General features: G+C 40.2%; 4 protein-coding genes and 1 pseudogene across 5 annotated transcripts; 3 read left to right on the forward strand and 2 right to left on the reverse strand.

Moving 5' to 3' along the window:
- The first annotated feature begins 11,468 nt into the window (after window positions 1–11,468).
- il1rapl2 (interleukin 1 receptor accessory protein-like 2) lies at window positions 11,469–455,357 on the forward strand. 2 transcript variants are annotated; one of them, XM_085361114.1, is made up of 18 exons: window positions 11,469–11,553; window positions 237,142–237,311; window positions 238,496–238,599; window positions 289,159–289,345; window positions 289,428–289,581; window positions 353,476–353,550; window positions 406,448–406,580; window positions 415,858–416,003; window positions 436,713–436,853; window positions 437,632–437,692; window positions 443,674–443,786; window positions 451,344–451,489; window positions 452,100–452,177; window positions 452,293–452,409; window positions 453,218–453,340; window positions 454,614–454,844; window positions 455,007–455,037; window positions 455,259–455,347. In XM_085361114.1, the coding sequence occupies exons 1-18, from the start codon at window positions 11,469–11,471 to the stop codon at window positions 455,345–455,347; spliced, it is 2,184 nt and encodes a 727-aa protein (XP_085217240.1). The 2 variants fall into 2 exon arrangements, with proteins under 2 accessions (XP_085217240.1, XP_085217249.1); XM_085361123.1 differs by lacking the exon at window positions 455,007–455,037 and having other exon boundaries at window positions 443,677–443,786; window positions 455,259–455,357.
- LOC146638390 (uncharacterized) lies at window positions 109,161–109,962 on the reverse strand. Its single transcript, XM_085368166.1, has one exon. It carries the CDS (start codon window positions 109,957–109,959, stop codon window positions 109,327–109,329), a length of 633 nt encoding a protein of 210 aa, XP_085224292.1. The 5' UTR covers window positions 109,960–109,962; the 3' UTR covers window positions 109,161–109,326.
- Window positions 370,321–379,768, reverse strand: LOC146638391 (uncharacterized; annotated as a pseudogene).
- Window positions 455,358–465,274: 9,917 nt separating the features above from the next.
- Window positions 465,275–475,483, forward strand: LOC146638392 (beta-1,3-galactosyltransferase 1-like). The gene is made up of 4 exons (XM_085368178.1): window positions 465,275–465,381; window positions 473,148–473,325; window positions 474,301–474,537; window positions 474,887–475,483. Exons 1-4 carry the CDS (start codon window positions 465,275–465,277, stop codon window positions 475,481–475,483), a joined length of 1,119 nt encoding a protein of 372 aa, XP_085224304.1.
- Window positions 475,484–492,830: 17,347 nt separating this feature from the next.
- LOC146638393 (mitogen-activated protein kinase kinase kinase kinase 4) lies at window positions 492,831–547,450 on the forward strand. The gene is made up of 33 exons (XM_085361133.1): window positions 492,831–493,000; window positions 494,009–494,074; window positions 505,949–506,005; window positions 508,478–508,603; window positions 508,738–508,848; window positions 509,933–510,023; window positions 510,216–510,346; window positions 512,109–512,163; window positions 512,325–512,403; window positions 513,598–513,770; window positions 516,743–516,815; window positions 517,226–517,352; window positions 517,599–517,715; window positions 517,981–518,112; window positions 521,919–521,984; window positions 526,382–526,696; window positions 528,086–528,220; window positions 530,279–530,416; window positions 531,875–531,945; window positions 533,279–533,358; window positions 535,354–535,433; window positions 535,642–535,736; window positions 536,332–536,416; window positions 536,566–536,733; window positions 537,618–537,723; window positions 537,821–537,976; window positions 538,087–538,230; window positions 538,524–538,658; window positions 538,826–538,926; window positions 539,618–539,767; window positions 544,642–544,801; window positions 545,187–545,326; window positions 545,420–547,450. Exons 1-33 carry the CDS (start codon window positions 492,944–492,946, stop codon window positions 545,501–545,503), a joined length of 3,804 nt encoding a protein of 1,267 aa, XP_085217259.1. The 5' UTR covers window positions 492,831–492,943; the 3' UTR covers window positions 545,504–547,450.
- The last annotated feature ends 3,096 nt before the right edge of the window (window positions 547,451–550,546 follow it).

Genomic DNA, 550,546 nt, shown 5'->3' on the forward strand with positions numbered 1-550,546 from the left:
TGCAAATGGGCTCTCAAAGGATGTTTACTGCGGCTTTTATTTAACAGACCAATAAAAACCTGACATTTTGAAAGCATTTTCATTTTATGTTTATGTCAGGTGAATCAGAGAAAAAACACCCCCCAAAAATAAGCTGAGTAACAGTTTACTGTCATATTTTACAGCAAGACAGTGTCCTCGCAGATTACAGCAGGTGCGCCGTAAAAGAACGGCATCATCCTGGCAAATCTAATCTGCCAAAAACTGGCAGATTTTTGGCAGATAGCAGGTGCGACAGAAATCACAGACAGGTAGGGTGTGCTGCAAGGTTCTTCATAGATCTACCAATGCATTCACCCAGCAGCCTCACCCTTATCTACATAATTCCCCGTGTGATAAAATCAACCACACTTAAACCAGGTTTTTTCTCCTATAAACCATCGATGGCAGGTTACGTCCTCTGCCCCTCCATCAGAGGGAGAAGTTTAATTTACTAAGGAATCTGACTTCCCTGATTCTGAAGGCCATTTCTGGTGTCAGACACGCCAGTGTGAGGATATCAGAAATAGCTGCCGTTCTTGCTCTGTAATGTTTGGAATTTCCAGGGACTGGCGTGATAAGCATTTGCAGGCTTGAGGGCACAACTTGCTATGCTGATAAAGTAGAGAGAGTGACAAGAGTGAGAGAGTACAAATAAAACAACCCAACAGTGATGAGCAAAAACCACAGCTGTCGGACCTCGAAGCGAACAGGTTCCAGCAGTAAAACATGATGCCGGCCTCTGGTCCTGTTAGTTTGATACAGACGACTACATGATCCTCATCCATTGAGAACAGACTGGAATGGGCTGCCTGGTCTTCCTGTAGCTACAGCTGAGGATGGGGTTAGAAACTGGCATAAACTGCATACATGATTCCAACCTTCCTGCTGTCAAACGCACAGGTTAATATTGTGGATCTATTTTTTAGGTAGTTCATTACATCACTAACATTGGATATGTACTGCATTTAGTTCAAGACAATGGTATATATTATCGTAGTTTTTGGTATTGATGACCATAGATGACAAAATGCCATCTATGGTCTGTCTACAGAGGCTGGTAAGGAGGAAGCTGATGTAGAGTTTACATTTTTAAAGGCAGCCTGCAGAGTTTGTGACCACTGGTGGTGCTGTAGAGTAATGAGTGGATTTTCGTTTGTATTACACACAATTACTGATAGATATTTGTCCAACATAACATCATTGTTGTGATTCACTTGATGGCAGTAATACACCGGAAGCTACAGGCTTCAAGAAAGAATTTATAAAATGTATTTAATTTTTAAAAATGGTTTAATTTGAAAGAAAAGTCCATCATCCATCCGTTCATCTTCTTCTGGTTTATCCGGGGCTGGGTCACGGGGGCAGCAGCCTAAGCAGACTCGGCTTCCTCCTCGGAAGATGTGTCAGTGGGATTAAGGAGGTCCTCAAGTATTCCTTCCTTCCAGACCCTCGCCCTCGAGCACCCTCCCCGGGCCTGGTTCCAGGGCGGGGAGGGTGGCAGGGTAAACTGGCAGGGTAAACTTTTCCCTTGATGTTTTCCTCATAAGGGTCTTCTGAATCGCTCTTTGTCTGGTCCCTCACCCAGGACCAATTTGCCATGGGAGACCCTACCAGAGGGCAAAAGCCCCCGGACAACATAGCCCCTGGGATCCCTGGGACACACAAACCCCTCCACCACAATAAGGTAGTGATTCATGTAGTCATTCAGCGTAATTATTAAACCTCAAGTCATGTTCTCTTTGATTTAAAAGAATATCACCAGATTGCTGTAGTGTGATTATACACTTAAAGCTGGTCCACATATTCTGAACTACTATGTAAATACATAAGTCGGATTAGTCTTTAAAACTAGCTGGTCAAAAGCGTACTGAAGTACTGATGTCATACCAGCATGGTGAGTTATGTGCGTAAAATCTTTAGTGTCCATCTGTTAATTTTATCCTGTTCTAAGTTTAGAAAAAGCTTGCCGAGTTATAAACAACCAGCTTGCAGCACACACAAGCCACAGATGTTCCTGTGCTTTTTGTGTGTCAGAGCCTAGTGCTGCTTGTGCAAGATTTAATCAAGGTACTCACATTAGAAGAGGCGTGCATAATTGCACGGGGCTTGATGACTGTGCACCACATCTCTCAAATTAGGGACTGCAGATGGAACGGTCATACCTTTCACGCCTCATCCCGCTGCAGTTGAATGGATGTAGAGAGTTTGTCGACTAGAATGTATCCTAAAAGCATTTGTGAGTGGCAGATGGTGGTCAGAAGCAGTACCTGAGCTTGTTCTGTGGAGACTGTGGTTCATTTCTAGCTCCATGTAGCGTTCGAAAATGAATGCAGTCTGTGAGTGTATGTATATAGAGAAGCGTAGTGAATGTAAAAACTTGTGTGAAGTATATGTTTATAATTATGATACGCAGCAGTTGTAATATAATTAAACTTTTCATCACATTAACATAATGACAGCATCGTGTTTTCATGGGCCCTGCTCTAATCACAGTTTTAATTATAATCAAATAGTTTTTTACATGCATTTAAATTTGCACCATCTAAGCACGCGTCATCATGAAAAGCTAATGTTTATCATTTTAGATCTATTCTGCTCAGCTCTTTTCCTCAGACCGCTCAGAGTTTCTGTTCTGTTAGGAAATCGATTTATCTTTGGTATTTCAAATGTTACATTGTTGATAAGAAATGGCGATAGCAATTAAAAGGAAACAAATTTGTATTCATTTGCCTTCCATGACAGCATGTAGTGACAGACAGTGACAAGACAATTTGCTCCAGTGGATGAGAGTGGCACTTAGGCTGCAGTGGTTATCACTGTGGCCTCACCTGGCTGGCTGAGACCTTTCGATCTCCAGTTTGTGTTCTCTCGGAGAATATAAAAAACATCAGAGTCCATCAATCCAAATACAGGCTTGTTAGGTTAGCTGTTAACCCTAACTTGGCTGTAGGCAGGAATTCGGCCATAAATGTAACCATGAATGATTGTCTGTCTCCATGTGTTGGTTCTATGACGGATCCACCTCTCAACAAATGACAGCTGGGATTGGCTACAGGCCTAGTGCCAGTTCTGAATGGGTGCTAGATAGCCTCCCAGTTTTTAACATCTGGAGTTGTTGGAATGAATTGGCGCACATTCCACATATTGACCAAAATGCTTCCTGCTCCTGACCTTAAATGACTTCTTCCTCCTTGGAAGTTGCAAACTCTTCCACTGCAGTTAGTTTTTTTTTCTCAGGGCTATAGTTAGTCATCAGTCCAACTCCAGTAACCAGTGATGGTTCTTAGCATGAAGGTTAGGTCATCCTGGTCTCATACACCAAGATTCTACCTTCATGACACAAATTAGGTGGACCTGAAAGTCGTTCCAAAGCTGTACATTTCATGGGAATCCTGACTAAAAAAGATACCAACACCTGATGTGCTCAAAAAATGCAACTTTCAGCTATACAAAATAAATATAAAAGTTTATTCTGCATTCAAACACAGGTTTTAAATACGCTGCAGTGAAATTTCAAATGAAAAGCAAAACCTGTGCTGGCACTCTCAATGTTCCTGCTGCAATAATGTGTACTGATTGTGGACATACGTTTTAAATGGTTTACTGCACATATCCAGTATTTTATGGGTTTGTCACCAAAAAAAAAGGCATTATTCATTATTACTCTTAGCTTTTATGGGGCTCTCACTAGACTTAAAAAAAGCTCTATTAAATGGAGGAACTAAAACTCCAGGCAGAGTGGCTGCAGTTGTTATTAAATGGGAAATGGCTTTAAAAGTCAGTGCAAATCTGGTTTAGTGTGCACGGTTTCAAACAAAACAACAACATCAGTTGCTTTAAAAGAACCAGATCTGATCTGCAGACATATACTAACATTCATCGCTGGAATGCAATAACAGTGGTGAGTCATTGGCTTGTTCTGTCTTCACATTTATTCACATTCCTTTTGTTTCTTTGTGCCATTCCTGTTTTCAGTGATTTCAGGACTGCCACAAAATTTGAGTTGAGGTCACACTCAACAGCTGAAACGCTTTTGTGTCACAGAATAAACCGCTTTGCTCAAGAATACTTTGGTGAAATGGGTACTTGACACAAAGACAAAGAACATGTAAAAAAAAATAAAATTATATATATATATATATATAAAAAAAAAACACCCAGCACGCCCCTGCGGGCGGTTTATCCTTCAAGCTCGGGTCCTCTACCAGAGGCCTGGGAGCTTGAGGGTCCTGCGCAGTATCTTAGCTGTTCCCAGGACTGCGCTCTTCTGGACAGAGATCTCCGATGTTATTCCCGGGATCTGCTGGAGCCACTCGCCTAGCTTGGGAGTCACCGCACCTAGTGCTCCGATTACCACGGGGACCACCGTTACCTTTACCCTCCACATCCTCTCGAGCTCTTCTCTGAGCCCTTGGTATTTCTCCAGCTTCTCGTGTTCCTTCTTCCTGATATTGCTGTCATTCGGAACCGCTACATCGATCACTACGGCTGTCTTCTTCTGTTTGTCTACCACCACTATGTCCGGTTGGTTAGCCACCACCATTTTGTCCGTCTGTATCTGGAAGTCCCACAGGATCTTAGCTCGGTCATTCTCCACCACCCTTGGGGGCATCTCCCATTTTGACCTCGGGACTTCCAGGTTATACTCGGCACAGATGTTCCTGTACACTATGCCGGCCACTTGGTTATGGCGTTCCATGTATGCCTTGCCTGCTAGCATCTTGCACCCTGCTGTTATGTGCTGGATTGTCTCTGGGGCATCTTTACACAGCCTGCACCCTCTCCATATATATATATATATATATATATATATATATATTATGTTCTAGTGTGTTTTGTGTGATTGCTGTAGAATGTTTTCTTTCACACATGCAATTATTTTCTCGTATTATAAGAATTTTTTGGAAGCTGTATGAAAGAAAAACCCTGAAAAAAAGTGTAACAGACTCCAATAAGAGTGCACGACACCAGACTGAAACCAATTACACCTCCTCTAGCAGAGATTAAAAGGACGGATATCAAATCTTTCATAATGATGACGAGGCGGCTTACGTTTCCATGTAAAACACAGACTGCCTCTGTAACCAAACAGCATGACTCATGCACTTTGGGAGAGAGTGATAGTGTGACAGAATAGAGCTGCAGGCTGTCTTTAATATTGGATGTGTGGCTGAAGCGGCCTAATGGCTTAACACTAGCCTGTTTGGGACAAGAATAACCTCTTATCTGTGTGTGTGTGTGTGTGTATGTGGGCTGGGCTTAGCGGTGGTGGTCTGCAGTGTGTTTGTGTGTATTTTCATGCCTGTCCATCTAGTACTTTTAAGTTAATTAGGATTTGCATGTTGTTTACAATTAGACAAACACACAAAAAATGGACAAAATCTTGTCCGGATGAGATTATTATAATGACACCCCTCTTGGTTTTGCAGGCATCAAAACCAAGAGGGTTTGATGCCTATTGCATATTCTGTTTAAGCAAACAGAATATGGGCTCTACATTAAGAGCAGTATGTTTTTGGGACCTCTGGGTTGAAAGTTAAACACTTCTATCGCACACGTTTTATCCCCACAAAAGCACTTTAATATGCAACCTGCCTGAGTGCCGTGCAATGTGTGCCTCTGCATTATACACACACACTGACCCTGCTGAGAGCTCCCCGGGCTCCCGTGTTCGGATATCATTATCAAAGACAGACAGACAGAAAAGCAAAGCGACAGAGAGGATGAAAGATACGAGTAATGCTTTAATAGTGTTTGTTCTGCGCTGCACCCTCTCCTCTCTGTTTGTGCATTGATAGAGCTCACATTCACTTAACCCATCGCTGATGACAACTTTTTTTTTAAACAATTTCTTTTTTTCTCTCCCTCTCTGTCTTTTCATTTGCTTATTTATGGTCTAATTGTTTTCTTGATCATTGGGGCTTTGTTTAAATATCCTTACCTTCTTATCCTTGCTACCGTGCACACATGCATGGCATCAGCTTCCAGTGATGTGCTTGCATTCACCTTCCTGCATTCACGATGGATCAGACCTGAAAACGAGCTGCTGCCGTTCCTGCCTGAACAAATGTGTCAGGGTTCATGTGTGAAAGAGCAGAGAGACAGAAATTGACCTTGGTGAGGCAGTGTGTGTGTGTGTGTGTGTGTGTGTGTGTGTGTGTGTGTGTGTGTGTGAGATGGAGAGAGTGTTTGGTGATTGGGGGTGGGGCGTTGGGTATGTGAGAAAAGGGGTGTTAGGAGAAGACTTTACCCTCTATGAGTCAAAGAAGGTTAGCTTAACGCATAAGGGAAAACAAGAAAAATGACGCGCTACCTTCTGGGGTAAGCAAGGCATCAAGTTATGAAATTATGCATGATAAGATTAAAACAGTTGTTTCTAAATTTTGAACTTCTTGATCAAAGCCTGATGGACTACAAACTGGAAATCAATCAATAAATAAATTGGATAATATTTGTTGTTTGTAATTCTTTATAAATACAGTGGTACCTCGTAGATACAATGGTGTGAAAACATTTTGCCCCCTGCGTGATTTCCTAATGAGGTCCCAGGACTCAATGGTAATTCAACAATTGGGTTTTATTGACCCAAAAATATGAAAGATAATTAACAAATCCAAAATACTTAAACAGGCAGACCAACAAAAGAGGTCAGCTCAATAAACTAAATTCAAAATAACAACTAAAAAAACCTCAGACAAACAGACCCCCTGAAATGACACATGAGGAACTGGTTTAGCCAAACCAAATGACACACAAGGGGGACAATTAAACAAACTTCAACCACCCCCCAGCTAATCAAGCATGTGGTTTAGTCCAATGAGGTTGTCAGTAGTAGTCAGCAGTATTTCAGATCCCCCAGCCCTTTGTCACACCTTTTGCCAACCAGGAAGGAGAAGCCAACCCCCAGGTAACTCAAACAAAGAAAGATGTATTCATATAACATAAAACAGAACTTTGACCTTGCAGTGTTATTATGTGTGCGCGCCAACACTGGAAGGTGTGATGGAAAAAAGAATGAAAGTAGTGACTGCAAAGTAAAGTGAAGCAACTAGTGGTGAGGTGTGGAGCTTGCAAGCAGAGTATGCAAAATAAAAAATAAATGACTACACAAACAAAAAGTTTTCATCTAATTGCACAAATCTATTTTCCAGTATTTACTTATTTATCAGTATAGACGGTGTTATTGATATTAGCTTCCCTACTCTGAAGTTTAATGTGGCATTAACACAAAATATAATAGGAATTGCCCAGATATTTTGAAAATTTAAGACTAGCATCATGAATAAAGTATTCTGATTCTGATTCTGATTTTTAAGCAACATTCATCATTATTCCAATACTCCTCTAGGACTCAGTGCTAGATTTCTTAGGTTTTTTAAGTCACGAGCGTTACACCCAGCACTCACAGGACTTATCTAAGTTTGTGTGGATTTTGATGTAGGTTTATAATCTAGATAACACCGTAGAAAATAATGCCTAATCAATTTGTCAGAATGTTGCCTTTTAGGTTTAAACTTGTCAAAGACTAAAAACACACAAAATCCAAAGTGTGGGTTTAACACTGGGACTATTTTGCATTCCTAAACTATGAGTAATTAATTAATTAATTTGTTTCATATTAAAAGTAGGTGTTCCAACATCTGAGGAAACGCAGCACGCTTCTGTTTTTCAAAGTAAAAAAGCTGTCACAGTTTACTCTTCCATATTGTTAATGCTACGATGTCGGCGTGTTGGTGATGTAAAAGTCTTCAACATCTTTTATATCCATATCTTGTTGCAATAACATAAATTGTGAACAATAATAATGTAATGCCTAAATGTAAAATGAGTGCTATTGGTCATGAATTTCAGAATATATTTTATGGTTTGTCATCTTTAAATATTATAACAAACTCTTGAAATGTTGTCTTAAACTCTCAGTTAGGCTTTGGCAACAGTTTTGTCTGCTGAATTGTCCTGTAGCAGGACTGAGTAGCTTCAGGTTTTTTGCGTAGCTGATTCTCTAATCTTCCTCCTCTGGAAGGCAAAGGTAAAAGCTATCCTACAACTATTTGTTGAAGTTTATGTCTCAACAGTGTAATGCCTTGATGCCAGGCTCTATTGGGATTCCTCGTCTCTTTCTTTTTATGTTTTTTCTTTATCAGATAAAACTCACAAATACGTCTCACTTGTCAGTGCATGCCTTCTTTTCTCTGTCTTTACCTGAAGACAACAGCTCAATTTAGCTTCTCTGTTATAATAGAACATAATCTTCCAAACTATCTTCTTCAGGCTATGTTGCCTCTTCTTCACTCTAACAGGGTCAGGAAGAGACAGATTTATTCCATAAATCCTGCTTGGTCTGTTCCTCACGTGTGCATGTAAATTTTAACGTTATGAGTTGAATGCTCTCCCCGTGTTTGCGTGGGTTCCCTCCGGGTACTCCGGCTTCCTCCCACCGTCCAAAGACATGCAACTTGTGGGGATAGGTTAATTGGAAAATCCAAATTGCCATTAGGTGTGAATGTGCGAGTGAATGTGAGCACGAATGGTTGTCTGTCCCTGTGTGTTGGCCCTGCGACAGACTGGCGACCTGTCCAGGTTGTACCCCGCCTCTCGCCCTATGACAGCTGGGATAGGCTCCAGCGCCCCCCGCGACCCTGAAAAGGATAAGCGGAAGCGAATGGATGGATGGATGGAGTTGAATGCTTTTGATTAAAAAAAAAAACACAAATAAGGATTCAACTTTATTGTCATTACACATGTATAAATATGGGTAATGAAATACAGATTGCATCTCATCAGAAGTGCAAGAGCAGTAAGTGCAGTAGGAGCAGATAAGGAACAGATAAGGGTAGGATAAAAGGTGAGAATAGTTATGAACAGATTATATACAAGTAAGTTGAGTATACAGATGTTTATATTGGTATACAGACAGCAAATATACAGATGTGCTGCACATATACAGATGTATCGACGTGTGGTAAACAGATCTACAGAGTGCTATAAATATATCTACAGTAGTGGAGGCGTAGCGCTTTGAACAGACTATAATAGTGAACAGTGTACGTTGTATTACAGAGACTATGCTATGTCAGTGTCCTTTACTATAGCAGTAACAAGTATCAATCACTTTAAAATGTCACCATGAACTTGAGAAGTTCTCTGTGCAAGGTCACCGTAGTTTTGGTTGTGCTGTGGACCTCTAGCATGACCAAAGCATAATAGAACATATATCACGTAGTGGAAAAAATTAAAGAATTTAAAACATGCAGTGTAATTGGACACTAAAGTTTTAGCTGAGAAAAAAATAAAATGTTAAAATAAAGAAAAAGTTTGCATTCGTACAGAGTGAGGAGAATTGGTGCTTTCATTATTTATTAGCACCACACTTTATATTTGCATAAATTGAAAATGTTCATTAAGTTTATTTTGGGCTTTTAAATAAATAACTGAATTAATTTGTTCCCCCAAGCAGTACAGCGTTGGACTAGAAGTCAGACAACATGGTTACAGAAGCAGCCACTCTGACTTGTTCAGCACAGGTGCACCCAGTGTTCATAATAATGGTACCACTCCAATTAGCTGTTTCAGTAGCTTGCCCTGGTACTGTTTGTGCTGGCTTATTGGAACACTCCATATAACGTAGCCATCATTAGCATTATTAGATGCACCTGTGCTCTTCTTGGTGTGACAAATGTGTCAAAATGTTTGCTGTGAGAAACAATTATTGTATGTTGTTGTGTCATTTTTAGACCTTCTTCTTTTCTAAAGTCAAAAAACAAAATTATGCTAGAGAGACTTTGTAATATCATAATAACTCCTTGAAATAAAGTAGAGCTGAGGAATTTCTAATTTACACACACACACACACACACACACACACACACACACACACACACACACACACACACACACACACACAGACACACTCTTCATCTTATATGTGTTCACTTGGATTTGTTCCCATGGTTTTAGAGCTCATATGATATGACACACACATATCAGCAATATTCACGTGTCTCCTCAGCAGCTGCTTCATTGTTCAGGTGATTTCAAACTACAGTCATGATTCAGTTAATTCCAGCATCAAATGGATGAAAAGCACAACAGAATGAGTGCTGGTTTAGCTAATCTTCTATTTCAGTCTTACCCTCATTTACTCTGTATGTGGTAGGCACTGCAGTTTATGGGGGGGAAAAGAAATAAAAAAATGTAAGAATTAAATATTGAAGTGATCCAGCTCACAGTCACAACAATTTGACTCTTTATATTGTAATGTAAAGACCTTACAATAATACAGAGAAAACTCCAACAACCAGACGAGCCCCTTTGAGCATGCACTTGGGGACAATGAAGGAAAAACTTTTAAGAAACCTCTGGCAGAACCGGGGCAGCCATCTGTTGATTGGTCCACACACGTCGTTTTCGTTGTTACTTTAACCCTAAATATACCGAATTTCCCAGAGGAACCCACCCGAGGGATTAATAAAGTTCTATCTTATCTTATCTTAAATACATTCAAAATGTTGTCATGTAGCCTATAGAAGAAAGAGTAGACTAGAAACAGCATTTCTTTTCACTGTTGCTCTCTATAGATGAGGCAGATAAATCTAAAAAGACTATTTGACTATTTACCGTTGTTTGAATCGACCTGTGACCAACATGCTTTTGATGATGATGGAATGGGAAACATTTTGAAAATCTGGAAATGTTTGTATTTTTGTAAATGGCCTTGCTGATTTCAATTCATTGTTGCGTGTGATTTTGATCAAAACACCAGTATTATTGATGAGAAACATGCTGGCCTGCAGGTTACTAACCAGTAACCCAAACCTCAGCACGGTGCTCACTCCCGCACAAAGTATGAACTTGTTCTGACGGCCTCTCTTTCTCACATTCCAAACAAATTAACACTCCTAGTGTCAAGTGTCGTACAGCACACCAGGAGCAACATTTTTGCATAATTTGGTGTAAATTACTGTAAATTAGTATGATGCATTTAATTACTCTCCTCTCAAAATGTTGCACTTTGAAAATGCCCACCAATACATGTCTCGAGGGCAGCTGCAGAAATACCTGCGTGCACGCTTTTAGACACTGCAACGCTTTGATGAATCCCAGCAGTCTATTTCTAACCTCAAATTAGGATTTTGCACTTGTGCAGGCTGTTTGTAAAAACTACAGGCGTTTCTTATTTCCATACTCCATACTGTTTCCCACCTTGTCTTTCTCCATACTCCTGGTTGTGAACCAGAAATCAGTTTCAGTATGTCTGCTGTCCTCCACATGCATTTCAGGAACTGAGACGTCCTACATTGTGGCAGAGCACAGGACACAACACGTGACTTTGCAATTACACTGGGTGCTTGTTAGTGCCGGGTTTTAATGACAATGTTGCCTCCTGCGCTGTCTCTTACTCTTTCTCTCTGTCCTGTTTCCCAAAGGTGCCAGTGGAGAACAGAGAGATGAAGACTTTATCTCTCCTCTTCCTCCTCCTCCTCGCCTCGGGAGCCTGTGACGACGTCAAGTACATCTCCAAGAGGAACTCAGGTAGGATGAAGAGCCTCGGTGTTTGTTGTCATGTGGCGTACTCTGCTTTGTTGAAAACGAGCCTTTCTCTCTTGAACATTCTCAGGCTTTTTATTTTTGGAGCTTATTGTTGCTTTGTTTTTCTTGCTTTGTTTCACTGCCAGCACTCTACAGTCTTCTCGCGATAATGCTAACTCTTGTCTTTTGTCATTATACTCCACCTCACTCTTATTCTCCTTTTGCTGTCAAATATAGGGTGTCTCTCAATGTTCCCCTGCAATCTGCTCTGCTCTCATCCTTCATGATGTATTGACATCTCTTAAGTTGATGCAACGGACACTCGCTCCCACAGCTTTTCCCCCTCATCCACAATCACCACCTCTGCCTTTCTTAGATAACACTCCTCTCCAAACTCTATCTCAAAGCTCAGAATGGCTGTCTCTCCATTTCTATCCCTCTCCTTTTTCTGCTGAGGGGGTGTAATGATCAGCCCGTCTGACTGCTGCTGTCATTGTTGCTGCTGCTGTGCTCATTTGTGTATCGGCAGGCCCGGTGATGACAGATCTGCTGATAGTCTTTTATTCATAATCGATTTGTTGTGTCACGCTAATCGTCTTGACAGAAGGAGCTTGATTGGGATATTGATGTATGGCATCAATAGTTTTGTGTGATACTATTCGGTGATCTTGGTACAGTGCTTTGCAGAAGCCTTGAGTAATGCCACATTTCTTTATATTTTGCTCCCAAGGAGCCAGACTCTCTTATCATTTTTAAAATGGAGCAAAAGTTCTCCAGGTTTTCTCAAAGTTTTTCTTAGACAGCATTTGTTACCATTTTTTGAGCTGAATATAAAAGAAAAATGCCTAAAACTTGGCATATCTCACTTTCCAGTGTGTTCCTAAAAACAATTTCAGGAAACTGGACACGTTGAGGACAAACAAGTGGCAGGTCTTAAAACTATCTAAAGCAAATGAACAGTATCTGAAAGTAAAGAAAAAAAAATCCAGCAAATACCTGACCCCGATCCTGAAAGACATGCATCTGATCCTTCAACCGATCCATCTACTGTACACTAAAGCTTCATCAGACATGGCCTCAGTGGAAGAGTGGCTGCCAAATGCCATTTTTAAGGAAGGAAAACTGGGAGAAAACGCTGAGGCATGTCCCATTACACAGGAACTGGACTGAAAATCAGTCCTAACAAGTTTGAACATTTTGGTTCAAATGATCATCAATATTTACAGATGAGCTCAGGAGACAGTCAAAACAGCGAGTGTCTGCAGGCATCTGTAAAATCATATCAGCTGGTGGTGTTTGAGATTTTGTCATAACTGAATGCAAAAAAGTAAGGTCAGATTTTGCATCCATAACATCTGGAAAGCATCAATGATCCCAAAGTAAAATCACACCTGGACTGAAAAACACACAGTTGAACACTATCAGTCATGGATTGGCCTCCCCAGAGTCGGACCTCAAATGTATTGATACTGTGTGGGATCATCTTGAACAGAACAACAACAGCCAAAGAAGAGCTTTGAACGTCTGGAGAAATAATCCTGAAGCAGCCTGAGAGAGAAGAAAGCGGCCTGAGAGAGTTCAGACTGTGCTGAAGAATAAAAGACTAACTGTACAAACTCTGTTTTTGCCTTCCATACTATGTTTCTATTTATGTTTCCAAGTTTCCTAGTAACATATAAAGAAATGAGGAGTAACTCAAGACTTTTGCAGTATTGTATGTGTGACGTAGAGGTGAGCTGTTTAGCATTTTGATTCATTTTCATGTTGCCTTCATACTTGAATGGAGCATTTCACCTGCGGTGTTACACTCAGGGAATCTTTCATTATAAATATTACCTACAGCATCTGTAATTTTATTCTCACACGCTCCTGCCAGATCCTGAAAGTGATAAAAACACAGAAAATTACCCAGCGATTTTTAGCAAGCTCAGGTCATCTAATTATAACAATCCAGTTAGAATTGATTCCCCTTTAATATAATCCTGTCTCACTGTTTTGCTTGCTTATAAGTGAGCGTGTTGGTCCTGGTGCTTTAATCGAGGGGATACGAGGGCAAGCATAACAATACTTCAGAGATTCTTTGTAATTACACACACTCAGCATCTGAGAATTGCATTACAGCACTTCACCCAACCACTGTAAGAAAAACACAATTGTGGTTTGTGTCTGCTTGCTATACTTGATTTTCCTGGGAGACTTCATACCTGGTGGAGGACAGAACTGCATGGTGAAAGCATATGGTTTATGAGGTGCTGTTACACTACTATTATTACACACTGTGCATGCAACATTTACTTATATAAACAAAAAAAATCATATGACTATCAAATAGCTATTTTTGCCTTGGTTGCATAGTTTAACATAATTAAGCTGAAATGAAATCATGGGTAGAAAAATGCAGGACATGACAAAACTTGCAGGGAAACCCCAACCCCACCCTTACCCACTTTCTTCATCTGAAGTTGACTTTCTCTAAAAGGAGCTCAAAGGTCGAGGTCACCCACAGAACAGACCCTGCAGCTGGCAGCCAGTCACTGAGAGTTAACCTGAAAAGATGCTTGCCAAAATGCTTTCCGGCCCACCCTGAGATCCGCATAAAGTGCTTCTTCCTGGATACAATTTTATGGAATAAAAAAATAATCAAAAACTTTTTGACAACAGCAACAAAAGAAATATCACAGTTTCTCAACGTTTGCTTCTTCGTGAGAATCAAACTTGGTGAAGATGTTTTTAAGACTAGTTAAATTGTTTTCTCTCCACGTCTGTCTTTGGCACGCTCGCCCCTCAGCCTGCTGACTGTGTGTGGGTAGGTGAGTTGGTGGGAGTCTTTGTTTGGTGTTTGCCATGTATGTGAGCGTGTGCGGGTGAATAGACCACTTCTTGACATACCAAACTGTGACTGTGTGTGTGCTGTATATATCCAGGTTCTAAGTGTATGTGTGTACAAACTCCCCGAGTGTGCTTCAGTGTATCCTCTCTGTATGTGTGCTCTACTTCTGTGCATGTGTGTGAGTGGGAGAGGTGTGCACAGAGCAATTATGTGATCAGAGCAGAGCCAAGCGGACATTTATGTGGGCGAGCGCTACAGTTGGCCAAAGATAGTCTGTTAGATTTTGTTTCTCTTTTGTTGTGTGTGTGTGTGTGTGTGTGTGTAACTGGACACCATATGGATGGGAACTACCGTTTCCTTGTATCAGTCTCTGCATTGCTCTGATGCAGCACCTGCTGCAGTTAGAAGAGACACAATGTGATTGGAGAAAGCTCTACATCAAGGTTGTTTTTATACAAATCAACACATTCATGTAAAAATGGCAGTGTGAGACTTTATGATCCTTACACAGAAATCCTTGCCTAATTGTGCATAATGACAGGACATTAAATCATCCTCATTATTCCCATGAATCAGCTGATGGTGCCGCTGATTCATCTCTACTCACTGACTTGGTAAATCTCACACAGGGTGCACATTTAAACTGCTTTAGCCTGCACGAAGTTCTTGCAATTCTGCAAGCCACTCTGCAGCCCAGTCCACTGCAGTTCCTCTTTCATCGTGTAAATAAGTTAACCAGTGTCATGCATGTTGTTACTGCCTGCTCTGTTCTGATGGCTCATAAAAGCCAAATATAAATCACTACAGCTGGAAATAACAATCATCGTTTGATTATATTGGTCCTGACTGAACTGCAGTTCAATCCTCATGTACAGAAGCTGACACCTGACTGCCACTCAGAGGTCAGGTGTCAGCTAGTATATGCATCATCAGCGCTCAAGGTGCTCAGGTTCGGTCCTTGGCTGAGAACGCTTCAGCGGGTCTGATATTTGCTGACAAGAAGATTTTTCACTCCAATATTATATAAATAGAAAAGTACAGGAGAGACTGATGGGCATCTTTCTGCCCGCCGAGAGAGCTCAAACACGTTGGCAACCATCCATATGGGCAACTCTTTGAATGGAAGCTGCATTTTAAAGAATGATCATTACAATTTGGAGTAAATAAGCTGAAATACAATATGAGGAAAATGAGACTGAAATACAGAGAAGCTAAACAAGGAATCCTCATGTGAAGGGACAAACCTGACATACTTTGGCTCTACCAAGATTTAAAATGTCCTTTGTAACCTGTTACAGAGCCTGTTTAGAAATAACACAAATTTAGAATTCATATATTTTTTTTCTCAGTCTAGACTTGTTTTCACTGAGTCAGAACAGCAATTTCTAATTACAGCCACTTCTTTGGGTTATTGCACAGCTGAATGACAACGTTCGCCATGAAGGAGGTTGATTTGAAGTTTTTGGTAATAAGAAACTAAACCATTTGGGCACTTTTTGGAGCTGAGTCAATGCAGGCTAGGGAATGTGAATCCCTTACTAGCGGTAACTTCTATGGCTGTCAGCTGAGTGTATTTGACCTCTGTGCTTTTAAATGACCCGATTCATGAATATCGATGAGAACTACTCATCAAAGAAGATGCTGATCTGAATGAAAACTACTATAACTAACAGCTAAACAGAAAAACTGTCTGATTTTAGACAGACACTGAGACAACACTGCCACGATGCGGTCAAATAAAAATGACAACATTGCCGTCTGCAACATTGTTACAAGTATCTAATCATAAAATCACCAAAAAACAGTAATAATTTCGCACCACGAGACTGTTTACAAAACAGTTTAAGGAAGCTAAGTGAATATTTGAGGCAAAAAGGTAATTGTAGGGCTGCTCTTCACTTACTAACAGCTTGAGGTGTGCATGCAGATTCAAATCTTCCCTCGTAAGCTTTTCTGTAATCTTGTTTATTGTGCTGTACAGACTGTATGCACGTTGTGAAGCGGTGTACATTTAATATATCATTGGATGAAATATTTCAGCACTTTGCTCTGGCTCCTCAGTCATTTCAGTATTTGATCTTACAATTCAATCATTCCTTATTTATCTGAAAGGCTATGCTATGAAAATCTATAAATCTGATAAAAGTTCTGTCTACAGCTCTGTTCACTTTGAAAAGTTTGAATTAGCTGCACATCTTCAAAGCTCTGTATGACTGAATCTGGGGGATAAATGCACTCGCAAAGTTACCTAAAAAGATCTTACATAATTTCATATGTTAGAGTTAGACCCAAAAAATATTTTATGTATAAATTAAACTTTATAATTTATATATTTTTTAATTATAATGTCAAATCTAGTTTATATTAATTGGTGAGTCAGTCGTTTCAAGCTTTAATTATGTTACATGCGCAGTTATTACTTTTCAGAGGTTTAATGTTTTGTTAATTCGATTTTTTTCTAGATTTCATCTGAGCACCTGAAATTAAAATTAAACTGAGAGGTTCCAAACTAAATTTGCCTGTGATGTCACGTTCTATTAATAAGATAAGCACCTCGTGACTCAGAGATGGTTGGATCAAAACCTGAATATCTAAACAAGCTAACTACATACAGTATGTCATGCTATGTAGTTACTTATCAAAACCTGAATATCTAAACAAGCTAACTACATACAGTATGTGATGCTATGTAGTTACTTATATAGCACCTTTCATAGAGTCACAGCCAGTTTATCGTATACATCAGTGGAAATTAAACAATACAAAACCCTAAAAAGTAATGAGAACAAAAAGATTTGTATAAATACTGTTTATAATTTGTAAGAATGAAAATAACAAAACAGAACAACAATGAACCAAATGCAAATGTAAGGATTTTATGATTTAATGCTCTAAGCACAGATGCATAGATGGATGGGTTTATGCATCCATGGATACATTAAATATTAGGAGTGTGTATAAAAATGTGGATAATCTCAGAATGAAAACCTGTGAAGTAAAGTTGAAAGCAAAGTTCAAAATCAATCAAATATTGATTGTGGTGGTGAAATGAAGGAACTTTACAAAAAAATGTGTCATCATCCAAAATCTTTAAAAACGGTATGCTTTACATTTTTTACCAGCTCACCTAAGAGCTACGCTACCAGTGTTTTTGCATTTTAATACCTTCATTAGTAACACTTTAAAAATATATATATTTAAGTCTACCTTTCTAAATGATCTGTTCCTTACTTTTACTCCTAAGCTCTTTCTCTGCTGGGCTCATTCTGGCAGAGCCTCAGGAGTACCGCATGCATGTATGATTCATTTTCATATTCAACTTTTCAGTGACCTTGCTTTTTCATCTATCTGCACTTTTATTTCTAAAAATACATATTCAGGTACAGGACAGCTTTCCTTTACACAGCAGACATGCTGAATTGTTAAGGGAAATATCAGAGTGCAGCTAATGATGTTGAAGTAACTGCATTTATACACAGGCAGAAGTGCTTCTTAGATTAGCCCATTTTGCTGAAAGTGCTAATGAGCTCGACAGTTGCTGCACAGGCATGACAATGCTGGAAACAATGCCTGGAAGTCATGAAGGCAGCTGCATAAACACACACGCAGTCACATGCACTGTTTTCATTCAAGCAGAATTTTGCACATAGCACGAGCCAAAACCACAGAACACACACACACAGCAGGAATGTCTACACAATAACACACTCACACAATAACACACATTATGTGCTTTAATGTGTTAAGTTGAACGCTGATCATTAACATCTTCATCATCCACATGTTATTTTAGGAAAACCCCACCAAACCAAGGGTAAACTATTAACCCAGATGGCGAACAGAAATACGATTACAACTCTGTACATATTTTTATCCTACCTTTCTTATTTTGGAATTAGATGGAATGTATATGTCAAATTCAGGAAAGAAAGAAAAACCTTGCTTATACTGTTTATGCCTTACACTCTATATTCTACATCCATTCTCATTTACATGATACTCTTTAAAGACTCTTCATGGCTGGCCCCTTTATGAAGTGCAGATACAGATGTTTTGCAGTGTTGCAGTGAGTGAATGTTTGTTTGTGTGTGTAGAGGTGACTGAATGCCCTTGTGTGCTTGCATGTGTGTGTGTGTGTGTGTGCGCCTGACGCAGCTAAAAGCTGAGATCAAAGAGCGATTAGATCTCAGAATGGTCTAATCTCAAATCATCTCCCATGCATGCAAAGCAGAGCAAAGACATTTTAGATGTGTGCTGGTGTGTGACACAGACGGTGCTTACTTCACTTTGGTGTGTAACATATCTGCATTGTACAGATTCAAAACACATGCTGCCCTTTGCTCTGACAGCGCACTGCAGCTGATTTTGCACTGGAAGCATCTGAAGTTGAGCAGAGTTTTAACTTCTGCTGCAGACAATTTTTCCACAGTGAAATGTTGACGCACGTGGTTTTCACACTTGGCTGTGATCGACTTTGCTGCACAATGAAGATGAATGTCAAACTCTGTAAAACAGCAACTTCTATGAAAAGAGACGTTGCCAGAAAAACAAAACGATACCACACTGTAAAACCTAATAAGTTCACAGAACTCAAAAATTGTTGTGTAACAGATTACACAACAATTTTCTAGTGATGTTTTTAAAAGTTTTAAGTTTAACTAAAATAAAAATTGTAGTTGCAGTTGCCTTAAATTACCTCAATGTTAACTCATAAATGTTGATATTCCTCAACTTATAATTAGGGAGTAATAAACTCAAAATGTTCAATATGTTTCAACTTAATTAAGGTGGGAAATACACTCAAAATATTTTACATATTGCAACTCATATGATGTGGGAAATGAACTCAAACTTTTTCATATTTTCTAACTTATAATATGGGAAATAACACTTAATCTTCAAGATTTTTAAAATACTGTGGGAAATACACTTACAAATAATTCTGAACTATTTGCCCAGTAAATTATAATCAGCTAAAAGTGTTAGAAAACATGAAAGTAACAACACTAACAATTTAACAACTTTTTATTAAACACAATGTGCTTTTAAAAAGGCACAAACAACAGAGCTCACTCATAAAAAAGTGCTTCATAAATAAAACAAGAGAAAAAGACTCCAAGGGTCACAACCTTCTGGATACATGTGAATAAAAGCTCGAGAGTCTGCGTATTGTAGGTCTAGTGCACAGAACTACCCAAAAAGCAGGAGAAATGAGGCATCCATGTACTGGTTTACACAACTGTACATAACTGGGAACAAACATCAGGTAGTGCATTGAGGTATTAGGCAACACAACGTTAAACATGAATAGTCCACAAAATGAGCAGTCATTCACTTTAAATTAGAAGTAGAAAAGCCCAATGATTAGGAAAAAAACCAAACAAAAAAAAGCTTCCTCAATACTCAGCTCAACAAGTAGTCCATTCTGAGTGATTCACTCATTGAACAAATCATTCTTCAGCGTCAGTAGACGCCCTTTCAGTGGTTTGTTGTCCTCAAGGCACATCACAACCTTCTGGATAAATGTGAATGTAAGCTCAAGTTTCTTTGGGTATTGTAGGTCTAGTGCATAGATGTACCCAAAGAGCAGGAGAAATGACTCAGCCAGATTTGTGGGACCATTCACAAGTATTTCATCCTCAATGACAATGCAGATGCTTTCGGGACTGAAGAGGGCCGAATCAGTAGTGTCATCCGTGACAACTGTCAGCAGAGCCACAGGAGTGTCAGTGAGGTCTGGACCATCTGCTGACTGCAAAACAAAAATAATACAAGAATGAGTTCAGCCCCACAAGGACACAAATCATGCTATTGATTAGAGGTGTGAATCTTCATAAGTCACACGTTTCTTTTAGGATTATAATGTCAACGATTTAATTTGATATGGCGATACATCATGATGCATTACAATAATCTTAATTTCGGTTTGACTTCAAAACATATGTTTAAATAAATGTTTTCAATAATAAATATATGCCAAGATTTTTGTTTTTGTTATTTACCAAACATTTCTCTGACCACAACATGGCACCTCCAAAAAAATAGAACACTTGAATTTTAAAAGGGAGATAGTTTTTATCTGCAGATTTTTTTTGTATAATAATCTTTCAACTATTTTCATGTTTTCTGGTTTATGCGTAACAATCTTCTTGCAATCTTATTCAACAATAGTTGATATATGGGAGAAAACAAGTCAGATGAGGACTGTGTTGAACCTCCTTCCTGATATACACCCTGGTTCTCCTTGAGTTCTGAGCGATGTCATATGTTTGACTGAACAGCTAGGCAAAGGGGTTGATGCTGAGGCCAGTACACTTACATCACAAGTCCTGAATAACATGGAGGCATCTTCACGCAGGTACACAGGAAGTGCACGAAGGACGAGGGCCCGTCTTGTATTTACATCATGCTGTTCCTAGATGAACATACAATATCTATTAGAATAGTATTTACACAAATGCAGAGTAAAAACAAAGTGTTGGATAGCCATGTTCTGATTGTCATTGTTATAGATCAGGGGTGTCCAAACTTTTTGTGTAACGGGCTAAATTTGTCAATCTAGAAGGGTAACCCTACCCTACCCTACCCTAGCCATAGATGGTAAATTCTGTATTTTGGATTTTTTTGGATATTTTGATAGGATAGATTTTGTCAAGATGTCCTTCTCCTAAAATGACAACCTTGTATCCATGGCATAATCACTTAATCTCGGAGCACAGTTGAAGCAATTGACACTATGGCTTCTTACAGCTGTGTACAAACCATCGGTTAATGTAATCCTGAATCATGTGAAATGAAAAATTTACCCGAATGTCATAAATTCTCATGAGCTTTGCTAGCTCCTCTGCAATCTTGCCAGTCTTGATGGCCTTGTCTCGGAACAAAGTGATGAGTCTAGGGGTGTGTCTGTCCAGCTCCTTGTAGAATTGAGTGCGCAGGTTAACATTGTTGATTCGGTGGAACTCTGCCACCACCTGTACATGAACAGAAATACACAGAAATGAACAAAGATGAATTAGGAACAGAATTGTGAATGTATTTTAAAAAGTTCTCAGGTTAGCAAAACCAGAGAAATTCTAATCAGAACCAAGGCCAAAATAGAAAGTTATTCGTCATTCTTTGTAATGTTATCTAAAGGAAATTTAAATAAATAAACTTCTAGAGACTTTGTTTACTATGAATGGGGAAAAAAAAGAAAAAAAAACATCACAGTGATGTGTTGTCATTTTACATCTGCCATTTGCTTTTTGGTAAATTGTTTGAAAATCTAGACTTTTAAAAACTGGGAGAACAGTAAAGAGACAGACAGACATATACACACACACACACACACACACACTTTTAATTTTATTTTATTTTTACCTGTGACTCTATAAGTAGGGCTGGCCCTCTGTCCACGACGTCTCTCACTCGTGGAGCTACAACAGCTCCAACAATTTCTTGGCGACGTAGGGCATAGGTTGTGTCCATGAGCTTGCCTATGACCAAGTAGTTTCTCTCAGTCTTTTCGACTTCATGCATGATCTGTTCTCTCATTTTTTCCAGAGAGGCTGGGGTTTGATCCTTCGGTAGGTTAGTGATGTAGTTGACCTCAGCTTTTCGAGCTTTCTTTATGTTTTGATGGGGGTGATCATTGTTGGGGTTGTTTCGGCTCCGCCTCCCTGTGTTGATGGCTACTTCTGCAACCCCAGCTTTGGCCAGATTGTTACGGTAAGATGCAAGCTTGTACCCCATGTGGCGTTTCCATCCCAACGCCCCGTCTTCACCAGCTGTCATTCTGAGACATGGATGAGCTCTAATCAAAGCTTGAGCAGCCATTGCCAATTCCTTGTCATGTGCGTATGCTTTAAAACTGTAGATTGTTTCTGCCATTTTTCTAAGGATTTCACTCTTCTGTGATCTCTTTAACTTCAGCAATTTTCCTGATTCTTCATAAACTCGATTTCCTTCTTCTAGTATATGATCCATTTCATAACCAAAACTAGGAACAACAAATTCATCAGGCCAACTCTTCTGGCGCTGTATCGCAGGTACATGTGGGAGTATGTCTGTGTCAGAAGATGCAGTAGAGAAGGTGTCGCTTTCAGGTCTGACAACTCTTAATGTGCCCTTCTCTGGTAACTCCTGGATGTCCACAAGGAGACAAAGATCACCATCAAAGTCCGGATCCTCATAGTGAAGGCTAAAGTCCCCATCCAGTCTTGGCTTGAACCTCTCTTGAATTATTTCTTTCAGCTCCTCCACTGACTTTGGTCGCTCAAGTAGAGTAAGTTTCAGGGCGGTGTCTCGTTCAACATACACACGCAGCACATGCTTCTGGGCAGCAGCCATCTTTTGGTTCCTAGGGGAAGAAAAAAAAAGAAAAAGGGAAAAAAAAGAACAAACATTAATTTTTATGGAGAGTAAACGTGATACAAACAATGTACACAAGTCCATAGCCTCACTTGAACGATGGGAAGTATGGAAGGACACCTGCTGGAGTGAGGCAGTTTATTCATGGACCCACTGCCCAGCACAGCTCCAAGAGAATGTTGAAGTCAGCTGTTAACCTGCTTCAATAAATCTTCAATGTAATAATATGAAACGTTTTGGTGTCAAGAGCAATCTTCCATCTACGTTGTAAGCACAGAGAGGTGTTTTGTCATTTAGCTCTGATGGGGTGTGAACAGCCAGATTATTTGGGAAAAGTTCGTAAGATCTCAGGTGTTCAATGTAGTGCGATATGTGCCTTTGGCAAAGAAAGACAACACTACTATTAACCAGGAGAACCTGTTCAATTCTACAGAACTTAGGCAGTCCTCCCTCTTGTCCAACAGACAAAAACATTCCTACATTATAATCAGTTCCATCAATGCAGATCTTTGATGTGCTGTAAATAACATTGCTTGCTGTTATTTGTTTAACATATGTCTTTGCAACATCTGGAAGCATTGATACCAGTACAGAGGAGACATTTGATGCTTGCTGGTGAGGTCTGAAGAATCCTGAGGCACTGAGATGAAATGCTACCATGTACTGATGCCTGTCGGCGAGTGTTTTTAACACATTTTTAAAGTTTTGTGTATCGTGTACAACTCTCTTGAAAAAAACTGTGTTTTCCCTCAAACCTCATTGTCCACAAGTGTACAAGGGGCCCAAAAAGACGTATAAGGTCAGGATAGTGTTCAATGTAGTGATGCTTAGGACGGAGTTTGAAATCTGGAAAGGCTTCTTTCAGCATCTGTCTATGATCTTGGATCTTCGACTGTAAATACTGGATGGACTCCTCTGTGAATTCTGAAGACAGTGATAACTCTACTACCTCTTTTAAGTCCATTAGCACAGTCCATATCCCATCCTCTTCAGGAACAGCATTTCCAATAATCAAAGGGAGCAGTCTAAGCAATGTGGCATTTTCATGGCCATTACCACCAATGCTTTTCTTTAAAGCAAAGCTCTGTGGTATTTTATGAGGTTTCTCAAGCTTGTCTGTTCCTTGGTAGGGAAATGACAGAATTCTGTCATTCAAACATTCAAGGGTGAAGTATTTGCGACGGATCATCTCTCCAATACACAGGGCGAGCTCTGTAGGCACAATGCCCTCCAAAAGATCATGGAGGGCATCAGGTGGAAAGCCAGTGACAGTATGAAAATGCTCTAGTTGCTGTCTCAGGACACAATCTGCCTGAACACCATTTTGACTCCGACTGACCCCATGCATTACGGCATGCACATCACTATTATGGCTGTCTTTTGTCCTAAGACTGAACTCGCCGCTTGCAACTTCATGAGTCTGAAGTTTAACTTGTGTTGCTGTGCAGAACCTGCAAAAGTGTTCTGCTCTAAAAGACTTTGAAAAGCCTGCCAACTCATGGGCTGCAAGATTGTCACACACCACACACATGACTGTTCCTTGGACTACCTTACCAATAGACTCAATAAATATCCCATCTTGTTCAAGGGTACGGAGGTCTCTCAACAAAGGACCAAGTGCTTTTTCATACCCAAATGTCTGGATGTCAGCCACTTTACATAAAGCAGCAAGCTGAATCACATGCAAGGCTGACCGGTATTTACTGGGAAGATCAGCAAGCATCCAGTATACTGAACAGATTTTGTGTATTTTGCGCGATGTGCCAAGTGGATTGGCTATCTCCAAATCATCAATGTACAAAATTAGTGTTATTTTGAACTCATCTGAAGACAAGAATGTGTTCTCTTTGAAGTACAAACCATCTTGGTGGCTTACATAGACACCGTTTTGTGCCACCTTTGTTTCTTTAATTTTATCAAGAATATCTGTATGACTGAAGATATTTTGTATCATTTTGAGAATGGGAACATGTACTGCTGTGTGTCCTGGCTGTAGCAGATACTGTACAGGCTTTACCACAGGGTAATTATTTTCGATGAAGGTTTTCCTTCTCTTGGTTGAGGATAACGGCTTCCCCTTAGCTGTGGCACTGACAATAACATTGCAGTCCATAACAGTACTGACAACCTCATTTAGAATTGCTTCACTGACAGTGATATCATGACTCTCTAAGACCTCTCTGATGTCATGTTTGAGTATCGGTTGGGACAAGAAAAATATCTGAGTCAAATGTTCCACTATTTCCTGAGATGCCATTTCTGACACATGAAGAATAGATTGCATCTTTAGAAATAACGATGCCAAGTTATGGTTCAGCTGGGCCTTTAACATGTCTGGGTCACACTGACTGTTTATCTCATCGAGATCAAATGTGTCTGCAGACCCTGGACTGTGAGTTTCAGCAGGTTCCCGAAGACTTTCTGCTGCAACTAGCTCTGGGGCGCTATCGTTGTATGCCAATACAACACATTCACCAAAGCCTGAATCACCACTATGCTTTCTACTTTTGTGTGCATTAAATGCTGAGTAACTATTTGTTCTGTAATTACAGTTTTTGAATGGGCATGGTACCATCTCATGACTTCATAAATGATTTCTCAAGTGACCAAACAGAATTCCCTCAGAAAAGGGCTGTGTGAAGTTACACAAAGGACATATAAAACAACCACGTGCTCCTTCAGTTGCATCAACTCTATGTGAATCATTATGTGATCTTGACAGATGAGCTTTCATTGCCTCGAATGATGGAAAAGTACAAATGCAACTGTCATAGAGACATGGCAGGGGGGACACTCGTGAATATTGGGTATGCAATACAGTGTAGTGCCAAAATAATTGTCCCCGAGTATTTGAAGTTGCAGAACACAACTTGCATTTCCACTCCATTGGGCCAACTTCACCCCTGCAATTAAAACATTTGCAGTCAAAACCATTTCAGCCCTGTTTGCACTTTTGGCTTTTCAAAATGCACTGTTTACACGCATTGTACTTAAAATGCATGTCAATTTTTAAATTAGGTGGAACATAATTATGCCAACAAGTTCACACAGTAATTTAATTTTGTCTGTTCTGTTGCAAAAAAAAAATCTAAAAATTTTGAATAATTCAGGGCAAAATTCTCTAGTTTCTTTGTATTTATTTTTTATTTAAATTAGGACAAATTATAAAACTCACCCACTGACAACTGGTGAAATGCTGACTCTCTGTAGCGCTCTTTGCAGTCTGATATCTGTAAACAATATGTGCACAAAGACGACTTGTTAATGTTCAAAAACATTTTTTGCACAGCACACACACACACACGTAGTCAGCTGATCTCATCTGATGCAGATCTGCTCCTTGATCAAGTGACATTTGTCCGGATTTTTGGCACGAGTGACGTCGAATCAGCACCGCAGCTGGATGGCCCGATTTACATACCCAGCGCAGCTGATACTCACCACAATAATTTACTAAGATTATATGCACTCCTGTTATTAAGTCCAGTTCAGTCTGTTAATGTTAACCGTTTCAAACTAATGTTAATAGGTGTGTTGCTAAGCTTAATAACTTAAATAACAAACTTGAAATTTACCCGTCCTATTTTCCCCTTTATTGTTTTTTCTCTGTGCTGTAAATCTTCTGTCTAAGAAGAAATCTGAAGCTGCTGTTCTGAAAATGAGCTACCAAAACTTTTTCTGAATGAATCAATAAAGATCAATTTATGGAAAGCTGTGATGAAGGCGGTTTTGTCTTTAATTATATTCAACAATATAACATATTCGACCACTTTTAAGTGATTTTGTGATCTTTAATACACTTTAATACACTAAAGTTAAGGTTTTTTACCTAATTTCTAGTAAGTGGCCCAGCCCCTCCTATATTTTTATGTATGTGGCCCTCAGTGAAAAAAGTTTGGACACCCCTGCCTTACAGGTTAGGGAGTATTTGTGATCCGCACAGTCTGCATCAATGATTCTTTCTTAGCCTGGGAGCAGAACGCGGCTCTTTATTTTCATTTCATTTCAATTTATCTAGCAAAGATCGATAGGGTCTGGCTTAAAGGTGTCAAGGAGGCGCCTCAGTCTGGCTGGTTGAGCCTTGTCGAATTAGCGCGAACAATTTAGGTGAACTTCGTTCGTAGCACCGAGTTTGACCAGTGTGTAATGTTAGGCTGAATCAGGCGATGCATTTTTCCGCAAGGCTTGACTTGTAGAGCTCGCTTAGTGGAATACCCCTCTAAACTGTTAAAAGAACTTCGAGATTATCTCACAACCACACATTTGAGACTACGAAAAAATACAAACATGTGTCTAATTACCATCATGATAACACACTCATGTTGTTTATTATTGTTCGCTTCATGCTAGCACACACACATAGCTCAACAGCGTAAACTACTGACTGTGTAACACGGACACTTATTGAAATAAGTATACTCACAATACGCACGTGCATTACCGGCGAATACGACAACCGGTAGAAACGGACAGTAGAAAATTTTAGTAGAAAGTTCAAAGGCATGGAGCTAGAACTGCCACCGTCAACTTCCCGGGCAAGAATACAATGCATTATGGGAAATGTTGTCCCCCACGGAAAACCGCCAAAACGTTACACCGTTCTAATTTGAAATAACATTACGTATTTGTCACATTCGAAAACTTCTAAAATTACAATTACTTGGATTCGAATTCATTTATAACAAACATTCACTGTGCGCAAAGTACGAATGTATTTCCAGTAAAAAAATAAAAAAGAATGTTTATCGAAATTAAATTTAAACAAAACAAAAACACGTTAGACTTACCAAATTTAGGGCAGTTGATGAAAAAAAATAAGGTGGTGGTCGTGGTAGGTTGAAGTTGGGGACTCTTAATCCACAAGGGCTGGCCAAATCTTCCCTGCATCAAGGTAAATTCAAGATGGCTGACTCAGCTTTCCTGAGGGAGCGACAAGACTCCACCTACCAGAACGTCACTAATATAGGCTTCTTAAACTTTTTGAGCGTTCCGAACAAATTAGCTAAAAAATATTGAGCCCTATTCAATTAAAGTTGCATAAAAGCCAACAGAGCTCAATACTTTATAGTTTGCTCAACTACAAAACGACATTTGAGTGTTATGAGCTTATTAGTTATGAGCTAGAACAACTGTTAGGGATTACAGTGCACTTACTGATATTGTCCCATTTGCTTTATTAGCTCAAATGAATGGGTTTGTTTGTGGCAAATAAATCATTTATGGATGCTTTAAACATCTGCTGTGCAGTATTAAGAACTCGCTTTGGCTCATCAGAAAAGTCCTCCTCTAGTGCACCTACATTTAATAAAATAAAAAAGTTCAGTGAGCTGTTGATGTGATTGTTGTTGTTTCAGTTCCAGCCAGTCACACAAATCCGTTGGGCTTGTTTCAGGAATGGCACAAACCATTGGATGACATGAATGGCATCTAATAGCTTTCTTTGTTGTGAAGAGGCAGGCCACTATTATACAGCAGCTACTGTATGTGTAGCTCAGGAGTATGTGTGAGCTGGGGAAATGCTGCAGGGCCCACGAGGCACAGTAGGAGGTGTCCAGCTCACGTGACATCATACCAGAGGTGTCAAACATAAGGCCTGGTGGCCAGAAAAAACCACCAAAGACTCCAATTTGGCCCACTGGACAGCTTCTGAAAGTGTCCAGTGTTGGTGAAGGAAGGAAGGCATCAATTTTGGACTTTTAACTGTTTGTCTCAGAAACAAAAGTTAGGTAAAAAAAAAAAAAAAAAAAATCTGGTAATTCTTTGTTTTTACATTCCTCAGGTCCCAATCAACCCAAATAGCAAAGAAAATTTTAAAATGCATGACATGAAAGAGTTTGAATCTTAGGAGGTTAAGGCTAACTGGGAGTCAATGCAAAGGAACCAGTGAAATGCGGTCTTGTGTGTGTGCCAGTTACAATGTGGAATAGAGATCATCAATGGACTGTTCTGGGAAAGAGCTGTGAAGACATGCATAAACAATTTAGAAAATTTAGAAAGAACTCAGAAAGTTGTGGAAAGTGTAACATCCACATCACAGTGCCTGGTAGAAGCCTAATCTTCTCCTGTGTGGTTGTTTAAGAAGCACTGTGAATGTCATTGCCACTTGTGTAGGCAGAAAAAATTCAAATGACTTCTTCACCACTCTGGAGAGTGCAGACAGACAAAGAGAACAGGAGACGGAGCAATATTCAACATTTATTGCATATTCTACTATAAGAGCTGAAGAGAGCCAAAAACAATGCTGTTAGCTCGAGACGCAAATATGAGACGAGTAACAAAGTATTGTGATATCATTGCTGTTTTAGCTTCATCTCAGTTAGCAGACAAATGAATGCGTTTCACTAATCATCTGAAGTATTGACAGTGTGGACAACAGCAGGATAAAGGTTTAAAAGGCTGCATTTCAATGTTCAGACTTTCTCAGCTTCACATATTTTGGAATGATTAAATGAAAAGAAATGACATAACAGCTCGCTGCAAACATCTAATGAGGAGAAAAATGAACAGTAGCGGCTCATTTTCCACTGTGATCTGTCAGTGAAGGCCAGGTATTATAATATAGCAGAATATGTAGAAATTGTCTGTTTTTATAGAACGCTGCAACATCAGTTACCGTGTGCAGCCATGGCAAGCTGCAGCACAAAAGACACAGGTAATTACTGGTTGGCCAGTTTCCTTCCCTGACTTAAATGCCACATGCTCAGTTTATAAACTGTACATCTTGGGCGTTCAAGAAGCACCAGAAAGGGACTGAAATTCTATTGGTCAAACACCTTTGGGAGATGGATCCTGATGCTTTCTTGCCAAATGTAACAAAAAAAAAAAGTAATATGAAAATGAGTTCTCCAAAGTGTAACTAAGTCAGTCAGCATCCTGTAAAAGCTAAAGAATTTGAAGATGCAAACTTTAACGGAGACGAGGAAGATGGACTAAGCTACATATACAGTGGGGCAAAAAAGTATTTAGTCAGCCACCGATTGTGCAAGTTCCCCCACCTAAAATGATGACAGAGGTCAGTAATTTGCACCAGAGGTACACTTCAACTGTGAGAGACAGAATGTGAAAAAAAAAATCCATGAATCCACATGGTAGGATTTGTAAAGAATTTATTCGTAAATCAGGGTGGAAAATAAGTATTTGGTCAATAACAAAAATACAACTCAATACTTTGTAACATAACCTTTGTTGGCAATAACAGAGGTCAAACGCTTACTATAGGTCTTTACCAGGTTTGCACACACAGTAGCTGGTATTTTGGCCCATTCCTCCATGCAGATCTTCTCGAGAGCAGTGATGTTTTGGGGCTGTCGCCGAGCAACACGGACTTTCAACTCCCGCCACAGATTTTCTATGGGGTTGAGGTCTGGAGACTGGCTAGGCCACTCCAGGACTTTCAAATGCTTCTTACGGAGCCACTCCTTTGTTGCCCGGGCGGTGTGTTTTGGATCATTGTCATGTTGGAAGACCCAGCCTCGTTTCATCTTCAAAGTTCTCACTGATGGAAGGAGGTTTTGGCTCAAAATCTCACGATACATGGCCCCATTCATTCTGTCCTTAACACGGATCAGTCGTCCTGTCCCCTTGGCAGAAAAACAGCCCCATAGCATGATGTTTCCACCCCCATGCTTCACAGTAGGTATGGTGTTCTTGGGATGCAACTCAGTATTCTTCTTCCTCCAAACATGACGAGTTGAGTTTATACCAAAAAGTTCTACTTTGGTTTCATCTGACCACATGACATTCTCCCAATCCTCTGCTGTATCATCCATGTGCTCTCTGGCAAACTTCAGATGGGCCTGGACATGCACTGGCTTCAGCAGCGGAACACGTCTGGCACTGCGGGATTTGATTCCCTGCCGTTGTAGTGTGTTACTGATGGTGACCTTTGTTACTTTGGTCCCAGCTCTCTGCAGGTCATTCACCAGGTCCCCCCGTGTGGTTCTGGGATCTTTGCTCACCGTTCTCATGATCATTTTGACCCCACGGGATGAGATCTTGCGTGGAGCCCCAGATCGAGGGAGATTATCAGTGGTCTTGTATGTCTTCCATTTTCTGATGATTGCTCCCACAGTTGATTTTTTCACACCAAGCTGCTTGCCTATTGTAGATTCACTCTTCCCAGTCTGGTGCAGGTCTACAATACTTTTCCTGGTGTCCTTCCAAAGCTCTTTGGTCTTGGCCATGGCGGAGTTTGGAGTCTGACTGTTTGAGGCTGTGGACAGGTGTCTTTTATACAGATGATGCGTTCAAACAGGTGCCATTCATACAGGTAACGAGTGGGGGACAGAAAAGCTTCTTACAGAAGACGTTACAGGTCTGTGAGAGCCAGAGATTTTCCTTGTTTGAGGTGACCAAATACTTATTTTCCACCCTGATTTACGAATAAATTCTTTACAAATCCTACCATGTGGATTCATGGATTTTTTTTTCACATTCTGTCTCTCACAGTTGAAGTGTACCTCTGGTGCAAATTACTGACCTCTGTCATCATTTTAAGTGGGGGAACTTGCACAATCGGTGGCTGACTAAATACTTTTTTGCCCCACTGTAAAGCGACTTGAAGTGCAAATCAAGTATTCTGAAGAGTCTGCAGGTTCTCATCTGGATATGAAACACTTTAAACAGTGACTGTGTAAGATTTTAGTGATATTTAAACTTGTAAGATCGGCTCTTACAATGTGCTGATTGGGCATGCAGTACTTTTTAATAATCACAGAGATTGGGATCTTTTTTTTAAATGTCAAATAACTCTTCAACCTAAATAAACATAAAGTGAAAAATATAAAATGTAAGGTTTATGTATTGAATTAATGAATAACTAAGGAAGTGTTTCCAAGTAAATTTCACTTGACCAGATTCCATCAAAAGTAACATTTTACATTATACTTACTGTATGTAACAAAATTATATGAAAAATTTACATGTAAATAAATTCGTTAAAGTTAACATTGGGCAGATTTTTATTTTCTTTTATTTTTGTTGGAAGAATGCAGAACTGGCAACAAACACAAAGAAAAGAAAAAAAAATACAAGTAACAGTTTTTCAATCATCATTCTTAATATGAAGTATAAATCATGGATGAAGTTCTATGCCCTCATAAATATGAAGCAATATTTTTTAGTAAAATGCTACTGAAAAACTGAATGTATAGCAATCATCATTAAATTGTATATTTTATATTATACTCATGTAGCAAATTACATGGAATATGCACATGTAATCATATGATTTAAAATCAGTATTTTGGGTATAAATATTTTGTAAGTGTAAATCTGTTTGGTTAAATCAGTGGTTCCTAAACTTTTTTTGCTGCCCCCCCACCCCCCCCCCCCACCCCCCCCCCCACTCCCCGCGCAAACGCACGCACACACACAAACACATCCTCCAACCACACACACCCATATTTTGCTCCATTTATTTCACACCTCAAACATTTAGTAAACAATTAGGCAAATACAAGTAATCTGCAATAAATTTCAGGTAGTAAGAAAATAAACTACTAACTTTTTTATGCTACGTCCACACCTACACGGGTATTTTTGAAAACACAGCTGTTTCTATGTGTTTGGGCCTTTTATCCACACGTAAACGGCGTTTCGAATCACCGAAAATGGAGATTTTTTAAAACTCCTTTTTTGCGTTTATGTGTGGACGAGGAATACAGAGTTCGTCACGCAATGTCAAAGGTATGTGCCTTTTATCACGTTACGCTGTGCGCCACGTTATTGTTTACATGAGATGAATAGCAGAATGGCAGATAGAGACAAAATACTGTTAATCTGACTATGTGCAGTATTTACAGGCTTACACACACACGCAGTTACTGTCCCTCCATTTACAAAGGCAGAGGCATCACGGTGTAATTATTTTACATGTAGTTGTTTTTTTTACTGTGTAATAATATTCAACATTGCTGTCAATACATTTTTCAAAAAATGTCTCTCTGTGCAAAGTGGGTTTAAAAACAAACAGCTGTGGGATCCTGTTTGTCCGTGATTTGAACCGGGGGAACAAATCGTGGCAGGATCAGCCTGATGTTATTTGTATCCCGCTGTAACTTTGCTGTATAAAGAGCTAATATCTCCAAAATGTCAGGAGTAGTTAGTCATTACAACAAGTGTTTGTGAACTAAAAATCAAGAATGTGGGATGCTGTTTGTCCGTGATTTGAAGAGTCCAGCGCATGCTCCCGACGAAGGGAAAACCAATTCTGCAGGGAGACCTACCTCGGCACTTGTGCAGGTGAAACCAAAGGGCAGATATGCTTCACAATATTTTCTAGTCTTTGGCTTAGAACGAAGTTGGTTTGGAAACATATTCAGCGATGCTTCATCTCCTGCTTTGCGTTTGTGTGGGAGCCCTGTGCTAGCAGTGTCCAAGTGTTGTTTTGTTTTTTCCCTTTTCATACCGCGCCGCCCCTAGTGGGCGGGCCCCACACTTTGGGAAGGTCTGGGTTAAATGGGTAGAAGAGGTCCTGCGACAGTCTGCCTTCAGTTTTCACATTGCTCCCTTAGCTTTGGTTCATGTGAAGTAAAAGGCTCAAGTATTAACGCATTAGTTAATAAACAAAAATCTCAACTTTTACATATAGAAATGCAACAGGACATTTTGGGAACACAGCCCAAAAAGTATTAGTAACTACTTTGGCCTTTACTCTTGTTACTGTGGAATTACTGAAGTGTGCAGTGTTAAATAAGTGCAGTGTGTATGTAAATATGTGTAGTTACCACTGGTTAAGTATAGATATGAAACAGAACATACTTTTCTTGTATGTGATTAAAAACACGATATTTAGTATAAAATGTTTTTACCTCAACACTGCTACCTAACATCTCTCCACAGCATGACTAATTAAGACGAGTGGCTTTGTCAGAGAAACACGTCCACTTGACTTTTCTCCACTTTGCTTTCAGCTCTGCCTGTGTGTGTGTTTCTGCTCACACAATAACCACAGTACTCTCTTCATGTGCTCTCACTACTTTCTCTCCCTCAGTTTCAGACGCACACAGACACACACTCACACAAATTTGCCTCATAGTTGCCCTTCTTAAATTAAAGATATCACACTCTTTGTGTGGCTTTTGTGTCATCGTGTGTGTCGTAGTGTCTCTGTCTACAGTCTACATTCATTTTAACTCAAATATATAACAATTAAGAACTGTACTTAACATCTGTCTCTGTTTCTAACATCGGTTTTGTTTCTCTGCCGTACTTGAATTCTAACTGCATCATATGTGTTTGACAACAGGTCTTCTTAGACCGGAGCAATATGATAACCAAATGTGTTCTGTCTTCCCACAATGGAGCTGGTGCTGTTTTCACACTGTTCCTGAACAAGGGCATGGGTTTTCTCTCAGGAGAAGCTTTTATTGCAAAGCCTGTCTGCCTGTGTGCTCTGGAGCACAGGAGAGGGAAAAAAGCTGCTTTGATTGGTGACTGACTCTAACCCCCTCCACATCCACACATAATGTGTTTCCAAACTTTTTTCTATTTGTACCAGAGGTATAAAAAGCCCAAAATATAACCAAAAGCCATCCCCACAGCCTGCCGTAACACTTCGTACCACTAAACTAGATGTCAAAACTTCTCTGGATATAACAGTAGTGGTTATATATACATAGCTAATTTAAGAAAAAATTAACATCTTGATACTGGTGAAAAAAAATGAAAATATTAAGACTCGTGGAAAGTACATTGACTAAGTGTTGGTACAATACTAAATACAATTCAATTAACTTTTATTTATACAGCGCCAAATCACAATAACAGTCGCCTCAAGGTGCTTTATGGTAGACCCTACAAAAATACATACAGAGAAAAACCCAACAATCATATGACCCCCTATGAACAAGTACATTGACGACAGTGAGAAGGAAAAACTCCCTTTTAACAGGAAGAAACCTCCAACAGAACCAGGCTCATGGAGGGGCGGGGCCATCTGCTGCGACTGGTAAATTATACTGTGCAGTCAATTATCAATCATAACATCCTAATCCAGAGATTCAGAAACTTTACATTTTTTCCAGTCTTCCCAATTATACCTTAAGGATTTCTGTCATCTTTGTCTCTCTCTGTTTATTATATTTTATTCCAGCATAGTTGGTGTGGAGCACCCACAATTTTGTTGTACATGTACAATGTCAACATAGAGCTATTTGATTCTATTCGATTCTATTCTTTCTTTGTCATTGTGTCACTGTCACAGTGAGAAACATGAGGTCCTCCTCATTGGTACAAAACCAGCACTATCCAAAATTGAAAGTTTTTCCTTAGTCATTGACAGTTCCTCTGTCAGCTCCTGCTCACAGGTTAAGATTCTGGGTATCATCCTCGGTAGTACTCTATCCTTCCATTCCCAATTTAATAATATTTCCAGGTCAGCATATTTCTGTTTCTATCTCTATCTTCTATTTCCATCTACATAACATCAACCACCTTCCCCCTCACTCCCCATGCCACTGCTATCCTTGTTCATAGCCTTGTTACTTCTCAATGGATTATTGTAACTGCCTCCTCTTTGGTCTTCTTCACAAATCCCTTCTTCCCTTCTCAAGCTTCAGCTGGTCCAGGATTCAGCTGCCCCTATTATACTTTCTACAGGCCACATCACTCCTGTTCTGCAACAGCTTCACTGACTCCCAGTTAAATTCCGAATTAACTTCAACACCATCTATGACCTCGTCCCCCCACACCATCTATGACCTGTCTGATATCAGAAATACTGATTCACTGTCACTTTTCAAATCTAAGCTCATGATCACATTTGCACTAATTACAACTTTTTTGTTCTCTTTTACTTGTTTTTTGTTCATTTATTATACAAATATTATCATTATTGTCTGATTGGCTTCTTTAGGTCATTTAGTAACTGATAAGTAAAATTGTGAGAATAAAGTTCAGTTAGAATGATGAGAGCCTTTGTGGCTTTTCTCCCCACCCGACCCCACTGCATCCTCCGTATCTTCACCATGTCTTTGTTGTGCTCCAAGGTCATATTAAAGATTCATCCATTCGCTGGATCCACAGTCAAATATTGATACATATTCAATTGCACATATTCAACTCTGTATATTTTATATATTTTATTATTATTATTATTATTATTATTTTATTTTATTTTTTTACTATTTAATTTGTAAAAATGTGTATACACACACACACACACACACACACACACACACACACACACACACACACGTAGGAAAATATTTAGTATACACATCCAGAAATGCATACACTATTATATATTGTACATATATTTATTAGTTTCAGGTTGGCCATTCTTGTATTTTGCTCGTTTGTGTTGTTGTGTTTGCACATCTCTGTTGCTTGTGGGGCTCGCACACAAGAATTTCACTCGCATGTGCTGTGCCAGTGTGCCTGCACATGTGATGTGACAATAAAAAGTGATTTGATTTGATTTGATTTGATTTGATAAAGGCTGACACCACTTTGACTCTGTACACCTAACGGTTCCCATTCTGCATGCACACCTATATTTGTATGCACATACAGACACACACAGCCTTGAATGTACTTATAGGGCACACAAATAGCAAAATGACTGCTACTGAAACAGGAGAGGCTAGTGTGATACCCCAACCTTTGCTGAATATGTCATACATTAACACCCATTTTGCCCATTTCCTGCATCATAAAATGCTTTCATTTAGACCTTATCCACATTGGCTAAACACTTGAGGATAATGTCACATTATAATGTAGGCAGAAATACAAACAAACAGTCAGACAATAGGACGAACGTGAGCAATGGCTCAACACATTATCGAACAACTTGATAACACTGACCTGACACAAGTTTAAAGGCTGTTCTTAGAATCATTTTCAAGCAAAAAGCATAATCCTTGCAAATCAACAAAATCCTCAAATTGAAGGCACCAGAAATGAAGTGCAATGATGCTACAATAATTTTAGCAATAGTGCATATTGCAAAAACTCTATATTGTATTTGTATTGTGGTGTTCTGCTACCACATCTGCAGTTGAATTCAGCATATTTTCATTCTACAAGTCTTTCTTAAGAGTGAAGTGCCCAGTCCAGGTCAGGGACCAGATCCTGCCCCAAGTGCAGGAGTTTAAGTATCTCGTGGTCATGAGTGATGGGAGAAGGGAGATCGATAGACGGATTGGTACTGCTGCTGCAGTGAAACCAGCGCTGTACTGGTCCATTGTGGTCAAGAGAGAGCTGAGTGTAAAAGCGAAGCTCTCAATTTCCCGGTTGAGCAATGTTCACCTATGGTCACAAGGTTTGGGTAGTGACCGAAAGAACAAGATCACGGATACAAGCAGCAGAAATGAGCTTCCTCCGCAGGGTGGCTGGCCTCTCCCTTAGAGACAGGGTGAGAAGTTTGGCCATTCGGGAGGGGCTCAGAGTAGAACTGCTGCTCCTCCACATCGAAAGGAGCCAGTTGAGGTGGTTCGGGCATCTGACAAGGATGGAATAACACCTGGGTGAGGTGTTCCTGGCATGTCCCACAGGGTGGAGGTCCCAGGCCAGACCGAGGACACTCTGGAGAGATTATGTCTCTCGGCTGGCCTGGGAACACCTTGGTAGCTGGGGAAAGGGAGGTCTAAGGGCTTAGGCTCCTGCCCCCACGACCCAGCCCTGGATAACTGGAAGATGGAAGTCTTTATGTGTCTGGTCTACAAAGTCTTCAGACCCATGTTCCACACTCACAAAACTTTTGATCTTGTTCCAGTATTTCTAAATAAGATATGAGGTTCGTATGGAAGCTTTTAAAGGATAAACAAGTGTGACATCACAAGTATGGGAATTCAGTCAGTGAATGGAGACTTGGGGCAGGTAGAATATGTGCTGTATAGGTTATTTGGATCAGTAGTTTACTGAACTCTTTAGTTGGGAAACAATGGTTTTACAGCTTTCAGCTGTCCATGTTGTCCTTTTCTGGGACAAGAATACTAAACTTTGAATGACGTTATGATAATTTTCCTTTTTCATTTTGTGGGTCAGTTAAATAAAGCTACTACAATTCATGACAGATTTATTAGACGACCGCTTTATGTAAGGTTTATATCAAACCTGAAGCCCCCACACAGTCTGACCTGGCAACACTGTAAATGTTAAAGGAATGTTAACAGCCAGCTGACAGTTTGGCCATACTTGCATCATCACGCAAGCCAGATGGAAAATCTAGTTTTCTATTCAGCTTATCTGCCTCTTCTGTACTCTTCGCCCCTCTCGTCTCCTCCATACTTTTCCTTCTCCTCTCTCCCTTCTGTTTCTGTCACCTCTGCTCACATTTTAGTGTTTTTCTGTTTCTACTCCCCCTCCTCACCCATTCCTTCACCTTTTTCTTGCTAATTTCTCTTGAGTCATCTCCCCCGATAAAACTTCTAGCCCATCTCCTCTTCTTCCACCCTCACCGCTTTTCCATCACTCTCTCCCTCCCCTCTTCTGTCCTGCTGTCCCTGCTCTCCCCTCCTCTGATCTGCTCTCCTGGCTCAGGCCCAGCTAAATTACCAGTTCTACAGAGCGATGGTGACAGAGTGCAGAACTTAATTACACACTGGCTGACAGCAAGGACTACGTGTTAGATTTTCTCTGTCTCCTTCTTCTCTCCTTTGTGCTCTTCCCCACCCCCACTGCCTCATCTCTTCCTTTCTCTTTGTGTCTTGTGTTTCCTTTTTATTTCCATACTTGTTTTTTTTCTTTGCTTGACTCTTTTTTGTCTCTTCCGCTTATTAATTGCTGGTTAAGGCACTGTGCTCCATGTTGTCTCAGTGTGCTTATTATTGTGTGAGAGCCTTTGGGGGGAAACCAGCTAGCAGCATCTAGAATATGTGAGTAATAGTGTAATATGTGGTAATAGTCTAAGTTTCTACCTAAGATTTTAATGCTGAAACACAAAAGTTGCTTTATTTGAGTTTTTTTACTCTTTAAAATTTGACACCAATTTTTTTTAATATGAAACACACATATTTTTTTCAGAATTAAAGAAAGAAGCAATCACTTTCACTTGGTGGAAGAATTTGCAGATGCTCTTAAGCAGACCTTCCTCCTGGGCGTGGAGTTAACATCACCCAGATCATGAGGCCTAATTTCAGCTGCAGCTTCACGCTCAACCAGCACCAGCTGAAGCTCTTCATGCCTGTAGAGAAGTGCCAATCAGCAAAACAGTAATTTCTGTGTTTCCAAAATTGGAAGCATCTGACCTTTCATGGTTAACCACCACTGTTTTTGGTTCATCAGCAAGACAGCGGTAAATAAACCAACATCTTTACAAGAATATGTGACAATCCTGAATACAAATCCAAGGGAGAATTGCGTGATAACAGAGATGGCAGATGTCACCCCCACGCCTGCCTCCATAAAGCCAACCACGAAACATATGAGCAAATCCCAGAAAGTTGATTCTGTTCATCTGGATGTAGCGTTGTCACTCATCCAAGTGACTTCTTCAGTCTCAGCTGACTAAAGGCTTCCCCAGCCTTATAAACTGTTCATTTGCATAACAACTGAAACTACCACCATTGACTAACAATGAGCCATGGGCTCCATTTCATGATTGTTAATATGCAAATTGTCACAACCATGAGCAAATCACGTTGTTGCATTACTTTGTGCACAGCAGATGTTCACCACAGTTTCAACTGTGTGGTTGCAGCCACAGCAACTCATTGTTGTAGTACAGATGTAGATGAGTGTATCTATGAAATCAGTTTTCCTCAATGCAAACGCAAAAGAAAGGCCTGAAGCCTCTAACTTCCCCCCAATGCATCCGTGTGTGTGTCTGTGTGAATGTTAGACACAAGTGTTTAGGTATAGATAAAAGCTCTGTGTGTGTGTGTGTGTGTGTGTGTGTGTGTGTGTGTGTGTGTGTGTGTGTGTGTGTGTGTGTGTGTGTTGTTGGGGGAATGAAATGTGTGGTAGAAAAAACACTTTGAGTGTTCAAATTAGAGGTGAAAGGTGCTATAAGTACCAATCTATTCACCAAATAGAACTATTATTATATTAAAGAACATTTTTTAAGTCATCCAACATAAACTTAAAGGTGATTGCGTACATGTACTTTTATGACCTGAATTAACATCTCTTACATATTCAGTCACACTAAGGAAAACTGCATTTGGAGACCTCAGAATAACCAAACTGTGCACAATGGATTTAGGAACTTGTTGCCTTTGAAATGGTTGCTTCACAGGCTGCGACCATATGCAACCATATATGGCTGCATTGTCATAAAACAGTAATAAGAGGAAGTCAGTCTGCTATCAATCGCCATAAAATGTGGTCAAGCTGGCAATTACATATAATCTATTTGGGAGAATAAAGCTATAAACTAGAAAAATTGGAAAAATTCACAACTCTGTAGTTTATTGCAAATATGTTTCTATTTACATGCACAGAGATTCATATTAAAAAGAAATTAACATTTACATTCAGAGTCCAGTCAGGTCACTAATTATAAACAAAAATTTAGAAATTCTTCCACAATAGTGACGTAGTCGCTGCAGGACTGCGTCATGTCTTTTGGAGACATAGGCACTTTGTTTTATATAGGCATACAGCCACAATAAAACTAACAGAGTGGAGTTCCCTATTGCAAAGAGCTCTGCTGCAGTTGTGTTGTGCTCACTGACAGAGCAACTCAGATTGGTTGTAGTAATCATTGCAATAATTTGCAACTGGTCACCACATGGGAAAAAAATTCAGTCACTGGACATTAACCAGTTTATATCAGTGAAAAGGGTATTCTCATCCTATTTTTACTGTAGTGTAATGGAGAAATTAAATAAAGCCTTCATGGTAACTTCCCAAACAACTGCCCAAAGATACCAAGATGACTGCCAAGTGGCAAGATTTGCTTATATGTAGACTTTAATGCAAATATTACAGTGTGCAATGAGCACGATCAGAATTCAAGAATAGAATCGTTAGCAGCCTGATTTAAAGCAAAACAGAAGAAACCAAAGACATCAGCAATCAGAAAAGCTGAAGGATAGGAGAGCGATGTTTTAACTTTAGAAAACATAGAGAGAGAGAAATTAATAATCTTTCTCTCTCTCTCTGTGTATTTGTACTGGTATCTGTGGGTGTGACATTGTGAGAGTCTTTTTGGACATACTTGCATCTTTCTGCACATCTTAGCTGCTTGTGCGAGTTATGCTGGTAATTAATGGGGGCTGCGTATAGTCTGTTTCCCTTGGGCATCCTGTCAAAATTAATCATTGTCAAACACACACACACACACACACACACACACACACATACATTCCAAGTGTTTCCTAAAATAGTCTTTATCCTGATTTTATGTGTGTTCTGCACATAAATACACAAAGATTCCCGTGTACGTTATATCATGATGTCAGCCTATAATCAGCCTGTGAGAAAGAATTACACACAGTGTTCACATAGTGCACACACACACACACACGCACATGCACACACGCGTTTTCATATCTTAGTGAGGACATCTCATTGACATAATGCCTTCCCTAGCTGCTAACCCTAACCCTCAGCCTAAACCTAACCAAAACCTAATTGTAACCCTGACACCAAAACTCGTGGGGACGGGCATTTTGTCCACATAGGTGACTGCTGTTCCCCACAGGAATAGTAGCCTGCCAATTTTCTGTCCTCACAAAGATGTCTAATGTATATGTGAATGCAGAGATCTTCCAGCTACAAGTTGGGATAGAATCAAATGTTTTTCCATACATTGAAAGTTAAATTAAAAACAAGTTTAAAAACAGTTCTGTGTTCTCTTGCATTTAAAATTCTGAATTGTCTTGAATGTGCTCATACATATTGTAGTTTTACACTTCAATTGTAAGGCTTTAATCATCTTTAGTTTAAGATATGGATGATTTATGACTTCAGAATGTGTGAGCCCTGGTACACCCTGCCTTTCGCCTTATGGCATCTGGGATAGACTCCAGGTTTAGATAAATATCATGATTTGAGTTATAATACGTTTTTAGTTTGCCATGTTGATACGTCCCCACTGGACAAAGTACTGGCTGTGCATGTGACATATACTTCGATTAGGCATCACATACTGACCACTGACAGGTGAAGTGAGTAGCACTGATTATGTCCTCATCGTGGTACCTGTTTAGTACCATGGCACCCTGCCCACTGGCAAAAGTGTGGACCATGAAGCACGGGATAAAGGTGGCCCAGATTGTCTGCGTTTCTTACGTGGGAGCACCTGGCACTACAATGCACTATGGGAAGAAGGCACGCTGGCACAAGCAGTGTGATGCTTTGGGCAATATTATTCTGGGAGAACATTGCAGACAACATATACCCTTTTAATGGAAACAGTTTTCACTGATCGCTGTGGCCTCTTTCAGCAAAATAATGTGATATTCCACAAAGTGGAATGGTTTGAGGAGCACAACAACAAGTTTGAGGTGTTGACTTCTTCAAATTCTCCAGATCTCAATCCAATCGAGTATCCTATGGGATGTGCTGAACAAACAGGTCCGATTCATGGAGGCCGCACCTCGCAGCTTGCAGAACTTAAAGGGTCTGTTGCTTACATCTTGGTGCCAGATACCACAGCACTAGTGATGTGCGGATCAATCCTGAAATATCGATTCCTCCAATACCAGTTATTTATGTTCTAGAATCGATTCTCACATTAAAATATCAATATTTTTAGTAATTTAGGGTTAATTTGTAGTTTATCATTAACAGCAACACAGTGGAAAGAAACTATAACATTCGGATTGTCTACATTCAAAGGAACTACTTCCTCTTCCGCCTTTCATAGTCATGTGCGAAATACGGCTGTATAAATGTCTCGAAGCCCCTTGGCGCGCGCACTCACAACAATGGCTGAGCGTAATTGTGCGGACGTATTTTACCTCCAAACAGCTGAGACATGGTTTGCGATACATGTGGCAAAAAAGTGCTCCAAGAGTGAGGTGTTGTGGCCATACTTTCCCAACCTTGAGACCTCAGAATTAGGGAGACATTCAAAAGGGCTGTTGGGGGGTGATAAATACATTTTACAGTGTTTATTTATCGGATAAAATACGTTAAATGTCACCGTTATTATTAGCCGGTCCGGAAACAGCGGGGGTGTCCAAATTCAGAGGCTGCTTCCACCTGAGGACCCGCCCTTCACGGTCTAAAGAAAGCCGGGTAGTACGGCACGAGCTCCCTCGGTGGAGTGAAACTCAGCCGTCTGCTTCTTGCTATCTAAAATATAACCGGGCGCTGGCGTAAACTCTCGACCGTCTCACACTTTCTTTAATTAGTTTTTTGCTTGATGTTTATTCAGCTGTGTGAAAACCCCGGAGGAACCCACCCGAGGGATTAATAAAGTTAAATTTAATTTAATCTAATCTAATAACTTTAATCTCAGCCAAACCGATTTACTCACGAACAAATAAAACACTAAAAAAGCCAAACAATAACATTTTTAAGTTATCAAAGTGACTTATATATTATGTTTAACCCGAATAGCGAAAGGCCGCCGGGGTTTGAAAACAATGTGTCAATCGGCTCAGATATTTGAAGTTTACACAGCTACATTCTCACCTGAAAACATGTTAAAAGTTTTTTGTTTTTTTTTTGCGACCCAGAAAGAGAAATAAGAGTAATATTAAAAATAAGTAGCTGCCTCCATTGTTGGAAACTGGAATTGGCTCGGCCGCGCTATGAATTCTGCAATATGGTTTTTCAATTTTGTTGTCCAGGTGGAAATTCGGGAGAATGGTGGCTCCGGGATTCTCCCGGAAAAATCGGGAGGGTTGGCATGTTTGGTTGTGGCAACATCACTAACCTTGTCAAACACCTCAGAGTAAATCATATCACAGAATATGAGGCGCGTATGTTGAGACGAACTGAAGAGGAGGAGAGAGACAGGTGCTGCTAGGGCGAGACAGACGTCTCTCACAGAGTCCTTTAGTGCTGCAGGCAGGCAAGGTGTTCAAATAGCGCACAACTTCAGTTTTTTTTATCTCTAATCTGATGTCCTGTAATCATTATGACGCTATAATTTGAGATACCATAAATAAAATACGTTTTTGTTTAAAGTATTGGTATCGGATCAGTATCGTCGATACCACCCTGAATATTACTTGGTATTGGATCGGAAAGGAAATCAGTGGTATCGCACATCACTACACAGCACACCTTAAGGGGTCTAGTGAAGTTCTTGCCTCGATGAGTCAGGCCTGTTTTGGCCGCAAAAGGGAAACAACACAATATTAAGCACTGTCATCATTTTTTTGTGCCACTTATTCAAACTCTTTCTTTTCTTTTCTTCTGGTCTGCTTTCACTGCTCTGAGATCAGTTACAATCTATATGGAAAGGTGTTTTTATATTTTTTTTATTCTTTCTTTTCCTAAAGGAATGATTTGATAAATTAATCTACCAATTCTCATTTTCATCTAATAATAACAAGTTTTTTGTAATGTAGTAAATGTTTATTTAACTATAGTAGTATAAATGTTTTACAGTGTGCAGAAAGGTGAAGATGTTCGTGTAGAGTAAAGGCAAGCAGCACAAATGGTATGTTTTAAAATGCAACTTGTTGAACTGGTGGAGGAAGATGTTTTTGTTTGTGTGGCATCGTCTCTGCTTGCCTTTCTGTAAAAGTCACTGCATTAGATGCATGAACAACATAATTGGTCATGCATCAGTAACAGAATACATTTACAGTTACAGAACAACAGAACATAAAATGCGACATTGTGCAGAACAACTATCCGTTCCCCTGACACCACAATAAGTACAGCGAGAGATTTCCTTTGCCCAGTGTGCAGCCTATCTCAGTTTAAATTAGACAGAATGAAGAACAAATAGCACATAATAGCCTGTATATTCACGCCTCTATGTTTTAGTCCAATTTGTCTCAATTCCATTGCTAATTTCATTGTCCTCGTGTTTCTTTAATGGGTTAAATCGCAGAGAAGTGATTACTGTAATAGACTGTCCAGAGAGTGAAGTCAGATGGCACATTAGAGCCAGCATGGTAAATGCCATCAAAAAGCAAAGGATAAGGAAAAATGAAGATGATAAACAGAAGGCAGGGAGAGAGCAGCAACCAGCAAGAAAGCGTGAATAAAGATCAGAGTAAGAGCTGTAGTTAAACGGTCGAGTAAATGACTTTTCAATGTGAGAGTCTCCAAGGACGAGACAGAGAACGATGTGAGGTAATAATGAACTCTCAACAAAGCCTGTGACCTTGCGTGCAAGCCTATATGTACATGTGTGTGTGCTGGTGTGTTTCAAAAACACAGTACGAGGGTGGCAAGAGTATGGCAGATTGACTCCATAGGGAGTCTGAATGGACGAATGCACAAGTGGGACTGTGTGTGTGAAAGTAAGTGCTAAAGCATTTGAATGAAGGGCAATTAAAGGATAGCGTAAAAGTCCCTGTTTAAATGATGGCTGTAGTGTGAGGCCACACTGCTGTGTAGCTCTGTATTGACATTGTAATTACCAGTGAATAATGTGGGTCTTATGTGTGCATTAATGCATGTGTGTGTTAGCATGTGTATCAAGTATATTCACTTGGAGAAGCCTGCTATTGGCATTCTAATTAGACTGAATGATATACTCTCCCTCTTAACACCAAAGCAGAGCTGTAGATAGTGCTGGTTAGGCTGTATTGCAGAGCCATTTGGTTCCAATGCAATGCCTATGGCTGTTACTGGATTATTATATAAAAGAGTAAACTACTCTTATACCTTTACAAATTCTTTTTCGCAGTGAACTGTAAAAAAGGGAAACGTTCTCACTCTAAGTTATCACTTTACTTTATTATTGCACTTTATCATGAATGCACTTGATACCCATTATGTACAATTTTTAAATGTTTCAGGTAGTCAGATATGTCATTTGTTGTGTCAGTATCTTAAATGCAACATCAATTAAAAACATGGGACACTTAGCAAATATGTTTAAATATAACCACCGGCATGGTGGTTAGCACTGTCTGGTTAGCACTGCAGTTGCCGCAATTGCACCATCAGGCCGAGGTATTTCTGTGTGGAGTTTGCACGTTCTCCCGCTTTGCGTGGGTTCTCTCCGGGTACTTCAGCTTCCTCCCAGCGTCCAAACACATGCAGTTTGTTGGGTTAGGTTAATTGATTCATCTAAATTGTCCATAGGTGTGAATGTGAGCGCAAATGGTTGTCTGTCTCTGTGTGTTAGCCCTGCGACAGACTGGCGGCCTGTCCAGGGTGTACCCTGCCTCTCGCCCTATGCCAGCTGGGATAGGCTCCAGCAACCTCCGCGACCCTGAAAAGGATAAGTGGAAGCAAATGAATGGATGGGTATAAACATATTTCTGTTTAAATATAAACAGAAAGCAAAAATTTGCCAATTAAAAAAATCCATATTTTATTCACAGTGGAAAATAGAAAACATATCAAATGTTTAAACTGTGAAAATGCAGCTTTTTAAGAAAAAGAAAGGTAATTTTGAATTTGATGGCAGCAACTTGTCTCAGAGAAGTTGGGATAGACCCATGTTTACCGTCTTCTTTTCACTACCGTCCATAAAAGGCAGGCCAGTTAAGCACCCGGACTCAACCGTTTTAATACATGCAGTATGAGGTTTAGCCTCATCTTTCTGAAATATGCAAAGCCTTCCCTGAAAAAGGCATGGGAGGACAGAAAAATATGTCGCTCTAAAAGCGACACATATCTTTCAGCATTCAGTGCTTTTCCAGATGTGCAAACTGCCAGTTCTGTAGGCACTAATCAGCCCCCGTACCGTCAGAGGTGGAGGTTTTTGAACTGAGCGCTGATATCAAGCTGGATCTTCCCTTAAGTTTGGGGGATGTGGTGTCCATGTTTTCCAAAAAAGAATGTCAAATTTTGATTCATCTGACCATAGAACAGTTTTCCTTTGGCCCAGAGAAGACAGAAATGTTTTTGGATCATGCTCATGGCTTCTTCTTCATGCATTTGTGGAGGTTACAGTGAATTGTGTTCACACCAAATTATTTTGTGTGGGTTTATGAAATTTGCAAATCATTCCATTTTGTTTTTATTTGCATTTTATACAGGATCCCAGCTTTTTGAGAACTTGGGTTGTAGTTGCCACAGGACTGCATGCAAATTTTCTGTGCTCGTTATGCCACTGTCATGGGAGTGAAGTTTCTTGCACACAGCCAAAATAATGTGTAAAATGCTTATGCCTTCTTCGACAGAAATCTGGATATGAACTCCCAGGTTATGTTCCAAACGGAAGAAAATGCAATGCAAAAACCAAATCCAAATTACTAATGCAGGTTACCAGAGACCCTGAGAGACTTTAGTGTTGGTTATAGATGCCTAGAAATGTGAAATAAGGATTTTGTTGAGCTTGTGCAGCTTTTGACTGAAACTCATCGGCAACAAAATGAAACATTCTGTTTGAAATTCAAATTCAAATTTGGAAAAGAAAATGCTGTTCTTTTGGGTTCTTTAATTCAGAAAAGTTGTATGGATTAACCAGGACACAGTTACACCTTCATCTCGGAAGTGAGCCTGTATCCTTTTATTTGCTCTTTCCACTATTTGAACCTTTCTTCTTAATCTTGGTTCAGAGTTGGCTTTGATCCCATGGACTTTAACCTTGTTGATAAGGTTAACAACTATGGTGAAAGGAGCATCAGGCTGTTTGTGGGTCGTCCTCTAGCATTTATGTTGATAACGCTTTGCAATAGTTTTTCTTTTTTGCTGCGCACATTGATACCTAATGGCACTTATCTCTGTTTATAAAAGCTGAATGACATTTTTGAAACATCACCACTTCTCTAATTTTGTCCAGGAAAGATGAAAAGAATCCAACTCGACTCAAAGCATCTTTGCTTCATGTTTTGGCAAACAACCAAGCATGCAGGTACAACTGACAATATTGCTTTTAATTTCAACATTTTTCCAAATAGATGTGAGTCTTGGATTGTAAGGGCGCTGAATACTTTTGCTCATGTTTTTGATGTTATCTTCTTCTCGCACCCTCTTTCTCTGTCTCTCCTTTGTGTCTTCCCGTCTCTGCCCTCCCACTCTCTTTCTTTGCCCCTCGTTCATTTTCAATAGAACTTGACAGGGAATCATTAGCTGCATAATGAAAAGCAGCAGACCAGTAATATATACCGTCACTGTCTATTACAGCCTCCTTAGCCTAAAGACCCTGACTGTTAATGAGGCTATATTATGGTCTTTTAAAGTCAGAGTGGAAGGTATAAGTATCTCAGAAATGCTTTTAGATTGGAACACAGACAGTAATTGTTGTTGCCTAGAAAGTGATGAAAAAGCTGTGTGATATATGCAGCAATGTGCTGGCTCCTGAAAATGGTTTAATAATTATTGTCCCCTTTGTAGACTAATGAATGGATTGGTAATGCAGGTTTGGGTGAGTCAAGGAAAAAGTTCTATTAAGGTAAAAGCACTTCATTTAATCACAAATTCAATCAAATAGATCTGTGTACTTTATTTCAACCCAGCTTTTAAATATCTAAGTAATTTAAGTACAAATCTCTTAAGTTTGTCCCTTTTCAAAGCTCACATAAATGAAATACTCTCAACCTGTTTAGCTAAAGCTCAAAATGTGAATTTTTTTTTTAACCTGTGCTGTTTTATAGTTTTCCAAAAACTTCCCAAACAAGTCCCCAGTGTTTGCTTGATAATGTTGGGAGGTTCTGTTAGCACATGCATCCATATGGGTGCAATGCATAGAAATAAATACCTGCTAATGAATACCAAAAGGACCAACACCACAAACACTGGTCAGTAAAAGTGTCCTAAAACGTTTAAGCTTAAAAACATTCCCAAAAGTATTCACATAATCCAAATCAGCTTTAATGCCTAATTTTTGTACTTAGCTGGAAACATGCTCATTTATTTGCTAAAGCTGGTCATTTTAACTTAACAGTCTGGGAGTCTGCATTGTTAAACACAAGAAAACAAGCTTATTTTTCTTTGTCACTAAGATGCAATAACATGTGACATTTTATACCATAATGTGTAAAAATGAACGATAACAGCGCTGTATCTTGAAAGCATGCTTTGCCTGGCAAGCAGGGTGTTTTCATTTGCATAGTACACTGTTTTCATCCTACCAGAAAAAAAGCGAACCACACATGCACCATAAATCCACTGACAGTTACACAAAATCTCCAAGAAGCCTCAAATCTTAGCTTTAAGTCCTCGATCAAAATACAAGTCACATAACAAGCCACAGGTTAAGTCGAATGTCTGTTTGTGCAAAATGTTCCTCTCCAAACAATTTCACAATCTCTAGCATAATATTAGTGTGCATGGGTCCAGTTGCGTTAAAAAAAATTAAACTGTTTCCCTTTCTGTGTCCATTTGGATTTATTCTTCAGTAATTCACCAAAATTGAAACATAACCAAAATTCAAAGACCCGAGTACAATCTGTACTTTTCCTTGGCTGAGTGAATGGTAAGCTCCAAGTAAAGTCACAAGCTGCTGGTACTGAATTTAGGGTCCAGTTTTCGAAAGTCACCACATTCATGGCTCAAGTCTAGGTCATGTGATTACTGGTAGGAATTCTGCAAAAACAAGGGTAGAAGTTATTAAAAGGAAGTCAGATTTTCTACTTATAGAACAATGTTTGCCTGTTAGCCAAGTTAGAACCACCAGCTTTTACCACCCACGGTATTTCCAGTTCCACCTGCTGAGTCTATATCTTCTTGCCAATTCTGCTTGGAACAAAACTTTAAGGCAAAGTTCAGATTAACTTAAAAAGCAATTGTTTAAACACCACCAACTGTTCTTTCAAGATTTAGACTGTGTACATTTACAGCATCTTTGAATTATGTAAAGGATCATGTTGTTACATGTAGCCAAATGTGTGCCTGATTAGCTCCAGAAAGAACTAAAAATGTCCTTACATGCAAACCGTAGTCAAGATCTTGGTGTATATAGTCTTATTTGTACAAATGCCTATGTGTGTGAAGAAGATACACACTGGACCCAGAAAAGTGGGGACGGAGGAACAGATAACTTTTCACAGCTGACAACAGTTGGAGATTGGAAACGTAATAGAGATATCAGCAAAAGCTATCATGTTCACTGTAGTGGAATACACATTCACATAGATGCATGGACTGCTATATTGCATGTGTGTGTGCAGATACACATTGAGTGGACTGAACTGGTGCCGGAGAAAGAAAGATTGGAAAACTATTAGCTGAAATGTGATTTTAGTGTCTCCAAACACATTGCAATCTTTTTCTCTGTGGTTCTGCACTCCCTCTTGCAATCTTTCTGCATGCACACATATGTTCACATTGACATACACACTCACACGTGTGCACAAACAAATTCTTTTTTCTTCCTCTGAACATCCCCGTATTATAGGGCTGCTATTGAGATGCCAATGGCCTTGGGGAAAGTGAGACTGGAGAGGTTGGTGGGTTGAGAGAGGTGGCGATCATATTTAACAGAGAGCAGAGTGTGACAGGTTTTTGATTTGGGACTTTCATACAGATGTAACATTACATCTAGGGCCTGGGAACAGAAAACAGCAGCCAACATGTACCCATCTGTTTGCTGAGGACTCAGGTCAATAGACGATAACTTCTCAGGAATCACAGTTGCTCCAGAAACAGCCACTGAAAAATCATTTTGCATGGGGAAAAAAATCCTAAGAGGCATCAGTAGAGTGTTTGGTATTCACTTTAGAGAGTGTTTATGGCTTATAAGTAGGGAACTATTCTTGGGGTAGGTATAAGAGTCAAGTTTAAGAGCTAAATTCAGCTTGAGCAACTGGAAGTGAGACTCTTCACTCCTCCATACTTGGTTGTTATGAAATCTCATCATTGTGTAATAGACTAAAAATAGTTTTGTATAAAACTCTGTCTGCATATGGCAGCTTTGAAATATCTAAACAAAAAATGTATCTGAAAAGTTTAGCTTGTAGAGCTGGAGCGCTGATTATTTCTGAGAAACCCAAGCTAAGCACATTCACCACTGGGTCCAGACTGAGGGTTAAAAAACATTTTAAGACACACATTCCCAGATATACAGTTAAAGGAGACCATTATCAGATATTGCCTAGAACCCAGGTGCCACAGGGTTTTAAACATTTTACGGTGACACATTTTAATACCCAAGTAACAGGATGTCTCTGTTTAGTTTTTGTCATACTATAACAGAACAGCTGTACTCCTGCCTTTGCTACTGAAAAGCCATTATTATTATTGGCATTGCTGTAAATCACATTTCTTTGGACTTTGGATTGAGCTGTGTCACGTTCAGTTTCACTGATGACCACACTGGGAAAAGAGAGTCACATGAAGGATCAGAACCTATACTATGTAGTGGCATGGCAATGCAAAATAAATGCCTCTCAGAGCTTTGTCAAGTATAATTGGGCCTACAATACAGCCAGCTCAAAACATCGTAGGCCACATATTCAAACAGCTGACAGCTAAAGGTAGTGAGGAGCAGTGTTGGGACTAACGCGTTATTAAGTAACGCGTTACAGTAACTACATTATTATTGTGGTAACGAGCACGGTAACTAGTTATTATGCCAAAACCGGGAACGCGTTACTCGTTACTGGGATTTAGATAGGCTCGTTATTCGTTGCTTCGTGTGGTGGCTATCGCGGAGCTTCCACAGATTCAATAACATTAGCAAGTGGTGGAAGCCAGCAGGTGGATGAAGGAAAAGGGAGGCAGGAGGAGAGACCCGAAGCGGCCGCTGGTCCGAGAGTGTCAGGTGAACTGAACTTCAGGTAAGAAGTTATAACCTGCAGTCCATCTGGGTCAGATATGAACCAAGTTTAGTTGGAGTTTATTTTCGTTGTGCTGACATTTTCGTACTGCATGCTAGCTAGCATGAAGGAGTTTCTATACAACTGGGTGGTGCTATGTTACTGATATTGAACTTTATTTTGTTCATAAGGTTAATTATTAGAGTTGCCAACCGTCCCATAAAAAACGGAATCGTCTCATATTCAGAGAAAATATTACGGGTTTCGTTTTGAGGTGAAAAGAAACACAGTTTGTCCCGGACTTCAGCTACAATGAAAAAGACACAAAGCTGGAGTTTTTCTGCGTCTTTACGCTGTCAGCTGCCTCTTCTCCTCTCATCCTCTCCTCCCTCTCCTGTTTCTACTTCAATCATGAAACTGATCAATGATCAGCTGATTGGCTTTTCTCTCTTGTTTATTTATCGCCAACTTTGCGCCAGAAATAGGAAACCAGCGGATGTCGCCCTAAACAACAGCAGCACTTTTAAGCTTGATCAGCTGTTGTTAGAATTTATTTAATATTAATTTCTAGTATCAGCTGATGTTTGCTGGAGCCACAGCTGTAAAGCTGCTGGTCATGATGTCAGTTTGGTTATGTGGTGAGATGGAAGCATGAAGATGAAACCAGGAGATGTCCTTACTGAATCATCAGAGCTGTGATGGAGAAACAGGTTTACCTTTTAGGTGACATGAATGAGTTGAAGGGAAGTTATGAACTGTTTCTGAGAGATAAATAACACCAGGATCCTTTTCTAAGTAGCTGACAGCTGGTAACTGTGCAGGGGCGGGTCTAGCAAAGTGTTGCCAGGGGTCCATGTAGGGCATTAAAAGGGAGAGGGGGGCACAAGGAAATACTTTGTTATTCTCATTTAAAATGTCTCACTTTTAAAAAAATAATTATCTGAGTCTTACAACAAACAATTGATAGATTGATACATATATACCATCAGAACAGTGTACATCACTGTCACAACAGCGTTTATTTTCATTCAAAGGCTTTATGATTTTTCCTATAATGGTGGGCCGGTCTCCAGTCAAAATGCCCGGGACGAGTTTTTTTGTCCCAGTCCAGCCCTGTAAGCAGCTCATCTGCAGTCTGGTGTTACCTACATCTTCCTATTCAGAAGGCAGAATTTCCGAGTTCTGAGTACAATCGAAAGCACCACGACTGCAGTTTTTGTGTTGGATGTAAAAAGCAGGCTAGGATAGAATCAGGCGTGGGATTTCTCTCGTGGAAATGTGCACATTATTTTTTCCTTTCTATAGGTGGCACAGTGCACTTGTGGCAAGTAAGCAAGTTAGAAGACTGGCACTCTTGCTGGATATCCAGTTACGGAAGCAACACATTAACAAGAGAATTCTGAGTAAAACCAAAGTTACTTTCCCTCGTAACTAGTTACTCTGAAAGTAATGAGTAACTTGAAGTAACTGAGTTACTTTTGATAGAAGTAACTAGTAATGTAACTCACCCCAACCGGTCGCAGCAGATGGCCGCCCCTCCCTGAGCCTGGTTCTGCCGGAGGTTTCTTCCTGTTAAAAGGGAGTTTTTCCTTCCCACTGTTGCCAAAGTGCTTGCTCATAAGGGGTCATATGATTGTTGGGTTTTTTTCTCTGTATCTATGAAGCGCCTTGAGGCGACTTATGTTGTGATTTGGCGCTATATAAATAAAATTGAATTGAATTGAATTGAATTAACTAAGTTACTAATTTAAAGTAACTTACCCAACACTGGTGAGGAGCAAAATAAATCCTCATGTTTGTTCTTCTCACGTGAGTCTCAAATAACCAGTGTTACACCCTCAACATCACAACACAGTGGCATGAATGACAGTGTAAAGTTGATCACATGAAACAAAAAAAGAAACAAATATTTCTGTCTCTGTTTCCTGTCACTGTCGTTTTAGAGTTTTGATGGTTTTGTGGATTCAAAATTATGATGCGAATTATTACTTCTTTACGACAATTACCATCTCATGTGCAAATGGATACACAGGCCTGTCTTTATGATCCATAAAGGCATCATCATCATTGTTAGGTTGCTTTCTAGCTTGCATGTACAATGAAGGTTGGAATTTTGAATTTAGCACATGCACTGGGCAAACCTTGATGCACTTGGCTAGCTAAACTAAACTAGGTGGATCAAACTTCATGAAAACCTACAATAACAGGGATAAGGGTGTGGTAATAATATTTGCACAACATTCAAAGCTAACAGGACACTGTCAAAGTTCAAGATTTCATTAACATCAGCATCTCTTTGAACCCGTCAAACAAGTCGGATAAATGACAAACAAACAAAAAGTTTCTATGCAGTTTAGACGTTTACTGATCAGTTTTAAATATTAGCAGGACACTATTTTTCTCTGCCTTTCAAAATTGTTATTTTGGCAACAAAAATGACGAAATTAGAGATATCCCCTTGAAGTGGTGATGTTTGAAATGGTTAAGTTTTGTTGTTACATTTACATTTTTGTTGTTTACACACTCCTCACATTTACAAGAAAATAATGAATTGTGCTCTAATTTTAGGTAAGCACTGAGTGAAAGTTGTATCAAAAGGATAATGCTAACATTATTTTGGTTGTAATGAGCACTGGGGCATTTTTTTTAATTTTCAACCTCTTCAGCTCAAAAAAATGTCAACATTCACGTTACACTGGGCCCTGTTTCAGGAAGCCGGTTTAGTGGAAAAACTGAGTAAGTATACCCTGAGTTAACGAAAACTCTGGGTTTTCGGTTTCAGAAAGCGAGTTCAGATGAAGCCTCAGTGAGTCACTATGACGACACACTCCGTGAAGCTAACCTGCCCCCTAGCAGGTTTACTACAACTAACCCTGACTGTCTCCGCCCCTTTGTCGGAAACCTGACAGTAGGAAGTGTCGGACATGGCGTGCCCCTTCCTTGAAGAGCCAGTAGATCGTGAAGCCCAAATTCTCCGCAGGGCTCTCCGCCGGGAGAGAGTGATCAGAGCGCGTTTGGACATTTTATCATTTCCTGATGATTTTCTGTGTGAACGTCACCGTTTCTCAGCACAATCTATAATTTATTTGGATAACATCCTCAGGCCATATATTACGCATGTGACACATCGCGGACATGCTCTCAGTTCATTACATATTATTTGTATTGCACTTCGGTTTTTTGCAAACGGGAGCTTTCTGTATAATATTGGTGACGCTGAGCACGTTTCCAAGGCTACCGTCTGTCGGGCAGTCAGGAATGTTACAGTTGCACTGAAACGTCTCCTGTACACGTTTGTGGTGTTCCCCGGTCATAGACCCACAAGATTTATCAAAGAGGGATTCCACAAAATTGCAGGTAGCAGGATGACCAAAACTTAATTTATGATGTGGTGATACTTGAACTACTACTTAAATTTTACATTTATTTTCACGGTTCCCAGGCGTGATTGGCTGTACAGATGGCACTCACATTCCAATCATTGCTCCTTCAGTAAATGAAGGAGACTATGTGAACAGGAAGTCTTTCCACAGCATTAATGTACAGGTACATAGCTCCCTGTAGCATTTCAAACTAACAAATTATTTCATCATAGTAATGGATGCTAATTTGTGTTCTCTGCACTGTGAAGATCATATATGATGCTGCCAACATTATCACAAATGTGGAAGCCAAGTGGCCAGGCTCTGTCCATGACTCACAAATATTCCGTGAATGTACACTGAGCACAAAATTTGGACATGGTGAGTTGAGAATACTGTAAAATATATAAAGACCAATTGCTTCAGGGACATTTGAACTGAAGTGTATCCTTCTGTCTTAGGAGAGTTCACTGGCTACTTGCTTGGTGATAGGGGGTATCCATGTTTACCCTATTTGCTTACCCCTTACCCTGACCCTGAACCGGGCCCACAGCAGCGATATAATCTGGCTAATTGCAGGGCAAGAGCCAGAATTGAAATGACTATCGGAATGCTTAAGGCCCGGTTCCAGTGCCTGCAAAGACTCAGGGTCACCCCAGAAAGGGCATGTGACATTATTGTGGCATGTGTGATTCTTCACAACATTGCCACAATTAGAGGAGAACACTGTCCTTCTGAACCAAACATCAGCAGTGATCCAAACCATGAACATCCTGACCCTCCCACGGACATACAAGATGGAAGAGCAGTCAGAGACACCATATGTCACAATCATTTCTTTTGACCCATCACCTCAACATGTTGAAAGAAGAATAAACAGATTTTTTGTTCAACTGGCTTTATTGGTCGCCTGTATTTCCTGTACACAAAGTATTAAAAGATGTAAACCTCATAAAGTGTCTCTGTTGCTTCCTCCTCTGTAACAGCTGTCAATGTTTCTTCATTATTTTCCTGTAGTAAAGAAATAAACAACATTGCTGTTCTACTGTAAACTCATATAATCTGTGGAGTATTACTCACAACTGCATGTTGGTCTGGCTCAACAGGAGGCTGCACCAGATGCAGTACACCACCACCATCAACTGATAGAATATGAGGTTTATACAGGTCACTTATAACTTACAAGGGACCAAATGGCAATTAACAAACATACCAATCACCTTACACTTCATTGTCATTATGCTCTCAAAGACAACCAAGACTGAGGGAAGGCAAAATCAGTAGGAAAATAACTTCACTACAAAATAATCCATTATGGTAAAGAGTTTATCAAATGAATGAGTAGCACTGCAAAGGTGACTGTGAAGAAAGGATGTATGCACATCATGTATTATTTTGGATTTACCCCCTATGTAGGCACTTGTGTCTTGCGGGGTTATTGACTCAGAGGATGTCCCCACAGAGATGCCTTCGGCCACAGGGCGCCCACTGTTTTGGCTGAGGGCCAACTGCTCAGCCTCTGTGAGTGGTGGTGGTGGAGGACCCCCACCTGTTTTTCGGGCCTCCGCTTTTTTTCTGTTGGCTATAACGGGTCACATTTGAGCATACAGAGTAAGCAAATATGTACTTGTAATGTGCTCAGATAATTTCAATAAGTGCTTACAGAAAGAAAATTAATGTAGCCTCTAACTGCAATTGATTTACATCGGACAAACAGACCAAGCACTATGGCTCATAATACAATTACACCTTACCTGTTTGGACTATATTTTTATATTTCATTTTTACTTGCTGCCAGGAACGTTTGGGGCCTGTTGGGTTGCACCTGCGCTCACATCACGTCACAAAATAAAATGTATAAAATAACAAATAAAATAACATATGATAAAATAACGTGTTAAATGGGTGGAAATCCCTAGATCAATGTTTATATTAACACTCAGGCATTGACTCTGTCGGCTATGTTTTGCCATGCATGCTCCCTTTCTTTTGCAGCTGTGGCTGTGTTACTTTTTTCCGCGGAATTTGCATGTTATCGGCATATGCTGCCATCAGAATTTCGGCCTCAAGCGCTGTGAAATACATTGACCGCGCCCTCTTTCCCTCCGTCTCCATGGTGACTCGCTTAATCTGTGCTCCGCTTATCAGGGCTTTATGTATCCTCGTCCGCGCGCTTAACTTGGGGTTGACGCAACTCCGCGTTGATTGAACTAATTGTTATCAGCCTTTCTGAAACCGAATATTCCGAGTTGGACAGTTCGGGGTTACTCAACCCTGCGTATCGTTTTTCACTCTGAGTTTTCTAAACCGGCTTCCTGAAACAGGGCCCTGGTCCCTCAGTTCAAGCTCAGCTTCGTCCAGTGGCCATGCTCATTTCCAGCTCGTCAGCTTCTGAAAACTGTCCTTCTACGGATGTAACGGTGTTCCAGAGCAAGCATGTGTTGAGAAGGACTGGATATCTAACTTAAAAATTTCTCAGGCTTACCTGAATAAAAGTTGCCCATCTGGCATATGAGCGCCAAAACAGTTTTCTAGCCCCAGGTTTTCTTCCATGTTGCACAAGCGAATGCACTGTGAAGGATCTTTTTGTAAGATGGAATCTAAAGGGGTCTGTGCTATGGTCCCACAGAGGCCACTTGCTAGTGTGACTCACCAGTGTTCCTTACCTTTAGAGTGTATGCAAGGATGACTCAGCATCAGTCTGTGTACGTGGCACCGAACAGAAACTATTTTAAGCTATCTAAGCATTGTTGTACGTGCTGTGTTTAAACCTTATGGCTACACGAGTACAGATTGAGAATGAACACACTTTGCTAGAATGGGAGAGGGGTTTATGTCAGCTCGTATTGCTGTTTTGTATCCCTCTTGGGTGAGCTTATTTTGCACATGCTGACTCGGTCACACTGAAATGGCATCATATTTTAGAAGCACTGGAGAAATTTTTTAAACATAAAACCTTCCTTGTTTTTAGTTGGGGTCATCTTGTCTCATTTGATAATCGTATTACAAGATAAAAAAAAAATTACTTTGGAGTAAAAATGATAATTCCTCTGCCATTCATTCATCTGGGCTTCAACAGCTTGAAAGCTAACAAAATAGTTGCTACCTCACCGTTGCCTCTTGGAAATCAACATTTAATCAAAATATCGACTTTGCGATAAATTTACATGTTTATGTTCAGTGTTGGGAAGGTTACTTTTAAAATGTATTCCATTACAGAATACAGAATACATGCCCCAAAATGTATTCTGTAACGTATTCCGTTACGTTACTCAATGACAGTAACGTATTCTGAATACTTTGGATTACTTAATATTATCATGCTTTTTACAACAACGTGAATGTACTGTTGCTGTGTGATTTATTACTATTACTGAAGGTCCGCGACTCCGAACTGTAGTAAAGGGACCTCTGACTAATACGGCGGGGTCCCTGTCGGCTTGTAGCCAAAAAATAGCTTTACTTTGTTGTGTGGGTCAACTTTTCTTGCGAGAGACAGAGAGAGGCGTTGAAAGGCTGCTCCAACGGAACTTATTGTTTTCGGAGGAAAACACGAACACGGTGTACAGTCGAGTCTTAATAGCTTACTTACAACTGGGCTCGTCAGGCACTCTTCTTGGCTGCAGTGGTTATTATTATATTTACATGCTTCCAGCTGCCGTTTTTCCTCGATGACAACCCGTACCTTTCCACTCCCCTTTTTCTCCCTCCTCGCGCTCACAGACACATAACGTGTATGGCAGTCCATTCTCCCTGCAGCACGGACTACACTGCCCATGATGCTACATTCTTTAGAGCTATGCTTGTAGCATTCTGCCTGTTAGCTTAGCACAACAACAACAACAACAACGAAAAGGCGCTCTCTCACCCAGGAAACACACAGAGAGAGAGAGAGAGAGAGCGTCGCCCTGTAACCATGGCAACCGTAACGCTGCCGCCTGGAACAACAGAACGTAGCTGTCAAACAAAACCCAAACAGTCCTGACCCGCGACAAAATGAAACAGGAAAGTACCGCAGTGTAATCCATTTATTTCAACAAAGTAACTGTATTCTGAATACCACCTTTTTAAACGGTAACTGTAACGGAATACAGTTACTCATATTTTGTATTTTAAATACGTAACGGCGGTACATGTATTCCGTTACTCCCCAACACTGTTTATGTTGAAAAGCTTCCTTAACAATCTTGGGAGAAATGCTAGCAACAACGGCTAAAAGGGAACTTTAGCTAACACTTAAACTGTGACTGTAAAATCAGGCTGGAAGGTTTGAACTTGCAAACAGAATTTTTACTTTGTGTGTGGGTGTGTGCAAATGCTCTGTCTTGCTTTTCCCTTCTGACCATTTTTCAATTAAAAAACACTAATATCCCCAAGACTGCTCTGCCCTAGTTATTAGACAGATGCGCGCGCACACACACACACACACACACACACACACACACACACACACACACACACACACACACACACACACACACTTTCCAGTTTTTCTGAGTCCTGCCTACAGCATCATCCCCCACTCATCTTGATTGTATAAGAGCACTAAGTCTGTGTTTGTATGTCCCTGTCTGTGTGTGTGTTTTCATTTTTTGTTTGATATATTTCCACCTGTGTGCATTTGCTACATAGTAACTTGACGATTTTGAACTCCTGAACCCTGCAGTCAGGATCTAGTAGCTCTTGTATCATGTGTGGAGGGTTTTGCTTGCATGGTTTTTATCCACTTGTTACCTTAGACATAAGGGTCACTGCAAATCCAAATAAAATTGTTACGATGAGCTTTATCCTATGATGAAACGTTTTTATCCTGATAAAATGGTCTATTCCATCCATGAGGGATGGTGTACTGAGAATTTTCTGGTTGTATTTGATAGCCCATTACCCGTCAAGAGAAAGCTAGAGACAGAGCGATGTCTGTATGTTGCCTGAATATGTTTCATTGCAGGTTCCTTGCATTTACTGGGACACGAATCTCAAAATGTCCCTGAAGTCAGACTTGTTCTTAAATTGTAGCTCTCTAAATGAGAAAGGCCCTATGAAAGATCTTAACTATATACTGAACCTCAGCATTTTTTCACTGATATGCAGATGACACCCAGCTCTATCTGTCCATGAAGCCAGATAACACACACCAATTAGTTAAACTGCAGGAATGTCTTAAAGACATAAAGACCTGGATGGCCGCTAACTTTCTGCTTCTAAATTCAGATCAAACTGAGGTTATTGTACTCAGTGCTACAAATCTTAGAAATATGGTATCTAACCAGATTCTCACTCTGGATGGCATTGCCTTGGCCTCCAGTAACACTGTGAGGAACCTTGGAGTCATTTTTGACCAGGACATGTCCTTCAATGCACATATTATTGTCCTTCAATATTTAAATTCAGGTAATATTTTAAATAGTAGAATTGTTTAGTTATAACATCTGATATGTTTACTATGTTCTATGGAAAAATGGATTATGAGATTTCCAAATCACTGCTTTATAGTTTGATTTAAGTTCTACACTATAACCTAGATACCAAGAAAATAGTGTTTGAACACTTAGTGAAACAATTAGAGATGGACCGATCCGATATTACGTATCGGTATCGGTCCGATACTGACCTAAATTACTGGATCGGATATCGGAGAAAAATAAAAAATGTAATCCGATCCATTAAATATCACGAAAGCACCTCACAAAACTTGCAACACGCCGTAACTCACCTCAGAACGTTAGCACGTCGGAGCAGTATGCATCACGTGATAGAGCGGCTGTGGCATGCGGGACCTGTCGGTGGTCTGGATAGCATGTGGAACTTCGCTAGCAACCCGGCATTTCATCTCCGACAAAGTTATCCCGAGAGAAGTAAAGCAAGTGTGTAAGTCCATCTCTGAATGTTTGTAAAGCATTCCTGCGTTAAGCTTAACAAGCGACTGCCTCTCCTGCTGCTACTTCAATCATGAAACTGCTTAACGATCAGCTGATCGGCTTTTCTGTCGCGAGTCCGTGTCTCTAGTTTGCTTTTGGCCCACTTTGCACCAGAAAGAGGAAACCAGCGGCTGAACAACAGCAGCACGTTTAAGCTTGATCAACTGTTGTTAGAATGTATTTAATATTACTTTCTACTCGAGGATCTTTTTCTACGTAGCTGACGCTGGTAACTGTGCAGGGGCGGATCTAGCAAAGTTTAGCCAGGGGGGCCGATAGGGCATTAACAGGGAAAAGGGGGCACAAAGACATACTTTTCTTTCTTATTCTCATTTAAAATGTCTAGCTTTTAATAAATAATTATCTGACACCCAAAGTTTTAATTTGATGCAAAATGAATAGAAGTCCATTACTGTATATAGTAACTATTAAGTCTAATATATATACCCTAGTAAGTTATAGTACTTTTTCCTTTGGGAAGGTACCATCTGTGCAGTCTGCAATTTTGTTGAAGAAAGATGTTGAATCTATTTAATATTTCTTGAAAAATAATTGATTTCTGTGCATTTTTTTTCACACTGCATCAAATTAAGGTTGATTACGTCGAGTAAGCATCATGAGGTGGAGCGTGAGGGGTGGTTCCCTATTTTTTATTTATTTATTTTTGTTGTTGCTGGGAGTTGGAACCCTATTAGTTAGGTTGCTTAATATTTATGCTAAGTACTCTTTAAAATACCAGAATAGGGAGGATGGTGTAGGTTTAAGTTTATTAGATTGATCAGTATTGCTGAACTATGAAATATTTTTTTTTGCATACAGGTATAACAGAATAGCTTTAGTGTAGTTGTTGTTTTAAACTTGAGTATGAACTTATACAAAATGCAGCAAGATATTTAAAAAAACAGTTTTGTTGATTAAAAAACACTATATCGGATTCATATCGGTATCGGCAGATATCCAAATTTATGATATCGGTATCGGTATCGGACATAAAAAAGTGGTATCGTGCCATCTCTAGAAACAATTGCTCAATTGTAGGTAGTACTTGATAATGAGAAGAATAAAGATGGATGCATAGAATCGGTGGTAGGAGCATCCTTTTTCTAAAGATGTTAGAGTTTCATAAAGTGCCTCCTACTTCTACTCTGCAATATTACAAAGCATTTACGGTGTCCTTAAAAACACCAAGTTCCATTGGCTTGAACCCTTTTTGTTTGTTTTCAAAGGAAATTTAACAAAAACTGAAACCCCACAGTTAGAACAAGTTACAAATAGTAAAACAAAATAACTTTATCAAGTATAAAGAATATTCATGCAATGAAAAGCAAATAAGTTCTTGTCACCTTTTCGCTCCCAGTACTGCTGCCTGGTCAGGTATCAGAAAAAAATAAGATAAGAGCAAAATATAAATGGTTAATGCAAAGCTTATACGAGGACACTTACAAACACCAACCCAGTCCCATTCACTATCAGTCAACAGTCATCTACATATGAGTCACAACCTCTTTTATTGAGTAAAGTGACAAATTCCGATTGAGTGAAACTAACTAACTCCAAGTCTGCCCCTGCTGTTTTCATGTCTGAGCGGGTGCTGTTTGGCAGATGAAAAGGAAAACAAAATCCCACACTTTTGAAAAAGACTGATTGACTGGGAAGGAGGATTATTAATCTTTTCAAGTGCCAAACTGGATTCAGAACATTATGTCTTTTCTGCCAAACGATCTGCTCAAATCTAATTAGCATCACAGAACCAGACAGCACTTGGGATTTCTTTTTTTCCCCTGCCTTTCAAAGTGTTTATGAGAAATAAACTGATGGTTTTCTGTCCAGATGAGTGATAAAGTAGACAGCAGAAAACAGTTTATTTCTCGATCTCCCCATCGCTCTCTCTGTCTTTCTCAGTAATGAGGTTCTCCTTAATTACATTTTAATGGGCTGGAAACAGCTGCTGCTGGTTTATATCTCCACTCACTCCTCGCTCCTCCTTCATCTCTCGCTCTTCTTCATCCCTTTGCTCAGTCATCTCCACCTTCTGTCAGCTTCCTTGCTGACCTCTGCCTTTGCTCGATGTCACTTTGTGTTTGTACACTCAGATCCAGACAGATTAAAAGTCTAAGTGTTTGGAAACACTCTTTAACTTTTATATTATCTACAAACACTACATTAGAATAAACAAAAAGATATTAGGTTTTAGCAGCATTGGGTCTCAAATACTGAATGAGTAAATCCTCTAAGCTAATTTGATTGGGAGGGAAAAAAACAACAATCAAAGGTAAAATTGGATCAAATGAGTGACTCATAAGCTAAGCACGGTGAGTGAAAAAGAGACTAATTATTTTAAAGGTCTTTAAAAAAAGCTCTTTGGAAACTATTTAATTATTTTTCCAATACAATTTAGTGGAGTTAAAAAATGAAAGGCCTAAACACTCCACTGCTGACAGACACACACAAACTCTGTGTTCGATGAATGTAAGAAGTGAGGGAATATTCAGAAACTGTGGGCATCAGCTACAGTTTGGATTCCTGATACACGAGCATTAGTAAGTGTTTCCTCGGGCTACTGGTGAATAATTGGACATTTAGGCTGTACTGACACCACTAATAATACTGCTCCTTATGAAATGTGTCAAAAGCTTTGATGGTTTTAACAGATGACATCCTAGCAGTGACTTGAGCTCTTGACATGGATGACTTGTTAATGTTCCAGTCGGTTATCTCTTAGTTTTCTACCTGAACAGAGTGGAGGATTGGGGAGAACAACAAGAGGTCGCAGATTGTGACTGAAGGTTATGTTTGGATCCTTGAAAGAAAGACTTTTGTCTTGTTCATACTAGAGATGGACCGATCCGATATTACGTATCGGTATCGGTCCGATACTGACCTAAATTACTGGATCGGATATCGGAGAAAAATAAAAAATGTAATCCGATCCATTAAATATCACGAAAGCACCTCACAAAACTTGCAACACACCGTAACTCACCTCAGAACGTTAGCACGTCGGAGCAGTATGCATCACGTGATAGAGCGGCTGTGGCATGCGGGACCTGTCAGTGGTCTGGATAGCATGTGGAGCTTCGCTAGCAACCCGGCATTTCATCTCCGACAAAGTTATCCCGAGAGAAGTAAAGCAAGTGTGTAAGTCCATCTCTGAATGTTTGTAAAGCATTCCTGCGTTAAGCTTAACAAGCGATATATGGAGCGACTGCCTCTTCTTGGTGCTACTTCAATCATGAAACTGCTTAACGATCAGCTGATCGGCTTTTCTGTCGCAAGTCCGTGTCTCTAGTTTGCTTTTGGCCCACGTTGCACCAGAAAGAGGAAACCAGCGGCTGAACAACAGCAGCATGTTTAAGCTTGATCAGCTGTTGTTAGAATGTATTTAATATTACTTTCTACTCCAGGATCGTTTTCTACGTAGCTGACGCTGGTAACTGTGCAGGGGCGGATCTAGCAAAGTTTAGCCAGGGGGGCCGATAGGGCATTAACAGGGAAAAGGGGGCACAAAGACATACTTTTCTTTCTTATTCTCATTTAAAATGTCTAGCTTTTAATAAATAATTATCTGACAGCCAAAGTTTTAATTTGATGCAAAATGAATAGAAGTCCATTACTGTATATAGTAACTATTAAGTCTAATATATATACCCTAGTAAGCTATAGTACTTTTTCCTTTGGGAAGGTACCATCTGTGCAGTCTGCAATTTTGTTGAAGAAAGATGTTGAATCTATTTAATATTTCTTGAAAAATAATTGATTTCTGTGCATTTTTTTTTCACACTGCATCAAATTAAGGTTGATTACGTCGATTAAGCATCATGAGGTGGAGCGTGAGATGTGGTTCCCTATTATTTATTTATTTATTTTTGTTGTTGCTGGGAGTTGGAACCCTATTAGTTAGGTTGCTTAATATTTACGCTAAGTACTCTTTAAAATACCAGAATAGGGAGGATGGTGTAGGTTTAAGTTTATTAGATTGATCAGTATTGCTGAACTATGAAATATTTTTTTTTTGCATACAGGTATAACAGAATAGCTTTAGTGTAGTTGTTTTAAACTTGAGTATGAACTTATACAAAATGCAGCAAGATATTTAAAAAAACAGTTTTGTTGATTAAAAAACACTATATCGGATTCATATCGGTATCGGCAGATATCCAAATTTATGATATCGGTATCGGACATAAAAAAAGTGGTATCGTGCCATCTCTAGTTCATACCATGATTCAGTAGCTTGTGGAACCGCCTTTAGCAGCAAGAGCTTGAATTAATTGCTTTCTGTATGGTTTTATCAGTCACATCGTTGTAAAGGGTTAGAGTTATAATCATTTTCCTGTTGTATGACCCAATTTACCATTGGCTGTCAGAAAGATGGCCTTATATTTGTCTCTAGAATACCATCATCGCCCTTCACGACCCACTCCACTCGTGCCCACCCACCTCACCAATTTGAGCCAGCATGTGAGTACCTTCATCAGTCAGGCCACACACATACAGGCTTTATATTGAGACCAAGTCCTTTTGCACTGCTTCCAAGCACTTTGCTCACCAGTGTGTTCTGTTGTTTTGAATATATTCCACTAGTATGTATATATTTCTTTTGCTTGCTATTTATTGCTGATGTATTTGCTATTTATATTTTTTTTACTCGTGCACAGCTGGTGTGCAGGACCCATAATTTCATTATACATGTACAATAACAATAAAGAGCTTTTCCATTCCAGTTAAGATTGTGAGTCACGTGGACATGATTACATCACAACATGTATCAGCTATGCTTTCACCCTTCCACATCCCAGTGGCCTTCCTTTGGCTGAACTGCACAGCAAATCCAGCATGTCCAAATTAACACTGTCAGATTTGATTTCAACACTATTAAAGTATTAGAGTGTTAATTTAACTCTTTTTGGAGAGTTGGTACGTTAACTCTGATTTAGTGTTAAACACCAAATCTGTCTGGAGTTGATAATTTAACACTTACTAATGCTAACTTGGTGTTAAGAGTTTATATATTAACTCTCAAAGAGTATTTTAGTTTAACTACGTAAGAGTTATCTTCTAATTAATTCTAAAAAGTTGGAATTTTCCTGTTCTGAACTTCTAGAAATTTCTTTTGGAAATAAACATTTACTAAAAAGACGCAATGGTTTTTGAAAAACATTTATTCTGAACTGTGCACCACAATTTCAAAACATTTTCTGAAAGATGTAACAGTGTACATGTTCTCACTTTCATTAGAATTTTGTTTATCAAAAGGTCTGACATAGGTGAGCTGGTAAATGCAAATAACAGCATTCTCATCACTTATTTCTTCAATACAATATGCATGTCCTTCATTCATCACTTTGTGGAACTTCAACGCACTTCTGCTCTACCCCATATTCCATCTTCATATTCACAGCATATTCTGTGTGGAGATTGATTAAAAATTAGTTGACACTAATTAATTGCACAAATAATCTGGTAATCAATTGCAGCACAGTAAAAAAAAAGGAAACATTTTTGAGCCATTACTTGTGTAAAGTATTTTCCCAAAAGACAAGGACACAGACAACAGGTAATACTGAACGTAAAACCTCAACCTTTTTCATTTTTACTTAAACCATGTGCACAAAACTCTGGAGGGATCTAAATGCTAACGTAGAACCCAGTCAGGACATCTGCTACTGCTGTTTGCTCGTTTGTTTTTTAATGGGAGATCATTTTCAGGCTTCAAGTAGCACCATTATACCAACATTTCACATTCTAGACATTGTTTTAGGTGTATTTGACCAAAAATTTGACTGAAAATTCACATGCAAGCTTTTTTTCAAGGCTGTGGTATTTGCCCACAAACAATACCTTTCAGCTAGCTAAAACAGAATATTATGCTATCACCGAGCAACATGGCTAATGCCTTTCACACAGCTTTGTCTCAACTCCAAAGAGCCACAGAAGTAAAAGCTCATAATAATAATTGAAACAATCTTTGAAAAAATGACTTACCAAGCATGGCAAACAACTCAAATATGTAGAGCAAAATGTTCTGAAACGGCTTCACTTCAGCTTCGATTGGAGCCTATGGTGCTGGGGGCGGAGTCTGTGAATTTACTCTATTGGTGTCATAGCCCCTCTAGGAGTACAGAGTTGAGAGGTCAAGAGTTAATGTTTCCATTGTAACACCTCCAGATTTGACATTTTTAACACTCGGTTTTAACTACTATCATTTTACACCTCAGAGTTACATTAAAAGAATGTGACTCTACTTAGAGTAAAATTAACTCTACTTTTGCAAGAAGACTACTAACACCAAAACATTTAACACTTTTGAATTTGCTGTGTGGATATGGTCTTTTGCTGTAGCAACAAATCCATCCCTATGTTCAACAAGTGCTCACCACAGTTGCAAAAAATGATTATGTGTGTAACTGTAACACTGTAACCTTTAATGTCAGCTCCTACTAGTCTGACCTTTCTCATCTGACTTCTTGAGTTTGTTCTTATTGAACACAGACAGTGAAAAATACCAAGGAATACAGCGGCAAGTTGAAGAAAGGACCAGAGTGTCTCCCCAACAAAAACTGCATATAGTCTAATCACTCAAATCCTTTTCAGTAACTGAAACCAATTTGACTCCCATGAAAGTTTTTATTTTATCCTACTTATTTACTTATATTGATTTACAACTTCTGTACATTCATTAATAGTGACTTTCTGGCTTGTCTCTCTAATTATCTGGTGAGAAAATTAGAAGACTTATGTACCGTATATAAACCATATATATAATTTTGAAAGGGTTGTGATGTCTCAAAACAAACACAGCAAACTGTGCAGTTATCAGAAGTGGTGATTTCAGGATTTGACTGTGATTATCACACTTGATCCATTGTTTTGTGAAAATTTTTAACTTGTACAGAAATACTTTCTTCCACAGTTGCCTGGCAATTCAACACACATGTCAACCAGCCAACATTTAATCCAGAGCCTAAAAATAACCTTCAGCTGGTTGCTAGCTATAATTCACATTACTCTTGGTGATGGTGATGTTTTTTTTAACCTATCCGAGATGCTGTCCAGCAGGTGTGAGAGCTTTCATAAAATCATTGACTGTTGTGGATACTCCATCATTGTAGAGCTCTTTATGTCAGTGTGAATGAACTTTTAATTCAAAATACCAAATGTGGTATGGAGTTAGTCTCTACATAATTTATTTAGAGACTAACTCCATACATAAGTAAAAAAATAGCAGTAATAGGGGATGACCCATTTTCCCGGACACATAGTAAAATATAAAATAAACAAGACTTCACCCAGTCGATGATTTTGCTATTCATTTATAACTGGGACATTTTTTGGCAATAAAATGCTAAATGGGTGTACTTAGGAGGTACAGTAAGTACTAAAATTCTGCATCTTCTGACTCTCCCTTTGTCCCAACACACACACACTGGAGCAGTTTTTCTAACTTATTCTTAAACTTTTTTTTTTTAGTTGCATGTTTATGGGTGATGGTCAGGCAAAAGAAGACCAATAGTAGGAACAGGGGGAAACTGTGGTGCGATACATACAAGATTATGAGCAAAAGCTAAATAAGAAAAGACACTGAACATGTTTATCCTTTAAGAAGAGAAAACTTCAGCCTGTTGTGATTAAATGGATGCATTTCTGGTCCAAAAAAACCCCTAAAAAACCCACAACAAAAAAAACAACAAAGGGTGTATACATACACATGCGCGCGCGCGCACACACACAAAGTAGGAGGAGCAAGTTTGATGGTCTTAATTAGGGACTCCAGGGAAAAGAAGACAGAAATCTCCGATGCTCCGTAGCAATTAGCCTGTATCGATCTGCCAAAGGAGAGAGAAAGGGTTGGAAAAGTGACAAATCAGGAAGAAGACTACATAAATGCTCATTTGAGATAAATGACAAACAACTAAAGAGAAAGGAAAGGGGATAATAGGTGGTACAGAATAAATGAAAAGGAGGGAAAAGGGAAAAAATGCCACATAAAGACACTCAGTAGTCCATAGACATTAACATCGTCAGGCTCTTACTGTCTCTTTCAGCAGATTAGCTGATTAGCTTCATGATAACAACTATGAACTGCATCAAATCGTCTCATATCCACACACACAAACAAATCAATTGAAAATCCCTTTTTCTTTTTAATTGTCCAACTCTACAAACTTTTCTCCAGCTCATATCTCATAAAGTGACTCTCCACTTTAGAAACTCTTCACTTTTATCTTGTCGTTCTTCAAGTATTAAGAGACGATTTTGCCCAATTAGATTTAATTATGCTCTTAATCCATCCCCACTATGTGCGTGTCTTCCCTGTTCCTTTGAAATGGACCGTACAGAAACATCACAGACAGAATAATTTTCCCTCGGCAATGATGTGATAACCTTTAAGTGTCACTTTAAATGGACTAATCTGAACTAAGATGCTAATCTTAAAATGAGGGGATAATCTCTGACTGTCTGATAATCCAATATTAGGATTAGCACTTCGTGCCAATTCAAGTGGAGGCCTGGGTCACAGTGGACTGATAAATATGGTGTGTGTGTGTCTGAGAGCGTTTGTAGAGGAGGTGAGCGTGTGCGCACGCATACGAATGGGTCACTTCTTTTTCCGTGTGTGTGGGTGTGCCAGTGTTTCTTTGTCTGCGAGAGGGAGTGAGTCAAGGTGACTGTCTGGGGGTTAATAACTACTGACCCATAGATGGGACCAGAATGAGGGGCTTAAAATACACACGCTCAGAAAGTCTTGCTTAATTCCTGTATTTTGTGTTTCTCCTCAGTCGGATCGTCATGGCCTGTCCAAATTGACTTGACAATATTCTCACCAGGAATTAACACAGATGTGTGTGATTTAAGGGGCATCAACACAGAAAGTGGTGTGGTGGCCAGAGATGATAGAAAGGCAGTGGCAATCAGCAACTACAACTGGTGATGGGGGAAATAACCACAAGGAATATAATGTGGGCGGGCAACCTGTCAAACTTTTCTCAACCTTGTCCTGAGTGATTAAAGTGAAAGACAACAGTGAAAGATATTGCTGATTGACATATGAGAAGAGACCAAACGGAGGCCACTCGCCCATCGGTCACCAACAGGTGTTTAGGCCTGCACGCATCAGGCTTTAGGAGGTGATTTCACAGCTACTCTCAGCAGCCTCTAACAACCATTCGCAACCAGTTTGGGAATACATTTTTGCTTTGAGACCAGTTGTTGCCAGTAGGACCTTATTACCTTTCACAATGAAAGCAAATAAGTTTTGTGGATTTGTTAAATGGGGTCCACAGGGTGGGACCAGAAGGAAATCTGGGTTGTGGGTCTTTGTTTCAAGCTCACCGTTGCAAAATACAGGAGCGAGGGAATGTGAGCAGTCAAATCAAGCGACTGTGAGCCGCACGAACTCCTTGACCCATTAATTAGGAAAAGAGCTTTCAATGGATTTAGTTGAATTTACATTGAGATGCACTGAGCAGGATAACCAGAAGGAAAATTTGCAGTTGCAGTACGGCATTAAGATAGTAATGTCCTCAACAACTCAAAGTTGAGAAATAGTTTTCTATACGAGATCACTGCCAAAAGTGCAGCCTTACCTAATGTCCACCCCACTGTTACTCATTTATATTAAGATTTAAAAATCTAGTTGGTATTGCTTTCAGAGCTGCACATGGTTATTTGCAGCTAGCGAGTTGTTAATGCTAGCCATCAAGTCTAACAGTCTGCAGTCTATGAACCTCAGCTAATGTCGGCTAATGTTAGTGTGGTGGTGAGTAGCCTTCAGTAATAGTAATAAATCACACTGCAATAGTACATTCATGTAGTTGTAAATAGCATGAAAATATATCAAGTAATCCAAAGTATTCGGAATATGTTACTCATTGAGTAATGTAACAGAATAAGTTAAAAAATACATTTTGGGGCATGTAATCTGTAATCTGTAGTGGAATACATTTTAAAAGTAACCTTCCCAACACTGTCTGTATCACTAAATCAATACAACTAGCAAGTTTTCTGGTTGGAAGAGTGCCCCAAATCAGTGGCCCAAGTATTCCTTCTATTTAGCTGCGTTATCATGAAGTTATCATGAAGCTGGTTTAGATTTTTTTATTTTTTATTTTTTTTTAAACCAAGAGTGTTTTAGGAGATTTTTTCCATCCATCCATCTTCTTCCTCTTATCCGGGGCCGGGTCGCGGGGGCAGCAGCCTAAGCAGAGAAGCCCAGACCTCCCTCTCCCCAGCCACCTCCTCCAGCTTATCCGGGGGAACACCAAGGCATTCCCAGGCCAGCCGAGAGATATAATCTCTCCAGCGTGTCCTGGGTCTGCCCCGGGGCCTCCTCCCGGTGGGACATGCCCAGAACACCTCACCCAGGAGGCATCCATGTCAGATGCCCGAACCACCTCAACTGGCTCCTTTCGATGTGGAGGAGCAGCGGCTCTACTCTGAGCCCCTCCCGGATGGCTGAACTTCTCACCCTATCTCTAAGGGAGGAAGCTCATTTCTGTCGCTTGTATTCGTGATCTCGTTCTTTCGGTCACTACCCACAGCTTGTGGCCATAGGTGAGGGTAGGGATGTAGATCAAGGTTCAAGGTTCTTTATTTGTCACATGCATAGTTATACAAGTATAACACACAGTGAAATGTAGCTCCTCGCTCATGTGCAAAAATGGGGGAGGCGGGGGGGTAGAGGAAGAAATACACACACACACACACACACACACACACACACACACACACACACACACACACACACACACAATGGGTGAATGTGCAGTAGTAGCAGCAAGCAGGTGAATTCTGTACATTAATATGAATATACATCTGACTATTTTACAGAATGGACGATATAAACATATTTAAAATTAAAGGAATTTGGAATGTACATTGTGCCTTGGTTTAGAGTGTCTGGAAGAGAGTCCTGTCTCAGTCAATTATAGATGATGTGAGCGGGCGGGTGTGTGTGTTTAGGGCATGGATGGCTTGGGGATAGAAGCTCCTCTTGAGTCTCTCTGTCCTTGCCCGGATGATGCGGAACCTTCTACCAGATTGCAGAAGTTGGAACAGTTTGTTGCCAGGATGGGACGGGTCCTTCAGTATCTGCGCTGCTCTAGTCCGGCATCTCCTGGTGTAGGTGAAGCGGGGGGAGAGCAATCCTGCAGCAGCGTTCTGCTGTACGGATCACTCTCTGGAGAGCTTTTTGGTCCTTCACACAGCTGTTCCCAAACCACGATGTCATGTTCTGTGTGAGGATGCTCTCCACAGCGCCTGTATAGAAAATCCTGAGGATCTTTGGAGAGACCCTGAACTTCCTCAGTTGTCGTAGGTGATACAGGCGCTGCATAGCTTTTTTGGTCTGGACATGAATGTGGGCAGCCCATGTCAGGTCTGAGGAGATGTGGACACCAAGATACTTGAAGCACTGCACCCTCTCCACTGGAGCTCCATTGATGATAATGGGCTTGTAGTCTCTGTGCTGACTCCTTCTGAAGTCCACCACCAGCTCCTTGGTCTTGCCGATATTCAGCTGGAGGTGGTCGACCGGTAAATTGAGAGCTTCGCTTTTGCACTCAGCGTCTGCATCACTGCGGCCGCTGCACCAATCCGTCTGTCGATCTCCAGTCCCAGGAGATTTTTTTTTCCCCACTTTTTTTAAACATGGGAATTCAGTATTGTATGTTATCGTGGACCTTGATGTGTGTGTGTGTTTGTGTATATTGAGAGGGGGTTTGCACCATGAAAAGCATACACACATGCGCACAGAAGCAGTGCAATTAGGTACATGCCAAAGTACAAGCTTTTTCGTCAGAAACCCCAGAGTCCATTTAACACTGGAAAACGCTGCAGGTTACAGAGCTAAAACACGAGCTTAGATGTGTGTGTTTGTGTATATTTGTGTGCTTTTGTGAGTGTGTGTTGGTAGGTTCTGCCCCCCAGTCTAATTGAGTTTTCAAGGAGCTCTTATCCTTTAAAAGAATAGTGGTGTGTGCTTGTTTGTGTGAGTGGGGGATGGTTGGAGGTTATCATTTTCATGGTGTATGTGTTTGTGTGTCTGTCTTTCCATACAAATATACCATTGTGTGTATTTGTACCCTATATAATTTTGTACCCATAGCTCATAATCTTAATGACTTACATAGTTACTTTAAATCAAATTGTCACGCGTTACCATTTTGCTTTTTCTCTCTTCATATCTCTGCAGTGTCTTTTACTCAAAATGGTTCAAATGCCTCATTGCAAACCTGTATGTTTATAAAAACGCACAATTCAAATCTTAATTATGATCACAATCTTACAATCCTGGGGTGTTTTGGTGTAGCTATCCTAAAGAGTCATATGTTTAGTGTTTGAGGAGAATGTGCGATTTTTGTAGCACCGTGGTTTGAATGTCATTCTTGCTATGACTTGGCCACGGGCACCTGCTAAACTGAGTGTCCTGTGTGGATAACTGTAGCAGACCCGCACGCACGCACGAACTCTTAGACACTCAAAGGTCATTGTCTACCCCCAATTGTTCTACTGGCAAACACTCCTCCCACTGTTTTCTAGTATCATCTTGTGGCCCCTCTGAATAGTAACTGACACTAAAGCAGACTCCATTTGCTCGTCACCGTCCTCGGCTACCAAATAAGCACATCAAATTTCAAGAAAAACTCTGGAAGCCATACTACATTTGGTCTAGATTTCATTTTGTAAGGTTATACAAACAAAAGTTTTGTGAGACTAAACACTGACACAGCGAAAAAAGCTATAAAACTATGAATAAAATTGTAGAAATAATTTCATGAAAATGATGATGATGATGATCATCATCATCATCATCATCATCATCATCATCTCTTAAAATATTTTCTCTTCAACAGCCATATATATTATGACCAGTGAGTGCAACATGGTATATTCTAATCTTTGCCTAAATAAAATCCATCCATCCATCTTCTTCATCTTATTAGGGGCCGGGTCGTAGGGGCAGCAGCCTAAGCAGAGAAGCCCAGACCTTGCCCTCTTCAGAGCCACCTCCTCTAGCTTGATTAGGGTGAATGCCAAGGCGTTCCCAGGCCAACCGAGAGATATAATCTTTCCACCGTGTCCTGGGTCTGCCCTGGGGCCTGCTACCGGTAAGATATGCCCAGAACACCTCACCCAGGAGGCATCCTTATCAGATGCCCGAACCACCTTAAGTGGTTCTTTTCATTGTGAAGGAGCAGCGGCTCTACTCTGAGCCCCTCCCGGATGGCTGAATTCTTCACCCTATCCTATCTCTAAGGGAGAGGCCTCTTTCTTTCGGTCACTACCCACAGCTCGTGACCGTAGGCGAGGATGGGGACATAGATCGAATTGACACCACGACGGAGCAGTACAGTCCGTCTCTCAATCTCCTGCTTCCTTCTCCAATCACTCGTGAATAGGGATGGGTATTGATAAGATTTTCACGATTCCGATTCCATTTTTGATTCTGTTTAACGATTCGATTCTTTATCGACTCTCTTATCGATTTTTTAAAAAAAAGGAGAACACTAAGTTCAATTAGCTTAGAACTTTGTTTTATATCTTCTCTTTGAACAAGGTAGAAAATTAGGAGTAACATGGCCTTACAAACCCAACAGTGAGATCTTAAGAGATCCAGCCTATGGCTCTTCAATGGGGTGTCACAGGGTCCCCGGGGTAAAAAAAAATTGTAAATGTAAAATAATAAAATAAATATTCTTCTGTTGCAATAACAAAGTATAACATAAATTATTCTGTAGCAATTACACAAGAATATCCAGTAATGTCCCTGCCTACAATTAAACACATTCACTTACCGAAAATCGGGACATCTGCTGTGGCAAATGGGTGCAAGCCTTTGACCACAAACTTAGTCACTGCTCGGTGATATTCGTCTATCCTGGCCTGAAAGGAGACGCTACCGGTAGACTGCAGCGAGAACTGCCAGCATCTGAGCCAGACTCTGTCTGTGTCTCTCATCGTGGTCACCTAAATGCACAGTAATGGCAGGTTTTGTAATAAGGCAGATCGCGCTAACATAATATGCACTGTTAGTTGATTATTTACCTGCCGCATTAACGGGAGAGGACGTGCAAACGTTACCGCTGCTGCTGGGTTGAGATTCATGAGTCCGGAGCGGAATTAAAAACACGACATTCATTTAAGGTTATCGTGTGTTTTGTGAGCAAATGCTTTTGCATATTCGTAGCGTTTCCTCCCTTAAATGAAATATCTACTTTGCAAGTATTGCAAGTTGCCCTGTTGTCATCCGTTCTCGTAAAGTATAACCAAACTTTTGAGCGTTTGAGCCGCCATGTTTCCTGCCAGGTATCGTTTGCAAACAATTCCAAGCAATTGAAACAGTGGGAACCGATTCTCAACAAGAACCGGTTTTCGATACCCATCCCTACTCGTGAACAAGTAAAATTCATTTTTAAAATTATATTTTCTATAAGGAACACTTTTGTTTAAAAAATATAGCTGCTGTGTTATTTTAAAAATGAAATATAATCAGAAGGTACCAAGAAATGCCCTTGATTAACTGATCACCAGTAAGTGTGAGCACCTCTGTAACAACAGGGATGTTGGCAGTTTGCTGGGTTGGAGCATCCTGGTGTGTGTTAACACAATGCCACCATCTACCCAGTAGTTGATGTTAAGTCTAATTGTTGAATGTTGCCATTGTGTTTCTTAAATTTGTACAGTCTTAGTTCAAGCAGTAGGGTCAAAGCCATTCCTTTGATCCTGACCACCTCTCCAACCACTCTGTGCTGGGGGAGGTTTTATTGTAGATACATCCTATCTGAAAGATCTGTTTCTTTTGACGTAAGCTTCCTGGGTTTACGACCCTTTAGTCAGCAGGAGATCTGACACACACGCACACACACACACACACACACGTTCACACATATACATATACATCAAATGCTTTGTCTTAGAACCAAGGGGACGTGGCTTTGTTCTGACGTGTTTTGTGTGAACTGTCTCTCAATAAAAGGTAGCAAGAGGAGGTCAGATCTGGGGGTCATTTTCGTGGTGGACACAGACGAGGCCTCCCTTGCGCAAATAATTGATCAATCGACTGTCTTGTTTTCTTCATGATGAATAAGTCTCTAGAATTAGCGGGGCTTTTGGAAACACAGACCCAACAGTTGATGTCTCAGAAAATTCACACCAACCATCAGACCGTGCAAAAACAAAACAAAAACAGAAGCTAGAGTTAGCCATCTAAACGAGCACAACACTGAACAAACGTGTCTTGTTTGAAATGTCCCGTCTCTTCCCTCTAAGAAGAACATTGTGGAGCAACTTAGGTTCATACAGTTGAATCTGAACACACCACACAATTTCCTTTGGACATACAAGACCAAAGTGGAGAAGCATGACCGTAATGCAGAGAACCATGGCACCAGGACAAACACTGCACATTAAATTTCAAGCACGGTGGGGGAAGGCTAATGATTTGAGCTTTTTTTGCAGCCACAGGACCTGGATACCAAGTCAAATATGAGGCCATCTGTCATCCAAAATGATCCAAATTGATCAGAAAATTTATGGAAGAATCACAGCGCTGCAACAACCCAGTCAAAGTCCAGACCTCAGCCAAGTCCAGGCTTTAAAAGAGCTCTACATAAAAAAATGTTCAGCGCTTCTCCACACCAACGTGAGAAACTGATAAAGTCATACAGAAAATCTTTATGCCAAGTTATTGCTGCTTAAAGGTGTTCTACAAGGTACTGAATCGTGGGGTTTAATTAGTTGTTCACATGGCTGCATACAGTCTTGTATAAAGTTTCATTTTCATAGGGCTGTATTTTGTCCTCCTGGATGTCGCTTTGGGTGTGTCGGGGGAGGAGAAGAAAGGAGAGCAGGCATTTTCTGGGATGATTCATTACCATGCTGGATTACTGTTTTATCAAATCAAAGTCCTTTCTAAGCCCCTTTTATTCACCCATTATTTAGCTCACATTAAATCACCCCTGCTGTAAGTCCGGTTGATGGGAAACATATTAACTTACTAGCTTCTACACCCCTGTTGGCTATTGATCAACAGCATTCAATTAATCTGATTAATTAGACCGCCGTGGCAACACAGAAGAACAGTCAGCAAGTCTTTATGTCTGCTCAGAGGGTCGTTAAGATACACACCTGTGCACATAATTGGAGCTGGTTTAGATTTTGCTCAGCATGCAAATATCCAACACAAAAGCACAGTCCACATAAAAACAGAGCACATACACACACACAAAGAGAACCAATCACACATAGCAAGAGAAAACATATTTAGAAGTTAAATAATGACTGGAAACTACTTTGATTCAGAATTTGAGAAGAAAAAAGCGAGCTCTCAGTGCAGCCGTTTGTTTTATGGCTTTGACACTAATAATAAACTGACACCATTAACAAGATGTGGATGAGCTGCTAAGTGTTTGGGGGAGTGAGGTTAACTGAACTAATAAGTTGAAGTCTTTGATTTTGTAATACTCGTGCTAATGCTATGCCCTCCCCAGCTTTAAGTCGTTGTAGATATGTTCATCAGTAAATTGTGCTAAATAATGAAAGCTTTCCAAAAAGTTTGGATTATTAAAGTAAAATAAATCTTATTTCACTAAAGCAGCTGTCAGATAGTCTGTTAGGTTTTATATTTCATCTGTATGTTCAGTTTTGGGGGATTTGAGCAAATTTCATTGTCATTGTTTTCAAGGAAACTGTGAGAAAACTCTGGAGGGAAGCACAAGTAGAGCATCATTTAAATGAGTTCATCTAATAATACAATCAAAAGGAACAAACAAAGAAAACAAAAATACTTGAAAAAAAAATTATAAATCAGTTGATATTACCACCATAAACTGAAAGTGAAGTAAAATGTGCTTTTAACTGATAGAGCCCAAAGTAAAAGAACAAAAAAATAAACCAAGGCCAAAATCTAATCAGGAGAACTTAAAGGCAAAATGCAAAAACAAAAATTTAAAATACATAACATCAAAAAACAAAACAAAAAAAAAACACAACCCAAAAAGTAATAAAAGAAAGGACTATCAATAAACTGGGAGCTGTTTTATCATCACACTGGGAAATACTGTACATGTTTTAATGAAAGAATACAGAGAAGGATAAATAACTTGGGGTTTAAATTGGTTAGTTTAGTTACATTAAACATGGCATGGAAGTCAAAACTGGAACACTGAACATATCAAGAACGCAAGAACAAAAAGGAAACAAATAAAAAGAAATGACAATTGACTGAAAAGTACAGAAAGAGTTCAGGAACATCAAAGAAAACTGCATGAACAAAGACTCACAATGTAACAAAATAAAGATGTGAGGATTCAGACAAACAAATGGAAGCAACAAAGAAGTAAGAGGAGACTGATTCTCACAGTGGAGTCACAATAATCAGTCTAGGACTACACATTTACTTGGTTTCTCACTGTTTAATGGGCTGTTGTATTTACCAGAAGAGTTACACTGTAACTGCCTTTTTCTTTGTACATATGGAATTAACTGTCACTCCTGTCCACTGAAAACAAGAAGCTGAGGCTCCAGTTTGCATTGGCTCACCAAAAGTAGACAGTAGAAGTTTGGTCACCACTACTCCAAGGTTTTGTAAGGATTTTTGTAAGGATGTAACCTGTCCTTACACACCATGTCACAAAGCTCAAATCATACCGGTTTCTTGAACAAGGCCATGGATTCATTGTGCTCAATAGGTCCCCACAGCCACCAGATCACTTGGATTTGGTGAAAATGGAGATTCTCAACATGGAATCCGGAGTAGCTAAAAGTTATACTGTCAACGCGGACCAAAATATTTGAAGATTGTGTTAAAGATTTAACAAGTTGCTGTGAACAAAGGATTAACATGGTTCTAAAGGCAAAAGGTACTAGAAAAGCTTCCCCGATTAATTTCGGGATTTTGAATCCTCTGAATTATTATTGTTTCAATGAGAAACTGAGTCATCATAGTTCCTCCACACCTCTCACATCTTCAAAACATGGGCTGACTAAACCATATAAACTTTTATCTGGTTGCCATTATTAACACTTGCATGTTTGGGGTTGTTCTGTCGAGTCGGTGCTTTGAGTGACTGATTATTTCATCTCCTGTTTCCTTTCAAGACACTGCCTTGATCATTTTGGCTGCTGTCACTTCTCTTACAGTTTCCTATTTGAATCTCAGTGGCGCTCCACATTAGTGTACCATCACTGTACAGTTTTCTGGGAAAAAGCAACAACCCTGCGCAGGTATAGACCTTAATGGATTTCAAAGGGGTTTTTTTCTTACCTGTATTATTTCATTTTCAAGCTACAGAGGTAACCGAGCGCAGCAGGAATGCTTGTCGCTATAAAATGAAATGTCACACTGTGGCATCAAAAGAGCTTTGGACATAGTGCCATCTACAAAAATCTAAGAAAGATCAGAAGTCTGAAGAACATGCAGTGAGCTGTGTGACACAGTCACCACACAGGTACAAGAAGTCATTAAAAGAGCAATCGTGTTCCGTGTCAGAGGGATGAGTGCACGCACGCACGCACGCACGCACGCACGCACGCACGCACGCACGCACGCACGCACACACACACACACACACACACACACACACACACACAGAGAGAGGAAGTTATAATGAGGGCAGGGGAATGTGTGTGCAGAAAACTCCCACTAACACACATGCTGCAAAGTGGTGCACACATGTAAATGCCTAAAAACTATTTACATTTTGGCTACGCCACATGACCACCACCGTGTCATTCATATGCTTGCACACAGGCACTGATGCATGGCGGGTTTTGAAATGCAGCCTCCAGCTATGAGACGGGAATACGAGTCAGACATCGCTGAAAACTGTGAACAGAGTTTAACCCCCTGCTGTTAATAGAGAGAAAGCCAAAGAAATAGAAACATTGCTCCAAGCTGGGAGAGGTGAGAAAGTGAGACAAGAACTCAAACTCCGGGAAGGGGAAATAAAATGAAGAAAATTAGAAAGAAGGAAAGTTGCAGGCAGTGTCTCACAGGTGTGATGTCATTGATTGAGAGAAATGAATGGAAAAAGAAGAAGAGGCACAGAAAGAGAGAGAGGGCCAAAGAGAGTAGGTGTTCTTTTGGCGGCAAATATTTCTCATGATCACACACACTACACACACATGCACACAAGACCACTTAAAGACACATACAAACCTTGGGTCATTCTGACACCCAGCGAGGTGTTGTTTTGGCATCTAAATCTTGGTCAGAGAAAAGAGATAAAAAGATTAAGGTCACATTTGTGCCTCCCTCAGGTGTTTTAGAGGGAAAAGTTACAGTAAGACCCATTCAGACATGCATTCTATTCTGTTAATCTGAGGAAATCTGAGTGTGTCGCCTTCATGTTTGAATGCACCCTGATCACGCTTCCTCACAAGACAGGTTGGGAGTCTTACTATCTGGGTTAAACCCAGTCACAGGGCAAGAACAGCAGCAAAAAACTGAATATTTGGGGACTCAAACTGGGATTGAAAACTGTTTTCAAAATGTTATATATCACTGATATCATTATTATCATTATTTACACATTATCATCAAATTGTTAAAATCAATGACCAATTAATACAAGCTACTGTGCAAAAGTCTTTATGAAAGTCTTTCAAAGTTTTGCTTTGGACACGGGGTGTCAAGTGTTAGCTGAAAACTTGTCATATCTCATAAATTCTGACCAGGACAGATGGACTACAAAAAAGGGAAGTGTGGCAGGCCTATGAACAGCAGCATTAGTAACAGAAACAGTATTTGAAAGTCATGTCCTTAAGAAATAGAAAAGAAGGACCTCACACAGGGCGTGAGAAATGCATCTCGCCCTTCAGTTGATCCAGCAAATGTTCTCTGTGGCTATCAAGAAGCCATTATTAAGGAAGGGAACCAATAAGAGAGTATGCCAAGTTAAAGACAAACTGAACTGATAACCAGCAGAGACTAGTCTTATGGATCAACAATACAAATGTGATTTTTCTGGCTCGAAAAACACCTGCATTCATATGTACATCAAAACTGATGTACTGTCACAGCGGCCACAGACCGATAACAAAACTGGACTCAAACACACTCAAGACCCACAACAGAGACAGTACGTCCATTTAGCAGTTTACCAATAGCAAGGCGGTGGGTGAAGGACTCTTAGGAAGGGTGAGTATGACTGATATTGTTTACTGGTAGCCAGGATGAGCTTGGCTTTGAAGGAGAGGATCCGGGTGAGTAATGGCAAAGACTGGCTGACCTGAGTTCCAATTGGGGGGGGGGGGGGTGTAGAGGAAGAACATTATATATATATATACATACATATAGTATATACACTGGGTGAATGTGCAGTAGTAGCAGCAAGCAGGTGAATTCTGTACATTAATATGAATAGACATCTGACTATTTTACAGGATAGACAATATAAACATATTTAAAATTAAAGGAATTTGGAATGTACATTGTGCCTTGGTTTAGTGTCTGGAAGAGAGTCCTGTCTCAGTCAATTATAGATGATGTGAGCGGGCGGGTGTGTGTGTTTAGGGCACGGATGGCTTGGGGATAGAAGCTCCTCTTGAGTCTCTCTGTCCTTGCCCGGAAGATGCGGAACCTTCTACCAGATTGCAGAAGTTGGAACAGTTTGTTGCCTGGATGGGACGGGTCCTTCAGTATCTGCGCTGCTCTAGTCCGGCATCTCCTGGTGTAGGTGTCCTGAAGCGGGGGGAGAGCAATCCTGCAGCAGCGTTCTGCTGTACGGATCACTCTCTGGAGAGCTTTTTGGTCCTTCACACAGCTGTTCCCAAACCACGATGTCATGTTCTGTGTGAGGATGCTCTCCACAGCGCCTGTATAGAAAATCCTGAGGATCTTTGGAGAGACCCTGAACTTCCTCAGTTGTCGTAGGTGATACAGGCGCTGCCTAGCCTTTTTGGTCTGGACCTGAATGTGGGCAGCCCATGTCAGGTCTGAGGAGATGTGGACACCAAGATACTTGAAGGACTGCACCCTCTCCACTGGAGCTCCATTGATGATGATGGGCTTGTAGTCTCTGTGCTGACCCCTTCTGAAGTCCACCAACAGCTCCTTGAGAGAGATAGCTGGAGGGCAGGCAGGTGAGTTATTTGTATTTTCCAGAATGTAGCGGTAATCTGAGCTGAGGTTGAAGGTAAGTGGCAAGGAAGGTCCAAGGGAACTGTGGTACAGGAAAGGAGAGTCTGAGTGGAGATTAAATCCTCAACCTGCTTACCCAGGATCAGCTTCAGGTGTGTAGGACTGCAGGATAGATGATGGCTCCGCCCGGGGGTGGAGACCAAGGGAACTCAGGTGCCTGGTGGAATTTTCCAGTCATACCTCCAGATTTATATATGCAGTATCATATATAATCATATTTTGATCCACCATACGATATCATCTGGAAAGCATCTGATTGGCAGCAGCTCCATTTTTTGGGATGAAAATGTTCCCAAACATACTTCCAATGCAGTAAAAGCATACTTGGACAGAAGAGCATGCAGTGGAACACTATAAACGATGGACTGGCCTCCCCAGAGCCCAGGACTTAACATTATTGAAGCTGTGTGGGATCAAGTTGATAGGGAAGAGAGCAAAAGGAGGCAACATCCAAAGAAGAGCTTTGAATGTTCTTCAAGAAGCCGTGAGAGCTATTCCTGAAAACCAGATCTGTAATTAATATAAGATTTTAATAAGATTTTCTCCCCATGATGGAGCAAAACAGTTTGACTTGTTTTAAAACTCAACAATTTTTAGATGCTAAATGTTGTAACTATTGTTTTAGTTTAGTTAACTGCAATCTTAGCTTCTTTTCAACATGCATTAATCAGAGTATTCACTTGGAAAATTCAGTAGTTTTGAGTTTTTAAAGAAAAAGCACCTACGATCAAAGACAGGTTTATGTTAAGGCTCACAATATAACATCCGCCCACTGAATGCAGCTGTGATTTAACAGGTCAAACAAGTTCCTCCAGCTGGAGGAAAATCACCAGTTACCACTAGCTACCAAAGCACTCACATGTATGCTTTTGTTCTTTCGCCAGAATCACTCCCGGGATGTGTAATTTAACAGAAAATTTATTTTGATATGAAATGTCATTACTAAGAGAACCATTTAAACCATTTAAAAGGGCAGCCTCAACACCCACTACATCAGTTTAGCTTCTGTATGCCTGAGGCTAAATGAGATTGTCAAACTGGAGGCAGATTGTGGCCACAAATTGTTGGAGTTAAGAGGCCAGCAGCCACAGATGATATGGGAGGTGGTGCGTGGCAGCAAATGAAAGAGGCAAAATCACAGCCGAAGGGCTGAAAAAGTGACAACACTGTAGCATTTTTACATTTTAAGCAGCTTTCATATATTCACATTGTTTGTTATAACAAGTAAAATTAGCATAAACCATGTTAAAAGGAGGGCTGCTACTACATAAAATCAGGGCTGTAATCACAAATATGCATAATATTGTTTCAGTTTAGAGACATGTGTTTTTCCTTTCTTTCCTTTTTTGCAGATCTTACATGAGCGACACATTTTACATATCATCCAAATCTGCGAAAGATCAGCACAAACTTTTTCTTTTCCTTTATTTTACACTTTGTTTTTTAGTTCCCATCCTTCCACCAGCTCTGCCTCTTTATCTGCTCTAAGCAACTGTTGTCTGACTACTGGAGGTATTGTGTAGCTTGTCATTGAAAACAACAATAAACAGAAGCAATAATGTTGATTATAAGACACATAAAGCACTTTAGTTCAACATATTCTGTGTTGAGAATAAGTACAACGCATATGAATGTTCGCCATTATGTAATAACATGATAAATATACATGTGCTGTTTGGAAAACTGTTGTTATTGTTTTTTGTTTTATGTTTTTACAGCTTTATCGTTTATATCTGCAGATATGGCTTTTAAACATCAAACTGTATAAGATTTCAACTTAAATTTAAGCTGAGGCTAAAAATAACTTTTATCAGAAGAACCCTCTTTGACATGAGCTCGAAGGACTACAGTGTATCTGTCACTGTACGTCTGTGTTTGTTGGTGAAAAAGTTAAGCGTGCATGTTTGAGTGAACAACGTAATCACTAAAAACTGAAGAATGTTAATCTAGATACGAATTCTCGGGCGCGAGGGCTGCATTTGAAGGCACGAGTAGTGCTATGAGTAGTCCTAACAGAGAGTCAGAGACGGAGCAGACTGAGTTAAAAATGGAAGCTGTTCATTCCTGTGAGATCTCATATGCTGTATGTGCGTGTAGTCATCCACGGTATCAGTGTGAAGTACACCTCTACAGATCCATTAGAGAACTGAGGAGTATATTTTCAACCTCTCTTGCATACAGTATATGGTCAGCACTGAGAGTGTATACACATATACATATAGGTTATCAGTGAGTGCGCTGTCTGTCTGCTCATATTTCTCCCACAAAAATGCAAATATGAAACAAACAACAGCATGACAAGAGCAACAAGAGCATCAACAGCCAAGCAAATTTACAAATGTGTGCACTGTAATAATTGTATTGGAAACAGAAGACTCTCTGAATGACAGCTGGTTTGTTCTAAATAAAAGACTAGACTGTATTGATTTCTGAAAAACACTTGATAAAGCATTGAAGTTAGACAAAAGCACAGCCATGGGCTAATGTTGCATGTCTGTGGCATTCAATTATACTACAGCCAGTGGATATTTATTCTGAGCATCTTCCAGAAAAACCTCTAAAAATAACTGATTTATATTGATATTTCTATACGGATACTGAAAGGAAGAAGGCTGATAATTTGTCATTATTATCAAAACTTGTCTGCAAGCCAGAATGTGTTGGCATCCATGCAAAGGTACAATCAGACACTTAATGGACACAGCTAAGAGACGGGAAGATATGCTACACAGCAAATTCAAAAGTGTTAAATTTTTTGGTGTTAATAGTCTCCTTGCAAAAGTAGAGTTAATTTTACTCTAAGTAGAGTCACATTCTTTTAATGTAACTCTGAGGTGTAAAATGATAGTAGTTAAAATCGAGTGTTAAAAATGAGTGTTTCTCTGTCAAATCTGGAGGTGTTACAATGGAAACATTAACTCTTGACCTCTTAACTCTGAACTCCTAGAGGGGCTATGACACCAACAGAGTAAATTCACAGACTCCACCCTCAGCACGGCTCCAATCGAAGCTGAAGTGAAGCCGTTTCAGAACATTTTGCTCTACATATTTGAGTTGTTTGCCATGCTTGGTAAGTCATTCTTTCAAAGATTGTTTCAATTGTTATTATTAGCTTTTACTTCTGTGGCTCTTTGGAGTTGAGACAAAGCTGTGTGAAAGGCATTAGCCATGTTGCTCGCTGATAGCATAATATTCTGTTTTAGCTAGCTGAAAGGTATTGTTTGCGGGCAAATACCACAGCCTTGAAAAAAAGCTTGCATGTGAATTTTCAGTCAAACTTTTGGTCAAATACACCTAAAACAATGTCTAGAATGTGAAATGTTGGTATAATGGTGCTACTTGAAGCCTGAAAACGATCGCCCATAAAAAAAACGAGCAAACAGCAGTAGCTGACGTCCTGACTGGATTCTACGTTAGCATAGATCCCTCCAGAGTTTTGTGCGCACGGTTTAGGTAAAAATGAAAAAGGTTGAGGTTTTACATTTAGTTCAGTATTACCTGTTGCCTGTGTCCTTGTCTTTTGGGAAAATACTTTACACAAGTAATGGCTCAAAGAGGATTCCTTTTTTTTTTTACTGTGCTGCAATTGTTTACTGGATTATTTGTGCCATTAATTAGTGTCAACTAATTTTTATTCAATCTCCACACAGGATATGCTTGTGAAGATGGAATATGAGGGAGAGCAGAAGTGCGTTGAAGTTCCACAAAGGGATGAATGAAGGACATGCATATTGTATTGAAGAAATAAGTGATGAGATGCTGTTATTTGCATTTACCATGTCAGACCTTTTGATAAACAAAATTCTAATGAAAGTGAGAACATGTACACTGTTACATCTTTCAGAAAATGTTTTGAAATTGTGGTGCACAGTTCAGAATAAATGTTTTTCAAAAACCATTGCATCTTTTTAGTAAATGTTTATTTCCAAAAGAAATTTCTAGAAGTTCAGAACAGTAAAATTCCCGCTTTTTAGAATGAATTAGAAGATAACTCTTACGTAGTTAAACTAAAATACTCTTTGAGAGTTAATATATAAACTCTTAACACCAAGTGTTAAATTATCAACTCCAGACAGATTTGGTGTTTAACACTAAATCAGAGTTAACGTACCAACTCTCCAAAAAGAGTTAAATTAACACTCTCTGGTGTGGACCTCTATAGACACTTTAATAGTGTTGAAATCAAATCTGACAGTGTTAATTTGGACATGCTGGATTTGCTGTGTAGGAAGTATTGAACAGTATTTTGATGTCTTTACATATCTTACAACCTCAACTTGGATCACACAGGCAGAGAGTGGAAGGTGGGTGGACAAATTACACTACTCAAGATTCAATGTTGCTACTCAAAGTGTAGCAACACACTAACAAGTGGGTAAAAGAAACTTTGGCTGTTTTTGTGCAAATAATTTAAAAAATCCTGTTCAATTTTACCACAGTACAATGCACTCACCACAGCTAATTTGTATCCCTACTTTATTTCACTTAGGGAAGCAAAGTGCTCTGTGTGGAGGTAACCTAATTCATCTGCAGTTTAACATATGCCAGTAGCTTATCCCTCACACACAGCCACACACACACACACACACACACACACACACACACACACACACACACACACACATACGCACACAGCTCCAGTAAGAGATAAATTGGATGCATATAAATTTATGGGGAAGACAATAAGTCTTTGTTTCACAATATTCTGGCATGGGCTACACATGCACACAAATACCCACAGAGCAGCATTAAAGCCCTGATGCTTACACACACACACACACACACACACACACACACACACACACACACACACACACACACACACTCTCACACACACACACACACACACACACACACATATACATCCGCATGTACGCAGAATGATTTGTCTACTGCCAGATTCTCATTCAAAGTTAATTTGTTACAAGGGAAATCCCGATCCCTAATGCGCGTGTTTGTCTGATTTAAACATTTGATGGATGCGTTTCAAAGCAACCTCTGACCTCAAACTTCCCCACACATGCAATGTGTTTTTCAAAATTAAAACTGCAATTGCATGTGTTTTAACAGTAGTAGTTAAAAGTAGTAGTAATACAACTCTTGTTACTAGCATTTTAAAGTGGGATTTAATTTACTCTTTGCTACCATGGCAATTTCATGGAACTGTGTATGGACAAGCTAGTGGAAAGAAATCAACACGTTCCACAAAACATAATCAGGAATAAGAGGATGTGTAGCTAAAAATGAGAGAGTGGCTCATCTGCCCAACACGTTGTAACAGACGTTTGAGTCACGCACGTTTTTGTGCAAATTTAACTTTCTTTAAATTTTCAGTTGTTGATCAGATGTTTCCATGGTAGTTCCAAGCATTCAAACACTCAAAGCAGATGTTTAAATTGAGGTCATTGGTGAGCTGCTCTACTCATATTTCATAAAGAAGTAATAGCTCCAGAGAGTTCAGGGTGTAAAATTTAAGCAGCTATCTTTAGGGATGGCTTTTCTGCCAATTTGGAGTAGCCTGAGAAATCTCAACATCTCTTGGATGGATTAATATGACGGCCTGTACAGAAATTCATGGTCTCTGGATGATTTATCTTAATGGCTGAAGCCTTTGTCCTTTTGTCCAGCAGGCAATTTAGCAAAAGGAAGACAAATTTAAGTCTAAACATGTAGATAGATTGGAAAAAGATGGCGACTGTCACAGTTATTTATTTCACCTTAGTGATGAATTCTGGTCAGTTTTCTGTCTAGCAGTAGTTACCAGACATTTACCATTTCATCTGTTTATCTGTCCATCCATATTTTCAAATGATCTAATTCAGGGCCACGGGGACGCAGCTGCCATGGGGTGAGAGGCGGGGTAGACCCTAGTCAAGTCTATGAGGCTAAAGGCTAACAAAGTGGGACAGACAACCATTCATATTTATATTTACACCTACATCCAATTTAGAATAAGAAGTTAACCAAACCCTGTGAATGTCTTTAGACTGGAAGTACTCAGAGTAGCCCACACAGATAAGCTCCATACAGAAAGGCCCCAGGCTGGATTCAAACCCTGGGTCTTCTTGCTGTGAGGTGATCATGCTAGTTTTTCTCTTTTGTTCCATTATTCATGAGGCCTTTATAACTCAAACTGAGATTTATATATTTGTAGGACTTTTTTTTTCATTCAGTTATAGCATCACCAGAATCTGTAGGTAAGAATTCTGACCATAATTATTAACCTTACAGTGTAAACTGAACTATCAGCTTGTTAGAACTGTTAATGTGAGCCTGCTAGTACCCAACTCAAAGCACTGCTGTGCAACTTAACAGCAGCACTAGCATGGCTCAAGACTTGAATTTGAATGTTATTTACTTTTTGTCACAAATTAAGAGAAAAACAAGACACAACATGACCGCTGCTTTTCTGAATAAGGCTATCCGTTCATCTCTATCATATGATGTGCATTAATACTGGTATTAAATATGATGTGATATAAAATTGTCACGGCAAAACATCAGTGATATACTGATGCCATGCATTGGGTTAGACAGCCAGCGATAGCCATGTTAGGGAATGATGATCATTTACAGTAGTACAAAGAAAGCTCTGTCATTTACCTACAATGCTTTGTAAAATATAGAAGAAAAAAATATTTTCCTGCTAAAGATGGAAAATACCAACTTGTTTTATAACTTGAGGCACAAGCACACCATCGAGTATAGCCAGGCCATGAAGGCAGTGGAAGGAGGGGACACTAGCAGCTGGTGATGCGGGATGCAGAACTAAACAAATGACTCCACTGAGCATCGCTGGAACACTCGTTAGTTGAACTCCATATGACAGGAAGAGGAAGCGATAAATGAAAATTACTGATGCAGTTACATGGTGGAAAAGCAGGCCTTTAAGCAGCTGGTTAAAAATGCTCAACCCCAGTTACAACATCCCATTTTGAAAATATGTTTCACTTTTACTGTGCAGGCTCCTGGTGAAGTCATTATTGTTGTTAAAGTGTTACGCAGCTATGTTATAGCTTCACTTCAAATTCCTGGGGAAAATACTGCCCAGGTTACTTGTGTGCTGTGACTTGTGCTGTGTCACTGGATACATTGCTGTGTCACTACTATTGCACTGTATTGCCACTTCTGCTGGCCTGGCAGCAGCATTGTGACAACAGAGCCACACTTTGAATTAGGTGATCTGTCATCAGTGACAGTAGCTCATTGGAAAAGAAGGCTGGGAAATGTTCTTGATTTTGTTTGCACTAATAAATGCTGCTGTCTGCACGCTGCAATCACAGATAACATGTTGTTTAGTATTATTTTTTCCTATATTGTCAGAAATGTTATTTTCCAAATTTCCATGAGATATTGTGATACAACGTTAGAGCCCTATCACCCACCTTTTTTCTTCACAGTGGTTTTGTTCTTCTGCCTTAAAATTCCCTTAAATCATAAATAAGGCATAACTGGAATAATATGATTGCATGCACTTTATGTACATCTAGTGGCAGCAAGAGGTGAAGCGTGTGTGTGTGTGCGTGCGTGTGTTCATTGCATCTGAAGTTGTAAACATAAACAGGGAACCTGCCAAAAAAGAACTTCATTACAAAAACAATCTGGGTGGGGAGGTCAAAACATTGCTAATATCTCAAAAAATTGATTTAAAAGTTGCTATTTAGTTTCTGCTTGAAGTCACAGAAGTGAAAAAATGATCCTTTCCAAGTTTTCTTGGAAGTTTTTTTTCTTTTTCACAGAATAAAGAGTGCAGAGTGAGTCGTCGCTGCTAGTGGAAGCCAACTGCTTTGCTAACATTCTATACGTTTTCAGCAGCCAACTTTTCCTGTGAAACCAAACACAAAGATACTTTTGGATCTGTGTGTGTGTGAGTGCATGTTTGTGCGTTCTTTAATACTTTTTCAAAGGCTTCTGTGGCTGCATATTTGAGTGCTGGGTGTGTAGCATATGAGTGTGCGTGCACGCTTGGACGCAGCATGGAAACAATGACGTCAGCTCAATTAGCTGTATCTCTTTCAGCCCTTACACACGTGTGTGTTAAAGCATGGATATGGAGGTAACACACCGTGCAGTGAGAGAATTGCACAGTCAGGCAGGTGTGCGTTCCCTCTCACACTTTCACACACGCACAATGTGCGCTCAGTCACCCTCGGTTACATTTGGTCAGAGCTGAGTACATCTAACAGCCAAATGGAAGATTTTTTGTGAGGTGTGTGTGCATGTGAGTGTGTTTGATTATGTCTGGTGTGAAACACAATGTTTGGCCCACGGCCTGGCAGATTTTAGCGGAAGCCTTGGATCCAGATCACACTCACGCTGGGAGTGAGAACAATTCTATGAGGACACACCCACACAAACACACATAGACTACACACATGCACATGTAACAGTGTGGGAGGAACACTTTTGTCTTTGTCTTACCCTTTCCTACTCATACCGCAAAGCATTGTCCTTTCTTCCTTCCTTCCTACCTTCCTTCCTTCCTTCCTTGTCTCCAATTTAACTCTACTTTTTCATGCACATCTGTAAAACTAAATCCTTTGCCGATCTGAGAATATTAGAAGGAACCTTTGTGTTACAGTGGGGCAAAAAAGTATTTAGTCAGCCACCGATTGTGAAAGTTCCCCCACTTAAAATGATGACAGAGGTCAGTAATTTGCACCAGAGGTACATTTCAACTGTGAGAGACAGAATGTGAAAAAAAAATCCATGAATCCACATGGTAGGATTTGTAAAGAATTTATTCGTAAATTAGGGTGGACAATAAGTATTTGGTCACCTCAAACAAGGAAAATCTCTGGCTCTCACAGACCTGTAACGTCTTCTGTAAGAAGCTTTTCTGTCCCCCACTCGTTACCTGTATGAATGGCACCTGTTTGAACTCATCATCTGTATAAAAGACACCTGTCCACAGCCTCAAACAGTCAGACTCCAAACTCCGCCATGGCCAAGACCAAAGAGCTTTGGAAGGACACCAGGAAAAGTATTGTAGACCTGCACCAGACTGGGAAGAGTGAATCTACAATAGGCAAGCAGCTTGGTGTGAAAAAATCAACTGTGGGAGCAATCATCAGAAAATGGAAGACATACAAGACCACTGATAATCTCCCACGATCTGGGGCTCCACGCAAGATCTCATCCCGTGGGGTCAAAATGATCATGAGAACGGTGAGCAAAGATCCCAGAACCACACGGGGGGACCTGGTGAATGACCTGCAGAGAGCTGGGACCAAAGTAACAAAGGTCACCATCAGTAACACACTACAACGGCAGGGAATCAAATCCCGCAGTGCCAGACGTGTTCTGCTGCTGAAGCCAGTGCATGTCCAGGCCCGTCTGAAGTTTGCCAGAGAGCACATGGATGATACAGCAGAGGATTGGGAGAATGTCATGTGGTCAGATGAAACCAAAGTAGAACTTTTTGGTATAAACTCAACTCGTCGTGTTTGGAGGAAGAAGAATACTGAGTTGCATCCCAAGAACACCATACCTACTGTGAAGCATGGGGGTGGAAACATCATGCTATGGGGCTGTTTTTCTGCCAAGGGGACAGGACGACTGATCCGTGTTAAGGACAGAATGAATGGGGCCATGTATCGTGAGATTTTGAGCCAAAACCTCCTTCCATCAGTGAGAACTTTGAAGATGAAACGAGGCTGGGTCTTCCAACATGACAATGACCCAAAACACACCGCCCGGGCAACAAAGGAGTGGCTCCGTAAGAAGCATTTGAAAGTCCTGGAGTGGCCTAGCCAGTCTCCAGACCTCAACCCCATAGAAAATCTGTGGCGGGAGTTGAAAGTCCGTGTTGCTCGGCGACAGCCACAAAACATCACTGCTCTCGAGAAGATCTGCATGGAGGAATGGGCCAAAATACCAGCTACTGTGTGTGCAAACCTGGTAAAGACCTATAGTAAACGTTTGACCTCTGTTATTGCCAACAAAGCTTATGTTACAAAGTATTGTATTTTTGTTATTGACCAAATACTTATTTTCCACCCTGATTTATGAATAAATTCTTTACAAATCCTACCATGTGGATTCATGGATTTTTTTTTCACATTCTGTCTCTCACAGTTGAAGTGTACCTCTGGTGCAAATTACTGACCTCTGTCATCATTTTAGGTGGGGGAACTTGCACAATCGGTGGCTGACTAAATACTTTTTTGCCCCACTGTAATTAAAATGAGGACTCAGGCTACACAGCAATTTAAAGAACTAACAAACTACCAGTGGTCATTTTTATATCCCAGAGTATGCATCCAATTAAAAAGAACCTCAATATCAATGACAGAAAAATGCATACACACTCATTAGGTGAAAACAAATGTTGTATTTAACCCACACATAAACTGGAAATTCTGCATTCAAACATTGCAGTTAAATGCCTGGAAAGGTCATGACAGAGAGAGGAAAATGGTTTCACATGCCTGTGTCTGTAGGAGGAGGTTATTCAATGACCACATCAACAGATAATTAAGCTCCTTAAGTGTTAGATGCCTTAGTCTTTGAAGACTGACTGTGTGGTTGCCACTTGGATGAAGCTTTGAAACATTAAGAGGGTTTATTTGAAAATACTGGTGCATGTGCATCTTCATGCATACCTTTGATTTCAGTCTCACTGTACTCTAATGACTGGTACACTCCTGCTGCTGTCTTTTAAAACAGTGATTGATGGGAACTTGTGGTTTTTCCCATAGTGGTCCCAACAGTTCACTACAGTGTTTTCTACAAGCTTCAGCATTGCATTAGTATGCACCTCAGTAAAACCCATTAGTACCGAGAAAATTTCCACTGAAAAATTCACAGATTGGTCTCTAACGTCCATCTTTGTGTCAAAGTTTCATGCCAGGAATGTGCCAGGGAATGTCAGCCCATCTATTAGTTTACGTGCAGGTCTTTTTTTACTTCTGTTTTTCTTTAAAACTTCTGTTGTTTTGGGCAACACCTAAAAAAAAATCTTTACCTGATTTAAATTTGGCCAAACTCACATTAATTGTTATGGTCTTGGCAACACTATTGTATCACTATCTAAAAGTTCTGTTGGAACCACGTTCTCATGTTCTCTGCAGTGTCTCAGTTTTTTCAAGCACAAAGTACTTTCCACAGGAAGAATGACTGTCATTGCTGTATTCCTTTCAGTGAGTTGATTTAAGGCATTAACATTTAGATGTGTCTAGGAGAGAACATTCAGAGGAACTGAGTGCCAGTGTACCATCTTTTCAGAGCACAATCACAATGCACGAGTTTTGTGCCACAAAATTTAAAAAGTGTATAGATCTTTTCTCACTATCTGAGCCACTCGCCAGATTTGCCTCATTGCAAGTAGAAGATCACTATTTTGATACACTGCAAAGACACAAGTTCATTGGGACATAACACGACTTCCACTAAGGGATCTACACCAGTCCATGCCTCGACAGGTCAGGGCTGTGGGACCAACACAATATTAGACAGGTTCTCCTGTTATATCTGATCAGTGTGGGTTAGTTTTAGTCCATATGTTTATCCCCAATAAAATGACTGTAATGAGTCTTTAATGCCTTTAATGCCATGACAATGGATTATCGTGGCTTTTTTTTTTTTTGCTCATGTTGGCCACAGGTTCTATCGTAATGATGCTGTCTGAAGAAAAACAGGTCCGTCCACTGACTTTCACAGTGGTTGCCAGGCTCTACACAACCTTTCCTGTCTTCCACACACAACACACTACATCCAGGCAAGCATGTCAGTGTCTTGGTCTACATGTGTCTGTGTGCGTGCAGAATGAGCCGGCGCTGTTAGTAGCAGCCAACTGCTTTGCTAATGTTCTATATGTTTTCTGCAGCCAACTTTTGCTGTGAAACCATACACAAAGACACGTTTGTATATGCGTGTGCGTGTGTGTCTGTGTGTGTGCAGAGCTGTCTTTTCCTTTGCAGACAGGTGCACCAATTATCTCACTATCTTTCTCTTCCTCAGTCTTCCTCTCTCGCTTTCTCCCTCTGCCGCTTCCTGCCCGATACCCTCTATTCACACCTGCTAATTATCCCTGCACAGCTATGGGTATGTGTGCGTTTGCATGTGCACATGCGTGGCATTCTGCCTCCCGCTGAAGCAACCTGTTAGGTCCAGCAGTAACAATATATCCGCTGCCACATCCACACGTGCACGCGTGCATATACCAGATACATTTATTCTTCTGGTGTCACCGCAGGATCGATGCAAGATGTTAATTAGGAAAAGCTGTTTTTACACCACTGGTAGCTCGAAGCTCATACCCTCCTGATTGCAGCGCACAAACATTTACCAGCATATTCATTGCAAATTAAACAAGAGAAAACACTGCAAAGGGTCATGCCGCTCGCCACACAGTGACAAACATCTCTCAGTGAAGAAGTACATCAAAGACAGCCTGTTTGAGTTCTCTAGAAAGGAGCGGCTTGATTCATTCGTTTTTGCAATGGGTTAGTGTTTTCTGTCAGTTGTGGCTGGGGTCAGGTTCACACACTCTATATGTTATTCTTGATGGTGGGGTGTTTTGTGCCGGAGAAACAGAAAAACACCATCTGATGTTGTTCACTTTGTCACGAGCTGAGCAGATGGACAAACAGAACAGTCAACTAGTGTTTTTTCAGACACTTGAAATATCGAGCACACGGACGTGGGTGACAAATTAAATACAAGCGCTGGATAAGTAAGGTAGAGAGGGGCAGAAGAAGCTACTTTCAGCTGCTCCCTTACTCAATGAACGTAATTTAAAGATAACAAAACTGTTATCCTTTTATACAGATAATGGGGAAACAGTTACAAGACCTCAAGCAAAAGAGTTGTGTGCTCAGACTGCGAGCGTGTACAAACTAACCAGCACCACCATTTTTAATGATTAAGTGTTTGCACCGTTGTGTGATGGCTGAAGGCCTTTAGACGTGTTAAATATTGTGTATTATCTGTGCCTACACCTTCACTTTTTTACAACTATAAATAGCCACATATCTAAAGCTGAAGCAAGGCTTTTAATTCATCACCACCTCCGCCTCCCGAAAAATCCTGACAATAGGTTGGAGCTTCTGTACAGGTGTTCACCTTCCCTCAAAAGGTTGTCCTTCCTTTTGGGTGGGAATTCATTTACAGCCCCACCCTCCTCCCATTATCAAGTGCAGTTTCAGCATTATAATTAGAGGGTTTTGAATTAATTTCTGAGCACTGTCGTACAGCAGGTTGCCTGTACTGCAAAATAATGTCCCTGAAAGCATCTCTGTGCAGATACGGCTGCTAACAGGCTGCTTGTGCTCCCATATGGAAAAGATATATATAAATCTTATAAAGTTTTTATCTGTCTTGTATGAAACTTGTATGAAAAGCATATAAGAGTGAAAACACATATAAGATCCCTTGAAAAATTATATGATGAAACTTGCATGTTTTGTATACTTACTAAAAACATATATGATTTACTCATGAAAGTGGCCATTTTCATGAGTAAATCATATATGTTTTTACTATTTCTTTTCCATATGGGCTGCGCCGTTAGTGCCAATAAATAAATCATTCTTTTTTTAAGAGATGTATATTTCATTCAACAAAATAGAGTATTAAAGTTCTTGTATTGTGGGATTAGATTTGACTCATAGGAGAAATAATTGATAAATAAATGTGTCAGCACTGCGACAAACAGGAGACCTGTCCATGCTGTACTCTCTCTTTCCCTAAGACAGCTGGGAATTGAATCTTGGATAAGTGAAAGAGAGTGGATGGATGCATTGTAACTGAAGAACAAATAGTTAATTCCCTAAAATAATTTAAAGAGAAAAACTTCACCAGTCGGGGTGCTACCAGCGATCCTATCTCTGAAGTAGGTAGAGTTAAACCGAATGTGACGGTCAGTTTGGAAGCTAAATGTCAGCGAATGAAAATGTGTTGAATGACATACAAAAACACACACAAGTCATAACATCTCCTCTCGCCCTCTTCATCTTTTCCCTCCATCTCCGAGGTGCCACCTTGTCCTCCTCATTAGATCATCACTGTCTTTTTCTCTCATTAAAGGTCATGGTGAATAAGAGCGGTTGGTAAATAAGTTCAGTCTTTGCTGACTGCGGGCAAATGCTTATAAGTCTGAATGTTTTCTGCAAAAAGAAGAAAGAAGGATTAGAAAAGTGGTGTGTGTGTGTGTGTGTGTGTGTGTGTGTGTGTGTTTGGGGGGGGGGTAATGAAATAAAAAAAAGATTGCCATTTTCATTTTCTTGCAGAGACATAAGGGGGACAGAAAGACGCAATTACAGACAACAACCAGACCGTGTGTGTGTGCACACAGACGCACACACACCCTGAGTCACAGAGAGATATGGCATTTAGCAGCCATTGTCTTTTATAAGCAGAGTAAATCTAATTCATGGACTGGAGTGCGACGCCAAGCAATGTTAGTTTGTCATCCAAATGTCAGCTGTTGGAACGCAGTATGCAAATTCTGAAGATCGGAAGATAGACAGAAAGGCAGAAAGCAGTTTAAGTCTCTTAAGGTCTGTCCCACTCCCAGCTGGGGGTGGGGAAGGGAGGAAAATGAGGGGCTTGGTTACCGCAGTACACCGAGCCTCATGTTTATGTCCAACCCTTCCCAAACCCGGCGTGGAGCAGGAGGGCCAAAGAGCGTCACAAATCAAACCTGTAGCGGCGGCGAGACGGAGCGACAGAGCGGGTCACAAATCAAACGCGCTCTATTGCGGGGACAGAGGGTCAGTGCACGTTACAAATCAAAGCAGCTCCGTCAGTGGGATGGCGGGTGAAACAAATCACGGTGACCCCATCTCGTCTGCCGCTTGTCCAAGTGTGAGAAGGGAAAAAATAAAAAGTTGGGCCGTCGTTGAGCCTGACATTAAAAAGACAGAACGAGAGATCAAATGACAGACAGCGAGAGTCGAGTGTAGCGTGACTGCTGACACTAAGAGAGAGGAAGAGCTCAGAGACACACATGCTTAGTCTTGTTACTGTTATTACAGACATGTTTGTCGTTTTCTGTGTATGGGCTGATGTCGTTGTGTGTACCTCCATGCGTGAGGTTGACTGTAATAGTCTTCCAATTGGGGGGCAGTCATGCAGAGCCGGCACATAACTGTGTGGAGATTCTCAACCCAACGAGCTGTCGATTACCCAAAGAAAGCGTTTGTTGATTTTTATATGCGGACGAAATTCTTCCACCCGCTTCCCTTTCTCGCTCACGCTTCACATTTCCCTCGAGGCTCAGTGTGTGTGTGTGTGTGTGTTTGTTTGAGAGTGTATTCACCTATGAAATACCTTCTATGTACCCACCACCATGCTTGACATGCTGCAGAGATAGCACAGCCCTGCTGACCCCTTCATCCATGCTGGTTTGTGCTTCTCCAGCACACACAGACAAGTTAAATCATCTTTATATGGAGACGGGGATCGTTAACAAGAATAAATCTTTCCTGAAAAGAAAAGATATTAAAAAGGATGATAGAAGGTAGAAATAGCTGTAAAGTTCATGAATTTCAATTTTAGTCGTGGTAAATGTAGGAATCTTTATTGTTGACATAATGGACTGTAATTTTTCACTTTGTCTTCAGCGGGACAAACGCAGGTGAATCAAATTTCAGTTTAACAATGTCCCTATTCCATCACATGTCTCACTGAGCCATAACAGAAAGTGAACATACGCCAGGAACGAGGATTGCTGGCCTTAATGGAATCCATTAGATTTTAGTTCAATCATTTGAAGTGGAAAGGCTCTATCGGACTGAAAGAACAGAGATCTAAAGGGGCCAAAATGGATACACAAATCCTATGACTATAAACCCTTAAGAAAAGAGGGAAGGCAGAGGGAAGGTAGGAGATAAAATGTATATTTGAAAAGCAAAAATCATTATTATTACTTCATTGGGTAACCAAATAATAAGCACACTTGCTGAATAGCTTGGTCTAAGTGCTCTGTTTTTAAAATATCGTATTGTAGAATAATAAGTGCCAAACCTTCAAGTTTGACCAGCAGACTGCTGAAATATGGCAGACAAATGTCAATGTTGGGTTGAAACAATTTTTTTGTTTGTTTTGTTGTTTTTGTGCAGATGTAGCAGGTATTCTCCATGTGTGAGTACCACTAACATGTTTCTGGCCTTGATCCCAAAGCAGAACAAGATAATCCCACATGAAATGAATAAATGAAAGGGTAGGGATAACATGATGAGATTATCAAGCTTACCAGTCTACTCTGAGTGGACCACCAGATGACCATATGTCCAAGAGTGCTGAGGCTTATCAGGTGCCTGTTAAGTCTACGGAAATTGTAACAGTGCAGATTTGATATCTAAGAAGGAATCGCTGAATGGACGTTTTCATTACTCCTATCTATAGAAAAGAAGTGTGTGTGTGTGTGTGTGTCTTTGGTTTGGAGCCATGCCTTAACAAATCCCCCGTCATTACATCCAGTCAATACAGCAGATAATTGGGCCAAATCATATCCATATAAAAGCTTGAATCAGAATTGTTGCATCACTGACACTAACCAGGGTGCTGGACTCTATTTCAAATTCAAATTGCAAATTTTATTTGTCATTTTATTCTTTCTCTATTTATTTTTTATCTGCTTGTGACCCAAAAGAGAATTTTCTCGTCTCCATGGTTGGGCATTTCGATTTCATTCTAATCTACTATATATCTGACTGTGCACTGGACTCACTTATTTACGTGGATCCAAATTAGTTTGAAAGTAGTTCATGCTTTCTTTGAACACATTTTAAACGGTCTTTCAAAGCTAAGCTCATGCTGCTACTCAGATCTCAACCTAATAAGCAGTGACATGAATGTGGTGGGAATTAATTCAGCTTACTCCTCTTTTTAAGAACATTTACTCATCAGTTTTGTTTGAAATGCACCCTATTAGTACAAAGTCATAGTAAACAGAGTAAAACTCGTAGAAATTAAAGGAGTTCGGGCTCTTGATGAGCACCAACTTCTGATTTATTTCCAAGCTGATTTTGCAGCAGAGCTTGATGTTCTCTTCTATTGGAAAGTGCAGTTTAGTCCAAAACAAACAATCAGGGCAGTCAGTTAGTTTTTGAGGTTATTTAATAGAAAAAAAATATTATACTTATAAATATACATATGTTATTATTTAATAGTGTGTTTGATTACATCTTTCAAAAATGTATGCATTCTCATAAATGAATAACAAGTTATTAAAAGAAACATAGGAGCAGGCGTGAGTTTCTGAAAACTGCCATGTTCTCCCACCATGTTTCAATACAATCACTGAGAAGGACGTCTCCCTTCTGACTAATGTAGTTTTATATTACTCACTATGTGCAGCCAGATACGGGCATATATGTAGTACACCAAATGTGGAGGAGAGGTGATTTTGTAGGTGTTTTTGTCCATGGAGGGACATTGAAATTCATGCTTTCACCTTCATAAGCAAGACACAGTATGATGGTTCATACCTATGTTTTATCACCGGAGAAGGAGTGCTAAAAAACAATGCAATGGAAAGGACAGACACAACACGACCGACATCTTAATAAGATGTCATTCTCTTCCTAGAGAACACTTACAGCTGATCAAGTTCAGCTGCTAAAGAATTATGAAACTTTCAGTGTAGGAGCAAATAAAATATCTGCATTATCGCAGATAATTATGCTTAATTTATAATTTATACCTTTAATTTGACATTTTTTATGTATATTTATCTGAAATATATAGATGGCAAAATTTACTACCAGCAACTTTGTGGAAGTGGTTTTGGGCTTTAGGAGCCAATTACTCAACCTTAAAAGAAACTTAGTAATGCTGCTTAGTTCAGCTGGTACTTATCAGCACAGACCTTTAAACTGCAGCAAAATAAGCACAGAGAATAAATGGGCTCACTGTGAGTGGGATAAATGCACTTTAATAGTTGTACCAACAGCAGAGATAGTAATAACTAGAGGATTATTTGCAATTTGTAAATCAGTAAAGCACACGTGAGCCATATTACATAACTCTGATGTAAGCGCCGTGCTTAACTCTCTGAACCTTCTTAAACTGTCTCTCATGGACAGATGGACACAAACGGCACACACCGGCCAACATCAGTCACAGTGAGGTGTACATGTGCACATGGTTAGCTGCCTTGGCTAAACTATTACTGAGTAAAGAGGGCCGCTACGCCTCTTACTCTTCTGGATTACACACCCAGTCCATCACTGAGTGCAATAAATAACATGTTCACCAATTGGGATATTATGCGCCTACTAGGGGTGCAACAATACTCGTATCGATATTGAACCGTTCGATACAGTGCTTTCAGTTCGGTACGCATATGTATCGAACAATACAAAATTTTTAATTTATTTTATCAACTTTCCTTCTGACGATGCTGTCTGTGTTGAGCACTCAGTGGATCTGCGCTCGACAGTGCAGCCTAGGCAGAGTAGTCAAACGCAGATTCACTGACCGCAGGGCAATCTAGCAAGACGGAAGTTAAGCTCTCCTTGCAACATGGCAAATTGAACCTCCCCCACCTTCATTCAGATGTGGCGTTTGGAACTATTTTGGTTTTCATGTGAAGCATGACCCTGAAGGTAAGCGCGTCATGGACAAAAGTAAAACAGTATGTTGGATTTGCCACGCAATGCTCAATTACATTGGTGGGAACTAGTGTGTTAGCGCAGTTTGCTCCTTAACGTGTTGGCCGTCCAGCCCCACGCACGGGGCGATCCACGGTAGCTTGTTAACGGAGATTTGCCGTTTTGTGGCGTTAACGTCATTTCAGATTAACGCTGACAGCACTAGTGGGAACAAAATTAATATGACTGCACATTTACGCCGACATCATCCTAGTGCAAAGACAAGTGGAAGCAGACAAAAACAACAAGCACGCATGCTACAAACTTTACCCAGGTCATTTAGACAGCCGTTAGCACATGATTCTCCTTATGGGGACCTGATATGTTTAATATGCTGCTGAGAATATAGCCCAGAAGAAGCGTATAGTATAGCTTTTATTTTGGAAAGAGCCATTTCTCTGTAATAAACTCTTTTCCAAAGATGAGTGATTCCTCAATCAGATTTGTACCTGCAATATAAAGTTTGGACCATTTAATTGAACTTACCGGGCATAATCTTAATGCCTCTTTCCTCCCATTCAGTCATTCATTCATCCGTCTTCTAGTCACTTATCTTGGCCCGTGTGAAAACAGCAAGCAGAGCATAAAAACTGAGATAGGAGACGCAAGCCCTCCAGCATATCCAGGGTCTGCCCTCAGCCGTTCCTGCCTGTAACACAAAACCACCTATATGATTCCTCTCAACATGATGTAGCTGCGGCTCGATAACTAAGCTTCTCCCAAATTGCTGAGCTATTCAGCCTTTTCCACAGAGCGTGACCAGCTGCCCCATGGAGTATCCTCATCCCTGCTGCTTGTTTCTGCCATCTGATTTGTTTATGATTACTAAAATCCTGTGTTCCACAGAAAAGTGTTGGAGCTACAGATTCTAAATCCTCTCTTACCTTTTGTGTTTTGTGTGCACAAAGACAAAGATGTGTCTGATGCTACAGTAAATATTCCATCCACCCATTTTTTATCACTTATGCTAACCTCACTAATTGCATGTGCTTAAGAGTACCTGGTGAGAACCTGCAAACTACACACAGGAAGGTCCTGGCCAGATTTGAACCTATAGGACCTTGTTGATGTGAAGCAGCAGTGCTAATCACTGCATCACTGTGCATGCTATGCAGCATTTAATACCAATGAAAGAAGAAAAATGCTATACTTGAACCTTTAAGTTTAGCTTTTGTTTCTTAGTCGATCAGCATCACACTTTGCTTAGAAAGTTCAATCTTTAGAAAAGTTCATGATTTATTTTCTGAGGGCTAGGTGAAACTTGACTCTGGAGGTGATCAGAAGGATTAGAGCTCAGAGGGAAAAACTTACTCTATCAAGAAACTACAAACTGTGCCTGCCAGTGCCTTTAGAGCTTACTAAGTAGTTCACTTATTCATTGTTCCTGCAAAGAGCTGCAGGTGCCAGTAACGTCTGTCAGCTTTGATTATACTGTGATATGAATATTGCCCTCCCACTAGTGGACAAAACATACATTTTCTAAAAGGAAATAGATATCGAGACTGCTATCTGCTGACTTGATTGATTCAGATGAAAAGTACATTTCATTTGCTATATGGTGTGTACCATAAAGCTGTATGCAGTATGACAGCTTAACAGTGGCAAATTCATGAAAGTTTAAATGAAGAGGGACTAATCTTTTACTTTTATACCTTTAGGATCAATAATTTGTGGTGACATTGTCATAAGAAATGAAAGAAATATGCGTACCATATTGCATAAAACAAACTATGGGTCAGACATCTGCTTACCTTCAGATTGGACAGGCTGCCTGTGACTTAATAAATGATGAGATATGACAAATAATACATGTACTGTAATTGTTGGCGTGAGATGACTGGCACAATATAAATGTGCTTATTATTCCTCAAGACACAGTTGTGATAGAGTTGAATTAGCATGTGCATCTCACCTCTCCCTGTGTGCTTCATCTTCCTGTTTCCATTCATGTCCGCTTTTGTCTCTCCCTCCCTCCATCCCTTTATTTTACCACCACTCTACCTCACTCCCATCACTTCTTCTCAGCCCCTCTCTCTCATCCCTGCTGTTTGGTAAAGATGACTGAGTGTGAAGATATGATGAAATATTTCCTGTCATCATTATGAATTAGCCTTTGCACAAACCGGCACGCACACACTCCTGCAGATGTGCATACACGCATGTATGCACACACACAGCAAGGCCCATGTATCATATCAAGGTCTCTTGAGACAGTTTAACAGTGATGTCATTGATCTCAGCTGGCTATCATCACAGAACCTGACACATACTGCAACAAAGCACAGCCAGGACACTTTCATGAGGCCATATCTGGGTCTAAGAACATACATTTGAGCTGAAGTGAAGAAACTGATGACTAATGCAAATGGCTTAAACACCTGCTGCATATATATGGTATATGGCTGACATGTAGTACAGAAGATGTATTTTTTTTCTTTTTCTGCAGGTTAGTCTTTTTAAAAAAAGCTATTATACTGTAGTACCTTTGTGCCATAGCTGGAAGAACTAGATAGCCTGTCTCTGTAGGTTTGTGATATTGATGCAAACCTACACAGAGGCTGAGGAGGTGGAGCAGGTCATCTACTGATTGGAAGGTTGGTGGTTTGATCCCTGGCTCCTCCAGTCCGTCTCCAACACGCTCTCATCCCAAAACGTAACATATTACGCTATTTGACAAATCATCGGTATGTTACGCTTTCAGCCACTCCACACATCTCTATGTTATGCATTCGGAAACATGAGAACCTTTTGGACTTAATCTACACATGTACATTTATTTTACTATCATGAATCGCTTTGGAAAACACTAACTAACACGATTAAGTTTGAGGCTGGAATACACGTCTGGAACGTGTGTTACTGCCGAGAGCGTCATTCTATTGGATTCCAACCACAATCCGGCGCATATCATAGGAACGCGGAAGGTTACCTTTCACGTTCTACTTGAATACAAATAATCTGAACATTTAAACCTTGAACCTTTCACTTTGCGTTTGTTCATACTTAAAATTTATATTTTAATCATTGAAGTTAAAAATGGAAAAGAAAATTTGACACATAATCTGCTGCTAGAAAATAAATGCCTTTTAAAATATCAAAATATAATAAAACAGGTTTGATTAAATCTGGGAGTCTGTAATCATTTGCCCCTTAAGTGCAAACAGGCGTGGATGGTTCGGATGGTTCAAAGTAACCTGGACAGCAGTTAGTCTTCACAAGCCAAGGCATGTATCGTGTGTTACATGAAACTGATCTAGGCACTGTTATCTGTACAAGTTTCATGATGCTATTAACCAACAACTGGCAAATGAATAATACCAGATAGCACACAATAACACAATATAACAATAACACAATATTCTTATCTAAAAGCCTTAAACATCTCAGTGCAGAATTTCAATGCGATTCTGGTTCGACGGTCAAGTCAAAGTAAACATAGCTGAGACGTCTCCATAGCTGACACAGGGAAGCGGGCTACTTCAGAACCCTCTGAAAGAGTAATACACTCTGACTTGTACCATCTGCTGCTGTCTACCAGCCCCCCGCCAAAGCTGAGCACACTGCAATGAAGGAAAGTGGAGCAACTCAAGAGAAAAGCAATCGTCATGATCACTGATCACTGGATCACTGACTTCCTGACGGACAGGAAGCAGCACGTGAGGCTGGGAAAGAATGTCTCGGACTCCCGGACCATCAGCACCGGCTCCCCTCAGGGCTGTGTTCTTTCTCCTCTGCTCTTCTCCCTGTACACCAACTGCTGCACCTCCACCCACCAGTCTGTCAAGCTAATCAAGTTCGCAGATGACACCACCGTCATTGGGCTCATCTCGGACGGGGACGAGTCTGCCTACAGGAGGGAGGTTGAACGTCTGGTGTCCTGGTGCAGCCACAACAACCTGGTGCTGAATGCCCAGAAGACAGTGGAGATTATTGTGGACTTCAGGAAGCACACAGCCCCACTCCCCCCCATCATCCTGACTGACACCCCCATCACCTCTGTGGACTCATTCCGCTTCCTGGGTACCACCATCACCCAGGACCTGAAGTGGGAGCCCACCATCACCTCCGTCATCAAGAAAGCCCAGCAGAGGATGTACTTCCTGAGGCAGCTGAAGAAATTCAACCTGCCAACACGGACGAATGCAATTCTACACTGCAATCATCGAGTCCATCCTCACCTCCTCCATCACCGTGTGGTACGCTGGAGCCACTATCAGGGACAAACAGAGACTGCAGCGTGTTGTGCGCTCTGCTGAGAAGGTGATTGGCTGCAGACTCCCATCTCTGCAGGACCTGTACACCTCCAGGACACTGCGGCGTGCAGCCCGGATCTCAGCTGACCCTTCTCACCCTGGACACAGTCTGTTTGACCTGCTCCCCTCAGGCAGGAGGCTCCGGTCCATTCGCACCAGAACCTCTCGCCACAAGAACAGTTTCTTCCCCTCTGCTGTTGGACACATGAACAATAACCACATGTTTGTCCCCGCCACTAACACATGACCCTACGCTGTGTCACTGCATCATTTCATGTTTGGCACTGATCACCACCTGCACTCATGTATATATCTTTCTACGTAGCACTCATAATTCTTATTCTCATGTATATATCTCATGTATATCTCATGCACATATCTTTCTTTCTACATAGCACTTTAATTCTTATTGTCTGCACTGAAGCACCGCAGCAATTTCCTAATGTTGTAAACCTCAACATCTGGCAATAAACCCATTCTGATTCTGATTCTGATTCTGATTCTGATGATGGAGAAAATGTCTTTTTGTTTACTATGCTGTTATTTTACTTCAGTGCTGAGCAATGCTCCTCTCATTTCCAAATGAAGAGGCTGTGTTGTGTTATCCTTAAATATAGATGAGAAAAAAAACTATAATAGCCTCACAAATCAATATTATTTTGTCATTTTGGAGAATAATGGATATATTAATATGGATCCCGAACAGAACTGGACACAAATCCAGCTACAGGCAGAGGCAGATTCTTTATAAACTCCAAAGCAAAAACTCAAATTATTCAGGCCACTCTAGAGGCTGGCTCTAGGAAGGACAATAGCTCATTCACTCATGCATGCTTTGTTAGCCACAACATGCAACGCCTTTGGCATGCAACAACTGCTGCACTGCAATACACACAGTTGTGATTTTGAAGCAGAAGCCTTAGTTTTCGACAAGAAAACAGGATCTTGTCATGCAACGTCTGGGCGTTTGCTCAGGGTCGATTGAGTTTAGACTGGAAATGGAAGTAATAAAAAAATGGGAATAATAAATGCTTTGATTGATTGATTGAATCTTTATTTTGAACATGTTGAAAAAGTATAAAAAAAATAGAATTAAAAGAGACAAATGAACAAAGCAAACAAAAGGAAAACGAGCAACCACAACTCCAAATAACGTCCATGTTCAAAAAGGAGCAGGAAGAAGCATAAGCTTATTTAATCCCACCCCTTTTCCACTATCTAGTATCAATAGACTACAGAAATACCTCCTTGCAATTACATTATATGTTATGTGTAATTTTTTTTTTTTAATATATACACATATATGTTTCTATCTATCCATACATACGTATATACACACATACGCACATATACACATTTTCAATAACCCCATTAACACCTCAAGGATACACAACCTACAATTATATATATATATATATATATATATATATATATATATATACCCATACCAACAAACCCGTGCATGCGCACACACATGAAAATATTAGACAAGAACACCCTATCAAATCTCTACCTTTTCCCTGTACCCTGTAAAAACCATATCCTTAAACCGCTTTTTAAACTGCGCCATGCTTGGACATTGCTTCATATCTTTACTTAGTCTGTTCCACAGCTTCACTCCACACACAGAGATGCAAAAACTTTTTAATGTTGTACGGATACGAGGATGTTTTAAATTTAATTCCCCCCTCAAATTGTATCCCCGTTCCCTTTTAGAAAACATTTTTAGAATATTGTCAGGAAGCAGGTTATTTATTGCTTTATATATAATTTGTGCTGTGAGAAAATGAACCAGATCTGTGAATTTTAGAATTTTTGATTTTAAGAATAGTGGATTTGTATGATCTCTGTAACCAGTTTTATGGATTATCCTTATGGCCCTTTTTTGTAATATAAAGATTGATGATAGCGAACATTTGTAAGTATTGCCCCAAACCTCTGCACAGTAATTCAAATACGGTGCAATCAGGGAACAATAGAGAATGTGGAGTGATTTGTGGTCCAGAATGTGTTTTACTTTACTCAAGATTGAGACACTTCTTGAAATTTTGTTATGTATATGTTTTATATGAGACTTCCAGTTTAATTTATCATCTATAATCACACCAAGAAACTTATGTTCAAGTACTCTTTCAATTTCCACACCATCTACATGAATCTGCACTTGTGCATTTCTAAGGGAATTCCCAAATAAGATAATTTTAGTTTTACTTAGATTTAGCGATAGTTTGTTCCTGTTAAACCATTTTTTAATTTTGCACATTTCTGAAGTAATTGTATCCAGCAGCTCCTTTAGATTCCCCCCAGAACAAAAAATATTTGTGTCATCTGCAAATAATACTAATTTTAATATATCAGATGCCTTACAAATATCATTTATATAAATAATAAATAATTTTGGACCCAGTACAGAGCCTTGTGGAACACCACAAGCAATGTCCAAGCATGATGAGGAATGGACACCCAGCTTCACAAATTGTTTCCGGTCACTTAAATAATTTTTCACCCATTGCAGTACAACCCCCCTAATCCCATACCGTTCCAGTTTATTAATTAATATGTCATGATTGATTGTGTCGAATGCTTTCTTGAGATCCAGAAATACTCCAGCTGCATACTGTTTCTGATCTATAGCATTCGTAATCTCCTCAATTGATTCGATTAATGCCAGAGATGTTGATCTTTTTGATCTGAATCCATATTGACTGTCAGAGAGTAATTTATATTTATCTAAGAATTTGTCTAATCGTTTATTAAACAGGTTTTCTAGGATTTTGGAGAATTGTGGTAGTAAAGAAACAGGCCTGTAATTTGTGAAGTGGCGTCTATCCCCGGTTTTATACGGCGGCACAACTTTAGCTATTTTCATTTTGTTTGGCACTTTTCCCGTCTGAAATGATAAGTTGCAAATATATGTTAGAGGTCCTACAATTCCTTCAATGACCTTCTTGACGATTTTCATGTCAATATCATTACAATCAGTAGATGTTTTATATTTACACATGTGTACAATGTCAATTATTTCTTTTTCCTCCACTGATGTGAGGAACATTGAGTTAGGGTTCCTATCAATCAGGTTTTCACTACATTCTACTGATGGCAGTGACTCAGGAATTTGTTCTGCCAGTTTTGGTCCAATATTTACAAAATAATGATTAAAGCTGTTGACCTTATCAGCAGTGTTTTCCATAATATTGCCATTATCGATAAAGTATTGTGGATAACTTTGTTGTCCAGAATTATTTTTAATGATACCGTTTAAAACATCCCATATTCCTTTCATATTATGTTTATTGTTGTTCAATATTTTACTATAATACTCCTTTCTACATACACGTATAATATTGGTCAACTTATTTTTGTATTTTTTATATTTATTTTCAGCATCTTTTGGTCTTTGTTTTAGGTATTCCCTATAGAGTGTATTTTTCTTTTTACATGCATTTTGTAAACCCTTAGTGAGCCATGGTCTATCTGAATATTTGTGCTTTCTGTTGTATTTTATTGTTGGACAGTTTTTATCGTACAACTCCATGAATATTCTTAAAAATATGCCATATGCAATATCAATATCAGCTTCTTTGTACACATTGTCCCAGTCCTGATTTAATAGATCGTTCTTAAATGCAGTCATAGTTTCTTCTGTCCTTACACGTCTGTATCTCAGTTGTTCTTCATGCTGATTTTTCTTATAATTAGTGTCATAAACTGCAAAAACTGGTAGGTGATCACTGATGTCATTAATTAATATTCCGCTCACAATGTTGTTTTCCATATTGTTAGTGAAAATATTGTCAAGTAAGGTGGCACAATGTGGTGTAATTCTGCTAGGCCTGGTTATTTTAGGATGTAAACTCAAACTGTACATAGTGTTTAGGAATTCGTCGCTCATTTTATGCTTTTTTGGATTCAACAGGTCAATATTAAAATCACCACAGATAAACATAACTTTTTGATTTGTTTTAGAGAATATTTCCTCTATGAAGTCATTAAATACTTGAATACTAGAGCCAGGTGTTCTATATATACAGCTAATTATTACATTTTTTTCTTTTTCCTTATAAATTTCAATTGTTATACATTCTAGTAAATTATCAATTACAGTTGTCATACTTTCTACCACCTTGTAGTTTAGGTTTTTATCCACATACACAGCTACTCCCCCTCCACTCTTGTTCCTTCTATTTACAAAATTCACTTCATATCCCTCCAGTCCAAAGTCCATTCCTTTCTCCGCATTGATCCATGTTTCAGAAATGGCAATAATTCCAAATGGATTTGTCAACTCATTTAGATATTCCTTTATATTGTTGAAGTTGGCATACAGACTTCTGCTATTAAAATGGATTATTGATAATTTATTTTCCGTGTTGATGGTGTGCTTAAACTGTTCATCAGTGAAGTAGCAGCAGTTACAGCTGATGTTGTAGAAGAAATTATTTTCCGGATCTATATCCTTTTCTAAGTCTAGAACATTATGGTCTGTGTATCGAAATGTTCTCAGTTCCAGATTATCATAAAGAGAATTCCAATGAGTTATGTTGATATTGTTGCCGGATGCAGATGAAGTTCTTTTGGACTGTGCCATGTGTTGTGTTGTGTGTCACGTCACATGTGTATTCATACCTCCAGAGTAAGTTGACCTCAGTATTTGTCCAGCTCTTCCATATTTCTGATGACCAACACTTTGGCTTGTTCCGGTGTTCCATTGAGTTTAATGAATACTTTGCAGTTGGTGGTCCATGTATTTTGAATTTTTCCCTGTTTCTTCAAGTAACGTGCTTTCCTGGCAATGTCCGCATTTCTTTTTATCAGATGTTCGTTCATGAAGACATCGGATCCTTTCAGTTTCTTTCCTTGTTTTAACAGTGCTGTTTTCTGTTTTCTGTTTGCAAATCTCACAATGATGGCTGGTTTGTCACTGTCATTTTTTCGGGGTAGAGGGTGGCAAGCCTCAATGTTGTTATAATCCACTTCCACACCTTTGGACCGTAGAAAGGTAACCACTTGATGCTCCGTGGAGTTGACATCTTCCTCTCCTGGCCCTCCTACATTGTCAGTGGCGACCGCACGGGCGTATGACCGGGGTTTGATGCGAAGCCCCGTGATGATAACATCGTTCATCCGGGTGTACTGCTCCAAATCCGCCACTCTGTTCTCCAGGTACGCCAGCCGCCGATCCTTCTCGGCGTTCTGGATGCGGAGAGCCTTAACTTCCTCGACCAGGTCCAGGATGGCTTTCTGCTGCAGTTTGACAGTAGAAATCTCCTCTGTCATAAACTCCAGCGACTTCTTAATATCATCTCCTTCCTCGGCTGACAGAACTTTTTTCGGGCCCATGCTGAGAGACGCTCTTGTAGCTTTGCCGTGACGACCGGCTAGCTAGTTGATGCTAGCGTTCTTCCTCTCACTCCAAATGTCTAGGTTAAATGTCTAAGTTAACATTACGGTCTTATGTTACAATATTTTATGAAGTCACACCATTTACAGTCTTTAACCGAGTGAGTTCACTGACCTATACATGGACTATTAGCATCTACAGAAGAAATGTCAGAATTTCTAACCTTAGGCATACAACAGAGCAACAATTGTCACACAGTTCATTGGATAAACATTGTCCTTTGCATGTATCCATATATTGAACTTTTTTGACGACGTCTTTCTGACTAAATTTCCTTCCTATACTTGTACAGTTTTATGAAAATGGGCATCTTTCAACACATCTTTTCTAAACAGCTGCTCAACACTGGTAGGATCTCATGTGATGTTCAGCATTGTTTTGTGCTGCAAAAAACATCTCATTACTTTCAGAGAGTCGAAAGATGAGTTTAAACTCTGAATCTTAGAACACATGACTGAGCATCACCAGAATCTCTGCACGATCCCGTTTTCCACATCACTTGGTTATAAAACAGAAGTTAAAAATCAGTGCTATCGATGGACAAGGCTCCACAAAACAAGGAAAAGATTTTAAAAAATCCCAACAGATTAGATAATAGAAATGCACGAGAGCTAGAAAGCTCTTAGGGTCAGTGGTTATGTTAATGTCAGCTGTCAGAACCAATCCATATGTCTGTCCGATAAGCAGTGATGTTGATGGAGGATATGCATGTGACATACCCAGATAGCAAAAATTATGACAACGCTTCACTGCCTTATTCCTAGAAACTGAAAGGTTGTATACATATAGTCAATACATGCTGCAGGATAATCTGCAGCATATGCTGTTTTTTAGGCAATGGTAGATTTGCAACAATATTTGGAAGTACACATCCTGGTTCAATATAAAAGCACCAGTTTGAGTTGTGTGGTTTTTTTGTTCTGTTTTTTTTGTTTTGTTATTGGCATTAACAGATCAATTCTAATTTGTCAATGCTTAGAAGCCTAAAAGGCTTTGTTCCAGTAGGGAACTGCAAAACTGTGACTACGTCCAATGAGGTCAATCAGATAATAAGCTGTCTAAGGTGAACTTTCATTTTTAACTCGGTATTTGTTTCAAGATGAGTTGGTTGGATGCTGGGTTAGAGCATGGCTATTCAACTACGAAGTTAGTTGGGCCAGATTTTCAAACCGAGGAATTTATCTGGGCCAGATTTTTTTTTTTAAGCCAGTAAGCAGCAGATCATGATCAATTTCAAACCCACACAACTGTACTGAAAAACAAGTAATTTTTTTATTCATTTTCCCCTGTAAATCTGGTGACCTCTCACAAATGCACACCAAAAGGTCCATTTAAAAAAAGGGAGCTATAACTAAACTATTTTTTGCACATTTGAAATAATAATAATAATAACAAAAAACATTTTGATAATTCCCTTTCAAAACGGCAGTGGAATTTCCTTCAGTGGAATTGTGGCTCAAGGAAAAACAGTGTTGTTATTGTCAATCGTTTGCCATTTGTCACTTCCTGTTTGCCATTTGTTTGGAAGTTGTGTTTTGATCGTGTCCTGTGGATTTTTGAAATTTGGCCATCAATTTCTGGAGCAAAGACTACTCACATTGTTGGAACTTTTGGTACAACCCTGTCTGGATTACGACTTTGATACAGGATATTGGACTGGACTAACGGAGTTAACGAGGTAATTGCAGGCTAGCCAACGCGTTACCAGGCTAACAGCTGACTGAGGAATCAGCTGACTGAACCTGCTACCAGGGTAACCAGATAAAATGGGGCCGAAGAGGACACCGACAGCTGAGGAAGTCGAGGACATTAAAAAGTCCCTTGACTTCATAATGGAGGAAATTTCTACTATCAGGTTGCAGCAGAAAAATATCATTGAAATTGTGGAGGAGGTAAAGCTCCTCCGCATCCAAAATGCCGAAAAAGATAAAAAGATTGCATACCTGGAAAGTAAGGTCGCTGACCTGGAACAATACTCCAGGATAAACGACGTCATCATCACTGGGCTCCATATTAAACCCCGGTCATACGCTCAGGCGGTGACCGCTGACAGCAACGAGGAACCTGGAGAGCTTGACATTAGCTCCACGGAACAACAGGTGGCTGCTTTCCTGCGGTCCAAAGGGATTGCCCTGGACTGTAACTCTGTCGAAGCATGCCACCCTCTTCCCAGGAGGAACGGCAACATACCGGCTATTATATTAAGGTTTGTAAATCGAAAGCACAAGATTACGCTGCTGAAACAAGGAAGAAAATTAAAAGGATCTAATGTCTTTATCAATGAACATCTAACCAAACACAACGCTGAAATAGCCAAAAAAGCGCGACACCTTAAGAAGCTGGGAAAAATCCAAGGCACTTGGACGACGAACTGCAAAATATTCATTAAACTAAACGGATCACCAGAGGAAGCCAAAGTTCTGACCATTAAAAATATGGCGGATCTCGAAAAATATCAGTGAGCAACACGATCTGGACGGCAAACAAGGTAACAGACAACCACACACTCACTTATGACACACACTGGAAGGAAGAACTCAGATACATCTGGAAGAATCAGCTGCATCAGTCAGACAGTTGCAGAATATGATCAATTGGAACTGAAAACATTTAACTATATGGATCACAATACACACGACTTGGAATATGAAATAGATCCAGACAACAACTTTTTCTCATCTAACAATAACAATTGCTGCTACTATACAAATAAAGACTACAATCAGAGGATTAAAACTGAGAATAAATTATCAATTATCCACTTTAACTGTAGAAGTCTCTATGCTAATTTTAGTCATATCAAAGAATATCTTAACCAGTTTTCACATCCATTTAGTGTCATTGCCTTATCAGAAACTTGGATCAATGTGGAAAAAGGAACAGACTTTGAACTGGAGGGTTATGAATTCACATTTATAACTAGGCGAAACAAAGGAGGAGGAGGAGTGGCCTTGTATGTGGACAAATCCTTGAAATTTAATGTGGTGGAAAAGATGACGATGGTGATTGATAATGTACTAGAATGTATTACAGTTGAAATTTGTAAAGAAAAAAGTAAAAATGTAATCATTAGCTGTATATACAGAGCTCCAGGTAGTAGTATTGAGACATTTAAAGACTGGATAGAAGAAACATTTATTGAAATAGCTCGCAAAAAAGTTTTCATTTGTGGAGACTTCAATATTGATTTGCTAAACCCAAATAAACATAAAACCACTGAGGAATTTATAAACACAATGCACTGTATGAATCTATTCCCTAAAATTACTAGACCTACCAGGATTACATCACATTGTGCAACTCTCATAGACAACATTTTTGCAAATGACATTGAAAATAAGACTGTAAGTGGACTCCTGATTAACGACATAAGTGACCATCTTCCAATTTTTACAATCTATGATAGGAATTACAAGATCAATAAAATGGACAGTAAAAAAGAGTACAGACGAGTAAGAACAGAAGAAAGAATGAATGCATTTAAAAAAGATTTATTGAAGGAAAACTGGGGTGAAGTATATCAGGAACAGGACGTTAATAGTGCTTATAATAAATTCCTTAGAATATTTACATTACTGTACAATACCAACTGTCCAATAAAGCAATATAGTAGGAAACAGAAATATATGGACTGTCCATGGATAACAAAAGGTCTGCAAAATGCATGTATAAAGAAAAATGCTCTATACAGAGAGTTCTTAAGAACGAGAACTAAAGATGCTGAAATCAGATACAAAAGATATAAAAATAGGTTAACTAATATACTTAGATTTAGTAAAAAGGAATACTATAAGAAGCAATTAGATATAAATAGAAATAATAATAAAAGATTATGGGAAATCCTGAACAGTGTTATAAAATGTGGGACTGGACAAAAGAACTATCCCAAGTATTTCATTTGTAATGACCATGAAGAATACAATATGGATGTTGTGGCAAATAGTCTCAATGAATTCTTTGTAACTGCTGGACCAAATTTAGCAAGAACAATCACTCATCCTGGGAAAGCACAGGAAAAACCCGATACACTGATTGACAGAAATCCATATTCTATGTTTCTCACAGCCGTTGATGAAAATGAAGTTCTTGAAATTGTCAAAAAATGTAAAAATCACAAATCTTTGGATTGTAATGATATTGATATGATAGTGGTTAAAAGAGTCATTGAGGCTATTATAAAACCATTTACATACATCTGTAATTTATCATTTCAAACTGGTCGATTTCCAGACAGAATGAAAATAGCAAAAGTTATACCTCTATACAAATCTGGAAACAAACACCATTTCACAAACTACAGGCCTGTCTCTTTACTACCTCAATTCTCAAAAGTTCTTGAAAAACTGTTTAAAAACAGACTGGAAAAATTTATAGATAAACATAAACTACTCACTGAGAGTCAGTACGGATTCAGATCAAGCAGATCAACATCATCGGCACTATTAGATTCAATAGAATACATCACAAATTCCATAGACAAAAAGCAATATGTGGCTGGGTTATTCATAGACTTGACAAAGGCATTTGACACTATAGATCATGATATATTAATAAGAAAACTGGAACGTTATGGTGTCAGAGGGGTAGTTTTAGATTGGGTCCGGAGTTATTTAAGTGACAGAAAGCAGTTTGTGAAAATAAATGGTGGTTGCTCCTTATGTATGGACATTGCTTGTGGTGTACCCCAAGGGTCAGTTTTGGGTCCAAAATTCTTCAACTTGTACATTAACGACATCTGTAAAGTGTCCAAAGTATTAAAAATGGTTCTCTTTGCTGACGATACAAACATTTTTTGCTCTGGTGATGATCTGCAGAATTTATTGGAGGATATGACTAATGAAATAAGTAAAGTGAAGTTCTGGCTTGATAAAAACAAATTATCATTAAATTTGAATAAATCTAAACTTATGTTATTTGGAAATAGTAGTTTAAATACAAATGCAAAGATTCAAATAAATGGTGTTGATATTGAAAGAGTCAGTGAAAATAAATTTCTGGGGGTAATAATAGATGAAAAACTTAACTGGAGAGCTCACGTAAGATATATTCATTCCAAAGTATCACGAAGCATTGCAGTACTAAACAAGGCAAAACAGGTATTCGACAGAACATCACTTCATATTCTCTACTGTTCACTGGTTTCACCATACTTAAGCTATTGTGCAGAGGTCTGGGGCAATAACTATAAAACCACATTACATTCACTTTTTACTCTTCAAAAGAAAGCAATTCGAATCATCCACAATGCAGGTTATAGGGAACATACAAACTCACTATTTTTGCAGTCTGAAATATTGAAAATTGACGATATAGTGAAATTCCAAACAGCACAAATTCTATTCAAAGCAAAAAATAAAGAACTGCCAGGTAATATTCAGAGTATGTTTTTTTTTTTGAAAGAAGGAAGTTATAATTTAAGGGGTTTTTGTAACTTCAAAACAATGAAGGTACGTACTACAAGAAAAGGCTTTTGTGTTTCTGTTCAAGGAGTGAAACTATGGAACAAACTGAATATGGAATTAAAGCAATGTCCAAACATAAAACTGTTCAAAAAGAGTTATAAAAATATGATCTTCTCGATCTATAAAGAAAAGGAAAATATTTAAATTAAGTGAATGTCTCTATTTAAAAACAAACAAACAAAAAATTCATGATGTGATATTATAGTATATCAGAAATCTGTTCACTATTTTTATTACAAATTATATCAGTAAGGAAGCTGACTAAATATTCACTGATAATTTATGGGACAGGGGTGGGATTAAATAAGTGTATACTTCTTCCCACTCCCTTTCAACATGTAAATTAATCAGAATGTTTTTTTGTATGTAATTTGTATAGTATATTTTTTTTCTCTCATTTCTTTTCTAAATGTACTTGTATATTGTTCACATGTTGAAATAAATTACCAATCAATCAATCAAAATATTTTGCTGACCACTCACTTTTCCTGCCATGGATGGAGCCCCATCCGTCACAGACACGCTTCATATCCAGACCATTTTCCTCAAAAAGAGCTTAAATCTTCTCAAACATTATTTCGCCAGCTGTGTGTCCCTCTAACGGTAGTAAACCGAACAATTTCCCATCCAAAAAACGGACATATACGCATAACTGTGCATTATCAGTTCTGTCTGTGATCTCCTGCTATAGACATTACATCAGTTTTCTTCAGGTCATCTAACAGCATTTCAAACTCGTCTGACGCCAGAACTTCAACTCTACGAATATTTGAACTGTCCTACAGGGGTACGTTTTTAATAGCAGATGTCACACTTACTTTAATTTTTTCATCACTTTTCACCGCATCCACCACGGCCAGCATGCAGTATTTCATTGTTTCAGAATCTGTGAAAGGCCTTTTCTTCTTCGCCAAGAAGCAAACACGAAGGAAAGATGCTGCAGCTCTCTCTTGGGCTGTACAGGACCCTCACCATGGTAGTACAACTCCGGTTGTAAGATTATTAAACTCGGTAAAATGAATAAGTATTTGTCAGTCCAGGCAGGGTTAAACCGACAGTTTTCATTGTCAATTTTGCGCTTTTAGAGTGAGAAAGACATGCTGTTGTCGCATCATATATTACGATGATTGTTTAATATCTGTACATCACGGTGCATTGTGGGTTAAATATTGCTAGACTACTAGGAGTGTTGCATTCACAGTCTACACTACGCTGTAGGAATTTTTAATTTTTTTAAAATTAATTAATGAATTGATTTTTTGCGTTTTCTCTGTGTTTCTGCCAGGACCACAGGCAGGGCCACTCGCAGGTTGCTTCTGGGCCGCATTTGGCCCGCGGGCCGCCATTTGAATAGGCTTGGGTTAGAGCATAGGTGTCAAACTCTGGCCCGTGGGCCAAATTTGGCCCGCAGCCTAATTACATTTGGCCCGCGAAGCCATACCAAATTACTATTAGCGCTGGCCTACTGGTATTATACAGCTAATATATATATTGTTTAGTATTAAGCTTTGCTTGTTCCATATTCAGTTTTTCAGCAAAACTTGTTTTAGTCCATAAGAAAAGATTCATTCTTATAGCTAGAGGAAGATTTTTTTTTTCAATAAATATTAGCGTTAGCCCGCGACTTTGTTCCAGTTTTGAATTTTGGCCCACTGTGTATTTGAGTTTGACACCCCTGGGTTAGAGTATCTTCTCTCTGATAAAGCGTAGTATAATAACAGCAAACATCCTCACATGAAGGCCTTGCATGAAGACCAAGTAATTTATCTATAAGACACTAAAGTTTAGAACCGCTGACATAGAGCCGCTCACATGAGCAAGTTTGGCTATGTCTCGGTGCTTTCTATTTACCATTCACCGTACAATGAGTGCATCAGGAGCAACTCGAGGGTCAATATCTTACCTACATATACTTGGACTTAGACTCTGGAGGAGCCAGGGATTGAACCTCCAGCCGTCTGATTAGTAGATTCAATTCAATTCAATTTTATTTATATAGTGCCAAATCACAACAAAAGTTGCCTCAAGGTGCTTCATAGGTACAGAGAAAAACCCAACAATCATATGACCCCCTATGAGCAAGCACTTTGGTGACAGTGGGAAGGAAAAACTCCCTTTTAACAGGAAGAAACCTCCAGCAGAACCAGGCTCAGGGAGGGGCGTGGCCATCTGCTGCGACCAGTTGGGGTGAGAGAAGGAAGACAGGATAAAAGACATGCTGTGGAAGAGAGACAGAGGTTAATAACAGATATGATTCAATGCAGAGAGGTCTGTTAACACATAGTGAGTGAGAAAGGTGACTGGAAAGGAAAAACTCAATGCATCATGGGAATCCCCCGGCAGCCTACATCTATTGCAGCATAACTAAGGGAGGATTCAGGGTCACCTGGTCCAGCCCTAACTATGTGCTTTAGCAAAAAGGAAAGTTTGAAGCCTAATCTTGAAAGTAGAGATAGTGTCTGTCTCCTGAGTCCAAACTGGAAGCTGGTTCCACAGAAGAGGGGCCTGAAAACTGAAGGCTCTCCCTCCCATTCTACTTTTAAATACTCTAGGAACAACAAGTAAGCCTGCAGTGTGAGAGCGACCTAGATGACCTGTTTGACCTACTAAGCCCTCTTCACGATACTTGACCTGAAGACAATAGTTTGAGACATGACTGGGGCAGTGTTTTGTTTATTTTTATATTGATGATAAGCTGGCTCTGCTCAGTGGTTAGCACTGTCACTTTACAGTAAGAATGTTATTCAGTCAAACCTTCTGGTTTGTTTGGTCCTTTTTTGGGGGGAGTTTGCATCTTCCCCCATTACCTGCCGTGGTTTCCTCCAGGTTCTCCAGTTCATTCACACAGTCAAAAGGTTTGTTTGAGTGATTTGACTTTAAGTTGGTTATGGACATGAATATGAACATCTAATGTTGTCCGTGTAAACTTTTTGATGAACTGGTGACCTGTCCATGTTTAAGAACAATGCACATTAAGGTTTCTCCCACACGAGCACAGCAGATGTCCCAGATGTTGAAGGAACCCTGCTGAAATGACTAAGGTGCAGTTGCACTAAAATGGTACTAAACACATGATAATGTGAATTTTATCTGACCTGATGTGTCAGTTTGTATGGACTATCAGCGTCCTGAGATTCCCTATAGAAAATCTGTCAAGCTAAGGAGAATTTATTTAAGAAAGACTGGAAGCTCAACGCACTACCAATACAACCCATTTTCAAAAGACTTTTATCCTGGTTTGAGTCTTAATAACACTAAAATGTTTTCTTGATTGCTGTAATATAACAAGTGAAGCATTCTACCAAATTATACTTTGTTTATACAACAGCTGCCAAAATGTGGTTGATTTTTCAAGTTCCAAAAAGATGGAGTACCATATTGTAATGACTAAAGTACCTTGTAATAATAAATCAAGCCTCTGTCTTCTTTCTAGTTCCTATTTTGCTGGATGAAATTGTCAAAACACAGAAGGTTTCTCTGGGAGGAAACTCTAAGCAAAGTGACACAGTATGTTTTGATGTCACTGAGGGTGTGTGACCTAGCCTGACCTGAAGGTATGGGGCTTAAAATTAGAGCAGGAAGCAGATGATCTGTATTTCAGGCTGACCCCGTGAGAGCTACACAATCTGCCACTACAGGAGAGTTTGTCATTTCAGCTATCATTTGTACCTGATTTGGACTTTTGCATGGCATCGTGACTGTTTCTGAATTTAATAACATACTCACAAACAATGTGCAGAAAGTAGTGGGTCACAGCGACATTTTGATTCACCACTAAGAGTAATACTGTAGGTACAGCCGTTTACTACAGTGCCACCCAGAGTTTGTACTGAAAAGCACCAAATGTAGAGCAAGCATCTGAATGTGACTATACCTTGAAAGTGGATATATCAGAGGCTATGCTCTTGGTGCAGCAAAATGTATACATGTTTTTTTCAGTGGTTGATTGTCCATTTTAGTCATATTTTTATTATTTAAAAGAAATATAAAAATATAAAAATCCTTTCCTATGTGCAGCTGAGCTGAATCAGTTGTCTTTGTTGTCCTGCATTTATAAAAAAAAAAACATTACAATATTTTATGTATCAAAATGTCTACACACTCCCAATAGTGACCTGCACTGTAACAGTGAATCACCTTTTAGCCGTTCTTTATTTATGTAGCTTCATAACTCCTCATCATCATCACTGAGGTATTTTCAGAGATAAGGCACCACTGCCAACGTTCCTCTTTCTAATGACTTTGTAGTTGTTGCCGTTTTCCGCAAACTTTGAAAGACTTTGAAAGACCAAACAACACGTACGTCCAAACTTGAATTTAATTAGGGTCACAAACGCTCTATTGAACCATGTAATTTTTCAAGCGTTGTGTGACAGGACCAAAAGACAAACAGAAGTTATTGTGAGGGCAAAGCATCACAGAGATGGCTCTTTTTTCATACAACCCTGACTACTTGTTTTACGAATGTCAAACATGTATTTTTATTCCAACTGTCCACTCATCTGCAGTTGATACAGATGTTGTCTGTATTATTGTAGGGTTTTACAGTGCAGTATAACGACTGTGAGGTGGCTGTTGTTGTAATTTGGCACTATATGAATAAGACTGGATTGAATTATGTGTATATCTTGGGTTTTTTATATTTGCAGAGTGAGTTTTTGCTTTCATCTTCAGTGGTGCTGTTTCTGACAAATGGACACAACAATGGAGCCATTTTGGTCAAGAGTAGCTCCCGTGGCTTGCGTCCCATCTCTTTTAAGCCTCAGGCAGAAATCTAAAAGCTGTTGTACCGTGGTTTGATAACCTACCAGGGAGCAAGTGGGCTGAAGGTGGGTGAGGTAGAAAAAACACTGTCACACTGTCATCAGCAGGCCAGCTTGGCTCTTTTGCAGAAATCTTAATGCTTTCTCATAATACCAGACAACACACCAACACATACAGTGAAAAGTTCCTTAGTGTTGCTGATCATAAGGAGCAGTCACATGCTGCTGTATGATCTGTGATTTATGCTCTCATCTGATTTGCTCCAAGCAGGGTCAGCAGATACAGAATGAAGCACACGTTCAGGTACCACACTTCTTTGATATGACAGCAGAAACAACACGTATGTGACTGGACAACTGGAAATAGATAGGAAAAAGAAAATGTACAATATCATTCAAAGGTTTAAGGAACTTTATAAGTTCATATATTTATTCATCATTGTGTCTTATTGGTTGAAAACCCAACTTTTTCATAACCCTTGGAGACCAAACTAAAAAGAAGGGAAAGTTTCCATAGGTGTGTCCCAGATTGAGTTTTTTTTTTTTTGGATGAGCCCTTCCTACTAATATAAGGACACGGAGGTCACATACAGTTTCTTTGCACTCACACTGTCACAGACCCACACCATGCCATGCCCTTTCAGAGAGATTAATGTTTACCTGCACACATCTAGATCAAGTTTAGACACACGCACACACAACGATCACTAAACACTTACTCTGGTTTTACTTTACCTATTTTTATTGTGTCTCATGTTTATTTTTTCTTTCTTTGTTCTTTTTGAAGAATGCATTGACCTTCCTACCTACCCATCTCCTCCGTCTGACTGAAAGAGATCTTTTTCTTTTTGGCTGTCATCTACGAATAAAGCTCTTAGCTGTATTTCATGATGTGTTTACATGAATATAATAAATTCCCCATTTGACACGTCTTCCCAGATTATCTGTTGTTTGCTAGAGGCTTATCAGAAGTGACACAGGAGGGTTGGTGACTGTGGCAATCAAGCCCAGAACCCTGGCAGCATGAATATCGAGCAGTGTGCTCTGAAATGCACCTCTAAGCGTTACAGTGTGGCTCTCCACTCTTTCACTTCTTTTGTTTTCGCTGTGAACTGATGAGTTGTGTCAAAGTCCAGTTTGTGTTGTTTATTTTGTCATGTGTGACGCTGAGTAGCATTGACTGCTGTCTGTCTGTGGGCGACTCTTGTCCAGACCTCATGACGTCCTCGCTAATGGACCCCTATCAGCTTCGGTCACATCACAGCAGACTGGCTGTGCACTTCAGCATTCAGCTTTTCCTCTCTCTGCTCCTCCAGGGGAGAGTAGGTTTGGATTTAGCACTGGTACGTGGATAAACTCACATGTACAGACGAACCTCGTGACAGAATGCCCAATGACATTATAACCATGCCCCTGTTTTACTCACAGCACTGTAATATATGAACCTACTTGTTGTGTATGTAAAAGAATAGCAGCAGAACCGCTCCCTTTCAAAATCACTAATTGTGTTCACTCTGTTTTTTAACATTCACTGTATAATTGGCACTTAATTAAGAGATTTCTGGCTTTTTGTCATTATTTTGCAACACTGCTATCAGCTGACTCATATTTTTTTTTCTTCATCAGTAATTAGACACCTGGCTTTTGGAGTCTGGTAGCTTGAAAGCAGTGTACTTGCCACGCACACTTTCAGTCACTTTGACTTGCAATTAAAAGCATCGGGTACTCCAGAGTCTGTTTAATCTAATGTGTAGGGGGCTGTATTTAACACAAGTCACAGTCTTCTCCAAAAACCTGAGTGTAAAACTCAAGTTTCCACCAAGCAACATTTGGGGCTAAAAAAATGAAGCCAATGATTGGCCATCAAGTTGATGCCATTAAAGGCAACTCAAGGCAGTCCCCATAGGGTCCAAATGTCCAAACGACTTCAAATAATTAACAGCATGTTTACAGCCTGGTACCAAAAACAAAAAAACAATTGCATGTTTAGATAGTTTTGTCATTCATAACACAACACAACCAAGTCATTACAATTGTAGTTCATTACTCAGAATGAACAAGCAGATATACTGTTTATATGTCTGTGCATTGCACCTGTTCAGCCTTTCAATGCAGCTTGCTAACCAACCTTTGCTTTCTCTATTAACCAAATATAGTAACTTCTGCCACCGAGAAACCAGTGTGGTGGATGGAGTTCAATATGTTAATGTGTAGACTTCAAAATGTAAAATCCAGAAACTAATGGGTGGTGTTTAGACAGGACATGAGTCCATGTTCTGACTTGTCATTTCTGCCTGCTGCTTCTGCCTTCATATGCAGATGCAGATCTTTAAAAAGGGACAGTTAGCAACTACATGCAACTTTTCCACAGAAAGCACACTGTTGTACCAACTCCAAAAAACAACTTCAGATGTTTCTGTGACGCCAGGGACTTTTAGCAAATTGTTAGTTTAAACTTTTGATGCACCTAACATCCACTGTAATGTTTTATTTAATCTAAAGTAAAAGATGGAATGTTTATTTTTGCTGTTAGATTTCTGGTTTCGTGGAAAAGAAAAAAAACCCGGAGATCCACTTACCTGCAGGATAATAGCATGTGTTGAAGTCATTTACAATGAACACCTAGGTGATGGCTTTAAAACCTAATGCTCTCAGTTATACTGTCTTGCTTATATAGCTAGCTGAACCTTTATTGAAGGCCAAAGGAAATGAAAAGTTGAAGGAAGAAATTTAGGTTTGACTTGCTGATGACAGCTTCCATACTGGCATAAGGATGATTTTTTTAATAGACAAACTGTAGGTAGAAGAAAGTAGAGCATATAAAAGTAACAATTTCTCACTTTATTTTCATTGTTCGCTGGGTGTTCGATTGATGATATGTGCTGTGAATATCGTTTAGTCCGTCAGTCTCCTGAAGTGGGTTATTACTTTTTTTTCCTCCAATTGTAAAACACGCACAAAAGGTGTATCAGTCATTTTTGCCACAGTTTGTCATTTTGTCTTTCACGCTCATCAAATGTCTTATGATCTTTAGATGCTTCGAAGTGGAAAAAATGCCGTCCCAGTAATGTTATGCAGCTCTATATGCTTTTCTTCCTGAGAGGCTGTAATAAAGTTTGCAGTCAGGCTGTGAAAACGTCTGACTGAAGTCATTTTCCAAACGCTGGTTCATATTTTTCTTAAGCCTTGTTGTACTGCAAAGTTTTGAGAGAACAGTAAGAAGACGTTGGTGGGGCTGCATTTTGATTCTGATTCAGGAAGTTAATGAATCGGAGCGGATTGATTGGGTGCATGTTAGACGAGAATGGTTTTGACACCAGGGTTTTCAATGGAGGTGATTTGTAAGATGCTACTCTCTTTCCATAACTCTGGCATAACACATAAAATTAAAAAAAAAAAAAAAGCACCAATTAGTACACTTTGTTGAAGCCGGGTGTCTTTTGGTGTCTGTGCCCAGAGGCACTGGAGTACAGTATCAGTGAAATGAATCTATCACTCCTAATGTGTCATTTGTCACTGAGCAGGGTTATCCTTGTGATGTTTGAACCCAAACCACAATCTTTTCCTAAACCCAGCCGAGTATTCTAGTTTTCAGCACCTCAACCTAAAAAGCAGCTGAAGCGAAATTCAAAATTGATTTCACAGCAAAACAAATCAGCAAGTGGGGAAAAAAAGAGACAAACTGTGAAACACAAACGTCCCAACTGCATGCAACCCACCTGCTCCCACCTGAAAAACTGGTAGTTTATGCCTCTGGCACTCCATCCCTACTAATGCAGACTTTGGGGTCTCTAAAAAGAAGCTTTTATCTTGTGGCAGCTGATGTTGCAACTGCTGCAGCCTCAGTGAGATACTGTACTGGACCTATAATGGGGGGATGCAGGGTGAGAATGCTGTGGGATAAACAATGGATGTATCAAAGTACTAGAATGCTATGTGTGGTCAGCACTGCTAACAGTTACTGTATCAAGTAATCAGGCTGAACAAAAATATCTTCTTTGTGTGGATGTAACACCTCTGAATTGAGATTATTTAGCTGGGAAAGTTTCACAAGTGGTGCAGTTATTGTTATCCCTGATTTTTACAATGTGTAATTCTTCATGAGTAATTGATTACATTTTTTATATTACCCTCATCGGTAGCGTTTGCATTTAAAAAGGATCTTTCTACACATTCTACTCTATCCTACATCAGTTTCACAACAAGGACTCAAATCATTTCACATTCGTTTAATGTGCAGTCATTGTAAGGCAGCTCCTCACTCAGATCACAGGCTGGAACCCACTAAGAGGTTACCCTGTGATCTGACATATCGTATACATGTGTGGAGCATATCATCAGGTTATTATGCATATGAATCCGTTTCATACGTGAACCAATTACCCACCAAGCTGTCACTGGGAAAGGAAGAAAAAAGAAGACTGGGGAAGAGAGGAGGAAAAAAGGTAAGATGAAGGAAAGCAGAAAAATGTGCTGTTGGCTAAGCGAGCATATAGAGGAAAAGTGGCAGAAGCGGAAGCAATATATGAGAAAAAGGCAAATAAAAGAGGAGAGAACTATTGTAAATGGGAAGAAAGGTAAAAAGAGTACGGGGATTAAAAGACGGAGATGGAATAGAGGGAACGGGGAATGAAGAAGGGCATGAAGATGGACAGTGAAGGAGAAATGGAAATTGGAGCGTGCACGATTTCTTGTCTGCTCCACATTATTTAAATAACAGCATTGATCTGCTGAGACCACAGCACCCCTATGTTAGCTTCATATGAACACACACACACAAACAGTTACACGGGAGGACAGATGTGATCAGTGGAGTGCACTCGTGGCCGTGTCAAACCAATGAGCACAGCAGTGTATTTGTGTGTTTGTGTGTGACCCCAGAGGAAGAGGGCAGCCTCAGGGCAAACTGATATCCATCTAATGAATGATCAGAATCAGAATCAGAATCAGAATGGGTTTATTGCCAGATGTTGAGGTTTACAACATTAGGAAATTGCTGCAGACCTGTGTCAGCATTTAGACAGGGGCACACAGACACGACAAGCACATGTAGGGCAGCGTTTGTGTTTTGAAGCACATGTGTGATGGAATGAGGAGTGTATTTGTAACTGTGTGTTACTGCTCATTCATCAAGACCTATTAGAAGCACCAGGATGACATGTGCAGACAATCATGGCCCCCAAAATCCTTACAGTGACTTTTAATCCCGCACCATGAGCAGATCAATTGTTTCATTTATTTGGATTTTTTTTTTTATTAAAAAATAAAAATAAAAATAAATACATGTGATAAGTAGTTTGGACTGTACTCTGGATAAATACTGGATGGATTGTCTCAATTTTGACACAGAAATCTTCCTCTTGCTGTGAATGTTGATGACATTAGTACAGATTCTGCCATCATAATGCTGGTTTACGAAAGTAGCTCCAGCAAAGAATTGCACTGCAGTTGCCCCGTCCAAGCCAGGGTAATCCAGCCACTGAGGAGGCAAGGACTAGGATGTGTGTGTGCGAGGCCCCGGGTAGACCCAGGAGATACTAGAAAGATGACATCTTTCGGATGTTAACATCTCGGTGAGCTGGAGGAGATGGCTGCGGGATTGGCTTCGCTGTTTAGGCCACTGAGCCCACATCACAGCCTTGAGTAAGCAGAAGGAAATGCACGGATGGATCCAATCATTCGTTTTTGATGACTGTCTCTTTGTAAGTTCCATTTCAATTTAACTGTGAAAGCAAAAAACACATGTAAAACATTTTTGTTATTCATTGTTTAGGAAGTAATTATTCAGCAGCGTCTATAGGGCCTACATCCTCAGTTATATAAAATTATAACTGGGCAAAAATAACCATTGCAACATTCAGGGTGAACTTCTGTTGAGCAGAGAAGTCATGGGTTCGTAACATGCGTGAAGGCTGATTGGAACATGTTGTACAAGTTGACACACAGTGCAAAAATAATAAAAACAGACAAAAGAGAACCTTGAAAAGACAGCCGCAGGCTGGTAAGCATGGCTTAGATGTGTAATTCAGTCTTTATTACAGTTTAAAGGCGATGCGTGTAACAGAATTCCTTTATAAATGCGTCCCTTTCCTTTTGTTCTTTGTTTGGTTCAATTTCTCCTTAATTGCTTGTTAATGTATAATATATTCTTTATGAATGTAAAAACTTAAAAACAAGCAATCTGGATACAGTAGAGACTTGATCGTTGGTTACTTATTGCGTGAATGTTGTGATTTAGAAATGTCTACTTGTTCCACTCTGTTAAAAAAATAAAGGCAAAAAAACTCAACAACAGTAGAGGTTTCTGGACTGAGCCAATATCTTGCGAGTGTGTGCTTTTGTCACAGAGAGACAGTGTCAATCTTACGGGAAGATAGTGTCTCCCTAAAAGATTGACACAATCTCTTGTCAAAATATATCTGGCTCTCTTCTGTGTCAGTTTTGGTTTATCTCCCCCAAACACAGAGTGTGCTTCTGCACAGAAATGAAGAGCTCCATGTCAGACATCTTTCCACTGTTCATCAGTTTAACCTCCATTACTGTGATATGACCAAGGCATGCAAGATACACACAGACACACACGCATCAATAACCAGAAGGCTACTGAAAGACACATACATCCACTCTGAAACATTATCTTTCTTTTGTTTCTGCTGCACACACACACACACACACACACACACACACACACACACACACACACACACACACACACAGATATGAACCCACTAAGTCTAGTGGGAGGCTGGTTGACTGGTAGAGATTCTGTCAGGGCTGTCTTTACCAATCAGGATCAAACTCCGCCCCCAAACCTCTGACCTCATCATCTTCGCGGGGCTGTCAGACAAGTCTGCTGAGACAGCAACTTTACTGAGGCGTGGACCTTGTGGGTGTGGGTGTTTGCATTTATGCGTATTTGTGTGTGTGAATAAAAGTATGAGTGTGAACCAGGAAAAAAGCTAAATATATGTATTTATCTCAGTATTGTCTCTAAATGGTTTTAAGAACTGCAGTGATGTAATTTGTGATCATGAATCATTCGGACTCAAGTTTTTTTTTTTAGTTTTGTTTAATCAACGTGTCATTTCAGCATTTAACCTGTCTTGATTTGAAGTATGTCGCTCTACAGGAAATTAATCTCACACAGTGTCCATCCAAGTTTTTATTGGCAAGTGTGCTGTTGTAAATTCTTAACAGTCTAACTTGAAAACATTGGCAGAATGCTAGTTTTTTTTTTTTTTTTTAGCAAAACACTATTTCATTACAATTTGAATACATTATTGTATCAACGACAAGACAAAGAGAAAACAATGTGCTGGAATTTTTGGCTATAAGGTAGAAATAATTTCTGTAGAATAAGAATAACATAAAGTAGAATTGCTCTTCTCTTGTTTTCAGGTAGTCAAAGATTATCCCTGAATCAGGAGATACTTATGTTGAAAAGATGAGCATTTTCTTATATAATTAAAAAACCAAGCTGCCTGACACATGTGTGCCGTAGCTGTCCTCAGTTCTGTGACCTACTGTACCTCACTGCAGTATTTCAGTGAGTCTTTAGAACTGTTCCAGTAACATTCAGGTTTTGCAAAAAAAAAAAAATGCAAATAATTTGTCTCGTGTTGTTGTCAAGTTGGTCTCAGGCTCTGAGTGACCTTTGAATTGGCCCCGTGCACCACTGCTATCTCTGTCTTAATATGAAAAACAATAATTAAAGGGGTATTTCTTGTATTTCCTGGGAGCTTTGGCACTACATTACCCAGACATGTCATGTTATGCAATCAGCACTTTTGCAACACCGCGTATTTTGTTCTCTTTGTCTTTGTACATTTCTCCTGTTGTCTTCAAATTCGATTTTCTATCTTCTTCTTTTTGTTGTAAGATGGTATCAAGCATCTGTTGTATTTTGTCTTTTGCCTCCTTTTTTATTATTTCCTACATCGCTCTGAGCTCACCTATTAAAATACATGATGGCACCATTGCAGATCACATTGTCCTCTCACGTGTTTACTCTGAATAACCTTAGGCCAGATAGCTGTGTTTGAACCACCATGTGACCTACAGTATTTTTAGCACTACTAAGTTTTTTACATATGAATAGCTAATGTGATGCTGTTAATCTGTGCTTATGCCTCTTGTTGACTGGTTGTTTCATGTTAACGGGCTAGCATGCTCCCTCTTTATATTTGTGTGGCAGGAAAGCAAGCTGTGTTTTCAATGCTAGCATGAAACAGAAACACAAAACTGGGCCTGGTTTTCTGTTGAGCCCCCTAGGCAAAAACTCTGAGTCAGTGTGAGCCCTTTTTTTTTTCTTCTTCCAAACATCTTTGCATCAAATACCATCATGCTTCTTTTAAATGTTGCGCTTAACGAGCATGCCAAATTCTTATGTACCCTGACGGTGTTAGAACAATTGAAAACAACATGTCATGTGTGGTGATCTTAGCCTTCTTTTGTTCCACTTTGTCTTCAGATAGGTTAAATGAGCTACCCTATTTCATAATTCAGTGCTCCAAAGGCCAAATTATGAGTAACTCCTTCAACCTAGTTTCTAAAAGCATCACAGCCCTAAAGGCCTTGTTACACCGGCAGTTTTATCCTGTTCAATGAAACTGCTCAGTAGCCAACAGCAGAGGAGTGTGACTGTGGAGCTTTGATTAGACAACAGTAAAAGACTAGCTAGCCACTTACTGTCTCCCATGGATGAATTAATGCATATGACTGTGAGGCAGGATGCTGTATTTATCACCTATATGGGGCATTTTCTTGAGCAAGCTGGGTGGAAAATAAAGTTTTGATAGCAATGTGGAAATCCATAGATGTGTGGGTCAATTTTACTTTGATAGGGGTTTTGATGCAGTGAGTATTTGGTATTCCATTTGAATCCATTTCTACTTTGAATGCCAAGAAATCTGATGGGGTTAGTATGAGATCAGCTATGACAAGGGAGATGAGTTCTAGATGCACTTGCTTTATCTCAGCTTAACAAAATGGGCAAGCAACCAGATCTGAGTTAAATCAAATTACCAAGTGACAAAGCTGACCTGTAATACTCCAGCTGCCACGTGGAATCTACTCAGTGTACCGAACGTACTGAGTTTCTTGAAGGTGAAATGGTGCATACAAAAGACTGTGTTCAGTAGGGGCCTGTAGTTCATTTCTGGCTTACCATGCCCTCATGAGTTAATCCTGCCACGTTCACTAGAGAGCGTCTGGCCTGTTAGATACAGTTTGTCTTGGAGCGGAAAGCCACAGGGGACACAGCAGCATCACACCCAGACACTCTTTATATGCTTAACTTAAGATTAATTTAAGAGGTAATCTTATTTTGACGTTAATATAAAAATCTGCACGGCTTAACATTGTACCTCCTATTATTCATCTTAATAGCCACTAGATGTAATTAGTTAATTGATGTGTTTATTTGTGATTGTAATGAAAGTCAAAGACTTTGTGGTAAATCAGTGACCTACACTGTAAAAGGAAGCCTGCTCAGAATACTAACACATAAACACACCACAGTCCAGGCTGTGGGAATGACTGTATGTACTGCACCTGTTTGCCTATCTTGCTCAATTTTACCATTGACCACAAGCGATATGATTGAAGTCTCGGTGCACGCTCAATCATCCAGGTATGTAAATCCCAAAAAGGTTGATTTTGTTCATCTGAACGATTTCAGTGGGAGAAACGTTTCGTCACTCATCCCAGTGACGTCTCAGCTGACTGCAGGTCTTTGATGAGCTTTGATCAGTGGTTGCTGATCAATAGTCATGACAATTTGCATATTAATGATCAAGGAAGTGAGGAAATTGTTCATTCAGTGGGCTGGTTTCAGTTATTGTGCAAATGTACTGTTTATAAGGTTGGAAACCTGCAGTCAGCTGAGACTGAAGACGTCGCTAGGTTTCCTTACATTAGTAATGTCTTAGTAATTTACCTTTTTATAAGATAAGATAAGATAAAACTTTATTAATCCCTCGGGTGGGTTCCTCTGGGAAATTCGGTTTCCAAAAGCACAGCACCGACAGAAGTTATAGTTATTTGTTACACATTGCAAGTATTTACTCAGCTATCTGTTTGTCTAACAAATATTTTTCTGAAATTCGTACATGGTACAGCCGGGTACCAAACGTAGTCGTTTGGCACCGGGCCACATGAGTTGAGGCTCGGGTGTGAAATTTATGGTTTTCAGGGTTTTTATCGTTATTTTTTTAATCGTTTTTATTGTTAACTCGGTTTCCCTGGGTCTTTTCCTGTGTGTTACTAATGAATCTTATATTCTTTGGTACCAGTACTGGTTTTATTTTGTTGTATTTATCCGCGACACCTTAAAGGCTGGTCCGTGAAAATATTGTCGGACATAAACTGGTCTGTGGCGCAAAAAAGGTTGGGGACCGCTGGTCTAGCCCATATAGCTGTCTCACACATTTCCATGTGAACATTACACTCAACATCTTATGACGCAATTTACAACGCTCAGGCCGTAGCTGAACCTCGCAGATGTGGAGGATAATCAATCCTTAAGGAAACAGTGCACTTGAATCTTGTCTACACTTTTGCAAAGATACTCAGATTCAACAGCACTGACTTCATACATTATAGATTAACTATTCTGGTAGTCTTGACACTTGCTTCCTTTCTTTAATGACCTTTCTCGCTGCACAAGGGATTGTACCTAACTTTTTAAAGTTGTGCTATATATATTCTTCACTTCACTTGCTTACACAGTCACGTACACATGCATGTGTATGTGTACGCACACACAAACATAACATACAGTTAGCTCTGTGTCTACCCTCTCATCCTCATGTTTCCCAAAAGGCAGAGTTGAGTAAAACTGAAAAATCCCACAGATGCAGTGTTGTGCCAGGCTGGATGGTAGACACTCCAGGGATATGTACACACACACACACACACACACACACACACACACACACACACACACACACACACACACACATCAACCCGGAGTGCCGAGGTAAGCGGGTGTTTGACAGTAGACCTTCAGGGAGATGGAAGAGCTTTCACTGTCCGGAGGGAGGAAGCGATGGTGAGGGGGAAAGATAAAGATGAAGGAAAGAAAGTGACAGAGAAGCAGGAAGTGAAAGGATGAAAGCTGTACAATTAAGAGGAGAGTTACAGTGACTCAGTGAAACAGTTGCCCTGTTTTACGCAAATTTTCATCATACCCAGAGAGGGGCATTTTTTTTTTTTTTTGATTTTTACCATGTTTCTGTCCCAGTGTAACAGTACTGTTGGTTACATTCTCTTTTTTTTTTTTCTGCCTGTCCCGTTTGGCTCTTTTGCCATCAGAATTATTGTCTAAAGGTGAGGAAAGATGCCCAACGGATTTACTTTACCAAATTGACCATCCCAGCCTTGCCGTAATGGTCTATTTGATTCACCTTTTATTGTTTATTTTTTTATTTTCACTTGCTAGATATACGGGACAGACTTGAATGAGGAAAAGAAAAGGGAGAAAGCAAGAGGGGGAAACAAACAGCGGAGAAGAGGGACGGGGATAAAGGGCAAAAAAACCCAAAAACCAACTAAATAAGCAGATCACCTGTTGAGAAAGAAAAAAGAAAACAAGCACAAGAAAACAAGAGCAATACAATAAACAACATCACGATGATATATGGGAATATAACAGTAAATACTAAATATTAAACATTATTGTGCAGCACGTAAGATCGATGGTTACATTCTCTTGTTTGTCTTCAGAACTACGTCAAGCAAAAGCTCAGGAAATGATTTGATTGACGAGTGTTCTGTGTTGTATTTTTTGTCTGGGACCACGTGTTCAGAAACATACTTAACAAGCTGAACACTTCGAATGTTAAAGAGTCCTTGAGGCAAAGTGTGGAGTAGTTACCAAAATGAATGAAACATATTGGGTATGTTATTTGTTCTCAAGGTTTTACAATCACTACTATTGTACCGTCACTGCCTGAAGTTATGATTATATTTTATTAATGAACCAGTGAAAAATACTTTTCCTGTTAGATTCACATTTTAAAACAGATCAGATTTATTTTTATATTTGAATTTAAAAAAAAAGAACATCATCATCAGTTTAACTTACCACATCCAGACCTGATTGCTGCAGACCTGAAGGACCCAAAAATCCCCTTAATGACAAAGTGAAAAAGGCTAAAAGATCTCAAGGAGAAACACATCATGCCATGATTTAAAGAAACTTAAGAGTAGATGAGAAACACATCTATCAGTCAAAGACGTTCCAGTCTGGAAAGGTTTAAAAAGCCATTTCTAAGGTTTGATCAGTGAACCACAGTAAAAAGCCATTAACCACAAATGGAGAAAACTTGGAAAATGGGGGAAGCTTCCCATGAGTGGGTACTTCAACCAAAACAACTCATCCATGTGGTCACAAAAGAACCCAGAACAACATCTAAAGAACTCACATGACTCAGTTAAGGTCAGAGTTCATAATTCAACAATAAGAAAGATGCCTGGCATGGTGGTGGCAGTGTGCTGGTGCTTCAAGACCTGGGCGGCCTGGCATGAATTTTGAAGTACAATCTCTGGCCGTCATCCGTGTCTTGAAGCTCAAACACATTTGGGTTTTATGCAGCAGAACAATAATTCGAAACACGTCAGCAAATCCACCTCTGAGTGGCTCAAAGAGAGAGAGAGTAGAGTCAGAATACTGTACTGAAAAACCATGAGAGCTGCTACTGTTGTGTTGATGAAAGCAAGACTTAGAAATGCGGTTCAAGGAGGAAGCGAGTCATAGTGTGTGTGTGTCTGTGTGTGTGCGCTTTACACCCCCACAGTGTCAGGCTTCTGTCCTCCACCTGTGTCCTGAATATAAATGAGAAGCTGAGCGCTGACTCTGTCTGGGTTGTTGATTTGGCTCTTTTTTTTAATGATGTTCTTTCTAGTTTTTTTTTGTTTGAGACACTGAATCAGGAGCCAGGTGATGGTTGAAACGTGTCATCAGTAACTAAAACCACACAATCTATTTCATACAAGTGGCAAATTAAATGACTGACAATTTCTTTATTTTCAGGTTTCATTCGTGCAGACATCCACTTTCACTATTTGGAAAGTAATTTGACCAAACATTCATGCTACCATGCTTATGTTTTTTTAATTAGTTACATGTTATTCAAACATGTCTAAAAATTTGTTATTTATTCTCTGGTTTTTGGTTGCTTTCCAAATGTAAATATGCACAAGCAGTCCTTTGATATCTGCGTCTATGCAGTAATGTCCAGCTTAGCATGAAGTCTACATGAGGAGGCTTTTTTTTAATTTACATGAAATGTATTACACAAGTCTGGTCTGCTGTAGCATTTTTTAATGTAGAAAAATGTATACCTGTGGAATGTAGTTTGTTGCAAACATACAAAGAAAAAATTCTCATATGCCAGCACATAAAAAATCATTATCGACATGGTGAATAAGCACAGAAATAAATACATGTTTTTTGATCTGGGCACAGTGGAGTGGTATTCAACACTCATAACAGGAAGGTCCTGGTCCTCTCTTTAATTAGCCCTGTGAGCTTTCCAGGGTCTGCCCCGCCTCTTGCCCCACAGCAGCTGGGATAGGCTCCAGCCCTCTCAAGATAAGTGGAAGACGATGAATGGATTTTATGGTCCCCCCCCCCCCCCCCCCCCCTTAAAACATGATGCTGTACCACCCACAGTGACATTTGTTGTGTAAAAATATATATGCTTGTTGTGACCATTTCAATTTCAGTCCCTTGAATGTTTACTAATCTCAGGCTGTTTAGATGACAACACTGTCCTATTTGAGAATGACGTGAATTTGGATTTCCCTGCATTTAACACAATCTAACAACATGAGGACCCCTAACCTTGACATGACAGGCTTAAGACAAAAAATCTAAGATAGATAGTTGGTTACTGAGTGATGTTAAAGCCTGTAGGGGTAACAAAGAATTTAGAACAGGAGCCTTCAAACCAATTGCCTCTGTTGCCACCATGATCAATCCAAAAGCTGAATGCTTACATTATTATTGTGACTACAGCATATAGTTGGCCTAAACACTGCCTGAACCGAAAAGTAAATCCCTCACAGATAAGCAGGAGTTGTTCATTACATAAGAACATTTAAGAAATAGATGGAGGAACAGGCTTTTAACCAAAGTCGAAACAAAAGCAAAAAAAAAGTATGGAGAGAGAGTGAGAGAGAGAGGGAGAGAGAGAGAGTGAGAGAGAGAGAGGGAGAGAGAGAGTGAGACTCCATCCTGTCTTTATGAACCTCGTAGCTTTTCTCTCCCTCCTTCCTCTCCTTCCGCTCCTTCTTTCCGTTTGCCATTTAACCTCGCAGTATTGTGTGACTTTTATCCCCGAAGACTTTATAGGTTCATAAACTCTGTCCGACCATGTGAAGTGAACACGCACACACCTCACCCCACCAACTGCCAAGTTGAGACGCACACATACACACAAACAAATACACACACATTGGTCTGGGCTGAAAATCTCTGTCTTTATGGAGCTATCTATTGGTCTGTCCAGTGGCAATAAAAGACTCTACATCTCTCATCTCTGTGAGGAATGGATAGGAAGTTAACTTCCAGTGGGTGGAGGTGTTAGAGAGGCCAGTCAGACTGGCATGTTGTTACAATTTACTACTTCATCACGCATTACTCTTGCAAAGTGTGGCCCTGCTACTATTGAGTAGGAGAGCAGCAGAACAGTGAGGACAATCCATTCTGAGATTTTGTCAGAGCAGTTACTGCTAGCGTGTGATACGCTGACTCTCAACGTCACATCTGCCATTTATTTGATTGTAGAATTTACTTGCTTTGCAATTCTCAAAACAGTAGCAAACAGTCATTCGTCAGCATATTATATGTGCACATGTTGTTCTAAATCCATATGCTTCTATAACTTGCACTGGAAGAGTCCAAATTACAAAGTATCATATTTACTCTCCTGTGAGTGGAGAGATGTGCAAATATCCATCTCTCCACTCACAGGATAATGTCAATATTGGGAAACTGTGCAAACACAGAATTATGTTCACCATGCTGAATGAACAAAGAGGTTTTTTTCCCCCTCCAGCACTTACTGCTGTCATAACCATATTATGTAATTATGGCTTTAAATGATGATAGTTGTGGTTGCTCGTGGCAGGGCTCAATATTCCTCTGCTTGGTTCAAATTGACTCTGGATCCAGAGGAAAGTTTGTGACAATAAAATTTTTCATGTGGTCTGTCACTAACTGAATCTCCAAAAGTTGATTCTGTTCATCTGGACGTAACGTTTTCAGTGGGAGAAACATTTCGTCACTCATCCAAGTGACTTCTTCAATCATAAGCAGCAATAGATGTTTGATGCGTCTTCAGCTTCAAATATATTTGTTATGGTTGTAGGACAGACAACAGTAACCACTGTGGCTGCTCAATCCATCACAATAAAATCACAAATTACAATATATGTTCAAATGCATGAATAGTGGTCAAACTGCAATGTATACAGCAGTACAAATGTTGACATAGATGAATAAAGGAAACATTACAGAAATATCACGATTTTTCTGTTTCTAAGCAACATTTCAAATTCAGTATTGTTCTCATTAATAGAATACAAAATCTCTTCCCTGGGCACCAACAAAAACAAACAATCTTGGCACTGAATGAAACTTTTGTTCCCTGGACCAAAGAACATTTTATTTTCTTAATATGAGTTGCTCGCACATTTAACACTATCTGCTGTGGCTTGATGATAAAATCATGCCAGACCACAGAATTGTCTTTTTTTTCTCATGTGCTGTTTGTGTCCAGTTGGTTTGTTAAAGCCTCACAGTGAGTTGTCTGGTCCAAGCAGCCCGTGTGTGTTTGTGTGTGTTTTGGCGGCAGCCATTAGACCACTCTGAAACAAGAACTAGAAGAGGCCAGAGGCTCTCTCACTATCCTTTGTTTCTATCTTTGCTCTCCCCCGTCCCTCTCTTCCATGTTTTATTTATGCTTGCTCTCTCTCCCCCTTTCCCTCTCTTTCTGTATTCCCTCCCACTTCTCATTCACATATCCATCCGCTCCCTACATCAACTCGCTCTTCCCCGCTCCACCCTTCAAGCTATTTCCAGAAGAGTGACACAAGACAAAAGTGCCTCGCTGAGCTCATGTATTTTTAGAGCACGCACACAAGCACGGGTCAATTGTGGTGCCGGAACAGGACTTATGAGAAGCCTTTCACTTAGTTTGACATGATTTCACCTCAAAGCCTCATAAACCTCTCTCTCACACACGTTGCATTCAGGTGCTGCGGGATAGGTGACAATTACATAGGCATTACATGAAACTGAAGAATAATGGGGTGTAATAATTTACAGTGAAACATCCTCTGCATGAATCCTCCATCACAGCATTCCGGAGCATTTGGATTTCCAATGGATAATGGCTTCCTGCACATATGTCCATCACAGGAGGAGAAAATAAATAAATGAATAAATAGAAGCTCTACTGGTGGCCGGGACCTTCAGTTGGGATTATGTTGTGAAGCTTCACAAATGCTGTTTTATTAATTTCAGGTGTTTTTAGCTGTCAGGAGGAAACCACACATGCAAACGTTGCCTTCTTTATTTAAATAACCTGCACACGCTTCAGTCTGCAGTGGTTGACCTCACTGACTGTAGGGCGGCTTCCAAAGTCAAGACAGATTATTTCTACCAAATGCATCTTAGCACACATCCCCCCATCCCGTAACAACCTTCCTAATTCTGATGAACCTGTGAACCTGAACAAGAGAGTGGGAAGAGCTGCTTACGTCTCCTCCCATTTGTTGTTTGTTCTCACCACCGGGTTAAGCCTTGTTAGCATTGTATTGTAGCATAATATTTAGTGTATTTATGCATAACTGGGATATGGAAATTCATATGTAAACAGATTAGCTTGTGCAGGACTCTAGAGGAATATTAGCTTTTATGTGAAAGTGTGTGCTCGCTGAAACTAACTGCATGCTAATGTTTTACAGACGTTTGTTGTTGTGGGAAAAGCCATTTCCTTAGTGACTATAACGAAGTCTGCTGTATATCCTCTGGCCTATCACTATATGTAATCCAACCCCCCCCCCCCCCCCCCCTGCACAAACTGGCCCACAGCCATCCGAAGTTAAAGCCTTACTGGTTGTTGGGGCCGTCAGATAGCATTATGTACTGAGTCTTTTATACCGGATGTTTTATTCACTAAAGGTGTTTTTAGCTGTCAGAGAAAACACGGCAGAGAGAGGAGGTCACACACATCTACGTGCCTACACTTAAAACCACAAAGGTAGACAAGATGTTCTTACCTTTATCAAATTATTAGTACACACACACACACACACACGAGAACAAGCTGCTCGATCACTTTAAAAATAATTTAAAATGCAGGCGACGAGTGGACCCCATTTCAAATGGAGCAAGCTGAAAAGCGGAGGATGCCAAGTTGAAAGAAGCAAACGCACATACGTACACACAAATCATAAAAGCAGCAGCAGCATGAGAACAACTTCACAGTCAAGTGCAGAGCATGATGTTTTTTGGCTGTCAGGGAAATGTGTGATGTAGAAGTAAATATTAGCTGATTTAGGAGAATTCCACTCTGGTTGCAACATATTTAGAATAAATGCCTGTTTTCATATAGGAGTCTGATCTTGTTTGCTTTCAGAAAGCTTTGTAGTTGCAAAGTTGGCAACAAAAATCAGATGGAAATAGTTTGTAACAGTGGTCTAACAGCATTAGGTCTCTGGTTCAGTTCTAATTTGACTGCTCTCTTTGGCCACATTTCCCCTCTGTGTGCATTGCACTGTCTGAATAAGATGCAACATAAATGTCAAAGAATAAACTTCAGTGTTAGAGGATGGATTATTTGGGAAGGCTCACTGACAATAAGCTTAGAATAAGGTGCTGTGGCTTTGTGCCACTGGGGAATGGATCTTTGCAGCTGTGATCATTCTGTCAGAATCAACCATTTCAGCAGCGGCACTGTAAATAAAACCTGCTTTATTGCTTGCTCAGCACTTCCTTTATTGGAACCAAAGCTGACTAGAAGTTTTATTTGAACTTAATCACCCTCCTCCGCCCTTTGGTTGGACGTTGCTTGGTAGGATATCGCAGCTTTATTGTAACTGATGGAATTTAATGAAGGTGCTCTTTTACTGTTTGTTACGTGTTTATTCAATTTAGATGACAGCCTTTGTATAAGATTCAAGAGTGTGCTCCTATTATAGATGAATCCCCATTTCACTCATATCATGGAAATATCACTTATACAGACTTACAGGGGACATACAGTTGTGTAAAAAGCTAACTTTTATTCTGTTAGGTTTAATCAAAAATCTACCTGAGATTAAAAAAAATCAAATATGACACAGAATTTTTTTTTTTCTTCAGTTTAGTCAAAGTGCATACTTTTCCTCTACAGCATTATATTAGGGGATATTCTTCTAGCCTCCCAACATTACCTGAGGCACTAGCTTTTTGTGTTTTCCTTTCAAAATATCACCAGCTTGTTGTCTCACTGGATTTGTGGGGACCTATAGATAAAGGTAAATGACCTTTAGTGTGGCTCTTAGCTGGTAACCAGTTTTTCTGTTCGGGCCAAATGTAAAGAAACATTGCTGCAGTTGCATTAGACAGGACATTTATTTTAAGGATGTTATTGGTGACAAAATCTTGAAAAATTCTAACCCAGTCATTTAAAAATGAAAAGTAACAGTAGAAGTGGTAATATGTTGATCCGCTAGCTGGACATATGGACGCTTTCTCGTTGCAAACATGGGATGGCTGAGTAGTCTGAGGTGCAACATGTTGTATCCACCCCAAACATTTTCTACTGCTTATCTGGGGCCGTGTGGCAGGGGCTGACCCAGACCTCCCACTCTCCAGCTCATCTGGGGAAACACTGTGGCGTTCCCAATCTATCTCTCCATGGTCCTGGTTCTACCCCGGGGCCTCCTCCCTGTAGGACATGCCCGGAGCAAATCACCTAGCAGGCTTCCTTGTCAGATGCCCGAACCACCCTAACTGGCTTCTTTCAATGTAGAGCAGTAGGAGCTCTACTCTGAGCCCCTCTTGAATCACTGATGTCCTCCTCCACCATTTCTCCAAGCAAGATATCAACCACCCTTCTTATTTCCACTGCTTGTATTCATGGCCTCATTCTTTAGCCTTCAGAATAGCTAACAATAATAGGCCTAGCAACAATTTTAGGCCATGATTAACAGAATTGTTGATGTTGGGTTTGTAGCTTCATCTGGTGGCAGATGGCTGTATAACAGCATTGGGCATCAATTAGAAGTCAACAATTAGATTAAGCGACTAATACATCTGGTACCAAGTAGTGAGAATAGCGACAATTAGTTGATCGTTGATCCTTTGTAGAAGTGGTCAGTAACTGCCTCAGTAATAACTGGACTATCCAGACACATTTTCAGCTGCTGTAGTTACTCATGTTGGCATACACTTCCACAGGGCTCAGACGACATGCTGCTACTGTTGCTCTCACTCACACACCAAACAGGGGGCATCCCTCACTTCTACAACAGTGGACCTATGTCTCACACATGTTTTCCATCAGGGTACTTTCACAAAGAAGAAGACTCTGCCCGAAGTAAAAAAGTACTAAACACTGAATATAATTTTTGTTTTAAATGTAACTGAGAATGTGTTTTTCTTTAAGTGTGCGTACTTGAGGAAATAATTGATTTTTTGCCACACGAGGTTTATATGGAGTACCTCTCAGCACTTCTTTCACTGCTTTGAGCAGCACCTGTTAAAACCACCACCTTCCACGTGCACAAACAGGCACCATACACTTTGAATATTTAAGGCTGTCTTTCCCGTCAAAGCCACACTTCATTACTCCTATTCTTTTCCTGAGGCAAACTGACAAGGCATCCCTCTGCTAATGGATTAGGGTTTAGAAAGTATGCGTGCAGGTATTTGCCGAGCAGACGCTTGTGGACATACTGACCAATACAACCTAATGATGTATTCAAATTAGACCTTTGGTCTGTGGGCTTGGTATTGAGTATGTGCAAATTACAGAGGGGATCTGTTGTATATACATGCATTCTGAGCCATGGATATGTCTAAGGAAAGCGGAAAAGGGGTGTACTCTGTCAAAAGGTTGGGGTTTATATGCAGAGCCTGTCAGGATTAAATTTATGGGACTCTGTTCTTTTAATTGATTCATGTTTGCTTTCAGGTGAAGCCCTTACCTCTTGTGTTGTGTTTAAACTTTAGCTTTAGTCTGGACCTTTGCATTGCCCAAAGGCCCATGAACCTATGTAAAATCTGTGTAAAAGCTCTTGCGCGTCTAGGCCGTATTTGTGTTGATGCTTATTTTTGTGCGTCAGAATACTTTAAGTTGATTGTAGTGGCGTGCAGGACCTCTCTCATACTAATTAGCATTGCAAATCTCTGAGCTTGTTTAGGAAAATCAGCTCATTTTGTTGCTTTTAATTTGATGTGTCATGCTCTCTACCCCTTCCTCCCCACCTCATCTTCCTCTTCCTCCTCCTCCATTACCACTTCTGCTTTTGAATTTGCTGGTGTCCAATTCCAAAGGCAGGGTTTGTTTAGCTAATCGGATCATTTAGCTGTTTTAATTTCAAACCTCAAAACGAATTTTCCCACTCCTCTCCATTCCTTTCTTTTATCCGGGGCTGTCTTCTTCCCTCTGGGCATTCAGTTACTCCCTTTCCCCTCACTCTGTGTTTTCCTCTCAAATTTCAAAGCTTATTTATATAATCAGCTCATTTAGCTGGTTTTATTTTAACAGCATTTGGAGACCTTTTTTTCCGCTCTCTATCTGGATGTTTCCTCTGTCTTTTCCTTTCATGAGTCACAATGTAGTAGCCATTTTCTGTTCCTCTATTTCTGTCCTCTCTGCTTTCTTGTTTTCCCTGCTTCTCCTCTCTTTGCATCTGTGGGTCTCTTGTCATATTGAATAATGCACCAAAGGATCCGCATCGTTACGACAGTCTGTTTAGCTTCGATAGGGTCTAATTACGTACATTACATACGTAACACTCATCTCTGATGTCGCTTTTAAGCTGTCAGATGTGTTTCATCTCGGGGCAGTGAGAGATGCTTTTTGTGGTTAGGATTATGTTGTCATCAAGGGAGAGAGACTGCATGGAACAAATCCCAATCATGACAAAGTAATGCTTTTACCCAAGCGAAAGAAGATTAACAGGTATAAAGACGACTTTTAGAATTTCGAACATCGGGATCATTTTACTGATCGTAGAAAGTACTAAACAGGCAACAAAATTAGTTGTGTCATAACTTTTGTTAGCTGTCGAGATTTCCTGAAAAAAGAACTCCAACGATATCACAGAGATGCCATCATGACTCTGGGATTCATTTAGAAAAAAAATCCTGCCTTACAAAAGCAGGGGCATGAAATTTTGAAAAGTTTGGACATTTGGAGGCAGAGATGTTTTAACAAAAGTCCACAGAGTGTATGTAAAAGAGAAATGTATCCCCTGTGACGCCATCAGATTGTTGTCTTCCGTTGTTGAAGCATCGCTTTTGTTGTTCTGACACATTTGTGTCATTCTGGTTCTTGACAACTGGAAAAGACAAAACTAAAGAAGCAAGGACAATGCACAGTCTCAATTACAAAATAACCACGCCCTGAAGGACACATGACTGTGACTGTCTCAACCCAGTCCCCAATGTCTTAAGAGGAAAAGAGCAGCACATGAACCAGCTCTCAGCCAGCGTCAGGTTCTGGTTGGACTCACAGATGAGTCTCATAACACCCGATGAGTTCTGTTCATGTTCGGTTGGTTCTCTATACAGTCTGAGGTCTTTTTGCAATTTGCCCCCTGCTGGCTATTCAAAAGAATACAGCTTTAAGCTACAAGCATCAGCTGGACTTTTCATACCCAGAGGCTACATACATCTTTTATGTACAGCCTGTGGAAAATTCTGAAATATTGAATTGTATCTTGGGAAGTGCAGTATCCAGGCACTTTGGAAGTCATTCTAGATTAGGTTAGGGTAAAAATGCAGATATTCTGGCTTGTGTTATGTTGATATTCTCCATTCTTTTGCTAATCCATGTGGACACTATCACAATCTTAACAGACACATACACAAGCTTTTCAGGAAGTTAATATGAATGTAAATCAAATTCAGTCTTATCATCTAAAGCTGAGGAGATTTGCAGTTTGCATTTCTTAATATACTGAGACTACTGAAAAAATAATTCAAGAACACTTACACGGGCAATTTCAGGAACTATGAACAAGCTCTTATTCAGTTGGAGGGCTTACTGGTCAGTCATCATCAGCTGTATTTTACTGGCAGTTTGAAACATCTGTTTTAGTTACAAAGAATTATTCTAATGAGCTCTGCCTATAAGAGCCTTGAGAAAACTAAGTGCCATGGATAGTTCCCTCTTGTTCAGCACCTTGGACAGCAGCCCTTACACACTTTGTACAGCTGTGCTGCACTTTTTCTACATTCGCTAACAGAGTGTTGTACTTCTTGATCCTTGTGAAGATGAAAAAAACAGAGATGTCCTAATGCCATTATCTGTAATTTAATTTAAAAATATTGGAAGTCATTCACATTAAACTTAATAGTTAAAATCTCTACAGGAATCTCTGATGGAGAGGAGGAGCTGCTCTAGCTCAGCCTAAAAGCTTGCATGATTTCAACAGGCCTTTATATGCATTCACAATTAGTATTTGTTTCTGGTTCACAGAATTTAGCACAACACACACACTCACGCAGCTCTAGATGTTTTGTTGTTACAGAGCCAGAAGTGTATTTTATTCTGTCTGCTGCTTGTAAAAAGCCCAGCTCATCCACAGGGTCGAAACCATCTATGAGGCTATAGAATTTGATCTGACCCACTGCCCGTTCCTCACTTTTATTTTTGTGACATACAAACACGCTTTTGAGGGTCTAAATACTCTTTACCATTAAGAAAACTACATTTTCTTAAGATTCCACATGCAGCTGCTTTACTATGGGCATCTAATAGGAACAAGATGGTACAAAATAATACACTGCCAGCATCCTAATCCCTCCAATCTGTGGATGTAGCCCAGACTGCCAAGTATGACAAATTCTGTCCAAGCTGTGACACAGTATTTAGCTCCCAATGCTGTCCAGTGTAGCTAAGACTGAGAATTCATGCTGGCTTTTCTTCAAGATTTCTATTACATATCTGTTCTCTAAGTCTTAAGCCCTGCTGTATTTCCACACACGCACACGCACACACACGCACACGCACGCACGCACACACACACACACACACACACACACCTTATTGCATCTTAGGTCACAGTAGCTATGCACATGCTGAGGTCATGCAAGTGGCTGAGGTCAGGGTCATACTTGGCCTTAAGCAATTCAAACGCGCACACACTCAGTCTGTCTACATATGGCATACACACAGAAATACACACATTGTCTGTCTCATGCACACACACACACCTATTGTCTGCATCCATTAGCTTTGCTTTGCTGCACTGACCTAGCACAGGCTAGACCTACTTTGTTTTTGTGTGTGTGTGTGTGTGTCTCCTTTGGTCTGCTTCCCAAGTGGAGCATATCTGAAGGTATAAGGCACTGTTACTTCCTGCACATGCACAGACCCACCTCTCCTGGTTAGATAATTGTCTGTTTCGATAAAGAAATGCTGTACCTGAAGGGAAGCATCACTGTGTGTGTGTGTGTGTGTGTGTGTGTGTGTGTGTGTGTGTGTGTGTGTGTGTTGTTGGTGAAGTGGCTTTGAGAGCGGAGAAACTTGCTCTAGTTAAAAGCTTTTCTTAACCTCTTGATTCTGATGCTGTTGTTTAACTGTGGTGAGAACACATGAGCTGATTAAAAGATGTCTGTAAGTCTGATTAGCCGAAGGTGCCAAAGGTGGACAGGTTGTATTTTGCCTCCATGTTCCTCCAGCTCGTGTATGCACGTACTAAATGTAGCTGCAGCTATCAGGAGGCTCTTAACAAGCAGCTATTATTTTTTTATTGCAACAGCTTTGGGAGCTTTTGTGCAGGAAAAGCTGCAAAGAGATCCTCAATAGAATACACTTGTGTCACTTAAGTGTTTGCTGTTTGAAGTTTTAGCATATTGGCAAGCTGTAAATATCTTTAGATTGCATATCTGTGGCATTTTGAATGCCTGTGCTAAGCCGGATTAGATCTTTTGATGCAAATGGTTTTCACATGAACTGCCAGGCATGGGGAAAGTTTTGCTGTTTTGGATGGCGACTAATTCCTGGTTCCAGCCAGCTGCCCGTGGGATTCTAAACCTAATATGTCTACAGAGTTCACTGGATCTTACATGGTAAATAAGCTGCACATTTCATCTTCAATAGTCAATATGTATATCTTCATAATAGATGTTCTATTATTCAATTGTCCTTTTATGTTACCAATATAGATGTGATAAGGACTGTTCTCGCTTACCAATTTACAAGAAGAAGAAACCAAATACCAAATACCTTATAGTGATGGAGCCAAGCCTAAATTGTTGTTTTTTTCTTTTTAAAGTCACTGTTTAAATATAACTTTCAAAATTATTGTACAGGAAAAGAATGTCTGCTTCCTTGTAAAGTGCCTGAAAATTAGGCAAGGTTAATAGACTCCAAAATGTAGCCCACGCCCCAAAAGGTACTTACAGTATAAGATGGGAAAATCTTTGTTTTTCTGTAAAATTACCAAGTAAATAAAATTACTTATAGTATAATTTGTGTTTCCTTTCATCTAAAATATATGAAGTTATCCATTTCTTAAAATTACTCATAAACTACCTAAAATTACTTAGATGCTATTTAACTTTACTGACAGTTTAATTATTACCTCTTGTTATTCTTGTAATTCTAGTGGACCTAAGTATTTGTACATACATTTATCTGCATATATTTACGTTGTACTTCCAAATAAAATATACTGAAATTTCACTCAATTCATTATGCCCTTAGTCGTGTTACCAAAAAGTCATTCCTGTGTCGCTCCTGTCGTGTTGTGCGACAAATTCAATTTACAGATTGGGTTGCCTCCTAACAAACAGTCGGTGTTCCAATGGCTACTTCACCTGTCAAGCATCCCAACGTTTCCGCAGGGGCAAAGCAGAGGAAGCAATCATGAATCATTTTGGTTATTCAAAATCACTTCATTCACTTCTCTTCAAAGATTCATAATTGCTTATTAAGTTGTTCATTCACTTCTTCCCCTGAGCTAAGCCTTTACAGCACTGTTTAAACGCACTTCAGTGAACACATCGGTGCTCACATGGTCCTAACACTGATTCACAATGTCTTCAAATCCTTTGGTGTGGTGCTAGTTGCAGTTATCTTCATTCAAGTACAAAAATCTAGCAGCCAGAGATCCAGTCGTATATGCACTAAACACTGAGCTTCACTGAAAAAGCAGAATGAGATATCGCTATCTGGTATGTTATCATTTTTTTTTGTATTGTGGAAGAAGACAGCTTTGACCGAGCATGAGACCTGTTTGTCCTTCCTTATCAGACACAATGCAATGCACACTGTCACAGCCTCTGATTCAGATCCAACACTTGATCAAAGTTTCCTCTTAGAAGTGATGTTTGGTTCAGGTGTTCAAGACAGGAAACACTCACCAAACTGTTCCTCCCGTGTTCAGGCTGTGGGTCATCATTTCCCCTCACACTGTCTCATAATTCCTTCCATACGGCACTTTATTCTTTCATTTATCGTCCCAGATAAAGAACAGCTACACGATGTCTGCCCCCCCTCCCCCCTCGCGTGGTTAGTGACACGTTAGGGACAAAATGATACACATACCTTCACTTTATTAGTCAATGCTGTGGTTAATGCAACACTGCTCTGAGGTGAGTCTCATCTCCAGAGATCATACACTCGTTGATTGGATTATTAATGGTATAGATTAGTTTATAGCTGTAATCTGAATGCAGGATTGATTCCAAAATAACTTTAATGGGAATAGCATTATTGATTACTTAATAACCCTGACTGTCCCCACGGGAGGAATGCATTGATTGTGCATACATTGGAAGAAGCACTGTGTTCCAGCCACCGGACAGAAGAAGACGAATGTCACCGTTTTGCATGCCTGATCCAGCTGATTTCTGCAGATCGAGTAATGTCTTTAGTGCCACCGATTACGCAGGTTAAAGCTAAAGGAAACACGACACAGGCTGAACGAAGCAGCTCTCACAGGAGCTCGTGGTCTTTCCCCAAATGAGCCACAGTAAGCCAGGGCCTGAGAGTGAGGAATGAAACCTGGGATGTTTTACGGGGTCTAACATTTTAGCGTGAATTAATGTTCGACTTTCACACTAGCGCTGTTTCAGGGCGCCACTGAAATGCGGAGCGGGACTTTGCGAATGCAATTAAAGTCAAGGAAGTTAAGAGCTGTGAACCTCTTCTGCTCCCCTGAGAGAACAAAACAACAATACCCAGTGAGCTAGCAGACAGACAGAAATTTACACACACAGGCTCAACGTGCCATTAAAGTATTATTGTTCTTTGGTTTATTGTTACTTTGACATTTATCTCTTCTCTTTGCTCTCTTAGCTTTTTTTCTGTCCTACCTTACTTATTGTTGGCTTTACTTCTGCATTCCTAGTACTGACATTACACATACCATTACATTTACTTCTGCCGTAGAAAAAAGGCTTCCTTGAATGACACCGAGGTGAAATGAAGGAAGCAAGAAAACTGAGAGAGGAGAAAGGCAAGGCTGAATGAGACATAATAGGAAATAGATGGGGTATGGCAACAGACACAAGGGTAAGGGAAGAAAGCTTAAAGGAGAAAATGGGAAATGAAGTATAAAAGAAGAGAAAAAAGTTTTAATATTGTTGCCTATATCTATCCGGCCCTGGGAGGAGAGGAAGGATCGGCACTTCAGAGAGTTACGGAGGTAAATGAGGAGCTGCTGTCGATACAGTCGATATAGTTAAATCCTTTTAAATAACATACACTGAGTCAAGCCAAGAATTTGGGGAGCATCAAATACTCCTTGCACAGCTAGTTTGTTAGAAATACACTATAAAATTAACACAGCTGGTGTATCTGCGTATGCTAGGCAGTTAAGGTGTTAGAACAAAACAAAAGTCTCCTGATTGTTCCAATAACTATTCTGTTCATTTTATTTTCTGTATCCATAATGTGGATAAACAACAACTGTCCACTTTGCCCTTGATGACAATTGCCAGCTGCAGTGCAAATGCAAAGTCCCAGTTGCATTGTCAGAAAATAGTAAGGGTGATACAAACAATGACACTTGTTTATGTAAAGGTTATCTGCAGCACAGGGTGAGAATAGTATGTTACTATTCGTTAAACAAATCCACAGAACAATAATTGTCCAAACATTTCATGAACATCATGTTTTTACCTTACAGCAAGACTTCTGTTTATATAAGTTGGTGGTCAAGTTTTTCCTTCAGGCGTCTTCAGGATTTCTCTTCATTGCAAACGGTATTGAAAAAAAGATGCAATGCTTGGATCCAGACAGACACACCCTGTGAGCTCGTGCACTTCTGTGGAGACGTAAAAAAAGAGAAATGCACGTATTAAACTGAAATGAGAAGATGCCAACTTTCCTCAGCTTTAACGTTTTCCTTTCACTTAACAGCTTAAATTAATCAGGATGCTTTACACACCTTTTCATGCTGTAGACTTTTTATTATTTTACTACTGAATTGAAATGAATAATGTTACCTTTTCTTTGTGTTTCCTGCAGATATATTCAGCCGGTTTGATTCTTGTCTATAAAATTACACCAACTCCCAAAGACAAAACTAAATAAGAGGAAGAACTGACTAAGTGCTTTAAGCTCTTCTAAAAAACTAATTAGTCGGTCATTCTGAAAAGCTTTTGACATTTAAAATTGAGTTGGATTTGTATTGGTCAGCATCTGCAGTCAAGATGAAATAAATCGTTGGAACTGGTTGAGTAACATGCACGTCCACAGAACTTTAGTCCCTAACTAGTTAAACCAAATGTGGCATAAATAGTGTTTGAGCCAGAGGACCACAGTCACGACCCTCATCTGAGAACACTCCTCTGATCCCTTTCTCTCTAATATCAAACTATTATTTAAAAAAAACTACAAAAACTCACAAACACACTATTCCTAATTAAATTATTTGATTTAATGGAACCAAAAACAATGTAAATGCTTTTAGCAAGACTCCATATGTACTTTTAATCAAGAAAAAAAGTCTAGCAAATTTGAAAACATAGCTGTATGTTATAGTTAAAATGTATTATATAGTATTATAGTATATTTTGTTTATATTATATATAGTTGCAGTATATATTGTAATATATAGTATTATACCAGAAATGCTAGCATGGATAGCCCTTTAGCTGAAGTTAAATAGCAATTAGTGTCTCTTTGTCTTTGCTGGTTTAGCGTTAGCTAACTGCACCTATGTGTGATTAACACCCTTGTTAGTAGGTACATAATTAATTAGTTAGTTTTTTACATTATTTTAATTCTTAACTTGGATTGGTTAAAATCACAGATCACCTTGTAAAGTCCATCTGTGTAACTTCAGCTATCTTCTTCTTTTTTCTTTTTTTTCAAGCTCAGCAGTAAAAAAAAGACCTAGTCCTCCCAGCCACGCCTCCTTAATTAACACTTACTGGTCTGAATGCAGGCTCAGTGAAATTTGTTGTCTTGTAGTTTGTCTTCAAATTTAAAAACATAAAACTGAACAATTCAAATGAGGCAAGTTTAAATAGCATTCACAAAAGCCACAACAACAATAGCAGGAACAATAGTTCTAGCTACTTGTTTCACATCCAGTGAACAAAATGCTTTTCAGCTAAAAGCATGTTGAATGCTATATGCTATACATGAATTACCAAAAGGTAAAGTAACAAGAAAATTGTTCAAGATAAAGTTGTTTACATCCCCCATCAAACTTAGTTTGATATTTATTTACCTTATTTGGTTAAGTAGTTTATAATTTTCTAAAGTGTGTTAGTGCCATCAAACATCAATCTTCCTTCCTTTTACCACTTTTATTGCAGTCAGTGGGCACAGTAGTGACTCTCTGGAAAAGGCCAGCTGGGCTAATTTGACCTTGCTCCTGGCCAGTCCTGGCTCAGAAATTGTCTGTTTCTGATTGCCGATGTTATTTGGAAAATAACAATCTTGATTGGAATTTGAAGTTTGCCTTTATGAATCTAAGAATGCTTTGCTGCATATCCAGACCTCAGGGCTCTGCGGATGCTTAAAAGACAGACTCATAGCTCTGTTTGGAGAAGTGTACGTGACAGTAGCCTTGGAACTTTAGGACTTACATGTTTACTTGGATTGGCTTGTGTTACTGATCTTATATTGCTGCTCTCGCTGTTTTTGTCACTGTGACACACACAAAACGACACAAATAACAGAGGCTGTCTCTTTTTCAACCCCCCTGCTCTCTGGCTTATTATCACTCTCTCTCTCTCTCTGCTTTGCTTTGGATAGAAATCGTTGTGTCTTTCCTGTCAATACGTTGTCTACCCACGCTCACCGCTATATATAGGAGCTGCCATCTTCCCACAGTCCCCACATCCTCTCCTCCTCCACCTCTTCTATTCAGCTTCCCATCAAACACACTCATTTCACTTCAAAACAAACGTGGAGTGATAAGGAAAAATGAAGGGAAAGAGAAAAAGAAGGAAGAAAAGGAGAAGGATTTGAGAAGAGAGATGAAATGGAACAATATGTAATAAAACTGAAGAGACAAGATGAAAATGAGAGCGACTTAATGAGATTTTTATGGAAAGGGTTAAAATAGTGAGTTACCTGGAGTGAACAAAAGCAAACGCTCTGACAGGATCATACCACAGTCACCTCAGGCCTTCCAGCTTTTGACTGCCTGCACTGTTGCTGATCAAGGAGCTAAAACATAGCCGACTCGTATGTGTGTTGTAACTGTATCTGCATGTGCAGCACCATGTGAATGACTTCAGAAGACAACAGAGCAGAGCTGTTAGCTGTTAGATGCTGGGAGATTGCTGAAGCGCAGGAGCGTAGCATGTAATTAAGAACCTCGGTTCAAACGCTGGTGCTGGCAAACATCTGACTTGCTGAAGTGTCCTTGAGCAACAGTCTCTCACCTCTCCAGGGTGCTGTTCTGTAGCTCAGTGGTTCCTAAATGGTGGGCTGTGAAACAAGTCCAGATGTGACATTTTTACATATCATTATGATGTACAACTGCACAAAGAGGTGATTTCAGTCCCTCATTTTCTTCTTGCTAATACAGGATGGTTTGAATTAGAAGAGCTTTACATATGACAGAAGTCCCTGGGAACTTTCTTCAACTACTACCGACACAAAATCTACCCAGATTTTGGGTTTGTGCAGACCTAGTATGTCAGCTGTGCTAAGCAAACGAAACAGGTGCTTGGAAACAGAGCTTCCCTTCTGAGAGACATTTACTTCAGCAGGTTGCATATTTGGAGTAGGCATTGTAATACGGCAGTAGAGTTGCAACATTTTTACATAAACTAATCGCAGGTGCTTCAAATGGAGCATCCAATAAAAAGAAACGCTTTTGATTGCATGAACGAAAGCAGACATGCCTTTTGATTTTAGCCTACCTCTTTTTTTTAATCCACAGTTATAACTGAAGCCAAACTCCTCCTGTGCTTATAATTAGTGAGATCCCTGCAGAAGCTATCATGGATCAGATGTGACTGTGGCTATTTTAGCTTGTGGTGTCTCAAAGGCACCAGGGCTTCAACTTCTGCATTGTACAACAACCTAATTATGAAAGAAAGAAAGAAAATAATTGCATGAACAGGACAGCTTGGTTGTGCATTGGTTAACACTGTTGCCTCACAACAAGAAGGTCCTGGGTTTGAGTCCACTAGCTTGTTGCTTCTGTCCTGCCTGTGCTTTCATGGGTTCTTTCTGAGTACTCCAACTTTCTTCCTTAGTCCAAAGACATGCATGTCTATTAGGGGTGCAACGATACTCTATCGATATTGAACCGTTCGATACAGTGCTTTCGGTTCGGTACGCATATGTATCGAACAATACAACATTTTAAATTTATTTTATCAACTTTCCTTCTGACGATGTTGACTGTGTTGAGAGCTCAGTGGATCTGCGCTCGACAGTGCAGCCTAGGCGGAGTAGTCGAACGCAGATTCACTGACTGCAAGGCAAGCTAGCGAGACAGAAGTTAAGCTCTCCTTGCAACATGGCAAATTGAACCTCCCCCACCCTCATTCAGATGTGGTGTTTGGAACTATTTTGGTTTTCATGTGACGTATGACCCTGAAGGTAAGCGCGTCATGGACTAAAGTAAAACAGTATGTTGGATGTGCCACGCAATGCTCAATTACATTGGTGGGAACTAGTGTGTTAGCGCAGTTAGCTCGTTAACGTGTTGGCCGTCCAACCCCACGCACGGGGCGATCCGCGGTAGCTCGTTAACGGAGATTTGCGTATAGTATAGCTTTTATTTTGGAAAGAGCCATTTCTCTGTAATAAACTCTCTTTTCCAAAGATGAGTGATTTCTCCATCAGATAGATTTATTTTTTTTTATTACTTTATTGTTTCAGCAAGATTAAATTTAAAAACTGTACTTTTGAGTTAAAATAGATATTTATAATTTTAATAAATGAAAAATTAAAAAGGCATGAACATTTTTTTGTATCGGAAAAATATCGAACCGTGACACCAAAGTATCGAACCGAACCGTGAATTTTGTGTATCGTTGCACCCCTAATGTTTATCTCTCTGTGTCAGCTCTATGTGTACCCCGCCTTTCGCCTTACGACAGCAGGGGTAACTTGACAAGCAAATGAAAATAGAATCACAAAATAGAATCACTTTGCAGCTTTCTTTGCAGGAACTCTCTGTTGCTTCGGCACTAACTTTATTTTATATTAGAATCAGGTTGATTGGCCACGAACATGTTTTGCTCCATTCCTTTCAAGTGTTCATATATTATATAAGTATGTGCGTCATCTGAAACATCGGTGGTTGGACGAGGTACCAGAAGGTGCCAAATCTTCATTACGTCAGCCCAGTGCTGGGATCCCTGCAGAAAGACATAAATAAGACAAGGAGGGATTAAGAGACAAGGAGTGGGAAGTGAGGAAAGGAATCAAGGATGTACAAACTAAGATATAAGAAGAAGTAAAATCTGGTGCATAAAATGATATTTGGCCACAGTGTGTCACATTTAGTCTTTTTGGTTAACCAGTCTATTGGAAGAGATTAAAATAAAAAGTCAGTGTATGCGACTGTTTAAATAAACCACTCGTGGATGTGGATCCAGATGTATTTGCATATATAAAACAAATCTACTGAAAAATACAGAAAAAAAAGAATTGTAAATGTGCACCAGAGCTGAAGAAATCCAAATGGACATGTAAATGCATTTCAGGAGAAGAATAAACATAACAATGACAGCCATATGCTCGACTGGATAACAGGAGTTAAATGTCAGGACAGGAAAAAAGATGCTGCACAATGCAAAACTGTTAGAACGCGGCGTGTAGTGGTGGTATAGTTTATGCTTGAGTGAAATATTCAGCGATTTTTTAAATCCTTCTTTTACCGAAGCAGCTGTGTGGGAAGTGTCCCACACAGCACTGGCTCAATGTGGCAGTGCTTTTTATTCCCGGTGATTTTTTCTAGTGTAGAACCAGAGAAAACTTCTAGAGTGTGATTTCTATAATTAACGTGGGAGGTTAGAGTAACCCTGGAAGTACAGTGTGTTAACCTCTCTCAATAATGAACACACCAAGACCGGTGTCTGATGCTGTTTGTGTGTGGAGCCATGTGCAGGCTCGAACACTCTGTGTTCTTATATTTATTCTTAGGTCACAAACGCCACTCTGTTACCGGGGTGTAGCTGCTCGTCCACCACATGTTTCTGTAAATGAGAGGAGCAGGGACGATGTTAGGGCGGAAAACTTGTACACACAGTAACACATGCACCTGCTTTCTGTACTGACATACTGAAACTGCTTCCACTAACTTTGGTATAAAAACAGCTGCTTTTTTGTATCCACTGTATTACATAACTTTAATATTCATAATGTGTCCGGAGCTCTTGGCTTTGTGTTGTGAATCTAAAGCAAGAACATGCTGCTATTTTTAAGCAAGGTCTGGTAATTTAATATAGAGTTGTAACGTCAGTTCACTGACCAAGTGATCACAGAACCTGAAAGGATAAAAAAAGATAAAAAAGATAACGTTTTTCTGATTGCAATGCAAGTTTAAATTAGCAATATTTGAACTTACTGCATTCATTTTTCAAAAAGCGCTACACGTCTTTGTTTGATTACTCTTTAAATTATTTGTATTTTTTGTTGCCACATTCTGTTTCTTCATGTATCACACGCAGCATCTCAGCTTTTCTAGAAACTGGGTTTTACTCTGAGGGGAAAATTGATATTTTCGGTGGGTTTACAGAGACGCCCACAACATTTAATGCACCACACACTTTTATGGCACTTTGAAATGTGTGTATGACACGCCAGTCTCACAAATACAACCACACAAAAGCTTATCTTAACTGAATAGTGACTCAGTAAACCACTTGTCTGAACAGTCTGTGCGTAGCTGAAACGTGCAAGCTATAACCTGTATCATGTTAGCTCTAGCTAACTAGCTGTTTTTTTGTACAATCTGAACCATAAATGTACTCATTGAGTTTTTTTTATGGAGAAATATATTTTTATATTTCGATTTATTTTATTTATTTATTTCTTTTAAATAAGAAAACACCTCCTAAGATTTGTTTTAACTAGTTCTAAAATTGTCCCGTATCATGCTGGACATGGAAACAGGAACAATTTGAGTTGAGATGAATACTGTTTACATATGACCTTAGTTAATATTAAATCTATCAGAACCTATGAAACATGTATGCAGCGTTCACTTTAATAAAACAGAAGAGGGGTCAGTACGGTGCACTTGAATACTCACCTACATACATGTGTGGAAAAGCTGAGAGTGATGCTAAAGTGGTTAAATATTGAGAGGGAAGCCTCTAAGAAACAGCCTTGTTTCTCCACTTGAATCTCAACAAGCAGCGGAGCTCCTTGAAAGGATTTTGCTCTCTGATATTTTCTTTTTACACCACGTAACACTTGAACCAGTCTGAGTGATATACCAGATCCCTATTGATACATCTCTATAATTAGTGGAGCTTAAGCGATTCTAAATGACATAATGATGAACGTTTTCACCTGAATCATGTGATGAACACACTTATGATCAATTCTAGATGTTGAGGGAAACTCAATACAGGATGGCTGAAGTAATTCAGCACGTCAGAATATGTATGACGGACCAAACTGTCATGATGTGTGTGAGACAAGATTTCTGTATAAACCAATCACATCAAGGGCAAAATCTCTTTTGAATGACAATACAGCAGAAAAATAAAGGAACCACAGGAATCCACTCAGGCACAGGTAGACTTAAAGTCAGTTTCAATTAACTGGGAAGGACAATTTCTCAAATAACAGCATATCTTTGATATGGACACTTTGTAAGAACTATTTGAAACAGGGTGATCACAAAAATGACAGAGCTCTGAGCTCAGCTAGAGACTTGCTTTGACTTTTGCTGTTTTCTACCTAAAGAGCTCACTAAAAAACAGAGGGCAAAGTGAATGAAAACCAGCCGTGTACCTCACTGAGCTCTGAGGAGATAGCAGGCCTCACAGGCAAGTGACATTTAAACACAGACTAGACTGTCTGTGTTTTAGTTTAATATTCACGACTGAGATTTGTTTCTTGGACATAACGTTCATGAACTCAACCCTGAGGTGAACGGATGACCCAGAAAACCTGACCAGATGCACGGTCAGCTCTCCACTCAGCCTGAAGATGTGATGTGAGTGATGTACACTCAAAAAGGTAATGCTTCCTAAAAGGTCTCCAGTGGTACTGCATGATATTTAAAGGGCCTGAAACATTTACCAAGTGCTGTACATGACAAACATCTGGGATTTATTCAAGCATGGATCCATATTTAACTATAAGCTCACGTCAAAGCCTCTGGTTATCTTTTCTAATCTGCCTTTTATTTTGATAGTGGGTTATGATTGAAAAGTCTTTACCCTTACAGCTAAAGCTATTTAACTGGGTCACAGAGAAAGACGGCTAAGAAAATGAAGAAAGTAAAAGAAATCCCACTGTATTTCTTCCTTTTTTCCTGGGTGCCAGTTGTTTAGCGTATTTCCTCTTTTTTCTTTAGTGACGTGCAAGTGCACTTTGGGTTGTGGCAGCTGTTGCATCACTGTTGGTTAAAGGGGGGCATCGTTCTGACCATGACAAGCCAACCTGGAGGTGCAACACATTGGAAAGCATTGTCTAAATAGCTAAAGTTGCATTTCTTATCCTTTTTTTTTTGTAGCTTCCAGCTTCAAGTGTGTTTCTCTCAGACAGTATGCTGTACATGTGCAATCTTCTGCTGCTAAATACTTCACTACATTCACTGGTTGTTTGCTAACTTATGGTAGATCAACAGTTAAACAGAACAGAGCTTGTGGAGGAGGCGATAACCTGCACACTGCAGACATTTAGCTGAGGGTTTCAGTGAATATTTACTGGTTACCAATTGGATCCACTGCTAAAGACAGATAAGTTGAGCTATCTATGCTAACATAGTTCTAGACTAGTAGATTCGACACTTAGTTGCATCTGACTCTGCAACCTTAAAGATAACACCACTTGTATTATCTCAGCTTTAGCTATCTTTTTTACTAGGACTGAGTGTATACTAAAATATGTGTTGAAGGACATATATAAAGTCCAAATCTAGGCCATCTATGATATCAGCACAGCTCACCTATTGGTTTGAAGATGCATAGACAGATGGGGATTTTGATTCCCTGGAAGGCATCTACTTAAAGTTATTGAAGAGCAGTCACTGGACTTGCAGTTTGTAGCAGAACACAACCCAGTAAGTGCTTTCCATTTCAAGCTTGACTTTGCTGACATGACACATTGCTAAATTACCCACTAGCTTGTTAGCATGCATAACCCTCCCAGCTAAAAAAATGTTATAGCTTGAATATTATTAGCCACAGAAGCTGGGATGAAATGACCCACAGGAGAATTTTGGTTCTCGTTCGTTTCTTAAGGACTGTGCTCAAAGCAGATGCAATATTAAGAAGCTGAAACATTGTTCGGTTTATTAAAACGTGTCCAGAAAATAATTCTGCAAGTCACAATATGGTATCTCTGCAGATTTAAAATCACTGCAGAGCTGCAGGCTGGCGCAGGGTAGAGTGGAAGTAAATATGACACAAAAATGCTTTTGTGTGTTTTAAAGAGACGATGCTCGAGTCGACACCTTATTACATCATGAAAGTGTGAACTTGTGTATGACGATGTGAAAATGTTCAAATGTTTCCACAGCTTTTTGCCTCGACGGTGGAAACGGGTTCATCCGAGGATTTCATACACAGATTGTTCCAGCGTAGATTTCTGAGTGATCACCAATATGTGTGTGTGTGTGTGTGCGCACCCACACACACACACACACACACACTCACGCTGTGTAAAACAATAGAAAACATAATGCCTCAGTGGAGGGGAGAGTGAAATGAATAGAGAAAATAGATTGGGGTTGAGCAGGGATAACATTTCTGTGTGTGTGTGTGTGTGTGTGTGTGTGTGTGTGTGTGTGTGTGTGTGTGTGCGCAGTCCTGCTGGATGGGCTGATATATTTATTTAAAATAGAGCAGCTAGTTGTTAGATTCCTTTGAAGCTTAATGACATCAAATGAGCAAAACATATTGACCAAGCCTTTCCTCCCTCTCTCCGTTTCTCCATCTGTTAGTTGTTTTTCCTCTCCTTTAATAGTATCTCTCTACAAATCCCTCGCTGCCTCTCTTATTATCTTTTCCCTCCTTGTCTCATGCCCTTTCACTCGAGGTTTCCTCTTCTTGTGTCCCTGCTGCCGTCCAGTGCTGCTTAAAAGAAAGCAGCTTCTTGAAAAGCAGCAACTATTTCTTTTTTGTGTAAATGCTGAACAAATATTGACCTCTTCTGTGATTTTTTTAGTCACCCTTCTTTGAGTATGCACACGTGAGGTAGAGTGAAAGTGTGTTACTCTGCATAAGTGTTAGCTCCCCTGTGTGTGTGTGTCTGTGTATTCTTTCACTTGTTATGTGGGTGTATGCACATCTGAATCTGTGTGCAAATGTGTGTGCCTGCTTCGATTGCTGGGGAGAATCACTCCTTGGAAACAGAGACAGTAATCACTCGCACACACACACACACACACACACACGCACGCACACACAGACAAGCCTATTCTCTCTGTTCACAGTGTAATGAGGCAGAAATCAGAGTCAAGCTGTGAACTTATGAAAAAAGATGTAGATGAATGGAGGCCTTGCCAAGACTAGAAGGCCATCAAGCTGTTCTGTTTATTGCTGTCTCATCCCACTCACATATACACAACTGTATTGTCAGTGAAATGGCTGTTAGTCTTTAAAGGCGCAATCTGGAGAGCCTTTGGATTGAAGTATTTCCCACTTGGATTTCTTCATTTTGGGTTGCACTCAGAAAATGAGCTTTTGGAAACTTTCCTGTCCATTGTGACTGAAACTGTCAGTTTAATCCATACTGCAAGCACAAGGGAACATTTCTCAGCCACAGGATGAGTGAACAGTGAAAATGTCTCGCAGCGTGGATGAATGATGAGCTGTATATGTGGCCATCATCATAACACATCATAAGAAATAGCTAATTGTAGAGCAGTGGTTCTCAAACTGTGGAGTAGGCCCTCTAGTGGGGCGTTGAGTCAATGTGGTTCTTCTGGTATTACAATTTTATTTGAATACCATAGGAAGGATATGGACGGAGCATGGGTGTGTGAAGCAGGAGTTGCTCCACTATCCTCAGGCAAGGAAAAGATGAAGAAGAAAGAGGCACCTCATGAAGCCACAAAGGCTGTGAGGATAAGCATGTTTATGCTCCAACACTGAATGAATCGCACATCGGTGTGACGGAGGACCGTGATGATTCTGAGCTGTGACAATCTGAGCTATCGATAGAGTGTGAAGCTTGAACTTGCAGTCTACCCATCACATGGAGTCCTGTGCTGGATATTAAATGTATTAATGATATAAACTCATCATTATACTAACAAATCTACACGAATAAATTACATTTAAAAAACATCTCCAGTACCAGCACAATGAGGTCCATGTAATTATACTGATAATAATACAACAAGTACAGAAAACAGAAACTTTGTTTTACTGTGAATATTATAGCCTAACTATACTGGTTACACTAAATTTGATTACATTTACATAAACATTACAAACTTAACACAAAAAGGAAGGAAATTTGTGTTTGGTCAATTAATTCTTTTTTGTAACAATGCTTCTTGGCAATAAATCTTATACTGGTGGAAAGCCTGTTTATTGCACCTTAAATGGTGCCACATTTGTAAAGAAAAGACATTTGTGGGTTGAGCAGCAGAGTTGAGTTTGTGGGCTGAACTGCTTGTTCCACTATTGACTCTGACAATCAGGAGCATGATTAGCAGGAAATGGTTGGCGTCTGTTCCAAGCATGCCACATTTGACCGAGCAGGATACGGCAATGCAGCAACTTCAAGCTGATGCTCCACACAACCAAGTTGCAGTGTTATGTGGAGTGAGCCCTTGTACTATCTCCAAATTGAAGGCCAGGTTCCATATAATATATAACAGCAGATGTCAAAGACAGTCTTCTTGTGGTGTCGTCCTCTTGGGAGGCTCATTTTGCAGCCTGTTTTCCTCACCTTCTCAGAACTTAGGAGCTGTATGTAGTCTTCTACAGATTTGCAGGACAATATGGCCGATGGCTTTCCACCTAGACAATCCAGAACAGAGTGCACACACCAATTTCTTGTCTGATAGGGCTGCCAGGAGGCCTGCAAACTTCATGCTTCAATCATCCAATCCAATAAAAAAAACACCCAACAAGAGTCAATAGCATAGTAAGCTGTTTGGCAATGGCAGAACTGATTTGTTTTTTCATGGGTGCAACCACATACTCAACTCTGCTGCTCAACCCACAAATGCATTTTTCTTACAAACGTGGTTCCATTCAAGGGGGAATTACAGGCTTTCCAACAATATAAGATTTACTGTCAAGAAGCATTGCTACATGTAATGGACCAAGAACAAATTTCCTTACTTCATTATGCTAAGTTTATATAAAAGTCCAACCCTATACAATAAAACTACAAGGACAATAGTGTCTTGTGTTTTCTCTTTTTCTTTAAGTTGGAGATTAACACTGCTTTTAACTGTATGAGCAGGTTTTTTTTGTCTGTTTTTGCATAAGGAAAAAGAATGATTCAAAAAGGAAAATCAAGCAAAACGTTTTAGATTATAATACTCTGTAGACTTGCTGTTATTTTGCACGTGGGGCCTAAATGTGTGTTGTTTCAGCCTGCCCATTTTTTCTCTTTATTCCTTTTAGAATTTCTGCAACACGCACACTGTAAATCAAGTAAAGGCTAAATGCCAAGGTAAATAAATAAATAATCAAAAAAACAAGAAAAAGCAAAAAAAAAACAAAACTTTCAGCCAGTCAATTTCAACTACCACTGTGCTATCTGAGTAAAAAAAACAGAAACTGTAAACAGCTAGCCTCTGAGGTATAAACTCTTGAAATTATACACTGCAGACTCATCTCCCCCACTGTTCTCACCATGGCTACTTATGTGAGCAACATGACTAGTGCCTGTCAAAGTGAGTCATAATGATTAGTTCTCTGCTTCCAGCTTCAGTGGTAACAGGAGCTGTTAAAACACAGAGATGATTGAAACATTTCTAAAGAACTATATGAGGCATTTATTTGGTGTTTAGGAGGACAGGAGATCCATATCTAGTTACATTTTTAAGAAGATAATATATAATAAAAAAATGATATGTATAATCCATAATAAGTTTCACAGTTACATGTATCCCATCTTTACAAATATGCACTGTTGTACTCATTTTTTTAAAAAAAACCTCAAATTGGACATTTTTAGGTACCTTACACGAGGTCAATGAATCACTACTTGTTGATGATGCTTAAACTATGTTATTAATATCTAATAACTAATAACTGATAACTTATGTTATTTTAAAATTATGTTAATGTATCTCTTTTGGTGATGTTTTTTCAGTACACAGTATTTAAAATTCCACTGCAGGTTCCTCAGCTAAAGGTCCTCATGTATGGTTGTAGAATCATTTATACAACATATACTAGGCAATAACTAAAAAGGCTTTCCTTCTCTCTACACCTCTGTTTTCCCGTGCCTCCAGAGCAAGTGTTTCATGACCCTCTAGCAGACTGCAAAGCTGGATCAATGCTCACAGTGTGTGTGCGATCAATGGCCAATCTGATTATAATTAATGTGTGACTGAGTGGGGTTCGAGTATACACATATATGTATATATATGCAGGATAGTGTAAAATATGATTTGGTAAGAAAGAAGGAGGGGGTGCAAGCTATGAGCAAATCTATATCTTTCCTTTCATCCCTCTGCTGGTTGTGGGCAGATCTCACACAGTTCTTTATTTTTTAATTTTTTATTTAAGCCACAAATACGTATACAGCACATTTACCCTCCCTACACCTGCCTTGTTCACCAAGCGAGAAATAGGAACTCATCATAATGATGAAACAATTGTGCAATAATTTCCCAAATTGCCCTCGTGAAACTCCACAGTTTTGCTGGACAGCTAACTTGTTCAATATGTATCATCTTTATTTGCAACACTGCAAAGCAAATGACACATTTCACATCGTTCCATAACTAAAAGAAGATTGCAATCTCATGAGTTATATTTATATTCAGGGAGCTCTACGAATGTACACGTGTGCCCATGAAAAGGATAATAGCTTTCCTCTTGAGGTGTGCAGCAGGGAATGATAGCAAAGGGGTGTAAGTGAATAGATCATCCATGACAGCAGATATATTCTTCATGCGTCAACAGGACTGAGGTGAAGGTGGATTGCAAAGCAGCTTGCAGAGGAGGCAGCGAGTGCAGAACAAGCTAAAGCTACTTAAAAGCATGCCCTATATGAAACTGAGATCAGCTGGTCTGCAAAAATAACACCCAGCTGATATAAAGTGGCATTTTCTTATATAAAAAACATAAAAAGAAGTGTTAAATTATGTTCCTGCTCGCAGTTTATAGTAAGCGTAGTAAATTGTCCTTTTTCAAACAATATTACAGTTGCATGACTTACTAAGTTACAGAGTTGAGAGGCCACAGTTACTGCATAGGAAAATGGGAAAGCCTGAATTTAGCTATGGGAGTTGTGATAGTTGAGGGTTCATAACTGGTTTAAATGGTTAATGTGTTTTATAGTTCTGGGAGAAGAGAAAAGGTCACGACTGATTAAAGAATCATAGGACTGATCAATAAAGCATGGAGGGGAGAGAGCGGAAGAATTAAAAAAGGAATGGTGAAGATGAGAAGTAGAGGTCATAATTTAATCCTTAGGGAAGGATGGACTTCTGTTGAACGTTACAGGACATGAGTGTGTGTGTGTGTGTGTGAGAGAGATGGAGGGAGGGAGAGATTTACCAAACATGGGTTAAACATGTGCATCTTTCCTTAATGTTGCAGAATTTCATGATAACACTCACACAAGCGCTTCCACACAGTCAAAGTCAGCAAAGCAGCCCGTGAAACGGTCGCTTTTCTAGTTTTTTTTTTTACTTCCATTTTCTTCCCCCTTGCTTTTAATCCATCTTTTTTCTTTCTTTTTTTTGGTGAGTGTTCATTCTTTCTTATCTTCATTTTTTCTTCTTTTTGTCCCCCAGAGGCTTTTCCCATTTCCTTCTCACCTCTTTTTTTCCCCCCTCAACAGACATAAAGTATTTCTTTTCTCTTGCTTTTCTTGTGCCAGTCTGTCTCATATTGCCAAAGAAAAGTATGTTAGAAAAGAACCGACAGCCTATAAGATATTTTCTGTACTCAGAGCCAAATCCAGCCCATGTCGGTACTTATGTTAACATTTCCTTCAGGTCACAGCTAAGACAGCTGAAGTCTTCTAAGGAAATGTTAATATTATACAGAAGAGAAACAAAGACCTTTCCTTGTTAAATACTAAAGATCAAATAATTACAGATTTCTCAGCTGTTTCTCATATGTCATACATGTTTGCAAATTCTTTCCCACCATCTCTTCTTTGAGGGATAAAGTTTTTATTTGGATGCACAACAATGGAGGACACAAGAAGAACTGGTAAGTCTAAAAACCATCTACAGCAGATGGACATTGTGTGAAAGTTTGTCCTTAAGGAACAGGAAAACACCCAGCAAAGACCAGACAGAGTTTCAGTATCGATATATCAATATAGAAGATGAGCGTATCTTCTGACCACCCATTGGTTTGGGGACTGCCATTCTGAAGGAGTTAAGCATTTTCTATTTCTATCATATGGAAAGTAGCACTATGGCATCACAGATTGGTTTTGAATCTTCACCATTACTATTATACAAAAACATCTGTCACGTGTTAATCGATTTAGGAGTTAATGACCAGATGATTTTCCACTTTTAACAAAACTGACTGACTTTAGGAAGATTACAGTAAAACACATGGATAATGTAGGGTAAGCATTCAGAAACAAAAATGAAATGTGAAGGATTTATTTGATACTTTACACAACATATCCCAAAAGTTGATTCTGTTCATCTGGGCGCTTTCACTGAGAGAAACATGTCGTGACTTCTTCAGTCTCCGCTGACTGCAGGTTTCCCCAACCTCATAAACCGTACATTTGCACAATGTCTGAAACCTGCACCACTGAATGAACAATGGCTGACCATTGGATACCCTGGCTGAGGCTGAAATATTGTTTCATGCATCTTTAAGCTGACATCTTCAAATTGCTGCTCATGTAAGACACGAAGGATCTATGTGATGTCTATGTTTTAATTTCAGCCGTTGGATTGTGTCATGTGGCTGACAAATAACATACATTCAATCAAATCTTATGAAACCTATTTACATTCTCTGAATATTTCTCATAACTCACCATTAACTTAAAATTGGGGCCTATTTTCTTTTTGATTTGTGAGAACAGACCATTTTGACGATGTGATAGTTTCTCTTGTCATCTTTCTCATTACTTTCTTTCTTTTGTCTGTTATGTGCAGCACTTTCTGTCTGAGAACAAACAACCTCCTTCATCACGTTTGCCTCGCAATCTGTCAGCAGGTCATTTATCTAAGTGTGTGTGTGTGTGTGTGTGTGTGTGTGTGTGTGTGTGTGTGTGTGTGTGTGTGTGTGTGTGTGTGTGTGTGTGGTAGTTTTTGTGTCCCAGCATTTGTGTGCCCTTGCTTTGACATTTTTTGGTCCTTACAGTGTCTGGGGATACGATATGTGTTATCACCTATAAAAATGTACAAATGTTTAGTTTGTGTTTGTTATCTCTTAGCATGTTATTGCAGTACGCTCTTGACATACAGTAACTCCAGAAATGCCGCTCGCCCCTCTTTTTCCAGAGCAAGTTTAAAATTAAGCACCATTGGATTCAATTACAAGGCAGATCGCACACAAAGCTTGTGAGAATAAATATGCTAACTTTCACATACTGACACACAGGCACAAAAACCACACACATATGCACTGACATATGCTCTTAACAATAAAGAGCACATCTTTGCAGCTGGGGTAAAAATAAACACACACTGTTTGAGTGTGTGGTGCATATCTTAAAATATATTTTGTGTTCCAAGTGAAAAGCTTCCAAACACCAGTTTCAGCACAACACATATAAACAGCTTCCAAATGCATATGTATGTGTTTGGGTCATACCACTATGTGAATATGTTTACCCCTCCAATCCTTTAAAATCTGCAGAAATCTTTTTCTGTTGCATAATTATTTCTTTATTTTTGGAAGATTTTCTATCAGCACTAAGACTCTAAAATCAATGAGAATGATTTAATTATTGATGTTTATGCAAAATAACTGGTTTGTCCCAGTAGACGAGGTTTCCTCTGAGCAGCGAAACCAACATAACGATAACAACATTTATCTAAATAAACAAGAAATGAAGATAGTGGTGAGACTTCATAAAATATCTGTGCACATGGGGTTAAATGGCTATAAGGTATAAGAAAAAAACTGACTTTTAAATGCTATTAATGGGGATGTTAAATAATAAAATACAACAATCCCGAGTATCTTAAGAGGTTTCCACTCTCAAATGGAAATGATATATTTCCTACCAACAAGCTGGGAGAATTCATCATGGTTTCTTCATAGCTGAATATCAGTCCTGCCAACGGGCATCCTAGTTAGATGTAACTAAACTAATTGGCTGTTCCACTTTAATCTCCTCCCCACTGCTTGAGCTTCTCACCCTGTCCTTGAGGGTAAATGAAGGAAACTCCTTCCTTACACATATATCTTATAATCTTATTTTTTCTGGACTGAACAGCCTGTGCAAACGTGCCCAGGTGTCCTTTAGCATCAGTTTCTGTTACACACCAGCTTATGGCAATAATACAATGACTTTCACTCCCAGTTCATTACATACAGAGCTTTGTCAGGACTACTTTGCTTCATAAGGAGCTGGGAAAGAAAACGATTGGAGATGTTTCATCTCTCATCCAAGAGGTTTCTTCTGTTCAACCTAAAGCTGGAGGAGATTGTCGGGTATTTAAACATAGTAGGATTTGTCCCTTAAGAAGATCATTGACCCACTATTAATCATGTGGCTTGAAACAAAGTGTTTTTTTGTTTTTTTTTAATAGTTAGGGCATGTATCATTACCACCAGAGATTTCATGTGGAGTCACAGAGAGATCTCGTCCCACCCTGTCATGTGACATGTTTCTCTGACAAGTTTCTCCCTTGGTGTCTAACTTTCTCTCCTTTGCATCTTCACTGATCTGATGAAGACCTAGCAAATAGCAACCAGATAATGCTTGTTTTTAGTATCACTTATGTGTTGATAGAAGACCGGTTTATCCCTTGAGTTAGCCTTTTTTATTTAATGCTTTAATGATGATACATAGCTGGAAAAAAACACACATTCCTGTGAAAATGATCTGATTGGTGGACTAAACTTTGGATGAGTGATGAAGCAGAATACCTTCAGAAAGCCTTGATCAAAGACATTGAAGAAGACACCTTAAAATGACAAAGGGCTCCTAGAAGCTTAATTTCTTGTCTTCTAGGAAGCCAAGAAATGAGGAGTGGCTCAAGACTTTAGTTTGGTACTTTATGAAGCCTTTATCCAACCTGTGTCCTAATGTAGAGTTCTCTAAAAATGGATATCTCTTGGCATAAGGCACTGGATGATGTGTCGAGCCACTGACAGTAAAGGACACCTTGTGTGTATCTTTGTGCAGCAGCATCTGAAATTAAGTCTGACATCTAAGTAGGCACGTATCCCCCCAAAAACATATTGCTCCTGGTGTCCTCCTCTATTATAGGACCACTCAGTGCCTCTGCTCCTACACTGGAAGATATTTTTCATGGGAACTAACTTTGAGCTACCTTAGTTTTTTTTTATTCCACTTACATGTCTCTCTGCTGTCTAACATTTTCTTCAGTCTCCTCTGGCCTGCTGTTATTAAATGCCTGTCTGAACTAGACTGTTACATCTTCAACTTAAGACTGAGACCACTCACCGCAGAAGTATAGTCCACCACCTGCATTAGCTGAATTTAAGTAGGTTTCAAATTATGTGTGTCTGCACAGTGACAAAGATTGTGCAAGAACAACTAAAATGAGCGTGAAAGCGTGAAAGTCTGAATAAAGAATAAAAATAAACTTCTCAGAAATCTGCTGTCTTTGTTCATGGTGGACGTTTGGGCTGAAGAGAACTGGAAGCAAAGGTTTTCTTCAGGCCAGTGGTGTTTCTTTTTGTCAGTTACACAAGCAGCAGCTGCCAGATTTAGCACCCAGTTTGTCTGCTGCTCACTTGAGAAGCAGTGTTGTTGTATAACCACAGCTAGGCCTTTTCAACTATTTAAGTGTATTTCTAGTGTACATACACACTCAACTGTACCTCCATAAGGCAACTACCCAAGTCAAGGGCCTTTTTCACCTGCATGGCCACTGTTCTCCCCTCTTCTTCTTCTCACCAACCTACACTTTGTAGCACAAGGGACTATAACAGTCCTTACAGGAAACACAAAAGTCCACACTTTATGTTTAGATGCAGGTTTGTTTTTCTTCTCATTTCTAATTCAAGAGCATTATGATGTACTGTGGTGGATGCACCATGCTAGAACTTTTGTTTGCTGCACTTGGGGTAAGATTCAAAGTAGAACTCCGAAAGGATACCAGATGGCCACAGGGTACAAGTGAGAGGTGTCACTTTATTCAATGGTTTTTATGTCTCAATTTGTGAATATTAAAACTTCAGTAGAATAGAATAATACATTCAACATGATCTTTAGCCATCACAAATGCATAATTCCAGATTTATAACTGAGGAGTTTTGCTATCATGATCCCTCACGAGTGATGTCAGGAAAACAGTGAATGAATCTCAGATAAAAAAAAGAGAATAGGGAAAGAAATGAGAGTCATCCACAGTAATTTTGTCCCCTGAGAGGCCAGCGTCTTCTCGGTGAAAAGATGAGTCAAGGGTTTAAACAGTGGAGGCTGTGAAAAAAGAGCGGTCGGCAAGTGGAGAAAGAAATTTGAGTGGAGCCATAACGTGAGTCAGAGATGGATGATATGTGGGTCATGACTCCATGGTTTTCTGTGAATCTGTCTCTTCCTCTTCATTACTCACATGACCTGATCCGACTGGTTGTTTCAACCAGACTCAGCACTCGCTGACTGGATGGATGGATGGCTAATTGACTGGCTAACTGATGAATGGATGACCGATCCAGTGTCTGAATGAGTTTATTCTGGGTGGATGGATGATGATGATGGATGATAGACTGATGAATAATCAGGGATGCACAGATTAATGGTTAATGAAGAATTTAGCATAAGGTCAACACACATCAATAAATGAATCACCAGATAGTCTCTGCTGATATCCAGCATCATCCAGCATCTAGAGTTGTAATTTGTCTCTTCTTTAGTCAAAGATAAACATTATGTGTTAATTCAATTACAAACTTCTCTCATTAATTTGCTACAGCTTCATCTGTAATACCCTTCACACCAGTGATATTAAGGATGAACAGTAATATTTTCAGGTAACACCTTTTCTTAATAGCACAAAAGTCATTGCCTACACTAATTCGCTCCAGTCACAGTACTCTGATCTAACTGATCTAACTGTCCATGCAGACAGTTTAAATAGTTAAACAGCTAAAGGTCTATACTAATTTTGTTCTGTAGCAGTTTCACTGATGCAATGAACTCTATGAAAAAGATGGAAGTAGTCAGTTTCTTCACTTCATATTGTAAGACCTTAATGTTAGCATTTTGATTTAGTTCATCTTAGCATGTTAGCTAATGTTAATTTTAGCTGCTGCTAGCATGTTGATTAGCAAGCTGCATCCATGAAATAAAATAAGATAGATTTTCACTCACCAAGTCAAGGATTTTAAAATTGTGTTAAATTCAGAAAGTGCGGATCCTGGCAAATTTCCTTTTTCCCTGATTAGATTAAGTGGTAATTTTTTTCAAACAAGTTAAAGCCAAAACACATAACTCCTGAGAGTGCCTTTGGGTCTAACGGAGCAAAATCATTTGTTTATATTATATTTATTTGTTACCTGTAAAGTTGGCATTTTTAATATGGGGGTTGATTAGGATTCACTTGTGGGTCTAGCTTCACCTGGGACTTTGGGGAGCTGCTTTTCATACTTAGCCGTGGCCTCATATTTCAGCATCAGATGTTGCTGCGTTAGAACCCAATCCTCAGACTGAACAATCAAACTGATTAACATGTTGGATAAAGTTCAGTCTCTACATGCTATAACATTCCCATTCCCACCTGAATCCCATTATAATATAATTGTTTCTATAATAATGGTGCATTACTTTTATGGTAAAGTTATTGTTAAAAGATTACTATTATCAGCTGAATCACCTGAGCATCAAAGACAGAAGCCTTTAAAGCCCAGGAGTCTCTCTCTGTGACCAGTTTTTTTATGAAATCTCACGTATATAAAGGGTTCTTATTTTAATACCTAATCTTGTGGCTTCATTTTGGGATTATATGACAAGATATGCATTGTACCTGTGTCGATAGCACATACTGTTAGAAAGGGAAAATATTGTTTGGAATACTGGCTGAATTCTGCATCTTTGTATAAAGTTCCCGTGACATGTGGTTAATGGGTACTTGGCTATAGCAGCCCCCTAATTGTCACCATTAATGCGGCCATAATGGCTAATGACTGAAAAGTATGGTTATGATATAGCTAGGGTATGGGAATTACTGGAGTCGTGGTTAAAAAATTAGACCTCAACCCTCCAGTCTACATAGAGGATTCTCAATGAAAAATCTTCTTATAGTATAGTACTTATAGTACTTGGCAGTAGCTACAAAGTGGAGAATATCACTTCTGTTCAAATAAAAACATGCTGTAGTGCATCAGCTTCATACAGAGGAACAGAGGTAAATGCCAAATTACAAAGTGCTGTGATTTCCCTTTCTATTTGCTGATGTGCTCTCTTTTGCTTGCTTAAGATAAATAATTTCCCTCCAGTCAAGCCTTTCCTGCTACAGGAGTTTACTCAGGTATTGTAATGATTTAATCTGTGCCGTATTTCTCAGCAGTACTACGATACCTCACCGCACAGTCTGTTGGGGCTTCCATCCAAGTGTTAATGTAAATGCCACGAATTGGCAGAATGAAAAACAAATTTCAACTGCAAAACAAAAAACATTTGCTTCAGTTTCAAATGTTTGGTGTTTTTGTTAAATAAAGTCAGAGACATAGGCTACTGTAACACTTGCCCATCATACCTTCCTAAGATGATGGCTGTTCATCTCTACCATTGCTTGTATCGTATTTCTTGTGTGCATTAGACTGTAAGCAGTGTCAGAGTTCACTTCAAGTCTGCCTGGCAGTTGGATGGAAACTTGCTTTGTGCCAGTTTGCTGCAATGGCTAAAGGGAGGGGGATTAGTGGGCTGCTGTCCCTGGCTGTGAGGCCCTGAGACAATTAGAACATTTTTTTAGTTGCTCAAAAATCTACCGAAAGCAGATTTAAGCAGACTCTGTTTTCATTTTCACACATGAGTTACAGCATTAACTTTGGTCACCGACTTTTCTACTCTGCACTTAGTGCAAAAATTGTGGTCCACCCCTGAATTAATTTAGGTTGTGCACTAAACAGAACAAGCAAACATTATGCTGTTAGCTCAATAATGACTAAAAAGGATGCAGTATGTAAAATTCAAAGTCATATCCCTCACTCGTATTCATTGGATCACCTAAACTTTCGGACTGAATCTACCCAACAAGTCTTATTTCTTAAATAATAAAAACAAGAAATTATGTAGCATTAGTTTATCATACTTTTACAGTTGGCATGTATTTTTAAATCTATTCCTTTAACCCTGAGGTTTCTAATGCAATCATTTCAAAACATTTCAAATAAGACTTCCTCCGTCTTCCCCAGTGTATTGTGTATTTCTTCTCCGGTCTCTCCTAGTTTCATCCCATTTTTACCCAAATCCTTTTGTAAAAGGCCCAATGAAGCCGTGTCATCAGCATATTTAAAAAGACTGTACTGAGACTTTTAATCTAGAGTTCATTAAGCTACAGGGGAAATAAAGCTGTAGATAACGGGGATCCCTGCAGAGCTCCTTCTGCTAACGAGGCTTTGTTCAGACATACTGTAGATCCGCTGAAACAGACACTTTGTGCTCAGTTTAACAGAAGATCTGTGATCTACACAATGAAGCATCGGTTAAAGGCCAGGTGTGCAAAATGTCACTGTTTTAATTTAAGAATGAAACTTGTGGGTGTTAACAGGTAAACATTGTCACAGCTGCATAATTTGTAACATGATGAGAAATACTCACATGCCATGGGGAATACTCAAGTATCTGGTTACATTTAGGTTGAAGGTTTTTTTGAGGTTTTTCAGGATAAACCTGATGAACTGAAATGATCAGAGAAAGAGGAAAAAAGGAGAGATTGTTCAGCCTGTCGGACACAGACACTTTTTATCTTTACTTGCAAAAATGAAAACTGTTATCTTGTTTGCTTTTTTTCTTATTATTTAAATCTTGGTTGTTTTACCTCTGCAAAGTCTCCATTACACCATTTCAAATGAATTACTGGAAAAAGAGAGATGGAAATAAATAGATAGTAACGCAAAGGGATATAATAAAGGTAGCAACACAGTCAGAAAAAGGCAGGAAATGAAGGCAATATTTTCCCTTCCTGGATGACATAATGATGTTGTATTAAATCTGAAGGCAGAAGCCAGAAATTTCCAACCTGTTCTTTTTTCCAGAGGAGAAACAGTATTGCACAGTTTACTTGTTTATCACACTGCTTAGAGTTTTTGTTGATTACTAGAGTAATAAAATGACAGCAACAATTAATACTGAAGCATTTTCAAAGCCAAAATAATCAGCGATGTGTTGGGTTTATTTTGGTTTTTATTTTGCAGAGACACAAAATGCCAAACGCAGAGTGCATCATGCACAATGAAGAAGTGTGGGATGTTCATTCACAAGATATAGTGAATGAACATAGCTGGTAAATAGCTGGTATTTTGTTTGAATAATAATAAATCAGCATTTGCACTGAGAACAGATGTCAGAAGCACATTTGTTTCTGTCACAGTGTCGATCTGCTGCCATCTAATAATTTCCTCAACAAACAGAATGCATAAAAGCTCGTACACAGTAATAACAGCAATGCTTAGGGAGATAAATTAATGCTCTCAAATGCACGGCTACAAATTTAAATGATGATCAACTAGTTTTCTTGTGGCCAAAGCAATAACACCAGCAAATCAGTCTCTCAGAGCCGTAAAATCTAATAGGAAAAAACAATTCAGTGAATCTGATTAGAAATCAATACAATATGACATATTTTTAAAGATCACAAACAGTAATTTCTTATACAATTTAGATCTATTAATTGTTATAAGTGATTGGAAAGGCATAGTTTATTCTTCTGGTTTCTTTCTTTGTGAAGTCCTACTTTCAAACTTCACTGTTTTGCAGCTATAGTAATTAACTGTAATATAATTGAAGTTTTTGGTTGTTAAAAATGGCAATAGGTGCAAAACTGTTGCTAATATTACTGCAGCACATTCAAAGCAACAAGTCAGAAATTTAAGCAGCCACAAATTTTACATCTGCACCATTTGTTGTCTTCATCGTCGATAAAACGCACACAGAGGACATCAAGCTGCTACAAACAAGACCAAGCTCATCAAATCTGTGCCACACAGTCTGGTGCAGTTTAAACTCCCATGTATTCTGTATGTTTTGCATGGGGCGACACATATTTCGGATTAAATACCTCTCTTATATAACACTAAAGCTTAAATTCCATTTGTTGAAGCCTAATACTGTAAAATGTTATGTAACATTTAGGCTAGAGATCTTCTCTCACTACATTTGGGTTGATTGGCAATTATGCTGCACATTAGGAAGAAGCTAAAACGAATTGCCATCCAAAAAAAACCCAAAAACGTTTACATTTCTTGCCCTCTCTCCCCCTGTTCCCCCTTTCACACAGAAATAGCTGAAATTTAATTAAAGGTCCAGGTGAACATTTGTGTTTATAATACTGCGTTAGCTTCTGCCTGTCTGGCCCGCCAGTAAAAATTCCATTAATTTGGCGATTTCTTATCCCCAGTTTGCATATTATATGCACGCATACACACACACACATATCCAGTATCACTTCCGAAAGGACAGAAGGTAGGATTATTTTAGGGTAATCATGCACATTAAAGGATTCATGCATGAAAACTGTTTTCACATAAACTAAAAACCGTCATCTTTCATAAACTCTTGTGAGACTTACATGAGTCTGAACTGAAGAGCAGACTTTGAAATATTTGGATACCAGAATGTGACTCAACTCATCAAATAATATAGATATAAGAGTTTACTCTGTGAGACGTTTCTTTTTAATATAGAATCCGGTAATGTAAGCACCCTGCTGCTACAGTGCCTAAAGATAACACATTTAAAAAGATATGAAGTAGCTCGGGGCGATCGTGGCTCAAGAGTTGGGAGTTCGCCTTGTAATTGGAAGGTTGCCGGTTCGAGCCCCGACTTGGACAGTCTCGGTCGTTGTGTCCTTGGGCAAGACACTTCACTCGTTGCCCATTGAAACTGGGCCCACTGTTCCTTGTTTCCAGTACTTGGGGTGGTCACCTGATGTCCCCAACCAATGAATCCTCTCCCCACATCCTTTTTATGTTAGCAGTGCAAAGGTGTAGTTGTGAAGTTTTGAGGACATAAATAAGTGATATCTGCTCATGTATTGAAGAAGCCTGCCATTGTCGGAAGTGAGGGTTATTCACCTGCGTCTGTGTGAGTGTCCTTATGCACTTAAAGAACCACTATGTGGAAAGTAATTACAGACACAGAGAAATAAAAGGTAGGAAGGAGATAAAGAGAGAATAAACGATGTTGTGGCAGAGAAAATTGTCAAGGATGATGCATAAAAGAAAAAAAGCTAAATAAAAGAAACAATTGAAGTAAAGAGCAGGAGATACAAATGAGCTGAATGACACATCACAGAGAGAGAGTGTAGAGTGTGATTCTCTGCCTGCACATTAAACTGTAATGCATGTAAATGATTTTGCAGCATTATGATCAGTAGATTGTGTAGAACCTTTAGCAAGATGTTACATTATCATCTAAAACAGCTTTAAATGATCAAAATCACCTTAATTATAAGCCTTGCAAGTCTTAGCTCATGTTCTTCCTCCTATAACAAAATCATCAGCAAGTGTTTCTGCTGTCTTTGTTCCACTTTCTACGTTTCCTCTCCAAAATCTGAAATATTTATGGATTTTGAATTTCCCGCAAGCTCACAAAGTAGCATTGTCAAAAACCTGTTGTAAACGTTTGAGAAAAAAATATTTAAGCCTGTGTCATAACCAATTTCACCCCTGCCCTCTGAAAGTGAATGATTTCCACATTCAGATATGCTACCTTCATCTGCTGCGAGAGGCGACTGCTGACCGTAATCAACCCGACAATCGCTGCTCTCACCGTCAGTGCAAATGTGTTCTGTTGAACTTTGACACCTGCTGTAATGGCAAAATCAGACAATAAATCAGTCAGTATTACACAGTGACTGTTGTATAAATGGTGCTTTGCTTGTTGACTTTATATCAGTAAAATATAAACACATTCATCATAGATTCATTATAGAGTGGATGGAGTTCTTAAAAAGGCAGAAATAGTCTCACTTTAAGGCTTTAAATGGGATGACTGAGTCTTAAAAATCCCCATTATCCAAGTTATTGTCATAAATTTCCAATTTGGTTTCTTCCTGGTCTACTCTCAGATGAAGACAGAGTTGGTTGCATTACACACCCTGTTTGTGTTGTGGTGCCTCAATTTTGTCCCAGGATTTTGAACTTTGTTAGATGTTGGACGTTTAGTCTGTTAGTGTTTCATAGAGTTTGGTATTTATACTTACCGGGCATTTTATTGGCTACATCTTTCTAAAGGTTGGAGCCCCTTCAGAACCACATTAATTCTTGTGGCTGAAACATGTCTCTGAGATTTTAGTCTGTATTGACATGATAGCATCACACAGCTGTACATTCCAAAAGCTTTACCACATCCCAAAAGTGCCCTGTTGGATTGAAATCTGGTTTCAGTACAATGAACTGTCATGTCCAAGAAACCTGGTAAGCAACAATACTCAAACAGGTTGCTCAGTTGGTACTAAGGGGTCCAAAGTGTGCAAGAAAATGTTCACTTATTATTACCTGAACACCTGCAGCATGAACCAATCACACAAGGCAGGACAGATCCCTGCTTTCATGTTTTCGTTCATAAATCGAGATTTTTCTAGTCTCCACTTTTGGTGATTCTGTGTAAATCTTCTGTTTCCTATTCTAAGCTGACAGGAGTGACACTCACTGGGATCTTCTGCTGCTATAAACCATCCACTTAGAAGGATTATGTGTTGTTCATTGAGAGGCTGCTTATTTTAACTGCTTTTTGAGCTTTTTAGCAGTCATTCATGTCTGCCCTCCGCTCACTGTATATTTTGTCTTTTTTGGACCATTCTCTTGGTCCTACAGATGATTGTGTGGGGAAATCCCAGTAGATCAGCAGTTTCTGAAATACAAGCCTGTCCTCCAAATTCAAATTCACTTTTGGACCATGGCTGCATGACTGCATTGAGTTGCTGCCATGCAATTGATTAGATATTTGCATTAACAGTTGAACAGGTATATCTGATTGTGTGTTGTTTCATATTTCCTTATATACCTATGATATTATTTCATATATGTGTTTCCTTGCTGGTGTAGCCCATGTGTCCCTAATTTTGTGCTTTCTGTATTTTGTTCATTGTGCTTTCCTCAGGAGACAAATATTGGACTTTGTGACAACAACCAGCCGAAAACGCTAAACGGTCGTCAAAAAAGAACCGCACTCCACGCAGCAGATTGTGACACAGTGTGTTTCACTGCAGAAACTTCATTTCCAGAAAAGTTTGTTTCTTTGTGTCTTTTAACACAAATTTAATTAGCTAAGCTCAGAGGGGAAAAAGTGTTTTCTATTTACAAAACGTGTTTTCATATAAAAATGGACTAATTAAAATTTAAGAAATGATTAATGCGATTTATAAAAGTTTTGAAAATGGCATTCTAGCTCAGACTCGGCGTTGGGACGTGAACAAAGTAAAAAAAGAGACGACCTGACTGATCTGCTTTCTTTTGTCTATGTACACCTTAAATATTTCAGCTGGCATGAACTACACATGCTGACAGACCAACAGTCTTCAATTTCTAGTTGAAATTTATACATGATATTGAATTCATTACATCATCAGTCAAGATAACCAGAGATTGATGAAGAAGCGTGTCAAAGCTCAGAGCAAACCCCCTGAGCTCTAATGAGTTTTCCATACCATTGAACCCTGCAGTTGTGAGTTTGCATTGATGTGAGATTAGTGCGTTTAATTTCAGAACCAGCACAGAAGAAAACATGAAGAAATGAGCAATTAATCAAATCTATTATTTTGCCTTTTATTCATCTGCTGATGTGAAATCCATATTTGACTGAAAACAAGCAGCCAGAAAAGACTGACGGCAAAAATACTGATGTGAAAAGTTTGTGCGTATCATTACACAACTTCAGACGTTTCTTATAAGATGGATAATAATCGAGTGTTACGCATGCAGATAGAAGTGCATTATCAGTTTGTGTATCTAAAGGACTGAAGGCACAGTAGATCTGAGTATTTAAACTACATTTTGACAAGTTCGCACTAAATGTCTGAGTCCCCTTCTAAAACATATATTTCATTTCTTTAATATCTGTGTTTAGTGATGCACATTACTAAACATAACTAGCTAATCAAACAGTTATCAGCACATAAACAACACAGGACTTTGGGGACCTTTGTGATAAGCAGTGTTGGTCAAGTTACTTGAAAAAAGTAATCAGTAACTAATTACTGATTACTTCCCCCCAAAAGTAATCCCGTTACTTTACTGATTACTTATTTTCAAAAGTAATTAATTACTTAGTTACTTAGTTACTTTTTAAAAACACAATTTACAACCTGAAGAGGTAATAAAACGATAGATCTTTCAGCCCAGTTCTACTTTTTCTACATAATCCATCATACAAAATGTAATCAAATGGAAAAGTCTCTTTTTAAAACTTGTTTTATTAGTTTTAATCTTTTAACTTTATGCATCAAGCAAAAATTAAATTATATGCAACATTCTCTGACTGGAAGAAATTTGTTTAATATTGAAACCTATTTTCTGCACATTCCAGCACATAAAATAAAATATTTTTTGTGTTTACACTCACTCTTTCAAATAGATGCAAGTAAAACACAGCAGAAAATAAATAAAGTCAAAGACTCAGCGGTCCCTTTGCTCCAATATCACCTGTAAAGCAGGAGTGGGGTAGGTGGAGGTTTACCCTGGTGCAGGTGTGCCGCAGCGGTCAGTGGAAGAATCCGCGAGTTTCTCTGTGAGTTTCCCATTACGTCGTAGCTACTCGGTGCTTGCTCGGAAGTTTAGGGGTTTTTTTCGCTGTAAAAAGAAGTTTTCTTCCCACGCATAACGGACACTAATGTTTTTGTCACTTTTTATGGAATCAAACTCAAAGTAAGGTCAGTACTTCCACGCTTTAAACGCTGCACGCTCATACTCTCTCCCACACTCGATATATGATCCATTGTTGATCTGCACACAGCTGTTGTCACGAACGTCGCACTTGCTTACGTCACTGTCATGAGACATTCTCACAAAACAATCACGGTTTTAGTAACGCAGTAACGCAGCGTTCCTACAGGAAAGTAACGTTTTTGCAATAGTAATCCCTTACTGTACTAGTTACTTGAAAAAAGTAATCAGATTACAGTAACACGTTACGCGTTACTGCCCATCTCTGGTGATAAGGTGGGCTGGCTTGCATTGTGTGGTTCCCTGATTAAGGCCTGAAACAATGAATGTTTTATACTCACAATAAATCAAAACCAAGAGGCTGATGCTTGTTGTGATGAATCTGCAAATAATTATCACCTTAGCATTGTAGCGCTTTCAACATTTAGAGCAAAGGCATGGCCCATAAAACCAGAACGCAAGCTAACTGTTTTCATCAGCACCGTTTCTGCCTGCGTCCTGGAGCTATTTACAGTGAGAACACACTGATGAGCCAACTCTGCACTGCCTCAGCCCCAAATGGGAGAAAGACAAAGTTAGCCTCTAGATGTTAAACGTGTTTCCTTAACTTCTTTCCCCATGAAGACGACATGTGATGACCTCCCCTGTACCCTTAATGATACATTTTGATACCTGAGTGTATATTAAATAAAGATGCAGTGTGACAACCATCACAATCCTTTCCAAAGATCACTGCTTAGGCAGAGACCACCCTCACTAACTTGTGGTGCAAACCGGTCCTTTTCTTCTATAAGCAGGCCTGAAATATGACAGAAATCACTCAGTTCAGAAAAAAAGTTCAAGAGTTGATCCTAGTAGACTGTCAAGCTGTAAAGAGTTAAAGAATAGGTGACAGCTGAAAACAGGGCAACTGCATCGGATCCAAAATCAGATATGTCAGGTTTAAATACTGACGGCTGATGATGACGTCTTTAGTAATGGTGAATTAATTGGTTCTGTAAATCCTTTGAAGTTGTTGACATGGTTACTACATTGCATATGTTTTGCAAACCTCAGAGGTGGGAAGTAACAAAGTACAAATACTTTGTTACTGCGCTTAGTAGAATTTTCACGTAACTGTACTTTACAGTTATTTTTCTGACAAGGTTTTACTTTTTCTCCCTACATTTTTAAACCAATATCAATACTTTCTACTTTTAAATCATATTTGTTACTTTTGGTTTAAGATGTTTTAGGACATTAAGACATTAGCATTCCTAGTCACCACAGGTGGAAAGATTGGTGAAACTATAAGTTATTGCAGCTGCTTAGTCTCTGTGGGCTGAACTATTTTGTTATCATTTTTTTAAGCTAAAGACAGTTGTGCATTCACGTGTCAGGACACCAGCAGTTTTAGGAATACCCAGATAATGCATTAACAAACATGCCACAATCAAAGTCAGTCGAGCTGCACACCTGCATCTGCAGGATTTTATGCATTGGACTGCAGCCGTGTGATTTGCTGATTGGATAATTGCGTGAATAAGAAGGTGTACAGGTGTGCAATCTAAAGTTCTTGGTGATGTTTTTTGCAGTGAAACAATCAATGAGTTCCCAGTGTTAACATTGCAGTGGACGAGCAGTTGTAGCCTTACGGTTGGAGAAAAAAGCGACAGATTTAGACACGATACAGACAGGCAGTCAAAAAGATAGACAGGAAGTTAAAGAGACGAAAAAGCTCACCGCCTCTGAGTGATTTTCACTCTCTCCTCAGCTGTATAATTTAGGCCATCTGCCACAGCCACACAGACACAAACACCTCAAAGACGCCGCGTGCATGCGTGTGTGTGTGTGTGTGTACCTGGATAATGATGGCAACAATGTTTTTTTTTCTTTTGCATCTGTGTCCTACACATACACCTGTGTGACTCAGTATTCTTTGCTAATGATGACTCTGATGTGCTGTGAACACACACACACACACACACACACACACACACACACAGATTTTCGTTGTATTTGTTTGGTGAAGGCATTTTAATTTTACTGTGATTTAATTTCACAAGTGTAGCCAGCTCTAACAAGCAACGGATTATTAACTCAGCTCATCTTATTCCAGGTTTTTTTACAGGTATTTTTGTGATGAACACCTGCCGCCGGATTCTTATTGACACATGAAGCAAAGTGAAAGCCTGTGAACTGTAAATATGTGTCAAAAATACCACAGCAATGCAGCCAAATAAGTTTTATTTGCTCTGGTTTTGAAACACACTCAGTAATGAATGCCTCTGGAGCTCAGCTATTGATTCTAGTGTGAATCTTTTAAGTTGTTATTTACAGGACTCTTTTTTTTCATAGCATAAAATTTGCAGGTTGGACCTGCATACACTTTAAAAGACAACTCTAGCAAAATGCTTCAGACATCACCAGTATCTCACTTTGAGGTTTACTAGCAAACAATTTTAGCTATTTTTCACATTAGGCACCAAAATGAAGAAAATTCTTTAGCACACATCTTCTGTCCAATGCAGCAAAAAATGCTGGAAGTAAGCATCAGGAACTATCAGAGTAAGAGCATGCAGCACATGAATTTCAGGCTGCAAGGATGTGAGTTTTTGTTCCACACATACATTTGCTTATACGTTTGGAATGGCTGTAGCTCAGGAGATAGAGAAGGTCATCTTGGTGCTACAGTTTACATGCCAGAGCAACATAATGAACCCAAAGTTGCTCTCTCGTGTGTTCATCAGAGTCAATGTAGGCAGGAAACACTAGAAAACAGGGCTTGTATGAACTGGTGAATGAGGTGTGTTGTATAAAGTGCTCTGCATGCACAAGTTGGGTTGAAAAGTGCTATGCAAGATCCCGTTCATTACCCATTTAGTGTAGACAATGTCTTAGCTCTTTAACTGTACTATGCTATGTTATACATATTATTTACTATGAAATAGTAGTGTAATTGACAAGGAAGGATCCAGGACTGTGCAAAAAAGTCATTTTGCCAGGAAGGGATGGCTTTTCAAGGAAAATGGGAAACACATGCACTGATTCATTGAATATGTGCAAGCATACATGGAAATACAGCATGTAAGGCATGGTATCTTTACTCTTCAACACAGCATGAACTCTCTTACTCCAAAGTAGTCTTCCGGAGTAGTTCTCCAGGCTTCTTGAACAACATTCAAAGCTTTTCATTGGATGTTGCTGCTTTTTGTTTTGTTCTCTGTCAAGATGATCCCGCACTGCTTCAAGGTTGCGATGAGAGATCCAGGGAGACCGACCTATGGCTAATAGTGTTTTGGCAGTGTGCTTACTGAAACATGAAGCCAATGCAAAACAGATGCTGTTTACATCTGTCTGTTCAAAATTCCACAGTGAACAGATTCATGTCAGTCCACTAAAAATTGTTTTTTGATTTGGACACAGGAAAGCAAGTTAGAGTAGAAAAAGTAAAAGGTAATTTCTGGAGTTTCAACATAAACACATAAAAACATCCATCATGCATTTGCCTAAGTACATTGTGTGTATCATTTTGATCAGCATTTGAAACTATGTTTACATGTCTGTTCATCAGCTTGCTATCTTCTGCCTGTGCAGGAACACTGCAGAGCTTCCTTGTGAGTTCCCACCACCTGCAGATCAATGTAATGAGGTGAAATCATTAGTGTAAAATGGGAGCTCCACATTGTGAATACAGTTGTGATGTGGGGGTCAAGCGGTGACATGTGATGTGAAAACAGTGTCCTGTTTTGCCTTTTTTGTAATGTTTGGTGCAGCCAGATTCACACAGACTGCTGCAATTACTAGCTCTGCCTTATAAGATTTATGAGTTATGGACTCGCTTTAATCTCAGTAACCTCTTTTTTGCTTTGCACGGCTCACAATTACCGAGTGCATCTTGAGAATCATTCAGTTAAATTATGCATCAATAACTACGATGGGAGTAATTACCTTAAGCTAATTCATGCTTTCAGGCTTGAATTTTGCAAATACACGGGTCACTTAACACATCAGCGTTTCTCAAAGAAGAGTTTTTTTTCTCTAATTGGTGTCTGAGGGAAAAAGAAAGAATGAATTACCAAACCTTACTTAGAGCTTAGACATCAGCACCTTATGATTATAATAAAAGTCATTTCAGTGTGCTCACTATGGCCAACTTGATTCACACCTGTCCAAACACACAAAAACATACATGAACACAGCATATCTTTGTCACTCTATGTCATGTCGCACATGCGCGCGCACACACACACACACACACACACACACACACACACACACACACACACACACACACACGTGCATTCAGGCAGTGGTTGTTAAGTAGATAGTGCAGTGTCAGCAGTAGTGACATGTTATTAGCTGGAAGAGGAGTGCCTTTTGACATGTGGCTGTGTGTGTGCTTTTCATTTGTTTGGGTTCCATTGCAAGCAGACTGCTGACACTTCATTAGGTCTCCACTACAGTGTGTGTGTGTGTGTGTGTGTGTGTGTGTGTGTGTGTGTGTGTGTGTGTGTGTGTGTGTGTGTGTGTGTGTGTGTGTGTGTGCGGTTGGCTGTGAGAGAGAGAGAGAGACTGACAACTGCAGGCTCTGTAATCACAATATAATGGCAAAGCTGCACAGAATCAATGATTACACATAATTAAAATGGACAGAAGAAGAGGGCAGGCAGGTATACAAGTAAGAAAGATGGAGAACAAAAGAAGCTTGTGAGGAAGCAGTCACAGCCAGAGAGAGATAGAGAGAGAGAGAAATAATGGATGCTGAGCGATCATTACTGCTTCCATAAATGTAAAGTACTACAGTTAGACTAGTGGGCTATCACCCATACTGATGTAAATTCTAAGTGCTTCAGTCATGCTAATTTGATTGCACTGACAGCCATGACAGAGACGCAGATGCAGAGAACATTATCCATATGATAACCGACTTGGCTGACACCCTGTGGGCTTATTAAAGTGCTCCCCGTACAATTAGCAGCGATAGGCGGCGAATGGCAGGTTGATATTTGCTGCAGAGCCCCAACATGGCTGCCACACGGTTTCATTAAGGTTGTGACAATCAGTGTTATACATGTCGTTTGCATAGACAGCCAGTGTCAGCGATAATGTTACTGTTAAGTGGTGCTGCAACGTGCAGGTTATCAACGCGATGGTCATGTCAGTGGCTGATGCTGAGGCCATTAGGACGGTGCTTTACAGAATTAGAAGATGCAACAGGCTGCTTGTTACGGTGAGCGCAGGCACTTGTAGCAGGTCGAAGAGGAAGAGATGCGAGCTATGGTACTATTCATGTTTAGAGTGAAAAAACTGACACATTGACATCTGAAAAGGTGCAGATAGAGTGGGCGTTTCAAAGCTTTGGCTTATCCAACATGTCAACCCAAAGTCAAAAAAAAAAAAGTAACGGTACATTTCAATTAAATGAGAACAAAACTATGCACTGATTTCACCTTGGTTTGAGTAAGACTGGTGAACCTAAAATATCTAATTATTGATGATCTGATGAACACAGACTTTTCTCCCACCTGCTCCAGGATGGCGAGAGAGGCTTTGGTGTCCTTCCATAATCTGTTCTGTGAAACCAGCTCCCAGTTTGGATTCAGGAAACAGACACTCTTTCTGAGATTATGTCACAGTGGTGGGTCTGCGACCTGGTATTTGTGTTTCAGGGTTTGAATTAATATTCTTTGATTATTGTTATTCATGGTTTTGGCTTTTAAGCTCTCAGTGATCTTAGTTCTCCCTCCTTCAGTGTTAATCTGTGTTTTAGTCTCTGTTCCCATGTCTACTCTGTGCCTTTCCCCCATGTTTCATGTCTCTATGTTCCTGATGTCTCTGCAGTCACTGTGTTAAGCTTGAGTGTCTTGAATCTGGGTTTTGGTCTTTGTGTTTCCTGTTTTATTTTGATAGGGCCTTTTCCTGTGTTCAGTGTATTCAATTTTGCTTCCTCCTGGTCTCGTTATGTCAGATCAGTCCCAGCTGTGTTTTCGTCCTGTTTCCCATTCCCTCGTTACTCCCTTGTGTATTTAAGCCCTGTGTTTTCCTCTGCCCATTGTACCCTCTCAATGCTGTGTGGTTTCCTCTGTGCTCCTGACAAATTCCTAGTTCCCTGATCCTGGTTATTTTTCTAGTTTGAGTACCATGTTTCTAATGGTGTTTTTTTGTATTCAGTGTTAAAGTCTTTCCCAGCATATAAAGCCGTCGCTCTAAGTTTACCTTTCCATCTATGGGTCTTACATTTGGGTCCCTCATCCTGCCTGCCACAGCACAGACCTTGACAGATTAGGCTTAAAACTTTCCTTTTTGCTAAATCTTATAGTTAGGGCTGGATCAGGTGACCCTGCTACCTTAGTTATGTTGCAAAGGGACTAGGCTGCTGGAGAAGTTCCCATGTTTCTTCTTCACTCTGGCTCTCTTCCGCAGTGTGTCTTTTGTCCTGTCTCCCACCCCTCACCCCCAACCAGTCATGCTGGCCCTTCCCTGAGCCTGGATCTACTGGAGGTTTCTTCCTGTTAAAAGGGAGTTTTTCCTTCCCACTGTCACCAAGTGTTTGCTCATAGTGGGTCATGTGATTGTTGGCTTTTTTTTTTTTTTTTAATAGTAGGGCCTAACCTTACAATAATGGAGTGGAGTGAAATGGAGCTCCCACAGTTAACTTGCACTAGAAAGTAAACCCACAAATGTAGCCTATGTGTACTATGAGTGTAGAATTTGTGTTGTTATTTAGTGTTTAGAGCTTTGGAGCTTTCAGGATTTATCGTCTGTTATTGCTACAACAAATACCATACACAGCAGTTTATATAGCAGTCAAGCTGACCGTATTTATTCATTTATTTTTACATTAAATAATTAAATAGGGTGTGCAGCAGAGTGGTGCCGTGGTTAGCACTGTCACCTCACAGAAAGAGGCTCTTTAGCTTGAATTCACAGCTGTATGTTGTGAACATTGTGACGTCCTCCCACTGTCCAAAGACGTGTGCGTTATGGTGATTCTGAAACAGCTGTAGGTGTGAATGGTTATCTGTCTGTGTTAGAGTTACTACAGACTGACGATCTGTCCAGAGTGTACCTGGACTCTTGCTAAACGACAGCTAGGAATTTAATTTTCATTCATTTTAGTTTCATGTGGCTACCAAATAAGGACTTGTAATGCAGAGTTACAGTTGTGTCATTTCAGTCACTGTAACCTGACACTTCAACCACAGCAGAGGTTTTAAGCACATTTGCATTTGCTCACAAGGTGCAAAAGAACAGGGAAAAGCCTGTAAGGCCACAACTAAACCAACATGTGTTTTGTGTTCTTCAAGGTCCAGACAACATTTTAAATGGGTGTAAGTTATATGTGGATGTGTCTTTCATAAAATGTCTTTCAAAATGTGCTTGAGGATTATAAATATCAAAATTATAATTTGCATCCAAATACCATCTCACATTTAACTTCTTACATTGCTTTTACATTTCACATCTGCCTTTCTTTCAAGTTGACCCCAAATTGTGTTAGTTAGTTAGAAATATGCATATATAAGCTTCCATTTGATTGATTTATGGCATGCAGCTTAAAAACTTTTTGTTAGACTAGAAGAAATATTGTTAAAGATTTTACCACCAGTGGATTTTTCTTAAGCTTTTCTCGTGCAGTCTGAGCTGTAAGCTGCCTTGTTAAATCAGACGGGCGTGAAGTTGCTCAGTCTCGTGCCTTTTCATGTGTCGTTGTTGTGTTTTTCTTGTTTGCGAAAGAATGATGCTCCCTTCTTTGAAAGTGCTGCATGAATACAGAACATTTCCAATGAATGTACTTTAATGTTTTGTTGGCGTTAAGAGAGCAGAATGCTGTTTGTAGTTCTCGGGTTTGGTTTGGAAACAAAAACTACAATTTTTGATGCTTGATGCTGATGTGTGTGGTGTGTCAGTGAAATGCAGTCCAGGAAGAGGGAGCAGTCGTCTTCTTCTTTAGTGTCGCCATGAGGGATCATCGGCCTCCATATCAATATATCCCCAGCATCCTACTCCTGTACCAACCTTGTCTTAACCTCTTGAAGTCTTCCACCTCTTCTTGTTATTCCCACAGTCTCCAAATTATCTTGCCTGCACGCTCTTCTTCACGTCTCCCGTGTAGTTTCAGTTTCATTAACCAGGTATTTGAACACATCCACCTTCACTACATCTGCTCCTTGTGGCTTCACTCAGGAACTGGATAGAGTGATGAGATCCCTGAAGGTTAAACCTTGATCCAGCATTTCCTTCCGTTTTTTGCTTTTGTTTTTTTGGGGGGGGGTTTTGGAGTGGTGTATCCCAGAGTCAGCCTGTGACAATTCATAAGCAGCAAACAGGACTTAATCATTAACATGTATTCCAAAAAATCCCAGTTCTTCTTTCACAGAGGATGTGCTTTTATTTTTTATGCTTTTGGATTGGGGTGGCTTCATTAAAAACTCTGTTAAACATGAAAAAAAAGAAATATGCAGTTATATAATGAGCTGAAGTTATTCAGCTTCTCACCTGTTGTCCAGGATCTAGACCTACATCATCTTTACTTGTGAAAAAACAATACTATTCCCTTCAAACTAAATACTGAGCTGCCATGGCGAAGGTTTGCACTCGCAGAGTACTTCTCGTTTCCCACATCACTGTTACAGACATTTTATGTTCCATTGTTAACCAGCAGAAATACATTGGGAACACAGTGTCAGTACAGCAACAGCAACATAGTCATTCAACAGGGCTCTTTTGCCACGACTCAATCTGAACTCCCGTGTGACGTCACATTCAGTTGAAACAAAGAGCCTCCTTCACAAGCTCCTTCAAACAGGTATTTTCCTACAACCATAGACTAGAAATGGCTCGTTCTTTGATGCAAGTGCCATTAAAAAGGAATTGTTGACGCATGGGCTAATGTACCTTTATACAGCCGTTCAGTTTGCAGTGCAGAGATGAGAATTGTACAAAGAAGCAAGTAGACATTATATGACTGTCCCCAAGTATGACCGGGCTGCCTCATTTGTTGCTATGAAAATGCTCAGAGCGTCTAACACGACACGACTTCAAACTGCAGACAGAACAATCGCTCCTCAGTCACAATTCATTATCTTACCATTACTTGAAGCCACTGTCAACACCAGTGGGGTTTACTCTCTTTTGTTTTATTTTTGTTATTGCAGTATGTGAAACCTTGTATCACTGAAAGTAATATCTTAATGGTGCTTTTATGACAGTTTTAGTGTGTACATGATGTTTACTGCTGTACTACTGCAGCAGCCTGAGGCCACAGGGCCATACGCATTAGAATAGAATAGAATAGAATTCAACTTTATTGTCATTGCACATGCACAGGTACAGGGCAACGAAATGCAGTTTGCATCCATCCAGAAGTGCTTTAGTGATATAGATATATTACAATATATATTAGCAATAATATAGATATGTGAGTATATTACAGAAATGGGTCTATTATGGTATGTTATAATGTACACGGTATGAAGTATGTTGTGAATATTCTATAACTATAAGTATGTACAGGCTGTAGTGAGTACAAGCTATGTACAGGATATGAACAGGATATAAATATGAAAAACTATACAGAATATGAAATGAAATAAATAACTTTACAGAATCTGGGATATACAGCTATACAGAAATGGGAACTATGCAAGTTGTAAACAGTTGTAGGATTAAAGATTATCGAATGTACAGAATGATTATTTACACAGAGCTAAACAGTAGTGCAGTTAAGATAAGTGAGGGTGTAGATAGTTTCTACAGAGGCTATATAAAGTGCTAGTGGTTGTGAGTGGTGGTTCAGTCCATGTTATTATTGTGTTTGAGGGTACAGTTGTCCATTGTGGGTGTGTGTATGTTCAGTCCATGAGTTTAACGTGGGTCAGATGTCAGGAGGCAGAGTTCAGGAGTCTGACAGCTGTGGGGAAGAAGCTGTTCCGGTACCTGGTGGTCTTAGTCCGGAGGCTCCTGTGGCGCCTCCCAGAGGGCAGGAGGGTGACTGGGGTCTTTGATGATTTTCCCAGCCCTTTTCAGACACCGCTTCCTGTAGATGTCTTTTATGGCAGGAAGTGGTGCTCCGGCGATGCGCTGGGCAGTTTTCACGACCCTCTGCAACGCCTTCCAGTCTGAGGACAGGTGGTTCTTCCTCAGAGTCCTCAAGAAGAAGAGGCGCTGGTGAGCCTTCTTGACCAGCTTGGAGCAGTTGGTCGTCCAGGTGAGATCCTCGGAGATGTGGACTCCCAGGAACTTGAAGCTGCTCACACGCTCCACAGCCGTCCCCTTAATGTGGATGGGTGGATGTGGGTCAGCATTCCTCCTGTAGTCCACGATGAGCTCCTTGGTCTTCTCGGTGTTAAGCAGCAGGTTGTTTCTGTCGCACCACTCAGCCAGACGATCCACCTCCTCCCTGTAGGCGGCCTCATCGTTGTCACTGATGAGGCCAATCACCGTGGTGTCATCTGCAAACTTAATGATGGTGTTGGAACCATCAGCAGGTCTGCAGTCGTGGGTGAAGAGGGAGTAGAGGAAAGGGCTCATCACACAGCCTTGTGGTACACCGGTGTTCATTGTGATGGTAGATGAGCAGCGGTTATCCAGCCGGACATGTTGGGGGCGGTTGGTCAGGAAGTCCAGTAACCATTTGCAGATGAGAGAGCTGATGCCCAGGTCTGTCAGTTTCCTGATGAGTTGTGAGGGGTGGATTGTATTGAATGCTGAACTGAAGTCTATAAACAGCATTCTGGCGTAGGTGTTGTTGTTGTCCAGGTGTGAGAGGACAGAGTGCATTGCGATGGAGACTGCATCCTCTGTGCTCCTGTTCCGGCGGTATGCGAATTGGTGGGGGTCCAGGGTGGGGGGGAGACAGGATTTGAAGTGTGCTAGGACCAGTCGCTCTAAGCACTTAGTGATGATGGGGGTGAGTGCTACTGGGCGGTAGTCATTGAGGCAAGATGGGTTGGAGTTTTTGGGTATCGGGACGATGGAGGTGGATTTGAAGCAGGCCGGTACCACAGCGTGGGCCAAGGACAGATTGAATATGTCTGTGAGCACTCCTGCAAGCTCCCCAGAACACGCTCTGAGAACACGCCCGGGGATGCCAGCAAACAGGTGTTTAATGGAGTCTGGACAAATACACTAAGACCTCTGCACTCACACGTATCTATCACACATACACCAAGACACACACACTCAGTAAACAGAGGGGAATGAGAAAGAGAGGTCTGCCTGTTACATGTATCAATCATTTCTTACAGATGCGCACACCTCAGCGAGTGACTGCTGAACACACACATGCAGGCCTGCACACAGACTTGCCGGTCAGTGTTTGTGTGTGCATGTCTCACAGAGGGAGGTCCCGTAATGAACAACAATATGTTCCGTCCCAAATTATCTCCCCTGTTCACTCCATTAAAATGTCATAGGTCCAAATGTTAATCTCTTCCCCTTGCGGTTTAGCAGAGTGACATTTCACAACTGTCCCCTAATTTGTTCTTCAAGTGCACACAAATTACCTTCTTTTCTGTTCTAATTCTTTAAAGTCCTCCTATTTAGAAATATCTTTTTTGAAATGTAGCACTTCTTTCAACTTTTTTTCTTTCAAGATTTTTTTTGCATATTCAACTACTAGAAGCCATTAAATCCCATGTGCTGGTCCTTTAGATCTAAGAGATTTCACAGGGAAATCCTTTATTTCCAATGGAATCAAAACAATCACAGGCTTTACCTGGAAGGGGGGACTAAATCACTTTTACTTTGGCTAATTTTGACATATAAATTTTGACAAAGGCTGTCTCCAAGGAAACAGAGTCCATGACAAGGAGCACCGCTCACTGTTTAACCTCCTCAGTTGAATTACTCAAGAGGAAAGGTTGGCATACAAAGGCAAAGATAATGTCGAGTCAGAAGAAGGCCCTCTTTCTTTGATGAAAAAAATATGTGGATCAAACAGGCTTTCTGTGCTTATAGGATATAATCAAGCATGACACATCCTGTGTGACTTTACTTGACAGACTTGGCAATGCAAAATTTGTTTTCAGTACTCTGTCACTAGAGTTTTGCATCATTTCTTTTCCTCCACAGTTTGACATCTCTGAAAGAGTGACACATCTCTTGTATTAAAAACACAACTGCACACAACAGATGAGATTAAAAAGATACATCCATAATGAATTTAGCCTGTGACCATTCGTTATTAGTACCCATTTACTGCCTAAAACGTTTAATTAAAAATGAATGAAGTGAAATTATTACACATCTGCAATGTTCATACAAATCAGCCATCCTCAAGTTGTGTCCTGTGAGTCCTGCATTTGGGTCTTTCATCCTGCGTTTCACCTCAACAGTGAAATATAGAACTGAAGGGTGAACTAAAAGAGGCAGTTTTATTGCACTGTAGCAAAAAAACATACTAGGAACCAAAAACCCAAAAACAGAAAACTAGAAACTAATGACGAGGAACTAGGACACTGGGAAGCGAGACAACTAAACTGGGAACAGAGCTAGAAAAGTACGATGACCACAGAGGGGGGGGGGACACACAGCATGGTGAGAGTACGACAACAACAAGGAAAACACAGGGCTTAAAAACACTGAGGGATAACGAGGGAATGAAACAAGGGAGGAGAACACAGCTGGGAGTAATCAAACATGACGGGACCGAGGGGAAGCAAAACTAAAAACACTGACATGAGACAAGGGAACGTCAAAGTAAAACAGGAAGTGTGACACAGAGACGTGGACTTGACACTGAACAAAGGGAACACGGAGCACAGAGACCGTAGTGACATAAGACACGATTGACTGGGGAACAAAATCATAAACATGAACCTGAACCTAAACACGAGGACAAAGGAACAAAACCTAAGAACAGAATTTAAAGAGCAGAGAAGAACCTGAGCACTATAAACACAAACCAAAACACTAGAAGTCATAAACACGATGAATTCACAGATTAACATCAACAACAACATCAAAACACTGGGTCACCGACCCAGGACCGTGACATTCACAGCCATTGGTATCATACGGATGCCAGTATTTGGTGATTTAAAAGTCTGATGTATCCTCTATTTTTTCCACAAATGAAACATAAACAGAACTTTGGTTATGTGCAATTATTTATGATAACTTATTAAGATAATCTGACAATGCAGCTGTCTCAAAACCTGAGTTGCCAACAAGGAACTCGCAGCATGCCCTGTGGTGGAAAACAAATGCAATATCAACACTACTAAAGGGTGTTTCTTACATTTTAATGTTTTGATTTATCGGCCATTATAAACAGCAATAACAAAATATCTGCAAATAGTGAATATTGGCCAATGTATCGGTCCGGTTTTCGTTGAAATATTTTTCTATCTCTGTTTAGCAGGAGCCACTTATCTGTTATACTGAATGTATTATCGTAGAGATTTTTCCTGTTTACAACCTCACAGCAAGTTGATTTACAATATGAAATTATTTTGTGTATGGATGTATTCGGGATGGATGAGTACATCACCTCTCTAATAATTTCAAAAGTATGAAAATAAGGCTAGAGGTTGCCTAGCAACAACAGGAAAATTATGGAATCATAAGTTGTTATAGTTATTTGTTATTCAATGTGAGATTTTAAAAATATAAATAAATTAAAATATGCTGTCAGGTACACATTCAGCAGCTATTAGTGTTAATTATTTATTGAGAATATTAGTGCATTATGAGACCTCATGGGGGATGTTTTCCTGTTAAGTATACCATAGCTCCTCTTTTAATGAATGTAAAGAGCGTGCTTACCCAAATTGCTGTTAGTTTACTATTAGTACTTAAGTAAAAGTCTTTATCACCAAGCTTCCAGAACTAAATATTTTGCAGTGAAGCCTGGGCAAATGTTGCTGTGCCTCTTACTGGTGTACTGAGGCCTTTTCGGCTGATTTATTTGCTACAGATAAAGTAGCAAAATACCAGCACAGCGTGTGTCGAGGGGTGCAGAAGAAACTCCTTTCATGCCAGCTGTGGTAGCAGCGCTTTCTAAAGACTGACCTAAATATTTTTCAGAGGAGAGATTGTGTTTTTGAAGAACCAATTTGCGTTTCTGAATAAACATGTAGTCGCATAACGAGAGGGTGAGATTATGAGGGGGAAAAAAGAGAGGAATGATAAGTGTGAGGGCTGAGCTTAAGATACTGAGGAGTGTATTTGCACATGCAACATTTTGATACTATGAGAGAAATCATTACAGATTAAGCACCGTGGGATCTTTGATTTTGTAGTGTATGGATTGGAATGGGGATAAAATACAAGGTTTGAAGGAACATTAGCAGAAGCCAAAAACACAATAACATAAAGTGTAATGGAGGAGAAAATGTTCCATCTTTGAGTTCAAAGGAGGAATATGTGAAGTAATAGGCTGGAATCAGGACCTGAAATGAACATTAAGCTGCGACTCTATTGCTGGGTGAAAAGATGGGTTACAAAAGTGCCTTCACACCACCATGCTACAGTTTTGAAGAACATTTATTTCTTACTTCAATTCAAATCAGTGATGATGAATGGCTTATGTATACGAGTAGAGTCAGTGGTTGTTTTTCAGGAGTTGAGTTCCAGTGTCGGGTAAGTTACTTTAAATTAGTAACTTAGTTACATTACTAGTTACTTCCATCAAAAGTAATTCAGTTACTTCAAGTTACTCGTTACTTTCAAAGTAACTAGTACTAGGGAAAGTAACTTTGGTTTTACTCAGACTTCTCTTGTTGCTTCCGTAACTGGACACCCAGCCAGACTGCCAGTCTTCTAGCTTGCTTACTTGCCACAAGTGCACTGTGCCACCTACCAAAGGAAAAAATAATGTGTATATGTCATGGTCCTGGGTCGGTGACCCAGCGCTTTTAGTTCGTTATCATTTTCTTGATGATGATTGTTTAAGTTCTATGTGTTATATTCAGTCTGCCTCTGAGTCCGCGTCTGTATCTGTCTGTCTATGGTGTCACCCCATCTGTTTGTGAATCTGTCTGTTTAGTTCAATGTCTTGTCTGGTTCCATGTGTCTGAGTTTCCTGTTTTATTGTGAAGGTCTGTGTCATATGTGAGTGTGCTCAGTTTACGTTTCCCCTGTCCCGTCAGCTCAGATTCCTCCCAGCTGTGTTGCCCTCCTGTCTCTCATCCCCTGATTACTGGTGTGTGTATTTAAGCCCTGTGTGTTCTCCTGCCTGTTTCGTCTGTGTTCCTCCGTGTCAGTCTGTGTTACTCGGTGTCCTGCTCGTCTCTCTGCCTCTCATCCCCTTTTGTATCATCTCAGGTTTGTCATTTAGCTTTCCCAGTTCAGGTCTTTAGTTTTGTCTTCCCTCTTGCCTGTTTGCCTTCTCACCCCTGTATAAATAAACTCACCGGCATCTTATCCACTGCCTGCATCTTGGGTCCTTCTTCTAACTACACACGGCTCGCCTCGGCAGCCGTGACAGTATATTTCCACGAGAGAAATCCCACGCCTGGACCGTTGTTGACTTCCGCCATGATTCTAGCCTACGTTACAGCATCATGTGCGCTTTTTACATCCAACACAAAAACTGCAGTCGTGGTGCTTTTGATTGTACTCAGAACTCAGAAATTCTGCCTTCCGAATAGGAAGATGTAGGTAACACCAGACTGCAGATGAGCTGATTACAGGACTGGACTGGGACAAAAAATCAGCCCGGGCATTTTGACTAGAGACCGGCCCACCATTGTAGCAAAAATCATAAAGCCTTTGAATGAAAACAAACACTGTTGTGACAGTGATGTACACTGTTCTGATGGTATATATGTATCAATCTATCAATCGTTTGTTGTAAGACTCAGATAATTATTTATTAAAAGCTAGACATTTTAAATGAGAAGAAGAAAGTATTTTTTTGTACCCCCCTTTCCCTGTTAATGCCCTACCTGGCCCCCTGGCAACACTTTGCTAGATCCGCCCCTGCACAGTTACCAGCTCTCAGCTACTTAGAAAAGGATCCTGGTGTTATTTATCTCTCAGAAACAGTTCATAACTTCCCTTCAACTCATTCATGTCACCTTAAAGGTAAACCTGTTTCTCCATCACCTGTTCAGCTCTGATGATTCAGTAAGGACATCTCCTGGTTTCATCTTCATGTTTCCCTCTCACCAGATAACCAAACCGATATCATGACCAGCAGCTTTACAGCTGTGGCTCCAGCAAACATCAGCTGATACTAGAAAGTAATATTAAATAAATTCTAACAACAGCTGATCAAACATGCTGCTTGTTTAACGCGACATCCGGTGGGTTCCTCTTTCTGGCGCAAAGTGGATGATAAATAAACAAGAGAGAAAAGCCGATCAGCTGATCATTGATCAGTTTCATGATTAAAGTAGCAACAGGAGAGGGAGGGAGAGAGAATGAGAGAAGAAGAGGCAGCTGTGCAGCGTAAAGACAGAATAAATCCAGCTTTGTGTCTTTTTCATTGTAGCTGAAGTCCGGGACAAACTGTTCCTTTTCACCTAAATACGAAACGCGTAATAATTTCTCTGAATACGAGACGATTGCGTTTTTTACGGGACGGTTGGCAACTCTAATAATTAACCTTATGAACAAAATAAAGTTCAACATCAGTAACATAGCACCACCCAGCTGTATAGAAACCCCGTCATGCTAGCTAGCACGCAGTACGAAAAAGTCAGCACAACGAAAATAAACTCCAACTAAACTTGGTTCATATCTGACCCAGATGGACTGCAGGTTATAACTTCTTACCTGAAGTTCAGTTCACCGCTTCGGGTCTCTCCTCTTGCCTCCCCTTTCCCTCATCCACCTGCTGGCCTCCACCACTTGCTAATGTTACTGAATCTGTGGAAGCTCCGCGATAGCCACCACACGAAGTAACGAGCCTATCTAAATCCCAGTAACGAGTAACGCGTTCCTGATTTTGACATAATAACTAGTTACCGTGCTCGTTACCACAATAATAAAGTAGTTACTGTAACGCGTTACTTAACAACGCGTTAGTCCCAACACTGTTGAGTTCTGCCTCTTAGTTCCAACTTTGCTTCAGATACAAAGACATTTTGGATAATTTCATGCTCCCAACTTTGTGGGACCATTTTGGGGATGGCCCCTTCCTGTTCTAACATGACTGCACAACAGGGCACAATGCAAGGTCTATTAAGACAAGGATGAGCAGCTTGGTGTGGAAGAACTTGACTGGTCAGGCCTTCTCATTCAACATCAGTGTCTGACCTAAAAAACGCACTTCTAAAAGAACAGTCAAAAATTCCCATAAACAGACTCCTGAACCTTGTTTAGTTGAAGCTGTTATAGCTGCAAATGATGACATCATATTAAATAAACCCTGTAGATTAAGAATGGAAAATCACTCATTGTTATATGTGTGTGAAGGTAGTTACTTGTGGCAATATGCTCTATGACCAGTGTAGGGTTATCGCTATTTTTTCATCATCGTCAATTTAAAAGTGAAATGTAACAGTTACTGGGGTTGTGAAGTCAAAGTTAACTCATTCACTGCCAGCCATTGGCAGTGAATGAGTTAAACCCATTGACTCATTCACTGCCATTGACGGCTATAGACGTCAATGGCAGTGAATGAGTTAAACCCATTGACTCATTCACTGCCATTGACGGCTATAGACGCCAATGGCAGTGAATGAGTTAACTGCATCATTGTCACTTTTATGACATTTTCCCTTCTGCCACTGTTTTACCTCCAGCTCCATAACCTCAATCACAAAAACTCTTTTTAATTTCACTTGATTTGCAATTTCCCCAAAAAACTCAATATAATCAATCGAATTTTTCATGTGTACCTAATGCACTTGTATGTTGGTTTTGAAGTGTTTGCAGGTCCAGTTAAGGAATAGAGACCAATAATGTTCATTATTGATAAACTCCTGGAAATAAAAAGTAAATTTCACAAGATAGAAAATACCTTTCAATTTAAATATTTAACGCTGTTTTTTCTTTGGGGTCAAAAGCTAAAAATATGGGCTTTGTTTCATGAAGCAGTAGCAGTAGAAACGTTAACAGTTACACTCTAAGAGTAACTTAAGTATGAAATACCTGCTCTGACAATTCAAAGATACAGATGAGGACTGATGTTTTATGTTTCCAGTAAAATAGGTGCTGTTTTCATAGTTCCATATATGAACGGAAAACGAATGTTAACACAGTTATTTTAGTTATTTATCAAATAATTAGAAACACAATAATACATTATTATTCTGTATATATTATATTATTATAAAAGGGTTAGATGTCATGATTATGTAAGTAATAATATCAATCAAGGCAGCTGCTCTGAAATCAATAAACGGCTGTCGCAATAAATCAACTAAAATGAAAAGGAAAAAAAAATCATTATATTTGCCCCAGGGTTAGCTTAAGAGATAAACATCACCAGCACATTATAATGTAATTCTCTGGAAATTGTCTTTGTCCATTCTAACAATGACAATGTTAATTAACTAAATGCATTTAGTGAAAGAAATCTTCCACTCCTCTCTGTTTCAGTGTTGCCAACTCCTCAGTAACGAAAATCGCTATTGGCTGTCCTAAAAGTCGCTAGAAGTCGCTAAATGACGTCATCGCCTAATTTGCATAATTGGTCATGCTAAACTAATTGTAACCTATGTTGTTGGAGAGAGAAACAACATCGTGGAAGAGACATAAAGTGAGTAAAAAAATGTCCTAAATGCATTTAGAGTTTATTTAGAACTACAAATTAAATTTCTTTTAGCAATTATTGTTTTTTTTTAATGTCACAATTCCAACCCTGCTCCTTTACCCGGGCTTGGACCGGCAAAAGTGACCCGAAATAGGCACTCTGGTGGAGTTACTTTGTGTGTGTGTGTTTATAAGTAGTTTTAAACCGTGTGAGCCACAAAACAGCATAAGAGTAAAAGAACTGACTGCGTTACAGCACCTGCTGCTTGTTGAGAGTAAAAGCAATACACGCTTTCACGTCTTTTTTTGGCGAATTTTTTTAGAAAAAAAGTCGCTAAGGGGTCTGAAAACTCACTAAATATAGCGACAAAGTCGCTAAGTTGACAACACTGCTCTGTTTGCTTCTCTTTCTCTCTCTACTTTTGATGTGCGTTTAAGAAAGGACTAAACTGACTTTTAACACTTTTAACATAAACTAACTCCTGATCTAGCAAAAAGAAAAAAGTGAAAGAATTTGAAAAAAAAAGACTGTAATATTAAGGTACAGGTACACTCTTAATTTTCAGACAGTTTGAATGGAACACAAATCTTCTCAAACACAGGAGGAACTGGCTTTAAATATTCTGTTAAACATAACATATTACCTTGGAAATAAGTTTCAATACTCTTTTACACAAAACAGGAAATATATATGCTTCTTGACATGGCTTCTTAATGATAAACCAGTGTTTTCTTATGGATTATTAATTCATCTATGAAGCTTTAGTACAGGGGTCTGCAACCTTTAACACCCAAAGAGCCATTTGGACCCGGTTTCCACGCAAAAGAAAACTCTGGGAGCCGCAAATACTTTTTGACATCTAAAAAGAAGATAACACTGTATATATTATTTTTTTCCTTTATGCTTTGTGTGAACAACTAAGGTGTGTTGCTTATGAAATCCATGAAGTGCTACAGAGAAAATTACATTTTTATTTATGTAATAAACACATTTTGAACTCTTAATGAAACATAACAAAAGGAAAGACACCCAGCTGAACTAAAATGATCCAACAAACAAAAACTGTTGTGAGCCACGACCCTTATATTGCCTTTGGGGTTTTGGAGCCTTGACCTGACTTTTAAAAAATAACTGGAAAAAAGCACTATGCTGCTAAAAAATGAAAAACAGATATCTGCAAAATTCTGCCTAAATATGTATTTTACCTGGTTAAGGTGTGTGGCGGGGCGTGGTCTGTAGCGCCACTGCAGGGGAGGCGGGCGCACCTGAGCGGGACCCGCAATCACACCTCGCCACCTTTACGTCTGTGCTATCTATGCTGTTGTGTTGGTCTATGTCGGGCTGTGAGCTGAAAAGCTACAGCCGGCTGTATGCGTACAGCAACCGTGTGTGAAAAGTGGTCAATAAAGAGATGCTGAAAAGCGTTTTCATACAAACATCGTCAGGTCTGCCGTGATATGTTTACAATGGAACTTCTGCTCCTGAACCTCTGCGCACAGCGTCTGCAAATCGGGGCTGTACGAAGTCACTTTCATCTTCACGCAGGACTGTAAGCTGTCGTCTGTGAGGCGTGAGCGGGGTTTGTTTTTAACATAGTTTACGGTGGAGAACAGCTGCTGACATAATGTGGATCCGAAGATCCATAATTGGCATACCTGGGGTTAAAAGTCTCGCACGGCGTTTTGGCGGGTACACCGGCTTCCGCAAGTATAACGCTTATTTTGAGCGATGAAAAAATAATAGAATATAATTTTATTTTTATATTTCAATATCACAATAATCTTCCAACTTAGAACTGCAAGTTAAAAAAAGAACTAACATAAATAAAATACACTTCAACTAAATACTTCTAATTTATTTTCCCAAACCACGCGGAGCCGCACTATAAGGACTAAAGAGCCGCATGCAGTTGCCGACCCCTGCATTAGTAGAAGTCACAAAGTACAGACCTGTTGTAAATGAACACTTCTTGGGTTTTCAAAGTCATACTAACAGCTTTTTATTTTTAGAAATCCATTGGCTCGTGGCTTTATGAAGGATATGAGTATTTGTCAACGTTAATGGAGTTTTCAGTTATATTTCGTTACAACTGCAATGTTTAACGGTTAATGATAGCATGCTAAACCTCTGAGCCACTTACTGAGTACAACAGTTCCCTCATTTGAGGCACCATCTCAAGGTTTGCTTTTTGTTTCATAAGTAAATTGTGACCTTGTTTTGTGCAAAAACCTGTTCTCCTGTTCTCTTTATTTACTGTTGAACAGCAAGAGTTAGCATGCTAGCACACCAAAGGTAGTAACCTCAGCAAACCGTATATCTGCTCAATGTGAAACTGTCACAATGTCACAGTGAATAAATCAGTTACTGTATGCTAAAGGTGCTTATTAATGTTTACAGAATACTGCTACATATTAGTATTTGTTGAGGCAAGTCAACAAACTTTTACAACAAGCTAATAAAGTCACGCAGCGCTTCGTGAAATTGCTTCTTTGTTAGAGTAACGGCTACTTTGGGATCCTCTTCCAAAAGGAATTATGATTCTGTATGTATGCAAAGCCACCGTGGATAATAAAAGGAAGAGAAGTACCATGAAAACTTTTGGTATGATAGATGCTGAGAATATTGCCCATCTGACGAGTCTCAAAGTGCGCCGGTGTGTTGGGACCTAAAAATCCAGTTGATAAATCTCAGCACAATGGAGAAATGTTGACAGGCAAACAGAGGAGCATTCTCTTCCACAGCTGGATGTACTGGAGCTGTTATGGGACTGACAAATCTTGAGTTTCTGCTTTGCGTGTGCGTCAGCTGGGCTTTAGCAGTGTAAGCCAGGTTTTGAGGCTGTCAATGTCTCTATAGCCTCTAATCCATGTGTGGAGTGAAGGGTGACCATCTCTCCTTGCTTTCTCTCTCTCTCACTCAGTCTCTATAGCGCTACCTAAGCCTCTTTTCACCCCAATTTAACACCAATCGTCCTTTGCACAATGCTGCCCATAGCCCTAACATAACCTCTGCATGCATGCACACACACCCACACACATACCGCAGCTTCCCCCCGTCATTCCTTACAATTGTAGAAGCATCATTCTCCTTCCCTGTAATCTCCTTTTCTACCATTTTCTCTAGCTGTTAGTATCTCTCCATCACTAGAAATTTATCTCAGTCTTTCGTTCCGCATCAATCATAGTTGGTCTTTTATTTGTCTTTCTATCAGAGAAATGATGAAGCTATGACTGAAGTAAGAGTTAAGAGGAAAGGTAGGAGATTTAAGGATAGAGCCAATTTAGATGAATTTCAAAGTCTTTGTAGGAATTTAGACTCAGGAGAAATCAGGTACCCAAAGTTAGTTTGATTTTATCTTTAATAAACTTGGCAAACCTCCTGGGCTTATATAGCTCGTATCAGGTTTGACTCCATTAATGAAAAAAAAAAAATGTCTGTTTCCTGCGGTGAATCCAAATGGCAAAAGCAAAGTCTGTGTTTAGCTTGCTGAGATTTCTAGTCACCGGCTACAGACCCAACATTTCTATTTATAGACTGTGACACAACTGTTGAGCATGCTAAAAGATAACAAAGTGTTCTGTACTGAATGCTGGTCTTTATCCATCCCACTATCCTTTGAGATTTCGATCTTGTGGTGGATTTCACCTTGCTCTCTGCAGATGGAGCTCCGTGCTGTGTAGCAAAATGCACGCAACGCTCATTTATAATCGGAAGGAAAGAAGCACGAGAAAGGTGCAGATATAACAGAAGCCCTGCAAAGATTTGCATGGGATTCAATCACAGGCCGATGATGGATGCATAAAGGATTAAGAGCACAGACAACATGTGACATAAATACAATTCACTAGAGATTCACATATAATAACAGAACTGTGCAAAATGGGTTTTGGTTAACACGGCTTGGCAATGCTCAGAGCTCTTCCAAAATATAGAACTTTGAGAGGTGAACAAAGAACTTATTGGAAGTCTGAGTGTCAGAATTTTCTGGATTTGTTGATACAGTAGAGTGTGTGTCCCTGATAAGACATGAAAGCATTTTACAACAGATTTTTGCACAGCGCTGTCTACTGGAAATACAACGAAATGCAAATAAACAGTGAACTTCACATTTACAAACAAGGAAATCAGATTATTATTCAAATGTTCCAGTGTAATAAATCTATACAGTAAGTAAAATTCCACTTTAAAAGACTAATCATAATTCCAAGTATATAGAAAAGCCTGTTTTTAAATGAATTGTACCTAAATTATTCAAAGATCACGTTGAGGTTAATGTAAGAAGGAACCTTTAGCTTGGTGCATGCACAGAGTTTTGAGAAGCTATGAAACACTACAAATGCAGATTATGCAAAGACCACTTTAATGTGTCTCTGTAGAATACTTCACATATTTCACCTCCCAGAATGCCTGAGCAGAGAGAGGTCCCAGGTTCGATGAAAAATGCAGACAGTGTGGACCTTCCTACAGAATGCATGAATTGGAAAAGGAGGAGACGAGGTGAAAAGGGCATGACTGGAGGTTGTGCAGAAATGTTTTCTTCTATTTCAGACCCTCGTCTCTTTCTCCTTCAGGTTGCTGGGAGGAGGTATCTTTGGCGGCTCAGAGAGAGGAGTATTTAAAAAAATAGCGTACTGACGCAAATAAGGGGGGAAAAAGGTGTACAGATTAAGAAAGCGAGACAGCAAGAGGTACCACAGAACAAATATGCAGGATGTAAGGGAAGATGTTTTATATTTCAAAGCTGGCCTCTGTGTGCAGTTAGGAGGAAGAAACTCTGATGCCTCCCACTCAGTTTGGCCTCAAGCCTCAGTATCCATGTGAACATGCCTCTGTTCTAACTCAGTCAGATCTGCCCCGGTGCTGCAAAGGATTGCAGTCTCTGGCTGGAGACGCTGGGTGGGTGAGAACATCTCTCTGTGCTTGAAGTATGTATGAGACACTCCTGTACAGGCTCTCTGGATGGAGCCCAAATGGAACTTTTCACTCAGTTAGTCATACTCTGTTGTGGTATAACATGAATGTGCATGGATACACAGAGGAGATTTAGGGCACTCACGGGGAGATGCTTTTGTGACTACACGCCAGGTATATTAACTTACAAATGTGGCTACAGCTGAATCCATCTTTTTAAAGCAGCAGGGCTCTTGGAATCCAGTTTTCACTTGGTTAGGCAAGATTCCTTCTAGCATACAAAGAAGATACTTGGACACAAAGAATGTGTCGGTCGCATAAAACTAAAAGGTCTTCCCTGGTGCTTCTCAGCTTATTAGAGACATGAGGCGAGTCGTAATTTGGCATGTATGAAGCTCCAGATGTTAGAAGAACTGAAATCATCCATTGATATCAGTTCTTCTGCTGCTCTGGGGGCAAAACATTGTAGCAACAAATGGTTATCAAATATGGGATTAAATGTTACAATTCAAAAGCATGCAAAGGGTTCATCAACAAAGCATTCAGAGGGAGGAACCATGCAACGCTGCTGAGGAGGCATGTGCTTAAAGGAAAACAACTCTTTCAAGGCCACTAGGAGAAAGCAGACCAAGCTACAAACACAGCAATAAAAACTATATAAAATACGCCCTAAAGTTCAACAGTTAAACACTTCGACAGTGTTGTAGAACCTCTGGTTTAACATGATCATGCCATTATAATAAAAACAGGTTCATGGATTTTTTTCTTTCTAGTGGTGGCAGTTGGATGAGGGTACTTCAGTGTGTGGAGGATATTTTGGCACTGAGTGACAAAGGTACTGTACTCTGATTGTTGGGGTTTGCTCTGTATTATTGCAGGGTCGCTGTCTTTCAATATAAAGGCAACATTTCATGCTATATAAATAAGACTGAATAAATTTGGGGTGCAGGGCTAATAAAGATAAGCAGAGGAGAATGGATATATAAATCAAATTGAATTGTACAAAATATTTGACAAACTAAAGTAAATGGCTAAAAGCAAGCATGTATCTTCAGTATTATATGACTCATGCAATTAAAACATACATTACCCTGCATCTTTTTCTACCTCCCAAAAGCTCAGTTTCTCAGTGCAAACCTTCACACGTCTTGGTTTCTGTCACAGTCACAGCTGGTCCGTCCCATTATCGTCTCCCCAAACTCACTTTCATTGTGTTTTGTGAGATTTTGGGGTTTTATTTCTACTTTCATTGTGTTTCATACAGATTTCATTGGATTCTGTGTGCTTCTGCAGAGTTTTTCTACTTGCTGGCGTTTTCTTAAGTAGTCCATTTGACCTGTCAGGGCGACCATAAATTTGACCCCCATGAGACCTTAGATTGATCAGGTCCTATAGGCAGCAGACAGGAAGGAAGGAGCATGAAGACCCCCGGATGGTAATTGGATCCTCACAGTCTGGAAAATCAAGAAACAAAGGGTGCAAGACGGACAAACAGTATAGATTAAAAAAAAAAAGAGGAAATGCCATGAAATAGATTGTTGAATGAAAAATGTTGTTTTGATGGTCACATATTGGCCAGACATTAGTTGCAAAGCCCACTAATAGCGCGTGTGTGTATGTGGCGTGCATTCGTGTGTGGCCTCTAATTGGTGGCTGTAACTGGGTTTCCTGCAGTGACTCAAGCTGACTGTGGGGATAGCGATACACATTTGCGCGTGCACGTGTGCATGCAGAATCACAGACGGGGCTACAATTAATGATGGCAATAATGTCAACACAGAGCTGAGGCCAGTGAGAGAAAATGGGAGGAAAACGAGATGAGATGGGGAAAGAGGAAAACAAAGGCAGAAAGAATCTAATGATTTGCTACTGTATCTTAAAGCATCTCTCCCTCGAACTTTTTATTTGAGCAGACAGAAAAGAACACAGGAAATGGGAGACGAGATCACAAATTAATGCTTTGAAATAACCAGTGACATTTTAAGGGACACTAAAACCTGAGTAAATCCATTAATGATCATTAATTTTGAGAAGTGCCTCTTATAATGTGCTGACACAATCCTTTATCAATAAAACTGAAGTGTCTACTTCACCAATCGACACTGCAATCTATATCCACTGTGGAAACTGCTAGTCCTCATATTTTGCCTAATAATAAGGGCTGCTGTCAGTGAGTGGCTTTACAAAATAAAAGCACACTTTTTTCTTAAAAAGTTAAATAAAAAGTCCAAAAACCTTGGACTTTGGAATCCTTAAGAAACACCAAATCCACTGAAGCGCCAATAAATGTGATTGGTGGATTAATACCATCATACAGTGTGAGCTCTTGTTTTGTGCACTGCATCCCGGAGTTGCTTCCAGCCGACAGCATGGAGATGCTTTCCTCAGCAATAAGGAAATAACATCCCAAAGTCTGTCTTACATCCTAAATGCGTCCCTTTTTTTCCTTCCCTGTAATGCATTCATGGTGCAGGTTTCAAATGTGCATTCGCTGAACTTTAGCATCTTGCTAGCGCCACAGAAGAGGAGTGAGCATAAATGGTGTAATGATTTCTAAATGGCAGGTCATTTCAGATGTAACTTTTCAATCAGCTCAACAAACATCAGCAAAAACAAAGTGTCGCTGTGTCTTCTGGGTAAATATGCAGCTGCTGTACTTCCCAGGCAGAGGAAAATCAACTTTAACACGTTAATATGTGGCACTCAGAGATGGAGAATTATGTAAAGAGAGGACAGACAGATTAGAGATTATTTTTAAAGTTAAGAACAAGTCAGAAGGAAAAGGGAGCTTTCTAAAGTAGAATGCAATAACTTGCAAATCTCACAAACCCAAATTTTATTCACAATTAAACACAGAAACCACGTCAAATGTTTAAGCTGAGACATTTTACTATTTCATGAAAAATATTAGCTCATTTTCAATTTGATGACAGAAACGTTTCCCCAAAAAGTTAGGACAACCCATTTTAAAACATCTGGCACATCATGGTACAAGAACAAGAACACCTGCCTAGAACTGATATTGTCCAGATGTAAAGGTGTCCGATCAGAGTCTATTTTCCTTTTGTAAAGTTCGCTCCAGGTTTTTAAAGTTAACAATTGAGTCCAGTCTTGCCTCATTTATTTAGGCTTTATCATCCACTAGTACTAGGATTTGGATAACATTTGGCTCAGACGTTAATGTTTCCCAGGCATTTCATGTAACAATGTTACCTGTAAAAGTTTATTTGTTTAGCAAATACTAACAAACTGGCACCATCAGAGCTCGGAGAACTGCTGAGTCTCAAAGCTGGCTCCTGACGACTGTCGCTTTTAGCATATGGGGAAAACATTCTTGCTTATTTGCTTTTTTTTTTAAACCACAATGTTCTTGTCACAAAGTCATAAATTCCTGGATACAGCAGCAGTGTCCCTGTAAAGTTGTGTAAGGGGAACCTAGTCGCCACATATAGACTATGTCTGAGCCTACCACTGGCTCTTTCATGCAACACTTTCACTGAAACATTTGTTACCATTTTTAAAATCCAGGAAACGACCACAATGAAACAAAGGGGATTTTGAAAACGGTAACATGTTGCCAATGGCGAAGCTTATACAAGCACATCACATCCAGTGAGTCAGACTAGGTTGGCTGAAGACTTGTGGGCTTTACCCAGTTAAAGTCAACACTATTTCTTCAACTGTTTTACAATGATTCCTCATATAATGATTTTCTGATACAAACTCTAATGTGCTCTGCTCCCCTGTGAGATCAACAGGGCAGAGGAATCAAAACCATGTTCCTTATGGAGGATAAACCTCTGCTGCAGTAACGCAGCATCCTGCGGTATTAGAATTTCCTCGTGTCTGCAATCCTTTACATAACTCATTTTTTGGCCTTACATCCAAACAAAGACACACAAAGTACATGCTCATTCATGAACACAAGCGTCCTCAGCCGACCTGTTTGCCTGATTAAAACAAATCCTGCTGACAAGTGAGGGTTTATAGTGCACCTGAGGATTCAGTGAGTGTGTTGTTGTGGTCAGGGTGAGTGAGCGCTACAGTAACTCAGAGTTCGGGGAACTCTTCCTGTGTATGTATTTGTACATGTGCTGCTCAATAGCTGTACTTACAGATGTAGGTGTGTGTGTGTGTGTGTGTGTGTGTGTGTGTGTGTGTGTGTGTGTGTGTGTGTGTGTGTGTGTGTTGGTACCTGGTATTTAATTCTCTCCCTCAGCAAAGTTACATTTGCTCCCAGGAAACAAGATTTGGTTTTAAGCTGTAGGTCTATGTTCAAACGTGTGTGTGTGTGTGTGTAGTACATGTGGTACCGGTGTAAAGACGTGACTTTTTCGATGTACACTGTTGTCGTCAGTCTTTAGCATTTCATGGGACTGAGGAGATTTTCTGCTCCTCATAAACCAATTAAGAGTGTAAATGGGAAGTCTTCTTCTTCCTCCTGTTCTTCTTCTTCTGCTCTTTTCTTGTCTTCTCTTCTCCTCCCTCTTTCTTGTTTGTTTCACTGTCTTTTTTTTTAATCACCTAGCAGTCTTTATCTTCATTTCTTTTCTGCTTTCCATCTTTCCTCTCCACTTTTGTCCTGCTTCCCTCTGTCCACCTCTCCTTGAATCCCCCTTTATTCTCCCCTCCACTTTATACCCCTCCCCATCCCTCACTTCCTCCCTCTTCTCTCTGTTTTAGATTAATTTGATCTTCTCTGTACTATGTTGTAGCCATAGGGGAGAGTGTGTGCGATAGTAATCTCAGCTGTCCGATTATATCTTGTTGCTCTGGTGCTGAACCATGAGATGGTTTATTGATATTTTGTAAGGGAAGATATTTTCTGAAGATGAGTGTGTCTTGGTTTTTATCCCTGATCTAACTAGGCAACTTGGGGATTAAAAGCTCCTTTCAACTAAAACATGCTTCAGGGCTCTTTGTTCAAAAAAATTCAAACACTTAAACTACAAGTGGGTTTTCATTTTCTGAATTATTTGTGGATCACATACCAAAAGCTCTCAGGATGCATTAACGTTGGAAAGATAAAGATTATAATAGTTTCTAGTGTGATCAAGTTAATCCAAAAGGCAGGCAGGATATAGATGAGTGTATAGTGAATTGCATATTTAAGGATTCACAAGGACCCAGAAAGAGAGGAGTAGCCTTGTAATTAGCACCTTTTATATGTCAGCAACATAAGCTAAGCAGCTGTTGCGTTGCCATTTAGCTCAAAGCTTTACAAAGCACAGCCTGACTCGTTGATGGAGAAGACATGTCTTGTTTAAAGACTTTTACTATAAAGTTATCTCATATTTTCAATGAAAAGTGTCCTTATCTTGCAAAAGACTATCTTGAAAATCGAATGGCACGTGTGTATATTTGCCTCACGCGTTGTCTAAATGGACTTTTACACAGGATATAACATGAGTGGTGTTTCACTGCGCAGCTTCACAGATCTGCCAAGGTCAGAGCAAAAAAAGTGTTTTTCAAAACTAACCCAAGAAAAATGTTTGTTTCTCAAGTAATCAAGAATCTGTAAAAACCTGGAAAAAAAACATTTTTCACTTTTTGTTAACTCTGTGGTGTAAAAATAAAGCCACCTCTGAGAGACGTATAATATTGTGTACTTTGTTTGGGACCAATGGAAAGACAGCTTTGGTGTAAAGAAGTAAAGAAATGAACTGAATGAATAAAAATGTATTAGAAAACTCCACCAAGCTATATCGTCTGCCAACAGCAAGCTTAAAATACAAAGCTGACATTTCAACTTGGATAGAAACTGGTTTTCAAGAAAGGAATAAAAGAACTCACCAGTTCTCAGTACAAATGCAGATGTGTGTGGTATAATTCAGGGATTTTAAATACACAATACTACCGTAGTCTTTGTTTTGTCTTCTGTATTTACTGGATAGCTTTTTTTCTGTTGGCTGAACAGACAGAAAGTGCACAGCAAACTTTAACCAAACAGAACAAGTTTCAGAAATATTGTGCAGCGGTGCCATTATTGTGCCCTCTGTCATGGCCCCTTAAGTTCAATTTCAAAATCTCAGTGTCTCGGAGATTGCAGCTTATTTTTAAGGACTTTTTCACTTTTTATTAACTCTGGGAGGAAAAGTAAACCCACCTCTGACAGAAGTATAATATAGTGTACTTTTGGGGGGACTAATGCAAAACTTTGGCATGAAGAAGTTGGAAATGAGCAGACTGAAAAACTGTAGTAAAACACACTAAAAGTACTATAGCATACCATCTTGAAATAAATGTAAAGTTGTCTCACATTGAGTGTTTTGGCGATCACCATGAGTGATGATGGTGTGAAAGTGTTTGTGTGTCTCTCTGAGATACACTCTCCAGTCTGTGCCACGCCTTTGTAGCAGCTGGGATGGGTTCTCGGATTGGTCCTACATAAGTAGCCTTGATTATACTTTTTACTCAAAGGTACAGTAAGTAGTTTTTTGCTCTTATTCAATAGAAAAAATAATGTTGTATTCGTAAATATACATTGATATACATGACTAATGTTTAATTATGTTTTTCAACAAATTGATTTATTCTCATAAACTTGCTTTCTCTCCTCTTTCATTTTTACCTCATCCTCTTCCTCCTTGTCTTAAGCTTCATCTCCTAAACTGAAGTTAGGACTCTAACACACATTACCATTTGTATTTATTCCAGATATTATCGAAATTACTTAGTGTCCACCAATTAGACATCTGTAAACAGCAGACAAGCCAGCTAAACAATAACAAGCTATAACAAGCAAAAAGCTAACATTACATCAGCTAATACTAGTCTTAAGCATCCTGAAAATCACACTTTCCTTCTGATTCACTTTTTGACGGCCTTCCTGCATCATATAAGAGTCCAACATTGTTAGATCCATTTCAAAGTTTCACAAACGCCAGCTAACATCGGCTAACAGAAGCTAATAGTGGCAAGAACAGCAGCACTTACTGACATAAAGTTCAGAATATCCTCAGCAACTCACCTCAGTAATGCTGTCATCCAACAGAAGTGAGCTTCACTGACTCATTGAGATGTATCGAAAAGTTTTACAGCCATCTCCAAAGATGTGGACACCCTACATATTGACAGTGCAAGATAAAAATCAGCCTGCACTCACTACAGGTGAACAGCAGAAAGACTTGTTTGTCTTACAGCAGCCAATATAGCTAGCATTATGTACTTGAATTATGTACTCCAATATGAAGTTTGAACTTTGTGCACAGTCACCTTTCATGTAATAAATTGGCCAAATGCCTCAGGACAGCACAGGAGCCTAAAATATTGGCCAGTGTATTCTATTCAAATCTTTAATACTAATTTTATTTCTGATTAAATATTCTGATTTCTTGCTTTGTTTTTGATGCCCTTCATGTAACTTCACCTAAATATCTGGGTGACAACCAGGCTGACTGAAAAACTACTGATGTAAAGATGCATTTTTAATACATCTCCTCTTGATTGTGTGTTTCCTATGCACAAAAGCATAAATCTGTGCTCAGGTGCAGAAGTTTCTTGTCTTCTAAAATCTTAAATTCTAATGTGCTGCAAGAAATAATCCCTAAGTTACTTAAGTTGCATTTGATTGTGTGTCCCCCACCCCGCCACCTGGAACCAGTGGGTTTGTTCCCAAATGTCTTTCCATCCACCTGGTGTGCAGCAAGGAGTAAATGAGGCGCTCCCAAAGTGAGGGAGTTTTTTAAAAAAGTTATCATATTTTGACCTCAGAACTCACATCCCCTTAATGCCCAGCTTTCTCTCTGTGGCCTGAGCCCACCGTTTCAGTCTGCTCATTCTTGGTTTCTTTCCTCTCGCTGTCAACACGCACGCAGACATACACGCTGGGGAAGACATGTCAGTCAAGATGGATGTTTAAGTTGGACCAACATCCCATATGGCAGCGTGTCATTTATGTGCGTGCGTGCATGTGTGTGTGGAGAGCTCGTCCCACGGGCTGTGCCATAGAATTTGGCACCGTTCAGCTCTGCTGCATCCAGTCTGCTGTTGAGATGGTTAAAATATTCTCTCTCACACACACAAACACACACACACACTCAGTCAAACATCTCCATCTCGCTGCTCAACAGCTCTGAAACTTTTTCAGACACTGTGCAGGATGTTCATGACTCAGAATTGTGATTGAAGATGTTTACTTGCTGAAACGCTGCCATAACTGTTGAAGAATACTGACTTTAATACCATCATTTGCCTCAATACGATTATTAGAAATACTGAGCAAGACGAGCCCGCCTCTCATAAATGCTGAACAAAGCAGTGCATGCGCTTTTAAGATGTGAGTTCATCACAGCTATGAGAAATAAATGAAGAGTGAGCTTTTTTCACTCGCTTCCACCCATTTCCTGTTCATACCTGAAATAATAATGGCACTTACTTTAACCTGACATCCGACATGGTTGCACTTCGCATCCTATTAGTTCATCCAAGTATGTTTCCCCTGACCTTGACAGCATCTCGGAGTTGAACATGTTCCAGACTCCTGGTTTGTTCTCTAATTTCGCTGCAGAATCCATCATTTTGCAGATCTGATCTTACACATTCATAAATTATTTAAAATATGCTTGCCGTGTGTCAGCACTGATTCGACAGCTTCCATCTTACACACATAGCACACGTGCTAAAGCATCCACATCGGAGCAGAATGACATCCTACACATCCAGAAGTAGGGCCGCCCTGCACAGACTGTACTCGTACACATACTCACACATTTCTTTCCTTGTGAATGCGCGCACACACACACACACACACACACACACACACACACACACATGCATTGAGTCTAAACCTTGATGACTGGGTCTTTTCCTATCTGATTGGAAGTGCAGTGTCTGCAACTCTTCCTCTGTCCTTCACAAGCAGAGAAAAAGAATCACTCCTGCTCCTTTCCTTCCTTTTCTCTCTCTCGATATATTTTCTTCAGCTCTTTTACGCCTCGTATTTCCACTGCATTTTCCTCCACCAACAGTGACTTTTCCCCATATTTAGACCTGAGCCAGGCAAAGGAAAAGTAGCAGAGTTCTACTTGAAATGTCATGCTGTCTCTTTAATATAGAAGTTGGTAGCTTGTGAGGAACTCTGTCATCTGAAAGCGTTTTTTCCCTGATGCATCATACTGGCACCTAATGATGTGTGCAAAAACACATCATTACTAAAGTGAACTACTGTGAATTTGGTAGAAGAAGGCAATTTTTAGGTGACAATGAACAAGTGAGGTTAAAGGTCGAAGTCTTAACGAGAGGAGGGATGCCCTACTGTGCAAAAGTTTTGAGCTACCCCTCTTTTCTTTATATATTCCTTCGGAGAAGCCAGACTTGAAATATTTCAGAGGTCTTGAGAAACAGGGTTTTTGAAGGTCTTTCAGGGTTTTTCTTTGGATTAAATGCTTTTCACTCATTTTTAGTTAAGCTGCTGTACCTCATGTAATAACACCTTACTTGTTACTTTTTTTAGAAGGAATGTATTACGTTACTTTATTATTCACTGGAGAAAGGAATTTGTTACACTAATTACGTTACTTTTGCGTTACTCTGTGAAATGATCTGAAACGCATGTGTAAATAGCAGTAAACAATATGAACCTCAGACTACAGTTTAAGACACCAACACAAATCTTCATCCTAATGAAAACACACAAATTTCTAGTTTTTAATTAGAAAAATTGACAAAATAACACTACACTGAACATTGACGCAATATTCAAAAATGGTCCAAAGAGACAGTAATGCTATTGCACAAACATGCACAGGCAGAAATGAAGGCCACACATTATCTCTTTTCCCACTTCGTCGAACAAAAATGACAACAAGTTGAGAGGCAACAATGAGCTATTGACCTACAACTTGGTATATTTCAACAAAGTGTACAGTATGTATCTAAAAACTTGAGGAAACTAGACAAGAAGCTGGATATTATCTCAAAGTCTGTACTTAAGAAGGAATTAAGAAGAAAACAAAATCCAGCTAAGATCTGACACAGCACCTAAGAGGCACCTCTAGTCCTTCAATTGATTCATCAGATGTTTGCAGAAGACTGAAGCCTCATCACGAATGATCCTACTGGAAGGTGGGGGTCAAGGCGGTGGATACTGGGAAATAGCAAAATATAAAAAAATAAGGGGAAACTCTCTTTCTTTGCATAGTTCTGTACATTCACAGAACACGGTGGAACCACTAAAGAGCAAGAAACGTCCACTAGGTTGAAGAGGGAAAAACTAAGAGTAAAAGTTGTTGGCTCAGAGTTGTACAACCAACAAAGTTCAAAGTAGCAGTTTGCAAGTCTTCCATGCAAACTAACCCAGAAACCTGCTAGGTTGGCAGCACTACTGTATGTACCTCTATACTGTAGCAGCAACCTCCAGCAGCCACACTCCAACTGGTTGCAGAATAAACACCATTTGCTAGTGACTGGGGTTACTGGGAGTCACTGGCTAATCTCTAGGCCTGTGTGACTGGGTGTGAGTGCTTACTGCCAGTCACTGTGAAATTAACTGCTAAAATCCCAATCATGAAAATCACATTTTTCCATCCTTACATCTGCACTTTACATCCAGCAGAGGGACTTCAAATTACTGATAATGTTACTGCATAACTGTTTGATGTGTGTAAATGGGGAACAGCTATTAGTTACCTAAAAGCAGTAACAGATATTAATAGCTTAATTCGCTCTTCTTTTAATGTGTTTTTTACTACTATATCACTATTAAATCACAGCTCTGTGCTCGCAAAGGTATTATCTTGATTTTTACATAAGGATATAATAATGTGATCTATGTCATCTCACACATGATGGTTAAATTTAATGTGCCTAAATTATATGACATTACCACAAAACAGGCATTCATTCCTGAGACCGCTTGACATTTGTGTCCTGAATCACTTTTTTTTTTGTCGTGTCGCTCAGAGCTGAGATCCTCAAATATAACTATCGGCCCTCGACAACTTGGCAAAATAACATGTTTTCAGCAAACAATCTGCACCAAAAAACTCTGATTGCACCTTATACCATGTCACATGGAGAAAAACACAATTTTAATGTAGGGGAAAGTGCTTTTTCAGTGTCTCGCTAAGACTGCTGGTGTCTAAAAGCACCGTGGCTGTCTAAAAAAGAAAAGGACGATGTGTTTTCCCCTGACAGGCATCATTTCAGGAGCAATCTGAGCATCATTTCTGTGGTTAAAATTTTACCAAAATGCAAAGGTAATGCTTTGTTGTTCATCACTTTCACTTTATCTGCAAGTTAAATTCTGAAAGAATGATAGAAAGCGCTTTTGTTGAATCACAGCTAATAAATACAAGTACAAATAAAATGAGTGCTAATTACAGACTTGATGAAGACGATTTCAATTTTTTAACAGCCTCTGTGAACCTTTTTGTGCTCTGGAGTATAAATGTCCTTGGACAACTTGCTACTTTTCACAGCTCACCGTTAAGACAAGCTGTCGCTCCCTCTCTGTCTTGCTTCTTTCTCACTCCTCTTCCTCCTGCCACTCTTCTCTATCTTCTCATCTGTCTTTCTACCAAGCGCCCCTGTCTGTCATCTCCCATTTCCTCTCCTCACTCCCCACCCTCCTCTTTGCTGAGAAGTCATACATCTCTCAACCTCTATTTAGCCCCCTCCATTTTCATTGCTTTCTGTCTCTTTTTCTTTGCTTACTGTGCGGGACACTTTGTCTGTCTCTGACACATGCTGTCTGTTAATCAGCAGCGTATTGGACACCCATTCACTTGGCCATTATAAAAGCCTATTTCTGACCAGCGTGACACACAATATTATAAACTCTCTCAGCTGTCTGGCTAGTTCCGCCTCCCTCTTTGCATTATTAAGATTGACACACACACAGTGACAGCCATTTACAGCTGTGGAGCCAGATTCGAGGCTGAAGGTGCCAAAAATTGCTGAAAAATACTGAACACTTCTCGGATGAGAGGTGAAATGTCTTCTAGCAACTTAAAGAAGTCCAGACGCCTTTCTTTGCAAGCTCCTTTGACTACGATGACCTGGATGACTGAAAACCTTCACAGACACTGAACACTTCTGCTCAAACCTCAAAGTAATTGTGGGTTTTAAATGCTTTTTGGACCTCAGCCTGATTAGCATAATTATGATATTTCATTACATGCCTTTTCACAGCTTCCCACAAATCATCTGTCAATCAAACAGTGTGTGCACCACAGAGACACTTTCCCTTGGACAGCTCAGTATGGCATGCATTTCTGGCACTCTTTTCTGTATTTGATGATTTGTTCAGCCTTGAGGTCCATCACTGACCATGTTTACAAAGCTTTATTCGTTTATTGGTCAGGACGAAGCCTCTTGGTGTTCATCAGCTCCTGAAAGGTCTGTGATGGGTCCGACCTGTAGTACAAACAGGGGCTAGATGACGCAGTAAGATGTGTCCATTTACTGCTGCTAATGCATTTCCCTGAACACCTAAAAAGTACCAGTGCTGCTTTTCCAAGGAAATAATTCTGCCTGCAACCAGAAACACAAACACATCACCTTGTAAGTGCCAGAACACAGAATGTGCTCAAAATTTGCTCTGCTCTTTTTCCCTTTTTGCTGTTTTCTATGTAAAGGCTGGAGGAATGCTAAAACAGAGCATTAAACTACTTGGGACATTTTTTCCAGATGAAACTATAGGATCTCTCTATAATCTCACCCACTTTTTATTGATGTGTTGAAGCTTTTTACCCCCATTGTTTATTTTAACTGCACATTTTGATTTAGTTTTAGTCACAGTCACCGATTGAAACATCATTTAGTTTTACTTATAATTTAGTCATCTTAAGTGTTTTAGTTTCAGTCAACTTAATATAAGATTATCATAGAATAAATCTAAAATCGATTCAGTTCAATTCAGTTTTATTTATACAGCGCCAAATCACAGCAAAGTCAACAATAATAAATACAGAGAAAAAACAACAATCATATGACCCCCTATGACCAAGCACTTTGGCCACAGTGGGAAGGAAAAACTCCCTTTTAACAGGAAGAAACTTTGACTAAACTTTGACATTGTGACAACAATACTTTCAGAGGAAAACACACTGAGATGGAAAATACAAAATAATATATATAAAATAAAATCCCCACTTGCCCTGTAGGTGGTTTTTATCCTTCAAGATCAGGTCCTCTACCAGAGGCCTGGGAGCTTGAGGCTCCTGGTCAGTATCTTAGCTGTTCCTAGGACTGCGCTCTTCTGGACAGAGATCTCGAGTGTTATTCCTGGGATCTGCTAGAGCCACTCGTCCAGCTTGGGGTCACTGCACTATGTGCTCCGATTACCACTGGGATATCTGTTACCTTCATCCTTCACAACTTCTTTTTGCTCTTCTGGCAGGAACTTCCATTTGATACTGAGCAGCTGATTGCATGGGACTAGTCCCTGCTGTGGATCTTTGGGGGGTCAGGACTGTCCGGCCTTCAGCTAGCCATTCTGGGTGTATCTCATCTAATAGTAGTAATAGTAATAGTAGTAATTTGCACTGCCAGACGCTCAACTTCTTCAGCCAGTATGCGTGAAACATGTCCGGGCATGGTGCTGTCCATCTCTTTATACTGCAGACCTGTTCTTGGATGTCTGCCACTGTGATGGTTACTGAATCCTGTTCAGGGAGGTTGCTGTGGTCTGCTCTTAGATCCAGTAACTACTGAGAATTGGTGTTATGGGTTGCATCCTCCTTCCAGATGCTCTTCCAGTATTGCCCCATTTCCAGTCTTAGTGGGGCAGTCCTCATATTGCCCCCTGCCACTGAGAGTGCACCTTGGGTGGTTAAGAGAATTACAGCTGTTTTGCTCTCCTGCCTTCTGTCTCTCTCGTGTACCTCTTCAATCGACTGGCCAGGCTATGAATCTGTGCTTGGTTTTCTAAGTTTATAAGGCCTCAGGTATGGAAAGCTTGGTGTAGTTCTTAGGCACCCTATTCTTCATCGCACCTTTCAGTCTCGGGCAACTGCTCTGTCTACCAGCTCTGATAGTGCAGAGGGAAGTTGGCCAGCTGATCTTGGCCTCTAGGCCCGTTTTCCATGGAGGGTACTGCTCCTTGTGGCTGTTCAGCTTGTAGTCAAGCATTACAGCAATTGTGGTTCAGATCAGCTCATTTGTTTTGGTGATAGTCGCAGTAGGGATTGTCTGTAATGCTGCATTCAAATCTTCTAGTAGACCTTCAGAGAGTACTTCAAGTAATCTTGGTAATCAGCCACGGAGGGACCAGGTTTCCAGCTTCACCATGATCCTTTGTCTTAGGTCAGCAGAAACCCAAGAAAGAAGAGGAAGGACATTGAAGGACTGGCCCCTGCATGCATGTATGTACCACCGGTAGATGTAGAGGAAGTGGCTGACATCCAGAAATCATACTAGTAGCTGGACAAAGCTGGACAGAATGACAGCACAGAGGAACTAATCATGGCAACACAGGAACAAGCTCTGAGTACAATATCTATAGCAGCGGCGACCAGGCAAGACCCCAGGTACAGGCTGTGTAAAGAGAATCAAGCATGTAACAGCAGGCAGGGCATACATGGAACACCATTTCCAAGTAACTGGCATAGTATATATGGAAAAATCTGGGCCGAGTATGGCCTGGAAGTAGGAAGAAGGAACGTGAGAAGCTGGAGAAGTACCAAGGACTCCAAGAAGACCTCAAGAAGATGTGGAAGGTGAAGGTAACAGTGGTCCCGGTGGTAATCAGCGCACTCGGTGCAATGACCCCCAAACTAGGCGAGTGGCTCCAGCAGATCCCAGGAACGACATCAGGGATGTCTGTCCAGAAGAGTGCAGTCCTAGGAACGGCTAAGATACTGCACAGGGCCCTCAAGCTGCCAGGCCGCTGGTAGAGGACCTGATCTTTAAGGAAACTTCTAAATAAATATTTTTTTGTTAGACGGTGTTTTCAGGGGACATGATACAAGTTAATAACCTGTCCTGAAAGTGTTCCCTTAAAAATAATTTGAAACGGTCCTAAGCAAAATTAGCTGTACTCTCACATGCTAGTCGATATGTCTCCTAAGAGTTTGAAATCATAGAAGATTATTAACTTTGACAAGAAGTGTTAAGTTTTGATTTAAAGAGATAGGGATGAGACCAGAAAGCCAAGGCCAGTAAATTAATCAGACTGACTGCAATTATGTCTAACACTTTATTTATTTATTGGCAAGCTCCTCAAATCCTGGTTCTTTTATCATAGAAATTCAAGGTAGTTTCATTGAGATATCCTTAAGACATTATCGAACTCATGGCTCCTGCTGTATCACACATCCCTCACCCAGCCCCTTTAAATGGTAAATGGTCTGTATTTGTATAGTGCTTTTACTTAGTCGCTAAGGACCCCTAAGCGCTTTACACATCCAGTCATCCACCCATTCACACACACACCTTTAATTACATCACTTGTCATAGTAATTATATCAAAAACACATGCAGACAAACAAACACAGTCTATAATGAGCACATGAGTTATTAAATATTTGCACTTTTAATTACATGCACCTCATTAACTAACAATGATAATTTGTGCAACAATTCACTGAACAAAACGCTTGTGACAGCAACTCTGCTATTTATGGAACAGTTTGATGATTTTATCTAAATGTGGGATAAATTGTCAGTGCTGAATGCAGAGTGATTTTCCCATTTGATGGCATGACAGTGAGCAGTGGTAGAAAGTAATTACAGATCGTTTCCATAATTAGGCTAAAAATGCATTTATATGAACTCCATTATAACACAAAAGACCTGCAAACAAAATACTGCATATTTCAAAGTACTTTGAAGAAATGGGGGCTTTCGAGCTACCCCTCCTGTTTTTATATTTTGCTGGAAAAATGGGAAATAGGCGCCGCGATTTATTGAAGCATCTGCAAACATAAATGGAAATACAGTATATTAGGTGAAAATTGAGTACTATCACCTTTATTCTTCAAAACAGCCTGACCACACTTGGCCACACTTCTTCAATAATTCAATTATATTTGATTTGAAAAGCCAGATTTAAAAGTTGTGTTTTAGGAGTTTTTTTTTAAATTGCCTGTAGTTTGCTTCCCTAATATCTTCAGTCTGGTTTTTGGTAATTTGTTGTTCATCCGCGTATTTTTCCTCTTCCTGAGGATGGCCTTCAGTAACCCTTCCACTGAGACCCTGTCTTATGAAGCTCTGACCAACAGCACACGGCCCAACTGAAAATCCAGATGTATCTTGCAGGCCCCCTGCCAGGTCTTTGCAAGATTTTTATTTCACTAATTAAAGGAAAGACTTCAAAATACTGTCCATCTGTTGCTGATAGCTTTTCGGTCTGCAACCTCTTCTTTTGTCTCCAGTTGTCCATTTTCCTCATGGGACAGAGTATAAAGAGATATGCCATGTTTTCTTTCAGCTAATAGCTCTTCTTAAATCACCTTGTTGGTGCAAATACTATTTTATGTCTGTCAAACTGTATTATCCTTTCTCCCATTTCCTTAGTTGAATCTACAAAAAAGCCCAAATGCATTATTCACATACTGCTAGTAACAAAGGGCCCAAATGTCTGTGAAGGTTCTCAGTCATCCAGGTCATCGTAGTCTAAGGAGCTTGGAACGACCCTCTTTGATTGTGACCTACAACCGTTTTCACACCTTGGTTCATGTGATTAGGGAGAGGATCATCAGTGGGTCCTTTGTCCCTCTTAAGGGGGATACTCCCACAGGGCTTAAATCTGGGACTCTCCACCAGTTGACCCTTAGAACTGAAGAAGCTTCTCGGGTGAGAGGTGAAACATCTTCAAGCAACTTAATTCCAGTCCAGACTGGACTTAAGTTGCTTGAAGATGTCCAGACGCTTTTCTTTCCAAGCTCCTTAGACAAAGGCCCAAATATTACATTTAAAATTGGTTCTTTGCTAAGTTTCCTGTTATGCATAGACAGTGTTGCGGAGTAATGGAATACATGTACCGCCGTTACGTATTTAAAATACAAAATATGAGTAACTGTATTCCGTTACAGTTACCGTTTAAAATGGTGGTATTTAGAATACAGTTACTTTGTTGAAATAAATGGATTACACGGCAGTACTTTCCTGTTTCATATTGTGGCGGGTCAGGACTGTTTGGGTTTTGTTTGACAGCTACGTTCTGTTGTTCCAGGCGGCAGCGTTACGGTTGCCATGGTTACAGGGTGACGCTCTCTCTCTGCGTGTTTCCTGGGTGAGAGAGCGCCTTTTTGTTGTTGTTGTTGTTATGCTAAGCTAATAGGCAGAATGCTCTAAAAAATGTAGCATCATAGGCAGTGTAGGCAGTGTAGTCCGTGCTGCAGGGAGAATGGACTGTCATACCCGTTATGTGTCTGTGAGTGAGGGAAGGAGAAAAAGGAAAAGTATGAGCTGTCATCGAGCAAAAACGGGAGCTGGAAGCATGTAAATATAATAATAACCACTGCAACCAAGAAGAGTGCCTGACGAGCCCAGCTGTAAGTAAGCTATTAAGACTCGACTGTACGCTGTGTTTGTGTTTTCCTCCGAAACAATAAGTTCCGTTGGAGCAGCCTTTCAATGCCTCTCTCTGTCTCTTGCAAGCAAAGTTGACCCAGACAACAAAGTAAAGCTATTTTTCGGCTACGAGCCCGACACGTATTAGCCAGAGGTCCCTTTACTACGGTTCGGTAACAGTAATAAATCACAGCAATAGTACATCCACGTAGTTGTAAACAGCATGATAATATATTAAGTAATCCAAAGTATTCAGAATACGTTACTCTCATCGAGTAACGTAACGGAATACGTTACAGAATACATTTTGGGGCATGTATTCTGTAATCTGTAATGGAATACATTTTAAAAGTAACCTTCCCAACACTGTGCATAGACACAATACAACAATTCTTGAATCATACATAGGTCAGTATTGTGGTTTAAAAAAACAACAAAAAATAAAAACCCTCTAAAAGTGATCAGGTGGAACTGGACTGAGAATTGGTGAAAAACTGTTCAAAGAAAAACTTTGAAAGACCTTCAGAGAGAAAAAAAAAAGTTTGGCTCCTTGGAAGCAAAACATAAAGAAAAGAGCAGTGCAAGATTTTTGCACAGTACTCAATGCTTTTAAAGTCAAATGTTACCCAAAGTAACCAGTAATAACAGCTGTTGTACAATAATGTGAACCTTATTTGAGTACATATTTCATTTTTTTTACACCGATGTCGTCTATCTGTCAGTGTGCGTGTGTGTGTGTGTGTGTTGGGGGTGGGGCGTGGGTTCTTAGTACAAGGGGTGACTGTTGGGGTAGCAGCAGGTAAGCAAGGTGACCCTGGACAAGGGTTAGGGTGCCAGGTTTGGTGACAGTATCCCACTCCTGTACATTCTCTTCAGAAGGACTGGCATAAACATACTTGCACAGGAATCCCACAGTCAGCTGATGCTGCCAAATTTGTCTTTAGAGTAAGTTTTCTGCACTCATGTTTTTTTCTCTGCTGTTTTCAAATAGCTTGTTCAAATGAGTATTTTTAAATTCACTGACAGAATTTGTTTTGCAGAATTTCAGTACCTTGCAAAGACACTCGGTTAGAAGCACACACACCGAAGTCACCGCAGTCGTTTCCAACTTCACAAAAAGACCTTGATGTGTTTTAGGTCCTGCTCAACTAACCTCTGTTCCTCTTTCTCTTTCTCACAATATTTCCATCCAATATCTCTTTCCTACACTCTTCACCTCTTTCTGTCCAGGAAAATAAACCCTGTGGCCTTTACAGACACAACACACCATCCCTGCGGTTATTCCACAGTTTTCAGAGTTTTGTCTCTTCAACCTTAAATTTGATCTCACACTTTCAAGAACAATTTGCCTCCTTCGACTCCGATTTTGTTTAGATGTTTATTTAAAGGTGCTGACAGCTGATATGTGCTGTACTGTTGCATCAGATTAAGATATGCACTGAACCTGTTTCTGCTGCTGTTCAGCAGTTTCACCATCAAACTGCGCAGCTCCGCCGTGCTTCATTTAAAATATTCAGCACAGTTGCTGGGTGACACACAGAGAGATGGGAATACAAAGTGATTTTGGAGAATGAGAGATAGGTGGGTAAAGTAGGTGGAGTGCGGGGAAGATACAGTGAACAGATTTGGAAACTGAAAGAAGAACAGAAAGGTAGAGGGAGGTGGGAAGTGCCAGAAAAGAGATTTTTTTATTTGATGTTGTTTTTTTACTGTACTGGTTTTCATGAAGTGTCATTTTCTCCACATGGCCCACTGCCCACTTGTTGTGCCGTCATGCGTGTGTTAGTGAGTCTTTTTTCTCTCTTTGGCTAAAGGTTGCTAATTCCTCCTTTCAGCCATAACCTCTGTCCGCTCCTAAGACATCATTTATGACTGCAATGCAAACAGTCTTGCAGACACAGTGTAGAAGCTTCATATGAGACTCATATTAAAGATCAGAATGGGGAAAATGTTGCCTTGGGCTGATTTTGGATCTCACATGATTGTTGGTTTCATGCAGAGTGCTTTTAATATTTGTAACTGCTCATTTGTGTCTGACTTGTATCCACAAAGCTGGAGCTTTGTTTGTTTTGTTTTTAGTGCACATTGGGGGAAATGTGATAGTGATTTTCAGCTTTTTTTAAGTTTACAATGCACTGACGTAGCTTTTCATAATTACATATGTTATACTAGTCCTTGGTCCACCCCTTCAGTTCCCCTGTAGGTCAGCTGATTGGTTTCCCCTTTAGAAGCAAAGGGTGTTCAAACATCTGGTGGGTGGGGCTACTGTACTCAGTCAGACCTGTATGGCTGACATGATTGTATATCTGCAGGCAAGCACTGAGAACAGAGCATAGAAGAAAACTGCCTAAGCCAAGCTTTGAAGCCCAAAACTGACTTTAGACTGGTCTAACAGTTTGACACTTGGCAATATTTAACATGAAAATCCACCACTGAGTACACGCATGACAGAAAATAGTAATAATTTCAAAACTGAATTTAAATCAATCAGTGGTCCCAGTGCCAGAACATATCTGAGTATAGTTGATTTGCATCTCTTTATGACCACAGTTCACCAGCATCACCATGATAACGTAGAATACCACAAAGCTAAATTATCATGAACACACTGAGATCAGACTCTGAAAGAACACAGTTAGAATACTGTAAAAATAAAAAGAGTTTAGGTTCCACTGCTATAGTGAGCGCCGTGGTGCAACTGTTGTTGTGATTTGGCCCTATATAAATAAAATAAAATTGAATAGTGGCATGCAATGATCTGTGGAGAACAGTATTTATTATATCTACTACACAGCTGTGCTTTTTGCTCTCTTTTAGTCTCCACTACCTCCACAGTGAAATATCCTCTTCTTTAGCCTCTACGATCACCAACAACAGCTGCTAATTTGTCTACTGGGCTGCTGCTGGGAAGATAGCAGTATCGTATCGTACTGTATAGCTTACGCTGAGGTCACCCTTTAAACTAGTGTATTATGACCTGGCTCAAAAGTCACAACCTAAAGAGCGGAATGATGTGGGAGCACAATGAGGTCTGGCAAAAAAGGCATTTTCCCCATGCTGACCGCAGGTGTGCCTTTTTCCACACCTCATTAGATGTAGATAATCCACAATCAAGCCCAAGCAACACCCCGAGACTCTTACAATGTCAATGTAAAGAGGGGGTAGGGGTTATAAGGGGCATAACAGAGGGGCTTGGGCAAGATGTGGACCTGGGTCCTTTCATGAGCTATCAAATATCAAGAACATACCTGCTTACAATGACTTTTCACATTTTCTATTATTGTTTGAATATGAAAGGTCAGCCAAAGGGGGGACAAAATCTTGCATAATTAATGCACAAATAGCTCTTAAACCCATATTCCATTTCCCTAGTAACTGCATTCCTTGGTTGCATTTGGACTAAAAGAGTATTTACTTTTTTTTTTTTAATGGACACGCTAGTTGTTTTCAGAATCAAGGATTACCAGTGAAAATGAAGAGGTACAGAGCACATTTCATTTGTGAAACTGCAGGACTAAGTGCAGCTCGTATGAGAGGCAAAACCAAGGGAAAAGGTCTAAAGGTCATCTTTCCAAGCACACAGTGAGAGCTCTACTCAACTCAGAAATACTAGAAAAATAATCAAAAAATGTTAATAATATGTATGAATTCTTCCCACTGGTGTGAAATCTCCAATAAAACATAGAATAAAGTGGTTGAAGACAGATGGTTTCATTGTGAGAGAAAATGCATGTGCAGTGAACGTGGAGCCCAAGTAATAATGTCTGAAACTGATGGAGTCGGAGCCAGCAAGTTCAAGACTAATGCAGAGCTGTGCATCATTGAGAAAGACAGAGTCGGGGAAAAATTTTCAAAGCAAAGCTAGGTCTGACTTTGGAAGCCAGGGCTAAAGACAAGCATGCAGCGCCTGAGCTGTGGTCAAGCAGTGAACTATTGAATGTGCGATGGATTCATTGTTTTAATAAGTGCTTTTAAACAAAGAAAAGAAGAGGTCTGAAACTCACTGAAACCGACCCTCCTTTCCCTTTTTTAAAATCCTTGTCACACTTTAGCCCATCTCCCCCTCTGTCACTCTGTGGGGTGCTGTCAGTGAACAGGTGTGCAGCTACTTCTTTTTATTAATGACGGGCAGGAGGAGAGCAAAGGGGACCCTGTGTGTGTGGAGGTGTGTGTTAACACACAAGAGAGCTGACAAATACGGGAGTGAGTGTGCTGCATGCTCCATCGACACAGTGATAAATTGGGCGGGCTGCAGACGTGTATATATAAATTCACACAACAACACAAAGAAGCAATTTGATGGAGGACAGTGCTTTTAGAGCTTCTTGTCGTTTGGTTCACACACTTCACAAAAATTCACCGAAAGCTTAATTTTCCAGTGTCTTTGTTAACCTGGCAAGTAATGCTGGAAAGTTCCTTAAAGAAACGTTGCTTTTTAAATCCTCATTTTTTAAACAGAACCCTCACATAGGATGTGCCTAAAACACTACAGCCTCCCCCACCAACAGGCTGGGGAGGGTAATCAGAAACAAAGGAATGTCTTTGAGCATGCTGCTTGAACTAAGACCTACAAATTTAAGTAACACAATGACAACATTTAACAATTTTACTCCAACACCGTCAGTCTTACTGTCTATAAACATAAGTGCTTCTTGTTGTTTGAAAATGTTACATTTTTATTAGTTTCCATCTTTTTAATTATTAATATTGTATCGAGGGTATATGTCTGAGGCAAGACTTCAAGAAATCAGTAAATCAGGTATTACAACGATAGAATCACAGAAGGTTTTGAAAGTAGTTGACTCACAGTCTTGTTGGCATCCAGTCTCAATAAAAACGTCAATCAATGCCTCATCAGGCAAGCTGCAATCAAATTTTTATCAAACTAAAAAATACAAAAACTAAATGTTTTACACATCTAGTTTTAGTTAACTATAACAACATTAGTCTGTGGCTTTAAGTCACAGAGCAGCCTGCAGTTTCTGTGCATCACAATTGTATCCAAGCACATATTGTAATTACCACACCTTCCTTTCTGTAATGCAGAGTAACCAATGGTTCTCAAACCTGTAGAAATGAAGGCAGATCTGCCTCTTAAGGCACTATATTGGTAGAAAGAGATATCTGCATGTATATATGCTAAATCCCAAAGCAGGGTGAGATTTTTGATATCCAGAAGATTTCTGGTTTCTGTTTGTAGTCTGCTTTAGTCTGAATCTTACTGAAGGGTTACTTTGGAGGTTTTGGTTGCATTAAGCTAAAGAGTGCATGTAGAGATTAAAAGAGGGAGCGCACTGCCCAAGCATGTTGTGTGACTGACACTGATATCCACTGGCTATACTAGGAATCACACATTATTATCTAGTCACCAGAGGCTAAGTTGTTGGCAGTGAGTGGGTTGCCAGATTGAGGAAAAAGAGATCCCTATATAATGAATGAAAGCATTAGATGATTAACAGAGTATGCATCAGTTTAAGTGTGGGTGGTTTTACTAAAAGGTAGTCAGAGCAAAGGTCACGTTGACCTGTATCTTTTAGGAATAGATTGTATGGCTGAATTTAAAAGCTTGATTCCAGAATGCACATTAAGGGGATAAGTGTAAAAAGTAAAAATAAGACTCTGCACAAGCACACAGATCACCTCCTTCATCCCGCTGCTTTAAAAAGATAATAATCCCGATAAAGACACTGGGGACTTTTCATTAACCCTGAGATTCACCAGTGAGATCAAAAAGTAATAAAAGCAATCATTTTCTGAATAAACATGAAATATATCACTGTTTTAGGCTCACGAGCCTGCACAGCCAGGCGAGATTAGATTTTAATGATCAACAAGGGGAAAGTGGGCTGTTGTGGAACCAAATAATGAAATGATACAGCAAACAGAAATGTGATGCAAGCAACACTGTGGTAAACACAGAGAGATGCATAAAGTGGAAGCAGATAAAATCTGAACATTGTAACTTGGATGCAGGTAGCTGATGGCTTCCAACATGCTGCTTTTATTTTCATTGCCCCCTTTTTTCTCTTCTTACATCACCTCCCGCTTTTTCATCCCCACTTTGCCTTTTTTCATCTTGCACAAAAAAGTCTTTTGTATCATTTTCTATTGATCTGATCTCCAAGGTGTCGTCCAGTTGGTTGGGTCTGTTTACATTTCTGTTTTTCTAGTTTTTGCGTTCTGTCTCTGTTCTCCGTCTAATCCTTTGAAGGACTTTTTTCAATTACCCAACATGTTCCCCACCCCAAAAAAGATTTCCTGTCATTTTCACCATTAATGATTTGGGAATCTAATTTCCACTCCACTAAGCATGAGATCGAACACTGAGTCCGGAATTCCTACTATGGCATCCTGGCACGTTCCTTTCTTCAGATTTTCCATTTTATAAGGGTAGATTTCTACACACACCAACAAGAGGGTAATGATTTTCCTGGGTAATAGCCTCCATGCATAGCAGATGGAGTGGCTGACTGTAGGATATCAAGAGTGAGTGGCTGTTTGGTTGAGTGGGAAATATGGTCTTAGTATTCAGCAAACACTAACATTAGCTCTAGTGTGAGATATGTCATCAATCATCCCAACCCTGATCACATTTATTGGTGTAATTATACCAGGCTACCACGTGTAATTTGGCATTGATTTATCTATGTTGCAGATGCTACAAACTATCTTCTGTTTCTCATCTTCCTCTTTTTTTACCTTTTGTTTCTGCTGTCATTACTCATTGAGGAGTAGCCTGATAGGGAAACATTATCTACCTTCTTATTATCTTTCCTGATAAGATCCTTTATCTGTCATCCACAGGTGCTTCCTTTGTGTCTCCTCTCCATCTTCCCTCTATGTTTCCACCTCTCCTTTCCTTCATCTATCCATATATACCTCTTTGAGAGTCATTATAGTTAATAGGAAGGCCAATGTGTTGTACTTCCCAGGGAAATGGGACTCATTGTTTCTCATTAAGTACTTCCTATCAAAACTACTCCTTCATCCTCAATCTTTCCCTCTGCCGCCCATCCTTTTTTTTTGTTTTCTTTTCAGCATTTTCTCAAATTATTTGGGCCTACTTCTCTTTCTGGTTCATGACCTGATTTGCAAAACTCAAGTCAACATTTTGAAGATATTTCAGACTGCGCTATGCTTTATTTCCAAGAATCAGTTGCACATAGCACAAGCAGTGGCTGAGTCAACAAGCCCGTGGCAGAACTGTAACTCAGCTGGAAATGTTAAAGAGTCTTGCCTCCAGCCTGACCAATCAAATCACATTTTCCCTCCTCTTCAAGATAGCGCAATCTGTTACAGGGCACTCTGACCATTTGGTGATCGGAAAGTCCAAAGCAGTTCAAAAGCAAAAGCTCCTTCTGGGAGAAAACAGATGTTGTCAGTTTACTAATGGAAGGCTCGTTTTCACTGAGATGGGAAAGTCGTTTCTGTTTAATAAACCAGTCAGTTTATAATTGTAGTAGAAGTGTACAGCACTGTATTTTGTTAGTACCTATAAACCTTGTACTGTCCTATGAAGGCTTTCATCCAGGAAAAAAAAAGCAAAGTGGGGCACAGTGTGTGTCCGTGTGTGTGTGTGTGTGTGTAGAGAACTAAACACACTTTCAAGTGGTTTGACCTGTTTCTGGTTAACCAAATTACCAAACTGGAAAAGGAAGGAAGGAAGACGTCCACAGCAATTCAGGGCGATCTAACACTTGGATCAGTACCTTCAGTAAATATGTTACCTGGATGATATGGGTCTTTGCATTCACATTGGTAGAAAAATAACATGTGACAACAATGTGATCCCCTGGACAGGTCGCCAGTCTGTCGCAGGGCTAACACATAGACACAGACAACTGTTCGCACCTACGGGCAATTAAAAGTTTTCCAATTAACCTATCCCCACTAACTGCATGTCTTTGGACTGTGAGAGGAAGCCGGAGTACCTGGGGAGAACCCACGCAAACACAGGGAGAACATGCAAACTCCACACAGAAATTGAATGGAATTGAACTCAGGACCTTCTTGCTATGAGGCAATAGTGCTAACCATGCTGCCTGATCTGATCTCAATATGTAAGATCTACCACATTGCACAGAAACTTGAGGCAACGTGGGAAATTCAGTCTGGACATGTCCAATGCTGCCTTTTCGCACAAAAATACACAAGTGAGTTTTTTCCTGTTAGACATTGGTTGGACACATGCATTTCTCTCATTCAGAAAAAAAGTTATCTGGATACAGATCATGAAGGTTTAAATAGTGTCATTTTTTATCTTCATTCAGCCTGATTTCAGCAGAGGCGATAGCGCCTTCTCAGTGGTGCCTCAGCTAATCTTTGGAACAACTTACCTTTTCACATAAGAGCTGCCCAGTCTCTCGATCATCCCCAATCAACATTTTTAAAATCCTATTTGTCCCAGTAGAGTACCCTGGCTTCTAATATGCAAACACAGTCATGTTCGCTTGTTCTATTTGATTGTTGGTGTGTACTTCTCGTTGGTTTAGTCAGTGTTATGCATATTTCATGTAACTTCTACAACACCTTTGCCAGCTGTTTAAAATGTACCATAGAAATAAACTTTGACTAGACGTGGGTTCACCAAGCAGTCACAGAAATCTGGCTTTACTTTGAAATAAGATCAGACTAAGAGGCACATCAAATATAATCATCCTCCAATCATCACCCACCCAGCCATTTAGGGTAAATTTAGGTGTCAGCTAGGGCTGGGCCATATTATACCGTTCACGGTAATACCGGTATAATGTTAGGCAACGATAGGAAAATGAAATATCGCGATAGAATGGGAGTAAAACGCGCATGCGCAGTGCCTTTGTTTTCATACGCACATGGCCGATTGTTGAGTGAAACAGATGAACCAGAATTGGTTTGTAAAAATGGTGCAACTTCAGTGATGTGGAACTGGTTTGGTGTTTGTTCGTCAGATACACAACAAAGCACATTTTTTTGCAGAACATGCAAGCGGCCGTTGTTATTGTCATATTTGTCGGACTAAGATGCTCTTAAATCTGGGAGTAATCTGGGTCCTAAACTCCGTATGCTTCAGGTCAAACAACACTGCAGCATCACTTAGAGTTAAAAACTGTCTAAATTCTTTCATCTTTAATAAAACGATCAGCATTGCTGCTTTACCAGGTGTAACTATAAAGTTTAACTTCCAGGCATCCATGAAAACAAAAGTTATTACATTTAACGGAGTTAGAAGTTAGCAGGAAGCTAGCGGAAGTTAGCTCGCTAGTTTCGCTAGTTACCTAAGCATGATATAGCATGTTCTGACTGAGAGATTTCTGAAAAAATTCAAACGTACAGCTCTGCTATCACTTCCAACATAAATGAAGACAGGAAACTAAACAGCAGTGACGTTTGTAGGGTTACTGAAGTTGGGCTAGCTGGTATATAATGATGTGCTACGTGATCGCTAGCGACACAGCTATGTTAGCATAACATAAACAGTGAAGCTGGAGGACGAACACTAACACTTTTCCACTTATAAAAGTTAACGTGAAGGTTCCAGATGGTTAGAGACAAATGCAATCGCATGGCAGGATGCTGTAAACGGACCAAACTTCAGTCAGGAGAACAACTGAGATAATCCATCCACAATACGAGGTTAGTCATTAATATACTGCAACAACATGGGAATAGAGCAGCTGCCAGAGAATTCAACATTAATGAATCAATGGTACAGAAGTGGAGGAAGCAAGAAGAATGAGTTTAATAAAGTTTGATTTATCTGACTGCTTTGTTTCGCTTAATGTGCCTTATAATCCCGTGCACCTTATGGTCCGAAAAATACGTACTGCACACTGCAGTTTAATGTTGCAAAGCACCTCTTTTTAACTTCAGTGGTTATTATATATGGTTATGCTCAGGATATGTCAGCCCATTTCTACTGGAAATGCCTTTTGGTTAAACTTTCAGCAAGGAATTTGCATTTGCACTGTTACATTTTTATAAAGCTTTAATGTACATAAAAACCAGCTTCTTGTTTAAGTGAAAATAAATGGAAGGTTGTCTTTTTGCGCTAGTAATGTTGTGGAGTTGTATTTTGTCTCGCATCAATTATATCGTCGGTTATATCGTTATCGCAAATTTTCAAATATATATCGTGATAAATATTTTTGGCCATATCACCCTGCTCTAGTGTCAGCCATACTTTGTATCCAAGGTGGACAAATTTGTGCAGTCATAATAGATCTCTGACTACATTATCTCTGAATGCACTCCATACCCCGCATTTCTGATCCACGTTTAACCTGAAAACCAATTTTAACAAAATATGCAGTTTCTATTCTTATCTCTTTTTCTCGTGCACTTTCATCACAGGCTAGTCTTTGAACAATAAGACTAGCCTAAACACAGGAGTATTCTTATAGAATTTTATTTTCATTGAAATTCACAGCTTATAATGGCTTTATTGATTAACAGTGACATTAATGATGACGGTGCTCTACTACAGTCTGTTTTAGGTCAAATAACACTAAATGCAGACTTTTGTGTGTGATTTGTTTACATCTTCTTCAAGTAATATAGAAATAAATGTGTCAGTGTGCAGACGTACTGCTCCAAGTATTAATTGTTCTGTTAGTGCCAGAATAACTAATCCACTTTCTAGGCGAATGTAGACGAGCTTAAACAGATTTATAAAGACAATTTAAGAGGTTTTTTACCTACAAGCTAAATAAGCCAGCTAGATCTTAGAAATATAATATTTATTTGTATTTTATGACACTGTTATTCTGCCAGTCACATCAGGGTTTCTTATTATCTTTATTAATGATAGTTCAACTCAGTCCACTCAAACATGCACTCTCATTCATCAGTAGAATCCACAGGTTAACTCAGATGATGCTTTCAGTTTTCACAGCTGCAGTTTTCTTATCAGTACATGTCACTTTTTTCCCTTTGCTTTTTGTGGGCATGTGCATCTCTGTGTGTGCTTTCTCCTGTGAGAGTGAATAAATTTCAGTCTGTTTGGTAGCATTAGACAGAGGGCAGATTGTGGTCAACTCCATTTATTCAGCCCAATGCATGTGCGTGAAAATGTGTGTGTCTGTTAATATGAGGTTGAGTGTTTTACTGTGTGCCTTGGTTGTAATATGTGTGTGTACGTGTATGTGCGTGTGTGTGTGCTGTAGCACTACAAGCCTCGTATGCTGATAGATGCTGTTGTAACTCCGTTGCAATGAATGAAGGCCATAACCCAGACATGTATTACCATATTCATATGGCTCACAAAATAGATTGCTTTGGTTTGTGTGTGTATGGATGTGCGTGTGGGTTGTTGCCCAGCTAACACTGTGAGAATCAGTTTGAGTCTTAGTCCACTGGAGTGGGAACGATTTTGAGGATACCTTTAAAGGGTTAAAATTTGAATTGGGTTTAAGTTACAGCTCGGGTGAGGGCTGTTGTTAGGCCCTTAGTTTTGATGGCTGAGTTGAAGGTAAGTGGCTAGGAATGGATTATGTATGTGAATGCCCTCACAGTTACACCCATACATAAATCTATGTGAGTGTGTGTGTGTGTGTGGCATAGATTCACAATTTGAGCCGGAGTGCAACTTATTCTGAGAGTCATTTTGAAAATGGCAAACACGCACAATGTCACGCTTCTCCTCGCTCTGCGGTGCCCGCACACAAATGCAGCATGTCCTCGAGGCGTACACATAAAGCTCTATCTAGGCTAAAGCCTATTCTCATAAAATGTGTTCAGAGAAAATAAGTAACCATCAAGCTGGCCGTGCGCTGAAATTGAACATCAGCACAAACCACTGGGCCAAATGGCAGGTACACTCTGTCTCTCTCCCCCTCGCTCTTTCGCCTTCTAATCTTGCTCTCTCTCTCTCTCTCTCTCTCTGTCTCTCTCTCCTTTCTTTTCTCTTTTTTCTTTCTGTCTTTTCTCACCCATGGTGTAAATTGCCCTCCAGTGGTGATAGACTGTTGTGTGTGTGTGTGTGTGTGTGTGTGTGTGTGTGTGTGTGCGCACTCATGTGTGTACTTGTCTTGTCTTTCCAGTGTGTACATGTACGTGTGTGTGTGTGTGTGTGTGTGTGTGTGTGTGTGTGTGTGTGTGTGTGTGTGTGTGTGTGTGTGTGTGTGTGTGACTTCATACTGCTTTTTTGTGTGTGTGTTTGTCCCTGTTTGTGAATATGGGGATCATTACCTGTGTGTGCGTGCGTGCGTGTGTGTGGGTGGGTCAGGTCAAGCTATTATTATGGCAGCAGCTGTAGTGGTATTGCAGGGGATTGTGGGAGGCGTGCAGACAGGCTGGAGGCTCTGAGGGGCTTTACGTTTGAGTGACAGGCCTGGACTGAATATTCGGCTCCCAGCACAAACTACATAACTCGCATAGCTCTTAAATTAAATAAAGCATACATGCCCAGTATTGTCAGTGTTATTGTTAAACTATATTCATGTTGTCTAATGTGTGCTCTCTAAGGAAGACTGAAACTTATGGAGTAAATTTAAAGTTTAAACTTGCGGGCAGCTTATTGAAGCACTTTTATAGTCTTCTCTGGTGTCTAGTAGAAACAACCCATCAGGATCACCAGTATAAGATGACTACTGCAGGTATAGCTCAAAACCGCCAGAGTGAAAGGTACCTCCATGCACACATTTATATGGGCTGTGATAGTGTAGCTGGTATTGTGTTCGTGTTGTGTGTGTGTGTTATGGTGAAAAAAATCTGGCAGGTGTTTCAATATTTCGCCATCTGTCTGTAGACAGATATTGTCAAAACTCAAGATCTCATAGGCATGCAAAACACCATCATTAATCTTTGCAGTACACGGTGGTCTCTAATGGCCTCAAAACAAAAACAAGACGAAAGGATCTTTTAAAGATTTATCCAGGAAGCGTGCCTCACCAAACTATGTACTCATGGCACATCAGCAAAGAGTCGTTAGCTCAAAGAGATAATAATAATGGAATGGATTTATATAGTGCTTTTCAAGGCACCCAAAATGCTTTACAGTACCACTATTCATTCACTCACTGGTGGAGGCAGCTACAGTTGTAGCCACAGCTGCCCTGGGGCAGACTGACAGAGGCGAAGCTGCCAGGACAGAGAGCCCGGGGATCGAACCGGTGACCTTCCGGTTACAGATGCGCTTCCCAACCCCATGAGCCTCGGTCGCCCCCAAGCTATAGAGATGAAGCAGAAGATCTTTGGTATGGCCATGTCAAAAAAATACTACAGCCTTCCACCTGTAATGCAAACAATAGTCACAAAATAGAAAACACAAACACAAAATAACCACCTATAGTCCTGTCTAAACTATAGAATTTAGCACCGTGGATAGCAATTCCCACTTGTGGAAGTCGACAAGACGACAGTCACACATCTTCCAATCCGGTATCTATGGGCAACCTCTGATCTCCAGGGAAATACATGTGACTGGTTGACGAATGGTTACTGGATGTTGCCTGCTGTTGCTGGCTGAAATATGTTACAAAAATACTACCACTCATTAGCGCCACCCTCAGCCTCCTAGCAGAAGCACCTATGGTATAAATTTAAACATCCCTTGTGAATGTGTGTGTGTGTGTAATTTGCAAGCAATCAAAGCAATCACAATGAGGTTCTTTCTCCAGAATTTCATACCTAATTGCGACCAATTTGACCTAGCTACAGCAAACAACCTCCCAAAATTAATGACCAACAGGCCGACCAGTACAGGTTTTTTCCTAATAGCAACTAGTAATCATGCAGTCCAGCTGATATCTATGCAAGATTCTTTGCCTCCTCCTTTACAGCTATTTTTGTCAAACAATGATGACAAAGGTTTTGACAGTAATACTGATAACAACCGTCCATCTAATCATACATCCATCAGTTTTTCACCAACAGCATTTCTTTTTGACAAACCATAATTGGATTTCGGATCTATAAAAGCTCATTTCTGTGGATTATATCTGCAGTTTTAGGTCAGTAGCCAGAGCTTGTGGTCACAGGTGGAGGTGGAGACACTGATCGACTAGCTTTGCCTTCACACTCAGCTCTCTGTTCACCACATCAGACTGTTACAGGGTTTGCTTCGGTGCCTTTGCAGTTTAAATCAGTGAGTGCAAAATACTGCAAGTGCAAGTTTAAGATCACTATTAGTATAGACTGCAGTCTTGCACTCTCCAGTGCTGCTACACATCTTTGGCTAATAACAGAACACTTATAATAATCAAATAAGTCTGCAGCTTTCCTGCTTGGAACTCATTTTTACGATGCTTAAATGTCAAGTTTATTTTATTTCCCAGTATCCTATCAAACTGTTCAAATCTTACAGGATAAGATCAAATCTGGCAGAATAAGACTAAATAAAGCTAAAGCAATTTTGAAGCATCAGAAGAACTAAATGTGTTATTTATGGTAAATTACCCTGTTGCAGTTTAGTTCAGTGGGAAATACATTTGATGTTTTGTAATTTTTGTTGTTGAACATGATTGTTTCTGCCAAAGGGAAAAAAGTGCAGCCTGTATATAGGTTTGTGTCACAGTTCTGGGTCGGTTCAATCCAGTATTTTGAGTTCTGATGTTTGGTTATTTTTGAATGATTGTTGTGTTTTTCAGATGCTATTATTATTATTATTATTAGAGTTCCATGTTTCTGTTTATTCGTGTTTCAGGATTTGTGTCTCATATTTAGTATTGCGTTCCGTGTGTTATATTCTGTCTGTCTCTCAGTGTCGGGTCTGCGTCCTTGTGTAGTGAGCTCTTGTTTCCTGTTTTATTGTGAAGGTCTGCGTCTCATGTGAGTGTATTCAGTTTTACCTCCCTTGTCTCTTCTCGTTAATTACTCCCACCTGTGTGTAATCTCCCTGTGTTTCTCTGAGTGTATTTAAGTCGTGTCGTCTGTTGTTGTAGTCGCTGGTCTGTCTGTGTATCCATCGTATTTCATCCGTGTGTTCTTCCTGCTGTCTGTCATCACTTACCTCCGCCCATCCTTCTTCATGTTCATGTTCTGGTTCGTGTTTTGTAGTTTAGTTGTTCCCAGTTCAGATAGTCTGCAGTCCAGTTTACCGTTTTTCTATTTTGTACTTTACTTTCAATAAACCACCTTCACACCTTTACAAGTGCCTGCGTTTGGATCCTACTTCATTATCTCCACACGGCTCACTTCACTCGCCGTGACAGTTTGGGACTCTGTCCATGCGTGTGTGTGTGTGTGCGCGCGTGTCTATGTGAGTATATTTGCCCAAAACTCTCTCCACTTTTCCAGACTCTGAAACTTTGCCATTTATTCAGGGTTATTTTCATTCTGCCATTTGGGAGCATCCGTATGCAGATACAACTGACGGGAATGATATATCTGCCCATGCTAACACCTCGCCCACACATTTAATATGTCTACAGACACACACAGCTGCACTCCCCCATACACACACACACACACACACTCTCTCTTCTGGCTTATATATATATATATATATATATATATATATATATATATATATATATATACGTGTATATATATATATATACGTATATATACGTATATATACGTATACGTATATATATATACGTATATATATATATATATATATACGTATATATATATATATATATATACGTATATATATATATATATATATATATACGTATATATATATACGTATATATATATATATATATATATATATATATATATATATATATATATATACGTATATATATATATATATATATATATATATATATATATATATATATATACATATATATATATACGTATATATATATATATATATATATATATATATATATATATATATACACGTATATATATATAAATATATTTATACACACAAACACATATGCATAAGCACATGTACACGCTAAGATAAATGGATTATTGGAATTTTTCTTTGGTTATGACCTGAAACACAGGTCTCACCTTTCTCGTGTGTGTGTGTGTGTGTGTGTGTGTGTGTGTATGGGGGAGTGCAGTTGTGTGTGTGTGTCTGACCTGTGTTAAACATTGTCTCAAACAAATCACATTAGTCCAGCCGACCAAACTAATGTGATTTTTCTATTAATGTGATGCCCTGGGTGCATCCTGTGTGTGTGTTAGGTGTTGAGTGGACTACACTAACATCTTCAGTTCGTGTCAGCTCATTAATTTACAACCACCAAGTCTGACTGGCCAATTCATTACTTAATTCTTTTACACACACATTTGCGCAGACACATACACACACTCGCACAGAATTTCAGGCTTTTTTACCTTTCTCATGAAAAAAATGTTGTTTTAGTCTGTGAAACTGTGTGTTTCATGACAGATCGGCACAGTTTTTATGACTATCTGTCAAGCTTGTCACTGATTAAATGACTGCTGTTGGTGCATGTGTAGTGGGAGATGAGGACGAGCACTAATTTGAGAAGGTGAATGAGTGATCGTGTGTGTAATAAATCTGCCGTGTGTCTGTACATGAGTGTGTGTGCAGTGATGCTGAATCTCTCCTGCCACAGTATGACTTAATGCATATTGCTAAATCTATAAATGTACCAGTTAAGTATGTGGCTGTAATTTTAAACCGCAAACTGGTGCAAATAAAGTCGTTAAATCTTTGGTAGTGACTTAACTCAACACAAATTACACCTGACACATCATACAGAGTGCTAAAACATGTTTACATTGACTTATAGAGCTAGCCAATGTAACGATCCACAACCTGTATCCTGTGTCCAAAAAGCACAGACCCAGCAAATTTTGCCAACAATGGCCCAATGCCAGTGAATATGCTACTGAGCCATGATTATATATATTCCTGTTATGACAAGCTGCTGGGACAGACATGTGTTTGTATTTGATTCAGTTGTATTTTTGACGTGGGATACTTTGTATCACAAGTAATTTGGAGTTAGACCAGACCAGTGGTTCCCAAACTTTTTTTGCTAGGCTTACCTTTGTTTTACAAGAAAATCTTCGCAGGTGAAGCCAAAGGCAAGATATCAAAGCTTCTAGTCTTTGGCTTGGAAGGAAGTTGGTTTGGAAGCATATTTGACTATGCTTTTGTGTGGGAGGTGGGAGCCCCATCAAAAACCTGTCCATTATGCTAGCAGTGTTAGCTAAGCTAAAGCCAAACCTTAAACCCAGATGTGCATATTAAAATATACCCACATAATAAAATTGGTAAGACTCGGATCAGGCCCACTCAATGTGCTTACACATGGCCCACATACCGCAAAGAATGATGACCCTTTGGTGGCCCAGATTTGGTTTGCCAGAGGTGGCCCACACATGGGCCAGCACAAGGCAAGTTGCAGACACACTGGTGGTCCTGTCCTGGCCCATGTGTGGATTACCTCTGGCAAACCTGATCTGGGCCACCAAAGGGCCGTCATTCTTTGCAGTATGTGGGCCATGTGTAAGTTGTGTGCAGCCACGGGCCAGTTGTAGACACACTGCTGGCCCTGTGCTGGCCCAGAACAGTTTCAGCTCTGGCCCCAGATGTCAGCCTAATGTGTACCTTAATCAAGCCATGTAATAACAACATAATAGTGCAAAAGTAACATGACGAAACTCTGTTCAGACAGTGAATGGACTGACTCTTATACAGCGCTTTTCTACTCGCCCAGATTACTTAAAGTGCTATACACAACACATTCACAATATCTCACACTTTCTCTAAACTGAGTGCTTCCTAGCTACATTCATACACATTGACACTCTTGACATGCAGACTGGAAGAGCCAGGGATCGAACTACTAACCTTGCGATCAGTAGGTGACTTGCTCCAACTCCTGAGCTACAGCCACCCACTGGCAACGATGAGTAAACCGTCACTAGGCTTTGGATAAAGTGTACACTCACAAACCTGCATTTGAAACATTGGCTACCATAGCAGTATAGTATTCCAACATGGCATTTGGGTCTTCTAGCTAAAATAGGAAAACAGGAACATAAATAGTGCTTCATTGCCAGACCTGATCCACATCTGGTTGACATACACCCTGCCATGACACCAGTCAGTCAGAAGCACCAGCCGGATCCAGGGAAGACCTGTTTTCTATGGGCCTGGGCTGCATAAATCAAACCACAATCGAGCCAGATATGGCATGGCATGCCATAAAAAGTGACGTCATTGCCAGACCTGGTACACATATGGTTGACATACACCCTGCCATGACACCAGTCAGTCAGAAGTGCCAGCTTGATGCCAGATCCGGGCCAGACCTGTTTTCTGTGAGCCTGGGCCCATGAAGCAAACCACAATCGAGCCAGATATGGCATGCCATCACATAAACGGTGCCATCTATGCCAGGCCTGGCCCATATCTGGATGGCATACGTCTTATCATGCCAGAAGTCAGCAGTGCCAGCTTGATACTAGATCCGGGCCAGACCTCCTTGGTATGTGGGTAGAGGACATGTTCATCTGAACAACTTTCCTCCAGATTCCATTTTCCTTACTTAAGTCATGCTGTGATATTGTGGTCAACGGTATCGTTCCACTGCTGGGGGGAAAAAAGATGATATCACAGCCAAATTTTAGATGCCATTCAGAGCTTATGGTCTGTTCTAATCCAACTAGCATACATACGCTATTTATGACAACACTAATAAACAAGAGGGGGAGAGTACAGATGAGAGACAGAAGAGGTATTTTGAAGTGGATGACAGAACCAGAGGCTTTATTGCTACAGGCTGTAATTCAGAGGGAAGGCCTTGTGGCAAGTGCCTGAGGGTGACAGTTAAAACAGAGCACAGCTATCTGAGGCTCAGACCACAAGGAAAACTAAAAGAAGTGAGAGGAATGAGGGACAGAGAGGAAAGGAAAAAAACAGAAGGGCAAGCTCTTTGTCTTTTTTTTCGACCTCTAACATCTCGCCATCTCAAACTTGTCTCACATCTACAAGTTGTTTTCTGTTCGTTCTTGTTGACCTGGACTCACCCCAACACTGCCGCAGCACACTTCCTCTTTCATCTGTTCCTTTGGTCATGACCTCTCCCTCCATGTTTCATATTCTGAATTTCTGTCTTTTTATCTCGCACACATTTTCTCCAATTACTAAAGCAATACTTAGTAAGCAGTCCTTACTTTTTTTTTCATACTTGGTGTATGAAAAAAAAACTCTATACAAATAACAGTGAAGAGAAACATTTGGTCGTAGGGATGAAATCAAAAGAAAATAGAATGAACTTTGTTCGTCTGTTCTCACAAGAAGTTTATTTCTGACACCCTCCTGTGTTTGTACCTTCAACATTTAAGAAAAAAATGCTACACTTTTTTTTGTAACTCGTTTAATCTTCCACTATGTTGCCCCCCCTCCCTCCCCTGAAACAAAAGAACAGACTAACTGTTAAAAAATTTACATTCAATGTTCTATTGCTTTGAAGGTAAAGAATAATATTACCAAAGAAATGAGATAAAACAATATCCCTGTCACTCACACTCTCTGGCTCTCTCACATCCTCGTTTCTTTCTCCTGTCAAGCATTTTTCTTTATGTTTTTACTTATACATATCTTATATAAACCCTTGGCTGAGTGAGGATTTTTGTTTTTGCTGTTTATGTTCGTGTTTCGCTTCCTGTGTTGTTTGAGTTTTAATCAGTGTTTCTCTCTCCTGCAGTATTTGGTGTATAATGGTGTATGTCCTCAATATTTCTCTTCTCTGTGTTCCCCCTCGCAGTGGATGGATGCATTGACTGGTCTGTGGATCTGAAGGAGTACCACGTATTGGCTGGTGAGCCTGTTCGAGTTAAATGTGCCTTGTTCTACAGCTACATCCGAACCAACTACACCATGGCCACAAACGCCAAGCTGCGCCTCATCTGGTACAAGAACAAAGGCGATGCAGAGGTGAGCGTCACTGGTCTGAACTACAACTGATGTGGAAGGAAAGATGAGGCAGGGAAGAAGAGTCATGAATTTCAAGGAAGACACCATGAAATGGAAATTTAAAAAGTTAATTACCAAAAAGCATTAATTTAACCTAACCATAACCTGAGCAGCCCTGAGACTGCTTAGAACACGGATGTGACCTCTGCGCCGTTGGCTTTTGGAGTCTGCAATTTTGAAGCCTCGGTATTAGCGATTTTTTGTTTTTTTAACACCACGTGCCATGGGTTATCAAATAATGCCACTCGGTTAGCGTGCTGTTGCCATAAACCTTATTGGTGCAGCTCACACAAATATCTGCTCATTAGTGCTACATACAAGAATTTTACACTTCAAACCTTCATGTTTGGTCTGTACCACGCAGCAACAGATTTTCAGTCAGCACCTGAATTTGCAAAGTTAACAAACCAAGACCATGATTTTTTTTTTATTACACCAACTGGAATAAATAAAAAGATAAGTTTTCCCCCCAAAAAAGCTGGATTAACCATCTGGTTGAGTGGAAACGCTCCACAAATTGGAGTGTAGTTTTTCATGTTTAAATTTCTTTCCAAAAAGGTAACAGAGGTCCTTCAAGCTGTAAAAAACTCAAAAACATTCAAGCATTTTTTTTAAATAATAATTTGCTTTCTCTAATTATTATAATAACTGTAATTATTATATAAGTATAGGTATATGTAAGCATAAATTTGAAAGTACAAACCTCCTGGAGAAACAGGTTCAGGGAGGGGCGGCCAATCTGCTGCGACGAGTTGGGAGTGAGGGAAGGAGACAGGACAAAGATTAATAACAACTAATGATTAAATGCAGAGTTGTGTATAAACATGTAGTGAGGGACAAATGTGAGTGAAGAAGAAATCAAAGAAGTGCACTCATTTGTGTTTATCACTAACTTCCATAAGCCTGTGTATATTAAAATGTCTCAAATTATGAACAGCATATCTGAGTAGCAAGGTAATACTTGGTATATTATTAAAATGTATAACATTTTTTCATAGCAACCACATTACCGTTGTCAATTCTTGGTCAAGAGGAAGTCGTTACAGATTATAGATACATGCTCTGTATCGTTGATTCCATTAATACATATTATAAGAGTCCTGTTATATTAGATTGGATAATCTTCTACTTATTGTATCTTTTAGGAGCCCATCATCTTCTCGGGTCACAGGCTGAGTAAAGAAGATGACTCCATCTGGTTCAGATCTGCTGAATTGGAAGACAGTGGATTCTACACATGCGTTTTAAGGTAATGTGGATGCATGTCAGTGCACAGGCCTGTCTGACTCCATTCTGACCAGTATCCTGGCACTGTAATGCATCAACCCTGAAGTAAAATAACTACAACCTAGTTTCTCTTACAAAGTAGGATTCAGAATTATTTCTGGTTCAGATGGGTGCATTGTTTGTGAGAATCACATAAACACAGCTCTTCTCCCCAGACGGGAGCTGGGTCAACGTGAACACACTCAACAAAACACAGGCTTTATTTTGAAGTTTCACTTGCAGCCCCAGCACATTTACTTCATAAGACTAAATAAACAGAGTAAGGATTTCAGCAGCATGCAAACAAAATATCGTTGGCCCGACTCTGACCTGCAGCAGGGTTCACGAGGTTGCTGCTGCATTGTGGATTTCATGGGAACAAACTGAGAATAAATTTCTGACTGACTCTCTCTACACATGTGGTCCATTTGCATAGCAAGGGCAAGAAGCAGCACTGTTTCCTGTCTGAATGAAAAAAAATAAACACTATTTTATTTTATGATTAAAAGCCCCCTGTTCTTACTAATCAATCAATCAATATTCAAAACACAGATGACCGATGGATTACAAAACGTTTCATCATATCTTAAGCTGCTATTTTATTATTTGACAATTAGTCAATTAGTAGGAAATTAGCATTTTTTGAGGTGTGTTTGCAATATCAGAACATTGGTTTTATGCCTTGCAGGTGAGTGTGTGCACCTGTGTGGACATTTGGTGTGAGATGGTGCACCTGTGCTTGCCAGTTGAGTGGCATCCTGCCAGTTTATTCAATTGAAAATGTACAATATGACAGTTGGCACTACATCAGAAACTGAGCCCTGTAAGGCCCTCTAGAAATATGTGTTTATGTGTAAATTTGTAATGACAGCATAGTGTGGTGGAGCGGGAGGAAACAAACAGAAACAAATCTGCACAACTGCTTCAGTTATTGTAGTATAAATTCAAATTCAAATTTTTATTTGTCACACACACACAACCATACACAGTATGACATGGGGGTGAAATGCTTGTAGCTGTGCAATGCCCAACCATTAAATGACAGTGGTTTTGCAGTATTTACAATTTACAGGTTACTACAAAAGTTTACAAATTAACTTAGAAATTTACAGTAAAAAAAAATGTGCAAATAGTAGAAAGAGATTATAAAGATTTTAAATTATAGGAAGTGTGCATAAAGAAAAACCAGCGTGCGTGTGGTGATGTGATGTGTGTGTGAGAGTCCAGTCTTATAGTGACGTGTGTGGGAGAGTCCAGTCCTACACCTTGTTCAGGGCCCGAATAGCCTGGGGGAAGAAGCTCCTCCTCATCCTCTCTGTTTTGGCCTTAAGGGAGCAGAAGCGCTTCCCAGACCTCAACAGTGAGAAGAGTCCATTGTTGGGATGTGAGAGGTCCATCATAATCTTCCTAGCTTTGGACTTGCACCGCTTGGTGTAGATGGACAGCAGGTCAGGGAGCTCTGATTGAATGATGCGTTCGGCCGAGCGCACCACTCTTTGCAGATCTCGTCTGTCGTGCTTGGTGCTGTTCCCAAACCAGGTACAGATGTTTGCCGTCAGGACGCTCTCGATGGTGCAGGAGTAAAAGTTCTTGAGCACCTTCATTGGCAGATGGAAGTCTCTAAGTCTTCTGAGGAAGAAAAGACGCTGACGGGCTTTCTTAACCAGGGTGTTGATGTGACAGGACCATGACAGGTCCTGAGTGATGTGGACACCCAGGTATCGGATATATATATATATGTAAATAACCCTGAATGCCTTTCTTTGCACCTTATTTTGGCACTCATTCCTGTTTTCTACTACCAACTTCCTGTCCGTGTGTAGAAGCTTTTATTTTGATGGGACGATTTCCTGTAAAACAGTTTTTGGCGCAGTTTTCAGCAGCAGTCGCGGGAGTTTAGAAAAGTGATGGCTTAACGGAGCCTATGGTGATTTCTTTTGTCATTAGCAGCCCCCTTGATAGAGGCACAAGGTATGGTTATGATGTAAATAAGGAGACGTTTAGATGTTTTTGTGACAGTCGCTACATTTGTTAAATGTTACGTTGAAACGAACTTCATGTTATAAGGTTTACGATTGTAAGAGTGTGGATTATTTTGCTTACACGCTGTTTCTGTGTATACATCCCCAGCTCTTACGGTGAGATTGATGGTTTACTGCCATTAAACCTTCAAAACGTCATCAGTAAAGTGTCATCCTTCATTCGGGGGGGGTTCGCTACAGTAAGAGCTTACCTCCGAGAGCAGCGAGAGAGCTTACCTCCGGGAGCAGCGAGAGAGAGAGAGAGCTTCCTGCGATCGGAACGGCACGGCACGGAGCAGCAAGCTACAGCAGCGGTCCGGTAACAAGCAATTGCTCTCAAAATGGAAAATATAGAAGGAGGTCAGTTAAACGAAAAGGAACAACGAAAGGAATTGACATGCGAAGCTGATGAAACAGCTAATGAAACGTTCCCAAGGCGATCAGAACGGCCCAGTGTGCCCACGGAGAAAATGCTCTTATATCAAAGAGATGAACAGAATAAAAGAGAGAAGAAACTGCTAACCATTTATGAACATTGGAAAGGCCAGGTCAGAGTATACAGAGAAGACCTGAAAAGTGATTTATCAGATTCACGGTTAGCAGAAATGGCTGATGATATTGAAAGGACAGTAAATGATATGACAAAAGCATACAGTGAATATAGAGAGCGTAATGAACCATCCCATGTCATAAGGCGCAAAATGGACTCTTGTGAATCAGTGACAAAGGACATTATGAAAATCATATCTGAGCGTTTAGCAGCTATAGATGAGTATGATGCAGATAGAGAAAGGCAGCGCCTCCATCAGCTTAAGAGCTTATGAACATGCTAAGTCCATATTTGGTACTGCATCACAGTCAAGTTACCAATCTGAAGCAAGCATTGCAGCCAAAAGAATCGATGCTGTTGCAGAATTAGCTGCAAAAGAAGCTCAGTATAAAATCACACAAGAGGAAATAAAACAAAAACAAAAAATAAGAGAAATGGAAGAGAAACACAGGAGGGAATTGGATGCACAAAGGTCTGAACTAGAACGTTTACAAGCAGAAAAGGAAAGGCAAGCAGCACGTGCAAAATTAGAGATTTATGACAAGGAGTTAAAAGTTGATATGGACAGTCAGCTAATGTTACAGAGCAATGGGATGTCTGTTATCAACCAGAGCTTTGCACAACCAGCCTCAGAGCTCTCTACAGGTTCATATCACCCACATGTGGAACAATATGCATCCATCCCTGTCAATAATCCTCTACAACAACTGCACTCACAAATTGTCACTCCATCGCCTCCCACAGACGTATTGCAGCTGGCTAAAGCTATTCAAGACAGCATAGCAGTAAGCAGAATTCCAGTGCCTGTGCCCATTGTGTTCAGCGGAGATCCCATCACCTACATCGAATGGAAGGCTTCCTTCATCTCACTGGTGGGCCACAAAGGTATATCTCCAGCTGAAAAACTGCATTTGTTAAAAAGGTATATCACTGGTCCTGCTCTTAAGTGTCTTGAGGGCACGTTCTACCGCAGTGATGAAGAGGCATACAAAGATGCATGGAAAAGACTTGACCAACGCTATGGTCAGCCATTTGTTGTTCAAAAGGCATTCAGAGACAAACTGTCAAAGTGGCCTAAAATCCACTCAAAAGATGCAGAAGGTCTACGGGCCTTTTCTGATTTTCTCACAACTTGTCTGCAAGCAACACCACATGTAAAGGGCTTAGAGATACTAAGTGACTGTGAGGAAAACCAAAAGTTATTGCAAAAGATTCCAGAATGGCTTGCAACACGTTGGAACCGTCAAGTCACAGTTGCTCTCATGAAAGGCAAAGAATTTCCCTCTTTCAAGGATTTTGCAGAGTTTGTAGCACTCGAGGCAGAAATTGCATGTAATCCTGTGACTTCTTCATATGCACTCTACTCAAGCAGCTCATCCTTGGAGAAAAGATACGTAAGGGAGACCAAACCAAACAGATCTGTGACTCAAGTCTTCACTACACAAGCCACAGTACAAGGAGAAAAAACTAAGTCAAATGACACAAGGTTAAAGGTGGCCTGCATGTTCTGCAAAGATGAAAGTCATCAGTTGTCAAAGTGCCCAAGCTTCTCAGAGAAGTCACTAGACCACAAACGGACATTTGTGAAGGAAAATAAACTGTGCTACGGGTGCTTAAAGGTGGGCCACAATGCCAGAGACTGTCGTCATCGCCACAAATGTGACACTTGCAAAGGACGACACCCCACCTGTTTGCACAATGAGAGTCACATGGCAAATGAAAGGCCTCAGAGCTCTACAAACGTCGCTTCAACCACAGAAAATGACACCATGGCAGCCACAGCTCTGAATGTTACTAAGGTGGGTCAATCAGGTAGTACCTCCATGATTGTTCCTGTGTGGGTTTCCACTACTCAGAGTCCATCTAAAGAGCAGCTTGTGTACGCTTTATTAGACACACAAAGTGACAACACATTTGTCAGTGAGGAGGTAACTAACCAGTTACAAGCAGCATCCCATCCAGTTAAGCTAAAACTAACCACAATGCTGGGAGTTCACATGACAGTCAAAAGCCAGAGAGTAGCAGGGTTACGTGTGAGAGGTTATAATTCAGATGTTCACATCGACCTTCCACCCTCCTACACAAAGGACTACATCCCATTTAACTATGACAACATACCCACAAATGAAACTGCAAGGCAATGGCCCCATCTGTCAGAGATCGCTGATCAGATACCCCCTCTCCTGAGTTGTGATGTTGGACTACTCATTGGATTTAACTGTCCCAGAACTCTAGCTCCAAAACAGGTTCTACTCGGAAAAGACAATGAGCCATTTGCCATACAGACAGACCTAGGGTGGAGCATTGTTGGTGGCTCATCAGAGTCAAATGAAACTGAAACAAGTCTGTGCCATAGGGTCATGGTAAAGGAAATGCCTGCTGTAACACCAATGGACATGATCAATGTTCTTGAATCAGATTTCAAGGACACAAAGGCATGTGACAAAACGGTCTCACAAGAGGATGTTGTTTTTCTGGAAAAACTTAAGGAAGGGATAAAGAAAAATGAACAAGGATACTGTGAGATGCCTCTTCCATTCAAGCAAAGGCCAAACTTACCAGACAACAGAAGGCTTGCAGAGATCAGACTGGAACACTTAAGGAGAAGGTTGAACAAGAATGAGAACTACAAAAATGAACTGCCCACAGCACAACCTGTCGAGCTGGGAGGAGATCCAGAAGTCAGAAAAGTACAGACAATGTTAACTAAAGTCACAGACACTGTAAGTCTTGCTGAATGTCTAAGTAAGTTCTCCTCCTGGTCCAAAGCAATTAAGGCTGTAGCACGTCTCATAAGAAGGGCTAGACACATCAAGTCAAATGCATCAGCTACAGTGAGTGAGCAGAAAAATGCTGAACTTGTGATCATTCGACATGTACAAAGTCAAGCGTATGAACAGGAAATAAAACAGCTGAAGAAAGGAGAACAGCTCCCACATCATAACAAACTGTTTAAACTGGACATTTTCATGGATACAGATGGTCTCCTCAAGGTGGGAGGGAGACTCCAGCATGCAACGAGTGACACCTTCAAACACCCGATCGTGATCCCAAAAGAACATTGTACAGCCAAACTCATAATATCTCACTGTCATGACAAAGTAAAACACCAAGGAAAGGGATTCACCATAAATGAAATCAGATCCAGTGGCTACTGGATTCCTGGAATGAGTAAAACAGTTGCCTCGTTCATCCGACAATGTGTGATCTGCCGCAGACTCCGCAAAGCTCCAGAGGGTCAGAGGATGAGTGACCTACCTCCACATCGCTTAGAGCCCTCTCCTCCCTTCACACACTGCGGCATGGACTGTTTTGGTCCATTTGTGACAACAGAGGGAAGAAAACAACACAAACGGTATGGACTCTTATTTACTTGCTTTTGTTCTCGTGCCATTCACATCGAGTTCTTAGAGGACTTGTCTACTGATGCATTTATTAATGCATTAAGATGTTTCATTTCAATCAGAGGTGCAGTTCGACACATCCAATGTGACCAGGGAACGAACTTTGTTGGTGCTCAGAATGAGTTTAAAGCAGCTTTAAATGAGCTAGACACTCAGAGACTAACTACATACTTGACTGAAAAACAATGTGACTTTGTGATGAACGCACCCCATGCTAGTCATGCAGGGGGAGTGTGGGAACGTCAGATAAAGACTGTCAGAAGTGTGCTGAATACCACTCTGTCACTGGCTCACGACAGACTCAATGATGCTTCATTACGGACGTTATTCTATGAAGCCATGGCTATAGTCAATAGCAGACCTCTGACTATAGATAACTTGAACAGCCCCAACAGCCTAGAACCGCTCACGCCCAATCATCTGCTGCACATGAAATCCAATGCACCGTTGCCCCCACCTGGTGCCTTTTCAAATGAGGACCTGTACAGCAAGAAGAGGTGGCGCCGCGTGCAGTTCCTTGCAGAGCAGTTCTGGAGCCGCTGGAGACGAGAATACATTCACAACATCATTTCAAGGCAAAAGTGGCACTCACCAAAGAGGAATCTAAAAGTAGGTGATGTTGTGTTGGAAATGGATGAACTGGCACCCAGAGGGGAATGGAGACTTGCAAGAGTTGTAGAGACTGTCAGTGGAAAAGATGGACTTGTGCGAAGGGTAAAGATCTCACTTGGAGAAAAGAGACTCAATAATAAAGGTCAACGCTCTACTAAACTATCAGTTGTTGAGCGTCCAGTACAAAAACTTGTATTGTTGTTAGAAAGTTCCTAAGGTAACTCCTACATGGGTTATTTTGTTTGGGAAAATTATTCATTTTGGTTCTTATGTAAACCAATTATTCGTAATTTTGGTGGGAGTGTAAATAACCCTGAATGCCTTTCTTTGCACCTTATTTTGGCACTCATTCCTGTTTTCTACTACCAACTTCCTGTCCGTGTGTAGAAGCTTTTATTTTGATGGGACGATTTCCTGTAAAACAGTTTTTGGCGCAGTTTTCAGCAGCAGTCGCGGGAGTTTAGAAAAGTGATGGCTTAACGGAGCCTATGGTGATTTCTTTTGTCATTAGCAGCCCCCTTGATAGAGGCACAAGGTATGGTTATGATGTAAATAAGGAGACGTTTAGATGTTTTTGTGACAGTCGCTACATTTGTTAAATGTTACGTTGAAACGAACTTCATGTTATAAGGTTTACGATTGTAAGAGTGTGGATTATTTTGCTTACACGCTGTTTCTGTGTATACATCCCCAGCTCTTACGGTGAGATTGATGGTTTACTGCCATTAAACCTTCAAAACGTCATCAGTAAAGTGTCATCCTTCATTCGGGGGGGTTCGCTACAATATATATACATATATATATATATATATATATATTACACTTATAAGCTGTAAAATGTATTTATAAAGATGTCTTGTGGAAAAAGTTAATTATATTACACTAATATCTATTTTTCCTACAATATTTTTCCCAAGGTGGTGCAAAGATAGCTCGACACCGCAGATAACCAAAATAAACACACTTATGAACACAGAATGACACCTAAAGATTACAAAAGATTTTTCTTCCTTGATGTCATTTATTAGACCAAACTTGGAGCACGCTGGAATTCTTATGGAAGTAGCTCACAATGAGAGGAAGTGACACGCAGCATTGTTTAAGTAAAGACGGATCAACTGGAATGGCATCACAGTATTTGTTGAAATTAGTGAGGAAAAAAACAAAACAGTAAAAAGGTTAATGGGAGTCAGGCTTCCATCAGTGAACACAGAACTTCAATATCAGAATGTCATGCAGAGTTAAATGTTGGAAGTAGCCTCAGAAGAAGGTTCTTCAGCGAGAATGTCCTGGAGGCCTTAAAGTGGCACAATCACAGGGTAGCTCTTAAAGCTTTTGTAGAGAACCAACAAGATGGTCTGACGTCAGAGCTGCAGATATAGGGACTTTGACAGCGTGGAAAAGTGGAAGCGACAGAGAAAAACAGAAGTGGAAGAAAATCATGACTTCAACCATATCTGGCAGAAGATGAGAGCAACCACAGATTCTAAAGCTTTGAAACACATATCGTATATAATGACAGCTGAACTTAATCTGCCGATGTGGACCATGAGATGTAGTCGTATTTATTTTTTTATCTTTTCCCACAAAGAAGAATTAACTGGATTGATTACATAAACATGCATTCAGATGTTTGGGGTTTTCTGTAACAGCTTTTTATTACTTCCATATTTTTTAACACAACAATGTTGCAAACGAAGGGTGACAAGGTGAGAAAGTGAAGCAGGCAGACAACATGAAAGAAACTCTACATTTCTAAGTGGAAATTGAGGTAAACAGTAACATATTGACCAACTGTCATTGCCATTTCAGATTTAACGTTACCATACGGTGGTTAGTTAAATGCTGTCACGTTTGGTTTAACCTCCAAAAGCTACACTGTGATGGATTTTTTTTACCACCCTTTGAAAAATCTGACTTGCCACGTGCTTGTATCCCAGTTAGCCACAATTAGCCAGTGTTTCATTTGGAAAAAAGGAAGCTTTGGTTGCACCAGCAGCACTGCTCTCCTCTTGTTTTATTCCATAAATCACTCGACCTGCTTTGTGCTTGATCCTGTTTGTCTTCCTTCTCTGCATCTGATACCTTCTCTACCTCAGCTTTCTCCTTTCTGTTTCCATCTTTTCCCCTTCCTCTTCCTAGCTGTTTTTATTCCCTCCTACACCTCCTCTTCCCTTCATCCTGCCAGCAGCTTCTGTCCTCTACACCTGAACCACCTGTTTCTCTTTCCTCACTCCTACATACCATGTTCCATTGTTTCCCATTCCCACTCCTTTTCTTTCCCCACATCAGCGTCCGATTCCTTCTACCCCTTCATTGCCCTCATCCTCCCCCTTATTTGCTCTCCTCCCACCTCTTTTTTTCTGCCAGAACTTGACACCTATCCTCCTTAATAAGCTCTCTCTCCCCCCCTCTCTCTCTCTCTTCCTGTCTTTCCCTTGCTCTCTCAGCATGACAACCTAATTAGGGCTTGGTGTCTGTCATTGTCTCAGGGTTTCTTATTAGCAAGCACACATATACACGCACACATTCACACACATAGACACATACACACAAAGAGGCACAGTCCCCCCTATCCTAATGGTGAGCCACCAACTGGATCCTATTATACTGCTGAAGGTTGTATCTAGAATTTGTAACCATGTACAGAAACTGCAACACAGGAGCAAGACAAATTCTACTTTCAAATGTGCTTATTGCCCTCGTACACATGTTTTTGTTGCTATAATAAAGAACAGGCGACATGTGGCCTGTTGCATACAGTCAAAAAAACCATTTTCATGATTAATTTAAATTTTACTCTTGGAATTCAATCCTGGCATTAAGTGCAGTTCAGTTTACAAAAGTGAAATTAAATTTGATTTGACATTTGATTATTTTCAGCTGGATTGACATAAAAAACCAATAAAACTGTGTAATAGCTGATCTATCTTCGTACGATAACATGAATCCTCTTTGCAGTATATCAGCATTTCAGGATACTGGAATATCTTTTGCAGATGGTTGCACATTGTTTGCCATGGTAACATGAATTTATTTATTTATTTTGAACAAATATGGATAAGTATATGAACATATAACAGTTTTCAGTGTAGTTTTCATGTAGTGTGTTCCTGTAATGTGTGCCCATTTAAAATAATCTTTGCAGAATATTTAATGTGTTAAAGAAATCTTAGTGTTAGCACAAAATACTGTTAGCTGTTAACTAATGCTAAGAGCTAAAGGTTAAGCTGTTAATTATCCAGTAAGAGCATGGACTGTTTGTAAAAGGAGTATATGCAGCGGTGCCTCATTTATCGCGGGAGTTATGTTCTAAAAATAATCCGTGATAGGTTTATTTTTTACAATTTTCATAGATGTTTTAAGGCTGTAACACCCCTCACTACACGCTTTGAACACTTCTCAGACAGGCATGAACATTTTCACACTTCTTTCATTTAAACACTCTCAAACCTTCATAGAAAAATAAGTCCATGTAGAATGAAACCAAAGATCAAATCCTGTTTTCAGGTCCACAACATGGGAATAGAGCAACTGCCAGAGAATTCAACATTAGTGAATCAATGGTACGGAAGTAGAGGAAGCAAGAAGAATGAGCTGAGGAATGTTTGACTTATCTGAATGTTTTGTTTCACTTAATGCGCCTTTTAATCCGAAAAATACAGTCACTTCTATGTTCCTTTAGCATGTCCAGAATTCCAACATTTTGTGCGATGGTTAGCATCTTCCTCTGCCTTCTGGGAGCTACCACAGGTGTCTTTGATGGTGCAAAACGTTTCGTCGACATTGTTGTGTTTGTTGGGGAGAAAACTTACAAACAAACAGTACAGCACTTCAGAGTCACTCTGCTAGCGATCGAAGATTTATGTAAATTTGAAAAGCTGGACGCTTTCTGTACTGTACAGGAGACACGGAGGAGATTAATTGACAATGGTCTACAGCCAAACAGGACGCAGAAGATAATGCGCTGTTAAAAAAAAAGTGAAAGGTGAACTGGGTTAACTGGGACGCCTCCTGGATGCCTGCTACGTGAGTCATTTAAGCATGTCAAAGGTCAAATGTGTAAAGATTTAAAATGTTCCAGTGTTTGTGCAGGTCTAATATTTAGAGGCAGACTAATCCAGAGTCTGGAACCTGCAACAGACAAGGCCACCGTGAGATTTAAGCTTAGACCTTGGAACGGATATGAATCATTTTGAACCAGACTTCATGTTTTTTTTCTGGAGAATGAAGAGATAAGAGCTCAGATGGGTAGGAAGGGGCTCCACCGTTTAATGATTTAAAATCAAAAAGTAACATTTTAAATTGGATCCTGTAAGTAACATGAAGTCGGTGTGAAGGATTTCCATGTGATTAAATTGTTTTACTTTAGCATTATGCAAGTTTTTTATTCCAACTTAATTTAATTGAGTTGATCTATGATTACATAGTCCAGCTACTTAATGCTAACAGAAAGTAATTTATTAATATGGAAATCTGTTCCATGATTATTTTAACTTCATTTAAAGAGTTGTTGGAGTGTTCAACAACGTCTAGAGTCGGGTTAACATAAAACTTGAATGGATATTTAACAACTTTCACACAGCTGTCACTCCATCCATCCTCTTTCGCTTATACTCATTAGGGTTGTGGGGGGACTGGAGCCTGTCCCAATTATTATCATTGTTTCAAGTACATCCATGATATTTCTTAAAACAGGCCCATATTTCACAGATCAGATGAGCTGCTAATGCTGGATTGTAGTGGTGTTCCTTCAGGAGAGCAATGGTTGTTGGTCAGCATCCTCTTGGCAAATTTCTGAACACAAACATCGGCAGATGTATGTGGCCTCTCACAATATTACATGCTTTACTCTTGGAGTGATCTTTGTTGGTCGACCTCCTCTGTGAAGGGTGATGAATTTCTTTCACGATATGTCTGACTGACTGATGAAGTCAACACCCTTTAGAAATGGTTCTCTAACCTTTGCCAGCCTGGACAAGTCTTTTTTGTGAAGCTCTCAGAAATGTTGTCATCACATACGTCCAGCTGTTCTATCATTCAATTATCCAATTCTAGGTTGTGGGAAGCTGGAGCCCCAGTTGTCATATATAGGGCAAGAAGTGGCATCTGGTCAGAATGCCCAAGTAACACACACAGGCATGCAATCATCCACGCTCACATTTACAACTACACGTTCCGTCCCGCTGATAGAAATTCTGAGTAATTTCACCCCTGAATTAACTGCTATTATTGGTCACATTTATACAGAAATTTAGAAAACCTCAAAGGGTTTACACACTTTTAAAGGTTTAGTAAAGTCCCTTGTGTATGTTGTAGTGGGTGGGTTTGCGAGAGGGGTGCAGCCTAAAGACACTGTTAAAAAAAGTCTAGGTGAACAAAAGTAGAGTGACATTCCTTCTCAGGAGACCGTAACTGGAAAATAACATTGTCCAAGTGAAGCAGAGAAACAGAGATGTGCACAGGGAGGGAGCAGAAGAAATGGAGGCAGGTGGGCGGGAAGGAGAGGGAGAGAGAGAGAGAGAGAAGAAGGTAAAAAAAAAAAGAGTCAAGGAGAAAGTAGTTAAATTGGAGGGGTGGGGAGAGAGGGCAAATACACGGAGAGAAAAACACAGGACAGTTGATAGAGAGAAGATGGAATTATACAGAGAGATGAAGGAGAGAGTTGGAAGAGATGGAGAAATGAGTAGAGGAGAAAAGAAAAGCAAAAATCCATTTTCTCTGCAGGTATAAGGACCTCAGTAGGGAGAGAGAGCATGCGGCGACTGCCCAAGACCCTCCATACGCACACTATGATTAGGACTATGGCACACACACACACATATACACACAGACATCATGTAGAAAGAAATTGATACACCCAGCAAGAGGTCTCACTTTACTTTTGAGGCTGTAGCACTGCAGGAAAGACATTGCACCCAACCTCTATCCTGCAACACTCGGTTTTCTCTCAGACTGAAGCAGAAAAGGAATCAAAAAGTAGATGGAGACACACACACTCACACACGCAGATGAAGGTGAAGAATGAGAATGGCGGAGGACAAAATGATGGAGAGGACGACTCCAAATGAACAAAATAAGTGTTAGATAGTGAACGAGGTAGCATGAGATGAAAGATTTCATGCCTCTGGCTTTTCCCATTCTTCACTTCAACACGGCACATTAGATGGAAATGCAACGTGTTCTCTGGGAAAATGAGTAACTAGACTGGTTGAAATGCTGGCTGGCTGCTCTCTAAGGTTAAAAAAGAGAATTGTGGTTGGCTAGCTGAGCAGTTAGGCGGATGAAAGGTTGTTTCAATTGGTGACATCTTGGCAGGACAGGCCATTTGGCTAGGTAGGGTCATTGGTGGGTCAGTCGGGTGGCACAGTGACAGGCTGATCGGCTAGCTGGTGTTTTAGCCGACTGACTGAGAACTCTTTCCGGTGCTCTGAGTTTCTGATTGCGTGGTTGAATGCTGGATTGGCTGTAGGGACACTTGATTTGATGGCCAACATGCTGGCTGTCTTTGGCTGTTAACTGTCTGTCTGTCTGCTGATCAGGCATTGTTCTTGGTGTCCAGAAGTCCATTCTGTAGAACTTCCTGATGACTCAAAAACTAGCACGATTGCAATGTTGTAGATCGATAATTGATCAAACACAGAACTCGAGGTTACTGGAGCCCACGTACCACCACACAAAAAGCCAACAGTGGTTCCCCTTTAGAGTGAAGAGTGGGTATTTTTTGCTAAGACTGACTACAGATAGTGAAATCGCTGTGTGGATAGAAATTTATATTCAAATCAGTTCAGTTTTATTTATACTGTATAGTGCCAAATCACAACAGTTGCCTCAAGGTGCTTTATATTGTAAGGTCCTAGAATAATACAGAGTAACCTCTCTGGTAGGACCAGACTCAGGGAGGTGCAGCCACAAGAGGGGGAACAGACACAGGTTACATGCAAATGTATGTGCAAGTTCCCAGGACCGTAGTTTCTGGGTTAGTTTTTACCAATACTGCCATCCATCAAATCAAGAGTTGCAGTGTGGCTGACATCTATCACAGCTGCCATCGGAATGATTGCACCAAATAATGCTGTTAATGAAATCCCACTTTCATTGCCACGGGTGATTAGATATACATCGCAACAGTGAATATTTTTGGACAGCCGTTGAAATGTGAAACATAACACTGACATTTCAAGTTGTCAGCGAATATTTTGCTCAAATCATATGAGCATAATCTGAAGAAGGCAGGGTTGAACTATCGAGACAAAAAGGGCCCACGTTGACATTTCTCCTGACAGATGACTTTTTGTGGTCTGCAAACCAAAAAACCAAAAAACAACAACCCAACAACCCCAAAACCCTTAGAGAGGAGTTCAGGGCGAGTAACTGGGCATGCAATCTGTTTGATTTTAACAATGCAGCCCTCAGCCTGAAACCCATCTGTGACCAAACGAATGTGTACGTTTTTCTTAACCATGGCAACTTTCTTTAACTCTTTAACAAACTTTAATACAGGTGGCAGATCAATAAACACTTAGGCTTGTAATTTTGGAAGGCAGTAAGTAATTCTGTGTATCTTTTTTTACATATTTTTTCTGATGCCATAGTTAATGGCTGCACAAAATAAATTGCTGTTTTTCTGCTGAAATTTCACCGCCATTACCCTACCTCACATCCCATCAAGCGCTTTCACCTATCTGCGGTTGCTGGTGAAGTCAAATAAAAGACCAGATTCTCATTTGCAATTTCATTTTTAAATTTCTGTCTTTATGCGCACCTCTCCCTGCCACACTTTCTCTCTCAGCTATTCCCCTGTGGTAAGGCACACACACAAGAAATACACACAACATTGTCACAAGGGTGTTTTCTAATGCCAGCCAAATGTTTAACCTTTCTCTTCATCAGATTACCAGACTCCAAGCAGGAGATAAAGACAGTGAGTGGAAGAGGAAGAAACAAAGAGATGGAGAGAGACGAGAGGGAGGTAAAACAACGATGGCAGTAACAAAGTAAAACAGAGAGGAGTGGGGAGTGAAATAGGTGCAGAGAAGGAGAGAACGGTCATTTGAAGTTTCTTTGGCAGTCCTCAGTGACTTGGCAGCCACTGAGTCGGCACCAGTCATTTGCCAATATGGGCTAACGTGTGCCAGTGCATGCCACGTTGAGCCAATGCCTGCTGCCCTGGCCAGTTTTTTGGGGAAAAAAAAGAAGAAAAAAACGAAGTAAAGCCTTGGTTTTGACACTTTGATGTTCAAGGGGTTTTAAGGATGCTCTGAAATATGATGTGACTCAGTAGATTTAGAGAGGAAGGGGCTAAAGCAGGGTGAAAGGAAGGGCAGAGGAGAAATTGTGAAAACCAAGCCACCGCTCCAATGTTAGCAACACAACTCTGTAAAGTCTGATCCTCACAGCTTCTACAACTCTTGCTTGAGTGTCCTTCAAGTACACTTAGACTGTGATCTGCAAAGTCACTCGTTTAAGCCTTATTGAAATGATTTCAGGTCGTGGAAGTGGAAGTTTTCCTAAGATGGTACATCTGAATTATCCATTGTGCTGTGTGAGTTTAAATTTAACATGCAAAGTAAAAAGGAAGCACAATCAGGACCTCGCCTTATACATGTGATCACACAGAACTACCTCGCACAAACTGCACATGAAGTGCACGTGTGTAAACTACCCTTTTATTCCATCTATTATGTATTTTTATGTTCCTATTTAGTTATATAATAATAATAATAATAATAATGAATTGCATTTATATAGCGCTTTTCAAGGCCCTCAAAGCACTTTACAATTCCACTATTCATTCACTCTCACATTCACACACTGGTGGAGGCAGCTACAGTTGTAGCCACAGCTGCCCTGGGGCAGACTGACAGAAGCGAGGCTGCCATATCGCACCATCGGCCTCTCTGGCCATCACCAGTAGGCGGTAGGTGAAGTGTCTTGCCCAAGGACACAACGACCGAGACTGTCCGAGCCAATTACAAGACGAACACCCAACTCTTGAGCCACGATCACCCATATATATATATATATATATATATATATATATATATATATATATACATATGATTTACCTCCAGACCTCTGGAGCTCAGCCCAGTTAAGGACAGTTTCATGCATAAGTCACTTCAAATCAGCACTGGACACAAATTTAATGGTACTTTAGCTAGTTTTGAGACCGTACAGAACACCAAAGTCCGTATGGTATGGCACAATTTAATTACTGTCAACATGAAGTGCACCAGTGTACAGTATTAAAAGCAAAAATTCCCTAAAATATTTGCCCAAAGCCCTGCAGTCTCTTTGATCAGCAGGTGTTTTGTACAAATGGGAACAATAAGTACTCCAAGAGTCCAAACCTCCTCCGGGTAATTAATTTGGAAGGAATCGTTTTTTATTTACATATATTCAGTTTTGTTCTTTTAAGTGTGCTTTAAGTTTGTAGTGCAGTAAAAATAAGAGAAGAGTAGTGTGAAAGACGCTTACTGTGATTATACCAACATGTAGGAGTAGGTCATGGATAACAGGCACTGATGTGTAAACAACAGACATGAATAACTTGAGCTTATTACATAATATTATACTACAGTATATTTCTAACTAACCAAGCAGCTCATTCTCTTAACAATGTAAAAGTAAAAAGTGTAAAAGTGAGGTCAGAGGTCAACTGTGACATAATATTTGGATCCAAACTATAATGTGATATTTAGAATTCCCTATATGCTTACATGTTATTACAAGCAATGGCAGTTAAATAGCTCTATATAGCATTACTCTATTGACCTTGAAGGAGAGGTCAGAGGTCAAATGTGAGGTCAGAAGTTAAATGTGACATATTTACTTTCTATATGTTCACAGACTGCACTTGTAAGTTTTAAAACTTTTAGCCCATTTTTAACCAATAAATCACTGAGTTGACCTTGAACGCCTGAGTGGATGTAAGCCAGATTTGAATGGATCATTAACATGAGGCCACTCTGCACCCCTACAAAGCTGAACGACAATTCATTTAAAACTTTTCAAGCTATCGTGTCTACAGACAGAACGTCATGCAAACGCTACCAGAAACACAACCTCCTTGACGGACCCACCTGACATTTAACTGGGTGAGAAGATGAAGAAAAAATATTTTCTTAGCTCATGGCAAAAAAAAAATAGTGTGGTTGAATATTTGAGTCATTGTTTCCATTTAAATCCCACAAAAGACCAACATATGCTGCCCTGAGATGTCCAACAACCAACAGCTTGCTGATTTATTGGGAATCTAAAAAGTCTTTACCCATCATGAGCGTTAACCCGGCCTAAATTAACACTATATTTCATTGGCTGACATTGCTGCAAGTAAAGCCTCACAGTAAAGTTTGGTTCAGCAAGAGTGACTGTGTATATCATGAAGAATGCATTACTGCCACCTGTTGATCACTGAAAACAAAGTAAAATTAAAGCTGCAAGCAGCGTTATGAGGGCCCTCGCACCCCCGGCGCGTCGAGCCACGCCCAACACCTAAAACCAGCACGTCCGATGTGATGTCACATTGATGGAATTCATGCATTTAACCACCAGCTAACATTTCATCTCATTGAACCATGATTATAGTCGTCCCACTAGGTGGCGCTCTAATTATTACCGACAAATGGCATACCAAACATTTCCGAGCTCCAGTCTCATCACACCTGAGACGTTTGGGAGAGATTGGACATTGTGTTTTTGAGTGACAGCAGATTACTGCTTTTTGGAGAGTGATTCAAACTCTAAGTGCCGCCATAACCACCCCGTTTCGCTGAACGTAAAAAGCTTCGCAATTTAACATCACAAAGGTCTTTAGATTCCACACACTGGAGATTGGTTCAATATGATGAAATCCCTTGGAGGAGTTCGTCAAAGAACGGTGCCTGGAAAGAGGGGAAAATGTTGCCAAAATTACACATTAATTTTAAAATGGCTGACTTCCTGTTGGATTTGGGATATTGCACCAAGAGACTTTTTTGTACATCTTGATATCTCCTATAAGCTTACCAGGTTTCAGAATCATACATAGAACACAGAGCAGGGGCTGTGGTTTTGAAATTTTGTAGGGGGCGCTGTGGAGCAATTTCGCGCTATTCAATGAAAATGATCACATGCCAACAAAGCCTTCATCCATTTGGAGGTGTGTGCCAAATTTCAAGCCTCTATAAACTTGCCAAGACCCTCAAAAGCCACTTCATCTTTCATGTTGAACAGCGTTGCCACCAGGGTGCGCCGTTCAGTTTAAACTCACAATTTTTGCACTGAAGCATCACGAGGGACTGATGGTGATATTCACCGCTTTTGAGGTGGCCAAGATGAACCTGTGAAAATCAGTACAACAAAATTAAAGCCATGACATTTCCTGTTGCCACTAGGTGGCGCTGTCCGTATTTCCGACAATGGGCACATCAATCTGTTCAGGGCGGGTCTGACATCATGCCTGTAAAGTCTGGTACTGATCAGACTGGATTTCATTGAGTTATACTAATTTGTTTCTTCATGGCGTGACATCAAAGTTCGCCACGCCGCTGGGGTCACACCCTTTTGCGAAAAGTCACAGTTTTCACTGTACCCCAAGACCAACTCCTTAAGGCTTTCCTGGAGAAATTTGAGGCTGCAGATGTCACCCATCACTATACTGTACCCCAAAGTGTAAAACATGACATTTCCTGTTCCCACTAGGTGGCGCTGTCCTTGATGTCAAATATGGCAGTTGAAATATGTTCAGGGGTGGAGCCTTATCATATGTGTGCTCTTTGGTCCAGATCGGAACATGTATGACAGAATGAGAGGCAATAAGATTTTCATGGCGAGTCATCAAAATTCGCCATGGCGCCACGGCCTCATACTATTGTGAAAACTCAAAAGCTCCGCAATTTAACATGGCACAAGGGTGTAGTTGGCACTGACCAAATATGAAGGTTATGAAATCAAACCCCAAGGAGGAGTTCGTTAAAGTTCGAGGCATGGAAATGGTAAAATCAGAGCCAAAATGTCACCTTCAATCCAAAATGGCGGACTTCCTGTTGGGTTTAGGACATTGCCATAATAGACTTTTTTGTTCGACTCTGAACGTTATATAGGTGTACCGACTTTCAAACATGTAGGTCATACCCATACCGGGGGCTCGCGTTTTTCATTTTTCTAGGTGGCGCTACTGAGCTAATTTTCCCTGGCCATGTCTGAGAACATTAAAATACGTAAATTTTCACCAGACCTGACGCGTGTGCAAAATTTCATGAGTTTTCGAGCATGTTTAGGCCCTCAAACGGCCAATTCATTTGCCGGAATAATAATAATAATAATAATTAAAGCTGCAAGCAGCGTTATGAGGGCCCTCGCACCCCCGGCACGTCGAGCCACGCCCAACACCTAAAACCAGCACCTCCGATCTGATGTCACATTGATGGAATTCATGCATTTAACCACCAGCTAACATTTCAACTCATTCATTCATGATTAGTTAGTCGTTCCACTAGGTGGCGCTCTAACCATTATGTACAAATGGCATAACAAATATTTCCGAGCTGGAGTCTCATCACGCCTGCGACCTTTGGGAGAGATTGAATATTTTGATTTTGAGTGACAGCAGATTACTGCTTTTTGGCCAGTGATTGAAACTCCACGTGCCGCCATGACCACCCCATTTCCCTGAATGTAAAAAGCTTCGCAATTTAACATCACAAAGGTCTTAAGATTCCACACACAGGAGATCGCATCAATCTGATGAAATCCCTTGGAGGAGTACGTCAAAGCACGGTGCCTGAAAAGAGGGGAAAATGTTGCCAAAATTGCACATTAATTTTAAAATGGCTGACTTCCTGTTGGATTTGGGATATTGCTCCAAGAGACTTTTTTGTACATCTTGATATCTCCTACAAGCCTACCAGGTTTCAGACTCATACATAAAACACAGAGCTGGGGCTGTGGTTTTGAAATTTTGTAGGGGGCGCTGTGGAGCCATTTTGGGATATTCAATGAAAATGATCACATGACAACAAAGCCTTCGTCACATTGGAGGTGTGTGCCAATTTTCAAGCCTCTATAAACTTGCCAAGACCCTCAAAAACCACTTCATTTTTCATGGTGAACAGCGTTGCCACCAGGGTGTGCCGTTCAGTATAAAGTCACAATATTCGCACTGCAGCATCATGAAGGACTGACGGTGATATTCACCACTTTTGAGGTGTCCACAATGAACCTGTGAAAATCAGTACAACAAAGTGTAAGACATGACATTTCCTGTTCCCACTAGGTGGCGCTCTTCATATTCCTGACAATGGGCACATCAATCTGTTCAGGGTGGGTCTGACATCATGCCTGTAAAGTCTGGTACTGATCAGACTGGATTTCATTGAGTTATACTAATTTGTTTCTTCATGGCGTGACATCAAAGTTCGCCATGCTGCTGGGGTCACACCCTTTCACGAAAAGTCACAGTTTTCACTGTAACCCAAGACCAACTCCTTAAGGCTTTCCTGGAGAAATTTGAGGCTGCAGATGTCACCCATCACTATACTGTACCCCAAAGTGTAAAACATGACATTTCCTGTTCCCACTAGGTGGCGCTGTCCTTGATGTCAAATATGGCAGTTGAAATATGTTCAGGGGTGGAGCCTTATCATATGTGTGCTCTTTGGTCCAGATCGGAACATGTATGACAGAATGAGAGGCAATAAGATTTTCATGGCGAGTCATCGAAATTCGCCATGGCGCCACGGCCTCATAGTATTGTGAAAACTCAAAAGCTCCGCAATTTAACATGGCACAAGGGTGTAGTTGACACTGTCCAAATTTGAAGTTTATAGGACCAAATCCCAAGGAGGAGTTCGTTAAAGTACAAGGCATGGAAACGGTAAAATCAGACCCAAAATGTCACCTTCAATCCAAAATGGCGGACTTCCTGTTGGGTTTAGGACATTGCCATAATAGACTTTTTTGTTCGACTCTGAACGTTATATAGGTGTACCGACTTTCAAACGTGTAGGTCATACCCATACCGGGGGCTCGCGTTTTTCATTTTTCTAGGTGGCGCTACTGAGCTAATTTTCCCTGGCCATGTCTGGGAACATTAAAATACGTAAATTTTCACCAGACCTGACGCGTGTGCAAAATTTCATGAGTTTTCGAGCATGTTTAGGCCCTCAAACGGCCAATTCATTTGCCGGAATAATAATAATAATAATAATAATAAACAGAGCAATTACAATAGGGCCTTCGCACTGTCAGTGCTCGGGCCCTAATAATAATTAAAGCTGCAAGCAGCGTTATGAGGGCCCTCGCACCCCATCGCATCGAGCCACGCCCAACACCTACAACCAGCACCTCCGATCTGATGTCACATTGATGGAATTCATGCATTTAACCACCAGCTAACATTTCATCTCATTCAGTCATCATTATAGTCGTCCCACTAGGTGGCGCTCTAACCATTACTGACAAATGGCATAACAAACATTTCCAAGCTCGAGTCTCATCACGCCTGCGACCTTTGGGAGAATTTGAACATTTAGATTTTGAGTGACAGCAGATTACTGCTTTTTGGCGAGTGATTGAAACTCCACGTGCCGCCATGACAACCCCGTTTCCCTGAACGTAAAAAGCTTCGCAATTTAACATCACAAAGGTCTTTAGATTCCACACACTGGAGATTGGTTCAATATGATGAAATCCCTTGGAGGAGTACGTCAAAGAACGGTGCCTGGAAAGAGGGGAAAATGTTGCCAAAATTACACATTAATTTTAAAATGGCTGACTTCCTGTTGGATTTGGGATATTGCTCCAAGAGACTTTTTTGTACATCTTGATATCTCCTATAAGCTTACCAGGTTTAAGACTCATACATAAAACACAGAGCTGGGGCTGATGTTTTGAAATTTCGTAGGGGGCGCTGTGGAGCCATTTTGCGCTATTCAATAAAAATGATCACATAACAACAAAGCCTTATGCACATTGGAGGTGTGCGCCAAATTTCAAGACTTTTTAAACTTTCCAAGCCCCTCAAAAGCCACTTCATCTTTCATGGTGAACAGCGTTGCCACCAGGGTGCGCCGTTCAGTATAAAGTCACAATATTCGCACTGCAGCATCATGAAGGACTGACGGTGATATTCACCGCTTTTGAGGTGTCCACAATGAACCTGTGAAAATCAGTACAACAAAGTGTAAGACATGACATTTCCTGTTGCCACTAGGTGGCGCTGTCCGTATTTCCGACAATGGGCACATCAATCTGTTCAGGGCGGGTCTGACATCATGCCTGTAAAGTCTGGTACTGATCAGACTGGATTTCATTGAGTTATACTAATTTGTTTCTTCATGGCGTGACATCAAAGTTCGCCATGCTGCTGGGGTCACACCCTTTCGCGAAAACTCACAGTTTTCACTGTAACCCAAGACCAACTCCTTAAGGCTTTCCTGGAGAAATTTGAGGCTGCAGATGTCACCCATCACTATACTGTACCCCAAAGTGTAAAACATGACATTTCCTGTTCCCACTAGGTGGCGCTGTCCTTGATGTCAAATATGGCAGTTGAAATATGTTCAGGGGTGGAGCCTTATCATATGTGTGCTCTTTGGTCCAGATCGGAACATGTATGACAGAATGAGAGGCAATAAGATTTTCATGGCGAGTCATCGAAATTCGCCATGGCGCCACGGCCTCATAGTATTGTGAAAACTCAAAAGCTCCGCAATTTAACATGGCACAAGGGTGTAGTTGACACTGTCCAAATTTGAAGCTTATACGACCAAATCCCAAGGAGGAGTTCGAAAAAGTTCGAGGCATGGAAATGGCAAAATTAGAGCCAAAATGTCACCTTCTCTTCCAAATGGCGGACTTCCTGTTAGGTTTGCGTCAATGGGCCCACAGACTTTTTTGTTCGTCTTGGCATGATACACATGTGTGCCAAATTTCATACATGTAGCTCAAACGATGTGGTCGTAGGGCTGCATTTAACAAGGCATAGGTGGCGCTCTAGAGCCATTTCCCAGGGCTCATATGTAAAACCATTAAAATACGTAAATTTTCACCAGACCTGATGCGTGCGCAAAATTTCAAGAGTTTTCGAGCATGTTTAGGCCCTCAAAAGGCCGATTCATTTGCCGGAATAATAATAATAATAATAATTAAAGCTGCAAGCAGCGTTATGAGGGCCCTCGCACCCCGGCGTGTCGAGCCACGCCCAACACCTAAAACCAGCACGTCCGATCTGATGTCACATTGATGGAATTCATGCATTTAACCACCAGCTAACATTTCATCTCATTGAACCATGATTATAGTCGTCCCACTAGGTGGCGCTCTAATTATTACCGACAAATGGCATAACAAACATTTCCGAGCTCCAGTCTCATCACACCTGAGACGTTTGGGAGAGATTGGACATTGTGTTTTTGAGTGACAGCAGATTACTGCTTTGTGGCGAGTTATTCAAACTCTAAGTGCCGCCATAACCACCCCGTTTCGCTGAACGTAAAAAGCTTCGCAATTTAACATCACAAAGGTCTTTAGATTCCACAAGCTGCAGATCGGTCCAATCTGATGAAATCCCTTGGAGGAGTTCGTCAAAGTACGGTGCCTGAAAAGATGGGAAAATGTTGCCAAAATTGCACATTAATTTTAAAATGGCTGACTTCCTGTTGGATTTGGGATATTGCTCCAAGAGACTTTTTTGTACATCTTCATATCTCCTATAAGCTTACCAGGTTTCAGACTCATAGATAAAACACAGAGCTGGGGCTGTGGTTTTGAAATTTTGTAGGGGGCGCTGTAGAGCCATTTCGCGCTATTCAATGAAAATTATCACATGACAACAAAGCCTTGATCCATTTGGAGGAGTGTGCTAAATTTAAAGCCTCTATAAACTTTCCAAACCCCTCAAAAGCCACTTCATCTTTCATGGTGGACCGCGTTGCCACCAGGGTGCGCTGCTAAGTTTAAACTCATAATTTTTGCACTGAAGCATCACGAGGGACTGATGGTGATATTCACCGCTTTTGAGGTGGCCACGATGAACCTGTGAAAATCAGTACAACAAAGTGTAAGACATGACATTTCCTATTGCCACTAGGTGGCGCTCTTCATATTCCTGACAATGGGCACATCAATCTGTTCAGGGCGGGTCTGACATCACGCCTGTAAAGTCTGGTACTGATCAGACTGGATTTCATTGAGTTATACTAATTTGTTTCTTCATGGCGTGACATCAAAGTTCGCCATGCTGCTGGGGTCACACCCTTTCGCGAAAAGTCACAGTTTTCACTGTAACCCAAGACCAACTCCTTAAGGCTTTCCTGGAGAAATTTGAGGCTGCAGATGTCACCCATCACAATACTGTACCCCAAAGTGTAAAACATGACATTTCCTGTTCCCACTAGGTGGCGCTGTCCTTGATGTCAAATATGGCAGTTGAAATATGTTCAGGGGTGGAGCCTTATCATATGTGTTCACTTTGGTCAAGGTCAGAAAATGTATGACAAAATGAGAGGCAATAAGATTTTCATGGCGAGTCATCGAAATTCGCCATGGCGCCACGGCCTCATAGTATTGTGAAAACTCAAAAGCTCCGCAATTTAACATGGCACAAGGGTGTAGTTGACACTGACCAAATATGAAGGTTATGAAATGAAACCCCAAGGAGGAGTTCGCAAAAGTTCGAGGCATGGAAATGGCAAAATTAGAGCCAAAATGTCACCTTCTCTTCCAAATGGCGGACTTCCTGTTGGGTTTGCGTCAATGGGCCCACAGACTTTTTTGTTCGTCTTGGCATGATACACATGTGTGCCAAATTTCATACATGTAGCTCAAACCATGTGGTCGTAGGGCTGCATTTAACAAGGCATAGGTGGCGCTCTAGAGCCATTTCCTAGTGATCATATGTAAAACCATTAAAATACAAAATTTTTCACCAGACCTGGCATGTGTGCAAAATTTCATGAGTTTTTGAGCATGTTTAGGCCCTCAAAAAGGCCCTTGTTTGGGGTGAATAATAATAATAATAATAATTAAAGCTGCAAGCAGCGTTATGAGGGCCCTCGCACCCTGGCGTGTCGAGCCACGCCCAACACCTAAAACCAGCACGTCCAATGTGATGTCACATTGATGGAATTCATGCATTTAACCACCAGCTAACATTTCATCTCATTGAACCATGATTATAGTCGTCCCACTAGGTGGCGCTCTAACTATTACTGACAAATGGCATAACAAACATTTCCGAGCTCGAGTCTCATCACACCTGCGACGTTTGGGAGAGATTGGATATTGTGTTTTTGAGTGACAGCAGATTACTGCTTTTTGGCGAGTGATTGAAACTCTAAGTGCCGCCATGACCACCCCGTTTCCCTGAACGTAAAAAGCTTCGCAATTTAACATCACAAAGGTCTTTAGATTCCACAAACTTCAGATCGGTCCAATCTGATGAAATCCCTTGGAGGAGTTCGTCAAAGTATGAAGCCTGAAAAGAGGGGAAAATGTCGCCAAAATTACACATTAATTTTAAAATGGCTGACTTTCTGTTGGATTTGGGATATTGCTCCAAGAGACTTTTTTGTACATCTTAATATCTTCCATGAGCTTACCAAGTTTCAGACTCATAGATAAAACACAGAGCAGGGGCTGATATTTTGAATCTTTGTAGGGGGCGCTGTGGAGCAATTTCGCGCTATTCAATGAAAATGATCACATGACAACAAAGCCTTCATACATTTGGGGGTGTGTGCCAAATTTAAAGCCTCTATAAACTTTCCAAGCCCCTCAAAAGCCACTTCATCTTTCATGTTGAACCGCGTTGCCACCAGGGTGCGCCGTTCAGTGTAAAGTCACAATTTTTGCACTGAAGCATCACGAGGGACTGATGGTGATATTCACCGCTTTTGAGGTGGCCACGATGAACCTGTGAAAATCAGTACAACAAAATTAAAGCCATGACATTTCCTGTGGCCACTAGGTGGCGCTGTCCGTATTTCCGACAATGGGCACGTCAATCTGTTCAGGGCGGGTCTGACATCATGCCTGTAAAGTCTGGTACTGATCAGACTGGATTTCATTGAGTTATACTAATTTGTTTCTTCATGGCGTGACATCAAAGTTCGCCATGCTGCTGGGGTCACACCCTTTTGCGAAAAGTCACAGTTTTCACGGTAACCCAAGACCAACTCCTTAAGGCTTTCCTGGAGAAATTTGAGGCTGCAGGTGTCACCCATCACTATACTGTACCCCAAAGTGTAAAACATGACATTTCCTGTTCCCACTAGGTGGCGCTGTCCCTGGTGTCAAATATGGCAGTTGAAATATGTTCAGGGGTGGAGCCTTATCATATGTGTTCACTTTGGTCAAGGTCAGAAAATGTATGACAAAATGAGAGGCAATAAGATTTTCATGGCGAGTCATCGAAATTCGCCATGGCGCCACGGCCTCATAGTATTGTGAAAACTCAAAAGCTCCGCAATTTAACATGGCACAAGGGTGTAGTTGACACTGTCCAAATTTGAAGGTTATGAAATGAAACCCCAAGGAGGAGTTCGCAAAAGTTCGAGGCATGGAAATGGCAAAATTAGAGCCAAAATGTCACCTTCTCTTCCAAATGGCGGACTTCCTGTTGGGTTTGCGTCAATGGGCCCACAGACTTTTTTGTTCGTCTTGGCATGATACACATGTGTGCCAAATTTCATACATGTAGCTCAAACGATGTGGTCGTAGGGCTGCATTTAACAAGGCATAGGTGGCGCTCTAGAGCCATTTCCCAGTGCTCATATGTAACACCATTAAAATACAAAATTTTTCACCAGACCTGGCATGTGTGCAAAATTTCATGAGTTTTTGAGCATGTTTAGGCCCTCAAAAAGGCCCTTGTTTCGCCTGAATAATAATAATAATAATAATAATAATAATAAGAAACGGAGCAGATACAATAGGGCCTTCGCACTCTCAGTGCTCGGGCCCTAATAATAATAAGAAACGGAGCAGATACAATAGGGCCTTCGCACTCTCGGTGCTCGGGCCCTAATAAACAGAGCAATTACAATAGGGCCTTCGCACTGTCAGTGCTCGGGCCCTAATAATAATAATTAAAGCTGCAAGCAGCGTTATGAGGGCCCTCGCACCCCGGCGTGTCGAGCCACACCCAACACCTAAAACCAGCACGTCCGATGTGATGTCACATTGATGGAATTCATGCATTTAACCACCAGCTAACATTTCATCTCATTGAACCATGATTATAGTCGTCCCAATAGGTGGCGCTCTAACTATTACCGACAAATGGCATACCAAACATTTCCGAGCTCCAGTCTCATCACACCTGAGACGTTTGGGAGAGATTGGACATTGTGTTTTTGAGTGACAGCAGATTACTGCTTTGTGGCGAGTTATTCAAACTCTAAGTGCCGCCATAACCACCCCGTTTCGCTGAACGTAAAAAGCTTCGCAATTTAACATCACAAAGGTCTTTAGATTCCACAAGCTGCAGATCGGTCCAATCTGATGAAATCCCTTGGAGGAGTTCGTCAAAGTACGGTGCCTGAAAAGATGGGAAAATGTTGCCAAAATTACACATTAATTTTAAAATGGCTGACTTCCTGTTGGATTTGGGATATTGCTCCAAGAGACTTTTTTGTACATCTTGATATCTCCTATAAGCTTACCAGGTTTCAGACTCATACATAAAACACAGAGAAGGGGCTGTGGTTTTGAATGTTTGTAGGGGGCGCTGTGGAGCCATTTTGGGATATTCAATGAAAATGATCACATAACAACAAAGCCTTCGTCACATTGGAGGTGTGTGCCAAATTTCAAGCCTCTATAAACTTGCCAAGACCCTCAAAAGCCACTTCATCTTTCATCGTGAACAGCGTTGCCACCAGGGTGCGCCGTTCAGTTTAAAGTCACAATTTTTGCACTGAAGCATCACGAGGGACTGATGGTGATATTCACCGCTTTTGAGGTGGCCAAGATGAACCTGTGAAAATCAGTACAACAAAATTAAAGCCATGACATTTCCTGTTGCCACTAGGTGGCGCTGTCCGTATTTCCGACAATGGGCACATCAATCTGTTCAGGGCGGGTCTGACATCATGCCTGTAAAGTCTGGTACTGATCAGACTGGATTTCATTGAGTTATACTAATTTGTTTCTTCATGGCGTGACATCAAAGTTCGCCACGCCGCTGGGGTCACACCCTTTTGCGAAAAGTCACAGTTTTCACTGTAACCCAAGACCAACTCCTTAAGGCTTTCCTGGAGAAATTTGAGGCTGCAGATGTCACCCATCACTATACTGTACCCCAAAGTGTAAAACATGACATTTCCTGTTCCCACTAGGTGGCGCTGTCCTTGATGTCAAATATGGCAGTTGAAATATGTTCAGGGGTGGAGCCTTATCATATGTGTGCTCTTTGGTCCAGATCGGAACATGTATGACAGAATGAGAGGCAATAAGATTTTCATGGCGAGTCATCAAAATTCGCCATGGCGCCACGGCCTCATACTATTGTGAAAACTCAAAAGCTCCGCAATTTAACATGGCACAAGGGTGTAGTTGACACTGTCCAAATTTGAAGTTTATAGGACCAAATCCCAAGGAGGAGTTCGTTAAAGTACAAGGCATGGAAACGGTAAAATCAGACCCAAAATGTCACCTTCAATCCAAAATGGCGGACTTCCTGTTGGGTTTAGGACATTGCCATAATAGACTTTTTTGTTCGACTCTGAACGTTATATAGGTGTACCAACTTTCAAACATGTAGGTCATACCCATACCGGGGGCTCGCGTTTTTCATTTTTCTAGGTGGCGCTACTGAGCTAATTTTCCCTGGCCATGTCTGAGAACATTAAAATACGTAAATTTTCACCAGACCTGACGCGTGTGCGAAATTTCATGAGTTTTCGAGCATGTTTAGGTCCTCAAAAGGCCGATTCATTTGCCGAAATAATAATAATAATAATAATTAAAGCTGCAAGCAGCGTTATGAGGGCCCTCGCACCCCGGCGTGTCGAGCCACGCCCATCACCTAAAACCAGCACGTCCGATCTGATGTCACATTGATGGAATTCATGCATTTAACCACCAGCTAACATTTCAACTCATTCATTCATGATTAGTTAGTCGTTCCACTAGGTGGCGCTCTAACCATTATGTACAAATGGCATAACAATCACTTCCGAGCTCGAGTCTCATCACACCTGAGACGTTTGGGAGAGATTGGACATTGTGTTTTTGAGTGACAGCAGATTACTGCTTTTTGGCGAGTGATTCAAACTCTAAGTGCCGCCATAACCACCCCGTTTCACTGAAAGTAAAAAGCTTCGCAATTTAACATCACAAAGGTCTTTAGATTCCACACACTGGAGATTGGTTCAATATGATGAAATCCCTTGGAGGAGTTCGTCAAAGAACGGTGCCTGGAAAGAGGGGAAAATGTTGCCAAAATTACACATTAATTTTAAAATGGCTGACTTCCTGTTGGATTTGGGATATTGCACCAAGAGACTTTTTTGTACATCTTGATATCTCCTATAAGCTTACCAGGTTTCAGAATCATACATAGAACACAGAGCAGGGGCTGTGGTTTTGAAATTTTGTAGGGGGCGCTGTGGAGCCACTTCGCGCTATTCAATGAAAATGATCACATGCCAACAAAGCGTTCATCCATTTGGAGGTGTGTGCCAAATTTCAAGCCTCTATAAACTTGCCAAGACCCTCAAAAGCCACTTCATCTTTCATGTTGAACAGCGTTGCCACCAGGGTGCGCCGTTCAGTTTAAACTCACAATTTTTGCACTGAAGCATCACGAGGGACTGATGGTGATATTCACCGCTTTTGAGGTGGCCAAGATGAACCTGTGAAAATCAATACAACAAAATTAAAGCCATGACATTTCCTGTTGCCACTAGGTGGCGCTGTCCGTATTTCCGACAATGGGCACATCAATCTGTTCAGGGCGGGTCTGACATCATGCCTGTAAAGTCTGGTACTGATCAGACTGGATTTCATTGAGTTATACTAATTTCTTTCTTCATGGCGTGACATCAAAGTTCGCCATGCTGCTGGGGTCACACCCTTTTGCGAAAAGTCACAGTTTTCACTGTAACCCAAGACCAACTCCTTAAGGCTTTCCTGGAGAAATTTGAGGCTGCAGATGTCACCCATCACTATACTGTACCCCAAAGTGTAAAACATGACATTTCCTGTTCCCACTAGGTGGCGCTGTCCTTGATGTCAAATATGGCAGTTGAAATATGTTCAGGGGTGGAGCCTTATCATATGTGTTCACTTTGGTCCAGATCGGAACATGTATGACAGAATGAGAGCCAATAAGATTTTCATGGCGAGTCATCGAAATTCGCCATGGCGCCACGGCCTCATAGTATTGTGAAAACTCAAAAGCTCCGCAATTTAACATGGCACAAGGGTGTAGTTGACACTGTCCAAATTTGAAGTTTATAGGACCAAATCCCAAGGAGGAGTTCGTTAAAGTACAAGGCATGGAAACGGTAAAATCAGAGCCAAAATGTCACCTTCAATCCAAAATGGCGGACTTCCTGTTGGGTTTAGGACATTGCCATAATAGACTTTTTTGTTCGACTCTGAACGTTATATAGGTGTACCGACTTTCAAACGTGTAGGTCATACCCATACCAGGGGCTCGCGTTTTTCATTTTTCTAGGTGGCGCTACTGAGCTAATTTTCCCTGGCCATGTCTGAGAACATTAAAATACGTAAATTTTCACCAGACCTGACGCGTGTGCAAAATTTCATGAGTTTTCGAGCATGTTTAGGCCCTCAAACGGCCAATTCATTTGCCGGAATAATAATAATAATAATAATAATAATAATAATAATAATAATAATAATAATAATAATAATAATAAACAGAGCAATTACAATAGGGCCTTCGCACTATCAGTGCTCGGGCCCTAATTAAAGCTGCAAGCAGCGTTATGAGGGCCCTCGCACCCCCGGCGTGTCGAGCCATGCCCAACACCTAAAACCAGCACGTCCGATCTGATGTCACATTGATGGAATTCATGCATTTAACCACCAGTTAACATTTCATTTGTTTCAACCATGAGTATAGTCGTCCCACTAGGTGGCGCTCTAACCATTATAGACAAAGGGCATAACAAACATTTCCAAGCTCGAGTCTCATCACGCCTGCGACCTTTGGGAGAGATTGGACATTGTGTTTTTGAGTGACAGCAGATTACTGCTTTTTGGCCAGTGATTCAAACTCTAAGTGCCGCCATAACCACCCCGTTTCCCTGGACGTAAAAAGCTTCGCAATTTAACATCACAAAGGTCTTTAGATTCCACAAACTGCAGATCGGTCCAATCTGATGAAATCCCTTGGAGGAGTTCGTCAAAGTACGGTGCCTGAAAAGATGGGAAAATGTCGCCAAAATTAAACATTAACTTTAAAATGGCTGGCTTCCTGTTGGATTTGGGATATTGCTCCAAGAGACTTTTTTGTACATCTTAAGATCTTCCATAAGCTTACCAAGTTTCAGACTCATAGATAAAACACAGAGCAGGGGCTGATATTTTGGAGTTTTGTAGGGGGCGCTGTGGAGCCATTTTCCACTATTCAAGGAAAATGGTTACATAACAACAAAGCCTTCATCACATTGGAGGTGTGTGCCAAATTTCAAGCCTCTATAAACTTTCCAAGCCCCTCAAAAGCCACTTCATCTTTCATGTTGAACAGCGTTGCCACCAGGGTGCGCCATTCAGTTTAAAGTCACAATTTTTGCACTAAACCATCATGAAGGACTGATGGTGATATTCACCGCTTTTGAGGTGGCCACGATGAACCTGTGAAAATCAGTACAACAAAATTAAAGCCATGACATTTCCTGTTGCCACTAGGTGGCGCTGTACGTATTGCTGACAATGGGCACATCAATCTGGTCAGGGCGGGTCTGACATCATGCCTGTAAAGTCTGGTACTAATCAGACTGGATTTCATGGAGTTATACTAATTTGTTTCTTCATGGCGAGATATCAAAGTTCGCCATGCTGCTGAGGTCACACCCTTTCATGAAAAGTCACAGTTTTCACTGTAACCCAAGACCAACTCCTTAAGGCTTTCCTGGAGAAATTTGAGGCTGCAGATGTCACCCATCACAATACTGTACCCCAAAGTGTAAAACATGACATTTCCTGTTCCCACTAGGTGGCGCTGTCCTTGATGTCAAATATGGCAGTTGAAATATGTTCAGGGGTGGAGCCTTATCATATGTGTTCACTTTGGTCAAGGTCAGAAAATGTATGACAAAATGAGAGGCAATAAGATTTTCATGGCGAGTCATCGAAATTCGCCATGGCGCCACGGCCTCATAGTATTGTGAAAACTCAAAAGCTCCGCAATTTAACATGGCACAAGGGTGTAGTTGACACTGTCCAAATTTGACGCTTATAGGACCAAATGCCAAGGAGGAGTTCGTTAAAGTTCGAAGCATCGAAACGGTAAAATCAGAGCCAAAATGTCACATTCAATCCAAAATGGCGGACTTCCTGTTGGGTTTGCGTCAATGGGCCCACAGACTTTTTTGTTCGTCTTGGAATGATACACATGTGTGCCAAATTTCATACATGTAGCTCAAACGATGTGGTCGTAGGGCTGCATTTAACAAGGCATAGGTGGCGCTGTAGAGCCATTTCCCAGTGCTCATATGTAAAACCATTAAAATACAAAATTTTTCACCAGACCTGGCATGTGTGCAAAATTTCATGAGTTTTTGAGCATGTTTAGGCCCTCAAAAAGGCCCTTGTTTGGGGTGAATAATAATAATAATAATAATAATAATAATTAAAGCTGCAAGCAGCGTTATGAGGGCCCTCGCACCCCGTCACGTCGAGCCATGCCCAACACCTGAAACCAGCACGTCCGATCTGATGTCACATTGATGGAATTCATGCATTTGACCACCAGCTAACATTTCAACTCATTCATTCATGGTTAGTTAGTCGTTCCACTAGGTGGTGCTCTAACCATTATGTACAAATGGCATAACAAACATTTCCGAGCTCGAGTCTCATCACACCTTAGACGTTTGGGAGAGATTGGATATTGTGTTTTTGAGTGACAGCAGATTACTGCTTTTTGGCGAGTGATTCAAACTCTAAGTGCCGCCATAACCACCCCGTTTCCCTGGACGTAAAAAGCTTCGCAATTTAACATCACAAAGGTCTTTAGATTCCACACACTGGAGATTGGTTCAATATGATGAAATCCCTTGGAGGAGTTCGTCAAAGTATGAAGCCTGAAAAGAGGGGAAAATGTCGCCAAAATTGCACATTAATTTTAAAATGGCTGACTTCCTGTTGGATTTGGGATATTGCTCCAAGAGACTTTTTTGTACATCTTGATATCTCCTATAAGCCTACCAGGTTTCAGATTCATACATAAACCACAGAGCAGGGGCTGATATTTTGAAATATTGTAGGGGGCGCTGTGGAGCCATTTTGCGCTATTCAATGAAAGTGATGACATGACAACAAAGTCTTCATCACATTGGAGGTGTGTGCCAAATTTCAAGCCTCTATAAACTTTCCAAGCCCCTCAAAAGCCACTTCATCTTTCATGGTGGACCGCGTTGCCACCAGGGTGCGCCGTTCAGTTTAAAGTCACAATTTCTGCACTGAAGCATCATGAGGGACTGATGGTGATATTCACCGCTTTTGAGGTGGCCACGATGAACCTGTGAAAATCAGTACAACAAAATTAAAGCCATGACATTTCCTGTTGCCACTAGGTGGCGCTGTCCGTATTTCCGACAATGGGCACATCAATCTGTTCAGGGCGGGTCTGACATCATGCCTGTAAAGTCTGGTACTGATCAGACTGGATTTCATTGAGTTATACTAATTTGTTTCTTCATGGCGTGACATCAAAGTTCGCCATGCTGCTGGGGTCACACCCTTTGGCGAAAAGTCACAGTTTTCACTGTAACCCAAGACCAACTCCTTAAGGCTTTCCTGGAGAAATTTGAGGCTGCAGATGTCACCCTTCACTATACTGTACCCCAAAGTGTAAAACATGACATTTCCTGTTCCCACTAGGTGGCGCTGTCCTTGATGTCAAATATGGCAGTTGAAATATGTTCAGGGGTGGAGCCTTATCATATGTGTGCTCTTTGGTCCAGATCGGAACATGTATGACAGAATGAGAGGCAATAAGATTTTCATGGCGAGTCATCGAAATTCGCCATGGCGCCACGGCCTCATAGTATTGTGAAAACTCAAAAGCTCCGCAATTTAACATGGCACAAGGGTGTAGTTGACACTGTCCAAATTTGAAGGTTATGAAATGAAACCCCAAGGAGGAGTTCGCAAAAGTTCGAGGCATGGAAATGGCAAAATTAGAGCCAAAATGTCACCTTCTCTTCCAAATGGCGGACTTCCTGTTGGGTTTGCGTCAATGGGCCCACAGACTTTTTTGTTCGTCTTGGCATGATACACATGTGTGCCAAATTTCATACATGTAGCTCAAACGATGTGGTCGTAGGGCTGCATTTAACAAGGCATAGGTGGCGCTGTAGAGCCATTTCCCAGTGCTCATATGTAAAACCATTAAAATACAAAATTTTTCACGAGACCTGGCATGTGTGCAAAATTTCATGAGTTTTTGAGCATGTTTAGGCCCTCAAAAAGGCCCTTGTTTCGCCTGAATAATAATAATAATAATAATAATAATTAAAGCTGCAAGCAGCGTTATGAGGGCCCTCGCACCCCCGGCGCGTCGAGCCACGCCCAACACCTAAAACCAGCACGTCCGATCTGATGTCACATTGATGGAATTCATGCATTTAACCACCAGCTAACATTTCAACTCATTCATTCATGATTAGTTAGTCGTTCCACTAGGTGGGGCTCTAACCATTATGTACAAATGGCATAACAAACATTTCCGAGCTCGAGTCTCATCCCGCCTATGAGCTTTGGGAGAGATTGGACATTGTGTTTTTGAGTGACAGCAGATTACTGCTTTTTGGCGAGTGATTGAAACTCTACGTGCCGCCATGACCACCCCGTTTCCCTGAATGTAAAAAGCTTCGCAATTTAACATCACAAAGGTCTTTAGATTCCACACACTGGAGAATGGTTCAATATGATGAAATCCCTTGGAGGAGTTCGTCAAAGTATGAAGCCTGAAAAGAAGGGAAAATGTCGCCAAAATTACACATTAATTTTAAAATGGCTGACTTCCTGTTGGATTTGGGATATTGCTCCAAGAGACTTTTTTGTACATCTTGATATTTTCCATAAGCTTACCAGGTTTCAGACTCATAGATGAAACACAGAGCAGGGGCTGTTGTTTTGAAATATTGTAGGGGGCGCTGTGGAGCAATTTCGCGCTATTCAATGAAAATGATCACATGACAACAAAGCCTACATCCATTTGGAGGTGTGTGCCGAATTTCAAGCCTCTATAAACTTTCCAAGCCCCTCAAAAGCCACTTCATCTTTCATGGTGAACCGCGTTACCACCAGGGTGCGCCGTTCAGTTTAAAGTCACAATTTTTGCACTGAAGCATCACGAGGGACTGATGGTGATATTCACCGCTTTTGAGGTGGCCACGATGAACCTGTGAAAATCAGTACAACAAAATTAAAGCCATGACATTTCCTGTTGCCACTAGGTGGCGCTGTCCGTATTTCCAACAATGGGCACATCAATCTGTTCAGGGCGGGTCTGACATCATGCCTGTAAAGTCTGGTACTGATCAGACTGGATTTCATTGAGTTATACTAATTTGTTTCTTCATGGCGTGACATCAAAGTTCGCCACGCCGCTGGGGTCACACCCTTTTGCGAAAAGTCACAGTTTTCACTGTAACCCAAGACCAACTCCTTAAGGCTTTCCTGGAGAAATTTGAGGCTGCAGATGTCACCCATCACTATACTGTACCCCAAAGTGTAAAACATGACATTTCCTGTTCCCACTAGGTGGCGCTGTCCTTGATGTCAAATATGGCAGTTGAAATATGTTCAGGGGTGGAGCCTTATCATATGTGTGCTGTTTGGTCCATATCGGAACATGTATGACAGAATGAGAGGCAATAAGATTTTCATGGCGAGTCATCGAAATTCGCCATGGCGCCACGGCCTCATAGTATTGTGAAAACTCAAAAGCTCCGCAATTTAACATGGCACAAGGGTGTAGTTGACACTGTCCAAATTTGAAGTTTATAGGACCAAATCCCAAGGAGGAGTTCGTTAAAGTACAAGGCATGGAAACGGTAAAATCAGAGCCAAAATGTCACATTCAATCCAAAATGGCGGACTTCCTGTTGGGTTTGCGTCAATGGGCCCCCAGACTTTTTTGTTCGTCTTGGCATGATACATATGTGTGCCAAATTTCATACATGTAGCTCAAACGATGTGGTCGTAGGGCTGCATTTAACAAGGCATAGGTGGCGCTCTAGAGCCATTTCCCAGTGCTCATATGTAAAACCATTAAAATACAAAATTTTTCACCAGACCTGGCATGTGTGCAAAATTTCATGAGTTTTTGAGCATGTTTAGGCCCTCAAAAAGGCCCTTGTTTTGCCTGAATAATAATAATAATAATAAGAAACAGAGCAGATACAATAGGGCCTTCGCACAGTCAGTGCTCGGGCCCTAATAATAATAAGAAACGGAGCAGATACAATAGGGCCTTCGCACTCTCGGTGCTCGGGCCCTAATAATAAACAGAGCAATTACAATAGGGCCTTCGCACTGTCAGTGCTCGGGCCCTAATAATAATAATAATAATAATAATAATAATAAACAGAGCAATTACAATAGGGCCTTCGCACTGTCAGTGCTCGGGCCCTAAAAACGTGTTAATAACGTCTTTTTAAAGATGCATACAAACTACACGTACATAAGAATCGAGTGCAGTATTCTGTAAATGACAGGGGAAGCGTATACACATCCAGATACTGTGTATTTACATCATGTTCACATAAACATGAACATGAACCTGAATGTGACCAGGATCAGTACATCACATGAATAATTAGAACATCATGCTTGCATAACAAACTCATTTCACAAACATGCCGAGGGATAAAAGGACTTAGTTCTGCACACAAATAATGTACATAAGCACACACACACACAGAGACACACACACACACACACACACTCAGTGGAGTCACCTTGCCTAGGAGACTGCAGACACTGTTCAAACACACATCGGCTCTCATGCTGGGTCTGTAACACAAGCTAATCCCCACACTACAGTAATAGTAGTTGTACTTTTTACTTCCTCACTTATTTAATAACATGAAAGAACTGCAACATTTGGAACATTCAGGGGAAAAAAGGGAGACAATTGTTTTTAGGCACACAAAATTTCCTCCCTTTCTGTTTGTAAGTGAACACGTTGCACATGTGAACCTATAATCCAACGTTGTTGTTAAAGCTTTATTGGTATTTCAGCGCACAGTGGACTTGTGTTTATGATGAATTTGGCAAAATAAATCTGTAATAAAAAAAAATTGCAACATTACAGAACACAAAAATCGAAAGATGTTTTTCATGGGTTAGTGCAAGTGTAAAAATCCACTGGGGAAAAAACCCAAAACAATGAAACATTACAATTATGTACCTTGTTTATTATGTGTTTTTTTTTTTATCTAGATTGGAAAACAGTGCAGTGATGATTTCAATCAGTATTTTTTCCTCTCATATACATTGTGCGAACAAAGGCAAGATTGTTGCTTATCAGCAGTGACAGGTATTGATCTGTGCTTCACAAGTTGGGGTTGCTGACCTTTCATATCAAAGAATATTAGCGCTCCAGTGAAACACACAGATGCGCACATGCTAACACAAAAATGATGGAGAGCGTGAAAAAGGTGCAGCTTTACTTTACTTTACAAATCACACAGCAGCCGACACGGGTACACACAAAGCCAGCATGGAGCAAACACTGTACCTCAAACAATTTCTGTGTGTCAGCGAGCCGACAGAGGCTGCTGCGCATCTCTCTGACAGCGTGTTTGTGTCTTCTGTTTAGCAAGTGCTATCAGAGTGAAATGAGTTTTTAATGAGGTTCCAGTTTGTTTTGATGCATTGCAGATTTTTTTTAAATCATAAAATGTCCTAAAAGTCAAGTCAAGTCAAGTCAAGTCAACTTTATTTGTCAATTCTGCCACATGTACAGGACATACACAGAATAGAAATTGCGTTACTCTCAAACCCTAGTGATTAGAAAAATGCAATAAAATAATTAAAAAGTAAAAATTTAAATAAATACAATACAATTTTACGTATAACAAAAAAAAAGCTATGCAATATACAATATACAATATTCAAGTAAGAAGGCATAGTGGTGCAAAATAGACAAATAGTGCAAATGGGGATTTAGTAGTGTACGGTAAGAGATAGTGTAACAACAAAGTCTTATGAGGTCCAATGCTTAAGCAGTCCAATGCTCCACAAAGTGACTGGAGCAGGCCAGTGAGTGCGTCAGAGAGTGAGTGTGTGTGTGTGTGTGACAGAGTTCAGTGAGACCGTGGTGGAGAAGAGGGGAGAGGGGGGCAGAATCGGGAGGGAGTTTAGCTTCCTGACAGCCTGATGGATGAAGCTGTCCTTCAGTCTGCTGGTCCTGGCCTGGAGACTCCGCAGTCTCCTCCCTGACGGCAGCAGCTTGAAGAAGCTTTGCATTGGGTGCGTGGGATCAGCCGCTATGCAAAGGGCTTTTTTAGTGAGACGGGTGCTGTAAATGTCCTGGAGGGAGGGGAGAGAGACACCAATGATCCTCTCTGCAGCTCTCACTATGCGTTGGAGGGTTCTATGGCAGGACGCATTGCAGGCTCCAAACCATACAGTGCTGCAGGTCTTAAGAACATGTAATGGTTAAAAATGACTCAAATTTGCATCTATTCTTATTAATGAAAAGCTGTGGCTTAAAAAATTATAATTTTCTTACAGTGTCATTAAAAAAATCTGCGTTAAACACTTTCTACACACAGTATTTAAGACCTCATTAAAATATAGCTTGTTGTGGCGTATGGATCCATATATAACCATATGAGATGCACAGAAATGTGTCGGCCATGCGTGTGTATGTGTGACTGTCTCAGCGTGCAGCAGTGTCCACGCTTCCTCTCTCTCGGCCTGTTCGTTAGATTGATAGTCAAATTAATCTGCAGCTCCGTGCAGGTATAAACACGCTGCCTGCTGGCCAGGATACATCCCCCTCTATTAGCTCCATAATTCAAAGCACCCTCCAGCAGCCTGCCCTGATCATAGGAGGGTAATTGCAGGAAGGGTGCGCCTGATTTATTGACGAGTTGGATATGGTGGATTACAATTTGATTTGGAGATTCATTAACGGCTCATTTAGCATTTTGTGGAACTGGAATTTGTGTCTTTTTTGGGGGGTTTCGAGACTGCTCCACAACAAGAACAAAACACAAATTCTGCACAAATATGAAATATTAGCGGTCAGCCAAAGTGCAGTATGCCTGCAATTGTTGTAGAAGTGATGCTGCCTTGCTTGAGGACACTTTAGAAGTGATTATGTAGCCTCTGACAGACGTACAGCAGTCGCATCAAATTAAGATCAGTGTGACAATTAAGAAAAAAAGAAAAATCATTGTAGCCTAAGAACGTGCTGTCTCTTTGCCAGTATCATAGCCTCAAACCAGCATGGACATTAAGTCTTACTGTAACTGTGACTCTACTACTTGGTAGTGTGTTGTAAAATAAAGGAAAAAACAAGCAGTATAGATTTCAGTGCATAATTTTGATTTTGAACGATCATTTTTCAAGCAGTCTGAAGTGCTTTTATTTGCAGCTGATTTGTCAGCTGTGTTTCAAGTTGAAAGAGGTTTTCGGCTCACACCTGGTATCTGTTTCATCATGACAGCACATTCCTCATTTGCTTTAATAAATGCACATAGGCAGTCATAAAACCACACATCCCCACATGTGTAAAAGTGAAATCCTATGCTTTATTCATACACTTTCCTTTGCCATGTGACAAAATAACAAGCCGCACTCAGCAGACGGTGAACACGTACACATACACACACATGCAGGCACATATGCAGATGCTGTGTGTTACGTGAGCTTAATGCAAAAAATTGCTGATAACCAAAGTGTTATGAATGTCGGCTAATCACATTAGATGCAAAATGGCAGCCACAAATCTTTCCTTTCACCTTTGAAATCTCTTTTTTCACCTCATTCACTGCCAGTAAGACAAGAGGCAGCTTTGCTGGACAGATTTTGCTGGCATTAAATTGTCGGGTCGAGCCTAATTTATTTGTAAGCCATGTTTGCTGCGAAAAGGCCTACACAGAGCAGCAAAGGACACACTTGATGAAACTGTAGTTAAAGGGACCTATTATGTGTTTCCTTATTATCTGTCATATGCATGCTGTATAGTGGCTGCATAGTGTAGTGGTTTGCACATCCACCTAGCATGTAAAATACTCCACAGTGCACTCCAGAGACTCGGATCACTTGGGCGGTGTGTCAGGAATCCAGTGTAAAAGTTCAGGAGCGAATGTTTTAAATAATGAGATCCGTGAATATAGGTGGGTTTTTTGTTGGTTGGAATAACAAAGAGAGTGGGTACCCCCTAATATGGCCATCACAGCCACACACAACTATGGCTGTAACACATCCTTCTATATACAAATTGTGTTTGGCTTTAAGAGGGAAAGAGGGGGTGTTTTACGGACAAATGATGAACTTCAGTGCTCCTGGGTTCCTGTAAGATAGATAATAAGGATTTTGAACTGTTAATCCAAGATTAAAATGTATGGCATTGGAAAAGAGCAGAACAGGTCACCTTTCATTTCACGGTTTAAAGCATGTATGTCATAAAGTCACCCAGAGATATATTCTATAAAAAGATAATGAGATGATGTGTTTCCTGCCCTCCTGATGTATATTTCCAACAGGACCAAACTTGTGGTTAAAAATATTTAACTTTTATTTTAAAAATTGAATAGACTTAACTGCCATCTTACTGAGAATGACATGGGAAGGTGCTACATGCTGAATGTTAAGCTTATCAGCTATGGTTTGAACTTTTGGTCCATATCCACATATAAAAGTGCCTCTGAGTATAAACTCTGATCCAGCCAAGCAGGACTATTTATGACAGCTCTGGAAATACAAGTGTGTAAATATGGAAATAACGACGCTAAAATTATAAAGCTGTTTGTTGATTAATGCAGAAAAATGTTTTGCGAAAGCAGACCATTCACCTTAGTGTTAAGCCTGGAAATGGTGGAAAAACAGCACCTTCATGAAAAAATAAGTATTCCAAGATATCAGAGACATTGTCAGACAGTTTGTTTAATTACACTTCATCCTGATTACAGTACAATGCAAACTGTACTAAAAACACATCAAATTATTGAGCGATTTTTGTTTTGCTGACTCTTTAATGTCTCCTATTCTTACAGGCTAAGAAGTAATGTCTTTATTTGTTTAGATAAAATAAACCTGTCAGTATAGCCAAATTGCACACTGAGACTAGCACGTACAGCACAGGTATGGTTAATACGTCAAAAACAAATTGGGCTGCCAACATCGTGATCACTCCTCCCGAAAATGGTCCCAATAAACACTAGTGGTCTTATTGCTGCTTTGTCGGCCTGGAGCATGTGCACATCTCATAAAAATGAAATGGCCTAAGGCTATGAAATGCAAACATATCTCTAATAAGATCTAGATGAACCTTAAATACCATCTCTGGAATCTAATCTGTAGCACTCTATTGCCTCTGTTACTCAGTGTTTCAAATTCTTTTCTCATTTCTGTGTCTGAAAGCAATTTTCTTGTCTCCTTAATAAAGTCAGAAATGTTCTTAACTCTTGACACATACTCACATTAGCAGCTATCTATAGGGCTGAGATGTGCCATTAACATCAATTATTTAGTAATATTTAGTGTGTGTAATGGGTAGAAAGAAGCTTTCTACACAATGGTAAAGAGCTTTAGTGTACACTAGGAAATATATTTTATTATAATGTGTTTGCATTTATTTGGATATTTTCTGTCCCACTATGGCAAGGTCTGCTATGGAGGAAATGCTAGATAGAAAAGAAAGAGAGATCTATCTATCTATCAACTACTGGTCATGTGATAAAAAATTGTAAATACATTAAAAAATGTATTTCTGGCCAGTGGTGAAAGCCTGCTTGTGACTGATTTGGTTAGTTGTTTGCCAGGAACACACTGACTGTTCTGCAAACACTTGCCAGCTATTCTCTTAACTGTAATAAACTAAAACAGTGAAACACAAACTGGAAATGGAGAGTGGTAATTATGGTAATTATGTTGTTCTTGTCCTCCTTGACCTAACAGCTGCTTTTGTAGACCATAACATTTTACTGTCTCGCTTGCACCATCTTGCAGGCATTCGTGGTACTGCTTTGAAATGGTTTAGAGCTTATGTTTCTGACAGAACTTTTAGTGTTAACTTTTTAGGGTATGAGTCCTCCTCTGCCGCTTTTCAGTTTGGGGTCCTGCAGGGCTCAATTTTAGGGCCTCTGCTCTTTTTCATTATATCTACAGCCCCTGGGAACCATCCTCAGAAAGCATAGAATATCCTTCCACTGCTATGCTGACGAATGTCAGATTTATCTGCCTCTGAAGCAGAAAGATGCCTTCTCTATTAAACCACTTCTAACATAAATTGCTTGCTTGCTTGAGTGTCATCTGTCAAACAACAGGGGTGGCTGTATCTCAGGTGGAGCACGTCACCTACTAACCGGAAGGTTGTTGGTTCAATCCTAGTCTGTTCCAGTCTGCATGCCAAATATCCTTTGGCAAGATACTAACCCCAAGGTTGCTCTCCGATGCATCCATCAGAGTGTGAATGTGTGTATGAATGTTAGATAACAATAAAAACTTAGAAAAATAGCTTGTGTGATTGGGTGAATGAATGAGTTGTGTAAAGCACTTTGAGTGCTCAGAGTAGAAAAGCGCTATATAAGAACGAGTCCATTTACCATTCAAGCAGAAGAACTTTCACCTTACAGCAAGATGATTTGGGTTTGGACCTCCTGGTCAGTCTTCCTTATTCCTGTGTGACCACACGTTGGATAACCAGTTAAGAAAATGGATGAAGTTCTGATATGTTCACACACAGGTAGCATGACATTTGCTGGAAATTCTTAATAAAGAAATTTGTTTTAGTAATTTTAGGTGATTTGCTTTGTTTGCCACTGATCTGTGATGTGCAAACCTTTGCAAAGTTTATGTCAATGTTCAAACAGAATGCAGGCATATGTGTGGCTTCTTCGATCTGGGTAATTTGGAGCTGCCTTTGAACAGTTTGTCCTAGACTGGATATTTTGGCAATAACACTATTTTACCATTACCTGAAATAACGGATCATTCCTGGGAAGCTAGTGATGTAGTCTTTTCTTTGTAAAAGTATCATTACTGAGAATTTAATCAGATGAAACCGGAAAATCAAATAGCAGATGCTGATAATATCCCTTATGTTCTGTATGTATATTTAGGAAGAAAAAGTATTAAATTGATCTGAAGGATGTTTGATTTCCAGGTTCTTGGAATTCTTTTTGAAAGAATACAATTAATTGACACAAGAAATGACTATACCTGTTCACGAATATACGCTATTATTTTATCTTTTTTTGGTTCATCTCTCTATTTTTTTCTGCTTCATCTCCTTCTGCTTTAATTTGTAATTTCCTAGACATCTTGTAATTTCTTGAACAAAGGCCATGGACACATTTTAATTAGATGTGGATTATAATGAGGTTTTCCTGAACGTGTTGGATATTCATTTCATATAGTAGAGCATGTTCGTTCTCCTCTAATAATCCCAAATACAGTATATTCACGGTTGGTTATTACTTATTTGCCCTGCAGGTAAATGGCAATGGAAAAAAAAAACCTACCCCCTGAATATCTAATTATGATAACTTCATAATTCCAGCTGCAGTGACTTTTTTTTTCGTTGGTACAGCAAACCAAAAATGTGTACGACTCTAACTTGTATCACATTAAATAGACAAATGTCTTTAACTTCAGGGGCATTTTTACTAACAAAGCAATTTAAATGTATTCACATAGCGCCAGATATGAACACACACCCACACACGTACCAACAATTTGCATTTATAAGAGGCGCACAGCATGTGCTAAATGCTTCTGACACAGCGTTTGCATTGCGGTCTAATTGAATCATCATGTTTACAGTGCGATATGCATAATACATTCTTCTTTACATAGTTGTTGTTTTCACAGTTTAGTGCCAGGCTTCCAGTGTTCAGGTTGAAAGGGGAATGGGGGAGAGCTTTTGACAAAGCCCGATAGAAAAACAAAAAACAGGGAAATGTGGAAAGACAGCAAAGAGAGAGAGAGGACAGTTCTGCTTCAGTTCATCTCAATCCAATATGCATTACTGGCATGAATGTATAGAACCAAATCATCAAAGCTACAAGGTTAAAGCATGTTTTTAACATAAAATCAATTTGTGGGAAGTGTTTATAAAAGTATATATGTGAGGAAGAGCGTGTGTGTGTGTGTGTGTGTATATATATATATATATATATATATATATATATTAGGGGTGCAACGATATTCGTATCGATATTGAACCGTTCGATACAGTGCTTTCGGTTCGGTATGCATATGTATCGAACAATACAACATTTGTAATTTATTTTATCAATTTTCCTTCTGACGATGCTGTCTGTGTTGAGCGCTCAGTGAATCTGTGTTCGACTACTCCGCGTGTGTTAGCGCAGTTAGTGCAGTTAGCTCGTTAACGTGTTGGCCGTCTAGCCCCATGCACGGAGTGATCGGCGGTAGCTCGTTAACGGAGATTTGCCGTGTTGTGGCGTTAAGGTAATTTCAACGAGATTAACCTGAAAGCACTAGCGGGAACACAACGAATATGACTGCACATTTACACCGACATCATCGTAGTGCAAAGACAAGTGGAAGCAGACAAAAAAAAGCAAGCATGCTACTAACTTTAGCCGAGTCATTTAGACAGCTGTTAGCACATGATTCTCCTTATGCTGCTGAGAATATAGCCCAGAAGAAGCGGATAGTATAGCTTTTATTTTGGAAAGAGACATTTCTCTGTAATAAACTCTCTTTTCCAAAGATGAGTGATTCCTCAATCAGATACAGGGCTTGCAATATCGCTAGCCCGACGTCCCGGAGCTAGCGATTTTTTCAGTCGGGCTACCAAAATCTATCTCTTCCCTGCCCGTCGGGCTATTGTAGGAAAAATATATGTCAATGCTTTTGCATTCTTTCGGAAATGTAGCTGGGTAATTATGTCATTGGCATCGGTGAGCCACTGTCAATATGTGACATATTGAAGTCGCGTTTGAATTTGCGCTTGTTTTTTTGCTTTCACTTTGCAATCGTGCGAACTGTGTATAGAGAGCGACAGCACTGATCTGTGAGTGATGATAATTTGTGCACCAATTCCTCTGACATCGTCTTATTAATCGTTAGCTTACTATGCAAACATGACAAGTGAAATCTCCCGCAGCAAGCTTAAACATGTGAGAGGTTGATCGTGCAGAGAATTGCTGAGCTTATGTGAGTGAGCGTGTAAAAGCATTTCAGTTCTGCTGAGCCAAATAAGACAGGTCAGGGTGAAGAAGTGACAGCCAAAGAAAAGCTTACCACAAAACGGAGAAGTTATGACAAATCAGACTATGAGGCAAAAAGAAAGTGCAGCTTTATGGTTTCATGGACAAAAGAATTTCTGTGGCTGCGATATGACGAGCTAAATAACCAGGGCTGCACATAAGTGGTCCGCAGGTGCGCATTCGCTGTCAAAATAAAAAACACGCACAAGGGTTAGGGTTAAATTTAAAAACTGTACTTTTGAGTTAAAATATATATTTATAATTTTAATAAATGACAAATTAAAAATGCATGAACATTTTTTTGTATTGAAAAAATATCGAACCGTGACACCAAAGTATCGAACCGAACCGAACCGTGAATTTTGTGTATCGTTGCACCCCTAATATATATATACATATAGATATTTAATTCAAGTATTTTGCCACACATTGATATTGCCCGTGGTAATAATGGATTGCATTTATATAGCGCTTTTCTAGGCACCCAAAGCGCTTTACAATTCCACTATTCATTCACACACTGGTGCAGACAAACCGCAGTTGTAGCCACAGCTGCCCTGGGGAAGACTGACAGAAGCGAGGCTGCCATCGGCCCCTCTGGCCAACACCAGTAGGCGGTAGGGTAAAGTGTCTTGCCCAAGGACACAACGACCAGGACAGAGATAGCTTGGGAATCAAACCGGCAACCTTCCGGTTACAGATGAGCTTCCCAACCCCCTGAACCACGGTCGCCCTGGTAGTGCACATGAGCTGCAATCCTCGTTTGTTGTGCAATTATGTAAAATAAATGAGGATTGCGGCTTGTGCGCACTACCACAAGCTGGGACATAGCGACAGAGAGTTATCGATGATGCAAGAAGGCAGCAAACAGTGCCGTTTTGCTAGCAGCAGCTGGCAACACAGGTGTTTTTTGATGTCAGTGCTGTGACATTCCAGCTCCATATTCGCCCCGCTTTTCGGGATCTCTATGACATCATATTTAAATGTACTGAGTAACATTATGCATCGTGACTGAGAGTCATCAACATCAACGTTTGTGTTGATGACTCTAAGCCACAATGCACGGGGGTATTTTAAAGGGAACCTGTTATGCTCATTTCCAGCTCGGTATTTTGCTTCTTTGACTCTTGGCAGATTATCCTCTGTCGGAAGTTTTAACCCCACATCTCTAAAACTGTAATTTCTTCATTTTGGTTAGACCTTGCCTTTTTTCTGCAAAATACCTGGTACACAATGAACTCACTGACAGTAGCTTTACCTACTTACTGTAAACATTTAGGCTAAATGTATTTAAAAAGCTGATGTAGCCTCTTTAGTCAACCTGCTTTGATACCACTTTAAACATAATAACAGCTAACGAGGGTTAATGTAATTATAAAGAATAGCTTAGCTACATTGTACAGTAAAAAAGCCCATTGCCTTTACTAAAAATGTCGTATTGATTAGGATGGAATAAGCACATTCTTGTTATTGGTCTAAAAAAAGACGTCTTACCTGTTGCAACTGTTGTCCTTTCTTCTTTAGGAAAAACAAACTAATTTAACTTAAATTAAAGAAGATTTTTTGGTGTACTTTAACCCTCTAATATCAGGAGATCATTAAATTATGAATGGCAGATAGAAAGTGCTTACATAGAAAAAGGGATTAGGTGAAAGAGGCAAGTTGTCTCAAGGCCATCTGACAGAACACTTTAATCAGTTCAGCTGTCTAAACAGTTGGTCAACAGCTCACATTTTTCTCAAGCTGTACTCCTGTAAAGACAGTCTGAAACATGTGTTTACACTTCAAGTCTATTTCTGTCATTTATGGGCTCAAATACAGGTGACCTGGAGCTTGCCTTGCCGGAAACGCATTCGTTTTTAGGGACATATGGAGCTCTGGGATTACTGCTGCTCTCCTACTGACGTGCTCCTGTCTTGCACCTGTTGACACAGTGCTGGTGTGGAAATCATTTGGGCTGATACGGTCCATATCTTTCTTTCTATTTAGCTATTTGGTCTTTTTTTATTTATACATAAAGGGTGATTAAGTAGCTAATATGAACGTGAAAACAAATCCCAAAAAATAAGAAGGGTTAGTAAAAGACTGAATTATATCTGATTGAGAGAAAAAGACAGAGAGGGACAGAAAAGTCAGAGAAGCGTATAGGATAAGGTAACCGAATCACTGGAGGAGAAAACAAGATGCTGTTGTAGGCTGGAGATAGATTGATGAGGAGTAGAAAAAACTGGGGGATGGATGGATAAAAAGCTTTCCAGGCCTCTAGTTCAATGCTCAGTGGTCTTGGTAAGGTCAATGACAAAAATCCAGGGTCCCCTGTAAGACAGACAGACACACACACACACACACACACCCATTGTCCCTTAACCTCTCATCTAAGTGGATCTAAACCACTTATCCCATCAATGCTCTGTGTGTGTGTGTGTGTGTGTGTGTGTGTGTGTGTGTGTGTTGGGCAGGGTATGTGCATGAGGGAGTAAGACTAAGAGATCAATGCGCTGTTTTGTGTTTGGAGGTGAACTTGGGAGAGCACACATAGCAAAGTCTGCCCACACACAACCACAAAACCACACACACACACCAACAATTACAATCACCTTGAGCAGATATTAAGACTTCAAATCGAAAACGATGTTGAAAGCGTGTTGCATCACGCACATGAAAGAAAACTTCAAAGTTCGCTTGTTTTGTTTCATTAGAAAAATTTGGCTCAAGGACACGCTGTCACACATGGCGTTATGACGGCAGCATGTAACTGTGAGCTGTAACCTCCGATGTCTCGCTAGCACAAATAACAACACACATTTTATCAACACAGTCCACAGAGCCTACCTGTCTTCGAGGTAATTGCTTCGGCTCTGTTTTTGCACATCTGCTGCGACAGGGAGCTGCATGCTAATTGCAGCAGGTGCAAAAAGGCAGGGCAGGGGTAAACCTTATTTAGTGGACGGGCTTCTGGACTGAGCTGAGAAACATTTTATGTGTCTAGAAACTACTGTACGAAGTGGGCTGAGGTTTATCCCTTTGGGGCAGCGCAGCAAGCTTTTGCAGTCCCTCTGGCTTCTATTACTTTTCACTTGTTTCTAATGTTATTCTCTTCTTCCCTTCCTCTTACTTTTGTGTCCCCCTGTATCTTACATCCTAGTCTAACGCTGGTCTTTATCTCTTTGTCTAACCTACTTCTATTTTGGTTAATTCCTGTTTTACTCTGACAGTTAGTTTTCTCATATCTTCTTTTTGTTTTAGTTCCCTTCCCTCCTTGTTATTGTTTGCTGTCCTTATTAGCTTCATCTGTGTTTGACTGCTTTCACCTCCACCCAACCAGGCCCCTGTGTAGTCTTGCGTTTCCCTTTGTCCTTGGCAGATTGTATATTTTCCTCCCACGTGCTTCAGTGTTTCTCATCTTAATCTTCAGTAATGTGGACCATCTAGATTTTAGTTTATCAGCTTTTTAATAAAGCTTGCACTATCTATGTCCACAAAGCCTGCTTCTAAAACTCCTTTACAGTTACTTTAGGCACTAGTAGACTGTCAATTTTAGTTGTACCGGCACAAGTTCTACTTTGAAGGTGAACGGAGATTACATCGAAGGCATTAACTTGCAAACTGTGGCAATCTGGTGACAACCAAAGCAACTGCAAGGAGGTTATTAGTGTAGTACTGTATAACTGTCTGTGACTATTCTTACACTGTTAACCTTTTGGAACGTCACAGAGTGCACACTCTTCTCTAGCAACCGGTGTTTATCAGGCTGACACAATTCACTCTCTAGATCAACATTAAAGGGCTTTAGTAGTTGATTTCACAGTAACTACTAGCTTCTAGCAACCTCCAGCGACTAATCACATCATACTTATAAAAATGACCAGTGCCAAATTGTCAGCAACTCGTCTCTGTGCCTGTGTCAGTATGACCTCACTTGTCCTTTAGGTGTTTTGTATTGAAACAAGTAACATGCTGCTTTTGGAAATGAAGGCATTCGAGGTTTTAAAACCCCAAACGAGTATCAGCAATGCTAAATGCTAATAGCTATTCTCTGTGCTCGCTTTATAAACAACATCTTTTGCGTGCTAACCAAAATGTTGCTTCTAGAGAGGCTGCTCCCTGATATTGTTGCCATAAAGATAAAAGTTAATATGTGCAGGAGTGCTCTGGATCCGATTAATATCTTTGTACAAACACCCCAAACAGTCAGTTTTGATTCAGTTTCCTAAATACACGCAGTGGTACATTTTTACATATTCATTGCCAGTTTTGTCCACTGTGCAGTGGTATTATGGGCTATTTGTTAATAATAATTTTTTAAAAAAGGATTTATGTAATTCAAACTCATTAGTCATGTAAAATGCCACGTCAGGAGAAGGAAATTCAACATAATCATCATATATCACAGGCTCTGGTCACTTATCGTACCTTATTGAAATATTAATGTGGAGAACAGCTACAGGTGTGAATATCGTGCTGCTTCAGGCCTCTGAACAATAATCCACTTGTGGGCTCTAAATGCAGCTCTGTCTCTGCGCTACTCATCAGTTGTTGTGTGAAGTGACTGACGTGACAGTTTTCTTTAAAAGCAAAGCTGTTGCAGTTCGCTTGTTTTGCTCCTTGGTTGACAGTAGAATGCCAGTAACCACAAAGACTGATACTTTGTTTCTTAGTGACTCTATTTGTCATTCAGCACTAAACATTACCATTTACCCTTTGTTGTCAAGGATGGATCCTAACAGTTTAATCTCATAATTGGTGTATATAATTATGTCAAATTTTTCTAATTTCTTTCCTTTAAAATGTTTGATTTCAATCAAAGTGTATTTTATTTTTAGAGCACCAGTTCTCAAGTACAGTTATCTTTGCTCACTGCGATCTGCAAGAATGAAGCCAATGTATAGCAAGGCTTTTTATGAAATCTTTTGTTTATGATGGCGTTTGTAAAACCTCTTATTTATTGCCAGTTCCTTGAATGGTGTCAGTGAAAAGCTGGGATGTCAATGGGCCTATAATTTCACCAGAAATAACCAGAACAGAGCCAAAGGGTCCACCCTGCATTTTCACCAGAAAATAGCTCTGTTTGACACAGATTATAAGACTTTGACAGTTTGAGTCTCGGTGTTGAACAAATGGTTGAATAACTCATGTCACTGTTGTAGCTAACTTTTGAATGGATAAACAAACCAGCTAAAAACAAACCCACTCAGATTGATTTCAGGGTGCTTGAATTGGCTTAGAAACAACTGCATAGATGGGTTATATTTGTGATGTCAAGTGGTTTCTTTTCTCAACAACTCCGAGAAAGATGTCAACATGCAGTGATACAGAATACTTTTTTATGTATATTTTTAATCTGTTTAGGAACTCCACATACTGCATGAAAGTGTCCATGTCGATGACCGTGGAAGAGAGCGACGAGGGAAAATGCTTCAGTAGCAAAATCCGCCATCTGGAGAAAGCTGAGATAACCCACAGCAAAATGATCCACTGTCCTGATATAGAAGACTATTTGGCTCCATATAAACAACCGCAGATGACCTGGTACAAGGTATGGCATGAACACAGAAAAGTTTTTATGAGTCTTCTGTTTAAGGTTGCGACTGATCTATTCTGCCTATGTCTCCTGTTAGGAGTGTGAGCTGGTTGAATGGAGAAGCTCCATCATTGTTAATACCACACATATTTGGATACCTGAGATAGAGGAGGGAGACGGGGGAAATTACACCTGTGAATTGCAGTATGGATCCAGATTGGTGCGAAGGACAACGCAACTCAAAGTCACAGGTAGGACATAATGAATGGATGGAGATGGGATACAGTCCAATACAGGCCACCCCCCAAACCAGACTGGCCACCCCAGGTGCCACCCCAAAGGCAAAACAATAAAATTCAATCAAATATCAAATGTCCGATTATGTTTTCACGGTGACGCTCAGATATCCGAGTGTAAGTGAATGCAGCATCGCTTCTGCGCTATGCGCATCACGTTAGCAAAGGTAGGAGAGCCAAGCGCGAAAGACGTCACTGCAGGAAACAATTTTTCGGTGAAAGAAAATGAGGACAGAATAAATGTCCCGGTAAGTAATATCAAGTTTGTTGAGTTTAGTAAACTTCGGTGAAATTAGAATACCAAGGAAAAAAATAACACTTAAAGAATTATTGCAGCCGTGGAATATTTCAGACAGTATGCTACTGAGGGCAGCTAACATAAGAGTTATGAGTTATAAGATATAATCTAAGTCGTAACATTGCTGTATGGAGCTGCAAATTTGGTTGCAGGTTAACATAGCTGGACTGGCCATCGGGCATATCCCCAGTGACTTATTTTTTATTTTTTTTGTAATGGCATGAACAATGAGAGGTGGTGGATTGGCCAGATGCAGGTCGATGTGTAGAAATAACTCCGTTGTTTGGTGGTGGCTATGACGGGGCTTCCACAGAGGCAACAGGTGGATGAGGGAAGGGGAGGCAGGAGGAGAGACCCGAAGCAGCCGCCAGTCCGAGTGTCAGGTGAACTGAACTTCAGGTAAGAAGTTATGACCTGCAGTCTATCTGGGTCAGATATAAACCAAGTTTAGGTGGAGTTTATTTTCATGTTGCTGACTTTTTACTGTCAGTTGCAATAACTCATACTGCGTTCTAGCCAGTTTGACGGAGTTTTTATACAGCTGGGTGGGTGCTATGATGTTACTGATAGTGAACTTTATTTTATTCATAAGGTTAGTAGAGTTGCCAACGGCTCCTTAAAAAAATGGAATGGTCCCTCATTCAGAGAAAATATTACGCGTTTCGTATTGAGCTGAGAAGAGACGCAGTTTGTCCCGGACTTTAGCTAGAATGGAAAAAAGACACAAAGCTGGATTTATTCTGTCTTTACGCTGCACAGCTGCCTCTTCTCTCATTCTCTCCCCCTCCCTCTCCTGTTGCTACTTCAATCATGAAACTGATCAATGATCAGCTGATCGGCTTTTCTCTCTTGTTTGTTTATCGCCCACTTTGCGCCAGAAAGAGGAAACCAGCAGATATTGCGCTAAACAACAGCAGCACGTTTAAGCTTGACCAGCTGTTGTTAGAATGTATTTAATATTAATTTCTAGTATCAGCTGATGTTTGCTGGTGCCACAGCTGTAAAGCTGCTGGTCATGATGTCTGTTTAGATATGTGGTGAGAGGGAAACATGAAGATGAAACCAGGAGATGTCCTTACTGAATCATCAGAGCTGAACAGGTGATGGAGAAACAGGTTTACCTTTTAGGTGACATGAATGAGTTGAAGTTATCAACTGTTTCTGAGAGATAAATAACACCAGGATCCTTTTTTATGTAGCTGACAGCTGGTAACTGTGCAGGGGCGGGTCTAGCAAAGTTTTGCCAGGGGGCCAGGTAGGGCATTAACAGGGAAAGGGGGGCACAAAGAAATACTTTTCTTTCTTATTCTCATTTAAAATACCTAGTTTTTATTAAATAATTATCTAAATCTTACAACCAAAGTTTTTATCTGACGTAAAATGTATAGAAATCATACATATACCAACAAGACTGTACATCACTGTCACAACAGCATTTGTTTTCATTCAAAGTCTTTATGGCTTTACTACCTGGTGGGTCGGTCTGTAGTAAAAATGCCCAATTTTTTTTGTCCCAGTCCAGTCCTGCAGGTTAATACTGGCAGTGTCACCATGCCAGCTGACTGTATTTTATCATCAGCCAGTGTTGTTCTTTATCAATATTACCAAAGTTTACCATAAGGCAGCATAGAAAGTATTTACTTGCTTTCAGGTTTTATTCAAATGTTAGTCTTTTCAGTTGTTTCTCCACTTTTTTCCTGTTTCAAAATCAAACACCAGTTTGTGAGAAGATTATCTTCTTTTTTTAACAGGCAGATAAAGTTTTACATTGGAACTGGCTAATTTGTCAATTGTTTGTTACAAATGTTCGTATTTTAATTTTCAAAAATGTTTTTGCCCAAAACATATGTGCACTATATGTCAGTAAAAATACTATGCAAATATTGCTGTCCTTGAATGCTGAGTAAACACTGACAAAGCACTGATTGTATCTCTTGTACTTTATCAACGCAGTATCTAAAAACTTTGCACCGTAGTGGTTAAAATCTCATTCTAATAAGAGTTAAAAGTGCATTTGGTTATTAGGTTTATAGGATTATTGAATTATGGTTAAGGGTTGGTAGAATTTTTTTTTTAAACATTATCTGCCAATTAAATCTGCCACCCTTCTCCAAATCTGTGCCCCTACCTGGCCCCCCCAACAAAAATTTTCTAGACACGCCACTGTCCCCATTTCAGGTTTGCACTGCTCTTTTCATAGTTTCACTACAACTAGGGGCAATGGCAGCCATGGACCCCCAGAAAGTACTTGTCAATGGGTCAGGAAATAAACTGATTTGTAATTACAAGAGAGTCACTGACTGACCTCAGGTGTACTTGGCTAGGGCTTTAGCAACTGAGACACTGCCAACAACCTCCAGCATCCACTCACAACATTCACTCATTTTTCCCTTGTGACCAGTGGCTGTCTGGCAATCACCAGTTAGCCTCTAGGCTTTAGGGTTAGGCCTCTAGATCTAAAGGCCTGGGCATATAGAGTTAAGAATATGCATCAAATTCTGTCAAGAAGACTTCTGCCTGGAAGGACTGCAATGAGAGAATGGACAAGAGCCAAGAATGCAGCTACTGGGTATCACAATCATTTTCCAACCTCTAACAAGTATACAGCCGATTTGTTAAGTGTATCGTCCTGAATATGACTGAATTTGGTCCGTTTACAGCATCCTGCCATTGATTGCATTTGTCCCTAACCATCAGGAACCCTCACGTTGACTTTTATCGAGTAAAAAGATGAGGGTTCATCCTCCAGCTTCAATGTGTTTATGTAGTGCTGACATAGCTGTGTCGCTAGTGATCACGTAGCACATCATTATATACCAGCTAGCCCAACTTCAGTAACCCTACAAATGTTGGAAGTGATAGCAGAGCTGTACGTTTGAATTCCATTCAGAAATCTCTCAGTCAGAACATGCTATATCATGTTTAGGTGGAAACTAGCGAGCTAACTTCCTGCTAACGTCTAACTCCGTTAAATTTAATAAATTCTGTTTTCATGGATGCCTGGATGTTAAACTTAATTGTTACTAGAACTGAGCGTGATAGAGCATCACACATTAAATGAGCAACAGTGGTGAGAAATAATCAAAAGCAATATGGACTATTGAATTTGGTTGTAGAGAATATAACGGATGGGACGGGCAGGGATTTATATCACTAAAGCTTTGCCAGCTACTGCTTTGCAGTGCCAGCATGTGACTGGAAAGGCACCGTGTGCCCGTTGGGTCAGGAATACATAGTATTTGGTATTCTACTGGACATATTTTCTATTGCATTTTTTTTTAAGAATTGTAGAATTGATGAATTACCGTTCCATGGATTAGAGGTCAGCTGACTACCATCAGAGAAAGCAAGTGGACTTAAAATATGGTCAGAATATGTACTCTGCTTCCTTTTAATATACAATGGATCCCTCAGTGACTCCAGAGCATCCATTACTTTGACAGATCCCTCGACTCAGCAATACATCATTCATCATTACTACAGCACTTTTAAAGTTTCTTTGAATGCACATTTCAGATCTACGCTAAAACAACGGGGTACATTCCTGGTATCATTTTGTATATTTGTATTAAACTTTGAATATTTAAAGCTTCAGTGGCTTTTGACTTAACTTTCACTCAGCAGAAACATCTGCTCTGTGCTGTTATGTCTTTAAGCTTACTTCCATCTGCGCTTTTGTTGTGTGTGTGTGTGTGTGTGTGTGTGTGTGTGTGTGTGTGCGTGTGCGTGTGTGTGTGTGTGTGAGCGAGTGTTTTGGGAGGAGGGTTGCAGTCCTGCTTGTGTTTTGCTGTTGTATCATGTACCATGTGCAGTCGGTCTTTATGAGCGACACACTGTGCTACTTTTGTCCTAGCACACATTCTTAAACGTGCGCCTTGATTTGCTTCGTACATTGTGATATTATTTGCATTCTGACACTCGTATGCACACGAAGGAAACAGTCTAGAACACTTACTGCTCCATTTTACTCATATTTTGAATCCCAGAACCAAATTCAGTGTCCTTCTCAACTCGCACTTCTTGCTATAGTTCAGATCCACAGCTTCCTCTTGCAGTGTAGGGCTGAACAGGCAGTACTACATTTCTTGTGTTTGGTGTTGTTGAATGGGTTAGTTTCTATTGCACCCCCTTGTTGAATTGTCACATTGGACCATATCTTAGGTTGTGACAAACAGAGTTTAAAGGTGAAATCAGATACGAGCCTTTTACTCCAGCTTGAAGAAAAAGAGTCATATCTGTGTTGCAAGACCTCAACATATGTTAAACAAAGGAAGTTAAAAATTCATATTTTTGATGTGTTGTCTGAAACCCAAATAAAACATACAAGAAGAAGGATGTTAAAAATGATGCTAGTGAGTATTTTATCACTGTATTAAACTTACAGAGCCATGGCTAAAGATTTCTTTCAAAACTATCTATACTTTCCCAAAACATTATGATGCTTTTTTTTAATTAGCTCACAGTAAATGAAGTTTGGTGCACATTGGTAAGATATTTCGCGTTCCCCGATACACATTAGAGTAGTCATCAAAGGAATCTGACTTTCTTTGTATACTGGCTGTTTTCACTGTCATTTTCAGTCCAGTTCCTGCACTTGATATTTGTTTGCTAAGCCTTTTAACACTATCCTATGAATAATTCAAGCATAAAAAGGTAACTTAAGGGATGAACCAATGTTTTGTCTACACATAACATACAACCAATCACTCTGTCAGAGAACCAATTTTAGGTTGTACATTTAGATAATTTGTTATTAGCATCCTGTTAGAAAAATAATTCTTCAGTTGAAACTTTGAAAATTTCCAAAGATAACACAGTCTGACATAAAATATTATGTTTTGGATCAACAAGATGATTACCAAAGAGCTATTAGCTAGAAACATGTCTTTATGATGTGCAGTGTGTAATTACAAAATTAATGAAACTGGACAAAAGAGAAACTGTCTACAGTTCACGAACAACATCTGATGGTCATGTCCTTCAGAAATAAGAATGAATCCAGCAAAGACCCAACACAGGACCTGAGAGATGCATCTGGCACTTCAGTTGATCCATCTAATGTTCACAAAATTGGTCATAACTTAAAATATTGATAAAACTGAAAAACTCTTGTTGGCTTATATAATGTATTTAACTATATTTTTACATGTTTCAGTAAATCTCTGCATCTATTTGCAAATTTTTCTAGCAAAGCATAAAAATAAATGAGGGTTGGCCAAAGGCGTTCTCGTATATCCTGGTTACACAGTGTAGACAGAAAGGTAAAACAGCTTTGATTATTTCCCCCAGATTCTGATCGAGCAGACGTGAGACAGCCTCGTGTGAGAGTGGTCTGACTGTGGCCATAATCAGGGATGGCCTGTATAAGATATACTACTATATTGTTGTGGTAAAAGCAGGCTCACTCATGCAGAAAGGGCATTCAGGAGACATCTTGCGTAGAAGCATTTATTGCAGCATGCTCAGCCGAGGAGAACAGAATGCAGTATTATGGGTTGATGTAAAGGACCTGTCCACTGTGGGAGCTATCCTGATAAAAGCGCGCATGTACTTTCATTTTTATTTATTCACTTCTTGACACAGACAGTGCCCACTGATAAACTGAAAAAAATCACATATAATAAAAATGAGTTAGTAGTCCTATAACCTCGACTTCATTGTCCCTGGCCAGTTCTTCAAACTGCAACCTGAAATTGGAATAAATTTGGGTGCATTGCTCATTCCTCTCTGCCTTTGTCACTCTCACAGAAGCAGCTATGTGGCAGAGAAGACATGCTAACGCCAGGTTTTTTTTCCTAATAGGCTCTTTGGTGTCTCCAGACAGATGCTGAGTCATTACACCGTTCCTCTATAACCCTGCCTGAGAGATCATTTCTCCACATATACCATAAGACAGCTCAGGTTTTCTCTATGGATGAAAGTAAATACAAAGCTTACTGTGAAGTTTTCAAATATTTCAAGGAAACGTAAAGTAAGTTCTGAAAAAGAAACCTATTGCTAACACAACACAGTTTATGAAGAATATCAGAGAATTCCAGCTTGACTGAAGTTAGAATGAACGACGTGTAAAGGAAAATTGAGACCTACCACTGTTGCAAGGGATTTTTTTTTAAATATAAATGGTGAGATTTAGTTAATTAGCTAATATATAAACAATCAAATAACAGTGAGTCCACAGGAGCAAAACAAAAAAAATTACCAGAACGTTTGCTGTAAGTAACATCATGTAGTTTCACTGCTCTGGGACAATAAAGGTCAAAATGGGCTTTATGTGGCCCACGATGTAAAAAGAGTTGGACATTCCTGGTTTACACATTTATACAACAGACTTTGTTTTCTCCTCTGCAACAGGCTCGGTTTCCTCACTTTAAATATGTTGTTTTGTGTCACTAATTTAACACAGTTTCCTAAAAGAGGATGAGGCTACAGCTCGTGTAAAAATATGCAAAACATGTCATTTCATTATTCTGAAAGCACATAGTGAGGTACATTATTATTATTTAATAACTGTGACATTTCTCATAAGAGATATGACCGGTCCTGCTGGAAGAATTGTTCATAAAGAATTTTTCTTTATTACGTTTCATGCCAGCTAAGGCTGCATGCTGTTTAGATTTTACCAGCTGTTTGGTTTTATTTTTGCCTGCATCAGATAAGTTACCTAAATGAGCAGGGAGGCAGACTAACGTATGGGGATAGACAAACTCAGTGATGCAATGTGAGCATGAAGCTTTGTGGGTTTATATATGTGTCAGCTGCATGCTGCACATGCCAACTGCTATCAGGCCAATTTATCTTGCCCCATTTAGGAGGTTAGAGTAATTCTTTGACACTTATTTCATTTTATTCATCTGCTTATATCTATGACTATTTCTCACTGCCTCCAGGGCTTAGGGACACATTTCTGGCCTTTCCAAGCCGATGCCCATGACCTACTGCAAGTTTGTGCACTTAAATTCATACTGTATCTTGTATTATGTAATGGAAAATTCAACATTTGAGAAGGATGCTTCAAAAACACTGTAATGATCTGGTTTTCGAGGATTCTTGGAAATCAGCATCTGCAGTGGACACTTACATTAATGTTCAGACGTGTGCTGATGTGTGCCCGGGCCTCATCTAAACGTCTCTGTCCTTGATCCTGTAGGTGGGTCTGTGTCTCTTGGCAACAGGCTTTCTCATCATCCTTTTCACATGAAATTGAGATTAAAGTAAAGAGTCGGGCAGAGCCGGCAGATCGACTTTTCCCTTCGATGTTGAATCCAGGTATTGGAAAAAAATGCAATAAGAAGAAACATTTTAAATGTCACACTCTCAACAACTCGTTTAAAGCGCCTTTCTGTTACAGCTCTCGTTTAAATATTTAAATAGTGTGATTAATTGCTGTCTCTAAGAAAAGTGTACACTTTATAAAGGAAGAGAATGCCTTGTGTTAAAGACGCAATTCTCTTATTGGAAACTGGAATATTTTTCCAGACTGTAACATTTGGGATTACTTTGCATTATAGCCGTTACCAACTACTTGCTTGTCAATCCAGTTTCCTAGAAATGACGTTTGTAAACATTCATATTGTTTTCCCAGTTTATCTACCCCAACTCATCGCCCCCAACCAGTCACAGCCGATGGTGGCCCCTCCCCTAAACCTGGTTCGGTCAGAGGTTTCTTCCCGTTAAAAATTAGTGTTTTGTTCCCACTGTTTCCAAGTGCTTGCTCAAAGTTGTTGGGTTTTACTCTGTCTGTATTATTGTAGGGTCGACCTTGCAATATACAGATTATAAATAAAACTGAAATGAATTGAATTAAATTGAAATAACAGGGGACAGTGTTATTGCTGGATGGAAGATCTTCGAAATAATGCTTTTTGCATGGAGATGTTTAGAAGAGTAGGTCGGTTTTCTTCAAATCAACTCAACTAATGTTTATATTTCAGTTTATTATACAAGTGCATATTTGGATGTTAAGAAGTGAATGGAAAATTGTGGGTGAGGAGGCAGAAAGAAACTGTCCATGAACAGAAAGTGCAGCATGGTGTACAGACATAAAGCCCTTTGAGGAACTCTAGGTTTTGTGACAGTGGGCTATATAAATAAGACTTTTCTTACATAAGCAGGGCCCAATTATGAAGAAATACTGTCTGTGAGCATGAGAAATATATCAGAATATACTGCTGCTCTGACATGAGCGGCGCCTGCAGTTGAGGAGAAAAAAAATCCAAATGCAAACATTGCCTCTCTGTGCCTGTGACACCCTTTCAGAGGGAGATTCTTCATCTTAAGAGTTTCACTTCTTCTTTAAGTGCAGGATAATAATCATAATTGTTGGAAGAAGAACAGGTATGCTATAGCAGAGCATATTTTGTGTACAACTAAATGTGACAAAAAGCTGTTAATATGGTCTATCCAAGCAGCTGAACGGCAAAGTTTGCACAGTTGGTGTAAATACATTACTTAATATGCATTTTCTGCAGATGTATTGTGGCTTATACAAAGCATATTCTTACCCTGCCTAAATACAACAGGCATCACAGGCAGTTAGCTGAATAGCATTACTAATGATGGCATGCATGTGCTATCTGCTGCACATACTGAAGCTGTGTGCTGTATGTCAGTAGCCTCTGGTTACACTTTGGGGCTGAGGATGAAGGTTTGTTTTTAGTTCCTTTAGTTCTGTGTTCCTAAAGTATTGTGCATGTGTGTGTATGTGTGTGTCTGTCTACATATCACAGAGTCCAGAGTCATATAGCATTACAATTGTTGTCTAAGGACCCTGCATACACACAAATGCTTAAGGAAATATGTACCCACAGAGAAACAGATGAAGCAAATCCACGGTCCGCTGGGTAGAACAAATCTGACCTGGTCACATCAGAGATAATTCAGGGTCAATGGAGCATTCAGAGAGAGGAGAGATAAATAACAAGGAGAAAGTGAATTACAAGAAGAGGGAAAGAGCAACAAAAAATAATAACAGTAATGACCTGTCTGATCAATGCAGTCATTGCAGCAAATTGTAACAAGAAAATAGACTCAATCGCTTGAAATTAGCATCTTTGATGTAAAACCACAGGATAAATGTGTAATAGAGCACACTGTGATGTCTAAAATAAAAACATTTATTAATAAAGATGTAAAATGCAGCCAAAACTATACTTTCGTTATAAAGACATGATGGATTTAAATAAGTAGAGTGACAGCTTGGCCATGCTGTGCCCTCTGTTCTGTTGGGATTTTTTTCGTTATTTCGAGCATTTAAGTATTCTGATGTTGGCGTTTAGTTCAAAGCACAACTACGCACAATCTAGAGCACCATCTGACATAAAGCTGTTTACAACTCAATCGCTCTACATGATCATCCAAAGGATTTTTTGTTAGTTGCTGAAATGACAAAGTGAGTGATTCTTGGAGGCAATCTGCTAGCTAGCACAGCATAGCTCTGTGTGTGTGTGCGTGCGTGCGTGCGTGCGTGCGTGCGTGCGTGCGTGCGTGCGTGCGTGCGTGTGTGCGTGCGCGTGTGTGTGCGCGTGTGTGTGTTCTGGCCTGTGAGTAAGCACAAACAAAGAAAAGTAGTATATCTGATGCAGCCTGTGCTCTATTTTCATGTGTGTGATACGGAGAGAAAATCAATAAATGTGGACACCTGCTCTGAAATTGGCAATAAAAGCAAATCAAGGGAAACATTATCAGATATGTGACAGATCACAACTATTTCCCATCACAAAATTACCAGCGCTGTGTTTCTTTAATGTTTACACATTGCTGATTTGAAATGAACACTGCCATTACAGAGATTATAGGATTTTGCTGACAGCTCCACAATCACATTAGTATTACATGATGTCAAAATAAAGAAAGAAGTGAAGACATATTAATATTGCTGTGGTGTACAGTGTAAGGTCAAAAACCAAACAAAAACAAAAATCACCATCTATCTATTTTTTTACCTCTTATGTGGGGTCGGGTAACTTTGGCAGCTGCCCACGCAGAGATAAGAAACCAGCCTGCCCACTGTGTCTCACCGAGGGTGTCTCCTTTTTGGAACAGAGTCCAGAAAATGAAACTAAGAAAGTCTTCCAAAGAAATGACTCTCGTCGTTCCAGAGCTCACTGAGGCAAGCCCGACTATATCTAGTTGGTATCTCTACACCTCACAAATCAACACCCCCTGCAGGTGGTGATCCCACAGGAGTGAGGGCCTATGACTCCTCTTTGGTCTGTGCCCAGCTGGGCCCAACGGGCTAAGGCCCAGGCACCAGGCCTCCCATGAGCGCCCTCCTCAGGGCCCTGATAACCCTTTTCTGGACAGGGAAAACTGGCCTGTTGATCTTTCCTCGTTCATTGGCGTCATAAAAGAAAACCTCAGACTCTAATATTTTGTTTGAGTTTAGTGTTGATGACGTAGCATCGCTTTATGTCACAACACTTACTTTGATCCCGTGTTGTCGGGCTGGTTCCTATCCCAGCTGCCACAGGACGAGAGGTGGGGTACACTGTGGTCAGCCTATCACAGTGTTTCTTATTATTTGATTGTGCTGGCCGTAGCATTTCTGTAACCCATCTTTTCTTTTTGTTTCATGCTCTGAGCTAATCTGTTAACATTTGCTCAAATAAACAACTTCTACATTTTTAAGCCGCCCTCTCACTGTTTTCGGCTTTTCCTCACGCTCTTCCCATGCATAGCCATTTTTCAAGAAAAAAACTCATCCATATTTCAGAGGCAAAGTAAAATGTGTGTTAGCAAAGTACACAGCATTCAGGCTAAATTTAACTGCAGAGGATTTCTCCATTGAGGTGTGTGTGTGAGAGCAGGATAGAAGCAGCGAGAGAAACAAAGAGTCAGAGACAGAGAGGTAATTTATTGTGGCGCAAAAATATTTGGAACCTCACTGGAATAATGTCAAGACTAACGCAAAATTATTTCCCCTGCATCCCAGTTTTTCTCTTCCACACACACTCACAGAGACAGAGATGCTTTTAAAAGTTTCTCTTCTGTTAAACCCACTCTGTGCACATCTATTACTCTTACACATATAACACACATGTACTGTGTGAACGTTTTGTTCATGCATGCACGTCTGTTTTCCTCTGTGTGGCGAACAGGCTCGTGACCTATTTAGATACTCACCTTCTAATTCATTGTGAAATTGACTGTGTTCTCCAAAGACAGAAGGCGAAATTGAAGTAGAGACAGGCTGCAATAGATACAAGGAAAAGGCATAAGAACACGTTATTCCACTGTTCTTTTGGGCTGATTTTGAGGGGGAATTCATTATTTAAAAGTTAGAGCTCACGGCTTGTTTGCTGTAATGTTAAAAAAGATAGATGAAGCCAATTTGAGCCTCCATCTTCTGTTCACTGTAACCAGTTCACAGTATTTAGGCTCAGGGCACAGTTGTATTTGTCAAAATGTTGTTACATCAAGGTGCCTTTGGCTTTCCTCTCCAGCCAGTGATGTGGATGACTGAGCCTTGCTTACTGTAAATGAAACTACTCTCCACAATAAAAAAATGACTCTGTGGAATTTGAGAGATCATTTTATAAAAACAATTTATTTAACATACCTTTGATTTAATTCCAAGTCTTGTTTTAGAAACATATCATGATGAGCGGTAATTTCAGCAGTTGCACAGCTTGAGGAAATCAGAACACTAATATCTAACTAGGAGATATCAGACATGTGGATACTAGAAAAACTATTTGTTTTAGTGTAATTAACAAGTTGAAAACAGAGCTATTGAATGTTTTCCACAGGAAACGTCATCGTGATTATTGGAAAATGGTAATAGGGCTGTGTGAAAATTCACACTGAAGGTGCGAAGGCGGTTAAAGTTGAGTTTTAGAGAAAACAAATTCTGAAATGCTGTACACTGTAATGAAGTTTGATGGGTACAGACGAGTAATTTTTAAAAATCAAACATGTGGAATGAGTCAGCTACAAAACGTAACCACTGCCTCTTAATGAAGGGTTCAGTTTTTAATGAAGTGGTCTTTGCATCCAGCAAATAATTGAAGGTCGCTCAGCAAAAATACGCACATATAACACTTCTGGTTTTTGTGATGTGTGTGCTGACTGGAAACGCTGTATGTTGGTACGTAATTGTCCTTTTCTGTGTTTAATTGTTGTTCAACCATCTAAACTGCACAGTGGTGGGAAGGTTTCGTCTGTGGTGACAATTAGAGAGTGTTGGACTAAAGATGATGGTGCATGCATCAGACCAAGTTAGTTCATAAGAACAGAGCTCCTGCACACCATCTCACTTTAATATCTGGAACATGCAGCTACAGCCTGCTCCCTATTGACTTGTGTGTCTGTCCCTCTGTGCCTTCTGCTTTACTGGGATAAATGACTTCTGTCCAAATATTGGCCATTTTAAGGCATGTGCTAGACTGAATTATTTTTCTTTGGAAGACTTTCTTAGTTTGAAAAAAGTAAACAAGATTTTTGCCCTGTGTTACATCAAATTCATGTTTTTATAAAAAGCAGAGCGGTGGTTATGCTTGAATGTATCTGTTTTTCTTCACAGTAGGTTTATATTACCTAGACAATTGCTTTATTATAAAACATAATCATTCAGTTGTGGGTTTTGCATCTGCTGCCAGGGTTACAGCCCACATCTTCAGTACATGCAGAGCAGCTGTGGGTTTTTTACACAAACTGCATAAAATATGATTTACTCTCGTTCACTCTTTAAAAATATTATTATAACTGAAAAATCCTTGTTGAAAAGACACACACATAGTGTCATATTTGTGTAGTAATTAATGTCAATGTGTTTAAAAACTGTCTTCAAACTACCTACAATATTAATTCCATAATGATGCTAATTTATGCTAGCAATACCAAAATCACAGAGTGCTTTTATTACATAAAAACAGCTTAATGATAAAATTGTAAACAAAATTCCAGCAGGCTTCAACAAACTTGTTTTTTCAGTACTGTTTTTCAAGACCGTATTAAAAATATTTTTATGTCTATTTTCTTTTAAAAAATAAAACCATGTAGATAATTATTTACATCTCAGGCTCCAGTGGTGTGGCGACTGACGCATGTGCTTGGTAAGTTAAAAGACACAAATCCCAAACAAACATCGGTGGACTACCTGCTGTAGTGCCCCCTTGTGCCAAGGAAGCAGCCAAAAGTAAAACCAACTGATATTTGGTTGGGGTTTTTTTTGTTACTTTTATGGTCTTTTTTAGGTTAGTCTTTTGAGGTTGGTGTTACCCTATTAACTATCAAAATACCAACTGTCATAGTTGATGTTTACTTTATGTTGAATAATAGTTTTTCACATCAAATGGTATCACTTTAATCATTAAGATCTGTTAGCTTAGCTACACAGATGGGGTTTTATGACAGAACAGTTTTCATGCAACAACATAAACGTAGTGTTTAGAGAAGAAAAGCCAGAGGATTCCTTCAGTCAGTAGAATTAATTAAAGAGGAATAACAGATTGTCAGTTTCCTCCAAATCCATCTGAAAGATGTTGACTGATGACTGAAATACTGCACCATAAGCTAGCCAGCTAACCTGCTTATTTGTAGCTGGAACTTTCCTGTGATAGGTGCATACTGCTAACATCCCAAAGAGACAAGTGAGTAGGTGTGTCTGTATACTCTTGATCTATTTTTTGATCACGTTTCAGTTTATATCACTAGGTATAATATTTCTCTTGCACTCTCCTTGCCCTGCTAACAGTAAGAAGTCAACCTGATAATGTTGTTTAGTTAGTTATTAGTTTATTAGTTAATTTCAGCCGAAAAAACTTACTTTGACTTGTGATTTCTATTTTTGTAGTGATTTAATTCAGATGTTAGACTTAAATGTATCTTTTGGAGACATTTTTTTATACCCTGCTTTTGGTGTGTACATAATAATGCATGTGTGTGCATTTGGCTCTAGTGATTTAATATCCTTTGTTTTTTTCCACTTGAAACAAGATTCAACATGATTCAACCACTGGGCTGGAAAATAAGGGAGTGAGGAGCTCTATCATGTATACACATATAGTTGCACGTACAAGATTAATTTGTCCACTGTTGCTGAAGGAAGGCAAAAACACATATTCTTTACCTACACACACAGTTCCTTGGAAAAAGGACACAAAACACCGTGGATGTTAACTTTGTCTCCGAGTACTGCTTTTCCCTCTCTCACAAACACACATAAGAAAACCCAGTGGTCAAGTTAATTGCATTAGACCACCTTAAGATGCAGACCCTTCTGTGTCTCACACATCGATACCTCTGACAGAGGAAAACAACAAAACAACAAAAAGGACAAAACAGGGAAAAAAGCACATGAAAAATGCAAAAAAAAGAAGATAAAAAAAAACCTATTTGAAGAGGGAACAAGTGAAACAATTATGCTAATTGGTTTACACCAGGTTACCCACTCCAGGACATCTGTAGCAAACTTTGTTTGGCCTCCGTTGGTTTGACAAATATTATCCGTTGCATTATTATCTGTGAGCTTTGGAAAACGGCATCTCATCTGTTTCCTCTCTCAGAAAAGCAATCTGCGCTAAAATAAAATCTGTGATTATTAACATTTGTTTACCAAGCAGAGAGCTCTCTGAAACTACTTTTAAAAACAAGTCTTATATCAAGTAGGCTCAACGTATTACAACTGAGGTAGATCCTGTTCTGTGAGATTTTGCTCTGTGATTCTGCGATGAACATGTCTGCGTAAACATGTTTTGTTTTCTGTATAGCATTAGCATAAGAGTGCAAATGAAATATTTTAAGACTCACTTCAGTTTTATTTATACAGAATCATAAATCACAACAACAGTCGCGTCAAGGCGCTTTATATTGTAAGGCAGACCCTACAATAAGACAAAAACCCAACAGCCATATGACCCTCTATGAGCAAGCACTTTGGCGAGTCAAGTCGGTGCTCCTGTTAATTTTGCTGACCAATAAACTTCATCATAGTTTTCATCAGTGACCAGGACAAAGTTATGAGCCAAGATTAGCTAACTTTGTTAGCAAGATTCAGCCATAAAGGAGGTGAAGTTCAACAAAGTGGTAACCTCCAGGACTGCTAAAAACACAGCTTGCAGCAAGTGTGTGATCTGCTATATGGGATAAAATTATAGACTTTTATGAGTTTGTCACTTAGCAATAATGAGCTTAACTAAGCTAGCTAGCAGTAGCTGACAACTTAGCTTATCTTCCATCCACATGTCGATACTACTTTCAAAAAAACAAACTTAGTAGCTAAACGTTAATGATTTGAATCTGGCGTCTGAATCCAGGTTAACACATGGTGGCCAGCTTTTACACTGAAGAGGGTCTAACTATTTATATGAGCTAACCATAAACTTAAATAAATAAATGAGCACATTTCCTTGAATTTTATGTTAATAAATATGTTAATATGTTAATATTTAAATATTAACATATTGAAAGATCGCCCTGTAAATGCATGAGCACACAGTACATCAGAGAAAAGTGAACACAGTGAAAAGTGGAGAGGACATTTAGGAATATGTCTTCAAAGTGAGTTGGTCAAAAAATGATGTCCGAAACTGTCTGCTGACTTTACAGTACCGCTCCTCTGTGATAGCAGCCGGTGTACACTGACCTCAGATAGGAGGAAGAAATGAGGAGCATATGGGCCTTCTATGCTGCACATCTTTGACACACATACCAGAAAAAAGGACAGGTCTAATGGAGAGCATTTATTATTTGCAGTCCATTCGTTTAGATGCTCCAGGTCACTTACTTCTCTGCTTTATTTAAAACAGAGATAATGTTAATGAAATTATATCAGTTTGTGTGTGTGTGTGTGTGTGTGTGTGTGTGTGTGTGTGTGTGTGTGTTTGTTTCTTGCAAAAAATAGTAGGAAACATTATTTTTATAATAAGTCATTTCCTATCACATCTCTGGCCTTGTTTGAGCAGAAGAGTGATGCTACTGTCTCCATATACAGTAACAGTATCACATAACATATTTTCATTACTAAGTGATGGTTTGTAGTACTTTTTAAGAGCCCACCAGTGGGTTATAGTCACAGCATAAGCGCACAAGCCAGTCACCCACCTTCACACCATAGTTCTTACCAAGGTTATTATAGTTAACGAAAACTAACGAAATAACGAAAACTAGAAGTGAAAAAACATTTCGTTAACGTAAATAAAAATCAAAACAGAAAAAGGAAAACTAACTAAAACTGTAATGAGTGTTCACAAAACTAACTAAAATTAACTGAATTTATAACAAAAATGTGTTTAGTTTTCGTAGATGTGTGCGTGTCATACAATAGTCAAGGGTGAAAATGAAGTTTAGTTTCCAGATTATTTTCTTGCTGTGTCTCATTATGCCAGCAGGTGGCAGTATGTTAGTCGAGTCGTCTGTGTTGCTGCTCCGTCCACGAGCAGAATCATGTCAGGAAAAGTCAGGAGAAAGCGCCAGAGTCCAGTTTGGGATTACTTTGAATATGACTGTGTTTTGGATAAAGCAAGTGTCTTGTAGTGGAAAGAGACAAATTATGAGGGACATTTCTAAAGGGAAAAAAATCCCACAAACCTTAAAGTGCACTTGAAAAGCTCATACAAGAAGGCTAACCTAGCTTACCTTGAGAAGGGAGCACACTCAACCCTCATCCCCAGAAAACAGAAGCTAACCCCAGGCAAGGCAGCGTGATGCATCCCGAGACAACAGGACTGGAATATCTACATAACTGTGTGAGTCAATTGCCTTCAAAAAGTTTATCAATTCACTTGAACCAAAATTACGAACACCCAGTGCTGCAAGAGTTAATAGTCTCATTGGGGCCAAGATATACGTTTTATCGTTGCCTGGTATCAATGGTTGTTCATCTGCCTTTATTTATTTATTTATTTATTTAAAGAACCCATAGGTGGGAATGTGAGTTGTCTGTCTCTGCGTGTTAGCCCTGCGACAGACAGGCGACCTGTGCAGGGTATGGTAGCTGGAATAGCAACATACCCAAGGATAAGCAGAAGAGCATAACTGATATGATGAAACTGGGATTTTGTTACACTTAATTATTGCAAACACAACTAAAACTATAACTGAAACTAATCAAAACTAAACTGAAACTAAGGATTTTCAAAAAAATAAAAACTAAACTAGCAAACAATTGGTAAAAACTAATTAAAACTGATATAAAATTGAAAATCTGAAGTCAAAACTAAATTAAAATAAAAACTAATGAAAATTGCAAAACTATTAAAACCCTGTTTCTTACTAAGAATGTAGTGACTATTGTCAGAATCATTAAGTGCATTCATAAACTAAATAGCCTAATATTAAATCCATAAAGTCTTCCAAAACATTCATTCCATGTTTTCTCTTTAAATTCATTACCCAAAACCCAGAAACAATTATTGATAAAAAGTGGAAATGCAGGGAGACTGAAGTGCTTCTTTTCAGAGCTTCTAACTCACAGCAGTTTATTGTTTCTCTTTTTATCCGACATTCACATCGTTTTATTTAATCAGTTAGTTGTCCTTTTTTTGTTCTTTCAGTTCCTTCCCATCTTTTTTCTGCACGTTGAAACATTTCCCCTGCTTTTCCAACCTCATGGCAAAAATTAATCTCTTAGTTCTCTCTCCTGTGGCTCATTTTGTGGCCTGTTTCTTTACTATCGTACTACTTACTTATGGCTTCTTCTGTATCTTCATCACTGCTTCTATTCTCTTTCCACCAGCTCTTTCCTGTCCTTCATTTCTTTTTACTCTTACATTCAATGCATTCAGAAACAGGGATAGTATTTAATAAGGCTTAACACTAGGGATGCACCGATACCGATACTGGTATCGGGTATCAGGGCCGATACTGTAAAATGTGTGTGTACTCATACTCGTAAAAGTTAATCGATACCATGAACCGATACTAACTTATTTCATTAATCAGAGGGTGGCTTGTCATTTCTGTTGTAGTTTTTTAGATTGGCCACTAGGGGGACATCCCGCGCTAAACAGGCACAGGGTTAGGCGAGTGAGACTGGCGGCTCCAGATAAAAAAGAGAAACTGGAGGCTGCTGTAGCTAGGCTAAACAAAATGTCAGCAGTGTGGACCGGAGCAGCCAACTTTAACTCGGGTTTTGGAAAAGCGATGAAAAATGTCAAGAGAAAATCCACGGGCAGTTAAAATAACAGAGACTCTGATTCATTTTATCGCTCTGGATGACCAGCCAATGCCGGTCGTGGAAAACAGAGGATTGCACCATTATCACAATTGCGATAATGGTGCCAAAACTTTCTGAAGAGGTAAAGACAAGCAGTGTGTGCGCGATGTCAGTCCTTGGTTTAACGGCACAGTGGACTGATGATCCACGTGCAGATGGGGAGTTTGTTCGTCAATGCCAAATACTTTCGTTATTTTGTTTGTTTGTTTACAATATGGACACATAAAGTTTATTTTATTTTCAAACCTAATTTGTATTTATTTTATTCCAGACAGAAGTGTTTATTTATTATTCTGAAAGCTCGAGTTAGTGCCAATAGTTCAGAGATATTTTGTTAAATTACAATGTGGAGACTCTGTAATAATTTAACAGAAGTGCTTATTTTTCACTTGAAATTTTTTTGTGGTCATTTTTAATAAGATTTTATTTTTTATCAGCAGAGAATAAAATAAAACCTGTCTTCCAATTCATTGCATTTGTGTGTGTGTGTGTGTGTGTGGTAGGGCTGCCACAAACGATTATTTTGATAGTCGACTAGTCACCGATTATTTTTGCGATTAGTCGACTAATCAGATCATCATCCATTGGACGTACAGCGTACAACTTATTGCACCAGCAGCATCTGGTCTTATATAACTATCATTAGCTTACAGCTTGAAGTGTTTGTGCTAACTAAAAATAAAGACAAGATGGTAGTTTATTAATTTTTAATGAAATTTGCAGATTGTTTCGGTGAAGTTTAATAAACTCCTTGCTTTCTAAAATATAACAGGACACCGGAGTATATTCTCCAGCGTCTCACACTTCTGATAATCAGCTGTCTGCTTGACAGTTTTAGCTGTGCAAAAACTATAACTTTAATCTCAGCCAAACCGATTTACTCAGGAACAAATAAAATACTAAAGAAAGCCAAACAATAACATTTTTAAGTTATCTAAGTGACTTATATATATGTTTAACCTGACTAGCGAAAGACGGCGGTGGGTTTGAAAACGATTTGCCGGGAGTCCGGTGTTCTCACGGCTCTAATTAGCCTTGCCCCCGCCTAGCTAACGAGCTAGTGGGTAACAGACGTCTCCGAAAACGTCGGAGCGCTTTTGAAAATATGTGGTGTCCTGATAAACTGAGCAGATATTTGAGGTTTACACAGCTACATTCTCGCCTGAAAATATGTTAAACATTTATTTTGTGACCCAGAAAGAATAATAAGAGTAAAGTTAAAACTAACTAGCTGCCGCCATTGTTGACAACTGCGCTGGGCTGCGCTATGAATTCTGGGACACAGCTTCTTCTTCTTCGGGGTTTAACGGCAGCTGGCATCCTTGTACATGCAGTGCTGCCATCTTCTGTTTCAGTCCGTTATTACACTCTTAAATCCTACTACTCATTCCTGCGTCCTTTGTGATCTTACAAAGCTTCAAACGATGCGTCGACTATTAAATTAGTCGTCGACGATTTTAATAGTCGACATAATCGTGACTAGTCGACTAATCGTGGCAGCCCTAGTGTGTGGTAGAAGTAACGGTTTTTGTACTCTGTATCAGCAAGTACTCAGATCCAAGTATCGGTATCGTATCAGTTTGAAAAAATTGGTATCGTTGCATCCCTACTTAACACTATGCCTTGCTTTGTTTTAGTAGTGCCATTTTGTACACACTGCACATCTGATGACCATAATAATAATGAGAAGAAGACAAAAAAGAGTTCTCATAAATGATGTCATAAAAAGAGAGAAAGATGCATAAAGGTTGGAAAAGGACGAGGTAATGGCAAGAAAAGTGGAACTAAATTTATTATAAAGCATGTCAGCGTAACCTTTTAGTGACCTGAATTTCCTTTGTGCTGTATGTAATCTGACTCAGAGTAATTTGTATCTTTGTAACAAGGGAAACAGGACAGGAGAATCTCTCTGAGAAGGTTATTTCCACCTCAGACAGACAAATTCATCATGTGTGCTCTGGCTCTGTGTATGTGGGTTGCCTTTTTGGAGATATGCACACATAGCGCGCACTCACCTCTGTGTGTTTCCTGTCGTTGTTGTATGATTGTGAGCATCAGATCTGATTTGGCCAGACAGTCTGACCTCCGGTGACTTCTCTTTCTGTGAATATTAATGTAGTCCTTTGGCTACAAATCCTTCTGCATCACCCTCATTGTGTGATTCACTAAAATTGCTTTATTTACTAATGTACTTCCAAATGTTTCAGGTGGAATAATTTTACATGTCTTTATAGGAGTTTCAATTAAAAGTTTATCTGAAGATTACAGTTTGCATTTTGGTTGCAACTTATTATCTTTACTATTTCAAACACATGATTCTTGCTAATATTGTGTTGGTTCCTCTTTTGCTGACAAAACAGCCGTGACCAGTCGAGGCTTGGACTTCACAGCTGAAGGTGCTCTCTGGTATTTGGCACCATGTTGATGTTAACAGCAGATCCTTTAAGTCCTGCAAACTGCGAGGTGGGGCTCCATGGATCCGACTTGTTTGTCCAGTACATCCCACAGATGCTCGCCTGGATTGAGATCTGGGGAATTTGGAGGTCAAGTCTACACTTCAAATTCGTTGATGCGATCCTCAAACCATTCCTAAACCATTCCAGCTTTGTGGGAGGATCATTTACCCTCTTGGAAGAGGCTACAGCTATCATGGAATACCGTTTCTATGAAAGCGCCCACATGATTTGCAGCTTACATCCACACAGACCCTTGTCCAAAACATCACACTGCCTCTACTGGCTTGTTCTCATAGTGCATCCTGGTGCCAGGTGTTCACCGGCTAAGCAACACACACGCATCGAGCCATGCGTGCCACGTGTGGTAAAGGAAAACATGATTCATTTGACCAGGCCACCTCCTCCTGATGCTCACGTCCCCTTTATTGACTCTTTCTGTTATTTAGAGGGGCCAGCATGGGCACCCCGACTGGTCTGAGTCTATGCAGCCCGATACACAACAACATGTCAGGCACTGTGTGTTCTTACACGTTTCTCTTTTCAGCAGTTTGAGTTAAAGTAGCTCATCTGTTGGATCAGAGCACATGGGCCAACCTTCATGCCCCACCGCCGTTCCTTCCTTGGACCACTTTTGATAGATACTGACTTCTGCACACTGAGAAAAGTCCACAAGAGCTGCAGTTTTGGAGATGCTCTGATACAGTCGTCTAGCCATCGCAATATGGACCTTGTCAAAGTAGCTCAAATCCCACTTTTCCTACTTCCAGCATCTTTGAGGACAAAATGTTCGCTTATTCCCTAATATATCCCATGCACTAACATGTCCCATGATGAACAGATAATGGTTCATCAATACTGTCCAACAGTGCATGCCTGCATCTTAGATATATTCAACTGCCGTGTCTTGCTGTCATTTTGTATGATGCAGGAGAAAATGATTAGCAACAGATAGATAATAGCATAGATATAAAGTTCTGAACAAATTCTGATGAGGGCCGTGTTGTCTTCACCAGAGAATTGGTTTAGAGATGTCCAAAAGGCAGGAGATGTTCCTGATCAGCAGTGTTGAGGACCAGTGGTGCGAGCAGGGGCAAACAACAAACTGGCAACAAGGTGTTAAGGGATGTGCTGGGAGAACATCCCTCTAGCCTCGCAGGTATCCTGTAGCACCTACGCATCGTTGAATTGGAGCTTTTTTGGTGACCGACATCATATTAGGCAGGTGGTTATAATGTTTTGACTCATCAGTGTATAATCAGCTCTGGAGAGCTGATGAGATGTTTTTGATGTCTTCTGTTTCCACAGTTTGAAAGCAGAAGTAGTCCACTGACATCATGTAAACATATCTTCACAAAAAAAGCATTTTTACACAAAAAGGCTGTAATATTTTAAGACGGTATATTGTCTTTTCCACGACAGTTTCCTCAGAGGGAGAACTGCACCAAATGTAATTTCAGTGTAATTTTCCTTTACGTACTGTGTGCTAAGTGGAAGGAAGGACAGAGAAAGAGAGCCAAGAGACACAGAGAGAGAGCGAGGATGAGATGAAATGTGACACAGGTCATTACACTGGACTTAATGAACCCTGTTTGCCTTGATAACCACCCTTTTCATTAACTGCTGCTACACAACACCCTGTTTGCTCGTGACATACACCCTCCACTCACTGCCTGCCCATTGTCTGGGACCACAGAGTGAGACATTGGGTTAGATGAGAATGTGATTAATGAGACATAAATTAATTAGAGACAATTACAAGTAGCTCTCACTCCCTTTGCCTCGTCTTTCTCTTTTGAGCCTCAGGTTGCTTTTATTTATGTTCAACAAAGCTACGTGACCTTAACAAACCAACATTATTCCAGATATTCTGGTCTCATAGAAAAATACTCAGCGTACTGACTCTTGTAGCATTTATTCCACTGACAATAAAAGATGTGCTTGAGGAGGTGCAGCTGAAGGATATCGTCATGTGTGTCTTTTCCATTACTTACTGACCACACGTACGTGCTTGATTTCCTTCACATACTGTATAAATTACAGACAAAAGGCCGCTGATCAAACTCAATGAAGGGAAATATTATCTTTTTATTTGCTCGTGTGATTTTTGTGTCCCCGGGCAGGATCTGGAATGAAGCAGACATACTGTAAATTTATTGGACAAGGTCGCTAATTATTATGACTATTTACAGTCAGCACTCTCAGACTGTGAAATACTTTTAATACTTGCTTTGATTTTGTATAACAACGCTGTTTGTACTTCTGTTGTGATTTGACTTGCCAGTGCGTGACTCAGGCCCTGTTATTTCAATAGGGTACTCGTTTTCATCATGGCCATCTCTCTCCTTCTCTCTTTCTATTATTTTTCAATCTACCTTTCCACCCTCCCCAGTGCTTGTTATTTAACAGGCTGTTGCATGACTCAGAGCACACTGTTACAACAAGGCTGGTGCTATTTTTTACTAGGATGAGGTTCCTCACCGCATAAATCATTCAACCAAGAGACACAGACACAGTGTCTACCTCTTGTCTTTCTTCTCCTTTTCTTGCTGCTCACTGCTTCACTACATTCATGTTTTCTTTTTCTTTCCTTCCATCCCTCTCTCCTCTCCAGCCTAATCAGAGGCAGGGGTAAATGAAGAGTAGATGAGCAGAATGGGATATTGGGAAGTTGCAATTAAGGGTGTCTCCAGCAACAGAACATCATCAGAAAATCAAAAGACCTGATTGGATCCTTCAAACTGCTTTAACTGAACTGAAGAAGTTTGATGCTGTATTCAGTGCATACTTTCTTAGGAGGAAAAGTCACGGTTAATTTATCAGGGAGTCATGTTGATTTACACAATTGATGAAACTGATGTAAATGAAGCTTGCCTGGTAATGTCTTCATTTAACAGCAGTACTGCTGAAGACTCACTGATGCACGTGGACAGCGAATGTTGGCCAATTTGGTTCAGTCCAACAGATGAGTTGCTGCAGCGTAAACTGCTGAAAAAGTTTCTGAGAGAAAGGTGTCAGAATACACAGTGCATCACAGTTTGCTTTGTGTGGGACTGTGTCGCCTATACTGACCCCTCTGTACTGCCAACAAAGGGCACTTGAGCATCAGAACTGGACCATGGAGCAATGGAAAAAGATTACCTGGTCTGATGAATCACCTTTTCTTTTAGATCACGTGGGTGACCAGATGCATATGGTTTGGTTACCTGGGGAACACTTGGTACTATGAGAAGAAGGCAAATCAGTAGAAGCAGTCTGTTTTGTGCAGTGTTCTGCTTAGAAACCTTGGGTCCTGCCATTGCTGCAGATCATGTGCACCCTTTCATAGAAACAGTATTCCCTGATGCCTGTAGCCTATTCCAGAAGGATAAAGCGCCCTGCCACAAAGCAGAAATGGTTCAGGAATGCTTTGAGGAGCACAACAAGTTTGATGTGTAGACTTGGCCTTCAAGTCCCCCAAATCTAAATCCAGTTGAGCATCTGTGGGATGTACTGGACAAACAAGTCCGATCCATGGAGGCCCCACCTTGTAACTTACCAGTCAGTTGTTAACATCTTGGTGCTAAATACCAGAGCACACCTTCAGAGGTGTGCTCTGGTTACATAAAAGGTAACATTTTGTTACATAAAAGGTAACAATGTAACATGTCTGCGGAGAAACACCTGCAGCTTAACAGCTGGCAGCAGCCCACAGTACAACTTTCTTGCATCCCGGCATTTTTAAAAGGATTTTAGTGGTCACATCTGCTGCTGCTCTGTAAACTATTTATAGGATAATATTTATTATTTTAGTTATTTTACTGTGACTCCCACCACTGATGTATACAACTTAAACGTTTTATGTGGGCGTGTGTGTCTTATCAGTGTTTCTTATTTCTCTTTGTCACTTCTCAGCATGTATTGATCCGTGCTGCTCAGATTCAAGAGAGAAAGAATAATAAGAGTGGAAGAAAACAAGAGGCCCACACTGAAAAACAGACTGAAAGAGAGCGAGTCCACGTGTGTGTCTGTGGACGGTCTTTTCACCTGCACTCATCCACGTGTTGTTTCCCATCATTATCCCAGACACAGCCAGCGAGAAATTCTGACATCTATTCAATAAACTGTCAGCACAATCAGCATCGATATGTTAGAAGTTTTAGAAGCAGATGTTAGAAGCAGAGACAGAGGCAGCTGTTTATCTGACACAACCCCTGAAATATTCCACTACAGTGTACAGAGCGCTGAACTGGCTGCAGCTTTCCCTGCAGACAGTTTCATTTCTCCAAGGTTTCTTTTTTCTCCTCTTCTTATTCTCTTTTTTTAATCAATCATATCATCTGATACTGAACCAAACTTTACTCTGTTTTATTCTAGTAATTTAACATTAAGGAAAAAGATTAGTTAGGAGTCTCAGTGCTCTTTTTCTTTGTCAGATACAATTAATCTGTACATTTTCTACTTACCCAGCATGCTTTTTTTGGTCAGAGGATAAACGTTAAAGCTTAGATTGAGCAGTCACAAGGTGTATTCAAAGTAACTGCTATGAGCTACGTAATTGAGTGTAATTGGTCCCATGCTCTTGCAGCATAAACCCAAACATGACTTTATCAGTCTTATAAATAACTAAATTCGAGTTGACAGCATCTATAAAAACTAGAGAACAGAGGAGAAAGGAAACCAAATTAAATCTACACTAATGTGGGACTAAATCCATCCTCCCTGTGTTATCATTTCAGCTGTGGTGAAAATGTTAAGGGTCCACATTTAGAAATTTGGCATATTTGTTCATGTCTCCAGAATGTCTTATGCTCAGTAGTGCCAGGCTTTCTAAATCAAGTTGCATCTTTAGTAAATAAGGTATTTATTTGTTTTTAAACAGTAAAGGAAAAAGTTTAACAATGCAAGGATACAAAATACACAAAACAAGCGGGAGAGGAATAAAACACATAATAATAAGAATAAAACAATCAAATTAAAAATGCACAAGTCAAAGGTAAATAAATTATAAATAAACCTTATCAGTAAAGTTAAAGATGAATAAATTTCAATTAATGCATTGTGACAGGAAACAAGAAACCAAGTTATAACTAACAGACAAGAGATGGTGAAACTGAGACTAAAGGAAAAAAATATGAATATGAATAAAAGAAACTGAGTGGAATATGAAATAAAAAAAAAAAATCATGAGCTGAGGAAAAAACATGAGGAAAACATCAAAAATACAAAAACAGTGAACTTGACAAAAACAGTGAGGCAGTAGCTTTGCATACTGTTGTTTCTCTTCTGCCATCAGCGTCAGAGCTGGATCATTTTCACTGCAATCACCAGGCCTGGACAATGGCTAATACCTGGGTGTCTCAGGGTTTTTTTCTACATCACGGATTGCTGTAACACATCCTCAGGGCTCATGTGTAATGATCTTTTCACTTACTCTCAGGTGAAATGTAAAAAGAAAATGTGGAAGAGCGAGTAAAGTTTTAACAGACTTTGCCATTAGTGCTCAGTCTTCTGTCTGTGGTTGCTGTGGCCACCCCTGGCCAGCTCTTGGCTCTGCCCCTGCATATGAACATCTTCTAAACGTGAATAAGTTTCACATCTAGTTTTCACTGAGTGCAGCTGCACCTCAGCCTCCTTCACAGATTCTCTCGTAAAAAATATTTTTTTCATCTTTATTCCAATCCTGTGTCTGTAACTGTGGTTTGATGAATTGTGGATGACCAGAAGTGTTTTACCACATTTATTCTATCTTTCTTCCATCTGGAAGTCAGGAAGAATAAAGTACAAACCTGCTGTGTGAAGTGAGGATCCAATGGTCTGTGACTGATCCAAAGCTTACATTTCACTTCAAACAATAAAAAGAAAACGAACGAAAAGCTGAAACTGAGATCTTATTTGTCTTGTGCTTCTCTGCATCTAGACATAGGTGATAGATAGGTGTTTCATGATTTGGTTCAGTGGATGAGCTACCACTAAGTATTTCCCAGTATATTAGCCTGAAATGTACAAGTGAAGATAAAGGCAGATGGGACAGGACTTGCTCTCCACCAGACTTATAGTCATGTGAAAAAGAAAGTTTGTTTCAAAGGAAAATGTGCAGTCTTGTGTTTTGGCAGTTTCCTGGTCTGGAGTGTTCAGGTGTGTGTACACACAATGCCACAATCTTCCCAGGTGTGGAAATCCTTGCACAGCCACATATTGTTGTTTGAGCAGTAATAGGCACTGTGTAGTAGCGGTATGATTCAGCTATCTCTCACTCATGTTAAGAAGCATGGGTAGGATTTGTTCATTTAATATATGTCAGGGACTTAATGAGTGGCTACACAGAAGGTCCGGGCTTTTAAATAACAGCTGGTAACACAAATAATTAAGAAAATATGGCAATTTATTGGTTAATTATATAAATCTATCCCACACACAAAATAAGCTCGTGGCCAGTGTTGGTCAAGTAACTAATTACTGATTACTTCCCCCAAAAAGTAATCCTGTTACTTTACTGATTACTTATTTTCAAAAGTAATCAATTACTTAGTTACTTAATTACTTTTTAAAAACACGATTTACAACATGAATAGGTGATAAAGCAATAGATCTTTCAGCCCAATTCTACTTTTTCTGCATAATCCATCATACAAAATGTAATCAAATGGAAAAGTCCCTTTTTAAAACTTGTTTTATCAGTTTTAATCTTTTAACTTTATGCATCAAGCAAAAATGTAATTATATGCACCATTCTCTGACTGGAAGAAATTTGTTTAATATTTAAACCTATTTTCTGCACATTCCAGCACATAAAATATATATATTTTTTGTGTGTGTTTACACTCAGTCTTTCAAATAGATGCAAGTAAAACAGAGCAGAAAATAAATAAAGTCAAAGACTAACTTAAAGTAAGGTCAGTACTTCCACGCTTTAAACGCTGCACGCTCATACTCTCTCCCGCACTCAATATATGATCCATTGTTAATCTGCACACAGCTGTTGTCACGAACGTCGCACTCGCTTACGTCACTGTCATGAGACATTCTCGCAAAAAATCACGGTTTTAGTAACGCAGTAACGCAGCGTTCCTACGGGAAAGTAACGGTGATCTAATTACCGTTTTCGCAATAGTAATCCCTTACTTTACTCGTTACTTGAAAAAAGTAATCGGATTACAGTAACGCTCGTGACATATTGAGTAAGTGATGAGAGAAAATAGTGTCACATTACAGATATACACACACTAATGCAAACAAAAAGTCACACAAGCTTGTGACATTTCAGAGACTGGCCTTTCTGACCGTGTGTGATATACAAAGTGTCATGAGTGTTTAAGAGTGTGCTAAATCCAGGGTAGCATATTGCATTAATAAGTGTCAGCATAAAGAGCTAGTCGGGCCTCTGGCTTGGTTTTACTATTCGTTCTGAAAGAGAAAACAGTCTTCAAAGGTTACACTCAGACAGCTGAACTCGTATGAGCATTATTACAGCATTTTCAGCTGTATTTGTGAGGATTTCTATGAATGTGGGTGGGCAGCACAGAACTTTCTCATGTTTTTATTTGAGGAAAGGTGCATGAATGCTTCAACACATACAGAAACTTATTTACACAACCACTTTAACTGCTTATATTAATCATGGATCAAAGAATATCCATACTGCTTGGCACTGACAGAAGGCAATAACTCGAATAACCACTTGTTGTAACTAAGATGAGCAGGTGAGCCTCTGTGAATCCAAAACATCCTGCAGATGGGCTACAGCAGCAGAAGAGCACACCTAGTGCTGATCCTGTCAGATAAGAAAGGAAACAGAGGCTAAAGTTCACACAGACTCACCAACATCGGGCAATGGAAGATTAAGAAAAAGTTGCCTGAACTGATGAATCTTGATTTATGCTGTGACGTCATATTCATAGGGTCAGATTGATGCAGAAGACCACTTTTTTAATCTTATGTTTGTCTCTTTTAATCAGTCACAGCCACAGAACTTATGGACAAAACTTCTATGTGTAGCCAAGTGGCAGAAGCCTTTCACTTGGGTGGTCTCAGAATCTCATCTCTGCTTTTCACGGATGATGTGGTTCTGTTGGCTTCATTGGGTGATGGCCTCCAGTTTACACTGGAACAGTTCACAGCGGAGTGTGAAGCAGTGGGAATGAGAATCAGCACTGTCCCCACTCTAGGTCATGGACGAGTTCCTGCCTCAAGTGGAGGAGTTTAAGTATCTCGGGGTCTTGAGCAGGAGATCGACAGACAGATTGGTGCTGCAGCCACAGCGATGCAGACGCTGTACCGGTCTGTTGTGGTGAAGAGAGAGCTGAGTGTAAAAGTAAAGCTCTCAATTTACTGGTTGATCTACGTCCCTACCCTCACCTATGGTCACGAGCTGTGGGTATTGACCAAAAGAATGAAACTGCGGAAACAAGCAGCGGAAATGAGCTTCCTCCAAAGGGTGGCTGGCCTCTCCCTTAGAGATAGGGTGAGAAATTCAGCCATCCAGGAGGGGCTCAGAGTAGAGCCGCTGCTCCTCCACATCAAATGGAGCCAGTTGAGGTGGTTTGGGCATCTGATAGGGATGCTCCCTGGGCGCCTCCTGGGTGAGGTGTTCCAGGCATGTCCCCCCGGGAGGAGGCCCCGGGGCAGACCCAGGACACGCTGGAGAGATTATATCTCTCGATTGGCCTGGGAACGCATTGGTTCCCCCAGACAAGCTGGAGGAGGTGGCTGGGGAAAGGGAGGTCTGGGCTTCTCTGCTTGGGCTGCTGCCCCCGCGACCCGGCCCCGGACACAAGAAAGAAAATGGACGGATAGATTTGTCTCTTTTAATTGTCAGTTTCAGCTGACAACGTCTGGACTTTGGGTTGTATGTGTTAGCTTTATTCCTTTCACATGGCTACTCTTCTCTCATCCTGTCCTAGAAGCCAGAGGGAAAGATGTTAATTCATTCATATAGCATAATTGGAAGATCTGAGCAATCACATGCTTGTGTTCATGTTTAAGGAATGTGTGTATGAACTCACAAAGAAGTTCACTAACAGCCAAGATTTTCCCGAAGCATTCGATTTTAAAGACCATAAGCAAACAAGCCTTCCCACAGACTGCTTAACATCCCCACAAGCAGATTATTAATTCATCACGTTAATGTCATAATATTCACTTCTTTTTCCAACCTTGGCACTAGCGCAGCGGCCTTCATGTTTTGAGGCAGTTTACCAACAATCCTACAATCCTTCTGTCCAAACGAGCTGTGCGAAGTGTCACAGATGATTGACTGTTTTCACTGAGCCTTTCTATAAAGACCAGACCTGAAAGAAATAACTTTATAACATCCTCCCTTAATCCTTCAAGGTGAAGTTACTGTAAAATCTACTGCAAATAATGAGACAAATCAGAGGAAAACTAAGAAAAAAAACTCTTTTGTTAAAAAATGGAGTAAACCTCTCGGAAAATGTAGGAATCCAGGAATTCAAATAAAAAATAAAAAGCTTGTTTCCAAACTAGCAGAGCAAGAAATTCATTATTTGAGGGAGAAATTGGCTCCAAGAGTACAGCCAGTTTTATAGTTTCTTAACCAAATCTCACAATAGTCTCAATTTCTTTCATTTTTATGCCTTTTTTTCCCCTGTTTCCCATCTTACGTCCTGAACTTTTACTTCCTTCTTTTTCTCTCTTATCATTCTTTTTATTCTTTTTTCCTATCATCCACCCTTCTCTCTCTTCTTCCATCATTTCCTTCACCCTTTCTCCTCACCCGCATCCTTTGTGTATTTTCCTCCATCCTCATTTTCTCTCATTCTGCCTCATCTTCCTCTTCCTCTCTCCCCTCCTCCTCCATCTCATCTGTCTCTTGCTGAGAGTCTGCGTCAGGGCAGATAAATGTTGGACAGATGTTATGTAGAAGTCTCGCCCTAGGTGGCTTTACTAAATAAGAGTGTGTGTGTGTGTGTGTGTGTGTGTGTGTGTGTGTGTGTGTGTGTGTCGCCTTGGTTGTCCTCAGCCAAATAAGAGGAGAAAAAAAATGCCTCAAGTTGTTTCCAGTACATGCCCCATGCCGGCCTCAGCGCTGTGTGTCTGTGACACTTAGAGGCTGTTTTCTAGTCTTTAGCGGTGTGATGCTCAGATTTAAAAAAAGCATTACCTTCAGAGTGCACAACAGATTTCCTGATGCTCTTCTGACATTGCATACATTTGGGAACAGGAACATTTGGGGTTTGTTTTGTTTTTTCTTTCTTTGATTGCTTCACTTGATTTCTTTTTACTTTTTATGTTTCTTCCCCCGTGGACAGCAGGACAGAAAAAAAGAGAAAAACAATGAATGAAGAGGAAGATGGGTTTTCCTTCCTGCTCCAGCTCTGCTGGTGGTCAACTTTTCGCGCTCTCTTTTTATCTGTTAGAGCAACATTTAGCACTTTGGTATGATTAGCATTGCTAAGGACAAACATCCGTGTAGAGTAATGGAAATGGATTTGGTAAGTGGACTGGCTGATTGAATGGCTCAGTCAGTGACTGACAAGCTGAGAAAATGAGAGACTGACTAATTGAGTAAATTGCTAAATGACTGAGTCACTGACCAGCTGTTTGTTTACTTACTGACTTAGAGGCTGAGTAACCGATAGACTGACTAAGCTTCCATCCAACACTGCCTGCTGAAGAAGCGTGGGAAGATTTCAGTGTCTGGGATTGACACACGCTTATTGACAGTAGAGTAAATCGTTATTCACAAGCACCTTTCTAACCTTACTGAGCACTTCAATCAATTTTACACTGCAGTTGTCATTCAGCCTTTTGCTCTATTTTCTGAAAAAGCTAATAGTTAATTACATATGAAGTTCTGCACACACACACACACACACACACACACACACACACACACACACACACACTATTCATATAGAATTTTATTTCGAACATGCAAATATAATTTAAATAACAAGAGAAAAAAACAAAACTTAAAAATCATCAAGTTTTCATGTATATATCTATGTCAACAGCATGTGTGTGCTCGAAAGGATGAAGTTTACATTTTTCCTGTTCCTACCACCTTATTTCAAATTTCATTGCTTACAAATCCATATCCAGAATTTAACATTATTTGCTTCATATATGTTTAACTATGTGCAGGTTTAACACACTGAACATACACAAAGAAAACTAATAAATAACATTTTCAGCACGTAAACCAAAACAACAACAAACTACATTTTTACATAAACTAATCACCCTGTGTTTAACACCCGTTTAATCTCTGAGCTTATTTAATATCTATGTGACAAACACCTTAATGAACACTTAAGCTTGGGTTACACTGGCCTTGATATTATTGTGGGGACATCTCAGCGACATAATGCTTTCCCTAGCCGCTTACCCTAATCAAAAACGAACGCCTAACCTAAACCTAACCATAACCATAACTAAAACCACATTTTGAGTCTCAGAAATGCCTTCAAACTTCTGGGGAACAGGATTTTGGTCCCCATAAGGGCTGTTGGTCCCCGCAAGGATAGTAAACCACTACAGCAGTCCCCAACCTTTTTTGCGCCATGGACCAGTTTATGGCCGATGATATTTTCACAGGCTGGCTTTTAAGGTGTCGTAGATAAATAAAACAAATCAAAACCAGTACTGGTCCCCCCAAAAAAGAAGATGTATTCATAGCGCACGGGAAAAGACCCAGGGAAACAGAGTTAACGATAAAAAACGATTTTAAAAAAACGATAAAAACCGACAAACCAACCGCTGAACTACTATACAAAAATATTAATACATGTACACACAACACACCAAATCCATATCACTCTAAAACTAAAAAAAATTTAAATTACCAGTTACCTTGAACCTCGATGAAGTCGACCCACCTTCTAATTAGTTGATGAAGCCTCTGTGTTTGCTATTCAGAGAGACAGTCTTGCTTTATGTTGATTGATTGTATTTAATGAATAAGTGAGCTGTTATTTTGTATTATTTATGAACTGAAGCAAATGATTGGCTGATAGAAGAACTGGAAAGTGTAAGGATGTTATTTTGATGCGTACCACCTACCTAAGCATTTTTTGCAGACCATGTACACCTTTTCTTGGAAACAGTATTCCCTGATAGCTGTGCTCGCTTTCAGGAATGCTTTGAAGAGCGTAACAATAAATTTGAGGTGCAGACTTGGCCTCTGAATTCCCCAAATCTCAATCTAATGGAGCATCTGTCAAATGTGATGGATAAACAAGTCCAATCCATGGAGGCCCCACCTCTGAACTTACAGGACTGTCGCTAACATCTCAGTGGCAGATACCACAGCACACCTGCAGGGGTCTAGTGGAGTCCAAGCCTCGATGGGTCAGGGGGGACTAACACCATATTAGACTGGTGGTCTTATTCATGCACCCACTTTTGGCCTGTTTTATCATTTCCTTCACATCGTATCTTTTCTTGAATACATTTCACATCAGTCTGCATTAACCCCTGGGTGAAAACAGTCCCCGGAAAATGCACAGTTGTTCCCTGTTTAATTGTTTACTCATGGTTCTCAGCTGTTTAAGCACATCCCCCCAATAAATCGGGACAACACTTGGAGAAGAACAAGCATGTTGTTGGGATTTTCATGGGATTTACCCACACTGACAGAGGCTTCTGAGTTCTGCAGGTGTTTTTGATCACCATGTTAAATTACTGGGTGTTACTGCACAGAATTGCAAGATGCATATGACTCACTGCATGACTACATGAAGGAGTAAGAAGCTGAACATGTCTACTTCTTATTAGGTTTAGTTTTCACATCTTCATGAAGCAGATGATGATGATTTTATGGCTAGATTTGACAGTACTGAAATTATAAACATCTCTTTTCCTCCGCCTGTTTCCTGATAATAAAATGTGATTGTGTTAAAGAAAATTGGAGATAGAACGACTTTAAATTTGCTCTCTCTAGTGATTTTCTAGTAGCTCCTCTTTAGAAGTAAAGTCTGGTAGAGGCCTATTTTCTTGCAAAAATATGCACCGCAATATCAATACCTTTTTGAAATTCATTCCAGCACTATCTTTATATGGCCTTCACACAGCCTTGAGTTTCTGCCGGTAATGCAAAACGCCGCTGTTTGATTGATGAACTCTGGACAGTGTGTAAGCCTGCCTCTTTTTCCTGTCTCCATGTCTGCCATCACTGCAGTGCACAGAAAAATAAGCTGTTGTGTTTGGGAAAAGTGAGTGACAGCAGGCAGCAAACAGCCAGACACCAGCTGAGATCTGATTCACTGAGATCAACAAACTCTGCCTCTGCTGCTGTAATGTGCTCTGTTTCACACTGTCAGAGAGTGACAGCTTTACTGACTGACTGGCTGACAGATTGGCTGAGTGACCGTTTAACTTTCTTTTCTTTACTTTGCTCTCTTTTTCTTTCTTTGAGCAACATTTAGCCTTACTGGCCTGCATAAACACAACCAGGCTGTCTATACTCAAACAGCGTTAAGTAATAGTAGAAAAAGGCCTTTAGGGCTATCACACGTAATATTGTAACACTAATTTCCCCAAACACCCCGACTTAAAAAAAAAGGTAATTCATTTGCCCACAAACACACATACAGAGAGAACTCGCAGAGGAAGACCCGCCCCCACAAACATAACAGTGTATGAACAGAGAATAAACGCTTCTATACATACACATAGACACAGCAATATGAGCATGGAAACACACATATGCAATAAGGGCTATTATGAGTTAATTACTTTCCTTAACCTAAATCAATCACTCCTAAAGAAGTAGTGCGTGTGCTTGTGTGTGCCTGCAAGCTATTAGAGCCAAGACACGAAAATCTGAGCATCTATGTGTGCACCTTCCCTGTGGCACAGCAGCATTGACCCCTATTAAAGTGTATTAATAGACAAGCTAACTGTTCAGCATTAGAATCTAAGAACTTATAGCCAAGATAATATTGTATTAAGACTGCATGTTTGTGTATATGTACACATTTGCACAGGCAAGGTTATCTGAGCTAGCTTCAGGCTGAAATGGAGATTTCCTTGTCAAGAATTCGTGATTCATTTTCTTTCTCATTACCCTGCACTGTAACGCTGTTATGCAGATGGAGTTACCTTCTGGGTCCAACATTTGAAAGTTTTTACTTTAAGTTTCCTGTATATTATAAAGCATCACACAAATTTGCTCGTGTTTTACATCACCAGCTTTTACTGATACACAGCTAACCCATGGAAGAGGGTCTGCTATTTTACCTCTATTTGAAAAAAGGCAAAAACACTGAGCCTGTACCTGAAGCTAGTAGACATGTCATTTTACAAAACACCCAACACCTCTGCAGGTTGGACAGGTTCATTATGTCAGTGGAAACTTATTACAAAGCTGTCAAAGATCGGAACAAGAACAAAAAGTACCCTTTAGTGTATATATATATATATATATCTATATATCTATATATATATATCTATATATATCTATATATCTATATATATATATATATATATATATCTATATATATATATATATATATATATATATATATATATATATATATATATATATATATATACTGACATACTTACATTATTATATAATGTCAGTATGGACCATGAATAATTGAGGGGCAGTTCTAAAGGCAAAAGAATCAACCCAGCACTGGCCACGTGTACCTAATTATGTGGCGGGTGCGAATGCTAAAGTAGGTTAAGATAGTGAACATACAAAATACGACACCTGCAGATTCAACAAACACACATTTATATCCAAACCAGAACTGGGGCATAGAATAGGTCATTGATCACAGACTATGAGACTTCAGCATTACATACTGTGTTTATTGCACCACAGCGTTTAATAGTCTGATGAAGAGCAGGTGTTCTCGAAGCATACTTTGAGCAGTGCAGTAGATGAGCAGCATGCAGCCGCAGGGTTTGGGATTTTTTTGCATAACATTTTTATTGCAAACCAGGTAAAAATATAAATCCTTTAAATTGAATCTTTTTCACATTTTGTAGGAAAACAAAGAGAAACTACAGTTTATCATAGAGACAAAATTACAGCTACAGCCATTAAATATACTTAATGGGGACTCACTTTACTGACTAGGCAATACATTTTATATATATAACAGTAGTAATAAATGCCTATTATTTATTTTGTTGCATACATTTGTCACCCTTCCAGTTTTACAGGGTGAAAATATGCCTGCAATCTGGGAAAATCCATCTCGCTTTTAAAGTAATGCAATTATTAGGTTTCTCCTAATTCAAAAAATTGAGGTTGTTCTTAGATTACCAGAAACCCAACAAATTGTGCAGTATTTGTGTCGTGTACATGTAATAATTTACCAGCATGTTTTCATTGTTTGCCAGCGTGCTGAAACAGTGTTTCACTCTCCAGGTCAAAGTGACACAAAAAACATGAAAAATAGACAATATATAGTGTGTTGGCACGGTAACATTTTTACCTAGGTATTTATTTATTATTAGCTACAATGGCACCTACTCAGATTATTAATATAATTAATGTTTGAATATCAACTTTTATATTGTCTGTCAATAAGTCACATTTCATTCAGTGTCACAAACTTTGAATCTGCATATTGAAATGTTAAGTTTGAATTGCACAATATTCTATTTATTTTATTATGTTTCTTGCTTCTGGCGTGGACTAAGCATGGCCTGAATTGCCGTTGCCCCAAGTAATATATTAGGAATGTAGATAAGTGATTAATCTTTAATCATAAATCACAATATCAGTTTTTAATTATCAAAATTGAGAATAAAATCTTTATATGATCTTTATATTTTACTGATACTGCTGAAGTTCTTTTCTGTTCTGCCATTTTTTCATTTATCATATTACCTTAAATATTTCCACTAAATTTATGATCAATAGTCATTATAATAGTGAAAGGAATCTCAGGCGTGTTATTACTTAGACCAAAAACACTGGAAGCTAAATTACACATCCACAAGAATCAACATGTAAACACAACGTATCTGAAATAATGAGCACAACAACGCTGAATGAGGAATTTGAAGGTGAACAGCGAGACTCAGATGCTTGCTCTGTCAAACTCTGAGCTACGAGTTAGTCTTTTACTTTTTCTTTCTTTTCTTGTGAGCTGAACGCCTTTGTTATCCGTCCCCCAGTGGCGATGGAGGCACATTGTTGCCAAATGATCGCTTAGGCCCCCTCCACCTCCCTAATCTGCAATATGTTCAGTTTGGCATGTCTGCTAATATTTGATACCTCTGGGGCACCTCAAAGACACACACACGTACACACAGATCTGCAATATGCTCCATTTGGCAGATTGCCTCATAATTGGTACCTTTTGCACTTGTCGCTCGTACGCACAAACAAATGCAGACACACAGGTGTATGAGGAACGCTGTGAATTTCATTCATAAAAAAGAAGTAGCATGTAAGGATCGTTATATTGGTGGAAAACAAAACTCCGTTTCTGAGCTTTGATGAGAATTTGCTTCATTCAAATTTGATCTTGGGAACAGAGGCGATCCCTCACAATCGACACAAACACCCCGGCTTTCTGCTTGGCAGAGCGAGACACAGGCAGGCGGGCAGGCGGGCGGGCAGGTGTAATGTGCCATATGTTGACTTGGTTAAAAGTGCAGCCCTCTTGTGGTCTCATTATAGTATCCAGGTAGATTTTTCTTAGAGTCTTGCTGTTTCTCACACACATTAATACACACATTATTTGTATCAACACAATGTGTGTCAGGAGGCGTTTAGCTGCATATCACCACTGAAAGACTGACTGGAAACAGAGCGTGCAAGCAACATCGGGGATGCAGTCTGAGTTGTATTTCTCATTGACAGGATCTGTAAAGTGCAACTTTGCTGCTGAGTCAGCACACACACACACACACACACACATAAGTACACACTGCATCTTTTGGGTGAGTAGACAAGTATGCACACAAGCGCATACACATTAAAACAGTGTAACTCGGGTTTTCTTTTTGATTATCTTTAAATGAATTCAACAAGCATCCACAGCTACACGATATCCTTTGTCAAAGTAACTTTCATATTTTTGAGAAGGCAATAAAACAGGCAGGACATGTTTGGCTCCCATTAGGTGAGTTCACTCTAGCAGGTTAGCTGTTTGATGGTCAGGTTTGGTTTGGATACCCATCGATCCAAACCAGCCAGCAGCAGGATCTGAAAATAATGAGCCCATATTGTGCAAAAGCAGAAGATGTCAACCAGACCACTAACGCTGTGACATTATTTTTCCAGTATTTAGTTTCTCACAGCACTAGTTTTAATATACTAGACGGCACAGAATATATAGAACGTGAAAGCCACACTGTCAGCGCTTAGTTGATAAGGATGAAAATATGAATTCAGACATGGCATGAATGGGGCCCTGCATAATTGTTAAAGAGAGAAATGGTCCCCTCATTATCTGATGAGGCTGTGGTTAGCTTTGACCAGACTGTGCATGACTTTGGCTCTGTTACACTCAGCCAGGTTTGGCCTCTGTGTAAAGACAATACAAACACTGGTGGGAAGCCAGCAGCTCAAAAGACTGTGTCTCAGTGCCACTTGTATATTAGGCCATGGCAAAGTTTTACCTGTTTTCCAGCCAGTAAAGTCAACTCAAACTTTGTGTGGCACAATTACAAGTCAACATTGTAAAAGGCAGATAAGCGAGACACAATGTGACGCCTGAAACCAACAACACACAAACTTTTGGAAACTGGCAAACCTCAGTATGAGGATGTAGACACGCTCTCTGTGGTGGAATAAGGCAAAAGTATTTTGCACTGTAGCTGTAAATGTCACTTCCTCTGCTTTTGTTAACCAAAACAAAACGAGGTCAACAAGAACAGACAAGCAGAAAGAAACCCTGTAACGCTGATTTGACTTTTCAGTCGTGCTGAGATAAGCAAAGGTGTTTCAAATTCAAATCACTGTAATTTGGATTAGTCTCGCAATACATCATCATTCAAACTATATGATATCTGACATGTTGCACAATGTTTTATTTAAATGAATTAATTCATTTAAAGTTAAACAACAAAGAGAAACTGCCTCCCATTGTCATGCTTCTGAGTCTTTGACCCAGTGTTTTGTGTTTATTGGTTAATTTATATTCTCAGCAAAAAAAAAATTCTGTCACAACTTCACCTGCTTCCAAGGTGCACGAAGGGGATGAAGGAATTCACAAAGCAGGAACTCCAGCAACACTTGAGGGAAGATGAACAACTTTAATAATTCTCATGGCCCTGATGAAGGCCACAAGCCGAAACGCGTTGGTCAATTATTAAAGTTGTTCATCTTCCCTCAAGTGTTGCTGGAGTTCCTGCTTTGTTAATTTATATTCTTGCAGTGTTGTCATTCGTGGGTTTCTGCTCGTGTTTATTCTTAGTTAGTTTAGGTTTCTGTTACTTTGCCTTCCCTGTGTTCCTCGTCTAATCACGCTTGTCTCCATGTTCCCTCTGTCTCCCCAGTCAGTTGTGTCTCATGTCTCAGTGTCAAGTCTGCGTCTTTGTGAATGTCTCCTGTTTCACTTCAACGGTCCCTGTGCCAGTGTATCTAGTTTTGCCTCCCTTATCTCATTATGTCTTGATTAGTTCCAGCTGTGTTTCCCTTTTCCTCATTACTTCCTTGTGTATTTAAGCCCCGTGTCTTCCTTTGCCCTTTATCGCTTACATTGCATAAAATTGTTTATATAATCTGCACAGTAATATAGCATTTTTTTCATATAATAGCCCAGCAGAACTTATTCAAATAGATTATCTTGAAGTAGTGAAAAAACCATACACTGACTTTTTTAAAAGCAAGTTTTTCCCTTATTGTATGCAGTGGAACAGTGGTGAACCTTCCCAGGATTGGCCAGCTAATCAAAAATAGTGATTGGATGATCCCCACGACTTTTGTGAAAAAGTTCTCTGGACTGACAACTTTTTGGATGGTTTCTGTCCCGTTACATCTGGTGTAAAACTAACACTAGATTTCATATAAAGAACATCATATCAGCAGTCAACATGGTGGTAGTGCGATGGTCTGGGGCTGCTTTGCCGCTTCGTGACCCGGATGAGCTTTAATTGACGTAAACATTAATTCTGATCTCTACGAGAAAATCCTGAAGGACAACAGTAGTTCATTAGTTCATGCCCTGAAGCTCAAGCACACTTGTGTTATGATCAGTCAATGATCAAAAACACACCAGCAAGTCCACCACTGAAAGGCTAAAAAAACTAAAACAAATGCTTTGGCATGACCTTAAACCAGTCATCCATGCTCAGAAACCCTCTTACATGCAAAGAGGAGTGATCCAAAGTTCTTCCACAGTGATGTGAAAGACTCATTGGCAATAATCACCAACACTTGATTGCAGTAGTTTCCGCCAACGGTGGCTCAAGCAGTTATTAGGTTTCGGGGGCAATTATTTTTCACATAGGGCCGCTGAAATGCACTTCATTAATTGATCATCAGTGAGCGTAAGGACCTCTATGAAAGCATTTTATAGAAGTTTTTCTGGCTTGTTGTTCCGGAAGATTAAGAAGTGTGTGTGGATAAAATATTTCCAGGAGTGGGCGCCCGAGTACAGAGCCTCGCAAGGGACATGGGAGAAAAAAAAATTAAGATGAACTTTTGCGAGATCTCGCAAAATAGACTGCAACCTTCGCAGGTCGAATTTGAAGGCCAAGTCGGTGTATCCTTCGTGACGCAACCTATCCCAGAATTCATAGTGCAGCCCAGCCAATTCGTTTCCAACAATGGCGGCAGCGACTTAATTTTAATATTACTCTCTCTGGGTCACAAAATGAACTTTTAAGACATTTTCAGCCATGAATGTAGCTGTGTAAACTTCGAATATCTGCTTGGTTTATCAAGACATCACATATTTGCAAAAGTGCTCTGACGTTTTCTGAAAAGTCTGTTACCCACCATCTCGAAGCTAACAACAACAACAACAACAACAACAACAAACATTATTTATATAGCAGATTTAAAAACCAGTGGTGTAACAAAGTGCTTAACACGCAAGAGAGTAGGATGAAGTAACAGGGAAGGATGAGGGCTATGGCAAGGTACCAAAACATGCTAGCAGGTTGAATGGCATTAAAACACAAAAGCAAAAGAATTGCATATAAAAGCATAAAATAAAACTAAGTGTAAAGGATAAAACAGCCAAAAAATGAAAAAATGATTAAAAGTAATTAGGACTAATCCGAGATAAGAATAAGCATTAAGCTAACTAACAAGCAAGCGTTAACTGCTAGAAAAGGCGAGGCTAAATAAGTGGGTTTTTAACTGCGATTTGAAGGATTGAATGGAGTCGGACTCGCGTATAGCGATGGGGAGGTTATTCCATAAATCCGGTGCAGCCAAGGCAAAGGCGCGGTCACCTCTAGTCTTCAGCCGAGATCTCGGCAGTACCAAGAGTGACTGGGAAGATGATCTTAATGCTCTAGTAGGACTGTATGATCTAAGCAGCTCAATGAGGTAGCTTGGCGCTATATTGTTAATAATTCGGAAGGTAAGCAGCAGGATTTTGAATTGAATGCGATAATTAACGGGAAGCCAATGCAGATCAGCAAGGACAGGGGTAATAGAGACACGGCGCCCACTACCAGTAAGGAGACGAGCAGCCACGTTCTGAACAATTTGGAGTCTATGGAGAAGAGTTGAGTTAAGACCGAAGTAAAGGGAGTTGCAATAATCCAACCTAGATGTCACGAAGGCATTGATAAGCTTTTTAAGGTGCCTATGCGGGACATAATGTCTGGCCTTGCTAATAAGACGCAATTGATGGAAGCAAGATTTAACAATAGAAGACACTTGTTTGTTGAATTTAAAAGAGCTATCCAAAAATACACCCAGGTCACTAACGGTGTCGGTGAGGAAACTGTTAAAGGAACCGAGGGCGTCACGGAGTTGGCCACGGGAGGTCCAGGCTCACTACAGCCCGGGGGGAACACCGCACTCCCGGCACATTGTACCTTGACCTCCCAGTTGGCTTCGAGCAGGTGGCCTCTGAAGGATGCGGCCAAAACATTTGCAAGATCTCGCAAAACTTTTGCCTCAATTAGCATGCTTAATATTGAAGTTCATGACAGTAAAATTTGAAAAAAATTGAACAAATATGTTTTTTTGGGGGGAAAGGATGCCGAGAGAAAGCATCTTCACTCTGAAAAGGGCGCGTGAGAGAGAGAGATATTATTTTAATATTATTATTTATTTTGCACATAAATATCTGAAATCAGAGTGTCAGTCAGAGTGATGCTTCATTAGGCTCCTACAAAAAGTTTATTTGCTCACGTCTTCATAGCTAGTAAACACACTGCAGCAGTCCTGAGGGCAGCAGCCACACAAAGCCTGAACAAACAAGTCCTACATCTCCTGCTAAGTACCAGCGTCCCTCTCAGGCATCGCAGTGGTCTTCAGACCTCCTTGTCCTGGAGCTGTGGAGCAATACGGGGACTGAGCCCTAGAGAAGAGGCTCACTTTAGAGCTAATCCACTGAGGCAAAATCCAGTGGGGAGGTTTCTCTGGTGCTAATGGGATGTTGGAATGATGAGCGTGCTGCCTGTCACTTCATTTCCTCAGCAAAATCATCATCTGTGTTCACTGGAGCATGGTGAAAATTGGCACCCTAAAGGCAGAATATAAAGCTTGACAGAGAGCCATCTTTTGTCCTTCTCGTGTTGTTTAAGGGCAAAACATAATCTCAAGTGTCTTTACCTCAGAGGCAGTTGAGATTAGTCCTAAACAGACAATCTTGCTTTTGTTGTTTGTTTGTTTTACTTCAATCACGGCGTTGTGGTTCGCCAGTTTAGGACTGACCAGCAAACAAATGGACAAAGAAAGAGTAAAGCAGTACTGAGTCCAAGAACCTTTGTGTTACAGCGTGTGGAAGATCTTTTTGAAGTGTGTGCCGTGCAGCGATTCCTTCTTTGTGTGTCTGCTGCTTCCAGCATCACAATTACAAAAAACTACAAAAACTGCTTTCACAGTGTCACACATGTGTATGCAAAGATGTGTGTCTGATACAGTGTGAGGATGGGACGCTATTACTTCCAGTATAATATGCTAACCAGTCATATGCCTCCCTTAGAATATTTTTAACTGGAATAACTCCCACTGTTGGAACTTCAGGTTCAGGTGATGGTTATGATACCATGTTCTCGACTGCAGTGATCGGGTTTTCTGTCAGAAGTTCAGCTTCAAATTAACATAAATTATCAAATTAAACAATCACATGGACTCAATGCAGTTAGGCATGTACAAATGTCAGGATGAGCAGCTGACGTTCAAAGTGAGCATCAGAATGTGGAAGAAAGGTGACCATTTTGAACATGATTTGGTTTTTGGAACCAGAGTATTTCAGAAACTGCTGATCTGCTGGGATTTTCCTGCAGAACCATATTTAGAGTTTACAGAGAGCAGTCTTAAACTGAGAAAACACTGAGTGAGCGGCACTTCTCTGGGGGAAAATGACATGTTGATGCAGAGGTCAGAGGAGAATGACCCGTCTGCTTCCAGCTGATAGGGAGCCAATTATTCAAACAACCACTCATTATACCCAAGGTATGCAGAAGATCAGATGAGATAGAACTGCAGGAGACCTAAATGGAGGAAATTTAGGATACTTGTGCTCAGAAAAATATGAGATAAGTGGAAAAACATTCCCATGGTCTGATTTTCTGCTGCTACATTCAGATGGTAGGGTCTGAATTTGGTGCAAGTAAATATGAAAGACTGCATTCATTGTGGCTTCTATCAATGGTTCAGACTGCTGTTGGTGGTGCAATGGTGGTCTTAGTACCAACTTAGCATCATCTTTATGCTACAGCCTAACAAAGTGTTGGTGCAATCCAATGGAACACCGTGAGGATGTGATGGGACAGGAGATTTTCATCATATTGTAGATTTGCAGCTGACTAACCTGTGTGGTGCTATCATCTCAATATGAACCAAAACTTCTGAGGACTGTTTCTATCAGCTTGTTGAAGCTACAGTATTAAAATGAAACCAGTTCTGGAGGTACAAGCAGGTCCAACCTGGTACTAGCAAAGTGTGACGACAGATCTAAGACCCCTGTCATTGTGTCCTTAGTGCTCTTTTCATGGAGTTAAAGCTATCCAATAAAGCTGCCAGAATCTATGTTACACCACCTTAGAGCCTTTTAATAAAACTCTTTCATAATTTCTGTCTGCTTGTAATGAATATTGTTAGATTATTTGCCCATGTCTTGCCTCTGTCTATTCTTTTTTTTTTACATAACTGCTTTCTTTCTCCCTGTAGCATCTTTCTCCATTTCTTTCTGTCTCTGAGCATACAGATAAGTGAATATGAAACAGACATTATATTTCCCAGTCCTTTGCAAACACAAATCTTAAACCCCTCGGCTAAGCAATGAATATTTTCTCTGTGTTTTACACTCCTTGTTTTTGAGCACACACACACACACACACACACACACACACATCTACGCGCGCGCGCACACACACACACACACACATGCACTATTCAATTCCATTACAAAGAGCACTGTCATCAGTTTCTCACTTTCGCAGTAGTGATTCCTTCATATTGTTTTAGGAGCATGTTTAGCACTTTTTGCCACGCAGATGCTGGAGGATCTGGGATGTACTGTAATGACTCTAAGGTTAAACAGTTTGTAGAAAGTACTGTGCAAGCTCATTTACATTACAGGTGCTGTAGTCAGCACACACTGGCTTAGCTACTGACTACACATGCTAATTATCCAGAGATTTCTATTAGCAATTCCTGTGAATCAACTCTGAGTCATGACCTCCTCTTTAACATGTTTGTTTTTCCGAGCTGCACAAAACTCTCCAAGGGATTTTTCTTCAGTCAGTACTGACAAACTGGACAAACTAGTAGATTTCTTTTTAAAGGCAAAACATGTTTTTTATTAAATATTTCAACCAGTTAATCAGCTTTCTTGAAATTTGATTCATATGTCCAGGGGCTAAGGTGATAATCTGTGAAGTATTTCTGCTGGTGAGCTTCCCCAGTCTGCCATTCAATCCAGTGTATGCCGTGGAGATAAACACTCAGCATGTCAGGTAGTAATATTACCACATGGTCCTGCCCCCACAAATTAATGCTTGTCCATTCAAAGAAACATGATCCTGCGTGGTCCAAAAGAGAAGAATTACTGGTTTTAAACAGAGAGATCTGAGTTCTTTGTGAAACTTCATGAGCATACTGAAGCAATAATTACATGGGCAGCAGTACAGCAGTAACAGTAACAAGATCCTGGGTTTGAATCCATCAACTCGCTCGGCCTTCCAACGTGGAGTTTGCATGTTCTCCCCGTGTTTGCGTGGGTTCCCTCTGGGTACTCCACAGTCCAAACACATGCAGTTAGTGTGGTTAGGTAAGCTGGTGATTCTAAATTGCCCACAGGTGCGAATGGTTGGATGTCTTTCTGTTCCAGCCCTGTGACAAACTGTAACCTGAAAGAAAGAAGGAAAGACTGAACGTTTTAGCTGCCTATTCTCAAACTGCCAACTTTCACAATCTATTCATTGGAGCCATTGGAACAGAAAAACACTGCTTGTTTTTTTAACAAAGTTAAAAGGACTGTCACTTACGTAGCAGTGCTCATGTGAATAAATGCATGTAAAGTATCTGTCGTTTTCATCAGTGTTGATCCTTTTGATGCTGCAGGACTTTTTGTAGACGCGCATCTATTGAGCACCATGCATAAGCACACACTGTATGTGTGGTAAGGTTTTTTAACTGATCATCAGCAAATGGGTGTTCACAACATGTTTCACAGAACTGAGAAAATAAGGGCCAAACAGTAAAAACATACTGCAAGTTACTTCAGTGCTGATACTTTACTTAGTTTAGAATACAAGCGAACAAACTGCAGATACAGTAATAATACATCAATAGCAAATTATGGACTTAGCTAAACTGAACTGGAGCCACACAAAGTCCCAGATTCATATCTTTAGTTAGCACACGATTAAATGTAGGTAGTCATCAGAATAAACTATTTATGCCCCAAAATAATAACTTTAAGTCATTTCAGTGTTTATATTTTTCCATTTTGTGACATGGAAAATTTACACTGTAAAATGTCAGATTTGATTAAATTTGGTCCAATGACATATGTTCTGCCCTCGCACTTAACTAGGCAGACAGACAACCATCATCCCATGTAGAAAAACCACACCGTTGTTCCTTTCTGGTGGATTTATTTGATTGGATGCATAGCATGGCTTTGTCGAAATACATGAATGGATGAATGGTAAAACTGTAAACAAACACAAAATGTCCCATGTGAGCTAATATAAGCAAACATTCTTACAATTAGAAGATGCTATGACCTGTTACTATGCAAAGCAAAGCAGAACGAAACAAGCTAACAAGCTAACGTTAGCGGTTAGCTAGCGCTAATTAGCGTTTAGGCTAATGACTAATAAAGCACATCATTGAGTCAATTTGCTTTCTCAAAATATCACAAACAACACACGGCAGTTAGTGCTAACATAAAACACAACAATACTGCCAACTTACAGACTGTGCTGGCTTAAGAGGTAGCATAGGCAGGCACAGGAGTAGCAAACTGTCCTTCTCCCGTTAGACAGGAAGTAATGAGAAGTAGCACTTCCGGTAGAATGTCAAAATAAAATGAACAGTGTGCCAGAAACGAATAAAGATTGCATGAACTTGTATAACACTACATAACATGAGTGGTGACTCTTAAGGAGCCAGAACAACATATACATGATTGATATACATTCAGTTTATACCAAGCAAAATTTCCTTAATGAATAATTATTTGAAATAATGAAAATAAAATAAATTTTCATATATTTCACTTACATTTCACTCCAAATTATTGCTTCATGTTTATGAGTGCAAATGCATTTTTTGCAGTGTATGGAGCATTACAGTAGTTTTAGTTCAATCTTAATAAATATTGCAGGACTAAACTTAATACTAAAAAAGTAAGCAAAGCTCGAGTTCAGACAATAATTCTGATGGCTAAAGAACCAAATGGGACAGGCAAAAAAAAAGCTTGAGTTCCATAAATACAATCAAAGAAATTTCTCATGCTTTATTATTTACCCTGAAAAGGTGTAGTGTTGCAATAGTGAAAAAATATTTTGTATATATTATCGCCTGTATCTCTTAACCTCTCTAAATTTGTCTCTCTTAGATGAGTCATAAATAAATGTTAAAAGAAGACGATTAAGTAGAATTAGAAGCAGCAAAACAGGAAAAACAGTTTAGTGAAAAAAAGAGATGCATGAATATAATTCCCAGGAAAAGGTTTGATTTTAAAGCAGAGGTTATGATGGTGACAAGTAATTTAATTTGATATTATTTGACATGGATAAATTGGGTCAATATTACAAAGAGCTGCTAAACGTTAAACTGTGGCTACACGTCTCTCTTTGTACGTCCCTCTCATGGGTTACAGGTCTGGTTAAATGACTCTGAAATGACAGAACCAATTAATTTAAAGAATTTATACACGGACAACCATAATGAAAGGCACTCCTATAACTCTTATCCAATTTGTGCATGTGGAAACAGCTACCATACAAGATGAACGCAACTGTCACACCTGTGAGAAACAACAGACGTTGTTGCCTTTGTTTTATTAGACCATTTATAGTGCTGAGAAAATAAGGCAGAAGTATGACTCTTACATGGCACTCAGTTCTTCTGGAGTGTGAACACGACACTTTCCTGAATATTTCATGCCTGTGTAAGCACTCCTCGAGATGTATCTTTGAGTGTCTGTGACTCAACTGCTGTATGATGTGAAGATGAAACCCAAGAGGAGCTGGTCTCCACTCAGGAAGTATCTGTACTGTGCAGACACGGTGTAGCCTCAGTTATTGTTGTTGGTCTGTGATGCCCTGTGTTCCATGGCCCTTAAGTGGCTGAGACGAGCACAATGAGTGCATGGTTGTGTCAAAAAACACACAGCAATCCACAAACAGTGTTTACACAATTTCCAGGAAAGGCAAACTCGCAATGAAAAGAATGAACCGGCAGTTTTCCGTTAAATCTCTGCTGCTCATTTAGCATTTCATATCACCCTCTGCAAATCTGACTGCATGAGAGTCTTTTGGCTGCTCTTTTATCTTTTCCTTATGGCACAGGATCACTGCTAGTAACACTTCTCATTTTAGATTACCCGAGCCTTCAAAGCCCAAAGCCGACTGTACTTCCTCAGGAGGCTGAGGTCTTTTAACATCTGCAGGAAGCTCCTGAGGATGTTTTACCAGTCGGTGGTTGCTGGAGTACTTTTCTATGCTGTGGTGTGCTGGGGGAGCAGCACAGCAAAGAGGGACTCATCCAGGCTGGAGAAACTGATCAGGAAGGCTAGCTCTGTGGTCGGCATGAAGCTGGACACTCTGGTGACAGTGGCAGAGAAAAGGACATTAAAGAAACTGATGGACATTATGAACAATGCTGGGCATCCTCTGCACACGGCCATTAACAACCAGAAGAGTCTGTTCAGTGACAGGTTGCTTCTCCCCAAGACAAGAACTAACAGACTTAAAAACTCCTTTGTCCCACACGCCATCAAACTGTTTAACTCCTCTCTGGAGGGGAGAGGGAGGGGAAACAGGAGGACAAAGGAGGGGGGAACAACTAAGCTGTAGTGCCTCTTCACCTCACTGTACAATACCTTGTGCAATACTTTTTGTAAATAGTCAACAGTGCAATAGACTCAATACTTGAAATGTGCAATTCACTTGTATTTTTATTTTTTATTCCTATTTATTCTATTTATCCCCTTTGTATATTTTATTTATATTTGTCTCTGTATTTATATATGTGTGTGTGTGTGTGTGTATATATATATATATATATATATATATATATATATATATAACAATTCTGTAACTGTAACTTCGGTCGTTGCTGTGCTTTTTGGAAGTCGAATTTCCCAGAGGAACCCACCCGAGGGATTAATAAAGTTCTATCTTATCTTATCTTAAAGCCACAGGCTTCAACCTTGCTTGTCAGTGTGGCGACTCCCACGTGGATCTCCTCGTTTGATGGCATAACCACTCATTTAAACAATTTGTTGTTGGCGTTAGCTCAAGGCTAAATAAAAAGGGTCTGTTGGTGCCACAGTGCTGGTATGAATTTGCACAAGGTAACACACAAACCTTTAATGAAAGGTATTCAGACATCAGCAGCAGTAGACACAGCTAGAACCACTTGGACACAGTTCAAACCCCCCTCTGTACCGAGCATGTGTGTGTGCTATCAGCAGATGGGGACAGCGGCAGGTTGTATGTGCGGCTGTGCCCACATATGTGTGTTGTAGGAGGTCCTCAGTGCTTCCTCAGTGCTCTTCATAAAATGACCTCGGGAGTTGTGGGTGTTGACATTTTGGAGCCTAGCCAGCCTAAGAGCTCTCTAAACAGACATAACGCATCGCTGCAAAAGCCCTTTGTGACCTGTAAGGTATCCGTGCGTGGGTGGGGGAGTTTCCATTCAAGCATCCCCTGAGAGCCTTTGAGCTTCTTCTAAAAACTTTTCAAGCTTCAGGTTAGTGAACTTACTGGAGCAACGTAGTTGTTAAAATGTAGCATGTTCCTCGTAGGAGTTTGTGGAGCGCAAAAAGGGGCTGAAAGACTGGATGTAGTCAAAGGAAGGGGGGAAAAAGCTTGAGATGAATAGCATTATCACGTCATGGCTTGCTAAAAGTTTGACATTTTGTGTACAGCTTGCTCTACAACCCCCAAGTTGCCACTTGGCCTTCTCAGTATTACAGATAACTGTGGTCACTAAAAACAAACAGTCAAAGTGAGAAAACGTGTTAACTTTTGTTCTCAGAATTTGTCTCAGTAGTCTGACTATCCAGTTGTTAAGTGATGATGTATGAAACCTGCTTCCAGGTCCGAACTACTCTGTGTTTATTAAGGCTGTTGTGTTTTTAACATGTTTTAATGCTTTGTATCTTGTTCTATTTAATCTCAACAAGCCCCCAAAAACAGTCAGTGATCACTGTCGGCCTCTCTCAGTTTTTATCATCACTGTTCATTTTAAAGCTCAGTCTTTAACTACAGCCCAGCCCCTGCAGCAGTATATTAATGACTAACCTCGTATTGTGGATGGATTATCTCAGTTGTTCTCCTGACTGAAGTTTGGTCCGTTTACAGCATCCTGCCATGCGATTGCATTTGTCCCTAACCATCAGGAACCCTCACGTTAACTTTTATCGAGTGGGGGAAAAAAAGTCACAAGACTGATGAATCCTTGTCTCAGTGCAATCCTTCACATCCTTTGGTTTCTATCACTTCTGCAGCTGTTGTCATTGCTAATGTATTTGCTTAGATTTTGTGTTTAAAATATTGCATTTTTCTATTTGGTGATGTTTTTAAGCTGTAGCATGTTTGACCTCTCAGGCTCACCAGAGAATTCTGGTAGAAAGAAAAAACAAAGTCATGACCTAAAAACATTTTTCAGTGGCACTAACCCCTCTATACAATATTGATACATCACAACTTTCATTAAAACTGAATAACGTGTAGCACTGCTTGAATAAAAATAAATGCTACAGACACATTTATATACACAATAAAAGTTGCCTGGTTGCTGTAGCTAAAGACTAAAAGACAAAGTTATTTAAATCCTCTCTACACTAGTGTCATTGATTTTCATAGATAATGGTATTCATTCTCCTGGTCTGCCCAGGTGGCATCAATAGTGACTTAACAATATTCAGCTTTTATATTCAGATCAATACATCCTAATCCCCAACATTGATTTTACATGCTGAATATGTATGTCAGTGAAATGTGCCCCTTGTCACTTTCTGTTTGTTGTCCATTTGTTCCCTGTGCATGTGGAACACACAGAAGATTATACCAGATCAACACATGAGCATTTCTTGGTATGGATGTGGGAGGCATGATACTGGGGTAGGACACACATTCTAAGTGTTAAGTGTGTTTACATTGTTCTTTGGTACCCAGTCTTGTGTGTGGTGCGAACAAAAAACCCTCTGTAATAACTTTGGATGGTGAACAAACATAAGTTAGAATAAATCAAGAAATGTCAGGGTTCAGATTCCCAGTCATAGAAAGTCCTCTGACGGGATAGAACCGCGACTATGTGTCTCTGTTAGGCAGCACCTACATGTTATCTCCCAAACTGCTCGTCCACCTCCTGCCTCAGTCGCCCTCTCGGGCTCGCAGCTTATGTACCAAACCTGAGGAAGACGTTAAACTGAGCTGGATTAAAATGACTTGTGTTCAAATCACAAATGCATTGTGAGTCATCAGGATTCTGCATTTACGAGCTTATCAAGCTTGTTTTTTATTTTTCCATTTGAAAGACACAAGCTGAAGATTTATATAATTTTTTGTAAATGATGACATATGTGTGCACGTGATGTACGTAGACGTATAGTTAAAGGTTAGGTATGACCTCTCTGCTGACAAAATATGTGAGTGAGAGACAGAGAAAAGGAGATTTTGTCACTGTCTGGACCCCACTCACCACTCTCACTGTTCATTGGCTCTCTCCCCTCCTGTTAATGTCTATGTGTATAAAAATGAAAAATGCATTAATGGCTGAATACGGCCTAGAGAGTGACAGTGCATTGACTGATGACGGAATGAACAAGCTCATTATTAAAGGTCTTATCACCCCTCTGCAGATGCACTTACACACATGCGCACACACAGAGTGTGAGAGAGAGACCTCAGTTGTTCAATGTCATGAATGCGTTTGTCATCATAATCAACACTTTGGCCTAAAATCACCTTTTTGAAAAGTTTTAAAAGGACCTTTTGTAGATCAGTGTTGTCCAAAGTACAAAAGCTCAGATGTGATTTCTCTGTAAACACGTAGAGACACACATAATAGTGCGAGTGGTGCAGTGTTGGCGCTGCTAGTTTAAGTGAAAAAGACGTGGAAAGACAGTCGAGGAAGTCATCTTAATGACTGAATGTTGAAAAAATAAATCTGCTTGATGTATTTTCATCAGCTGTAATACAAACAAACAAACAATCATACGTTCATCTGCGATTATCAGAATCATCATTCAGGGTGTTACATTTTCGAACACCATCATGCTTTCCCAGTTTACAGAAAGATGAATCTGCCAGCTCATACCAAACCTTCATGACAAACTTTATAGTCAGAGGCTGTTTATCTGTTTTTAAGGTGGTTACATCCTCATATCCCTTAAACATTCATGATGTTGTGATTATATAACCTGTAGGTAACTCAGAGTCATGTAGAAAATGGCAATTTAGATATTTATCTAATTACCAGGAAAATGGACACAGTCTAACAAGGTGCATGGATACAACACTAATGCAGCAGATATGAGAATAATTCTGCTCCATTTAAATTCAGACCTTCACATAGTTTTTCCAATTATTAATAATCAGTATTGACTGGTAATTATATATAACAGCTGGGGGAACTGCTTCCATAACAGTAATGGTATTAGCCAGACTCATTCATTATGATGCGCATAAAGTATAAATAAATATATCCAAATGCAGCTTAGTCTGTTTGTTTTTTTCTTACCAAGCAGAGGGACCAAGCTAGACTTGACCCAAAATGCAATAGAAAATTTTACATTTTTAATACATTTTGAAGCAGTTACAGTAATGAAAATACATCAAAGGTGTCACTTTAGCTCATCGTGCTATTTATCCCCCCCCCTCCCTTTTTTTTTATTTTTACCACGATTAACCAGATTGGACCAAAGATGTACGATGTAAATGTCTAAAATATAATATATTAGTTTTCTTTTTAATTTGTACCATCCTGAATGTTTTCAGCAAACACATATTGCCAGCCAGACACCAGATGATCAATTTTGCACATCCTTAAAGTTCATTTTAGTGTCATTATTTAACTATGGTAATGTTACTGATTGTCATTTTGTTAGCTAATGCTACAACTATTTCTATAGTGAAATCAGAAAACAGGAATATAAAAGTAAGAATTTATAATAATGGAAAATGGAAAAGCTTTAGGGCGCCGGCCCTTTGAGATGCCTGCACTAGACTTACCGCTCAATCTTTATCCCCACCCTCACCTGCTATCACGAGCTTTGGGCAGTGGCTGCTCCTCCCTTAAAGAGGCTGAGGAGTTCAGCCACATGTTTTTAAAGAAATGGAAAACTTTGTTACTGATAGCAAAGTAAATAGTAAAATCCTCCCTTTTTATGCTTCCCTTAACTTTATTTTATCGAGCTACCTTCCACCAACCGATTTCTGATTTCCTTATATAAACTGTTCAGTCATTATGTTCTTTTATTTTCTTCTACTTAATCGATTGCTACTTGACTTGCTTTTATTGTGTGAAAATAATTCAAGAAGCTGATGCTTTACTTTCCACTTCGGCATCTTGACGGTTATTCAACCTGTTTAATACGAGCCATTGTGAGAGATTGAAAGCACTTTAGCGTACAGATAGCAGAAAGATAATTAGCTTAATCTCCATGGGTGGCTGAGTCCCCTTCAGCCACTATGATGGAAATAGTGTGCGTTCCCATCCATGCTGTCGGTGGGACCAGCGGCAGTTAGGTAACAGTCCCTTAACTGATTTGAATCAACTAATTAGAATCACTAACTACACTTCCTCCCTCCCTCTCTCTATCACACACAGATACACATGTCTGTGTTTCAAACTGGAGCTGCAGCAGCCAGCTGTGCTCGTCGATAGCTTCTCGTTATTCATATGCCGCTTATTATCTGTTTTAGTGTTCAGCTCTAAGTCATCGCGATTCTTTCTCTTTCAATAATTGTCTTATATTTCCTGCTCTCGCAGTTCTTAGGTATCATTTTTTGCAACTAGCCACAAGAGATCAAAAATCTCTGGGGGTCACAGTCTAATGGGTCTTCGTTGTGATCCTCAGAAGAGAATTTTACCTTCGACTGAGACTCATCGGCAGGCTTCAGTCACAGTTCCTGCATTAACGCCTGTTACAATTACATTTTAAATAAAAGGATGTATTTCATGGTATTTCTGTGATGTGTTAGTGAAAATGTGAATATAAGTTTTAAAGTTCCCTGAAAAGGTTTTGTAAAAAGTCGTTTTTACAGTTCACTGTATGTTTTTGTGTCGGGTGGCAATTCTAACACTGCAAAACAAACTATTTGAATAAACTGGAATTGAAATGAAATGTTCAATTTCCTTTCTGCAAAATGCAAAAGACAAAACGCCTAACCAGTCGGTTTTATAAGATGGAGAAAAGTAAAGTGACACTCTCTACACTTTCTGCCAGTTAAAACTGTTCACCTCGTACCTGTCATATCCAAGCTCGTCTGTGTTTTTCTTTTCATCTGCAAACCTCTCTCTCCCCTCCAGAGCCCTTCATTTTTAATATATGCCTTTAATCATTCAGCTCAATGTGCAGCGTTAAGGGAGAGCGTTTGTTTCCTCCATCAGGGTGTCCCTCCAGTGTGGCACTGCTCCTGAGCAGATGGTATCTGTGATAAGGACCTACAATGAATATGCATCCCTCACCTCGGCACTTGCACCGGGGTCACATTAAAGCCCATCGATCTCACACACACACTTGCTTTACACTGCGTCCTCCACCTTCGGGCCCGTTCCAAAGAGTGCTTGTTGCGTCAGAAATTGGCCTCGGCATATTTCACACAGCAGCAGATCATCACACTGACATTACAATAAAGCTAAACTGCCTGAGAGTCAGTTTTCTGTTACTACAAGGCTTTTTTTTCCCTTGCTCCTGATGATGATTCACGCTTCACATTTTCTTGGAAGATCTTAAAAAGGTCTAAGAATGTGTATGTTTGGAACAACACTTAAAGCAGTGCAACACACTTAAGCAAACCAGATAGTTTGTTTATAAAAACATGTTTTTTATTTAGCCGTCCCTCTGATATACCGTAATTCCCGGACTACAGAGCGCACCTGATTAAAAGCCGCATGCTCTAATTTTAGAAAGAAAATCAATTTTGTACTTGTACAAGGCCGCACCGGATTTTAAGCCGTATGCGTTTCACTTGTAATATGAGATATTTACACAGAAATATTACACGTGAGGATTTTTAACGTTTAATTTAATCCGTAAGGTAACATAAACATGGTAACATAAACGTTATGGTAACATACAAAAATACATACTGCAAATGCTTCTTTTCCTCGAACAGCAGCTGTAACACGGCTTCCTGTAAGTATACGTACATATCAGTAACACACAAATTACGTTGCTTATGGTTTTTTTACGTAACAGTGCACAAACAACATTACAACTCTTAACAACCGGTAAAAATATATACCGTGCACAAAAAAATGCATTAGCCGCACGCAAGTATAAGCCGCAGTGTTCACAGTGTGGGAAAGAAGTAGCGGCTTAAGACCCGAAAACTACAGTAGTCATTTCAAATCCCGTCCATCCTGGTCAGTCTGTTGCTTTAGATCAGGGCTGTCCAACTCCAGCCTCTGACTGACCAATTGATATATGTCCTCTTCGTCTCAGCCACCTCTCTCAGCACTCCTGTCTGCTTTCTTCATCTCATTTTTCTTTACTAACCTCTGTATTTGGAAAAAAAGCCTATCCTTCCTCATTCCACCACCAAGTCCCATCTTCTTGGCGCTGTCCCTCACCAAACTATGAACTAGTTACCGGTATCTGGAATCTCTTCTCTACCACCAGGAGCCTGATTCAACTCTGTGCAGCATTCTTTCATCTTCAACTAACACCATTTAATCCTTGCAGCTTTCTCAATTTACCAGTCATAGTCCCTACATTAACATTTAACGTCCCTACTCTCACCTCTGCTTTCCTGGCTTTCCTTCATTCCTGCTGCTTCTGAACACCCTGTCATAGAACCACGGCCGACCCGGCGGCATTTCCATGCTTTCCAGGATCTTTTATTCTTTCCAGTTGCTGTACAAACACTCGGCTGCAGCTTTGCAGCTCCCAGCCAGGCACATACCACCAACAACAACCACCATTCAGGAGCTGGCTCACCCTTTAAGCCGGTGAGGCGTGATTGCGGATGCCGCGAAAAAAACTGATCTGAGTAACTCTGAATGCTACCAGTCAGGCTGCTCTGAGTATTTCACAAACTGCTGATCTGCTGGGATTTTCCAACACAACTATCTCTCGGGTTTATAGAGAATGATTCGAGGAAGAGAGAAACAGATATAGAAAAGAGAAGTGAACAGCAAAGAAAATGCCTTGATGATTTTAGAGGTCAGTAGAGAATAACCAGACTGCTTTGAACTGACAGGAAAGCGACATTAACTCAAATAACCACCGATTACATCCAATGAATGCAGACACGCATCAGATGTCTCAATTTCTACTGAGACATTCTTGTGGTAGGGTCAGACTTGGATCCATCCGTCCTCGTATCAATGGTTCACGCTGCTGCTGCTTGTAATAGTGTGGGGGATATTTTCTTGGTACACTTGGCTCCTTAGTACCAACTGAACATCTTTTTAATGGCACAGCCTGCTCGGGTATTGTTGCTAATCATGTCCATCCCTTTATGAGACAGTGTGCCCATTTTTAAGGTGTTTTCTATCAGGATAACACAACAACAGCAACTGTGTGATCCTGATACGTCAATTCAGACCAAAATCTTTGAGTAATGTTACCCACACTTGTAGTTTAATTTATGCAACAAAGTATTATGGGAGTTCTAAAGGATAAAGGGGTCCAACCCACTTCTAGCAACGTCTGTCTAATGAAGTGTCCAGTGACTGTACATCAACTGTTTCTGCTGACTGACTAAGGCAACTCTTTATCAAATCTAACTGATTGTAAAGTTAAAGATTTTAAACACCAGTAAGTACGTTTTCTCTTTGGTACGGTCACCTCGAGTTTTGGCAGCTCGTAATGAAAACACCAGCGTCAGTACGTCATTATGAATCTGATGTCTTTGTTTGTGTTGAATATCTCTGTCAAATGAACAAACTTGCAAACATTGCTGACGTATATTGACATAATTTCTGAAAGGTACCAGCTGACTCACAAGTCGCTCTCAAAGTATCCCAGCATAAAATGAATATGCATGTGTGACTCATGTACACACAGACACACTAGCAAATAAATAAATGCTCATGCATGGAAATTCACACTCATTTTTCACTAACATGTTCACACACCCACACAGGCTTATTTGCATATCAGTGGGTACGTTCGTGTCTGGCCTACATTCACAACAGTAACGCTGAATGCAAAGCTTACACGCATATATGAACACACAAGTGCACGCACTCTCTTTCTCGCTGAAAGTGTTCACTCCATCCACTGAGACAACACAGATAATTCACAGATAAACATGCATACATTTGCTGCAGTTGTGCACAGGTGGCACTTTTATTTTTACTTGGTTTATAATTATTTTCACGCACGTCTCTGGAGCAACCCCAGCCTGTCCTTCTCTGGCAAACCTCTCCAGATCCTCCAGATTTAACTGCCTTCTAGCGAGGACCCTGGTCTTTGGTTCACCCGACAGATTTTAAAGTCAGGACGTTGTGCAGGCCAGTCAGCAACGCTCACTTTGAACTTCTGGAGGTCTTTCTTCACCAGGACGTGTGTTTTGGGTCATTGTCATGTAAGACGACAAAGCTATGTGCCACGCCCAGTTTTGCTGCTGACCGCTTTTGGTTTTCTTTCAGAATCTTCACACATCCTTCATGGTTTCTTCCACCTTGATGAGATTCCCAGTTCCAGACACACTGAAGTGTCCCCACAGCATAATGCTCCCACCACCGTGCTTCCCTGTGGTCTCTCTCCTCCTGCTTTCTCCAAACATCTTAGTTTAGTCTTATCTGACCAAAGGACACTTTGAGTGGGCGACCGTGGCTCAGGGGGTTGGGAATCGCATCTGTAACCGGAAGGTCGCCGGTTCGATCCCTGGGCTCTCTGTCCTGGTCGTTGTGTCCTTGGGCAAGACACTTTACCCTACTTGCCTACTGGTGTTGGCCAGAGGGGCCGATGGCGCGATATGGCAGCCTGGCTTCTGTCAGTCTGCCCCAGGGCAGCTGTGGCTACAACTGTAGCTGCCTCCACCAGTGTGTGAATGCGAGAGTGAATGAATAGTGGTATTGTAAAGCGCTTTGGGTGCCTTGAAAAGCACTATATAAATCCACTCCATTATTATTATTAGAATCTTTCTCCAGGTTGTTCTTAGTGTACTTCACACATGTTTGTTGTGATTGTAGAGCTCTTGTTCATCCCTGTTGTTGTTTTTATGGTACTCTACTCCAGTCTGGCTCTAAGACATTTTTCTTGGTCTGCAGCATCACAGTCATTCCTGTGCACAGTTCTAGTGACTGTTATCTTTGATACTACATTTCCTGACTTGGCTAAGTTAATCTCTTGTGTCTAAGCAGTTGTTCCAAGCTCTTTAGAAACGTCTCTAACTATTGGTCTTCGAAATCTTTCTCGTCCTACCTCAGTCAGGCGTGTTCTGTCCTGGGGGTCTCTCTTTGAATTTCTTAATGATACTTCTCACTCCATTTCTTGGCATTTGGAAACATTGTGATAACTTTGTATACAAATAATTGATGATCCCCAAAGAAAACTCATCCTTAGAACATCTACTGGCCTTTAATCCTTTTCTGCTTTATATTTCACAGGGGCTAATAATTTAATCCTCAACCGTGCTTTTGAAATGAAGTGGAAGAGAAGTACAAGAAGTATGTCTGTGTCCCTCTTTGTAAAGCTTTGCTAACATTTGATTAAAAAACATTCCAGTAATGTTTCACTTTACTTTGAATAGGGCATGACATACATCCTCGATGTATCCACACCCAGCATAAATGTCTCCCGTGTCTCTGCCCATTCCCTGCTTGGGCATTTTACAATTTCCCAAAAGGTCAAATCAATTTGATATACAGAATGTAGAATCTGATTATGCACACTTAACAGCACAAAATGTGCGCCTTTTTTTCTGTTGCCTTTTGAGAAGAGGAGGAATGACACAGTGGATCGGTCCACAGCAAGCGCTTTGGCTGAGATTACATTAACAGTCATTCACAGCCAGTTAATATACAGTCAACCAGGCCAAAGGTAGACAAAAGCTTCCTTTTGTCTACCTTCTGGCCTGAACATATGATAATTCATTATTTGATGTTTCTGAGCATTTACCGCCCAGAGAATATTTAATGAGGAATGAAAATCACACATTTATTGGATCTCAAATCTTTAGTTTTGAGAATCACCGAATGTAAACCTAGTATGCATGCAAGAACAGGGTGCCTTTTTTCAACCAGTTGGTTTCAGTTTTTTTCTTATTCTTTTTCTTTGCAGAAGAAAAAAACAACATTACTGTGGACATGAACATTCAGAAGGTCAAAAATCAAGCAACCCTTGAAATGCTGAAGTCATTCCATTTGCAGTCCCAAATATTACGGGCGAGGCAGCAGGAATAATGATCATTATGTTGAGAAAATGGCACTGATTTGTAATATTGTTTTTAATGCTAACAGGAGAGCTATGTCTCAAAAATTTCAAATTCGAGTAGAAGTTCACATTAGGTTTGATGACATAAACAGTTTTTCTTCCATCCAAGATTCAAGCTGAAGGAAAGCAATGGTTTAATCTATGTGAGCACCTGCAGAGCTAAAATGATCAGAGCTGGGTGATTCTTATTGACAGACATGTTGCTCAAATTACTTGGAAATGCTCTAAAGTTTCTGACCCTCAGGCACAGTAATATATGACAACAGGGATGTGCACGCATTTACAGCTTCCTTGAATTGAACAAAAATGCCAAAGTTTATACAGCATCCTCTGTAAAAACTGCACTAAAATAAACGTTGTCTACTTTATGTGGGGTCTAGCACGTGATTATTACTGTGCCCTGCTGAATGTGCCACACTGCAGTGAACTGTGTAACTATAAAAGGTCTAAGTAAAGAATCATTTTCAATTCAGTCCAATTTTATTTATACAGCACCAAATCACAACAACAGTCGCCTCGAGGTGCTTCATATTGTAAGGTCGACCCTACAGTAATACATACAGAGAAAAACAACAATCATATGACCCCCTATGAGCAAGCTCTTTGGTGACAGTGGGAAGGAAAAACTCCCTTTTAACAGGAAGAAACCTCCAGCAGTCAGTAGTACATTTTCCATCCATCCATCCATTCGCTTCCGCTTATCCTTTTCAGGGTCGCGGGGGGTGCTGGAGCCCATCCCAGCTGTCATAGGGCGAGAGGCAGGGTACACCCTGGACAGGTTGCCAGTCTGTCGCAGGGCCAACACACAGGGACAGACAACCATTCGCACTCACATTCATTCGCACCTAGTGACAATTTGGATTATCCAATTAACCTATCCCCACAAGCTGCATGTCTTTGGACGGTGGGAGGAAGCCGGAGTACCCGGAGGGAACCCACACAAACACGGGGAGAACAAGCAAACTCCACACAGAAAGACCCCGGCCTGATGTTGGAGTTGAACTCAGGACCTTCTTGCTGTGCGGCAACAGTGCTAACCACCATGCCACCGTGCTGCCTACTTTCTTTAAGTCACAACACATTTTGGGGTCAAGTTGAAAGGAAGGCAGATGTAAAAGTGAGGTCAGAGGTCAAATGCGATGCAGTGCGGTATTTTGAATCTTTATATGGTACATTCAACGTGTCGATAATACACACCACACATGTAAGAGTCGTGGTTTCTAAGTTTAAGGGTTTTTGGCAGTTTTTGACTGATAAATCATTAAGTCGGCCTTGAAAACCTCAAAGGATGTTCAGTCAAAACTTGTCAACTTCCCGTGCTTACAGACAGAAGGACATGCAAATATGACCACAAACATAATCTCCTTGGTGGAGGAAAAAAGAAGAAGAATTAGTTGTAGGTATGTCAGCAGTTAAACCACACCATGTGTCTAACTTCTAGAGCAGTCCTAATGAAAACAGGCAGCAATTTGTGCAATCAGCAGAGTCACCTCACAGCATGCAGACTCTGGGTTTGAACCTCCTAACCCCCCGGCCATTGGTAGTGCCTGCAGGGCTTGCCTCTGTTTCCTACCACAACCCAAACAGATGCGTGTCAGGTTCAGTGGTGAGTCTAAATTGGTTATGGTTGTGAATAAAAGGTCAATTAAGCGTATAGAATAAAGTGCTTTATGAATACATGAGTCAAATTAGACCAAATGTGGCTAAAAAGCTCTTTGAGTTATCAGTAAGTGTGAGGTAGATGGCAAACCATTTCACGCCACTTATTCCACAATCAGTTTTCACCCAGTAGATCAAATTGCTGCTGTCCTCCATCGTCAAACTCAGACTGAAAAGTGTTGGAATTCAATTTTCTATCTTTGATTGTTGTTTAGTTTTAGTTCAGCCCCAGTCCTGTTCTCAACAACCTCATTTCCAGCAGCAACTGTTTTTAGTTTTGATAAACCAAATGTTTGCTACTACTTCTCGCTGATGACTGAAATTTACATTTATTTTCTACACAGTACAGCCAAAAAAACAAATCCCAAGCATATTCATTCAGCAGGTCCTCTTTGCTTTCATTTTCTGGTATTTTCAGTCTCCATTTGTGTCCTCACACCTCTCCATTTCATCATCGATTTAAACAATAACACAACCGAAAAGCAGCGAGTTACAATGAATTGTGGAAACACAGTGTTGTTGTTCTGTCCTATGAATTTTTTATGCGTTCATCGCTTCTTAGATGGTAAAGAAGTACAAAAACAAAGACTGAAATTAGCCATTGTGAATCACTGCTGCGGGGTGGAAATTAATCATGTGACGCATCTGTTGGCGCCGTCCTAGCACGCACATAAGCACCGACAAAACACACCCTCTGCATCACTGGTGTCCTGTAATTTTCGACACAAGCAACCATTTTCAAAAGTTCAGCGATCTCTAATTCCTGCTGCTGCCTTTCTATGAGCCTGGCTGATACACGTAAACAGCAACCCCATCATTAACATCTATTTGAAGCAGACCTTTGATTTTAATTCAAGTTAGCGCAGACTCAGAACACTCACAAACACAATTTTTAGTCTTTTTCATAGAGAATTGACACATGCATGTACTGTTGATTTTCTAACCACATGACACATGGAAGCAAAGTCCAAACTCAAAATGGGAGATTATGGAAATATTATATTCAAAAGGACAGTTTACCGCACATAAAGATATATAGACGATTAAAACATGGATACAGCACCATTGTTTTTTCACAAAGGGACACATGAGCTCCCAAATGAAATTGTGAGCCATGAAATTTGAAACACAGTAAGCCAGAAAGACTTACAACTGTAAATGGGGGAGGATCTGTGCAGCGGTCGTATAGATGTGTATAGCGAAATTATGGGAAGATTGTGAAAGAGGAGAGGAAAGTAAAAGAGGAGTGGAGCACAGAAGAGAGGAGAACAAGAGTAGGTCTAGGTGAAGGGTTGTCTCATTAATCTTAAAAGGGCACAGCGGCACCTTCAGAATGCAAATGAAACTATCAGTCTTGTCACAGAAACACGAGGATGGAGCGATGGAGAGATTGACAGTATTACTGAGGGGAAAGGAAGAAGTAGAGAAAGAAAAGAAAGAAGAAAAAGAGATGGAAAGAGAAACCTGTGTTGAGTGCTTCTGCCATGCTGCAAAAGTCACATAAAGAGCATTTAATCCAACGTGGGAAACTATCTGTTTCCTAAAAGTCAAAGTAATTAAGGCGTCGTAGGTGAGCGAGTGCTTTTCGACTCTATATTTACTCCTGATATTAAGCCTCAGCTTTGTTCTTGCGCTTGTTTGTGTCTAATGGATGCTGAAAAAAATGTATCAAATGAACCAAGTGTTGATTTTCACACATAACACTTGCAATCTTTATTTTTATGCTCGAGCAAATCTCGCACCACCAAACATTTGGCAATAAAATAAAGTTGGATAAAGCTAGAAAAGAACCAAACCACTATAATCTAAAAAATATATATCGCTCTGCTGTAATGCACGTGTGCATATGATCATATGGATTAAAATCTACGTTTGTTTGGCTTCATGCAGGATTGTAACCCCACACTTCCTGGTAGAAGTTCAGTGATGTGCTTGTGATATTGTACCATTGTGCCTAATCGCCTATGCAGCACCAGATCTGGTCTGAAAGACACGTAATTGGCCACAGTCTCTTGTCATGGCCTAGATTTTGTAAAGCTTAAAAACAGAGCTCACAGGTGGTGCAGGAGTCTGGTCTCCTCTGAGGCTGTTTGAATTACAATCTGCTGAACAGCTCTTAAATGTAAGAAGCTTTAATAGCTCTACAACCCACCTGACTGATGGTTGATGTTAATTCTCACCTCCTCCTGTATGACAGGGCATTTTATGCAAGACACTGAACCCTGAATTGTTTCCAGTATAAGCCAAGACTTTGAATAGTAACTCATTTTTAATGATCACAATATGAGTTAATCAGCTGGTGCTTAGTTAACTCCGGAAACCACCTTCATGTGCTCAGACACAGAATAAATTACGTGTGGAATAGGACAGGCTTTTAAGGGAGGACAGCAGTATTGAGGATTGTTAGACACTGGGAGGTGGTGAGGGGGGGAAGGTGTCGGGCAGCACGGCGCACTGGCTTTTCAGAGTCAGTGAGGTAAAATGGGAAGGTGGTAGGAGTGGAAGCAGAGAGCGCTGCTGGTCATCAGAGGACAAAGGCAGTTCATCAACAGGTTCACCTGCACAGGGACAAGAAGGAATCATTAGGTGAGAAAAGTTGTGTTGTGAGCTGTCTCTGTGACTGAGGCAGCATCTAGTTGGTGTGACAGCTGGGTAGCTCTATTCTCTTTATATTTGGCTTTGTGATACTGCAGGCCGTTGATCAATTGATGGGGGCAACGGTCAGCTCTCCCTCGGGGCTCTTCCTGACAAAACACTGCACTTTCGGGCTCTACGCCTGCAGTACAGCTGTGGTTTTCCATTGTTTTTCTATCAACAGCGTAATGTTGTAAAATGAATGTTTCTTTCTAAAAATGGCAACTCTGTAAAGTGATAATATATGTTATGTCCAAAGCCCAGCATACTTTTAATGATGATCTCCTTCCTCTCTTTTCTCTCTTTCAGCTCTCCAGACCACACAACCTCCCAAGGTCCTTTTCCCCCCAGACAGACAAGACACAGTGATAGAAGTCACACCTGGTGAGGAACAGCAATTCCTCTCTATTTCTTTATCCTTGGTTTCGGGTGATGATCCTCTAGGTCCTTATTTTTAGAATGGCATCTCCATTCTGGGTGCAAAGTGCTCATCACTTTGGTGTCTCTTCGTGGAATGGCGTGCTCCATCAGGGCGTTTCCACGAACACTTTGGTTTCAGCCTGTGGCAGCGCATGTGATCCGTTTCACTTTACTGTGGCCTTTCAGGCATGCGTGAACTTTAGCGATGGAAGTCTACTTGAATGTGTTAACGGTTCTGCATCTTGATGATGAAAGATGCAGCTAAGCGTACAAACAGCTATTTGATCGATTCTGCAGATCTGTCATTTACATTTAGCAGTCATTGTCTTTTTTTAACTACTGCAAATAAAATATTTAGGGTCGCCTCACAGGAGTTAAGTTAGTGGAGATTATTAGCTGTGTCCCAAAACCTAGGCCGCATCCTTCTGAGGACCCAGCCTTCGCGGTCTACGTGGGCCGAAGCCTTCAGATTTGCGTCACTGCTGTCTCAGTGGACTTTAATAAACTCGGTGTAAATTCTCGATGTCTCACACTTCTGTTTAATCAGTTTTTTGTTTGACGTTTATTCAGCTGTGTGAAAAAAACGGAGGAACCCACCCGATGGATTAATAAAGTTTTATTGAATCTAATCTAATAATTTTAATCTCAGCCAAACTGATTTACTCACAAACAAATAAAATACGGAAAAAAGCCAAACAATAAGATTTTTAGGTTATCTAACTGATTAACCTGACTAGTGAAAGACCGCGGGGATCTGAAAACATTTTGTGGCGAGAGTCCGGTGTTCTCGCCGGCTCTGGTGACTCTGGTGGGTAACAGACGTCTCCGAAAACGTTGGAGCACTTTTGTAAATATGTGGTGTCTTGATAAACCGAGCAGATATTTGAAGTTTACACAGCTACATTCTCGCCTGAAAATATGTTAAAAGTTTTATTTTGTGACCCAGAAAGAATATTAAAACTTAGTAGCTGCCACCATTGTTGGTCCATTTATCGTTGGGGTTTTCTCTGTATTATTATGGGGTCTTCACCTTACAATACAAAGTGCTTTCTGGTGACTGTTGTTGTGATTTGGCATTTGGATATGATTGGCAGTACTGTGATGGGATCCTGCCCAAAACCACATCCATGACCTTGACTTCTACTCTTTCTTCCTGTACATGTATGTGAAGGGAACACTACTTCAGCATTTGAATTTCTCCATTGTCGTAAATGGCCTGTATTTATATAGCGCTTTACTAGTCCCTAAGGACCCCAAAGCGCTTTACATATCCAGTCATCCACCCATTCACACACTGGTGATGGCAGCTACATTGTAGCCACAGCCACCCTGGGGCGCACTGACAGAGGCGAGGCTGCCGGACACTGGCGCCACCGGGCCCTCTGACCACCACCAGTAGGCAACGGGTGAAGTGTCTTCCCCAAGGACACAACGACCGAGACTGTCCAAGCCGGGGCTCGAATCGGCAACCTTCCGATTACAAGGCGAACTCCCAACTCTTGAGCCACGATCGCCCCGTGGCTCAAGACTTAAAGACATAAAGACTCAAGACATAAATCATGACTTGAGAAATTTCCCATATACATTTCAGTCAGTGTGTTTTTATATGAGCAAACTTCTTCTAAGTTTAGCCTGGTTTGTGAATCAGACTGAAGCCAATTGGCCAAAAATAATCACATCAGCTGGTATAGCTCCTTGGGGCTTTGTAAAAGGATACTTTACTGAACCCTGAAGGGTCATTGGCTCCTTCGGTTAGAAAGCTAGAGGTCAGCTTTGACCACTGAACAGGAGGCAGAGATTTAGAGTCTCGTGTGAGATAATGCAGAGACGGTGGCTCGCTGAGCCTGTCACCGTGCACTTTATCCATTGCAGTCCCGTCGCGTCTGTGTTCTTTTATTTCCCCCAGTCAACGACTAACAATGACTTATGTGCAGATATGTTCTCAAACCAATTTACTCTGCGCTTAAATATTTGCAGCACCCACACGGCACTCGCCGCAGAGCTGTCTTATCTACTGATGCGACCTGGCAGAGAGTCAAAACCGTGACATTTAAAAAATTCCCGTCCTTTCACTTCGACTCATCTTCAGTAGATGATTTTCAGATGAGAGTAAAAGTTTGTTTGGATTGGTAATTTATATCAGCCTCAAAAAAATGACATTTAAGTGCCGTCGCCGTAGCAATATAACGAAAGCAACAGGAAACGTGACGTCTAACAGGAAGGTGAAGAAAAAATCTATAAGCTGCTCATGAAAAACCAAGACAGGTGAGGTGAAGAATCTATGAGAGAAACATGAAAAATTCAGCGCTGAAAGGATCTCATTAAGATTTGCTTGTGTACCAATCAGTGTGCGCTGTGCTCTGAGGATGGCCCAGTTGGCTGCCTTTGTTCCCAGCTGCACGTGTGTTGTGTGTGTTTAAGTGTATAAACCCATCATGCATGCGTGTGTGTGTGTGTCTGCCCTGCTGTTTGGCGGTCTTTCTGACAATGTTAGCACTGTAGGCAGAAATGTGTTTGGATGTGTGCACAAGTCTGCGCATTTGTGTGTTTCCATTAACTCCAGATTGATGTAGTAACAAATAGGCCCTAAGGCCTCTGTACACTGATTGCAGCAGGGACACCTTTTAATGGGCACTGCATTCTCACCCCTACCAAACACAAACACACACACACACACACGGCCACAGTGTGACCCTGTGGTACATTTTTAATTATCATCTTGTTTTAACCTGGGGGAGATTTACATCAGCAACCACAGTTATGTTCTTCATTTTCCTCCACCCCCCTCTCTCCTCCACTCATCTGCTCCACTCTTCTTCTTTATATTTACACTTTCACTCATTTTTTTCTCTTCTTTCCACCCTTTTATTCTTTCTGTCTCATTTCATCTTCGGTACCTTCACTTTCTATTTCCTTTAATATCGCCACCGCTTTTGTCATTATTCCATAATGCCTTGGGTTATACATGTGATTTCCTGTTACTATGCCGACATGGTCTAGAGGCAACAAACAGACAAAAATAACTATTAAACATAAATTTGTGATATTTGTGTTAAAAGAAATCAAAAGTAAAATCAGAAAAGCTAACAGTGTTTGAGGAGTTCTACACACGTCCCGGATATCCTGGAAATTCATCCTTACTCTGAATGTGCAGCTTTGTAATAAATGTTAAGTACTACTGCTAAGGATGAGCAACTTAAATATGTGAAAGAGATGAGAATAAATGAGTTATTGGAAGACTTGCTGTGTTTTTATCTAATCAATAGTAATACTTTGGATGGAGTCCAAAGAATAAAATATGTTTTCTGCCTCTTTAAACACATTCAGAGTTTCCATCTCTTAATACATTTTTGTTGCCAATTAAACTCTTTGATTGTTTCCAAACTGTCACAGTCAGAAATATATTCAAATTGGAAGTCAAAAACAAACATTTCCAAAACTGGGCATGTTTAACTGAGTATTCAGGAAACGATCAGTTCCCATTATTTTTCCCAGCATAACAGAGAAATGGAAGTGACAACGCAGCCTGACAAACGGAGCATAAAGATTGAGAACCAATGTGAGTATAAGATCAGTGTTGCTGAAATTATGAAACACCGCGATATGACTCGCAGTTTAATTTAACACTGTAAAATGTGCTTTCTGCTCATCGCAGGCTCAACAAATTAAGGTTCATCATTTAATTCAATAATCATTGTTCTCAGATCGATATTTAAACCCGGTGAAGCTCAGCTAATTGTTGGACTGTCACACGCCTCTGACGTCTGTCCATCCATCTTTCTCAGACATCCACCCTAACGGCCTCCAACTCTGATTTCTGTTTCCATCTATCTGTCAACTCCTCACAGCAAAGTGTTGCTATTATGATGACCAAGCTGGATCTATGATCCAAACACAACCTGCCAGCTCATTTCAAATCTATCGCATGTGACTCATTCAGTGCAGAGGGTGCCGCTGTAACGCTGTCGTGCTTCATGTCTTTGGCATCAGTTTGGGATTAGTTGTTGTTGGGATACTTTGGAACCATTTCATTGATTTAAGGCTGTTATTTATTGCCTGATTTGCATTGAATGGGCAGAGGAAGAACTAAAGAGTTCAAAATCTCTCTGCGGGCTGGTGACTGGGACGTCATTTTGAAAGTAGTCGCAGTTCTAGAACTTTTCCTGAGTAACAGCCCCATCTGAGATTTTTAACATGCACTCATTCACGCGACCACTAGAGGTCTACTACACAATCAAACTCAGCCATTCATAAAATTCAGAGCAAGCTTTTTAAGGCATCTAAATGCTTCACTTCTTTTTCAGTTTTCTCCTTTATTGAGATTCTTTTAAGTGATTCTCTGTTTTATGGATGTTTTTCTTGTTTTTGGCTGCTGTGAGACATAAATAACATAATAGCAAAATAATATCTAAATAAAGTACATCTGACCTTATATTTAGATTTTATAACACAACGAAATTAATTTGCTTCCAAACTTTTTGTTTTAAGACAGAAATATTGCTAACATCCAGATTATAAAACAACCAAAGTTGGCTTAAAGTTGGTCCGTCTCCCCTTCATAGCTGTGCTGCTGCTGCTTTTAAATCCCCACTTTGTGTTAGACTCACCCAACCTTCATGTCAGGGATCGTCACCGATGATGAGAGTCGGGTCTCCAGCTGTGACCCAGAGACCAAAAAGCAGTGTTTAGTAGTAACGTGTCCAAGCCCGAAGGTGGCCGATCTGACCGGCAGCGTTTTTTGTGTTTTTTACTGACACTCTCTGTGTTTTGTTCCATAAATTATCCTTCAACCAGTCCTCAGCTGCTGATGTTCATTTCCCAATGACACGCCAAGCACTCTGGGAAATTAAATAGCCTTCATGGAAATCACCTAAGCACACACAGGCACACAACCTGTGCTTTTTAGAATTATGCAGATGAATTATCCACGTGGACGTCAGGTGCACATTCGCCAAATTTATTCTTGATTTTGATAAACATTTGAAGTCGTTGCACAGATTGATGTTTTCATTTCAGTTTCATTAGCTGCTGCCTGAGTTTAGACACCACACAAACAAGTCACGCTCTCTGATACTTTCACACATAGAGCAGTATTAGATGCTGCTGTGAGGTTTGCTGTGAAAGGCAGGGGAAGATAAGGAGGTAAGCTTTCTTCTCTTTACTGCCCTCCCCCCCTCCCCCCTTTTCTTCTCTTTCTCCGTCTGTCTCTGTCTTTTTCGTATTTATCTCTCTACGTCTGTCTCCCTCTGTGCCGTGTCTGCCTCTATCTCACCTTCCTTCCATCTGTATATCTTCCCTCCATCACACTCTCTATATCTCTGTCCTTTTGTCTTTCTCTTTAAGGCTCATTCAGCCTTTTATTTTTTCTTCAAATGCTTTAAAACTGTGAGGCGCTATATCAATATTCCCCTTCAACCTGTCACAGACAGATAATGTGAGGTAAGAGCGGGAAAGAAATGAAAGAAAAGTAAAGCAAAAATTGGCAAGAGAAGAAAAAAAAAGTTTAAAAAGGCAGCCGAGATATAAAAAAGGAAAGAAAATGAGGACGCGATAGAAACAATGGAACAACAACGGAGGAGATGGGAAGTGATAAAATAAGAAGTGCAGTATGTAGATAGAATCAAAGGGAAGAAGTGAGGAGCAAACAATGATGAAAAGGAAATAAGGAAAGGAGAAATGTAACTCTATGAATGTTCAAAAGACTCTCGTGTTTCCATTACAGAAGAAGAAGAAGAAGCCGATCACAGTAAGATCAGTGGGAGTCAAGTTTATTTGTGCAGTGCAGTTTACTTAAATATAATCAGTGTGCTTCAGGTTGAACTGCATTAAAATTAAAACAATTATGTAAGCTAATCGATTAGACCTGTTGATTAGGTATTTGCTTGACTGACCTTCTCAAAGTGTCCTTGCCGTGTTCTGACTTTTTCATATGGATGCTGAGAAAAAGATAAAAGTGTCTTTGCAGGCAGTTCAAAGGGAGGACACAACTGTACAATAACAACAAGGCTGAGAGGCAGGGTCCAAAAAGAAGGTGTTACAGCTGTGGAAGAGTAACGGAAGGAAATTTGTAGACTGAGTTGAACTAAAGTCCAAAACACACACACACACACACACACATACTAAAGAAGTCCTTTAAACACAGAAAAACAGGAACAACAGGAGGCTGCTAGAGTAAACTCAAAATGCAGACATGCGACAATATAGAGTCCAAAGATTTTTGGACGGAGATGCAGTTTTTGTATTTCTTCTGCATCACAGTGGATTTGAAATGAAACAATTAAGATGTGATTAAAGTGCAAAGTTTCAGCTTCAATTCAAAGGTTATGACAAAAAAATATGAACAATAAATGTTACATTACAGACAGCTTTACACACAGTCCCAATTTTAATTAAACAATTCTAAGAATTGCTTTTAATTCTGTATAGACTAGAGATACCGATATCATAAATTTGGATATCTGCCGATACCGATATGAATCCGATATAGTGTTTTTTAATCAACAAAACTGTTTTTTAAATATCTTGCCGCATTTTGTATAAGTTCATACTCAAGTTTAAAACAACAACTACACTAAAGCTATTCTGTTATACCTGTATGCAAAAAAAATTATTTCATAGTTCAGCAATACTGATCAATCTAATAAACTTAAACCTACACCATCCTCCCTATTCTGGTATTTTAAAGAGTACTTAGCATAAATATTAAGCAACCTAACTAATAGGGTTCCAACTCCCAGCAACAACAAAAATAAATAAATAAAAAATAGGGAACCACCCCTCACGCTCCACCTCATGATGCTTAATCGACGTAATCAACCTTAATTTGATGCAGTGTGAAAAAAATGCACAGAAATCAATTATTTTTCAAGAAATATTAAATAGATTCAACATCTTTCTTCAACAGAATTGCAGACTGCACAGATGGTACCTTCCCAAAGGAAAAAGTACTATAGCTTACTAGGGTATATATATTAGACTTAATAGTCACTATATACAGTAATTGACTTCTATTCATTTTACATCAAATTAAAACTTTGGGTGTCAGATAATTATTTATTTAAAAGCTAGACATTTTAAATGAGAATAAGAAAGAAAAGTATGTCTTTGTGCCCCCTTTTCCCTGTTAATGCCCTATCGGCCCCCCTGGCTAAACTTTGCTAGATCCGCCCCTGCACAGTTACCAGCGTCAGCTATGTAGAAAAAGATCCTGGTGTAGAAAGTAATATTAAATACATTCTAACAACAGCTGATCAAGCTTAAACGTGCTTCTGTTGTTCAGTCGCTGGTTTCCTCTTTCTGGTGCAAAGTGGGCCAAAAGCAAACTAGAGACACGGACTCGCGACAGAAAAGCCGATCAGCTGATCGTTAAGCAGTTTCATGATTGAAGTAGCAGCAAGAAGAGGCAGTCGCTTGTTAAGCTTAACGCAGGAATGCTTTACAAACATTCAGAGATGGACTTACACACTTGCTTTACTTCTCTCGGGATAACTTTGTCGGAGATGAAATGCCGGGTTGCTAGCGAAGCTCCAAATGCTATCCAGACCACCACAGGTCCCGCATGCCACAGCCGCTCTATCACGTGATGCACACTGCTCCGACGTGCTAACGTTCTGAGGTGAGTTACGGCGTGTTGCAAGTTTTGTGAGGTGCTTTCGTGATATTTAATGGATCGGATTACATTTTTTATTTTTCTCCGATATCCGATCCAGTAATTTAGGTCAGTATCGGACCGATACCGATACGTAATATCGGATCGGTCCATCTCTAGTATAGACATGACAAAATAGTGAGAGCACGAGGACACAATCAGTAAATTATAGTGAGGGACAGAACGCAGACAAGGTGAGAGGGAGCAGGAACAAAAGCAGGCAGGAAATACAGTGGAAACCCGGCTTACGAAGTCCCCATTTAACCAAAATTTCAAGTTACGAAGGCACTTAACGGCAATATTTCTGCCCGTGGTACGGCAAAATGCCCACGTAAATAGATAAAATAGAAAATTTAAAAAAATTAAATTCCATAATGTTATATACATGTACACGTACGTATGTATGTATGCATACACATGCTTTCTTCAACCTCTGCCACATCCTCCTCCACCAAGAACTTCATCTTCAGCCAGCATCGCCTCACTCAAAAGACGATGGAAAAAGGTGCTTCGACTTACGAAAATTTTGACTTACAAAAGACCCTCTGGAACGAATTAATTGCGTAAGTCGGGGTTCCACTGTAAAACCAGAGTAAAAGAGGACAACAAGAGAAGCTCATGCAGAGAGGAAGATGCTGACGGCCAATATGGGAGAAGGTAATAATACATTAAAAAACACACTCAAACTGAATACTGTGGCCTAGTTAGTTGAAGGAATTCAGGCTCTACATGTGGACAAATCCAGAACTTGTCAGACTTGTGGCCTGTACTCCAAAGCAGGATTTGGCAGATAATTTAGGGGTAACTGGGTTTTCAGTATCACAGAGGCAGTGCTTAAGGAGGAGTTATACAAAACCACTGATAACCACACAATTCTTCAGAAACGAGCCTCACCATTTCCAAAAGACTCTGCGGACCTCTCTGCATGTAAGAAAGTTTAAAGTTTTTAGAGACTATCAAGTTTTCATTATTCCCTTACAAGCATCAATAGGAAATACAGTTACTCTGAAGCAAACAAGCCTTAATATGGAGATCTTGTAAAACAGAGAACCTCATACTTAATGGAATCATAAAAATTTCCAGGTAGGCTAAATATACTTGGCAGTTTGAATTCTGTTTTCATATTTGTTTGTTATTTGCTCACGCACCATTTAACTGCGATGCTGATTGAGGCTGATTACACACAGTTGGCATTTTTTAGTGGCTTTCTCTCCTGGCATCAATTACACTTTCCTACAAAGCACTTTTCCACTTTGATAAACAGTACACACACACATATATATGTATCTTTTTAATCCTTTTCCACACACTCGCACGCTTTAGCTATAGCAAGTGCTTGTGCACTGCATTGTGTTTTTAATCTCTCTGTATTATTTCGCAGAGGTGGGACCAAGTCATTGTTTTGCAAGTCTCAAGTAAGTCTCAAGTCTTTATCCTCAAGTCTCAAGTCAAGTCTCAAGTAATGTCAGGCAAGTCAGAGTCGAGTCTCAAGTCACTGGTGTAAAAGTCCGAGTCAAGTCACAAGTCTGAAACTTTGAATTTCAAGTCCTTTCGAGTCTTTAAAAAAAAAAAAACGAAAAAATAATGTTGCAGTTATGCTAAATGTAAATATTAGACCATGTAATTTTAAATCTGTGTTTTTCTCAACACATGACAAAATAGTGAACTTAGAAAATATACACAAATTGTGAAATTGCACCTCTTTAAAATGCAGCTCAATTAAACCTAGCTCCAAGAATAATTTTCACCGACAGTTCTGAGATAAGCTGCATGTTATTCTTGGATGCGGTTGTAGGACCGGCTTTAAAATCGCATGACAAAAATATCATACACATTAAAAAAAACTGTATCACCAACGTAGCCTGGACAACATTTGCTAGTTAGATGAAGTCAGCTATCTCATCGTAGCATATTTATATGCATATTTATAATCATACGGTTCTTGGAGTGAGTGCATACACTCATGAAGTTTAGTAACTTCCGGTCACTGCAACAAGCCCAGGTACAGTTTACCGACAGATGGGTACAGGACCTTGAAATGCACCGTGTAGAACGAAAAACCATCGTACGTATCATAAGTTTACCAGTCTCACAAATTGTCGTCATAAATACACATTCGTTAACCGTTTATTAATAGGACCTTTGAGCTCAACGGTAATTAATTAGTAGTGGAAATAATTTCTGGTACCCATCACAGAAATGTAGCAGTGACAACAATATTGTATGCTGTAATCGTACTGGGCAATTAGTGATACAAAAAACCAGTTTTATCCTGTGAATAAAAGTATATGTTTTTGTCAATGTACCATAATAACAGAAGCGAAACGTAATATTGTGTCAGGACAATTCACTATTTATGCACAATAAACAAAGGAGCATAGCGCGACAATTTCTGTTCAGCGCCAGACTTGCTTGTAACCTATATCACCAATTATGTTATGAAAATGACGTATTAAGTACTAAAAAACACTGACCTTCGTGTAAATGCTTGGAGCAGACTAACCTGTGAGCTGGAGTGTTCTGGGACGTTATATTTGATCTTTGAATGGCTGCAATCCAGGGGCCTGTTCTTCGTACCGCGCTAAGTGAGTTAGCTGGATGAGATTGTTGACGATTTCGCGTGATCCTGGATCGTTCGGTTCCCCGAAGCCCATCCGGGACTTGCTGTCATAGCAACAGAGCCGTAAGCGTAAACCTGCTGGGGAGCAGGTTTACTTTATGTAAACAGGATTAGATCGCGGCCACGCAGGTATGTCCGCGTCATTCATACGAAAGCAACAGCGATATTCCACCACTGTTTCACCATAAATAAATAACATCAATGTAACTAAAGATAATGCAGCACTTGATCCTTTTATTGATTTCACACAGATACATACAGGTCATTCCCTAAAAAAGGGAAATGTACTATTAACATTCTATTACATGTATGTGATTATTACAGATGTAATTCATATTTCAGAGTAGTAATTGTAAATTACTTCGTGTAATCAAGATGAGAGACCACGGCTATAAAAGCGAAGGTGGATTTGGGAAGCCTGTCGCAGTCATATCCTGTCCGTTTACGCGAGCAACCCATTGCGGAAGGTGCAAGATTGATAAGGAGAGTCCTCAGAATTCAGCGTATATTGCGGGACAGACAGGATCCTTTAGCTCAGCGCGACAGTGTGCTCATAGAGAGATATCGATTTTCCCGTGAGGGTATTATTCACTTAACCAACTTGTTGACGAGGGGGTGCAGGACCACCACCTGTCTTTTTTTTTGCTCTGCCCTTTTCTTGGTTGCTGTTATGAACAAACAAACAGAGTATTCCAGGGTCTCTTTCCAAGAGACGACAAGCAATATAAGTGATAAATATTACCATTCTGTAGAATATTCTTATATTTCACTTTTACTTGTTCCCATGTTCTAGTGGGTCCTGTTGTGGCGCTAATGTGAAAGGGGATATAATATAACATATTATAATATAATATAATGTAATATAATATTGGATAATATGGTGTGATATGATAAATCTACCCTACCGCCTACTGGTGTTGGCCAGAGGGGCCGATGGCGCAATATGGCAGCCTGGCTTCTGTCAGTCTGCCCCAGGGCAGCTGTGGCTACAACCGTAGCTGCCTCCACCAGTGTGTGAATGTGAGAGTGAATGAATAGTGGCATTGTAAAGCGCTTTGGGTGCCTTGAAAAGCGCTATATAAATCCACTCCATTATTATTGTTATTATTGAATTACTTACGAGTTTGATTTGTCAGCAACTTTCTGCCAGCCCTCTCTCCTTGCTTTTGCAGCCTTTGCAGTGTTCCCTTGCGTTTTAATTAAACTCTGAAACTCCTGAAATCCCTCACTCAAGAGTTCTTGCTCTGCCCTGTTGGGCCACCCAGTGATCTCACATTACTTCATCCAGCTATACTAATCGTCAACAACAGGTGTGTTCGGGGAACCGGAATAGCGAGCTCAGAGTTAGCGCGATGATTTGGTCTTGGATGTTTCATTTGATCTTGGATGTAGTAAGCGACGTACGAAGCACAGGGCCCAGGCCATCCGTCGTGTCTTTGTTACTTCGGAAACATGGCTTGAACAATTTCTCTTCAACGACGTAATCCGATAACAACCGATCTCTTTACCCGTCGGCTTCCCGTGGCTGTCATGCGACTGGCTATTGCAGTTAATAATACAACAGCTTCTTGACATTTTTGTGTTTCTTTTTATCGCTGTATAACTGATTTTAATTGAAAGCCTGCGTGCGCTAGTACCGCTTGCCACGAGTTCCCAGAATCCTTTGCGGTTCTACCCGTGAATGACGTCACATTTTCAATCTCTATATAATATGCATGTTAAATTTTATATTTGGGGTAAAATATCAAGTCTTTTCAAGTAAACCGGTTCAAGTCCAATTCAAGTCCCAAGTCATTGGTGTAAAAGTCCAAGTCAAGTCACAAGTCTTAGAACATTTTTTCAAGTCAAGTCTAAAGTCATAAAATTAATGACTCGAGTCTGACTCGAGTCCAAGTCATGTGACTCGAGTCCACACCTCTGTTATTTCGACCTCTTTTTTTGGTAATATCAGTTAACCCCTCCTGTTTCTGATTGGTCACCACTCTTGTCATGTGAAAGCCTCATAGCTAATTTGGAGAACCCTGGCTCGACTGAGGGAGCTGCGCTGCTCTTGCCTGATTGCCAACGTTCTTGTAAGCAATGCCAGAGCATCAAAAGGATTTCCTGGATATGTTGAACTCGCTTGATAATCAGTGTTTGGGTTGTTACACATTACCCATTACTTTTCTTAAAGTAATGCACTGCATTGCTTTTCTTAAAGTAATGCAGTGCATTACTTAATTACTCACCAGAGAAAGTAATTCAGGACACTACTCATTGTATTACTTTCTCATTACTCCAACAAATGACCTGAAACACACTGTCTCATAATTACCAGTTAACAACAGAAACCTACAGGCTACAGTCCCACACACCAACACAAATCCCAATCCTAATCAGGACAAATGTGATCTCTTACTGTTTAGGTGTGAAAACAAAGCCGAGGACACGAAGCAAAAATGAAAACCAGCTCTAAGAGTCTTCAAAGCCATCGTCACAGCGATTCTACTTTAGAAACATGAACAGATAGAAACAAAGGGTGCAAGCCTGACTGCTCATCACTCACTTCAGGCTCTGACTGTTGGACTGGGGTCAGCATACAGTCGGCTTTAGCATCACTCTGGGTTTTTTGCTAGCTTTGTGTTAGCATGCTGTCTGTGCAGATGCTTCCAAAGAGCCAAAGTTCTGTAAGCAGTATAATGTGGAGTAATGTTTTTATTCTGTACTGTAGTGTACTTGTATTGTTTTTTTAATGAAAATATCTCCACTACTGCTCGCCGCTCCACCATTGTCCTCCTCTGGCAGCTAAACAGCTAATGTTAGTGCTAGCAAGCAGGAGGAAAAAAGGACGTTTGATTGATTTTTTCCCCCCTCTCTATCACACGTAGGAGACACGGTACATCGCATTACATAAGCTAGTACAAGGTGTTTAGCCTTTCCATCAGCATCATAATGTTCACACGGACAGTTCTCTCCCTCGATCTAAACGGGCTTTTGACAGACAGGAGAGCGAAAATAGAGTGAAAATCAAAGTTGTGAGGGTGGAGTAAGAGCATCAAAGGGATTGAGAAAATAATTGCAGTTGAAAGGATGATCAATATGCGATGGACGTGCAATAAAGAATGGGTTTTGTTCTTTCTTTTACTCCTGCTTTCATTTGTCATCGGGGGGCTCATGAATATGGTAATCTGCTTTTGTTTGCTACCTTGATAGAGAAGGAGGGACTTGCAGAGAGAGAAAGAGAGATAGAAAACAAAGAGGGTGAGAAATGTCTGCAGTGGAGCTGAGATGGTGAAAACACCTGTATCCATCTGTTTTTACAGGAAAAAAATAACGGCAAGAAAAGAAAGAAGTGGGCTCCAAGGTCACAGGTGTATGTCGCTGGGAGAGAGGATAGTTAGGAAGAAAAGTGAACCATTTGTAGCCCAAGGTCAAATAGTGGTTAAGCCTGTCTATGTGTGTGTGTAAGGCTTACTGTGTTGGGCGTACGAGGCAAATTACTGCATTTGAACAGAATACGATAAAAAAGCATTAAATCATCTTCCATGTCATGTTTCAAAAATGAATGAAAGACTCAGGTTTCAACCTGCAAGCCTGCAGTATTATAATTATATGATGCAGGAAATGAGGCCATTACTGGGTAATAATTAGATGTTTTTCAGTGCAATGACAATGAAAATACAGCATTAGATACTGTATATAAGAGGTAAGAAATTTACATTGAAACCACATATCATTCACAGGTTTTTTCACCAGTCGATGCCGGCTATGCTCAGAATGTTTCATCACAGTTTGACAATAGATTTCTTTCTTTCTTTTTTATTTGGACAGTATAAGAATCAGTTATCACACAATAATGCCACATTATTAGCTTTTAAAGTGGTTGTAGAAGTCATTCTAGGAAACAGTTAACTTTTAATCATTCATCCAGGCAGTAAGGAAAACTGTACACCTTCAAAGTAAAGGTTATGCTTTACCACTGCAAACAATCAAAAGGCTCACTTCATACTTTGGAGGTGAATTGTCTAACTTTTCCAGATTGCATGTCACTGTATGCACACACATGTATGCACATCTTCTGTACAAACTATGGTTGACCATGGAAACATGCAAACCTCTTTGCGATCAAGGCGATTACAAGTGTTTTGGTGTAACATTGTATATCTCTTTTCGATTAATTTCATGCAGTGCCTACAAGCAACCTCTTTTCCCTAACACCTGTGGTTGTCAGATACTGACCAGTCTCTAGGCTTATGTGGTCGGGGCCTTAAATAGTCATTTGAACACCTGTTAATACTAGGATTGTATTTAATGCAACTTTAGAGTACGATTTGGACGTTAAAAGCAGGCTGTATTTTGCACATATGAGGGAGGAGTGTTTTTGAACTGGTGACATTTGTATAATTATTAATTAGTCTAGATTACACTGGGTGCTAAAGTAGTTCTCCAAATCTGCAAATCATCAGATGTTGTACTTCCATAATTTTGAAGCTGGGGTGAGTACTATGTGTGTTTGATGTAGCATCAACATACAGCTGAGAAGTGGATCATGCCGGAGATGTTTAAAAATATTTCTAAGGACAGAAAGGTAAATCACATTGCTGTGAAGTCACATGTCTTCCCTAATGGGGAGAGCCTCCAACTTTAAAGAACCACCTGTCAAGCTTCAGGGACGAGGATTTGAAACCCAAACGACATCATCGGAATCTTCCTTTTTTCCTCTTGGTTGGCACACTGACTTGAGTCAGTTGATGTGACTTCAAAGCTGCATTTTAGAAAGCAAATACCTTAAAGCCTCAGACCCCGAAGCTGTAGCTCAGCATTTAAGTGTGTTCCTTGATCTCCGGTGTGAGACAGACTCTGATTGATTGAAAATCAAGTGCACTGGTTATTTAACATCATTACACAGAAAGGCAACAGTGTGGCATTAACCTCGATTAATTATTGCATAATTTGATGCCTGGAGGCTGTAAATATTTATTATTCACAACAACATTCATTCTTTCAAGTTAGTTTGTCTGTTTAGTGAATTACATAAATATCACTTCATGCCTTTAGCAGGCAAATAACTTTACAAGGAGGTAAGATTATATAGAAAAACATATGTACAGCATGAATTTGGTAGGTTATTTTTTTTTCTTCTGTTATTTAAGCCAGATGTGTCAGAAAAATCCGAAAAGATTTGGCTTTTGTTAAAAAGTCATATTTTACATGTCTTTGGTTTTATGATTTCAAAAACCTACCACTGAAACTCAAACCTCAGTGAGTTAGTTTTTGGAGTCAAGACAAACAACCTGGTAATAATACACGTAGTCCAGTAGTTTGTCCATCAAATGGACTAAAAGTTGTCAATAAAATCAATGCAAAAACAAGCATGCAGGCATACAAGTGAGGATTTGGAGGGACACAGTTTTCCTTGTAAGTTTGCCTCTGTGCAGCATCACAGTGAACTTTAAATAAAACAATCTTGATGTGATTGAAGCACAGCTTTAATTTGATAAAGTTGACACTTCAATTATGTCTTGATTCTTTGTACACAACCACAATGGATTGTAAATCAGAGGATGTTTTATTTTTTTAACTTATGTCGTTGCCCAAGGGCAGCAGGTGGTGCAGTGGTTAGAAATGTCTCCTCACAGCAATTGGTCCTGCGTCCTGCTCGTGTCTTCGTGGATTCTCTCTGGGTACAGTCCAAAGACATGGGGGTTAGGTTAACTGGTGATTCTAAATTGGCTGTAGGTGTGAATGGTTTTCTGTCTCTACACTGTAAAATATAACTTGTTGTTTCAACTTAAAAATATCAGGTAAAGGGCTGCCTTAAAATTTTAAGTTAAGTCAAGAAATAAAGTTTGTTCTTGTAACACAACCAAATGTTATGTTGAAAAATCACATGTTGTCTAAACTTTCATCTTAGTTTAGTTGACTGAAATTTGTTAGTCAGTTCAACTCCTTTAATTGTCATTTTTACTTGGGGAAACCCTTTCAGCTAAATTAAAATAATCTATTGTTTATTAAACTCTTGTCCTAGTTCAGTTGACTTGGGTTTTTTAGTTAATTCAAATACTTTAGTAGGTCTTTTAACTTAGGAATCTATTTTAGCTTAACTAACATAATCTGTTAGCTAAATTGATTTAAGTTTATTAATTAACTGAGCTCCTTACGGTAGCTGAGTGAACTAAATCAGTTTCATTTTAATTATCAGAGTTGATTGACTGGATGTAAAGAAAAATGTGTATTGAACATCTTAAGTTTTTTTTAAGCTTTCTAACACCCATTTCAGCAAAACTACCTGTTAGGTTTATCTTAGATCTCAGGTTTAAATATCTACATTCCTTTAAATAAATTTTCTGTTGTTTACAGAAAAAAAAATAAAAACTCACAGATTCCATTAAAGTGTATCTGATCATTTCAGGCAGAAGGTTTGTTTTAAGAACATGACAAGACAATTACTCATGAGCACCCAACATTCACCATTTATTGTGCCATCTTAGTCATCTGAGAAACAGAAAAATCAGGCTCACAATCCATCAAAACTCAAAAGTTGCTCCCTGTGAAACAATAAATTTGAACTTGGTCTTGAGCCCAGTTTGGGTGAAGATTAAATTCTGACCAATACTCTAGGAGCAGTAGTGATTCTTGTGAAGTAACTACATAAAGTCTGCATTAATGTAATGTATCAACGGGAGACTTGCTATTTTAGAAAAGTTATTCTTTACATTTGCAAAATTTTAAAACTTCACTGTGCTCAGTCACACCTGTTAGCATAAAACTTGAAATATTAAAATAGTACAAAACCTTTGATAAGTGACAGTAAAGATCAGTTTATAACAACTAAGACATCAAACTCTTGTATTTGTCTTTGTTTACAATTGCAACAAATTCCACAGAACCAATATCTCTGAAAATGAGTGCATGCTTCTGAAACATTTGATAATATGAATATTTCAGAAACATTAGTTTGAGTCTGCTAAATTGCAAAACAAAGGAAAAACTACTGACTTGCATGAGATAAACATCTGCAGAGTCCACCATTATATTGTTGTTCACATAAGTTTCTTAAACCATGAACAAATGAGTAATTGTCTAATCTGGAATGTAAAGTGTAGTCATTTAGTGACATACAAAAGTGAGAATGAGAACTTGCAAGAATAAAAAAAAACAAACAGTAAAATAAAAACTGTCCTTAACACTAAGGCAATTGTATGCTGTGAGCATACTATTACAGTTCTGCTTGGCGTTCTGCAAGAGTCTGTTTCTTAGACCATGCACTAGTGAGATGCACTGCCTTCCACCAATGTTCATTAGGACGTTCTGAATGACTTCAAAGATGCCCTTAACTTCCTTTGGATAGTCTATGCTGAGGGCAAAAAGAAGGCCCATCAGCATGGAAATGGCACTTGAGACATCCCTCAGATTAGACAGGATTACTGCCGCCTCAAGGACAACCAACACATCGATGATGTCTTCTTCTTTCACCATCACAATGCCAACTGGCATGAGCCCCCGCATCCTCAGGACCTTCTATCACTGTGCCATTGAGAGCATCCTCACTGGATGCATCACCACCTGGTATGGCAACAGCACCGCCTACAACTGCAAAGCTCTCCAGCGAGTAGTGCGGTGCTCTGAACGGATAATTGGAGGTGAGCTTCCCTCCCTCCAAGACATCTACAGGAAGCGGTGCCTGAGGAAAGCGGGGAGGATCATCAAGGACTCCAGTCACCCCAGCCATAAACTGTTCAGACTGCTTCCATCAGGAAGGAGGTTCTGCAGCATCCGGTCCCGTACCAGCAGACTGAGAGACAGCTTTTTCCATCAGGCCATCAGACTGCTGAACACGTCATAGACACCTCAGCTTCACTACTGGAACTTCAACATTATGCACTCCACACTGTATATAAATGCCACTTGTTTTGCACATATTCAACTCTGTATATTTTATATATTTTATTATTATTATTATTATTTTATTTTATTTTTTTACTATTTAATTTGTAAAAATGTGTATACACACACACACACACACACACACACACACACACACACACACACACACACACACACGTAGGAAAATATTTAGTATACACATCCAGAAATGCATACACTATTATATATTGTACATATATTTATTAGTTTCAGGTTGGCCATTCTTGTATTTTGCTCGTTTGTGTTGTTGTGTTTGCACATCTCTGTTGCTTGTGGGGCTCGCACACAAGAATTTCACTCGCATGTGCTGTGCCAGTGTGCCTGCACATGTGATGTGACAATAAAAAGTGATTTGATTTGATTTGATTTGATTTGAACTTTCATCCCCTTAGAAAACGTGTCTTCAATACCTGTCAGCTATAAAAGGGTTCAAAGACAAAATAAAATAAAATTACACAATTACACAATATCCCTCGTGCTTAAGAATTCATGTCTTTCCAAAGAAGAGCCATACTGATACCTTGGATGATGGTGATTGGCTTTGAGTAACACTTATTAGTTGTTAAAGTTTTTTCAGAATGAGATATGCACCCCCCAAATCCATTTCTTGCTTTAAACAAAGACCATGTTCATAAATAACTGAGCATGTCTTCAATTGCAGAATTCAAACAAATTTTTCAATTTAAATGGTAAATGGCCTGTATTTGTATAGCGCTTTATTAGTACCCTAAGGACTCCAAAGCACTTTACACATTCAGTCATTCACACACATGGGTGGATGACTGAATCGTGGCTCAAGAGTTGACAGTTCGTCTTATAATCGGAAGGTTGCCGGTTTGAGCCTCGGCTCCGACAGTTTCAGTCATTGTGTCCTTGGGAAAGACACTTCACCTGTTGCCTACTGGTGGTGGTCAGAGGGCCCGGTGGTGCCAGTGTCTGGCAACCTCGCCTCTGTCAGTGCGCCCCAGGTTGACTGTGGTTACAATGTAGCTGCCATCATCAGTGTGTGTAAATTTAAATCTACTTATGCCAAATATTGGCTGTGCTCTGAACCAAATCTGGCTGAGAATACATGAAATGTGCAAACTGCAGCTACACTACAGGATCAGATTGTGGCTCGATCGACAATGCTTCTTTAATCAGTTTATTGATTAAAGTTTATTCCCCCCCCCCCCCCCCCCCCCTATATTAACAGCATAAAAAAAGAGCATATAGACATGGCTGAACAGGTTGCATAATTGGCATTGAATATCAACATCCACCTTTACCCAGCTGCCCAATGACTCTGGGCCAGTAACCTTTAATTGCTTACCCAGTCTACACAGTCTCTTTTCCAGGGTCCAGGACATTTCACCAAAGTATTGCCCCCCACAGCTGTAGCAGCCACTGCAGGCCCTTAAATATCCTAATATCTCTGCCATTACAATATACAATGTGAGAAATCAAACGTAAAGCTGAAGTGAACAGTACAGCAGCGAAATGTCAAAGACCCTGGTGAAGACATGAATAAACACAAGACACTAATAATATCAATGCTAGCTTGCCAGTTAGTTTCTCTGAAACCTAGACCAAATCCAGTGTCAAAGATTTTGTAATAATACATTTGGTGAGGAAAAAGTACACATGTTATCATGTGGTATCTATTGTTTCATATATGCCACATGTTTCATTTAAAATCCACTGTGGTGCTGTCATTATTAAATTTACTAAAAGAAACAATGCTAACCTTCACAGTCTTGAAAGTGTGTGAGGGATCTTCCTTTAGAAAATGAGGTCCTCTGTCCTCTTCCTTTGTGTAGGAATCTGGTCAAAGAAGTCAAAAAGAAAACAAAAACACTTTTTAAACAGTGTTTATGAAGCTCCAAATTCACAGCTTTTTGATACATAATTCCATCAATAAATGATTATCATTGGAGATTTTGAATCAGGCTTATCAGGACATTCAAGTAGAATATGATATCCAACCTACCACCAATATACACAGTAAAAGTTACCACACTAAATGTCCAGTTGTGAAATATGATGACAGACTTTACTTATCAGCTTTCTTTCAATGAGTTCATCAGTTGAACTGGATAACCTAAAACTTAAACAAAGGATTAGATTTCGCAGTTGAACACTTACATCATCACCGAAGCATTTTATGAGGCTGGTTAGCCTTCCTATGCCGCTCTTAATTTTGTACAGCTCCACGAACCTTTCCATAATGGTCAAGAACAGCAAAAAGAAACCCTTTCAGGTCAACAGATGTAAGACGGGCAAATTCTGCTTCAACCTGAGCAACAGAAGAAGAGGGGTGGAGAGTAAAGGGCAGAATAAAAAAGATTCTTTGAGACCCAAATGTAAGCAAACCGTCATCTGAGGCCCATTAGAGAAAACACAAACACACAAAAGCAAACAAACAAAAAGATGCACTTTACCTGAAAGGAAAGGAAGTTCAGAGAACAATAAGCTCTGTCTTGAAATCTTTTAAAGTAGAATGATTGTGTGATGTAAAACTTTAGTAAACGTGCGATTAAAAGAACACTGAGTAAAAGGACAAGTAACAATTTCCTTATTCCTCAGATGTTTAGCTTGATGAGCAATACTGTTTTAGTCCAACTGCCTCATTAAAGTTACACAACAGGCTTTTTACATTAAAGCCAGCAAGTCCATTATATACTCCCTTTTTATATCTGAAATACTGTGCACATTCTGTGTATATGTAGTGGACGGCAATTTACCCAAAAGAGTGCAAAGTTTGCAAGTCCACCTCATTTAAATGACAAAGTCAGATGTGATCATCTAGACCTGTGAAAATAAATTAATGACAGCAGGTATGGATGTTATTACAACCACAAGAACCTAAACGGTCTGCTCCATTGCTTTTGTTAATGAATCATTTGTTGGTAGCACGTCTGAATATTTAGTTTATGCCACCTGCATGCGATCATCAATAGTGCAATATTACTTCTTAAGAAGTACCCTGACACTACAATCTTTATATCATTTGTTCTTTTTTTTTTTTTTTTTTTTTTTTTTTTTTTTTTTTTTTTTTTTTTTTATTACGTGATGGCAGAGCTTCAGTTCATCCTTTGTCATTTTTTTTTTTTTTTTTTTTTTTTTAATAAATAGGACAGGGGGAATGAATGAGAGAGAGAGGGGGAGAGAAAGAAAGAAAACCAAAGGGGAGAAGAGACGGTGAGAAGGGGGGGGAAGAGAGACAAAAAAAAAAAAAAAAAAAAAAAAAAACTCCTGGGTCACCTGTATGGAGAAAAAACAAACAAACAAACAAACAAACAGAGGAGACAGCAAACAACAAAGAGCAACATAATAATAGAGAAAACAAAGCACCATCACAATAAACTAGCTAGTCATAGATATCAGTATTTACTAAGTAATAAACGATATTGTGCAGCACGCAAGATAGACAGCGCACAGTGTGCTTTGAGGCAGCAGCCAAGAAAGCTTTAGTCCGCGTCTGTGAATACCCATGTGTGCATACCTGTGTGGATCAGCATGCTTGCATTCCAAAGGTTTCTCCATGTAATGATCTGCTAGGGAGTGTGGGGGGGCCACAGCCCCGTCCTCCAGGGTGTGAAGCGGGTATGGAGGAGATCAAAACTCCAGACATCCAGAGGCCCCCAGAACACAAGAGACCATGGAAGACCAACAGAGGGGCAGCCGCGCCACTGTTCCAGTAAGAGCTGAGGAGAGTCCCAGATGAGGGCTCACTCAGCAGCCGCGGAGCAGAAGCCAGGGGGGGTTGCAGTGACGCGCCCGTGAGCTCCGCCGGCCCCCAGCTGCGCCTGAGTGACCGAGCCCCAGGCCGAGAGGCCGGGGGCACCCCACCTCCAAAGGGGCCCGAGCGAGCCCCAGGCCCCAGGCCCCGACAAGCGGCCGCCAAGGAGTGAGCCGGTGTGTACCCGGACGCCCACCCCCAGACACAAAGAACCACCAACACACCGACACCTGAGGGAGTCCGCCACCGGCAGGGGAAGTGGTGGTGGGTGGAGATAGGCCTCCAAACCTTGGAGGGCCTGAGGTGTCCCCAGAGAGGTGGCGTCTGATACCCAACCTGACATATAGACACAGACATACAGGCACACACAGACACAAACATCCATTCCCACCCTCATGCTCTCATATGCACTCACTCCACACTCAACCAACGTGGAGACAGACATAAAGAGACGCTGTACACACAATCACACTCCCCACTCCTTGTCAAGTATATCATTTGTTCTACAGAGCTATTAAGTTACAATATAATCTGTGGTGTTTCCAATATGACAAAATGCACAAATTGTAACTTACCATTTGACTCCACTGACAAAAATAAATCCCCAGCATCAAGTTTGGCTTCACAGACCTAAAATAAGTAAAATAAAAATGTAAGTTATAATTATATTGTTTTCGCCATTTATTCATGTTTGCTAATTTTCTGATATATTAACAATGTTAGTTTTGTTACAATACAGGGAATGCAGTTCAATTAAAAGGTAAATTATGCAAAAAAAAAAACCCAAAAAACTTCTGCAGTATACCATGCCAAAAATCAGTGTCTCTTATGCCAATTATTTTATCACTATAGCTCTTTTAGAATGGAAACTCACACAATCTAGTCATACTGATCACAAGAGTTCAAAAATAAGTTAAAATAGTGAGCTGTTGTTAAGCATAAAGCATTTCAGGGTAACAAATAACTGCACAATATAATTAAAGCAAAAACTGGAGGACTATCTGATAAAATCTAATATAATGCTGGTTTGTAGACCATATTTTGTCTCAATCCTCAGTGCACTCTTGCAGCTTAGCATGCAGCAGTTAATAACAACTTAAGTGATTACATAGGGGTAAACAGATGACAACAAGCATGCCAAAAAGTTCTTTTTGAACCCAGTCAGTTATTGGAAATATTGCCAAAATGAACTTCCACCAAAATACAACAGCCTGTGAACTTGAAAGAAATTTACAAGTACAGAGACAATATGAAATAAGCTTTATTAATTAGCTGAGTTAGCTTGCTAATATCGCAACAGTGATTGAGTGCACAACCTTTAAAGCTAGCGGCACAATACTTGTGATTTGGTCAGTGCCACATTAAACCCATAAAAAAAAGGCCATATGTCAGTTTATTAGGTCAAGTTTGGTCCTGACACACAAGCTGGACCTTGTCGGCTAAAGTTACATTAGCTAAAGCAAACATTTCGGTAAAAGAGAAAACCCACGTCATGCCATAAATTCAAAACATGTTCCAACTTTTGTAGCTATCTTTCCTTATAGTTATAACCAATGTTACGCACCTTGAAAGCATATTCCAAAGAAGACGATTAGAAAACGTCCAAGTAAAGTGAGCATGTCGTTAACCGCCAATTCCCCTCGATAGCAGTCACGTGGGACAGTTTTGAATCCTGCTGTGCTCAACTTACCTACATTGTCAAGTTCACATAAGTTGCTGATTTAGCTGGACATGAGTTTTCAAGTTAGCTTTTTTTGGTGTAATTGGGACATTTTTAACTTGTAATTCTATGTTATAACAACAACTTCAGTCATCTATCATCAAACTGATATAGAATAATATGTTGAAATAACAAACATCTAGAATTACATTTTACAGTGTACGTGTTAATCTGGTGACAGTTTGACGACCTGCCCGGGACGTATCCTGCCTCCCACCCTGTGACAGCTGAGATAAATTCCTGCAACTCTAAAGTGGATACGTTGAAGAGAACGGATGAATGGATGGCAGTATCCAAATACTGATGGGCCTAAGTTTATGGAGATACAGATTCCCTCTGTCATAGTTAGATTTGTAGAGAGTGTGTACCTTTTTCTAGTGAGTCCAGATTTTCACCAGTGTTAATTTTGTTTCTTGAAGTCTGACTTTTTGTCACACAGACATATTTTTACCATAACCACACAGTGTTATACTTTATCCATCATCCAATGCATGCTGATCTGCTGAATAATGTGTATAATGGTTGTGTACAGAGTTTCTTACAGCCAATAAGATGAAGTTTTCTAGTTAAATGGACTATTTTTGCCTTTCTGGTTTCACCAGGCAGTGACCTTCAGCCCTCACTGAGAAAGATGGTGCTAGGTGGCTACATATGAGAATTAACGCACACATAGGTCTGAGATTAACCTTCCATTTCAGTAAAGGGTGGGCCATCCACTCTGGGTTAGGGCTACGTTGCTTCCCCAAGTGGAAGAGTTTAAGTATCTGGAGGTATTGCTCCTGAGTGAGGGAGGAAAGCAGTGAGAGCTTGACAGATTGATTGGTGCGTCTGTAGAGATGTAGAAATTGTACTGGGATGTTGTGGGGAGGAGAGACTTGGGCATGGAGCTGAAAATATTGATTTATTGGTCAGTGTTCCTACTTTCATTTATGGTAAGCTGTGTGTAGTGACTGAAAGAGTAGTATCATCAATACAAGAGGCAGAAATGAGCATCCCCTAAAGGTGTCTGAGGTTAGCCTTAACGGATTAGGTACAAGTCTAAGCCACCTTTGCTACACTGCTGGGTACAATATGAGTTTTCATTCCGTAACAAAAGCCCACCCTTATCTTATTAGCTGGGTGGGTTAAGTCAAGGTTCGGGAGGAGCAGTTGTCCTCGGAGTGCCTTCTACTTCGGGTGATTCAAACATGTTTAACTGGGATGGATGGATTAATGCAACACAGTTTACAGTAAGCTAATTAAAGTGCCTTAAATTATAACTCAATAGTTAAGAAGCTGCTGTCTTTAAAAAAAAAAGAGAGAGAGAGAGAGATCCTGGCTGTTGTTGTACAGTCTTTTCTGTGTTTCCATCACTGTCCGTTTAATTCTGCTGCAGTATTCCCACTCCTCCTCTGTCTTCTTCAAACCCCCACTCTCTCAGCGGGATAAGGATCCTGTGGAGTCAGAATTGGATTTTTATTAAGAACAAATCCCCTTTGAAAATCCACATAAAGTACACCACTGAGTGTGTGTGCATGATATGTGTGAATGAAACTGAAAGGATTAATGACTGGAGTGAGACTGGATTTCCACCATGCAGTGTCTGCAGTAACTACAGTGTCTGTTGCTTTACAATATCAGAGGTGTGCTGACACATAATATGGTTTCATGAACTTAAGATGTTTCTTTTTTTAAACTTAAAGCAACCAATGTATCAAATTGTGGTTCATATCTGTCATTGTTCAAAATGTTACCACATTTAATGGTAACAAACCATACAGAATCTGGGTAAAAGGTTATTTCTATTTGCTAGCCAATTTGAAAAACGTTACCAATAAACTTCTATCTGTATCTGATCTGTCCACCCATAATGAACTTACCATTATATAGCTGGTACTGGTTGTCAGATGCTGTGAAGTAAACAGCTACAATTTGGACGTTTAGCAGTGATGGTTATATTTCTTTTGGTAATGGTTCTTTTTGGCATCAATCAACAATCAATCAGTACAACTGACCTCCTTCTATTGGTCTAATTTGATAGAAAATAATAATTATATCCATCCATCCATCTTCTTACGCTTATCCTGGGCCGGGTCGCAGGGGCAGCAGCCTAAGCAGAGGCCCAGACCTCCCTCTTCCCATAACCTCCTCCAGCTTGTCCGAGGGAACACCAAGGCGTTCCCAGGCCAGCCGAGAGACATAATCTCTCCAGCGTGTCCTGGGTCCGCCCCGGGGCCTCCTCCCTCTGGGGCATGCCTGGAACACCTCACCCGGGAGGCGCCCAGGAGGCATCCTTGTCAGATACCCGAACCACCTCAACTGGCTCCTTTCGATGTGGAGGAGCAGCGGCTCTGCTCTGAGCCCCTCCTGGATGGCTGAACTTCTCACCCTATCTCTGAGGGAGAGGCCAGCCACCCTTCGGAGGAATCCCATTTCCGACACTTGTATCCGCGATCTCGTTCTTTCGGTCACTGCCCACAGCTCGTAACCATAGTTGAGGGTAGCGACGTGGATTGACCGGTAAATTGAGAGCTTCTCTTTTACATTCACCTCTCTCTTCACAATGACGGACCGGTACAGTGTCGGCATCACTACAGCTGCAGCACCAATCCGTCTGTCTATCTCCCACTCCCTTCTCCCATCACTCGTGAACAAGACCCCGAGATACTTAAACTATAACCCAAATGTTTCAGGGGTGACATCTCGTCTACATAGTTTCAGTCCACTCAACATCAAAGATAGTCTTTGAGATTACATGTTAATGTTCTATGTCATATATGTTGTTCTATCCACCGGACACCCAAGCTCTTTTCTTAGGATGCAGCAGGTCTATGATGAGCAGAAGAATCAAATCTAAGGACCAGCACCTATACTCTCTGTACTTACCATTTCTACCACAGACTTTTAAGCTGTTGATTTACTGAGCTGAACATTTGATGGTTATTTTACTCAAAGATAGTAATGGATCTTTAAAACTGCAACATATAGGTATTAAAATAACAAATTCCACCAGTGCACTTTATGTTGCCTAACAGAATAATTGATGCATGTTACCATTACATATTCCTCTACAAATTTATTGTGTTTACAGACGTAGCCTGACGGCCATAAACTAAACTAAAGTGCTCTGCAGACCTGAAATGTGCTTCAGGCTTTCTGTGGGTCTCTTCTGGATTACAGTTTTTAGACTGTAGACTCCAAAGCTGATATTTCTTTGCAATGTTTATTCAGCTGTAGAGAAAACAATTGCAAGTCAGTCAGTCCAATGAATGTATAAACAAAGCTTTAAACATATCGTGTGGTGTATTTGTTACTTATTTGCATTATCTTCAACTTCCCCTTGAGAGTTTCTCAAATATATTGACTTTCATTGGTTCTGGGTGAATTCTTACCCCATAGGTCCTGATCATGAAAGACCATTCATTCAAACAATTGTTTGTTAATTTAGGAAAAAGCACTTGTTTACAACATGAGTTTTCATTCCCTAACAAAAGCCCGCACTTATCTAATTAAATTTGGTTTGTTGTTATTCTTACTGGGGGGGGGAAAGATGTGTTCCCTATAGCTAATTTTACAACAGGGAAAGAAATCATTGTATGCTAGACACAGAGAGTAGAACGAAAGATGACAGCAGTGCTTGTTTTACATGACAAATATGCGTTTTCTCTTTTATTGTAGAAAAAATCATGGATTCTTCAGTCTCCATGTCGGTGCATTGATTTATTACATTACATGCATGTCTGTGGCTTCATTTTGTTGGCCCGTGTGTGTGCATGCTCTCACAGGGCACCACTCTTTTTTCCCTTTTTTTAATCCCTCTTAACATTTTCACACCTTTAACAGCTGTGGGAGCAAGAGCAAGAGGAGAGAAATCATAGAGGAATCTTAAGTGGAATAGTTTGTTCTATCACTTTTAGATGTGTAATGGGGGTCAAAGGGTCTCTTACGCTCACTCTCCCGCCACAATAGGCACAGCTGCTCATCTCACTAGCCGTAAAATGGGTTTTTATGACCTCAAGATAGTGATACACAGCATGTTTTTGACAACTTTGAAGGACAGTAATGCTCATAGCATTTCAAAACAAGGCATTTCAAACCCTCAGTATTTTTGTCTGTGGTGCTTTTTCATTTTTTTGGAGCCACACATGAAAATATTAAGATAAGAGGGTGGAAAAAAGATGGGTGAGGATAGTACCAGACTTTATAACAATAACATTCTTGGATAGCAAGCTACATTCATTGTAACTCTATAGATGCAACGATAAAAACATACATGCCTGCTACTTATTGCTAAACAGAGATGGGCAATAACGCGTAATCTGATTACTTTTTTCAAGTAACGAGTAATGTAAGGGATTACTATTGAAAAATAAGTAATTAGATTACTGTTACTTTCCCGTATGTACGCTGCATAACTGCATTACTAAACCGTCGTGATTTTGTTTGTGAGAGTGTCTTATGACAATGACGTAAGCGTGTGCGACGCCTGTGGCAGCAACAGACGTGTGCAGATCAAAAGTGGATAATATGGAGTGAGAGAGAGCACGACCATGCAGCGTTTAAAGTGTGGAAGTAATCACATTACTTTAATTTTTAGTCCGTAAAAAGTGACAAAAACATTAGCGTCCGCTGTTCACTCTGTGTGGGAAGAAAACTTCTTTCTACAGCGAAAAATTAAACTTCAAATCTGAGCGAGCAGCGAGCACGCTGCCACGGGAACGTGACATTCACAGAGAAACCCCCTGGATCCCCCCACTGACATGACTGCTGTGGGCAAACCTCCACCCGCCCCACTCCTGATAAACAGGTGACAATAGATTTAAGAGCTGCTGAGTCTTTGATTTTATTTATTTTCCACTGTGTTTTACTTGCATCTATTTGAAAAAGTGTAAACACAAAACATTATTTTATATGCTGGAATATGCAGACAGTAGATTTAAATGTTAAACAATTTCTTCATGTCAGAGAATCTTGCATATAATTTAATTTTTGCTTGATACAATGTGCATAAAGTTAAAAGATTAAAACGATTAAAACAATTTTTAAAAAGAGACTTTTCCATTTGATTCAATTTTATATGATGGATTATGGATAAAAAATAAGATAGGGCCTAAAAGTCTGTTGCTTTATTACGTATTCAAGTGTGTATCATGTTTTTTTAAAGTAACTAAATAATAAGTAACTAATTACTTTTGAAAATAAGTAATCAGTAATGTAACGCGATTACTTCTTTGGAGAAGTAATCAGTAATAAGTAACTAATTACTTTTTTCATGTAACTTGAACAACACTGTTGCTAAATAACACTGCAATCTTTCAATCACCAAAACAAGCTTGTTTCCACTACCACAGTGGTTGTGTTGGCTAGTGGCTCGTTGTCGTTAGCTGTCTGCTATGCCTCAACATACCAGAACGCTAGCATCTAAAACCACCTGTGTTGATATATAACTGTCAAATCAGTGTGGCCATCTGTGTAAATAACTGTGTTATTTACATGACAAAACTTTTCAACATGTAAATCTATAAGGACTGACTCTCTTCTGGAGGTTCTCTCTGCCATTTGTAATCTTACAACAGCAGTCATTTAAAAACTTGCAAATTTCTACTGGCCCAGAGCATTAAACAAATTTAAAAAAACAAAAATACAGAGCACTCTACTTTTGTTTTTGTTTTTTCTTTTTATTTCTAGTCAAAATGACCGAGGGAATTCACAGCATTTCTGTCCATAAGAAAAGAGAAAGCAGTTTGAAGGTAATTTCCAAAAGTCCTACGACTATTTTCTTTGCACTCCTCTCCTGATGTAGCTGATGTATTAAGTTGAATAAAAGAGCTCACAAATGTGGCTAGTTATAAATATGAGTAAAACCAAATGACATGCCTACAATTTTCTCCTACAAGGAGTGTAAATGCCCTTGGATATTGAGTTAAAATTGCTTTGAGAATACAGTAAAGACTGCTCTCCTGGTAGACCATCAACTGACTTTCATGGCGGCTGCCAAATCTGAAAACATTGTTTCACAAATAGCTTAGATTCTGTTTTAGCATTTTTAACCACTGCATGCTTGTTATTGTCCTCAAAAATTTAACAGAGGTTGCAGGCGATTCTGAATGTGAGGTGTCAGAATACACGGTGCATCACAGTTGTTTGGTTTTGGCAACAAAAAGCAGATGGTCACATTGTTCTGTACATATACATACATTTATTGCATGCTACTTTGAGTCTTAATTTTGTTATTCATTCAAATAATGGGCTGGCCTCACAAGGCAAGGCAAGGCAAATTTATTTGTATAGCACAATTCAACAACAAGGTGATTCAAAGTGCTTTACAGAGACATTAGAAACAAAAACAAATAAAAAGCATGATTTAAAATTGATTAAAACAAGCAAACAAACTAACTAACTAAACACACACATTTCACACCTGTTCGCGCGATCTGAACCCTTATCGTAAGGGGAGCTACCAGTCCTTCTGTGGACGAGCTACTTTCTATTTTAAATTCCCTGAATTTAAAATACTCTCTAGACCCAGTCTAGACCCAGTTGGGGAGCTACCCAGAGCTCTAATCCCACACCTGTTCGCGCGATCTGAACCCTTATCGTAAGGGGAGCTACCAGTCCTTCTGTGGACGAGCTACTTTCTATTTTAAATTCCCTGAATTTAAAATACTCTCTAGACCCAGTCTAGACCCAGCTGGGGAGCTACCCAGAGCTCTAAACCCACTTAACAAACAAACAAACAAACAAAACAGTATATAAAATCAAAACAGATAAAAATCAGAACAGTAGATAAAATCAGTAGTTAATGTAAGTTTTGAAATTTAAGCTTAACAAACAAACAAAACAGTATATAAAATCAAAACAGATAAAATCAGAAATAGATAAGATCAGTAGTTAGTGTAAGTTTTGAAATTTAAGCTTAAAAGTGTGGATTTGGTGCTTTATTCAAATGCAGCTGAGAATAGGTGAGTCTTCAGCCTGGATTTAAATAAACTGAGTGTTTCAGCTGATCTGAGGCTTTCTGGGAGTTTGCTCCAGATATAAGGAGCATAAAAGCTGAATGCAGCTTCTCCATGTCTGGTTCTGACTCTGGGAACTGATAAAAGACCGGATCCAGATGACCTGAGGGATCTGGAAGGTTCATACTGGGTCAGGAGGTCACTGATGTATTTTGGTCCTAAACCATTCAGAGCTTTAAAGGCCAGCATCAGAACTTTAAAGTCTATCCTCTGACGGACAGGCAGCCAGTGTAAAGACCTCAGAGCTGGACTGATGTGGTCCACTTTTTTGGTCTTAGTGAGGACTCGAGCAGCAGAGTTCTGAATGAGCTGTAGTTGTCTGACTGATTTTTTAGGTAGACCTGTAAAGATGCTGTTACAGTAATCAAGCCTACTAAAAATGAATGCATGGACTAGTTTTTCCAGGTCCTGTTGAGACATCAGATCTTTTATCCTTGAAATATTCTTGAGGTGATAGTAAGCTGATTTTGTTATTGTCTTAATGTGTTTTTCTAAGTTTAGGTCTGCATCCATCACTACACCCAAATTTCTCGCCTGGTTTGTGGTTTTTAGATGTATGGATTGAAGTTCTCTGGTGACCTGTAATCGTTTTTCTTTGGCGCCAAAGACTATTACTTCAGTTTTGTTTTTGTTTAGTTGGAGAAAATTGTGGCACAACCAGTCATTAATTTCCTCAATGCATTTACCAAGAGCCTGTACAGGGCCTCGGTCTCCTGGTGACATTGTGATATATATGTCAGGGATAGCTCAGTAGGTAAAGTGGTCACCCCATGATCGGAAGGTCGGCGGTTCGAATCCACTTAACGGCTACCCTGAGGTACCCCTGAGCAAGGTACCGTCCCTACACACTGCTCCCCGGGCGCCTGCTTAGTGGGCTGCCCACTGCTTCACTGAGTGAATGGGTCAAATGCAGAGAAAAACAAGTAATTTCCCCATGGGGATCAATAAAGTATCCATTATTATTATTATTATTATTATTATATTTGTGTGTCATCTGCATAGCTGTGGTAGTTTATTTTGTTGTTCTTTATAATCTGTGCCAGTGGGAGCATGTAAATGTTAAACAGAGGGGGTCCCAAGATGGAACCTTGGGGAACTCCACATGTGATACTTGTCTGCTCTGGTTGCTTCCCAACCAGAAGCCGTGGGTGGATAAAACCATCCGCGACGCTCTGAGATCCCGCACCGCTGCCTACAACACGGGACTCACGACGGGGGACATGGACCCCTACAAAGCCGCGTCATATAACGTGCGGAGGGCGGTGAAAGAGGCGAAGCAGCGCTACGGGAGGAAACTAGAGTCACAACTCCAACAGAGTGACTCTAGGAGCCTGTGGCGGGGACTAAGGACAATAACGGACTATAAAGCACCAACAACCGGTATGACGAACGTGGCCGTGACTCTGGCAGACGAGCTGAACACTTTCTATGCTCGCTTCGAGGCTGCAGCTAAGGACTCCAACGATGCTAGTGTTAGCGGCGCTAACGGCTGCAGACAAGAAGATACTGCCAGCACCGGAAACGTGCTCGTCATCTCCGAGCATGAAGTAAGGAGAGCCTTCAAGAGAGTGAACACCAGGAAAGCAGCAGGGCCAGACGGCATCCCAGGTCGTATCCTAAGAGACTGCGCATACCAGCTAGCTCCTGTGTTCACTGAGATATTCAACATCTCTTTATCTCAGTCGGTGATCCCCACATGCTTCAAGGAGTCCATCATTGTTCCTGTCCCGAAGAAACCCCACCCTGCTTCTCTCAATGACTATCGCCCTGTAGCCCTCACCTCAGTAGTGATGAAGTGCTTTGAACGCCTGGTCAGAGACTTCATCATTTCTTCACTACCAGACACACTGGACCCACTACAGTTTGCTTACCGTCCAAATCGTTCCACAGACGATGCCATCTCTCATCTCCTCCACACATCACTCACTCACTTGGACACTAGAAGGGGGAATTATGTTAAAATGCTCTTCATAGACTACAGCTCTGCATTTAACACCATAATTCCCTCCACACTCACCACCAAGCTGGAGCATCTGGGACTCAGCTCATCTATGTGTCAGTGGATCTCCAACTTCCTAACTGGCAGACCACAGGCAGTAAGGATGGGCGGACATGTCTCAGTCTCCACCACTCTCAGCACTGGAGCCCCCCAGGGGTGTGTCCTGAGCCCCCTGCTGTACTCTTTGTACACATATGACTGTGTGGCCACTACCAGCTCCACCACCATCATCAAGTTTGCTGACGACACCGTCGTGGTGGGCCTGATCTCTGATAACAACGAGACGGCCTACCTGAAGGAGATTAGGAATCTGGAGAACTGGTGCCAGAGGAACAACCTCCTTCTAAACGTCAGTAAGACAAAGGAGCTGATAGTGGACTTCAGCACTAAGCAGGAGAGGAACTACCAGACCCCCGTCATCAACGAGTGCCCAGTGGAGAGAGTGGACAGCTTCAAATACCTCGGAGTTCACATCACGCAGGACCTGTCATGGTCCTGTCACATCAACACCGTGGTGAAAAAGGCCCGTCAGCGTCTCTACCACCTCAGACGCTTGAGAGACTTCCAACTGCCCTCCAAGGTGCTCAGGAACTTTTACTCCTGCACCATAGAGAGCATCCTGACGGGAAACATCTTAACCTGGTTCGGGAACAGCACCATGCAGGACAGACGAGCTCTACAGAGGGTTGTGCGGTCAGCTGAGCGCACCATCCGCTCCGAGCTCCCTGACCTGCACTCAATCTACAGCAGGCGGTGCTGGACCAAGGCCAGGAAGATCGTGAAGGACCTCAGCCATCCCAACAACAGACTGTTCTCTCTGTTGAGGTCAGGAAAGCGATTCCGCTCCCTGAAGACCAACACAGAGAGACTGAGGAGGAGCTTCTTCCCGCAGGCGATACGGTCTCTCAATCACACCACCACACAGTACTGACCCACACATACAGTTCTTACACACACACTGGACTTTCTGGACATTGTTTTCACTTCATTACTTAAATCACGCTGCTGTTATTGTGTATATATTTATTTATATTTCTTCATACATTCTTATATAGTTCTATATTGTGTGTATTGTGTATTTTGTTGTACAGTTATTTTATTTTCAACTTTAATTTATATATTTTATCTTATTCTCCCAGTTAAATTTACCCTTCATTCTAATTTGTGTTGTACAGTTATTTCATTTTTAACCTTAATTTATATTTTATTCCTTCCTAGTTAAATTTACCCTTTTTAATTTTTCATATTTATTTCCTATCTTATTCATAGCCTTTTCCTTTTTTGTTTTCTTTAGGTCACGAGCAGTTGTCCAAGCATTTCACTACATATCGTACTGTGTATGACTGTGTACGTGACAAATAAAATTTGAATTTGAATTTGGATGTGAAGTTACCTATTGATACAAAGTATTTCCTGTTTTCTAAGTATGTTTTGAACCAGTTTAGTACAGTTCCTGAAAGACCTGCCCAGTTCTCCAGTCGTTTGAGTAATATGTTGTGGTCAACTGTATCAAATGCTGCACTGAGATCCAGTAAAACTAGGACTGACATTTTTCCACTGTCTGTGTTCAGACATATGTCATTAAACACTTTTGTCAGAGCGGTTTCAGTGCTGTGGTTCTGTCTAAAACCTGACTGGAAGGCATCGTAGCAATTATTCTGTTTTAAGAAGTAATTGAGCTGTTGAGAAACTGCTTTTTCAATGATCTTACTTAAAAATGGGAGATTTGAGATCGGCCTGTAGTTTTTCATTTGTGTCTTGTCAAGATTGTCCTTTTTCAGTATAGGTTTGATTACAGCAGTTTTTAGTGGTTCTGGAAACACACCTGACATTAAGGAAAAGTTGACGATCTCTAACAGGTCTGACTCCAAAGTCTTTGAGACCTTTTTGAAAAAACTTGTTGGCAGGACATCTAAACAGCAAGAGGAGGAGTTCAGTTGACCTAAGATGTCCTCCAGGTCTTTGCTGTTAATCGGGTGAAACTGTTTGATGGTGTTTAAACAGTTTTTCGGTGGACACAGTACATATCCTGGATCTGCTGTTGATGTACCAACTGCTTGTCTAATCTTTTGGATTTTGTCTGTGAAGAATTTGGCAAAGTCATTGCAGGCCATGGTTGAATGAAGTTCAGCTGCCACTGGCACAGGAGGGTTTGTTAGCCTGTCAACTGTAGAAAATAAGACCCGAGCATTATGGCTGTTTTTAGTGATGATGTCAGAGAAGTAGGACCTTCTTGCACTCCTCAGTTGTAAATTATAATTGTGAAGTTTCTCTTTATAGATGTCATAATGAACCTGGAGGTTTGTTTTTCTCCATCTGCGCTCAGCTTTCCTACACTCTCTTTTTTCATTTTTCACTAGTGTGGAGTTTCTCCATGGAGACTTTTTCCTTCCAGAGATAACCTTCACCTTAATGGGGGCAATAGTATCCATTACATTTAACATTTTTGCATTAAAGCTATTGACGAGCTCATTGACTGAACCTTTGGACAGGTCAGGTGTTAATGGGAAGACCTGGTTAAAGATCTCACTACTGTCTTCAGTTATACACCGTTTTGTGATCACTGCTGTTGATATATTTGTGTGGGCTGAGATTTTACTTTCAAAGAAAACACAGTAATGATCAGATAAGCCCACATCAGACACAGTAATGTTTGAAATGCTCAGGCTCTTGGAGATCAGTAGGTCAAGAGTGTGTCCTCTATTATGTGTGGCCTCTGTTACATGCTGAGTCAGCCCAAAGTTGCCCAGAGTGTTACTCAGGTCTTTAGTCCCTTTGTCCTGAGGGTTGTCCACATGGATGTTAAAATCCCCAACAATAATTACACAGTCGAAATCAACACAGATCACAGACAGCAGTTCACTGAGGTCATTAAAAAAGTCTGTGCAGTATTTGGGAGGCCTGTAAACATTAAGAAACACAACTTTGGATGGGGCCTTCAGCTGTAAAGCCACATATTCAAAAGACTGAAAACTTCCAGGAGATAGCTGCTTACATTGAAATGATTCATTAAATAAGACAGCAACCCCTCCTCCTCTCCTGCTCACCCTGGCCTCACTGATAAAACTGTAGTTAGGAGGGGTCGTCTCGATGAGAACAGCTCCACTGTTATTTTGGTCCAACCAAGTTTCAGTTAAAAACATAAAATCAAGGCTGTGCTCAGTGATTAAATCATTAATTAAAAATGTTTTCCCAGCTAAAGATCTAACGTTTAATAAAGCCAACTTAAGTGTTTTAGAGGTATTACTTGTCCCCTCATGTTTGGGAGCAGTCTGTGGCACACAAGGTATGTTTACTATGTTTAAAGATCTTTTAGAGTGCAGCTCTCTGTGTTTTGACCAGGCCACATGTCTCCTTCTGTCACCTAAAAGTACAGAAATTTTAAAACCTTCTAGTAAACAGGGTCCCAGCTTCTCCTGGGAAAAGTCACCACTGCCATAATCCTCACAGCCCGGACCCTTCACACATCACGCATCAGACTGCGGAGACAAAGCATGAAGGTGGTAAGGAGGAACTAAGGGGGGCAAGGCTGGGCAATGTGACTTCGATTGCTCTGTTGAGGGTGGGGCTCGGTGGCGAACCTTTGGCTGCTTTGGTGGGGGGTTTATGGGGGACAAAGAGGGATTGGGCCGGGGGGTAGATCTGAGCCCAGCATTGACCTGCTCCATCATCTCTTCAGTGAATTTCAGGTGTGGGGAGGAGGGAGAAAGGGAGGGGGAGGAGGGTGATGGGGGTGATGGCCTGTCAGGGGTTTGGGGGACTGGGGAAGATCGTGGTCCTGGTCGTTGGTGTTGTTGAGAGAGTTGGAGGCAAATAGGGACCCCTCTTCTTGCCTCTTCTTGCCTCAGATGTCTCTCCTTTCTGAGGCTCTTCCCGGGTGGGGGCAGATGGAGCTCCTCCTCAAGGTTTCTGCTGGGCTTTGTCTGTTCTTGGAGTACTGTTTGTTCCTCTTTATGAGATAACTCCTCGTTTATCTCAGCCTTGGCTCCAAGCACAGATGGATGACGTATGGAATAAAACAAGTTGGAGGTGAACAGTTTCACCCCTGACTTGTTAAAATTAAATCCATTTGCTTTAAACAGATGCGTGCGTTCCCAAAAAATATTAAAGTTGTTGATAAAATGCACTGAGTGGTCAGCACCTGCTGATATAAGCCATTTATTCAGTGTAAACAGCCTGCTGAATCTCTCGTCTCCTCCTCTGACCGGCGGTACAGGCCCACTGATGAATACAGCTGCATTCAGAGAGTTTACAGTATTTAATAATCCAATAAAGTCCCGTTTCAGAACCTCCGATTGTTGTTTGGACACATCGTTTGACCCTGTATGCAGGACAATGTTTGTCACAGTTGGATATTCATCTGCAATTTGAAGAATTCTCTCCTTCAGGATGTTGACCATATCGTTAGGAAAGCAGAGGACTTTAGTGTTCTTACCGCACATGCTTTGTACATCCTTTACAGCAGAGTCACCCACAATCAGCGTTTCAGGCCTAGCCTTTAGCTTTCCCCGTGGATTTTCAGGCCTTACTTCGCTACTTTTAGATGGATGGTTATCCGATATAGATCCAGGGTCCTTTGATAGTGGAGCAAATCTGTTCTGCAGTTTCACATTCAGTTGTTTTGAAGGTTTGTTGTTAACCTTCCTATTCACGGTTGTCCAGTCCTGTTTCCTCTCGTATACAGGGGTAGAAGAGCTTCTCTGTCTCGTAGGAAGTGAAGGCCAGTCGGTTTCAGAGATTTCAGCTCGCTGTGCCCTGCCTGTGGTACGTCCTCCCCCTTCCAGGAGACATGATTTATGTCTTGGTTTTGCACCAAGACAGTCCAAGGGGGGATTATCGCTTGAGGATTTATAATAGTGCACAGAGTCTACTTTCTTGGTCATGTTATCTGTGCTCCTTAGCTGTGTGCTAGCTTGCTCATCGCCATTGTTTTGAGTCAAAGGCAAGGTTGTTTCATTTCCACACAGTCCATTTACCTCCACGTTTACTTCTAAGCGATGAATTTTTGTCTCCAGTGCTGCAATCTTCTGCAGGAGGCTGTGGTAGTCATCTGTGGAGAGGGAAGGCATCTTGTTGCTAGTTAGCCTAGCGGTTAGCACCTTTCTAGGCTATCGAGGCTGCTCGGTGCCCAGACGCTGTAATCAGGCTTCAGCTGTGTCTAGGCCACAGACACACGGAGCGCTGAGGATAAGGTAACTATAAAAATGTTGCTGTTTCTGTTAAGAACACTTTAGTCCTAATGATCTATAAGTGTCCAGAAGCTATCGCAGGTAAGCTCATATGGAAAAAAGGGAAAAAATCAGCATAAAAATCGGTAAAAATCAATAAAAGAAGCAAAGCATTTAGAGAGCAAAGAGATGAAGCGTCCACACTCACAAAGGGGGAGGAGTAAAAGTGAACGGACAACCATGCACTCTCATAATTTGGTTTGCAGCTGAATAATGACTAAGGCAACAGTTGGAGCTTAGATGACACTGTTTTCTTTTTGCACTGCTTGTACTCTGAATCTGGCTCTCAGATAGTGCTGGCAGTTCATTTGAGCCCAACATCCGCCAATAAGAGAATGTGACAAGAGTGAACATTAGGTCAGTACAGACACTGCCACAGCAGACTGCTTTGACACTGAGCTGATGATAAAACTGTCTTTGTTGGGATAATGCTAACGAGTCTGATCTGACTCATGTAACATTTATTTATTTGTGTAATGTTTAGCTTTCTTTGTACTGCTTTGTGTCTAACCTACTTCTCAACAGGAGCAAATCAGGTTGATTGACATTCAGACCGGCACAGCATGTTCCTAAGACTATGTAGTGTCATCATCCTCGCTGTAGGATGCCAAGGTGTATCTAGAGATGCAGAGATAATTCCAGAATTAGTGGTAGGTAATAATATCCAAACAGCCCTTTTCCAAATCACCCAAGATTGTTTTTGCTAAAACTAACAAATGTTTAACCGTGGCTCAGGTTTCAACTGAGGATATTCAGTACAGATGTATAAATCATTTTAGAGGCTTGATGAGTGATAAATTAAGTCAACTAAGAACGCTTTAGAGTGTTTAGAGAAAACAACACACTCACAGAAACACACCAGCACCTAATTGAAAGTCACCAGTTAACCTAGGATAGCTGAACCTGTTATCCATCCGTTCATCTTCTTCTCCTTGTCTAAATTGGGATTTCGGGGCCTCAGTGAGGGTGAAGCCCCACCCGACTATCATAGGGTGAGAAGCAGGGTATACCATAGACATTTTGCCAGTCCATTACAATGAACCTTCAGTACCTTTGTTTACTACTACTCAGTCTCTCTCTGTCTCTCTCTCTCTCTGTGTGTCTATATATATATATATATATATATATATATATATATGTGTATATGTATATATGTATATATGTGTATATGTATATATGTGTATATGTATATATGTATATATGTGTATATGTATATATGTGTATATGTATATATGTATATATATATATGTATATGTATATATGTATATATATATATGTATATGTATATATGTATATATATATATATATGTATATGTGTATATATATGTATATGTGTATATATATGTATATATATGTATATGTGTATATATATGTGTGTATATATGTGTATATGTATATATGTATATATGTGTATATGTATATATGTGTATATGTATATATGTATATATGTGTATATGTATATATGTATATATATATATGTATATGTATATATGTATATATATATATGTATATGTATATATGTATATATATATATGTGTATATGTATATATGTATATATGTATATATATGTATATGTGTATATATATGTATATGTGTGTATATGTGTATATATATGTATATGTGTATATATATGTGTGTATATATATATGTGTGTATATATATGTGTATATATATATATATGTGTGTATATATATGTGTATATATATATATATGTGTGTATATATATGTGTATATATATATATATGTGTGTATATATATGTATATATATATATATATATATATATATATATATATATATATATATATATATATATGTACTTTTATATTGAGCATGCCCTTATTGAACATTTCACATATTGAAACCATTGAATGTAATAGTATTGCCTGCACTGCAGTCCCTGCTGTTCACACCTTTTTGAAACCAGGTAATACGAGGAAATTGAAGTTTGGCCAAAAAGAGATAAGAACTCAATAGTTTTTGTTTGTTTGTTATTATTCATAACAAGGCTGTGTATGATATGAATGTGTATTATTTTGAAGTAAATAATGTGTAATATATATTTTACATGTATATCTACTTTAGTTCGAGAATTAAAGTTGGACTGGAGGAACAGGTCTCCTTTAAACGACAAACCAAACTTTCTCTCTAGTCTATGAGGATCTGCTCAACTGGGAATGCTGCAATAGCTGCAGCCTAAAACTATTTACAAAATTAAATCTGTCCAGTCATTTGAAGGCCTACAGCTGTTCAAACCACAAATGAGTCACACAAATCAGGGACCAAATTTAATTTTCAGCGCTATCCTGTTTTAGTTTACTTTGTTCACCATTGGCTCTAAGCTAGAGAAGTAGAACACTCTTGGATGATTTGGGACTCTCAGGTAACAGCTGTCAGTCAGCCATCACCTCCCACCCAGTTCTGTCATGAAAACCCCTCAACACACACACAGTTTCACCACTGAGACCAAAACTATTAGTACTCCTAACCTCATGTGGGTTTTCTTGATTTTTCTTTTCTTCATCCTTTATTTTACTTCCCCTCCTGATTCCTGTTTCTTTATTCAGCTCACAGCCAACCACCCCAAAGGCTAAAACCATCTGTTCATTCCTATTATCATTTTTATTCATCTTTTCTGTCCTTATTTCCAGTGGTGGCTTGGGACCTACCTGGGGTTGGACTGCAGGCTTACACACATCTTCTGGCTTAATGTGAAGCAAAATTGTCCAAACTCTAGACATTGATGTTTATTTATTAAGATGCACAAATTGTTCAAAACCCCTCAGTGTGTCTCCCCCAACTTCCAGACAGACCTCTCCCAGAAGCAGTATAGAAATCCCTCCTGCCTTACAAGAAAATGCTATTGCTTCCATAACCTTGTTAGCAATTGATAAGAAACTGAAAAGCATGGGGGATTTTTTAAAAAAAAAATTGATCATTTTAAATGGGACATGTTTGTTACAGTGTTGCAGTTCAGTCTTTAAGTCATTAGCCGTTTCCGGGTCCAAACTCCGCTTCAGTCAAACGAACGCTGCGGCCTCACTGAGAGTTAAAAACTGTCTAAATTCTTTCATCTTTAATAAAATGGTCAGTGTTGCTGCTTTACCAGGTGTAACAATTAAGTTTAACATCCAGGCATCCATGAAAACAGAATTTATTCAATTAACAGAGTTAGAAGTTAGCAGGAAGTTAGCTCGCTAGTTTCCACCTAAACATGATATAGCATGTTCTGACTGAGAGATTTCTGAACAAATTCAAACGTACAGCTCTGCTATCACTTCCAACATAAATGAAGACAGAAAACTAAACAGCAGTGATGTTTGTAGGGTTACTGAAGTTGGACTAGCTGGTATATAATGATGTGCTACGTGGTGGCTAGCTACATAGCTGTGTTAGCATAACATAAACACAATGAAGCTGGAGGATGAACGCTAACTTTTTTCCACTCAATAAAAGTTAACATGAGGGTTGCCGATGGTTACGGACAAATGCAATTGCATGGCAGGATGCTGTAAACAGACCAAAGGTCAGTCAGGAGAACAACTGAGATCATCCATCCACAATACGAGGTTAGTCATTAATATACTGCTGGATGTGCTGGGCTGTAGTTACATTGTAAGGTTTTAAAAACTGAGCTTTAAAATGACAAGGTCACAAGGTCATCTGCTAAACAAAAGTTAGCCTGTTCGATCGCTAGCTGTTCCAGTCTACATGGCAAAGTATCCTTAGGCAGGACACTGAACCCCACAATGCCCCTGGTACGTTCATGTGAATAGAAAACACTTAGACATATGAAAATGGGGTTGTATAAATCTCTTTGAGTAGAAAGTAGAGTAGAAAAACACTATATACAAACCAGTCCATTTACCATTCCAGTTTGGCGTGTCTTGCCCTATTGAAACTACAACTAATATAGTTCACAAACCATACCATTAACCATCAATGATGCCTTCACCCATGTGCACTTGTGTGTACTCATACCATCAAGTTGCTACCCTTTGAAATTCACGCTGGATACAGTGACCACTTCGGTTTCCTGATAGTAATTTTCAGAAGTGTTCCTCAGCCCATACCACTGAGCCCAGTCCATTTTAGGACCACTTTCCAGATACTTGGAGTCTGTCAATATTATAAACTATCCACCATTTGCTGTTTGCATTAACTTTTCCAGTCCTAAGGTATCATTAATCTGCATAGCTGTTTTATTTATATTTGACAGTGTCTTAACTTTTTGTATTTTGCTGTAATTTAGAATCAGGAACCAAACTATATCAGTTCTAAATCTGTTGGAGATGTTGGATTTAACACACTCCCCTTGTGGCTGGTCATTTAATTAACCTTGTCAAGCATATCTGATGTAATCTCCAATCTAATTTCATCTGTTAATTTAAAACCGTTCTTAACGAGGCCAGCCCCCCAGCTAATCAAGTGTCAGGTATAGATGCATTAAGGACTTGGTTAATTAGAGCTGTCAGAAAATGGCCAAATATGGACAGAGAAGGAGGCTGGATTTCCCTTTATTACTTTCCTGGGAGAGTTATTATTTTCATGGGAATCACCTCACGTGGTATCACTGTGTGACTGGGAGTGTTTGTTTGTGGGGATGAATCGAGACGAAGAGGACGATGAAGGAAGAGTGATAAAGTCAGATATGAAGAAATATTTAGTTTATTCACAATAATCAAATATGACTCTTTCCAACTTGTGGCAGCTTCATTTCCTGTTAGACAGGAAATTGGGCCTTTGCATTTCAAGGAATGATTCCCCATCTCATATTTATCAAATAATATGCAGTTTCTCTCGAAGGAGTGTAATGTCAAATTATATTGAAAATTTGCAGGAGGCTTTCAAACAGTTCCATATCACTGGAAACATGTTAAAAATGGACTTCTGTGAAATTACTGGCAATACTTTCATTAACTTTTGAACTTTTCGATTCATTTTCTTTTTTTTATCCAACTTTCTCTGATTTTCCATCAGTATTAAAAATGTTTAATTGCAATGATAATTTAAAAATAAACCATTTGTTTTTGAATTGCCAGCTACCTTATTAAACTGTCTGTGTGAGTGTGTATACATGTGCATGAGTATTTCAGTACATAAAAGGGGTTTAATAGGCTCAAATTCCATCAGAACCACCTCATCATGGTTAGTGATGGAACCTCGTTTATGGGTTCTAAAACTGTATGGTTGATCAAAACTAAATTAGCTTGGCTTCTGCACTCTAACACCATCTGTTGAAGATACTATGTTAATGTGTTAATTAAACATAAATTTTACATCTAAAAACGACACCGTTGCATATTATAGCATTTTACTCCTGTCTCTTTTCTTTTATTGTAATTTAGAATCAATAAAATTGTAACTATTCAAGTTCAGGGATGCTAGAAAAATGTTACTGTAGAACTTGTAGAGTTCAAGTGGTCAGCTCATTAATGCAAATGTCTAATTAGCCAGTCACATTGGCAGCAACTAAGTGCATTTAGCCATGTAGACATGGTCTTGACGACAGTCTGAAGTTCAAAGAGTGAGCCAGAACTGTCAAGAAAGGTGATTTTAGTGGCTTTGTATGCTGCATGGTTGTTGGTGCTAGGCCGGCCTGTCTTGAGTATTCAGAAACTTTTCCCACACAACCTTCTCTGGGGTTTAGAGAGAATGTTCTGAAAAAGAGAACATATCCAGTAAGCTAGCTCTCTGGGTAAAAAATGTCTTTTTGATCCCAGAAGTCAAAGGAGAAGGACCAGATTGCTGAAAGAGTTGAGTTGATTAGCTTAGTGTGAATTAGCTTAGCAAAAAGACTGGAAGCACTGGGAAATACAGATAGCTCAAACTATTCTAAAACAACAAACACTCATTTTAAATTCTATTTTGTGCAGAGTTTAAAGATATGGACAGAAATGTATTTTAACTTTGGACGAGCAATAGCTGTAGCAACCATAGCTGCTCCCACTGTTAAGCTAATCGAAACAGAGCTCCTGCTCCAGTGCACAGACATAGGGCTGTTTGATACAACGATTTATATCGGATGACGATATTAAAACGTCTATTGGGTCATATTACGCTGTCGTTTGTTTCGTGGTGTCGTAAAATAAACTGTTTATGGCAATATTTTTTTCATCGTGTTGATGGTCACCGTAGTGGCTATATTAATTTCTTAGTTCTCTCTTTATCTAATATATTTAATATAACCACACTACAGTCGGACAAGCAACTGTTTTTTGTCGTTAGCAACAACGACAGTAAACCCAGCGTGTGGCTCCGCCATCCACTTGTTTATTTTCCACATATTCCTTTCACAATAAAGCTGAAGATCCTGTTGAGGTTTTCAAAATAAACTGAATTTATGACAAAATACATTATTCTCAAACATCAAATTTCAGAAAATGGTGGCTGTTAAAACTTATATCTAAAATATATGGTTTAATGCATTGGTCAAAACACTAGCCATCACAAAACACAGCTGAAAACACTTATAGAAATTCAAGTTAGGGAGAAGGAAATGCAGCATATAATAAAAGAAATAGAGAAATTACAGCATTGACCACTTGGCAACAAACAACAGTGACTTTCCCCTAAAAATGTATCTGGCACAAAGGATGGCGTTTCTGAGGAGAGTCGGTGCGGTGTAGAGCCTCCCTAAAAATAGAAAGGATTGAAAATTAAAATGGAATAATTTGTTAGAGGCAGGATGTCTGGAAATAGAAGAAATGAAAGCATGAACAGCCTCCCAGGTTACAGCTGAGCTGCCCACTTACTTACACGTGGCTGTGTGTGTGTGTTTGCGTGTGTTTGTGTGTGTATGTGCGCTTGGCCTAAGTGTGTGAACATGCATTTCTGTATGTGAGCATTCAGCTTGTGTGTGTGTGTGTGTGTGTGTGTGTGTGTGTGTGTGTGTGTGTGTGTGTGTGTGTGTGTGTGCGCGCCTGTGTCTGAGGCACCATCTGTGTTGCCATGTGCAGCTGCGTTCCCTTGGAGCCCAAGACCCGAAACTCAGCTGTTACCAAGACAACCCCCACACACCCCATACCTGGTCTACACACAGACACACGTACACACACCCACAGCATTTCAAAATCACCTTAAGGTCTTACACTGTGTGTGCTTTTAAATGAACAGATGGACTGAGATGGATCATTCCTCAGAAAGTGTGTGTGCGCGTGTCTAAGAGGGAGACAGTGACAAGCAGATGGGAAGTCTATGTTTCAGTTCTGGATGACTTTCTCTTTTACTCGAGAACGTGCGACATGTGTGATGTGAGGCTGATCTTAGTCTGCGCTAAAATACATATATACAAGACTTTTGTTTTGGAAAGAATTTCATCATGTTCATCTTTTTCTGCTTGTTAGGTCTATTCTGCTCGGAGCATTTAGAAAGTTCCCGTATTAGCTTTTGCTTTGAGAATATTGAGTCATCGGCAGGGCTGTGTGCACAAAGAGCTCCCCTTTCTGAACAAAGTGCATAAAATCTGAGCAAGTGTCTTGGAATATAAAGTCACGGGTGTACCCATGTAATGTCAAGACCATTAAGTGTACCATAAACTGTTAAGAGAAACATAAAGTATATATAAACTTATAATAATGACTTGTGCTCTGGAACATATTATCACCAAGGTTCAGCTGCCGCGATTCATCCATGCACCTAACTGCATTCCCTTCAGCACTTCCCTTCTTTCCTTTAGACAGATAATTTAATTTTATGCTGCGTGTTATCAGGGCCCCTAACCTGGGAATAGACATGATAATTAACCTCTTAGCCACAGTGCATAATCCCTATAGATTATGCAACGTGCCCATCAAATATACAAGTACACTATTTGTAAATCCAGTATTTATGTTCTTCCTGTCACTGGAGTCTTTTCACTGCTTCACAAATCCAGGCTATTTAGCAAGCCCCTGAAGGTCCAGACCTCTACGATGAGAGCCAGTGGTATGTGACAAGAGTTTTTAGCAATATTTGACAATTGGTGCTCCTAAATTAAGGCCAGAGTACAATCTGGCTCCAGAGGAGCTGTCTGGACTTGTTAAGAGTATGAGTGTTTTTCCAGCCGTGTGCAGTTCTTGCAGATTTTTTTTTTAACTCTCTAGCACAGAGGCAAGATTTATGTGGAAAGGATCAGTGCGTTGGTTAAATCAGTGTCACTGAAGCATGCTGCTGCCAGAATTAAACAATGTGCTTATGCAAGCCTTGTCTAACTGTGGCTAGCTGTCAGAAGTGGATAGGGTCTTTGCTCCAACATCTGCTGGGTCCTAAAAAGGCAGCATGCAGAGGGCGCACAGAGAAGCAGAGGAATATGTTTACTGTCTACCTGGAATAAGATATAATGGCTCTCCATATTTCAAGCTGACATATAAATAGTACAATATCGTCAATATCGTCATGTCGTATTCAATATGACATGAAAATTAGTGACTGAGGCTGTAATCACACAGTAAAGTCAATGATATCAAAGACACCTGTGTGTGCACTTCACTTTACAAACTGAGAGGCCACCTCCATCTTTTAGATACAGTCTATGACCGCAACCTGTCTAAACACAGTCAAAATAACTAAAAGCCAAACTGGACTGTGCGTATTTACTCCTCAAATAAATGTGCCACCTTAAGATTGTTCTAACCTACTGAGGAAACTAAGGGAAGATTATTGCACCCCCTTACAGCCCAGAGGTCAAATAAGCTAGCTATGTGACACAGGATGACACAAGGGTACAACAGATCAAATCCAGGCAGTTTTTTGAAAGCCTCAATAGGGAGAGAGCAATAGCAATAGGGTTTTTAAACAGATATGAACAGTTGCTGTTCTAAGTTGGTTTTATTTACTGGCTCACAGGAGCTTCACAGTTCTCCCACAGAGTTCTGTTCGGTCCTTCATATCCACCAGAACTCGTATTGGTCCAATATAATTTTATTGAATCATTCGGTCTGTCTTCACTCTTAGAAACCTGCCAGAGTAGAAACAGTTGAATCAATCATTGGATAAAAACCATCCAGTAATTCAGTGGAATGACTTAATTGAAACTTAAGTATCTGCTCTGAAACACAGCCAGGTTTCCCCTGACAACCATAAATATCCAGGGGAGAAGGGACAATTCAATCCAATAATATGTATTTAACATTAAACTCGGTGTTAAGTAGGCCAAGGTTTAATAAAAAGGGTGAATCGCAGATGATGGGGGAATATAAAAATATATGACAGTCAAAGTAATTCTGGGTCTGTTAAGTGATTTTTTTTTTCTTTTTTTAACCATACTTGTCAAGTCAAGTGATGGAGGGTTCTCTCAGTGTGTGTGTGTGTGTGTGTGTGTGTGTGTGTGTGTGTGTGTGTGTGTGTGTGTGTGTGAAGGTAGTTTTCAATGATTCATTTCCCTCGTTAAGAGTTGTCCTACTTCTCTCCTACAATCCTTTACCTGAATGTTTTCTGCTCTTTTGTCATTTCCTTTAGACACACACACACACACACACACACACACACGCACACACACACACACACACACGTTTGGTATGCTGTCCAGAAAAATAATCTCATTGACATATACTGTTTCAGAAGTACTTTGATTATTCTGCCTGTCGTACTCTTTACAACAGTTCTCGTGTAAGGTGCATAAAATCACCTGGATTTGCATAATAAAATATGCATTTGTCCGCACATAGAAAGCACACTGCAGGTGAAAGATTTCTATAAAAGGAAAGAGGGAGAGCAAGCAAATGAAAAGACAGACGAGGGACAGCATGACGACAAAAACATCTTGACGCACAGAGGGAAAAGGCTGGGAGGCGAGGAGATTTGAGCGAGGATCTATTTTAGTGATAAAATGTGAAAAGCAAAGAACAGGGAACCCCAAAGAGTGACAAGTGAAACAGACTAATGATGTGAATACCAGCTATAAGATTTACAGGAAGTGAGTAAGACAGACACCAGATTTATATGAATTTCCCATCTTATCGTGTCCCTTTTCCTCACTTTTCATCTATATGAAATATTGCTGGCATCGCAGTTCAGTTCATCCTGGAATTTGGGATATTGCTGTCAAAACAAATGACATAATTCAGAACCGGCGGGTGTTCAGTGACTCTGCTGTTCATTTGAGACCGATTTTAAATGTCAACTTAAAACAAACAAGAGCTGATTTGTACATCCACCAAATATTTCGGTAACAGTAAGATTCATATTAAATGTAATATTGCATGCCACTATGTGCCTATGTGTAGCTCATTTACTTGACAAGCCAAAGCCCGCTAGTTCAATTCCCGCAGGAGATGCAAACCTCCTTTGGGGTTATATCACTACATCACCACTGCTACCTGGTTTTAGACAAAGATATCCTGAGTAAATGCAAAATTCTTTCTTTTTAAAGACAGATTGTCATCATCCACACTGAGGGGTTTAAGTGTGGACGGCCTGTTTAATGTTTTGGCAAAGCCAATCTGCAGTCACTTGCCGTCTTCGGAACAGCTTTGGTGCATCGAGGAGGCAATAAAACGGCAACAAAACAGATTCAGTCTTTTGTCGGTTAGTGATTAACAAATCTGTTGCCATTTACATGCACAGAGATTCACATTAACTTCTTACTTTCAGAGTTCAGCGAGAATCTCATAGATTTGAAACTGAAAGTTCGTCCACTCGATGTAACTAGAATACAACCAGTTGACAACCACCTGAGTCGAGCCGTTTGTTGCATATTGACACAAAGCAGATGAGTTGCCCTGATTGGTGCAACCTGACTTTCATTGATTACAATGTGTTAGCAATCTGTCAGCATTCATAAATTAGTTGGTAATTATTTGCAAACTCTCACCAATCTGGCTGAGAGTAACTGCAATCAGTCTGAGTCACAGTGCAAGTGTTTGCAGGCAGATTGCCTCCCACCAAGCAACTTGTGCATCTGCCTTTGAAAGAGGTCCGTCAGCGATTGGTCAACTACTTGCAATGGGTCTCGGACAGAAAAATAAATCAATGCAATCATGGAGGAACCGTTGATGTTTACTAGTTGCAAGGAGGTTGGGATACAAATTTGTCCACACAGGTTGTACACTAAGGTTCAACAGTTACACATCTTGTTTGCAAATTTTTAATGGCTTGTGTTGCTAGAAACATTTGTCTGCTTTGGTAGTTTTAGTGATCTAAAACAAAATTATGTGGAGCTGAAACTGAAACTGTGAAAGGCAACAAAGTGCTCTAAACTGCAAAGGACAACGGCACTGCTCACTGCGTGAACCCCCAGGACAAAATCCAGGTTTTGCATTAACACCTCTGAGTTTGTGAAAGTTCTCTGTGTTGCCTACAGTTTACTGTGGACACTCATTAACCTGCACTTCGATAGCAGTTTACAGTGCTGCTTACTTCACACACAGACGCTATCCTGATGAGGATGCTAAGTGCATTCCCACAACCTTCAAATTCAGAGTGGTTTCCTTCAGTTCAAGATTAAATTGATTTGTTCATTTCTTTAGATGTATCTGAAATGAATAAACCCAGTGTAATAAATGAACAGCAATGAGAACTTTTCACTGTTAGAATGCAGCACGAGCCTTTGACAGGAAAGGACCTCAAAACGCACAAGACGGGCCGAAGGAAACAGATGTCAATGTCTGATACCAGCAGCTCCTTTTGCTTGGATAAAAAATGAATTAAAAAAACTAAACCAAGGACAAAGCAAAGTCTGGACCGATTCTCATATTCAGCTGCTTCTTTATGTGCATCTCTAAATGCCAGCGACGCTACACTGAGGAGTACAGACAAGGCTGTCGGGCTGCAATAACGATACAAAGAGGTGGAATCAGATTGAATTTGACTTTGTGGTCACATGACTTCTGTTTGCAAACTCACTTGTGATCGGGGAGAGTGAGTCCTTCCTCTGTTTGTCACACCAAAGAAAACAGAACATAGTTGTGATCACACAGAGGAGCAGTGTGAAACAGTGATGCACCAACTTGAGAAAATTCCTGTCAGTCTTTCTTATTAATGACAACAATACAGCACCAGCCCTCATTTTTCCTCAGCTTCTCACAAATATCCTGCCGCTACAGCCACAAATAGGAACGATGACTCGACTCAGCTGTATTAAATGCAGGCTGCGTTTCTATTTACTGGAGAGATACGCACACACAAAGTCACTCGCCCACACTGACACACACCCTCACGCCACACAAGTGCAAACAAAGTTGATGATTTTAATCACCATAGCATGCTGAGAACACAAACACACCCTCGGGGTGCTAATCAATTACTGCAGAGCTCAAATACACACACCTACTTACTCGCACAAACACACACACACACACACACACACACACACACACACACACACACACAATCAAGCTAAACTAATTTCACTCCAAGCCAGATTTTTTTTTTCTTTTTTAAGTGATTTTTAAAGTGTGTGTGTATTTATACGCCTGTACTGCAGGATGATGTCTGACTAGGCTCAAAGGTAAAAAAAAGAAAAATCCCACGCAAGCCCACCAACACACACACACACACACAAGACATGTGAGGCTTCAGTGGGCACTTTTTCTCTGAGTTTGTTAGAAATTCTAATTTCGAGACTGGCAGAAGTCAAAGCCTCCTCGTCCTTTTCCATCAATCAAAATAAGCAGCGCAGTGACACCAAACATAAAGACATTTCCATATGAAAACAGTTGCGTTTTGGCATTGACCAACTGAAGGAAACCTCATGTTTATTCAACCTGTAACCAGTTTGTGAAGATTTTTACTTTTGCTGCTCTAAATGTTTTGAATTTCTTCTGAAAAAGATAATTACCCCCCAAAGCTTGAAAGGAAGAAGCTGCTTTTCCCACGCATGAAAAAACAACACCTTAAGTGTTAACTTTAAGTCAAAACTGACAACAAACACACAGACATACACCGAATGTTAACATTCACTGTTGGTTCATGACTGTGCTGACAGAGCTATCATTATGATAATACCAAGGTCTATCATAATTATCTGCTAATTGACTGCCTAACGAGGTAGCGCTCATTAGAATGCTCATTAATACTCCATCATCACCACTGATTGCTGTAATCATAGAGTGATGGGGGTTTCAAGGTCTTACATGAGTGTGTGTGGATACTGTCTGCCCATAGATGTGTATTTACATGTGATTTCATAGTATTGCTGATTGATTCTTCCAGCAGTAATACATTAAAGGTACACATCTGTTGAATATGGAGCTCTGCAGAATCAAAGCTTCATGGCTCAAACTAATTAAGCTGCAAGTACACTATGCAACTGAATTTAATGAAATACTTTTGTTAAACCCCTTGAATTAAAGCTGAAAATTTGCACTTCAGTCACAATTCGGTTTTATTTATATAGCTCCAAATCACCATCACCTCAAGGCACTTTACACTGGAATGTAAAAATCATACAATACAGAGAAAACCCCAACAATCAGACAGCCTCCTCTGAGCAAGCCCTCTGTGAAAGTGGGACGGAAAAACACGCTTTTAACAGGAAAACCAGAGGCTCAGGGAGGGGGGGCCATCTGCCACAAGCGGCATATTAGTGAATATGAATCGGCTCGAAATATTTTCTGTTCTGTCAGTAAATGTGCGGCTAATTTAAACTTTAATATCATGGCGCTATAAACCTGAAATGATGAAGTTATCAATGCGATCAATCAATGCGATATTTGATGGGATAAGTTAGCGAGGACAGGGGTGATGTGCTCATGCCTTCTAGTGCCGGTTAAGAGGTGTGCTGCCACATAATGTGAATATAAACAATAGTTGTTGTTTTTTACAGTAATTACATAAACAAACACAATTGTGTCTGAGAGTCAAATTGAGTCACTTGAAATCCAGTGAACTGTTCAAGTTTGTCAGAAAACTTGTCCAAGCATGCAGTTAGCTCTATAAACAAATAACTTCTTGTAATAGCCCCTTTCATTGAGTACAGAGCTGCCAGGTATGTAGTGGTCTGTGTCACATCGCTCTCCTCCAGAGCTGCTGAGAAAAAGAAAACTGTTCACTTTGCTTTTCAACAAAAGCTCCAGATTCATTTGAAAAGTGACTGTTTTACAGTTCAAGCACATTCTTCTTTTTTCTCAGGTCATATTAGGAGTCCATCGACATTCTTTCTTACTCACTATCACAGAAAATTTCACAGTTTTTGTGATTTGGAGGAAAATCATCCCTGAATTTGTAAAGCTTGAAAACAGTCCTCATTGCTTTTGCAGCTTTGCTAGCAAAGGTTCTGATGTCCAATCCCACTTTGCATCAGTCAGTTTCTCGTATTTCTCTCTCTGTTTAGTTTCATAATGATGATTCAAATTTTAACCCTTAAACATACCAATCTGCTCTCCACAAACTAAGCACACAGCTTTTCCTTTGACTTCAGGAAATAAGCACTTGAAGGTCCAGGTCTTGGACCCTGCATTCATATTTTGGGGCTAGCAAAATCAAGGGGACCGTACAGGAGGATCTTATGAAGTAGATTTGTAGATCCTTAGGAAAATCATATATTTACCATGTAAGATAAAAAGAAATCCACTGGTGCTGACACGTGTTTGCCTCACTAACACTACATTTCCTGTGTATGCCACCTGTTGCCACAGACTCATTTGCTCAGGTGAAAGGTTGGCAGTGCTGCAGCTTATGATACACAGCAGTATTTTACCTAGTGTGATTTTGTTTCCTCTCATGATTTCAGAAATGTGTTTGCACACTTCTCTTTAAAGTGATATTACTGTCACCAGGAGGAGGCAGCAATTATTTCAGGTTCTCATTTCAAAGGGACCCTGCAGGCACCCAGCTACACACCTCGAGTAGTTTTCTGCACTGGCTCCCTGTGGCTCCCTATCATCCGGACACCTCTTTGGAGAAATGAGAAAGGATATAAACCAAAATGTGCCAGATTTGTTTAATGACTCCTTCTGTGCTCAACTTTCAGTGTGGTGTCATCTTTAATGTGTGTTTTACCTTCAGCCTGGACTGCAGCTGGTTTAAAGATTCAGCTGCAAAACAGTGCAAATTCATCCTCCGTGTGGCACCGTGTGGCGTCTAACATTGCTGTGCTGTGTGTTGCAGGTATGCCTCTCAGTCTGGACTGCAAGGCATTTTTTGGCTACAGTGGAGAAAACAGAAAGCCCATCATCTACTGGATGAAAGGAGAAAAATTTGTTGAAGAACTTGCAGGGCATATTAAGGAAACTGAAATGAAGTAAGTAAACTATTTTCTAGAGAACCACTGATTCAGTAACATACTCAAAATGATCCTGAAATCAGTGTCCTGAGGGTGGGGGGCAAGTAAATTCTAAGTACATCTACTGCAAGACAGTATCAATTACATTCTCTTAAGTTTACAGGTTTCTATTGTTAATTAATTTCTGAATAGGCTCGACTCCAGCTGCTCTCCTCACACTGTCAGGATCTAATTTGGTCTCTCGTGATTTATGACTCATTGAGGGTTTTCTGACAGCTTTCTTCTCAACTTTTCTAAAAAAAAAAAATTATGAGTTCTAATAATAAAGTTAAATTGAATTCATTTTCTCCCCTATTGGGACCAATTACATTGGAGTCTATTGGGAAAAGCCTGATTGTCTGCGGGGCATCAAATATCATTAGAACAACCTGCTGGATCGCTATGGTAACCATCAGAGAATTTACATTGTCTCACACATGTGCACACACACACACACACAGTCGATGTGAGTTAAGAGAATTATGTCTAACATCCATTAATTACACATAAAACAGTTTATCATCAAAATCTATAAAAGATGAAGTTGAAAGCAAAACATTTTATTTAATTAATCTCCGTTGTTCAGTCGGGAGGCGGGAATGATGGCGGTCTTGTTGCTTTCTCCAGTGGGTCAATGCAAAAGGTGTAAAATGAGGTAGAGACTTGACTTGCTACACCCCTGCGTGTTGCACTGAAACAGTCCTCAAGTCTGTGAGTCCTAAACCTGTCCCAAAAGAACCAATCAACAACTGAAACCGGAGACATATTAGCCAATCACGTTGCAGCGCATGTGCACAGTACAGGGGGAAAATGTTTTAGCTTAATTCAGGTAAAGTTTGCTGACTTTGCTTAAAATCTTTTTTCCCTGTATGTTGTATTTGTATACATTAATATGGCTTCATATTTCAAGTATATCCCACCAGAGCACAGAGAACAAATGATCACAGTTATCCGACATAGATTTTTGGTTTTTATACTTACTGAGATAACAAGTAGAGCAATACGCCTGACGTCACACACCTGAAACAGTCAGGACCTGAAGTATGCACACGCATCAGTGCGAATACTTGATTTGTTAATCTGTTACAGTTACAGCTACTGATTAGATCTTTAGGGGCGGGACCAGGACAACCACAGATATCTATTGAGTATACCTGAAATTTAGAGTGCTATAAAACACCACACTGCTTTTCTGTGTTTTTTCTTTTTCAGTGGGTGATCTCGTATAACTCGCCTCATTTCAAAGCATTTGCCCTTTTTCACTCTGCAAAGCGAAGAAGCTAGAAAGTTATTTCAAATCTTAGTGGAGATTAGAGCTGGGCGATATATCGAGTTTTAAAAAAATATCGATATATTTTTATACGAGATATAAGATGTGACCATATCCTTTATATCGATATAGTCTATGTTACGTTATAATTATACTTGCGGAGCCGCAAGTTTGCCTCTCTTTCGTCCACTTTCGTCTTTACGCAACGTTACTCGGCCTCGCCTCTCCTTCACTGAACACAACTCCCCCTCCTCCCCCATCGCTTCACCTGCAGGAAGCGACAAGATGGACACGGCAAATCTCCGTTAACGAGTTACTGCGCATCGCCCTGTGCGTGGGGCTGGACGGCGTCAACGTGTTAGCTAGCTAACCACGCTAACGAGCTAACCACGCTAACGCCATGCAGCCCAGAGGTGCTGCACGGACTAAAACCCTTTCATTTTCTCAAAAGTTGACAGCGCGCCTTATGTATGAATTCTGGTTGTGCTTGATGGCCGCGAACCGATTTTATGTGGTACACGGCGCTCAGCAATCTGTCAAAAAATGTTTTAGTACGACTTTGGTAAGCTACGGAGCTGCACCGCTTGATGGATTGTCGGAGCATTACGGCTGAGCCTCGCGGAGTGATACGTACTGTGCTTCAACGTAATATTACCCTACTGTGTATAAGGACCGTAAATGTCATCTGTTAAGAGACGTGGTTGCGAAGCGGATTACAAACTCCAGGCTGTCAAGTCAAGCAGTACAAGTTGGGAACAGAGCAGCTGTGAAATCTGTCTTTGTTATTGTGCTCAGCGTCTTTTAGTTTACATTTTGACTGCACATTTGTGAGCTTTTTGTTATGCACAAAAACAACATTGTTTTCTTTTATTTATGGAGCATTATTATTTAATAAATGCTCATAATTTATTTTTGAGTAAATTTTATGTACATCTGCTCTATGTTAATAAAAGTGCCTGTGTGACATCTGGGACACAGCTTTGACTAAGAACTCTCTTTTTGTTCTTACTTTATTGCTTTAAAAAAAATATATCGAGATATATATCTTATATCGCCATCCAGCTAAAAAATATCGAGATATGAATTTTGGGTCATATCGCCCAGCCCTTGTGGAGATCACAAGAAGTTCAGACAGACTTTCCCAGCGCATCTAAGACAGCAAAGTATTTCAAACAGCCTGCAGCATGGTGGTCATCTTTTCTGTAAATAAATGAGCCCGTGAAAGGCTCTGGAAGTGGTCTTTGAAAGTAAGATGGGATAAGGTAGGCAGGATTAGACCAGACAAATCCAGCCTGACTCTTAACTCACCTGTTAATACTCATGTGCATGAGTGCTGCAGACTCATGAATCATAATATTTAATTTGTGTATGGATTTAGCTACTTCAGTTATAGCTACAGCTGCATCATCTCCTCTAAGCAACAGTAGTTCATGTTGGAGACGTAACTGCAAAGTTTAGGTCCGATGGGGTTCAATGTTTAGTAGATGAGCACTAAATGCTACTGACTGCTGTTGCAAATTCAGCACCTGTGTTTTAACTGAGCAAAACATTTAGTCCATGGGTCATTCCAACCGCACATCGTGCCAACTCCAATCTGAAGGTCCAAAGTTTGAACATATATATTGAGTGCTGAGAAGTTTTAGCTTCATATATCAAATAGTTTTTAAGATACACTTTTTTGAAAAATAGTCCATCGGCCCACTACCACGCACTGAAATATGAGTCAACATTTGAACATGAATATGTCAAAGACTATTAAAGATAAAAGCCTGAAGTTTGCACCGGTCTTTCTTAACATCAAAATAAATCAGGATCTTTAATGTGGACCAGATATATTTCAAATGGTCTGAAAATTTTAAATTTAAAAAAAAATCACACACTAACAAAGAAACTTTACATTGCAAAAGACAACCAGTAACAATTTCTGAATGGTGTGTTGTTGAATTTTACAGTAATACAAAAAGAAAGCAGGATTTTCACGATGGTACTGTAACTGTAACTCACAGGTCCTGGAAATGAAAAATATGAAAATATTTAACAAAATTATTTTCAGAGTTATATTTTTGGGTACCATCTGGAATTTCGTTTTATTCGAAGAGGACAATCTGCTGAAATTTTAATTTTTGTGTTTAATAATATTTTTTGGCTTTATTGGATAGTGAAAGTCAGGAGAGACAGGAAAGCAAGGAGAAGCGGGGAGACACACAGAAAAGGGTGACGGGTTGGACTCAAACCCGAGCCTTTGCAGGAGTATGCTTGATGATCAGGCAGAGTGCATGTGGTGATTTGAGATGGACAAAAGTTTCATTCAGTTCACACAGGTGGGGCTGTGGTGGTCTGTAGTTTTGCTTCTCCCTTCATTATATCTTTAAAATGATTTAAACTGACAAATATTTGGTTTGGTTTTCATCCTGCACTGTGACCTGGCCAATCATGGCCTCTTTAGATTATCACATCAGCTTATTAATTTTAGACATAATAAGCAGTCGTATGAGAAGCAAAAGCCTGTTTGGTTTTCTTTAAGCGCACTACTTAAACTCAGTTAATAGCAGGTTGGAAAGATTCTGGCAATAATTAATGTACCATCTACACTGTGTGTGTCACTGTTTTTCCCCTATTCAGGTTAATGCTGCTCCCTTTTGAGCAATACTTCTGCACCATCACGTTAAAGAAAAAGTGCAACGTAGTAATGTAATCTAAATGTTCAAACTGCAGCACGTGGGCATTAGTGTGGTTAACTGACACACTAAGAGCTGTAATCAAAGCTTTAATATTAGAAAGTAAAATGCTCACTTCTGCTCAAAGAGCCTTCACAGGTCATGTTATCAGCCGAGCACAGCAATACTGATATGAATGTTTATCTCCCCTAAAGGGAAATCCTCTTGCCCTCCTCCCTTCATGGGGGAGGTCACAGGTCAGAGTCAGCATAGCAACAGTGGCTCTGAAGCCAGGTGACCTTCAGTGTCTTGCTGGAGGACACTCCAGCAGCAGAGCTGTTTACCAATCCAAGACTGGAACCTCAAGAATGTATCTGTGACTGCTAATCCACCTCCTGCCCTCTGAAAATGTTCTCTCCCGGGAAAATGATGTTGTAGAGAGCAGCACGGTACATGAGTAGGAGTGTTTAAACTTGAAACTAATCATGCCCCATAGTATTAAATTAACCTTTGCCTGATGAGTTCTCAATCTTTCAGTCCAGTCCTCTGGCCACCTCTGATCCAATCATACTGCTATTCCAAGTTCCACAATCGCACTCCAGCAGGTCGACTCCCGCTGTGATGCCCATTAATCTGTCCACTTTAAGCTCCCTTCCCCACGTCCTGCAGCACTGGCCCGAGAACTTTGTCTATGTCTGTTTGCATAGTGTCAAACACAGTCTCGTAGCCTCTGTGATAATGGGAATACCTGTAATTACCAAGGCTTGCTCTCTTACTGACACACTCACACCCTGCAGCACCCAAGAGGATGTGATAAAGCTGCGAGTTTGTGGAGAAAAAACTCCTGCCAACAAGTGCCTCTCTTTGTGAAACCTTACTTCTTTTTCTGGAAAATGTAAATCCATAGTCTAAGTAGTTTAAGTATGTTGGGTTAAAATAGCAGGCGAGACAATATATATGAGCAGTATCATCAGTTTTACTCCAGCTGTTGGCTGAGCTCAGCTTCACCGCTGTCCAGCTTCTTCACGTTTCTGCAACTCTGCTATCACAGTCCGCAGCTCGTTCATGTGCAATGAATTGGTAATTACAGTATTTCCACTTGGGCCAGTGCTTGCTTCATATTTTCACTTGAAGGCAGCCCATATGTCTACTGATGCAGAGAGGCCTTCTTTTACCTGCTTGAAATTCACATCTGTTGTCCAGTCCAACTGCTGTCAAAGCCTCACTGCTTCACTGTTCACAACCTCATCATCAACCATTATTTTACCTTATATTTTCTTTGTCATGAAGCATGGTAGTTAGCCCGTTCTAGGTGCTAAAGTAGGAGGGAAGCAGGGTTTTTATGTTAAAAAGTTGAGGTCTGCATTGCAATTGGGAACACCTTGAAACAGAAAGGTTTATTGTATGCTTCCTGTCGGCAGTGACAAGTACAACGGTCTGAGGAGACAAAGCATCAATAATACAGAAACGAGTTGTTTGATCCACGATGGGTCCAGCTCGCAGCTTAGAAGACTGAATGATGTACTGCAAACATCTTGCTACTACATACTGTACAACAGGGTACCTTCAGAGGTCTGACCTGTGTTATCGCTACACTCCAGTGGAGAAGTTCAGGGAGGTACAGAAGGAGGAGAAGGGCACTGTTGACATGAAGTGAAGAGTTGTAGGATTGGAAACCTGGGAATCTGTTTGAGGAGGAGAGTAGTACCAGACTTTTGGGATAGTGGAAAAATAGGATAAGGCCACAAACAGACTGTCAAATATTGCCAGCCCATTCCTCTGGTGGATCTGCTATCAATAATATTCCATAGCTGACTTGATTTCTTGATTTATAAGCTGTGAGACCTTCTACTCTGGGCTTATTCCTTCTTGCAGCTACCTGGATTCAATTCTGCCCTAGGCCCTTTGCTGCATGTCATCCCACCCATCTATCCTTCTGGCTGTCCTCAGTATCTGTGTCAAAGAAAATGCTAAAAAACTACTAAAAAACACACACACACACATATATATATATATATATATGCACGCACACAGTGCTGACCTTTGAGATACAGCTTGGGTCTGGGTGTATCTAAGGTATCAGTTTCAATAACAAAGACTGATTTATTGTTTAAAGAAAAGTGCAATTGTTGTGTTTTATTTTCAAATCAAAGTTGCACATCCATCAAAGCCTTCAGACATGAGCGGAGAAAGAGAAGAGCAGAGATGATAGATATGATAGAAGAGCACAGTGTGTGATTTTTGTTCGACTTTTGGGACCAGCGACGATGACCTTCTTAGATCTAAGTTCAGTTAAGCAAACTTGGCCTGATTCCATTTGGTGAGTCAGTTCATTTGGTTGAAGTGAGCTGTGTGGTCACATCCACAACAGCAGTCATCGCAAGGCACTTTATATTTGAGAGGGAACCCAGCTGATCAGACAACCAGCCCCATGAGCAAGCACTTCACATTAGCAGGGAGGAACAACTCCCTTTCAGCAAGAAGAGACCTGGGGAGGGGAAGCCATCTGCTGGGACTGGCTGTGGGTGATTGGAAAGCCACAACAAGAGATGCAGGCCTTGATATCATCAGAACAGCAACACAAGTGGAGGCAAAGATGATACAAACGATGAGCATGCACACAGTGCTGACCTTTGAGATACAGCTTGGCACATACATGTAGCTGAACTCAGAGAGGAAGGATACTTTGGCTGATGGTGTCACGTTCACCAAGATGTACAGATTATGAGGAGAAAAACTTGTGCTTTTAACAGTGACTTTTATTTTGAAATGTACCCATTTAATCACCGGAGGACAGAAAGAGGAGAAGGAAAGGAGATGTAGGATATAGATAGCTAATGGCTAGAAGGTGAGAAAAAGGGAGAGGAGTGATGTGTTTTAAACTAAGCATTTTAGCAAGTCTCATCTTTTGACAGCAACCCCTGATGCACTGTCCTAGGAGACTTCAAAGTGATGCACACACTGAAAATCTCTGACACGGAGCAAGGAAAAAAAAGACGTACATGCAGAGATGGTGGTAGTCATTTTGCTGTATGTCTTCCGGCACATTTGACATTTTGAGTCTCATAACCCTTTCTGTAATGTTATCCATCATTATTAACCTGCATTGAGACTTCACTGCTCTTTCTGTGCCTCTGGTGCCACGAGGGAAGAGGAAAGCATGAATATTTAGGAGGTTAGAAGTTCAATTCCCAATGGGAATGCCTGTGCTGAAAGTTTGCGTGTCAATTTTCTTTGCATGCAGCCACTTGGATACAAGCCTCAAGTGACAGATACAGCGCATTTCTGTGGTGAATTACAAACAGAGCTGCAGGAAAATGACTACACAGTGTCTCATCGCTGCTTGTCATGGTTGGACTGTGCCAACTCCCATGTGGTTCAACCCCTGTGTGTATTACAATGTGGCCAGTCTGGATTACTGTACTGTACGCTGAGTCAATGCAGCACATACTGTACAGAAGAAGGATAACAAAATCCTGTGGACCATCTCGCCTGTTTCTGACAAGAGTGCTGATTCTGCACTGAAAACGCTCATTATTTCCAAAATCCTGCTGCCTGCTTGTGTGGTTGAACCAATTACTAGAGATCCAAACCAACCCACCCCAACCTGCAACTAAACCAAGACAGGCTAAACATCAACAATATTACTTTTAATTTATTTTTCATTTTTTTAAGTAATCTGATGCTTCATTGCGGTAAAATTTGTTTTCTACACTTAACGTTGTATTGTCTTTATTTTTCATATAAAAGAGCTCATAACACTCATGAAGTATAACTCGCCACATAGTGAAGATGTTCCTGGACTGTGATCACAGCTTAATGTAAAAATAATGACTTTTTAAAGACTTCTGGTGTCATTACCCATGTGAAACTTTGAAAGCTTGTTTAGGTGCGACTTAACACTTCTGGTGCTGTCCCAGTCCCAGATAATTTGCTCTGAGGTTCAATTACTCAAGTATTAAAAGCTGACTGAGGGTTCAGTTCACAGCATGTTTGTTACATAATTATCTTCCTCCTGAACCGCTGAAAGATTTCGTTAATAGATCTGCTGGGGCACGTAAAAATGTCAGTTTGATAAAATCCTCATTCATACAGTAATTGTTCAATCACAGCTTCCACAGTTTTCTAGGGTCTATGATTTAACAACTGGACAATCAAGCTTTGGGTTTTTCTACATCAAGAGGTGAAGAAGTGCACATGGACGCCAAAGCATCTGGAAGGGTCTTTGTTTGTTTGTTTGTTTGTTTTTGCTTTGTTTTCTTGTATTGACTTTCCAAAATATGATAAGCTATTTATGCACAACATGTTTATTTGATGTCAGCCATTAATGTGAGTAAGCCAGGATAATTAGTTTTCTGCTTTCAAGTCCAAGAATAAGCAGTCGTTAGCTACATGTTGTTTTGGGGGTTTTCCACATAACAACATTAGCTAGCTAATAAATCGCTAGATTCCTCACTCTGAATTTAGTGGTGACTCGAATAAAAGCTTCTGCTTCAAATTTTTGAGGATGCTGACTTTTTGATTTGCACCTTCTCCTTTCACCCTCTTTCCCGTCTTTTCCAACGACTCCAGCAGAAACATTAAACAGATATCAGCCAGCCAGTTCTTCTTAATGAGCTAACTCTACCACAATTGTGACTGTAAACGTCATAATGTCTTGGAATCAAAAGACAGGCATACCCACAATAACATACAACAGCTGTGAACAGAAATGAACAGAATAAATAAATGCAACAAATGCATAACGGTGTCAATTACATGAAACTAGCTTTTATTAAACAAATGTTCAAATGTACCCAGCCTATGTGGCTGAACCATCTGTGCCACTGCTCTGAATCTGCCACCTGAGCTAAGATCTCACTGGTTATGGCTGAACCTCACCAGGTTTAAAGGTGCACTCTGTGACCCTGACATCAGTTCAGTCTCCTCCTCCAGCCCCTCTTCCTCACAGCCTCACAGGCTTAAAAGGAGTATGACCTCACCATAAGGAGAGAGCTTTTTCCAGCTGTCGCCAGTGTTTTCCAGACATGGCTCCTTGCTTCTTCTGCCCTCATTTCTTTTCTTTTCGCTCTCTCTTTCTTTTAAAATCTGCCCTATATACTGTGCTCTATAGCGCCATGTTCCTTGTGCTTCTTCATCTTTAATGGAACAGATTAAGAGGCAAGGAGATTCTCTCATCTTTAAAATTTACATGTGTTTACTTCCCTCCTGATGCAATTTGCATAAGTAGAAATTCCAAGTTAAAGTCTTGAGTGTATTAGAGTAAATCACAATAAAAGATTTAATATCACTGCTTTGTGAATCCACTTCTCGCATGTTTCTTTTCCAGGGTGGTGAGGGAGCATTTAGGAGAGAAGGAAGTGCAGCTGTCCCTAACATTTGATGCCGTGGAGGACGGAGATTTGGCCAACTATACCTGTTACGTGGAGAACCACATAGGGAGGCGCAGCGGTAGCGCTATACTGCAAAAGAAAGGTAGAGCTTTCCCTTTTCTTCGCTCCTGATTTACTGGTTTCTGTTAAACTTGTTAGGCAAAAAAGAAATCGACAAATATTGGCCTCCAGTGTCTTTAAGAATGACAAATGATCACATGTGCATGCTGGTCCATTCACTATCAAAGCAAAAATGTGTTATCTATACAATCTGCTTCCTTCTATCAAACTATTAAAAAGTAACACAAATAATTACCTTGCATTATAAAACAACACAGTTTTTGTTATATGAAAGAGGACATAGGATGTTTGATGGTGACACGGACCGAGCGCTGAGCCACCAGAAACCAGCTTTCTGTCACAAAACACGTTACGATGCAGATGATTTTGTTGGTAACACCAAGATTTCTGAAGTAACATTAATGCTTCACAAAGGAGGACACAGACATCTTAGATGGTGCTTAGGATGGAACCTTGAGGCACCCAAAAATATGTTTTCGATTACAAAACATGCTGAGGAAACATAGATTCTATTGAATAGAACAAGTTTACCCAGAGTAAGGTTGTGGATTTTAAATGTATTTTAATATGAAGTCAGGTTAGTGAAGCAGCATTGAAGCAGAGTGCAACAATGAGCGAGGTAATCGAGTTCTGTCGTCTCATACATACCCATCAACTCATTGTTTGTTAGTTAACAGAAATGCAAAAACCTTTAACATTTCAGTCAGTGCTAAAATCTGATAGGGACATTTCCTTCTCTGGGATGTTACATGTGACATTAGTAAACATGGTCACCCCTCCCTGAGCCTGGTTCTGCCAGTCTTCTTCCTGTTAAAAAGGGAGTTTTTTCTTCCCACCATCACTGAGTGCTTGCTCATAGGAGGTCGACCGAAATGAATTAAATTGATTGAAATAAATTTTCAAGCTGTTGGTAATATTTTCCATAATTACAGGAATGGGATGACATTGGCCTTAACTGTCAGTAAGAAAACAAACATGTCAGATTCTCTAAAGATCAGAAGATTTCATTAAGTGCATTTAATCCTTAAGCAATGTTTGTTTTAAATGACAGGTTTCTGAGGTGCATTCATTCAAAGAAGCATAATTTTTTGCTTCCACATTAGTTTTACGTTGTTTTTTGTACTCTGGCTTGCTAAATATAAGACCATGTCTGCTCCAGTTACCTGGGACTATTCCAGTCTCTTGTTATGATTCTGTTAACAAGGAAAACCCATCCTGCTCAGTGTTTTCATTGGGTAATAAATATTTGTGGATGTGAACAGCTTCTGAGATAATTAAGATTTAAGCCCATGTTTTTGTCTGTAGAAACCCTCGTTGTATTTGAAATATGTAGTGGTGAGACATATTTGAAATATGTCCATGGGCTCCCCTGTGTCACCTATTGTAGCCAACCTTTACATGGAGGAAGTGGAAAGGAAGGCTCTTGGCTCTTTCAAAGGAAGAGTACCCAGCCACTGGTACAGATATGTAGGCGACACCTGGGTCAAAATCAAGACACATGAAGTGGAATCTTTCACTGCGCACATTAACTCTGTGGATAAAAACATCAAGTTCACCAGGGAAGACACAAAGGACAACTGTTTGCCTTTCCTGGACTGCGCTGTGCACATTGAAGAGAACGGCAACCTCAACATTGAAGTTTACCAGAAGCCCAAACACACGGACCAGTACCTCCTCTTTGACTCCCATCACCCTCTAGAACACAAACTTGGAGTAATTAGGACCCTACACCACCGGGCAGAACATGTTCCCTCTAAGCCTGAAGGGAAAAAGAAGGAACACACACATGTAAAGGAAGCATTCAAAACATGCGGTTATCCTAATTGGGCGTTTATAAAGTCAGTTTTGAGATCCCTTCCCAGACGCCTTAACACCCACTCACATCCTGGGCCATCTGACCTCAGGAAATCACATGATAGGGTGGGGCCAGGTTTCACAATGAGCTCACCCGAAACCCTGGCTGATTGTGACCCACACCCGCTTTCACACCTTGGCTCATGTGATTAGGTAGAGGATCATCAGGGGGTCCTTTTGTCCCTCTTTGGGGGGGAAACTCCCACTGGGTTTAAATCTGGGACTCTCCACCATTTGACCTTAGAACTGAAGAAGCTTCTCGGATGAGAGGTCAAACGTCTTCAAGCAACTCAAAGAAGTCCAGACGCTTTTCTTTCCAAGCTCCTTAGACTACCCTACAATAATTAGGGATGGGTATTGATAAGATTTTAACGATTCCGATTCCATTTTCGATTCTGTTTAACGATTCGATTCCTTATCGATTCTCTTATCGATTCTTTTTTTTTAAAAAGGAGAACACTAAAGTCGATTAGCTTAGAACTGTGTTTTATATCTTCTCTTTGAACAAGATAGAAATTTAGGAGTAACATGGCCTTACAAACCCAACAGTGAGATCTTAAGAGATCCACAGCCTACGGCTCTTCAATGGGGTGTCACAGGGTCCCCAGGAAAAAAATGTATATGTAAAATAATAAAATAAATATTCTCCTGTAGCAATAACAAAGTTTAACATAAATTATTCTGTAGCAATTACACAAGAATATCCAGTAATGTCCTGCCTACAATTAAACACATTCACTTACCAAAGTGAAATCGGGGGCATCTGCTGTGGCAAATGAGTGCAAGCCTTTGACCACAAACTTAGACACTGCTCGGTGACATTCGTCTATCCCGGCCTGAAAGGAGACGCTACCGGTAGACTGCAGCGAGAACTGCCAGCATCTGAGCCAGCCAGACTCTGTCTCTCTCATCATGGTTATCTAAATGCAACGCACAGTAATAGCAGGTTTTGTAATAAGGTAAATCGCGCTAACATAATATGCAATGCTAATTGATTAGTTACCTGCAGTATTAACGGGAGAGGACGTGGAAACGCTACCGCTGCTGCTGGGTTGAGCTTCGCTAGTCCGGAGCGGATCAAAACCACGACATTCGTTGAAAGCAATCGCGTGTTTTTTGAGCAAATGCTTTTGCATATTCGTAGTGTTTCCTCCCTTTGATGAAATCTCTACTTTGCAAGTATTGCACGTTGCCCTGTTGTCATCCTTTCTCATAAAGTGTAACCAAACTTTTGAGCGTTTGTGCCGCTCAGGCGCCGTGTTTCCTACTGGGTAAAAGACGCTACTCAACGTGATGACGTCATTCGGGGCGACTGGAATCGATAAGGGAATCGTTTTTAAAAGTGGCAAACGATTCCAAGGAATTGAAACAGTGGGAACCGGTTCTCAACAAGAACCGGTTTTCGATACCCATCCCTAACAATAATACACACAGAGAAAAACCCAACAATCATATGAGTAAGCCTGCAGTGTGAGAGCGAAGTGCTCTAATAGGGTGATATGGTACTACAAGGTCATTAAGATAAGATGGGGCCTGATTTTTTTAAGACCTTGTATGTGAGGAGCAGGATTTTGAATTCAATTCTGGATTTAACAGGAAGCCAATGAAGGGAAGCCAATACAGGAGAAACATCCCGCCTCTTTCTGGCGACAGAGGCCAAAGCCCAGAGAAAAAAAAAGGAAGAACCTAAAGAGACATTAAGACAGAATAGTAAAGCACCCCTGAAGGAGCAGATGAATTGTCTGTCTTACCCCAGCTATCAGCAGAAACTAGTTTCCCTGAATGCCCACTATATGAAACCAATGTATGTAATGCAAGAAAGCAAGGACAGGCAGAATTGGAGAAATGTGAAAAGAGATAAACAGGCAGGGAAACGCAGCGGGAGGCCGAACGGGGCAAGGAAATAGAGAATAGGGCCGAGGTAATAGATGCAGACAGAGAGATAAAGATTAGGAAGGTGAGGGGTGACTGAGAGGATTGGGAGAGATGAAGAGAGGAGAGACACACAGAGAGGGGGTGGACTAAAAACAGGCCTTTCTCTCTCCCCGTCTGACTCCTGCTGGATGCCTTGGGTGTTAAATCTATCTTACTATACTTAACTAGCACCCCAGGGACGGACACACACACACACACACACACACACACACACACACACACACACACACACACACAGGATCACACAGACACACACCTCCAGAGGAGGTCAGAATGAGAACTGTAGGGCCCTCATCACTTAACACTGTAATTACCTACAGGAAGCTCTGTGTGTGTGTGTGTGTGTGTGTGTGTGTGTGTGTGTGTGTGTGTGTGCATATACAAAAAACGTATACACATATACTTTCCCCTCATGGGAGGCATTAAGTTGAATGGGATTGTTTTGTCAGTGTGTGTTCTCCCAACACACACACACACACGGGCGTGTGCATCAGCACAGCATGAAACCTGAAGTAGGTGTATGTACATGTTGAAAGCGTTCTTATCAGCTCTGCCTACAGGAGCAACTGCACAAGCAGCTGCAAATGAAGTCGAGGTATTCGATATGTTGGCGTGCTCTGTTCCACAGCACGCTCACACCGTCTTGTCTGTTTGTTTTCTTTATTTCCTCTTTAACCCCTGGCTCCAAACAGTATGGCACAAAAAATGGTATGCAGCCATTTTTTGCACTTTCCACATCTTAGTTGTCCCAGAGCTCAAAACTCTTTCTTTCTCAGCTTCTCCTCGTTCAGAACTCCCGCTCTGTAATCATCTAGACTGAAAGAAAATGAACAAAAGATAACAGGTTTAACCTGGATTTAGCTCACTACGTACTTCAAGAAAGAAGCTTTTCCTTATAGCTCATCACCTGTTGGGAAGTTTTTAACTCGGGCTTTAAACCAGGTTTGTCAAAGTCATTTTACATCTCAGGCCACATGTAGTTTGATCTGAAGTGGGCTGGACCAGAGAAACTTACCTTTTACTGAAGTAGTTTACTTGCACATTTAATTCCTGGGATATCCTAATATAAGAAAAAGAAGTGAAATTTAAACAGCACTTCTTGCTTTTCTCTGCATTATAAAGAAAAGCTGCAGGTAATGAAAGAAATCTGTCAGCACAATTCTTTGGGCTTAAATTGTAAGAACTTAATGACCAGAATGTCTTTGTGAATACACAGAAAATATCCTGTTTTATTTATTTTACAGTGGAAACTATATATGCAAAAAGACATTTCTATAGCAGAGGAAAAAAAATGGACTTTTTCTGTCGTTAATTTTTTTATCTATTACTTCATTGGTTCATACAATATGAATTATTGTTGGGGAGGTTGTTATAACTAGGGCAAGTTATGAAATGTATGAAAATACAGTTAAAAGTCCTAAATTTATGTCCTCCTTCACATTTTCCGAAGATATCAAGTGGACCGGATTGTCTTTATTGGGCCACTTCTGTTCCCCGGGCCTTATGTTTGACTCCCCTGCTTTAGACAATGTCCCAAACAGCTAAAATAAGGTCTCAGTTCCTGACCTCCATCATCTCCTCTGTCATGATAGTTCTCCATATTTAATTGCAGAATGGTTATGAAGGTTATAACTGTTTAAATGAAACTGCGTGTCCGTGTGCCGCTCCATGATAAACGAGGACAGCACTGAAACCCGAGCAGCTGGCCTCAAAAGTAGCTGAGACTTGCTGTTTAACAATATGCGGAAATTAAGTCCGAGTCTCGGGGTTGACTTGTATAGCAATTAAACTAATAACCACTTCTGAGTAAAAAGAGTGTTTAAAAATGACCAGTGCCTTTCTTTGAGCAGACAGATCACTGCAGCGCTCTTTTTCTCGGTCTCTCGAAAACAACAACAACTATAGATTTGAGTTTATTTAAAACTCTGCGGCTCAGCTATTAACCACAACCAGAAACAGAGAACGTTAGTCTATTTTCTGCTGCTCTGTGTTGGCTTCCTGTATGGTTTTGGGTTTATTTTGAGGATTTTCTCCTATATGCAAAACCCCCTACAGCAAAGCAACAGCATCCCTTGTTTACACTTCCATCTTTTAGGAAACCACAGTAAAGCTTTTTTTAACTTCTTGTACGCTCTGTTGCACTTTAAAAAATGTTATTATTTATTGGGTTCATTCCACCTTTTAAAAAAAGAATTTAAATATGAGAACTCTGTTTGATTACATCCTCTCTCAGAGGTCTTTGAGGTCGAATTAGTTTTTAGCCCACTTTTATCAGTATTAATGTTGAGGTTTCTATTCTTTGGTAACGTCCTGCGTAGGGATGGGTATTGATAAGATTTTAACGATTCCGATTCCATTTTCGATTCTGTTTAACGATTCGATTCTTTATCGATTCTTTATCGATTCTTATTTTTTAAAAAGGAGAACACTAAAGTCGATTAGCTTAGAACTTTGTTTTATATCTTCTCTTTGAACAAGATAGAAATTTAGGAGTAACATGGCCTTACAAACCCAACAGTGAGATCTTAAGAGATCCACAGCCTACGGCTCTTCGATGGGGTGTCACAGGGTCCCCAGGAAAAAAATTGTAAATGTAAAATAATAAAATAAATATTCTCCTGTAGCAATAACAAAGTGTAACATAAATTATTCTGTAGCAATTACACAAGAATATCCAGTAATGTCCTGCCTACAATTAAACACATTCACTTACCAAAGTGAAATCGAGGGCATCTGCTGTGGCAAATGGGTGCAAGCCTTTGACCAAGAACTTAGTCACTGCTCGGTGACATTCGTCTATCCTGGCCTGAAAGGAGACGCTACCGGTAGACTGCAGCGAGAACTGCCAGCATCTGAGCCAGACTCTGTCTGTGTCTCTCATCGTGGTCACCTAAATGCACAGTAATGGCAGGTTTTGTAATAAGGCAGATCGCGCTAACATAATATGCACTGTTAGTTGATTATTTACCTGCCGCATTAACGGGAGAGGACGTGCAAACGTTACCGCTGCTGCTGGGTTGAGATTCACGAGTCCGGAGCGGAATTAAAAACACGACATTCATTTAAGGTCATCGCGTGTTTTGTGAGCAAATGCTTTTGCATATTCGTAGCGTTTCCTCCCTTAAATGAAATATGTACTTTGCAAGTATTCCAAGTTGCCCTGTTGTCATCCGTTCTCGTAAAGTATAACCAAACTTTTGAGTGTTTGAGCCGCTTAGGCGCCGTGTTTCCTGCCAGGTAAATGACGCTCCGCAACGTGGTGACGTCATTCGGGGCGACTGGAATCGATAAGGGAATCGTTTGCAAAAATGGCAAACAATTCCAAGGAATTGAAACAGTGGGAACCGGTTCTCAACAAGAACCGGGTTTCGATACCCATCCCTAGTCCTGCGTTTATTCCCCTGTTGGAGTCATAAAGACGAACTGCGCATAAGTAAATAGTTACTAGTTTGAGCCAGAACCACCAGAGATTTGCCAATAAATGGTTAGTGCTGAACCAGTCCTGTATCCTCAGCATTTATTGTAACAAACTATGAACTGGAACGTTGTAACCAGCTGGATGTTTGTGTGAAAATGAATTTGGTTTCAGTTCTAAGCAAATATAGCTTTAACCTAAATTAATTGTGTTTGCTCTTTATTCTTTTTTTTCTTCCTGGTAAAAGTGAGTTATTCTTTCTCACTTTCGCCAAGTGCTTGCTCATGGGGGTATCCTCTGATTGTTGGGGGTTTTGCTGTATTACATCCCCAATCAAAAGTTTAAGACAGCTTGGAAAATGGCAAAAAAAATCATATTTTCATGGTTGGATCTTAAAAAGATTCCAAGTCGAGCTTCAACTTGTAACAAGAAGAACTGGGAGTGAGACAAAACTTTTTATTGAAAATAACACTTAAACTGAAACAGGCTGTTTTACAGCTGATCCAAAGTTTAGGACCACACCTCCAAAAAATTTCGTAAACCCCCCAAAACAGAAATCAAAGTTCAGACCTGGGGCCCGTTCTTCGTACCTCGCTAAGTAGGTTAGCCGGATTAGATTGTTGACGATTTTGCGTGATCCTGGATCAGTCGGTTCCCCGAAGCTCATCCGGGACTTGCTGTCATAGCAACAGAGCCGTAAGCGTAAACCTGCTCGGGAGCAGGTTTACTTTATGTAAACAGGATTAGATCGCGGCCACGCAGGTATGTCCGCTTCATTTATACGAAAGCAACAGCGATATTTTACCACTGTTTCACCATAAATAAATAACATCAATGTAACTAAAGATAATGCAGCACTTGATCCTTTTATTGATGTCACACAGATACATACAGGTCATTTCCTAAAAAAGGGAAATGTACTATTAACATTCTATTACATGTATGTGATTATTACAGATGTAATTCATATTTCAGAGTAGTAATTGTAAATTACTTCGTGTAATCAAGATGAGAGACCACGGCTATAAAAGCGAAGGTGGATTTGGGAAGCCTGTCGCAGCCATGTCCTGTCCGTATACGCGACCAACCCATTGCGGAAGGTGCAAGATTGATAAGGAGAGTCCTCAGAATTCAGCGTATATTGCGGGATAGACAGGATCCTTTAGCTCAGCGCGACAGTGTGCTCATAGAGAGATATCGATATTCCCGTGAGGGTATTATTTACTTAACCAACTTGTTGACGAGGGGGTGCAGGACCACCACCTGTCTTTTTTTCCTCTGCCCTTTTCTTGGTTGCTGTTATGAACAAACTAACAGAGTATTACAGGCCAGTATTACCTTGCCAAGAGACGCAAAGCAATCTAAGAGATAAATATTACCATTCTGTAGAATACTCCTGTATTCCACTTTTACTTGTTCCCATGTTCTTGTGGGTCCTGTTGTGGCTCTAATGTGAAAGGGGATATAATATAACATATTATAATATAATATAATGCCATATGATATAATGCCATATGATATTGGACAATATAGTGTCATATGATAGATCTACCCTACCGCCTACTGGTGTTGGCCAGAGGGGCCGATGGCGCGATATGGCAGCCTGGCTACAACCGTAGCTGCCTCCACCAGTGTGTGAATGTGGGAGTGAATGAATAGTGGTATCGTAAAGCGCTTTGGGTGCCTTGGAAAGCGCTATATAAATCCAATCCATTATTATTATTATTATTAAATTACCTACGAGTTTGATTTGTCAGCAACTTTCTGCCAGCCCTCTCTCCTTGCTTTTGCAGCCTTTGCAGTGTTCTCTTGCGTTTTAATTAAACTCTGAAACTCCTGAAATCCCTCACTCATGAGTTCTTGCTCTGCTGCCGGAAAATACCGAGCACGCCCCTTCGACATTTTCGCCGACCAATCAGCGGGTTGACGATCAATGTTTCTACTATCGATGCATAGCCCCTTTTACGACACCCAGTGATGTCACATTCCTGCGTCCAGCTGTAGTAATCGTCAACAGCAGGTGTGTTCGGGGAACCGGATTAGCGAGCTCACGGTTAGCGCGATGATTTGATCTTGGATGTGTCATTTGATCTTGGATGTAGTAAGCGACGTACGAAGAACGGGCCCATGAACTCAGTGATGAGGAGCTCCACTGTTATTGTTGATCACTTCAATAATTCGTTGCGGCATGCTTGATGTAAGCGTTTCCATGAGGTGAGCGAAGTTTCTCCAAGTGTTGAAGACGGCCGCATGAAGGGCGTCTGCTGTCTGGAACTGTCGTCTGTTTCTGTAAACTTGCCATCCATCCCCAAAGGTTCTCAGTTGGATTTAGATCAGAGGAACACACAGGATGGTCCAAAAGAGTGATGTTACTCTACTGAAAGAACATTGTGTACTGTAGCGTTGTCCTGTTGAAAAACCCAGGCGTTACCACACAGACGAGGGTCACATAAGAGAAGAAAACTCTCTGCCACCTTTCAGTGTTGCATGTTTGGTGCAAATGGTTGATTCTGTGGTGTCCAAGGAGACGAGGCCTTTGAAGACGTTTGTTTTTGAAGCCTTTTGTCAGGATGAGGTCGTGGACGAAAGAAGGAGGACCCAAACGCTGGACTCACAGGTAGGTGAAGATTGGTGTTTTATTGTCAACGGAGTGAACAAACAGAACAGAAGTAGGAAACGGCTGGCCGGCTGGACGACTGACTGAATGGATGAATGAAAGACTGACTGACAACTGACCGGCTGACCTGACGGAACTGAACAGAGGACAACCTAACAGCGGCGAGAACAACATCACAATAACATCAATGACACGACATTGGACTGGTTGAACTGAGGGACATAAATACACAGGCTGAGTGATGAGAGATTAGAACCTGGTGAGTACACAGCTGAACATAATGACCTAATGATAAACGGGAAGAGGACGGAACATAATGCACATGGACCAAGGCTAACACAATAAAACAGGAGGTGAAGCAGACAGAATATAAACAGTGAACATGAACTAAGAATACTGGGTCAAAGACCCAGAAACCCTGACACCTTTCAGTCTCAGATGCCATCTGATGGTTATAGGGCTGCAGTCGGCACCAGTAACTGCCTTAATCTGGGTCGAGGATCGTCCAGTGTCTTGATGGACAGCCAATTGGATCCTCCGGCTCAGTGCTGGTGAATTTTTTTGGGGTCTTCCACTTGACGTTTGTTGTTCCATAACCCTCAGGATCATTTAAGAAACTCCAAATGACTGTCTTACTGCGTCCGACCTCAGCAGTGATCACGTGCTGTGAGAGACCCTGCTCATGTAGTTCAGCAATCCGACCACGTTCAAAAAGGGAACATTTTTTTCCCGTTGCCATCAGAACGTCATGACAGTGTGACTACTGACAGAAAATGACAATGAATCCACATTTTTGCACAGATTTGGCCTTTTTAAGGCATATGGTCCTAAACTTTGGATCAGCTGTAAAACAGCCTGTTTTAGTTTGTTTTCAGTAAAATGTTTTGTCTCGCTCCCATTTCTCCTTGTTACATGTTGAAGCTCTACTTGGAACCTTGTTAAGATCCAATCATGCAAAATAGGAATTTTTTTTTGCCATTTTTCAAGTGGTCTTAAACTTTAGATTGGGACTGTATTGTAGGGTCTTAACCTCTCAGTAAAAAGCTTGTTTGTGATTTGTGCTGTATGAATAAAATTGAATTGAACTAAATATTTTCATCTGGCACAGACTTAATTTTAATTATTATAATAAAGGTTTTCAGGTCTATGTTACATTGTTACATACACTGTCCTCTGCTGTAAAGCACTTGACATTTCTCATATGAAAGGCATGAAATAAGTAGTAGCTCTTAGGGATTTTCTTGTACTGAAAATTCGTTGACATTAACTATATTCCTTTTGCACACACTGTGACTTACTCACTCACTGGTGCCAGTTCAAAGACAGCTCCATCTGTAGTGTCATTATTTTATTTAACTTGGGGAAGTTATAACATAATAAATTGCTTGATTCCGTTTTTGGATTTTACATCTAAAGGCACTATACTTTCTGATTATAATAAGAGATAGAGAAACTGCTGACCAAAGGTTAATCATAACTAAAATGAAATTAAGGTCTCTAAGGGAATATTTAAGCCTTTTAGCAATAAATCACAGCGCTCAGTCTTTTAAGAAACATGTCACACTGGATGAGGTCATCTCTGCACATCAGATGCCAAGTTCAGCACAAAACACGAATATCACTTCAGTTTGCCCAAAGAATATATAATATGTGTTTATGCATAAAACACTTATATTACACTGAGCCATTGTAATCAGGAAACCTGCTGATTAGCTGGACATGGATGTTTTTGCAGACATCTTTGTGGACTGTATCTGCTGCAACACTGAAGCATCTTTAGACTCCCTGGTTTGGTTTTACAAATTCATGCACTGCATCAGCTTAATTTTTTTATTTTTGTTGGCTTGCACAAAATTTCTTTGGATGCTCATTTTTAAAGGCGCACAGGAGGCTAAGGTGCCAGGCTCTGACTGAACAGAGGTTGCACACAGAATTCGAAGCAGAGTCACAAATTGATTCAGTTGCTTTTAGAATTGGTACACCTCTCATTGCTGGGCCTTAAAAGCCTATTAAAAGACTACAAAGGTCACAGACACAATCAAGATGTCATATTTTTCCCTAAACGTTTAACCAAATGCAGTAAACAGGTGTAGTGATGCACTAGATACAGTGTAGGAAATTCTTATTTTGTCAGTTTATAACTTTTATGTAATGTGTTTTTTGGGGAGTATGATGATGTTCCATCTCTCACCATTAAAATAAAACCAGCATAAAAATTAGAGACTGTTCAGTCCATTGTAAGTGAGCGACCTGACAAATTCAATTCGTATGTGCTCAGCTGAACTACAGTTAAAAGAAGAAAAACAGCCACAAAAACAGAACTGTTTGTACAGTCAGTAACTATCATCCTTAGTCCGACTAAGCAGACTTATTTATAATTCCCACTTCAAGTCAGGGCTATTTAAAAGTTCGCTAACAGAGCTGACTGTTCCAAAGCCTCCTGCCCGAAGCCTCGGAGCTCATAAGGTCACATTTGGGTGCCAGAACTCGACATGACAGCCTAAACAAAGCACAAGTTATCTTAAGTTAGCGCAAGTTATCAAAGCTTGATTTCCTGCACTGAGTGTGTGTGATTGAATTAGGGTGTGCTCTCACTCTGCAGTGACCCAAGGTAATGGGTTGATGCATCTATGTTGCACGCATGCACTCACATGGACACGTGCACCTACAGTACACACACCATCCACATCTGCTTATTGCAACTGACAGAGCATAAAGAGCTGCCTTCAGCACCGTGACGAGAGTCTTACTAGAAAGAAAAAAATGGAGGCAAGGAGGGAGATGGCCGGAAAGATCGGGAGGAGGATTGAGAGAAATGACAAACTGGAGGATAGATGGGGAAAGACATGGACTTAGTTTCTCAAATGTCACTCAAGGGTTTGTTCGGGGGTTGTAAGGCTTTGAGTTTGGGCTCACCACAGGCTCCGGTTTGACAGGATTGAACATGGATTTATGGATGAGGAAGGGCAACAAACTCCAGACTTTCCCTTCAATCGCCTTTCCAAATTTGATATCATACTGTGTCCCTTTCCTTTTGTAGAACACACTTTTTTCTTTACAGTAGGCCCATTTATTCTGAAGCTTGTTTACGTGTTCATCAGATACTTTCCACTCCACCTTCATGCCATTATACATCTTTATTTGTTCTGTGCACTAGCTGCTCTAGCTATTTACGGCTATTGTCAGGATATTTCAACTCAGAATGAGACTGACGCTGCATTGGGATGGTAGCCAAACTCCATGAATATGACTAATGAGCAAGAATTGAAGTTGTCTTAATCTAACAGTCAAAGCAGCAACGCTCAGGTTTAAAAAATGAAGCCAAAGTGAACAAACACAAATTGCAGTTCCTGAAGTGGCCACTTGAGTTTGGATCATGCATTTCTATCTGATCTTTAAGTGATGATGTGATGGATTCTGCTTCCGGGTCCAAACTACTGTGTTTATTAAGGCTGTTGGGTTTTTAACATGTTTTTAATATTTTGTATCTTGTTCTATTTAATCTCAACAAGCCCCTAAAAACAGTCAGTGATCACTGTCAGCCTCTGTTGGTTTTTATTGCTGCTGTTCATTTTAAAGCTCAGTTTTTAAAACCTTATGATGTAACTCCGTCCGTCTGGTCCGTTTACAGCATCCTGCCATGCGATCGCATTTGTCCCTGACCACCAAGAACACTCATGTTAACTTTTATCGAGTGGAAAAAGTTAGTGTTCATCCTCCAGCTTCACTGTGTTTATGCTAACCATAGCTGTGTCGCTAGAGAGCACGTAGCACATCATTATATACCAGCTAGTCCAACTTCAGTAACCCTACAAACGTCACTGCTGTTTAGTTTTCTGTCTTCATTTATGTTGGAAGTGATAGCAGAGCTGTACGTTTGAATTCTTTCAGAAATCTCTGTCAGAACATGCTATATCATGTTTAGGTGGAAGCTAGTGAGCTAACTTCTAACTCTGTTAATTTAATTCTGTAATAATCCTGTTTTCATGGATGCCTGGACGTTAAACTTAATTGTTACACCTGGTAAAGCAGCAACACTGATCATTTTATTAAAGATGAAAGAATTTTAGGTTTTAACTCTCAGTGATGCCGCAGTGTTCATTTGACTTAAAGACCTGAAGCGGAGTTTGGACCCGGAAACGGCTAACGACGTCAGACTTAAAGACCGATTGTAGCACATGGGGGTGTAGCTGATCTCTGTCTATGTGCCCTTTGTTGATTTGGTTAGCCCCTTTTTTCTTATTTTTTTGTTATCTTTTATATACAGTCTGTGCAGTGTTTATACATTGGAACCACTGTATATAGACTGTATATAGACCACTGTTTCTGAGGCAGAATACAGTATCTGACCTGTCTGCACAGAGAGCCTTTAAAAACCTGCCTACTAGATAGAATATTACTATAGGCTGTACTAATTCCAGAGGCAACACAAGGTTTGAGTCTTTAAACACTTCATGGGTCCAAACTGAACAATGGTGTGACAGATGGTGTGTTTGGAGTCCAACATTCAGATTATTTTTTGCTATTAATAATTGTTGTTTTAGACATAATACTTTAGCAGCAAATGCAAAAAGCATTCCTGTCAAAGCCAGATGAATGAGATAAAAAACAAACGGGGAGAAAGAAAGCAAAGGCGGTGGATGTGAATGAGCTTTCAGTGCAATAGCATTGGGCTGTAAAGCCCGAAGAAGAGAACGAGAGTCTGAAAACTTATGTTAAAAAAAGAAAATCTTTTATCATATTCTTTCCTTTACATGCAGACACTGTCACCATTACAATTCCCAATTCTTTTTATGCCTAATAAGTAAAAAGCATGCTTAAAAATCCAACTTCAAAATTCTGCACCCATTTTCCTGTGTGCTGATATCAGGAGACGGCAGCAAGTGACTCATTACTAATGGAAAATATCTGAGAAAGATAGATGAAGGGGAGCCAGTGGTGACAGAGTGGGTGTGGGGGGTGCAAACTGAGAGAGGAATACAGAGCGAGGAGATAGGGATAGATATGGATGAAGGCAGGAGACAGAAGCAGAGATTTCTAAATGTGACTCATTACAATGAAGCAATGTGAGTTAACTTTACTGTAGAGCAAATATTTGGCAATTACTGGAATTTCACTATTTTTCTTCCCGCTCTTAGACCACCACCCCTCTACTCCGTCCCCCACTCACTGCTGTCCCTGCTCTGTCTGCTGTTAGGCGTATCTAGTGAAGGTAGTGTTTGGCTGATGGGAGCAGAAGGGTTAGAGAGACGTCTAATGGTGAAATGTGGTAACTTCAGCTGGTTTATTAACTGTAGTGGTGAATAAAAACAAAGCTGCATGGTGGAAGACTTTAGAGATGAACTGCACCAGTATGTCAACAATATTTCAGAGCAGATCTTGTGTTTTATAAATTTATCCTTAAAAATAGCCTTTATTTTGTCATGCAATTGCAAAAAAGCATGACTTGGCCATAAAATCAAGAAAGCAAAAGAACTCAAATTGAAAAAAGAACTGAAAATCGTGCGATAAATACATTCCAGTTACAGCTAGTGAGGAAAATACAGAACTGCCAAAGCTGGAATTTAACGTCTGAATCCAAACGAACATTTGCAAAGAGTTATTCGAAATCTGGGAAATTATGCAAATTATTAACACATCTAGGATGACATGTTTAGTAAATTTGACTAAAAAGGCATCACAATTATATGCAAAATAACATTAAATTCATTAAAGATTAATGCATCTTACAAATCAGTGTAGAAAGCATCTACAAACAGGCGCTCTCATTTTATGCTCTTAATAAGAGTTTTAACCCTTTCAGCATAATGGTCACTACAGTGGACAGCTATTCAAAGGCTGTTTTCTTGTATTGGGGTCAGTGTTGATGGGATACTTGCTCATAAAACACTACCTTGGACACTGATGCGTCACTCCATACCTGCCACCCACTGGTCAGCCAGTGGACATGTAAAAAAACCTCTTATGTTTAAGAAAAACATCCTGATTGAGGTTGTCATAATTCATGCATGAAAGGGTTAAATGTGATATTGTGTGGTTATATTAAGCTTCCAGGGTTTCCTGCAAAGACACTGCTTACAACTGAAATCAACAGATCTTGAACGTTGTATTTTTTTTATACAATTATTATTTCTTCTTGAAAATTCTCAAGCGCTGCTATTTCTTGACATTTTAATCATGTCAGTATTATACAGTATCCCAGATGTTCAGCACAGGAATGCATCCTGCAGGGTCACACAGATCTTATTGAACATTAAGTAGAAAGTTTAGACGACTTACTGATGAAGTACATTTTGCTCGTGGCACTTTATCTTTGCATTATCATGATCCCACATTGCTTCCATTTCTATTATAAATGACCTCAGTGTGTTTTTATTACAGTCAAGGATTTTTATCAAGTTCTCAATTTCTGATCACATAACTAAGAAAAATGTACTACTCTATTGTTTACAAAAGGCACAATAGTACAGTACCCTGTAAAGGTCTTACTAAGGTTATTAAAACATGTGCAAACACAGAGACAGTTCTAACAAGCTTAAGTCTTAGATAGTCTTCAGGAATCGTTCTCCAGGCTTCTTGAAGGACATTCAAAGCTCTTCTTTGGATGTTTCTGCTTTTTGCTCTGTTCCCTGTCCAAAGGATCCCACACTGCTTCAATCATGTTGAGATCCGGGCTCTGTGGAGGCCGATCCATGAGTGACAGTGCTCCATGGTCTGTTTCTCTGTCCAGTTATGCTTTTACTGTATGGATCACTGTCATGTTGAAAAAATGAAGCTGGTGTCATTGCATGGTGGATCAAAATCTGACAGTATTTTTCTGCATTCATAATTGCATCAGTTTTAAGAAGCTCCCCAACACCACTTACTGAGATACAGCCCGAAAGACAAAGGCAGTCTCCACCATGGCTGTAGGCATTCACTGGTGTACATCTTTCCTGATCTCCATACATACCGTAATTGTCGGGCTATAAGCCGCTACTTTTTGCACCAGCTTTGAACCCTGCGGCTTTTAGTCAGGTGCGGCTTTTCTATAGATTGTCCATGATTTTTGTGATATCGTAAGACGATTTGTTTTGTTTGTTCCGCTGTTGTACGGCACTACGTTGCCTGGCGGAAGGATCGGGGTTCAAGAGTGGTATGTTAGTCACATGTCCGTCCGCCAGGCAACGTAGTGCCGTACGAAGTAGCGCGAAAAACAAACTTCAAAGTAGCGCTACGCGTTCAGTGGGAGGCGTGGATGACGAGCGGCGATAAACTTGCGAAAAGCAATTTATGCTCAACTCCACCGGTGGAATCTGACAGCGTGGAAAAGTGTGAAAACATCCACGATCACCAACGGATTTTGAAGGGCTGGACTGCTGCATGATGGAGAGGAGGACACCGCCACGGCCCTTCAGAGGGTGTTCGACTCTGACACTGACAATGAGGATTTGTTTGGTTTTGAAAGTGACAACGAAGGAGAGAAGCGGAGAGTGGATGACGAAGCCATCCTGAACCTGTTCGTTTCCGACACTGGAGAAGAGGACTTTGGTGGTTTTAGTGCGCAGGAAGATGAGAAAGATGGTGGTGAATGACTGACTTTTCTTCTTGTTAAAGCCGTGTCACTGCACCTGAGCCTAAAAGGTAGTCCGAATCTATTTTTCTGGTGTGCTATAGGTTACTGTTATGTACTACATTTGTTACTCATTTATGAAGCACAGCACATGTGCAAATATGTACCCATAACTTGTTTTTCAAAATATTAATAAAAGGGGTGTGTCTCCAAACAGCCATCTCTTTCCTGACAATTCCCTTTGTGCATATTCTCTTACATATGATAAGTCAACATTGAAACACCTGCGGCTATTAGTCAGGTGCGGCTAATGTATGTACAAAACAGGATTTTCCCCTGATTTTAGCTTGTGCGGCTAATATTCAGGTGCGCTTTGTAGTCCGGGAAATACGGTACTCATAATCATTTTAATCAAAAATTTCCCCATTTGGAGTCATCACTACATTATACCTACTGTCTGATTTTCAGTCCAGTTCTTGTGTAAGTCAGCCTCAGAGTTTCCTCCCTGTTTCCCTTCCTGAAGAAGCGCTCCTTGACAGCCACCCATCCACTGAGACCATTGCTGATGAAGCTTCAGTGAACAGTAGATGGATCAGCTAAAGGGTCAGATGCATCTCTCAGGTCCTGTGTCAGGTTTTTGCTGGATTTCTTCCTGTTTTTTAAGAACATGACATTCGCATGCTGTCTGTCTGCTGTGGATAGCTTTTCAGACCTGCCACATCTTCTTTTGTCCTCCTCTTGTCCAGTTTCCTCATTTTTTTGACTGCACATCATGTCGAGATGTGCCAGAGCTGAGAGCTCTTTGGGAATCGTGTTGCTTGTGAAAACTCTCTGGTTTGTCAAACCATCAATATTTTTTATAGATTCAGCTGAACAAAAGTTGGGTTTTTGCAACAGCCTAAAGATACTATTTAAAATTGGTTCTTTTGATAAGTTTTATATTATGTGCAGAAACAACCGACGCTAGTTTATCCCTAGTTTGTCCCTAGTTTGTGTTTGTGTTTAATATCCTGATTACTGTATTAACCCAAACACAAAAAGGTCAGAGAAGAAGACAAAGACGACAACATATTAACTGTTAAATGTTCTGTTTAAATATTCTTGTTGTAGAGTTGTTAAGAATAAAACGTCGAGCATGTGCATCACAGATATGATCACAGGGTCGTGTTGTTCTTCATTTAGCCAATTATATCTGACAGTTTGGAAAAACAGGTAGTGTTGTGTCGCCAGGCAGTGTCTGATATGTTAGCTTAATAGTTATAATGACAGACTAATACTGTATCGTCAAAACCGAGAGCCGCTTACTGAGAGACACCAGAAAATATTAATTAGGGACTTTAGTTTAGTTCAGACAAAACTACGTGTACTGCAGTTATTATTGGGTGCAATTGTTAATGTACTTTATGTTGAATTTTAACAATGGACTCACTTACCCTCTACTATAGTGTGTGCTATTCCTCACCATGACTTGATAAATCCATCCAAATAACTGTGTGTGTGTGTGTGTGTGTGTGTGTGTGTGTGTGTGTGTGTGTGTGGCGGGTACACTAATGGATCATATTTCCCATGGTGTCATTCACCAGCCGTGTTCCATTAATCTTCCATGCACTCATATTGCCTTGATAGTACTAACATCCATTCACACAACACAGTCTCAGCTCACACAGGTGTGTGCCCGACACGCTGCTGTAATTTCACCTGTTTCTCTTTATCTGAGTGGTGGACTTACTTTGTAGTCTGCAGTTTGGTGAAACACAGCATTACTGCATGTTCAATATGGTGACCCTAAAAAATTAACTAACTGCAACCAGTGAAAACATGCACGCAAACTGTAAAACGTGCACTGATGACTACTTACAACTATCAAACCTGCAAAAGTGTGGCAGTGCGAGTGTTCTCTCGTGTGTACCGAAGGTGGAATTATTGTCTCTCTAGCCTTGTGAGCCTTTACTCTTAAACAAGGGAAAATCTTTATCTGAAAACGTGTTTTTAGTTTGCCGTTCACAAATTCAATATTTTTCCTTCACTGTCAGACTGTCAAATGTGGTTCATGTGTTTGGAAAGCTCGACCTTTTCTTAAACATAACCAAGCAGGTTTAAGTAAGCAAACTGCAAATAAAAGCTAAAAAGGAAAAAGACCTTCTGAAAAAAAGCTTCTCTAGTCGATGCATGTTGTGAAAAAAAAACTATTTTAAGCTACAACTACGAAAGCAGCAGCAGTAGTTCCTACTTCTGTGTAAGTTTATACACAGTGGATTGTAGTAGCTAACATCTCCATCACCTGAAAGTAGCCATATTTGAATTACTACATGCTGCACACAGCTTTTATACCATTTCCAAAGAGCAAAATGCTTCACAACTTTTCATCTGTTGCTGGGAACACTGGGTGGATGTAAAGTGGTTACATGATAATTCACTATGAACCTGCCAAAAGTCAAAGACTGAGTGCTTAGAGAATGTGCCACTCAACTGGGGAAGTCATTGTTGTGAAAGTCTTAACTTTGACCCAATGCAAGGACTTCTGCATTAAATAAAACTCAAAGGCTGACGTCTGTCTGCTAACATAAGTGTTAACATCTGCATGTGTCTACCTCGTCCCTACCACAGCTGCATGAATGCATTGAATGAGCTACTGAAGTGCTGTAGACGACTCTGTTTTGAGAAATGTAAAGCCAGAGATATCAACAACCTTGCCCTACCTTCAACACCAACCAGTGGCAGCAGATGGCCCCGCCCCTCCCTGTACCTGGTTCTGCTAGAGGTTACTTCCTGTTAAAAGGGAGTTTTTCCTTCCCACTGTGGCCAAGTGCTTGCTCGTCGAGGGGTCATCTGATTGTTGGAGTTTTCTCTCTATTGTAGGGTCTTTGTTAATTTATTAGCTTCTAATTAAATAGACCGCCAGATGATTTTGTGACTCTCATGTTAGCGCATCTGGTCCAGTGTGTTTCTGTGTGCATTTGTCTTTTTCTGGGCTTCATTGGTGTGGTTTTCTGCGCTTTTTTTTTTTGCAGGCCGTTAATAACGCCTCTAAATGCAGCTGCGAGTTATCAAAAAACACATTCAAATGAAAAGCTGATATCAGCATTCTGCATGTTTGTGTGTGTTTGTGTATTTTGTGTGAGTGAATGAGTTTCCAGCTTCACTGCCGATTTGGAAAAATGTGCCAATCTGAAGATAATTGAAGTAAGATTGTTGTCAAAGCAGTCAGATGTGAGCAGTTTATTTAACAAAAAGCATTATCTAAATATGTTTTGAAAAGCTCTGAGTTATTGGGGGGGAATTTTGTTCTTACATCAGTTAGTATTCCTCCAAGCAGACTGATCACTGATATAAATTTGTTGCTGTGTATCTCTGGCAGATATGTACCGTCTGGAGTTAGCTGGAGGCCTCGGGGTCATATTGCTGCTGCTGGGAGTCCTAACCGCACTTTATAAATGTTACAACCTGGAGATCATGCTCTGCTACAGGAGACACTTTGGGAGTGATGAAACTGAAGATGGTAAGCTATTTTGAGTGCTCCCTTTTTCTTCAGCACACTGCAGAAGGGGTCAGACAGGTATCAGAGCGCTGAGCGGTATCAGCATTGATAGGAAGATCAGAGAACTACAAACATGGAGCAAAATGAGAGTTAGACTGTTGCTGCGAATGAAACAAAGTAAAGCAAAGGAATTATGCTATTGAAGTAGGATTTTCCTGTAGGGCTTCTACACATAGCATAACACAGACTGCAGGATGAGTCTCACAGTACAACACTGTACAGCACATAAGATGCACAAGCCTGTAGTGAAGTCAAAGAAGGCAATTAATAGAAACAACAGCAGAGTAAATGAAAATGTGTTTTTCTTTTTTTCATCTATTGATGGAATAAGGAGCTACTTGTGCAGCACTTTTAAAAAGTTACACTGACAAAGCAATGCAAGATCACTCCCCGAACAAAACAGCGAAACGGCCAAAAGGAAAATTATAAAGATGTGAGTTTGTAGTATTGATTTCAAGTATTGATTTCAAGTTTAGGTCCTAAAGCAGCTGGATTTTCTTAGCCGTGCATTCACAAGTCCAAAACATGAATTACGGTTTTCTCATCAAGTCTACATGTATTGATGATCAGGAGCTGTCTGCTGTCTTTTAGTGCAATAATTACACAGAAACTGCTAACATATATATACTGTATGAAGCACTGTACTCACAGAAAGACGGGGAAGCCTTGTTGATTGATTTGTCAAATCTTCCAAATACTCTTATTTACTGTCCCATGCTCTCTCTGTCTCTCTCCACAGATAATAAGGAGTATGATGCCTATCTGTCCTATACTAAAGTGGACCTCGACTCATTGGGCAGGTCAGGTTTCTTGGATGTTTTTGTGCAGTGCTGTGTAAACAGATTAGGCGCTAAACTTAAAGTGAGGATTGATACAAATGAAACAAATATCATGTTCAGTTCCTTCAAATAGCAGCAAACACAAAATACTTGAAATCAAATCAGCATTGCCCCCTTTGACCTGCAGAAAAGCTCTGATTGTCTCTGATGTAGAGATACATAGAGAAAGCGAAGCTGATGCAATAGCGCCTTTATCCTGCAGGGGGATCTGTGAAAAGACGCATAACAAAGGGATTACCTTTGCTGAGGAGTTCATGGGCTCAGTGCCTTTGTATAAGTCATATTTAAAACATTACATTCATTTCATAAATTATGTTCTCTTTTGGAGTCAAAGATGATGATGAACTGTTGTCATATAAGCTGTCCTCAATTTCTCAGTCATATCTTTCCTCTGTCTTGGTGCAAAACCAAGACATAAATCATGTCTCCTGGAAGGGGGAGGACGTATCACAGGCAGGGCACAGCGAGCTGAAATCTCTGAAACCGACTGGCCTTCACTTCCTACGAGACAGAGAAGCTCTTCTACCCCTGTATACGGGAGGAAACAGGACTGGACAACCGTGAATAGGAAGGTTAACAACAAACCTCCAAAACAACTGAATGTGAAACTGCAGAACAGATTTGCTCCACTATCAAAGGACCCTGGATCTATATCGGACAACCATCCATCTAAAAGCAGCGAAATAAGGTCTGAAAATCTGTTGAAAAGTGAAAGGCCACAGGGAAAGCTAAAGGCTAGGCCTGAAACTCTGATTGTGGGTGACTCTGCCGTAAAGGATGTACAAAGGATGTGCGGTAAGAACACTAAAGTCCTCTGCTTTCCTAACGATATGGTCAACAACCTGAAGGAGAGAATTCTTCAAATTGCAGATGAATATCCAACTGTGACAAACATTGTTCTGCATACAGGGTCAAACGATGTGTCCAAACAACAGTCGGAGGTTCTGAAACGGGACTTTACTGGATTATTAAACACTGTAAACTCTCTGAATGCAGCTGTATTCATCAGTGGACCTGTACCGCCGGTCAGAGGAGGAGACGAGAGATTCAGCAGGTTGTTTACACTGAATAAATGGCTTATATCAGCATGTGCTGACCACTCAGTGCATTTTATCGACAACTTTAATATTTTTTGGGAACGCAGGCATCTGTTCAAAGCAAATGGATTTAATTTTAACAAGTCAGGGGTGAAACTGTTCACCTCCAACTTGTTTTATTCCATACGTCATCCATCCGTGCTTGGTGCCAAGGCTGAGATAAACGAGGAGTTATCTCATAAAGAGGAACAAACAGTACTCCAAGAACAGACAAAGCCCAGCAGAAACCTTGAGGAGGAGCTCCATTTGCCCCCACCCGGGAAGAGCCTCAGAAAGGAGAGACATCTAAGGCAAGAAGAGGGGTCCCTATTTGCCTCCAACTCTCTCAACAACACCAACGACCAGGACAAGGGACCACGACCTTCCCCAGTCCCCCAAACCCCTGACAGGCCATCACCCTCCTCCCCCTCCCTTTCTCCCTCCTCCCCACACCTGAAATTCACTGAGGAGATGATGGAGCGGGTCAATGCTGGGCTCAGATCTACCCCCCGTCCCAATCCCTTTTTGTCCCCCATAAACCCCCCACCAGAGCGGCCAAAGGTTCGCCATCGAGCCCCACCCTCAACAGAGCAATCGAAGTCACATTGCCCAGCCTCGCCCCCCTTAGTTCCTCTTCATGCCCTGTCTCCGCAGTCTGATGTGTGATGTGTGGAGGGTCCGGGCTGTGAGGATTATGGCAGTGATGACTTTTCCCAGGAGAAGCTGGGACCCTGTTTACTAGAAGGTTTTAAAATTTCTGTACTTTTAGGTGACAGGAGACATGTGGCCTGGTCAAAACACAGAGAGCTGCACTCTAAAAGATCTTTAAACATAGTAAACATACCTTGTGTGCCACAGACTGCTCCCAAACATGAGGGGACAAGTAATACCTCTAAAACACTTAAGTTGGCTTTATTAAACATTAGATCTCTAGCTGGGAAAACATTTTTAATTAATGATTTAATCACTGAGCACAGCCTTGATTTTATGTTTTTAACTGAAACTTGGTTGGACCAAAGTAACAGTGGAGCTGTTCTCATCGAGACGACCCCTCCTAACTACAGTTTTATCAGTGAGGCCAGGGTGAGCAGGAGAGGAGGAGGGGTTGCTGTCTTATTTAATGAATCATTTCAATGTAAGCAGCTATCTCCTGGAAGTTTTCAGTCTTTTGAATATGTGGCTTTACAGCTGAAGGCCCCATCCAAAGTTGTGTTTCTTAATGTTTACAGGCCTCCCAAATACTGCACAGACTTTTTTAATGACCTCAGTGAACTGCTGTCTGTGATCTGTGTTGATTTTGACTGTGTAATTATTGCTGGGGATTTTAACATTCATGTGGACAACCCTCAGGACAAAGGGACTAAAGACCTGAGTAACACTCTGGGCAACTTTGGGCTGACTCAGCATGTAACAGAGGCCACACATAATAGAGGACACACTCTTGACCTACTGATCTCCAAAGGCCTGAGCATTTCAAAGGTTACTGTGTCTGATGTGGGCGTGTCTGATCATTACTGTGTTTTCTTTGAAAGTAAAATCTCAGCCCACATAAATATATCAACAACAGTGATCACAAAACGGTGTATAACTGAACACAGTAGTGCAATTTTTAACCAGGTCTTCCCATTAACACCTGACCTGCCCAGAGGGTCAGTCAATGAGCTCGTCAATAGCTTCAATGCTAACATGTTAAATGTAATGGACACTATTGCTCCCATTAAGGTGAAGGTTATCTCTGGAAGGAAAAAGTCTCCATGGAGAAACTCCACACTGGTGAAAAATGAAAAAAGAGAGTGTAGGAAAGCTGAGCGCAGATGGAGAAAAACAAACCTCCAGGTTCATTATGACATTTATAAAGAGAAACTTCACAATTATAATTTACAACTGAGGAATGCAAGGAGGTCCTACTTCTCTGACATCATCACTAAAAACAGCCATAATGCTCGGGTCTTATTTTCTACAGTTGACAGGCTAACAAACCCTCCTGTGTCAGTGGCAGCTGAACTTCATTTGACCATGGCCTGCAATGACTTTGCCAAATTCTTCACTGAAAAAATCCAAAAAATTAGACAAGCAATTGGTACATCAACAGCAGATCCAGGATATGTACTGTGTCCACCAAAAAACTGTTTAAACACCATCAAACAGTTTCAACCTATTAACAGCAAAGACCTGGAGGACATCTTAGGTCAACTGAACTCCTCCTCCTGCTGTTTAGATGTCCTGCCAACAAGTTTTTTCAAAAAGGTCTCAAAGACTTTAGAGTCAGACCTGTTACAGATCGTCAACTTTTCTTTATTATCAGGTGTGTTTCCAGAATCACTAAAAACTGCTGTAATCAGACCTATACTGAAAAAGGACAATCTTGACAAGACACAAATGAACAACTACAGGCCGATCTCAAATCTCCCGTTTTTAAGTAAGATCATTGAAAAAGCAGTTTCCCAACAGCTCAGTTACTTCTTAAAACAGAATAATTGCTACGATGCCTTCCAGTCAGGTTTTAGACAGAACCACAGCACTGAAACCGCTCTGACAAAAGTGTTTAATGACATATGTCTGAATACAGACAGTGGAAAAATGTCAGTCCTAGTTTTACTGGATCTCAGTGCAGCATTTGATACAGTTGACCACAACATATTACTCAAACGACTGGAGAACTGGACAGGTCTTTCAGGAACTGTACTAAACTGGTTCAAAACATGCGTAGAAAACAGGAAATACTTTGTATCAATAGGTAACTTCACATCTGAGCAGACAAGTATCACATGTGGAGTTCCCCAAGGTTCCATCTTGGGACCCCTTCTGTTTAACATCTACATGCTCCCACTGGCACAGATTATAAACAACAACAAAATAAACTATCACAGCTATGCAGATGACACACAAATATATATCACAATGTCACCAGGAGACCGAGGCCCTGTACAGGCTCTTGGTAAATGCATTGAGGAAATCAATGACTGGTTGTGCCACAATTTTCTCCAGCTAAACAAAAACAAAACTGAGGTAATAGTCTTTGGCGCCAAAGAAAAACGATTACAGGTCACCAGAGAACTTCAATCTATACATCTAAAAACCACAAACCAGGCGAGAAATTTGGGTGTAGTGATGGATGCAGACCTAAACTTAGAAAAACACATTAAGACAATAACAAAGTCAGCTTACTATCACCTCAAGAATATATCAAGGATAAAAGATCTGATGTCTCAACAGGACCTGGAAAAACTAGTCCATGCATTCATCTTTAGTAGGCTTGATTACTGTAACAGCATCTTTACAGGTCTACCTAAAAAATCAGTCAGACAACTACAGCTCATTCAGAACTCTGCTGCTCGAGTCCTCACTAAGACCAAAAAAGTGGACCACATCAGTCCAGCTCTGAGGTCCTTACACTGGCTGCCTGTCCGTCAGAGGATAGACTTTAAAGTTCTGATGCTGGCCTATAAAGCTCTGAATGGTTTAGGACCAAAATACATCAATGACCTCCTGACCCAGTATGAACCATCCAGATCCCTCAGGTCATCTGGATCCGGTCTTTTATCAGTTCCCAGAGTCAGAACCAGACACGGAGAAGCTGCATTCAGCTTTTATGCTCCTTATATCTGGAACAAACTCCCAGAAAGCCTCAGATCAGCTGAAACACTCAGTTTATTTAAATCCAGGTTGAAGACTCACCTGTTCTCAGCTGCATTTGAATAAAGCACCAAATCCACACTTTAAGCTTAAATTTCAAAACTTACATTTAACTACTGATTTTATCTACTGTTCTGATTTTATCTGTTTTGATTTTATATACTGTTGTTTGTTTGTTTGTTAATTAGTTAGTTAGTTTATTTGCTTGTTTTATTCAATTTTAAATCATGCTTTTTATTTGTTCTTGTTTCTAATGTCTCTGTAAAGCACTTTGAATCACCTTGTTGTTGAATTGTGCTATACAAATAAACTTGCCTTGCCTATACAAATAAACTTGCCTTGCCTCTGGTTTCAAAAAGCTAAGAAAAAGCCACAGGTAAGGCTTCAGTAACCCCTAGATGATGCCATGGTGGCTCAAACTAGCTTTCATATATATATATATATATATATATATATATATATACACACACACTTCCTGTGAGCATAGTTCTTTGCTTCTGTGGTTGAAACGGTTTAGACAAACCTCCCTTTTATATCGAAGCGTGGCAGCCACATGAAAAGGACTTGCTAGCCAAAATTTTGTCTGGGCTACAGACATGTTTATTAAAATACTACTTGTTGTATTGTTAGCAGTAAGCCTGGTCATGTTAAAAATCAAAAAATGAATAAATAAATTCATAAAATGTGCAGATGTTTGATATTGACCAAATTAAATGCAAAAAACTAAACCTGACAGCCCTACAGTGAGGGGATTGAGAGGCTCCGTTACTTTGAGGAAAGCATTCTGTTGGCATAGCTTCAGTTTACTTGTCACCTCAGAAGGAAGGCTCACCGTGAATCAATACAAATTTGCTCAAAGCGTTCACCTTTACACTCTGATTAAACATCTCTGTCCTGATGGAAGTGGCTCCTTCCTGGATGACAATGCAGTGATCTGCATGCTGAGAAGAAAATGATGTAATCACGTGCTACAGTCTTTGTACTCACAAGATCAGCTACGAAGATGCAACACGTGCTCGTCTGCACATCAAATGAGGGAATATCTTCTGGAATGTAGTGCTCCATCTCTCCTGTGGAGTTTAACAGAGCAGGGCAGCCCACATCTTTACGATGGGTTCCCCTCTAATTTTCCACCTGTGTGCAGGCATTTGTAGTTAAGTGCATTCGCTGATTGATTTGTCTGTTATCTGATTTTGAATTTGGAGCCATGTTTGTTATTCCCTCTCCCAGCAGGACGAGCAGCGACGAGGAAACATTTGCTTTGGAGATCTTGCCGGATGTTTTGGAGAAACATTATGGATACAAGCTGTTTATACCAGACAGAGATTTAATACCCAGCAGTAGTAAGTATAAATCTGTGTATCTACCTACACACATGCACACACACACTCTCTCTCTGTGTAACTCCAATCCCCGCTACCCAGAATTCATCTCTCTGTCAGAATAAATAAGAACATATGTGGATCTTCATCATAACACACTTACAGCCACACACGTATCTATGTCAGCTCTCAGATGTACGCCACATGTACCACATGCCTTACCACAATTTCATTTATTTGTTCACAAACACACACGTACGCACACACGTGCATGCATGCTTGTACCCTCTCACAATTTGTCATCATTTCTTGGCTCCTGTGTCACTCTGTCCAACTGGAGGGGAAAATATGCTGGTCAAACCTGGCACATTCACAAACACACACATACTGTATTTATATATACAGTACATATATATATATATATATATATATATATATATATTAGGGGTGCAACGATACACAAAATTCACGGTTCGGTTCGATACTTTGGTGTCACGGTTTGATATTTTTTCGATACAAAAAAATGTTCATGCCTTTTTAATTTGTCATTTATTAAAATTATAAATATATATTTTAACTCAAAAGTACAGTTTTTAAATTTAACCCTAACCCTTGTGCGTGTTTTTTATTTTGACAGCGAATGCGCACCTGCGGACCACTTATGTGCAGCCCTGGTTATTTAGCTCGTCATATTGCAGCCACAAAAATTCTTTTGTCCATGAAACCATAAAGCTGCACTTTCTTTTTGCCTTATAGTCTGATTTGTCATAACTTCTCCGTTTTGTGGTAAGCTTTTCTTTGGCTGTCACTTCTTCACCCCGACCTGTCTTATTTGGCTCAGCAGAACTAAAATATATATACTGCTACTTTTACACACGGACTCACATAAGCTCAGCGATTCTCTGCACGATCAACCTCTCACATGTTTAAGCTTGCTGCGGGAGATTTCACTTGTCATGTTTGCATAGTAAGCTAACGATTAATAAGACGATGTCAGAGGAATTGGTGCACAAATTATCATCACTCACAGATCAGTGCTGTCGCTCTCTATACACAGTTCGCACGATTGCAAAGTGAAAGCAAAAAAACAAGCGCAAATTCAAACGCGACTTCAATATGTCACATATTGACAGTGGCTCACCGATGCCAATGACATAATTACCCAGCTACATTTCTGAAAGAATGCAAAAGCATTGACATATATTTTTCCTACAATAGCCCGACGGGCAGGGAAGAGATAGATTTTGGTAGCCTGACTGAAAAAATCGCTAGCTCCGGGACGTCGGGCTAGCGATATTGCAAGCCCTGTATCTGATTGAGGAATCACTCATCTTTGGAAAAGAGAGTTTATTACAGAGAAATGCCTCTTTCCAAAATAAAAGCTATACTATCCGCTTCTTCTGGGCTATATTCTCAGCAGCATAAGGAGAATCATGTGCTAACAGCTGTCTAAATGACTCGGCTAAAGTTAGTAGCATGCTTGCTTTTTTTTGTCTGCTTCCACTTGTCTTTGCACTAGGATGATGTCGGTGTAAATGTGCAGTCATATTCGTTGTGTTCCCACTAGTGCTTTCAGGTTAATCTCGTTGAAATGACCTTAACGCCACAACACGGCAAATCTCCGTTAACGAGCTACCGCCGATCGCTCCGTGCATGGGGCTAGACGGCCAACACGTTAACGAGCTAACTGCGCTAACACACTAGTTCCCACCCATGTAATTGAGCATTGCGTGGCACATCCAACATACTGTTTTACTTTAGTCCATGACTCGCTTACCTTCAGGGTCATACGTCACATGAAAACCAAAATAATTCCAAACGCCAGATCTGAATGAGGTTCAATTTGCCTGTTGCAAGGAGAGCTTAACTTCTGTCTCGCTAGCTTGCCCTGCGCTCTTCCTTCTGACTATGCTGTCTGTGTTGAGCGCTCAGTGGATCTGCGCTCGACAGTGCAGCCTAGGCGGAGTAGTCGAACACAGATTCACTGAGCGCTCAACACAGACAGCATCGTCAGAAGGAAAATTGATAAAATAAATTACAAATGTTGTATTGTTCGATACATATGCGTACCGAACCGAAAGCACTGTATCGAACGGTTCAATATCGATACGAATATCGTTGCACCCCTAATATATATATATATACATACACACAGTGTTGGTCAAGTTACTTGAAAAAAGTAATCAGTAACTGATTACTGATTACTTCCCCAAAAAAGTAATCCCGTTACTTTACTGATTACTTATTTTCAAAAGTAATTAATTACTTAGTTACTTAGTTACTTTTTAAAAACACGATTTTCAACCTGAATAGGTGATAAAGGATAGATCTTTCAGCCCAATTCTACTTTTTCTGCATAATCCATCATACAAAATGTAATCAAATGGAAAAGTCTCTTTTTTTAACTTGTTTTATTAGTTTTAATCTTTTAACTTTATGCATCAAGCAAAAATTTAATTATATGCAACATTCTCTGACTTGAATGAATTAGTTTAACATTTAAAGCTATTTTCTGCACATTCCAGCACATAAAATAAAATATTTTTTGTGTTTACACTCACTCTTTCAAATAGATGCAAGTAAAACACAGCAGAAAATAAATAAAGTCAAAGACTAGCGGCCCTTTTGCTCTGTTTTCACCTGTAAAGCAGGACTGGCGTAGGCGGTGGTTTACCCTGGTGCAGGTGTGCTGCGGTCAGTTGAAGAATCCGCGAGTTTCTCTGTGAGTTTCCCATTACGTCGTTGCGCACTCGGTGCTTGTTTGGAAGTTTAGGGGTTTTTTTCGCTGTAAAAAGAAGTTTTCTTCCCACGCACAATGGACGCTAATGTTTTTGTCACTTTTTATGGAATCAAACTCAAAGTAAGGTCAGTACTTCCACGCTTTAAACGCTGCACGCTCATACTCTCTCCCACAATCGATATGTGATCCATTGTTGATCTGCACACAGCTGTTGTCACTAACGGCGCACTCGCTTACGTCACTGTCGTGAGACATTCTCGCAAAAAAATCACGGTTTTAGTAACGCAGTAACGCAGCGTTCCTACGGGAAAGTAATGGTAATCTAATTACCGTTTTTGCAATAGTAATCCCTTACTTTACTCGTTACTTGAAAAAAGTAATCAGATTACAAGTAACGCGTTACTGCCCATCTCTGTGTATGTATGTATATATATATATATATATATATACATACATACAGAGAGAGAGAGAGATATGTATAGGAATTTCTTTTACTTATGTATTAATCACATTATTTTATTGTATAATGCCTTGGTGCCACTGGATTTTAACATGTCTGACACCCATACAGTAAGACAAATGGTGGGGGTGTAGTAAGGAAGTTGGGGGAAGCAGACCAGAGTCTTTTGTCTCCTCGAGGACTCTGGGAAGTAGCAAGGGAGTGTGAACCTTAAGGTGTGAAACAGCTGTGTACTGCCTTTTGTTCCTGAAGAAGGTATTTAACTGAGAGCCATGCTAGACTCAGAGAACTCTGCTGACCGTCTGTCCCGCGGACATGCAGGGGCTCCATCAGGCTTGATTGTCTGCTGTCTTTGTGTGTTTGGATTAAAGAATGTTAGCTACCGCTCACCGCTCATTTGCAGGCTTTATTTAAGTGGAAAATTTCCACAACAATATATATATCTCTCTATATTTATAGAGATAGATATATAGAGATATAGATATAGACACCTCAAACAATGTGGTAACATGGCACTAAATACAACTGACGTCTTTTGTAGCAAAGATGTGACTGTCATCAAACCAGGATGTGGTGCTCACACAGGTATTGTTAATAATATCTGGTGCAAAGCCCATAAAAACATTTGTGTCGTTTTGGGTAGCATGTGTGAAACCAATCTTGCACTTCCAACACTCTGACCTCTCTTATGAACTTGAGGGATATCCCATTGTTAATCTAGATGTCAGCCCGCCTTTGCAGATATAACAGCTTCACCTCCTCTGGGAAGTCTTTCCACAAGGTTTAGGAGTGTGTTTATGGGATTATCTGATTGTTCTCCCAGAATTGTATTTGGGAGGTCAGACTGGTGTTGGACGAGAAGGCCTGGCTCGCAGTCTCATCCCAAAGGTGTTTTTTCTGGTTGACCACAGAGGTTGGGACTCTGTGCAGGCTAGTCAAGGCTTCCACACCAAACTCACTCATCCATGTCTTTATGGACCTTCCTTTGTGCAGAGTTGTGCAGTCTTGTTGGAACAGGAAGGGGGCATCACCAAACCGTTTCATCAAAGTTGAGAGCATGAAGTTGTCCAATATGTTTATATTAGCTTGTAGTTAGGGCTGCATCAGCTGACCCCGAATCGACCCTTAGATACGTTGGAATAGGCCTAAGCTGCTGGGGGCTTCCCCTCTGTGTTTATACACCCCTCTGCACTTAATCACTAGTTCACTAGCTGGGACAACATCCTTATTTTAGGTTTGACAGCATTTTTATTAGATAATGGTAGATGGTTGAGCATGAAATGAGGCTGCGGTTTGGAGAGTGAATACATTCAAAGGAAGAGGGCGAGTGGGGCACGAAAACAAAAAATGAACAATGTGTAGTGCTGGGTGGGTCATATGAACCAGAAGTGTTCAATATGTGTCCTTAGACATTTTCAGCCCAGAAAGTTCACTCAGTCATTCAAGGAAACTGAGCACTAAGTCAGAAGGAGAGCAGAGTAAGTATTGACTTCACCAAGTGGCCAAAAACATGGTTACAAATATTACGATCATAGTCTGTGTTCGTATGTCTCTTCTATATCTCCGCCTAGACTCCTAAAGTAATCTGGATAATTAAAAATATATTATCAACATTTTTTTTATGCATGTTACATATAACAATATAACACTCAAATTCATACAAATGATATCTCAAAAAAACATCAACATTAAACGTATGTCTGTGAAGGTTCTCAGTCATCCAGGTCATCGTAGTCAAAGAAGCTTGTAAAGAAAAGCGTCTGGACTTCTTTAAGTTGCTTGAAGACGTTTCACCTCTCATCCGAGAAGCTTCTTCAGTTCTAAGGTCAAATGGTGGAGAGTCCCAGATATGAATTCGCATGATAAGGTGGGGCCAGGTTTCACAATGAACTCACCCGAAACTCTGGCTGATTGGGACCCACACCCAGTTTCACATCTTGGCTCAGGCGATTAGAGGATCATCAGGGGGTCCTTTTGTCCCTCTTTGGGGGGAAACTCCCACTAGGTTTATATCTGGGACTCTCCACAATTTGACCTTAGAACTGAAGAAGCTTCTCAGACGAGAGGTGAAACGTCTTCAAGCAACTTAAAGAAGTCCAGACGCTTTTCTTTACAAGCTCCTTTGATCAACATTAAACATGTACACTGTGGTTTGTTAATGCTAAATAATTTTTATTGCTGTGGTACTTTGAGGAATGTGTCATTCTAATTATTTTAATAATACGTTTTTAAATAAGTATTTATTAAGCAGTGTCCCTAACACTGCCTCAAACTGACTGCTTTGTCTTATATAATGAATATGTAGCTTTCAAAGAAAAACCTAAAAGAGCACATCCTGCAAAGGCCTCTCTAGACCAGTATGGAAGCAAACTGGACAGTCCAATTAAAGGTAGTATAAAAATAAATAAATCTAAATAAATAGGATATTAATTCTAATTAGTAATGTCTGAGGTCTCTGAGGTCTAATGCGTGAAATAAAGTAATACAGCTATCATTTCCTGTGTATTAGCATTTTGGTACCAAAATCCCACGTCTCCTTGTCCTCAAAACATCAAACCAAAAAATATACACCGACTGAAATAACCGTATAATGTGGCACAAAAGACACATGCTAATATGTGCTCTTTGAATTATTTAACATTTTCTCCTAAAATACATAAATATGTTTACTTAAGTATGGTTCATAATGAAAAGCCACACTTTACGTGACCTTAGCTAAAATTATGCCCCTTCCCGACGCACCCGGCAGACGAAAAAGTCATATTTCCTGTGTTTGCCCTGAAAACATCCGAAAAACAAATATCCCCTGTGCATATAACATGTAACTTTTTCCAGGTTTAAATATGCCTACACTGAACAAGAGTCTTTTCTTTGGTAACCAAAGCTGCTGAAAGAGCAGCATAGCAATGCGACCCAAAACACACCATTCAATTATTCACTCCACTTAACCCTCTGAAATGAACAGGAGAGCGAGAAATAAATAACAAGGAACAGAAAGCAGTGGGTACAGGGTCACTGGTTATTTTATTAATTGATTTACATAATCCTCACAAATGGGGGAGCAGGAAGCAGTCAAGGGCAAGAGAGAGGCAAGGAGGTGTTAATGTGAGAGGGAAAATGTAAAAAAAGAGAGGCAGAAAGGCAAACCAAGAGAAACAGAAAAGAAAGAGAATGAATTTGGAGATGTACTGTACTATTTGTGCCCCTCAAATTGAGCGTGAAATTGCAATGTGTTGTTGGAGAGTCTGTCATTAATTTAGTTAGCAGAGATGGAGAAAGAGAGAGGTATTTAGACGGGGTGGGGGGAGCCGTGGTTCAATGAACACAAAGTTTTCATACTTTTTCTGTAACTACAAATTTTAGAAATAATGAGCAATGTGTTCCAAGAAAAGACACACACACACACACACACTGTTGCAAAAAAGTAATTGGGTTGTTTGTTAAGACAGGTTTTCACTGGGTTTGGCGTGGAGGCTACTCTAATGCTGAAGCATAGTAGCTTCACCTCATATTAACTCACCGTCCACATCCCATCACCTGCCACTTCTCCTCGTCAACTTCACATATTCCTCACTTAGTTATAAGTAACAACCGGCGATGGTGGCTCAGCACAACTCTGATCCCCATTTAAGAGCTGACTGCATCGTGCTGTGTCAGAGCCAAAGTTCTTGCACAAGCATTTCTGTCACTCCGTTATATCCGCCCGTCACTCACCTCAGGCATGTATGGACGAATGAACTTGACACATGCAGGAAGCGGGGGCAAGTGTTGCTGTGCGAGATGTTTCCCTTACATACTGTGATGGTAATTCACTTCTTGCCTCCTGCTTTGTCTTCGTCAAAGCTGCTGGAGCTTTCCGTGTAATCCAACAAGAATTAAAACCTCTCAGTAATTCTGGAGAAAGAAATGCACGACTGTTACAGGATTAGTTCAGCACTGACAATATTAAGAGCGAAAGCTTATTAACCTGCTTTTTTGTCACTTCTGTTTTGGCTCACAACAAAATCTGGAGACACAGGAAACTTGGTATTACACCATCATGTGGATATTCATGGAAACTTTTTAGTAATAACAGAATGAAAGGAAAAGTTTTCTTTTTCAATTTCAATTCAATTTTATTTGTACAGCGCCAAATCACAGCAACAGTCGCCTCAAGGCCCTTTATATTGTAAGGTAGACCCTACAATAATGCATACAGAGAAAAACCCAACAATCATATGACCCCCTGTGAGCAAGCACTTTGGCGACAGTGGGAAGGAAAAACTCCCTTTTAACAGGAAGAAACCTCGGGCAGAACCAGGCTCAGGAGGGGGTGGGGCCATCTGCCGAGTTGTCCCTTCTCTATTCATTATTCTTACTCTCCATGTGTCTCTCCCAGCCTACATTGAGGACTTGGCTCGTAGCGTGGAGCAGAGCAGACGTCTGATCATCGTTTTAACGCCAGAGTTTGTCGCCAAAAGAGGCTGGAGCATCTTCCAGATAGAGACACGCCTCCACTCCATGCTTGTTACTGGGGAGATCAAGGTATGAATTCAGAGGTCAACGGTAAAAATCTAGAGGACAGACATTTTTCCAACTTGATTGCATTATTATTCTTAACAGTTTGAAAAAAGAAGGCAAGAAGACTTCTTTAGGTTTGTGAAGACCTTTGACCTCACAAGAGGTTTCTTTAGTTAAGGTGGAGAGTCCCAGGTATTTAAACGCTAGCTGTGGTTGTTGGCCCACTATTGATCATGTGAGTCATCAGATGAATTAAAGCCAAAAATAAGGATAAAACCACTGTGGGACTGTCCCACCCCATCATGTGACCTATTGAGGTCGTCTGAGTATGATTTGGGTGTTTAAGCATCTGGATCTCAAAACTTCATTGCAGGTGGCTGATAACTGAGAGACGACCTCTACTAGGGGTTAAATACTTGGAGCTGCCCACCTTTTGTTTTTAGAACTAAAGAAGCTGCTTGAATAAGAGGTGAAATATCTTTACAAATTTAAAGAAGTTCATTCACCTTCTGTGTTCAAGCTCTTACTACTACCATAACCTGGATTACTGAGAACCTACCCGGACATTGCATTATTACATATGGAGAGTTTTGTTGGCGAAGGTCTTCTGCTTAGAAATCTCTCCGTGTTCTAGGTGATCATGATAGAGTGTGCAGACCTGAAGAATGTCATCAACTACCAAGAGGTGGAGGCACTTAAACATACCATCAAGGTATACAGAAAGAGCGGATGAATGAAAGGATGGAGAGTTTATGGGGTGACCTGAAGAGTTATCACCGGCCAGAATGGCAAAATCTTTTTTTTGTAATTTGTCTCCTTCTCTTCAGGTTTTATCCATCATCAAGTGGAGGGGTCCTAAGAGCAATGAGCTGTCATCTAAGTTTTGGAAACAGGTGGTCTACGATATGCCCGCTAAACGCAGAGAGACACTGTCCAGACGTCAGGTACACTGCGTCTTTTTTCATGTATTCTCGATATACTTTATCTTTCTACAGTGGTATAGCCTCCACTCTGGGACTGATTTATGACCTCTGAAAAGAAATTTCATAAAAAAAGCAAGTCTACAATACATGTGCGACTATAAGTGATAAAAACATTTTGGATAGCATGTGAATTTGTTCATGTGTCATTATAGAAACCCTTAAACTCAGACATCTTGATCTATACCTATATTAATAATGTCCATTTCATGCATGGGAGCCAAAAAATTCTACTGAGATGTACTCTTTCCTTGGGCGCATTCAAACAGGCAGATGGCCTTTAAAATGTCTGCAAAACACAGGTAATGTATTAAAATTGGAATCACAGCAAAGCAAAATGTGTAGATGTTTACCATGCCTCAGGTTGTGTATGCCCTGATTAGCAAATAAATGTTTCCTGCTGCTTTCTTTCCTGAAGAATGATGCTACACAGAGAATATTAACAACAACCGCAACAGCGTGGTGATATCATTCTAATGTCTTCTTCTACTCTAATAATTGATGTCATGGAATCTAGATGGTGTTTAAGTGTGTAAAGGTGTGTCAAATTATTTTATGCACCAGGGCTTAGATTATGCTACTCACCCATAGGTGGAAACTCTGAATAAAGTTGTTGAATGATTGTATGTCTCTCTGCGTTGACCTTGCAAAAGACTGTTAGCAAAGAAAGACTCCAGCACCCCATAACCTCCAACAGAGGGAGGGAGGATGGATGGATGGAATCGATGGATCGAATTTTGACTCACTGTTGGAGGAATCTCTGTGTTAACAGGTAATGGATTCTGGTGAACAGGGCCTCTTTGGTGACCTACAGACCACAGTCTCCACTATTGCCATGACAACCACTTCTGCCTCCCTGGTGCCCCCTAATGAGAGTCGGCATGGACACCATCAGGTCAGCACGTCTTTTAGTTCGAACTTTTATTAATTAGTAGATGGTTTTTCTCAAATCAGTGACCTTGGCACTGCACTATGACAACATTAATCTTAAAAACACAGACTTAGTTGATCGTTGTTACACCTGTAAATTAATTTTTTCCTGAACTTTGGGCTACCTTGTGAGAGCAGATGATCAGGAACAATGCATTGTTACCTGTTTGATAGGACAGGAAAGAAGGAATGTTGAGCTCCAGCATCTGGGGGAGGCCATGCAATGACTGATAGTGCTTCATTGTGCATTTTTCTATCCAGGTACACTTTTACTGGACTTTTACAGTGTGTTTGGGATCAGTGTCATACTGAAAAAGCCAGTGCCAGTCAAATGCTTTCAAGATGGTTTTTACATGGTGGATCAAAATCTGACTGTACTTTTCTGCATTTGTAATTCCATCAATTTTAAAAAAGCTCTCCAACATCACTGGCTGATATGCAGCCTCAAACCATGACGGAGCCTCCACCAGGTTTACCGGTGACTGTAGCCACTCACTTTTGTACATACTGATTACAATTCGAACCATTTCACATTTGAATTCAAGTCCTCTTGCCAATGATTTGTAGTCCAATTTTGGGTAATTTGCCATACCTCAATTTTTCTCCCTGTCTCCATCCCTTACCCCAATGACTTTCTTAGAGCCATCCTTCCACTAAGACCATTTCTGATGAGGCTTTGGCTTTGGTCACCAGGACATTAAAACTGCATGTATATAAACCACCGGTCAACTCTAATAAAAACTGAATAAAAAGTTTTCTGACTTTGTCCTATGATAAAGTTTTACAAGTTTTTCTACCACCAGTTCAGTTCAGAATTCTTTGACTGCCATGGATCTCTCTTTAATGTTTGTGACTATGTTCTAACTGTTTCTGTACTTCTTATGTTTCCACTGCTGTGTTTTCAAATGTACAGTTTGGACTAGAAAGTTTGTTTCAGTTGTTTAAAACTTGCCTTTGAATTCATATCAGACGGAATTCGGGGATTTCACGTTTTCCTGTGTTTAGCTCTATTTTGAAAAATAAGTGAAACTCGAGCTTGAATTATTTTAACACATTACACTTAAGTTCATTTACATTTATTTCATTAATTTACAATTATCTTGTTTTCATAGTTCACCCAGAAGCTAACAGAAGTCTACAAACAGCATTTTCATGATGAATGCTTCATATTTAGTTGCCTCTTGCAATAATGCTGAAGCTAATGAAAGTTACTAGAAAGTCATGTCTTTTACACACAGGTCGCCTTGGCAACAGAGATCCCTGACTACAACCAGATGACCTTGCCATTAGGAGGGGGTCACAGTGCTACAGCAGCTCAAATGCGGCATTTCTGCCGCAGCTATGAGTTTCAACTTCCCCCACAGCCCTCACCCCCACTTCCACCTCCCTCCACAGTGCAGTTCTCCACTCTGGGCCCCGGGGGGCGCCATGTCTACTGCAATATCCCTATGACACTGCTGAATGGACAGGTGGGAGAAAAGACTAAGCCACTTATACGTATGATGTTCTTAGTTAGTCCCCAGCACCCAACATCAGCACAGTGTATCCTTTTCTAAAGTTTGCTTGCTGTTATCTGTTTGCATGTACTCAGAGCTTAAACACAATAAAAATAAATCCTCTCTTCTCCCCAGGGGTTCAGAGCAGTTCACTGGGGAACAAGAGGTCTGTTTGAATAAAAGAGAATATAGAAAGAAAACAATATCTTCATATCATCTAGCCTGAAAACATGCTTATTCTAACAGACTGGGAAACGAAATGCAGTACAGTTCTTATGTTTAAGTCAAGGCACAGTATTGGCATGCAATATTTTGTCATACCATAAAATGAAGCACCATTATATGGCAAGGTTAGTGCTAATCATGGTGGTGCTGTGTGTTTCCCAGGTGCAACAGAGCAATACCCTTGGGAAGAAGCCAGAACTCCACCTGAACAGCACCTTTGTACCCCTCACCAGCAGAGAACTAAGCTCTGACATCTGGTAGTTGGACTTCTCAGCTGATACTGGAATACAGACTGCTTTTCACTGGATTCGTGTAGACTGGCGGGTCGTCTGGTTTTCATCAGGTTTTTGGACTGTGTGCAGACTTGGCGTTGGACTGCCCATCGACTGCTTTTGGGCTACTCCTTCCCAGCTGTGAATAAAAGACTACCGAAAGACCGCAGAAGGCTTGGTGTCACACTTATTAGGAGAGTGGTTGTAAACTGTTTACAGAAAGACTGGGATTATACAAAGGATTGCACTCTGATTTTGGACCTATTACCTGGTAACAGGCTGATGCCAGCTGGAATGTACACTGCTGGCATGACCATGTGTCCTTGACACACTGGCAAAAAGTTCCTGACTGGTCATGCTGAGTTTGTGGAAAGGAATTAGGAAACTTAAGAACTAGAGAAGTTAACGAAGGCATCCTGAGTACTTCAATCGTGGGTATCCACCGTCTATAGTACTCTATTTGTTCAACAGGCAGGCAGGTTGGATCTTGGAGCACTAAAACAGCACCTTTTAAGTCTGCTCACAAACCAGCTGCTGTGAAAACCAGTTGACTTGTCAGCTCAGACAAACAAGACGTAGCGTAATCTAAGAATGCCAATTGATCTACTTATGCGAGTTCTCATCTACCTGTTGACTAGGTGGCTTGTCGGGCAGACAAAGCAGACATCAAGCAATGATTTTGGAATACCAGACCACCTTAAATCAACTAGTCAACCTCTTGAAATATTGCTCTACAGCAAGCTATATAGCTACCTGGTTTGGCTCTCAGGAGCTGAACTAGACTTGAGAAATGTTTTTCAGCAAGAAAAACAAGAGGGGGTGACACATAAAGCGAAGGCTGAAGCTGCTTAATGACTGAGAAAGCACAGTTAGGTAGAAACTAGCTAGTTGCATAGACTAGTTGGCTGAAAGAATAGCTAGTACTTGAGGTAAGTGTGTTTAAGGGCACAGCAAGACTGGAAACCAGCCAGTCCATCACCAACAGATGAACTGTCAGATTTAACACCAAGCTAAAAGCATAAAGGACTTGGCTTTTTTCTATTTGCATGACCACCCATTTAGATTAAAAAAAAGAATAATAATCAAACAAACATAGATAAAAGAGTAAATGACACAATCATTTGTCGAAGCCTCTTTTAATATGGAGGGTATAAACATCCTATGTTGATACAGTATATTTGTTTTCTGTCTGGCCATGATTCAATGATAAAAACTGATAAAGGAAAAAAAGGAGGTGTCCCTCCAAAAACATTTGGGTTATTTATTTTGTCACGTTTTATTTAAGGGTTTTATCCTTTTAGAAGGTTGTTGAGAATTTTTACCAGGCTTTGTTTTTACTGTCTGTTTGTTACAATAATCTTTGTACAGCTTCCATAACCTCTGTATAGACCTATACATGACAGTGATTTGTTCCCTACAGTTTTTGTTAACACTCACATTAAGTGTTCTCTGATGGCTCCACAGCCACTTTTTTTGTTGCCTTTGTTGTGTTTCTCTTTTCATCGATGGATGGATGTCTTACGGCAGTACGACCCTGCTAACGGACTGATATTTTGAACCTTACCACTACCAGTCAGCCAAAAGGGGGCTTCACTGTATAAAAAGCTGTACTCCGAGCTGAATCAGACCACATTCTTCTTTGTGAGCTTTAAAAAAGAAAAACAAGATTATTAAGATAATATTTAAGCAAAGTGGGTAATGTTTTGAATTTACACAGAGCTACTGTCATTGTCTTATTAGAACCAATGAATTCTGGATATTTGAGATTGTTTGATACAATAATTAATTATTTCAGTTGTTATATTCAATGGCAATATACAGTATAGTGGTTGTCCTTTAATTTCTGACTATTTCTTTGACTATTCTTTGGATATATTGGTTGAATAATTTAACTGCGAGCAAATAAAACTTATATGAGTTGTTTTATAGATTTTGGATTCACTGTTGTCTGACATGGTCAACTTTTTTCCTCTCTTTTTTTTTTCCCGGACAACTATTTTTTTCTCATTTTGTTTTTATTGCTTAACCAGATGTGATTTCGCAAGCGGTCTGGCATTTCCTCCAACTGTCAGCTTACTTTGCTTCACCCCTGTCACGAATCCTTTTCTTCGAATTGCACTTCTCATGGCTTTATCCTCTTCTCCAATGGTCACTTAAATTTCCTTGTAAGCTGTTAGCTTACTCAGTGACACATAGTTCTTTGCCCAGTGTCGAAAGGCATGAACTAAAACATTTGCCTTATCCAAATTTTCAAGATGCGCTGCATGGAGTTGAGCACAAGGAGTGAAGCTGTCCAACAGGCCTGGAGCAAGCAGGTTTTTAGAGCGCCTGAGACGCACTGAGATGGCGTTTTCGCGGAAGGAAAACGCAGCGTTTTCAAAACGCTCTCGAAAACACATACATTTGGGTGCCGTCATGTGACCAATTATACTAAGATAGTGGAGGGCAGCAGTTGTTTTGTTTGCTCTCAATTTTGACAGCCCTGTTAAAGATTAATATCAGTCTGTACATGCTCCAGATAGCATTTCTTCAAATTCCTTAATTCTCACTTGCTTTTGCAACTTTGTACTTTTGTGTTACTCGCAGCAACAACTCCACCTCATTGTTAGTCCATTTAAAAAACTCGGTGCTTTTCCTCGACCTTTTGCCGCAACAGTTCAAAGAGCCAGAAAGTAAATAAACGACAGACAGAAATGAGGCAGGTCGAATCTTCTTGCGTTTCACACATGCGCAGTACTGGGACATAGGCGTTTTCATCCATTTCAATGTGGACACACAACTCTGTGAAAACGACTGAAAACACTAGTGTGGATGTGGAGTGTTTTCAGACGGAAACGCAGTTTTCAAATCTATCTGGGCTAGTGTGGACGTAGCCTCAGGCTGCAATTGCGGCACTTCACCGGGATCAACACTATCAACAGTAGCTCCCCACCTTTTCAAGGGACCAAGTGAGTATTGCAAAGGACCCACGGCTACACCACATATTTGGCGCACCAAAACGTACAGTGAGGGTGTGCTGGGAACATCTAGCAGAGGCCCCGGTCCGCAAGATCTTCAACTCACACCTCCAGCAGAGCTTCAACAGCATTCCCAGGGAGACTGGGGACATTGAGTCCTGTTCAGCTCCTCCATTGCAGAAGCCGCAGCACTGAGCTGCAGCCACAAGGTAGTTGGTGCCTGTCGTGGTGGTAACCAAGCCACCAAGCTGAAGAAGGAGTCCTACTGGGCTTGGTTAGCCTGTGGGACTCCGGCAGCTGATAGGTAGATAGATAGGCCAAGCGGGCGGTGGCGGAAGCAAAAACTCGGGTGTGGGAGGAGTTCGGAGAGGCCATGGAAAAAGACTTTCGGACTACCTCGAAGAGATTCTGGCAAACGGTCAGGCAACTAAGGAGGGGAAAGCGGTGTTCAACCTGCACTGTGTGTAGTGTGGGTGGAGTGCTGTTGACTGAGAAAATTGTCAGGCGGTGGAAGGAATACTTCGAGGACCTCCTTAATCCCACTGACACGTCTTCCGAGGAGGAAGCAGAGTCTGGGTATGAGGGGAATGACCCGCCAATTTCCGGAGGCGAGGTCACTGAGGCAGTTAAATAATTCCTTGGTGGCAGAGCCCCTGGTGTTGATGAGGTCCGCCCTGAGTTCCTGAAGGCTCTGGAGGTTGTAAGGCTGTCCTGGTTGACACGCCTCTACAATGTTGCGTGGAGATCAGGGGCGGTACCCCTGGACTGGTAGACCGAGGTGGTGGTCCCCATCTTTAAAAAAGGGGACCGGAGGGTGTGTTCCAACTACAGGGGAATCACACTCCTCAGCCTCCCTGGGAAAGTCTATGCCAGGGTGCTGGAGAGGAGAGTCCGTCCGTTAGTCGAACCTCGGATACAGGACAGGGCTCTAGAGTGCGACCAATTTGGTCGCAAATGCGACCAAATTTTTCAGTGGTGCGACTAAAAGAAAATATTTGGTTGCACCTGTGCGACCAACTGTTCAGGTAGCAAAAAAAATAAAATAAAATCTGCAACCTTCCCTGTGGTCAACAACAGACACACATTTTGCCCCTATCGTGGACTAAACCAATCAGAGATAGTCAGGGGCGGGACCTCTCTGATTGGCCGTGATCCAGTTGAAAGTGCAGGTGGAAGTGGGAGGTGAGTAGCTTGAATAAAGCGATATCAATTCATTAAATCCTGAATCGACTTTTAAATATAACTGTGTTTTGCCAGAAACGCCAGATTCTCAGATTAAAGCTCACAAAACCATTTCAACAACAACCAAACAGCAAATGAGAGCAGGTACACGGATTCCACACAAAGACGTAAACACAGAACGGACCCGACGCATCAGAATCAGCTTTGTCTTTCTTGGCTTTCTCACCCGACAACCCGTAGACGGACACGCTGTCGGAGCTTAGCGATTCTGATGCGTGCGGTCCGCGCTGTGTTTACATCTTTTTGCGCTGATTCTGAGCTGCAGGTTTTATCTCTCTCCAACCAAAATTCACCGAGCCAGCAGCAAAAGAAGCAGCAAACTGCGCTTCACATTTGATCAATGTCGTCATGAATTTTGCTGTTTTGCTTCCACGACTATTAAAATCACACTTCATGCACAGCTAGCTCTCTCTCTCTATCTCTCTCTGTACTTCAAGAACAGTTTCCTGTTTCCAATCTCTGTTTTCTGTATTATTAATTCGCTTATTACCCACCAGTCTACCGTTGTTTACAGCGCTGTGGCTGCTGTCTTTTTCTTTTCTTTTTTTCACTTAAATGACCTCGGACAAGAAAGCCTATTTTTTCTGTTATTCAATACTGAAGAAATTTAAACTTTATATGCAGAACATTGTAGAATATTTTTAAGGTTATCTGCTATAAAAAGCCAGACCAGGGAAAATCTCCTTCATGTTTTTCTGTGTTTTATTCTCAGTTACTTTCACACAAAGGCATCTGCTGTGATGTTCACAATTCTGAAGAAGTCAGTACTGATAAATGATCAGAATTATAATATTTCTGACTGTCTGAGGCTAAGTTGAATCGAATCGGGACTTTGAAAACCGGAATCGAATGGATTATAGAAATCAGTGATGATACCCAGCCCTAGTGAGCAGCCTAGGCACCACAGAAGTGGATGTAGCTGTAATAGGAAAAGAACCATTGCTAACTTTTCTGTTAAGTTAAGGCCTGATCCTTCTGAAATTCATAGCCAGTGCTCGGACATGGTGTCATCAGTCTTTGAATGCTGAAAAAGCACAGTGTATCCAGAAAAACACATTATATTATATAAATTATTATAAAATTTGTGTACGCCTAACTTTTGTGCCGGTACGCCTAACTTTTTAAAGTTAGGCGTACCGGTACGCCCATGGCAAAAAGTTAGTCTAGAGCCCTGGATACAGGAGGAACAATGCGGTTTTCATCCTGATCGTGGAACACTTGACCAGCTCTTTATCCCCCCAAGGATACTTGAGGGTGCATGGGAGTTTGCCCAACCAGTCTACATGTGCTTTGTGGACTTGGAGAAGGCATTCGTCCGTGTCCTTCAGGGGGATCCTGTGGGGGGTGCTCTGGGAGTATGGGGTGTCTGGCCCATTGCTACGGTCCACATAGCTGGCAATAAGTCAGACTCGTTCCTGGTGGGTGATGGGCTCCGCCAGGGCTGCCCTTTGTCACTGATTCTGTTCATAATTTTTATGGTTCTCAGCCGGAAAAGGGTGGAGTGCCCACTCCGGGTCAGGGACAAGACCCTGCCCCAAGTGGAGGAGTTTAAGTATCTTGGGGTCTTGTTCATGAGAGATTGGAGAAGGGAGTGGGAGATTGACAGACGGATTGGTGCAGCGGCTGCAGTGATGCAGAAGCTCTCAATTTACCGGTCAATCCCCTATCCTCACCTATGGCCACGAGCTGTGGGTAGTGACCGAAGGAACAAGATTGCGTATACAAGTGGCAGAAATGGGCTTCCTCCGAAGGGTGACTGGCCTCTCCCTTAGTGATAGGGTGAGAAGTTCAGCCATCCGGGAGGGGCTCAGAGTAGAGCCGCTGCTCCTCCACATCAAAAGGAGCCAGCTGAGGTGGTTCGGGCATCTGACAAGGATGCCCCCCGGGCGCCTCCTGGGTGAGGTTTTCCGGACATGCCCCACCGGGAGGAGGCCCCGGGGCAGACCCAGGACACGCTGGAGAGATTATATGTCTCGGCTGGCCTGGGAACGCCTTGGTGTTCACCCGGATAAGCTGGAGGGGGTGGCTGGGGAGAGGGAGGTCTGGGCTTCTCTGCTTGGGATGCTGCCCCCGCGACTCGGCCCCGGATAAGGAAGAAAATGGATAGATAAACAACATTATAGCACTTATTAAATAGTTACATCAGTTACATGTGACATTTATACATTGTTTTTTTTTATACAAACAGCATTAACAGCATGTTACAGGTTTTACTTGAGCTTGAATGTGAACACTTATTGCAAAACCATATACAGCAAGACTGAGTCATCAGCTGAGCCCGTGTGTTAGAAAATAAAAACACTTCAAATATACTGAATACATTCCCAGTTTTTAAGCAGCTTGGGAAATCTGTAAAGACAGTTTCATAAAAACTGATGACTTCTACACTACAGTCAATTACCACAGCAGAAATAGATCCCACGAGACAAAACAAATGATAGTTTTCTCAGGCAGTCGTCCGTCTCGACTGCGGCTGACAAGTTTCCACTTCCTGTGTTATCAAATCGAGCTGAGTTTAAAAATGCAAGAACTTTTGAATCTTTGCAATGTTCACACACTCAAAAGGTAGATTAAACACTTCCGCTAAAGACTGTGGTTACAGGGTAGACAAAAAAACAACAACTTTAAAAAAACCAAAAACAAAGTATGTGATGCCGTTAAAAATTATGTTAAAATCAATCGACCTTAGTCAGTAACATTAATCTAGTGCATGCTAACGGATGTTGTAATAACAGAGCATTTTGTTTTATGTAGTTTACTTGCACTCAAGTTTCTGCAAAAATAAAAATAAAGGTAAAAGCACAGTTCAAAGTACAGTTTCTCTCCAAACAGCTGACACTACTCATCTCAAAATGCAACTGAAACCAGTAGCAGTCACAGTGAGATCAGTATGACAGTTCCACATGACATTTTCTGGTAACATCATTAGATCATTAGATAAAGCCCAAATACTACAAAACAATTTTAGTCTGCCAAGTTGGCTCTTCCCTTTAGAGGTCATCACTGCCTCTATCACACCCACCTCCAGCATATTCCCCTTCGCTACATGAACATGAACCTTCTCTGTGGTCTTCCTCTGTTCCTCTTGCCTGAAAGATCAATTTTCAACACCTCTGAGGTGCTATGTTTTGCTCCATCAGTGCGACCAGGTAGCACCTCAGACTGTCCAGAAGCTCAGTGATGCACTGTTTCAGATCTGGTAGGAAATCCCCCAGGACACCATCCTTCATCTCATTAGGAGCATGCCCTGAAGTTGTCTAGCATACATATAATCACTTGGGGGCTAAGAGGTATCATAATTGGAAGTGAATAAAACCCGCAAATCAAAAGGAAATTTCACCACAACTCTGTTCCCCTTTGAAATGCAACAGTAAAAACGTACCAGTGTTGGAGACATTATGGAGGTCATCACTCCGAAGAACAAGGAGGCCTCCCAGAACAATGATGCACATTCCTGTCACATCTGGAACAATGCAAACAAAATAAAATGCAATATTAAGAGACAAAGACAATAAAAATACTACCTTGTTTGACATGACAGCTAACAGTAAGAAGTCACAGTTATTATTTATTATCAACAGCAATAAAGTTCAACACAGAAATTGTTTCAGAAGTCAGATTTAAGTCAGGATTCAAACCTTAGTTTCAAATATGATACTTTATTTATCATACTTTACTTTATTTAGATACTTTATTTACAGTTTCGGCTGGAGTGCAGAGGAGTTATATGCATGGAGTTTACCTCTTGTAAACAGGATTCAAATGTATTGACTTTTCACTCAAAATGGCACAAACAATATGTTTCACAGCTCTCTCTGAGTATCTGTAAGGATAGCTAGTCTTTACTGTCAAGCCAGACTCAAAACATTGATCTAGGTGAGCATTCGAATTTGATTCAAGTTTGAAGTGGGCTACAGTGCACGCTCACACACAAGTGGCTACTTCTTTCAGCAGACTCAGCACAATTTGGTGCACTGTTCTTCATACTGGTGACATTCCATTGTTTCCTTTGTTGTTATTCACCTGCTTTCACTCTGACAATAACTAAGCTTTTATTTTCTCCATGTAGTAACCAACAGTAAAAGCTAGCAAATGCTAGCAAACGAAGCTAGTAAAAAGTATATATTCTTAATTTCTACCTAAAGCTAACTTACTTATGTAAGTCAGAAATCAGCACCGTGAACTGCTGGAATTCAATGTACATAAGAGCAGTAATGTATCAGCTTTATTTAGTATAGGCAAGAACTTGTCTGACAAATTTACATACTTCCTTATTTTTCAAGCTGACTGCGTTACAAATCTATTTCTCAAGCATCCCACATGGCAGACAACCTCAGACATTATCATCACTGTTAAAGGAAATGCATTTTGGCCACGCTTTAGCATATCAGTAAAACTGCTTCTGAATTTTGGCTTCATTTCTGTCTGATAAATGACACAGCGTATAAACTCTATGTTGTTGTTCAGCTAAGGTTCCGTTTTTAGTAACTGCCAAGAAACAGACGACATTACTATTTATTTGTCCTGATACATAAAAACTTAGAACTGAAAGAGGTTGCACTTTTTTTATCATGACTGCACACATCACTGAAACTGTAACGGACAGTGTGATTGCAGAATTAGAAAGCATGACAATTCTCTTTTAATAATGCCGCTAAAATCCCAGGCAGTATTAAATATGTGACCCTCCTTCATACTCGTACTTAAAAAGAATTACAGTCTAAAACTTGAAGCTGCTATCAGCTTCTAATTAATAGAAATGTGAGCATCAGTTTTTCTCACGCATTAGTTCCTTTCATGTACTGAAGCTGAAACCCAGCTGTGGCCTTTCTGTGTGTACTTTACACTAATCGTTGTGCCTGTGCGGCTTTCTTCAGGTATTCAGCTTCCTCCCCAGATGCACAGAATGGCACGTTAGATTAAAATGTTGTTCTAAATCAGTCATGAGCACGAGCCAATTGTATGTGCATAGAATACAGTGCTGCATGAAAGTATAGCTAAATATGGATTCTATGGTGAAGCACTATAAGTTTTTTTATCTTTTAGTTTAATTGTTGATTTAAATGGGGGGTGGGGGTGGGGGGTGCACTTAATCTTATGAGCTAGCTAGCTTTTTCTTTTGTTTGCAATAAAGTTTTTTCACATTAAAAGTCTCGTCGAGTCTAATCAGTGGGACAAACTCTTATTGTGAAACACTGCTCAACTCACAGAAAGATGATTCTGTTCATTTGTTCCGTCTCACCAGAAAACAGAAGAAGTCACTACTACTGAAATGCAACAGCCAGATGAACAGAATCAGCTTTCTGGGATTTCCTTCCTTGGATTTATCTGATTGAACTTACATCAATTCAGCAATTGCAGAACAAAAAAAAGTCGGAGGGTTGGGAGGTAGGTATTCCATCGATTCCACTGTTTATTTAATTAAGAGCTGAAGCAGTTTTAAAGGTTTTATTATTCTTGTATTTTTCTTCATGATGTATCTTCCATATTTGCTTTAGATAGCAATCAGTCAAAATTTAAAAAAAGACAAGGTGTCTGTAAATCTATGTAAAAAGAAATGCTCCAGCTCGTATCCAGACATATCTGGTAAAGTTGATCTTTACAGCTCATTACAATGCCACTGATATTTCTTCACAGTGGTCTGTGGCTGGTCTGAGCCTCTGGTCTCAATGAGGAAGTATGTCTGGTCTGAGCCTCTACAAGCGCAATGCTACAGAATAAAAAGGAATTATTCCGATCTTGTCTTGTACCAAAGCTTATACCAGAAATCATTCTTCACCTGCTGAAAATGCCGGAGAACACAGTTTCCAAAGGGTAGGTCTAATTTTTCCTTTAATTTCAAACATGCTAATGTGAAAGTATAGCACAGGCTGAAGGCTCACTGTGGTTTTTAAATGGAAAGCTTGTCTGGATGATTCACTCCATAGCAGGGCATATTACAGCCAGTTAATGGGTTGAGTAGCAGTGCACAAATATAATACCCCCTTATATAGTGACCGTAATATTTACTCGGATATGCTATGATGCCTACAAACCCTTCATTTTACAACAAAGTAATAATATTAGTAAAACTACTGACTTATGTGCCTTTATTTTTGACTTCAAATAGATCTACTTCATGTTTTTTTTCTTGTTGTGAACTATTTGTGTAATAACATTTTTTTAAATGTATTTTAATGTAATGTTTGTATGTAAATGTATGTAATACTGTGTAAGTATCTGACATTAAGTGACAACAACTTATGGACCTAAGGGTACAAATAATATGTATCCGTTTCCATTCTGGGTTACATGTGAAGAGTAGTTTGGGTTTCACTTTATTGAATAAGGCTACATATTCTGTCTCATTACAGTAATACTTATTCAGTTTGTGGTAACATTCCTAACAGAAGCTTATTTTCTTGGTAATCTTATGACTCCATTATTACAAGTACGCCCACATTATCCTGAGATAGGAAGAGGCAAAATGTTTCTCAGTTGATCCAGCAGTGGACAGCTAAGTGCTATTTAGAAGATCAATAACACTTTAACTCATTTGCAGTAAAAAATAAATAAATAAATAAAAAGACACTCAGTCTGAGTGTCTGACAGTCAGTTAAGATTTTGCATGTGACGCCATGTGCAAATCCCCCAAGAGCCGTTCGCTATATTGAACAAGATAATCAGTAACAGTCACATCCAATAAATGATACATAGTTTACATCGAAATGATCACTGCTTTTTTCCCCCACAACACCTATGCTGTGCTGCTGGGTGCTGCAATCATCAAGACTGAAAGATCATCTTTCTTTTTATCACTTCTCTGCTGATTTGGATAGAAGAAAGTGGGGGAAAAGATAAGCAGTAGTATCAGCTATCAGTTATATTTTTATTTTCTCTTTCACATTTTTTCCTTTCTCGTGTTCTCTATTTGCCTCCACCACCACTACTCTCCCCTGCTCATCTCCACCTTGTAAGGGTTTAAAAACTGAGCTTTAAAATGAACAATGGTGATAAAAACCGAGAGAGGCCGACAGTGATCACTGACTGTTTTTAGGGGCTTGTTCAGATTAAATAGAACAAGATACAAAGTATTAAAACATGTTAAAAACACAACAGCCTTAATAAACATTTATTTTACTTGCAGGGAAGCAATGGCATAAACACTGAACGTCTGCGCGAGTGCTTTCCGAGGCAACACTGCCAGTTTCGCTTTTTCCAATGTTATCCTTGAAACAGATATGTGTGTGATACTCTTACTGAGAAACAGTTAACTACATGATGTACTAGTTAGTACATGATTTTAACTGTGCTTTGGATAACTGATCCCATATGGAAAAGATATATATAAATCTTATATAAAGATATAAAGTTTGTATCTGTCTTGTGTGAAAAGCATACAAGAGTGAAAACAGATATAAGATCCCTAGAAAAATTATATAAATGAAACTTGTATGTTTTGGATACTAAAACAATATATGAAAGTGGCCACTTCCATGAGTAAATCATATGAGCCTTATATGATTCACTATATGAAGTAGGCCACATCTGATGCAAGTCTTTTATAAGTTTTTTCTATTTCTTTTCCATATGGGATAGCAGAGGAGCCACAACAAGGTCTGAGGACAGATGAGGACAGGTTAGAGCGAGAGAGATTTCTTCAGATTACTGAAAAGTGCTGAATAGCTTACATTTCAGAATGTGTTTATTGATCCTTTCTATAATTTCCCTCCTGTTTATGCTACACTACCACATTGTAGTTTACAAAATGCTTTATTTTTCTGCTAATACAGCAGGCTTATCTCTTATCTGTCTGGGTTTTTCAATGTGGGACTGTGGGACTTCCATATACAGACGGACAAACTGATGATGGCTAACCAGCCAGACATTGTAGTGGTGGACAAGCAGAGGAAGACGGTTGTGGTGAGAGATGTAGCGATACTGAATGACAGCAATATCAGAAAGAAGGAACACGGGAAGCTAGAGAAGTACCAAGGGCTCAGAGAAGAGCTCGAGAAGATGTGGAGGGTGAAGGTAACAGTGGTCCCAGTGGTAATCGGAGCCCTCGGTGCAGTGACCCCCAAGCTAGGCGAGTGGCTCCAGCAGATCCCAGGAATAACACTCGAGATCTCTGTCCAGAAGAGTGCAGTCCTAGGAACAGCAAATATATTGCGCAGGACCATCTACCAGAGCTCCCAGGCCTCTGGTAGAGGACCTGAACTTGAAGGATAAAGACCAAGAGTGCGGATGTTATTTTATAGATATTATTTTGTTGTTATCCATCTCATTGTGTTTTCCTCTGAAAGTATTGTTGTCACAAGAGGATCTGAACTTAAAGACCGCTCCCAGGGGCGAGAGGGGAATTTCTTCTATACTAGCTTCTAGTTTTGCTTGACAGTGTGTAGAATAAACCTGATGGCACAAGCTCCTAGAGAACTTAATTAACCGAACGATTTTTAGGGCAGTGAGCAAAACCAAAGCTAGCTGAGCCCGAAGTAGCTGGAAACCTGTGTGCTTATTCCAATAAACATAGCAATATTTTCTCAGTATGTTTTATTTCATAAATTGATTTATTGCGAGCAACAGAACTGTTATCAGGGTTAGATAACAGAGATTTACAGAAAAATACTTTTGGTGACAAATCATTTATAAAGGTGTGTTGGTTTGACACACGCTCAGGGAAGAACCACCTTATTTACTGAGGATTTCTGGGATTTCAGCAAGTACCCTCTGCCCCGGTTAGCGTAACTTTAAAAGGTTGTCAGTTTTGGTTTTGCCCCGTTAAGTGTGCTGCTTTTGTTGCCAGGGTTGTACAGTTTAGCAAAGACACATATGACCCCAGCAATGGTAAACACTGTATACCAGTGCAGCCTGGGAATGGCTCCCAGTCTGTGTCACACTTAACTGCAAATTGCCCAAAGGCCCCCATTTCCCTGTGTGTGGTTTAGCCACTGACATATGTGGGGTGACCAGTCCTTTGTAAAATGGTTTATCAGGTTCGCCAAGTTTGTAGGTTGAGACCGCATGACCTGTTTCAACCCAATAAAAATGTTTGAGCAGCAATGTTGTGGATTTTTTTGTCAAAATTTGCCTTTCATACATTGTGTCAGGCCCCAGTGAGTTTTATAATACATGGTGCATGCATTCCTGTCTCTGTAGGTACAGGAGCAATTTGCAATTTTGCCATTTAGTCCTGCCTGAGGAGGTTTATGGCGCACAACTGCAAACACACCACCTTGTTTTTATTGGGGGTTTTTTTTTTTTCCTTTCAGTGCAGTCTCACGCTCAGTGTGCAACCCTGCTGCAGTTGTATCAGTTTCCACCGCTATCCTTGCTTTGTCCTGACCTGCCTCTGTCTCTGATTCTAAAAAAATGGACGGGGGAGGTGAAAATGTTGGCTTGACAGAGCAGATGGCGTGTGTGTGGCTGTGTCAACTGAGAAATAGATGCAATGGGGGAGGAGCTGTTTGTTCCTCTGTTGTTAACAGAGGTGCTGCAGCTTTTTTAACCAGTTCTTCTCCCGCCTGATGTTTCAGGTTTCATGTTTCGGCTTTCGCGTTCCATGCTCCTAGTGTTTAGTGTCTAGCATTTAGTTTTGCCAAACAGTTTCATACAAACAATCATGACACTTCTATGCTGAAAACCACTTTCTCCAGTCCTTTAGATAGAAATTGAAGGGTAGAGATTAGTCAGAGCTTTGAAGGATCTGTCTTACTATTGTATGTTTAAAGTAGACTGGCACTGTCCCTGTGAATAATTTTTGTTTTTAAATCAACTTTCATTTGCTTGAGAAACCTATTTAAAAATATGAGATCTCATTTGTTTTGCTTTTGCAGTGGGGCAATATGTACTCAAACTGGTAGGAATGCACAGCATGTTAAGTCATGTTGTGCCTAAACACGCACAAACACTAAAAGCATATCCACAGATAATCAAGAGTTGTCAGGACATGACATCAGAGCAGAATCTGTCTAAGGGTGCTCACAGCATGTCATGACCCATTTGTGCAACACAAACCACACAGGCAGATCAACACGAAGAGCTCATTTGCCAACGTCTGCATTTACATAAGTTACTGAAGTTGATCAAATAATCCATTCTTCACCTCCCGAAAATGTCAGAGCTCCCCATTTCCAAAGGGTAAGTCTAATTCTTTGTTTTACTTCAAATATATTGACATAAAAATGTGAAACAGACTGTAGGCACACTGTGGTCCTAAAATGGAAAATGTTTTACTTATAGGAAATTATGTCCAGCTATGACATGGATTAGTTAGACTTATTACATCTTGAGTAGCAATGTATAAATATATCATTTTTAATTACTGACTGTAATCTTTGCTGAGGCTTTGATAGCAAACAGCAGCAAAGGCAAAAGTCATTCTGTAGCTGCTGTTGCTTCAATGCCTTGAAACTCTTTTTATAATAATATTCTAGTAATAATGTTATTTAAAACTACTGCATTATGTTTATTTACTTTTAACATTTATCGAATTTGTCTTTTTTTCATTTTGTTACCTTTTTTATTTTTATAAAAAAAATATAAAATATGTTTTTTACCTGTTTTGTAAGTGATATATTTAAACATGTTTTTAAACATTTGCTCCCCAGTTAATTTTGTCATGCACAAGCTGTCCAAAGACTGTAATACAAACACTGTAAACCAAATATTGTAAAAGAACACTGTACCATGTCTCTGGTTGTCTTTATAAAATGCAGATTAATGATTCGAATGGAAAGGCTAGAACGCGTTTAAAAACGATCCCTTCAAATTGTGTTTAGCTGTTATAATTTCTCATTTGAAGGAGCCACACGACATGTAACGGAAATGCTGTATTGTCTGTTGCTGTGTACTTGTTTGTTTTTGTTGCTAGTTATATGAAAAGACATAAGTGATAAAGATGATAAACGATATACAGTTGTTAACCTTTTCTGGATTTTAGCAAATACGTTTTCTTTAACTGAGCAGTGGTTCTATGTAGGAATGAATTCTTGTTTTCATAAATATGTACTCGTCCAGTACTTGTCAGCAATGAGGTGTGACAGTGAGACACTGCTAAACCACATAACCTTAGTTTCAGTTATAAACTAAAAATGACTAGCCTGAAAAGTCCAAAATACATCTGCAGATGACTTTTTGTTTCTATCCACTTCAGAGCTAAATGTGAGGAGTAGTCAGGGTGTCACATTAGTCTTTTTACATTGCTTTCATTCTGCTGATTAACTACTGAATAAATGCCTTTAGGGACATTAGCAGGTGGCACATACCTATATATTTTGTGCACTTACAGTAACTTCCTCAATTTTTGGTTGTTGTAACTCTGCTATTGCAAGCTTGTTGATGTTCCCCATTTAGTACACTAAACCTGGTAGTTATCAAGATTTTATAGCCTAAGACTCATAAGACTGTTTGAGCTGCTGTTGATGACTTCTTGCAAACTCCCAAATAATATAAGTTATTCTTGAGACACACTGGGGCTTCATATAACATTAAAGAATTATATTCAGAAATGTATAGATAACTTTCAAATGAAAATGTGTTGATGCGTCATCTGGTTCTACATTACAAACAGGAAACTTTAAAATAGTTGTGGTCACAAAACGCAAGTCTACAAGGAAGTTGCAAGTGTTGTGGTTATCTGACTGCCATACACAGAAAAGACTAACAAATGACAAGGACTTCACTCAGTGCTTAAAGGATAACTTTTAGTTATATCATGCAATTAAAGGAAGCATCCTAAAATTGATGTCCCAATAAATAAGACAGTTTTTTTGTTTTTTTAAATGTAATTACAATATTTTTTAATTTGCACAAAAGAAATTCATCTGAATCTAGACACAATTTGATTGTGCTTGAAGCTACAGTGTGTAAAATCTCACTGTCAGATGTCAGTGGATTACAGATTGCAGTCAGATCTGTTTTCTTAGCCTTCCCAACTGCATTGCATAATCTTAGCTTTGGTGACCACTGTAAGAGAAACACAGTTTAGTCAGCCAACAGATATCAAACAAATAAAATGTGATGTTTGCAAGACACACTGTCTTTATACACGTTGACTGTTATGGGGTGCCATCTAAATTTAAACATATTTGAATGATTTCAACATTTGGAAATAAATCAGGAGTAAAAGCAGGATATGTGTCAGTTAAATAATATTTTGATATTTTTACCTCAAAATCGCCCTATGACCTGTTGTGAGTGTAGGCTGTCAATCACCTGTTTACCTCAGCTGTCAATATGCAGGGTGTCCAAGTCTATCTACTCTAGAGGAGGATGTAAAACAACATCAAAGTCAATGAGTCTGTTAAACTGACTTGGACACTTTGTGAATAAACTCTCATGAAATGAGAATACAATTAAAATGTTTGTCGAAGGGGAAGTCTCATTTTTAGGACATTCGATACTGAAATTAGCTGCATTAATGTTAGCTTACGACCAGATATTATTTAGGTGGCTTGTTGTCACCAGTCTGGAGATGGGTTGGTCACATGTCTAATCTGCTGACAAAAAGTAATTGTGAGAATGAAAATGGAGTTATGATTCTGGGGTTGCCGTTTTATAGGCTATAACATCAGAGAAAGTTTTGGTTCCTGCCTTAAGAAGTTGGGTTTCTTTTCTGTTCTGCCTTTAGCAATGTAGAAACCTCTGTTTTGTCAGTATTTATTGTTGTGTCTGGTTTTGGTTCTTCCTTTACAGGTCCTAATTAAGTGAAATGACTATGCATTATGTACATTTGGTATACCGATTTTCACAAACTGCATAAATACCCAAGTCAAATCTGCATGAGAAAGGATTAACTTTTCTTTTTTTGTTGTTTTTTTGTTTGTTTCTTTATTTTTTTTTTTAAAAATCCCTAACAATATATATATATCAATATTTTATCTCTAAATCTGAAACTATAAAATTCAAGTAAAAAACAAAATAGTGTAATTAGTTTATGTGGCTTGTTGTCAGCTGTGTGGTGACGGGTGGGTCACATGTGAATTGTGTACAATTGTGTCGTTGTAACAATATTGGGAATAGATAAACATGCATATGCATATTTCCATGTGTTAGAGCCCTGACTTGAGAACAGGAAGTGAGGTTTTTTTTAAGTACCACACACTCTGTTAAATAACCTGAAAAAAAAAACTTAAGGTATGTTTAAGCTTTTTTCTCAATTCAGTTCAATTATTGTAATTTGTAGAATTTGATAGAGTTTAGCAGAAATTCTTAGTTAACTTGTGTTAAGTCCACAATAAAGCGCACACAGCAGTGCCACAGGGTGGAAAAACATTGTGGCATGTGTCTGATGTGAAAGCAAAAGTCAAAGTGCTTTCTCATTTCAGCCCAGCAACAGTGAGCTTCACCGCAGCCCTTCACTTGTTCCACATTGTGTCAGCCTTATTCCAAAATGGATGGAAATCATGTTTCACCTCAAAATTGTACACACAGTACCCCAAGTACATGCAAATTTATTAAAAAATCAAAAACATAAATGAATGTAATTCATTTTGGAATCAGCTGTAACATGACAAAATGCAGAACAAATGAACTGCCCTGGATACTCTTAAGTGCTTCTGCAGTGCTGATAAATACTAATCACTTTAACTTCTTTGCAGTGAAAGGACTCCGTGGATAAAATTTAGAAGATGCTTGTGGTATGTGGCGGCTTTGATCATGGTCGGGACTTTAGTGATCTACAGCTCCGTTTTCCAAGAATCATGGTCTTTAAACCCAAGGACATCCACCCCAAACTCAAGTACCTCTCACGACAGTGTACCTCCTCTAGTTGACGAGGTAAGTATATTCACTGGCCTCCATATAATCTGTGCAAAGGCAACACTAACAATATTATCTCTACAAATTAGTCACAAAAGTGATCAGTTGGTTGTTCGATGTTTTTCTGAACTGAAACTAGTTAACTAGTTAAGTTAAAGTCATCATGATGTAGTCGTGTTACCGTGATGTTCTTCATCTCATTTTATCCATTTATATTTAAAATATTTGAAGAAATACATGTTCATAATTATTATGACTGTGACGTATCAACGATTTCTTTTAGCTAATTAAACACATAGTATATGTTTTATTAGTGGCAGCTCAGGGTTCTCTAATTTTCTGAAATGGGGTGGTCAAACAAAATTTATAGCATGGAAGATGGAAGAGCACCTGTCTGCTAGGAAAGGATCCTGCACTAGAGTTTGAGAAGTACAAGCTCTATGCTGAGGTCGGCCTCGCCTCAGTCACAACTTCTTAGTTTCCTCGTCACTTCAGAAGAACTGAGGTGACAAAATTGAAGCTGAACAAGAGAACAGAGAAGAAATATGGGAAGTTTGTAATGAAGGGTTGTCATTTTATTCAGCTGTAACATCAGAGACTTGGTTTCTGTATTTTCAACATAGAGTGGGTTTTGTCAGTATTGGTTTGTGGCCCTGGTTTGGTTTGATTTCCTGCTTTACATGACCTATTTTAACAGCTCCTCCCATCTAATAAAGAAAACTTAAATAACGCTGACTGTGTTATGTACATTTGCTATACTAGTTTTCACAGACAGCACAAACAGCCAAGTCAGATCTGGACAAGAGAAGATTAACTTTAATTTTTTTCTTTCTTTTTTAAAAACATACATATTTTATCTCTCATTCTGAAGCTCATTTTAGAAAAGATGCAAAATTCAAATAGAAAATATGAATCTAGTGTTATCAAGTACAATGCACAAAAATCACCAGCCTTCTCTGCTTGCACAGATCTCAGTCTCATTATTCCTTGCAGTACACTGTGGCGTACCCACACGAGTACCATTTCATATTGGATGAACTGAACAGATGTCGGGAGGAAAGCCCATTCCTGGTTCTAATGATCCCGGTTGCACCCCACAACAGAGAGGCTCGTCACATGATCCGCAGCACGTGGGGGAATGTAACAACGGTGCAGGGCAAAGTGGTCAGCCACTACTTCATACTGGGACAGTCCAGAGAGGAAAATGGAGCAGAGACCATTGAAGAACAAGTGAGTGGCTTCAGTCCATTGTAGTAAACTTTCCACACATTTCCCTTCTTGTTATTATCAGGAATACATAGTACAGGGTGAATGAGCTACACCAGATGATTTAGAAAAGTCACAAGAGAGTCGAAGCAGAGGAAGGAAAGAAGGATCAGATTCCAAGCAGCCAAAGAAAATCCAGTACAAACACAACTTCCTTTACTTATAAGATTTCGATGTGGCTTGATCTGATTTAGTCTTTTCAGACCACTCTACCAAACATGTATCATGTTTGCTGTATCAATGAGTGAGTTAACTGAAGAATCATTACTAATTATTAATTTATTAAATGATGCTTTCAATTTCACTTTCTCAGCTGTTACGTGAAAGCCGGGACCATCGTGACATTCTCCAGAGTGACTTCTTGGACAGCTACCATAACCTCACCATCAAAACAATGCTTATGTTTGAATGGCTCAGCACCCATTGCCCCCAGACCTCCTATGCCATGAAGGTTGATAGCGACACGTTCCTCAATGTGCACAACCTTGTCGGGATGCTTTTAAAGGCCCCTCAACATCTCTACATGACAGGAAACGTGGTAAGGTTTGCTCCTGTTCTTCGAGACCAAAACTCTAAATGGTTTTTGCCGTTTTCCACCTTCCCCGAGTCAGTCTATCCAACTTATGCCATTGGACTGGGCTATGTGTTCTCTCTGGATTTAACCAGGAAGATACTGGAGGCTGCTCAGCATGTCAGAGCTCTTTACATTGAAGATGTGTATGTGGGACTGTGCATGAAACATCTGGGTATTCCACTGACAGATCCTCGTAATGATATGTTTATGATTTGGAAGCCATCAGACACGGACAACTGTTACTGGACTTCTGTCATAACAACATTGCTGCACAGCTCTAACCAGCTTTTGGACGTATGGAAATCTTATCAAATTCAAGCACAAAGTGGATGTTAAACACCTGCTTCTTACTACAGTGCGATGAAGAGTTTTTCTATTTTAATCATTTTAATGATTCAATATGATCTTTATGTCCGCTGTTAGCTTACTGGTCCACAATGAAGAATGTAAATTTTACAAAAGCGCAGGGAGGGATTAAGATGTTTACACTGTCCCCATTCAATTACTCTGCACATTTTGATACATGCTGAGGTTTTATTCACCTCATAATTCTTTTTCCAAAAACGTTTACTGTAGTAGGATATACATTATTAGAACAATGCTGTTTGTGTTTCAGTGGATTAAACACCCTGAGACAATTTGTCATATGCAGGGCAACTCACACAGTATTAATAATGATAATGTTGCTGTCAGGCAGCAGCGCTAAACACCATATTAAATTTTTCCAATTTGGCCTGTGCACACAACCACGGCAGACTCTAAATCTGAGAAACCTGATATGATTGAAGTACCCACTTCAACTTAAGTTAAAGCTGAAAGTTTGTGCTTCAATCACACCTCGACTGATTTATTTAAAATGCACTGTGGTGCTGTACAGACGCAGAATTACAAACTGTATCTGTGTTTCTGGAATGGGCACTTTATGGGTCAAAATTACAGTCAGTCCGATTGGTACTAAACCTGGTATAGGCAGGACCGTCCTGGTACCGAAGCCACTCCCGTAATATTTGATTGATTTTTACTCAGGTCACACACGCTAACCTCACATTATAAAAAAGGCAAATTTTTTACATTGACGTGTCATTTGTTCCATGACTACGTAGTACTCAGTTGTCGCCAACTAAGGATAGAAACCTATTTAGGCGCACATCTGTAAATAAAGTCTTATTTATATAAAGCGGCAGTGACGATGATGCTGTCACAGTTTGTTGCATTTGTTTTATTGTCGTGTTCAGGTCAAATCTGATTGATTTACAAACTAAAGACTGATAAATATTGTGTTTTACATCTGGTTGCCTCAAGGCCTTACAACATCCTCCACACTATGCACTTGAACATATAAAAGCGATGAGCACCGCTTTCGTTGAATTTTGAGTGTTTTAATCAGCTTTGTTACATCTGTGGCGTTCCCGGTCAAAAGTGACTGCCATAGAAAATGAATGGGAATCCACCCCTCACCCCTCTTGCCCTCTGACCCCCTGAAAAACCCACTGAATGACCACCAGTGTTGGGCAAGTTACTTTGAAAAAGTAATTAATTATAGTTACTAGTTACTTCTTCAAAAAAGTAACTGAGTTAGTAACTGAGTTACAGTATTCTAAAAGTCATTAATTACTTGAAAAGTAACTATTGCGTTACTTTAAAAATAACGTTTAACCCTCTGGGGTCCAGGGTATAATCGGCCATTTTTAACTACTTTTGATTTTCCCTCCACATTTCACCTTTAAAAACGATTTACTTTGCCTTGTTTGGTATCAGTCTTTTCAGCACATCCTCACGTGTCTGAATTTACAGTTATGTTTTCATTTTGACATACTGTATTAACACAATTGATCTAAAATCAGACAAAAAACAATATTTATAAACTGGTATATATCGCTTTGTGTCTGTTAGGTATTTTAGCACTACGGTTAGCATTTACTGGATATTGTTTTATAGTGACATTATGCAGGAAAACTCTGTCATTCAATAAGGCCCCTTTGTTTTAGTTATTTTTCTCTTTGACCCAAGAATTGATGTGTGAGAATCACAGGCTGGTACAAGGTTGAAATACCACAGAGATCACTCCCTCAGCTACATTAGTTTCTTAATCTTTTAGACGCCTGTTGAAGGCCAAATGGTTTGTTTCAGATTTTACTAATGTAAGAACTCTTCGTTTTGTGCCTTGAAAATATGTCGCTGAGATAATCACAATTGTAGCTGAACTGATACACTACACAAAGGATGCTTCTTCACCCATGGGCATGAAGACGCTGCCTTATCTTGGTCTGTACTGGTTTAAACTGATAATCTGCTGTCTCATGAATTTTACCCTCTATATAAATTGTTATACTTGTGAATAAAGTTGAGTCAATTTGGGAAGACAATCTGAAGCAGTCTCTGTTTTCTTGTTCTCCCAAGCTGCTCCCGAGCTCGTACTAACACGCTGAATGGCATGCTTGAATATTACTTGAGAATATATTTGACTGTGTTACAGACTAAGGGACATTCTCTGCTGATAGACGTCCACGCCTCGGAGGAAGTCGATCCACGGATTAGGCCTTGGAAACCGTTTCCTTCAGTGTCTTTGTCTTTAAGTGGTCATGTGATTGGCTTACCACGACTACTTTATTCTTCCTCAGTCAAACAGCAGCACTCATGCGATTGTTTTGCCCCCTTAGCTCCAGGTGTTGTGCTATAGTGATGTGTCGGTCGCAAACGAAACGGCTCTTAGAGCCGTGAATGACGTGAGCCAGCTCCTTATCGCAAGCTGTGGGGTTTTTTTTTCTTTCGCTCACCCTCTCTGTTGCACGTTTTTTCTGCTTCACTCTGCACGCCATTGCGCTGTGAAGAGGGGAGAGGGGCGGTAGTTACACTGGCAGTAGCACAGGAACAGAGCGGGAGGGAGAGAGAGAGGCAGGGACAACAACGTCACATTAGAAAGGTATAGTAATCATCTACAACTATTATCAGTTGTGGATTATAAAGGATTCAGAAAGTTTATTCATGCAGACCCATATGACAGAGAATGTGCATCTTCTTTTTGTTTTCATATTTTAATTTATATTTAATTGTGTTGTGATTTGCAGTGTTTTGTGTTCTTTTCACTTTAAATTTGTTTAAAAGGAAAAAGCTGAAAATTTAAATAGTTAAAAGTTGAAATGTGAATAGTTGTTTTTTGTATTATATAATTTATTTATTATTTTATGTGGAGTGAATAAATAAAAGTATATTTACGATGGCCCCTACAGACAAAGCACGTACAAATTTCAAAACACGTAAAAACTCAGAAGCACGTAAAAACTCCAAAACACGTACAAAAGACAACAGAAGTGCTCCAGGATGCTAGGGACAGTGTTGAGCTTTTGTTACGTAGTGCCTACACAAGCCAGGAAGTACCAACGACCGGATTTGGTGTGTCGTAACAGGTAAATGAACTTTTTTTTTTTTATTATTTGAATATATATGAGTGCTTGTGTATAAATACACAAACAACACACATATGCTTTCAATTGTGTAATTTAAGTGATCTAGGTCAGCGGTCCCCGACCGTTTTTGCGCGATGAACCGGTTTATGCCCGACAATATTTTCACAGACCGGCCTTTAAGGTGTCGCGGATAAATACAACAAAATAAAACTAGTACCGGTACCGAAAAAAAGAAGATTTATTCATAACACACATGAAAAGACCCAGGAAAACAGAGTTAACAATAAAAACGATAACAAAATGACGCTGAAAACCGATGAAAAACCCTGAAAACCATACATTTCACACCTGAGCCTCTACTCTTGCGGCCCGGTACCAAACGACTCACGGACCGGTACCGGTCCGAGGCCCGGGGGTTGGGGACCGCTGATCTAGGTAGCTCTGTTTTGGAAGTTCAGTTCAGGCTAGAAATGTGTTTTGGAGTTTGTACTTGTTTTGTCTCTAAGGGCCACCATAAATATTTATATATAGACATATATAAATGAAACCACTTTTTTTTGCATTAGTAATTCCTTTTGTGCATAATTTTATATTTTTGTTAATAATAAATTAATTAAAGCAACAAAACAACCTGAAGAGCCGGTTCGGAGCCGAAAGAGCCGGTTCTCTAAAAAGAGCCGGAAATCCCATCACTATTGTGCTCGACCAAGGGTGTCAAATTCATTTTAGTTCAGGGGCCACATGGAGAAAAGTCTATTCTCAAGTGGGCCGGACTGGTAAAATCATTGTATATATAACTTAAAAACAACAACTTCAGATTGTTTTCTTTGTTTTAATATGATCAACATAAAAATAAATCTAGAGCCTGTGGACAGTATGTTCAAAATAGTACAGGCACAACATAGCTATTGATCATAAAACATCTCAAGTTATTTGAAAATTCTGAGGACAAAGAACACACAAACACACAGTGCTTTAGTGATTCACAGCAGTATATCACAGATCACAGAACTACATCAGGGTGTCTCATGCAGCACTTTCAGTGGGGTTGCATAGTTTATTTGATTCCTGATACCTGGCATCTTTTAGCTTTCACCAGCTCATCAATATCAGGCTTCACATCCTGAGCAGCAGCTAAATTCAGGATGTGATTCGAGTGCCTGTGCGTGAGCCTTGAGCGCAGTTTTGTTTTATTTATGCTCATTACAGAGAAAACTTGCTCACAAAGATACGTGGTTCCGAACATGCACAACAGTTTTGCTGCGAGGGCTGTCAAGTTGGGGTAACCTGATAAGAGATTCTGATAGAATGTGTTCAAGCCAGCTGCGGCAAATTTGAAATATATCCATGGGGCAAACCCCCGAGCTGCTGTCCTGGGGCCTTTGGGTTGGAGAGTGAATTTGTTTATTATTATTCATTCATTACTAACATCTACACCATCAGAGTGACTGTTTTCTGCAGCAGGAAACATCGCGTCAAAGCTTAAAATCTGAGAAAGTTGATTAATTCAGGATTCTTGCATTTACCACATCCTCCTCTAAACACACGCACACCCACCCACACTCAGACCACTGTCACACCAAATCGAACTCATCCGGTAGATATAACGCTGTCGGAATTTGTTTAACCTCCTACTAATATCAACTAAAGCCTTAAGCTGCGCACTGAAAGCGACTGCTCGTTGCACGTCAGTGTCGCAGAGTAAGCGGCTGTAAGTGACTACTCTTTTTTTTTTTTTTCATACTTTAATTAAATTTATGCACATATTACAATCTCTCGTTGGGAGACAACATTAGCGCAACAACGTCTTGAAAAGGTTGAATAAGAAACCAAACAAAATAGGAAAGTAAGTGACTACTCTGACCGACGACTGGCCGCTCGCGGGCGTTCCGAGGTCTGGTTACCTAGGTAATCCTCTAACGTATTTACCGCCAGGTCACATGTCAATCACCGTTATTCCTCGCAGTAGTCGCTCACCTGGAAGCTGAAAAAAGTTTGACTCGGGTCCTGCCCACTTGCTCCGACGTTAATTCGCCTGTAGTCTTTCTCTGGGCTCACTGCCGCGACCAGCGTGTACGCAGCTCTTTTTAAAGTTATGTTTTCGACATTACATCTATTTAATAAATTCACTAAAACCGCTTATTTCTCTTAGACTAATGTATGAAGTTAAACAATTACAAATACTGCAGTCTCTAAAATAATAAACGACGAGCAGTTCATTTTAAAAGACTTCTCTTTTGCCTTCTGTTGAACATTTACTGTTACTCATGAATAAGAGCATTTAAAAAATATCTGATGATTCAAAGATCTCATAGAATAATCGACAGACTACTGAAATACTAAAATAATTTAATTAGCAGATATTTTTTACAGGGGGCCTTATAACATGTGTATTTGTAGCAGTTTACATTTTAGAGTACAACATTTCAGGAGGACAGTATTTAAATGAATCACTGACTCATGATTTAGTAAGGTTTCCTGCAGAAAAAAAGCCTCATTGTGCAACCGATGAATACTTACCAGTAGGAGTGTTTAGTTCTTTGGAGTGACATAAAGATCTCAATTCTAAGAATATGTAAAGTAGTGCCAAAAAAGTTGTTGTCGGGTCTTTATCCCAATTGACAACATGGAGAAAAGGGTGTGTCTGGTTGATTATTACAAGGAGCCAAGCTATGGTTACGCTGGTGTGAGTGGTGAGTTTCCTCACTACAGGATTGAAATCAAGACTTTGATGTTGCCGTTCTAATACATTAATTTTATTTTTTCCTTAATCATTACAATACTTGAGTTAGTTTCAACTTCCCCTCATATGCTTGGCAATCTGCTGACTTCTTCAACTAGACATATGTCTGTACAGGAAACCACAACCACATTCTGTCTGGTGTGTGTGTGAGAGAGAGAGAGAGAGAACGTGTGTATGTATGTCTGTACGCAAATAAATGGTAAATGGTCTGTATTTGTATAGCACTTTATATTTGTCCATAAGGACCCCAAAGCGCTTTACACATCCAGTCATCCACCCACACATTCACACACTGGTGATGGCAGCTACATTGTAGCCACAGCCACCCTGGGGCGCACTGACAGAGGCGAGGCTGCCGGACTCTGGCGCCACCGGGCCCTCTGACCACCACCAGCAGGCAACGGGTGAGGTGTGTCTCGCCCAAGGACACAACGACCGAGACTGTCCGAGCCGGGGCTCGAACCGGCAACCTTTCGATTACAAGGCAAACTCCCAACTCTTGAGCCATGATTGCCCCTATTAATAACACCATGACACCCAAAATGAAGACCAAAATGAATGACGATGCTTTCAATTTGGAGTAAATCTCCAACAGTGTCACCAGCGAAGCACACCCACAGCATCACACCTCCTCCTCCGTGCTTCATGGTGGCAACCATGCATGTAGAGACCATCTTCACCTTTTCTGTGTTGCACAAAGGCACAGCAGGTGGAACCAAAGATCTCAAAATTCGGACTCATTGTTTATCTGGGCTCTAATCTGAGCTGCTGTTAACTTGAGATTTCTGAGGCTGGTGACTCAGATGAATTTTTCCTCTTGGTGACTCTTGGTCTTCCTTTCCTGGGTCGTCCTCATGTGAGCCAGTTTCCTCATAGCACTTGATGGTTTTTGCGACTGCATTGGTGGACACATTTAAAGTTTTAGCAATTTTCTGACTGTTCCTTCTTTCCAACCTTCCTGTCATGTTCAGGTCAAATCTGACTGATTTACAATTTAAAACGCTGATAAATATTGTGTTTTACATCTAATTGCCTCAAGGCCTTATGGCATCCTCCACACTATGCACTCAAACATATAAAAGTGATGATCACCTCTCTCATTCATCATGGTGCCCTCGAGGCAAACGTGTTTGCTTGCTCGGCTCAATGCCGACTTCCCTAACTGGGCATTGGTGTGTAGCAGCAAAGAAAGAATTTCATTGCACAAAGAAATTACGTTTTTTCCTTTGTGCATATGACAATAAACACTTTGAATTGAATTGAATTGAACTGAATTGAATTTTGAGTGTTTTAATCAACCTTGTTACATCTGTGGTGTTCCTGTCAAAAGGGCCATTTGAAATGAATGGGAATCCATAAATTTATATTTATGTAATTATTATAAAGTATAGAAACAAATTACTTTGTAATGAACTGAAAATATGTGTCCTGTATATTGTGTACTCAGTACAGAGTACTCGGTAGGGTTGTTTTCTTGGTTAGCCATGCTTCTTGAAGAAACGGCGCTCTCTTGTGGTAATTGAGTGAACAAAATGTAGTTTGGAGTAAAAAATGTATTTGATTGGTTTAACTGATTGATTCACTTTTAATAAACACATGAAAACATACATTTTGAAGGGTTAAAAATGTAAATTATCTATTGTCTTATGTAGTCTGGAAGATGAGTGGATGGTGGGGTGGGTGCAGTTTTCTTTGTGGTGGGGTTGGGTGGACTGTCCCGGGCTCTGTGGGGCCAGGCGGCGCTGCTGCACTGGGCCCCGGTCTGGCCCAGTGCGGGTCGCGGAGTATGGGGGTGCCTACTGGGGTCAGCGGGGGAGCTGGCCCCAGGGAGGGGTCACTTGCCCCTCCCCTCCTTCCCTCCCCATCTCCAGTTGCCTCCCTCTTCCCGCTCCACCACAACCACCCACACATGCAGGGCCTTGGAGTAGGGTCACCAGGGTGCAGAGGAGGCTGCCCCCCCCCCCCGTCCCCTTCTGGCTGCCTCTGCCTCAAGTTTATCCCACAACTTAGACATTCACATTACTCACACTCTCATTACACATACATATAGGATCTTGGGGGTGGGCACGATACACGGAATCCAAATTACCATCAGGGTGTACACCTCACCCCTGGCGTCGTTGCCCACCTCTCAATTTTAAATACACGTAGACATTGAGGGCTAGCAGGAGGGACTATGCGCTTACCTGCTGCTCTCTGGCAGGTAGCTCCATGCCCTCCTGGGTTTTAAATGCACCTTAGAACACACATGCATCAACACTACAATGAGCGGGTGGAGGGAGGTTTGGAGTCTTCTCTCACCCCCGTTCCCTGCGGCCTGCTGGAGCGGGGGGGCTGGGAGGAGGACTGCGGTCTGGAGTGTGGGGCCTCCCTGCTGCTGCGGAGTCGGGGCGGTCTGCCTCCCCCCACCGCAGGGAAAAGGGTAACACCACCTGGGTCTGGGTGCAGTTCCCCCCTCCAAGGGCAAAGGTACCTAGACCCGGTTTGTAGAGTACGCTTGGGGAGTGTGATCGTGTGTACAGCGTCTCTTTATGTCTGTCTCCACGTTGGTTGAGTGTGGAGTAAGTGCATATGAGAGCATGAGGGTGGGAATGGATGTTTGTGTCTGTGTGTGCCTGTATGTCTGTATCTATATGTCAGGTTGGGTATCAGACGCCACCTCTCTGGGGACATCTCAGGCCCTCCAAGGTTTGGAGGCCTATCTCCCCCCACCACCACTTCCCCTGCCGGTGGCAAACGCCCTCAGACATCGGTGCGTTGGCGGTTCTTTGTGTCCAGGGATGGGCGTCCAGGTACACACCGGCTCACTCCTTGGTGGCTCCTTATCGGGGCCTGGAGCCTGGGGCTCGCTCGGGCCACTTCGGAGGTGGGGTGCCCCCGGCCTCTCGGCCTGGGGCTCGGTCACTCAGGCACGGCTGGCTGCCGGCGGAGCTCACGGGCACGTCACTGCAACTCCCCCTGGCTTCTGCTCCGCGGCTACTGAGTGACCCCTCATCTGGGACTCTCCTCAGCTCTTACTGGGACAGTGGCGCGGCTGCCCCTCTGTTGGTCTTCCTTGGTCTCTTGTGTTCTGGGGGCCTCTGGATGTCTGGAGTCTTGATCTCCTCCATACCTGCTTCATGCCCTGGTGGACGGGGCAGTGGCCCCCCCACACCCTCTAGCAGATCATTACATGAAGGAACCTTTTAAAAACAAACGCGTCCATGCTCACAGGTGTACACACGGCTGCTCACACACACAAACTACACCCTTTTTGGCTCCTACCTCAAAGCACACTGTGCGCTGTCGATCTTACGTGCTGCACAATAATGTTTAATATTTAGTATTTACTGTCATATTCCCATAGATCATTGTGATGTTGTTTATTCTATTGCTCTCGTTTTCTTCTGCTTGTTTTCTTTTTTCTTTCTCAACAGGTGATCCAGGTGATAGATAGATGCATTTTATTTCTCTGCCCATTCTGTTGGTTTTTGTCTTTTGCCCTTCTCCCCCGTCCCTCTTCTCAGCTGTTTCTCTTTCCCTCTTTCTTTCTCCCCTTCTTTCCCCCAGTCAAGTCTGTCCCGTATTCAGCAAGTGAAAATAAAATAAACAATAAAAGGTGAATCAAATGGACCATTACGGCAAGGCTGGGATGGTCAGTTTGGTAAAGTAAATCCGTTGGGCATCTTTCTTCGCCTTTAGACAACAATTCTGATGGCAAAAGAGCCAAACGGGACAGGCAAAAAGAAAAAAAAGTAAATTATCCTATACACAAAGGCTTAAGACTCCTGTCTTTGAAAAATGCAAATAACTTGTGTATCTGTGTGTGCTTGTATATTATTATAAGGCTGTGGTGGTAGAACGATATATAGACTAAAAACCAGCACAGGTAGCTGCAATCAGGAAGATCCAGCAGGGAAAATAAGCATTATTCCAAGTTAATACAGAGGCAAGCCAACCTGACTTGCAGGTCTCAGAGTTACTTATCCTCACTTTCCAGGGCTGCATGTCTCCACATGTCCACGTCCTCACACTCTGGCTGGAGTTCCCTCACTTCTCTCATCTTTTGACACAGTAACAACTGTTGACATTAATTTTGTGCTGGCTGATATGAAAAGCTCAGGACTTTACAGGTTAGTTCTTTTTTTTTTTTTTACCATGAAAATATATTTTCTTCATCCAAAGGGAAAATGGATAATGAGTAAAACAAAATAAAAAACATAAAAATGATTTCAGTTACCAGGAAATTTGTTATTTAAAACACTTTTTAAAATAAGTATTGAACACGTTGCCAATTTTCCACATGTTAAAGTCATATTTCCATGAAATTCTCACCATCCAATCATCTCAAATAGTGCACATAAATAATGAAAGGATGCCCTTAGTGGTATATAATAAGACTGAGCCTTTCTAAAGTTCCTCTCCTGGTCCTGATTCAACTGCTAAAACCTGATGTGTCAATCAAAAATGCATGTTTCCATGGGTGTTACTGTTATTTAGACCTTTATCTTCCTATTTATACTAATACACAAGTCCCTAAATCTGAGACACTGCATGTCCCTGGTAAAAAAATCCGAGATGACCCGGTGGCTTGGTTGCGCCATAGATGGTAAACAAACCGGGTTTCATTTTTTTCCTCACCAAATCATCCTCTGTTTGCCTGCTGCTTAACATATATCTAAGGGCTGGCAAATGGAAAGTAAGGCATTACTGTAATTGTATTGCATTTGTATCTAACAGACAACTGTAATCACATTATATTTTAACTGTCATGGACTGGTTTAATTAAGCATAAGCTTTAGGCATGCTTTAAAGTAGGGTATGTTTTAGGGAATGAGCCTATAGCATATACTCGGTATATAATTGGTAAATGAAGGAAGTGCCTTTGAAACAGCACAGATGTAGAGATAACGCTGTGTAAGTTATATTTGACAGAAATGCTGCTTCTGTAAAATGACACTTTTGTGAAAAGTTTGCACTCTTAATCTTCCTCATCCATGCTACAGTAATGATACTACACTGCACAAAGACTACTGTCTGAATGAAGCTTAATCCACCTATTTTTGACTTTAGTGAAGAGGTCAGGTTATTGCTTCAGGTTATTGGAGGTTGGTGTGCATTTGATTATGCACAGCTCTTTTATTGTCCCTCCACAGTATTTTAATAATTAGCTTTGACTGGTTCATTGCAACACATTGATTATATAATTTTTCTGCCATTCTGTTGGTGGTATGCTTGGGTTAATTGTCCTGACCCAATTTCAACCAAGCTCCAGGTTCTGGACAGACAGCCTCTTAGTTGACTCTAGAATATTTTTGTATACAGAGACGTTCAGGGTCGACCGCAAGGCCTGCAGCTGCCGTACAAGCTCCACCATCATGTTTGACAGTTGATATGAGGTGTTAGTGCTGATATTCTGTGTTTAGTTGTTGTCAGGTGGCGTTGTGCATTATGGTCAAACACCTTCACTTTGGTTTCATCTGTCCACAGGACATTGTTCCAGATACCTTGTGTTTTGTTCAGATTCAACTTTGCAAAGCTAAGCTGTGCTGCCTGGGAAACCTTCCAAACATGTCATACTTGTTCATTCTTTGTCTAATTGTACAGTCGTGAACTTTAACGTGTAACATGCTAACTGAGGTGTTTGAGATGTCACATTTGAGTTTTCTGCAGTTTCTCTGAGCATTGCACCGTCTGTGTTATGAAAAATACCGGTGGACTCAGGAAGCAGAACTCACAGAGGCACAGAGTTGCGGTGAAACAATTTATTTACAGTGAAGGAGATGAATTTTCAAGGACAGTGTATATACAATAAAATGTGAATGGAGACGCCAAGCCTGGGACGTGCAGGTAAGGAGACGCAAACTGGTAGGGCACTCGATCTAAGGGAGAAGGAGCAGGAGAATTAGGAGGGTCTTGCCCAAAACCGAGAAAAGCATAAAAGAGACTTTACCGAGAGTTGGAGAGGTTACTTGGTACTGTTTGCCAAAAACCTCCAGAAGGGAAACAAACCAAACAAGGCGACCCGGAGAAACCGAGAGATGAGAGTCCAGGGGAGGAAACAAAACTCCGTACAGTCACCAGCAAAAATAATCTACAGGTTCCAGTAGGCAGGCTGGCAGATCTTCAGGCACTCCAGAAAAGTCAATACTCCGACACTAGTCCTCTGTCAGGCAGTTCCTGAAGAACGCTTCAGAAGAAAGCGTTTGACAGGTAACAGGTGTACCAGGTTCATTGAACAACCGCCCCGCCTACCTATGCCAAAAAAAGGAAACACACAAACAAAAACACCGGGCAGCCATAACCCGGCTCCTAACAGTCTGACCTTTGCCGAGACATCCACTCCAGGGAAGACTGGGGAATGTCTTCATGTTTTCCACTTGTAATGGAGTTGTTCTTTGTTTCAGAGTGTGTTTTTGTTTAGTTGTTTCTTTTATACATAAGTATATTTACTTAGGAAAATGAAGAAAGGTTAATTGTATTTCAGTAAATGCAAGTACTGTGTTCTTTTCTTTTTTCAATAAAAATATTTGTCGAGAGGCACTACACAAAAAATAATAATGCAATCAAATCAATTTTGTTGTCCAAGACTCTACCAATGTCCCACTCCCACAGCATTTATTGTTATTTCATTTCATTTATTTCACACTTGGTACAACAATTCAAACAAACCAACCACACTTTCTATCAAAAAGCACTACAACCATGTGTGAAAAGGAGCAGGAAGAAGAAAATATTCTTATTAAACCCTGCCCCCTATCTGCAATCCAATTTATATTACAAGTGGGCACCAAAAATCAGGGAACAAACTAACATTAACATTTATCTCCGGTCCTAACCCAACCAAACGACAAAAATGTACAATCAGAATGCTCCACATAGTAACGAGGAGAAAAATAAAATTAAAATAAATAAAACAAAAAATTATAATGGATCCTTTTTCAATGAACTCCAATTTCATTCACGTTCTTCATATTGAGTTATCGTTTTAAGCATGTAACACTTTTTAAAACAATGTAAATTTATACAATTCTTTAAATTATAATGAAGTGAGTTCCACAGTCGTATACCCCTAACCGTTGGACTCATTAATCTTTGTGTAGTCCTAGCTAACTGATGCTTAAAATAAAATTTCCTTCTGCTATCTTCTCCCCTTGAGCACAATAAAAATACTCTTTGTAACTTAAAGGGCAAAATATTATTTTTAGCCTTAAACATAATTAATAGTGTCCGGAATTTCACTAAATCTCCTAATTTTAATAATTTCGATTTTATAAATAATTTATTTGTATGTTCTCTATATTTAACATTATGAATCATTCGTATCATTTTATTGGGAAAATATTGAGTTTTTTGTGATTTATTTCAATAAATGCTTCAGATGTTTAATCTGGCATTTAAAGGGTTAAAATCCTGAAAACAATTTCAAAAATTGTTCAAAAATCGTTTTTACTCAGCCGTTCTTTCAAATATCTAAAAATTTAAAAAATCTCAAAATTTAAAAAAAAAGATTTCCTGCAAAAATCCACACCTCAGGCTATCACACATGCCTGAGGTGGGCATAAGGGTTAAAGAATCATCGTACGTGTCCTGGGCAATATCAGACAAGTAGAAAAAAGCTGAGATGCATTAAAATAACATTAAGGATATTGGGCCGACTTGCTGCTGTCCTCTCAACACACGTTTCTGTCACCCACACTCACAACGACTGCTCTGCCTGCTTTTGCCTGCAGATGTCGCAACTGAGGCACCGAAATCTGAATTTCAATCAGGAACACTGTAACAAATGTAAGCGTCACTTAAACTCAAATTTCTGTTTTTCTTTGAAAACATTTGTTTAAAGTTTTTCTTTATATTTTAATAACACTCTTGTCTCTCGAGAGACAAACTGCTCTGCCTCAAAGGACCAGGCAACAGAAATCTCATGTCGTGTTCAGCAGTAACACATAAAGTAAAGTAACAAGCAATGTAACATATTACATGCTTCAGGAAGTGCATTTAAATCTTACAGCTGGTATTGTATTAAAGAAAAAGGTAAAAAATGAAATGATGTGTATCGCACTAATTTATCTGAATACATGCAAGGTTTTATATCATTCTCCACAGCTTCAGATCAGAATGTAATGTAAGAGAGAACACAAGCATTGATACAAAGTTGATCATATATTGCAGACTTTTGCTCCCAATGACCAGGTCTTATAAAGCCCATAAGTTCATATGATTGATTCCTTTGCCATTGCTCATCCAAACGTGCAACAGAAACTAAAGAAGAAAAAAGCAATGAAAATATGTTCACTGGTTCTAAACAGAAAGGACACAGTGGTGTGCCAGTAGCTCCCATCCCGACAGTCATTGATTATCCACGTGCACAGTGTACAGCCTGAGCTGAACTGTCGTTTGGTTGAAAATGAAATGCTGTTAATCATTAACTGCATAAAATATCATTGTAATTACATGCCATTAAAAAAAATCTTACTTTTTTAAAGAAAACATTTTCTTACATGCAAAAATAAATAAATTATCACAAGTAGAATAATCTCAAATAAAAATAAGTCATAGATACAGCCCAAACTAAGGCATAAAATAAACCTTTAATAAGCCTTTACTCTGCCTTCTTGGAATGTGTTCTTGCATGAGCAGATAAGAAATAGATAGAAATAGCCGCTGATCACAGTATGTTGACATATTATAGCAAATATGTTAACTGTTTTCAAATATGCAGCAACACAGACACACACAGAAGAGAGAGACAGACAATCAGCCTCTATCACTCAGGAATTTTCTTATTCAGTTGTTTCACAGAATGTCTTGTTTAAGTTGGATGCACGTCCAGAAATCTGTGTGTGTGTGTGTGTGTGTGTGTGTGTGTGTGTGTGTGTGTGTGTGTGTGTGTGTGTGTGTGTGTGTGTGTGTGTGTGCCCGTGCAGGCAGCTGACCCTGGCATGAAGAGGGCCACTGTGTGAAACCACAGAGAAACCATTCTTCACTGCGACACACACATTACACACTCGCAGCCATCCACTCCCTCCCCCTTCTCTAACTCCTTAATTTGTCACATTCACCGAAACACACAAGCGCACAGCACAGAGGGAGCAAGAGAGTCACTTGCCATCTCTCATTCTTTTACACAGAAGTCTAGCGTAGTCTTTCTGTTTCTCCCCAGCACATACACATACACAGTGACTGTGTCCCACCAAGTAATGACCCTTATTTCACCATCCTGACTCAATCGCTGCTTCGGTCAAGAGACTAAAATGTAAAGCACAATTCCTCCAATACACTTTACACTTAAAAAAACAATTATGTGTGTTAATTAACTAAATAGAGTTCAGGGATACATTTTTTGTGATGAATCATCCTCAGCACTCATATTTAAGCATATAGAACTGTGCACAAGTCTTGAGCCACCCTTAATTTCTTTATATTTGAAGCTAATGCTGTTTTATATTGTTACTGTTTTCTTGCCTCTTTTTCCTCTTTGTTATGCCACTATTGTCACATTGTTACTAAGCTGTAATAAAAAGTGCAACAGCCATTTCTTTAGCTAAAACTATGAAAAGTACCAAAGATGACACAGTTTGATAGCAGCAGTTATAGTAGTAACGTAGCAGCAAGGCGATTCCAAAGAACTGCTGATAGCTGAGAGCTTAGCATCGTGATGTGTCACAAACTCTAAGAAACTCACTACCTTCACCAAAGCCTCATCAGAAAAGTAAGGTATGCCAAATGACACAAGTAATGACTGAAAATATGTATCAACAGCTAACTAAGTGGTGGTTCCTAATTTGAAATATTTATGTAAAACTGTTGTTCTTATGTATGGAAGGAGATCAGGAGCCATCTGTAAACCACAGTGTTGGCTCTCATGGTTTGGGGTGGCATTTCAGTCAGTGGTTGTTGGGCATCTTGTCAAAACCGATGAAAACTACAAAAAATGTCGTTTTGATCCACCGTGCAACTCCATCTGGAAAGTGTCTGATTTGCAACAGCTTCATTTGTACTTTTTAAAGAAATGACAAGTTTGCATGAAGCTGAATCCACACTGGAAGCGATTCGCTCCTCACCCGCGGCTTTGAAGCTGACAGCTGCTTACCTGCACATGGTGAAGGTTTACCCACATTGCCTAGCAGCAGTTGCACGTAATTCCTTGAAGACGCTAGAGGTTTTTATTCACTGCCAGTGCTGAAGTAGCTTAAGAGAGTAATTGTAGTTACTTGTTAGAGTTACTTATATCCTGTTTGTGCATTTTTTGCACACGTTTTAATAAAACACTACATTTATGGCTCATTTTCCAAACAAAAATATAAAGAAATGAGGTTTGGGTCAAAAGGTTTGTGCGATACTGTACAATATTTTTTATTGTGTAACAACAGCAGACGAATTGTTTTCATCATTTTCTTTTAAGGCAAATGCACCCATCACATATTTACCTTTTTTTTTTTAGTTTGTCATTAGTATTATTAAAGGGAAATTGAATCAAAAGCCCAAATTTGATTTTTGCATTTCATACACTTATGTATGAATAGCAATGAACTAAAAAGAATATTTTATGATATATTATTTAATCCTATTTTACCTATACCAATTATGAACCTAGGTTTTTTCACTAGAACCTTAAATTGGACAGTAGGTCTTGACATAGAAATGTGGATACATTACATTACACTACATGTTAATTTAGGCTTTATTATAACGGCATTTGTTAATCACAGGTTGAGTCTTTAGTCATGACACTGTGTGGTAAATCAGCCATTCAGGTGTATAAGGATCACCACCCTCATCCATGGAAAACCTGCTGCATATACTTTAAAGACACATTCCTTACCAGTTTTCCCATTTCTGTAGCAGCATTAAGAAATCAAATTACTTGGTATTAATTAGAATTATTACTTACAAATGTGCTACTCTCATAATTACATCTTAAAGTACGTGCTATGGAAATGGTCTGTTGCTACTAGCAACAGAGCTACTGCTAGTTGTATCAAACTTTCAAGGTTCAAGTGTGAGTTAACCTACTAATGCATTACATCCTAATCTGTATAGAAAAATGAATAATAATATGCAGCAAACTCACCGTGTCCCTTAGAGTAAAGAGTAGAGTAGTATAGAGTAGGTATGTATGTATTTATTTAAAAACTGTGAGTGTAAGCAAAAGTTCCTTCTCACAGACAAGGTCTTGTTGAGTTACTTTTTTACTCTGCCGTTCTTTAGATTAAAACAAAAAAACACAAAAAAAACAAAAACCCTCCTCGGTAGAAAAACTAAATGGTGCTGGCAACATTGCGACAGTGTATAACCACAAAAACGTCATGGTTGTCAGAGTAAGATTTATGCCATATACTGAAATATAAATTGCTATAAATTTAGTATATTGTAAATAAGATATATTCATAACATATCTATGATATGTTTTATCTGTCTCAAAAAGTAACAATAAAGACTTTACACAAAGAAAAATCGCAGTCTGGAAAGACAGAATAAGAAAGACACTTATTCTGAAAGGTGCAGCCGGATGTTGCGTGTTTTCGGCGACTAGCTTGGTGAAGCTAAACTTCAGAATGGACCCGACTAGAGAAAAGCCCGTTAGTGCGTAGCGTTGGGAGACAAACTCTGACCGTCCATGTCTTGTTTACACATATCAACATACTGACAAAGTTTCTGACAGCAATGTCGAGAGAAAACACCACGCGAAGTTTGGACAGCATAGACCTCGCTGCTTTGAGAGTAAGTAAAGAAACCTTGCTTCTTTTTTCTGTATATACATATAAAAGGTAATGTTAAACAGTGTGGGATGTGGTGGGTGTTGCTTGAAAATTTAACGGTGCTTTCAAGCTGCAGCTGAGTAATCAAACAGTGATTGGTTTTTGTGCCTCGTCTAACGGTCGGTACTCGCTACTATTCTTCACTGTTACACAAACTCAGTGTGCTTTAACTTGGCGTGTAAATATAGCGTGTCGTGTGCCACGGTGCCTCCTGTCTGCTCTGTGTCCTGTTTGGTGTCAACTTTACAAGCTGCACTGTTTACACAAGGTTTCTCCCGGTGTAGACTTGCCGAAAAGTTAGTGTGCAACAATGCAACAAGTGACCACTGAAATAAACAGAGTTTGTTTAATGTTTAAGATGCAGTCCAAGTAGCGCACAGCGTGTTTTTTCCCAACTGTAATGTTTAGTTGCTACTTTATTGTGGCCTCATGCTGCTTAGTCGTTTGCCTGTGTGACTACAAATATTTGATATGACATTAGGTGTGATGATGTTTCTGTAGCCACTCAGGCCGTGACCTAAACATAAGCCGTATTTAGCCAGTGTCACTGTTCTGTTTTTGTTCTGTATTTATTCCTCATTTTTGCGTAGGGAAACAAAGAAATGTAACTTAAGTGTTTTACAGCTTTCATCAAACTGTAAAATTAACGCACCATCCTCCACTAACAGCCAAACTGATTTTGTTCTGATACAAATTGGTGCAGTCTCATCTTCAGCTCAAACTCTCATCTACATTTGCAGTCCCACTTCTTCAGTCCCCATCCAAGCATAACTTTGAGTTGTACCCTCAGCTCTGAGCAATGAAACTGTTTGTCATAGTTTTTCTTGGCACTAGCCTGTTGCATTTTGACTTTGCTGCAATGTCGCATTTCCTATACACTATGTTGCTTCACTCGAGAACAAACATGCTTGGATTTCTCAGCATGTTGCTGTTATTTTTAATAACAATTTATTTATTTGTATTTTTTTAGGATCCAGCTGGGATCTTTGAGCTAGTTGAAGTAGTTGGCAATGGGACCTACGGTCAGGTGTACAAGGTGAGTACTGCCGTGATGCGTTGCTGCACATTGTAACATCAACAGACACATGAAAGTATCATATGTAGTGCTTTAAATCTAAACATTGTTTAAATGGCAGCAATAGTAGCTTCCTGTTGTCGTCTTTACCTTACAAGCTAATGCGAAGCTAAACATGTAGCAGCTGTTGGCATATGCAGACTCATGGTGTTACGGTTGTAAAACGTCATTTCTGGTAAAAGTTGCAACAGCTACTTCCAGTTAATTAGGAGGGGAAAAAAGATACTTTTGTTTACTGAAATATCCTTTAGCGCGCACACGCACACACGCACACACACACACACACACACACGTGCAACTAGAGCATCTTTTAAAGGCCCTGGGTGGGGCTCACTTCCTTATCGCAGTATCTGTTTATATATGTGTGAGTGAGTGGTTTGTGGTTGTAGAAGGTGTTTAGTGTTATTTAGGCTCCTGCAGCTGGTTGTGCCCTATTTTCACACGAGTTTGCTAAACCACTAAAGCTGATGCTTTACCAGCTGCACTGTTTGCTACACCTTTGTGGGTTAGTTTCATCTTTGAGCAACTGAGAGCTTCCTGGGTGAAAAATTATTGTGGTTGAGGCCGTTTAGGAGGGGTCAAGTCATGAATGCCTATCTACCTGCCCTATAACAAACAGAAATGTTTGCATGATTTCAGATTAGACATAAGCAGTGTTTCCACTACTTAGACCTTGTGTGGTAGGAGCTGGGTAGATTTTTATTGTTTTGTTGTCATCAATCTAGGAGAATAACACCAGTCAGCTCGCTCCAACTTCAGTCCTATGTCTTGTTTCCTCACCAGTGAGCTTAGCTGACAGATTATTGTGGAGGCTGTTCTCAGCATCATTCTGATGCTTCTCCAGAGTGGTAAGATGAACTCCAGCTCCACTTACTTGCTCTAGAATAATAACTGCAGTTGCCAGTTTTAAAGATCCACTGTGAGCTAGAAAACCTGTAGCAGGCGGAGACTAGTACACAGAGCTCGCCAAGAACTAGCAGGTGTGATCCAGAACCACTGGGTTGGTGTGTGGATATGGGACGAGAGACTGTGTGGACAGATGTTTGAAACAACATTTTTTTTTTTTTTATTCCACTGTGAATTATGGAAAAGGAACAATGTTGTACATGAAGGGCAGGATACATGTACAACAAGTGTAACTGTTTTGGAAGAAGCAGGCTTTAGGTTCTCCCAAAAGTTTTAAAGTAACAGGTTTATTTAAGGAAGAGGTTAAAAGTTAAGGGCTGAAGGATGCACATAGCCAATGATGCGTTCTCAGAGTTGTCCATGTCTTCGTGGGATTAGGTGACACAGAAAGTAGGGTGTGTGTGCCATTTGATTTCCTGAAAGAGGATATGTTGCAAGCGATGCACAGGACAGTCAGGCCTTACAGGGTTCTTTCAAACCGGGGAGGAAAATCACAAATTTCATGCTTGGTAAAGATTTTTTTTTCAGGGCTAAAGCATTAACAAATGTGACTAACATTTAGTAGAGCATTAACAAGGGAAGAAAAACAAAAACTGATAAACTGTGAGCTGAATCACAGCAGTGATTCTAATGACTGAAGGCGGTACCATGTCTGATACCTTTTTCTTTCTGTGTACTGTATTCTCTAATGATGCTTGACCCTGCTTGAAAAATTACTTGTGTAGAATAGTTTAAAAAGTTAATTGGCTGGCCCTCTATGTGTTTTTAACTTTCTTAAAGAAATGTTATTTGGGGCATTTTTCTGCCTGCATCAGTACAAATAATGGAGCCGCAGTCTGCCAGCACTCTGCTGTGGTTTAAAAGCCTCGCTATAGGTAAAGTAATAATGATGGTGTGTAGCTCTAACAGGCAATCAATCAGACCTTAATGAGGCTGAGCAAATCTGGTTTCCCATGTACACGGTCTTATAATGAGAGTGAGCCTCAACCTGGGAAACCATGAATGCAGCATGGCCTGGAGAACAATAACTGGCACTGCACACACGCTCTCCTCACCCCGTACAAAAACACTTGTGGATTGATGTGAGTGCTGACATTGCATCTGGGCTCTTCCTTTGTTTATTTCTTCATGCCTCTGCATTGAATGATAGGTGTGTAGTATTGTTGGATGAATAAGAAACTTTGATTACCTAAAGGTGAGCACCACGGATTAAAATGCCACCATTATACCGGTAATTTTAATTCAGATCATTTAAGGTAGTATTAGAGGTATAAAACTAACAATCACACAATGCCGTATGAGCTGCACATGGTTGTGCTGAAGGTCTCTTCTATTTAATAGGAAGAAAATCTGTGAGTACAATAATCATACAGCAATTACCGTTACCCACAGTGAAACTGCTATTGCAATACAGCGATTCTTACTTTTAAAAGACAAATGTCGTGCATTACTAATTTCACACGTGAACACTGAGCAGTGGCAGGAGAATCTGGTGCAAGCATTGCCTGAAGTTGCCCTTTGTTACACGTAGCACACAGCAGGAGATGGTGCCTGCTTGCAACTGCAGATTCCCCATTCGAGGTGCTACCTGAGCATGCAGGAGGCATATTGCATCACCTCACCCAGTGTGAATATACCTCCTCAATCCTCATGTGGATTCAAGTCAAGAAATCTCATACTTACACTCACTGATTTACGTGTATTCACGTGATCTGAGAGACCATTCCTGTCTACCTGAAAGGAAATGTTTTTGGAGACAGAAATGCAATCAGTGTTGGAACAAATGTAACTAGTGAAGCAGTTGATCTGTATAGAAGGAAAACTAAATGAGGGCATGTTAGTTGTGATAGGATGTGAAGAATCCTACAATAAGTACTGCCAAAAGGGAGAGGCAGAAGATGAAGGTGGAACAGGATCCACCAGGATGGTGTTTTGTTTTTTGTTTTTTTTTATGTGCAGGTTGCTGTTGCTGTCAGTCACAGTGATCCTCTGCTTGGTGAAAATGTTTGTATTCCAACTTAGGTTATGTTCCCAATCAGTTCTGCTCTAAATTGAGGCCTCAGAGTTGATGTGCATCAGGAATTGATTGTAGTGATTATGAAATTTTCCCATGACTCATGTACACATTTGATTTTTGATCCAGCAATTGTCAGTTAGACATCTGATCCCGTGTCAATCAAACCCCAGTGTCCACTGGAACAGACACCGGAGCAAAGTGTGCCCAAATTATCCTCATTTTCATCTTAATTGAGTGGAAGAGCCTCCTGGTCAGCAGATGGGATTTTCTGACATGCAAAGACAGACACAATTAGACGGCATGGAGAGCAGAGAGGCCTGGTGACAATCAGGGCTTTTCTTCAAAATTACCCCAGAAACAGACGCCAGGAACTACTCGGGGAATCAAAGAAGCTTTAGTGCTTTTGTGTTCAACCTCATCTAAGGACGTGACAATTAGAGAACTTAGTGATAACAGATTCAATAAACCAGTACACCAATATAAAAAGTCCAGTGTGTTCACTTATAAGTGTAGATTTCGAGATGTTTGAAAATTAAAAGATGAAACCCATTTGCACGATACAAATAATAGTAAGAGTGGTTATTCCATATAATTAAATCTGACACCGTGCTGCACAGTGCACCCTGACAGTTTTTGGCACATCAAAGAACAATACCTTGCAGCGACCCAAGTTCCCACAGTATAAATGCAGATACAGATTTAAACATTTTACTGTACATCTTTGATAATTTGCCCCGTCTTAAAATATAAAAAAACGAAAGAAAATGTAAAGAGACTGCAGAAGTTTTATTGCTTAGAAGCAAGGAGGTGCTCGACAGAAGAAATGGGTGACACATGCACATAAATATATTAAAATGCTGTGTTGGACATTCGTAGTGCATGGTGCGTGCTTGTCTTATTCACCATATACACATCATTCACACACACACACACGCACAGGGCGTTTCCCTGTTTGCAAAAGGAACTTCCCTTCTGCGAGCCACTGCTATAGAGTCATCTGTGTGTGTGTGGGTATGTGTGTGTGTCACACTGTGAAAAAGCCAAACTCTACTAAAGCACAGACCTCTGAGCACTGCTGACGCAACACAATTTTCCTTAGTAACACTGACTAAAGTGACTGCAGTATCTTAAGCACAATATTGTAGCTTTATAATTTACAATGATGCCACTATGATAATTAGTGTGACTAATTTACAGCAGTTGGAATTTTTTTTTTTTAACTATTTGTGTGTCACTGACCTGTGTGGCTGAGTTGTGGTAATCACATGAATAACAAAAATCAAGAATATCAATGTAAATTGATCCGTAAATGAATGTGAATTACATTTGTGATGGGTCAAAGAAAGTTTCACTCGAGCATCTGTGCAAACTTTGACTCGGTGTTGAAACCATACAACAGCTGGCTGTAGTACCACTCTGACTGAATCACTTGCACTTCCTCTTTCAAGTTTCAGTTGCATTGCTTCCCTTTCTGTTATTCACATATCATCATTCCTGTGTTGCTCATGAGGAGATCTGCTGACCAAAATCATGTCCAAATGTGGACTTGGACATTCACAGACTGATCAACTGTCAGTCTGCGTTGACAGCACAGACTGACTCCTTCCCCCAGCTCAACACTTTCTGCTGCCACACAACTAAGAGCTTCCTTACATTAAAAATGTAGTCACCTAATGCTTCTTTATTAGATGTAACTGAAATGAGTAATAGCTTTCAAAGTTAAAGTTTTAGTTTCTTAGGTAAGTGTTTGTGGGGGAAGGTGTGAGCTGGAGCAGAATGGGTAGTATTAGAAATACTGTGTTTGTTAACAGTGAAGCAGAGAGAGAGAGCGAGACAAAGGGTAAAAATGGAGAGGAAAGTGAGTGAGGGCAACGGAAGGAAGGCAGAGGTGAAAGCCAGAGAGACAGAGTGGAGGGGAGGAAGGAAGAGGGAGAGAGACCTATTAAAGAGAGAGAAGAGGAAAGCGGCCCCCCATGAGGGTTAGAGCTGCAGTTTGTGCTGATTACCCATGTGTCCCAGAGCTGTGAGTCCAATTGTTAGAACATTCATAAAAGTATCTGGCCTCCTTACTTTACTTTCTAAATGCCAGAACTATAATTAAAAGTACTCGAGTGATTCAGCGCTGAACTCGGTACAATAGTAGAGCTTGTTTAAAAACCAGAGAAATCAGTATTTGACACTCTGATAGAGTCAGACAGTATGAAGCCAACCTCACAGTTTCTCAATCTTAGAATTCCCATAATGCATTTGGCTTGCCTGGTCATTACCTTTCACCCACCTCCTAAGTTTGTGATGCAGGCTCTGAGTGTGTAATGACTATTGCTGTCAGTTAGGGCTGTTTTCCCAGACTGTAAAAAATTATTAGGATTCTTTTTCATTAGCTCTTTGTTTTTATTGTGCATTCCTTTTATTTCTTTTGTGGTAATAAAATAAGAGAGTATGTGGTGAGAGCCCACAGATTGGCCAAGCTGCTATTCATCTGACTGCTTGTACATGTAACATGCATAGAAAGCAAAAAAGGAGCTGCTTGATTTTTCCCAGTTCTCCTCTGATGACGGTGTGGTGAGTTTACCTTTGTGGAGTTTACACCCATGTAATGAAAACACTGCAGCTTTGAAACTGTAGTTCCAGCTAATGAAGGTTACATGTGAATGGAAAAGTAGAAAAAAAAGTTTTAAAAAAGCTTTAATGTGCAAAATAAAGATAATTATGCTAATTCAGCCCTCATCACTTCACAGGATATTACCTGGCCTGGTAATAGACATAGCCCAGCTCCTACCACAAACATTCCCACCAACACAGCTCATTATTGAAACTGTGACATTTGATTGACTTTTTGACTTTGGTCAAAAACTCCCCACATCCCATTGTGATCAAACATGTGAAATGCATCTGAAGGTCCCACCCCAGCTAAAGCCCAGTGGATGTGGGACTGATTTCCTCGTATGAGATACCAAAACCATTTTCACTCGTAGGCCAACCAAAGCCTTCAGATCTGAGCTGTCATATTTAATCGTTTTAGTAATTGTTCTCTGCTGCTGCTGTTTCTCATTTCTCAGTGAACGCTCACGTGTCCCGGGATTGAAACTGCCTCTCTGAATTTCATGTGGTGAACTTTAGTAATGCAGCCTCCACATGTGCAAGCACAGCTAAGCTGAAATAAAGTGAATCTTTTGTTTGGGTGTACACTTTTTATCATGCACCTTATCAACATCACTGAATAAGAAATAACCATTCATGTAATATTATCACTGGAGGTTCATGTTAATAATAGTGTTACTTAACTGTGGCAACTTAAAATTGACTCATATGAGGGGAAAAAGACTTGGACTATCGGTGTGGAAAATGATCAGTGTGTGCCAGCAGTGCTCCAGACAAGTGAAAATCGCAGGCCAAGTGTTCTGGTTCCTTGTGGTTCTGAGCGGTGGTTACTGATTACAGACTAACTATTAATGCTGAGACATGTTAACAAACAAACTAAAAGCTAAATGAACTTCAGATGATAACTGATGGTTTCTAGAAACCTTTTCAGCAAGTTTGTTCTTATTCTCTCCGCCCAGAGTTTTCAACTGCTAAAAGTCAAAGTCGCCTCAAACACGACTGGTCTGCACTGCAGTGTCGTCACAAAAGACTCCAAACAAAAGACCCCACAGAGCCAGTATCGAAAATCTATTCTGCATATTCATGTGGAGATATCTGTCAATAGATATTACTCCCATCCTAACTTCAACCGTGACCCAAAGTCTTCAAAACTGAAGGTGAAGTGAAAAATGTCCTCATTAGGGCTGTGCGATATGAGGACATGTATCGGATGATGAAATTAAAACATCTGTCGTTTCATATCGGATGATATTGTTTGTTTTGTGGTGTCGCAAAATAAACAGTTTGCAGCAATATTTTTTTTTTTCATCGTTTGGACGGTCAGCACATGGATGCAGGCACAGATAAGTCCCAGCATGGCCAGTGAAGATGAGGCAGAACCAGGTAGCTCCAAACAAATCGAGGACCAGCATGGACATGGTTTGGTTCTGAAAAGTCTGATACTGGCCAGAAAACTGTACTATGCAAATTATGCAGGAAACAGGTCTCCACCACAGACTCAAACCTGACAAACCTCTACCACCGACGCAAGAATCACCTGAAAGCGTGTGGAGAGAGTTTACAGATGAGAAGCAAAAACAGCCGTCAAGTGCTCAAAATAAACCGTAGACTCAAACGTTAGAACAGGCTCTCCCCCGCAGCACGCCGTGTAATAAATACTCACAAAGAAAATGGCGGGGCTACACCTCCTGTCTAAAAATACATAGTTTCATGCATCCGTCAAAACACTCGACTCCAGGTGCACCACGCCCAGCTGAAAACATAAATGGTAAATGGTAAAGTCAAGTTGCCCGAAAGTCACAGAATTTACAGAAATGTCTTATATGGATATGAGATTTTGGTCATATCGCACAGTCCCCAATCTGTTCTCACAAAGCTATATGAACACAAACACATGCAGTTACTGCCACAGACCGTATAGCAGATAGACGTAACCACCATGATGTCACCCCTTTGTTAGTGAAGTCCTGTTATGGAGCCTTGAGCATTTTTTTCCCCAATTGCCTCGTCACACCTCCTTTCATGGCTCAGCCGATATAACAATTAGAAAAGTAGCTGCTGAAGTTTCAGAGCAAGGAAGCTGAGACACCTGAAGCTAACCACGGGAGTCGCCCCCTGCTGGCCATGTGAAAGAATGCAGGTTAAAGGCACTTCAGCAACGGCTTCACTTTTATGTGAACTGGAAGCTACATCCATCTTTTATACTGACTAAGGTTACAACCGTATAGGCTTTAAGTGGCACAGTTTCCACACTCAGTTTCTTCAGGAGAATTAATCTTTCACATATCCACGTATGTAACCAACATATTGATCTTGAAGGGGACAGATACAGCGGGTGGCGAGACTGACACTGAAGCAAGAGCAGGACAGAAAGAGAGATGCAGTGAGACTGTTTCTCTCGTTTGTCTCCGTGCTGTCTGTGTTATAAATGTCTCGCTTGTATCTGATTAGCATATGCATGAATATATTATAGTAACCTTTTCACTGAAACGATATTTGTAGTCTTCCCTTATTGTGTGTGTGTGTGTGTGTGTGTGTGTGTGAGATATTCATGGACTTCAGGATGCAAAATAAGAGCAACATTTTTCTCCAATTAATTCTGATGGAGAGACCAGACCCCTGTTAGTGTGTGCATGCGCGTCAGTGCGGCGTATTTTTAATGACTAACTAGATCAGCTGAGTGGAGAACATTTCACACTGGTTTGCTGTGGTGGCAGCAAGCACACACCATCAAGTGTGATGGGACAGGAAGGCCATTTCCTTATTTATTATAGCCAGGCTAGTGGATGACTCCATGCCACAATTCTTTGCAATTATGGAGACACTGTCCTCTACTTTAGGACACAATCAAGGCCAGGATGAAGAGACGGCTTCACATCACAGCTCATGCTCAGTGAAATGTGTGTGAAGAATTCCAGCTGAAAAGGGTTTGGACTGGCCGAGGAACACTTCAACCGACTGTGAACCAAGTCTGCATGCTACTGGTCAAGATGTTTAGTTTCACTGTAGTGACCAAAACACTGACATGCTTTATATCAAAGAACACATGGCGTGATAAATAAAACTTTTCAAGGATTCAGGCTCCAGCTGCAGCTCACTCTCTGGGCACTGTTCACTTTTCAGGGAAGATTATTTTATTTTTAATATCTTTTGATTTGTTTTTTCTTTTTAAGAGTTTGAAGTGCCATCAATATCAGACCAGAGCTACATGACAGATGTTTACTTTGATGTTTTGTTGAATGATGTTTACATGAATAACTTGAGCTCATTGGATAATATTCTACTGCAGTATATTTCTAACTAACCAGGCAGCTCCTCTTCTTTCTCTTGACAACACTTTCTTTAAAGATGTCACATCTTCATGGATCTATTTCTAAAATAAATTGTCTGTGCTGAGTATCCCTGAAGCCTACAGCAGGTTTGCCAGCACATTGTTAGTTGTTTCTCACCATCTTTCTGTTCTTGAACAGTACAGTCTATTTGCTGTGATAATAAATATTCTCCAAACTTCCCATTTGTTATTTCCCACGATCAGCCAAGAACTCCCGCCTCGTACCATGATTGAATTCTGTTTTCTTGAGACCTAATCAAAAAACATGTTGACGCAAAAGGATGGATGCTGGTTTTGTTAGCCAGTAAAAGTAACCTCGGTGCTCGTTGTAAAAAAAAAAACAAAAAAAACACTCTTTCACATAAAAACTGCACATTTGTAAATCTTTAGTTCAGTTTAACTTGGTGACTTTCCATTCATGCCACTGCAGTTGAATGACTTGTCTTCTATTCATAAAGAGGAACAGGCTAACTATAACAGGACACGGAGCTACAAAATATGCCACCCACCATTCAGCTGGATTATGACAGACGTGTTTATGCCGTCAAGCTTGTTGCAAACTCCTGAAAACTCCTCAGATGTGGAAATGGTCGATGTAGACACACATGTTTTGACACCCTGCTGTCCTCCAAGTCCAAGCTGTACAGGGAGTGCAGAATTATTAGGCAAGTTGTATTTTTGAGGAATAATTTTATTATTGAACAACAACCATGTTCTCAATGAACCCAAAAAACTCATTAATATCAAAGCTGAATGTTTTTGGAAGTAGTTTTTAGTTTGTTTTTAGTTTTAGCTATTTTAGGGGGATATCTGTGTGTGCAGGTGACTATTACTGTGCATAATTATTAGGCAACTTAACAAAAAACAAATATTTACCCATTTCAATTATTTATTTTTACCAGTGAAACCAATATAACATCTCCACATTCACAAATATACATTTCTGACATTCAAAAACAAAACAAAAACAAATCAGCGACCAATATAGCCACCTTTCTTTGCAAGGACACTCAAAAGCCTGCCATCCATGGATTCTGTCAGTGTTTTGATCTGTTCACCATCAACATTGCGTGCAGCAGCAACCACAGCCTCCCAGACACTGTTCAGAGAGGTGTACTGTTTTCCCTCCTTGTAAATCTCACATTTGATGATGGACCACAGGTTCTCAATGGGGTTCAGATCAGGTGAACAAGGTGGCCATGTCATTAGTTTTTCTTCTTTTATACCCTTTCTTGCCAGCCACGCTGTGGAGTACTTGGACGCGTGTGATGGAGCATTGTCCTGCATGAAAATCATGTTTTTCTTGAAGGATGCAGACTTCTTCCTGTACCACTGCTTGAAGAAGGTGTCTTCCAGAAACTGGCAGTAGGACTGGGAGTTGAGCTTGACTCCATCCTCAACCCGAAAAGGCCCCACAAGCTCATCTTTGATGATACCAGCCCAAACCAGTACTCCACCTCCACCTTGCTGGCGTCTGAGTCGGACTGGAGCTCTCTGCCCTTTACCAATCCAGCCACGGGCCCATCCATCTGGCCCATCAAGACTCACTCTCATTTCATCAGTCCATAAAACCTTAGAAAAACCAGTCTTAAGATATTTCTTGGCCCAGTCTTGGCGTTTCAGCTTGTGTGTCTTGTTCAGTGGTGGTCGTCTTTCAGCCTTTCTTACCTTGGCCATGTCTCTGAGTATTGCACACCTTGTGCTTTTGGGCGCTCCAGTGATGTTGCAGCTCTGAAATATGGCCAAACTGGTGGCAAGTGGCATCTTGGCAGCTGCACGCTTGACTTTTCTCAGTTCATGGGCAGTTATTTGGTGCCTTGGTTTTTCCACACGCTTCTTGCGACCCTGTTGACTATTTTGATTGAAACGCTTGATTGTTCGATGATCACGCTTCAGAAGCTTTGCAATTTTGAGACTGCTGCATCCCTCTGCAAGATATCTCACTATTTTTGACTTTTCTGAGCCTGTCAAGTCCTTCTTTTGACCCATTTTGCCAAAGGAAAGGACGTTGCCTAATAATTATGCACACCTGATATAGGGTGTTGATGTCATTAGACCACACCCCTTCTCATTACAGAGATGCACATCACCTAATATGCTTAATTGGTAGTAGGCTTTCGAGCCTATACAGCTTGGAGTAAGACAACATGCATGAAGAGGATGATGTGGACAAAATACTCATTTGCCTAATAATTCTGCACTCCCTGTATAGCTACGGGACCAATTGTTCATATCAACAATATTTCTTTGGAAATGGCCGCGAGCGTTTCTAAGAATTGGCTGCTGAGGGGGAAACAGATGAATAGGCAGATATTTGTTACTTTTAAACTTGCCCCTCATTTCAGTGTCTGTGTTTGTCTGACTTTGTCTCTCTGTATGAATCCTGACTGCTGACTGATTGAATAATGGCGAGTTTGTCATGTCTGGTGGTCTGTTTCAGACACATACACTATACACTCCCACAGAACTGTCATACATCACAGCTTAAAGGCTTATAGAGTAGCTACTCTAGTATCTTGTCAGCTTTCTGAGTCATGACATGGTTTTCAATTTTCCCTTTTTCACCTGACTGCACTTTACAGCTCTGCTCCTCCATCCTGACTTAGTCTCTCGCGCTCTCTCTCTCGTGTCATGTCCTGTTCTTTCTGTCTGCGTCTTTCAAGAGAAAATGAAATTAGGTGGACTTGCCCGAGTCCATGAATATTGAGAATTATATCACAGTCCAAGTATTCACTCAGAAGAGTTACAGGGAGAGCGGGAACACTTTGTGAGCGTTCATCTGTTTACAGACTCCAGCGTGGGACAGTTGTTGTAGTCCTCGTCAAACATTTAGAGGCTAATCTTTTATATTACGATCCAGTTGCTGCCTGTCTTTCCAAGATGCACAGCTGCACTTGTGATTTAAGAAATTTGAACTGGTGCAGAATATTTAACAGAATCTCTACAGTGATCGTATCTCATTGTGTGTGTTTTCCAACAGGGCCGTCATGTCAAGACAGGTCAGCTGGCAGCTATCAAAGTCATGGAGGTCACAGAGGTAAGGGTTCATTACCTCACTACTCTCAGAGTGTACCTGTGTCATCATGTGTCGTGTTTGAGGCAACGCTGTCTCCTGCTCAAAAATAATCCTTATTTATCTCTATTTTATTTCGACATCCTTTTTATGCTCCACCTGTTCTTTACCTGGAATGTCAACTTCTCAAATGCATCCTTTCATGTTCAAACAGCCTGAGCAACACCATAAACACCAAACACTATTTGTGCCATCGCATGAACTACCTGACGACAGTTTGATGGAGAAATGAGGGTAACTCTGCTAATGAGCCATTGAGAGCAGGCTGAAGCGATGGATGGCAGACTGCGTTACACAGTATATAACTGACAGAACATCATAAGATGCGTAACGACCAAAGTGGAACGTTAGTGTAATTAAATTCAACACCACCGTGATAATCATCCTGTTAACATAAATCATACATGACAGCCTTTAATACGTGACTCCTGTTTGAGGGTTTTGCATCGAGATGACCTGTTTTTCTTCAGCTCCTGGATTAAATTTACACATACTGTAGTGCAAGAGTTTCTTGCAACTTATTACACATACAGTTGAGTTTTCTCGGTACTAGGAATCGCTGAATATACAGCTGATAAAATAAGCATTGAACACGTGACCAATATAGTTCCAGATTATCACCAGATGTTGGCAACAACCCATCCAATCCATGTGTTGGATATTTACTTTAACCGCTATGGTTGTGCCCTCTAAAGAAAAACAATCCCTTGTACTATTATAGCATGATGTCCGGTAGACATGTAATATGCAGGATTGAAAGAAAAGACGAGACAGTTTGTGGTGGTGTATTTCTCTCCAGAGACCCTGCTCTCGGCCTACATCCTAGTCCTAAGTACCCATAGCAGTACGCGTTGTGTGAACGTATGGCTCTGTAATAACCTCCACACACTGTTTTTATGGTTTATGATGTCAACCACTGGCTTCTAGATTCCTCGCTTTGGAGTTTGCTCTTTAACTTCGTGGCCATCTTGATCTTAAGGTGTCAGGTAACAATAGGAGTGTAGGTTAGCCAGCTGCATTTCTAAACTGTGTGGGTATAACACACAGTTACCTACTTGGGGAGGCAAAGTACCAGACTAATGATCAGAATTTCACTAACCAGAGCTGTGAAAATGCTTCAAAAGGGCACCAATATAACAAATGCAGTCAAGCCTAGCGAGCAGCTAGAGCTTTTTTTGTAAACAGCTTATGTTTGCTGTTAGAATGAGTGAGTTCCAATCTTGGGATTTAGCAAGGTACTGCTCCACAGACAGGCTTGCATGGCTTTGGATTTATATCGGTGTGAAGTAAAATAAAATGTTAAAAGATCACAAAATCCAACACGCTCAGTCTTCTGTCTTGATAAAATCTTATCAAGAGGGAATATCTTTGGGTTTTGGTTTCTTGTTCAGTAATGCAGCCAAACTGGAGAGTTTAGCACAGACTTTGTCATTTTTCTCTGTTTCTTACATTTTATGTAGCAGATAATTACGTGATTAATGGAGAGAATAATCAGACAACTAGATGACGTGTTAAGAACTCGTTAGAGCCTCCCCCAGAAAAAGAAGTCAAATACAAATTATAGAGTGCCTGAATAAATTATATTACAGATTGTTCTGACATCTAAACGTCGTAGTTTCTTTGTGTGGATGTGACAGCAGGAAATGCTTGGCTATTATCTGCCTTCTTGCAGACACACACACACACACACACACACACACACACACAACCTCGTCGTAGGCAGAAGCCTGTGTGTTTCAAACGGAAGTGAAAGTTCAAACTCTGCCTTGTCATTTTTCTCCCCTCCTGTGAAGATTTAAGGGAGGGCAGCGACTGTGAGAAGCTCTCTGTTGTTTCCACTTTCCTGATTAACAACCACAGCCAGCTTCTCCAGCTCTCCTCTTTTCTTCTGCTCTCGTTTCCAGATCCCGAGTAGATTTAGGAGTCCAGTGAATTGGAGAAGTCACAAGTCATTTCCAGGATTTATACTAGGAAAACAAAAAGTGCCGCACACAGTTTCCTCTGCTTTCTTTTTGTCCTCTGTCACGTAAAGTCGACCAACCCCAGTGGTTTTGTTGTGGGATGGGAGTAGTTGAGTTAAGGTCCAGTAGCTGGGTGAGAGATCATCTAAGGGTTATAAAACAGATTCAAGAGGCTATTTACCTGGATGTGTTTGTGATTTTACATTTGGAGCGACACTTTAAAACTTTAAATAAACAGGTCACATGTCCAAGGCAGAAGGGCCACTTTTATAAAAGCCTTGAAACCTTTTTGAACCCAACACAGAAGCATCACAGCGCCGTAACACCTGCTCTTCAGACAAACACCAGGCAGCGCCATTTTCAATCACCTGTGAACGGTCAGATGACCATGACTAATAATGAAATTCCAGTTAACACATGGCAGTAATATTTTTGTCACTTGTTTGATTCCTTATGTTTTTGTTCTTGTGTTTAGGAGGAAGAAGAGGAGATAAAGCTGGAGATCAACATGTTAAAAAGTTATTCCCACCATAGAAACATTGCTACTTATTACGGTGCCTTCATTAAGAAAGGCCCTGCTGGACAGGACCACCAACTCTGGGTTTGTTAACTCGTCACATTTGTTTGTTCTTCAGCACAAACTGTGGATTATCTTAGTTTTTATTAAACAACTGCTGTTCTTTTGGGTTACCTGTGTCAAACACCACATGTTTCTGCTATTTATTTCCCATATAGTTAGTGATGGAGTACTGTGGCGCTGGCTCTGTGACAGACTTGGTGAAGAAAACCAAAGGAAACTGTTTGAAAGAAGACTGGATTGCTTACATCTGCCGGGAGGTGCTCAGGGTAAGATCAAGCACACAGTTTTTTTTTACCTTTATAAGTGACCATTTTAAATAAGTATAGAAGATGTGAGCTTTCTGGGTAATGCAACGATGCTGTTTGTGTCAAACCCTCCATCGTCAGCTAACTCTGTGTGATCTAATAACACAAACAAACACTCAGCAGGGACCTCTCTCTGCCTGCGGTGCTGTTTTAGTGTTGGTTAAAAAAACGCAGGTAGTAACTTGTTTGTGGATGTAAGCGTGGTTCAGTGTCTGGTGTTGTAAAGAAACACGATGGCTGCTTTTAGTGATTCTTTGCCAAAACATCAAAGAGCAGCCAAACTGACACTGATACTTCCTCATGTTCAGGGATTTATTCTCTCGTATGTTTCCCACTGTGACTCGGGGGGATTTCTTCTTTTAGTTATATACTTAAAAGGCCAGTTTAAAGCACATCTCTGTAAAATGTTATGGTTATCATTATGAGAGATCACGAGGTCCTGAGAAAGGCTCCGGGATGTTTGCTTCGCTTTCTGTGCTGGTGTTTGTGGCTCAGAGACATACACAGTAACATATCAGCTTATATCAGCCCCCGGTGTCCTTGATGTTGCCGTTATCTGCAACAAAAATGAAACGGAGCTCATTTTTTTTATTTTGTTGTTTTTGTAGTTGTAAAAAAACTTGAGAGACAAAGGGCTCTGGACTGTCGCCAGAGTTTTCTCCACTGCTGTCAGCCATGCTGTCTCCCCATTGTTTTAACATCACAACACACGCACGCACAAATACACACAGAAACCATGGTGAAGTCATTGTCTGAAATAAGACTTACTTCCTGTTTATTTAACCCACTTTGAAGAAGCGAGAATGCAAATACACACACTAAAACTGTGCTTGAGTTACTCGGCCACTCAGTAACTGCCTAAAGTAAGGATGTCTACTGATGGACTTGAAGCTAAAAGCTAAATCCTGCTCTCCGTTCAGTAATCCTTCAGACACGTGATCTAAATGCTCTCCGAGGGCAGCGTTTGCCCCTTCGTATTTATAGCGGCGGTCATCTGACCGTGTGTGCACGGGAGTGTTTATATGTATTCATATTTGTCTTCCAGGGCCTTTCCCATCTTCACTCCCACCATGTGATTCACCGAGACATTAAGGGACAAAATGTTTTGCTCACAGAGAATGCCGAAGTCAAACTGGGTATGACACACTGACACATGCGCTGTGGTTCCTCAAGCAGACGTAACCCCTGGGAGAACAACAGAACAATCACACAGTCATATTCAAACACATAAATCTCACGACCACAAAGACGCTTCTGAAAGTAGCAACAGTTGTGGCTGTTTTTCACACATGAAACCTTTATTTTTTTTAATTTAATTTTTTTTGCAGTTGACTTTGGCGTGTCAGCCCAGCTCGATAAGACGATCGGTCGGAGGAACACCTTCATCGGTACTCCTTATTGGATGGCCCCGGAGGTCATTGCCTGTGATGAGAACCCTGAGGCTACATATGACTACAGGGTACCTAATTTCAAAGACACAGCCTTGTTTCATTTTTGTTTTTTAAGTGAGAATTAAGGCAGTTCCCAGCTGCTTAAGGTGGTTTATTTGTTATCTAACATGGTGCAGACTATGCTGTGGACAAAGTGGAAGTGGCTATATTTTAATATTGAAGTTATTCAACCACACATACATGGAAATGACTGATAAAGATGAACTACTTTACACTTTTACAGTTTCAGTCATCTCACAGCTCATGAAATCCAGATGCAGGGAAAGCAGCATTTGTGTAACTGTGGTTGTTTTGTACTGTAATGCTGAGGCATTATGCTGAGTGTGGGTCACCAACCACAAGTCATATCTGTTGTGCCACACGCATGTGAGACACACAACCAAGATTCAAACATCTGCTCTTATTATTGCTTTTGCTTCGAGCTCAGTTTAGTTTCACTTGGTTTCCAGAACTCATTGCAGTGTTTCACTCTAGTTTTTATTAGTTTCAGTCTTAGTTACTAAAATGTTTTTGGATTTATCCATTTATGATTGAGGAAGTTCAAAATAGGTAATACAAAATAAACACAAAGCTTCCTGTTATGTAGACACTGCAGCCATGAAAACCCTCCTGAGTTGACAAATTTGACCAGCGTGACGAAGAGCAAGTCTGCAGACGTTTCCTGTGTGTTGTCTGTTTTAGTTATTTTTGAAAGTGCGCAATATTATTTTTTCTTCTTGTTTAGAAGTTTTAGATGTGAGTTTATGTTTCATCAACTCTATTACCTTTTACGTGAGGGTGTCAGTAAAGCACTTTAAGCTGTTTGTTGCTGTGTAAGGCAAAACTCACTTGGAGGTCACAGGTTTGCTTTAGTCCTTTTAGCTGAAACAACGTTGTGTTGACAGCCAGGATCAGTTTCTTCTTCAACATCGTTGAGGGGATAAAAAGTCCAGTCGTCGCCTTCAGTTTGACTGGCTGCTGAGGAACACGTGGTTCTGGATGTTATTGCTACTTCGCTGCCTTCCTCGTGTTTTCCAGCTGACACTGTTGAACCATGTTAGTCTGCCATGGCTGTGTTTGGTCCTGACAGCCTGACACTTTTAATTATTGTTCTGAAACACAGAAAAAATCATTCTTAGTCAGACTTTATCTTGTGTTTTCATCTGTAATGTCTGTCACTAACCAACACGTGTCGATTCGCAATATTGAGCCAGTTCAACACATATCACCACACGCAAGAAGTTCATTGTCTGTGAGATGGCTTGCAAATCGCGTCGACCATGATTTAATTCCAGCGACGCCAACTTCTGTGACGTAAAGTCGTGTAGCGCTCGCTTCTCCTGCCTGTCAGATGTGGGCTGAGAAACAGCCCCGGTCTCATAGCAGCACTCAGAAATAAGTCTGCATAAACATATATTCAACAGACAGCTTCCATAAATATAAGAAATTCACCAGAGTGACAACATCTTTCAAACACAGTCCAAAATCTTTTTGCTGTGTTCTTTTTTTTATGATGCAAACCTCATCCAAAATCTTCACGATAAAGTTCGAGTTTACTGAGTGACTGATTCATTTTATCGTATTTCGCAGAAACAACCTGAGACTGTTTTTGAAGAAATTTTATATTAATCAGATCTCACACCCACGATCTGTGAACTCTGGAGACTGTTTCTGTGATTCCCAGACCTCGATGCACTACACCGCTTTTACTAATTACATACAGTCATTTTAAAATGGTATCCAAGGTTATTAGCTACAATATAACCTTTAACCCGCCTGTCTTGTTTTTAGAGTGACCTCTGGTCTTTAGGCATCACGGCCCTAGAGATGGCAGAAGGAGCCCCCCGTAAGTTAAAAACGCATCTACACACATCCACATGACTAACTGATATGCTGAAGTGTTTTACACTACATCGTATGTATTTCCCTTCTCATTTGTTCATTTATTTTTATTTTTATTTTTTCCACATCTGTGACTCTGCTGCTCTCGGCCTGTGCCCTCCATAGCTCTGTGTGACATGCATCCAATGAGAGCGCTGTTTCTGATTCCTCGAAACTCTCCACCAAAACTTAAGTCAAAGAAATGGTAAGCCCTAAACACAAACACACACACACACACACACACACACACACGCAGCAGGATTTCTCTTCTAAAAACAGGTCCTCTGAGGGGTCTTTGTTGTGGGTTTCATGCATCTGATAAAAGATCTTCCAGCACTCTCGTCTTGAGAAGAAAAGGTTGAAAGTAATGGGCATGTCTAGATATATCAAGATAAAGTTTTTTTCTTGTTTTTTTTTGTTTTTTTTTTTTTTAAAGAAGTCCAGTCATCCAGATTAAAAACCCACTGGTGTGTGTGTGTTCTGGATTGAATCCTATTTAGGGTTTGATTATCAGCCTCTTTCCTTTCTCTCTCCATATTTTCTGTGGATAATTGATAGGCACTTGTTGAACTCATGGTGGAACTGTCATGCTGTCTTTCATTCAGTATTAATGTCATCTGAAAAACGCTTTCTATTGGTGCTTTTAATAGCGTCAATGATTTGGGGTGAACTGCTTTCCCATTTCACTCCAGGCCCCCTTGAGGCAGAAAAATAAAGCAGCCCCACATTTTCCTTCCCAGTTTTCTATGACTTTACACACGGCGCATGTCACTGATTGTAGAGTGCTTCTGTAGGTAGATATCATCGTAAAAGTTGGACTCGTTATTTTGGATTTGCTTTTCCTCGGTAGAGTAGCGCTGGGAGAGGCGATTCTAGCTTTTATACTGTGGGTGAGTGGAAATACTTATTTAAGAATTATGTGGAGTGTTATGCAGTTCAGTGAATTGAATATTTATTTAATGTTGTCTTCTCTTCTGATTTGTTGAGTTTTATGGTTGGAACTACAATTTGTTGCTGGTTTTAACCCTACAAAAGCATTTTTATCATATTTGCTACATGAGTTTCTGAGACCTCCATCTCCTCAACATAATCAATACTTGCCTAAAAAACCTTAAAGTCTTGTTTGTTTTTTGTCTAAAATTAACATTGTTGCTAACAAAAAGTTGCCAAAAGCGCCGAATGTATCAAATGTGATACAAAAAATATATCATCAACAACATGATATAGCAAAAAAAAAAGTGGATTTTAAAAAATGAGTCTTTAAATTAGTGATTCGGTTTAGAGAATTTAGTGTATTCACAGAAATGTGGAGGAGGTTAAGTGATACTTTGTTACGTTAGTGTGTCTGTTGTTAAACCTGCTTGTAATGCTTTCACATTTGTCTGTATTTTGTCTGCAGGTCGAAGCGTTTCTTGTCGTTCGTTGATAGTTGCCTGATCAAGAACCATCTACATCGACCCACCACAGATGTCCTACTGAGACACGCCTTCATCAAAGACCTGGCTAACGAGAGACAAGTTCGCATCATGCTTAAAGATCATCTGGACCGAACCAGGAAGAAGCGAGAGAAAGGTCAGGGCAAATAAAGGCAGTAAATTTAAACCATAAACAAGCTATTGGCTGTTTTCCTGCTGTCTGTATACAGGGTGGTTTACAGTGACAGAAGCTAGGGCTATTTTTCTGCTCATAGGCTGCTTCACATTTTCCAAAGTCATCCAGCGAGCCAGATCAGAGTCTTTGCTGGACCACTTGTGTCCCCTGGGCCTTGGGTTTGACACCACTTCTCTGCAGGGTTCACAGTTTAATTCCACGTAAAACAAAGGCTGTCATATCTGCACTACGCTGTTAGAATCTGAAAATCCTTTCAGGTGTGTCTAAGTGTCAGGGGTTTTTCAAAGTAAAATGTCAGATTGAATTTATCACCATGTTTTAAAAATTGACGGTATCTTCTGGCTTTGAGCCCAGCCGTGGTGGATAACGCCGCACACTTGAGCTGAGAGTGGACCAGCTGCTCTCACGGCAGCAGCAGCTGTTTCGCTCAGGCTGCTCAGACAAACACAGCATTTTGCCTCATTTCTTGCCTGCTGTTTATGGAAATGATTCATTTGGTTGCCATTTGGTACTTTTGCATATATTCTGCTTTGTTGTATCTTCATTCATTTTGTCAAAGCTTATGAAAACATATTCTGATGCTAACAGCGCCGGCGAGGCAGACGAGGAGAGCGCAGCAGCGGGAGAATGTTAGGTCAGGCCGAAGGGAAGTCTCGGGCTGACCTTTGCTTTCCTTTTTCTGCTGCATTCTTTTATAACAATGTCTCGCTCACAAAGATGGACGAACGAAGCGAGGACGAAGGGAACAAAAGGCATAGAAACAGACAAAAGAACAACAAATTAGGAATGTGTAACACGAGGAAGCAAGCTGTGAGACGTATAGTGTGAACGTAATTTATCCTCCGCTTACTCTGGATGAGCTGCATGTGCTGAATCACTGATGCCAAAATGTGCAGTCAGACAGTGAGAAAAACAGTCAGGACGGAGATATTTATGACTCTCTTTGCTTTGTTCTCATGTCAGTATTCAGACAGTGTAAGTAATCCTCATAATGTCTATTAGCTTTATTTTTCTTCATTTGCAAAAGTGAGAGAGAGAGACGCTGAGGGGAAGTAAGGAGGAAACGAATCACCATCTGGTTCTAATCTTCTGTTGGCTTATAACAACACTCTAATGACTGGTAGGCTTTCTGCTGTATGCGCTGTGTGTATGCAGTGTGTATAAGGCCATATTTGTGATTTAGTGTGTGTTTCTGTTCCCCTGTGCCCCTCCACAGTAATGAAATGTTGGTAGTGTTACTGTGAAGAGAAAAAACTTTGCAAGTTCTGCAAGAAAGGGGAAAAAAAAGAAAATCAGTGCGTCCGGATGTGATGCAAAAACGGATGTGTCATTCATCATACCCAAGAGTGTAGTTTGGACAAAGATGTCTGTGTTTTGGAAGATGAGTCACTCCAAAAAGAAATGATTAAAGTCCCACTTTTCAGTCAGGAAAAACTAGGCCGTCCCCTCCAGTCCTTCCCGTGTCTTTCAGCTCCTTTGGAGCCCTTCAAGCATGACATCACCACCATATAAAATATGCTTTTGCCCTGTTTGTTAACGAAAGTCTTCTTTTCTGCTTCGAACAAATCCACCTGTGTTGCGTTGCCTTTTTGGCTTCTTAATGGCAACATATGGTGTGTCAAGTTGATGTTCAACTCACCCCAAGCTCCTATCACACCATATGGTGGCCAAATGTTGTTATAGGAAGCTGACTGGACCCATCTTCATGTACCCCCTTGGAAGAGTGATTGATTTTAGTGCAGTGTTCATGAAGGCGGTCCTGGTTAAAAATGACACTGGGATAGTAGCATTTTTAAACATTTCCTACCTGTGCTAACACATGCTTGCATGCATTGTGTTGCCGTGTGTCCCTTGATAAAAGGTGTATGTGGAAACGAGAGACACCTTTTAGATGGGGAAGCACTGCTGTCCTGAAATCTACTACAGCATAAAACTCTGCTCCTTTAGGCTTCCATAAAAGAAGCCTCTTTCATTTTTTGCTGAATAACTTTGCCCACACTAGACTTTTGTGTGGCTTTGATAATGACAAAATTGCTACTGGCAGCAGACGATGAAGGGGGAAGAGGGTAGGGCATGGAGGAAATTTTAATGAAATAGCGGCTTGCTCACAAAGCCAGAAACACAGATGAGAATTCCCACCGCGGTGCTGACACATCAGAATCGTTCACCCAAGACACCACCCGTGAGCGCATCGCATTTCTAACGCGTCAATTTACAGTAGAGCGTGCAGTGCAGCGTGTGGATGGTGCGACTCGTCAGAGAGTCTTCACTTTCTCTGCATCTGGGGCCAGATGCATGAAGGCCTGGTGACTGACGTCATACAGTGGCTGTTTGTGCATCAAGTTATTTGAAATGTCAGTGAAAGGAAAGACAAAGAAGAAGCAAAAGTGAAAGAAATGCACTCGCTCGAAGTAGAGAAAAGAAACTGTTTTATTTTGGAGTTTCAGTTCTGGAATAATAAAAAGAATAATCTGTAGAAAAAGAGAACGAGAGCATTGGTGCTGCAAGGCAAAAAGGAGAAATGGTGTAACCACTCACAGCACAAAAGGGCAGATTATTACTACAGCAATTTATTTAAGCACCTACAATTACCAAAGAGAAGAAAAAGTTTCACGAGGTTCAGTATTAAATTATGTGCCAGATGACTTAAACTGGAGATATTCATACAGATGTGCGTCTGTGCGCTTCTGTAAACAGGACAAAATGTTCTGTGATATCAGCTGTTTGCCTAAAGGTGAGATTGTGTCTCAGCTTATTTTTCATCGGCATCATTTTGGGTTTGACTCTGAAAAAGTGTGAAGTATCAGGACCAGTGTCCATGTGGGAAAAGGAGTACGTGTATTTAAATATCACCATGTTGGGTGCTGCATAGTAACTTTTTACTGTATCCACTCCTCCTCGCTTTCTCTTCTCTCTCCTTTTTACTCTCTCAGAGGGCCCAGAGTATGAATACAGTGGCAGTGAGGAAGAGGATGATGAGGTCACAGAAGAGGAAGGAGAACCCAGGTAAAGCTTTGTCACGCCAGGCAAAATATTATTCACCAGAAATTAAAGCAGGACTCAGTTACTACATGATCCTTTGTGAAGTAATAATCACACTAAGCAACAAGCTGTCAAGCACACATCATGCGTCTGCCATATAAACATATAAATGATTTTTTTAATTGTTATTAGGTCTTAAGTGATCATTGCTACTGAATCACTACAGGTTATGTTTTATTATAAGTCCACAGACAGATGTTGCTGTCCCTGGATGTCAAATAGCAGATGGTGCCGTGCACAGAGCTCACTCACTCCTAGAGTGAGATTAATGTGTGTGTTTTTGTTGCTGTGACCACTTTCCCTTCGTCCTCACGTTAACTCGAGCACGTCACTCGCACTTGACTTAATGCCGCTCACGTGTCTCTCTCCATCAGCTCCATAGTCAATGTTCCCGGCGAATGGACGCTGAGGCGGGAGTTTCTTCGACTGCAGACAGAAGATCACGAAGGCGGCAGAGACGTAGGGCGCGGAGGAGGTGGTGGAGGTCAGCGGGGACAACAGGTAGTTTGTTTTGTTCTGTGCAGTTTTGTCTACATGCATATAAATTTTAGTAAGATGCAGAGAATTACATGTGATACATTTATTATGAGCAGCAGGTTATTTTACTGAACTATTTCACATTTAGCAGTTAGCTTTCAGTATCGTGTCAGGGTTAGACAGCACTCCGCTCAACGGTGGATGAAGTCAAACATGAATCGGTTTTCTTAGTTGCATTTTAAGTGTGGTCATGTTGTATTTGACATCCAGGCGTTGCAGCAGCACAGGCAGCAGCTGGAAGAACAGGAGCGATACAAGCAGCAGATCCTGGCTGACAGACAGAGGAGGATCCAGCAGCAGCAAGAGCAACGGCAAAAGTTAGAGGATGTAAGTGCTGTTATTTACAGTGGTTTCCATAGGATTCACTCCGCATTGACACATTAATAATAAAATATTAAGAGCGAATATAATATTTTATTGTGTGTGCTTAACTTCCTCTTTCACCTTCCTCATATCGAGTCTTTAAACTGCGACCGTTGTGACTTTATGTAGTTTTACTGCAGGGAACAATGTCAGCATAAAGCCTTAATGTTTGTTTAATACTTACATTTGTTAGGTTGATTAAAACAGTTCCCTTTGTTGTTGCCTGCAGCAGAGGCGACAGCTGACAGACTGTGCCTTTCAGTGGGGAGAGCTGCAGGAGGTCTTCCTTGGGGAGGAGTCTGAGCTCCACGACAGCAGGATCTTAGTGGATGAGGGAAACAAGAGGAGCGACAGGAGACAGGTGCAGATGAACTTTTGACTTGGTAGCAGTTGGAGGATCTTTTTATACATGCATACTGAGTCCACTGTAGGTGTAGTGGTGAATTTCCAAAGCTTAGGTTTTACAGCAGTGTTATGATAACCTTACAGGAGACCTGTTACGTTTATTTGCAACTTTATCTGAAGCGAGCCCTTTTTGTCACGTCCTGAGCTCAAGATGGTTCAGTTCTCTCTATGCGCAGATAATATTAGCAAAGCTAATATGGTAGATAACCACAACTTAATGAAACTGCTTAATATATTTATCTTAAACAGTTACCATTGTTGTTGGTGCTTTCCAAAAAAGCTTGTTTGGTTTGTTAATATGATGTCGCTTGAGGAGAGGACAAAAGCTGAACTGCGTGAAGGTGGACAGTGATTGGTTTAAAAACATCAGATGTAAGCACTGATTCTTAGCTGACCAAACAGCTGTTGGATGAGCTGTAACATGTGTCCCAGGCTCTCCCACCGTGTTCATGTCTTTACCACCTTCTTCACCTGACAAGTTTTCCACCTGTGATGGTTTCCCAGGGTTTCAGATGAGTTTTAAAAAAAATGATCAGAAGCATCAAGCAGACACACAGCAACTTTGTCACTTTGTTTCTATCATATTCACGTGCTCGGTTGTTTAATTAATTAAAAAAAAGCTCCCGAGGGGAAGATCAGGCTCCATAGCTGCTTAATGCTCCGCTGTGTTCGTCACCTGGCTGCTAACTTTGTCTGCTGCCTGGTGCTGGATAAGTAGTCTACAGTGCATTAAACAGAGCCTTTTTTGCCAAAAACAGCTGCCTACTGAGATGGAAATGATGCTGATGAGGACTGTCGGGATGGAACAAAAGTGAAGACGTGCATAGTGATAAGTTACTTCTTGCTGAAATGTCTTCCCAGTAGGCTGACTGCTGCATGTCCTTACTAACCCCTGTGTTTGAGACATAAAAGCCAACACAACAGCTGAACGTGTATATGTGAGTGATAGGAGTGATAGGCCCCTGAGAGTCTGACCTGGGTACCAAAACTGCTCTGACCTCCAACAGCTAATCCCTAAAACATCTCATGTCTTTAGATTATAGTTTGAGCAAAGTTATATAATGTCTGTGAAGTAGCTGTCAGAGGAGTTACTTTGTGACAGGTGACTGAAACACTGTGTGTGTGTGCGTGTGTGCGCGCGCGCATGTGCTATCTACATTTGGTTCAAGCTTCAGAAAATAAAGCTGTGATGATGATGATGTGCACGGCACTGATAGCGGGTGCACCTGTCAGGCTTTGTCACTTGGGTGATAAAAACACACCTTCAATGTAACAGAGTGATGAAGGACCTGGTGTAGTCTTCTCAGTTTTTGAGGACTTAACTGGTGCAGGTTAAGAATAAAGTAAAAGAGGAGGTCTGTATTTGGACATTTTTTCACATTTCACTGTACCGCTGAAAGTTTTCTGAATTATTTGGAGTTTGAATAAGTTTTTTTCCCCCATCAAGACTGTTTCCCCCCCCCACAAAGCTACAACATGAATATGTTTTACTTCATTAAAACTCCATTTATTGCATCACAGAAACCTGAGACCATGAGAATGACCTTTTCTGTGAGGCAGTGTTACAAAGTAACTGTAGATATGTGTGTGTCTGTATGCACACATTTAACAAAGTATGCTGAGACGGTGAACTGTCTGTATCAGTTTCAATCATTTTGAGCAAAGACACAAAGACACTCTTTTTACTGTTTTAGAAATTCATTTTTTACTCATTAATTTTGACACATGCTTAATGAATCTATTCCATACACCAGTGGGTTTCAATAGGTTTATATTAACACTGCAGAGCAGGTTAGTGACTGGGGATTCTTCTTGTTGAAGATGCTGTATTTAAATGCTATTAATATCTGTCTTATTTTACTGTGTGTGTGTGTGTGTGTGTGTGTGTGTGTGTGTGTCAGGGAGGTATCTGTACGTGTTAGTCTGATTACCTCAAAGTCATTAAGGTCAGCATGTGTAATGGATCTATCTGATGCTTCATTAACTTTCACTGTATGTGTGTTTAATTATGCGACAGGTTCAGTGAGCACATGATGTGATCTTGTATTATGTCAGATGAATAACACGTCTGCTGCTCCCAATCATCGCACACATCGATTGATTTAGCAAGTATTGCGTGATGTAGTTCAGTTCACTGTCAGCGGCTTCAGACTGTAGAGGTCGCCTCTCCAACTGGAAAGGGAATACTCATTACACAACCTTACTTTTTACAAATCTAAATGATTTGTAGCAAGTAAGGTCTGATTTCCCTTTAAAGAGTTGCAATGTGACATTTCTTACAGTAGTGGTCAGGATGGGTTCCAGTTCTCACTGGATTAGTGGTGACGGTCACTTAAAAGGAGCTACAGCTGCAGCATGGCTCTGCTTTAATCGTGATGTCATGCTTTGAATCCTCCTGTATCGTCACAAAAACTTGGCATAGTTGTTTTTGGCCTTTTTTAACTTTTATTGACAGATACAGTGAAGAAATGACTGGAAAGCAGAGGGAGAGAGAGACAGGAGAAGGCATACGGCAAAGGGCTGTGGGCCGGACGCGTATGCCATGTGGTCGCGTGCTCAACACACTGAGCTAAACTGGGCCAGTGTGTTTGACTGGATTTTAAATCATCGTTCTGACTGGCACACATTTTCATGGCTTAAACCTGAGTATAAAATGGTTTTCTGGCAAAATGCAGAACAAATCAGCACAATATCCTTTATTTCTATTGATTGGTGACTTTCATCTAATACCACCAGAAGGTCATAAACCACACGGTCCAGATGACACATGTGAACAATACATCGAGTCGGTCACTTGAAGCTGGTTATAAAAGTGATTCGGTGCACACGCAGTTTTATCTTCTATCACTTTTACAGCAGTAAGCTTGTCTGTAGGCTGCTACAAAACTGTGTTGGTGCCTAAAACTAAAATTATCTTTCTATCAGTTGAACAGGAGAGGATTTTATTGTGCAAATTACCAGTAACTTACCAGTTTAAATCAGATTAAGGTTTAAAATGTGCGTGACTGTGGTTGTGACCAGTTTGAGTGACAGCTGCGAGCTGTCTCTGAGGGTTCACCTCAGAACTGAACCTCGTGTTTGTGGTTTTAGTTGCTTTGGAGGACTTTTAACACATCCTTTCAATCTAAATACAAACTCATATGTAATGTCACTGTGGCTTTGTTCTTGTTTTCCTGTTGTCACGTGTATCACTGTAGAGTTCAGTGTAGCATGATTCCTGTCTCAGGTGTAATTGTTAGTGCTTCCTTGTTAACAAAGCTGTAATTAGTTTGTAGACTCAAGGCCTCGGTTCTCACCCTGCAACAGTTTTGTCCTTGCGCGTCCTCACAGTGGCACCATCGATTGCTCGCAGATGAGGTGAGCTTCACCTTGGATCACTGCTCAGAGGGCGCTTACGTTTGTCCTGCAGACATTTGATTTGTAATCAGGTTAAGCTGCCGTTTCAGCTTAAACCCTGTTGAGTGTGACCCTTCACATCAAAGCCCAGTGAACACAATTTGAAGCCAATGGTGCAATCACTGAAAATATTTACATAGATTAGATTTGATTAACCAGTGTAAATGCAAAAAAAATTCAGTTTGTGCTACTTAGTTTTTTCTCTTTTTTCAGAGAAATTCAAATGAGGTTATAATGAAATATTTAAAGTTGAGTGTGGCGGCTAAAAGCTTCGTGCCATCTTGCACACTCTGAATATTTTAGTTCCCACCTCCTCAAAACCTCAGAACATCTTAATTAAAGTGTGTGTGTGTGTGTCCTGAACAGGATCAGGCAGGCAGACAGTGGAGTGCCGATGTGTCAGTGAGGCCTCTGGACTCTGTGGCGGAGCAGGTAACAATCCTTCACTTCATATTTGTTCATATATTTGCTTGTTTACCTGTCACTCACATACGAGTGACAGCAGGTGAATTTTCTCTTGAAATATTCCAAATGTGAGCCGATCCTTCATGTGGTCGATGAAAGCAAACAGCGTGGGAGTGTCCAGACTGCACCTCGTGTCTCTCTTTCTCTTGCTTTCTTTCACCATCTCTGTATGTTCTTATGAATGTGTTGCATGTTGTTAGATGTGTTATAAACCTGGATTCTCTTTTATTTTTAACACTTCATGAACAGCATCAGTGTAAACTGTTAACTTCTCTTATTTCTTATAGTTACAGCTTTTTTTTTTCTTTCTTGTAGCCTGACAGTAAAATTGAAACTATTCAAAGACTTGTATTTGTTTAAATCTTTCTTAAGTAGAAATTTTCTGACATGTGAGGTGAGAAAAAATGTGTTGCTGACAAGAGAATAAGGTTTAACCCAAAGACTGAAATGCAGACAGAGAGACAGCAGCTGGCTGTTGTTTGCGTCTCGGGTGGATGGAAGATGAAAAGATGTGCGAGTGAAGGCAGATGAAGAGTCAGAGGTGAAGCAGGTGGTGGTAATTGATCGTCTGCGTTTCATGTTTGAAGTGAAGTTTACGGAGGGTGACAGACCTGTTTGTTCTGGTGAAGTTTATTATTTAAAGTTCTCAGTCAGACATTAGAGGTTTGTAATTTTCAGTGTGAGACTACTGCAGGAATGCAGAGAAGTCTCTGAGGAATCACTGACTTACACTTTACTGTACCGATAGCATCAGTTCTCAGTTTAAAGCCAAACCTTATCACAGCTTGGCATCTCTTTTTGTTTTAAAAGGTTTTCCTCTCCATCTCTCTCTCCACTGATCCCAGCACGCCTCCTATCCTCAGTTGGGTCCTCCTTCCATCCATCCCTCTGCTCGCAGCATGGGATCTCTTTCGCTTCCAGCAGCTCTCTTTTAACTTGTCTTGGGATGATACTATCTAACCTCAGTAGATGTTTCAACATAAAAATTTGCAAAACATGGTTATATTTCTAATGCTCATACTCTTCATCTCCTTCTTTAGTTCTAAAGACGCACATCTCTGTATTGTTATGATTTTGTGGTGTGATTAGACTTCTTAATTTGTACTCCACCGCCTGCACTGACTGTTAAATGGTAAATGGCCTGTATTTGTATAGCGCTTTTACTAGTCCCCCCTAGGGACCCCAAAGCGCTTTACACACCCAGTCATCCACCCATTCACACACACATTCACACACTGGTGGAGGCAAGCTACAGTTGTAGCCACAGCTGCCCTGGGGCAGACTGACAGAATAATTACATTATACATGATCTTTTCTGATGTGAGAAGTACACATGTATTGTGTGTTTGAGTCGATCATTTTTCCTTCTTCAACAGTTCAGTCTGGTTTGGTGTTCGGTGACTTTTTAGACTACAAACAGAATATCAGACCTTACCATGACACTGAGTCAGGAAAGACTGCGTTTCGAGTGATCGTGGAGTCGGGTGTGGGTGAGATGGTTAGGTTGGCGAGGCAAGAGTGGACAAACTGTGCTTGTGGGCAGGCAGATAGAAACGCAGACTGGTGGTGGAGGCAGAGTGAGAGCAGGCAGGTGAAGGCTGCTTTTGTGCTGCAGGAGGGTGGAGGCTGAGCTGGGCACACGAGAGAAGTGAAGAGCTGACAGTCAACTGAGTATAAGAGACTAGAAGCACTAAGGTGACTAAAGTGGGCAGCTACTAAGTTAAGTTAATTGCAGTTTTGAGCCCCAAATGTTCATCTGAGTGAAGCAATCTGATTATTTATTTATTATTTTATTTTATTTAGAAAGACGGGCAATACATATTAATGAACATTTTAACAAATGTAAATATGCCAGATTATAGCCTTGGGCTAATTTCCATCTGCAGACCCTCTGACAGGTTGGTGTTAAACACAAGTTAGTAAAAACATACAGAGACAATATTTACAGATCATGTGACAAGGACAAAAACAGTGATCACATTATACTAGAACAAACAATGACAAGAAGAGTGGACAACAGAGGACAGTATAGATTTCGATAACGGAAACACATCAATTATATTGCACAAACCCCAGTAATAATAATAATAATAATAATGGATTGGATTTATATAGCGCTTTTCAAGGCACCCAAAGCGCTTTACAATGCCACTATTCATTCACTCTCACATTCATACACTGGTGGAGGCAAGCTACAGTTGTAGCCACAGCTGCCCTGGGGCAGTATTGCACATGCGCTGACTGTCCTGATACAGACCCTGTGCACGAGAAAATGCTTCCTGTTCCTGTTAAAACTTCCTGTTTTAAGACCGGACGTAGGGTTGTACATTTCCGGTAGCTTTACTTTGAGGTCAATCGCTACTGTGAAGATGAATTCCTAAATTATGCCCAAAATTGCGTAAAGTTACAAAGAGCAGAGGTGGGAACACTCACCACTGCTGTGTCATAAAAAAATCAAATGATCAATTTTGACGTTTGAAGAGTGCAGATCGATTGGTTGTTTACATCACTCAACACGAGCAGAACTGCATTACTGCATGCAGAAGACACCTCGTCCACATCTCTGTATAGTGACAGTTCTTATGATTGAAACTGGGAAATGTTCAGCATTCAAACTACAGGTGAACATTAGTCAAAGGTTTTCCCATTATGTCGATATGCACAGGGCAGCAGCAGAGTATGGCAGTCTGAGTTTTACTCATTTCCATCACTGTAACAGAACACATGGATTTCCTCTGTTGTCTGTTTTGGTTCTATTTTCTCTGTTCAGATGTTTATCTTGATTGAGGTTTATGTTTTAGCTGGAAGAAAAACAAGCTCTGGTTTGAGATTATATATAGATCTGAAATTAGTGATAGTGATTCTCTATTTTGTCTCCGTCTCACAGTGTTGGACAGCAGACGGTGTGTTTGTAATGTTTCTGTGTGTAGGCCTTGTGTTCAGGCGCAGTTTAGTTAAACAGGATTAGGAAACTATGCTGTGCATTCTGACTGCGGCTTCCATGTTGTTTCCTCATTCTCAAGAAAACTGCATTAAAGTGATTTAAAGCAGTTTTCCCTCGATGGCAGCAAATACCTGAGCTGCTGTAGTTGTTGTCTTAAGCACAGACTGGACGTCGTTGTTAAATTGTTCTCACAAATCCTGAAGCGATTTTTTTTTTTTAACCTACTTACTTTCCCCGTGTTTCTGTTCTCTAATAAACCACTATAACAGTTCATGCTTTAATATGTCATATTTATTGTCATGTGACTAATGTGACTCTGGCCAAATCAGACCATAAAGCAGAGCGTGCAGTTTTAACAGATCTGATACTGTGTGCTGAAGGCTGATCTGCTTTAAATATTGCCAGGATACATAAATTCATCCATGTTTTTGTAAAAAAAAATATAATTTTAAATCATGTTCCGGACAATATAAAATTCCTGTTGGATGTGTTTAAGAAATGAATACATTTATAGTTAAATACTGATGTGCAGACGACACCATTGGCTGATTTATTTACAGCTTCATTCCTGTCAGTGTTTGCTGTTTAATGAATGTTTCCCCTGTTTGTTGCTTTACCAGTTTGTGTTGTTGAAACTAGCTTAATAGGCCAGTGTGTGTTATATTTCTGTGCTATATCTGTGGGCTGAGCCTGGGAGTGTCCTTTTCATTGGGGATGCACAGCTAACATTTAACACAAATGACCTTTGTTACCCTCATAGTCGGCATATAGTTATATACTGTATTTGATACAGATGTACAGAGTTAGTTGTACATGAGTTGGAGTGGACCAAACCATGTAGCACTGGTTAGGACAAATTTGGTGCCATATAAAATGGGGTGTCAGCACTAGATTGCTAAAATAAAGCTTAAAACGAAATTTTGTTAGCAAAGAAAATCAATAGCCACGTCTTTAGTTTTTTCTACTACAATTGATTGCTAAGCATGACCATTTAAATTGACGACTTAAAAGTGACCGTTGTACAGTTAAAACACTTATTTTAAGTGTGCATATTAAGCCATTAGGCCATTTAAAAAACCACTCTATCAAAAAAAGGGTTATTCCACATAAACTATACGTACATTTAGCTGAAGTCCATTTGTCCCGCTATAATTGACATTTGAGTAAAATCACATTTTCATGTTCATGGGGCATCTGCCACTTAAATCACTTTGACACTACTACTAGTAGTTAAATGAGCAAAGATGGTGGGAAACGTTTCAGTTTGTCTTTGTTCATGTGATTGTGTTACATTTGAATCTTGTGAGTAGCTTTGTAAACTGTTTGGGTGTTACTTTGTAACACAGTATACACGCCGTTTAAGAAGGACACTTCCAGGCTTTGTCAGTTTGTATTTCTGCTCTTCATGTTTGCTACATAGAGAGCAGTGGCTCCAAACCAGCTGCTTCAGCGTAAGGCCCAGCATTCGCAGTCTCGGCTTCAGTCGCAAGCCAAGTCCCAGCCCCTGGCCCAGCATCAGCAGCCCTCAGCGGGCAGGAGATCCCACCGCACCCTGCCCAAGGACCAAACCCAACTCCTGTCCCTGCAACACGACCACAGACACAGGGAGAAAGAGCAGCAGAGGAAAAGAGAAATGCCTGTGGCATCACCCCACAAGCTAACGGCTAATAGCGGGAACACTGCTGCTGCCGCCGCCGCCTCTCCCAGGCGCTCTCCAGTCAGTCAGAGCTCAGCGGTAAACCCTGCCCCCCTCAGCCTGCTAGCATCTTCATTTCTTCTACACCCTACCTGGTCTTTTTGTACTTTCTCTTCTTGCTCACCGGTGCGAATATCATGCACTTTTTTTATTTGTTGTCAAAGTGCAAACATTTCATTTTTGCAACGCTGTGATGATTTAATCAGCTTTGGCTTTGTTGCTTTTCATGTAAATGCATGATGACAGATGAAAGACTGTCTGTGGGGGGTGGAGGCTGAGGATGCATGTGGTTTCTGGCCTCTATTCATATCATCGAAGCTAAACCACACAAGGAACATGAACATGACCCACTGGTGTTATTTACAGAAATATGTTGAGACAGTCACATGATCGTGGTGATTGAAAAACATTTGTTTCTGCTCCTGATGTTATATTAGACACTCTCCAAACCACAAATTTCTGAACATGTTGAAAATATTTAAGCCTGAGCGCCTCGAAAGGAGAACAGGTTGAAACACAGTCAGGGCTTCACAGAGTCTGCCTTTAGGACTTTAATGTCAGGGAAGCAGAGCTGTGTCACAAATATAATATGCTTTTCGTTATTTTTCAAAGCTATACTGTACAATAGTTTATATTAAACATTAGGGCAGCTCAGCTCAGTCTTCAGACTAGTCTAAATGCACAGTTTCATGGCAGCTCTGTTTAGATTTCCTTTATTTTAGCCTTTGGTTCCGTGTAATAAGAGACTATTCATAATATGCTCTTCTCAGAAACACATCTCGCCTGCCATCTCCTCTTTAAATGTTTTGCTTGTGAGGGGCAGCGAATCACAGGAAAGTTTTATTAAAATAGGGTTGGCTTAAAGGGAAAGCTGTATATGTTAAACAAAGACGCCGGTATAAGATAGATGAGGATTATTTTGAACCAAGAACCTGACAAGATGACTCTAGAGTCCAAGAATGAAAAGATGGTGCAAAGATCAGCATAAAAAGTTCCCTTTGAGGTTTTATATTTTCATATGTTGTTACATGCTTGTTGAGAGATTAAAGGCACATTATTACATAAACTAGACCCCCCGATAGTTATGTGGACAATTTCAGTGTATAAACTGTTAAAGAAAATAAACTTTGAAGTAAATCAAGACTTTTTTTTTCACCCACGACACTTCAGAATCGGTTTAATTTGCCCTTCTTCTTCCTGCACAGGCTGTTTTTGTCTCTTTAGTCACTTCTCATTAGAAACATTTTCACAGTCTCAGAAATGGCATCTTTCAAAATGTCATACACCTCGATGATAAAATTCAAAACTCATTCCAACCTTCATTCTAACCTCATTTAGATTAGCTCCTAACCAGACGACTGTGTCCCTTTGTTTATGTCTATTTAACAACAGACATAAACAAACTTAATGGTTTGTTTTATATTTTAGATGGACTTCCACGAATCAAACTTAGCCAAATTGCTTTTAGCTGCTGGTCTTCCTGGCCAGATGCACTCGAGGCTGGGCTCCGGAAGCAGCTCTAGTCCTTGTACCCCAGCCATGCAGAGAGCTCACTTCATCCAGGTATACAACAGATGTGTCACATAGCTCATGCATGCAATTGTGCAATTCTAACACTTTGGGTAAGGCTACAGTCCCACTAGAGAAAACGATGAATGGAGACCGCTGTGTGACCAAAATTATTGCAGTTAACTTTGAAAGGATCACTTCAACGATGGGGACCAAGTCTGGGGACCACTCAGGCAGTTGCTGTCTTCAAACTTTGGCGCATTAAGTTAGTGATGAAATGGCAACAAGGCAGCTTTCAGTTTTGAGTAGGAAAGGGCATTAGTGCAGTTAATTAAGTCTGTTCCCATCAGACTTGTATTGTTGTATCTGAACCAGGGTGGACTCACACAGCCAACAATGCACAATCTGCAGATCAAACATGACCGTCTTAGACTGGGCCAGATCTAAACGTGGCAAATGTACCAACAAGCAGACATAGCTTGTTCATTTCTTTAATCACCTGCATTTTATTAAGAGCAAGTTTGCTCATCAAAAATGAGGGCATGAATAATGCGTGCAGGGTTTCTGTTTTTCTCTCTGAAACGTGGCATTTAGAATAAATGTTTATAAGGGTGAACTCTTCTGTTACACGTTGCTGTAACAGAATGTGTGCGTGGTCCTGAGAAGAGAGACTCGGGTGGAGCGAAGTTACAAACTATTCCTCCATGAAACCTCGAATCTGTGTCCAGCAGCTTAATGAAGATGCTGTTATTGTGCTGTGTGCATAAATGCTTGCATTTATGTTTTTCTGCAGTATGTGAAACTGAGCTTTGCACCAGGGCCTTGCTCTCTGAAGAAATGTTATGTGCGTAGTTTGTTGGCTTTGCTACTGATGGTGCAGCTGTGATGAGCTGATAGAGAGGAACAGGAACACTCCTGAGTGATAAGATCAACCCTAACTTGACTGTCATTCATTGCGTCATTCACAGAACCTGCGGATCATGATGCTGTAAAACATGATACAGAGCCAAAGGATTTAACGTGTATAATAACTTACAGATGGAAGTTTTAAAAACAGCGTTTTGTCCCGTTGCATTTGGACATTATTTCTTATTAATAATAGCATAGCCGGTCAAATATCAAAGTCCAATTAATAGCTGGATTTTAAGAAAGAAGAAGCTAAGAAATAAATGTTGCCGCTCCTCTGTGTGTGCGCACTGCTGAGAAACAACAGGGAGATTGTGTACCGATTTAGTAACGTGAATAAATGCCTGAAACATTGGAAGCTGCTCTGCTCGCTGGAAAGAAGGAAACGACATGGACTGGATCTGGATTCTCCGTCTCCTCACTTTGACACTTCAGTTCTGCTCCGTTTCAATAAAATCTGTCTTATTGCAGAGGAGGAATATGTGGAGCAACAGGACAAAGCCAAAGTTTTGGCACTGCACACAGTTTTGACACATCCAGCCGTGACAATTACGCACTCTTTCTGATCGCAACTCTAATTCCAAATAAATGAGCATTCCTAGCAGCAACTATCGTGCATGTTGGATGAAGATATGCGTTTCACTGTTAAATTTCAGCAGTGTTCAGTAAATAACCTGCCACAAACCTTTGTAACTTGGGTTTTGATGGTGCAGATAAGTTGCACTAGTTGCAACATGTTGACAATCTGTCTACATTTATAAATGACATAGCAATTAATCACAACCCTTTGCCAACCTACTAGAAAGTGACTACCCTCAGTCCAAGTCAGACCAAGATTTGTTGCCTTATGTTGAAAAGTGGTCAACCAGAGGTTGAGGCTGCTGCACGCTCGTGCCACAACTACTTGCAATTAGCCCCAGACAACAAAAACAAAATCACCATCCAACTATTCATTCTCCTTGGGGGGGTGTTGGAGCCTATCCCAGCTTCCAGGGGGCGAGATGTGGGGTACACCCCGAACAGGTCCCCAGAATGTCACAGGGCCTATTTACTCACAAACCTCTGGTGTTTCTTGGTCCCTCGGAGGTTGCCGTCCTGCTTTTACTCCAGTGTGACTGAAGCCTAATATGCTCATTTCGTATAAATGCTAAGTGCTGTCACGAGGTACTATTTAATAACTTTTTACATTTTTTTTTTTTTTCCCAGAATGAAAATCTTCGTTCAAGTCGGGATGCCCCACACAGCAGCTCTATGTCAGACATGGCCATCTCCCCTTTGTCCCTATTTTCTCCCGTGTCCCCAACTGACAGTGTCTTCTGGGACTCTGTGGAGACTCCACCCAAAGTGAGTATCATCTGTTTTTAGTTTCCAGCTCCTTACTGGGTCACGGTGCAGATTTGATGATTGGCGTGAACGAGACATAAGTTCAAGTGATGCATTTTGTTCTTCTGGCTCCCACCAAAAGAGGAAGTCTTTGTTGTGTCCTGCATCACATGAGCACAGGATAGAGAGTGTGTGTGTGTGTGTGTGTGTGTGTGTGTGTATTTGGCATCTTGTATTCTGATCAGTTGCCCAGCTAAGGAAGTGGTGCATTGAGCACGAGGTTGTTATGCGGCTGGCGTGTTTGTCGTCAGTCTTTTGTGTGTGCAGCAGATAGGAGGGGAGGAAGGGACTGTGTTTTACCTCGAGGTTTGTTGTGAAATGCCCCCAACTAAAATCATCTTTCTCACATTTACCTCATCTCACCTGCTAATATCGCGGCTCTCCCTGCTAAGTGATGTACAGAGTCGGTGTATTTACCAACAGAACACCATATGGGGTTGATGAAACAACTTATAAGTACTACAGAGACAGCAGGGGGGTGCAGTAAAGCTGTCTATTTGCTGTGTTATGTTGTTGATCTAACAGGAGGCCATATGGTGCTTATAGAGAGAGCAGCTAATAAGTCAGTACACTTTCTTGCAGTGTGGTGACTTAAACAAAGGAGTGGCTGTGAAAACACTGGGTTAAACAACACTACAGTGTGAGTTATGAGGCAGACATTAATGACTTTTCCTGTTGCCTGAATTCACATAACTTACCCTCTGAATAGTATTATGATGAAACTTAGAGGGCATTTTTATAAATCCCTAAATTTATAAAGGTTTTGAAATGCTCTTAAAAAAATGTTTTAAAAGCCTTATATTTGACGTGTCTAGCACAGTTGACGGGAAGCGATAGACACTGGTGCAGCTCAGTGTCTCTGTGGGTGTCTGCGCTTGTGCAGATGCAGGATGTGGGCAACTCGTGAGAAGGACGATAGGTATTTCCACAGCTCTCTTCCTGCATTCCTGGGTGTGTCTTCCTCTCTGTGACTTTGTCACTTGACCCAAGAGATGAGAGGTTAAAAGGCTGCCAGCTGCTTGACCGAAAAATACACACACACACACACACACAGATCTGAAAAGAGAAATTGCTCCGAGTCAGATAATATTTCCACACTCTATGATTTGGACGTGGCTTTGATGTGTTAAGAGGGGCAACATTGAAATGTTATGAAATAGCAAAGCCAAATGGTCTCATTAGTTTCTCAGTAATAAATGTCTCCTCGAGGGTTATTAAAGATTTTATTGCACTCTGCTCTGCAGCCTTTCAGGCATTGTAAATGTAAAGGTTTCATAACCACATAAACCTTTTTTAGAATTAGCTCTAACATACTTTGAATCGACAGAATATTTAGTTTGAAAACAAAAAATGAAATAATCAGGCGGGAGCTTTGTGTCCACGTGGTTTTATTAAATCTATTTTGCTTTGATCTTTCAGGTCCCAGAGCGCACCACCTCAAAGTATTACTGCAGGGAACCGATGATGGGACACAAGAGGGCCGCCTCAAGGTAGAGCACTAATACATGATGTCCATACAAGAACCAGCGCTTGGTTCACCAAGTCGGTGCCAAACGTGGCTGCTAATGCAAGAGGGCTAACACGCGTAGGCTACACTAAGCTAGGTCCTGTTCATAATGTTAGCAGGTTGTCATTACAGTTCAGTCTGTACCAACACAACGAGTCTGGTGTGTGTGCAAAATTTGATTTGTCTGAGGCATTTTTTTGGATCAATTTTTGTATTAAAGTGTGTAATGTGATTGCCATTAGTAGAGACCATCACATGGGTTTGTGACAGAGCAGAAGTGTGTTTAAATGTTACAGGTTGCTCATTTTTCACACATAACAATATCAAAAACTCAGCAAGTGTCACTTGCAGTGACAAACCCACTAATAACTTTTAGCAGCACTTCAGTTTCCTCTTTCTTGAAGCGGTCTTAAGTGCAGTTTTTTGTTTTACAGAAACCCACTGCACACCACATCTGAAGTATTAGACAATAGCAACTAGCTAGTGACCGAATGGGAGCATGCAGCATCTAAATGACTAAACTTTACCCCAGAAGAGAGCAAAAAAAGATCAAATACAAAAACAAAGAGGGAAACTTGAGACTCTTACATGATGACTGTTGGTTTAACAACCATGTTACTCATTGTTTGTGGTGCAAGCAGCCATAAACCTCACCTGGGTTCTTCTTCTGCTGAGAAATGAACTCTTGGAGCAGTCAGCACAGACACAGTGTTTGTTTTTTTAAAATGCACACGCCAATGCACGGGAATCAAACTCGATAATTAATGAGTTTTAATGCAGTTTCCAGAATCACAGTGAGAATAATTAGCTTCAGATGCAAAGCGTTGTTCAGCACCTCATTTGTCTACCAGCTCTTCACATTATCACATTATTTTACTGGTGTATATATCATATTTAGTATAAAATATTAATTGATATGAAGTTAAACATTTTATTTTAGTTGTAGTAAACTCTAGTAAACTGTCTTTTAAGCTGGCGAGTCATTTTTCTTTTAATGCCTCATTAGAATAAAATGTCTCTTTACCACAGTGTTGTTGGGCCTGATTTATTGTTGGTGTTTGTGTGGCGCTCTAAGTCAGCATGTCGGCATCCAACTCGGGAGAACAGCAGATCAGATTCATTTAGCCTGGATGATTATTTTTGATGAGATGAAAATAATGGTGGAAAAACTGTCACTGCAGTGACGGCGTGAAGGACGTTCTCAGATCAGGACAGAGAGATGTATAGTGTTGATCACAATTCAGCTCACTTCCTGTCTTTAACTGTCTTTAACTCTGCGTCTGTAATGCTGTCTGTGTGTCTCTCTCGCCATCTAGTGGCAGTCCAGTGTCTGCAGCAGATAAGAGTGGGAGGTGTGCGTCCCATGGAGGCTCCTCTTTAAGCAGCAACCATCCAGGTGTGTGATGCCTAAACACAGCTCACCTCACTAACCTCAGTCCTGTGCTGTTGGAGTAACAGAGCACAGTGTCCTTGCCTTAGGGTTCAGTTTATATTGTGCACTAATAATCTTGGTTCTGCCATCTTTGAACAGCTAAAAGCACTCGTGTTATTTTAGTAATGACATGTGTTTGCAGTGTGTTTGTTTTTGACTGCTGTTCTCAGCAGCGCTTCAAACTTACACCTTACTTGCCCATGTGTGTGACACTAGTGTGAACAGCGTATGTGGGTGTGATCTCATGGGTGCCTGGCGTGGGTTGGGGGAGGGGTGTACGCATGCAGAGTACACTGCAACAGAAAGCACAACAACAGAGCGATGTATTCAAAGCCTGCCCTCTCCACCCGCGTCTCCGGCGAGAAAGAAACAACCAAGTCATCTTTTTCAAAGTTCTGCTTGGTGTGTCCTCTGTGGTCGGCAGCAAGGAAGCTGCACTTCTGCTGGGATAGACAGAGGGGAGAATATGTTTAGGATTTCAAAGTTGCCCTCTGCGTGTAGTTGGAAGGAAACACCGTTTGATGCCTCCCACTCAGTTTGGCTGCTGGCCTCAGCCTCCTTTGTTCGAAGTCACAGATCAGACATTGTTCTTGACAGTCGTGTAGCTCCTCTGTGGTTAGACGAAACCTTTATCTACTCATGCTACAACTGAGAGAAAGCCGCTTACTGCTTTGTAAATAGTAAAAGGAGCGTTTGATGTCTCGATTTATTGAATGTGTGATACTTAGGCTTACTTAGGTGCCCCGATGATGTTATTTCCACGAACACTTTTGATTCCAGCAGCACAGAAAGACTTTCTTCTCTCTCACGCTTGATGGAAACACAACAAACAGGAGTTGTTTCCTGTTTTGTTCCATAAAACAAACTCTTTATAAACAGTCGTTCTTTGGGTATTTAATTACCTTCTTGAACGACTTGATAACCAACCCTAATGTAACTGTCCTGTAAGTCTCTACTTCATGATTACAATGCATCACATGAATCTGTGGAAAATATAAAGGGAGTGTTTGAAGTGACAGCATGACAAAGGCTTTATTTTTAGTCCATTGTTTTTGTTTTACAGGCTAAATCTTTACTGTATTGATTTAGTTTCTATTGTTAAAGTTTGAGCTGCAGTATTGTGCAGTTTTCAGGGAAATGGCTCTAAAACCCAACAGTAAACTACCAACCAGCACCAAGAGCAGTTAGACACCAAGTGGTGAGCCAGATACTTCTGTCATGTGGAGATAAAAGAAAATAGAAAGAAAATAGAGCCCATTTGGACAGAGCGCAGCTGAAATGCTAGTGTATAAGTTTAAGTAAACTGTGGGCTGGACTTTTAAAAGGTGGATTGTAAATCACTTTTCTTCAAATACACTATGAACAACATGCCTCTGTCTTATGGAAACTTAAATATATTTTTATTTTAAATCACCCGGGCAGTTTAGGGAGTCATTATTAAACATTCCCCTGGAAGCTGCAGGTGGATGCTGGAGTTTAAACAGCACACAGTAATGCAGTGACATGAAGCTGAGATTGTGGTTCACACATTTGCCTAACGAGCTAAAGATTGTCCGTTCGATCCCGGGAGGAGATCCAAGTCATTTCAGTCTTTTCCCAGAGAGGGCATCCAACATTTAAAAAAATCTGTCAAATCAAACATACCGAGCTGCCCACTGTGGTGACCCTTTGTGAATAAGGGAGCATTTTTTAGATTCAGAAGTGTTGCTGTAGACAATGAGGACAGTACAGCTCGAGTAACCTGCCTGAACTAGCTCACAGCCTTGGGTCCATTTACTGTCTTTAAAGCAGTCTGGCAAGAAACAGGTATATTTACACATGAGATTCCACATGTAACTCTCACACTGATTACTGCTGCTAACATATCGTTAGCTTCATAGCATAAGTGCCTAAGTCATTGACTTAGTCAAATGACTTAGGCAATTATGCTATGAAGCTAACGATATGTGTGTGTCTTAGGTTACTTCAAGCTGGAAAGTCCCCTCCTGCAGCACCACCCACACAGGAAGCTGGATAACATAAGCAGTGGACACACACAGGTAAGTGTTGTTGGAGCATGTGTGCAGTCTCACTGGTTTATAGAGTTAAATTGTTTCAGTATATCATAGTATCAGTACAAAGCATGCATGCACATGTCATCTAGATCCCTCTTCCTCATTGATTTGAAACTTGCTTCATCACATTAACATCAATGATTTTTCTCTCTGTCCAACTCATTTTTCCGGCTACTTCCTTTTCCTCTCGCAGGGAATAAAACCCGCTCTGGGTCGGCTTAACAAGGCCGCAGAATACTCTTCTTCTAGCGATGAAGTCGGCAGCAGTGATGACGAGGAGCGAAGCGGGTAACCAAACACATCCTCAGTGTATTTATGATGCTGTATTCTTATTGTTAGAGGTTATTGTTTAAGAAATGTTCCCATCAAGCTCATCATGTGTTTGACCTGCTCGACAGTTTCTTTTAGCAAAAAAACTAAGTGTCCTGCTGCACATGAAGGAGTGAAGCAACTCTTTTAGTTTCCAAACAGCACTGTGACGAAACATGATGTGTTGCAAGATTTTTTTTAAACTGATATTTAGAATCTAGTAAAAAGTCACAAAATTAGTAATTCTGCTGCATCTACTGGGAGAAATGAGCACTGAAATATTTCTGCTAAGTATGAAGAGGAAATGAAATCCAAGTCTGTTTATTGTGATTTCAATTCCTGTGGCAGTAAACCTGGGAGAAGCCAAGTATCTCATTTGGTTTAACAGTCCTGAAAGCAAATTAGTGTTACTATAGTGTTGTTTGTGAGTTAGTCACAGTCTGAAACAGCAGGTGTCATTAGGATCCAGTGTGTTGCTTTTATTGCTGAAGGATGCATCAGTCTTGTTTCTAACTATGAAATATGACATCTGCAGTCGGTCTCTAGTCTAAAATCTCGAGCGGTATGTTTCAAGGTCTGGCATGTCCAATGGCAAAGGGAAATACTTCAGAGGAATACCCGACGGCATCGTCCTGCAGCCTCACCACAATCTCAACCAGGTACTGAGCAAACACAACCACAGAGCACACGTGACTGTCTGCTCTGTGGTCGGTTGTGTAAAAAAGCTGACTTCCTAAAGCTTTAACATTCATTCATGTGACGCCTCACAGTTACTCAAGTTACATCCTGTCCTGGTATTGCTCTATAGATTTCGCAGTTGGGTTCAGATGACACCTACTTGCTACCAGACCTTCTGCAAAAAATTTCTTCCTCTAGTCCTACCCACAATGCATTCATCCAGCAGCAGCGAGCACGGGAACTTGGCTATTTGAGATCGCCCACATCTCCCGGATCCCCCACACACCAGGATCTACATGTAAGTAGAAAATCAGCACAGATTTCTCAGAGCTTTGCTGCTTTACTTCTTCTGGTCATTGTCATCATCAGCATCCCTGTTTATCATTCAGTGTACACTACAGCGACGTTCAGCAGTGTTGTTTGTAATGAAAACAGTATATCATGCTCTTTATTATGTTGCTGTCATACTGTCAGTTTGTTTCAGTGGTGGATGTTCACGTTGAACACTGTCAAAGTAACTGCTGTGAGCCAAAAGCTCTAAACACTCGATGTCTTTTTACTCTTGAGATCAAATTGCATTGCTTTTGAGGGGCAACCAATCACTCAAAAGTTATCTTATATGATGAGGGCCTTAAAGAAAGACAGAGGATGAATTGATCGGCAGCATCAAAACCCAGTATAACATAAATATGGATTATTTTGAACTATGAATGAAAGCTACTCTAGTAGCATCCAAGAACAAAAGAATTAGATTGTAAATGAGAATAATAGTTGTTTGTTTTTTGTTTGTTTTTAAGACAAAGTGCTGATTAAGTTCAGATGGACTTACAGTTGTATCAGTATTAATGTCCTTGTGTTAATAAATGTCAACAGACTACTTGATATAAACCTTTGGGCTCATTATCATAGCCAAGGTTTAAATAAAGCGACAGACTGCATTAGTTATAAATGTCCACCAGAGGGAGGTAGTGGCACAGGCTGGGAGCTCAGTCTTCCTGGGTTTCAGTTTGGATTTCGAGTTAACGGAACTGTTGTTACTGATGTATGAAAACCATAATTTGTAACTGGTAAATGATTATATAAATGGTTTATGGTTTCATAGCTGTAACTGCCTGTTGTTGTTTTTTTTGTTCGTGTTTTATTAAAGTATAAAATCTCTTCCCTTGTCATTGTGCTCATCAGGATATCGGCAGTCCTACTGGTAAAAGCCCGACATCATCATCTTCCTCCTTCCTGCCCTTCATTGATCCACGATTGATCCCCATCTCATCACCACCACAGAGCCCGAGTGAGTTTTCTACCAGAGAGCCGAGCTACAGTTTGCTTTGTGAGCACAGTTTAGTTTTATTTTTTAAACTTTTATCTTGAATCATTTTTGCATTCAGCGGGCATTAAGGGCGAGCCACTGAAGAGAGAGAACCACAGGAAGGGCTCCGTGGTTAACGTGAACCCAACCAACATTCGACCACAGAGCGACACGCCAGAGATCCGAAAGTACAAAAAGAAGTTCAACGCGGAGGTTCTGTGTGCTGGATTATGGGGTATGTAGTTTTTATGTGTTTTATGTTGTTTGTGTTTTTAAATGAAGTAGATTCTTTCAGAAAATGATACAAACTGTGTCAGTGTTGATATTTTCTGTTTTGACGTGCAGGTGTGAATCTGCTGGTGGGCACAGAAAACGGTCTGTGGCTGCTGGATCGAAGTGGTCAGGGAAAGGTGTACCCGCTGATCAGCAGGCGACGGTTTCAACAAATGGATGTACTTGAAGGACTCAATGTGTTGATTACTGTATCAGGTATATGTGCTGCATGTTCAAATGTTCAGAGCTACAGAAACAGTGACACAGAGTGCAGCACTCTGCCCTGCATAATGATTAAACTCTGCTTATAAGTTTTGCACAGTAGTTCAAAGAGACCACATTACTGTAACTGTTTAACAGGTTTCTTCAGGTAAAACTGACACTTGTGTGTGGATGACTGCTCGATATTCGTGCTCTGTTCTGGTTTGCTCCGTCACCTCAAAGAAACTGATTGAAACTTTGTCACACTGAAGCAGGAGTCGTTTGCATCCTTCCCTCTCTGTCTGTAGGAAAAAAGAACAAGCTGCGTCTCTACTACTTGTCCTGGTTAAGGAATAAAATCCTGCGTAATGACCCGGAGGTGGAGAAAAGACAGGGCTGGACGTCAGTGGGTGATTTAGAGGGCTGTGTCCACTATAAAGTGGGTAGGTACACTAAATAAAAACAGAATGATATTTTACAGAGCTTCAAACTAATGCAGGTTACAGATGTTGTGTATGTAGTGATCTTTAGGAGCTACGTGTAGAATATGTGGTCTCAGATTTTTCACGCTCCTTACCGCTTGTTTTGTTTCTGTTTTTCTGTTTTCTAGTGCGTTATGAGAAGATAAAGTTCTTGGTGATTGCCTTGAAGAATGCTGTGGAGGTGTACGCTTGGGCCCCAAAACCCTACCACAAATTCATGGCCTTTAAGGTTGGTAACAAATTAATGAAATGCAATAAAAATAAGAGATACTGAAGATATAAGTTCATCAGTCTGTGGAGCTGTGAAATACTAATATCATGGAAAGTACTACTTATTCTACTTATTAGAAGGTTTTTTAGATGTTTGTAGTAATCGTAAAGTCACACAGTAGTTTATCTCAGACTTTTCTTCTAGTTGAAAACTTGAAGCACCTTCCTTTTTACTAACCAGTGTGTGTAGTCATGTAAACAGGCTGACATGCTGGTTTTAGCATGCTAACTAACAGCACTACAGACAAGGTGAAGCTAAGTTTAACATCGCGGTGTAACACCTAAGAACATCAGCCTGCTCAGCTTTCCTTTCCATTGATCGATTCATTGATTAAGTGGGTTATTGCTGTGTTATTTCCACAGTCGAACACTTGCATGTACACAGACAGGACACATCAGGTTCTGGGTCTCATAACCACAGACTCTCAGCAGAGATGTGTCCCATTTCTGTTTGTCCTCTGAGGCCTGAACTACTTTCTCTTCCATACCGTGTCACAGGCCAAAAATGGAAGAATTAGGTGGACTATCTTAGGATGGCAGCTTTTGTGACACTGCATTATTATTAATGGAGCAGTTTCACTTTAGATTATGTAATTAGGCTAATGTGCAAACTTATGTAACTTAATCATCGTGTCTGTGTGTCTGCCCAGTCCTTCAGAACTCTGCCTCAAAAGCCCCTTTCTGTTGACCTGACAGTGGAGGAAGGTCAAAGGTTAAAGGTCATCTACGGCTCCGTGTCTGGTTTCCACGCCATTGACGTAGACTCTGGGACACCATATGACCTCTACTTGCCGACACATGTAAGCATCTGCTCCGTTCTTCGTACTCTTTGAGGATTGTGTCATCACTTCGACTCAGGAGGTTGTGCGTGTCTGTTTGCATGTTTTGTTGGCACTGTTTTTGCCATAAAGGTGTGTGTCGAGTCTGTGATGTGGGATAGTTTGAGGGTTTCCCTGCTCTGCTCCATCACTGTGGCTCAACCTGTAGTTGTCATCGTGAGAGTTTTACATCTTTAAAGACTAAACCGATGTCTGATCTCTGTACCTGCAGCTTTCTGTTAAAGCAGCTTATTAAGTCATTTTCTTTCATTTATCAGCTCTCCAGTCGACCATATCACCTCACTCTTCATCTCTTAGTATACATTTCAGTATAGCCCTCCTCCCACTCACAGTCATGTCAGTCATTACTTTCCTGCATTTCTGCTGTGTTCCCTCCACTCTCCTCCAACACAGTCGATGGCTGTCAGAAACTATTCTTCCATCCGCTTCCTTTTCTCCCTCCCACTGTCACTCTATCATTCAAGGTACCACTGTTCATTTTCTCTTAATTTCATCGTCTCTCTTTCTGCATTTACCAAAATATCATTGCTCGCCCTCACTCCGTCTGTGGGAACTAATATCAAACTGTTGTGACTCACGTTCATAGGTGGTGTTTGAACTTTCATTAAATCTGCAGACACTGACTTGAGTGAAGCTGCTGTCACAGATCTTTTATGCGTGTACGCTGATTTTTCAGCTGATGTTGAAATGTGGATGTTTTGACGAGGCACTGGAGCGTTTTATCATTTCCTGTGTGGCTGTGGAGGAGTTTGATTTGTGATGTTCTCTAGAATTAGCACAGCTTGACCCAACAGATTCATCACAGACTCGACACCGCCTCCTGAAAATGAGACCGACACGAGCAATGACACTAAAGGAGTCACATGCTTTAGTGTCATTGATGCAGGTGGCTGTAGCTCAGGTGGGAGAGTAGGTCACCTACTAACAGTGGCTGGTGGTTCGATCCCAGTCTGCTCCAGTCTGCATGCCAAATATCCTTGGGCGAGATACTAAGCCCATGTTGAAGCCGTCTGTTTACCATTTACATGTAGAAGGTGCTGTTCTCAAACTGTAACGAACCACAGCAGACCCGGTGACATTTTCAAGCTTTTCAGCTTTATTTACACCTGCACAGCAACAACCAATACAGGATCCGGTATAAACTGGCGAGGCGTGATTGTAGATGCCACTCAGGCGCATCCATCTCACCTGCAGTGGCATCGCAAGCCACACCCTGCCACATAAACCTAATAAACTGAGACTCACAGTCCATTCAAGTCACCACCCTCCTTAGAGGGCCTTTAAATTAGGCAATAACACATTGTACACCATGTCAAACTAAGCACACCCTTACTACACACTACTGCTGCATTCAGGCTTAATTTTTTCTAATGATGTCTTCATTATTTCCTGATATGTAAAACCTTTAGAATTGAATGAGGAACCGTGACTGTATATGCTATAGCCTCAGTATCTGCATCAGATTCATTTCAGTTTATAGGTCACATACAAAGCGATTTAATCTCAAGTGGGTTGTCCCAGTTAAACTTTGCATAATAACCTCACTTTCACCTTAAAGTACACTCTGAAAACATTCACGGTTAACGACACAGTCACAGCACTGATGAACTGGAGCATCTTAGGTGTGTTTTCAACACCTGTGGCTACAACTCTGCATGATCTCTTTGGTGAAAGTAAACGACTGCATTTGGTGGCTGGAGTCAGCACGGCCAGTATTTCTTTGTTTGGTCCTTGTTGGGAACATGTAAATCTGATTTGTTTAGTGTTTAATATTTAGAAAGGTTACGCTGTAAATGTATTTGTGTCTTTAACTGTGACCAATCGCCCACTGCTGGTACAATTGGAGCAGTTATTATTCTTCCTCTGCTGTATGTGGGCATGTAAAGCTCGCTGTAGCTTGAGTGAGTCATATTCACATTCTGACACATCCTGTTAAATATGTTCTTAGCAACAACTGGAGAGGCCCGAGGCTCAGTTTATATTAAAGTGGTTCAACTTTACGCTGGAAACATTTTGGCTTGAGCCTTTATTTAATCAGTCTTTCCAGAGTCTGAAGGTAATCTGATTCCATCAGTTGATTTACTGTGCAAACTATACAGCACTACATGTGGTGTGGAGTGTGAGTGGGTGGCTGGTTGTTCCAGTTTAATGGTTTATTTAAAGATGTTCTTTATATTTGTCCGCCTAGCATCCATACGAGGAACGTTTAATCATTTTGTGAGTCATTCTGAAAGGACTCGTGTCACAATTCGATTTTTCGGTCACAAATTGCTGCGTGGAGTTAAAGCGATTATAAACTTTCTTTCTGTGAGGTTGTTTTTTTGTTTTGTTTTTTTTTATACACCCAAACACACACAGCACCCCTGCCATCGCTAAACGTGCTACTTTCTGTAAGCAAGGAGGAGTTGGAGACACATGAAGAGAGAAATTAGCTCTAAAAATACACCCCTTCTGTCCTCCTTCTCTTACCATCATTAACTCTGTGTGTGTGTGTGTGTGTGTGTGTGTGTGTGTGTGTGTGTGTGATAGAGAGAGAGAGAGAGAGAAAGTGAGTGTGTGTCCTGACCTGCTCCCCCCCCCCCTCCCTCCTGTGTATATTAAGCGAGCCTGCTCACAGCTGTCTACTTCACCGGTGCCTTATGCTGCTGCTGCTTCGATATCATTTCTGCTCTCCTTCCCGTGTTTTCCTCTTTTCTTGTCTCTCTTACATACACACTGGAGCTTTCTGCCAGACACACTCAGCTGCAGCACTCCTTTAAACCCACTCACTTTCTCTTTCTTCACGCACACTGGAGGAACCTTCACACTGCTGGGGCTTTTCCCAGTAGCTGTTATCTGATACACACTCATTCTTGTCTTAGGTGCATACCCACACACACATACACACAATCAGTTAAAGACGTCAAAACAGTGATTTCTGTTACTGTTAAAATCAGTTCACCTGTAAGCAAAGCCTAACCCTCAAACGTTTTCTCTCTCTCACACACACACACACACACACACACAGACACACACACACACAAACACAATGTGCCCACCCACTTAAAGAAGTATACACACGCGCACACACACGCGTACAGCCATCTCCTGTTGTTGCCTGCAAACTATGTAACAATGCTGATTCCAAGGCAGAGGATTAAGATTGCGTTGCGGCTGTGGATGCCTGTTCTCATGCTCAGGATTGTGGTGGCTCACACTCTGGTAAGGTGTTCGGTGTGAAGCGCAGTGTTTGTGTCGGGCACAGAGCTCAGCCCAACATTTTCTTCTTTTATTGTAGGACTTTTGCTTCGGTGGAATCTGTTAAAGGATTCATTGACGTTGCAGTGTTTGTCCTAATATCTGTAGTTTGTCTGATATTCATGTTTAGAAAGTTGCAATGATTTATTTTCATAGTTAAATCTTGTCAGACCTGCTGCAGTGAACGCTTGGTTGGTTGGAATATTTCATAACTAGTTTGCTAAAAGTGTCTGAACAGATATTTCAGAGTTTCGCGATTAAATGAGGCTTGCAACAAACAAACACCTCTCCTTCACGTTTATGGACTTTAAGGTTGTGCGATATATAAAAATGTTCCAATCGACAGTCCAATAACCGATGATAGGAGGAAAAGTCGTGCAGCTGCAGACTTTTTGATGGGCGGAGCAATGCAATCATGCACGGACTGATTTGCGCATTTTAAATTTCTAAGTTTTGTTTGGAGGGAATATTTTAGCTTCTTTTCTTGTTTGTTTCAGTATTATTATAGATACTTTTTGGATTATTCATTTATTTATTTGAGATGCGCCAAATCCAACAAAAGACTTAACTTTACATCAGAGGGTTTTATGTTCACTGGAAGAGACATTTTGATTTTTAACTTACTTCTTGTTTAATTTGTATTTGTTGTTCGGTCGAGTGTGTCAGACAGATAAACACTGGAACAGCCTGTAAACACGTTACAGTGGGGGAAAAGCTCATTCCTCTTTGTTTCCAACATTGTGGTTTTTTTAATTTGTTGTTTGTTAAAACGGCGCTGTTATTTTTGACTGCTTCTCTTAGCTTCAACCAACATTATTAACAAATGTACTCACGGGCAAAAAAAATAAAAACGATCAGCGAAAGGCTCCGCCTATCGTCGATGTATTTGTCCAATCACCGATGGACCCTTTGATTTATTAGAAACCTGTTTCTGAAGCGTTGGGTTCATCCTTCAGCTGGATAAGTAAATGGATCTTATCTGGTTAGATAAACATCCTGAGCTGTTGTGAACATGTGTCTGAACTGTTAAATATATTCCTAGGTCACTACTTTGAAGATGTTCTCAGTGAAATAATGTAATAACACTTTTCTGAATGGATTTAAATAAAGTTAAAGTTAGATAAACTTAACTGAGCAGTGAAATGCGTCTTTGAATAAAATCGAATCTCTAACTTGTTTTTTTACTTCCTCCTGGAATTTTATCTTAAATACAGGCTGCTGTGTTCAATCTCTGTTAAAATGTTTTATTAAATTAAGAATCTGAGTATCTGGTCAGTTCTGATACAATGCCGCCATATTTAGTCAAGGACTTTAGTTTCATCATGAAATCTAGTCTTTGAAATAAAGTTGTGACTATGGATTTGTTACGTTTGATTGTTGCAATGGTTGTGCATTTAGACCTGAACCTTAGTCTTTGGATCACCAGTGACTGTAAGATAACATTTAAATAGCATGAAGGAACAGCCTTCATGTTTTCTGCAATCCATATAGATGATAGTATTTTCTGGGGTTTTTAATTTGGGTTTTTCTTTCCAAACAATAATTTAAAAAAAAAAAACGAGTGTTCATGTTGTGTTTGTGTGTGCGTTACTCTGCAGATCCCGGGTCCCATCCGTCCCCATGCAATCATCATTTTGCCAAACAAAGCTGGAACAGAGGTCCTGGTTTGCTATGAAGACGAGGGCGTCTACATTGACACCTATGGCCGTATCACCAAGGATACAGTGCTGCAGTGGGGGGAAATGCCTACATCTGTCGGTAATGTTGGAGCACACATCTTTATGCAAATGCTATATACACCCATAAAGGTCTATTTTTGTACACAGTGCGTCTTTGTGCAGGTACCACTAACAACAACCCAATTGCGATGATTAGTCAGGCACTGCTTAACATCACTGTAGATTTTTCCAGTTCGACTCACTAGATCTGGATGAGCAGCTGTCCTGCCACTGAGAACTTAACCTGAACCACATTCAGTGGAGACAGATCAGGGACAGGGTGGGCTAAAAATAAGATGGTAGTCAATCTGTGTGTGTGTGTTTTTGGGGCATGGAGATGAGGCAGTATTCAAGTATAAGGAGTAAAAATGTAGGAGACATATTTAGACTGTTTTCTCATATTCGTCTGTTTCTCTCCAATCCAGCCTACCTGCAGTCTAACCAGGTGATGGGTTGGGGAGAAAAGGCCATAGAGCTGAGGTCAGCGAACACGGGGAACCTGGAGGGAGTGTTCATGCATAAAAAGGCTCAAAAGCTGAAGTTCCTGTGTGAAAGGAATGACAAGGTAGGAGGAACCTACGACAAAAAACAGCCTCACTCGCTTTATTTATGCACCGTTTGTTTGATTTCAGTTCCTAAAAGCACCGTCTTGTTGCAGGTTTTCTTTGCGTCGGTGCAGTCGGGCGGCAGCAGTCAGATTTACTTCATGACTCTCGGACAGAACTCTCTGTTCAACTGGTAACACTGAGACCAGTTACCTCTGGGATCGACTGGTGGGCGTCTGCCTTCATTGTTCTGGGTTATCCTGGTGATGCTTTGTTGTGTGTTTTTTGGCTTTGTGCTGACCTGCGTTGACCTCCGTGAAGTGGTGGATACCATTGCAAGAGTCTGCTCGATTCCTCCATCCGTCCCTCAGCCTTGTGCAGTCGCCATGTTAAACCATTATGATCAACGATTGAGCTGGTCAAAAATCCGCCTGCAGGAAAAAAGCTTGAATTCATCGCTCCATCATCGACTACTGACGCGTGGATCACAGCACTGACGCCTGGACATCATTTGCAGCACAAACACACATCCACAGAAATGTTCAAAGGTACAAGCAGCTGTGCCAGCGTCTTTTTTCCTTTATTTTACGTGACGCTTCACCAAAACAGAGGGCTTCACGTGGACGGTTGTTCTGGGATTTCACATGAACACCTGGCTGTTTGTTCAGCGCCTGGATTTTTTTTTCTTTTTTTCAAGAATCAATTATGACTTAATTATGTGCTTAACAAGTATTTGATTGTGTGCGTTTTAAAATGCCCAGCTCTGATGCTTTTCTGGATCATCGGCATCCTCACACCTGGATCACAGTTGTTGCTGCACACACCAGAGAGTAATCATCACTTAATTTGTGTTTGTCTGTCAGTAGCTTTGTTCACTCTGTACATCACCTGGGCATTTAATGAAATGTGGGCTGCTTCATATCATTCCATCTTTGTTGCTCGTGCCATGATTACGTCCTTGGAGCAGTTTTAGATCCACAGTGTTCGCTGCCTGTCTGCAATACCTCAAAACTGTTCCGGTATTTATGAAGTCCTTGAATTGATAGAATTGCTTTTATCAGAGTGGTAGAACCCAAACAAACTATCATATTACTGTACTGACTCATGTTCTAGTTTATTAAATACATATCACTATTTTATTTAATATATAGCACTATCAAATGTTAGATAGGAATTATTTTCTCACGCAACTAGTCTGCAAATTCGTTATGAAGTGAGGAAAAAAAAAATACTGATGGGTATATTTGCTGCGTTGCATAGTTTGAATTAGTTTGAATATATGTTGCTAGCACAGCCCCTCCCCTCGGCTCTAAGTGTGAGAGGTCAGTCTACCACAGAACTGGACCACGTCATTTAAATCACATTTCTTTTTGCAAAGGACCTTAAAAGCCATTTACCATAAAAGGAGCAATTTAAATGTGCAGCATAAATAGTGTAGATAAATAGAGATATAAAGCAAGTATAACTCGCTCTTTTTTTGTATAGCTTGTATATAATCCTGTAAGATGCACTGTTTTCTAAATATTTTATTACACGCCATCTTTACATATATGTACAGAATTGCAGGCTTACGAATGTGAAATTCAATCTTAAAACCGAGTCGTGCATGCCCCCCACGGTCTTTGATTGTGAATGTGAGCTGCTCACAGGACTCACAAACTTGGCTGAATCGTCTAAAATCAAATGTGAATTCTGTTTGTTTGATTTTTCTTGTTGCATGTGTAAGAAAGGTGTTTTGCACAGTTGCCCTCTTATACGCGTTACATCAAAAGCCATCCTGTCGTCAGTATTGAAGAGATCACTGCTAACCTTTGGATCAGTATTTGTTACACTACCCACTGTCGGACCAGTTTTTGATGGGGCAACATGTTGAAAATATAAAATATAGGATATGTAGTGAGTTGGGCCTCTTTGTCTTTTATTCAGTGAGCTTCAAAGCAAGAAACCAAAGATGAAAGCTTTGATGTATTTGCTTCCTTGATTCTAACAGATTATTCACAAGTGACAACTGATCTCATTTATGAATCAAGTTATTAATTTGATAAACTCTTAGATCACCTTGGAAACTCACCCAGGCCCAAAGTGTTGCAACAAAATACACACAAGTCAATGTTACGAGTGTTTATGTATTAAATATCACAGATGTATGCATTAAGTATTATTTGCTTTGGTAAAGGTAAAGAAATCATTGCAGTTTTCTTACCTTCAAATGTGAATCTGAGTATTTATCCATTTTATTATTCTGTTTCTCCTCTGCGAGATTTTGCTTAAACGGCTAACTTTATGTTTTTTACATTATCCTGCACACTCTTGAATTTTGTCGTTATCATAATTGTGCCAAATGTTTTTATATACATTGATACTTTAATTTTACTTTTATTATAGACTTATGACTTGTGAGAAATATTACAGCTGGTTCTGTGAGAATATTTTGAACTGGAAAATGAAATTTTTGTCTTATTGCTAAGTTTTAATCACGTCTTACAACGATTCTTTCGGGGACAGAAGGTGTTTGATTGTCTGACGTACTTAACAAATAGCTTAACGCGGCTATTGTGCATTAACATAGTGGATTGTGACCTAATATTACCAGGCTAAGAGGTGCTCGCTAACAGGGCCAAAATATGCCGTAACTATTAGCTAACTTGCAGCTCCTAGCTAATGCTGTTAGCTGTTATATGAAAGCAAAGCTTGGCTAGCAGTACCGAAATGAGTCACTTGTCTCATAAACAAAAGGACTTGTACACACGTAGCATACTTTGCGCTAATATTTACATAGATTCAGATTGTAAGGCACCTTAAAACTGTTATCCTTGTTTGAAGTGGATAACAACTGAAATTAAATTTGGTTAGATTAAATTCTGGCGAGCATGTCACGAGTAAATACACCTTACCTAGCTTGCTTTTTTTAAATTAACTTTTTTACCAATAATGGTAACATTTTTTAAAACCTGTAGGCTACTGTATATGTGGGTTTTTGTTTTAAGTATGGAATAGGACAAGTACATAGAGACTGTTGCTGTGCTAGCTTGTGGTCAGGCCTACAGGGAAAGGTGACAGTGTAGAACCGACAGCTTTGGTCAGGTTCCTGAGCAGGACCGTGGCCAGACTAGACAGGAGAGCAGACCAAAACCTAGTGCTCCACAGTTCTTATAGTTTTTGTTCAGCTCTAACTTTCAGTTATCGAACAGCCTGTATCTGCTCATCCTGCTTCCACACTCTGTCATACACCTTTAGGGTATATGCTGGGAAATAAACCAGCTCTAAAATGAGTTCTGACTCCATAATTCTCATTTGTCTTCAAAACTGATTAAATTGCAGAGTTCATTATGAAATTCTGTTACAATAACCACTTTTCTTTTACATGGTCTAACATTGGAATGATTGAGAGTATCTGTCTTTCTCTCTGGACTGCTTTAAGTAACAGCATATGAAATCAGCTCATCTGCAAGCTGACCAGTTTGACACCTAATAACAGTTTCCTTTTTATCAGGGTTTATCCATTTATGATCTTAAGCTACTCTTTTAGAGAATGAGGATATTTTTCTGGTTTATTTGAAGCAAAGTGCCTGCTGCTGCCACTCTTTGCTCCCTGTTGCTTAGCACTGGACGATCGCTGTATCACTAATGAGAGCGCGAGGGAACAGCGCACTTCCTCCTACACCTTCCACTGGTTAAAAACGTGATAGATTCTGTATCAGGCCTGTGGTGACTCACATCCTTAACTCTCCCACAAACTCTTTTTCTCTCACTTTTCACAACTCGTTTCCTCTTGCTGCCACTTTTCATCCCCTCGGCATCTTTTCCCCATCTTCAGCTTCATGCTCCCACCCCTGGCTGTCTCTTTAGCTTCCCACGTCCGCTTCCTTTTATTTCAGTTCGGTTCACGGAGACCTGTCGCATCAGATTGCACATCTTTATTGCACCAAGTAGATTTGCACAGCTTTTCAGATTAAAAGTAAGGTTTAATTGATGGAGATGGACCCAAACATTTAGCCCAACCTCGTTATTTCTCCGGATTGTGTTGCAAAGTAGGATGAAGCGTGATACAGGACGGGAAAAAAATGAATACAAAGCAGCTTGCGTTTTTGCAGTATTCACTTAAGTGTCAGCTGTTGTTTTCCACCCTGTGGATGTGATGTGTGGGAGAGTGTGATGAAAACTGGTGTTTAAAAAGGCAGAATTCAGTCTTCAAGGAAAGGAAGGACAAAGTTAGAGGAGGTAGTTAGGAGGTTTTAGTCAAGTGTCAATAGGAGGAGCGAGGAAGAGGCTTCAAGAGGCTTAATTTCTTTAAATAATACCTAGAACATATGTTTAGATATCTATATAGCTTTGGTTGTGATGAAGAGAAGGAGGAAGAGGATGTGAAAGGGGTGCTGACTGCATACATTGGCCTTTTAAGATTAAATATTGACATTTATTGCGTCATTCATCAATAAGCAAAATGATTTTCCTGGTGAATTTTGGGGGGGGGGGTGGTGATATTTTCCAAAATCCAACTAATTACATGTTACATACATGGTAGTCTGACTTTATTCTTTAGTTGGAAGTTTTTGGTGTTATTTGACCCACAGAACCGTTGTTTTGAGATTATATAAGACCAAATATTATATGGCTAAATATCTGAAAATATATCTGTCTGCTCCTGTGTCATTTATAAGATAATTCTTTTGATACTTTGGTATATTTTTGCACTGGACCTTTGTTTTATGCATTGTACACTGTACCCCTCATGCTTTGATACGAACGCACACTAACTCGTGTTTCCATGTAAAACGGTGAGGCCACAATAAATATGTTGAATCAAGTATCGTCTGTTTCTTTCTAGTTTTCACTGATAGGACGACTTTATTTAATCCACTGATGGGTTGATTTGCACGCTGATATTTCTGATCACACTGCATCTGTCAAAGTGACAAAATATGTTGTGTTTGTCCTTGTTGGCATCAACAGAAACATTCTGTCACTCATTTTCTAATGATGACTCTAATATACTGAAAAGAAAAAGAATATCACATATATGTTTTTAATGCATTTCCCATTTAGAAAGGATCATTTTATTAGACTCAGATTCCTGTTGGCCAAAACTGAAGTGGGGATAGAAGCCACTAACATCGAGACATCCATGATTTCATCAGGCCACAACTGACCTTGTGCTTGGAGCTTATCTCAAGCAGCAGAAACCTGAGAAAGAAGAGGACCAAGGAGAAGAACCATCGTGGAAGGACAGGCCCCTGCAC

Source organism: Diplotaxodon limnothrissa, linkage group LG2, assembly GCF_057381915.1.
Source record: "Diplotaxodon limnothrissa isolate DT_005_m linkage group LG2, D_limnothrissa_male_GT1.1, whole genome shotgun sequence".
Lineage (NCBI taxonomy): Eukaryota > Metazoa > Chordata > Actinopteri > Cichliformes > Cichlidae > Diplotaxodon > Diplotaxodon limnothrissa.

Coding starts and splice junctions, on each gene's coding strand:
- LOC146638393 (XM_085361133.1), top strand. CDS start 492,944: ATGTCGAGAGAAAACACCACGCGAAGTTTGGACAGCATAGACCTCGCT. Junction 493,001..494,008: donor TAGACCTCGCTGCTTTGAGA/GTAAGTAAAGAA, acceptor GTATTTTTTTAG/GATCCAGCTGGGATCTTTGA. Junction 537,724..537,820: donor ATCACCACCACAGAGCCCGA/GTGAGTTTTCTA, acceptor TTTTGCATTCAG/CGGGCATTAAGGGCGAGCCA.
- LOC146638392 (XM_085368178.1), top strand. CDS start 465,275: ATGCTACAGAATAAAAAGGAATTATTCCGATCTTGTCTTGTACCAAAG. Junction 465,382..473,147: donor GAGAACACAGTTTCCAAAGG/GTAGGTCTAATT, acceptor ACTTCTTTGCAG/TGAAAGGACTCCGTGGATAA. Junction 473,326..474,300: donor TACCTCCTCTAGTTGACGAG/GTAAGTATATTC, acceptor TATTCCTTGCAG/TACACTGTGGCGTACCCACA.
- il1rapl2 (XM_085361114.1), top strand. CDS start 11,469: ATGAAGACTTTATCTCTCCTCTTCCTCCTCCTCCTCGCCTCGGGAGCC. Junction 437,693..443,673: donor GACCTCGACTCATTGGGCAG/GTCAGGTTTCTT, acceptor TCCCTCTCCCAG/CAGGACGAGCAGCGACGAGG. Junction 455,038..455,258: donor AGTTCACTGGGGAACAAGAG/GTCTGTTTGAAT, acceptor TGTGTTTCCCAG/GTGCAACAGAGCAATACCCT.
- LOC146638390 (XM_085368166.1), bottom strand. CDS start 109,959: ATGACAGAGGAGATTTCTACTGTCAAACTGCAGCAGAAAGCCATCCTG.